At 42.3% G+C, this 563,712-nt stretch overlaps 34 protein-coding genes across 41 annotated transcripts; 15 read left to right on the forward strand and 19 right to left on the reverse strand.

Annotated features, from left to right (window-relative positions):
- Positions 1–3,582: 3,582 nt before the first annotated feature.
- On the forward strand, positions 3,583–14,302 carry LOC121605490 (retinoic acid-induced protein 2-like). The gene is made up of 2 exons (XM_041935409.1): positions 3,583–3,714; positions 9,918–14,302. The coding sequence occupies exon 2, from the start codon at positions 9,995–9,997 to the stop codon at positions 11,633–11,635; it is 1,641 nt and encodes a 546-aa protein (XP_041791343.1). The 5' UTR covers positions 3,583–3,714; positions 9,918–9,994; the 3' UTR covers positions 11,636–14,302.
- A 1,135-nt stretch (positions 14,303–15,437) lies between these two features.
- LOC121605237 (sex comb on midleg-like protein 2) lies at positions 15,438–28,707 on the reverse strand. 4 transcript variants are annotated; one of them, XM_041935077.1, is made up of 15 exons: positions 28,632–28,707; positions 26,492–26,592; positions 25,758–25,832; positions 25,270–25,340; positions 24,632–24,866; positions 23,254–23,342; positions 22,905–23,148; positions 20,347–20,612; positions 20,139–20,232; positions 19,812–20,015; positions 19,502–19,663; positions 19,113–19,241; positions 17,496–17,714; positions 17,209–17,372; positions 15,438–17,117 (listed from the first exon to the last, which is right to left on the reverse strand). In XM_041935077.1, the coding sequence occupies exons 2-15, from the start codon at positions 26,511–26,513 to the stop codon at positions 16,992–16,994; spliced, it is 2,100 nt and encodes a 699-aa protein (XP_041791011.1). In that variant the 5' UTR covers positions 26,514–26,592; positions 28,632–28,707; the 3' UTR covers positions 15,438–16,991. The 4 variants fall into 4 exon arrangements, with proteins under 4 accessions (XP_041791011.1, XP_041791010.1, XP_041791008.1 ...); XM_041935076.1 differs by having other exon boundaries at positions 17,209–17,369; positions 17,496–17,717; XM_041935074.1 differs by having other exon boundaries at positions 17,496–17,717.
- A 6,056-nt stretch (positions 28,708–34,763) lies between these two features.
- On the forward strand, positions 34,764–67,007 carry LOC121605520 (cyclin-dependent kinase-like 5). The gene is made up of 18 exons (XM_041935448.1): positions 34,764–34,827; positions 36,901–36,935; positions 52,815–52,860; positions 53,004–53,140; positions 53,246–53,366; positions 54,412–54,471; positions 55,733–55,823; positions 55,940–56,129; positions 58,096–58,176; positions 59,031–59,236; positions 60,024–60,983; positions 61,494–61,593; positions 62,028–62,133; positions 63,535–63,658; positions 63,884–63,989; positions 66,365–66,428; positions 66,483–66,532; positions 66,622–67,007. Exons 1-18 carry the CDS (start codon positions 34,764–34,766, stop codon positions 66,976–66,978), a joined length of 2,898 nt encoding a protein of 965 aa, XP_041791382.1. The 3' UTR covers positions 66,979–67,007.
- A 2,649-nt stretch (positions 67,008–69,656) lies between these two features.
- Positions 69,657–73,369, reverse strand: LOC121605701 (retinoschisin-like). Its single transcript, XM_041935738.1, has 6 exons — positions 73,282–73,369; positions 72,806–72,831; positions 72,511–72,727; positions 71,552–71,693; positions 71,269–71,464; positions 69,657–70,349 (listed from the first exon to the last, which is right to left on the reverse strand). Exons 1-6 carry the CDS (start codon positions 73,334–73,336, stop codon positions 70,197–70,199), a joined length of 789 nt encoding a protein of 262 aa, XP_041791672.1. The 5' UTR covers positions 73,337–73,369; the 3' UTR covers positions 69,657–70,196.
- Positions 73,370–74,612: 1,243 nt separating this feature from the next.
- Positions 74,613–93,176, forward strand: LOC121604961 (AP-1 complex subunit sigma-2). The gene is made up of 5 exons (XM_041934632.1): positions 74,613–74,710; positions 75,430–75,608; positions 78,201–78,309; positions 79,155–79,292; positions 89,151–93,176. The coding sequence occupies exons 1-5, from the start codon at positions 74,648–74,650 to the stop codon at positions 89,196–89,198; spliced, it is 537 nt and encodes a 178-aa protein (XP_041790566.1). The 5' UTR covers positions 74,613–74,647; the 3' UTR covers positions 89,199–93,176.
- On the reverse strand, positions 92,447–96,075 carry LOC121604960 (synapse-associated protein 1-like). The gene is made up of 9 exons (XM_041934631.1): positions 95,739–96,075; positions 95,504–95,622; positions 95,339–95,405; positions 95,175–95,248; positions 94,927–95,066; positions 94,640–94,779; positions 94,258–94,316; positions 93,991–94,135; positions 92,447–93,905 (listed from the first exon to the last, which is right to left on the reverse strand). Exons 1-9 carry the CDS (start codon positions 95,941–95,943, stop codon positions 93,778–93,780), a joined length of 1,077 nt encoding a protein of 358 aa, XP_041790565.1. The 5' UTR covers positions 95,944–96,075; the 3' UTR covers positions 92,447–93,777.
- Positions 96,076–96,494: 419 nt separating this feature from the next.
- On the forward strand, positions 96,495–129,106 carry shroom2a (shroom family member 2a). Its single transcript, XM_041935926.1, has 11 exons — positions 96,495–96,706; positions 98,704–98,914; positions 107,537–107,685; positions 117,150–117,272; positions 117,712–120,151; positions 120,631–120,716; positions 124,114–124,713; positions 125,291–125,866; positions 126,931–127,102; positions 127,254–127,526; positions 127,638–129,106. The coding sequence occupies exons 2-11, from the start codon at positions 98,708–98,710 to the stop codon at positions 127,908–127,910; spliced, it is 4,899 nt and encodes a 1,632-aa protein (XP_041791860.1). The 5' UTR covers positions 96,495–96,706; positions 98,704–98,707; the 3' UTR covers positions 127,911–129,106.
- Positions 129,107–130,449: 1,343 nt separating this feature from the next.
- On the forward strand, positions 130,450–131,202 carry cldn34a (claudin 34a). Its single transcript, XM_041936182.1, has one exon. It carries the CDS (start codon positions 130,450–130,452, stop codon positions 131,200–131,202), a length of 753 nt encoding a protein of 250 aa, XP_041792116.1.
- A 5,391-nt stretch (positions 131,203–136,593) lies between these two features.
- LOC121605741 (putative claudin-24) lies at positions 136,594–138,093 on the reverse strand. Its single transcript, XM_041935794.1, has one exon. The coding sequence runs from the start codon at positions 137,804–137,806 to the stop codon at positions 137,147–137,149; it is 660 nt and encodes a 219-aa protein (XP_041791728.1). The 5' UTR covers positions 137,807–138,093; the 3' UTR covers positions 136,594–137,146.
- Positions 138,094–139,921: 1,828 nt separating this feature from the next.
- wwc3 (WWC family member 3) lies at positions 139,922–173,960 on the forward strand. Its single transcript, XM_041936131.1, has 23 exons — positions 139,922–140,670; positions 152,998–153,107; positions 153,210–153,410; positions 153,795–153,871; positions 155,957–156,036; positions 158,838–158,967; positions 159,920–160,069; positions 160,509–160,582; positions 162,633–162,881; positions 163,655–163,744; positions 163,824–164,395; positions 164,475–164,595; positions 164,937–165,017; positions 165,682–165,768; positions 167,110–167,305; positions 167,498–167,668; positions 169,682–169,803; positions 169,895–170,042; positions 170,136–170,300; positions 170,395–170,487; positions 170,581–170,811; positions 170,888–171,015; positions 173,199–173,960. Exons 1-23 carry the CDS (start codon positions 140,525–140,527, stop codon positions 173,263–173,265), a joined length of 3,489 nt encoding a protein of 1,162 aa, XP_041792065.1. The 5' UTR covers positions 139,922–140,524; the 3' UTR covers positions 173,266–173,960.
- Positions 173,961–174,553: 593 nt separating this feature from the next.
- On the reverse strand, positions 174,554–179,265 carry traf3ip2l (TRAF3 interacting protein 2-like). Its single transcript, XM_041936133.1, has 10 exons — positions 179,110–179,265; positions 178,031–178,129; positions 177,310–177,950; positions 177,187–177,229; positions 177,049–177,113; positions 176,872–176,969; positions 176,200–176,268; positions 175,907–176,023; positions 175,754–175,828; positions 174,554–175,600 (listed from the first exon to the last, which is right to left on the reverse strand). Exons 2-10 carry the CDS (start codon positions 178,069–178,071, stop codon positions 175,454–175,456), a joined length of 1,296 nt encoding a protein of 431 aa, XP_041792067.1. The 5' UTR covers positions 178,072–178,129; positions 179,110–179,265; the 3' UTR covers positions 174,554–175,453.
- A 726-nt stretch (positions 179,266–179,991) lies between these two features.
- On the reverse strand, positions 179,992–194,764 carry chd1l (chromodomain helicase DNA binding protein 1-like). Its single transcript, XM_041936132.1, has 25 exons — positions 194,596–194,764; positions 194,222–194,334; positions 193,016–193,122; positions 192,797–192,908; positions 192,677–192,708; positions 191,943–192,024; positions 191,683–191,845; positions 191,304–191,459; positions 189,612–189,704; positions 189,412–189,508; positions 189,187–189,260; positions 188,812–188,922; positions 187,973–188,087; positions 186,781–186,934; positions 186,448–186,634; positions 186,124–186,269; positions 185,065–185,228; positions 184,793–184,983; positions 184,578–184,676; positions 184,410–184,480; positions 184,095–184,209; positions 181,027–181,135; positions 180,674–180,931; positions 180,375–180,456; positions 179,992–180,270 (listed from the first exon to the last, which is right to left on the reverse strand). Exons 1-25 carry the CDS (start codon positions 194,687–194,689, stop codon positions 180,151–180,153), a joined length of 3,045 nt encoding a protein of 1,014 aa, XP_041792066.1. The 5' UTR covers positions 194,690–194,764; the 3' UTR covers positions 179,992–180,150.
- A 1,690-nt stretch (positions 194,765–196,454) lies between these two features.
- sft2d2a (SFT2 domain containing 2a) lies at positions 196,455–199,031 on the reverse strand. The gene is made up of 8 exons (XM_041935367.1): positions 198,849–199,031; positions 198,673–198,762; positions 198,371–198,456; positions 198,168–198,249; positions 197,182–197,217; positions 197,017–197,075; positions 196,908–196,937; positions 196,455–196,798 (listed from the first exon to the last, which is right to left on the reverse strand). The coding sequence occupies exons 1-8, from the start codon at positions 198,912–198,914 to the stop codon at positions 196,759–196,761; spliced, it is 489 nt and encodes a 162-aa protein (XP_041791301.1). The 5' UTR covers positions 198,915–199,031; the 3' UTR covers positions 196,455–196,758.
- A 129-nt stretch (positions 199,032–199,160) lies between these two features.
- tmem45a (transmembrane protein 45a) lies at positions 199,161–206,353 on the reverse strand. The gene is made up of 6 exons (XM_041935366.1): positions 206,163–206,353; positions 203,625–203,832; positions 203,179–203,391; positions 201,448–201,632; positions 201,222–201,364; positions 199,161–201,111 (listed from the first exon to the last, which is right to left on the reverse strand). Exons 2-6 carry the CDS (start codon positions 203,818–203,820, stop codon positions 201,015–201,017), a joined length of 834 nt encoding a protein of 277 aa, XP_041791300.1. The 5' UTR covers positions 203,821–203,832; positions 206,163–206,353; the 3' UTR covers positions 199,161–201,014.
- Positions 206,354–210,606: 4,253 nt separating this feature from the next.
- Positions 210,607–214,341, reverse strand: lnp1 (leukemia NUP98 fusion partner 1). Its single transcript, XM_041936156.1, has 4 exons — positions 214,156–214,341; positions 212,277–212,522; positions 211,027–211,125; positions 210,607–210,774 (listed from the first exon to the last, which is right to left on the reverse strand). The coding sequence occupies exons 1-4, from the start codon at positions 214,339–214,341 to the stop codon at positions 210,607–210,609; spliced, it is 699 nt and encodes a 232-aa protein (XP_041792090.1).
- A 3,018-nt stretch (positions 214,342–217,359) lies between these two features.
- Positions 217,360–223,948, forward strand: tomm70a (translocase of outer mitochondrial membrane 70 homolog A (S. cerevisiae)). Its single transcript, XM_041935545.1, has 12 exons — positions 217,360–217,664; positions 218,877–219,050; positions 220,485–220,611; positions 220,708–220,817; positions 220,911–221,059; positions 221,541–221,748; positions 221,870–222,004; positions 222,106–222,213; positions 222,363–222,479; positions 222,638–222,735; positions 222,820–222,942; positions 223,023–223,948. The coding sequence occupies exons 1-12, from the start codon at positions 217,431–217,433 to the stop codon at positions 223,174–223,176; spliced, it is 1,737 nt and encodes a 578-aa protein (XP_041791479.1). The 5' UTR covers positions 217,360–217,430; the 3' UTR covers positions 223,177–223,948.
- A 1,886-nt stretch (positions 223,949–225,834) lies between these two features.
- On the forward strand, positions 225,835–236,011 carry tbc1d23 (TBC1 domain family, member 23). Of its 2 annotated transcripts, XM_041936098.1 has the most exons (19): positions 225,835–225,872; positions 226,951–227,062; positions 228,062–228,167; positions 228,863–229,067; positions 229,161–229,284; positions 229,378–229,502; positions 229,597–229,643; positions 229,731–229,834; positions 229,972–230,094; positions 230,187–230,279; positions 230,365–230,535; positions 230,663–230,705; positions 230,925–231,031; positions 231,165–231,307; positions 231,714–231,758; positions 232,505–232,593; positions 232,707–232,842; positions 233,067–233,261; positions 234,006–236,011. In XM_041936098.1, exons 1-19 carry the CDS (start codon positions 225,835–225,837, stop codon positions 234,088–234,090), a joined length of 2,091 nt encoding a protein of 696 aa, XP_041792032.1. In that variant the 3' UTR covers positions 234,091–236,011. The 2 variants fall into 2 exon arrangements, with proteins under 2 accessions (XP_041792032.1, XP_041792033.1); XM_041936099.1 differs by lacking the exon at positions 231,714–231,758.
- A 1,308-nt stretch (positions 236,012–237,319) lies between these two features.
- Positions 237,320–242,606, forward strand: nit2 (nitrilase family, member 2). The gene is made up of 10 exons (XM_041934739.1): positions 237,320–237,545; positions 237,711–237,829; positions 238,143–238,263; positions 238,986–239,074; positions 240,073–240,166; positions 240,253–240,327; positions 240,403–240,481; positions 240,647–240,745; positions 241,517–241,572; positions 241,691–242,606. Exons 1-10 carry the CDS (start codon positions 237,518–237,520, stop codon positions 241,789–241,791), a joined length of 861 nt encoding a protein of 286 aa, XP_041790673.1. The 5' UTR covers positions 237,320–237,517; the 3' UTR covers positions 241,792–242,606.
- On the reverse strand, positions 241,200–247,336 carry LOC121605018 (ICOS ligand-like). The gene is made up of 5 exons (XM_041934737.1): positions 245,221–247,336; positions 244,802–245,125; positions 244,440–244,724; positions 243,965–244,138; positions 241,200–242,616 (listed from the first exon to the last, which is right to left on the reverse strand). Exons 1-5 carry the CDS (start codon positions 245,372–245,374, stop codon positions 242,543–242,545), a joined length of 1,011 nt encoding a protein of 336 aa, XP_041790671.1. The 5' UTR covers positions 245,375–247,336; the 3' UTR covers positions 241,200–242,542.
- Positions 246,709–250,655, forward strand: gtpbp6 (GTP binding protein 6 (putative)). Its single transcript, XM_041934736.1, has 10 exons — positions 246,709–247,578; positions 248,067–248,204; positions 248,288–248,358; positions 248,438–248,568; positions 248,683–248,753; positions 248,838–248,996; positions 249,089–249,297; positions 249,403–249,551; positions 249,977–250,129; positions 250,210–250,655. The coding sequence occupies exons 1-10, from the start codon at positions 247,218–247,220 to the stop codon at positions 250,334–250,336; spliced, it is 1,569 nt and encodes a 522-aa protein (XP_041790670.1). The 5' UTR covers positions 246,709–247,217; the 3' UTR covers positions 250,337–250,655.
- si:dkey-66a8.7 (PI-PLC X domain-containing protein 1) lies at positions 250,399–253,275 on the reverse strand. Its single transcript, XM_041934738.1, has 6 exons — positions 253,041–253,275; positions 252,471–252,607; positions 251,528–251,656; positions 251,294–251,449; positions 251,030–251,213; positions 250,399–250,942 (listed from the first exon to the last, which is right to left on the reverse strand). Exons 1-6 carry the CDS (start codon positions 253,120–253,122, stop codon positions 250,695–250,697), a joined length of 936 nt encoding a protein of 311 aa, XP_041790672.1. The 5' UTR covers positions 253,123–253,275; the 3' UTR covers positions 250,399–250,694.
- Positions 253,276–254,287: 1,012 nt separating this feature from the next.
- Positions 254,288–261,641, reverse strand: plcxd1 (phosphatidylinositol-specific phospholipase C, X domain containing 1). Its single transcript, XM_041935069.1, has 7 exons — positions 261,235–261,641; positions 260,932–261,054; positions 259,675–259,817; positions 259,461–259,589; positions 257,842–257,997; positions 257,103–257,283; positions 254,288–256,983 (listed from the first exon to the last, which is right to left on the reverse strand). Exons 2-7 carry the CDS (start codon positions 261,038–261,040, stop codon positions 256,739–256,741), a joined length of 963 nt encoding a protein of 320 aa, XP_041791003.1. The 5' UTR covers positions 261,041–261,054; positions 261,235–261,641; the 3' UTR covers positions 254,288–256,738.
- A 2,704-nt stretch (positions 261,642–264,345) lies between these two features.
- On the reverse strand, positions 264,346–272,798 carry jade3 (jade family PHD finger 3). The gene is made up of 12 exons (XM_041934992.1): positions 272,634–272,798; positions 270,232–270,300; positions 270,029–270,088; positions 269,854–269,936; positions 269,612–269,769; positions 269,326–269,516; positions 268,915–269,126; positions 268,635–268,802; positions 268,409–268,525; positions 267,534–267,992; positions 266,229–266,346; positions 264,346–266,072 (listed from the first exon to the last, which is right to left on the reverse strand). The coding sequence occupies exons 3-12, from the start codon at positions 270,075–270,077 to the stop codon at positions 265,267–265,269; spliced, it is 2,361 nt and encodes a 786-aa protein (XP_041790926.1). The 5' UTR covers positions 270,078–270,088; positions 270,232–270,300; positions 272,634–272,798; the 3' UTR covers positions 264,346–265,266.
- A 187-nt stretch (positions 272,799–272,985) lies between these two features.
- Positions 272,986–278,692, reverse strand: rp2 (RP2 activator of ARL3 GTPase). The gene is made up of 5 exons (XM_041934846.1): positions 278,426–278,692; positions 276,758–277,426; positions 275,710–275,824; positions 274,821–274,906; positions 272,986–274,694 (listed from the first exon to the last, which is right to left on the reverse strand). Exons 1-5 carry the CDS (start codon positions 278,588–278,590, stop codon positions 274,611–274,613), a joined length of 1,119 nt encoding a protein of 372 aa, XP_041790780.1. The 5' UTR covers positions 278,591–278,692; the 3' UTR covers positions 272,986–274,610.
- A 2,374-nt stretch (positions 278,693–281,066) lies between these two features.
- slc9a7 (solute carrier family 9 member 7) lies at positions 281,067–306,793 on the forward strand. Its single transcript, XM_041934845.1, has 16 exons — positions 281,067–281,588; positions 283,931–284,133; positions 284,217–284,294; positions 287,111–287,187; positions 287,290–287,402; positions 287,492–287,597; positions 288,012–288,153; positions 288,296–288,401; positions 289,368–289,456; positions 290,072–290,185; positions 290,474–290,585; positions 290,936–291,089; positions 297,254–297,317; positions 298,261–298,343; positions 299,818–299,923; positions 302,853–306,793. Exons 1-16 carry the CDS (start codon positions 281,312–281,314, stop codon positions 303,114–303,116), a joined length of 2,088 nt encoding a protein of 695 aa, XP_041790779.1. The 5' UTR covers positions 281,067–281,311; the 3' UTR covers positions 303,117–306,793.
- Positions 306,794–307,410: 617 nt separating this feature from the next.
- Positions 307,411–311,997, reverse strand: chst7 (carbohydrate (N-acetylglucosamine 6-O) sulfotransferase 7). Its single transcript, XM_041935716.1, has 2 exons — positions 310,664–311,997; positions 307,411–308,413 (listed from the first exon to the last, which is right to left on the reverse strand). The coding sequence occupies exon 1, from the start codon at positions 311,952–311,954 to the stop codon at positions 310,686–310,688; it is 1,269 nt and encodes a 422-aa protein (XP_041791650.1). The 5' UTR covers positions 311,955–311,997; the 3' UTR covers positions 307,411–308,413; positions 310,664–310,685.
- A 511-nt stretch (positions 311,998–312,508) lies between these two features.
- On the forward strand, positions 312,509–321,989 carry tubgcp5 (tubulin, gamma complex associated protein 5). The gene is made up of 23 exons (XM_041935129.1): positions 312,509–312,861; positions 312,962–313,015; positions 313,352–313,460; positions 313,572–313,668; positions 313,762–313,841; positions 314,174–314,309; positions 314,477–314,594; positions 315,461–315,550; positions 315,785–315,878; positions 315,974–316,226; positions 317,275–317,477; positions 317,569–317,684; positions 317,776–318,044; positions 318,137–318,335; positions 318,584–318,772; positions 318,854–319,036; positions 319,146–319,230; positions 319,306–319,426; positions 320,142–320,293; positions 320,693–320,818; positions 321,030–321,118; positions 321,282–321,382; positions 321,504–321,989. Exons 1-23 carry the CDS (start codon positions 312,728–312,730, stop codon positions 321,548–321,550), a joined length of 3,045 nt encoding a protein of 1,014 aa, XP_041791063.1. The 5' UTR covers positions 312,509–312,727; the 3' UTR covers positions 321,551–321,989.
- Positions 321,990–324,177: 2,188 nt separating this feature from the next.
- On the forward strand, positions 324,178–352,704 carry cyfip1 (cytoplasmic FMR1 interacting protein 1). Its single transcript, XM_041935929.1, has 31 exons — positions 324,178–324,418; positions 330,216–330,336; positions 330,754–330,843; positions 331,340–331,417; positions 331,795–331,896; positions 331,990–332,171; positions 332,931–333,027; positions 333,309–333,437; positions 333,560–333,664; positions 333,819–333,910; positions 334,466–334,583; positions 335,076–335,198; positions 335,415–335,540; positions 335,621–335,787; positions 336,989–337,136; positions 338,071–338,224; positions 338,316–338,472; positions 339,939–340,035; positions 340,264–340,340; positions 340,571–340,679; positions 340,782–340,901; positions 341,025–341,224; positions 342,718–342,805; positions 348,095–348,238; positions 348,330–348,420; positions 349,489–349,619; positions 349,744–349,816; positions 350,604–350,698; positions 350,795–351,033; positions 351,126–351,273; positions 352,024–352,704. Exons 2-31 carry the CDS (start codon positions 330,220–330,222, stop codon positions 352,186–352,188), a joined length of 3,762 nt encoding a protein of 1,253 aa, XP_041791863.1. The 5' UTR covers positions 324,178–324,418; positions 330,216–330,219; the 3' UTR covers positions 352,189–352,704.
- nipa2 (NIPA magnesium transporter 2) lies at positions 352,627–356,374 on the reverse strand. 2 transcript variants are annotated; one of them, XM_041935931.1, is made up of 6 exons: positions 356,215–356,374; positions 355,318–355,548; positions 354,870–354,926; positions 354,319–354,409; positions 354,043–354,203; positions 352,627–353,825 (listed from the first exon to the last, which is right to left on the reverse strand). In XM_041935931.1, exons 2-6 carry the CDS (start codon positions 355,454–355,456, stop codon positions 353,167–353,169), a joined length of 1,107 nt encoding a protein of 368 aa, XP_041791865.1. In that variant the 5' UTR covers positions 355,457–355,548; positions 356,215–356,374; the 3' UTR covers positions 352,627–353,166. The 2 variants fall into 2 exon arrangements, with proteins under 2 accessions (XP_041791865.1, XP_041791864.1); XM_041935930.1 differs by lacking the exon at positions 356,215–356,374 and adding an exon at positions 355,644–356,137.
- Positions 356,375–356,932: 558 nt separating this feature from the next.
- Positions 356,933–359,600, reverse strand: nipa1 (NIPA magnesium transporter 1). Its single transcript, XM_041935932.1, has 5 exons — positions 359,422–359,600; positions 359,232–359,279; positions 358,988–359,078; positions 358,686–358,846; positions 356,933–358,507 (listed from the first exon to the last, which is right to left on the reverse strand). Exons 1-5 carry the CDS (start codon positions 359,552–359,554, stop codon positions 358,014–358,016), a joined length of 927 nt encoding a protein of 308 aa, XP_041791866.1. The 5' UTR covers positions 359,555–359,600; the 3' UTR covers positions 356,933–358,013.
- An 835-nt stretch (positions 359,601–360,435) lies between these two features.
- On the forward strand, positions 360,436–400,677 carry herc2 (HECT and RLD domain containing E3 ubiquitin protein ligase 2). Of its 2 annotated transcripts, none has more exons than XM_041934567.1 (91): positions 360,436–360,495; positions 361,442–361,550; positions 363,095–363,188; positions 363,389–363,520; positions 365,400–365,622; positions 365,864–365,964; positions 367,284–367,425; positions 367,516–367,620; positions 367,734–367,905; positions 368,082–368,255; positions 368,797–368,985; positions 369,112–369,263; positions 369,537–369,694; positions 369,801–369,914; positions 370,008–370,259; positions 370,345–370,538; positions 370,617–370,817; positions 370,953–371,181; positions 371,319–371,443; positions 371,762–371,940; positions 372,041–372,225; positions 372,342–372,497; positions 372,600–372,785; positions 372,918–373,094; positions 373,242–373,345; positions 373,437–373,587; positions 373,686–373,900; positions 374,009–374,141; positions 374,346–374,473; positions 374,620–374,815; positions 374,911–375,044; positions 375,357–375,533; positions 375,660–375,796; positions 375,989–376,140; positions 376,258–376,449; positions 376,556–376,743; positions 376,846–377,038; positions 377,137–377,319; positions 377,413–377,597; positions 377,842–377,989; positions 378,078–378,274; positions 378,392–378,622; positions 378,745–378,883; positions 379,153–379,299; positions 379,944–380,086; positions 380,204–380,471; positions 380,612–380,754; positions 380,872–380,970; positions 381,055–381,223; positions 381,350–381,475; positions 381,606–381,714; positions 381,800–381,939; positions 382,030–382,220; positions 382,331–382,436; positions 382,658–382,749; positions 382,845–383,020; positions 383,293–383,404; positions 384,126–384,207; positions 384,286–384,520; positions 384,669–384,846; positions 385,484–385,565; positions 385,715–385,886; positions 385,982–386,126; positions 386,541–386,766; positions 387,151–387,322; positions 387,963–388,149; positions 389,130–389,273; positions 389,359–389,550; positions 389,641–389,794; positions 389,933–390,040; positions 390,130–390,261; positions 390,402–390,560; positions 390,706–390,824; positions 391,555–391,680; positions 391,801–391,956; positions 392,068–392,382; positions 392,529–392,743; positions 392,859–393,036; positions 393,253–393,414; positions 394,447–394,538; positions 394,626–394,765; positions 394,969–395,156; positions 395,351–395,548; positions 395,675–395,758; positions 396,223–396,364; positions 396,497–396,691; positions 396,950–397,062; positions 398,865–399,055; positions 399,144–399,249; positions 399,337–399,549; positions 400,242–400,677. In XM_041934567.1, exons 2-91 carry the CDS (start codon positions 361,479–361,481, stop codon positions 400,512–400,514), a joined length of 14,490 nt encoding a protein of 4,829 aa, XP_041790501.1. In that variant the 5' UTR covers positions 360,436–360,495; positions 361,442–361,478; the 3' UTR covers positions 400,515–400,677. The 2 variants fall into 2 exon arrangements, with proteins under 2 accessions (XP_041790501.1, XP_041790502.1); XM_041934568.1 differs by having other exon boundaries at positions 375,360–375,533.
- A 15,600-nt stretch (positions 400,678–416,277) lies between these two features.
- oca2 (oculocutaneous albinism II) lies at positions 416,278–462,557 on the forward strand. The gene is made up of 23 exons (XM_041935937.1): positions 416,278–416,519; positions 420,981–421,076; positions 422,141–422,338; positions 422,589–422,646; positions 423,615–423,687; positions 424,120–424,277; positions 424,374–424,456; positions 425,836–425,989; positions 429,037–429,108; positions 429,965–430,030; positions 430,850–430,906; positions 432,176–432,300; positions 433,486–433,624; positions 438,994–439,126; positions 440,947–441,094; positions 441,639–441,696; positions 441,832–441,940; positions 446,581–446,708; positions 447,362–447,421; positions 448,178–448,282; positions 450,878–450,971; positions 451,686–451,779; positions 462,470–462,557. Exons 1-23 carry the CDS (start codon positions 416,278–416,280, stop codon positions 462,555–462,557), a joined length of 2,538 nt encoding a protein of 845 aa, XP_041791871.1.
- A 21,804-nt stretch (positions 462,558–484,361) lies between these two features.
- On the reverse strand, positions 484,362–529,846 carry LOC121605217 (gamma-aminobutyric acid receptor subunit gamma-3). 2 transcript variants are annotated; one of them, XM_041935041.1, is made up of 9 exons: positions 529,794–529,846; positions 529,423–529,568; positions 513,710–513,777; positions 498,225–498,445; positions 495,020–495,102; positions 491,597–491,734; positions 489,674–489,826; positions 486,298–486,497; positions 484,362–484,640 (listed from the first exon to the last, which is right to left on the reverse strand). In XM_041935041.1, exons 1-9 carry the CDS (start codon positions 529,844–529,846, stop codon positions 484,362–484,364), a joined length of 1,341 nt encoding a protein of 446 aa, XP_041790975.1. The 2 variants fall into 2 exon arrangements, with proteins under 2 accessions (XP_041790975.1, XP_041790976.1); XM_041935042.1 differs by lacking the exons at positions 513,710–513,777; positions 529,423–529,568; positions 529,794–529,846 and adding an exon at positions 501,331–501,363.
- A 9,424-nt stretch (positions 529,847–539,270) lies between these two features.
- Positions 539,271–558,434, reverse strand: gabra5 (gamma-aminobutyric acid type A receptor subunit alpha5). Its single transcript, XM_041935803.1, has 9 exons — positions 558,352–558,434; positions 558,010–558,134; positions 556,686–556,753; positions 555,922–556,142; positions 552,180–552,262; positions 544,947–545,090; positions 541,133–541,285; positions 540,743–540,954; positions 539,271–539,561 (listed from the first exon to the last, which is right to left on the reverse strand). Exons 1-9 carry the CDS (start codon positions 558,432–558,434, stop codon positions 539,271–539,273), a joined length of 1,380 nt encoding a protein of 459 aa, XP_041791737.1.
- Positions 558,435–563,712: the final 5,278 nt, after the last annotated feature.

Consider the following 563,712-nt stretch of genomic DNA (forward strand, 5'->3'; position numbering starts at 1 on the left):
TGCAAATTGGGAGTAAATTTAAATGAGGCCTCCTTGTGTGCAGGCCAGAGAAATAACACAGCTGCGAATATTCTTTTTAAATCCGAACAGGTTGCTGCCGACAGCACAGACCGGAGGCTCAGCTGTAGTTACTGACATGTCAGTTCTGGCATGTGTTGTGTCACCGCCGTGGTCGCTCTGGCTAATGTCAAGCAGGCCTGCGACGGACAAAAAGTCCTTGTTCTCAGTCGGTGCATGTCAACTGAGCTGAGACTGTAAGTGAAGGGAAAAAAGGTAAACAAAGCCCGGGACTGTTTGGCACCCCAAGTGGGTACCCATCAAAGGGCACACTGACCGTGAACCCTGACCTCCATTACCATCGGAGACAGGATGGCTCGGCGTGAGAGGTAGGTGGTGCAGAAATCAAGTTTTGTTCTCCAGAGAAAATATATGGGATGTATTACGATGTGTGAAATGTGTGGGGAGTAAAGTGGAAATGTGCTGATTTAAGCTCTACAGCACTTAACCACGAGCTGTCTGATGACAGCTGACTACAGACAGTGTAACTGAGTACATTTACTCAAGTACTGTACTAAGCCATAAATTCAAGATACTTGTACTTTATTTGAGTATTTCCATTTTATACAGCTCTTCTTTGACTGACAGCTTTAGTTACTTGCTACTTTTCAGATTACATTGTTTTCATACAATTCCTGTCCAATGAAAACCACGTATCCCCAAATTTGCTGGTATTGAATGTGAGTATATGTGATCAGCTGTGTTCCTTCACATGTTGAGAAAGTTCTCCTCCTTCTTATCTAAATAAACTCTTTAAAAAGCCTCTTGGATTAGCTGGAAAATGAAAGCAGACTGTTTTTCTAATTTTTTAGAGATAACGTGGTTCTCACAGGACATGGATGGTCTTATAGAATATGATGCATCGCTGTAGATTAAACCAGCCAACAGTATATAAAGTAGTTCAAATGTGCTCAACCTGAAACATCTACAGCAGTAAAATACAACATTAATGCTGCAGCAATATTAATCCACAAACATCAGATATAATAAAAAAACACTGACAGGAACATTTTACTGCAACATGAGTACTTTTACTTTTGAGACTTTAAGTACATTGTGCTCATAATAAATACTTTAACTTCAGCAAGGTTTTGAATGCAAGACTTTTACTTGTAGTGGAGTATTTTCACAGCGTTGTATCAGTACTTTTACTTAAGTAAGGGGTCTGAGTACTTGCCTTTCTTGCGGTGTTTGTCGTACAGCGGGCTTTGTCCCATTCGTCGTCCTCTGGCTCTGGAGGCCTTAAAAGCAAACATTAGGACGGGAATATTATCTGGTGAGCAGGGAGTGGGAGTCAGAAAACATGGAGGGTACCATCACGAGTCTGAACACACAGTAACTTCATTCAGTCGAGTATCTTATGTTCGTAAGGAGAAACACAATACACGTGGAGCTAATCAATGCTGACTGATTGATCCACATCTCCAGGAAACAGTGTTTAATTTCTTATTGGCCAGAACAGTCATTCCTTTATTCTGCATCATAACAGGAAGCAGAACTAATGCTTCCTAAATTTAGTTCATAATATGATCCAAGTGAACACAGAGCAGCACTCGAGTTATTGGTTCGCAGGTTCTGTGGCTTTAATAACTTTACTTATAATAATTCAAGAGTAAAGAGTGGATGTGTTTTTGCTATTTTATGATGTTTGTCATGGATGTGCTGCTTTCAGGGTGTAGCAGTCAAGAGGAGGGTGCAAAAAAAACAACTGCTAACCCATGGGAGGGTCCTGCTTTTTATTAAATGAAATATTCAGCCCCCCCCCCCGACCCAGTCATTTTCATACCGCCCCTAAAGCACAGCCTTCAGAGGACTCATTTATATGGAGGTAGTCATTTTAATCATTTGTGCTTGTGTCCAGGTACCACAGGGTAACATTCAGCCTCCATGTTTGCATTTATAATGACAAGAGACACATTTTTGCATCATGTGTGGCAGAAATATACCAGAAACAGTCGGGAGCTGATCCACCTGCAGCAGATATCCACCCACACCATTGGTGGAAATCTGTCTGATATTCATTCTCCACAAGAATAACACTGTCAGCCTGACCTGAGCTGCACTTCCTCCCATGTGACTAACTCTGACTGTGGGCAGAGTGGGGGGAGGAGCGACGAGGAGGTAACCACACCAGGCCACCGGGGTGCATGCTGAGGCTCATTATATTGCATTAAACAGACTCCCTGCGGAACAATGAGAGGCCCGGGGCCCGGGGCAGAGCCCGAGGCTGGCTGGGGCTGATATGGAGACCCAGGGGATCCTGCTCACCCGGCCCTGTCGCTACCAGACTTTCATCCACAGCTGCCAAACTCCATCCTCCTCCGCTTCTGTCATCTGCCACTAACCAGGCGGATGCTGTCTGGAGCGCTGATCACAATGAGAGACTGAAGCAGCGTCTGAAAGCCTGTGCAGCACCCACAGATCATCTACTGCTCCTCTGCTCCTGAACTGGACCTCCAGGAACCACCAGAATCCTGATCATGAGGTGTTTTACATCTGTGCATTTATACAGCGCCCCCTGATTTTCATTACAACAAACAGAAGGTTTATGATGAAGTCAGCTCATTCTCTCAGTTCCTTCAGTTGAGTTTTTTTTTTTTTGGTGGTAATGATCAGGATTAGTTAGGTTTCATGATTTGGTTAAAGTTCATCTGAGTTTATGGTCAGAGTCGCATCTTTATTTATGCCAAATTACAGCCTGCACTTTATTATCAGGTCTGTCATTTGGTGCATTTGGTTACTTACATAAGGATTCCCTTGAAAGGAAATCTATCCACATTTAAATCCAGATAAATCTGAATGAATTATTATTTTATTTTGAAATATGTAAGTTATTATGATTACCATAGCGTTTAATCAAACTTTTATCATATTATATTATTATATTGTAAATTGGTAGATATGGCAGGTTTGAAATGTCCAAATTGATCCACTCACAAGAAACATTTTAATTATTTATGGAAAGTTTGGAAATAAAAAATGAACAGAATTTAGTGTCGTCTTAGTGGTTTTTCTCTCTCTGTTGTCCTGTTTATAATCTCACAACCCCTTTAATTTGCGACCCCTTGTGGGTGCCCGGACCCTCAGATTGGGAACCGATACCTCGATTACACGAACACATAAATTGATTTAGCTCATCAGAGGGGTACCATTTAAAAACTGACTCCATTTCCTTTCGATGAGTATCAGATAACTTAATTTCTTTCCGGAAACTGATTTTGTTTTGTTATTTTAATGCAGACCTGTAAAATAAAGCGCGTGAGCACTGGCAGACATGACATGAACACACCATGCTCTGCGCCATATGGATGATTTTAATAAGTTCATGCGTTCATTTTTACCTTTTGAAATCTATTGATGTCGTTAATATTGTGACTCTGCTTGTGTCTGTATTTCTTCTTCTGTCTTTTCTTCTTGAATGTGTGCAGATAATAGACGGTATCAATCAGAGGAGGAGGAGGAGGAGGAGGAGGAGGGAGGACCCGCTGACGCTGCTGCGTGCGCAGCTTCAGTCTGGAGTCGCTACGACGGGACCGCAATGAAGAGATAAATAGAAGGCTTATCTATTTATTTTAAAGTATTAAAGGTCCCGGTCGTTGAGCAGTGAGGGGGGGCAGCCGGCCTGGACTGCTGCTGACGCGCTCGTCTGCTTGAAAGGTGAGTAAAATCTGGCGTCTGTAGCAAAAGTGGGATTTTATAGAAGAATTACATTAAAGGGAAGGAGGGTGAGCCGAGGCTTTTCTGATTTGCGCGTCGCTCACGCTCTGAAACATTAATTCGTTTCAACATTAGCACGTGGATTAACTGGGAATTATTCAGCTAGCGGCACGAGCTCGCTTTTAAATCGCATTCAAGCCTTTTTTTGTTTGTTTTTTGTTTTCCTTTTTAAGAGTCGATCTGCGCAGCGAGCTCGTGTCGCGAAACGCTCGCTCTCTGTCAGCGCGAGCTCGCCTTTTTAAACGTGCGCGAGCCGAACAGGAACTTTAAAATAACAGGTTGTGATTAAGCGCGAGGACCCCCCCCTCCAATCCGTCCGCCGCACATTACCGTCTTTATGGCAGCGGAGCGTCACGCGCCCTCAGCCCTTCATGTGGAGACGTGCGCACACGCGACGCACAGCCCGGCTGCTTTCATGGCGAACCGACGGCGCGACGGACCAGACCCATCAGTGACCGACCGGCCTCACAATGCGCAGATCCGTGCGGGAGGCCGGCGGCGCTGTCTGCGGGCGGATTTCGCAGCGAGCGTGAAGAAATAAGAGAAATATCCTCAGATGAACCCGGCAGCTCGCGCTCGGGGCCTGTTCCGACAGCCTCGGCTTTAATGGCCCGTGCGTTCGCTTGTGTTGGCGCTCTGTCACATGTCCTATGACAAGACTGGGTTCAGAAAACAGCGAATTTAAGCAGAGCTGCTGCAGAAACAGCCTCACATGCATCTAATGTGAATGTGATTATTCACATTAGAGCTGCAGCAGTTAATCGATTAGTTCAGGATACCAATCTGCAAGAATTAGACTCCTAAACATTGCACTCAGTGTACTTGCAGGACGACAAAAAAAATACAGTTCAACGAGGACAAACAAACAAAAGACTTAACAGTAAGTGAAATGTGCAAACATAAACAATATAAGCAAATAATGATGAGGCAGTAAATATGTGCAATGACATGTTCAGCATGCAGGTGTTGTGCTGACAGTGACAGCGAGTGATGAATGCACTCGTTAAAAACTGGTTAAAATAGAAAAAAAAAGTGTAAATCCTCTGATTCCAGCTCTTTAAATGTGAATGTTTTCTGGTTTCTTCACTAGTCTGTGACAGTAAACTGAATGTCTTTGGCTTGTGGACAAAGCAAGACATCTGAGGACGTCATCTTCGGGTTCATTGATCCTATGGCATTTTATAGGCGGAGCAGCTAATCGATTAGACTGATTGACAGTGAAGACAGTCATTAGTTGCAGCCCTAATTTGTAAAGCAGGAAAACATCACATGCATTTTGTTCTCTAACGTTTCTAACTTCTCATTTGACCGTGCTGTTTGTATAGAGGGAAATCACAGACTTCCTAAACATGTCTGTTCAGTGTATCATCTATATATTTGCTAATGAGATACTTCATATACATAACAATACTTACCCAGAGGTAGAAATATATATAAATATTCTCACTATTTCACCATCTGAACTGGATAAAACTGTGACTTGTTCTCCCACAGTGCCCACAGTGATGGCCAAACCAATCGTATTAATTAGAAGTGTTAAATTATTCATCGGATCTGACGACTGTTACTGTGGGATTTGGGAGATCAGCTGGAGGACAACCAGCTGAATAAAGGAAAATGCGCACTGATGTGAGAGCAGCCTGCGTCAGTCTCAGGACGTGAAGCTCATGAATGAGGCTCCGTGCGCCTCGCTGATGAGACGTAATTGGCCGTTGGAGCGGAGGGGTGTTGAGGGCGATGACCTATAGATCGACCCCCCTGAACTCCGATTCAAACCCACAACAAGGAAATACGACGTGAGCAGAGAAAGCGAGGCCGGCGTCGTTGTTGTGATGGATCTGTTGTTGTTGTTTTCTCCCTGCTGTTGACTTAGTAAAGCGTACATTCCACCAATGAGGCCTGGGGAGAAAAAAAAAAGGGAAATGTGGAAATCATTACAGTAACGGGGACAGGGGCGGGATTTCATCTGGCTCTCTGCTCCGTCTCTTCTTGCCTATTTACTCAATTAGCTGTTGCTGGCTGGTGAGCGCAGACCTCTTGCAGATGATGCGAGCAGAGCTGGACGTGTTGCCGCTCTTTATCGTCTAAAAGAACGAACATGGCGCATTCGTCCGGCTGCAGGACTGTTCATGCCTCCTGCATTAGCTCACGTTCAGCGAGAAGTGCTGGCGCCTAATCGACAAACTGCAGCATCATGTGGCGATGGGAACTCTGCTAACAAGCTGGATTGGGGGAAGATTAATGAGTTTAACCTGCAGCTATTTATAGGGATGAGGTTGTGTTTCATTTTCTGTCAGTTCTCAGACTCGGTGCTCTGAGGCTTCACACTGGGCTGTTTAAGAGGTGTTGAAGGTGGCAGCAGTTCATCTCCGACCACAAGGGCCTGAAGTTATTTAAGCCGACTTCAGCTGAGGAGGAGCAGCTCAAGGCTTTTCGCATCAAAGAGCTGTTTATTGATGCATACCCGACCTCTTTCTGTGACCTTCCCGCCCTGTGATAACACAGAGACAAAGCACAGTCACAGAGTCGGATAATGTTAACGGGGAGAGAAAACAAAGACGAACACGGGCCCTGTGTACTTTGGCTCGCTTTGCTGGCCGAGCTTCCTCGTTCTGCAGCTCGTCTGCAGAGTTTGACACCGCGCTCACGTGACTCAAGTGAAGAGAGGCCGGAGCGGTGAGCTGGAACCGCCGTGTTCGCCGGAGGGCGAGGGGCCGGCAACGTGTCGCCCCGGCGGTGATCACCTGATCTGAGGGCTCAGAGTGAAGCTCACTCACGCTGTTTTTATTTCTCCTCACAAAGCAGGAAGCATAAAAAGTGATTTTAAATGAAGAGGGAGCATTAAAGGGAGTTCGGCATGCGGGCTAGTGTCCTGGCTTTCTGCACAAACGGGCCAAACCATTAGAGTCTGTGACAGTAGGGGAGTCTTAACCAAGAAAGACTTCTTTCATATTGGTCAGCGAGGCGTCATCGTGTCACAGACCTCATGACCATGTTATCAAGCAGGAAACGTCTCGCCACAAACTTCCTGGAATGCGACTGAGACCGTGACATGAAAACGGTGAAAAAGGAGAATAGATCCTCATTTTCTATTCAGGCCTAATTTGCAACATTTCATCCAATGTTGAAAAGAGGAATAAGCGGTGCATTAAGGATACGAAGCCTGCTGGAGGGGTGTCGCTCATGCGTGCAGTATATGTGTGTAAGACAGATGTCTGCCGTCGCCTTTGCTTGGATTCTCGTGTCAACAGTTTATCCTTCTTGTCCGGCCTGTGATCCCATAGCGTGCAGGATGAATCTGGAGGAGAGGCAGCACACGTGGGACACGAGCGTGTAGCTGTGTTTACGTATTTCCGTGCACATTTTGAAGTGCTGGATTAGGAGAGATTGATGGAAACGGCAGAATTCTGAAAAAGTAATTTGACAGTTCATTTTTAATGGAAGATGGAAACAACTTTTTAGAATAAGTTCTGAGTTAGCAGACGTTTAACTCACATGTAGAAGAAATTCAAAGTCAACTTTATCGATATTCAACGTGTGTACAGGACATACAGAGGGATGGAAATGTGGTTTCTCACAGTCCCACAGTGTGTGCAGAGATGCAAAGATAAAAACAAAAACGAATACATAAGAACGCGCCACCTACTGCTTACTTTGATGAACCAACTCCTGATAACCTCTTAACAGCAGTAGATGGAAACACGCATTAATTTGCATTTTCTTTTGCCCATTTTTATCTAAATTTGGTCGAAATTTGCAATACATTTGCATGGAATCCCATCTTATTACATGCATATAAAAACCACGACCAGCCGGCCCGTCACTCAGAGAAACAACCACCAGCTCGAGACTGAGAAAAGACAAGCTGACAAACCTCAAGCTGTAAATGCACAAAGCTTTTATTGGACTCTTACAGGGTATGTCTGAGCGTGTTTTTGTACTCCTGAGGTATTTCCCGCGTGTAAAACACCAACAAGGTTATCAGCCGACCGTCTGGCCGTAGAATCCCCCGTGTAATCCATCAGAGCCATATTACAATGTCTCATCTATGCTACAGAACAATATAAAACCAGCCTGGGGGCATCCAGAGCTCCTCCTCGCTGCTCGGCGAGGCAACCCAACACCACATGAAGGCCGTCCAGAGAAGAAAAAAGTCATGCGCGTAGAAAATTAGAACTGCATGTGTGCGTTTAATTGAGTTTTTCACTGAAAAGGTACGACATACTTAGCCATTTCATTTCAGGTCGTTTAAAGTGTTCCTCCCTCCCAAGACCTGAACTTATTATCCCCGCCGCCCCCGTCAGCATGAATAATTGACCGTGTTGACATTGGATGCATTGTATCTCCAGGCACCCGAGGGGTGTTTCATCGCTGCAGATGGATGAAGGTTGACAGCCAGCGCAGGCAGGATGTGTTGTGTAGAAGTGTCATGTAGTGAAGAGGAGAGCCAACACGCAGCAGGCTTATGAAAGCATGATACCTGCTGGCATGATGGATCGATACGCTGATGGATCGTTGATCGATTATAAACTGTAGATATTGGTCCTGCGTATGAATGTGGCTTATGCCCTTGTGCCCACCTGCAGAACCACCACCTCCAGTTTGTAAGATAATATCGTGAAATCATACTTGTTTTGGCCGGGATAATCATGACATGAAGTTTTCATATCGTCCCATGCCTGCATTGCATCATGGGAGTTGTTGTCTTCAACCACCACAGCTGATGAAAATCTGACGTGACTCAAAGAGGTGATAAAGTTTTATTCAGTTCAGTTTAATCCTTCCTCGCTGTCTGAAGTATCATCTGGTCTTCCTGATGAAACGCACTGCAACTAAACCAAAATATTGGGGATAATTACACAACTTTAAATGTGCAAATCCTACATTTGTCAATCCGTCAATCAATCAAACTTTATTTCTATAGCGCCTTCCAACATCCAAAAAGGAGCACAAGGTGCTTATCACAGAAGAATAAAATCATCAAATAAATAAATAAAGGAATTAAAATAAGTAAAAAGTAAGTGTGTTTAAATTATTAATAAAACATCAAAACAGTTGCAATTTTCTCTTGATTGACAAATGCATTAATCGACCAATCGCTCAGTTTTCCATCCTGCTTGATGAAGATAATACTATATTTCTGCTGTCATTGTCTCAAAAAAAAAAAAAGGAAAAACCTTCAGCATACACACTCTTCTTCCTCACAGCTTTCCTGGTCGAGGCAGGTGTGTTTGTGCAGCACCTGAACAAGCTAACTCAAAGTGCTTCACATGAGACATATAACAGCCAAACTGTCATTACCTCCATGTTGGTCCCGTCTCTGTTTACCGTTTAGTTTTTGATTACAGTAACAGCTGGGGATAATGAGCTGTGTACAACAGAAGCCTCACTCATGTTGCATAATGAAGAGTAAAATCCCCTCATCCTCACTCCGTTTACTGTAATCATTTGTGTGGGATCGTTTTAATTGTTTATTTTATTTTTCACACAGCGGGGGAGATTTTCCAGCAGCGAGTAAACGTGTTGGAAACGGAACAATTCGTTGGACATTAAAGGGCCGTTCCACCAGTTTTATACAGTCAGTGTGGGTCTGCAGGGGGGGTCTTCTCAGCCTGGTGTATGAAGGAGGAGGGTGGCATCAGGTTAACTCAAACTGGGTTTTTAGAACAGAAACACCAGAAACGTAGGAGCCAGCACTGAATGTCAGGATATGTCAGGCTTTGATTCTTCTTTAGTCCAACATGTTTATCAAAGTACAACATTAAATCACTGGAGAGCCTTTTTGTAGTTTATCTCAGTCTTAATTGTCTTGAATATTTTGCTGCTATAGTTAAAACTCATAAAAGCCGTTCATAATGCTAAATATAAAGACCTGAGCTGTATTAGACACAACACGCAGCAGGTGTCCTTCAATCAGAGGACAAATTCCAGTGTGAAACTACTGCACACCATTAGAGTCTTCCTCATCTCAGTTTAGTGTTTGAGCTTCGCTCTGCAGAATGACAAATGTGCAGAGTTTGACACTAGAAAACTGTTTTAACAGCTCAAAGTAATGGATCATGAATTTTTGAGAAAAAAACAAATCAGGCACAAATGATCTTCCTCTGGAGGGATGTTTAAACACTCTGATTCATGTGTTTCAGGGCTGCTGAGAACAATAATGGATGAGACCTGTCAGTAGCACTTGATGAAGATTTGGCTTGACTCTTCAAACTGAGCTATGGAGGGTAGTGATGATGTGTCTGTAACCATGACGCAGCCCCAGGCTGATGTGTGCGCCGCCGACGTGGGAGGAGGAGAAATCCCCAGTAAAGCGGAGGATGGAGTGAATCCACCCGTTCCTGCTGATTCCTGCGGGAGCAGCGCGACAGGACTGAGCAAAGGAGGGCTCTCGAGCCTGGTGGAGCCTCCTGCTCCCTCGGTGGTGAGTCCCACTGCTGAATCTCCGGGAGGCGTGGCGCTTAAAGTCGCCACGACTGTGCTACACCCGGTGTGCCTGGGAGAGAGCCCGCTGATGCTGCCCATCCACCTGCAGATGGCCGGAGCAGCCGGGCCTCAGCTCGGCCAAATGGGGGCGGCGCCGTACCTGATAACGAGCCAAAGCCCGGTTTCTCTTCCCCTGGTCTTGGATCAGCAGGTCATCCAGCACATGAGTCCCTCGGTGATTCCTCAGACCGCTAACTGCCCTCAGCTGCCGCTCCAGAACAACGTCCTGTGTCAGAACCCTCTGACGTTTGGTTTACCTCCAGCTGTGGATCAGAAGTCGGCGGGACAGACGCAGGACGCTAACCTGCTCTCCCTCCTGCAGAACCCGGCTTTTGCAGCCATCTTGCAGGATCTCTTCCCCTCCCAGGCAGGCTCGTCAACCTGTCAGTCACCGGGCTCCACTTTCTTCCCACTGCCTCCCCTCACGCCTCCCTACACCTCCCCTCTTGCCCCGTTAGTCCCTCCTGCCACCCTCCTAGTCCCCTACCCTGTCATCATCCCCCTGCCAGTGCCTCTGCCAGTCCCTCTTCCCATCCCCATCCCCGTCCCTCAGACCGAGGACTCAAAGGGGAACATGCCAAAACCTGTTTGCACTGTGAGTAAAAGCACTCAGACTTCTCCAAAAGATACTACCTCTCCGTCGTTGTCTTCGAGCAGATGCGTTGCATCGTTCCAGCACCAAAACGTGTCCCCGTCTTCGCTTCCTCTGGATGAAGGACAGGTTCTGGACCTTTCTGTCAGAGCGTGCCCAGTTGAACTAAAGCAGGAGTACCCGAGTCCGCAGCAGGACAGTGTGCTCGACTTGTCAGTGCCTGGAGTGAGGAAGAAGTGTGTTCAGTCAGACAGAGAAGTAGCTTTCCATTCCGGCCCAGATGCTGGTGGTACGTCTTTGTCTCTGGGGGTTGAATGCACTCAGAGTTTGGATTCCAAACTCCTGGGCAGCCTGGCCTCGCTGGAGTTCAGCCGGCAGCATAAGTGGGTGGTTGACAGCAGTGCCGGTGGGTCTAGTTCTCGGAGTCAGGAGGCGTCTCTAAGTGGAGCCGGAAACCTTGAGATAGTCAGCACCTCGCAGACGGCCAAGGTCATCGTCTCGGTGAAGGACGCCATTCCTGCCATCCTCTGCGGAAAGATAAAAAGCCTTTCGGGAGTCTCCACCAAGAACTTTTCCATCAAACGGGACGGCAGCCAGGGGGCGTCTCTGCAGCAGTTCTACGGGGTGTCGTCGGCGGCCAAGGGGGAGCCGCACGACCCCAACAGCCAGCTCAAAAAGGTTCCCAAGAACAGGGCCATCAAACTGAAGAAGGTGAGCTCGCAAGAGATCCATTTCCTTCCCATGAAGAAGCAGAGACTCGCAGCGCTGCTACCCAGGAAGTGAAAGTCCTCGGCGGATTAATAGCCGGACCGCGCTCTGGTAATCCCTCCGGAGCGAGTAACATATAACACATGTGAGGACATTCGGTAATCAGACTCATAAACGTCCAATCAAAGCTCAGAGTTTGGCTCCAAATGTTGCTTTTGAGTGAGGCTCATGAATGTGTGACAGTGTGACGCAGCCGCTGCAGAAATGCTTTCCACTGGACTCTTCTGGATTGCTGTGTTTTATTGTAATGCACTACTCTACAGCGTTCTGGTAAACCAGAGATGTTTGTGTGTATGGCAGCTTAATGGGCTCTCCGTGTGGCTTTGGAGCTCGTCTTTATGAACCGGAGACGTTGAAGAACATTTTTTGACTTCATAATTACAGCAAAGACACATGGGTTCCATTTTTTCCATTATGGATCATGGTTTGTTTCCACATGTAGTTTTTATTTAAGTGCACTGAAGAGCTAAAAAAAACCCCTGATAGTTGAGGTTCTCAGTGTTCAGAGCAGAGCAGGACGCACTGGCAGGACGTGACCGAGACTGTTAAAACATGTCCCATCATCGGAAATTCCCATAGTCATCAGTAGCTCAGCGGAGCCATTCATTCTCCTCTGATTGGTAGGGATTTAGCCTGACAGGCTAATAATGACTTGGCAGGGCCTGAGCCACAATTTCATTCTAATGAATGTTGGCAACGGCCGTCTGTCACGGCAAAATATCTTGTTATTTGTTCAACAGCAGGGAAAAAAGAGATTACTAGTCTTACTTGGTCAGTCCAAACACGAGGAAAGTCTTTCTGGAGAAGAGCTATGTTTGTAGCTGGCTGAATTAATCCGTTTTAATTCGGCAGTGCTTTGAAACGCGAGACAAATCTGAGAAAACACTTCAGAGCAAGTGTAGAAAAGACCAGAACCCGCTGCTGTTTCCATGAACACGATGATGAAGTGAATCCAGGTGGAAGTGTTAATGTTGAGCTCACCTGTTAGATCACCTGAAAATGTGAAGGGCAGGTACGGTGATGGGAACAGGCAGATTAAAGAAGAAAGGATCAAAGGTTTTCTTGGCGTTAGTGAGAGAAAATACTGTTTGTGTACTGAAGTGTGTTATTAGTCTGTTATTAGAATGAGTATTGATAAGACTCCCTCCTCTCTCTATTTATCAAACTTGTCTGTGTAAAACATGAGTTCCGAGTGATTTGATATCATAGATTCTTCCTTTTTTTCCACAAACAAACACAAAACTCGGCAGGTGGGTTATAATTTCCACCTACTGCTCAATCGCCACATTGTGCTTCACCTCTAGGGGGCGCCACTATCTCATAATCGGCTTCATGGAGTCATACAAAAGCTGATTTGCAGTGAATGCATAAAGTTTTTAAGAAGTAGCCATGGCTTGTTACAATAGTTTTAAATCACATTCCATACTACAAAAAACAAAAGCCCCCACTTCCAATAAACCTCAATTCAGAAGTCCATCACTCCATATTGCTCAAAATGAGGAAAATCCATTAACATCTCCAGTTGATCTCCACAAGTCTTCATTCAAATGCTGCTGAAACTGACAGAGACATTCTTTGGATACCAGACATCCCATGTTTTGAATGCTCTTCAGATTCGTCACATGACAAATCCACCGTGACGTTCAGTGTCTTCGTGTAATTAGTGCCGCAAGCTCAACGTTTGATGCTGCAGCCAAAACCAGCAGAATGAATTGTGAGTTTTGTTACCAACATTTTGACCGTTGGAAGCATTTGAGGTTAAACAGACAAAAAATACCCCAGTTTTGCACATGTGATGTCATTGCTTCAGCTTGTGACGAGGTGCGTGGAGAACCACGCCCTCCAGTGGTGCAGTGAGGAAGTCGCCTTCTCTGAGGACGCAAAGGTCCAGGGTTTGACTCCTCAGATGGAAAAACTCCCACTTTCATGTGCAAATTCATGCATGTGCATGTGGAGTGTTTTCATAACCTGCCTGGACCCCGATCATTGTGGCTTTTTTTTAAATTATTGTTCTTATTGTGGAGCATGGTCCTTTTTTTTTCCTGTCCCATGATTATGATCAGAGTTGTGAATGTGAGAGTATTGTTGTGTGTCAGTTTATTTATCCTATTGAGTGCACTTTGTCATAGTTTAGTTGAAAACATTACAGGGTGTTATTACCTTTTCTACTAAAACTGTGTTGCCCGTTTGTGATGATAGCATTTATGAAATCTGTGAATCGTAGGCCAAGAACTATTAACAGAACCGCAGACTGCCCGGACGAACAAACGAGGGATGGAAAACACCCAGAAGCTCCACTTTTTACCACTTCTTTATTTTTATTGATGTACTTCAGCTACTCGTGTCGGCAGTCCAGTCAACATGGAGCTCTTTGGTTCAGCAGTTTGAACGGATCACTTTGATCGTGCAGGACTTCACCCTAATTTATTGTTTGTACAACGTTTATTTATACAGTCTGTATATAAACTGGACGGTCGGTCAGGAGACAAAGTGTGACTGGATATAAAGACAGCGTCCTTTGTGTCTCCTGAAGCACTTTTTGCTTCTGAAAGCTGTTTTAATTAAGACGTCAGTGACGAAACACCAGATGAGATGTGCTGGCAGTTAAATGTTTGCTTACTGTACAGTATGTGTGCTTTTTATATGGAAGTGAACTAAAATCTCCAAGGTCTGAATTTGTGTCTTTGCCTTTTCTTCAACGACAGTCCCTTTTTTTTCTTTTTTGGATGGTTTGGAAATCACATCTCGCTGGCCTCGACAGCATTTTGTTTCTTCAGGGTGGTCTCGTGAAGACGCAGTAACCGTACTTGTGTGTTGTACCAGCTGAAAGGGAAAAGATAAGAATGTTCCCAGAATCGACTCATTAAAGGAATCTGAAAAAAGGCGCTCAGATAAAACTCGAAAAGACAAAAATGCTGCATCCAGTAAAACCAATCTGCCAGTTTGACGTTCTCACCCTTTGTACATCTTGTGGAACAAAATAGGACAGTTTGTATTCAAGTGGTTTGTCTCCGCTTCAGCCTTCAGAGACTGTGAACTGGCTCAGTCCTGCAAGTGTGGAAGCAAATGTTCTGCAGTTCAGGAGATTAAAATGTCTGTTTAAAACGAGGGATGCTTACAGTCAATTCAACACACACACAAGTGACATATCAGACGTAACAGCGTCACTTTTTCTTCTTCAGTTGAGACATTCAGCGGTTTCAAAGTGCTTGATAATTTGGGACTTTTGTCTCAAGTCCAGGCTTAAAAGACGTGTGCAGCTTTTTGCTGTCTGTCAGTGTGCTGATGGTGCAGGAAGTGTTTGAAACTCAGACGTCTGCTGCTGGTAGTTTCACAAACATTCCCCCTTTACTTTGCCTTCACTGCGTTGTTCAGAGTGAAAATGCCTTTTGGTGCTGTGTGTTATGTCCGATACCGTTGATTTTAGATGTACTTTGTGGCCTGTGATCAACCAGAATCATTTTTCAAAGTCTCTGACATGTTTTGACGTTTTTTTTTCCTTCTTATACTTCATGTCATAAATAAACACGAGCAGGTCTGGCTTATGAGAGGTAACATTTCAAAACAACGGTCCCAGAGACTGATGTGGATTTAATGATGGGAATGCTGGACTTTTGGATTCTGGTTCTTTATAGTTCTTCCTTTGCCAAGCTCTCATTTTATATGAACTGGACAGCTGATGGCGTTTTGTAAAATCAGCCAATGACATGTCTTTATAGGGAATACTGGTGAATGAAAATAAAATAACTCACTGTATTCACCTGATCAGTTAAATGATATAATCAGTAAAAACACAGCATCTTTTGTTTTTGACAGCTTTATAAAAAAAAAGGAAATACACAACATCATAAACACATATTGTTTATCTGGTGTGACGTAATGGACAAGTGACTTTTTTCCAACACATATTTTTCAAGTAGTTAAAAAGAAGATGCAAGAGAGGGAAATCAACAGCACTTCGATCCTGTGTTGAATATCATATGGCACAAGTCTTTTTAATTCAAGGAAGGGAATAACAGGAAAATTCTGTTAAGATATTATAAACAGTATGCTACAAAAGCTTGTACTAACAAAGACCACATAAACCTGAGAAATGTCGTAGGTAAAGCAAGGCAGAGTCTATTACTGGGAGTATTTGAACTAAAAGCACTGTGTTAAGTATTAAAAAGCAGAATGGAATCCACTGTGAAATATTCACCACGTCCCCATCCCCTTTATCTTCACATTTCTAACTTATGTATATGATTTCCTTAAAATATTAAGTTTCTACAAAATGTACATTCTGTTGCTGATATTCATGGTTAAACCCATAAAACTGTACACATCTGTTTTCATTGCTAACAGTGATTGGAACGGTCAAAAGTGACAACACTGAGGTCGCAGATGGACCGACGAGCTTACATGATTATGACTGATAAAAATATTACATCAAAACTAAACATAGAAAGCCCTTAGAAATGTTGGATTTGCACTTCCTTCAACAATCTGGCCACTGAAATTGATCATCTCAGAAAGTCTAAGCTGATTCAGAGCTTGGGATACGAATGGTTTGATTGATAAGAACTGCGTGGGGACCAGTGGGAGGCAACTTAGGGCCCGCTAAGACACAATAATACATCATGCCACACAGCAGATGATCCTGCAGGACACTCGTGGAAAAGGTTCAAGCAGAACTTTTAATACAAGGTGATCCCTGCCAGGACGCTGGAGATGTCCAAGCAAATTAACGTCTGTCTTGCCGCGTGCGAACGAAAAAGGAATGCACTGACATTAGCATTCGTCGGGCAGGCGGATATACAGTACCCATACTTTAGGCATACATGTGAAGAGTGAAAACAGCTATACAACAGCACAGACGAGAGAGCATCCAAATTCTCTTGAAGAGCATGGGGAAGAACATCTGATGGATTTTTTTTTCTTCAGTATATCAACCCTTCCTTATTAACTGGAAATTCAACAATAATAAAAACATTATATAAGAAGAAACATTCTCCATCTTTGGGGATCCAAAACCAGGATCAAAAGATTTCATCTCCGTAAAAAAACGTGTCCACGTGTGCACATGTGCTATGCAATGTAAACACTACAGGGATTCTTTTCCTTTGGGATTTCATAAAGTCAAATGGCGTCGGTTAGACTTGAACAGCTTTTTGTTCACTGATGAGGGGATGAGGTAATGTGTCAGCAATGCACGGCACACTTTCTCCACTCTGGAAGTCAGGATGAAGTTGTAACATCTCGTCAGTCCCTCGAGGTGGAGTTTAGAGTAACATGTAGCCCCTGCGTGCCCCATGAGTCAGTGTCCCTCCGCTGGCTCTTTCAGGGCTTATTGCTCATGGGTCTGGCAGGGACAGGGCTGCCCTGGCTCCTCTTACAGTTTACCTTGTTTCAGCCTCTCTATGTGATGGCATAACTTCAGTGCAGGCCCCAGTTTCAGACCCATGTACTTCATGATCATGTCACTCCGTAGCAGCATCAGAGCTTTTCCATCAATCTCCTGTGGAAACAAAGAGAGGGACTCATTATATTCAAGTACCACATATCTAATCCTAAAACTGTAAGCCGTTCCACATTAAAAGTTTACTTACATGTTTTCTGAATAGTTCAGCATGTGGAGCTAAAGCTGTGGGGTCAGCATCCCTCACAAACTGCATCACCTCTTCAATGGACCAGGAGGAAGGGTTTTTACTGGGCAGCTGCAGACTGTCCCGCTCAGAAACCAGAGCCTCAGGTCCTGTGGTGGAGCTGGCTGCTGAGCAGAACACACCGCCACCAGCCACACACAGAGACACACACAGACACACAATGAACATGTGAAGCAGAAATAAAGTATTTAAATACATTTAGTTCTGTGTTCAGTTCTTAGGTACTGTACCTTCAACTCGTCTAAGAGGCTGTGTGGAGCTCAGCTCTGCAGGGTTCGAGGAGTGGCGGCGCATGGCTGCGCCGTTGCCTGGGTGGTAGAGGCTGCTGGCCTGAGAGTGGTACTCGGAGGAACTGCGCACTGTTTGGGGTCGAGGGGTCATGGAGTTGGAGGCTGAGTCCATGTAGCGCTGCTCCTTTATTAGGCCGTTCTCTTCATGTGGCAGGGTCTCTGCTGGAGAGAGAAAAACACAACTGACAGTCAAGTAATAATAATACACTTCAAAGCACCTTTCATATAAAAGTGCTTTACAAAAAGAAATGACATGCACCAAAAGCTTCACATAAAAAAGACTTAAAATGAACATAAAAACAGGGATTAAAATTAATGTAAAATAAACCCACTGAATGATACAATAAAATAGATGTCATTCTTGAAAAGCTCCCATCATAAACTTACATGCCTTTGAGACACTGTCCAATATACACATGTGATATTAAAGTGGTCATAAATACAACTTTGATGTATAGACAGCATTCAAGTACAACTGATACAACCTATAGGGGGCAGTGCAGGACTGCGAGATAACAATTTCAGTCCAAGTGCACTTCAAAGAAACCTTAACCAATGTTTGGCATGTTGACTCTCAGGACTCGACTTTATCTGCGTCTCCCTCACTTTGCTTTGATGGCATTAGGTCAGACCTTCTAAACTCAGGATGAAGATGAATAAATAAACACAAGCTTCATATCTCTATGCAGCCGGTAGAGGGACTAATCGAGCAACATGCACTACTCAGTATTACATCTCCAGACATCAATTCAGTGCCAATGCTGACGCTATCACAGAGCAATCAGCTAGTATACACACTGCAGTGTATCGAGAGAAAGCTATTTATCTTATTATACAACACACAGTGTTGGCTTGCCAAATAGTATGAGGTAGAGTGATTTGACTAATGTTTCTAAAAATAAACATAAACAGCCTCTGAATCTGCCCAGTGGTCTGATGGGAAACTGCTTGACTACCAAAAGATCGTCTAGATATTAACAGGTAGGCTGCATCCAATGAGCACAGAGTACGGCTGCTGATGTCAGGTCTGCTGCATAAAGGTAAAGAAGCACTGAGGCCAAACTTCACATAGAAGTGAGAACAAGCCTCCAGCACAGAAAGATTCGTGTCATGAAATAGACGTTCTCACTATATTAACATCTATGATTCCAGTGAATCATTTCCAGTGAGAAACATAATGTCTTCATGTAGAGACAATTTTTACAGCGGAGTCCAGAGGACTGATAGAGATCTGTATCACATGGTGCAACGACAATCACATGAAGCTCAACATCGGCACAAACAATGAGCTTATGCTGGACTACAATGCTTCAAATATGGATGTTGCTGCAAAGAAGCTACAAACTGTAAAACAAACCGGCATCAGAGAAGATCTATGACTTTTGACAACCAAAAAATAATCAGTTCATCCGTAAGTCCAAGTGAATGTTTGTGCCAAATTTGAAGAAATTCCCTCAAGGTGCTCCTGAGATGTCACGTTAAAAATGTAATGCCTCCAGCCACAGCTGGTGCCAGCAAAGAGGCATAATAAGCACAAAACGAACTGAGGAGCTGTACCTTCTGAAGGGTGAGCTTCAGTACGTAAATGTTTGGGTGACAGCGGGGCTGCGTACGGTGGGGAGACTCCTGAGAGACCCCGTTTACTGCCACGAGCCAGAGATGGAGCGTCCAACGCCTCTTCTTTCACTGAAACACAGACACAAGGAGGACTGGTTTTTAGCACAGAGTCTACAGTACATATGTGCTTACAAACTACAGAACACAAAGACAAACAGATATGATTAATTACTAAACGCAAACTTTTAAAGTTCCTTATCTTCCCACACAAGACTTATAAAATATCACTTGAAAAAAATGTTACCATGAATAATCATACCAAGAACTAGGATCAAAGCAGTGATACTTCCTTCCTGAAACACAGCTTAAACTGAACTGAACTGGTTTACCTGACTTGGTCCTGTCATAAGCAGTGTAGTGGCTGAATGGTTGGCTGCTGAACAGGTTGTCGCATTGCAGGTGACGGCACATAGTCTCCAAGAACCGCAGCACAAAAGAAGCACTGGAGGCTGCTGGGAGTTTGACCACACGAACTCCACCGTCTGTTCTCACTGGGATGATGGACAGGATGTTTTATTGGTTTATCAGCAAGCTTGTCTACTTATACAGCCCATTGTTTTACTGTCTCAATTATTATTTCAGAGATGAGATATTTCAATCACACAACAGCTTCTGATAACTGCTTTTGTATCTGTTTACCTCTGACAATCTCTCCTCCTCCTGAATGAGTCTGCAGAGCACTGAGCAGCACTTTAGGCTGGTATGCGCAGTCTATACATGACTGGACCACCTGCTGGAGCACAGCATTCACTGGCCCTGGTCCAAAGTGGTCTGGCAGATGCTGCATCTGCTTCCTGTCCAGGTGGGGACCACAGTTTCCGTGCTTATTCACATACACACACACTGGAACAACACATAGACACACAGGAAACACAGTGACCAAATTAGATCGTCTAATGATAGCTTCAAGTCAGTGCAAAACAAGAATTAGCTGATTACGGGAAGCAAGCGAGCATTAGTGTTTACCTGTTGAAACCACAGAGCTGAGGCTGGGGGGGCTTTCTTGTGGAACCTGGATGCTGGGTAGCTGTGCTGGGTTTTGGAGAACCTTGGACTTCCTCTGAAAAACACACATTTATTGCAGACACACTTTAACATAAAGAATGTGGCAGTAAAAAGCATTCACCCCATGTTTCAAAATCTCAGAGTTTGGGTTTGTTTGGCAGGGTCCCACCTTGCTTCCAGGTTTGGGGCCTCTCTTCTTGTGGGGCCGGGGTACCAGCTGTGTGTTTTCAGGTACAGTTCCATTTTGGGCAGCCGCTGCCTCTGCCACAGCTTTGAGCAGAGCAATGGTCTCACTCTTGGGCCGACGGCCTCTTACCCCCTTCCTGACAGGCAAAGGGGGCAGAGGGTTGGGGAGTCTGTAGGGGGACTGCATGGAGCGCCTGTTGGGCTTGGAAGGTGACACCGGGAGAATCTGCAGGTTCTTTGGCAGGGTGACTGAAAGAAAAAATGCAGACATGGACATAAAAAAGAAAGAAATGTCATCTTGGCACAACATTAACAGTGGCCTGTTGCATCCAGAGATTCTGGATTAATGTGAGCATGTGCAAAGAGAGAGGATTATAAAAATCAAGACTGGTTTGCAACTTTTCTGATCACTGCACAGTCTCTGCAGGCTAATTAAAGGGCATGTCATTATCTCTTGACCTAGTGAGCACCACAGTGCACTGAGCTGCTGTTGGTGGTTGGCAGTCAAAGGATAGAGAAGGTCTGGTGCCAGTCTGGGTTGGGAAAGGGGCATCTCATTACTGGAAATAACAGGGGGAGTGCTTCAATTTATGGCATATGGTCCCATATTCCTTGTTTTCTGACTTCAGTGTTTTGTGAATAATTGTTCTGGCATGCCCATGCATTTATATCTGATTGTTTAATAACTTAAAATAATAGCTCTGCGTAGTATGACGACGCCATTAAGTTAGCAGTGAGGCCTACTGCAAAGGCCATTATACAGACAAGCTGCCAAGTGCTCAAATAATAATGTCATTAATTTATATAATGACAACAACAACAAAAACAACAGTATCCACTTTTAAAGAGCCACAATTCATTTTTCTGTTGGCTAAATTAACACACTTTGAAAACATATTCTGGACACTGTAGAAACTCAGAGATGGGCTAGTGAAAAAACACTTTTCCTCAAATGTAGCTCAGTAAATTAATATAACAGCAAAGACAAAGATCACACACATCTGCAGAAAAGAAGTAATTGACTCTACATAAATCATACAGAATAATACCAAACTCATGAATGCACACAATCCAAGCACATAAAACAATCTGTAATCCTCAAAAAGAGGAATCACCATTTCAACCTTTTTTTAATACAAATGCATGTATTGTGTATGTTGGTTCTTTCTAGAAATAACACAAATACCTATAGCCAAGACCTGAAACATTGTTAAAGTGTGACTCCCCACGCTGAAAGGGAAAACATTTACGCTAACACATACCCACGCAAAGCAACAACCCATTTATTCAGCTAGTAAATATTTTTCTGTTTATGTGTGCTCAAGACTCCTTGACAATTCCCACACACAGAGTCAAATAAATCTTCCTCCAAAAATCAACACCCGCTCAAAACAAAGCACACACTGAAGGAGGGGTCGGAGAAAGCAGATCAGCATTAGATGGGGGAGAATAGACAGAGTAGGCTGGTAGGAAAAGGGTGTGTGTTTTCATATACCCTCCCAACTTTTTAAGGGTGTGTCAGGGCTCACACATGAGCAGGTATAAGCACTATTTAAGTATTCAAAAAGAAACTAACATAAAGGTGTAGCCACATCTGTTTGTAAGTTTATCATGTGTTTTGTGGTTGATAATATAATCCTCTCCATCCAGAGTCTTATACACAAATGGGGTTGAGCAGAAGTCAGAGACTGCATGGAGCAGCTTTTATGTAAATATATTTTTTCCGTGTAAACTGGGATGACGTGAGGAACATAAATCCTCGTAATCTTGCCTGTTCCACGCCTCCCCAACCAATCAGAGACACACAAACATGGCAACAAGACTCCATAGTGTGTATGCGAAGTTTCTCATGCAACACACAGCATGTCTCCTACTGCTGTTGGCTCAGTGCTCATGACACTTTTTTGAACGTACCCACAGTTTATCAAGAGTTGAAAACACAGTATTAAACTTGGTACTAAGCAACCAAACTTTCCTCGAAGTGCAGCCACTACGCAGACTCAGCAGCACTGCAGAAAAGAAAGCTTTGTGTACCCAGAGCAACCATGTGTGCGTGAAATGACACAACATGGAGTAGGAAAGTTTTACTTCCAGGAAACCAGGAAAATAGTAATTCCTAAGACACTTCCTAAGTAGTCACTTGAACAACTACAGTACCAAAACTAACAAAGCCAACCCAGCTGAAGTATCATAAGAAACCTTGCTTCAATCTTTGAATCATAGCCATCACTCCACTCATTTATCTCAACTGTAATCTATGATCATGCATCTCAAATGCAGAAACCTTTGCATTCAGACTTCACGTCTGGGAGATGTGTTAATGTGTGTTATTAGAACTGTTACTTTATGTTCAGCACCTGGCAAAGATTAGGCTGTGTATATTTTACTCTGCCAGACTAAGCAATAAGACCAGATAATTAATGTTAATTGTGACCATAACTAAAGTGAGTATGAGTGAAACATTGAGAACAAACAACAGCATCTGCCTCAAATCTCACTGTCTGTGCAGACTTGTGCTGCCACCTAGAGGGTTACACTCACCACTGTTGCCTGGTGGCTGGAGGCTGTGCTTGGTGAGGGAGCACCAGCCCACAGGGAAGATGTCCCGGGAGTCATACTTGCACCAGTAATCAAAGGCACCCCGCCACCCGTCGAACATGATAAAGACCTCATCGCCCTTCACTTCTCCTATGGTGGCAGGGCAGATGAGGTATGGATTCTTCTTGTCCACGGCCTCCAGCTTCATGCCTGGCTTAAAGTTGTTCTGGGTGGGCCTCAGAGGTTCCTGGAATGAGTGCAATATCCTCACTCAATGCATATACTGCCAATAAGATGGCGCCATACTGTTTGTATAATTAAAGTTTTCAAAGCTTTCTGAAGCATTACCAACCTTTTTAAAGGCTGTTGCTGGTGCCATCTCTGCTCCATTTAAGGTTCTCAACAGAAACATAGGCCATGAGGAGGCATTCATCCGAAATCCTAGAAGAGAAAATGTAATAGCATTTGAAACCACAGTGAGAAGCTAATTCAGAACATAAAAATTCTGGGTTATTACCACACGGTGTGATTTCATGGGGTTTTTCCATTGTTAGCAACCTTTTCTTACAGAAGGCATCAGAATAATTTTGGATTTTTAGCAGATAAATACAGCGCCAGTCACTGAACTGAATTGCCGAATCCAAAGAAATTCTTCATTAGAGCACACACAGACACACACAGACAAACTGTAGTTATTCAATATAAATAAAACATTTCTGCCAACTTTTTCTTACCTTCAGATTCTTTCAATTTATCAAAATAAAAATGCTAATAATCATAGTAAGTGATGCCTGCAGGGAAATTTTCTTTCACTTCAACATAAAACTGTAGGCAGCAGTTTCTACAGCATGGGTCTCACAATCATTTTCAGCTCAATTTCATCAATCAAACAATCTTTAAATCCTTTATTTATTTAAACTTTAGAGTCACCACACTGCATGGTTCTCATACAACTTATAATCAAAGGCAATACATAATGTGCTTCTTTCACATGGAATTGAAGGCCAAGGGACACTGTAGGTAAGTGGTCTAAGCCAACTCATTGTTGACTGCTTTGTTAACTAAGGAATGACCAGGACAGCAGCATGAAGAGAACAAAGAAGGCATGCCTGTGCATGTGGTATAATTAGCTAAGATAAGGAAAGTGGTGTCAGGACATGCACAGCTTTCTAAGTTAAAAGAGAACCTTTAAATCAACTCTAGCTTGCTCTGCAAACTAGTAAAGAGAAGCCGGGGGGTGATATATGATCATACTTTGTAGTTTTTGTCAAGACTCAAGCTGCAGCATTTTCAACATGATGAAGACTTGAAAAGGAAAAGGGCAAAACACTAATTAAGTCTGGAAGATACGAATGCATGGATTATGGTTTCAAGATCACGCAACGACAGGTTGGATTTTAGGAATATTTCTAAGATGAAAAAATGGTGTCTTGGTAATAGCCTTGATATGAGACTGGAATGTCACATGAGAATCAAAAATCACTCCAAGGTTTCTGATGGTCAAAAATTCAGAAATATTACAGTTATATAATCCTGCCATGGCAAAGACAGTACATACTAATAGAACAAGTCTCATTTTGAATGAAAATATGCCATGGAAGATGATTTCTTCTGTCAGACGGAGGATCACAACTAATGAGTGAAGGTTATGAGATTTCCTTTACTGTCTTGAAATGATTGTTATCGACAACAATAATGCACTTCCATCCCATCTCCTTTGACATTCTTACCCAGTGGTGGCTGCAGCATGTCTCCATTCTTCTCACAGGTGCCAATAGGCTGGATATCAGAGGAGTCTACCAGTCTCCAGAAGTCATTGCTGTTGTCGCTTCCATCCAGACGGAGACGCAGACGAACCCCAGTTAAACCCATCACTGTGGCAATACAAACTGAGGTGGAATTGCGTGGGTCATGGGCTTCGAGCTTCATTCCCACCTTGAAGTCGTTGGAGGGTGGAACTCTAGCCTGCAGATAATGGGAAAATGCACTATTAGTGTAAGCACTGCTCTAATACATTGCATAATTTATCTAGCCATGTATAATTAATGTCAAATGTTAATATTTTTAGGAGGGCAGTGCAACAGTCAAAGTCATAAACCCAAGACCATTGAGTGATGGGACAAATCCAGTTTGTACTGCTGGCAGCAATTCACAGAACCAGTAAGTCTCATTACTTAGAGGACAGACTTAAAAACTACATTTAATGCAGACTTTCTAAAGAAAACACTGTTTAATTCAAGACTAAACTTCCGCAAATTCTTACCCAATTACTTAAAATGTACTTATATTTACATTTAAGTAAGACTATGTCTTCATGCAACTCATCCCTGGTAAATATTAAGTGCATCAAAAATCCAAGAGGACATACCTGACGAAAACAGCTTGGTGGAGCTGGTATAGATGACGTTTCTTTTAGATATTCTTCCCAGCTGAAAGCATCTACAGGAAAATCATAAAAAACTAAAATGATTTCCAGTAAGGATGGATGGACGGGTAGATGGATGGATAGATAGACTACATATGACTGAAACCTGAATTTTGATTCTCTGTATTTCTCGATATCTCTGTTTCGTATTTGAGCTTTGAGCTTTTCAGAAAGACCAACAATCTATGAGAAAGTCTGTTGTTGAGGCAATGTTGGTAGCATGTAGAGAATGTTTTGAAAGAGTGAATCTGTCGCGCTTTAACAATAGCATGTAATTTCAAGTTAATGTATAAGAGTAAAGTGACTATAGGGCTCTTTAGATAATGTAAAAACCCAACACAGCTCCTCCCTGTGTTCAACCAAAGCAATCTAAATGAAGAGACTCACAAATCAAGTCAAATACATCACAAAGTGTGAAATAAAAAGTTCACCTTTAGTTGTTGCAGGGGTTGTACCTGTTAGTGGACCTGTCCTTCCCGGTTTCTCCTTTTTGCCATCTTTCTGATCTAAAAATGAATAAGATCATAAAAATCAGTGCAATACCCTCTTTCCAAACATCACGTCTTGTCATGCCCCTTTTTTGAAAACTCTGTTCAATAATGCTTGAACAATGAACACTTTTGACAAAGTAATAATTACCTTGTGATAACTTTTCATATTTGCATACTTTAACAGAAAGAAAACTGGTAATATATGCAAATATGGATTTCTGTGGGAGTTAATGTCAAACTTCGAATAAAATACCAGAATGTACACAACCCATCCGTGAAATACTGTACTGAAGCCTTGAGAGTCATCACAGCAGATGGCACAAAAAATATCTAATTGCGACCACTGGAATGCCTTCTGTAACCTAAGATACTCATAATGACACAAATTAAGCTGCATGTTGTCACATTATAATGCCACCAAAGTCCCACTATACACCCACACAAGTGTTTTTACTTAATGTGCCTTATTACATTGAGGACATTGTGTTCCCTGTATAACTATTGATTGCAACAGAGGTTCAAATTTCTTCATTACGAATGGGTTTAAGGAACCTTTACAGTTTAATGTAGGATTCAGATGTCAAACCACAAGCAAATATACCATTTTATTCAAGGTGATTTTGCCAAAAGAAAAAAAATTCAAACACTGACTTAGTAAAATGACATCTCCTTACCTTTTAACGGAGTCTTTCCCATGGTGGCTGATGACCAATGGTGACACTTATACAATAACCAGTAATGACCGAGTATGCTTCTGTGCCTGTGTGGTTTTGTCCTACAAAAGGTCAAAACATGATTCATATGAATTCATATGAAATGCAGCACAAACAAATGCAAACTAATTTCAAAGAGATTTATTAGTTAATTCATACAAGACACAATCCAAATTGCAGTGTCATTCATTAGGCTCACGGCATAGAATACAAGGGCTTTAATGTTTAATACACATGACATTTGTGGAACTGTGTAGAAATCAGCTATTTGAATATAACTATTTGTAGGAAAATAAGCAGACACTAGATGGCTTTTTAAATAGCTAATGCACTATTTTCAAAATTCTATATTGGGAATGCTGAGCAACAGTTGCACTACATACTAGGGCAATCTAAAGATTAAATAGCTTGTTCAAAAATAGTTCTCACAGCTTTGAAAAGCTCACGATGTTTCAGTTTGCTTATTTAATTTTACAGACATTACGAAACCCAGCAATTTTTCATTTATACTGATGTAAAACACAGAAAAGCAGCAGATCCTCACGCTTAAGAAGCTGAAAACAGCAAATGTTTTGCATTGTTGCTTGTTAAACAATTAAATGCATCAAATCTTCTGTCGGGCTTACTATCGACTAGTTTTTTTTTAGAACTAATGCATATAACTAGAGTTGTGGACAAAAATGTACTACACAAGTTTTCAAATACAATATAGTTATATACACTAAATAGTTATTGCTACTTGTATTACTTGTGCTTATTTATTTAATTTTATGTTTATAACTAATGATGCTATGTTATGTCTCAATGAACTTAGTAAAATGGAAGTTCAAGGAGCATAGAGATTATGATTATTGATATTATGATATTATTATTATTATTATTATTATTATTATTATTATTATGAATCAATGTATGATTTGGTTTGAAAGCACAATGAGAAGCAGTATGAAAACAACCAGGCAGCAGGGACATATGAAACCTGAAGCTATGTTAACATGGTGCTCCTATGAGCAAAGGGAAATCCTCTTTTTTTTAGTAAAGTAAAGAATACCAGAACCTCTTTCAAGTACAGTAGTGTGGTATTCCAGTAACGGACACTCCCACAGGAAGCCTGTAATATGGTGGGTTTTCTCATGAGGTTCAACAATGTAACGACAGGCCTGCGGTGTACTGGGACAGCTCCCATGTGACCCTGTATGTAACTTGGTGTACATTCCCCTCGCATTTCCAAATTCCACTTTAGTACTGTTATGTCACTTAGGAACTTCATGACCGAGACACTAGTCAATTACCGTTACTAGGTTGTTTACGAAGAAAATAAACACAGCCGTCCTGCATCCTGAGGTGAAAAGCGAAGAAAACAGGACTGCGTGTCTTCATCGTCAACTGACCCTTTACAGTAACGTTATCAACACAGGCTAACGTTAAGTCATTAACACCGACGTTAAAATTAGCCATTTTGAATAACTATTAACGTTATAATGAAGCTAACGTTACCGTTCAATGAGACAAATTGGCGCAAACGTAACATTTATGGGTTTGGTTATTAACTATCTATAATATCTAACATTATAAGTTAACTTAATGAAAATGTTGCTTTTTATCGGGGGAGAATTATGTGCACACTTTTCAATGTTTTTCTAACCTAATCTAGCTAATATACCTATCAACGGTAACTGTTCGCTGGCTAGTTAACGTTATGTCACCTCACAACAGCCGTTTGATGTTAACTTAGCTGGTAACAGCTAGGTTAGCTAAATGCCGAGATATGTATAATATCAATTTGCTTTCGATTTAACGTTACACTAACAGCAGTTATTATTCTAAATATTGCATCTTTGCTCTCGGATGCCGTATCTGATGTGTAACGCTATACGGTTCCAGGTAATAGTCTGGACCCAATGTTGACAACTGGGACTGCTTGATTTGCTAGCCACCACTGCTGGCTAATAACTAGGTTGGCTAACCTTAGCGTTAACGTTAACCCTCTGAGAGCAGTTTCTTCCATATTATCGAAGAGAATTACGCATAATCATTATCGTGGAGCTTATCTGACATTCTTCCGAAACTCTATATTATTTAGCCTGAAGAAAAAACTTACAAGTACCGTCTTTTTTCGACTGAAGATCCACACACTTTTCTCTAATCGTCAGCTGCCATTTTTTTCACGAATGTAGCGTATGCTTACACGCATGTAATTTATGCCAAAGATAGTCTTGTGCAACGAGCACAGACAAGCAAAACAGCAGGAGAGGCTGGCTGTGCGGAGCAGTAGGCCAATTAATTCTCACGATACTCACAATTACAGCCAACCAGGTAAAGGTTTACTCATTTTATCCAATCAGCGTTAGGTAACTATCCGGTCTGTAATTTTGTGTTCCAGAAAGTAACACGAGTTATCCATCTTCACTTTTTCTCTTTTTCACAGGGTCTTTCTCATTGCGTCCCCTGCTATCGTTAAAAACTGGCCCAAAACACTCAGTCAATGTCAGAAAAAACACATAAAAGACCACAAAAACTTACGCATAATATAGCCTCCAAATAATTAAATATATTAGAATGATAAAGTAAAATAATACAAAACAGATAATGAAACACAATGATACTAAGACTGGAAAATTCACGGTAAGATAATACAAACGTAGGGAAATTTGAACAAAAAAACGAAAACCCAATCTGAATAATAAAAACACACACAAACCATGAAACGTCTATGTATGCCACCAAGTACGTCACCACACGAGCCAGATAGCAGAACATGACTCAGAATCACTATCCCACATCAGTTTCAAACTCCTGTGCTTTTCCCCACCCACAACTTTCCGATAAATGACATTTTGCTAACAATATCAAACATAAACAGTCAATATTCAAATAGCATTCAGCACACGCTAGAACTCCAAAAGTGGTCTAAAGCAGTTAAGTCTATATTCAATAAAAGGGCGTGACTATGATCAGGGAAAACAGGTCACTCATACATGTTTTTTGTTTTAAAATGAAAGACATTTAAAGTATATTTACTGAACTTTACTGTACACGTGCCATTTTATGCAAATTAAAACTTCTAGTCCAATACTGTTATTTGATATATTTGCTTGAAGATTCTGATCATCTGACCACCTAAAAAAGAGGCATCCTTATAATTTAAACTGAAAATAGCTACATCTCGACTAGATACAAATGTAAAATTCCACGTACACATAAATGCATCAGTAATAATAATAATTATACTGATTATAATTCAATACATTTACTTAAGTAACATTTTAAACTCAGTTGCCCACTTTTGTGGAGTATTTTTACATGCTGTGTTGGCATTTTTAAGTAAGTCAAGGATCTGAATGTTTTGTCCATCTTGCTGTTGTTGCTGTGCTGTCTGTGGCATCCCACCATCCTTTCTTTATTCTCCAAAAGGTTACAGGAAATCTGCAGCTAGCTGACATAAAAAATCATAATGTGGAATATATTAATTAGTTGAACACCCATTTAGGCCTACTATGTTTTGGATATACAGTCCCATCATGGCAGCTGCTGAAAAATGTAAATTTCTATTTCTAATTGGCTATAAATATGTAATTCATTCACAAACAGTCAACAGTTATGATATTGCAACTAGTCTAAAATAAATTAATGTATGAGTATGAGGTAGCAACTTAATTGTTTGAGAAAAAAGTATTTGCCCGGTAACATTTAGCCCAGGTGTTGAGGTGATCTGTGCTATTATAGTCCAGCCTTCAATAGGATAATGCTGTTTCTTTGACATACTATAGGCCACTCTGAAGCCTTACTGTCACCCTAATCGTCCTCACAATCAGTGTTGTCTCTCATAATTGTTGATTGATGCAGATATGCGAAAGGCATCCACCATACAGCAACCTCAGATTGTACTGATTTAAAAAGCAGCATTGCAAACAGAACTTCATAGAAAATGAGGTTATTGAGAGCAAGTCGGTTCCAAAACCAAACTGTTCAATAATAGAAACAGGGAAACATAATTAAACACAATATCATCATTTTTACTTTATATTTTTATGGATTTCTATGGATATAAGATCATATAATTACTTGATATATTCTCAAATAAAATGTGTATACATGCCCGTTCATATATGCCAATCTTCATCATTGGTTTGTGATAACCACATCTTCACAGAGAGTATTTATTTCACTCTACCCCTTGCTGACAGACTAATGCATGTTTGAGCTGCAACAAACGCACCATAATTATCATTATAAGAACATTATGAAGATACATTATTGGAGGTGATGGCTCCATTGTGATTATGATTAGTTATGATCGTGTGAATAATATTTTAACTGATGTTACTTCAGTTCTTTATTCTTCACTTTATTCTTCACTTGGATCCCCAATAGTGTCCACAGGGGGGCTAGTCTTCCTGGGGTCCACACAAGTTGATGTTGCATTCCCCAACACATGCCGGTAGATATAATAAATTAAGACATAGTAAATTAAATGCGGAAAACTGCAGCACTATTTTGGGGTCCAACTGCACAGAGCAGACTATTCAGATAAAGAAATATTTGAAGAGATCAGCAGTTCCTGAGTATCATAGTAGTGAAAAAGGACGGTCTTAAGCTCTTAAGTCTCCTCTTAGGATCCAGCTGCTCCTTCTTTATCGCTGGCATTTCCTGGAAAGCGTTATTTATACCAGTGAGATTATCAATTGACTTTTGCCTGGAAGATTTAATGTTGATTGATTGCCAGATCGTTAAAGTCAAAAGAAATTCAAAATACACCAATTCTGACTCACCTCACACAAATATTTGCAATAGAAAACATTTAAAACCACAGTAAACTGTACATTGATTTAATTCAGTCCAGGTTCATCCTGTGGGTGGCAGCATGGTCTCATGTGATAACACAAACATGGAAAAAGCTGTATTGATCCTTCAGAGTGTTTAGAATGTCAATAGCTCACATTCAGTCTGAATGAGGTTGGAGTCATAGATAAAGATACACACAGGACCCTAGAAGCAGTTGTCATTTTGTTTTGTGCTCCTTTGAATTTATAAAAGATGGAGGTGCTTCTAATTTTCTATCCATGATAATGTGCAACAGACACGTTCACTATTCACCAAAAACATACATAATCACAGGGTTCTAGAGCCCTCTCCACATTTAATTCAGTAAACATTTGATGTAATTTGTATGCCAAAAAGCTCTACTGAACATAGGCAACTTTTCATTGCTGTTCAGATTTGTTTCTCTAAGCTCTGTTATCACTTGGGAAATAAATTCAAGCTGATTAACTGAAGAAAATGAATTTGAGCATAACTGTCTGCAGGATTATCATGTGTGAAATCACCTGTATATTGGACAAAGTTTGTTGTCAGGGGGCCATTTAAGATCTTATTTCCTTATTTTATTACACATTTTCCACAGGGAAAGAGGAAAATTACAACACTTCCTCTAAAGAAGAAGAGTATGAAAATATCATTAAACCATATCATAAACTCCACGCACAGCAACTGTGTGTGAATTGCTTCAAGCTACTCTTGAATAAGGCACATTTCAATTTTTGGCATCTGTTTATCATTTTTGTTGCTTTATATCGTCCTTATAATGCAAACTTTTCACTGCTACGTGTGATTTGGTAAAGCCTTTAGATAAACTATGTTATCATACTGAAAGCAGGGTGTGATCTTGTGAATTATGTAATTGAGAAATTAGAACAATAATATCCCACCTCATCCGAAACACCCTCAGACCGCAGTTTTCTCCCTCAGATTGCCGTTCTGCTCTCTGATTGGTCCAAATGAAGGGGGCGTTTGAATAAACAAGCGCGTGAACGGTTTTCATTGGTCGGTGTCATGCCACTCAAACTGTTGCCTGGTGATCTGCTTGCAGCTTGTCAACCGCACGATCCAGTTACTGTAGCTGCTTGCTGCAATGAAAATATCTTCGTTGGTGGGTGGATTTATCGGCCCCGTTCCATCATTTTTTCCCAAACAGTGACTGAGTGAGTAGTTTATTTTACCATAATGATGATAAAAATCGTAAAATAATCTACATTTAATGTGACTGTCGTCTTCAAGCTCACGAGAAAGGCAGCGTTTATCAAGCTTGAGGTTTGTTTTTAGCTAATTGGCGGTTTTCTGACCAAGGTAACACAACTAAGTTAGCTTAATTATAACGTACCAGACCAGTAACTAGGGTAACTGACCAGAGTCCAGTCTAGAAAACTGTTAATGTGACACAATTTGTACTCAGTTGTCTCAAGTGTAGCCGTATGTTTGACTTGTTGGATTTTTTGCTGCCCTGCATTGAAAGTGTGGGAGCTACGTACATTCATTCTGTGGGCAGTCGTAGCTACCACACACACACACACACACACACACACACGCACACACAGTACAGCCGAGCCACAGTCCCTGTTAAAAACAATAATTTCGCCCTCTTATGTGTGCGAGCTGCTGTTAAGGATGTGAAAGATCTGTAACAAGATGCAATAGGACAAGTGCATGACATACATTTACATATACAGCAATTCTTTTCACATGTTCTATCATAATTTAACATTTCACCATGAATGCAAATGTTTGCTGGTTGTTGCTGGTTTTCTGATTTTGTGTAGTGCCCGAAAATGTGCAGTCAAATCCCCTCAAATGGCAGTGACGTTGTAAGCTGGGTCCTTTGTTTTTGCAAAATTCTTACCACTGTGTCTAATTTTAATGATTATATACCCAAGTCGGGCATAGATAGTAGTTCACTGATCATATGAAAAAAAAAGTCCTGTATTTTGAATTCCACAGACTCAGTCCATTACCACGCATGAGTCATTCTGTTGATAGAGACGAAATATATGATCCACAGCAATGCCCAGTGCATTCCTGATCATATTAGCCTTCTAGGTCTGGGCCTGGAGAGTAGTTGGCGAAAATCTGCTCTGCAAAACAATAGGCTGCATGCCACTGCATGTAGGTTGTGAAAGGAGGAGAGGGAGGAAGCACATGAACACACTCATGTTTAAAATGAACAGAAGACCAAAGGCATTTTCTCCCTAGCCACCAGTGTTTATGTTTAGTCTTATATCATCCTCCTCAAGTTTACCTACAGTTGCTACCTGTGTTGATGGTGTTCGGCTGAGTAAGATAAGGGAGTGATAGACCACACAGCGGTGTTTAGTGTTCTGGGAGACGGAGTTTATTTTGGTGCTGAGGTTTTGCATACTGATGAGCAGCGCCTGTGCCCACAACACCGTAGGAGACTGGGAGTGTGAGTAGGCTACGCAAGTCCTTGAGCTTTCCAGCAAGGGGAAGATGAAATGGAGAAAGTGGTATCTGGAGTCTTATCTGATTCAATAAGAGTAAAGAGTGTGTGGATACCAGAGGAGATGCTTTGATCACATTAAGAGATTATGTGGTACTGTTGCACTCATTGAAAAAGGTAAGAATACAGCAAGGAACTTTGGATACTATAATGTGGATTTATAAGGCATGAAACATGACATCTTACTATTTGCTTATTTATGTTAAATGAGCACTGCGTTGATTATACACATGAAGGTCTGTTTACTCATCATTGAAAGTACTGCTAGGCATGGAAGGAGGGAGTCCGACAAAATAACCCTGAAGATGTCATCAGGCTTGATTTAGACTTTAGACTTCAAATATTTGCCAGAAAACCTGTGTTATAAACCGGGGGCATGGAGTTTGACAGATGAGGGAATTTAACAAGCAGGGCAAGTGTAATGAAAGATGCTTTTAAATGGCATTCTGCATTTTGTTTTTGTTTTTGACTCTTGTAAATCCTTCAACTAAATGGAAGTGCAATGCTGAATTGCTGGAGTGCCCCTTTAACTCAAGAGATAGAGCTGTAAAGTACCACTTTTATATCATTTAAGTACAACTGGCCTACTTAACAAAAAGAGCTTAAAAAAGTCCTTTTCTTGAGGGATGTTTTTGAAAATGGCAAAGCAATCAAGCTAATATAATTGTGAATCCATTTGACAAAAAAAAAATCATCTGGTTTTGGCTCTTTCTCACTTTCAAAGGTAAGTGAGGAATATATGTTTATATATGATTATGATATGATTGCATACGTTTTTCTGCAGATAAAAGCGAACCACTGAAGAAGGCATGTGTCGGATATTATGGCTTACAGCCGGCACACATCCCTCGGGAGCCATCAGCTGGCCGCCTCACGCCATCCTGTAGCTGGACCCCCTCTGCCTGAGCTCGATGCACCTCACGCAACATACCTTTTGACTTCATGAAGATCCCTGACATCGGTGATGTAATGAATAAATTTGAAGTCCTTGGGATTGTGGGTGAAGGTGAGCATTCTCATTTAATGGAACTGTAAAATATAACAATGTGAAATATAAAAACATAATCTGTACATTTTCTGCAACGGTGACTACTAATCCAGTCTAGTCTTCTGCCACAGCTTTTCATGTGAAGTAGTGCACTCACAAATTTGTTGCTTTTCAGTGAGCAATCATTTAATCATTTGTATTCAATTTGCCACTTCAACATAGCTTTTAAAAGCCTGCTCTGTTGGTCATGATTGTACGACTCAATAAGGTCAAGGGCATTTTTTAAAATATTTATTCATCAGGAAGAATTTTAACATGGAAAAACTGAAGATAGGTACTGTGACCTGAATTCATACTTGTTTTGTTACTGTAGAAACGAAGATGTGGTTTGGGGGATTCAGTTTCATTGTCGTAAATATCAATGGCACAGGGTGATTTGATCGTTAAATTCCTCTGAAACACTTCTCATGGCTTTTCTCTTTCCTTGAGCCACTTGGTTGATATAAAGTGGCAGAAGCCCTGAGGTGAGACCACCCACTTGTCCCAGTTTTTACACTCCTACTCCCACATCCTAGAAGTTTTATAATGTGGGTTTAATGCGCCTCTAGAAGACACAGGCAAACTGAGCTGGAGTCATCACTTTTAGTTGTAGAAGTTTGTCAGTCCAGCTCTACTTACTGCCTTTGCACTCATGGCACAGTGCGCTCCACTTGATTCAGCATTATAGATTGTTCCTCAGTGATCTTTAAGTCAGTCAATTTTGTTAATCAGTTCGGACTGAGTGCAGCATGTCGGCTCACCCCAGCAATTAAAAATACACAGAATCGTATGCAATTATATCCAGTTACTTATCTAAGGAGGGCAATGAATGGGTTGAATAATTCTTGTGGTTTTGTTGCACATAACCTACAAATCGTGCTTTTGTTTCATAGGATCATCGCTTAATGGATAAAGGACAGTTTTGAAGTGTGTAAGGGGCTTTAGGAAATACCAGCATCCAATGTTTGAGAATCAGCTGACAAATGGCAAATATTTGAATGTTACATTATCCTTTTTATCCACCTTGCTTATTGTTTGTTTTAAGGTTTGATTTTCTGTTGAGTTAGCTCATGAATTCAACAGCATTAGCAAGATTTTATCATAAAAGTATGCTAAATATTTGAATGGATATTAGTTTGTCTAAATATTTACTGATATGGATTATTTACTTCAGGTAAGTTTTAAGTGCCCTCAAGTTGATTTTCAGAGATTTTGAATGAAAATGCAGGAAATCAATCTGTAAATTCATCATAAAAAAATCGCCTGTAGTCATATAAAGCACATTCAATGTGTAGTGAATGTGTTAAAACATACAGAACCTGTCTGGTCTGGAGTCAAAAGGTGGTACGACTGTCTGTAGGGCAACAATATTTGTTGCACTCCTCTTGATTTAGGTATCTAAACTGTGTTAGAAAGAATGGAAATGCATCAGAGCCGCCTCTTGCAGACAGTAGATGACTTCTTGCAGCACTGATGTGCTTGTGAAGGAGCACGGAGCAGTTTGTCATATGCCTGCTCAGTCCAAGAATTCCTCTCGAACCCCCAGGGGATGTGTGTGTGTGACTGCCAGGGTCGATAACATCAGAACTACAGTAGCTTGCCAACACTTGTGTCCTACTTTCTGAGCCACCTGTCCTTTTATAGTGTGGGATGTTTTTCCTTAATTCATGTGAACATATGAGAAGCATTAAAAAGGAGGATTTAAAACCCCGTTCACTTTGTAGCAATATGCTCAGATAAGAAGGGCTCAGTAGGTTCTACATTTGGTAGCATTGTTGGCCAACTCACTTCATGTGAGATTGAGTCTCTAAATCAAGCTAGTCTTTATTTAATAATGACTATGGATCATGCTGGAATTGTTCATCACAAATCAACATTTTTCAACTGACTTGCTGTATTTTTATTATTATTTTATGTGGGTCTGGTTTTAAAACGTCGCTCTACTTGTAAAGGCAGAAGTTGTGTTTGGAATACATGAATGCTTTGAATATTTATGAAAAGATTAGCTGCAGTGAATCTCACTTAAACATGTGGTTTGCTCTCTTTTTTTAGGTGCCTATGGTGTTGTTTTGAAGTGCCGACACAAGGTAAGATCTGATGAATTTTCACGTAGTCCCTTTATTGGTCTTGTCAAACCATTCTAATCATCACCTGATCTTCAAATCCTTATGTTGATATATAATGTATTTAATGTAATATATTTTCACATGAAAACACTGTTATTCAAGAAAGTCAGTTTTAAAGGATAAGTCTGGTGATATTCAATATTTTTCTTATTGTCAAAAAATCCCATGAGAAGACCAAAACCAACAATGGATTCATCCTACTAGCAAGTGTCGTGAGCATTGCCAAAGCCTGAAATGGCTTATTTCTCAGTGCCATAGGCTTCAGTTTTTGTCTATAAACTAGTAAGAACACATCAATGTGCCACACCATTACATGTGGTAACATGTTCCTTCATTACCATCAATGCTCACACTGTAATTTGTTTGGATTCATTCCCACATACAGAATCCTGCTGCTGTAAATGCTCACTACAGCACCAAATGTGTATTAATACTCACCTGAAAATAGTCCCTGAGAAACGCACTATTTACTCCTGTCTGAGCACCATTTCTCACAACATAAGAAAATATTCATGACCCATTTATAAAGATTTATGTCTTCAGTGGGAGCCAGCGAGCTTGGGGCTGAGAACCACAGATAGGCTCTGGAAGTGGGAGGCAGACAAACACATTGTTGGTTTTGGTGTTTTCAGTGTTGACAATAACAAATATATAGACTTATCAGTCTTCTACTTTAAGGATGGGGATTGGAGTGTCCTGTGTGTTTATTTTAAAAAGATATGGCTAGTTGACCTGAGGTCTATAACTGTTGGAGGTTAAAGGCCTGCAGAAGCCCAGAGAATATTAAATGTACACACTGTGTTTCTTAAAAGAGGTGCGTCTGAAGCAAGTGGTCTTCATGCACCTGGTCATTCGACTTGAGTTTACTGCAGCGGTTGTGTGCCTTCAAATGACTGTGATGCCTTAAGTGGCTCTCATGGACTGCTGAATAATTAATTATAGTCCTTTTGTTTCTACTGGGGTTCATCAATGAGAAAGATCTGCTTTGAATGGCAACAACTGTCAGATTAAAGTCTTCTACTATGTTTTCATTCATGTAAAAGTGACTCTGATAGGCTATCTTGAAGCAATTAATTCTTTGCATGAGAATCAGAAAACCAAAGCATAGAAAAAACAAAAAGACAGCGGGACTATGAAAAGCAGACGACCCACACTGCAGTAATAGCCTTGTCATCTCAGTCCATTTAAGGAAGAGGCTGCGCCAGGAATTGACGGCAATCCAGCATGAATAAGAGAGACTAACTACCTCCTACTTACAGAGATCTGCAGGAAACAGACAAAACACTTTCTGAGCCTTTCTCATCAAAATCCTTGATGTTTTTCTGGTTCTGCAATTGCCATGCATTTGCCTTCATTACAATGTTTATTGCAGCAATGGCCTTACTCAGTGTATCCATTAGCCAGGTTTCTAATGTGAGCGAGTTACCTTAAGTGTCAAAATTGTAAAAGACAACAGCTCCAGACTCGATGTTGAGCGAACGCTCAGACGTGAGGAAAAAGAAGAAAGGCCTGCTGTAAGCCGGAATCACAGCCTATAATTACTGGGCTTTATTATTCAGACTGATTGATCCCAGGCCTATGCAGCTGCAAATGCCAATGTCTCCATTTTATACAACAGAACTCACATCAATAGACCTCAGTTAGGTCCACTGAACAGACGGCGGCTGTTGCTTTGTCTGTTAAACTCTCTTCACTGTGTTTATTTGTGCGTTAATCCGTCATTATCACCATAATTGCAAATATTTATCTTTCTTGAGGAAATAATAAATAACACTTGCTCTACATCTAAAAGGTTTTCAGAACAGTTAACATTAACGTCAGACAGATATAATCAGATGGTTCGCTATTGTTTGAGAATAGAATAAATAATTTTATTTTTAGTCCATTTTTAAAAATCAAATATTGATTTTGATAACAGTCTCAATAATCACGTTTTGGCCTTGGCCTCTTGTTCAAATTGGGTTTTATTACAGAATGAACACCACAGTACATTTGTGATGCTGCTGCATCAGACTAGCTACCTCCAGTTTTGCAACCTAGTACACAGTTGAGCAATTTTTGAGCACGCTGCAAATGCAATGTTGTGTTTTTTAGCTTGTTTCACTACAGTGGCCATAAAAATCAGTTAGTACATTAAAAGCTGACGTTATCAATATTTATGTTAACAGTGGCTCAAATTACTGTTTGTAATGTGAAAAGAGTAGTTTGTAATCCACAAAATTATCACCCAATTTGGCAGCTAATCCACTTATTTTTTCAGCTCCAGCAAGCATCTGTAAAAACTACTTTCTGCTCTGTTCAGCAACAAAAAAAAGCTAGCAAGTAGTTGCTGTTGTGCAGCATTTTAACAGCTAAAGACAGATATTTGCCTCATAGCTTTCCCCATTATAATAAGGCGATGATACTGGATAATAATGTGGCTTCAGCCCATAAGTGACCCAAAAATCTTTTGATGCAGCTTTGCTTAATTTTACACTTCAAATGCCAACAAGTAAATTGAATCACATCGTTTTCTAATTACTATATGTTAAATCACTTGCAAACTGGAACAAAATGATCAGCATCTCGTGAACAAATGCTGCTAGTTGAGTTTTGCTTCCCTGTTAAATTTAGATGTTACTGTTACTGTTAAGAATAGCCAGGATTTACGTAAAGAAGGCAGCAAATGAAACAAGCCTTGTAGCAGGTGAATGGTAGCCAGTCCTAATCTCAGATTTTACCATCCTTACCATCTGCGCCACACACATCGTGCTGATTGGTGGTTTACTGGGTTACCGTTGAAAAATGCACATTTAAAAACAGTGTTTGCTAGCTGTGTTTTCAATACTTGATTTGACATTAGGTTAGAAAGCTAATTCTTAATTAGCTCATTACAGTTGCATTATTTCTCCTGCATATAGCAAAGCAGTAACAATCCACTAGAGGTCTGACATTTTGCTACCCGTCTGTGGGCCATGTATGTGTTGTAAATTCCATAATATATGCACTTTTGATAGAATATCTGTTGATGACTTGCTTTATGTGTGAAAGCACAGGAGGATGAATTCTCTGGCTGCAGATCGATATGGACCAGTGCCATCTGGAAAATATTGTATTGTTAGTGTGAATGAACCGACATGTTTTTTCAAGGGCTAACTCACGGATCTATGCTGCATAATTATGTGTGCATACACACAGACGTGGGCACACCAGTCAAATACACACTTCATGCACAGACGCACACGCATGTGTTGACACCGACAAAGTCAAATAAGCTTACCAAGGATTTGATGGTGCTGTGACTATGGGCAGGGAAGTGTGCTGGCCAGAGAAAATGGCTGTATTTATACGTAACAACTGCTGCTCAGTCGCAGCTGCTCGTGCTTACAGAACATACTTATTTCACCAGTGACACGCCCCTCAAATTTGGTTTATACAACACATGTATTTAACAGGAATAATTAGATCCTTGAACGATCTGCGGACAGATATAGAAAGGATGGAAATACAAGTATGCATTCATCAATTTCCACACAATAATCTGAATCTATTTACGAGGCTGCCGGATTACACATGTTTTATATCATCTGAACACAGAGTTAAGAGTCAGATGGGCTTTAAGAGTCAGCTGGGCTTAGTGTAACATAGGGAAGTGACATAGAGAACAGGATAAGTTTTTGATGACATTATTTGCAGGTTTCAGGTATAATCTTTTCATTGTCATTGTAGTAGCCTATGTGTTCGAAGCAGATAAGTGTATGTGGATGATTAATATAATTTTTTACAAGCTCGACAAGAGCTACTCTCTTTATATATTGATACCCAAATTATACCACACAAATGGGATAATAGATTGACCTCCATGTGTCACAAAAGGCTATTATTGCTGAAATTATTGACAGTATATTGCTGTGTGTAATGGCTGCATGTTGGCTGCTATGGCATTATTAGAGGCCTTCAATACAAGTTGGATGAGAATCAGACTGTGGCTCCCAGCCATCATAACACCGTAGTGCCATTTATGAGAAATGTGTGTTGAAAAGATCTCGCTTTTTCAACTCTTTATGGCAGATCGTTGGTCCAAAATAGGTTTGTTTTCATGTTTAGTGGTGATTTACATTCAGAGGGCAGAACCATGCCTAAACATCATATAGGTAGAGTTTAAAAACTAAAGAATACAGACTAAAGTTGATATAGAAAACGCTGCTTGATGTCGCAGCCCCACACTAAAGTTCATCTGTCATTATGACTTGGTAACAAATGTTTCTCAGCTTGCCTGACTTATTCCATCTTCTATCTTGCCAAATTCTGCCACAGCTATTTGATAAAAACAGCACCCAGACTAAAATTGCAAAATGCTGTCATATGAAAGTGGCTGAGTGCACTGGGACACAGAGAAGCTTTTGTCTTGAGGGTCTGGCCCATCTTTTATTAATCCCCTTTCCATGTAAATGGATCACCAGAAGAAAATGTTTGGGATCACTAATTTTTTTTTTTTTTTTGCGTACTCACTAATGGGAATACAGTGTTTTATTGTGGCGTGATGACAGAGTCAAGGATGCCGCAGCTGTGTATGCACATTTTGCCAACTGAGCCACAAGGATGCTCCAGGTCTTTTTCTCTTGTCTGCTGATGTTTGATAAAACCTTATGAATTATGCTAATTCATTGTAAGATAATTAAGAAGCTTTTGTCCCTGAACCTCATCATACTAGTGGAGCATCAGTGAGGATATTGGTAAAGCCAATATGCACCTGTTTTAAAAAATATAACATTCAAACAGATTTCACAAATATTAATCCATTAATTTTTAGCCTTGCTAGCAGCGTGACTATAGGGATGTCAGGCCACCACTTCTGCCTAGATTGAAATATCTTAATCTTGGATGGATTGTCTAAAATTTTGGTTCAGACGTTTATTGTTCCCAGAAGATCAATCCTAATGATGTCAGGGATCACCATTAGCTTCACATTTATGATTTTAATTGAAATGTCACAATAACTGGATGGAATGATTGTCATGAAATTTGGTACACACATTTAGGATGAATTGTAATCACTTTGCTCATCCCCAATTGTCCATATGATGCCATCATCAGGTCAGAATTTCATTTTGTCCAATACTTTGGTTTATGACCAAACACCTGCAAAACTGATGACATTCCCATTAGCCTTAGTTGCATTATGTTTAGGTCTAATTGGCAATGTTAGCATGCTAACATTGTAAAATACGTTGTAGTAAGTAAACATTATACTCGCTGTAGCAGCCAAGCCTAAACTTAAAGCCACTGAGGGGCTGCATGAACGGGCTAATGACAATAGTTGACGCGCATGCTGTAATGCTGCCATATAGGGTTTATAAATTAAAAGTCCAACTTCTGTTTCTTTGCTTTGTGGTATTTTATTTGCTCACCCTTACGGTTCGTTTCCATGACTGATGGACATGACTCCAAAACTGAACTTCAATACAACACAATAATACAGCATGTTACTCCTCCTGGCACAGTGGTCAAAACTATATTGCTCCTCCTTCCAGCAACACCTGTAACCTGGACAAAGGTTCCTACCTATATAGGACACTGCCCCCCCAGCATAGTGACCCCTACTGGCCGAATTAGTGTCTTGCATTTGCTTATCTTAGAATGGCTCCTACACTTGTAAACATAATTAGTAGTATGATACAGAACATTCTTTCTTTGGTTGCTCAACATGCTTGTGTGTGTCAGCAATGCAAAATCAGCTATTTTGCAATGATGCTGTAAACCTGGTTATATGGTGCTGGCGTTACACTTGTTAATTCACTGTGTTGACGAAACTGGGAGTATCATTACTGAGCGTGGAAACCACCCTTTTTGCTTGGCCCAGTTTGACCATGAGTTCACTGACACGTCATAAGGCATGTTTGCTGATGGAAGATTACAGAGCCATTTAACCTATGTATGGCTCTCCGTTGACCCAGCAAAATAGCTGTAGACTATAACTGGTAAGTTCTGCACATGTTTTGCACATTTTGTAAATATACTGTATTATACTGTGGAATTCATTGGAAAAGGAACATCAAAGATCCCCCCCCCCCCCCGACCCCACCAACTCTGGAACCTGTTGATTTGCAAACAAAACACTCTGTATCTAAGCTGAAACTTTCCTCTGAATTAAGTCCAATACAAATCTTTATCAGCTAAGCCAAATCCTGGATAAGGCTTGTGCATGGCCTTGGCAGTTGGTTAGCATGCGGCAGTATGGGAAATGTGTAAGAGAGAGGGTAAACATAGTCGTGGTCAGTGTTTATTTAAGCGTGGAACACCTCGTAGGAATGCTCACCACACACAGTGTCACCCTGACTGTGCTTATCATCCCATTAACTGGTTTCCTCTGCGGCTTTCTCTCAGAGAGGTAAAACATTGACAGCATCAGGGCTCTGTCTCCTCAGTCGTGCTCTTGAAAGATTCAATTTGGAAGAGAAGCACTGAATAATCTGTCATATGTTTTCATTAATCGTCGGTCGTAGCTTTATAGAATTAAGCTTCTTTATGAAAAGCCCTGGCCGTGGCTGTGGAGGTGTTCTGGCTACATATTATGCCTGGATCTCAGCCAGAGTGTAAATCTAGTCCTTAAAGTAGTTTGCATCATTGAGAAAGTATCTGCCCACGGAGAAGAAAAGTCAAGTGCAGATATGTCATAAACCTCCAGAACAACATGGAAGGCCTTTCAAATCACTCATTCAAATCAATCAATAAAATCAATGTGTCATAGTAGTATGTGATGACTGTTACACAAAGAAATCTGGAAGGAGATTGCAGAGCAGGTGTGTGTGAGGAGTCATCTTCTACGTCTGTAAAAATTCAGAAAAGATGGCTCTTTTCCATATCAAAAGAAAAATTAAGTACAGGCTGTACATAAACATTGCTTTTGATAAATGTGCGCCTGCTATGTTTGTTTTTGTTGACAGTATACAGGCTTGTTACCTCCTTATCTAATTGCCTGCTTGACATACTGCACATGTAAAATAAGATTCCATTACAGTGTTGACAGAAAGCATAGAACAGCAGGTGTAAATGCAGGGCTCTGAGCATGTTTATTATGCAGATAACATTCACATTCATGTTGCAGTTTCACAACCGTTTACATTTGCTTTTCCTTCATTGTCACAACAGAATTTAAATGTGCAAAATGCTGTATTGTTTGTTGAATGAAAATTTCAGACTACGCTGAGCGATCCCATGAGGAAGTGCATCATGTATCATGCATGTTGTATTTTCTCTATTGTATTTATTATGAAAGCAACAATAGAAAGGCTTGTAATCTACAGTACACAGAAGTTTGCATTTTAAATAACGTAGTTAGGATTCCTCGTGATAATTTGCATTTAACTTGAAACATAGGTCTGGGATGGGGAACTGCGTTCCTGTCTAGGGCAACTTCACTTTTTGTAACATCCTTCATACTAAATTATTGATCACATGTATCACACTAACCTCTAACGTGATGGCTGGAACCGCTTTTCTTTGGCAAGGCGCCTGATGTCAGATGGCAGTGATGATGATGCTGCTCACCACTGGTTTTCCAGGTTTAGGTCAGTCAGTCTTGAGAACAAACGGCATCTTTGCAATAGTCACTTTTAAAAAGAATTGCTCACAGCAGCAGGTTGTCCCAAACAGATTAAGACTCTACTGTATGTTTCCTCAGAATGGGAAAATCTTCATGATGTACAAGCATTTTATAGAACTAGAGCAGAAGGAGGTTGTTGTATGTAGCTATGAGCCCGCCGTTGCTTTGCAGCTCAATGATTTCATGTCGTAGGTTGTCAAAGCAGGCTTTTGTTCTTGCAGGGTAAGAAAATGCAGAGTGCTAGCCCTTTCCAGTTGCACTTGCCAGAGCCACACATCGTATCAAAAGCCATGCACAAAAATGGCTAGTTGGGAGGTATTTGTTATGTCTGTTGTTTCACCACAAACCAGAGAGAATAAGTGGAAATGCTGTGTCCATTGTTTTTTCAGTACCTTGTGCCATATGCCACGGTTTGAGACAAACGCTTAGGAGCAGTTTTTAGTCTGGTGTGAGCAGCTCCACAGCAGCAACAAGGCACTCCTTCATAAATCCTTCCTTCAGATTCTTAGCTATTAGCTTGCTCACTGTAAAGCTTTCCTGCGTAGCACTGTCTCTGTCAGAATGTGGTCTTTTGAAAGCTGCTTGTTGGACATCCAAACTCTGCCAAAGAGCGTTATCTTTCTTCAAGCACATTTTTCCTTGTAACTCTTAAGATTGGACTTTTTCATCACAGTGAGCGTGTCACAAGTGTCTTTTACTTCAACAAAAAAGTGATAGTCCATTTCTCTTCGAATGGGCGACATTCAGCACCTGCTTTTGTTTCTTGACATTCGCCAGAAAAACGTGTTAGTTGACTAGTTTATGTTATTTTCTGTTATCACAGATAAAAAGTAATTGCTGTCTACCTTTTTTGTATTTCTGAGTTGTTTTTTTTGATGTAACCCATTTGATCCAGCCTACTGCATATGGCCTGGACGCCCCACACCGCTGATATAGACTATATTACTGTAAACATAGATATTTAGACCATAGTGTCATAGTGTGTTTACATTAACTTTCCTACCGCAAATCCTGCATATTGTACAAAGCAAAATTCTGGCTATGAATTTGTGTTTTTACACTAACTAACCAACTATTGTATTCTGAAAAGTGTGATTTAGGGTTTGGCACTTCATATGTAAGCGTAGCATTATGTCTTTGAAGCTAAGAGTTAAGCGAATTAAGAGATTTTGACATTGAAATGCTGTGTGAGTGAAAACTGATTTACTGTAATACTAGGTACAAGTTAAGCTGATTGGAACAGGAGGTGAAGACCGCTGACCCTAATGTTCCTTGAGAACAGAAGCTAATGTGATGGCATGAAAATCTAAGGGAAAGACATCAGCGTGAGTTTATTGTAGACAGAAATACCTCTTGACAGGAATGTGCATGCGTTAGTTGCCATGCGAGACGAAACAGAGAGCAAAGTGAACAAGTGAATCAGTTTGCCTCATACAATAAGTCAACCCTTTCTTTTATTGCAGAGAATAGTACACTTGTGGACAGTTTGCGTTGCATAGTCATCCTCATTATTAAATGTAAACAAGCAAATTTGTGAGTTGAGAGCAAAGAGCGCAGCAAGTGTTCTCCTGAGCCGCAGAAAGCATCACGTGATCACATCAGTCATCCTATTATTAGCAAGTGAGTGAGAACATATGTGGCACATGCCAGGAGAAGTCCACAGGCACAAAGCTTGCTTCTTATGGTGAAGGCTCCTGGCAGCTCCAGTATGGCACAGGGTTGTATTTTCCTGGCATGGTTCAGGTTCACAGCACCCCTGAGCGCTAAACACAGATGCCAACACAGAGCCATTCTTAGTAAACATGTTCAGCCAATGGTGAAGCAGTATGTACAATGCATGCAGTGGTATTTTTTAGAATGATACAGCCAATATGAAACTGTATATCATGGCCTGTTAATGCCCAAAACACCAACCTACTGGTGTTTGAAATATTTTGGTAATCAGATCAACAGGCACTAATGTTTGTATACTCATGGTGTATGGCTCTCAGCCTTAAGCACATGACTTATGTGCCAACTAGAGTGGTACTGAGGGTGCCTCTGCCACCAATTAAGCCAATGAATGGTGCAAACACATAAAATTTTAATCAAATGTGTACTTCAGTGGGGTTACATCTATCTGTTCTCTGTCTTTTGTGAAGAAAATATTTATTGCTAAATATCGCCCTCTCTCTCACTTTGGACTTGCAAATAACTTTTAAAAACCCCCAGCAAATTAACTGTTAATGGTGAATCTACATTTAACAAGATTGAACAACAGATAACTGTCTGTTGACCTCATCCGGCATGCCCCTTTTTTTGTTAGCTTTTGTCTCTTAACCTCAGGTTGCTATGCCAGTCAGTCTCTGTCCTGATCAGTTCAGACTACTGAACATCTCTCAAAGTTTCTCAAACACTCGCCCACATTAAGGGTGGTCACAAGGAGGTCATATGACCTGACTTTATTCACCGCAGATATCTGATAAAAAGTACCCTTGCTGCTTTCTTGCTGAAAGTTAGATAAGAAGATTGATATCACTCTCATGTCTGTGAGGTAAAAAGGAAATTATTGCAAGCAGTCAGTTAGCTTAGCTTAGCACAAAGACTAGGATCATAGCTAACCTGCCTCTGTGTACAAGATAACAAAATCCATCTACCAACTCTAAAGCTCCCTAATTAATTTGTTACATCTTGTCTGTGTATACTATGTGCCAGTAAATTCAATGACTCTGCCGGTTGCCTGGCAACTGGTCCCAGCAGAGCAAGGTTAACTGTCTCTGTGTTAAGCTAAGCTAGCTGGCTGCTAGTGGTAGCATATACACTGTATGTATTTTGTTAATAATATAAGTCTAAATAATAAGCTTATCACACAACAATAAACTCATGTCATGGAAAACTCATTCGGACCAGTCACCATGGCTGTTAGCTTTAAGAACGTGAGGAATAAATTCTGACATTTTCTGCTCTGTATGTTATATTATAAACATGGCCATAGATTTGCTATAATGTATGCACCAGGTGGTCAGAAGCAGCAGATACCAGCTAGACAACAAGTCATAGACAGGAAGTTAAAAGATAAAAACTAGACTAATACTTTGCATTCATGACTACATGTTAATTAGTGGAGTCAACAAACAAATTAGCAACACCTGCTGTGATCACTAATTAGGGTGTGTTAAGGGTGGGTAGTGTAACACAGTAAGATGAAAGATTTCAATTTACAGATAAAAAAAAAATCTTCTTCCATTCTGCTCTGTGTGATCCATGGATAATTCTCTCTTTAATGCTGTGTCACTTTGCCCACTGAGAAGAAATTATTATCTGCTGGAGATGATTCCTTAATGTTTCCAGTGCTTTCGCCTGTGCCTTTGAGTTGATAAATGGAGATACCACACAATGATCCAAAAAGTGAGTAATTAGTGTAATGACTAGATCTATTAAGCCCTTCACTGTTTTAAGAGCTGCCATGTAGCATCAAGTGAGTCACCACCGCTCTGCAGTCATCTGTTGTTTGTCCTATCTTGATCATAAATGTTCCTTTTTTTAATGATCTTTTATTTTAGCATTGCTTCAGCTTCGTTTTTTAGGTTGTGTAACCGATGGTGCTTTTTCCACAGATAACAGAACTGATGCGGTAGGCTTACATTTTTATTCCTCCTAAATAAGCTGAGTGGCTGTCAGTAACATCTAGATTTATTTAGTGGAGAAAAAAAAAAAAGTCCATCCGCCCCCTTTGATGGGAACGGTTATTTTTGCACCCAGTGAACAGAAACTGGGACAGGAGAGGAAAAAAGGACTTTCACATCTAGCATTAAATGGGTCACCTTGAGTGGAGCACTTGTCTATGTGGTCCTATCAGAAGCCAGAGAGAGAGAGAGAGAGAGAGAGAGAGACGGAGGGATGTAGAGGGGACACACGTTTCCTGTCTGAATGTTAAAGTCGTCATTGTCCCCTGATAGACGAAGGCTATTTCAAGTCTAATTCTGAAGCGCTGTCAAATGCAGACTGTCAGGTCCAGCCCACCTGTTGATGTACCCTCTGCCACTACAATCTCGCATCCTGGATGTCGCCTTCTTCTTTCTGGTCACAGTTAACTTTATTATAATGCAAACAATGGATTTAAAGTACTAAGTTATAATGCTGCATGTCAGCATTCAGTGTACTTGTACATGCAGTTTGGCTTATTCATCCATTCATTCAGAGCTCCACTTTGGCTTTTGCTTTTACGTGAGCCGTTGTCCATCCCTGGCTGATTTGTGTTTGTGGTTGGCACTTAAGGCTTATACCAGAAGGTGAATCAACTGTACAATCAAACAACACATGTCCATGTTACTGTAAATAACCCAACAGGACTGATGCTGCAGATAGAGATTTTGTTGTTTAAAAGCAAGGGTGCATGGATGAAGAAATGCATTGACTTTTGCTTTGTTGGCAACAGATGGTCTGTTTGATGGGCATTTTTTGTTTGTAATACCAATACCACATAAAAATTAGAAATAAAGGGATAATTGCACCATGTTAAACATTTATATATCCTCACAAAATACACATAAAACATACATCTTTACACATTTATACAAGTCATTACGAAACAAGGTCACAATCACCAGTTTTGCTTGTATTTTTTCCTTTTTTAGGGAATGAACTTACATTCCTTGCAGAGTTGTTGTGACTTGTGGAGTTTTTTTGTTGTTATCACATTGAACATCACCTGCAGTCCTCAGCATAAGAGAGAACGCTGTCATCAAGAAATCTACTTGTTTGCTAGTCTGCAACAGAAATACATTTACAGTCTCTTCTTTAGTGTTTTATTTAAGGTGATTTCTGTGCTACCAACTGAACTTTTTGTTGGCTTTCCACGCTAAGTGTGGTGGATACCAGGCTGTTATTAACAAATGTCACAACCAAGCAGTTTGAAAATAATGACATAACATGGGATCTTGGCAATTTGATCATGTCACGCTCTGTGCAGAAGCAAGCCTTTGACACAAATTGATGCCCTTAATGCTCGGTTCAGTATTGTAGTTTGGCAGCATGTACTTCAAACAGGATGAAAAATATGACAGCATGATGCACGAAGGAGTGTTACGCAGCCCAGGCTTGGCATCCTCCACTGACTAATTGTGCCTTGGAAAGCACATGAGATGACTTCTTTAATCAAGATTCTGAACAATGAAAAACTTAGTAATTAGTGGGTGGTATTTACATAGTTATAAAACTCATGTCTCAGTGTCTCCACTTGAAGATTTACTCACGACCTCATCAACATCACAGCAGATGTTCTCTCAGAGGTTTTCAAATACCTGTGGCGGTTTTGCTGATTTTGGTGTGGCCAGAATGCAGGTTGCTGTTAAAATAAATTGAAATGAGTTGGAATAGTTGAAAACGGATGCTTTTGATCTGGCTGCTTCATAGTAGTAGTGTTATTTATTGTATTCAGACATTCCCTTTAACACTGATGTTTCTAATGTCGTCGTTTTACTTAAATTCTATTATTTCATAGTCTGCTTTATGTTTAATTCTTTTGTAAAGTATATTGAGACCATGCTACATGGTGATTGTACACTTTAAATAAAACTGATTGATTGAAGTCCTTAATCTGTGCTGTTCAGGTCGTGGGAAAGGGACAGCACATTCACAGTAAATAACAATTTACCCAGCTTGGTTTTTCTCCCACACAATTGAGCCTCGCAGTCCATCCCCACATGGGAATTCCTAAAGAGCTTAAAATAAAATGTTACACAAAAAGGTTGAGAGCAGCTGGTGTACTACACTGATCCCTCCAACATGAAAATGCACACGTAATAAACTGCAAAACATATTTGGACAAATGAGAGATCAGTGTGAAAACAAGTGTGGTATTATTGGTTTTATCATGTATGTGTTTAGGATCTCTTATCATTCTGACTGCAATGCTTTCTGAAGTTTGTACTTTTCTAACAGGTTGACTTTGGTCTCTGAAGTTGAAGTAGTTACGAGCTGGGTAGTTTGGGTGGTGTTTATCGAAGGTGGCCATCATGGGAGTGCTGTAAGTGAGGACTCCCTTGTATGTCCTTCACAACACTTAAAAGCAAATCACTGATGTTGGCGCTGGCACAGCTCTGTGAAATAGTGCTACACATTTGTTCATCTGACAAATCATTCCTTTCTCCACCTCCCTAAGGTGTGTGATTACCGGCCTGCTGCTGTGTCCACTTCACAGAGGGTAGAGACGATTTTGTAGTGTCTGTGATGTCTACAATTGGTTTCCAAAGGGATGTTTTGAAGCCTGGATTTATGTGTGCTTCCTTTTTGGCAAATGGGTCATTGAACTTGAATGGAACTGAGAAGAGACAAGCAAGCTATCACCAAGTAAAATAAACATGTAAACATCAAGTAAACAAGACTTAATTTTAAACTTAGTTCGTTTTGATTAAATCACCATCAAGACACACATTCGGAATCAACCATGCATTTAATTGATTGCTTTCTTGCTCAGATACATGTAAAGACTCAAACCACTCTCATATCTGTACACTAAATATGAAGCTATATCCAGCAGGTGGTTAGCGTATCTTAGCACAAAGACTGGAAAGAGGTGGAAGCAGCTAACCTGCCTCAGTCCAAAAGTTAAAAAAAAACAAAAAACAGCCTACTAGCACCTCTAAATCTCACTAATTAACATGTTTTATCTAGTTTGTTTAATCTGTACAGAGATGTGAAAATGACAAGTTGCAGATTCATGGGGAGTTAGAACTATTTCTTGCGCAGGTGCAGTGACTTCCTGGAGTCTTGTCATCACTTTGAGGTTGTACATAAGTAAGAGTTGGATGTACAGTACATGCACAGTGCATGTACAGTGCTGTATACTACATACTGTAGTGCATACAGTACAAACACTAATCAGGTTTTATTTTCACTATTAATGAACAATATCTAGACAGAACAGGTTATTTAATTTATATCCTGCAGCGGTCCAGCTCCCTCACTCAGGATACCTTGCATGTGCACAGTACAGTGATGCTCATGAAGTTGACCCTGCTGTGAGTCATCCTGTATTTGTACTTGCTGGGAGGAGGGCTCACTGTTCGCTGTGTTCCATGTTGGAGTGGTGCGATGCTGCCTTTGGCTTTCTGAGGGGGGGAAACTGGAGCACAGCTCTGAGCCATAGGCAGAAATATCAGGCCTAACTAGGACATGTCGAGAAACGGGGCTAGTGGTGGGGCGCCGCTCACAGAGAACTTCATAGAGGGATGATGAGAAGTGTCTCAGGAAAACAGTGACTCAGTGGTGATTAGTTCTGAATTTCATGGTGTGCTCCACGTATTGTTGATTATTTCATGTCACTCATGTCTGTAAACAAGTGACAAAGATTGTTTTTGCAGGAATTTTTTCAAGCTGTATACTTTTCCAGGTGCACCAGTCCTACGTGCACTGCAATTCAGCAGTGAATCATTCAACTAGAATAGTGGTACCCATTTTTTATGCACACAAAGTTTACTTGCACCCGTTCTCATGGGGTGCATATTTCTCTGTGGGATGGGATTTGACCATCAGACCAGGGCTGCAGTGACTATTTTCATAATCAATTCATTATTTTCTCTCTTAGTCAGTCAATAAAATATCAGAAAACTGTGTGAAATGACATCCCAGTTTTGCAGACTCCAAGGTGGCTCTTGAAATTTCTTCTTTTATCCAACCAACAGTCCAAACCCCAGAGATATTGAGTTTATCAATTAATTGACTAATCGACTGATTGTTACTGCTCTACAACAGACTGGTTAATTTGAAAAAGGTAAAACTGTACATCATTTTACTAGTGATCACCCCCCCCCCCCCAAAGAATAGAGAAAAATCTCAAAAATAACTATTTTGTAAATCAGGTTTTTAGTTTTCCTTTTCCTGGGCCAGTAATCATTGTTTGACCCCTCAGGTTTGTCTTAGTGTAACAGCAGCACCCTGTATTGTGAACACTGTATTTGTATGCACTGGTTTTTAACTAGGTGTTTGCAAATTTGGATTTAAGCGTATGAGTGTTTGTATTACAAATCAAACCATTTATATCTTTTTAACTAAAGCCCACACAACTGACTGTAAAACGGTGTTGTCCACGTTTTAGCACTTGTGGTGGCAGTAGTAAAAGCAGCAGTAGTAATACTGTCTTATACTGTTAGCGTTAGTATAATGTGTACTGTTATAGTGTTTTAATCTCTGCTGTTGTTGTCTGCTTTTTCATGATGTACTGACTGCAGCAACAGTAGTGATTTCTCACCAATTGCTCTGTGTTTTTATTGCAGGAGACCAATGAAATTGTGGCCATTAAGAAATTCAAGGACAGTGAAGGTACGAGGACAACAAGTCCCATCAGTGTTTTTTTATTGTCAGACTGTTCAGTGTCTTTATTTCTGTTGGGATGCATCCCATCCTCATAACTGCTTGTAAGCCCAACGTGTTCCTGATTCCTCCTCTGTCTCACCTCCATGCAGAAAATGAGGAGGTTAAAGAAACGACGCTACGGGAGCTTAAGATGCTCCGCACCCTCAAGCAGGAGAATATTGTTGAGTTGAAAGAGGCCTTCCGCAGAAGAGGAAAGCTTTATCTTGTCTTTGAGTATGTGGAGAAGGTACGTTTCTAGTACAGATGTTGTTGTCAGGCTGATTTTTTAATGTCACTGTCACCTGTTGTGGTGGTCATCCTGATTTGTTGGTGGTGTTTGTTTCTCTTTCAGAACATGCTTGAGCTGCTTGAGGAGTTACCCAACGGTGTGCCGACTGACAAAGCTCGCAGCTACATCTACCAATTAATCAGAGCAATCCACTGGTGCCACAAACACGACATAGTTCACCGGGGTAAAGGCTCCCTTTTTTAATTTTTTCTTTCTTTAATGGACATGTATTAAAAACACTGAGAGGGACCGTAGATGTAGACATGTAGATATTTCATTGGCTGCTCCTGTATATCGCCGCTACGTGTCTGTGTGTCCACCATATTTGTGCAGTCAAGATCCACAAGTAAACAAATACAATGCTTATTGAAAGACTTCACAACAAAATCGTCTGTAACTCGCTTAATTCTCAACTGATTTCCAGGAAAGTTGGTTTGTTGTAAACGTGAGAAATTGGACATGATACCAATTACTTGTTGGAATTATATTGAGTTACTGCAGGCAGATCTAATCAGCTCCATGCCAAGACTTTATCCTTCTGAATAGCCACAACTTCCACTGGGACAGGCAGGCTCCGATCTCTGAATAAGCAACATCACGTATAAATTAATTAGAATTGCAGCTTTTGTGAGTATTATTTTGTTATAAAGCGGGCTGGATGTGACAGTGTTAGTGAGGCAGAGAAAAGAAGCTCTGAACATATTTGATCCTGAGCTTGTGGCTTGAAGCTTGTGCAGGTCCACAGAGTAGCATTTACAACTGCACCATCACATTCAGTATGGAATGGCACATGTCTTTATAGACTATTCACTACTCTCATCAAATGGTAGCTTAATAGTTTTTCTGACATGTTGTCACCAGCCACTCTATTGTTTGCAACATGTGAGCTTTCGGGCGAATCGGTAGCAGCAGAGCAGGAAACCAGATGGCCCATGTGACCTTTTGGCACAGCGAATGCAACAGAGCAGGCATCCAAATGGCCTGTGGTATACCCATATGACAGTGTTATCCTGGGATTTGATGTATATGTTATGGTATGTCTTTACAATCTGTGAATTTTCACTGCTAGAATTTGATTTCTTCGACTTACTGCTTTTTACAAAGATACTATAAACTGAGAAGAATCTACTCTTTTCAGTGAGAGAGATGAAGATGTGGTGGCAGGAATGATGGTAGTGATGATGTAACAATGAGCCCCTCGCCAGCTTATGTGTGTCCTTCCTCCTCAGACATAAAGCCAGAAAACCTTCTCATCAGCTCTGATGACGTCCTCAAGTTATGTGACTTTGGTGAGCACATCTATCAAATACTCACACTGTAAGATCTGTAAGGAAGGTGGCCAAGCGGTCAAAGCTGTGATGTGAAAGGAGTATTTTCAACAGAGACTATATTTGGCTGAGACCAATGCTTCAGAGGGGCAGCAGGCAGGCTTCATCCGGTTATCTAAAGCTTTGTGTGCAGCCCTCTCTCCTGGTTCTCAGCCTGCTGCTGTGCATTCTTCTCTCATCTCAATTAATGAAACATGTTGAAAAACAAGAGGCTAATCATGCTTTGATCCAATCTGGTAGGGCCACAGCAAAACGGGGGAAACGGAAAAGATGGCATAGCCAACGTCATGTAGGCAATCTGGAGTGAGAGACTGAAGACCTGCTGTTTGCTCTGTGTCAGCCAAAGGCATTGAGAGAATAGACATAGGCCAAACAGACTCCGCTCTGCAGCTTTACATTGAGGACTATGTCTTCCTGCACATTTATTTTCATTGTATGTGATTTTGAGTGTCAGTGCAAGCAAGTTTAAGAAATACTGAAAGTTGAAATGAAAAGCTCAAGTAATTGCATCAGTGTAGATTCAGATGAGAACATTAGTATCACTCCTGTATGTTAAGCTTGAAGCTACAGCCAGGAGATGGTTAGCTTAGCATAAAGTGTGAATATGAGGAAACTGCTAGCCTGGCTTCCTCCAAAGTTCAAAAATCTGCCTACCAGCACCTCTATTGCTTAAAAAATTAACCAAAGATATAACATGTTAATTAGTGCGCTAAAGGTTCTGGTAGACAGATTTTCTTTTTACCTTTCAGCAGAGCTATGCTAAGATATGCTAACTGTCTCCTGGCTGTAGCTGTATGCTTAAGGTACAGAAATGAGAGTGTTATCCTCATCTGGCTCTTGTTAATTAAATAAGTGAACAAGCGTATTTTCCCAGATGCAGAACTTCCTCTATCAAACTATTACATGATGACAATTCTCTGTATTTGTCAGTTTGTAGTGATGTTTCGAGATTATGAAAATGAATTTAGATTTTTTACCCATGATTTAATAGTAAGTATCTTTATGACTGGATATGTGCTAAACAACGTCTGGCATTAATATGACCATCCCTCCTATATGAGTGCAGCTTTCCCCTAACTCAACTACTTTATGACTTGCACCTCTGAATCATAATGAGGGTCCAGAGAGGATGGCTAAAATAATTTTGAAGTGCCTCAGCATGTAGAGCACATCAAAAAGCTCCTCATTATACTCTATTGCTTCCTGTGTCTTCTCTTGCCAGGCTTTGCACGTAATCTCTCTGAGGGGACCGATGCCAATTACACCGAGTATGTGGCCACTAGATGGTACCGCTCTCCAGAGCTCCTGCTTGGGTACGTCCGTTATGTTTGAACCTCGTCCAGGAACTCGGTCTCTACACTGACATCTACTTTAAAAGCAATTCTTACGCATGACCATAATCATCAATCCCTTAAATCTCCGGTCCCAGGGCTCCTTACGGGAAGGCAGTGGACATGTGGTCAGTGGGCTGCATCTTAGGAGAGCTGAGTGACGGGCAGCCCTTGTTCCCAGGAGAGAGTGAGATTGACCAGCTCTTTACCATCCAGAAAGTGTTGGGACCCCTGCCACCAGAGCAGATGAAGCTCTTCTATAACAACCCCCGGTTCCACGGGCTGCGGGTAATACCCCGAACCTCACTGCGCATCACACTGCTGACCTGTCACCTCCGTGTTGATCTTATTGCTGCTCCTTTCCGTTTCCTCCATCACTCTTGACTTGATCTTCTCTCTCCTTTGCTGTCTCTTTCTGCCTCCTCCTCTTCTACCCTTATTTATTTTCTCTCCCTGCTATGTCTCTGCTCTCTCTGCTTGTTTTTTCTTCCTCTTTTTTTTTTCTCCTGGCTGAGTTTGCTGTGCCGTGACTGATTGGATCACAATGACTCATCGTGTATCATGTATCCTGTATGCTCTGTGAAGGAAGGCTGTGATAAGTCTTCTGTGGCAGGCTGGTGGTACAACAGACCCGGGTTGTCCTTCCCTTCCCCTGTCTGCCCACGTCCAGGATATAATTATTAGTTTGGTAAACTGCACCTCTGTGAATGCCTGACAATGAATAGGACCCTGCTTGATAATACTGCATTTTTTTCAATTTTGGACTATGGTGTGTTTAAAAATTAGTTAATTAGCTTTAGAAATTTTGATGGGATGGAGGCTAAATTCTTGTTGGAACTCCAGCCCAGAAATATATCTAAGCTGTTTTTCTAGAGTAAAATGCTCGTTCCAGTAATAGGTACATAGAGATGCTTCTTGAATAAACATCTAGTGCCTGCTGTTGTTCGCACTCGCTCAAGGAAAAAATATCTCTATTCTTCACAACATTTCTACGCCTGTCTTCATTTAAATGAACAGAGTGTCACACTGCCAGCAGACCTCACTGATGGACATTTATGTTAAAGCTCCTCTCTCACAGTAAAATTTAATAAGATATATACTTAATAAGAGCAGAGAAGCACATAGAGAGGCGAATGGTGTTTGAGGGGACCACACAAACTGTTTTTATTAAAATATAAATGCATCAGACCAGCAAGAAACCACACAACACTTGTAAGTGAACACAGGATGTTTGATTGTTGTTTTATCACGATGGCCACCTACGGTGTGCTTTCCGCAACACTTGGAAATGTGTGATGTAAAAAGAACAGCTTCTGGACAGCAGAGCAGCAGATTCACAATAGTCTGAAGAACATTTCTGACAAAATGAGAGGTTGACATAGGAAGATTGAATGTGGAAGAAAGCACATGCAACAGTGGTCTTGTGAGTCATTGAGCAGTGGTTTCAAAAATGTAATTTCAGGAGTAGCAGCGTAGGGCAGGGTAGCTTCAGAAGAAAGTAAAATATAAAAAGACAAAGTGGTCATAGCCTTGACATGATGTGTGGGCATTCATACAATGTTGACAGCATCATCATACTCACAAGCTATTCCATGCACACATATCTTATTAATAATTATTTGGAGCATCTTGGCATCCTCAGCTGGTAACTCAACACACTTTTTAGACTTAGACCAAACAGGTGATGACCTTCAAACTGACTGACTGTTTGAACTCTCCTCCTGTGGACTCTAGAAAGACTAGCGGCCACTTCAGGAGTCAGCACTTGAACTTGTTCCTATCATTGACAATTCTGTTATCCCAGAAAACAACATCATATAGCATGGCACTGGCCAGACCGGTAGAACCGTCCTACTGGCCTTGAAGGACTCTATTCTCCTGATGAAAAACACCCTGGATTGTGCCTTCTTAAGCACAGCACTAACATTTTATTGACCAGTTCAATTTCATATCAAAATTAACCTCCAAATATTTGTATGAAACAATTTCAACCTGCTGATTTTGAGAATAATTGTTCCTTTTTCTTTCAAAGGTCAACAACTGCCCCCTATGTCTTACTAATACTGTGTTTAGGTAGATATCATAATTTACAATGAAACTAGTTGATTACACATTACTCCACACTCTACACACAAAGTACAAGTGGCTAGTGCTGGTCTTTCTACAAAGTAGTGATTATTCTGTAATTTATCACTTAGACATTTGTTGTGGCTTCATTCTTGGCTGTAGTATTATCCACTGTGTCTTGTTTTAGTTCCCTGCTGTGAACCACCCCCAGACCTTGGAGAGAAGATACCTGGGAATCATCGGTGGAGCCCTGCTGGACCTCCTAAAGGTAGGAATCACAGGTCTGACAAAGCTGCTACGCTGCAGAGATGTTTTTATTCCGACCTTGTATCGTGTTTCAGTTTATTCCTGCTTACACATCCCGAGAAAAAGATATTCTGCAACCATAAAACCTCCAATATTCATAAACCTGACATCTGATAATTGCATCATTATGACCGTGTTTACGTCGTGACTGCATGATGCCTCTTCACTGCTTCAGCATCTCTCAGCTCATATCCTGGTTCCAGCACTGCTGTTATTGCTGTGTCTGCACTGTAAACAGGAGCTCCATGTCAAGAATGTGGGCTGTGCTTGTGCACTTGCGCTTTTCCCAGTAGATAATGACTCACTGCTAACATAATGTCATGTCAGGACTGACTTCAGCAAGGACAGGCATCTCTCTCATCATTAATCAGGCATTCTTGAGTTTCATTTGGAAGTTAATTTAATAAAATATGTTTGCTAATTGCTAATGCAAAGCTGCCTCGCTTTCAGAGAGGAATGCTTGTCTTATTATTGCTATTGTAGTCCTGAGAAAGTGAGAAAAGCTGCACTGTAAATTTTTGTTATATAACTTCAGAGATCAAAAACTATCTTCAGTTCACAGGTTTTATTTTGAGTCTATGGAGACAGGTTATTAATCATATTTATTTGAGCAAGCAAAAAGCAAATGTCACAAATCATTTTTCACATCATTGTTTGGCTTGTTTGGTGACTGTAAGACACAATTAAATGTAGCAGCAGCCTGACTTTTATGATAATGGGGATGACTCATAATAGCATGACTGTTTCAGTGTGCGAGGTCTGAATGTTGGAGGTGTCTCGAGGACTCACGGGCTCCCTCTGTGTGTTTGTGCTTAGAACCTGCTATTGCTGAACCCGACAGAACGCTTTCTCACAGAGCAGAGCCTGAACCACCACGCCTTCCAGACCCTGCGGCTGGTGGACCGGCCCGGCCCACCCACACCGACACCTGTACGCTCCTCCAAGAGAAAACCTCACCATGGAGACAACACCACCCCCAGCAGGTCAGCAGTGAGCACTAAGGCTAGTTTAAGCTCGTCTACGTCTCCCTGTTGCTCAGATGCAAGTCAGTGTGTTTTTCTTCTTATGCAAATGTGACCGGTGGTTTTCAGTCAACAGCCCCCTGAGGACCATTATCTGCATTATCTGTTACAGTCACTGTGTAGTGACATTTCTGCAGAATGCGTTGCCCTTTGTTAGAGGATTCAGACATTTTCTGTTGGTTTGTTTTTTTTTTCCTATAAAGCGACCTACAAATAACACACCTTTATTCAGAAAAAAACAAACAAACACAAAAAAAGACTCAATCACTCATGAAACACGGAGAAGCAAAATAAAACAAAACATAAAACAAACAAGGTGTTATGCATAATAGCACCAGAAGCATGGCACAGGATACAAACAACTAGAAGCTGAAATATCTTGTTTCCATTGTGGTCCTGGCCTTCCCCCAAATCGTGGTAAGAAGCAAAGACGGTTGTGCTCCTTCTACAATACAACGAATTACAGAAGATGCAGTATTACTCATTAGACAAGTTACTAAAATACTAAATCCTCTACATTCACCCATCTCTGCTCTTTCCATTTGCTTAAATAAAAAGTTTTTACACCTGTTTTAAAAAACTGCAATAGATTAATGACAGTCTCCAATTTGAGCTCCCATACATTGCAATTACTTCAACATCCAAAATAGCCTTATCTACAAATTTTGGCTGAGCGGTATAACATTACTAGGTTATCGCATGCGATAGCGATTTATTGCACACATTTGAATGTTTGATATTGTTCTTTCTTTCTGATCAGGAGCCATGGGGGAAAGAGCTCAGGAAGCCACCGCTCCAGCAGCAGAGAGTGCTCCAGCTTGCCCCGGCACGAAGACCTCCACCCCAACAACGAAGGCTTTCTCAACGGCAACATGCCTGCAGCAATCAACCTCAGTCCCACTCTGCATCCCAAGAACTACCAGCCGCAGATCTACAACCACTCCACCTCGTGCAATATGGACCTGGCCAGCAGCAACCTGCCTCATCTGCTCAGCCCTGGCGAAGCCAAGAGCAAGGGCGACTTTGAGATGAACCTGGGGTCCAAGGTGTCCGACGGCCCCGGAGCCAAGTACCTCAAATCCAACTTCCGCTCACAGCAGAACCGCCATTCTTTTGTGGAGGGGAAGACCAACACGCTTCAATCAGGGGAGAAACACAGTCGACACAGCTACATGGAGTCCCACAGCTCCACGCCCTCCTCCTCCAAGTTTGCCTACCTAAACTTGTCCAAGAGCTACGGCACACTTAGCGACGCTAAGTCAGTGGGGAACTTAAATGATGTGCATCTTTATGCTGATGAGCCCACATCTCGTTATTTTCCCTCAAGCTGCCTCGACCTCACAGCCCCGAGCAGCCCAGCAGCCCGCCGGGTGGACAGACTGGGACCCGGCGCTGCTGGCAGAGGAAGCATGCGTTCTGACAGAGAGAGCAACACCCTGGACTCGTCTTACAGGCGCTCCTCCACCCGCCACAAGGCCTCAGAGGATGCCAAGTCACCAGATTCCCTGGACCCTGGGGAAAGTGGCGTAGAGAGGAGCCACGCTCACTCCCTGTCCGCACCACACGACCCTCTGTCTTACGGTCAGGGATACACCAGCCCCTTCTCCTCCCAGCAGCGCCCGCATCGCCACTCCATGTACGTACGGAGGGACCACCAGAGGACACACGGGACGGACGAGGGGCTGGCGGTGGGGCAGGGCGCACCCACCAGGGCCAGCAGCCTCCAGCTCCTGTCACCGCAGCTGCAGCACCGCACGCTGCCTCGCCACTCTGGGGGCTCCTCCAGAGAGGAAGACATGAGCAGGGTCAGTCATCAGCCCACATCAAACCTCTCCAACCTGAAGGAAAGCCTAAACCTACATGATCTAATCATATCAAATGCCTACACCAGCTCCTGTTGGATAACTCTGCCCCAGTCTCAATTTCTACAATAATGCGGTCAGGATTTATTCTGGTGGCGTCTGAAAATACCATGATCTGTGTTTCGGTTTTTAGCCAGATCTTGTTAGTCTTGTCAGTTTCCGAGGTTTGTAGTAATGACAGGGGGTAACATACGTGCAGCTTTGTCCTAATGAACACTGCAAGTGTTTAAGAGTGTGGCTTTCTTGTTAGGATATACAGTAAATTATATTACCTGTATATTTATATATACTGTATATACACATATAGTATATATAGCGTGTGCGTGTGTTTATCTGTATGTGTCTGCTGCAGCGCTGAGCTCACGTCATGCTTCATCATGTCTCCATTAACAGAGCGAACAGGCACCCACTGAGGTCACCCACAGCAGACCCCCAATAAGGGACTCCACAAGGGACAACACCGCATCTTTTCACACACAGCGGCAAAAAAGCGAGGTCCGACATTCTGCCTGCACCCACCATTCCCCACCCACATCCGCACTCTCGGTAGACTGGGTGTGGGTGGATACTGCTGTCATGAACTGCTCTCTCTCTCTCTCTCCTCTCTCCCTCTCTCTCTCACTCTCTCTCCCTCTTTCTCTGTCTCTGTGCATCAGATGCCTCTTCATTTTCTCTGTGTGCTTTGCTTCCCTTTAATGCGACTACTTCTGATAGCTCAGTGAAGCTTGTCATCTGAGCACATTTCAGTTTCATTCTGGAATACATTTATAGCTTCGACAGATGTTTTATTGTAATGACCACTTGTAAATCAACACGCCTCCTCCTTTTTCTGTTCTTTCAGGTAAATAAAAATATCAGCTGAGATAGAGACGTATGCAAAGCAGTTGGCCCTTGGTTTTTATGTGACTAGGTCTTCTGTTGTGACTCAGGTTGGCTTATATCATGACCAGCAAACAGAAGATGGGGGCTCTTCCAAAGAGAACCGTAACATCTACAGTGAATCCATGCCTCGGAGGGTGGGCAGCTTCTATAGAGGTTGGTTTAGTCACACTGATATCTTTGGCTCCGTCTTTCTTTCTTTCACTGCACTGTGGAGATCAAGAATGTCAGTTCAGTTTTCAGCACCAGACACTTGACTGCAGTTTACTGCAGTTGACAAAATCATTTCTTATAAATCGTATATGGTTAGACTTTTTATGTGATTACAGCACCTTTAAATACTGTATATCTGTTCCATACTAGATTTTTGAGCCTGTTATCAGTATTTATGTTCGAGCGCTTCAAAATCTGTTAAAAAAAAGGCTTAAAGATGTCAGATGAACTCCAAACAAACATTTTTTACAAGGAACTATCGATTTTTGGTTTAATAAACAAGACTAAACAAGAGTCTACAGCCGTGCTAGTGGCTCTGTGAGGCTCTACTTAAGCACAGTCGTGCTTGAGCTAAATGCTAACATCCTTTGTCATGCTCGCAATGACAATATTAACATGCTGATATTTAACAGGTATTGTTCACCATTGTAGTTTAGCATGTTAGCATGCTAACATTACGTACAGCTGAGGCTGATGGGGATGTCTTTAGTTGTGCAGGTATTTGATTGTATTAGAGAAACTGTGTTTGACTTGATGATGACGCTAGATGAAAAGCTAAGAGATCACCAAAGGCAATACAGTTTATGAGGTGGACCGTATCAATGTCTGTGCCAGATTAGCTGGAATCCATCCAATAGTTGTGGAGATATTTCAGTCTGGATTGGTGGACTGACCAACCGACATACAGACTCTACCACCTCTAGAGCTTTACCGCTAGTTTGTTTTGTAATATAAACATTTTTGATAATGATCCATCAAATTTCAGTCATCAGTCATCAGTGAATTGAGACGCAGATACTGTGTGAGAAATGCATCTTACAGTTGAAAAATACTGCAATCAGCTTGTCTCTACTAGACAAACTATGTAACAGAGACGTTAAATTACCTCAAACAAATCTTTTTTTAATCTTTTTTTCTTTTTTTATAATGACATTTCTCATTACTTATTGGCCAACATGTATGCAAGTGATGTAACCATTTCTTATTACCATTATTTTCAATTATTCTGATGACAATCCAGGTGAAAATTGATTGCATCTATTCCTTTTAGTCCATTCATGCCAGTGTCTAAGATGCTTGTGGGTAGTGGAGTACACAAGCTCTCTTCCACATGATCCTTTACAATACTATCACAAATTTTGGGGCTTTAAGGAAATGAAGTCGATGTTCTGTTGTGTTGTTGATCTATAATTTCAGTTCTTAGCTCTAAAACCACCACAGGCCTCTGCACTGTTGCTGTCATTTTTACTCATGTAAAAATGTGCAGTTTGCTTTGAAATGGCTTTTTATTTTTGTCTGTGCATCAGAAGCTGAATGAAGGTATTTGTTGTGTCTGTTGAACAGTCCCCTCTCCCCGGCCAGACAACTCCTTCCATGACAGCAGGGGTCAGAGCCGGGGCTCGGGTCTGTCCGGGGACGGCACAGGTTTGACGAACCACTCCAAACGGCAGCCAGCGTTTGATCCCTGGTAATTATCTCTTCTAACATCGACAGAGCACAGTTTATGTTAGAACATCGTCTATAACTTAGGTTACCTTGACAACTTCACAAATTTGTTCAATGCACATTGCTCTGTGAAACAATTTTCTGGTGGATTAAAGTTCACACTGGTCACAGAACATGGTTGATTTAACAGAAATGGCCACACTCTTAGGTGGGACGTCACGCTCAGTACTCTTTGTTTTATTTTCAGGACTGGCCCTGATACTGTTGTGTTGAACCCCTCTGAGCCATCCAAAGAAAAGGAGAAGCAGGGTTTCTTCAGAGCAATAAAGAAGAAAAAGAAAAAATCTCAAATGGTAACTTGCATGTCAAGTACTTCTAAGGATGTGAGCCACGTCTGGATGCACTATTTCATGCATTACATGTTGTTGGATGTCTGCCTACATACTATATCTCCTCTGCTTTTCAAATGTTTAATGCTTTGGTCTTATTAGCACCTTTAACAGAGATGTAAGATCATTTCTTCTTGTTGTCACGTGCATCATGTTTCCCTGTGCCACCAGTCATGTGCCTCTATATTACAGATGCAAGTCCCTGACGGAAGACCTCCTGTCATCAAGAAATGTCTTTTCCCTCTGTTTAGCCCAAAGAATAGCTTAAAGCATAGTTCCTCTGTGAGAGTCCTCCCTGTAGTGTCCTCTTCCATGGTACATGCTGTTTTACACTACCTCCAAACTCCATGCCACCCATCTGACACTGCATGCATTAACAACAATAATCAAGACGACGTCATTCATTTTAAGCTTGTTGTCAGTGGTTTCCTTTGATCATTAGATGAAATTAATTCACGTTATATGAGTTGTTAACATGAACAAGTGGGTACAGCGTCAGTACGACTCAATCAGAACTGAAAATGATGCCTGATTTGAATGCTCAGATTATTGATATTTTATCATTAAAGGTTCAGTGTGTAGGATTCAGGAGCTCTGGTGGCAGAGATGGAATATAATACTCATAGTTATGTTTTCATTAGTGGTTTAAGGCTTTATTCTTCCACAGAGTCCACCATGTTGCACCGCCATGTGTCTACTAGAACAGACAAACCAAACACTGAGGGGTTTTTTAATCTGGAACCTCACCACTAGATTTCACAAATCCTACACTCTGATCCTTTAAATTGATTAAAATTCATCGTACTCTTACAATTTTCAATTTGATGAAACTCCGGGCTGTTCACAAGTCTTTGTCCAGTTAAACGAATGGATCCAGCTCTATGTCTTTGTGTTGGGTCCATTTGATTTCAGGCACAGCCTTAACAGCATGTCTCTGGTTATGAGCTGAGGATGAACGAGAGCGCTCAGGCTTTGGTTAAGCACATGAGATTTTTGTGTGCCTGGTTACACTCATGCGAAGCTCTACTGCTTTCCAACATCGCATTTGATCAACTTCTCTGCCCCTCAAAGTGTATCTGAACCCATGACTTGATTAAAGAGCTCAGATTAGGAACCAAAAGAGTCGCTACATATAAAAACAACATTATTTTGACATGTGAAACTGACTGCCGTCTCACTGGCAGTGATGGTTCAGCATGACACAGGTGTTTGAGACTATCTTCCCCTCACATTTCTATTTATATGTGACAGTCTGCTCAGATGCTGACGGGGTTACAGCTGATGACAGAGCACAAATAAACGCAATCTGGCCAGGAGGAATCAGTCAGTCAGACTCAGACTTAGTGGAAAATAGTGTCTGCTGCATAAAGAGTAGATGATTTGAAAATACTAAGACTTTAGATATATCATGGATCGTATAATCATGGTTCCAAAACAATTTGGAAGCTGTGTAAAACGTGAATTAAAGCAGAATGTGATCATTTGCTAATCAGTTTTAACATATACTTTATTGAAAACAGTACAAAGACAATAGATTTAATGTTTGACCTCATCAGCTTCATTGATTTTTGTAAATATCTGCTTATTCTGAATCTGATGCAGCAACACGTTTCAAACAAGTTGTGACAGGAGCAACAAAAGACTGGGAAAGATGTGGAACGCTCCAAAATACCTGTTTGGAACATTCCACAGGTAAACAGGTTGATTGGTAACAGGTGATAGTATCATGATTGAAAGGCTCAGTGGTTCACAGCGAGGATGGAGCGAGGTTCAACACTTTGTGATCACATGATTGGATAAATGAGATGAATATATGTTGAAAGTAAACCCAGTTCATTTGTAAATGGCTGTATTCTGTTCTAGTTTTACACAGCGTCCAAACTTCTTTGGAATCAGGGTTGTATAAATGTCTAAAATCACCCGAAACATTTGATCAGCCATGAACAAGAGGAGTTGTCTCTTCTCTTCCTCAGGTCAGTGAATGCTTTGGGTTTCTGGCACCAGATGCATGTCATGATTTTTAATTTTTATAATTTCACTGTACGACGACCTCTCACCAAAACCTCAAACTTGTGTCTGTGGTAGATTCACACATGTAAAGGATAAAATGAAACACGCTTCAGGGTTTCATAGGACTTTGTCTAAAACCTTGTTTCTCGGAATAGTAATGAAAGCATGTGGTGGAAACGTTGTTTATTTCACCTCAAATAGCCCATGCAGTGTGTTTCTTATTCTCCTTTACGTCGTGTGGACCTACCTTGGTTATAAAGTTTATGTCATAAAGTTTGAAACTATTAGCTTGGACAGGTTAAGTGATATTTATACCTGATGTGTGAAAGGTTCCTAGTGAAGGGGTGGACACAGTCATCCAGAAGTCCTCCAGGTCCTCCAGTCACCAGAGCAGCCGTCACAGGACCCGTGACAAGAGCAGAGACCGGGACCAAGATCGAGACCGAGACCGGGACAAAGACTGGCCACCTGAGAAACTGTCTGATTCACACTCTCCGGTAAGATTTAACTACTTTTTTGTTGCATGTGGTTTTAAATGTTTGACTGAACCATGTTGGTCGTCTCTAATATGTCATGTCCCTCTCAGAGTCAGCCACTGAAGTCTCTGCGCAAACTCCTCCACCTTTCGTCCTCGTCCTCCAACCAGACCGCACCGTCTGACATGCGCTACCAGCCGCTGCCTAATCCAGCCTCTGCCCAAGGTGGATTCACAGAAAGCCGGGGTCACTCAGGGGTCAGCACGCCCCAGCTGAAGAGCCGACAGACAGCCTACCCGCTGCCCGGACAGCTGGAGTCCGGCTGGCACTCGACGGCCCTGGGCCGGCCCGAGGGAAACCCCTATCCGGAGCAAATGAGCATCAAGGGAGGCCAGAACGGGCACTTCGGACGCCCCTCCAGGTCTCGTATGCCAAACCTCAACGACCTGAAAGAGACGGCTCTGTGATCTCTGTCACCCTGCAGCTCAGATCCACTTCAGACTCCCCCGTTTCCCCTCTGTTGCTCCCACACGTCCTTTGCGTAACAGTACACCTGCTGAATATACACACACACACACACACACACACACACACGAAAACACAGATACCAAACCTTCAGTTTTAAACACTGCTTGCAAATAGGCCAAAAGCCTTTTTATGTCTTCATTTTTTTTAAAGCTTCCATGTTTGATAGACTTTATATTATTACTTCTGTAATTCTGATTATAATTTGTATTATAAAGTAAATATATTACAAATTGAATATATATATAAATGGATAGATGAAGTGTAGATTTTAAGTGTAAGTATTTTTGTTTCTATTCAATATAGAAATATAGTACATTTTACTGCGTAGTATTTCCTTAAGACTATCTAAGGCATTCTAAACCGAGTTTGATCAGTTGTTACAATAGAGATTGGTAATGTCAGTAACTTTGCATTGTGTTCATCTCACCCAGGATTGTAACTCTTCGTCCAAGTTGTCTTGCCTTTGGATGTGCTCTGTCATTCTGGTTACAGGCGCTCAAACGTGCAACTGCAAGTCAAAGCAGTCTTGTTCTTGAAAATATGGCTGTAGTGCAATTTTTCTGAGTTGGCACAGACAATCTATAAAGCTTAAATCTCTTTGTTCTTTTTTAGGATATTTAGGTTTTTATGTCTTTTTGTAATGCAGCCATTTTAGACACTATGGTGCCATAAACAGACAGAAATCCTAACCTACATCGCCCTCTGTAGGAGATAATGAAGCACTGCATCTGCTGTTTTCTGACTGAGATGACATGCACTAACCAACATATAGGCACTGACTTTTCATGCACAATATGTGTAAATCATCATTTTCATATGTATTATTAACAAATGTTATACACTTAAAACTATGGTCACACCTCAGTCATTTTACAATGCACACATACGACACACAATAACTGCTTCTTATACAGACTATACTGACGATCCTTTTGGTAGTAATGTGATCTAAAATTATTTACTGAAACATTTATTTATGTAAAAGCATTATGAAGCACCACTATGGATGAATTACACAGTAATAAAACCTTGATACTTTGCCCTGCTGCAAACGTCAAGGATCCAGGACTTCTGAAGTTGATGCTGAAGGATGCAATTCTCTCTGTTAACTTCCCTCACTACCAGGATTCAAGGAAGTCTGTTTGTGCTCATTTCTTACTTAAAGATTTCACAAAAGCAACTTCCAAGTGGTGCTACTTGTCTAATCAGTTAAAGAAATGTACAAATACAGTACATCCAAAATATTATACAAAGTTTAACTGCTGTAAAAATTTGATTTAAATTAACATTAATTGCAATTTTTTCCCCCCTCGTCTTATTAGAAAGTAATTTTTACAGCAGCTAGAGGAACACAAAAGCCATTCTGGGTGTACAAGTGCAGTGATTCCCAACCTTTAATGCCTGATGTATCCTCACAGTCCTGTCAGATACTCAACCATCATGTTCCAAATTTTTGTCATTTTAATTTTTCATAAATTAGATATGATTTAACACTGTTGATTATATATAAGAGTATGTTCTGAGACTGACTGAAACAATATATCTAGTACTGTAGCTAATTATTTCAACTGTTTATCCACTTCTTTTAGCCTTTTCACCATTATTTATATGCTAGCTAACTTTTCAATTGCGTGTTTCAGGAATCAAATTCAGCCACTTGTCCATTATATTTAGAAAACTATTTCAGCAACTATTTATCTATTACATTTAACTATTTCAGTCATGTCCCCAATACTTAGTTATTTTAGCAATTTTAACTTATCCATTTCCTTTAGCATTTTTGCTGTATGTATGTCCATTATTTTATGTTAGCTAACTCTTTAAACTATTAACTAACTTTCTGCTTGCTTGCTAACTTTTCACACACTCTGAATTACAACATGTAACTAATATTCAGGTATTAAATCTTAATCAATACTATTTTCAATGAAGGCAGAATTTTATTTATTCATTTTTTATAATCAAATTAGTTCAGCTAACTATACAGTCTTTCCATTTAACCCATTGCACCTGCAGAAGCACCTGCTGGGCTAATGTACCCCTGGTTGGGAATCACTGTACTATTGTATTTTAACTGATTGCACGTACTGAGCCACTTGAGTCAAGCTTCTGAGAAATCTTAATATGGAACCACAGTGGGGGCATAAGCTCTGTACTGTAACCTTATTTTCTGTTTGGGATAAAGTGCCATGAAAGTAGCTTGGCAGAAATAAATCCTGAGCTTTTTAATGTTGCACTTTGAAGAGACTGTGTGGCTCAGCAATATTGCTCTTCCTCACTTCATGTTCATCATGTGCACAGTGCGTGAAGACTGAAGCACGGGGCCCGAGGCTCCCACAGTAACACACTGAGTCCAAACATGACCGTATCGTATTGTGTATTGTGCATCTGTAAGGACTGTGCACACTCTGTATTTGACACAATACATCTCTCTCCTTGGATTATTGTTTTGCTGAAGGAGCACCATGTATTATATTAATACTGATGTGTGACTACTTGTTTGGTAATATTTATAACAGAAGATGTTTATCAACTGTTTAAATGAAATCAAGTATTACATTTGTGCTTTTATTACAGACACAAATTGGTAGCATAGTCAGTGTTTATCTGCTTTTTTTTTCAACAGAGCATTTACATGAGAACATAAACCCACAAATGAATGCTTAACAATTTTAGATTATTCATGTTTACATATGTAATAGTAAATCTCAAATAAAACAAACTCATTTGATTTGACTCTTAACCTGTAGAATCTTTTTTTATTGTAGTGTTTGACTCGATTCAAAGAAAATTTATGAATAAATAATAAAATCTTTATTTTGCTCCTGCAGCTTTATTGACAGTAACAGGCCTCCAAATTGCATTTAAAACTGGAATCCCCTGTATGTATTGATAAAGGTGTCCGATTCTGTATTTACATATTAAAACAATGAATTTATACAGACTTTAAACAGAGAAATAGTGCATCAGAGGACACCAAACATGTCCACCTGCCCAGACTTAGTTTTCTTTGAGTGTCAGGAAAGACAGACACATGTTAAAGAGATGAAGGTCATAACAAAGTTGCATGATGGATTTTTCAGTGCTAGATCGACGTCCCCCTTTTGGCAAGCGGCAGGTTGGCAGGGGAAGGAGGAAAAAGCCGGCTGAGTACACTTCAGGTACACTTGTTCATGCACATCAGCAGCTCCAACCTCATGGCGATGCGGGTATGCCAGCCCAGCGGTAGCAGACGGATGTAGCGAGCTACGATGGGTGGGCGCAGCAGGTTCTGTACAGTGGAGGAGCGGTCAGAGTTCCCATAGAAGACCTGAAGAGAGAAAACTGCAGGTCAAACTGCTTCTTCATTCATTCATTACTTAATTTCTGCTCTTAAATTGTGCAGAAATTGGTTTCCAATGGTTCATCCTTCATGTATATTAAAACATAATGTCTGACATGTGGATTCCAAACTAGTATTATTAGTATGTCTTTTCATTATCTGGAGCCCAAACCCAAAGATGTTTAATTTGCAGTGGTATAAAATAGAAAAGCAGCACATCCTCACACTGGAAAAACTGGAACCAGAGACTGTCTGGTGTTACTGATGGACAAATTACAATTCATCAGTTGTGAACATAAATTGACTTGATTAATCGGCCAGTCATTTCAGGTGTACCCCCCATACCAAAGAAAAACCTGTTAAACTCTGCTGTTTTGCCTTTTTCTGAATGATCATTCTGCAAAATGCAGTAAATGTTAAGAAAAGTGACCGCATGGCCCTTCAACGTTCAGTTTATTTAATTTTCACATACAAGCTGGGACCACTGAGTCAGCGTGAAACAAGTAAGAGAGATTAACAGAAGGAGACACGTCTAAAATACTGCTATCAAGAGGAAGCTTAATAAAAAATGAAGGTCAACAGTGATAAGTTGCACTGAATCTGTTCAAAGTGCTGAAATCACTGCTTTCACGTCCCCACAGATGATTTAAGTGGATCAGAGAACATCAAAGACATTTTTTTTTTTTTACTAAGAAAACAGCTCATTGAATTCCAGTATTGAGGTAAGTTTACATCATTCAGCAACTTAGAGCTGAAGAGGAGAAACAAGTGCAGCTACAGGGTGATTTAATGTGTGGTGTTATGGATCATAGTTGGTGGGACAGTCAGGAGGTGATCATTAGTTTTATCTTTACAAATTCAGGTCACATGAATAAAATCTGTGATGAGTCACAGATTTATACTTTACCCTGTTGTTTCCTGTCTGGTCTTTGTAGTAGATCCAGTTGAGGGTGTCCACAGTGCGGTACTGGATGCTGTATTTAGTGATCCACTCATCAGCATCACAGCGGCCCTGGGTGAGGATGCCAGACACCACACCCACCTCCTTCAGGTCAATCTGGATCCACTGATGCTGGTCGTTAAACTTGGAGAGCCATGCACACCTGACAAAAGTGAACATATATTGTATTCTTTTACTGCGGTACATTCAGTGTAACAACAAGAAGAAGAACCTGGCTGTTGAGACATACCCAAAGCCTTGGTTGTTAAGGCGAGCCTTGGTGGGGATCCAGGAGGAGTACCAGCCGGTGTACTGGTCCTGATTGGAGCAGCTGATCTGGTCTGATGTCACAGATCCAGATTCGAAGCCCAGGGCTCTGTGGTAAGGACACTCTGTGGACACATACCAATCCTAGGTCAAAAAACTGCTAAATTCGACGGAATTTAAAAGGCAGAAGTGGTATTAAAAGAAGAGTCATACAGGAGCTATAAGGGGTGTTTCTTATTACTGAGCTGAGCCGAATGATCTGTCTCACTAAGAAGAATTCCCATCACCAGTTCAGAAAGCCTCAGAAAACATATGCAATGTGCATGTAACACTTGGTTGGCATCCTGAAGGCTCACGTGATAAAGCGGAAGAAGATGATGTGCACATCAACTGATGTGTGCCGCGTTGCCCAGTATCATGCTATTAGGTGAAGGGCATGCCCTATTTTTGGCTCTCTAATCTGCTCATCACATTCCTGCACAGGTAATGAGATTATCTAACAGCATTTGCCCTTCCAGGCCTCACAGTTGTCCATTTCTTCCACCCAAACTGTCGCCATCTCTGTAACACATCCGAGACCTTTTAACTTAAAGCAAGAACCTTGTTGAAAAACTTCAAGATCACAGAAGAAGGTGATTGTGCACCACGGCAGAGATGGAGAGCCTGAGCCAAGATTAGGTGGAGTGCATGTAAGGATACAGCCAGCCTCCATCAGCTGTGTGATCCATCACACCAGCTGGAGCTCTCTATGTCCACAAGACGTCTAAGCAGTCCACAGGATGCAGAGCAGCCCATCATTAATCTTCACATGTGTGACGTTCCCTTCCGTGTCATTGTCCTTCTCATAATGTGCACCTCATTTATCACTTTTTAAACACGCTGACCTGCTACTCAAACATCCCTGTGAGCGAAACAGACAGAGGACTAAAAGTAAATCCTCACCCGGCATGCAGTTCAGTGGGTGACCCTGAGGTGGCGGCGTCGGCGAGGTCGGCAGGACAGGTGGGATGACAGCGGGGTTAGGTGTCGGTGAATCTGCTGATTCACAGTCACAGGTGCAGGCTTTGATGTTCCGCGTCCATGTCTCGATCACCTGCTGGTCCTCCTCCTGCAGTTCCTCATCCGGGACAACCTCCCCCTCCTGGGCAGCCTCCTCCTCCTGCAGGACGCACACAGGGAGGAGTTAATCCAGTCACATTTCAAACTTCTCTAAGGTGGTTTATTAATGGCCTCTTACCTCCTGGGAGCGAACAGTGACCAGGGCTGTGCCCCATCAACAGATGCATGAAATGCAGAAGCAGATGGTGAAATTAAACATGAAAGCTAAAATCTAAATTTACATAAGAAACTAGAGGAAATCTACTAAAATGAACATTCTGAATTGTCTGCAGGTATTTTCATGTGATTGACACAACTGACCAATGTCTCTCATTATCCTGCATGATTTGTGTGTATGTAGCCAGAAGAACTGAAAAGAGACTTTTCACACACATCACAAACAACAAGCTGCTGACTGGCTGCTATCAACACACCTCTTCATAATGAAGCGGTTCCAAATTTTTCTGCAGCTGAACTTCTGCACAGCACTTTGACTAACATGGTTATAAGAAGACAATAAACACGGCAGAGCAGTGAGTATATTCCTGATTTTCAGGGCAGACAGAGTGCATTATGATGCAATAATATCCCCCGTGCAGGTGCACAGTGACTTACCCTGAGATAGAAGCAGGAGGAACAGCACAGCAGCACATCGAGCGGTGACCTCCATCTTCCTCTTCAGCTGTGCTGGAATGCAAAGTGTGTGTGATACCCAACACTGGTGGATAGGATTACTGTAATCCACAGGCCTGCGATGGCCTTATCTAATACTCTTCATTGGCCCTTAGACACCTCCCTTGGGCTGGCTCATTGTGCTGCATCTGTGGTGAATACCAGCACTTCATAAATCATGAGCATCGTTCTTTATGGCCGCGGTGTCCTTCAGGATGACAGTGCCATCACCTGTCAACAGCACAACCTGCTCGTATGTTTGAATACGTGGACACGGTCTACGACTCAATTCACAGCAATCGCAGCTGTTTCCGTGTTGATATTTTAAGATTTTAAAGCATTATGCAAAGGAGTAATCCTAGTAATTTTGTTCTCACATGTTTCCTGTCTGCACCAAAGCTGTCTTCATCTGATAAAAAAGGCAAAATATCCCAAAAAGGAGAGAAACTTAAAAAAAAAAAAACAGTGTCCACCACTGCAACAGGTGGCTCCTTGAATCTAAAAAGACTGCTTTGACTTTTTGGGAAATGCTCTTACTTGGGTCTTGATAAGGGATTGATGACAAGATTGAGACCAGGTTTACACATGTAGCCTACACAAAATATGGAGCTAACCATGTAACCAACAACAATAAAGTGGCCCTCAATGACTCAGTATTTTGGCACCCTAAACACCTGATCCTGAGTTTACTATGATATCAACTATTGCATGACTGCAAGGGGAAGTGAGTGAAGGAGGGAATAAGTCAGAGTCAGCAAGTAAGCAGCTGTCCACCCTAAAGCCCTGGTGTCACCTGATGGGGGCAGGATGCTGAGCTCATGAGGGTGCAGGGCCTCTACATGCTCTCTGCATGACAAAACAGCACAAGAATTACTGCTTTTCTTGTTGCTTTGTTACTCACACACCTGAACATATCACAACATGTCCTTCCTCCCTCTCCTGGTTATTCTGCCTCTGTTTAAACACTAAATTCTGCCTCTAATGGCGATGCTTCAATGGGCTTGCGGTTTGATTGATAGTTATATCAGCCAATAACATAATAAATTAAAGGTTTGGGCGGCTTGATTCATTTCCCCACCAACCTCAAGACCCGCCCTACTCTGCCTCTGATTGGCTAGTGTTCGTCGCTTGCTTTGGGTTTTGGGTTAGATGGTTTGTTAGAGTTAGAAAAAAAAGTCGCAGTCAGAGCCAATCAGAGGCAGAGTAGGGGCGGGTGCTTCGCTGAGACTTATAGATGAAATGTTGGCCAATGAACAACATTGTGAGCGCTTCATTGGCCAATCAGAAGCTTGATGCCGACTTGCCGTGTATGTCTCAGGGTGGCGTTAGGTGGCTCATTTCTTCAGAGGAGAATACGGTGTTGTTATTCAAGGTAAGTAGTTTTGAGTGTGTTTAATTTCACATTGTATATTAAAATGTACATATACGCTCGGTCTCATGCGTATTAAAAAGAAGCTAGCCCGTGGCGCGACAGGCTAATGCTAACCGCTGAATAACGGTGTTAACAGTACTTCCGTTAGGCTGTGTTGAAATCGGTAAGCAGGTAATGATTTCAGTCTTGTTTTTTGGTAAAACTGTAGAGAACTGGCTGTTGAACTGGATATTAAAATGACAGTCTCGTGTTATTTGTTTCAACGTGTCTTAAATTGAACATATAGGGTGTGTTGTCTCTGTTAAACAGGCTAAATTTGACCATAAAGTGCGTTGTTTATGTTAAACACATGGCAGCAGACCATACACACGGAGCTTAGCAACCAACTATTCTGCTTCCATTCTGTATTCAGTTATTCCATGAAGATTTATCCTTTTGTTATTTTCCTGAGGTTGATTGACTTGATTAAATTGAATTTGTCTTCCATGTTGTTCCAGCACCTCCCACATGTCTTACACTAATTATTTCCTCAATTTGCCTCAAGTTGTCAGAATAAGACTGACTTCATATTCACATCCGGTTTTGACATTAAAAGTGACAAGATGTGTTCTTTTCAATGCTTTTTGTGTCTTTCTGCGGATGTCATTAACCGCCCACTCCTTCCTGTCATCTCTCAGTGTTTCACGGCGCCTCTGCTTTCTCTCATCTCTTCATTCCAGATGCAGTTCATGCTTCTGTTCAGTCGACAAGGAAAGCTCCGGCTTCAGAAGTGGTACGTGCCTTTGTCTGATAAGGAGAAAAAGAAGATCACCAGAGAGTTGGTGCAGACGGTCCTGGCTCGAAAGCCCAAAATGTGCAGCTTTCTGGAGTGGAGAGACCTCAAGATTGTATATAAGAGGTGGGTAGGAATGAGTCTTGTATATGTACAAAAAGCTCTCTGGTTGAACACTCACAGAATAGAATTTTTCACACTGGGTAATTCATAGGCCTGTCAGTCACAGACACAGCTCAGTTAGAGAATTGGGAGAAAGTGCTATCATAGAGAGGATGGCATTATGACTACAACACGAAGGAGCATTAATTTTGCCTCATTATATCCTGTTGCTGTGCCAACGGATGGGCAGGCAGACTACTGGTGAACCCGGGTGACCCATCAGGGACAGACAAACACTGCACTCGAGGTGCTGACGAGTCAGCAACTTTGCACCATTGCACAACCACACGAATGTTTGTTTCTTCTTAAATTCAAACCTTTTAAAGTTTTAAAAATTATTAATAGCTTTTTTTTTGTCTGTGTTTTTTGCTCACAACAATTCAATTTGCTCTTATTACATCATGTCAGGGCATAAAAGTGTCATTAAATGAGCCGTTGGGGCTGCTGCCTCAGGATTTACTTGTGCTGCATTGGTCACAATATTTGTTTTGTGCCGTAGTTCTGTAAAGCTTTCAGCTCTCTAACTGTTTACTCACATTTTTGGATACAGCTGTGTGACAGTTGATATAAGTCACAAACAAAGTAACAAAAATGAACAGCAGGCCTACTGTTGCTAAAGGTGAAGGGAAAGAGGTAATTACCTTGACAACATTATTCAATATTGGTTGGGATGTTTTGATTTTAAGGAGTCGTGAAGGGCCATCAGCTTTTGGGAAATCCTGTTTCTGTATTGTATTATATTTTTGACATATTTATTGAGAAGAAATGAAAATGATAAGCCGTCAGGTCAGATTTGCAGGAACAAGGTCGATCCCACAGCCAACTGAGCCTCAGGACATCCAGTGGAAATAGTTTTTCAACATAAAACACGTCTAAGGCTGCAACTAACCATTATTTTTGCAATTAATCTTTTGTAGGTGATGTTTGCAAGGTGATGTTTTCAGATGCCTTATTTTATTTAAGTACAAAACCCTTATATATTCGGTTTACTGTCAAATAAGAAAAGAAAGCAGCAAATCCTCTTATTTGAAAGCCTGTGTTGTTTGTTATTAACTATTATTAACTTGCTATTAACTAAAACAGTTACTCGATTATCAAAATAGTTTGAAGACTAATTTTCTGTTGATCAACTAATCGATTCATCTAATAATTTTTGCAGCTCTCAGCATGTCTTCATGAGGACATACAGCCTGTCCTCATGAAGACAGGTTTTAGCAATCCAAATCCTCAAAATGTGCACTATATCCTATATCCCATAGAAATAAGGCTGAATTCATTGCTGGTGGACATTTTTGCCAAATTAAATGTCCAAGTAACCCTGTGAGCTGCCTGCCAATCGCAAAGCAGACAACATAAACCTAAAGATTTATAAGCAACATTGTGCAAAAACAAATTTTTATTCAGAACAAATTCATCTATAACACAGGATCTAACTTTGCCATCAGGCTGCCAAATGCAATATGAAGAAAGCAAATTATATTAGGAACTTAGTCTGCTAAGAGTTATACATTTGCTTTGAAAGGTTTGACCCCGTAACTCCCTCCTGCCGTATGAGTCAGCTACAGTAAAAGTGCTGCATCATTTCTCTGTGCCACAGACAACTGAACAGCTGAACTGGACCCTTTGTGTTTCCTGAGCTCGGCTGTGCCTTGCATTCACTTGCACACAGCAGACAGTGATGGAGTGGACCGTGAAACAATTCAAATGCCCGGATCAATAATGCCAACATGTTCCAGTCCCGTCGAGTTGGAGACTTGTAAAATCTACAGCCTGGTCCTTTGTGCCCTCCTGTCCTGCTGGCTCTGAAGAATCAACTGACCAGCTCTTTTATTAGCCAATCATCACATGCTTAAAGAGTGCCTGAGGGATTATCAGGGATAAAGAACCATGGCAGAATGGGGCTTAACTCATACAGCCTTCTGCATCCAGCTTCTGGCTTTTTAAATGAATACCCTGTTCACAGTAAACAGCGATTCTTAATAATAACAGAGAAACACTCTCTCAGCACTATAAGAGTGAGCTGGGACGTAGCATATATCACCTGGAGATCAGAGTCATACAAAAGCACAAGGTCAGCTCTTCTTCTTCTTACTTTGTCAGGTTGTTGCTGCAGTTTTCACAATGAAAAGGTCTTTCTGAATCGCTGTTGTCAAGTTAAAGGCCCACTGTGAAAGATTTATCTTTTGGCAGAAATGGAATATAATATTCACAATTATGTTTTCATTAGTGTATAATCACTAATGAAATAATAATCATTGTGTTTGTTTTGTGTTTTAGAATGAGCTCTCTACAGAGGGAGCAGGGCCTCTTACACTGAGTCCACCATGTTGCACTGTCAAGTTTCTACAATAGCCCTGAATGGACAAACCAAACAGTGGCTCTAGAGAGCGCTTTTCACATTTTTCGTGTTCTTACCGGCCACCATAGTTCCTTTTACATAGGAGGAAGGGAAGGGGTATTCAGTTGTACTACACTACTACAACGTCTCAGCTAGATGCAACTAAATCATCCACATACTGGTGCTTTAAAGTTGGCTGGCTTGTCACTGTGTTGCAGATATGCCAGCCTGTACTTCTGCTGTGCCATAGAGGACCAGGACAATGAGCTCATCACACTGGAGATCATCCACAGATATGTGGAGCTGCTGGACAAATACTTCGGCAGTGTGAGTCTCAGCTTTCTCCTCACCTCTTATTCTTTTATATGTTGTGCATTCATGCTGTGGTTAATCATATGTTTCCCACCTGTTGAACATAGACTTCCTATCAGTATGCGATGTAAGGGAGGATGAGAGGGGGTTTCTTCCCTCTTGTTAACAAAATAGCCAAAATGTACCCCCCTTGTTAACCTGCCATCCCCCCTCTCCATCCCGTAGTCACAGAGAGAGTGCAGAGGGGTTGTTTCATTGAATATGTTAGTCTAGTCTCCCTGATTCATTGATCCTTCACCTGACTGAGGTTTGTGTTTGAATGTCTGACCTTGACCACGGCTCTGAAATATCAGTATGCTAACTGTGACGTGTATTGATAAATCCACGGTGCTGTCCGTGGTGCTGAAGTCGCAGACAGATTTGTAATTGTACCTTTTTCCCTCAGTCCCTTCTGTCAGTTTCATCTTGGATGTGTAATATTCTCTGAATTATATACTATAAATACTCAGTTCTATACATGTTGTAGCCTGTATACTCTATAGAGTAGTGTCACCTTCATGATCAAAGTGATAAGTAGCAACATGTAGGATCATAGAGACACACTGCTGCCTATAGTATTCCTGTAATGTTCCTATAAATATAAATTTGCTGATCATTCATTAGTTGTGCTGCTGAACATACTCCAGACCAAACCACCTCTGTAAGTAAATATTTTAAGGTAGACATGACTACAGATGCAGTTTTTACTGTAGGATCAGGGTCAGTATTAAGTTGGTTCAGGATTCAGAACTTCCCTCCTGTTAAAAATCACCAATCACTGACTGGATAATACTCATTCCCTATTAATTTCTGAACAACAGGTTTGTGAGCTGGACATTATTTTCAATTTTGAGAAGGCATACTTCATCCTGGATGAATTCCTGTTGGGTGGGGAAGCTCAGGAAACGTCCAAAAAGAATGTACTGAAGGCCATTGAGCAGGCTGACCTGCTACAGGAGGTAAGGCAATGATGCCCCATGCGGGGATAATAATAATAATTTCTTACCACTTCCTCAGTAATAATCTGCCCTCACTTTCCATTCTACAGCTGTAACTGTGTCAACATTGAGATTTCTCAGATTGAAAGATTTCAGTCCTTGTTGGCATCCATGGTTACTCGTGGTAACACAAAGTACTGTTTCATACTTTATATTCAATAACTTGCTTCCATTGCACTTTATTTAATTCATAATTTATAAATCAACTTTTCTACTTCAGCAATCCGTAAAAAGTTTTTTAGTATTTAGACTTCTTTTTTTAATCTCTGTCGTTTCCACTCAGTTTTATTTTTATCTACAATTTGAAAAATGTGCACAAAAAGAGGTTTGTTGGGAACACACTTACTGTGGCTGCTCTTTATTGTTCCTGTTTCTTTCTGCAATATTTAGAATTAATTGACTGACTCTTGTTGTTTTGTAGATGTAATTTGGATGGATGATCACAGCCAGCGCTAAACTCTGTGACAAATACGTCATCTTTAATGTTATTGTTTCACAATATCAGCCAGCCCGTATCTCGCCAGTGAAGTGCTTTCAAAGTGAACTAGCGGCAGTATCAGATGATGGGTTAGCATTAGCATTAGCTTAACATAGCTCTGATAACATGCTGAGTCATTTGCCTCTTGTATGTGAAGGCACTAACAGCGAAAGCGACTATAGGGAGGTAAATACTGAATGTAAATGCTCTGAATGGCCACGGCAGAAAAATGCACACCATAAATGGTAACAAAAATGTAATTTGATTACTGAAGGTTTTTATCGTTAAGTTTCATTGAAGTCAGTAAAAGCAGAGTAGCTACAAATATTTGTGTACATCAGATGTGCTTACATTAGATTTCCCTCCACAAAGTAACACCAGCTTTGTCACAGTAGCGTGCAGAAGGTGTTTCAAACCAGAGTTTCATCAGCGTGTTTGTGTTTAGCTCTTATCACAGGAGCAGTGTAAGTTACGGAGGTATTTTCAGTGACTTATAGGGAGTCTGGAGTGTTGAGTTTATCTGTCTTGGGGACCACTTGAAACTGCCGGGGCTTCATGATGTTTCTTTCTTGCACTTTTACTCCTGATCCTCCTAAATCCATCTTAAATTTCATTTGTGCAGCTGCATCGGTTCCTAAGTTGATTCTCACCTGTGTTTGATGTTTATTTCTTGTGGTTTTCCTTTTCTTGGCTTCACACTGCTTTGTTGTCTTCAGTTTAGTTTGCTTCATCTTGATTTCAGCTGACGTTTTTTTCTCTCTTTGCCTGTTTATTCTTTACTATTGTGATTTACAGAATATAGACTTTCAGATGCGCCTGTTTGCAGGTACAGTTTGTAAAAACCTGCAAGTGACCCTTGCTGTAGCGTTAGATCAGTAGCCTTAGATGTACTGTAGATTCACCCACATGGAGCTTAAGCCAGCAGAAACAGCACACCAGCAACAGAAACTTTTCAAACATCAGGAATACGCCGCTGATGTTTAAGTTTCTGGTGTGTTTTTTCTGCTTCAACCCTGATGTAATCCAGGCACTAACCAATAACTGTTTGTCAGCAGCACTTGAAAAAGTCTGCATCATTAGAGAATATTTTCATCCAGTGAGTTTAGTTTGTTGCAGTGGGAATCCCATTGAAATGTGCTGCGTGTCAGCCCCATGATGTATCCTGAAAACTAAAGAGAATATCACTGATTGGATTCAATTAGAACTTCTATTATTTCTATTATTCTATTCAAAAATGTTGTTCTCCCTTTCAGTGTCACTAAAACATTTAAAATTATTTGACTCTCCTCTTTGAGATCTCACATGTTCTTTTTAGTCTGTCTGCGTAGATTCATTTTCTCAGACATCCAGGTTGTAAACTTGTCATAAAAGTTTATTAAAATCACTGGACTGTTAAAAAGAAACAATCAGCAGGACGTGTCATGTTCAAACAAACACCATCATGAGTTGCAAAGTGACAGGTAGTAATTCTAGCAAGAAATGCACACAAAGAAGTCACATGATCAGCACGAGACGCCACCTGTCCGTCTTAGAAACTGGATGAAACAATAAATGAACCAGCTTGCTCCACCTCACAAAGTGGGAGGAGGTGCACCATCGTAAGCTGCTGGGAACACCTTCTCCCCTGGCGGGCACACTTCAGCAACATTTCAGTGTCGTGTTTACATCTCAGGTCAGGTGACGTCTTTCCACAGTTACTTCCTGTCACTTTTCACAGCTGATGATGAAGTTTGGATGAACACTGAAAATTCTTGTTGACGGTTTGTTTTTAATCCTCCGCTGATCTTAATAAACCGTTTAAACTGTCTTTTGAGACTTGTTTGATGGTTGAGGGGCGCTCAGGTTGCAGCCCACAAACAAAGCCTCATTGTCTGCACTGCAGAGACCACACACACACACACACACACACACACACATGGCCAGGGTTAGCATTTCATACAGAGGGACCATAAATACAGTAGCTGCATCACAGCATCACAGCAATATATGACACTGACTGAAAGGATAATCAGCAGTTCACCAACAAACACTGGTCATGACACCACAGCTGTGTCTCAGCTTCAGTGCACGAGAGGCTTTCTGTTACTTTAATGCATTAATGTCATAAATCAAAACGAAAAGCTTCAGCTTATCGTAATTCAGATATCTTTAGCTTGTAGTTATAGAATTAATGAGGAATCTTTCTGTTTCTGTTTCACAACGCATCGTGAAAAAGGTTTCAAAGAGCGTTCTCGTAAAGGCAGCTTTTAAATGTTGAATATGCATAAAAGAGGCAGAGATACAGACAGCATTTGGTGCGAGTGTAGACCCAATCAGCGTCACCAGGCTGATTGGTCTGCTGGATTTGTTTGCTCAACATTTCATCAGTTAGTGAGCTGAAAGGCCACTGCTAATGAGTTCTGGGAAGCAAAACCAGGCCACTGCTGACAGACCATTAACATCCGGTGGAGAAAAGTGATGTGACCTGTGGAAAATGACCGAGAGACAAAAAAAGTTTTCTCAAACTCGGTGGTAAAGATACAATCTATTTCGCTGTAGAATCTGAAATGATAAAACTATGGATCAGATATGTGTAAAAATATAGAATTTTGCACATTTGCTGTTGCACAGCAATGCAGATATTCTTAGATAAGCCAATATAGCCAGTCATATCAGCCTGTAGATGTATCAGACAGGCTTTAGTGAAGTCTGAATTTAAGATAATTTCAACCTTAAAAAAAGCTGTTAGCAATGTGCATATGTTAGCAATGTGCATATGTTAGCAATGTGCACATGTTAGCAATGTGCATATGTTAGCAATGTGCACATGTTAGCAATGTGCATATGTTAGCAATGTGCATATGTCGCTTTGTGCAGTTGAGCAGTTCTCTTTTCCTGCTGCATTATAGACAATATGGCATCACATTAATATTTTTACTGCAGCTCCAGCTACCATGAAGTTATTACGCCATCAGGGAGTTTAGTTTTACAGCACCTTAAGGACGGTTAGTTTCTTTCTATTTTTATGTTCAAACCTGAGAGCATAATTGGCTTTTGTCGTTTCCCAACGAGTGATCAATCCATCTTCATTATTTACCTCCTTGATTTGTGGATGAGAAGACATGTGACATGCCAAGACAAGTTTACAAACTCAAATGACTTGAAGTTAAAGTAAGCAATGAAATGAGCGATAGGATGAGGAAAATCTAAAAGCGGCCCGTAGCCATTAGCCGTGAAGCGGCTGCCGCCGAGCCAAGTCCAATAATCTCTGAGGACAAACTGCGAAGCTGTTAGTTGATTTACAGTCAGCAGGACCATCAGGTAGCTGCACTGTACAGAACATACTGCACTGAGGTCCTCGAAGGCTTATGGTAAGTTGTTAATGTCAGCTTTTTCCTTTAAAGTGTGTGCAGTTACGGAGTGAGAAGCCATTTTAAACCATTTAGTCAACGTTCTCACTTCTGAAAGTAATTAGGTCAAAACGTTAAGAGCGCCACTCCACATCCACCCTGAGGGGGAGACAGAAGGAAGTCTCTGATTGGCTCAATTCTGTATTTGTAGAGCCAGAGTGAAGACTGGGGAAGTTTGCCAAATGAGGAGATCTTGTAATGGGCCTAGAGTCCATCCATGCCTCCATCCAGGCGACTGGTAACTACTAGACCAAGACTGGTGCAGTCAGCCAGTCAGCATGGGTGTCCAGCTCTGTGTGCTGTGGATTTCTACCTGCATGTACTTCTGTCAGTATGACCGTGTCATCACTGAACTTGACACAGCGTAAAGGGTCGTAACAGGCATGAACTCAAACTTGAAGGTTTGAACATGTCTGAATACGCTCACTTTCACTAACAGGCCGTATAATCCAACACTTCCTAATTTGGTAATAACTGTTTTGCTGTTTAAATTTGGATTTTTTTTTTAACATAACATTGTAGCAGATTAAGATTTATTTGAATTTTTTGAAATTTTAAAAAATTCAAAGTTTTCTGTGAATTGGAATTTCACTTAAATTTAAAATTTTCAAATTCAGGTTATAACTGTTGTGGGTAAGTGAAAGGGCTATGCTGCCTGTGTGAAGTCTAGCCTGTTGAGTTACTAACAGCACTGAATGAAAAGTTGTTTTGAATTGGTGGAAAGAGATTTTGATGAACATTGACACATGCAACAGTATTTAATATTAACTAATATTTATTCCGCAGGTTTTTGTGCCGTGTGTTATGTGACACAAAATGACGATTTTAGTGTCATCTTGTAATATTAATATTAAGATATTCAAGGAGAACGATCACTGTATTCTACTTTTTTTTCCTATTCTTAACAAATCCCATGAATTAACAGATCTAACTAACAAGTATTGTGTGGTGTGTATATATATATATATATATATATATATATATATATATAATAGTAATATAATAATCATGGAGGGGGTGAGCTGGGGGCACATTTGGAGTGCGTGCGTCTGGCTTGAAGGCATTAGTAAGTGCATAGTTCAGTAATTACATGGAAAACATGCCAGAGGGGATTTGGTAGAAGTTATTTTAATAAGCCTTTAATGAAACGGGAGCTGGTCATTTCTTTGGTGCCAGCAAGCAGATCTTCTTTTAGAATAACGACGCCTCGGAAGACCTCCTGCTCGGCTCGACTCCGCATGTGAGACATCGGAGATAAATTGAGCAGAGACGTCCCCGTGAAGAGGCCATTGTTATTGTTACTGGTGCACAGTTAACCTCCTGCTCCCCCAGCACAAACTGTAGATGTGTACAGTAGAAGCTGTAGTTTTCCTGAGAGACTTTAACTTGATCCAAGTTGATGAGTGGTGCTTCGGTCTGTTTATTTTTGTCCTTACAAACTGTTTGCCTCACAGGTGTGATGGTCCCTAATATGGTCTCTGAGTCCTCTGGTCTTTTCCAGAATTAGGCCGGCTGAGGTGATTACTCTGTGTCTGTGGATTTAGGCCGTCCATGCTGTTAGAGTCCTCTAGTCAGAGCTAGTCCCAGTGTTCTAACTGTATATATGAGTCTGTCTGTAGCTCAGTTCCTGCTGGTTCAGACCGTTTTCTTGGTCTTGATCCCGGTCTCCAGTTGACAATACATGTTTGTTTGTCTGTGTTCTCCATTTATGTGTAACATCTCATTGACACTGTCCACTACCAGATGTTCATATGATTATTTTTTACAGGAGTAAATTCCTGCAGTTTGGATAGTTGACACTTTGACTGTGTGTCCACTGATTACCTGAATAAGCTGTGAAAATGAAACCTTAGCCAGATCTGTTCATACCGTCTCACTCAAAATGAAATATTTTGCTTTTTAGGGGAATTTTATAGCTTTTTCCTCCACTTTACTAAGACAGGCTTGTGGATGCATTTTTACAAAAACAATCAGAATTTGAGCTAAAAGAAGCTAAGCTCATTGCTCAGATCATCTTCAGTTCAGTTTGTTGGACTTAGTTAAGTAGGGAAAATCTATTTGAAGAAGATTTGAAGAGCAATAACACTCTCATGTCTGAATGCTAAATATGAAGCTGCAGCCAGGAAACAGTTAGCTTAGCATGCCATAAAGACTGGAAACAAGGGGAAATGGCTCATCTCCTTCTTTACAGACATAACATTTAAACAATAAGATGTTTATAGTGAGATTTAGAGGCGCTGGGAGGTGACAGAGCCATGCTAGCTGTTTTCCACTATTTCCAGTCTGTACGTGAAGCTAAGCTAACCGGCTAGCACTAGCATCATATTTCTCATACAGACATGAGAATGGTGTCTATCTTTGCATCTAACTCTGGACAAGAAAGGCTACGTCCCGCAGTGATGAACTATTCCTTTAACAGATAAAGGCGGAACAGTGGTGATGCCTCCGGCCTGCTGCACTGTCTCCCTGCATGTCCTGTGAATGTCTGTATAAGGAGGCCGTGACCACTCTGAGTTGTTTTCTAAGCTGTGTGCATTTCTCTCCCTCAGCCCCGTCATGAGTACTTTAATGTGCCTGTGTACTGATTGGCTGCCGTCGCTGCTGCTGCTGCTGCTGCTGCTGCCGCCGCTGCTGCTGCCGCCGCTGCTTCCACCCTGCATGCTGAGCTCCTCAGTGCCTGGCACCTTTCTTTCTGCCCTCTGAACACCTGTCATTGTCATTGGTTTGGGGGGGTGTCAATGCTCTCAGCTCACTTTCAATGTGGCACATGACAGTCATGATACGATATAGTCACAATGTTAAAAATAAGTTGAAAACAGTAAATGATGAAAACATTTAGGCATTTGGGATATGATCCATTTAAACTTATTAATCAGTGTGTAGATTGATATATACAGTATATTTAATGGTGATATATTGCTACATGTCTGTCATTCGTCCACCTGTTGTTGGTTTCATTGCACTAGTTGAACACCTCTCTTTATTATTACCACTGTGAGAAGTTTGCATCATGTGCTCTCATGACCCTGAAGCACGATCGTCAACTCAGGCTCCACTTACTGGGGGGAACATGCACCTTTAAGTGGACCTTGTGTCGAGGCCTAAGAATTCTTTTTGACCTGTTTAGTTCAGTGAATCACCACCAGCAGCAGCTAGCTATTTAAAACCAGTCGAAACCAGCTGCTGCAGAGTGGCACCTGGTGGAAAACCACTGGTTTAAGACTCAAATTGAAGTCATCTGCTGCTACTGAAACTATGTGGGGAAAGTCTGCCCTCTGTGGTGCACAGATACGTCTGACTGTGTTTATAAGTACAGAATACATTCAAGGCACGAGCATTTAAGTGTGAACACACTCTTTGAAAAGAGACACTTGAAGACCAGACCACATAATATGATCCATCACAGATTCCAGACCCATCACCGTCACACTAAAGTTAATATTCAGTCCAGGAGGTGTTCATCCAGATTGTATTGTTTCCCTCATTGGTCTTGTTTATGTGACTGAATTCACATGACATCAGCTGTGGGTGGGGAGTTGCGAATGCTTCAGACGTCCTGTGTTACCTGCTCCTTTATCACGTCTCTCGTGGGTTTCTCAGTTACAGTTTTATGTTTATCTTCTCACTGTAAATCACACGTACTTTGAACTTAGGTATCGTCCTTGCTGTGATTTGTAGGAGTTGTTGTTGTAATTATTAAAATCAGAACAAACCCTCGATCAGACCGTAGCACAGACTAGAACATCCAGTAGATTTTCAATATTATGAGGGTTATTTTTAAATCTTATTATATTATTATTATAGATCCTGGTTATTTCCTATATAAATCGATAGTGAAGTCTGCTCTTAAGGTAAGTGGTGTTAGTGGGATTAATGCTAAACAGATGTTTGGTTTTGCACTGATTAACTAAGGGCTGTTTTAGCTTTCAATGTTAAACTGATAACAGACTTTTAAACACACTTTGAACAATTAGCCTCTGTATTATAAATGCACACTGATTAAGCACTTATAATGGTTTCTATGATCTGTTGCCATTCATCTGTGTCCTACTTAGAAAGATAGACCATTCTGATAAATAGAGGATATTTTATCAATGTATATAATAGCTATAATGAATAAATTCTTTATGATTCTTTGTCAATTAAGCACGCTGGTGTCGTTCTTCAGTATAACTGATTGATCTGTGTTTTATGGTGCTTTTTTCCTGCGTGACGTTCAGGCTGACATTTAGTCATTTAGTTTTTAGTGCAGCTGTTTTCATCTGTGTCACAAACAAACCCGATAACCTCGCCGCTGAATGCTGCTGAGCGCCATTCGCTTTGCAGATGAAGATGTTTAGCCTACATAAGAGGTGACAAGGGATTCGTCACTGCAGCAGCATCTACCCCAAAGTGTGTAATTGGTGAATAATGCATAGTTTATGTTTCAAGATCTGTGCTGAGCGCTCTGCGCTGAAAATGGTTGTTTTACTCCTCTTCACATAAAGCCAGATTTCTGTCTCCCTGCTCTGATGCACCTCCTCTCTTTACTTTGTGCTCGACGTTGCTTTAGGATGCCAAAGTAAGTGCTTCTCTTTCTTTCTGCCACAAGCGACCAGCCCCGCTGTTTTCCTGTGTCATGTCTCGATTGTTACCTCTGATTTGTGACACATTGTCATAACGATGGCTGCATTCCATTTAGGTGACCCACTTACAGGACGTTGGCATTGTGCATGCTCACTCACTGACAATGGGCACTTAATGGAATAGAGCCGTCATTCATGTTATTATTCACACTTGTGCTTTTATACTTTGACAAAACGTCTGCCGTGAACACGGTCTGCTGATAAAGACGCATTTTAGGTTATCCAGCTTCCATCATGTTCGGATTTCTTTGTGTGTGCACATATAAATATTGTTTATTAATGCAGCTTTAACAATGAATGCAATATCAAATCCCCAAATTTTAACATAGATTTTTAATGTTTTCATTTGATTCAATGTTAAAATAAAAATGTTGAAGCTTTGAATTTAAGGACCATTTGCACTATCAGCTTCTCTGATTTGTATGTAGAATTTAAAGTGACCGACCTAGAGAGTTTTAGGTTCCCCACTACAAACCAAACCATTCACTTTATATGTATTTACTAGATTTATATCTATAGAAAGCATGTTGATTATCGCAGCTTTAAAGGTACCCTGTGGAGTTTTTGACCTCTATTAGCATGATGGAGAAAAGTTTTTATAAGTGACTCCCTGTTTGTTTTTATCAGGAACATGAACACATGGGCAGTGCAGTACACTCCAGCCAGCTTCATGCTGTTCCACTGATTAATATTTGATGGCGGTAACACAGAAAAAAACATAGTAATATGCTTGCAAAGACAAGGAAGAAGGAGACTGCAAGCTAACAAACATGGATAACGATTTCGAACATTTAATGAGGCAGAAAATGCACTAAAAACATTTGTTGGGCCTCAAAGATGCACTCGATGCATTTTGGCGAGAAACTGAATGCAGACAAACCTGAAGAACTCCACAGGGCACCTGTAAATTTAACATACGAAGCTTGAAATTGAAGGACCATTTGCAATATGAAATTCTTAATATTAATGTAGAATTTGGAGTGTGAACAGAGTTGTGGGTATTTATTTATTTTCATTGAGTGTTAATGTAAAATACTGATTTATGCAACTCTAACTACTAATTCCAGTATGAAATTCCCAAATAATGACTGAGAACATTAGACTGTTTGCACAAAGCCAACAACTGAATCCTTTTCATGTCTGATATAAAGCTGCTGAGGCAGTGGTGACATTAAACCAGATAAAACCTCACTGCGTGTGTGTGCGCGTGCATGTGTGTGTGTGTGCACATATGAGTAATGCTGTCGTTGCTGTTGAAACCCGCTGTGTGTGGCGTGTCGCTCGCTGAGCACTTCACTGGAGCTCTGGTTCCTCTCTCCCTCCACAGGACGCAGAGACCCCTCGCAGCGTGCTGGAGGAAATTGGACTGACATAAACATGCTCCTCTTCCTCCTCCTCGTCACCATCATCCACTTGCCACACTGTCCTTCATCTGCCAGTTCCTCTGCTGTATGTAGCTGATAACAACTCCCACATTTGAGCACATTCAATCACACACACACACACTGCCTTTGTTTTCTACTTTTTTTTCCCCCTGAAACAAACAATGTAGCACTGTTTGGTTATTTCCTACTGAGTTATTTATTTGTTCAGTGTGATGACGTTAACTGTTACCAAGGAAAAATGCAGCATAATTAAGGTTTTTATTGTTTGCTGCTTTCCAGTCCACAACAGGACGCTGTAGTGTGTGAACTGCTTGATTCTGATTTGACCAAAGCTGATGAGATCACTCTATATTCATATATTTAATGAACTGAATTTCAAATGTGTTACACGTATAGGATATTGTAAGTGGAAGTCAAAAGTATTACATTAACAAAACCAAAGAGTTATGTTTCATCTCGCCACTGTTTCTTTAATATTGTGATTATCAATGACAGTTTCAAACTCAGCATATTCGGCATTTGAAAAATACCTGCTGTACTTCCACCGTGGTGCACCACGGCAGCGTGAGGTGAAATGACGGTGGATGAACTGGCTTAAGACAGAAAATGTTGTGTCATATAATGAGTATTCTCTCAGTTTACAAGCTGTTATCATTCCTGTGGTCTCATTGTTTGTTTTGTTTCTAATGGCAGGATCCCATTTAATATTGAATGCCTTAACTGCTGACGTATGTCCATTCATTTAAAATGAAAGAATATGTTACTGTTCCATAACTTAACTACATCTGCAACCACTGTGGTGTAAATGGTGTAAGTGGTAAATACACTGGGTTTTCTTTATTCATGAAATGTGTGCAAGAGCTAAAATGACTGTTCTCTATTGTGCTTCTTGATTTTTTTAATATTTCACTGAATCAAAGATGTTCCACTCACTTCAGATGTCTAATCATTGTTTACGCCACATTTAAGATTCAAGATTTTCACTTAAAGCTGCATTGACCCATTTTTGTCCACAAGGTGGCAGAACTCCTGCAGAAATGCAGCATTCCTGCTCTTTAAGCTCTAGTTTGATCTCCACCAGCTTCTGAGAAACGTGTCTGGATCTGAACCTGCTAAATGTTTGGTTTTCCTCTCAGCTGCTCACTGAGCAGGAGGTGCACAGATGGTTTAGCACAGCTTATTTGCTGCAAACAGTTACCTGCTGCTGCTGCTGGGAATGTGGATGATGGCAAGACTCAACCATGTAATAAATGTGTGTGTGTTAAAGGGACAGTTCACCCCAAAACCAAAAAACACCTTTTTTCCCCTATTACCTGTAGTGTAATTTATCCATCTGGATTGTTTTGGTGTGAGTTGCTGAGTTTTGGAGATTAGCTGTAGAGATGTTTGCCTTCTCTCAAATATGATGGAACTGCACTGCATAAAAACACTAAACAGCAACGTCTCTCTCCTGACATCATGATCCAGTTACTCAAGATAATCCACAGGCCTTATTGTGAGCGGATTCATGTGGGAACTATTTTCTCTCGACTGAAAAACACCCGCCAACCGTATCACTGTGCAGAAGGAAGCGTGCATCTACCCCCTAACCCAGTCTGACATTGCTATCTCGTGGAGATTAGTTTATAGCTGACCAATACTGCGAGCTAGCGTCAGAGCTCAGCTGAGGACGACGCCTATGATTAGATCCATGGTTCCTTCTGCGCAGTGATACGGTTGGCAGGTTTACTCCAGTAGACAGAAAATAGTTCCTACATGAAACAGACATTACTGCTGACTGTGTTTTTTTGGCACATCTCTACAGCCGATATCTCCAGAACGCAGTAACTCACAACAAAACAATCTAGATGGATAAATAGCATTAAAGGTAAGGGGGGAAATGGATTTTGGGGTGAACTTTCCCTTTAAACCAAAACAAGTTAAAAGAGGCTTAAAAAAAGAGCTCCAGTTTTGGGTTCCTGTTTACACGCCACCCTTTTCTCATGTACATTTAACGTAATTCACATTATGTCAGAGGAATATGTTATAATGTTAAGTGAAAAACAAATAAATGCAGCTTTAACTGAAGATCAGAAATGCAAATGCATGATGGGATAGTTGTGATTTAAGGAGGTGGGACAGGAGTTTTTGAAGAGGGATGAAATGGGAGCAAACTACAAATCACTGCTTCCCTCTTTGTCGAGACTCTCGTAAAACGTGTCGATACCAGCGACAAACCTGTGAGATTCAAACAGACGTCTGACCAGTTTAAAGCCGAGGCTTGACCACAACGCAGTTTACTCTTAAAAAGCCGTTTCACTGTCTGCCCACATTCATGATTTACTGTAAAAAAACAGGTGACAACTTGTACACTACCTATTTACTACTGTGACTCTGGATTAAAAAAACTGTGCTAAAGAGACCACGCATTAAATAGCAATAGTGTCATAAACCGTAGCAGAGTATTAAGATTTTCTTGTTCTTTTTTTATGAGCCAAAACTAAAAGTAGTTTGGAGCCACTTGGTTGAAAAAGGAACACACGTAAAATGCCTTGGACACAGGACTGTACAAATATCATAAAAGACCATTCTTCCTTAGTTCTGTTTGATGTTAATGTTGCACATTTTAAGAAAAGCTGGTATTGCTGTTTAAACCAAAACTGTGTTTAAAATAGATTTTTTTTCACACTGTCTTTTGCGGTTTTCCAGTTTGCAACTTATTCTGTACAGTCGCCACTGTTTGACATGTTGAAATATTGAAATACCCTCCTGCTACCACTTTTATATAAATTCAAACAAGCATTTTCATGTCTAATTTATTCTGTAGATATGCTGTATCTCAGAAGTGTGATAGAATCTATGGAATTCTCTACTGTGTGTTGTGAGTACAGTAGTTATAGCATGAGTGCCCCCTCTGTATTACATTACTGGACTTGTGTTTCCTTACAGAGAGGAGACACTGTGTCGTTTACTGCTGCAGTGTCTGAAATGGACAAAAGGAGGAAGGTTGTGTTTTCCTGTCGGGTTCAGCAATAAAGAGTTCTCTAGTGGCAGAGAGGCTGCACTGCCACAAATTGCTGGTTTCCTTTCATTTTACTCTCCACCGGTCACCCTCTGCACACGGGGAGGAAGCAGCCCAGCTTTGATGATAAAAAGTGGCGTTACACATTGACTAAGACATGTAAAAATAAGCTCAAGTTTGGTTTTAAATGGTTTTTTAATGTATCTGATGCAGAACTGCATCCAAAAACAACCCATATGCAAACTTAACAGAATCAGAGGCACCGGCAAGAAAAGAATCAACACTTTTTACATGAGAATAAATGTTTTATAGGTTTAATAAGAATTTAAAAAAACACTACATTGAAGTTTGCATATACAGTAAGTGTGAACACAAAAGACAATGGATTTTGGGCGTGTGTTCCTGAATCACTTCTGGTGTAAACAGGAGGAACACAAAGTTTGTTTGGACTGGCACAAAGCATTCGATCACAGATAAAACACATGTTCAGTCATTTATTTTATCATTTGGGTGAAATACACAGGACCCAAAGGTCCTAACAGGTGTGATGTACACTGTGTAATGCATTCTGTACCATCATGAACAGTTAAAGGATTTTAAAAGTTAGATTAACAGAGGCTGCCACAGCCTCATTTCTCCTTATAAAAATGGGTTGGCTCAGTTATAAGATAAAAGTTTGTTCAAAAATATATTTTACTGGTCACATGAAATCCTGTGGAGCTGACAGAAACGGTCATCTGACTTGGTTCATGTTATTTCTGCAGCTGGCATCAGTAAAGAGAGAAAGATTTCATACTTTATACTGAACCTTTGATTTTAACAGGTAGTATTTGTTCAGCCGTTACATGGACGTTTTAATGAGGGTGAACTTGAAACAATCAGGATGGCATTTGTGCTTGAAATGTATCTTTAAAGCAAGACTATGCAACTTTTGTAAGAAGACGTAGCACTTTGTTCCTCTTACAAATAAACAGTTCAATAAAATTCACAAATAAACAGTTTTAAAGAAATAAAACACATCCTTGTTCGATTCAATACGCTCGCTGGTTTTTAGCCTGATTTGGTCTGGTATGACCAGCAGCTCACGGTGGCTAATTTAGCTAACAGTAACAAACTTTAGGTCCATGTTGTCGTGTAACAGTCATTGCTGAGTCAGCTTGTTGAGTTTGTGACTCGTGTCTACTTGTGCTACTGTTATGCTTTAGCTTAACTGTATTTTAAGCATTTACTATTATCCTGTAATTGCCACCTGTGCAACAGTGGCAGCCGCTCAGCAAAAGTTAGATGGTGTCACTTTAATTCCTGAGTTTGCTATGAAGGCGTTCACGTTATCACATTATGAGCTTGAGATACAGGACGATACCTCCAGGAGACGATGCTAAATATGTACTCATAAAACTAAAGGCCACAGAAATAGCTCAGTGAAATGTTAATGACGTCCAGTGGTATTCCTCTGTCTTGAGAGATCTCAGAGGACCAATAATTCAATGAATCGTTCCAGTGGGGCCATTAAATCTGTGGTCACAAGCTGCTTCTGACCTTCAGCTAAAAGCTTGTGTGAGCGTCTCCTAACTGTCCTCCTTTAGCATCTCTTCAATCTCCCTGTCCCAGTTGTCATCACGGTTCTCATTATCCTCCAACACGTCGTACTCCTGAAGTTCCTCCTGCAGCTCTCTCTCCCAGTCAGCGGTCTCCTCTGAAAAGACCCGACGCAGAGTGACTCACTGAACTCTGATCGGCTCCACTAACTACACGACAACCAGTGAAACAAAAAGACTCACCCCGCTGTGCGTTCGGCTGTTCCCTCTTGTCCAGGACCAGCTGTTCCATTTCTTTGCGTAGGTCGTCCTCGTTTATCTTGCACGAGTCAAAAGCGTCGCTCACAAATTCAGCCACAGTCGGGCTGGTGGAGATCTCCTCTTCATCCTTTCATGACAGAAAGAGAGGAAGGTCGGACTCTAACTACACTCATTTAAGTCCAATTACTGCTTTTTGATGACTACTCTTATTCTCTGGGGTGCTTTATACCTTGAAAGCAGGTGGCTTACCTCATTTGACTTTGGTTTGGTGGTGCGGATGGCAGAGGGAGTTTTCCATTTAACTGCATCTATGAAAATCAGTACATCCCAAAAATAAGTTTTTCTTAAAAATGTTAATCGTGCCGCATACCCTTATGATATTTCTCCAACTCCTGGTATTAACATTGCTACTTAGCTTATGTCACAAAAACAAGGTTAAGAAGTTAAAGAAGTTTCATGTTCAAACATTTCTTCCAGTTAACTCACTTTGGTTTATCACACAACATCTGGCAAACCCTGTATTTGTGTCAGTGATATCACTGCTTCTGTGTGAGAGGCTATGAACTCAAATTACTTATTTGTTTTTCACTGATAAGAACATTAAGGTTAAACGCAGGCGTCACAGTTTTACCCTTCTGATGAGCAGAATCAGGACCGGTGCCGGTCTTCTCCACGTCCCTCCGCTCAGCTGCCAGAGCTGTGAGCTGGGCTGACTGCTTTATTAAGGACACGCGGTAGAAGTAATTCTTCCAGAAGACTTCCTCTTTCACCCTAAAATGAATGACACGGAGGAACAGGCAGTCACCGCTGTGGCGGAATAAAATATTTCGGTTTTCAATAACCCCGCTCTCGTGCGGGGATGCGCGTGATGAAAACGCAGGGCAAAAGTATTATGTGAGTGTCAAAAAACGCTCTCACTGTTTGGGGACCAGATGGAAGCGCATCTTCCGAAGGAGCTCATCTTCCTCCAACATCACCATGGCGACTGGATACATTTGCTCACAGTCAAAGTGAAACTGCACCCCGGCAGGAGGGTCTCGCAAAAAATTTCTTTTGTCCTGCAGACAAACAAAGCAACAAAATGAAGTGGAGTTATTCTTGAAATTACACCGAGGCCGACTACTTTTCCATACCAAAGAAATAATTTCATATGGTGTAACACTCACAGCTGACAGAGCTAAAATCTGTTGCTGTATGGTGTCCTCTTCATTATAACCAACCCATGGTGGCACAGCAGCACCTACGAACGATGAAAACTAGCCTGTCGTTACTGTGCTTACATTTCATGCATAAATACCGAAGATCAATTAACATACAATTCAGTGCTTACCAGACTTTTTGGCTTTTTGCTCCTGAACAAACCTTTCTTGTTCTTTGTGGAAATCACCCAAAATGGTCTGAGGGAAGAACAAATGTACCAAACAGGCCGAGCTGCTTTAGAACAAACAAGGATGGGAGATCTTTTGAATTAAGACAGACACTGGGAGACATCTACCTTATCAATAATCCCATTCATCTTCCCCTCCTCCACACTCCTCTTGAGGGTTTGTGCTGTTTCAACCACGGACTCGGACAGTTTCTTTGAGGCGCTGCTGGCGAAATTGTAAATGTAACCTGCGAAGAAGCGAGTAAAACAGACATTACCGAGGTTACACAGCTGCAGCAAAGTCTAATATCACAGCTACGAGTACTACAAAGTTTAACTTTTAACCAACTTTTCTCAGACTCACCACTGAAGCCTTTAGCTTTTTGGAGAAGCTGAGGCGGTTGAGCATCTTCCTCAGCAGCACTGCTCCGCTCACTTTCAGCACCAGCAGTCGGTTTGTTTATTTCACGGTTCTGGTCTTCATTAATATCAACAGCAGACTCGCCTTCATGTTTAACTTGGCCTTTGTCGTTTTCTACTCCAAGCCAGGTTCCCCAGTTCTTAAACATACTTTAAATATTTCGTCAACAGACTTAACGGAAGTTCTTTAACATGCTCTGGCGATCAATTACTCCGTTTTGTACGCCAGTTTTCTTATAGTTTAAAACAAATGCCTAACTCTTAAGCCGATGACGTTTCACCATGCGACCACTTCCGCGAATCGGTTAAGTTTGGCCCTCCAGTCCGACCCTACGGGTTGTCATGGAAACATAAGCGCTCCGCTTGAAATTCTGAGCGTCTTGACTTACCTATCCTAATACTTAGCATTGAGCTAGCAAAATAGCCGATTTACCGCAGTTAGCTATGTCTTACCCTGAGAGCATGGTTAAAGTCTTCGCTCTGGGGTTACACGTACATATCTCAAAGCATAAAGTAGAACAAAGTTTTCCAGAGCGAAGTTTTACCTTTCTTGCTAGCTAACAGTAGATGGCACACTTGCGCTGTGTTTTCCTACACTTGTCATCCTAGTTGTCCATGGATAGAGCTAGGTTAGCTTAGCTAATTTGAACTCTCCTGAGTGTGTCAGTGTGTCGTCCCCCGTTTGTATCATGAAGTAGGATACGGACTGACGTGCTGCGTTTAAACAGTGGAAACTCTCATCTTATCACCCGAAACCGTCCGCACAACTCGCGAACTACTAGAAAGTGATTCATTGGAAGTTTAAACGGTAACAAAAGATGAAGTATGTGTAACGTAAAGCCGGGATATAGCTGCGTGCCACCCCGACGAGGCTTTCTTGTTCACCGGTTTATCCAGAAGTTGAATTCCCAGGTAAGGTCGGTCGTTTAAGATGAGTTGTGGTTGTGTATTTATTTTCGAGAAAGCTAACTCATGGAGTCTTGTTCATTTCATGACAAAGTGCTTGTTTGACACGAAGATTCGGTCACCTATTGAAAGCGGCAGGTCTGTGTGGGCTCAGGTTTGCTTATTTGTTGGTACACGCGAAGATGGTTTCCATTGTGCTGGTCGACATTGTTTGTGTGTTTAATTCTCACACATAAGAGCATTAAGTTGAAGCCAGCCTGTCTGGAGTATGACAACAGGTGTTAACGCAGCCTTACAGTTTTGTTTTCTCACATTAACGTCACGAGGATGCATTTTTGTGCCACATACACGAAGGCACAGCTTTCACGACAAGTTATTAGCTGATCACTAATCATTTTGAGTCTTAAACATGAGTTCCTTTCAAATTAAGAGCACATGTAATTTCAATGTCAGTCGGTCCAGTCATTATAACCTTTAAAGTCAGAAATCAATGTAAAGGTGACATCTTAGATATAACACCTTGTAATCTAAATGAACCTGAATCAGATCTGCCTTAGCCTTTAAAAAAGCAGTTTGAAATATAAACATTTAACCGCCTGCCCAAAACCACCAAAATCATTTAATATTCTTACTATGGCAGACATTTCTGTTCAAATTGTATTTAATAAATATTGTTGAAATGATTAAAAATTATTTTTCATGGAAGAACTCATTAATTTTATCAGTATCCTCAAACAATAAATCCTTTACATATTTTTTCCAATAGCTTACTGTCAAGAAGTATATTTTTCAGATGTTACTAGTATCCGAATGCAGTGACTTCCTATATTGGTATTTAGATTCTTGCCAAAATAAAGCTACAGTTAGTGATCTTGTTATAGTCCCATGGTGACCGGATATTCCATAATTTCCTGTTGTTTTTTCTGTCAGGTTTTGTTTAATGTAATGGTGCCATGTTTAAATATGAGCTAACTGTATTTCTTAACACATCCATGCTGTGATCACCTTCCCTCTGGCCTCCCTTTTGGAATTAGAAACATTATAGTCGGTGATGCCAGTTAAATCCTACACAATGTAAAAGACAATAGGCCACTAATACATCATCAAGTAAAAATCAAAAAGCAGCAGTAAAAAGTAACACACAAATAATTTTTTCTTAAATTAATTTATTCTTTTTTTGTAATCATGTAAAACATTCACAGTGATGGTTTATTATTTCATGCTTTAAACATGATTGGCACTGATACACCGATCACACACTGATCAATTATCAATCAAGACTAAGAAATATATTTATAATAACACAATATGTCTAAAGCAGACATTAAAGAAACAGACAGAATTTGAACAAATACATAAAAATAAAAACTACACGGTCCCACACAAGGTCAGCTGTAAAAAGTCTAAGTCTATTAAGAGAAAATAAGGAACAGGTTAAGAAAACACTCATAATTAGATATTTTCTTATCTACCAATCTGAGTCCTAAAATGATTTTTAGCGTCTTCAGTCACTGGCAAATGCTCAGTTAGCTTTATTCATGAGTCTAGATTGTAGAACAGTCTGTTCAGGTCACGCTCTGGTTCAGGAAGGCTTAAAAGATCAGCAGTATAACATGTTGCCAGACAGTGTTGAGCTGTGAAAGTGATCAGCAAAATCTTGATCATATCTAGAGCTGACTGTCAGCAAGAGTAATGCTACTGAAATGAGAGTAATATTGTCTTTTTCTTCAGTGCCAGTGAAGATCTAGCTCTAGCTTTCTGCTCATGCAAGGCTGTTTGGAGTTCAGAGAGAGTTGCAGCAGGGTGTCATCAGCATAACACTGAAACAGAATATGCTTACGCATTATGTGCCTAATAGTATTTTATGAACAGTAGATTGGACCAAACATTGAGCATTTTTATATACAGTCCCATTTGGTCAACATGAATGTATTTATGTTTATTATTATTGTGTCTGTACGTGTTTTCATGCTGTCGTTTTTGTTTCTTTACTTTTATAACAGTACCATGGACACTGAGGGATATAAACATGATCCACACTATACAGAGGCAGAGAGTCTTTGGCATGTGATGCAGAAATCAGGAGATCTGGATCCAAGGAGCAGAGATGGTGAGGGCTGGAAGCTGGTGGATGTATTTCTCTCAGGAGGAGCACCATGGGGATTTACACTCAGAGGGGGACTAGAGCATCGAGAACCTCTACTCATAACCAAGGTAAATACTCCTTTAAAAACAGACAGCTCAGAATAGCGGTGGAGTGTGAAAGTTTGCAGGTTTGAGAGCACAAGTGCCTTTTTTGGCTGTATCAAAATCACAGAATTATCCTTTTCTATATATTGTCAACTGCAGTCAAAACATCAACATAACTAAAAAAAAATGTAGATGCCTCTGCACTGCAGAGAGTATAAAATTGCAGCATTCCGCCCAATCATTTTATTGTTTAAAGAGGAAGTACACACAAAACAATTTTTTGGACTGTGCATAGATTCTTGTTGGTCATTGATGTAAATACAGGTGACTTTTCCAACAAACACATTCTGTGCATAAATCTACTTTTTCTGCTTGAAAGCATCTTATATCTCTGTGCTTGGATGTCAAAGTTTGATCCAACTGAATTTTCTCGCCCCTCGCTAACTGTGACCAATTAGGTAAGACTCTTGGTCTATTACGTATGTTGACCCCCCCAACTTTGGTAGCATCTCCTGTGCAGAGTATAAAAATAATCATAGCCCCAGTTGCAGCCTGTCAGACATACTGTAGCTCCAGGTAACATTACCAATCCTGATAAGTGCCCACCAAAAAAACATCATACATGGAGGAGATTTTTATTTCTCTGCAGCAGGAGTAAACACAACACATGAGCCTGCTGATAACTGTGCAGTATTCAAAGCTTAACAAGATATTTAGAGTTGATGAGCAGTGACATTAATCACGATAAACAGCAGGGCCATGACTATTTACTGACACTTCACCAAAGACACACACAAAGGTGAGCCTCTTGTAGTAGAGCTGCTAGCCAAGCTATAGCAAAGGTACCCAAACAGTGACTCTGTCAAAGGGACATAAATGAGCTTCTAGTGAGGCTCCTCAGCAGAGACACAGAGAATCTCACAGTAGCATCTAATGGCTGCAAGCTCAAACTACCAGCTCTATGTCGCTGTCCACGCTGCATTGAGTGGTGGTCAGTCAATAAAGTTTCTCCTAATGTTAACATGTATAACACTACAGGAGGCCAAACAAATTATGATTTCAAATCTATTTCATGGGACCCTTATCATGATGGCACAAGTGATGATGTCTGTCAAAGTTTAAGAGTACTCTCTCTGTGGATGTCTTTTGTCAGTAGTGGCCCAGAGCAGTTCTGTGTTTTACCTTTTTCAGAATCCTTGTCGCTGTGGAAAACAACAACTTGTGAGCTAGCAACCTACTTGCTAATCTATGATGAAAATGACAAGTTAACCTAACCCTAACCTGGCTGCTAATGGTACAAACATAAACAAGTTGTTACCTTTTCCTTAGTGGACCACCATCGCTCCATCCTGGACATGACGCCACCCAAGGTGATTGTGATTGATAATGGATGCAGACCTTTCTCCAGTGCTGACAGCACTGCAGAGATAGGTCTGGCAGTGCAAGACTAGGTCTAGACTGAGTGGACTGAAATATCTAAACAACTACTGGATGGATTACCATGAAAATCTGACATTCATTGTCCCCAGAGGATTAATCCTACTGACTTTAGTGATAGCGTGACTTTTCCTCTAGCATCACCAGCAGGTCCAAGTATTCACTAATTCACTGAAATAAGCCAAGATAGTAAACAATATACCAGTTTAACATCAGTATTTTAGCATTGTCCTAATGAGCATGGTAGCATTAGCATTTAGCTCAAAGTGTCACTGTACATAAGTACCACCTCAGGGAGCCACTAGCATGGCTGTAGACTCTTGTTTCAGTGCAGTCATTCAGCTTTGAACAACACATTTGACATGTAGACAGTATTTAACTGTCTTCTTTCAAATAAATGGACTGCATTTATATCTAGTCTACCAACCATTCAACACATTTATAGTATAACACATTCAACTGGGGGTTCAGTACTTTGCCCAAGGACACTTCAATGTGCAGACTGAAGTGGCCGAGGATCGTCCCACTCTACTTCCTGAGCCACAGCCACCCTCAGGTGGGATCTGTGCAGTCCTGTGTCAGTCAAAACATTTTCTGGAGCTGCGTTCATTTGGTGTGTTTTTCTGAATCTAAAGTCAGCATTTTATGTCAAGTTTTTCAAAAAAAAAGCATTCATCAGAACATGGGCTCTATCTTATAATTCATGTATGCCATGACTTTGTTAAATGGGAGATATGAGCCACAATGTGCATACAGTGCCATGAGAGGGAGAGAACCTAAACATAGTACAGCCCAGTCAGATCTGAAATCACACTGTAACCTCACTCTCTGTTGACTGTGTAATGATTTACTACAAAAGACCTTGCTAGTTAATTTGGCATGGTAAAATACCAGCACCTGTTTGTCGGGAGCTGGGTCCCTGCTTGATTTTTGTTCGTTGTTTCTGTATTGACCCAAAGGGGGTCCAAAGTCCAACTCAGATGGATGAAACTCAGGATCTCAGGCATCACATGTGCTTAAAGCGATACAGTTAGGATCACCGTCACCCTATTACTGTAAGTTTTACAAGAATGTAATTCAAATGACTAGAATTCTGAGCATGTTAAGTCTTTAAGACTTTTAAGATTAAATGGCTTAGTCACATTGCTGAATTGTGTGGAGTGAACCGTTGCCCAGTTGGACTGCCGTTCTTTGGTTTGATGAGTGACAGCATTTTATTGTTAATGTTTTGTCACTGAACGCCACATCTTAACTCCAAGGACCGACAAAAAAGTGGACCTGTTTGCATCTGATGGTGAGATGTCCTTCCTCAGAACCTTTTGAGAAGCCTTTTCTCTAAAGCCTGGCCGGCACTTACAGAAATGTTTCTGTAATCTCATAAAGTAAATTGGCCGTGGACTAGACTTAACACGCTTGTCAAGCTGTCTTGAAATGCGTCAGAGTTTAGTTTGCTGTCACTTCGGCTCCAGTGTATGTTATTAATTCCCACCTGGACCTTTGCTTTCTTATATATTTTTGTGCTGGGTTAAATTTCAGTTCGGAGGGTAGCCGGTGGTACCAGGAGCAGGGGAGGAATGTTGGAGCTTTGTTTGATTTTCTAAATGTAATGAATTATCTGTGACAGCCTGAAGCCCTTTGGAATGGCATGATGGGATAAGTGAAGTCAGGATTAGTGATTTGTTCTCTTTTGGACTGACTCTCAGATTATCACCATTGATTTACAAATGCACTTTGGTGAATTATGTGTGCTAACTAGATAAAGATGCACATAAACCTACTGTTGCTTTTACAAAATAACAACCTTACATTGTAGCCTGTAGGAAGGTCTAGAATGTGTCTACAAACCACTGTCTGCTTATTACTGAAAAAAATGTGAGGTGAGTGGCTGTGGAGGCCTCTTATTCCCAACATTCATCTCTCTAATGACATAAATATGTGAACACATTGCAGACAAGGTATGCATGTAAGCCTGAATGCACCACCTGATGCACTTTGTTCTTTAACTGCCACATTTTTTTGGATGGTGATTTTAGATGGAACATATTGTTGGCTGTTCCTCCACCCATATGTGCACTATGTTCTATTTTTTATTGAGCCCTGTTTTCAAATAACACATTCTATCCTCCCTCAACTGGCAGGACTACAGTGATGCAGGAGCTAAAACCTGGTTAGAATGGTTCTTAGACTGGATCTGATCTATCAAAATAAGACAACTCTGTTCTTTTAAGCAATCATAAACATCCACTTGGCACGGACCTTTATTTCCTTTGTGGCATATTATTATTTTCATGTCTTTCTGCTGAGTTTTAGTAGGTATGTGTGCATTTTATGTATTAGGAAACACACTGCATTGATGAAGGCCCTAAATGAATGATTTTCTTGGCTGTTTTCTCACTTATGTGCGTTCCCTCCAACTGCTAAAATGAGAGATAATAAAAAGTGCTCACAGTTAGATGAGAGATTTAGAGTATTGGTAAAAAAAATAATCCTGGATCTAATTAAAATTCTTAACATTCCATTCATAGCTCAGGTTATGCTCAAGGTCTTCGTGGACTTAAGTCCTTAGTCTCAATAAACTTATATAATCCTGTTTTACACAACACAGCTGGGCATGCACCTTATATGTAGATGTGTTTCCTCTGCCAGCATCACATTTTATATGGGAGAAAATATTGTTTGCTATTAAAGAACCAGTACCAGACACACTTCAAAACTGTGTATGTTTTTACATGCTGTGATACATCACCTGCAGGTAAACAGATTTAACCAATTATTGAATCCATTGTGAGACAAACTTGATCTGACTGTTTTAGTATTGCTCAACTTTTGGTGCAAAGATGATTCATGGAGAGTGGGATTAAGGCTCTTTAAGGGAAAAGAAGTTTCAAGATCCACATAGTTTTCTATTTGTAGAAGTCAGGATTCTGGAGGTAGGAATATGGAATGCTGGAATGATTATTGATTAGGCATAGGAAAAGGAATTGGTCAGATTGGTTTGATGTAAATGCCCAATATTTACGTAAGATCTAAAATATGGTTGTTTTAAATATTATGGCTTCACTTTAATATTAAGGAATTTTTGGTGCTTTAAGTTATTTCCACCTATGTCTTATCTGGAGTTTCAGAAAGACAGGTTTACTGTCACATGTATAAAGACCAAAACAATACCTTTTATTGTACCATACTTCGAGCAACATAAATGTTTTCCTGATGTTTAGCAGGTAGACCGTTTACTGTTGCACTGGGTGCTCACCATCATAGTTTAACATGTTAGCAGGCTGACATTTGCTAACTAGCCACAAACAAATACAGCTGAGACTGTTGGGGATTCCATTAGTTTTATAACTACATGCCTGCAAAACTAAGTATTGGATAAACTGAAATTGACCTGACCATGGTGCTATATGAAAAGTTATGCCAAAGTGTTTACATTTCATCCTGATTGTCGCATGAATGTGTCAGATTTCATCGCAATCCATCCAATGGTTGGTGAGTCATTTCAATCTTAGCCACAAATGTCAACCTCATGGTGAGGCTAGAGGAAAAGATAATCCTTTCGACGCCAAGAATATCTGGACCAAGTTTCATGGCAATCTATCCAGTTGTTATCGAGACATTTCAGTCTTAACCACAAATGGAAAAGTTGTTCTATTTCACTCTGGTCCCAAGTGATGGACAGGCCGATGTTGCCACAATGCTAACATGGCTAAAAAATTTATGACAATAAGTTAACTTCACCTCTAAGGAATGTTGCTTAAACTTCCATCAGTGGAGTGGGCTAACATGGTTATTGTGGTTATTGCTTTCCATAACCAAATGTAATGATTTAGAGGAAGAAATTGTTCAATAGGCACAGATTCTTAAAACATCTGTCGAACTTAGAGAGACAGTTTAAACTAAAAACAAACAAAACAGCAAACTGTGCTGAGGTCAAATTTGAGTGCGTGTGTTTATGTGGTCGCTGGTGTCTTGTCAAACAGCAGTGAACATTGTCAGTGATGTGTGCAGGCAGTGGCTAAAACCACACAAGAGGTTTGAGTTCAGTGCCCTGTGAGCACGCTTCGCAAGACATCTGTCAGCACAAAACACACATTCCTTACCCTCATGGCCACCACATCCTTCCCTTCATGTCCCACAGAGAGAGATGAGGCTATTTTTGAGGATACTCAGGCATCCAGGATGGCTGCAGTTTGACTGATTATAGCTTAGAGGAAGATGGTAAACAAAGGACATGGTATGGCTCAGGATGATTGGCTGCCATGGTGAAAAATGTTAGAAAAACAGTTTGAATCTGCTGCCTTAATGTTGAGTGAACACTGCCTTATGTTTTCTTTTATACTGCTACTCTACACGGTTTGTTGTTTTTATTTACATTCTTAAAATATTTTCTGATTGTGGAGCCATGTTTCCTTTTAGGTTGTTAAATAAAAGCCAGACTACTGTGTAACTCTAAGCTTTGTTGACTTTGATAGGCCAAGATAAATGTTATTAAAGTAAGTTCTTCCTTGGTTTCACTAATTTAGTTTAGTTTATATTCTCTCCTCTTTTCTCTTGAACTACTATTGACTACCAAAAGGGCAAAATAAAGTGTCTTAACGACTGAAAAAGTGACAGATGTCAGAAATGCATTCCCTGGAGATTCAGTGAGGTGGTTGCATGTGTCAGGTTTGTCCTCTCTGATGGAGGCATGCTGAAAGGACACTCATCAACCCCTGTAATTGCACTGTTTGAATAGCATTTGCAAAAACTACAGTGCCCTGCTGTTTTTGGAAATCCCTGAGCCTTTTAAAAAATGAACTATATGTTGGTATATTTATATTTAGCAGGAACCAATGGCTGAGTGTCACAAACAGGTTAGGAAAGTCAGAAAGTATTGAAAGAAGAAAAACATTATAACAGCTTGCAACCTGACCTGCAACACCTCTAAAACCAATCTTGCGTAACCCACAACCACTAATTTACCCTTGTGAAAGATAAACAGTTTACCTGAACATTTGGTGCTTGTTTACATCTTTATATTCAAACTAGCTTTTTCTAGTGTGAGTGATCTTCCAGTTTCAGAAAAAACGGGGGTGTTTTGTGCCCATTTTAAACATTGTAACCTACTGTAAATGCATCAGTCAGTGACTCAGTTTCTCTACAAAATACATGACCATATCAGGACCAGCTCAGGAATCCAGCCAGCCATCATAAAAACCCTCAGTCCAACCTGCCTTAACCCTGCCTTAAAATTGGTATTATAGAAAAATGAAAAGGGGCTTTTGATTAGAGCTATCTTGGCTCTGGTTTTCTGTGCTGAGGATAAAGGCCATATAACACGTAATGGTCTGTAAATGTACACATACCTCTGTAGTTGAGTCATACAGCCCCCTCTCACAGGTCGAGTGGAGAACTGATAATCAGCTGCAGAGCTTGGCTTTTGTGTGTTAATGTGCCAACTGCCAAGCAAGCTCTCACTGCTTCTCTCTCCACACTGAGCCGTGCTGTCTTGTTGACTTTTATCTGGCTTTCTGCGTCAGTGTGAGGACAGCACTGACCTTAAAACCTGCTATATCTGACGCTTCAGAGACCTTGGCCGTAGTTGTGATTCTGTCAGTTTAATGTCTTATATTCAGTGAGTCAGGTATAACGGTTGCTGACTTCAGTACACTGTACTCTGTCCACTGTACTTCCCATTGACAGATGTGTTATTCCAGGTGTCTGCCCTCAAACAAACACAATACGGTTTGTTTTAACATCATGCCACTGGCTTGGACAGCAGCTTTTTGAAGTATTTTTATAGCCTTTGATCCTTTCTTTAGAAACTGGCCTTCCTGCTGTTAACTTTGGTAAGCAGTGTGTTTCTTCTGTCACTGTTACCCTATAAAATATATTAAGAATGTCAGCAAGAGACTGGCGGCTTTTTGGTGCCTTTCTCTCACATATCCCTAAAGCGTTTTTTCTTTGTAGTTATAATGTCATTGATTTTGATAACTCAACTGCTGTAAAGATTGGATTCATAAGTGCGAGTTATAGTTTCGAATATTAATTAATATTTTTGAAAATGCATTGCTGTGATATCAAATCTTGGCATTTGTGTTGATTAGTAGACTAAAGAATTTCAATATACACTAATTTCTGTCTTTCATAAATGGTTTCCTATGCTGAAGATGCTTTGTAATAGGCACTGACAAAAACATGTCCAAATATTACAGGTTATTTTTCTTGCCTCTTCAATGTGGAGAGAGACAGACACAAGACAAGAATCTAATCTAAAACACAGTACAAAAGTAGGACATAAGCTAACCTGAGAAGAACCTGCACCCCGGTAGGCTTTAAAACCTACAGTAAACATCAGGTTTTTTCTTATCACAAGTTTTAAAGTACTGGGAGGCAGTAAGTAGCAGCAAGGCTAGGTCGTATGGGGTCACTTAATCTCTTTCACAACACTGTGGTGGGAACCTCTTGGACATAATAAGTCTTTTGACGCCCAGTTATAAACTGTATTCTATGTGCTGGTTGCCATTCTGATAAATATTTTACACAATGTGCATTAAAGCAACAATTCACAGTTGTTTTGCAGCAACTGTTCTGCCCCCAGGGTCACATCACGGTAGCATCCACAAAGACAGTTTGATGTCCTATAGTTACCTCTGATTTCTCACATCTATCATGCAAAAGTCACGTCTGTCTCTTATTATTCAAACAGAAAGGCAACACTGGTGTCACTTGTACCAATTTAGCATCTCAACCCCTGGTTTTTCACATGTGTAGTTGGAGAGTGTTGGCACCTGTGGAAGTCCACCAGCAGTTCTGTGGTTCTCCCTGTGCTGATCTGAAGCAGGTTCCACTGGCAACATTCCACAAATCCCTGGGTCAGTTCTCTGTACTCCCTGTCTCCCCCCGCCCGTGATGAGGCCGACGATAGCAGAGTCGTCAGAGACCTTTTGCAGGTGGCAGTTAGCTGATTTGTTTGCGAGTCTGCAATGTAGAGGAAGAGTGTGGGTCAAGAGGAAGGGAGGCTCGCGTGCTGCAGACAACCGTGTCAGACTCTCGGTCCTGTATCCTCTCATACTGTGGTGGCTTGGTGAAGTAGTTCATGATACTTCCTGTATCATGGCTACTCACTAGCTAGCTTGCCACAGAAATAGGTTTCTTGAAATACTTTGCTATCTCTATAAATTAGCGTGTTCAATTCTCAGTTTTCCATCTGCTGTGTTTATGTTCCAGGTTGAGGAGGGCAGCAAGGCAGCAGCTGTGAGTCTCCAGGTTGGAGACGAGCTTGTCAACATCAACGAGATTCCCCTGAGTGGCTACAGGCAGGAGGCAATCTGCCTAGTGAAAGGCTCCCACAAGACCCTCAGTCTGGTGGTGAAAAGGTAGGTAACCAATCCTCGTGCCCTCTCCTCCTACATCTGCCGCTGTCACAAGTGCACCACCCCCGCAGCCTAACAGGTCACCATAGTAACATTTCCAACAAACCAAGGTTACGGAGGAGTGGAGACAGAGGATCCTGGCCTTTGCAGCTGTTTGTCTGCCTAGTGTGTATGCAGACTAGCCTGGACTTTCTGGGAGGTCTAAGTTGTTGCTTTTGAGTTCTTGGTAGCTGGATGGTCCTGTTTTGCAAGGTTGTACTGGGTTGCAGTCAACAGGAGAGCAGTTCATGGTTTGAGACACGATTTTTCGTGATCAAATTGAAAGAAGGAAGAGATGTTGTAGGTGACATCATGTTCTCTACTAGATGCCACACAGGCAGGTGTAGGAAGAAGAGACAGGGAAGTCTTAATGCAAATTCTACTATCTCGCACTGAGATTGGTTTTTATCAGTTGGTTTCACACCCTCTGTGATAAGGCATTTCTAGTTTGCATTGTTTTCTCTGCACACTTACACCACATATCTCTCTCTATCTTAAAGACCAAAGACCAGACTGTTGAACAGTAAGCCCACAATTGATAGTTACATTAGTTCTTTTTGTTATAAGCAGTCCTTGTGACCTATTGACTCCAGGGTATTGTTTAGTATTCATAACTTGTTTAACTGATGAATCATTTGTCAGCTTAGCCCTGAAGGCCCTCTTACAAATGGTCTTGTTGTGCGTGAAACACTGGTCCCATTGTCTCTCTTAGCCATCCGCATTTCTCTCTTGTATTGTATCATATCATAACGTAATCCCTGAACAAATCCTAGCGTACAAGGAAGTCCACTCACCATTTATCTCTCCACAAGGACGTGGCTGTGAGTGTTACTCATTGTGTTTTATTCTCAATAGACATGTCTATTATAGGATCTGGAAACATGGATGCATTACTGTCTACAACAGTCTGTGTCTATTCGAACACTTATGCTATTATGGGGCAACTTAAAGGCCCTCAAAACATACAGTCTCAATCAGCTTGTTATTTTGAGCGATGGAATCCTACATAAACAACAATTTTCTGCCAAAGTTAAAACAGTTTTGGTCACCACACGCAAGATTTCTGTTTGTGTCATTGCTTTTCTCACTGGTTTGAAGTAAGCAAGGCTCAGTTGGAAAAATGCAGCGTCACATGCTTCTTTGCACTGGTCACGATTTAGCAAGCGTTTGAATCACAATCTGGTGACGGTTGTGAGGTTGTTTGCTCATATTGCTACAGCCACTGTCAATCAAATCTGATCAAACCACACTGACCTGATTAAGCAGACTAGGGTTTTTGAATGCCAAACTCTAAATAATATTCAAGTATGTCTTTTTCTTTTCTTAAAATCTGAGCGATGAAGAGTTGTAGAGAGCAATGAATGCTTACTCGGACTTAAATTTCTCTTGTCTGATTCTGTCATGGATGCCATGATAGAAATTGTACAACTGACCAACTGAAAATGCACCTACAAGCAATACCAATATTACCGAAGATTTCCAATGTGCATCGTATCATGGCTAATCACTTGCTAGCTAGCAACAGCCAGTACAACACACAAAAGGACAGATGTACACCAAACAACATACAGATATAGACAATATATACAATCTTCATGTGCGTATATTCATACAACCCAGCCCACAGCAAGGCTGTTTGTTCAGGGCTGCTATGGTGAGGTCTTCTCCATTTTTAAGTCCTGTATCTCCAACCAGAGATAGCGCAAGAGTGGGAGAAAGGAAGTAAATACCGGGTAGATTAAACCACAGAAGAGCAGAAGGCATAACAAAGGATCTGGGTATTGTCATTTCAGCATGTTTGTAATTGTAAATGGAGAAAGATATTTCCTTACAAGGACAAGTCCTATTGTTCATACTGCATTTTACACAGACTTTAAGTCCCATGGGACTCTTTCTTTCTTCTGCTCGTCTATGTTGAAGAATTTAGTTTGCTCTTACTGTCTCAAATAGTATCTCCAGTCAGTCATTTTCCAGGGCCACAATAACAAGTCTGTCTGATTTAGAATGCAGCAGAGCTATAATGGTTCATTACAGAACCCCAAAGCTTGAATTGCTGACCCATTTCTTGTTCTTTTTATGCAGCTGCATGTTCTGTAGAAAGCTGCTGTTGGGTTTTGGAGATGTTTTACAGTGTGGCATTACACATCACTACCTGTATACATATAAAGCTTATGTTTGCCTGTAGCTCAGTCTGTGCCTGAGCATGTCAGGTGTCAGCCGTGAAACACCTTTCTTTTTATCTCGGGGATAATGTTGGATAGTTGAACGAGGACCGGGAAGCTGTCAGAACCTGCTCCTGTCTACAGGTGTGGTCTCTTTACAGACAGCGCAAGGGCGGAGCTTAATTTATTTTGCATGCTGTGACTAATGTGAGATTGTTGGTGTAATGTCATTCAGGGGAGGGGAAGGGGAAAGGCTTGTCACACACCACTTAGTGAACAGATAGGTGTGGTTATCTGTGGGAAAGCATCTCGTCCTCTTTGCACATGCCTCAACAGACCTAGTGTACACTGTGTGTCTCCACTTTGGTGTGTCAAATGAGGAAATATTTAAAGTATTACAGATATTTTTACATTTTAAACATCAGTTTAGCAAACTCATTGGAAACAGCTCTACATCAAAAACAAACCCAGGGTGTGAGCTAAAGTTAAATTGCACGTTTTATGTAAAATTTGTTTAACACTCGCCAAGACTAACTACTGCATACAGTCAAACACTGTAATTGTCCCACATCGACACATTGTATTTTCATGCATTCCAGCTTGCTATTGTTATGCTATGGTCATCATAAAAGCCAAAAGCTGTAATTTGGCTAAATGCGGCAAATTTTAAGTTAAATTGTAGTTAGTAATTTGTCACTAAACTGTATATAGACAGCCCTTGTCTCGAAGTTTACTGAGATCAAGGAAGCAAACAAACACAGACAGTGCATATTTTGACTAGTGCAACTCAAAATCACAGCAAAACAGGTAATCTGAAACACCAGTAGCTCTCCCATGTTGTCTTAGAAGTGTGGATATCACAGAGCTGCATATTATTTTGCCATGAGGTGTTCACATTATTTTGTCTTCCTCCGTAGTTTTGGGTGGATGTGCTTTTATTTAGCATGCGGACCCCCATAGTCTGGATTGCCTTCCTTTCCCTTCAGGCTTGTGCTGTGTATGCAACCAACAACAGAGTTAAGTCAAAGTCAGTTTCATTTATACAGCACCAGATCATAAGAGAAGGAATCTCACAGCTCTTTTCATTTAGAAACCTCTATAGTATTATTTAGAGACCCAACAAAGAGTGAATCGTTGCACTTTACTATGTGATGCTTGAAGTGTCTTGTAGCATTTGGTTTCCCCCTTCTGGCATTTTTACAGAAGTACCACAGTCATGAACATGCTTCATTATTTTGCACTGGAAGAGACGTTGTCTACTGGTGCAGAAGGCAACTGCTTCTCTGTCTGTCTATCTTTCACATGTTGCAGCATCAAAAATACTGCTTCCAATGCCATAATATAACTGTGTGGCAATTTTACATGAGTTAGGCCTGCACAGAGGTTTGGTGCACAATCCAATTATACCTGGAAAATCTTATTGGCCTAACTTACAGTGTAAGCAGCAGGGGGATTCAGCAGGGGCTGCAGTGCAGTGGCTTACATTTACTGGTCTTTGTTTTTCTAAATAAGCCTACGTAGTATGTTTGGAATGTTGTGCACTGAATTCTTGCTGTAAGTAGATTTCTTAAAATTGTTTGGTTCTCAGCTGAGGAAATCACTGTTTAGAGATTTCTTTGTAGCCCTGTCTTAACTGCACCCCTGGGTTTCTTTTTGGTTTGTTCCATTGCCAAGGTAAGTTGACATTGTAGTAGATGTCACTGCAGGTAGAAGGTTTCAATCACAGTCTTTTTCACAGTCTAATAAAAGAAAAAATACACTTGCTTTGAGCTGTGCTAACTTTTTAGCAATAATGTTAACACACTTTTCATGAGGTATGGATGTGAATCCGGAAAGTTCTTGGACAAAGGTGTTTGATTATTGCATTTTCATTGTTGAAAAACACAGTATCATTTTGCCTGTCGGGTCAGATATGTGTACTGTTTATGTCATAAGGCCAAGTGTTTCATCTATCTTACACACTGTTTCTCTCTCATATTCAGTGGCAAACATCTTGTCTAACATGAGAAATATTTTGTTATCACATACCAGTGATGAGATGTGTTCATGGGGAAGTTTGACTCGGGGATCTACCAGATCTCTCAGAGCATGTCGTGGCTGACATTGCATAAACATTTTATCACTTCACAACAGTTTTGACTCCACATTTGCTTGTGCCAGTAAATTAAATACAGCACTTTTATTGTTTGTGGTTGGTTAATCATTGCAGTCCGTAGTACAGACTTTCACACTTCAGCTTTGATGTTGTTACAACAGGTAATTTAGGAGCCCAGCTGCTTGCTTTGAGTTGTTGACAGGTTGTTGGTGGATTTATACCAGCACTCTGAGACACTAATTGCCCACGAACTGCAATTATGAAGAGTGTTTAAGACACAGGACGTGGTGGACTTTGTTATAGTGATGTTGTTCAGATCCGCACTCTTAGACAAAAGGTTTCCAGGTGTTTCTGGGCTTTGGGTCAGTGCAGACAGCCAGTGACTTGACAGCTGGTATGCCACTCAGCCCAGGAATGTGCTGGTCATTACATGCTGCTCACGGTTCACCTCTCTCACCCGAAACATGACTGGTTTGACTGTGGGGTCCGTTGAAGAGGGGCTTTGTCAGACTCTCAGGGACCAAATGGAATCCAGTGGCTCACCTGCAAAGTGTAGGTTGGGTCCATACAACCTCAGCATTTTTCTGCTGTATACTGTAAAGTATATGATACTGCACTTCATTTTGCCAGATGTTATACAACAGTAAATGCATCCATCTGTCCAAGCCATACATTGTATGACTTGTTTTTTACTAGAAAAATTTCACACCTTGGTCAAATCAAAACTTATTAGAAATGGTTAACATTCCATACGATATGGGAGGCATTTGCTAAACAATAACTAATACATACACTGTACCGCACAATGAAAACATTGTTTGGACTGTGTGCTTTATTGCTTCTCTTACAATAGATCCCTGTGAATTTTATTGCCTTCCTATCAGCTTTAGGTTGCACCCATTCTTTGCTAATCTTCTTGCCTGTCACCAGACCTCTTGCTGGTGTGCCAGATCACTTTTAATGAGAAAAAAAACTTGTCGGTCACTCAAGCACGGGTGTTTTCTACCATTTATGCCATTTTAGATGGTCATTATCCAAAGGTAACTGTTTAGACAACTATATATCTGCAAAGCTGTGGCTATCTATACAGTTAAATTGGCAAACAAGTAGACATATTAATTTGGATTTGCAAATATTTACTTTTTTATAGGAAAAGTGTTGCAGACAGCTTTACTTAACAATGTATTCCGGTGTAAAAAGTCATGAGCCTGCAAATTTGAAAATGAAAGTGCTTCTTGTTTCACTTAATTCAAACTGCACAACAGCTGGCGCTCTTGTGTCATTGATTGCTTCCTAAACAGAACCAGATCCTAACTTGTATGACTAGTTATGTGATAGAGTTTAATTAATTATGTCTTCGGAGAATCGGAACATGAAAATCCAGCCTGTACAGTAAAATCTCAGGCATCTGACCTCAGCTTTCTGTTCTTCATTTAGACTAAACAAAGCCCACTAAGTCATAATACAAAGTCACACTGCATTTCGTTGTCTCAGTACTTGTAGTCTGTGCAGTGACAGTAAAGCTGAATCTAATGTTGTCAGTCCAATCATTAGGTACAATCAAAATATTGTATGAGTAACAGCTGTTAAAATAGAAAATATGATAATTTTGCTAACCCTAATGTGCATAAGGCTTAATTATTAGTTATTAATTTTTGTGATCTCTTTTAATTTCATACATTAATTAAACTACTACTAACAAACTCAATTAAACACAACCTGAAATAATAATAATGAGTACAACAAGTGCTTAAGGCATGCTTTTGAAAACTGAGCTGTATTTGCCATGTGCTGCTGCCACCCCAGCTCGGGTAGTTGCAATGCTCATTACCCGAGGCTTTCAGGAAACAGGGTGGCCTTCCACCCCAGAGAGCAACCTGTTGCCATAGTAATGGTAGAAATGCATGTCTGCCACACAAGAAAGGAGATGGGAAGAGAAGAGTCCGGCATTTCATCCCATCATTAGCATATTAGCCCCTTGGAGCCAATGAGACGAGGCAAGGTACGGGAATACTCCAAGGGGACTGGCTGTGACAATAGCCCTCCTCCTCCTCTTCCACTCTTCCACCCCCTCTCAGGGGTAAAACCCCGTAATCCTGAAGGAAATCTCCCCGCCGTTCAAACTAATTCCTCTCAGTGAACTTTTCAGCCATGGTCATTCTGTGTTGAATGTTATGTTTTTGAGTTGTTGGTTGGTGTGTTTGGAGGCGGTGGATCGGTGATAGAGTTGTGCGATGATGCTCAGACCTCAGCGGCCTGCATGTCTCTTTATTTTGGCTTGTCTTTGAAGTGTCTGTGGAATGTGGTGCCTGACCAGCACACGAGTACAACTGGTCTCACTTCCAGTCTAATATTATTGTATGGTCTTTCGGATTACACATTTCTTCTTTGTGTCCATTTTGAACTCCTTCATCCAGATGTTTGGTGAGTCAAAATGAACATTATTTTATGTTTTAACCTCTTTTGGTATTTTAAACTGTTGACTTCTGTGTTTGGAGGTTGTCATACCTGCTGCCTTTTGTCTCATTATATGTCAGGGAATAACTGGAGGACATACTGGAGCCGTCTTTCCTTGGTTTTATGACCCTAATACTCTGTTATTGTTCTGATTGTTCTTGTCTTATCATTCAGTATGAGGTCATCCATCATTTAGGTTAAGCCATGATCAGCAAGACTTAACATTTGAAAACCAAATGCAAATTAATCTTTGAGGGAAAAGGCTTATAGGTAAAATAAAATCATCTCTGAGTATTCCCCTAAAGTATTTTTAATTAATTGGCCTTTAGTTTGTCCTGAAGTATAACAAGTTTTCTGTTCGGTTTTGCATCTATATGTGAGCTGTTTATGTTTGAATGTGGACTGGTTGGTACCGGATACATTTGAAGTGAGATGGGGCTCTAAACCGATCACTCAGAAAACAGTCTCTCCCCCTGCCCCCATTCCAGCCAACTGATTCACTTTCCTAGCATATCTGTGCTGGCCCAGCTGTAGCCCTGACGATAGGCCTAATAAAACCAGGATCATTTGCATACCAATAGCAGGCGCCATGTGTGGCTAGCTCCTAGTGGCCTAGAAACATGGACTGTGAGGAGACAAGGAAGACCGAGCTCCATGTTGGCTTTTCTTTGTCCTCTAAATAGGCCCTAACTTTAATCCACAATTAATTTTATGGAATTGTCCCATTTTTATTGAGCTTAACCAAATCTCTGTCTCAATCTATAAAATTGGTGTAGGGTGCAAAAATAATAGCTTATGTTATTCATTTCACCCAGTAGTGTGTTTTCAGGTCTCCCTCTGAAGGAAGCTGTTGTTTGGACCTCTTGTCATCAGATCATTGAAGGCCTTTAGACAAGGTGACTGAGCGGGCAGGACCTCCTGACCTCATGGCTTTGTAGGGAAAGTCTTGAGTCCAATGAGAACGTAAGCAAGCAAGGCTTTGTCTCAAATTCTTAACCAGTTTAACTATATATCTCTAGCGTTTCACAGTTCCCCCTCAGTAAAACTAGTTACCAAGGTCTAATATACGATGCTATACTGAGGCTGATAATAAAGTTTCAAAAGTATTTACAGATGTTTTGAAATTGTTTTTAAATGTATTCAATTTAGATTGTGTTTCTTTGATAGATTTCAGCAGCTGATGTGTGAAATCATAGCAAAACTCGAAGAGAAAATACCACATTTTATACACAAGCCTTGAATTATTCAGGAATTCAATTAGTTGATCCTTTTTATAGAAGAACAAAATATGAAACTGTGTAAAATTAATGAAACCCTGTTTTCTCTCTACCTTCCCCATTTAAAAGCTGTACTCATGCAGCATCATTAATGTCACTGCAGGTGGACTAAACATCCACAAAAGCTCCCTGTGCCTGTCAAGTGATGTAAGGTTTCAAGCCCATCGAGGATAGAAAGGCTGTCTGGGAGGCAGACGACAGCTTGGATAGAGGGGTGATGTGGTTGATCTGATTGTGTAAGAGATTCTCAATTCTGTTAAGCCCCCTGCCCCGTGCTGGGCTTGTGTTCCCCCTGGGACCATATGGCAAAGCCTGATCACAGCCAGCTCTCCTGAGCTACGTACTGTTTGGATAATGAGCCTAATGAGAGATGAGTAAAACTGCGTCTGTTTCACTGTGGTATTCTCTGTCTCTGTAGGGTTTTTCTCAAATTTCTCAACTTCCATGACACTGAAAACTGTGCGACATCATGAGCACACATTAGATAACCAGGAGATGGCGCTGTAACACCATGCATCAGCAGACATTTATACTTGTGTAGACTGCATATTACTGTCCTGTGAATAACAACACGGTGGTAGTTCAGTTGGATCAGAGGAGATTTAGAGAACCTTTGTCCCAGTGAGCTTTTGAGACACTGACCACCTCAACACGCTGAGTTTTCTGCAGCACTACGGTGTACTCAGACTAAATGTCAGGTGGTCTTTGTCCTGTCTTCTGCTGTGAGTCAATTGTTGGTGAGCTCTTAGTGTGTGTGTTCCTCCCCCTGCTGCCCAGGAATATGAAAATGGTGGATATTGTAACTCAGAAAATGCCCTCAGAGAATGACGTGCATGTGGCAAGAAGCTTTCTTACGAAGATTTTGCGAAGTTCCATGAGGTACGGTTCTGCCTGCGGCTTCATCGTAATCATTAGTACCTGTTCCCTGTGTTCCACTCCCTGTGCCCTTAATCATGTTGATCATTCATCTAGTCATATATTCATCTTCATTCCTCTTGTAGCAACTCTCCCATGGTTTATAACCTGCCCTCATTGGATTGTCTTGTGGCCCATGTCATTAGATGAATGATATGCATCCCATTTGTATCGCATGCAATACACTGTCTGTCCATGGCTTGTAAGAAATGAACTTGAATGTCATTTAATATGTTCTGTTCACGTTTTCCCGACATGCAATTCAGAAAGAATCGCTTTAAAGGGTATGTTTCATATGCATAACTGACAGCTGTACCAAGTTTTTCATTAAACAGAGATGTAGATAAAAACTCTTAACAGTTTCCATCTGTGAATGTTGGAGTGAATCAAAACTGTTGCAAATGACGACCTTGATATAGAAGCAGTCAAACAAGTAAATCCTTTACAGCATGTGCAAGAACATACTGTTTTCCATAAGGGGCTAGTCTGTAATCCAGTCTGTGTTTTTTGCCCTCTCTGCAGGCGGAATGAACCCATAAGCAGGCCTCACTCCTGGCACTCCACCAAGTTCAACGAAAGCCAATCAGAGACTGCCAAAACACAGTCTCCACCCACGCCAGTCTGGCACACCAGATATGATGCAAGGTAACTCTTGGATCTTGAAGTTTGCCTCATGATTCTCAGTGTTGGATATGAAGCACTTTAAAATGAAAGTATATGGTTATGCTTTTTTCCTACGAAGAGGGTTTTCCATTATATTTAAAACACTCAACACAGCTGTCGACCCTAAGCCTCCAACAGCCTTGGTCTGGGCTGTTCTAATACAGATACTTTGCAGATCTTCTGTTTGTTGAATCAAACTCTTTATAAAGATTTTTAAATTGGTTTTCCTTGTAAATCAACTTTCAGCGAGACAAACTTTTTCTGAAAAAATCCAAAGGTTTTGTGCATTTGCTCAGATGTTAAAAGTTACTTTTGTCAACAATGCTATAACCTATATAAAAAATTAGGTGCATGACTATTTTTGCTGAAAATAAAGTTTATTTTTGTTTTTTCACACTTGGTCCTTTGCTTTAACCTCCAGCTCATCCTCAACTGATCTCTCCTCTGGCTGGGAGCAGACAAACCTGCGCAGAGTGTCCGACCAGTTCAGCTCTCTCGGCAGTATGGACAGTCTAGAACATGTTTCACACCAATATCCTGCCGGTCAGCTGTCACCTGCCAAGTCCAACAACAGTATGGAGCACCTTGGAGGAGGGAAACGAGACTCAGCCTACAGCTCCTTCTCCACCAGCTCTGGGACACCAGACTATACCCTCTCTAAGAGCAACGCTGCCTCGACAGAGAACATGATTTATAAATTCAGTCAGTGGGATGCAGGAGGAAAGCCCAACAATGGCAGAAACAGCCAGAGCGTGGGCGAGGGAGTCAAACAGGATGAAAGGGTTGCGTACTTTCAGATCCCAGAAGTTAACACAGGCTGTGAGGGTCCACAGACTGAGGACTTTGCTGGCTCCCGCCATTCCACTTCAAGTAGGACCAGCTTTGGACCTGTTTGGCATGTCCCTGAAAAAAAGAAGACCACTTCCCCCTCTCCTCCCCCTCCCCCTCCACCTGCACGCAGTGACAGTTTTGCTGCAACTAAGGTACATGAAAGGGGTCTCGTTGTGGCTCATCCTGAAGTACCTGAATCACGTGTCTCCAATAAGGCTTCCACTGAAAATCGCCGCAGCCACAACCTATCCCCGAAAAATGACAGTGACAGTTTTTACCCTTCATCTGATAAATCGAATCATAATCAGTTCAACTCAAACAAGCAGTACTCCTTGTCCAGCAGTGATGTTCGGCAAGGCCAGCCCTACCATCAAAGACACCATAGTGACAAAAGCACTTTTTATTCTCAGCCCTGGGCTACATCCGTACCAAAGCCACAGAACGTAGGTGGCTACTATTGTAGCATGCAGGAACTGCCTACTAACGGATCTGCGCAACACTTTGGTCAGAACCAGAGAAGGAATTTAAGCACCTCCCAGTCTACCACAACCGCCGACCAAAACACTGACAGCAGTGGACATAGTCGATACTACTGTGTCACAACCTGTCAGCCCATGCAGCCTAACCCCCAGCCCTTGTCAGGAAAGCCAGAGGACAGGAAGAGTGTCACAGGCGTAGATCTAGCACAGACCCGAAATGAGCAGAACTCTCTTAGCCCACAGATAGTCACCAAGGTGAAGTATAATCTGCCCCAACAGCAGCAACACTCCTCGCACATTAAAGATAGTAATGGGTACAGCAAACACCAAGAAACTCCTGTACCCAAATCCAGCTCTGATGATCGGGGAAGCCAGAGAGGACAAAACACACACAATGCAGAAGCTCAGTACATGAGTTATCCTTCTAGCAGACAGCCTGAACAGAGGCGGTCTCTGCCACTACAACATAGAGAATTACCCCAGGACAACAAGCATCACAGCCAAGTCAGCAACAAGATCAGCCCCCAGGCCACCCCAATGCTTCACTCATTATCTATGGATGCTGCAGGCCAAGAGGCAAGAGGCTCACACTCTGAAGAGTCCCTTGAAAGCAAGCAGGCGAGACGCAGTGACCGTTTTGCCACCACGTTACGGAATGAAATCCAGATGAGAAAAGCCAAGCTGCAGAAAAGTAAGAGTGCGGCTACCCTTCCTGGTACTGAGGGAGAGACTGAAGACGATCAGGATATCTGGAAGTCCACTGAAAACACCACGCCCACCTCTGCAGATGGCTCCTTCACCAACACCTACAAGGTTAATCTGAAGGAAGCACAAGCACGAGTGCTTAAGGCTACATCTTTCAGGAGAAAAGACCTGGAGCCGGTTTTACTTGAACACCCTGCAGCTGAGGCCTTACCAAACTACCCGTCCTCAGTACTGACCCGTAAAGATGTTACCCCTCTGCCAACTGTCTCGGAGTCTGTAATAAGTAAATCAGGGCCTGCCGGTGGTCAAGTAACTCGCATTGGTGGTCGAAAGCGTTTTCCTGTTGAAAAGAAGGTACGGTCTTTCTCTGAACCAGACAAAATCCATGAAGTTGGGATGAAGGAAGATCTCCCTCAGAATGAAAAGGGAAGCTCCTCACTAGACCAAGAGACGCTGTTTAAGGAAAGTGGGAAACCAGCTTTCTCCAGTCACATTCCTCCTGAGAGCTGTACCGAAAACCCCACGGAGACCAAGGCCAGAGCTTTTGCCACAACCAGTGAAACAGAGGACACAAAGAAAGGCATCAGGAGCAGAGAACACCCTGAAGAGGTCCACGGAGGTCCTTACTCTGCACACAAGCTGTCCGTCCTAGGCCAAGAAAGACTGGGAACCTTCGCTGAGTATGAGGCAAAGTGGAATATACAGAAAAAAACCCCGGAAACAAGAGTCACCGGACGGTACCGGTCAGCTGATAACATCCTGGATCCAGGACCAGAGGAGAGAACTAAAACCACCTGTTTCCACGAGAGATCCCGATCATCTCCTTCAGCTGACATCTATGGACAGGTGAGACACTAAGATCGTTTGTGATCTCAAATTTTTTTTAACCGCCGTTTTATTTGAATAATCAAAAGTAAGAGGTCTCTTGGTTGTAACTGCAAATTTCTCTTTGGAGATGAATAAACTATCTATCTATCTATCTTGATTGTAGTCACTTAAATGTTGCAACTCTATCAAACCCTTGACGTGGCTTCACATCCCATTAAGACAAACATACTGAGTGAAGTGAAAGGAACAAAGGAAAGAGCCAAGTCAAATATTAATCCATGTGTGTTCATATGACACACCCTCAGCTTAAGGGAAAGAGAGGGGCATCAACCTGCTGATTTCTTTTTGCACTTTTGAAAAACCAGGAAGCTGCAACAAGAGTTGGTTGAAATAATTAAGAAAAGACAAGAACTTTGGATAACTGGAAGCCTCTTTTCTGTGGATTGTTTGAACGATTTTGCATAACGGACTTTGTGTTTGTTGAACTTTATTTACAGAAGATTCAAGTTCCTGCACGAAGGTCTGAGACAGGTTATTCCCAGACGGAGTGTAAACCTGCTGAACCTCTCAACACTGCACCAGCGTGAGTACATTTCTTTTTATGTAACCTGCTAGGACACCAATGTCTTTCACAGTGGGACTGCTCTGTCTCCAGTATGCGGTGCAGTATACAAAACCAAACATTTTATTTTTCTTTGGACTGCCTTGGTGTTAAGTCACCTCAGAGGGAGTAAACTAGTATTATTATTTATCATCAATGGGTAAATTGAAACTGAACGCTAACACAATAATGAACAGTGTCTTCATCATGCTATCAGCATGTTTAGTGTGATATGTAATTGTGTTTCTACTCCTCAGCTTTATCAGTGAAAGAGGGCAGTAAGCTTGTAGAGGAACAGTAGACTCTTTATAATCTGTAAAGGCATACCAGTGGCACTGCCTTGGTGCAGCTGTGACAACATAAGTCGTATCTCTGGCTGTGCTTTGTGTCGTGTAGTGGAGGCTTACTGGTGTAGGCGAGGCATCTGACTGTCTGTGACAGTGAGGACCTGTTTCTTCAGCCCGCTATCCGAGTTTGATGGGGAACCAAGTTCAGGGTGCCAGCCCTGAGGCATGAATTTATCAGCAATAAGATCTGTTGCTCTGCATAATTAGATTTTCTAGCCACGCTAGCAGTGTGGCTCCATGGCAGTGTCTGTTGATGGGTTCCAGACTGAAATATCTCAACAACAATACGTTCATGTTTCACACACACTCTAACTTTTCCTTCAAGACTCAGCAGTACAGCCAATTAACAAAATGTCTGTGGAGATTCTCTTCTTTTTTGGAAGCCCTTAGAAATAAAATGGTGAAACTAAAATGGTGAAGATTGTAAACATTATATCTGCTGAACATCATAATGTTGGCATTGTCTTTGTGAGTGTGTTAGCATGCTAACATTAACATTTAGCTCAAAGTAGGACAGAGCTCAAAGAGCTGCAGACTTATTTTGCCTTGTGTCTTAAGGCTGCTGAGAATACAATAACACAGGAGGTGGGTCTCACTAGCTATCTGCAGGCTAATCTGTTATCTTATATACTTATATATACTTTTTTGTGGTTGGAAAAAAAAGTGTGGAAATATTAACTCAAACTTTGTGAGGAATTGTAAATAATGTAAGCCTGGAAGAGGGTTTAAACAACCCCAAAATCATATGAAGCTGTGTGTGTATATAAAGTGGATTGGTCACATTGGATTAAACCTCCCTCCTTAGTGACTGTTTGTTTTATGGGTAGGGTAGAAATGTTTCCAGGTAATGTTGATGATTTCATGTGATCCTTTGATGATCCTGTATGAACTCCTGTCATATGAAAACAGTGCAATATTATTGTTTAATGCACAAGTGTAAGGTCACCTGTTGTATCTGTTCACCTCTCTTATGTTCCTTCCTTTATTTTAAATATAGTCCTTAATTGGCAGCCAGCTTTGTCCCGTCAGACTTTTACACATGAAGTTCAGTTTACTCCTCATGGACAGTACTACTCAGAGGAGTTTTCCAAAATTTGAAAAAGTAACCCTGATGATGTCATCAGAATGTGTTAGCCTCTGCTGCTTCACGCGACACAAGAATCTTATCAGGCCTTAAGTTATGCACTTGTGGACAGTCATTCAGACTGTGTCCTGAGAGGAATTACTGGAAGCTACTTGCAGAGTGGGTTTAGATGCGACAACACCGAGACTGGTTCGGTGTAACAAACCATCTTGTATGTCAGGTTAGTTTGGAATTTGTTTTTTTAATGTCTGTACAAAGCTAAAATCATCTAATGCTGATTGGTTTCATGCTTTGCAGTTTATATAGTAATGGTTTATGTAGTAATAAGTACTTGGTCATTACTTTGTGAGCATTTTTTTTTCCTAATGCCAGTACTAGTGTTTGATTAGCAAACATTATTCTCTTTTGTTCCTATTACTGAGAATCATTCTTACACGATGTAGTGACGTGGTTATGATGACTTCATGGGTTGTAACCAGTTATTCAGGAGTCTTTCTGCATTATCTAAACTTACCACTGGTGAAACTCATTCAAGGGTGTAGAGTATCCTGTCTTGAGCAACTTCATTGTAGGAGCCACACCATATGACACTCACTTTTGCATTACAACAACAGTGAAGGGGATGTTATTGTCATTGAAAAGTCAGAGAGATGAGCTAAGTGAGGCATGCTCCACCCAGAGAGGGTTATTGATACAAGTGTAAAGAGATACCAACAGGTGGCTTCTGTCACAGAGAGCCAGCAGACACACAGCACACTCACTTCTGCTTACTCTTCTATGGAAATGACAGCACTCAAACGTCACATAGGGTGAGTTGATACATTTAGATTCATTTCTTTTTTATAATTAGTGAAATATACTGTATTTTACCCTAGTTTACCTGTATTATACCTAATACTGCCATGGCTTTACATTTGTAGATATATTAATATTTGGGCTCCTTTAACGGGCAACAATGCCTAAGAAAGGCTTTATCATGTAGGCTGGATAATTGTGTTACTGTTGTTCATGTTTTGTATCCTTATTAATAACTAAACAATCTTATCTTACATAAATATGGACTATTGGTTAAATACTGGCATCATGGTAACATTACTCATATTCCTCCCACCAGATACTACAGTAATACCACTGGCATCATGTTTCATGTAACTTTCTCTCCCTCTATGCAGAGCTGAGGCTGAGGCATGAGGGAGGGTGTAAGCTGCAACAGCAGTTGTTCATTGGGTGACTTGTCACAGCTTGCAAGAATTCAAATTGGTCGAGTTGGTTTGAGCTATGGCGTCTGTCTGTCACTGTACTGTACCTTGTGACTGCAGAGTCAATACAGCTTTGTCCTTAATGAAAACTGTGTGATTTATGTCTTAATGTTCTCTGAGTACTCTTAATTGAATTTGTGTCGAGCATGCACAGAAATGGGATCTGTGAGCACAAAACAGCAGTATTTTTGGTAGGTTTGCCTGCTTTTGCCATACATCTGATGAGAGCATTCCACTGTGTTGCATTGTATGGTTAAATTATGCAAAAGCACACGACAAATACTGGGTGAAATCTGGGTGTATAGTCACTTCTACTTATTTAGTTCACTTTCAGGCCTCTCATGATTCCTCTGATCTTGTTTCTCTTCAATGTCTAACTTTACCTACAAAGAGTTAAAACTGTAAATGTGAATCAGGCAGGAAAAAGTGATCCGGTCTTGCTTCTTTGCACTGGAGGATTATTTATTCCTCTTTGCTGACTTGTGGGAACTGAAATATTCCTCTTCAAGCTGCCAGCTGAACAGTTACCAGGGAGGAGGCTGCAGCAGAGAGGGAGACGTGTGTCTTGTCATGCTGGCATAATCATAGTGGCTGCCACAGTGTGTTATTTGATTGAGCTGCAGATGATAGCCCGTGCTGCCTGGCTGTTGCACAGTGTGTAATTAAAAGCTTTCTATTGTGTTCCTCAGGTTCTCTGACAGAGGGCCTGGTGACTGTAAAGTGAGAGAAAAGCCTCTGGAGTTTGAACATTACTCAGTGCCACCCCCTCCGCCCATGACAGGAACCAACCCTGACAGCAGACACAGAGCTGCCCCTGCCACCATGAACCACAGACCCACATCTGTCTCTCACAGTCTCAGAGAGTCTGCGCTCCCTCAGCCCGAGGACCACGGCCACACCGAGCCTCCGTCTGGGCCCAGGAGGAAGCCCCCTGCGCTGGAGAAGCCTCCCCCACCCAGATGCCCAGAGGTCAACTCCCACGAGTCCTTCACTGCTTCCCAGAGCGAAATCACCCACTGCTCTCCTAACACTGACCCTAACTCCGCCTTTGTCCCCACCCACTCTGCAAAGGAATCTGAGCAGGGCAAAGGACTTGTGGACAAAGGACAAGGGGCAGTACATCATCTGTCAACATCCAATCCTCAGCCTGCCTCCTCTCCCCCAGCTTCCTCCCACAGATCTTCAAGGCCGGCCACTATGGAGGGGCAGCGCTCGCCATCTCCACAGTTTTCCCCACAGAGACTCAGTGACAAGCCGCCCGTCTCTCTACAGGATGAAGACTCAAACAGGTAATTCTTTTTGGTTTCATCAGGGAGGGAGATTTATTTAAACAACCGCCCAGTTTAGTCAGAGCACAGTCACTGTAGCTCCTCTACTCGTCGTGTCTTTATGCTGCTTGTACAAAGGAGCTTATTGAGAGTCACTGCTTTGTAGAATCAACATGTGAGTACCATCAAGCCGCAGTAAATTAGAGGGATTCTCCACATTTCAATAAAGCCACTGGCGGTCTTGGCATAATTTAGCTAAATGCCTAAAATGTAGTCGAAATGCTCCCATTGTGAAGCTGTTTATTCTTCTTCTTGATCCAGAACTAATTGATATCATCTGTAGTGAACTTATGACTGTGCAGTAGGATTGTTACAGCTAGCAGAAACCAAAGTGGTGGGAGGGGCCCAGATGTCTTGGATATTCCAGCATGCTGGCCATGGAAAAAATCTCAGTTGCCATCATGCAGTGAAACTTTAAATCAGCGCGTGGCTGGAATAACTGCAAGACATTTTCTCCTCCTTTCACAGAGAAACACAAAGAACATTCCTGCAGCTTCTGTTTGTAAGATTGTTTCTCTCTCTTTCTCTGATATTTCAGGATGGAGCATGTGTTAGAAAACCAAACCTCTGCAGTGAAGAAAGTGCCCATCAGGATTGTCCACTCAGAGGGAGACACGGAGAAGGAGAATTGTCCATTTTTGCATCACAGCAACCCCCCTGCTGTTGAACCCGAGGGTCCTGGTCTAACCAGGCTCGGCAGTCTGGGAGCTGCAGGGCAGGACTCGGTCTTCTGTGCCTTTACTCGCCAGAGGGAGCCCGACAGCACGCCGGCCGCTCAGACAGACCCAAAGCCCCAGAGAGACGTGTACATGAGTACTATTAGAGATCACCTAATCTCCAACAGTCAGCAGCCACAACAGCCCACAGACGAGCCCGGCAGCAACAGGACGACAGTAACCACAGGACTGTCTGAGGATCAGAAGAGAGATGAGCTGGCCCGGGACATCATGGGGAAGGATAAATCGCTAGCTGATATTCTCGACCAGAGCAAGATGAAGACCACCATGGACTTGATGGAGGGTATCTTCCCTCAGGGGGAGCAGCTGTTGGGAGGAGCTCACCAGCGCAGGAAGGTGTCCCCGAAACAGACAGTCGCCCGGCCTGCTGAGGAAAGGTCAGCCTCACACACTGGGCCTGACAGATGGCCGTCTGTGATCCACTGGAGTACTAAACGTGCTTCTTACATGCAGCCAAGTGCATCGTTCAAGATGCATTTAATTTGTACATGCAGCAGCTCACCTGCTCACCTCACCTTGCTTGACCTGCAGTGTATTTACTCTCAGCAGATGCAGTTAGTTTGATATGAGTGTGAGCCTGACATGTACAGTAACTCATGAAAAATCATCAGCTCTTTCACATTTAGTCCTCCGTATGAGGTGAAACTAACTCACATACATGACTTGCACAATACTTAAGGGGCGGTTTGCTCGTACCAGTGCTCAAAGTCAGATTCAGTTCTCTTCAACTGCACAAATGTGATAAAATTGCTGGTTTCGGCCAAATGAGTGCCACCTGTTCAGGAGAAGGTTTACCTTCACGAGATTTGATCATTAGCATAATCAGCTGTGCAAGGCTGCCTGTTTGTCCTTTTGTGGACAAGATTCATTCAAAAAAATGTTACCAAAGAAGTAAAAAGAAGAATGTCACATTGTGGAGCTTCAGGTCATTCTGTCAGAAATGAGCAGTCAAATGTAACAGTGTCAGTAGTTGAATCACAAGACAGACGGACACACAAAAAAATATAAACTAGGATTTAATTGAAAAATATACCTATATCTGTGTTAAGGAGAAAAATAACCATGAGAGTGCATGAAAACTAGTTAGCAAGCCAGCAAAGAAGTCGAAATATTTACTGTAAAGTTATGGATAACTGTAAACAGTTGAAATAATTAGCTAAAAGTAATGCATAGATGGTGGAAAGATCCAGACTCAATTTAGAGTGTTAGTAGCAGGAATGCAAACTTTATCAAATTAACCTAAACACTGGTAATTCATTTTTATGGAAAACAAACAAAATGTCACTCAAAATGGTTCGGGAACCCCTGTACTGGGTACCAAAGAGAAAACTATACATGCCACAAATCTGTTTGTACGAGTAGTTCTTGCATGGGCCTCGTTTTTTACAGTCTTATTTCGTTTAGTAATGTGAGAAACATTTATTTGTTACTTATATTTCAGGGAAAAGGAGGACAGTATGGCGGCGGCTGTCACCATGGTGACCTCCTCTACATATTACAGCACATCAGCTCCCAAAGCTGAACTCCTTATTAAGATGAAAGACATGCAGGAGCAGGAGCAGGAGGAGGAGGACTCTGAAGACGAACTGGACATTGACCTGGCCAACAAGAAGGTACCATACACCCACTGAACCCATTCAGATTTACTGTTATTATGGTGACAAAACGTAACTGTGTGGGTGTCAGCATGTAAGCAGTGCAGCATAACAAAATGAACCAAGGGGATGAGATTAAAGGCCTGTTTGGCGTCTTCTGTCTTTGCAGCAAGAGCTGATCGACAGCCTTAGCAAGAAGCTTCAGGTGTTGCGAGAAGCCCGGGAGAGTCTTCAGGAGGACGTCCTCGACAACAACGCCCTGGGAGATGAGGTGGAGGCTCGAGTCCAGCAGGTCTGCAAACCCAACGAGCTGGACAAGTTCAGGATGTTTGTCGGGGACCTGGACAAGGTGGTGAGCCTGCTGCTGTCCCTGTCGGGCCGTCTGGCCAGAGTGGAGAACGCCCTCAACAATCTGGAGGAGGATGCTACTGCTGAGGAGAGGGTGAGTTAATGTAAACCCTAGAAATGGAACAGACAGATGCGTCCTCCCATCAGCAGAGAATTGTATCTCTGTGTATCTTTTCAAACCCTAATCTGTTTCTTTCATCTCCAGCGGACGTTGATTGAGAAGAGGAAGCTGTTGATTCGACAGCATGAGGACGCAAAGGAGCTGAAGGAGAACCTGGACCGCCGGGAGCGCGTGGTTTACGAGATCCTGGGCAACTACTTGCAGGAGGACAGCCTTACAGACTATGAGCACTTTGTCAAGATGAAGTCTGCGCTCATCATCGAGCAGCGCAAGCTTGAGGATAAAATCAAACTGGGCGAGGAGCAGCTCAAGTGTCTGATGGACAGTCTGCCGATAGAGCAGAGGCTGGCCTTCTGAGCGAGTTGGACGCTGATGAAATCAAGACATGTTGCTCAAGTTGGGCCCTGTGTCCAGCAGAGGGAGACAGAGATGAGGAATCCACAGAGGCATTCTGACATTTTTCACTTCTGTGAAGCCTCATCTGAGCTCGTCTTACTACTTCACATCTTCTCACCTGGACTGCCAGCATCCATCAGTAACTCCTCTGTGAAAGATGCTGCTTTTTCTGGCAACAACCAACCACTGTTTCTAATGTCTTTCATGCCATTTTTGCTTGGTTTTTATTTTGATGGGTTTTTTTTAGTAATTTATTGTAGCCTTTTGAATCTGCATAGGAGGGGACAGTATTTTATCTTCAACTGATTTCAGCAGCCATGCTACCTGATGTGTGTTACACACTGAGCGACGAGTATTCATCATGTTTTATGTTTAAGTTGTTTCACAATCTGGAACCCTTTTCACAAAATCCATCAAATCTGGCGCAATATTTGAATAAACACAAAGCTTTTTGTTAACGTTTATATATCAACTAGTGGCCTTTTACTAAAATGTTTGTGCCCTCTTTTCCTCGCTGAAGAAACTTTTCCTCTGCAATAAACGGATGGTGGGATGTTAGTGAATGCACTTGTGCAGAGAAAGTGTGCAGATACTGGTCATTCTAAAGAGCACTTGTTCAGCTTCACTAAACAGGAGAACAGCAGCACTTCCACGTTTGAAGTGCCTGGGGAGTCGCCCACGTCACTGCCGACACTGTCTCGTCTTTTCAGCCACTTCTGCATGTTGCATCTGTCGGTGCTGTTTCACTCACAGCCAGAAATAACTTGTTTAGATTATGATATTGCCACATATAAGTTGACCAAGTGTTTCTGTATTTTGTCTTATTACTTCACTGTGTTTTGTTATCCACGGTGCAGATGTTGAATGCATAGTTACCACAGTTGTTACTTGACTTCTAGTTAAATTTCATCACTAAAAATTTTTAAATTTCATCATTTTGCAACCAAATATGGACCTAAATCATTGCAAAGCATTTTTTTTTAACTCCGGTCTCAAGTTTCAGACTGTAAAGATTAAATCACTCACCCAAAGGTGAACCCTGTTGGAGGATGTTTGTTCTGCACATTTGAGAATATTAGTTTCACATGCTTCATGCACTGCTGCAGCCTGACTCTTAACACTTTATCAGCTGTGCTCCTTTATATCAAATAAAGAGTCTGCTGGAATCACGTTGTAACGTTTGATTGATTTCCGGCCGGTGATTAGCTCGATCTTCACTGTCACTCATTAACTTCACCACGCCCTCCTCTCTACTGATAGACTTTGACATGAAAAGGAATATCTTTAACAGTCAGGTGTGACAGCCCTCTTCTCACATAACCAAAGCAAAATGTGGACTATCAAAGTCACTCTCCAGTGGTGAATACAGCTTCTGTGGAAGGATTCAGGCTAAACTGAAAATCTGAACTTCAGGCACATCAAGGTGAGTGAAATCATGAGACGTAACAGAGGGTTCTTTTATTTTACTGTATAAGCTGCAATCAAATGGACAATCATTAATGACAGTAATGCTTGAATTGTTCCTACAGTTACTAGAAAACAGGAGTTTTATTCTAGTTTTCTGCGTGATTGATCAATACTTAACCCTTGTAATGTGTTAGAAAGCTGCCCACGTCTTTTGTTTTGACAGGTCAAATTTGACCCGTTATTTAACCCAGCCTGAAAAATATTAAAAACACTTGTTATCATCCAGTATTGTTTTTCACCGCATAGCTTCTGCGAGAAAGTTTGAGTTCATGTGGGGTGAAGGGAGCCTGTGTGTGTTGTGGGGCACATTGAGCCATATTTGATCCACAGCAACCCACAGCTTTTAAGTGATGCATACAAGAGCCAGTATTCTCTGCTGGATCAAATTTGACCCGTAACACCACAAATGTCACTTTTTCTTTTTTTTTTTTAGACCTTTAGAATTTACGAAAATGGTGAAAATTAATTTTGTTGCATTAAACTAGTTGTGTCTGAGGATTAGATGAAGCCTCGTTCCAGTACAAAAAAGCAAATGGTACTTTTTACATACCTAAACTTGAAAACGGGTCAACTTTGACCCGAACATCGTATAAGGGCTAAGTTTTTATTTTGCATGGTATTGATGTACATTTCGAAACTTCAAACAAAGTAATTTGCTTTTTCCTCAACATATTTGTTGTTATTGATTACTTAAGAAAAACTTGCAGCCTCAAATCCAAGAAAGATAGAACACTGTAAAACATAAATACAACAGAATGTGATCACTTGCTAATCCTTTATGACACCTACTCAATTGAAAACAGTGCAAAGACAATATATTTAATGTTTTGCCTCATCACCCTCATTGATTTCTGTAAATATTTGCTTTTTCATGAAAATAATGGCAGAACAGCAATGTGGATGTACTGAGCAAAGCTCTGAGCGTCTGAGTTTAAGCTTTTTAAATTTCTGTTTTCAGCAGGTGTGATGGAGGTCAGTCACGCTGTGTGAACTCAACAATATGTGATCAGTCTCTTTGAGCATTAGCAGCAGGATGATTTACCTGGTTCACACAGCTCACCGGCAGTTCCTGGCCCTGATCGTCGGGTCAGTGGCCTGGATTCTCATCACGACCACAGTCGGCCTCAACGAGTGGCGGCTGTGGCATGTGGCCAATGTGTCAGTCATCACCTCGGGCCTGGCCTGGGTGGGCATCTGGAGGACGTGTTTCTACAGTCACGCCCTTCCCGAAATGGAGAACTGTCAGAGCATCAGCATCTCGGACGAATTCGCCCCTGTAGAGATCCCCGTGGCTCAGGTGCTGATGCTGCTGGGGGTGGTCTGCGGTGTGGCGGCAAACATCAGCGGTGCGGCGGCCATGAGGTTGGCCTACTTCTCTGTTAAGGACCATAGGAACATAAGGCTGGTCTTTGTGATGGCAGGGACCCTGTACTTGCTGACAGGGGTGTCCTGCTTGGTGCCGCTGGTATGGAACATGAAATCTGTGCTGGAGAACAACACCATAGATTTTCCTCCAGAGTTCCACCTTCCTGCAGCTCCTGTCAGGCAGCAAGTCGGCTCAGCCATCATGGTGGGCATGTTTGCCTCCATATTGATGCTCATCAGCGGGCTGCTGTTCCTTTCCTACCACTATGTCTGGAAGGCCCTGAACTTGGAGGACCCCAAAGACACCAAAGACCCACTCCACGGTCCCTGGACAGAAACCACCCTGGCTCAGAAGTCTGACTTACCGAAAGGAGACGACCACGGCAGGGATAATCCTACATTTCGCAGTGAAGAAGCCTAAGAGTTTGCTAATTTATAATCTTGGATTTTCAATTTTTTCAATCCATGGGGAAGTGACTTGGACAATATCAGAGAAGATAAGTTACATTTAAAACACAGTGCTGCTGAGTTTCAAAGATGTGTCATGAAATTAGGACCTACAGTATGAAATTAAACTTATCTGGCGGAGCAGTAGCCAACTAAAAACTCTGTGAGCAACACATGAATCCAGGATGGTAAATCAAAATGCAGCATTATCCATAATAACAGTTAAGAATTCATTGTCACTGGACCACAACCTGAAAAATAAAAAACGATTTTTTCACTGTCAGACACTAAAAAGGCACAATCAACGGTCAACAGTCTGGACCCAGAGTCTCTTTCCAGATGTTCAAGGACAGGACAGTAACAGAGTAACTAGCCTCATGGTGAATGGCAGCTGTAAAATACCACACCATAAATCCACGTCTGGACAGTCAGCTCACTCCGTGAAGGGCCGTAAACTCTGGAACTCATTACCAGCTGAAATCAAATCAAGTCCAGATATAAAATCTTTTACAACAAGGGTTCAGTGCTGGCTAAGAGAAAAGTAGCACTGTACCCATTTTAAGATAATTGTACTCTAAATCACAAATCATGTTTGTGTACTAGTGAATGGTGTACGTGTACTGGTGAACTCTGCTATGTGTTTGTGTATTTTATTCTATTTCCATGTTGTGACATTCACAAATAGGAGTTAGAAAATGCCCTCATAGCACAATGAATCATGCTGGTTTACCTTGGGCAGTATGTAGCTCTGTAGGTAATTAGTAAAGTAAGCTACATAAGTACTTTTGGTCGCTAGCTTTTTGGCAATCTCATTAGCAAACGGTTGCCCATTAACACCTCTAGCAAATATGGAGTAATATTAGCATTCATTTGGAGTCATGTTTCTGTCCACATGTATTGATTGATCCAGTATTTACTCATTTTAGCTCTGTTTTTTGCTCTTGCTAGCTAACTCCTGAAGGAAGTCACTCAGCTTAAGTTAGCTCTTTAGCTGCTAAATGCACTACCATGTTGATTAGCTTGTTGCTAACACTGTCTCTCTGCCATTTCTGTAGGGAAGCTAGCTTATAGTGTGGGATTTACACATCCAGCAGATGTGGGGCAACATCAGCATTTCTTTGTGTTTATGTCCACCTGATGTATGTAAGTCCAGTGTTAACTCTAATTTAATCTCTGTTTTGGTTTTCAATAAGGAAGTTAACACTATTTATCTGAAGTTAGCGCTTCAGCTGCTATATACTCAACTATGTGTGCTCGCTTTTCGCTAACATTTTTTGTCTGCCATTGTGCTGAGAGACGTTCCCATCTGGTCACCCCATTAATTATTAATAGAAGAATACTGTTCATTGCTGCTTTAATATTGTACTGTAATACAACATATTGTGTATGATTTGATGGTTCCTGCTGTCATGTTCTTAATAAAACCTTCAGATATAATATTATGCTAGTTAGATTCTATTTTAAGTGATTACAGCTATAATGGATTAGTGTTGCCAGAGTTCAGGGACAGGTTTTATTATAAACTTTATCTCTCCAGTGTTATCCAATAGTGCTGTTTGGAGTAAGCAATCTGAGTGTTCCTGTAATGACTGATCAGCGTTATCACCACACAGGCCGGGGGAGGTGGCATGACATGCCAAGGTGTGGGCTTCTGACGGGCTCCATGTGAGGAGGGATCTTAGCAGGTCAGGTTGACTGGGGGCCCTGCTCATGTGACCTGGGTAGGAGGCTGACGAGAGCAGGCATGTGAGCATGGAGGGGGGCAGCCTCACAGTAGTGATTGTTGCCAGGGAAGAAAGACGCACACACACACACACACACACACACACACACACACTCGCTTGCTGCACCTCTCTGGAGGCGGCTAGCTGCCGGGAAACAAAAGGCCCTCTTCAGCCGAGCACAGCTCTCTGTCAAAAACACAAGTCTAAGAGTGGATGAAAGGTAGACCTGCTCTGACCAAGACTGTGCGGCGCTTCATCATGGACAGACAAAAACTGCCTTCTGTGTGCCAGTAATCTGCAACAGGAAAACCACTGATATTCATTTAACTGACTATTATTCAAAAACATTCCTCTGGATTAAAGATTTTTTGGAAAGCGTTTAAATAATTTTCCATCCATCCCTTCATCTCTGTCTTCACCCCCCCATGTCTCTCTTGCACATTCCCCTCTACATATAAGCCTGGCGTAAGAACCTGAGCCGTTGTTTTATCTAATCTGGTGGGCTAACTCATCTACTCTATCAGCTATAATGGATAATGGAGAAACACTGATAAGAAGGCTCTGAGAGAGGAGGCGCGGCAACAGTACAGTTAAAAATAATCAGAGCTGATGGGTGGTAAAGCTTCAAGCAGATGAGCGATTTTGCCTCATGTTCTTTTATCTTATTTGGAGATTCCTGCAACCGAGATATCAAAATCAAATAAAAATGATTATAATCAGTGCCATACTGGCACTGGGCCAGTAACTATACATACTCAGGATCTGTACTTAAGTGCAATTTACTTACTTGTGTACGACTCCATGTTTAATCTGCACTGCATTTCAGGGAATATTGTACTTTTTACTCCACAACATTCATCTGATGGATATAGTTACTGGTTACTTTTCAGATTGCTATTTAATATAAAAAGATATATATGATGAGCTTTTAACATACAGTACATTGTAAAAGCTTAAACCAGTGGTCCCCAACCTATTTGTCTTGTGATTACTTACAAAAGCAGCTGTCATTGGAGCCCCTTGTTTCAGATGCCTATGAATTATTAGCAGTAGAGTAATTTCCTCTCTTAAAGGGGAACTCCACTGATTTTACACATCATAGTATGTTTATAGGGCCTTAGGAGCACTAATGCATATGTGGAAAGAGTTGTATAAAGCCATTTGTGTCTGCAGAGGGAGGCACAAAGTCTAATAAATGGCCTCAAGTGGTGTCACTGCAAACTCTGCAGCCCGCTCTTCATCTCTGCTTGAGGCTAGAGCCTAAAGGCTGCATTAGCCGCTACTAGCATTACACACCCGAATCTCTGAGAGAACTGTCAGTAGTTAGAGTTGCATTGTGGGTAATGATAGGAGCCAGGTTTTGACCATGCAACAACCTCTGGAGCAGAAAAATTAAGCCTACACTCAAAAACTGCAATTCCTCAAATGGCCACTTGAGGCTAGCTCCAAAACCAAATGATTCCCTTTAGGCCGCCATATTACAGTAAAATGCTTAAGCTTGCAGTACAAATAAGCATGTTTACAGCCTGGTACAAAAACCTGTTTTAGTCTCTATTGCTAATTTCCTTATTCATGACAACTGTAAAAAGTCCAGTAATTTGGATAGGCCCAGTTGAATCCATGCAAAAAAAAAGGGGGAGTTCTCTCTCAACTACAGAATGGCTTCATTTAAAGGTCCAGTGTGCAGGATCTATTGGCATGAGGAATATAATATTCATAACAATGTTTTCATTAGTTCATACTCACCTGAAAATAAGCGTTGTTGTGTTTTTGTTGCCTTGGAATGAGCTCTGTTTATTTATGGGGGGAGCCATGTTGTGCTGCCATGTTTCTGCAGTAGCCCAGGACGGACAAACCAAACACTGCCTTCTCGGAGCACCTTTTGCATTGTTCATGTTTTTTGCAGCGACTGCAGGTTCTCCCAAGGCTCGACAGGGGAGGGTCAGTGGAGGGGCATTCAGTTGGTTGCAGTCTGCATCCTCACAGCTAGATGCTGCTAAAATCTACACACTGGTCCTTTAAATAACTGTTCAAGGTCCAAAAAGGTAAAACTATCTACAAAAGCAAAGATATGAGAAAAGAAAAAAAATGAACACAAATTTGTGTATCATCTCACCCCCCCTCACATTAATCTTTTGACCCGTTGGGGGGGCCTGACCCTGAGGTTGGGAATCACTGAGCTAAACTTCCAAACTGTATATAAAGCAGTTAAAACCAGCTCCACCTCCACCAGTATCAGTATTGCTCACAGGGGTGATGTTCCTGCAGAACGAGCACTTTTGCTTTTTTGTACTTTCAGCACATTTGACATGAATATTTTACTTGTTCTGGAATATTACGACATTGTTGTATTGGTCCTTGCTTTCATCCATGCGCGTCAGTTAAGGCAGATAAGGGGATTTGGTTGTGGCAATTGTGATGTAAAGGAACATTATCAGGATGGTTTATCATTTATGAGAATGTCGAGCTGTGGAAAACATGTTGCACTGACTATCTGATCTTAGTATCTCTTATCAGGGTTTGAACTCAGGACTGGATCATCTCTATCTCCATCTGAACTGTCAGCATCATATTCCAGTCAGTCATTTTACAAAGACAGAACATCATTTGACAATATTCTCTGTGCTGCGAGCACTTTGCTTATCACCCCCTCCGAGTAAGTTTGTTTGTTTGTCGGATGCATTTAAATAAAATTCCTCATGAGAAGAGGACATCCCATTTCCTTTGTGTTGCCACGCTGCCCAGCACTTACAGTAATCAGAAGAACATCTCTGCGGTTGTTTTCACTGCCTCCCCTGCTGATAGATGCCCTCACACTGAGAGACACCAGGCAGCTCCCTGCAGCCTGTGTGGCGTCAGAGGAGGCGAGGGTGCCTCTCAATCTGCTCTGTGAGGCCTAAGAACCACTTTTTATATCCTTTAAAGTCTGCCGGCCCCTCAGGCAACATATGCTTCTGTGAAAACATCATTATCTCTCATTAACTTCATTCTATAAGCACCGACTCCACAAAAAGTACCATCATTAGGATGTGGAGGTTTAGAAGTCGTCCTCCTCCCATGCAGTAACACATTCATGTCACTGTACCTGTGTCTATGTAAATGATACAGACAGTTCTGGAGTGCAGAGAGCGGCGGCGCCCTATGACCTTGGCAAATTTGTATAATTATGTCAAAGCAAGAGCCGCAAGGGCAACCTGTTCTACATTCTTCCCAGTACACGCTGCCCATTAGAGCATTCATTAAACACAGCTTAGCCCAGCGAGTGACCAGGAAATCTGATGGAATTAGTCTCAAGCTGTGTTTCCACCGCTGCAGACACACCTGACGGACCAAGACGGTTGTTTTCAGTCCCCCACACCCCCCTGCTCAGCTTGTCGTCTGGTTACAGAGCCACCAGGGACCACTTCAGACCAAAATAGGCTCTGGGTTTATGTGACTAGTAGACGACTGGATGGGGAAAGCGCAAAGGAGCAGCCGTGTTTCTGCCTCTGGCATAACTGAAGAAAAATATGCTGGTTGTTTCATACAGATTCAAGCCACAGCTTCTCCTTGTATCAATATAAATAAAAAATAATAATAAAGAATACAACACTAGCACAAGAAAGCAATTTAAAAGAAAAAACAGACAACTTTTCAAGAGAATTCAGCTCTTTATGTGAATCATCTGAATGTGCTGCACAGTGCAGCACATAAGCAAACATAACCGGGAACAGAATATTTTGTGCTTTCTCTATATTTTAGTATTAAGAATAACTTATAATCACAGCATTGTAAAAGCTACGGCGTCCTGTAAAACAGACCTGAAACTGTATTTTCTTCTTTGTTGGCACTGATAAGGGACAGAACCAGAAGCCGCCTCAGAATAAGGAACATAAAGCATTTTATAAAACATATCTTTAGAAAAATATTCATTTTTACTGGTCACAGCAGGTTCTTTGAAACTGTATTGTTGGATTGTGCGGGTGAGTCATTAAGAACAGGTGCAACACACATTCACTGAGGATTTGGTGGTCTCATTTTCACCGTTTTACAAAACTTTTGATCAAAATCCACAAGTGACAAAGCAACTCTGATACATGATGTTTGATATTTACATCATTATTTCGAAGCAGTTTGAAGTGCAGTTCTACAGGTGATTTGTGTTGTGCTGTCAGTCTCTATGCAGGAAACTGTAACTGTTCTATGATTTGTCCCTTAAACGTACTCTGAGCGCTTCCTGAAGGAAACATCTGTACTCATGACCTGGTATCTGCGCTGCAGCACAGGCTGAGGCTCCACCTGCGAGCATAAGCAAGAGGTGACCAGAAGGAGCCCGGCCACTATGAGGAGGAATCCTCCGGCCCAGCCGCAGAACAGGGCATCGCCAAACTCCCACCGCGGCACCACGTCGGGTACTTTATCATCAAAGAAATGTATCACAGCTAAATGGGCCATGTAGGACACGGGGATCAGACACAGCACTCCAGAAATCATTCCCAGCACCCCTCCTATGATGGTTAAAGTCCTCTTGGTCCTGCAGCCTCCGTGTTCTCTACAGCTGTTGACCAGGTAAAGTCCAGGTATAGCCACTAACATTCCCAGCACGCCCACACCAAGGGAAGAGCACATGAGGATGCGGGCCAGCTTGAGGTCACTGGAAAGGCCCAGCAGGCTGTCGTAAGCTCTGCACTCCATGCCCCCGACGTCCTGGACCACGCACGTCTCCCACAGGCCCAGCTCGTAGCTCTCCACCGGCAGCAGGGCAGTGGACATGGTCAGCCACTGCGGTAAGATGGTGGTGGCCAAAGCGCACAGCCACGCTCCGACATACACCAGCATCCCCAGCAGCTCCAAAGCGCAGGCGCATGTGTCCATCTCTCACTCTCTGGCCTCCACGCTCGACAGACCCACAAGAGTTCTTCTTCTCCGGCTGCACTTCAGATGGAGAGGCCTGCGGACGTCCAGTCGGCACAGGAGCTGCTCACGACACCTGATAATTAGAGTCGACCGCTCGGGCTCCGGACTCTGAGCTCTTTCACAAACAGTTCCCACTCAGAGGAGCACACATCTTCTGCTGCAGGGAGGAGAGGGGGCCCGCTCGGCCCTCCCCTTTGTGGTCCTCCTGCTCCGGCTGCTGTGCCAATGGGCAGCAGGGGCAGAGGCAGAGATGGCCGGTCTCAGCAGCAGGCCACAAGGGATGACATTAAATGTAGACAGGATATCGTGCACTTTTACGTAAGAAATTAACTCCCCGGGGTCCATTTTTATGCATCCTGTGTTTCCTCACAGAGACAGAAATGTCATAAGTAAGCAAACAAACAAGCATGAGCCAACTTAAAACAACAGAGTCAAGTTATTATTTACAAATGCCAGACACAGATAAACTTCTCATAAACTGTGCTGCCTCAAGAGATGCTACAAAATGTCCTGTTGTAAATATATTGCGTGATTAAGATTAGAGTTTCTTTCCACTCAATACTGTCCACAAAGTGTTCATCCTGTAGATTTATAAGTTAACTGTTTACAGTCATAAACACAGTGATTAATCATTCATTTATTATTCATGGAATAGAATTAGGACAATAAAATCAGCTCAATGGATGGTGAGATGTATGTAGTGAAGCAAAATGCATCACATCTTATGGAATTTATTACATTCGTCATCGTGTCACAGTCAGGCTCTTTGCTGCATGTGACTGAAACAGAAACAACAGTGCAGCTTATTGTCTGCTCTCATATGAACACTACATAGCTTGTGGGAAAAGGACGTAGGAGGCGATAGATCAAAGCTCTGATGTGAGAAGATGTTTCCCGGCCACAGACACACACACAGCGCTGCACAACCACAAACAAACACACATACAGAAATGCACAGGCAGAATCCTCAGGCCGCCAAACTCCTCCTCCAAAACGCTCAGCTGACTGCACTGACGTCTCCACAGAGAGTCCACGTCTGCTCGGCTGCACATGTGCACACACACACACAGAGTCAGGTGTACTGGTGTCAGCCTGCAGTGCATTGTCTGTGCCGTGGGCTGGAATCACTGGTAATACCAATCCCCACCTGAAAAAGACAATATTTTCTCCCACAGTCTCAGAAGAAAACACAACTTTAGAAGAACATTTCCTCAGTGACACAGACAGGCAGAATGTATTTGGCGTAATGACAACAGAAATTCCCCCATACTGGAAATTCCACTTCAGTTTCATGTCCCACTGAAGTTTAGTCACTGCACTAGAAACCAATGAAGAAAATCGTGAGGGAGTAAGTTTTAATGTTGTTGCAGTGCCTTCACCTAACAGGTAGAGGTCAACAAAGCCACTTACCTAAAGAATCCAAAAAATTAAATCCAGTGAAGAGGTACATGTACACAAAGTACATTTATGATATGAATAAATCAATTTATTTCATTATCTATTAATGTGATTACTCAAGATGTGATTACAAAATAATATATATTATGATTCAATATAATTTTGTGATGTGGTATTTTCTTATTCTTCTCAGCTTGTCTTATCATTAGTTAGTGATCACAAGGACAAAGAACACTGTAGCTCTGACCCTTCTTTAGTTGTAGAGGCTGACAGGTCAACACTTCTTCATCAAATTAATTTAAAATAAGATGGAAGAAAAGACTCAAGCAGCACCAATAAATACCAACACACTCCAATTCCACAGGGCTGGATAAACCTATTGAGTTAACCTCTCCCCCAACCCTGTTGTTCTGTCTGAATTATATATAAATATGAATTAGTTTGCAACGCGCACCTTGTCAGCACAGTATACACTGAAATAATAAAAGTTTTTAATCTCCAGTGTTGTGAACGCTGCTGTATCTACCGGAGGCACCAGGTGGCGCTGCTGTACCGCTTTAATAACCCTGCGGTCCACAACAAACCCCGGGTTTGTCTCGGCGTCCAGGGGGAGTTGTCCGTGGATTTAAATTACAGCTAAACTCGTGTAAACGATTTATCTGTGTCTGTGACGAGACTTTAATTTAACTTTTCATATTGATTATAATGATTTATGAAGTTTATGATGAGTTTCGTCATGCGAAGCCACAGGTTGTTGTCTGAAATCTGAACAGCAACGTTAGCTAAAAGCGTTCGCTGTCGCCTCTTTTATATCCAACCGCCGCCGACTGAATAATCAGTAAAAGGTTAAATTAGTTTAATAAAGCTGGGTTTGACTGCTGGGTTAGACTTTAATTAAAGTTTTCAGCTCTGAAGTCCCCCCATTGGACGGGGCAGCTCGCTCAGTTTACGTCCGACCGTTTATGCAAATCGGCTCTACCCGAATATGGACACGGAGGAATGAAATATGGTGGAGGAGGCGAACATGGAGGACCGAGGACCGTGAGAGCGCCGCGGTGGTGTTTTTTGGGGGGTAGGAAGACGAAACGTGGATGTACCTCCAGCGGGACGTTTTCAGCGGACAAACCCCGGCGGAAACGTGTGTATTTGCGCGTCCTTTCTTCGCGCCGATAAGTGCGTCGAGGTCGAGTTTGTTGTAATGCAGTGAAGAGCGACTTTTTTTTCGGGGGGGATAAAAAGCAGGGCAGAGGGCTTCAGCCCTCTCACCATCCCGACGCTATGCCGTGGGTCAGCGGCGGTAAGCGGAGAGAGAGCTCGGAGCTGCCGCTGCCCGCGGGCTGGGAGGAAGCCCGGGATTACGATGGCAGAGTGTTTTTTATCGACCACAACACCCGGCAGACTTCGTGGATTGACCCCAGAGATAGGTATGCTAAAGGCCCGGGAGCACACACACTCACACAAAGTGATTTTAATTCAACAAGCTAACATGAGTGAGTGGAGGAGATGCCAGGCGGCCGTACGGAGGGAGGGGGCGACTGGAAGTGAGGGCAGTTTTGTTTTGTATTTGTGGGGACCAGGGCTGTAAATTCCCTTTAATGTGACACAAGGTTGCGGTGGATATTGTAGCCACGAACGATGAATCAGATGAGATTTGGCAGCAGTTGTGCCCCCCTTCCCTCCCTCCTCCTCTTGAAGAAGTTCCCATGCAAACACGGGATGTAACGCCCATGGTCACCCACCGTGCAGCAGCTCACAGTAATGCGTGTCTTTATGAGTCTGACAGGTCTTTGACATGCAATTACACACAGCTTCATGTGAGCATCAGCCTGCGTCCAGACTGACCAGCAGTCAGTGTGGCCACCTGAGTGTTTACTGCTCTGACTCCTCTTCATGGAGGAAGAAGTCTGCCTCAAACCTCATTCAGACTCAGCAGCAAGCTCAGTAGATTTATGACTTCCAGTGACCTGAAGCATTCCTGCCTCACACACCTTAACACAGTGAGCTATTGTTATCCAGCACCCCTTTCCTTTTCATGCAAAGACCCCTGGAGTCCAGCGGTGCGAGGCACAGAATTGAAGACTGCCATAATGTTGTAGTAATCCCTAAATTATGTAATCTAATGTGTGTATTTAACTGGATTTGAGAATGGAGGCTAGTACGACAAGAGTTTTTGAACTCCAACTCCCAGAAATCTTTGTGAAAATATGTGAGGAATGCTAGTTGGGCCACTGGGAAAGCTGCAAGGATGTGCTTTTGTGGGGACTGGGATTTCACCAACCCAGAAACAGGCTCAATCAGGCATTCAAAGCAGACTTTGTGAGATTACTGGGAATTATAGCAAGTATTTTAACTCACAGAAACTCACAGCGCCTGACAAAAACACGCATGGCCGGGCTTTGAATTTCCGTCTCTGTCTGTGTGACACTTTAAAGCAGATTTGGGAATGTAGTAGCTGCATGTAATCTAGATAAGAGAAACCTGATTTCCTTGCAGGCCCCCCCTCCTCCCTGCAGGATGATTAACCATTGTTGTGTGCGAGGCTGATAGCAGTTTCTCTAGATCTTAAAGTCGTCAGCTTGGACGGAGGGGATCAGGGGTTTTACGTTTGCATGACTAAAGAATGTTTTCTGCATTTGTTCTGGTGCTGCTCGGTGATTTATAGGTCATCTCGGCCGGAGGAATGTCTTCTGTCACCACCTGATATTGACTGTAAATCACATCACGCTACAGCCATAAAGCTGACTTTCTGCTAACATGCAACAGGTACAAAAAGGCGTCAGCCATTCAATGTCAGCGTTGCCGCTCTTCAAAAATGTAGCCCTTTCCCTCAAGCTGCAGATAAAAGGACCGTTTGCATGCCACTCAGGCGTGATGTGGACGGCAGGAGCAGAGAGATGAATGCAGCGGTGATAAGGCTTCATGCTTCTCTCTGTGTGTGACAGCTGCTCTGTTTGTGCAACGAAAATCAAAGGCTGACAGTTTAGGGATTGTTGTCGGGTATCTACCGCATGTTATTGTAGACCTCCATCATCATAAGTTACTGCCTTTAACTGAACGTGAAGTACTGCTAATTGAGCGACTGAACGAGCCAGAGACTTGAGAAACAAATTGTGATGAGATTCTTGAGATGTTTTACGTGGACTGAGACGAAAAAGTCGGGTGCAGGCTGTAAGCTGTGATACGTAAGGTGATCTTCTCACTACAAACGATCCTCATGATGATGCCGATGTTATTGTTCTTAGCTTAGTCAGCCTTGTTATGGTCATGTTTTTGTCTGATATTAACTTTTCATATTGGCTGAAGATGAATTGATCTTTTCATATTTTAAGTCAGCCAGCAGAGCCCCGTTTCCTAATTTTATTTGGGTCATTAGGTGATTTTATTTTAATTTTTTTCTACATTGTTTTGTCTTTAAAGTGTCAGAAATGGTGAAAATGGCCATCGTCACCATTCTCCTACTGGTTCACTTATTCACATGTCCAAAAACCAAAGACCTTAAATTTCTAATCATATGACACTAAGAAAACCAGCACATATTCACATTTGAGGAGCCACAACACAACATGTGTTTTGCATTTTTGCTTAAAAAAACGACAATCAATTAGCAGAATTGTTGCCTTTTAATTACTGTCAATCGGGTTATGAGTTAATGGACTAATTGTTTCAGCAGTGACTTTTGATTGCTGGAGGTTGGTTGGAAGATGTTACCCAGTCAGAGGGCTCAGTGTTGGTCGGACCTCGGTAGCTTGTCTCACAGACTGAATGAAAGATGTCTTATTCAGCAGAGATCAAACTCTCCATACTCTGGGCACAATCTGTTTAATCTGTGTTGGAAGGGTAACAAAGGCCTTGGGAGCTTCTCTTGAACTCCTGATGCTCTGACCAACAAAGCTCAGTATAGCAGTTAGTGTGAACGCCTTGTGTAGCGACGCCAACTTCAGGTACTGTGATTCGGCACGTCGCGCAGCTCCCAGCTACCGTCGTCCGATGTGTTCGAGGCTTGAGTCTGCTGACCTGCGGAGAGGCGTGTCAGCAGTGAATTCTCGCCTAATCTCTAAAACACAAGAGCCATTGAGCTCAGACATGTTGGAGATGATCATGATGAGCTGTAGCGGAGCCGCGTATCAGCCAGAGTTCAAGTTTGTTCCCGCTGGTAGGCTGGATGTCTGGGGGCGGAAGAGAGGCTGGATGGAGCTGCGTCGGTTAGGTGACGGCGTGTAGTGAAAAATTGGATTGATGTGTGAACACAGTGCACAGATACCTAGGAAACTGATGGAGCATCTGCCAACACACGGCCTGCAGAAGAGCAAACTCTGGTGTTCAGCCTCACTGTGATTTGACCTAACTTCCAAGCACAAAGAGTGAAATGCAAACCTGTAAACTGCATCTACATCCCTCACTGCGTTCACTCTTGATGATTATTTGGAAGACGGTGGATACCTCGAGTGCTCGGGGCGGCCCTGCCAGCTCCTGCAGATAAGCCGAGCACTTCTGTGGGGCTTTTTTGTTACTGTGGAATGAGCGTTATGTTAGGCATGCCTACACTAATGCCCAGGGGCTCTGCTTGCTCGCGGCCCCAGACAAAGCAGCAGAACAGAGGCAGTTCCCACGTGTCTGCCTCCTCCTCTCCATCCTGGGCCCTGTAGGCCTCCTTTATTAGCTCTGTTATGCAACAGCCATGGCCGGCCTGCCGCTCAGCAAAGGGAGGCCTTTATACTTGGTCACAAAGCACACCAAATTCAATTATTCTGGAAAGGGTGAGCTGTGTTTCCAGCACCGAAAGGTTATTCACATGCGCTGAACCCCGCTGTTATTTTGCTTCCCCCAGTGTTTTCATTATGATGGCTCTTTTTTGTCTTTTGGTTGGGGGGAGGTTACGAACATGCCGTTGCTTGATCCAGTGTCATTTAGCTCTATGTGTTTTCTGTGTTCTTTTTCATGAGCACACAATATGTTCATTTCGCTCCTTGTTCTGGAAGTTCAAACCTCTTTCCTCCAGCAGTTAGTGTGACAGGCGTTCCTCCCTTTGATGCTTTGCTTTCCCAACTCATTACCTGTATTTATGGTTGATCTAATTGTCCAGGCAGTGCTTTGCATCAGTTCTCAGGCTGTACGTTGATGCAGCTCTGAAGCTGCTACGTTCAGCTGTGGCTTGCTTGTGTTTTTATGTGTACGTTGTGAAGAATGCTACCTAAACAGGACATGCCAAACTCAGTGGACCAACCTCGAGCTCTGGGCCACCATTGTTTTTTTTTTTCCTTCCACACATCTGCACAATTCTTATTCAAAAAGAAAGAAAAATGGAGTTGACGACACTCGCTCTGCCCGTTTGTTCTGTACGTTTCTGTGCTTTACAGCTTCTCGTAGCTTTTTTACAAACTGTGAGAGGTGAGAAAGACGTGAAAACTCTCTTTTTGCTGTAATTCAGCAGCTTGTTATGTGCTTGTAGTTTAGTTTCACGCTAAAATGAGACGTGCATTTTAGCTTTTTGGGTAACACATTAACGCCCTTTGTTTAGCATTTATATTCAGGATATAAAAGTGCTTTAAGCAGATATTTTAGTTTACAGTATGTTTCTCTCTGTGTTAGTGCTATATGGTCATTCATTATTATACACCAGCATTCAGTTACGGGGTTTTCACAGGATGTGTTGCAGTTGTTGACAAATGCATGAATAAACTCCTAAAAATGTCTTTATATCTGCTTACATCTAGATTACAGTGTGTTCATGATTACGTTGTGGCTTTAAAGAAGTAGCTCAACATTTTGGGGATTTTGCAGATTCCCTTTCTTGCCGAGTTAGATGAGAAAATTGATCTCATATATGTCGATATGAAGGTACCGATGCTAAGCTCAATGGATGCTTAGCTTGCAAAGATTACTAACAGCTAGCTTGGCTCTGTTAAAAGGTAACCAAATCCACCCGTCTCAGTTGTTTAATCAGTGCAAAATCAAAGTGTAAAAATGTCACATTGTCCTTACGTCTATTTGTTGGCCAGGTTTGATATCATTCTCGAGTCTCTGTTGCCTACCTGGCAAACTCACAGTGACAAATCCAGCTTTAGTGGACATTCAGACTGGAAGCAGCCCTGCATTAAAACACAGTGTAGCTGTTGGAAGCCTGTTGTTTGAGGTACCAGTGGGACAATATCCAGCTAGAGTAACAGATTAATGTGCTTAAAGTCGCACAAAGACAACTGTTTGTAGTGCTTAGACTCAGGAAATATGCTGTTGCAGCAAAAGTTGAACCAGGCTCAACTTTTTTTTTCTTTTTTTTTGCCGGAGCCCCCTGCGTCGACACCCCTGCTGCGTCCGGCCGGCCTCATTCAAATGAATGAGAGGGCTGTGGTTTGTCCTGCTTGACAGAGCCAGCCTAACTGTTTCTTGTGTAGTTTATGCTAAGCAAAGCTAATAGTCTGCTGGGTTTTGCCTTATATTTACCTTACAGACATGAGTGCTATCTTCTAATCTAACTCTTGATAAGATTTCCCCAAATCTCAAACTATTTCTTTAAAATGAAATGTTGTGTTCGCTCTCTCAGATGACGTTCTGTGGTCAAGTCTACGTTCACTGTGAGACTTGAATACCTTGAACCCTAATCCAACCCATAAAGCAGTCTGTGAGAAGATGCATTCATATTAAAATGGTTATGGTCTGGATGCTACAGCGGTCCGTCACACTGACCTTGTGAGTCAAGAAGCTACTTCTGAATTTGAGCAGATTTAATTAAGTGTTCCTCCTGGCTGTGAGTGATACTGTATTGTAGAAGCAGCACTTCTGTTGGGATAGTCCCTCTAGCCCCAATGGCTCCCCTCACAATCAGAGCAGCCCTTCCTCCTGTGTCCAGACGCTGTCTAAATGTGTACGGAGACAGACGTCGGTCTACTTATAGGAGGCCTATTTCTATAAGATTCAACACATAATGGGAGAAGCGGGTGTCTGTCTGTCTGTCAGCTGCTTCAGGCCTCGCTCTGAAATGCAGCACCAGGCCCTCGGAGAGGCAGGACATAAATGACATTCCTCCCAAAGTTGTTTTCACATTTCTTTTTTAACACAGAAAGGAATTTGTAGACCAACAACACTTGTGGCCTTTTTTTTTTTTTTTTTAATCCTCAGAGACGGTGTCTATCGCCCCTCCGGAGAAGAGCTAACAATACGGAAATGAAAGCAGGTGGTATTTGTGGTGCACATTGGAGTTAAACTGGGAACGTACAGAATTCTCTCTTATCGGCTCGTGCTCGTCTACGACGCTGCGTTGGAGTCATCACATTTGTTGTTTTTCTGGTCACACATGCAATGCTTGTCATCCAGAGGTCAAACCTCAATTCTTATTTGTGGACCTCAGCAGCTGGCTCGCTGGGACGAAGAAAGACTTTCAGTCGTTGGATGAGTTCGTCGATGTCATTTCTTTTTGAGGCGTGCAGCTCGCTAATCGTCCCGCTGTGGTCGACGCTGAATGTTTTATCGCACTTGTGTTTGTTTTATTTATGCAGTGAACCATCAGACAATTAGGGCTGACGATAAAGCATGACAGCAGCACCGCAGTCACCGCAGGGTTGAGCTCATTAACTACAATCACGACAATATTTATTTGCTTTTTTGTTGTTGTTGTTGCTGGCGAAGGTTACGGAAGTGCACACGGTGTGTGATATGAAATACAACTGACACAAAAATCATGGATCAGGTGTAATCATTGACTGTCTTCATCTATGTTCTAAGGCGTATGGAGGATTTATTTTGTGTGTGTCCGATTATAACGTTCAGTTGAATATATAATCCACAGACAAATACATTGTTGGCGTTAGATTTTAAATGCAGTGAACACACGTCTCTACTGTGATAACATTGATGCCCATACAGCTGACACTAGCCAGTTGGCATTATTCGATTCCTCCATGCTGCCCCCCATGTCGATTAAAACGTCCTGTCTCTACGGCTCCATTCGCTCACAGTAACTCCACCTCTGACACCATATCGCGTTGGGTTTTTTTTAATAACTCATGAGCCCACCCAGATCCCGGTTCTGCTCGAGGATTAAAAAAGGGAGTTTTCCTTGCCTCCATCGCCACTTGCTTGCTCATGGCGGGAATTGTTGGGTCTCTGTAAATAAAATCATAAAGAATACCTGCTGAGATAACCTCTGTTATGGTGTGCTGCTATATAAATAAGATTGGCTGTGAGTATGTTTTATGGCTGTGATTGAACAACACTCTCCAGCAATTAGCAGTAGGCTAACTTAACCGACTCCCCTCCTTTAGTCCCAGGCTTTGGTGAGGCATTGGTGGTAAACCCCTAAACCACAGGGATACGTTGCTTCCCGTCACAGCCCTGAGCAAAATGAAGCGTCAGTGTCACAAACTCATCCCCTGTGCACTCCTACACTGAGCAGACTGTGCTGAGCTGTGGCGACAACTTGTCTAAATTAACACATTTGGTGGAGTAATCAACTACAGGGTTCCCAATTTAATATGAACTGAGTGAACTGTATGAAAGGCAGCCGCAGCAGGAGACCCTTTGAATTTTGTTAGCTGTTCGAAAACATGTGGCTCTTGTGGTCAAGCTGAAGGATAGTAACTCAAATCAAACCCGGCGTCGTTGGCTCCACAATAAAATATAACAAGGAATTTGATGTTTTAGTAATGCAGAGACTGCTGGCACATCTTAATTTGCACATTGTTGCAGCAGAGGAACAAAGGTTGAGGAGCTGGTGGGGATGACCAGACCAGGCGAGGTCCAGTGGCCCAGACTCCAGTTTCACATGCCTTTCCCATGCAGCAGCCCGTCGCCAGGCAAAGGCGGGTTGCTACAGATGGAAATATCCTCTGGGACAACCCAGGATGGCACAGATTATTCTAGAATTAGCAAATGTCTTTGACAACTAAATATATTTTGCCGGGAAGTCGTGAGACGTGAGCGGGCCGTGCTGCATTTCATTCCTCCACAGCTGAACATGCTTGTCATTCTGTCAGTCTGTTTTTTTTTCCGTTTCAGATATCTGTTTCATTTTCTGTTTCCTGTCAGACTGAAAGAGGATCCTGGAGAATGTGATGAACAAAACTTTGGTCCTTATCGATAATCTCATGTTTTTGTTACAAATTATATACACCTTACATCCCAGCTGATCATTCTCACTGTGATGCTGTGGTCTTCTTCGATGTTTTTATGTCATGCTTTGCATCAAAGCTTCCATTGGTTCCAGACTGACTTAAAAACTATGCAACTGCAGCTAAGGTTGAAAGAAAAAACTGCCTTTGTGAGGCTGTGATTTGAGCTAAATGCTAGCAGTGACAATGGTACAATGCAGATGCTAAGCATATATAATGTTTCCCATGTTCTCCCTTTTACCTAACTGTGCTAGCATGCTAACATTTGCTAATTAGCACTGAACAAACGTACAGATGGAAGAAGAGCGTGTCACCAGGTTTGCAGATGAAGTGTCAGGGATTAAAGTTATTACGGTTCATCCTGAGGGGAACATGGATATCTGCACTCAACATCTCAGCAATCTATCCAATACCAATAGTCTGCGGGATTCATCCTCTGGGGGCCATGAATGTCTGTACAGAATGTCATGGCAATCCATCCAATAGTTGTTGAGGTATTTCAGTCAGACAAAGCCGTCCATACAGCCATGCTGCTAAAATGCCAAAAAAATCCCTCAACAGTCACTGCCCTCACCTGCTGTGGAGTTACAGTAATCCTATAGGAGCTCTATGATAATCCTACAGTAATATAGTTATTATAGAAATCAGTGTTTTGCCTTACATACCAGGGCAGAGCTGTGCCAGACCTGCATTAAACTCTGTTAGGTAATCCATGTTGTTGACAGATTCACAGTGTCAGCAAACAGGGGGTTTACCCAGGGTCACTGTGTCAGTCTGACGGGGCAGTGACACGGTTATTTTTCCCTCACTGCTTGTCTGACTCTGGGGGGAAAAGGCTGATTTATGGCAAAGATCATCAACATGTGATTGCAGGTTTCACATCTTTCAAACCGTCCGGTCGGCAGTTCTCACACACCAGCTGCAGCCTGGTGTAGTTTTGCGTTACCTGGCTGAGTCGTCGCCTACATGTTTGTCATCCGATTGCTCCTCTCCTGCTGTGTGCTGCCGCTGTGTGTCCTCTGTGCTTACACAGTCTCCCAAGACCAAGACAGAAAAACAGAGGCTGCTGTCACAAGACTGCGTAACAAATCAAACATTCAGACATTCAGATCTGTGAGAGGAGGACATGTTTTTCCCTCTGTCTCCGTCTCTCAGGGGAGGTCGAAGGGCAGTTCAGGACTGAACTCTCTCTGACGTCACGTAGCTTCCCATCCTTCCCGCTGGTTTTTACGACCATTTTGACAGCCACCAGAGCTGCTGCCTGTTTTTTGATGCGACTGTATTGTTTTAACGTTCCTCTCGTCACGGTTCCTCCTCTGACCGGTCTGAGCGTTTTTTAAGTATTTACAAGAGCACTGAGTGTCCGACATTTGTTTACCTTGAACAAACACTTAAAGCAGGAGCAGGTGGGGAGTGTGCTTGTGTTTGGCTGCGTGCACGAGGCTCATGTGAGAATCCTTTTTACACACTGACACCACGCTACTCACCGGAGAATACGTGTGCTTATTTAAGACCTGGCTGCTCGTCTAGACGGCCCTCTTTTTGGAGAATGCAGGACTTTAATGTGCTTATCTGTGCTTTTCTAGCAAGCTTGGTTGGACGACGTACTGCTGAAACGATTAGACAGTTAATTGATTTATCCAGCGGTTCCCAAGCCAAGGTCCGGACCCCTGCTCCCACTAGCCCCTCAGGGGGTCACAAGCTGAATCTAAGGGGTGAGGAGATGTTCAAGTTAAGTTAAACAACAAAAACCGGTCTGCTCCATTAAGTTATGAGGACTTTTTATGACATTTATTGGGACATATTTTTCAGGTATGAAGTGCTCACAACAAAAGACTCAGTTAGACCGACAGTATAGTAAACTACTTTGATAGTCAGTTAATTGTTTAAGTCATTTTCCGAGCAGAAATATCGTTGTGACTTGCGTATCTGAGTTTTGGACTGTTGGTTGGACACAAGGCTTTTGAAGACATCACCTCTGCCTTTCTCTGGAAATGTTTCTCCATTTAAAAGACCAATAAATTAATCAATCAATTAATTGATTATCAGATTACCTGACTGCTGTCCCACATTAGTGTCCGTCTTTATCTCAGGATGTTACCATCTGTATACACAGCAAATTTATGTTTGTCACGTAAAATCAAGAATTTATATAACTGCATCAAAAAAATTCTTTTTAAGTATTTAAGATGTAATTCTGCCAGATTTTAGTGAGAGTCGCCTCATCTTTCAGTTACGGATCACAATATCTCCATCTGGAGTTATATGAATAAATGGTAAACAGTAATTTAGACTGATTCCTACATGCACAGCTGTGACAAAGCCTGTAGAATTCACCCGAAAATGGGAGTTCATTGACTTTGAGGCATTGATGTAGCCTGTGTAATTCATCGTGAACTAGGATTGCTCTCAGTACGTGCAAATAGTGCTGCATGTGCCACATTTTAGCAATTTATTATTAGTATTAGAACACTCTGAAGGCACTGAGGGTAAAATGATCAAGTGCAGCTTCTATCTTTTTTTTTTAGATTGAGTGTTGTGAGAAAGTGGGCTCTGTGTTTCCTCCCAATGTGAATCATCAGCATGTGTCTCGGTGCTGGTGGCTTTTGACCTGAAAACCACGTCGCTGCAGCCAAACTGAAGCTCAGATCTGGTGAAGTGAGTTTGTCCCGAGTGCTGCCTCTCTCTCCTGAGGAATGCGGTGCAGAATGCCTCAGCTACTCTCTCCGGGCCGTCCCTTCATTGTGTGCATACCTCGCCAGAATCAGGCCTCATGCGCTGTCTGCATTGTGAGCATGCTGTGGTGGAAGGGGTCACTGCCACTGGACCCCCCCCCCCCTTTGTCTGTGCTGATTGATGGTGATCAGACAGTTACTGCATGTGCTGCTGTCATCAGACCCAATGGTTTACATCTCGCTGATTAGTGGAGTTAGTTTTTGTGTCAGCCTGATGTCATTAGCTGTGTGTGTGTGTGCGTGTGTGTGTGTGCGCGTGTGTGTGTGTGTGTGTGTGTGTGTGTGTGTGTGTGTTACGGTTTGTCAGTCTTTTGTTGGTGACATTTAATCGCTGCAAATACAAACTTTAAGGCAGAAAGTTTGAAGAAGAGTTGCACCTTAACATCAGAAATCTAAACAGGTGCGCTTGTATTTTTATCCAATTGAATGAAAAGTGTGTAGGCTAACCTGTCAATAAGTGTATTTAATGTCACATTTCGCAATGTAAACTAAGTGAAACACCTGGAGCGGACAATGACATTCATGTATTTATGAACAGCAAAGATTCCAAAAAAGTATTACATGTATTAATCTCCTTTATCCAATCATGTGTTCACAAAGTGTTGAACCTCGCTCCATCCTCGCTGTGAACCACTGAGCCTTTCCAGGATGCTCCTTTCATACCCACTCATGATGCTATCACCTGTTACCAATCAGCCTGTTTACCTGAGGAATGATCCAAACAGGTGTTTTTGGATCATTCCACATCTTTCCCAGTCTTTTGTTTTTAACTACATTTTGACTGTTTATGAAGTTTGTGCATTTTGGCTTTGTAGAGCAGTGGGATGTGATGTTTAAAACTATTTTAGGTCAGTGTGTCCTGGTACAATCACTGAGAAGGAAACTGTGCAGACATTCATTCCCAGTTTACTAAGACTGAAGTTATTTTCTCTGCTGACCACCTGGACTGATCTGCTCCGTCCCCTGGGACCACTGGAATCAACACCTTTGTAACCTTGTAAAACTCACACGCTTGTAAATCTGACTATCACACACATGTGAAGAATAGTATCCATCCAGATAAAACTCTGCATCTGTTTATGAGTCTGTAGTATCTTTCCCCTTCATTGTGTCGAATCATTCTGCTCTGATTCTTTTGTTTGCTTCTTCTTTGTGTTTACAGTAGTTGAAAGTTTGGCATGCTGAATTATTCTTTTTAAAAATGTTCATACTAATAATACTGAAACTTTTTAATAAAGTAATCCTTGGACCATGTCAGAGGAAGTAGTTCATTTTACTCTGCTGAGGGAAACCTGAGAATCACTTCATTTTTACCCAGTGAAGCAGTTAAAACAGAGGAACTACTGAGAGAGATTTTGGGATGGACCAACACAAGTCATTTAAGCCAATCATAGAAACACATAAACACTCATTACCTGTATGTATTCATACTGTAAAACCTCATTGTTTTTGTGTGTGCTGTGTACTTGGATTATGTCTTGCGACCAGATTTTGAAACAATCACTCTGGATAATTGCTAAATTGCGACAGGGTTTATCTTCGTGATAATAATATGTATCATAAAACTTACATGGGAGGCTGTGCTACGACTCCGGCCCACCAGGACTGGTACAGTTCTTAATGTTGAGGGTCAGGGTGCTGCGGGAGAGAATATTCCTTAGAATGATTGTTGACTTTTTGCCTCTTTCCCCTCGATTAACATTGAAAACACTCTATATAAACATGATAAATGGAGCGGAGCACCCTGTAGGCCAGTTAATGCTAACAGGGAAAATTGCATAACGTGGGAGATGAGATTTCTGCCGTGGAAAATAGATGCTGTGTATGTTGTTATTCCTTAAGATGATAGTAGAGTGTGCATGTGCCTTCCTTGGGGTTACTGTTGTACTGAATAGATTTGAAATCATTGCAGGATCACCAAACCGCTGACGTTTGCCGACTGCGTTGGAGATGAACTGCCTCTCGGGTGGGAGGAAGTTTATGACCAGCAAGTGGGAGTTTACTACATCGACCACATCAACAGTGAGTTGACTGAGTGAACGAAAGAAAAACAAAATACATGAACACAGATCTGTCACCTTCTAGTTTTACTCATTGGTCACTTCTGTGGTGTCCCGCCGTCAGAGACCACCCAGATCGAGAACCCGCGGACTCAATGGCGGCAGGAGCAGGAGCGCATGCTGAAGGAGTACCTTGTGGTGGCCCAGGAGGCCCTCAAAGCCAAGAAGGAGATGTACCTGGTCAAGCAGCAGCGTCTGGAGCTGGCTCAGCAGGAAATGTTGCTCTTCCACGAGCTCTCTGAGGACAACCGCTCCATCACCAGCAGTAAGACACACTAACGTCCAGCTGTGCCTTGTAAACATGAAGATACACATGAGCGTACGTGGAAGAAAGAAAATTAACAGTGTGAACCGAAAGGCTCTGTGCTATCTTGCTGATGTCCCTTCAGGAACTGGTGGGGGTGCAGATCTATAGAAAATCTTCCAAATCCCCATTCCTGGTTCACCCCACCCTTCCTTTTATCCACCTCCACCCAGTTTACCCCCACACTCCAGCCAGCTGTCACACACAAAGCGTCCACGGGGAGCAAAAGGCTGGGAGACGACACTGGATCCCCCTTCAGCTCCCAGTATTACCAGTTAACTCTAAAACCATCGGTATCACCTCACTGCTGATCCCCCTCTGTCTTTTGTTTTTATGTGTTCACAGCACTCTCCGGCTCGTCCTCAAACGCGAAATACGACCCCGACCAAATAAAAGTGGAAATAGCTTGTAGACGAGAGCGGGTAAGTCATTATCGGAGGAGAACAATGGGCTGCGGCGAGGGGCCCTTTTGGGTAGAAAAAGGGGGCTGGGGTGTGGCCCCTACAGGATACTGTGGCTCTGGCCCGGGGCCTCGAGAGGATGAGGATGAGATCATCATCAAAGGGTCAGGCAGAGGCTAGGTCACTGACTCACACAGCCAAGTTGGACATTTCTCTGAGATCAGTCACATGGGTGAGGGTGTTTCTGGATCGGGAAGTTCAATACTGAAAAGATGAGTAGGACTTAATTTTAATGTTACTATAGAAATCACAGAGAGATAGTGATGATGTGTGACAGACAGACACTGTATGTTACAGCTGTCTCGTACTATCTGATGACCAGTTGTTCAGTATACATTCTTTATTGACTTGTCATTTTCAGGCAACACCCACAAATCAGCATCCATAATTTGACGTAGCCGCCGAAGCCCAGAGCTCTGTCAGAGGGGCTTAAAGCCTGACATGCTCCCAATAAAAATCACTGCTCATCATTTTTATTTCCATAAATGTCAGTATAATCTGTGGGAGACGTTATTAATTTTAGGGCTGGGTGATCTGGCTGAAATCAGAATGATGTTCATGGTCTCCAGAGGATGAATTACAGGAACTTTGATTCTCTGAAATTTTTGACATGATAATTGCACTAAATGAAAAGTCTGTTTGTTTTGGTTTATGACCAGCTGTATTTACATTTCATGGGAATTAGCAAATGCTAGCTTGCCAAAATGCTAATCGAAGATGGCAACAATAGCAAATTTTACTTAAAGCATTGTCATTGTGAGCATATTAGCATGCTAATGTTAGCATCAATCTCACACCACAGCTGTGTACATCCTCACAGAGCTGCTAGCATGGCTGTAGACTCTTACTCTTGTTCCTGTTTTACTGATATTAATGTGCACTCCATCATAATATGTCAAATATATGCAAAAGTACAGTATAATCAAGTCAGTGTTCAATACAATTCCAACTTCACAGAAAGAGGCACTCCAGCGACTCAGCTTTTCACCACCGTACAGTTGGCTGACTCAACAAGATACGCATTTTTTTTAAAAAAAAGGTAAACAATACAGCAGCAGAGATATCTTGACTTTTAGTCTGTAGTATGAGTCAAGCTCCCCAAACACTGGATCCTCCATTTCCCATAATGCACCTCAGCTGCATATTCATCCGACCTTCCCTGCCTGGTAAATATGTCTTTTAAACTCCACACCCACAGTCTCTAACACAGGCCAAGCCGAGACAACTCTGATGACGCTGCTATTTGCATTGGCTGTAAATAAAGATGGCCGACGCGTCTCCACTTCCTTTAACTGTACAAAAATTAGCCTGAATATATGTCTCTGGAGCCAGAGTCTGCATGGTAGTGATCGGGGGATGGAGCCACGGTATCAAGGTCCCACCCGATTCAATCACTGGTTATGGTTAGCTGTTAATCATGACGTTACGCCCCCTTTTTATAGCATCAAATAACTTGTTGAAACCAAACATATCAGAATAATGAACTCTTAAACGTACATCAGCGTTATAAACCCTACCTTGAGTGGCAGAAACCATCTTTATCTTTGGGGAAAATTTATTTGACGTGTTTTGATTTTTTAGTCTGGCTCATCGCTAACATGGAGTGGGCGGGATTTATGACATATACCGCAGCCAGCCACCGGGGGGCGACCGAGAGCTTCACTTTTAAGGAGCTGTCATGTCGTCCATCCTTACATACAGCAATTGGTTGCTTTCTCAGGCTTCAGACTGATGAATATTTCCTTTGACGAGTAAACTCAACTTGATGTGTGAAGTCGATGGAGTGCCTCTTTAAAGTCGATATGCAACAACACTAAATCAATACAGACCACAGTCACAGACATCTTCTCCAGCCTCGGTGTATGAACCACTGTGTGTGTGTGTGTGTGGTTGGATGAACACAAACGTGCATGTGCGCCTCTGTACAAACATAGCGATGCATTCCTGTATGTGAACACTCATGACTAAGCGGTTTTGGCTGGTGGTGGTGGTGAGAGAAGCCCATTGTGTGCCATGGTAACCCGGTGCTCGGCCTTGTGTCCGCAGCTCTCCAGACTGAAGCAGGAGCTGGCCCAGGTGAAGCAGGAGCTGCAGTATAAGGAAATGGGAGTGGAGACCCTGCAGGAGTGAGTGTTCCTCTGCCTCTGTGTCCCAGGCCCACCCTTCCTCCCACGGCCGCCCTTCTCCTTCCTACAACACTCGGCCCCGCTGCTCCCCACCCAGCAGCCTTTTCCCTTTTTCATTCCCTCTCACCCTCAGTGTTGGGTCTCGTCCTCTACCTTCACACAAACTCTCCTTCTCTGCTCTCTCTCCATTTCCTTTCCGCATATGTTCAATCATCTTTCATGTAGTTTAGCAGGTTTTCATACGTAGAATAACGTGTCACATGGCTCACAAGTACAGTTTGATGACATTCGTGAACTTTATTCAGTTCATCTAAATGTGAAATGGTAAGATTTCAAAGATTTGGAGGGAAAAGGCCTTTGACCCGTGGGAAAAAAAGAGTTTTCAGAGAATAATGAGGAGATACTCTTCGTCTCTAGCTTGTATTTTAGAGGCGGTTTCCCATTTTCCTCTAGTTTGTGTTGGTCTTCAAACACATACACATAGTCTTTTGTGCTGGAAACATTTCTGAGCGGTTCCAAATTTCATGTTAGAATTAGAAGCTCCACCTCTCGGAGGGAAAAAAAAGAGAGAGAGCGTTTGAGAAAAGGCAAATGGAGGGAGTTTTTGATGGAAAAGGGGACTCCACCTCAGGAAGAGGATGCACCAGTGGAGTGCAGGGAGCCAAGGCTCAGCCTGGAGAGGAAGTTGCTCCACGGAGAGGGGAGGGGAGGGGAGTCGGAGGGGGAGGTGGGCTGGAGAGCAAGTTTTAAAAACACAGAGATATCTGGCAGCAAATTCCTCTGCACTTCCTGAGTCCTGGCAAAGAGTCCCTTATCTCTTAGATAATACACAACTCCAGTGATTCCCAGAATAGTCAGGAGAATACACAGCTTGCAGAAAACATGGACGCATCCTCCCCTTGAGTTTTTACGTGTGTGTGTGTGTGTGTGTGTGTGTGTGTGTGTGTGTGTGTGTGTGTGTGTGTGTGTGTGTGTGTGTGTGTGTGTGTGTGTGTGTGTGTGTGCGTGTGTGCGTCCTATTGTTTCTTCTGGGTCGCTTTTTGCCCAGCAGGGTGAGGCCAGGAGGGACCCTACGGCTGTTGTTTTTCCAATCTCAGCTGCTGTCAGCAATATAGCTAATTGTTCTCCACGCCATGTCGCGTCAAATAAAGCAAACAAACAGATCCTGACGTAGATCCGCCCCCCCCCCTTAATGGTCACTGCTGCACGAAAAGAATTCAGGAGTTTATCTCCTTTGGACAGTACAGGAATCTTTTCTGCTCATCTGTATTCAACCTTATCTGGACATATTTCTCAAATTTTCAGACGCTGCCCATGTTTACGAACTCTGTATCCATGACCACCGTCTCAGCTGGTGGTTTTTAGGACTTAATCAACCTAAAACCTGTTGCTTGTTAAGAAAATGTGAGCATATTTGCTTCTCTACAGTACACAGGGTGGGGGGTTCAGTACAGGCAGGCAAGGAGGGGTGGGTAGTGACTTTTTTTTTTTTTTTTTTTTGCTAAGCATATAAACTCCCAGGCCCTGCCAATGGGGTGGGGGGAACAAAGCAGAGCTTGTTTTGGGAGGAAGAGGCAGGGTCGGGTGGATGAACAGTACCTGCTGTTGAAGGAGAGTGAAGGAAGCGGGCTGTGGTGAGAGCGGGGGCCACGTGCCAGGCCCGGTGATGGAGGAGGCACCGTGCCGCACCCCCCCTCCCCCTCCTTGCTCCCAGCCAACAAACCAACCAAACCCCCTCCTCATCCCCACACTCAAGAGTACAAGACCATTCACTTCAAAGCTGGAGAGCAGGCTGGTTCAGTTCATCACATGATTCTACAATCTAGTAATCAGATGTCTCAGGATGGATCTTTTAACGCCGAAGGTCTCGAGTCCTGTGGATGAGATTTCCCATTCAAACGACCGGCCTTTGAAAGCAGCACGTTAATGGCTGAAACAATATCTGAGCATGTGGAAACACATTCACAGATTAGCATTTACACCGGCCTGTCACACACAGGCGTCAGTATTTCATTACTGAGCACAGTCCAAAAAAACACTTACCTCCCACCCACACACACACACACACACACACACACACACTTCAGATGTTCGTCTGATGATTTTCTTTGTGACTTATATCTGCTGGCCTTTACACTATTTTGCTAGTAAGTGAATGAGAGATGTATTTCTTCATCTGAAACTCTTCAATTCCACTGGATTCTTCTGAAATTATTCTGCACATGTCGTTTCCCCTTAACGATTGAGGGTGTTATTTAGCATCAGAAGTTGTATGATGCTTTTATACTATTTTGAATACGACCCAAAATCCATTTCTTCAAATTCTTCACAATGCAGGTTGAAAATGTTCAATAGAAATCTGTGCATGAAGAGATCAATTTTTCCAAACAGTTAATGCAGTTTAAGTACAAGAAGTCATATTTACAAAACGAGTTACTTACTAATATCTGAGCCCTTCTTTGAGATCACCTTAACAACTCTCTCATGCATCAAACTTGTAACTTTCTGCCTGTATTTGCTTTGAGGATGCCAGTTTTGCCTCCCAGAGCTGCTGTTTTAAGGAGCTGAATTCTGACCCCGGTGTAAGCGTTGGTTAAAGTTGGCTGAAATACAGCTTCTCAGTCCAGTTTTCTGCGCTCTCTCTTCCCAAATTTTATTAAACGTTGATGTTTTTTTTTCCTGAGCCTGTCAGTTGTAGTTGTGACACTCTGTAAGTACCGTGTACATCAAGCAGTTCAAACATCTGGTGTTTGACACTCGGTGGCCAAGCAGACTTGTCAGCGTGTGTGTTTGTGTCACAGGATTGACAGGAAGATGTCCTGCAGTCAGACCAACTACAAGCTGGACGAGGCTCAAGCCATCTTCAACGAGCTGCGGAGCATCAAGAAGGCCATCAGCACAGGCGAGAAGGAGAGGCAGGACCTCATCCAGGTAGCTCTGTCTTCTCTTTTTAATGGTTACCTTCACATGCTGCTGTCTGAACTTCACCCCTCCAAGAACTGTTGTTGGGATATTCTTTGCTGACCTCTAGTGTCTGTTATGCTCTACTGTTCCGCTGCTTCTCAGCATTGTCTCCTAATAAAACACATTTCCAGACGTCTGATTCACCGACCACGTCTCTGATTTTGTCAGCAAAGCAAAAAATGTGATGGAGGATATAATGAATAATCGACGGTGACTCAGCCTGATTGTCGGGCCACATTTGCGGAGGCATTTCCTGGCAGCGTCTCAACCTATTCATGAACACATACTGGAGGCAAATGACACACTTTAGATGTTAAAATGAAAATGAGGACCAGGACAACTGATTCTTTTAATTAATTTTGTATTTTTTTTGTTGTTTCATACGAAAACTGTGAGTGAGTTAGGCGGTGCAATATAAAACCACATGACCACATATCACGATACAGCACATTCCTGTAAATTAAAAAATAGCTTATATAAAGTGATCGCATGATTTCTTATTACAGTTTGAATTATAATATAAGTATTTTTCTGCTATTTGTCGAACTTTTGTGCAAACCTTCAGTCAGATATGTTTGATATTGACTGGTCTGCAGACTCATTTTCAAAATACAGTTTTCTGGTCCGTGTCAGACGAGGTACGAGCTCCTCGTTTTGTCTCTGCTGGTCAGAGTCCTTCTGTGTCACGCATCACTCTCCTCCATGTTTGTTTGTGTTGCCGTACCTCCTGCATGTATCTATGCCGTGCAGAAGAAAGCGTGCAATACGAAACAGCAGGTGTTTTTCTATCGTCACATGATATATATCGTAAATGTGCACAGTCCTACTGAGATATTCTCAAGGTGGATTATATTATTAAGCTTATGATACCGTCTTTTTGATATTCTCTTTTGTCATCAATCACCGTTCGGTCCCACAGAGCCTGGCGAAGCTGACCGTGAACTTCCAAAGCAGCTTGTCTATCGTCGACTCGTCCAGCGAGGTGGCGAACAGCACTGGAACCGCGGGTGACTCGTGCAATCTGCAGCAGTACTGTGACACTGGCTGTCAGACCGACATCATGGGAGAGGTAGGAGACAGTGAGACTCCTTCTTTGAGTCACGACTTAGTCAGATCTGAGCACACAGACACGATACTCATATTTTTAGATGCTGTGACTAAACCATCAAAGATCCAGAAAGATGCTTCTTTTAATTCCAGATCTTCTCGAAGAATCATGGAGGACATTGCAAACAGGAATCGTTCATAGCCAATTTGGCATATATTTAATGCTGTCAACTTTCCTAAAACAAAAAAAATCAAGGCAAAAAATATTCAAGTTGTAGCCCATAGCTAGCTAACTGGGGGGTGAAGCCCTGCCCTAAAAGAATGATCAGCTGCTCAAGTGATGACTAGATAAGCTGCAGGAAGCTCCCTATACTCCCTGTATATATCTGAAATGACCAGTGGCTGGTATTCTGTTTGTTATGCTGTGACTTTTAATTCTTTTTATGTCTCTTTTGTTGTAGTATGGTTCCCAAGATTCCTCACATTTAGTGGACAAAGTGAAAGTCAACTGGCAATACGAGGAAGCCAAGAAAAAGTAAGCCTGTCTGTTTGTTGTTTATCAGCCGCAGTACTCTGACACACCGGCATGCAGCACTGACTCACAGGCCCAGGCGGCCCCCTCTCGTTCCTCGGGGCCTGTCCGGTGGGAGGGCGTGTTATGAATAGTATTTGCGCCCGGTGGCCGTGGCTGCTGTCTGGCCAGCGGAATGAGCTGGGTGGTCACATTCTTCACGGCCACGCTGCTGCTGACTGTGTGCTGCCTTTGTGTGCGCGGCCAGAGAGCGCGCTGCCCACCGCCTGCCTCGGTGTACACCCTGCTCCTCCACAAGGCGGTTTAATACACACACACTGTTCGGTTAAATATATCCCAGCTCAGCCTATAGCGCAGCCTAAATTATACGTTGTCAAAATCAACATTGAAAGAAGCCTGAATTTCTGTTAAAAGGGGAGCTGATGAATTCAGCACAGGTTTGACATGAGGCTGTCCGGTGATTGGACGGCGTCTGCTCCAGCCGTGAGGGGCAGCAGTGTGATGCTAGCTGCAGCGAGAGTCACCGTGTTATTACGCTGGCCCCGTGCACGCTTTTATAAGTTTCATGTTGCTGTGGTGACCCAGCAACAGCGGTGCCAACCATGACATCAGGGAGAGGGAGAGAGAGAGGAGAGACCTGTGGAAACTTGCATGCTCTGTCACTGAGTCACTCTGTCTGAAATCCAGCGCACATAAACACAGTCATTTCATCAGAGCTGAGTTAACTCCGTCTGAATAAACGCATCAGCGATACACACCTGTGAGACCACTGGCTGATGCAGCAGTAAGAGCTCAGGTAGAAAATTGCTGCGCTGAATGCTGTCATTATAATCGCAGCATGAAGTGTCTGCTTGGCTCCAGTATGTGGTCTTACGTGGAGCTGATTCTGCCATATTGCTATAAACACTTGTGCAGAGTACACAGAGGCTGTACTTAACACTGCAGGTAACATGAACTCAGTAAACACTCATGAATGCTCTTTAAAAAGTGCACAGTCAAAGGAACAAATCATATTTTTATATCAGTGTTGCAACATAAACCCAAAAATATTTCCAGATTTATCTAAAAACCTAATTTAAAAGCTGCAAAGCTGCAACATGCATGAATTGTTGGTAACTGTCTGAAAAAAAAAAACATACAAGCACTGCTTATGACGACACTGCAAGCTACTGTTGTAGCAGCGTTATTTTAGCAAGCTAACAAAGCTAACCGCTAGCACCTACCTGTCCAACAGAAAACAGGCTAATTCTGCACTGCTCGTCATCCCCATCCGTCCATCTCGTTTCAGAATCAGCTTTGTCCTCTGGGCCCTTTTGCTTCACTTATTTGTGCTTTTTCAGCCCTGTGTTTTCATCGCTTCCTCTTGGGTTACTGCTGCTTAAAGGTCCAGTGTCCAAGAGTCAGTTGAATCTATTGGCAGAAATTGAATATTCACGAGTATTATTTCATTCGCGCATAATCACCTGAAAGCATGAAGTTAGTTCAGAATGAGCTCTTAATCTGCAGGGGGAGCAGGTCCTCCTGCTCAGAGTCTGCCATGTTTCTACAGTAGCCCAGAATGGACAAAACAGACACTGACTAGTGGCCACCACAGGGGAGGGTGAGGCGAGGGGTGTTCAGTCGGTTGCAATCTGCAACCTCACTGCTAGATGCCACTAAATCCTCCACACTGGACATTTAATGTGAGTCTGGCACCTGGTCGCTACCAGGCCTCACCTGTGTGCTCTTGTTGGCTGGGGGCTGCACACCCACTGCTCAAAGGCTGCAGCCCAGAATTGTCACAAACACGACAAAATAAGAAGGAAAGAAGAAAATACAGGTGGCGGGAATCATCTCTGCAGATAAATAAACACTTCTAGTGGGTCATAAGTGATGCCATTTGTACTTCGCTGAGAGAACCAGGCACATTTGGTTCCAACAAACTTAATGTAAACAAATATTTTCACCCATGCAGTTACTATAAACATGTTAGCTGCATGCACGGCTGACTCAGTGCCAGGTGTAAGGACAAAATTCAACATGTGTGTTTTTGTACTACGTTGTTTTCTCCCAGGGTGCAGAGCATACAGCACCAGCTAGCACAGCTGGACAGTGAGAGCTGGTCGGGGCGGGCCGAGGCGGACCGCGACCGGGACTTCATGCAGCTCCTGCGTGAGAAGGAGGCCCTCCTGCAGGAGATCATCCTGGTCAGCAAGCAGCAGCACCCGCCAGAGACGCTGCTGCAGCTGGAGGAGGAGCGCTCCAGGCTGGAGGAGGAGGTGCAGAGGGCCCACAGCTCCCAGAGCCAGGGAGCCAATCAGAGGTGAGAAGGATGACAGTCTCAGCGCTCAGTTTGTAGGATTTTTGTTCGAGCTTCTAAATGACATCTGAACTCTCCTAAACACATTTTTTTAAACCGTTTTAGTTATTTACAATTTAAATCAGTTTTAGAAATAAAATGCAGTAATGCAATCAGCACCATAACAGATGTGATGAAGGCATTAAGGCTTAGAGGAAACTGCAGGTTAGTGCAGCGACAGACGACCGTGATTCCATATGACGAGACCAAAGGTTATTTTTTTTGTCACAAATAAAAATATAAAAGCAGTTTGTGAGATACACTTAAAAATAAGCGTTTCAGCCGACATTTTATCCACTCAGGAGATGTGTTTTGTAGATCAAATCCATATTATCAGTCTGGGCATTTCAGTCTCAGTACTTTCAAGACTAAAGATGTGACAAATCGCCTCCAGCTGACAATAAGTCCATAAACCATAAATCTTTTTTTAAGTGGGGACATTTTTATTGTCACAGTTTCATATGCGACCATGTTTGCTGCTGACATGGTCTTCCTGAGCCCAGACTCAGAGAAGCCCTCTGCCACCACAAAAAATACGGCTTCATTCTGGTTTTGATGTGTGTAGCTTGAAGGTAGAAGCCACTTGGTTTTTCTTTTTACATCATATGAATTAATCACTGCATGCCCATGTGCCACATGTCTTCACCACGCTGTATTCACACCGTAGAGTGATGAAGTTGTGAGTCCAGGTGAGTTGTAGGACTGTAGGTGAACTGAACTTCTATTGCGTCCCTCAGGATCCTGCAGCAGGAGAAGAGGAACGTTCTGCTGAGGCAGCTGGAGGAGGCAACGCGCATCACCACCTACCTTCACTCCCAGCTGAAGAGGTGCGCCACACACTCCTTCTTCGAGCTTTCAGTCCTTCGGTGTCTTTTCTTACGTGCCTCTTGTCTTCTGCTTCTCCAGCCTGTCGGCCAGTTCTCTGACGGTGTCGTCCAGCAGCAGCCGCGGCTCTCTAGCCTCCAGTCGGGGCTCCCTGGCGTCCAGCCGGGGCTCCCTCAGCTCCATCAGTTTCAGTGACATCTACGGTGTCCCCCAGTACGAGCGTCACGACGGGGCCGGGGAGCCGCTCGACCCCCACCTACGCTTCCTGCTGCCGCCGGAGACCGTGTCCAGAGAATGCTCCATGTTCACTCCCGACCCCCTGAACCAGAGTAAAACCAAACGCTCCCACGACACCCCGCAGTCCCTGGCCTCCCTCTCCTCCCGCTCCTCGCTCTCCTCCCTGTCGCCCCCCAGCTCTCCCATGGACACGCCCTACCACTCCGCCTCTCAGGACTGCCCTCTCACCCAGATGACGGAGGAATACATGGAGCAGGCGGGCCGCGGCCTGTTGGAGGGGCTGCGGGCGCAGACGCAACCTCTGTCACACAGCGCCGTGCTGGGCGGTGAGGACGCGGTCGGCCCCGCGGCCGTGCATCAACTGGACAACAAGAGTCACAGGGACAGCGGGGCTCAGGGGGCCTTTACCTCCACAGGCAAGTGAACTTGATCCTGAGCCTCATCCCAAAGAATGAAGAGCACCCGATCATTAACTGGGTGTGTTTTCCTCTCTAGGAGTCACTCTGAGGGGAAACAGCGGCAACAGAAGCGGCAGGAGGGCCAGGAGAGTCTCTGCAGGCGTGTCTGAGGATGCTCTGGCCACAGACAGCGGCGTGTTCGAGGCCTGGGGCAGAAGGTGAGAGGAGGTCCACCCTTACAATGCTAAAACACAATAAAAGCACACAGCTCTCTGGAGCAACTGCGCCTCCTGGTGACAGAGGAGAAAACTGCCACACAGTCTAGTTTTGACACTGGTGGTATCTGTGTCTTCTTGTTCAAGTGTCGACAACAGCGTCTCAGAAAAGCAAGCAAAGAAGTCACATTTTTAAATGTTAAAAATTCATTTGAATCATCTTAAAATTAGGTGATGATAGTCCAGTATGTCATCTTCACCCCCGACTGTCTTCAGGTGACGTTTGTGTCCAGTGAAAGAGGAAACCAACTTGTTTATTTCTTGTTCTGTCGTTCCACAAACAGGGCAGAGGAGTCCGATGAGATGTCCTACATGAAAGAGCTGACCTCTGTGAGCGAGCCCACCCAGATCCAGCTGGGCCTGCTGTGAGTAAACTGTTGGGTGTACACTGCACGTGGGTGGCATTGGCTGTTCCCTGTCGGTGTCTGACTCCATGTTCTGTTTGTTAAGCCTGCGAGCCGGCGACCGCTGTGGTCAGAGGCATTATGTTCTCATGATCGCGATGTCTCAGGAGCGCCTTGAGGGAATTTCATTCACTTTGACTCCGCGATAAACCGAGTAGATTTAGGTGATCAAAGGTCACTGTGACCACACAAAACACATTTTTGACCAGGACTGAAGAATTCATCTGCTAGTTATGACAAAAGTTCATACAAACGTTTGACAGGATAAAAAATGCGGTTCATATCCAAAAGGTCAAAGGTCAGCTTCACTGTGACATCATAATGTTCAGCAAAAACACTTCTGGTCATTATTTAACACCACTTTGTTGCATCATGTGATGAAGCTCTCTGTCAGTCCTCTGTGCAGCCTCTAAGTGAAGACAGCATGTTTCTCACTGGACATTATTCATATGTCAGTATAGTGGGGACTTCCATTTAGCCAATAAACGTAACACATTTGATTTAATTCCTTCACTACAGATATTACATGAGTCTGGACAGACATGGGTGTAAACTGCAACGTGACTGGTTGCTGGAGGCAAACAACCAGTAGGTGGTAATCCTAGGTGTGCTTTCCTCTTTGCAGGTGGGAGTCCAGTTCTCAGGCTGTCCGGCTACATCTGCTGCAGCTCAAGAATTTGAACAGGTCCACTGTGAGAGACGGCTATAAAGTGTGAGTACAATTAAAGCAACAGTTCAACATTTTGGGAAATATGTGTATTTGCCTTCTTGTGTAGTTAGATGAGAAAGTTGTTTGTGTCTGCACTGCGAGTATGAAGTGAGGAGATGGTTAGCTTAGCTTAGCATAAAGACTGGAAACAAGGGGAAACCAACCAGTCAGAGTTTGCTGTTTTCCACCCAGCTGAGCCACTTTTTATTTGACGGGGCATCATTGGCGAGTTGTGACAATTTTGGCAAATGTGTGTCATCATTTGGGCAGTTTTCAGAGCAGCAGACGTGCTGGTAGGTGGATTTCGTTTCCTTCGCACAGAGCCAGGCTAGCTGTTTCCTCCTGTTTCCAGTCACTACGCTAAGCTATGATAACTGGCTGCCAGCACCAACTATGTATTTACCAGACATGAGAGTGGTCTCAATCTTCTCGTCTAACTAAACTGCATCTAACTGCAAGAAAGTGAAAAAGTGAGACGTTGTTGCATCTCTGTTTTACAGCGTCACACGTTTATACCACACAATGAAAAAACACTACTGAAAAAAAGCATGATTTTCCTAAAAACTAACTGTACAGACTCATAGGAAAGTAATCCCTCTCAGTCATCACATATGACCCACTGAAGTGTGTGTCAGTGTATTTTTCTGCAGAGGCTCGGCCATCTGCCGGGATTTTCTTGTTTTCTGCCTATTTTGCTGGTAGCGACCAGGCTGATGCTGTAATCTGTGGTCTGAAGGGCCATTACATGATCTTACCTGGACACATAAACAATTAGCTCGTTTTGCTGTTTGGCGTGTTGCCTTCTGTCTGTAACTCAACAGATTACTAGGAATTGCAATTATGGTATTGTCATGAGTAATTATTCCCTATTATCATGTCTATTCGACAGCTAGACTGAAGACAGTGAGTCGCTGCCTTGTGGGGCTGTGTGTGTTTTGGCAATTGTGGTCAAGGGGTGTGTGCTTACAAACAGTAACCAACAGTTGCTGCCTGGTATACTTGTACGGGTAGACTAAATAATTTATACACCTCACGATGAAGCGATTTAAACGCTGTTATAACATTTACTGAAAAGAAATGCGTAGAAGCACAAAGTGTCCTTACTAACTCTGTACTCGTATGAGGAAGCAGGAGCTAAAAGTCATGACATTTAAAACAGTGGCGTGTTTTCAGAGTAGGTGGTGTCAGTGGTGCTCGATGTGAAGTTCTTTGAACTGATGGTTATCAGGAGTCTCTTCTGCATCTGCACTCTGACTGAGGACCAGTAACACATCCCGTCTACGTTATTGCGGTTATCAATAAGTAGAAATTTCATGTTGTGAATATTGTTGCGTTCATGTCCAGGTATGTGAAGGTGCACTTGATTCCACTGGACGCCGGCAGGGCCTGTGCGTTTTACTGTTGTACGGCGTTGGAGCCGCAGTCCCAGATGAGTTTCAACGAAGGCTTCTGCATTCCTGTCCCTGCAAACGCCCTGGCGGTGTGTGCTCTGCAGCTGTCCGTCTGCTCGCTGGGACCTCAGGCTCAGGAGGAACTACTGGTGGGTCTGAAAGGCTGAGCAGGTCCATGGAGACCGTAGCAGGCCCTGACGCAGCATCCCATTCATGTAGAATAATAAAATGACAAAGGAGCACTGATTCTCTTCTTTTAAAATAATTCATATTACATCAGACAAAGTGCTGATTTGCTGATATCAAAATGAACATGATGACATTTTGTGTGCACCCTGCAGGGTACAGCCCAGGTGAGCCTGGCAGATTGTGAGGGAAGTGCTGAGATGGTCTACCACTGGCTGCGAGTGCAGATTTTGAGCGGGACGGAGTTGCCAAGGCCTGAACATAAAAGCCTCGCCCACCGAAGACACCACGACAGCCAGGAAGATGAGCAAAGGCCCAGAGCCACGGTAAACACACATACGTGTATTTATTCTGTAGCTAACAGAAGTGCAGAGTGACAGCACGACGGTGTAGTGCAGGCGATCTCAGGCACCGACCTCGGGGAGATGGAGACGAGCTTTGCAGAGAGTGGAAACGTTTTGTCACCAGTCTTTTGCTTGTGGCCCCTTAAAATGAAGACGTCTCCTCGTATCACAAGCTAATGCCTGAACAACAGTTATTCGCCTCCTGCAGCCCGTTCATTTTTTCATTTGTTCTGTTTCCGGTTTTGACCTTTAACTTGCGGTTGATGTTCTTGAGTCAAAAGTTCTGGTCGGTTCACACAGCCTAATATGAATTTATGTGGCAACACCACATCCAACAGAGATCCGATTTAAGTAGACGATCCGTGCCTGCAGTGTTTACTAACATAAAACCAGTTCAACTAGCTCAACTAGCTTACTGTGTGACGCAGCCGTGCATTCGCTTGATGTTTGTGAGAGCACTGAGGCTAATTCATCTATATCATGGTGCATTTCACTTCGTAACTATAATAAATTCTTAAGATTATTTGCAGCTGCCACAAAGGAAATTGCCAAACCAGCTGATGTTTACTTTTTTGGTTTGGAATCTGATCCATAAATATGATGTAAAATTCAACTTTTCACCCGACCATGTAACATATGATAGATATTTTATTTCTGATGTTATTTGGAATAAATACCACAATAACTAAGTCACACATAATTTACACAAATACCATCACATTGAGCAGTCAGCATGACTGTTATAACCCAGATTCAAAAAAAGATGGGACATTGTGTAAAACATAAAAAAAAAAACCAGGATGTGATTATTCTCTAATCCTTCCTGACATAAACTAGTACAAATCAATATGTTTGACCTCATCGGCTTCATTGATTTTTGTAAATATCTGCTCATTCTGAATTTGATGCAGCAACATGTTTCAAACAAGTTGAGACAGGAGCAACAGAAGTCTGGGAAAGATGTGGAACGCTCCAAAAACACCTGTTTGGATCATTCCACAGGTAAACAGGTTGATTGGTAACAGGTGATAGTATCATGATTGGGAATGAAAGGAGCATCCTGGAAGAGGATGGAGCGAGGTTCAACACTCTGTGATCACATGATTGGATAAAAGAGATTAATACATGAGCTCAGGAACACTTCAGTTGTTGGTGAACACAGTTTCTTTGTAAATGACTGATTCTGATTTTAGTCATGTTTCACACAGCGTCCCAACTGTTTTGGAATCAGGTGTTGTGTAACAGTAAGATGAGCAGCTGATAATCTCACTGGTGCTGCTGTATAAATAACAGTTGACCATTGGAGTAGAAGATCATTTCTTGCAGCTCTGTCTGTCCTTCATGCTGTACGTTATGCTGTAAAACCGTCAGATATTTGCTGAAATGTAGGCGCAAAGTGATCACAAGCTGCGGATCAGAATCTGCACAATGAAACACATTCACACTTCTTTTACAGGCAGGAAGTCGAAAGATAAAATAGCACTTCCTTGTTGCTGATACAGTGGTTTTTCCTTCCAAGAGGGTTTGAAGGATTTTTCGAGGTGAACATATCCAGAAAAATAAACATCACTTTCTTTCCTGTCTCTTTAATCATCTTGTGACTGCTCAGATAAGACTGAGAAAAATGCAGAGCCTTGTAGAGGACCTGATCAGCAGACAGATAGGACATATTAAGGACTTGAGTCACTTGGGAAGTGAAAGACTCTTCTAATGTGTCGACTTGTTGGCCAAAAAATTGAGCAATCCTGAGGCGTTTCCAAAAACATCATTAAATACATCAAAGTGTAAATTCTGCCTCGCCTGCGGGAGAAATTCCTCTCAATCCTTTTGTTGAGCAGCTCGTATTTTGCAGCCTGCCGGTGTGCGGCTGGTCAACGTGAGTATTTAACAAGAATGTTTCTCACGAGCCAAACAAGCCTTCACGCTGCCAGAGGAGGGAGGAGGAATGTTGACTGTGAGGATGGTGTTTTGGCAGTTTGCTCTGTGACATTACAGGACACTGTATGCACCCTGCTGTCACGCACCACCGCCGCCACCCATCTGGAGGAGCGGGAGGCAGAGCTGGAGCTGCAGAGGCTGGAGAAGAAGGACGAGCCAGGGGAGGCGGTTTCTGAGAGGTGGCGACACTTTCTGCTCACAACTTCCGTCATGTACAAAATTCCCTTCTTTTTGCCGCCTGTATGTTAACGTGACGTTAACGGTGTGCAGGAGCTGGCAGGCAGAGTCGGTGGACAGCGGCTGCAGCAACAGCACGGCGTTCACCGCCGCCTGCTCAGAGGGCCTGTGCGTGGAGGGCATCTGCATCACCACTGGAGGACGCTGTGACCAGACGACCAGCAAACTGTCTGCAGTGAAGGTGAAGCGCGCAGCAGCGGTCGCTCATTGTTGTCCACCGACGCCCGCGGCTGTGGCGCAGATGCATTCAAGTGCTGCCGATTTGCTGTTGCAGGTGGAGAAGTCCACCATGACGGAGGGCCTGTTCCCAGAGCCGGCGAGAGTCCGGCCCAAAGAGAGGGGGGGTCGCTGGGGTCACGCGTCGCCATTCATGCGTGGCAGCACCATCGTTCGCTCTCAGACCTTCTCTCCTGGCGCTCGGAGTCAGTATGTCTGCAGGGTGAGTTTCAGCAAACGTATGAAACGTTGACTTACATTCGCTCCTCAGTTCCCGTGTGAAGCCCGTCTTTACATGAAACGATTTTACCTTCCAGTTATATCGCAGCGACAGCGACAGCTCAACCCTACCAAAGAAATCGCCTTTTGTCAGGAACACGTTGGAAAGAAGAACGTTGCGATACAAGCAGGTACTCTCTCATTTTGTTTCAAGCTAGCACATATAGGAGTGTTTAGGGTCTGGTTTCTGATGTGTGTGTGTGTGTGTGTGTGTGTGTGAGCAGCAGTCGTACCGCTCCTCCCTGGCCGAGCAGCCGACACGTACCTCCCTGGACCTGGAGCTGGATCTCCAGGCCTGCAGGACGCGTCAGAGGCAGCTGATGGAGGAGCTGAGCGCCCTGAGGGAGCTGAAGCTGCGACTGGAGGAACCGCACGCCAGGGAGGACACCGAGCTCCCGCACTGGGCCCTGAGGGACGAGCGCTTCCGCTGCCTGCTCAGAGAGGCCCAGAGACAGGTGAGACCAGAGGCGCGGAGCTACTTTAAGAGCCCCCTCGGCCCGCAGCAGCTGACTCTGTGTTGTCGTGCTACAGGCCAGCCAAAGCAAGCAGGAGCAGCGTCAGGAGGAGGCGGCAGAGAGGAGGCTGAGGAAGGCCTCCAAAGAGGTTCTGCAGATGAGGGGGCAGAGCCAGAAGGAGCCCCTGCCTGTGCAGACTTTCAGGTTTGGATTGACCGACTCCTGGTCAGCTTTGACACTGTTACACCACTCGAGATGTTACAGAGCTTCAGTTTCAGTAATGTGACATTAAACTCAATCCAGTTTTATTCTTAGAGCACCAATCACAACAAAAGTTGTCTCATGCCACTGTTCATATGAAGCAGAATTATAAACTAAACTATAAAACAGCAATTCCCCCATGAACAAGAGAGAGATACAATAATAGAAACATGACTAATAATAATAGTATATGATAGTAAATGTATATTATGTAATATTATATCACAGTATATGTATATAATAGTAGAAGAATAATAGAACTGTGTCTAATAATAATAATGGGAGTAGCAGTAAAGCAGGAGTGCAGGACCAGGATATAACGTTGTTCTCAGTCTTTTCGAGCTCTTCTTCGTGAGACGCCGGCTCTTCCCGGCAGTCCCTGTATTTTTCTGTAGGGAAGACGCTGACAGATGCCTCGACTCATATTCACTCGTCAGGAATTTATTTCCTCTGTTGCAGCAAAACACATTACATAAGCAGCGAGAAACTCCCCGAGGTTAAACTGGTCTGCAGTCGAAGGAGCTTCTCGACGAGCGGCGTTAAAGGTGTCCTGCAGAGTCTTGTTAACAGAGAGTAGAAGCATTTTGCTTTGAAATCCATGCTTTGGATGGAAACCATGGTTCGCTGGTGCATCGCTGTGTTTCGAGACGTGTAACCGGGGCTGTCAACAAATATTCTAAATTCTAATTTCTATTTTAATTGTATACAAATGAATACATTCAATTGTTAAAATTAATGTGGAAAAAAGCAGCGCTGATCTAAAACACTTTTTTTTTGTTGTTGGAAACTTTGTTGAAGTTTGACATATTTTAGCCTCTCCGGTCATACTGTCCTGTGAAAATTATTCCCACGCTGTTTTCCCGCGCTGCTTCTCTGCCCCGTCCACCCTCTTTATCGCTCATCTCCAGATTCTTTGAATTAAGAGTTTATTTCAACCAAAGCAGAGTTAGTGATGATTGCTGCAACAGTGGAAAGATGAACCAAAAAGGTTTTGGTGAGTTTTGTTTTTGGCACGTTTGAAAGAAGTGTGATTTACGATGATAAAATCACTGTTTTTGTGAATGGAGTCTGGTGGCTTTGGCCAGAGTGATATATCAGCTGGTTCTGGATAAACAAAAGGATCTTACTCTGTAACAAGAAGGTGTGTTTGAAGGGAGCGTAATGTCGTCACACTCATTATAACAACCTGAGCCGTCAGTGGCAAAACCAAACACTTCTAATGTACGTACATTGCCAATGTACAAACACCCAGAGGGCATAAATTGCAGCATGTTTTGCATCTGTTGGCTGCAGCGCTCTCGTTCTATACTGAAAAACGTATTTTAATTGTTGTCTCCATTAGTCACTTGGACATGAAACGCAAGGGAGAATAGGGTCCATCGTCAGATAATATGTGACCGGAATACCTCCCGTTTGTCCGGGACATTAAAGTCTTCCAGGACGTGTTGACAAAGGAATCAACTGGAAACACGACGTCACTTTAATTGATTGAAAAAGAAATGTAGGTCAGGCTGAGACGAGCGCACAATTCAACAACAACTTTATTTGTTTATTTTGGAATTTGTAGGTGTGTAGATCTTTTAAAAGACGTTTATTTTGAAATAATAGACAAGTAGTATTTCTCTTGTTGTATTGGATTTCCCGCTTAAGGACATAAGGCGCAAACCAATGTTGTTGTTTTTTTTAAAGAAGGAAAGAATTTTTGACCCATTTTTAAAGACCTAATGTGAACAGGTGCTCCACAGCACCACCTAGAGGTGATAAACTCCACAGGGCACCTTTAAGGCTACAAACAACCCATAATGCAATGCTTTCTTTATTACAAAACATGCAACATAAGTCCGATTTTTTTTGTTCTTTGTCTTCACTTTTTTAAACGTAAGTCCAGAATTATTTATTTATTTGTTTTAATCTAATATGGAGTCTATACAGTATCTGATGGGCAGGAAATGAGAATATTCTTTAACATTTATTTGGCAATACCAATTAAGAAAAACACCTTTTTCAACAGTATATTAATGAAATCATTGTGGTCAGCATCGACGAAGCAGTCGTCTTTATTTTGTGGATCAGTGCTGATGGACAGGCTTTTATTTTTTTACTTTCTTTGTCTTCTTTGTCTGCAGAGAGAAGATGGCTTTTTTCACTAGACCAAGGTTCAACATACCTCCTTTGCCAGCTGACGACGTATGAGAGCTTGCCTCCGTGTTATGTGACTAAACATGAAGTATTTGTCAAATTTTCTGAGCTCATGAAGTACAAAGTTGTTTCGACCGAGGACGCGGGCAGGGTGACGCGCAGATGATGTCGAAGATTAGAAGGTTTCGCTTTTTCAGAAGTGTTTGTGCGGCTATAATAATCACATACGCACTAGACACACAGTTATCGACTGTTCGTTTCCTCTCTGGGGAAGACGCCTCTCACAAGGAAACAGCATCTCTTTCCTCCTGTATGAGTTTCTCCTGTCGTTTGTGCTCACAAAAGGCTGGAAGAGGGGAACAAAAGTCGGTTTGGACAAATTCACTGTACTGTAACTTATTTTATAGTACTTTTCCTTGAAGGAAATTAAAAGAAACGCTTCCTGCTTTTTAAGTGTATTTTGTAGCTTTGAACAAATAGCACTTCAGTGTTTTTACATACAGTTAAATGGAACTATTGTCTGATTTTGTTTCCTGTTACCTAATTCTTAAGAGTTATTTACGTAAAATGTCACTTTGTAATCCACTTTTATTACAGATGTCATTGTCCTTTTGTTGTTATGTTATTAAAATTAATATTATTTCATGTACTTTTCAATATATGGATGAATATATGAAACACTGTATTCAGATTTTTTTTAATGATGTCTGCAGTGTTACCTCTTGTGAAGATAAAACCATTAAACCACATCGTGACGCTCGGCTTTTTATGTTTCAGGTAATGAACAGGATTTATTTAATCTCGGCAGGGATGAAGAAAACATAATTTTCTGCGCACACAAACATTTTCTTTAAATGTGTCACGATCTCTCCGCAACCACAAGCACTTTGCGATGACCCACTTGAGTCTCAAGTTGCCGATTCTCGAGAAGCCGTACCACACGCCAGGCAGGCAGCTGTGTCAGCGACTCATCTTGATACGACATCCTGTTTGAGCCTCGAGAAGCCGGGGAGACTGGTAGAGCTGTGCTGAACAGAAAAGCACGCCTAAACCTCCACATTCTCACGCCTCATTCCCAAACAGAAAAATGCAGCTTGTGGTTTGACAAAAATGCCAGTAGCCCTGCAGGCAAAGCAGTCCCAGGTCTCTGCTTGTCTCGGTTAACTGTCGTGCTCGGGACCAGCTTCACAAACACCGCTGTGCTTCCAAGAGGAGATGTCAGTGCAGGGACAAGCCTGATGCAACAGACTATCAGCTGCGAGCACAGCGTGCAGCTCTGCAGCTTCAACGACTGAAACATCCGTCAAAAACTGACAAAACTGTCCGTCTGTGGTGTTTGACCTTTTTATCAGCGAACATGTAGAGACCGAAATCCTTGTTTCAGCCCTTTTTTTTTTTAAAAACAATTATACAAATAATGTGCGATTCACATGACTACACGTTGTTCCAGGTTGGTTTCAGTGCGTTCTGAAAATCAACATCAACAGAGAATGTAAACTTGAATTAGGTGTTCTGTCAGTAAACATCACAGCTGCTCTCAAGCCGGTGGAGTAAAAACATGCAAAAAACAAGCGTTCAGAAAGTGTCTCATGAGAAAAATCCACTTTGAATAATGCTGAAAGAAATCTGCCTCGTCTTTAAACAGTATCTAACAATCAGGGATTTTTACTCTTCAGTAACTCACCCAGATGGTCAGCTGTTTGCATTAGACAGATGCTGCAATAAGAAAGGTTAATATGGCTGCTGCAGCGTGTGCTGAGGAGTATGTGTCAGTGTTTACCTCTCATAAATGAAATCCCTGTTTCATTATCCTGTCATATATTTAATTATACAATATGTGCACACCTGAGTCCCAGTACAAGTATGATACATCTCTCATTTACAAGGTTAGGTGTTCAAATCCTAAGAACCACGAACTTTAAACTGCAGTTAAAAGAACTAATCGTTGCACTTGCCAGGCTGTGAAGTAAACAGTAAACATTACTCATGGTGTTGCAGCAGGTGGAACACAGAGAGGTGAAAACATGTCGCGTGAGGCACATTGACAAGCTGCCGAGAACAAAAAGCTCCTCTGTGTGCCTCAACACGTCACTTATGTAATATATCCCAGGAGAAGAGTTCACATGACGCTAACTTAAAATGTAAATTGATGTCAAACATCCTGCACAGGCAACCCCGTTCACCTCGACGACGGGCAGAGTTCTCCAGGAAGGTTTCAGTCCAGCCTTCAGGTCAGAGGTCTCTATATGGGGATGGAAACGATGGTGGGTAGCTCCCCTATAGGAGGCGGGTTGTACTTCTCGACCCTCATCAGCCGCCGCAGGATGTCGTCGCGGTCGCGCGGCCATCCGTAAACATGCGTGTTCTGAAGCCAGTTGGGAACGTGACACTGTCGTGATGGAACACACACAGCAGAGAGACTGAGCAGACTGTCGACGCCCGTTAGGACACACATGATGATGATGATGATGATGATGCAGTGTCATGTTGTTTAGCAGCACATGAAGGGAGATGCTCTCTCGTCACGGAGCGTGAAATTTACCTTTTTCGCCCCGGGGAACACGATGGGAATGAACCTGAAATTCTTGCTTCCATTCTGGATGAACTCATTCTGGAGCTGCACAGCACAGAAAAACAAAATGATTAAAAACTCAAACTCAAAGTGAGGATTTCAGTCTTCACTTGGACTCTGAACCTGTTTATGTATGTAGACGGTGTTGAAGGTCCTCTCGTCGTTCTCCAGGCCCACCGGGGACGCCGTCACGGTCTCATAGTACTTGGGACTGATGATGATGATGATCAGGTACTCTTTCTGCGTGAGAGGAAGAACAAAACTGTGACTGCTTGTTGACAGTTCTCATCCTTGTTTAACATGTTCGCTCTGGCTGAGAGACAAAGAGCTCAAGATGGTGCAGATTATCGCATGAAAAGTGTCTTCAGGTGTCTTCTTCTTTTTAGGAATTCTTAGTATCTCAGAAAGATCTTTACCTCGCTGAGGTATCGCTCCATGAAGTCGATCTTGCTGATACTCCTGAACTGCTGCTCGAAAATATCAATCTGAAACAAATGAAGACATCAGTCAGAGAGTGGGGGCGGTTCTACAGCCGCGCTGCTCAGCCAAAACACATAAATATACATATATGATGCAAATAGTCCATGCTTAGTTAGACTAATCTGGCGTGCTGACATTTATTTTGCCATGTTGTTCTTTTCAAGCCACAAAAATGTGCAAATTCAAAGAAAACATGTTAAAATGTGCAGTGACGACAAAAAAAAAAGGTCAACTAGAGGCTGGAGCAGGAGAGCTACAGCCTCATCCATGTCAGCACACTGGTTTGTAGTCCCACATCCATGAGACAGGAGCACGTTAGCTTAGCACAACAGCAGCAGCCAGATCAGTTTTTGACTCCAGTGGAATTCATGATTTGGTGTGAAATTACAATGAGGTGCAAATTCATGATATTAATTTAAAGATTATTATTATCATCATTATAAATAAAGGTGGGTGTAAAGCTGCTGAAAGAGCTCATTATCCAAATGTTTGTCAGCTTTTGGGAGTAAAATAAAGTCAATCACGTGCTCCATCTCTCAGTCAGCTCTCCACCTTTTGTCTCTGCAACATTTACATACATGTTGAACAAATAAAAGCCGTGAACATACGTGCGTGTCGAAGCCGTTCTGTCGCAGCAGAGCCACAAAGTTGATGATCTCGTTGACGTGCTTGTCGCTGTCCGCCTCGTAAGTGACAAACACCCTCCCTGCAGCCAAGAGCCACAAACACATGATGACAGTGTGCACGGCCGCTCGGTCAATCGTGCACAGCTGCACTGCACTTACTCTGCTCCAGGGACAGCGGCGTGCTGTACGGGGGCGTCCTCTCTTTGGCTGGAGCTTTGTGGCCCCTGCGCAGGAGTTAAATCACAGTTAGAGACATGCAACAGGAGGCGAGAGGCTCAAATGTGCCCAAACACTCACATGTGTGTGTATCCAGCTGCAGGAAGTCTGCAGTCACCTGGACCTGGAGGACGGGAAACACTCGTTCATAACTCAAACATATCATGTGTCTGGGTCAGGGTTGATTAACAGTGACAGACTTACAGCAGGGGCCGTACGCCGGGTGGTGCTGAGGCCAGAGGGGTTTGTTGACCACCGCCCCCCTAGGGAAGGCGTCTGCGGGGCGCTGCGCGCAGCAGGCGGCTCCCAGCGGCGAGCACGAGTACGGAGGCAGCGTGTGGTGGCACAGGTTGGCCGAGGGGGGGTTGGAGCACAGCGACAGCGGCTGCTCCAGGCTGCTCATGCTGGTGCTGTGTCCGCCGGGCAGGGACGGGGACTTGCACCCGGAGAGGCAGCTGGAGACCTCTTTTTGGCTCAGAGAGGACGGAAGGCTGCTGGGATACCCCGACCAGCTGCTGGCGAAGCTCGGGTGGAGCCAGGCGCCGTCTGCGTGGCTGGGGAACGGCGTGGGCTGGCTGTACCCGGGGGACAAGCTGCGGGGGAAATGGTAGGAGGGGTAGCTCGGGCCGGGGTGATGGAGGGCCAGGTCCTGCTCCTGTCCGCCAAACAGGGAGTCATCAGGGAAGGCGGCGCGCTTAGGAAGGAGGCGGTGGCCGTCGGGGTCAAGGGTGGAGTCTGGCTGGTGGACCACGCCGGCTTCTCTCTCCTCCGAGCTAATGGTCTCATCGTCCTCTTCCGGCGTGTTGCGGTGGCTGCTCGCGTACCTGCTCAGCTGGCTCACGTGACTGAGGAGGCACATTCATCCGCGTCAATCTCAACATCAGCCAAGACCAACACGTAGCAGCACACCTGAGCTCACCCTCACCTGTTCGGGGCTAAAGCCGAGTGGATTGAAGTGGGCATCATCGTTAGGCCTCTTCCTCCTCACACGCACGTGCGTCCAGTTCAAGCTGCACCTGGAAATCTGTTGGAGAGGCATTTTAAAACACAGCTGACCCAGCCAGGTGTCTGACTGACAGACAGAACAGCAGCTCCCCTTTTTGCATATTAACGCCTCAGTTAGCAGGAGGCGAGCCTTGACACCGGCCCCCACACCGCTGCTGATTTGCATTGAGTGCCCGAAAACGTGTCTCCCACACAGGGGACTTTTCTCTCACTGTGTGGTGGTTGATACGCAGGAGACAAACGAAGTCACATGTGGGAATTAAGATGCGATGCCTCTCGCTGACAGAAAGCGCACTCAGATGGAAAAAAAATAATAATCAAACCGCAAAACTTCCAGAAGATAAAAGCTTGTGTCTGGACCTCTGAGTAATGGCACGTTTGATTCACAGATGGATCCTCAACGTGATTTCTAACATAAAAGACAAAAAAAAAACACTTCACACGTTTTCAGTCGTATCATGAGAGATAAAAGGCTGAACGCGCCAGTTGGAGAGAAAAGCTGCATTCAGGGTCACATAAATTCAGCTTTTTAACTCACACTAACACTTCAGCTGTTTAATCTGAATTCAGGTGGGTTTACCTTCCAAACGCCTGACACTTCCTGTAAATGTAAATCCACTCATTTTAAGCCTCTCTGTGGTCGCATGTTGTCGCACTTTGCACGGAGGCTGACCCAGATCCGCCTGCGTCTGCACCTCGCTTCGTGCTGAGTTCAGGCTCTTTTACAGGTGAGAAAACAGACCTCCGCTCATCACCTGGACTCAGTCCGAGCCCGCTTTTAGAAACTGGGGCACAAGTCACCCCGATGTTAAAGGTCAGAACTGCTCAAAAAGCCTCTGAAACAGTTTTATGATCGGTGATAACTTACGTGTAAACTGGTTTTGTTAAGCACCGTACAAACACAACACATAAGCCTCAAACTGTGAAGTTAATACGGGTTACTTGTCAGAGGTGGATAAACAGGTAACATGTAAAGTCAAGTGTAATGACTCCTCTTACCGCCTGAGCGTCTCCTGCAGGTGATTCATCTCCCTGTCGACAAACTCCCCGTCAAAGTGGTCCTTAAACGCCTCACGGCTTTCTCTTCAGTATGAGTGTTAGATGTCCCGCAATGTCCTGTAATGTCCTCTTCTGTCCTCTCCACAAGACACGCAATTAATGAGGTGGCGGAAGAATTTCTTCTGTACTTCACCGCTGAGCAGCACCGCCCCTCTGACAGACCCCACCTCCTACACACACACACACACGCTCGTGTTTCCATCATTTTTGGGGACCTTACATACACATACATTCATTTCCTGGAAACACCAACCATAACCAAAATGTTAAACCTGATGATTTGCATTATGGGGACTTGCAATTTGTCCCCATTAGGAAGCAGAGTCCCTACAATGTCATTGTAAACACATTTATGTCCCCATAACATGAGTAATATATGGTCACACACACTTTGTGATTGTCCATAGACTTGCAATAATTTCCTGGAGACTTACCATAACCATAACCTTACCTTAATCCAAGTCTTCAACTTAAATTTACATTATTTAGTTACATTATGGGGACTAGCATTTTGTCCCCATAAGGAAGCCAAGTCCCCATAACATAACCCTTTAAACCACTAACCTTCAGTCTTTTGAAGATGTGTGTACACACGCACAGTGTGGAGTCGTGTTTCCATCATTTCTGAGGACATTACATAGACTTGACCTTGACCCGAGTCTTCACCTTAAAATTTCAGAATTTGCATCATGGGGACTTGTGTTTTGTCCCCATGAGGAAGGCGAGTCCCCACAGTGTGACTGTGTAAACAGATTAATGCCCCCACAACATGAGTAATACATGGCCACACACAGCAGTGCAGAGAAGTGTGGGGTTTTTTTTATTTACTCCTTGAGTCACTTATAAATCAATGACTGCAAACTGTCGTCAAATGATTTGACATTTAGTGGATTTTCAAGCAGACGCACAATTTAATTCCAGCTTCATACAAAAGGCTCGTTTTTTAAAAAAGAGATTCAAAAACGGCGACGGTCGGCGTCATCAGAGCTGATGCAGGAAGGGAGCGGCGTCGACTTTCCGCTGTTTGGAGAAGCAGGACTCCAGCCAGTCCTTCTGCACGGGGACAACCTGAGTGTACTGACGCACCAGATCCTGGAGCTCCTGTTCACACATGAGAACAGCTCAGTGAAAACACCAAACGCTGCTGTGTTTTAGGGGATTTAAGGTCAGAGGTCAGATCAGTATCACTTCAGCATGATGCTAACCTGTGTGTGGATGCTGTTCTCCACCTCTGCAACTATGTGGGTGACCTCCGGGCTCATGAGCTCCTCCTCGTCTCCATCATAAGTGAGCTGCAGCTAAGGAGCGTCGACATCATTCTACAATCAGACCTCATCTGTGTTTCACTGGAATCTTTCTGCACACATGAACGCTCACAGGTGTTCCCGAGCAGGAGATAACTAGGTCATATTCACAATTTAAAGACACCTGACCTGGAAAGACGTCTTAAATATAAAAACATGTGCTTTTGACATGGTCTGTGCACCATGATTATGAAGGATATGTGATAAGGTAGCGGGCCAGCCTCTTCCTCTCTGATGCAGGCAGGTTGTAGAAGAAAACCCGGACTCCCTTCATGAAACCGGGGAGCTCTGCAGGGCCGGGGCTCCGGCGAGGGGCAGAGGGGCCGGGGGTTTCTGCCGCCGCCTCATCAGTCGACCTGCTCGTGTTGTGCAACTGCGTTTGAGGGGAGGATGCTGATGTGGCAGGGGTGGATGTCTGAGGTCGAGCGGTGCTCTTCGCTGCTCTGCTGTGATAGTATCTGTCGGTCGAGTTAAGAGAAAACGACTCCGACCTTTCAGAGAAAACAGATTCTGAGAAAGAAAGAATTTATCTGCAGACGCCTTTCAAAGATACATGAACGTGGGGATGCCTCTGGAAGCCAGGTGTTTCCTGATGAGCCTCTCTGTGCCGTACCAGTTGAAGCCTTTGGTGGCGTGTCCGATGCGAGGGAGATGTACGCTTGCTTTGTGGGGAAAAACAAAGATGTTCAGAGAGCATTTTTTTCTTCAGGAAATCCATCTGAGTTAAACACAGATCAAACCAAAGCCTGCACAAGATGAGAGGCGTTTAAAGCAGTGGTCCCCAACCTTTTCTGTACCATGGCCCAGTTTAATGTCTGACAATATTTTCACAGCCCAGTCTAAAGGTGTAGCAGATAAAAACAAAATAAAATGATAAGATCAGCATTAAAAACTGTGGTATTTTCTCTTTAATAATAAAAATAACAATAATAATGAACGTAAATCCACTTTTTAATCATGTCAAGAGGACCTGGCTGCAGACTGGCACTGTCAGGCACCTCCACTGTCAGCACGGGAAATCATGTGATACATTTCAAAATAAAATTGCAAAAAAAAAAAAAAAAAAAAAAAAAAATGTGAAAAAAAAACAAATAATGGAAATCATTTTTCTTTCTGTGCGGCCCAGTACCAAATGACCCACGGCCCACTAGTGGGCCGCGGCCCACGGGTTGGGGATCAATGGTTTAAAGGATATATTAGAGGGGAAATCATTGGCTACACAAGCTCAAACCAATAAAAAACAGAGATGGAAACTTAAAAAAGAACAAATTAAATCTTAAGAGATCGATCTAAATCAAAAATATGATGCAACAGAACAAAGAGCTCTGCAGCTTTTGAGGACAAAATTTAAGAAATTATGTGCTGAAAAGGCTTCAAAGAGCTTATTATGGTTTAAACAAGCTTATTATGATGGAGGAGAGAAAACAGGGAGACTTTTTGGATAACAACTTCTTCAACAAGTCTAGCAGTAGATTCATTGGATATTAAAAACAGTCTCATCTCAACGATCGGCTGTAGAAACATGATGAAAATGAATATATTAGTGACATTTCTATACCTCTCTCGATCACTCCCTCTCTCTCTCTCTGCCACAATCATTTTTTGACAAACTTAAAAGTATCTTTCGTAAATGAATTTGGAATAAAAGAAAATCTGGATTGAGACTTTGGCTGTGAGTTGTGTCTATATTCCACTAAAAAGAACAACCGAGAAGCCCCTACTAAAAAACTCTGACATGTGTGTTAAAGATGTTATTTCTCACTTTTCCCCTATATGCGGGTAATACATACATTAACGCAGGAGGGGCAGATGGTGGGTGTGCAGAAACTAGAGGGCATCTATGTGAACGGCAACTTTCTTCCATCTGATCAGCTACATGTATGACATTCCCAAAAATTTAAAAACTACGACTGAAACGTTTCACCTCTTCAAATTAAAACATGTAGCTGAACAACCACTGTCACATTTAGAAAACCTCACACTTCAACGGCTAAAAGGACAGAAGCCGACTTACAAACTGAATCATCCGTCCCTCGACAGATTTCCAGATACCTGTATTTAAAGTTTAGAAGAAAAAGGTGCTTTGCTCCACTGGGTTACATTGTCCAAACATATAAAGACACCTGAAAACACAGTTATTCAAACTATTTCTGAGCAGAACAATGTATATGAGGTGCAAATCCAGAGGACTTCACTGTTAATTAGTCAACTTGAATTGACTTTGTGGATATATGTTCTGTAAGTGAGCAGGTGAAGAAGATGGCATCTTGTATTACGCTGGAGAAACGTATATAACCAGAGGAGGAGCAGGAGAATGTGGAGTTTCTTAAGCAGCAAGGTGTGCTGAGCTGAAAAGCTGAATACTATGAAGTGTCATCATGTCTTGTTTTTTGGGTTTTTTTTCTGTATGTATATTTTATTTTCATATGAAATTCTTTTTCTTGGATAACTGTAAAACGTGTGTAGTTTAGTTACAGTTGCTACCATCTGTTTTTCTAGTTTAAGAAGATAATTCAGAGAAACTGTCAGTGAGGGTTGGCATGGCTGGACCACTTCCTATGTTTACGATCTGCTGGAGCACAAGTGAAGGCGGGGCGGCTGTCGCTGCTGCTACAGAACGGTTTGAAGTTTTTGCTTGTTAGCATGAAACACCGCGAGCTGAACGCAGACAGGAGCAAACCGGCAGGTTTAGCTCCAGCTGTTCTGATCAGCTCCTCTCCTGTGCAGAGCGACCTGAGGGAGAGTCGCAGTATTGTTCTCTGTTTGCAGGAATTTGTGTGCGCACACACGGTGACGCCAGCAACATAACTCACAGCGTGTCCTGCAGATCTCGTCAGTCGAGTCGAACAATAATCAGACACTTCATGCTCCTCCTTTCTCTCTGTCCTCAGAGAGAATTAATTATCAGAGTGTGTTAGCAACCCTCTGAACCCCCAAACGCTCCAGCAGGTTTAAAAGCATGTTTTCTTCATGGGGAAAGAAACTAAATTAATCACCAGAATTACACCATTCAGTTTAAGGAAAAAATGACCAAACTAACCCTTAAAATAATGATATTTCATCAAGATCACTTTGCATGTCTCATTTCAAATGTTGGCAAAAATGAGCCAAATTCTTTTAAAAAAAGATCCTGCACTCCTCAGTACAACTGGAAAACCTTGGATAAATATGCTGAGACCTACAGTCACATGACAATAATTCAGTGGCAGGTCCGTTGAACTGCAGGAGGAGGAGCAGAAGCCAGGAGGAGAACACCAGAGAGATGTAGATACTTCAATAAATGCAGCGTGGGGAGCCCCCGGTTATTTTGGTCCAATATTGGTAACACTTGTGGGCACTTCATAATCAAAGAAATACAACTTGTGTTTTTCTCCTTTCATGATTTACTACTTGTAGCCATGATTGTGTTGATTCCACAGAGGTGCAGGATGTGAAAAATGAGTAAAAATGTGACAAAAACACCCACAAACTGTTCGGATCTGACGGTTGTACGAGACGTTCATTTAAGCACAGATGACTTGCCTCTAAAAATGTCTTGATTCTACAAACTCACGACAGACAACGTGATAACGACGGTCTACTACATGTTAAATGAATTGAAGGTTCAGCGTTTTACTGTACCCTTGTTTCTTTTGGCTGCAGCGTAAATCTTCTTCAGGCCTTCGTCCAGAGCCGTCAGGAGGATCCCAGACAAGTTGTTGGCTTTGTCTCGCTGCTGTGCCACTATCAGGGCCAACTGAGGTGACAGGAAGGACATCGAAACAGGTTAAGGCATTATCACATCACTTTCACAGTCTTGTCGGATGCAACTCTGCCACCACAGATAAACCCACACTCAGAGTATGATCGCTACTACTGCGAAGAAGCAGCATGTTATCACAGAACGAGCATTTCCAGGCGGTTTTCAGCGTCGAGTTTCATTTAAAAACAACCGACCTGATCCTGGCCATCCAATCTGGACTGTTTGTCATCGATGGGGAAGAGCAGCACATTTCCAAGGTCCAGATCTGAAAGAAGTAGTTCACACCTAATGGAGCCTCATTCTAAACCAGACTTTACAGGCATGAGTAATCATCTTCTTTGTAACTATGGTTAATCTTTCACCTTTCATCTTGCCGGCCAGTTCATACTGCTTTGGTGGTTCATCTGATCTCACCTCCAGAGCTGTGAACAAGCCTCCCCTGCCCCACCGGCCTGAGTCATCTACACAAAAACGAGCGTGGAAGAAGCGCTGAAGGGGCAGTATCCGTCTCTTTATCACGCCATCATGCAAAGTGAGATGCTGCTATGGCAGCGAGGAGGTAAGACATGTAGCGTACCAACACAGTGGACGATGATCGCGTCGCCCCGAGCGGTGTGAGGATGGGTAACGTCTCCCAGAACATAGTGGATGTCCGTGCTGTCGGAGTCTGTGGAGCTCACGCTGCTGGCGTCCTCCTCCTCTTCTTCTTCGCCGTCCACAGACGGCAGGGACCGTGATCTGTAGCCGCACGACTCCCACCACGCCATTCTGCACGAAGAAAAACACGCCAATTAAAAGGTGAAGTCAGTGAGAGCTAAAAAAAGAAAACACGAGTTGACGAATGTTCACTTCTTCTTGTATTTCTGCTCTTGTTGCTTCTTCTTCATGTCCTCCTGCAGTTTGGCTCTCTTGGCTGCAGCCTCCTCTCGTCTTTGGCGCCTCAGCTCCAGCTCGGCCTCGGTAAGAGGTTTCCTCTTCCTCGTCGGAATCCCAAGAGCTACCGTCAGTGAAACCTGGAGCACACACAGAAAATCAGTTATTCACATACAGTAGTTAAATACGTGTATTCGCCATTCTGATCTGGTCTGATGTGGTGTAAACACTCTCTGGGTCTAGGACCAAACTTTGGTTTCATTTTCAGCTGTCAGCTTCTAGTTTATAAACTTAGTTCATTTGTAACAGCAGAAACCGAGGAAAATCTTTAACTAGGACACGGACATACATGGATTAGTGAGGTGATATCTTTATTTACACGGAGGGAAAGGTGGTTTGTTGATGCTTGGTACAAACCTTAAATAAGAACGTACTTATGTGAAGAAGAATTGAACCAAAAGTTAAATATATCGTGTTGCATTCAGGTACAACTCGGATTCCAGAAAAGTTGTGACGCTGTGTAAAACAGATAACAGAATGTGATCATTTGCTAATCCTTTTTGTCATATGCTCAAATGAAAACAGCACAAAGACAATATATTTAATGTTTGACCTCATCAGCAACATTAATAAGTGCAACAAGTCAGTGAACCATAAAAAAAAAAGAAAAGAAGAAACAAAGACACCAAACTACAGGTATGAGTTATGACCTGATTCAGCGGGTTTTGCGCCCACCATCATGTCCTAAATGAAAGCTAATGTCTAGAAGTTTGAAGGCTGAGGTCAGTGACGTGACAGACTTTAAAGGCCAGAATAAACACAAGTGGCCTACATACAAAACACAATGCGCACATCCAACTGAAACAACACATGCACACACACACACACTTTGAATGATTTGATGATGCTTTCTCATCTTCATCCAGAAAATACGCTGCAGCCTTATGTGCACCCTCTGGCTTTTTCACAAATTGATGTGAAGTGTTGTCAAATCTAAAAACAAAATTAAAAAGCGGAAGTGACGGAGATGCTTACTCCAGCTTTGTGTCTTAGCGCTCGTCCCTCTCCTGCAGCTCTCTGGAACTCGTCCAGCTGCTCCTCCAGCAAACGCTCAAAGCTCTTCTGGTCGTCAGAGCTCGGGTCTTTGCTGTAGTCTTTGCCCTCAAAGCAGTACATGTGGTCTGAAGGACGGGACAGGACGGTGGTGACTTACTGAGTAACTTCTACTCATATTTGGAAAGATAAATATGAACCCAATAGATGAAATGAGAAGCGAAAGCAAAAGTGAGACGTTTACAGGCCAGAACAACCTGCTGAAAAGCACAGCATTCCATTATCACAGTCTGTACTGAAACATACTTGGCCCGTCAGAGTCAGAGCCGTCCTCTTCCTCCTCTTCCTCCTCTCTCGGCGCGGTGAAGTCTTCATCATCCGCCCACTGACCGTCACGTGATGGACCGAGGATCTTCTCCAGTTCCACATCCTGTACAGAGCTCTCCTCTGATGACAAAAGCTTATCTACCCCAAACTTCAGGATCTCACTTAGCTGCAGGGGACAGGAAACGTGAAACGGTGAAAACAAAGGCAGCTGGAGGGGTTTTGTATTAAAGTGGACAGAAACACAGGAACTGGAGACAGCCGGATTCAGAGATTACAGATAATGGTCTTGTGTTTTGGCGTGAGCTCACAAACCTGCAGTCCTGCAGCAGCTGACTGAGCCTGGTCCAGCAAAGAGAAGCGTCCTTCTTCAATAACAGTGTTGGTGAGGTGCAACTTGGACACAGCACGAGAGTACATTATTTCCTCCACGGTGTCTCTGGCCAGAAGGCGGACCACTTTCACAGGCCTGGAATAAGTGACAGTCAGTCGAAGATTAAGGGGGTTCACCAGCAATGCACGTCCCTCACGTTTGTGACAGACAGATTTTAAAAAGGAGGAAAGATGTCAATGCAGCAGAGGCTGAGTTTTACTGTGGGTTAGGCTTCAGTTCCCATAATGCAGCTCAATAGCATCTTCCATTAGCTGAGCTCAGCAGACAGCCCACTCCTCATCTCTGCTAGAAGCTAGCAGCTCAAAGCTACATCAGCTGCTAATGGCATAACACACCTGAATCTCCAACTGAACTGCTGGCGGTGGAGTTGCATTGTGGGTAATGTAGGCTCTGATTCTGCTTATGTAAAACTCCCCTTTGTGAGCCTGAAACTAACACAGTAATATTTCAGTATTATTCTGAATATGACATTATTCCAAACTTGATACGGGCCAAGTACATCCCATTTGGACATTCAGAATTAGGTCTTATTCCGAATGGAGCATTTTCCGATTAAGACATGTGGGATATGTTGATATCACTTTTTTTAGGTTTTAGGAGCATTCGTACACAGCGCATGTAGAATATGCGTTCTGCTCAGTTGGGGTTTTTACCATCGTTTGCAACACACGGCCTCTGGCCTGTTTGCTCTGTGCATTGACTCACCAACCGTTTGCAAGGCTGGTGCAGAGCATACAGAAAAGAAAAGCCCACATTTCTGGTAAATATCACAAGACACCTTTGTGAGAAAGTGGTTGAAAGAATGAAAGACAGAGGCTGCGTGCGTTAATCGGAGTATGCACAGAAATATTAGTGGAATAGAAATTTTTTAGCCATGTAAACAGCTTAGTAGGAGTATTATCTTTTCAGAATAAGGGCAAAAAACAGAATATTTTGTGCATATTCAAACATAGTTGCTGTTACAGGAGTATGAACTCAGACATCCCAGTAGCATCATCTGGGTATACACTGTGATGAGTAAACAGACCCTCGCAGATAAAGCTGTGGCGTGCCCCTTTAACAACCACTTCTACTAAATGTAGCCTGCTTGGAACAACTATTCATACACGTCACCTGTTCTGACCAATCCGATGGCAGCGTGCAGCAGCCTGCAGGTCATTTTGAGGGTTGAAGTCACTGTCCACGAAAATGACTGTGTCAGCAGCTGTAAGGTTCAGGCCCACTCCCCCTGCAAAGACAGCGTGTTAGGGAGCCAAAGCACAAGATCATTTTCACACTGAGACTACACCCATACCAATACAGCTTCATTTTTAAAGCAGGGTTTTAAACAAAAAACATGCATTAGTGTGAATGTAGCCTTATTATTTACATACTTACTCATTAAGCTTTAAGAGTTACTCACAATAGTGACAGGAAATCAGGTTTTCTCGTCAAACTCTCAGTGCGTGCATAAAACATGCTAAGAGAAGTCGCTGGCCTTATTTACACCAGAGTGTCATCCTGCCACAGCTCTTTATCTCTGTCATCAGCCCCCTTTCCTCTCTCAGCTACGCCTATGAACCCGGCTATAGATTAAGATATACAGGAAAGCTTGCAAGTGCAGCTCAGTCACCTTGCCCTGTTATCTACAAACTTGCCACAATGTCATTTAGAGGATGCATTTAACCACTTACAACGTCTTTACGATAAGTTTTATCATACTTACTACAGAAACTCGGTGTCTATGAGCAAGTTATAAAAGAGGCTGCAAAATAAAAGATGTACAGGATAGCTCGCCATTATATGTAGCAAATACTTAAAAACCTAAAAAATGCAAATACTGTTTCCAGTATTCTGCAGTGCAGATACATTATTAGGCACAATATGGACATTATTGATACCTGACAATGACGAGTGTAATCCTGCACAACAAAGACACCGTTTGCCATGTTCATGTTCAGGGTTTCGGTCACCTGCTTTAGTGCTGAGTAGAAACACAAAGATGTCTTTGCTGCTGAAGTTCTTCACGGCTAGATTTCGTTCCTCCCCTCGGACGGACCCATCCAGGCGTTCGTAGCTATAACCTGAAGAGAAAAGATCAATTTAGCACTTGTTTGTGGAGAAAAATAAAAGAATATACCGCTGGAAACATAATTAAAAGTGCAGCAGCATGTTTGAAAAGAATGGAAAGTATAATAGGTTGTTGAAAGGCTTAGAATTGGGCTGTCAAGATATAAGATACACTTTAAACGTTGGCAAGATTGATTGTGATGTTCTGAAAGTTGTTGAAACATCAGATTAAGTTTAAGTCAGTGAGAGTGAGAGGTCTATGAATCCCCCCCATTCACCTCTGTACTCCATGTAATCCTGAAGTATGTCCAGCATCCTCGTCATCTGAGAGAACAGCAGGATCCGGTGGCCACTTCACCACAAACATCAAGTAAGAAATAAAGTGAGATGATCTTATTGGGGGGGCAAGTGACTCAAAAAAAAAACACTAAAACTTTCAATTAGCAGTCAAAATGAGCCAAACCTGCCACTAGGTGGAGCCCAATAACAATAGATCGACTCACCCGTTGTGAAGGTGAGTCAGCATGCTGTCCAAAAGGCAAAGTTTCCCACTGGCTTCAATGAGATGTTCCCCAATCTCAAAAGGCTCCGGTTCCACACCTACCAAAGACACCGCTGATGTATAACATGTGCTTCTACGTCCCATTAACAACTACTAACATCAGTCATGTTCAGCATTCATTCACCACAGAGCACATCTCACCATCGAACAGGTACGGATGGTCAACACACTTTCTCAGGTTCATCAAGATGTTCAGCAGCCGGTTCTTGCTTCCCTGCTCATTTCCAAAAGCCTCTGAAAACAGAAATCCATGAGAACTGTGTCTGTAGCCGTGTTTCCATCACTGTATGTTTATGCACACCATTAGAAAAGGTTGATGGAGGCGGCAAAATTCCCCAAAAATTTAGCGTTTTGCAAAAAAAAGTTTTTACACTTGCTTGAAGTGGTTTTTGCCTTTTTCCAAGGAGCTAATGCACTTAATGAGAGAATGACATACTGTTTATGAATAAGTTCTGATGCAGTGAACGTCACATGACTGATCAGCTGTTTCCGCTAAAAGAAGAGGAAGAAGACAAAGAAGAAGCTGATCTGATGTAAACTTCCTCACATTAATACAAACAAACAAACAGAAATGCCATATTTCCATAATGTTTTCTACATTTTTTTTCAACATTTGAGCTTCAGCTATTTAAATTATGCCCTCTTATTGCTCTCTCTCCTTCTGCAATGGTGTCATGGTTTTCCGACTGGAGAATTGGCGCCACCTACTGCTTCTCTCAAACTCCTAATAATTGCATAATGGTAGCGGCTGGACACAAGCACTCATTCGCATTTTCTTTTGCCGGTTTACTCAAAATTTGTTAAAAATTTGCAGTACATTTGGATGGAAACCAAACCTATGAGGATTCATGCCCTAAAAAACAGCATTATGGTTTACCATGGTACACCACAGTAAAGGCCAGGCTTAAATATCAGTCATTAGTAGCTTATTGCAGATATATGGGGAATCTGTATATTTGTCAGCCAATAAATGACAACAATTGTAGCAGCCATGACAAACCAGGTTTGAGTTAATTTAGAAACATTTAGAAACAACAATATGAGAGTTTTCCACTAGCAAGCACAAACATAAAATGGATCACTCTGTATGTATCTTGGTTACAATTCTCTAACAGAACAAATATATTGAATCTGTATAAAGATTGTTTGTTTATGTGTTTAAATAAAAAAAAAGTAGTATGGTTGTGTGATAAAGTCCAACAATATTGGTCCAATATTTATGATAATTTGTGTGAGATTACAGAGATGCAAATACCATTTAACCCTAGATTATTTATTTTGGGTGAACAACTGGGTAAATTGGATCTATATGAAGCAAAATGGGGCAAATATTTAAAAATTTTAAGGGGCTCCTGAAACCATATGGTGGAGAGATGCAAATTTTCAGTTAATATGGATAAATATAGCACAGTGCCTCTTGTTTGTTTGTATTTTATTTAGTATTATTGTTTTTACCTTTTTTTCTTTGTTATTCATTTTATTTATTTACTCATTCTTATTAACCAAGTATTTCTTTGATGTAGTACCTACTTTAGTTGTTGTATTGACCCCTGTGTTTATTTTTATTAGTTATTCTATGGTTGGTCTACATTGAGGCAGTTAGTAAAACTGGGATAGCTGTATATGAAAGAACACAGCGATTGATGTTGATAACCAGGAGGAGATCAGCACGGAGGTTGGTGGCTTGGGAAGGGTTTGTATGTTGGGGTGGGGGTTTCTGTTATTATTGTATTGTTGAAATAATAAAAATAAAAAATGTTAATCACCAAAAAATAATAAATAAATAAATAAATAAATACAACTCTCAAATATCGATACAGGTCTCAGTCTCACCCCGATCCTTCATCAGGAGGGCTTTGTAGTATTTCTTCTGCAGAGCCGACATGCCGTGGTACACCACCAGCTCTGTCTTCTTCGGCAGATCGACGGCAACCTCTGACTTGACCCTACGAAGCAGGAAGGGCTCCAGGACACTCTGCAGCTCAGCAGCTGCACACAGAAACACAGTACGTTGATTTAATGAGCAATTACCAGGGACGTTTTGCTTTTCCACAACATGCACAGCAAACACATCCTAAATTAAGTAACTAATATTTTCATCACACCTTATCTTTGAAAACGCTGCGAGTTGGATGTATGGATAAACACAAACATCAACCCTACTGCTGAATATAATCCATACTTTATCATATGATGATCATGTCTGTCCTACCAAGAGCAGGTTGATTTTGCACATTGGAGTAAGAGTTGACAAAGTCGTCCGTCTCATCAGCTGTAAAGATGCTGGGCTGAATGAAGCTCAGCAGGGAGTACAGCTCCTGCAGGTTGTTCTGGATGGGGGTCCCTGTCAGCAGGACTCTGAAGCCAACTGAGAACTGGACAAGACACATGGGAACATTAAAAGACAGTGCCAACAGTTTGAAAGATGAGGAAATAAATACTTGGCAGCACAAACCAGGTGCAGCTCAGTACCTCGGTCAAGGTTTTGTGCAATAGGGACTCCTGATTCTTTAGTCTGTGAGCTTCATCCACCACAAGCACGCTCCACTTCCTCCTGAGCAGCAGAGTGAATGATTTGATGACATGGAAACATGGAATTAATGTATGAAAACTGATCATTATAGCTTCATAACATTATGAGGAGATCCGTTTCTTCTCAGACGCTCAGTGAACAAATGAAAATTCAGATTAGTGATATGACCAAAACCTTCTGTCTCTGTAAATGTAGCTTTAGAACATGGTAACAGTATATATCACAATACAGTAATCATTCTGTAAATTACACTGAAATATGGTTTAAAATAACCACACTTCATCACATTTGATTATTTCCAAACAAAAACAGCTGCCTCACATGAGAAACACTTAAGCTAAAAACAAAAGAGTCCAAACAGGCACAATCACCCTCCTCCTTCATATTTTCTTGTCACTTTTCTTCTGCAACAGCTGGCCAACCACGTTACAGGTGCACTTCAGACACAGACTGTCGCTCTCACTTCACACGATAACAAGGTGAACGGTCCCGCAGCCCAAATCATGTTACCTGAGAGGCAGCTGTATTCAATAAACCCCGCACAAATCCGGCCCCAAATATATTGTATAGCAGAGACACTAAGAGCCAGCTCACGCTGTGAAAATGGTATCGGTACCAGAGGACACATTTCTACTTTTACACGGTATAAACCGCAGTCACATAGGCCACTCACCGTCTCAGGAATGAAGCATCTTTGAGACATAGCTGTAAATGCAAAAATAAAAAAAACACACGTCAGTTTCAACACAGATGAACCTTCAGGTCATTTTGTTCTCAGGAAGTAGCCACAGACCTCATATGTTGTGAGTAGCACATGAAAGTCCTGTGTGTCTGCTTCCCTCTGGAGCTCAGCTCGCCTCTCTTTGTCTCCTTTGTAGCACAGCACAGTCAGAGACGGGGCGAAGCTGCAAAACACAAGCTTAGGATTTTATATATGTATCTTACGGTCTGTGATGGATGGTGTCATGACTGTAGAGAATGGATGTAGATACGTATATGAATGTGACTGTACCCTTCCAACTCCCTCCTCCAGTTCTCCATGACAGAGAGCGGACTCAGCACCAAGAACGGACCTTTCTTCCCGAGAGCTCCTGACATGTAGACCAGCAGAGAGATCGTCTGAAGGGAAAATGATGAATCTTGACATACACTGACATATGATGTGCAGTCCTGACAAGAGTTTACAGTGTCTGTGTGTTTCATGTGGCATACATTGACAAATAAAGTCCAGCTGTACAACTCGTTACAGCTACTGAGTCTCTGTTATGGACAGTAGTTATGTGTGCATGATAGATTAATCTGTATTGGGCCACATTTGCTTGAAAATATGTGACTGGTATGCAGGACAAACCAATATAAAAATTATGGCCAAAGATTCTTGTTCAATCTGCCAATTCTGAGCGGGAATTTCCAACTCCAACAAATGCGCCAGGAAGCCATTCCAGTGAGCCAGCACACATAACGCATCAAACATCCTTCCAAACTCCTTCCACCTGCACATTTCCTCATATAATCTCTACAGACGTGGTCCAGACGTTCCCTTTCTGTAAGTGATGGTAACATTGTGACAGTCAGGGATGTTATCAAGGATCACCTGATAACATTTAGAAATGTTTATGATACGATTAGCTATTTTGTGCTCATTAGCTTTTAGCTGTCACGACTATTTTAATTATCATAATGGAAAATGTCCATTACATCATCCTAAAGGCAAAGATAATGTCATTATACTTTTTTGTCTGACACTCCAATTACTTTTCTGCTGATTTAATAATAATTGACTAGTAGTGTAATTATAATTAATAATATAAATCAGGACAGGTACTACACACTTTTTTTCACTGAGCATATTTTGATATCTCACAGTAGGAAAAGCACAGATGTGAATGATAAAATCAGTTATGGCTAAATTCCATTTAGCTTCAGCGTCCTGGAAGTTTTCATGCTGGCTCACTGTCATGACTACTTGAGCAAACTATCTTTAATAGTATTAGCATTGCCTGTGTTTTTATAACGAAAAAGGCTGACAAGTTAGTGTATTTTCAGAAATCTGTTCAGGTACATTAAACTGGAGAAGGCTGGTGAAAAATAGATATGCAGAAGTGTTTCTATCAGGCAAAAAATATCTGTATCAGCCACAATGACCATTTATTCATATATGTTTTAAAAGGCCACTGCATCATTATAATAATATATAAAAGAGTGATGGAGCTCACACCTGGCAGGTTTTTCCCAAACCCATCTCGTCTCCCAGAATGCATCCCTGCTGGTTCTTCAGGCACTGAGTTAACCACTGCACCCCGTCCAGCTGGTAAGGCCTCAGCTGTATCCCTGTGAGGAGACAACGGGACAGGTTAGCCCCGCTGGGTCTCGTTCAGACCAAGAAGTCTCCATGATGAATCATGTAGTGGAAATTAGGTCAAGTAGGAGATCCGTCAAAACTACGAGTCTGGGAGAGCAAAACAAAGATATTTCAAGATAGTTTGGAGACTGTCTCAGAGTACCCGGTAGCTCGTTCACGTTACCTCACCAAATGAATGAAAACAGCTGAAGGAGAGTTTATGACTTTATTAAGTTAACAAGCCTTCGTACCTCTTAAACCCCACTTGTGCAAGTCGTTCTGGCCGACAGCCGTCTTCTTCTTCTCTGCTACGCTGTTTTTTATTCTCAAGAAAATGTCTGACATGTTTACAGACCGGCAGAGCTAACACACACAAAACTTTGCCTCAGCACAGACATGTACAGACAAGTGAGTCCTCAGTTAACATCAAGTTCGACTGCACTTCCTGGTTGGGTCACGTGAGGCCGAGGAAAAGGCGCGTCACAGCGCCGCGCGCCTCATCAAAGTCAAACACTGTAAAAGTACTAAAACACGCGGGAAAACTTCCATGCAGTTGTAATATTTGTCTATATATATATATACATATATATATATATATTTCCAAGATTTCTAATACTGTTAAGCAGAATTACCTCGTCTGGATACCCTAGGCAGTGTTAAGAGAAGTACAAAAATGTTTTAAAACAAGTTATGAGCTCTTTTAATCTAGACCTAGTTTATATACTGATATTTAGGCCTATCATATATAGGCCTGTCATTGTATGTAAAAAAATCCATGTTATATTTTGTACATATATTAACATTCAAACTAATTACAGCTGTCAAATACATTACATGAAGTATTTAGTATAACTATTTTCCTCTGAATTGTGTTGAAGTAGATTTAGTATATAATGGAAATACTATATAGGCTGAAGGAAGACAAGTACACTCCTTGAGTAAATACTGTATATTGTTCACTATTAAGGCTGTGAATATGGAAAATATTTAGATATATGAAAAACCTACCAGATTCAACTGCATCACAACCATCTCGTTAGCTGAAGGCTAAAAGGTGAGATATGCCTGTGTAATGCAACATTAACCATAGTCAGATAATAATCTGGCTATGGTATCTGCACAGGTATCTGTAAGGGCTCCTCAGGTGCTGTGAGAGGCTGTGGCTCCTCAGGTCTTTATTATTTTTCCCTGTCTATTCCCTTCATCTCCATAAATACACAATGTAACACAAGCATGCACTGAAAGATGTGACTCTTACATCTAAGTGTGAAGATGTTCTTCTATCCACATGCTGAGTAAAGATTGGTTAGAATGAACAAAAGACACTCATCTCAATCGTGCACATTTTTAGTAGATATGAATCTGCTTCCAGGCAGATTCATATTGTTGGATTTACAGAATGATGATGAAACATGAGCTGCTGTCTTTGTGCTGAAGTAGAGGTTTTGTCTCTAACACACTGTCATCAAGCCTTTCACTAAACACTGTGTGCACGGTGGATAAACACAAGATCTGACTAAATAGCTACATTAAAGTCCTAACTCACACAAGAATATTTCAACCTCAAACTTCAAAAGTCTTAAAATGCTGCTAAACTCCTGCATACACTTATTTAATACGTAACCTTTGAACTTCTGATGAACCAACCTTTGTGCAGTGTGTTACACTTAAGACCAGAATAACACAAAATATTCAAGGAATGAGTTGGTGAACTAGATTTGTGTTTCAGATAAATGTTATTTAGATTATAGAACAATTAAAAGTGGAAGACTCTCTCATAGAAATCTTAAAGAAACAGATATAATGAGGTGAATAAATAAACATTCTTGCAAACATGTTGTTGTGTAAATGTTTTCCATTGCTACAGCCCCATAAATTAAACTCATTCATCTTTTGGACTGTTCCCTTCGATTGCAAACAATTTTCAGGCACCAAATCATCTCTAAATGATGCAGGCAACTGTATTCACTTTACCCATGTCAGTTTTCAGCCATCTGAAGCTTCCACATTGGCTCTCTCTGACCTTTCTGGATCAAGTGTTCAGGCTGAGCCACACTTACATTTACTCCTCTCAGTAATAGAAATAATGATGCTGCCGTGTGTTCATTCATGAAACCAATAACACGTTAATTTATTATAAATATTTACACATATTACAAACCAAGCCCATGCTCTTTAAAATTGGTATAAGTAATAAATACATACCAACAATCAATCAGTTAATTGAATGAAGCACAGAGCAGAAAAAGAAGCATCTCTGGAGATAAAACATGTTTGAGCGTGCCACAGGTAGAGTCACAGACTCTCTGAAGCAGAACCATGAGGAGGCTGTTTCAGTCACTTCAGTCAGAGACCTGCCCCTTCCTAAAAAACACTTCATCCAGCCGGGAAGCCACCACACCAAGTCTGGGCCCTTACTTCAAGCAGATTGCCACCATCCTCAATATTGCCTCCCTGGAAAGTATAATTCACACACATCAGACATCCAGACAGGCTACACACAACGTTTTGATTCTGAACACTTCTGCAGCTGATTTGAGTAAATGGTGTTTAAATGACGAACCTCACGAACGGGATGTACGACAGACTGTACCTGCAAACAAAGCATATTTTATGTCACAGTTTTAATATTAATTCCAGACTGAAATCCATGAAGGGAAATTGTGACTCACCAGGAAAACGACAAGACTTGCAAGATGCAGAATAACAAAGCGAGTCCAAAGTTCTTCCACTGTAAGAAAAAATACAACTGCTGTCATGAGAGATCAGCTTTATTCGCCACTGCATCGTGTTCTTAGCTAGAACTGATCACGAGCATTGATCATTAACTCACTCACCCAGAAGGCTGCGCAGAGAGTCAACACGAGGCACGTCTAGAATGACGAATGGGACAAATATAAATAACAACATGGAGATTTTTTATTAAACATACTTGTTGATGTTTGGCCCTCATACTTCAATAGTGATGACAGAATAATTCTAAATTTCAGGTTGTGACTCAGACACAATGCACTTAATCCCATTTAAAGACGGGTTTGAGCAGGTTCACGTGATTTTCTTTGAATTTTTTATTTACATCAACAACTTTTGGCACATTTTCTTTGTGCTTGAGCATATTTAAATAAGGAGCAAGTGCACAAAGTCCTCAGAGTAATATCCAGGTTAATGTCATCACATTTTCCTTATTAATTTTCTTTAGACCTCTGTAGGTAAATAACGCTGTATATGCATGAAACAGAACAAAAATCAGCAGTCGTTCATCCAGGTCGTGGTACCTCTAAGTGCTTTGCAAAGGCAGCTGGACTTGCTTGTGGTTCTAGAAGATGTTTAACTTCTCATCCAAGAGGCTCCTTCACTTCTAACTGGTGGGGCTCCCCAGACATTTATCCTCTTGCAGGATAAACTGACCATCGCGTGAGTCGTTGGGATCACATGAGTCATGGTGTGAATGTGTGTTAAGCCGCCTGGGGAGGGATCTCAGGACTGGATTGCAAGTGGCTGATAAGGGGTGACATAGACCACCTCCTCTGCCCAGTGACACTGTCCTCAGGTCAAGACTCAGCAGTCCACCAACAACTTAAGGACAAGGGACACTCATTTGAGGACAATTAAGTTCACATTTTAGCCAGAGAAGAACGATGGTCAATGGACAGAGGATGTGGTCTAGCCACTCCCGAGGTGTGAACGATCCTACAAGAGGATAAATGTCTGGGACTCCCCACCAGTCAGTCAGGAGAGGCGAAACGTGTTCTAGAGCTTCAAGCAAGTCCAAGCAAGTCCAGTTGCCTTTGTAAAGCTTTTGAAATCACTTCTGTGCGCTCACAATCATAATTGTGGTGGCCAGCGCTCTCGTTTTGTCACACATCCTTTTCAGCTGCTTCACCGGCCCCATCAGAAACATGGTGCTGTGAGACAGGAGAACAAAACATGTAAAAGTCATCACATCACATCAGTGCTTTATAATACACATTCCTCCTTCAAATAAAACATCACAATGTCATCGCAGATGATGCTGTGGACACTGACCTGCACAGAGCACATATGTTTCCAAAAGTGTAAAACACGATGAAGAGAGTGAGCCCAATCCTGGGGATGAAGAGCATGCACACCCCCTGCAAAGACAGACATGCAGACGGGTGTTTGGTGGCTGCAGGTTTCATCTCTTAAGCTGCAGCTGAAGGCAGGGCCCGCTGAGTGCAGCCACGTGAACCAACCTCACATCACAACATTCCTCAGGGCGAGAAGAACCAGTAAGACCGCTGCAGCTCTCCTTCCTCATTGTGTGGGAGCTCAGCAGGTGATTAAAAGAAATGATCATGGATTCTTACCAAAACTGTGCACGCGCCCCCCACCACGAAGCAGCCGATGAATCCCTTCACACGCGTGCCCCAGCCCAAAGTGGACGCCTCGTTGACAGTCTGCGTTAACAGAGATTCAGCAGTTAACAGCCGGTTGAGATCACAGTTGAAACAGCGTGAGAATGAAGTTACTGTTCAGATTTTACCTCTAAAACGGTTCGGTCATCCCTGCGCGCCTCCTCGCCGCTTAACACCGACTTTAATTTATCCATCTGTGAAGATCCCAGGAGAGTCGACTGGACTGATGGAGGTTTCTGGTTGTTTCCTGGAGCCAGAGAGGAAATTCGCCGGTTTCCTCAAATCTGTGAGGATGGACAACAGCGTCACGTGGCTGAGGAGCTGTCAGGTATCTTACCTGGCCAGGTGGATGACTTCAGGTTAGTCACGAGAGGAGACGCAAGAGGAGCTCTCACTCTGATTTCTATTTTGCCAGATACGTGATTCAAGCTCACATCACATCAGGGAAAACTTTAGTTTAGAGTTTTAAGTCGTAAAGTATTTCATGAAACTTAAGATTCAGACGTTTCAATTTATTTCAGATATTTAATTTATTTTTATGCAACGAGGCGAAACATTAAGATTTCCAGTTGTGTTGAGTTTGTTAACTTTCTGTTTTATGTGACAGTTAACTTAATATCTTGAATATTTTGTTAGATTAAGCAGATAAAGCACACCTTATTGTCGTTTTCGCAATTTTCTGCTATTTTATACATCATTTGTTTATGAGTTAATCCAGAAAACACCTGGCAGATTGCTCAATAATAAAAAATAATTCCCCAATTAAACACAATTACTTCAGGTTTGCAGCACACCAGACCACTTGTTGAAACTGCAGGAAAGTAAGCTTCAGTCCCAAAGCGAACACTCTCACACATCATAACTCGTTTTAAAGAAGTGAGTGATTCATCTTCTTGAACACAGACGATCTTTGTTGACGCCTGTTGTCAGGTATGTATTGCATTGTGTTGTCCTAACAAACGCAAGTCTGCAGGGGGAAACCATGTCAAACTATTTCTAGGATGCATGAGTGATAATTTGTTGTTAATGTGACATACTGTGATTTCACTAATACAGTGAGAATCTGGAAATAATATTTATAGTGATGCGTGTATGATTTTGGTCAATTCATTGAGTCTCGCAAAGAATAAATTCAGCAGATAGTCTCTTTATAACGTTTGAAATGACAGGAAAGTGTTATTATAAGCTCTGTGTTAAAGTGACAAATATTTTGTCCCCACAGTCCCTCAAGACACAGAATAAATACTGCAAAAAAACAAGACATGCATAAACAACAGCAGCAACCATAATATAATCTGTAATAAAGTCAAATAACAAAACATCAAAACATTTTTAATACACTTATTTTTTGACAGTTGTGTTTGACTCACATGTGTGACTCAACCTCTTAACATTATGAAAAAAAAGACATGCTTTCAAGTAATACAGTATATGATTGCTTTCGCCACGAGCTGGCACTGCTGAACACCAAATCGTCTGATAAGGACAAGTTTGGCAAGTCAAATGAAAAGCATGCGATCCTTAAAAAAGCTTTCCCTTATGAGTTCACGTTCACTTATACCGCGAGTGCAAATGAATGATGAAACAATGATATGACAGAATTTATGAAACGTACTAGGCCACAGTAAAAGGAAAGGCACTACTTCTCTCCTGACCATCTGCACCACCAGGTGAAACTTAACACTTCCTGTGATAGTGGGGTTGATGTTAGTATTAACTCAAAAGTAGGGTCCCCCATCAATATAGTAAGAATACGAAATTGCTTTGAGCATTTTATTGGTGCTTCCCAACAGCCTCTTACCTGCTGAACGGTGCATTAAAGCAATTTCACTGGTTAATGCTAAAGTTTGCACCCACTCAGTGCTCTCCTGCGTCATCACTGTCATTCACTGCTGTAGCTGCTATATACTGGTCCTCATTCAGTCACTAACTGTCTGTCAGTGTATTCATGACTTCATTCATGCATTCATTAGTTGTTTCATAGGTATTAGTTGTGTGTTGTTGGTAGTTTAATAAACCTTTCTTTAGAAAGCAATAGTCACGTGACTTTGTGTGTATGAAGAATTAAGGCCACTGCACATGAGTCAAGAATAAGAGCAACATAAAAAAAAGAGGCTGAATTAATCAATTGGCTTTTGTTTTCCCTTTGTGAAGGGTGGCGCAAGTTAAATTTAAAGTTTCATATAAATATTGATTATTTCTGATAGTCGTACTGCTGCTTGAACTGCAAACATCATATCCCTGATTTATTTGTGATATACATGAGTCACAATGTAGGTGCAGAACAATCCTCTTCATAAAATCTCATCCTCTGACTCTGGATCCCTCTCCCTGGGCTTGAGAAGTCCCATTTCCATTGGAGGAGTCCGCTTCAATCTGGAGCGAACCACGCTGCAGAGAAAGCCCAACAAACAAACACCAGAGTCACACATTCCATCAACTGTTGTGTGATTATATGACTTGTGCAAGACTTCCACATCTGGCGTGGAGCAGGGTCTTACCAGCTGACGGTGCAGTAGAGCACGCTCACGACGAGCATGGCGAAGGCGAGGTGCCAGGAGTAACACATGGTGATGAACATCATATTGTTATGATCGTTCAGGTCCCACTCAGGGCCATGAGGAGGGTACAGCACAAAACCGATCTTTGGCAAAAGAGAAAGAGATGCCAGGAGTTATTAAGCACCGCCGTAAACCTCTGCTCAAACATGCACACATTCAGATTTACCTGCCAGAACCAGCTTCCCTGCAGGAGAGTGAGGGTGCAGCGCAGCAGCTCCAGGAGGATGTTACCTCGGTGGAAGACCTCCAGGAAGGCAACAAAAGCATCACCGAAGATGGCATAGAGAAGGAGCTGATGTACATGGACGTCCAGCATACTCCTGCCATGGAGGTGGTAGAGGAAAAGAAATCCTGCCGAAACAAAGAGACAGTCATCAACGCAAATACAGACAAGAAATGTTAGTTGTCGAACTGTCAAATGGCGCCTTCACTGCATTTTTGCTTGTGATTCACTTGCAACTATGCATTCATGTGCTTCTTTTTAATTGACTAAAAAATCTGTTAATGGTCCACGGTCTAAATCAGTGATTCCCACCCAGGGTACTTGTACAGTTCTGCAGTTACAAGGGGATAAATTGGAAGCTGCAGGGAAAAGTGAAATAACTAGATTAGAAGATATATATACATATATTGCGTCAGCTGTGATGTGAACACAATGCGTTGCAAATGAGTGTGTGAAAATTAGCAGAGAAATTTAAAAGGTTAGCTAAAAGTATGGTTGAAAGAGTTAAAAGTAGTGAAAAAATAATGAGTAGTAAAGTTAGTGTTCAAATAATTAGCCAAAAGTAATAAATGGTTGAAACAGTTGGCTGAAAGTAATGAATGGTTGAAATAACTGGCTAAATATACAACACTTTTACACCTTCACCTCCAACTTCACCTGCACCTTCTGTGTACTTAACATTTAAGCACACACATGCTTACCTAATTGTCAGCTGAATCTCAGCATATACATTTTAGTTTATTTTCAGCTGTTGTTGGTATATTTTATTGTTTTATTGTTTTAGTATATTTTATTGTTTTAGTATATTATTATTGTCTTAGTATATTTTATTTCTGGTATATTTTCTTTTTTATCGCATTTACACATATTTTTACTGCATGTTACTTTATTTTATTCCCTTATCTTTACTTTATTTTATTGTCTTTCTTTCTTATTATCTACATTTGGGTTGCAATGCAAATTTCGTTGACATGCTCAGTGACAATAAAGGATTCTTGAAACTTGAATCTAAATTAATGGATAAATAGTTAAAATACTTAACTAAAAGTAATGGATATGTTTGGAATATTTTTTGACTAGTAGTGAAAACTTTGAAACCAAGAGTTTGGTTACTTGTAGAAAAATACAGTATACTGTACTAATATTGTAAAATGTTATTAGAATTGTATGGTTTGTTAAATAATATCCAGTTTCTGATCAATTCAAATGAACACTTGATAGGTGGAGCTGATGAAGTTGTACTTGAGTTCCTCTGAAAGGGCTGTGGGGGCTATGTCTTAGATAGATAGATGCAGTGCAGCAGCAGCATTACACACAGTGAAATAAGTGAAAAATTCTGAAATAAGACTATAAAGAGCAAACTATACATAATAAAATATCAAAATAGCGAGCAGTAAAAAGATTATATACATAATAATAAAATAGCAAAATAGTAAACAGTAGTAATTAAAAAGTATTGCACAAAAAAGAATATCTACAGCAAATGGCAGTGTGCAGAAAATAAAGTGTACCATGACTGTAAGCATAACACAGTGAAAAAAGTGAAAATTTGTGAAAATAGGACTAAAAAGAGCAAACTATACAGAATAAAATATCAAAATAGTCTTGAAGAAAGCTGGGAATTAACGGTCTAAACAAATAATGTCAAACTGAAGGCTGGACCATGCATCTTACCTTCATTAAAGAAAGCAATAGCCAGCATCAACCTGTCCAGCGCCAGCGGAGCAGCCTCTGTGGTGTGGATGATCAGAGACACGGCCGCAGACAGGCCAAAGAACAGATACATGGTGGCGTGCTGCCAGTTCATCAGATCTTCCCAGTGTTTCTCTGCAAAGTCGTACAGCTGGAGTTTGGGTCCATCTGCCAAAAACTGCTCTGCCACCATCCCTGAGGAGCACAGCACAGGAAACACTCAGATCTCCTTAATTAAAGAGAGAATAAGCTTGTATTTGTGTCATACTTTACTCACACAGTCATTTAAGTCTCTTTAAATTGCTTTCATTTGTGCTGGATTAATGCATACAAAACTTAGATCAGTTGTTTTTTACAAGATCATATCACTCACAGTTTTTGTCTTTTCCTATTAATGTCTTCTGGCCAAATAGCAAGATAGTACATACCAAAAAACGAGAAGAAGAGTACGACAGAGCTTTCTATGATCTCCAGGCGGCGCTGCGAGGCTCTGCTGGCCAGCCGGGTGGAACCGATGCTCTTGTTCCTCCGGGTGGCGTACGAGAGCGAGTGCTTTCCTATCCACCAGATCCCAGCGACCAGAAAGAAGCTTCCAGGGAGCGCGTGGCCTTTGAAGCTTCCCATGACTCACGACACCTGAATCGTGGGAGGAAACAAATCTGCTGGTGGTTCTCATGGATACTTGCTTCATTGCAGGGAAACCAAAATTGCTGACGTCTCAGTGATCTAAGAAAATTTAATTTCTTTGTGCACTACAACAGAAAACAGATGTTTGCTCTCAACATGAATCAGGGTCTTATTCTCACTGCTGCCTCTATATTACATTAGCAAGTAAAATATCTTGGTTTCCTTTAAACGCAGGTAGTAAAAAGTGTCAACACAAACCCTATAATTTGGCATATATTGTAGACAAAGTGTTCTTCCAGTGGCACATACAGTATTTTTAGCGTGGCTGGCAAAGGAGAAGGAGTAAGAAATGTGACGGGAAAAGCAGAGGAGTGCCTGCAATTTAGTTCAACAGCATAATTAGACATAATTAGTGTGTGCTGGCAACGGGCCTTCAGCTGACCTTGGTAGAAGTGTGTCTGGACAGAGAAAGAAACCTGTTAGAGCTTCACGAGGCTCGCACCGTCACCTTTAAACATGTGATCCAGTCCAGCATTACACAATAGAGCGTTTTTTATGATTGAGTTACACATTGATTGCATCTTGTGCGTGGTAATGATTACCCATCATTTCCCTTACGATTAAAGCTATGAGTGATTGATATGTGCAGGTGTCAGTCGGTGCAGACCAGGCTGTCATCGTCTGCCACATGTTTACTCTCTCAAGGGAACAAAACGTATCTCCAATAAAAGACAAATGATCAGAAACAAACAGGCTGTGTTCTGTGCCTCCTCATGGTTTCACTGTAAATAAGGAATTACTGTAAAGAGTATGAAGAAGCTTTAGAAAGGTGCCTGACTGTTTGTTGCTGTTTAAACTCTGGAAGCAAAGCAGGAGTGACATTGATTATGAGAATCAGAATAAGGGCATGGCTGCACTCCCTTTTGTGATGGAGATGATGATATCCTGCCTGCAACAAAGGGAACCTTTTGAAGGACGACGCTCAATAAAAACAGACTGTTTGAGATGTTAAACTGAGCTCATCACATGGCCCTTTGCCTGCGAAGCCTCTTCAGACAGAGGAAAACACTTCAGTCGCCATGGCAATCGCTCCCTCGTGTCACTCCATGCTGCTGGAAGACTTCAGTTTTTACTCGTAATGTCAACAACAACATCTGTGCAGCCTCGTTTCCACATTCAGTGGCTCCCACACATCTTGAAGTCAAGGATTTCAGTGAATTAATACACATTTTATTATACTCAGTGGTGGAAAGTAACTAAGATCATTTACTACACTTACGAGGTACTTGTACTTCACTTGAGTACAGCTTTCAGATGCTTGTTTATTTAACAGCATTTAACTTGCTGTTAAAGAAACAGCAAGTTACATGTGAAGGTGCTGGTCTGCGGGAGGAGCTGGGGATAGAAACACCACCCCTGTGATGAGTGGACAACCCACTCCAGCACAGGGAGGCCATCGTTGTTAGAAATTAAACGATCAAACACAGTATAAAACAGCATCACCTCGACCTTAATGAGCCAGAGAGGCCACTCTGCAAGATGAGTAGGCTTTATCCCAGCTACTGATACCTTAAATACATTTTAGGACGGGACTTTTACTTGTAATTGCAGTGTGTGATTGCTATCTTTACTTAAGCAAAGCCAAATAATTACTCCACCAACGATTTTGTTTGCTTGATTTAATATTGACTTATCAAAGCTGTCTATGCATGAAAGAAGAGGACAAAAAGTTATCATCAGGTGCATCATTTTCATATTGTACATCATTTTTGCATAGAGTGCTCACGTTGAGATCAACTGTGCTTAGTAGAATAATCGTTAAGGTAGGTTGTGTGTGTGTGTTTTTTTAGATTTTAGTTTAGGATCCAGCGGCCAGATGCGTTAAAATGTGATATAAATGTAGAGGCGAGAGAAATAAAAGACCATAGCTGTTTCTGAGGGTAACTGAGCTTTTAAAATCAAGTGTACACCTAAAAAAAAAAAGTTTTAAGGACATTCATGACCTGGCAGAAAGCTCACTTTGTTATTTACTCTGGAACAACAATCAAAGGCTGTAAAGCTTATGAATAGAGATTATAAAGTCCATTAAACCGATAAAACTCAAAAGCAGCTAAATGTGTTACCGTGAGATAATTAAAACAAACAGGGTTGCAAAGATCAACATTAAGATGTGGTTTACTGAGCCTGAACCTGGACTGCAGAGACCAACATAAGGACTTATTAGTATACAGTACACTGTAAAAAGAAGAAAACTTGATATAAATGCATTATAAAGCTATTGTACAGGATACAGTATCCTACAATTCCTTCACAGTAGAAAGAAAAAGGGGGGGTCTTACCCAAGTGTGTTTGTTCCTGGAGATGAAAAGTTGCGAAGTACGTTCAGTCAAAAATGAATCAAAACATTTTCATTTTCTCATCGTGCGAATCATTTTTCTCGTCACACCTCGGCGAGATATCTCGTCTGCTCTTCGGCAAGTCACGAAGTAAACATCGGCTTTCTCCTCCGATCCCCCGCTGCCTCCAGACCCGTTTCACAACGTTTTCTTTTTTCTCCACATCTTTCCGATGCTTAACAGCGCAGGAGTCTACCTCCAATAAACCATCCCATTGGACGACAGCGATGAGTGGCGTCATCGGCGTGTGCTGTCATTGGCTGGAGTTCACGTCGGTCTCAGGTGTACACGTGTGCACTTTCACTCCGCCCGCTCGTCCTCTGCCCGGTCCCGCCCTGCTGGGTGGAAACCGCTACTTTCCATCCTGCCAGACCGACCCGGACCAGGACAAGACGTCCGGCACGTACGCTTCCTTATCTCCGGACGGGGGCTTTGGGCCCTCGCGTCAGTTGTTTCTTTCTAACACTTTATAGCACAGCCCGCAATTAGCACTTTATGTTGATTCAAAGGCTCAAATTACACTCTAAATTGGGCTGTAAAGTTAATGTTTAATGGCAGCAATAAGCATTAAGTCTACAAGAAAACTGCACAGGGCACCTTTGATATACTGAGTAAAAAATAAAATAAATAAAAAATATAATAATAATTATAGTGGAACACATTCCACTATAATTATTTTTATTATTTTAGGAGGAATAAGACTCATTACTTTCCAGTATTTACATTATCTGCAGTATAATTAGTGCTATATCAAGGATTGTGATGCATAATATTGATAAACTCGTAACTGAAAGTATCCAAACACTCATTTGTGATTGTGTTTGCACACCTAGATGGAATGGAACCATCAACATCATTTAAGCCTACCTGTGCTTTACCTGCCACATGTCAAAATGTCTGCCATGAGGGAGATCTACTACGGTGCAGCCATTGTCATTATGGGATTTGAATATGTTTGAATACTATTATTATCGGCTTTGGTGTGAGCTGCTGTGTTGAAGTCTGAACAATGAAAACAATGAAGAGATGACTGCTATAAATGGCACACTATGCAGTAAAGTGTATGTTTGTTGCAACCACATTAAGCATGGGAGTGTCACATCAGTGTGTTTTAAGAGTGCAGGACCACAACAGTGGAAACCAGCGCTGTGTGTCAGCAGTTTGTTCTCAGGGGGACACTTAACTAAGCAGCTTAAGGCTTCTTGTGTTTTATTGTAATGTCTTTTTAGCCTTTAAAGTCTTGGCAGTGTGAAGCAGCTATTCTGTATTTTTGGTCCCAAGTAAAAATCTTTTAAAAAGTTGGACACTGTCAAAATGTTTAATAAATCATGTATGAAAGACAATCCAAAAAGCAAATGTATAACTCTCAGAGAGGACAGCAGGCCTAGCTTAGTTCCAGTGTCATTTTCCCTTTAAAGAGATCAAAAAATTACCTGAAAACCTTCCAGTTATAATTATTGAGATACTAACAAACTTTATCTGTACAGAGTACAAACAGATTCATTTTGGTTGGACATAAAAATATGTCCAAGATAAATTCTAACACCATCACAGCAGATTACCAGGGTTTACTGGTCAGCGGTGATACATGTACTGTACATGGAAAGAAAATGACATATTTGTCAGTAACTAGAAATAAAACCACATTTATTTCATTTATATGGATACATTTATATACAGGCAGTCTGATTTTTGTTGGACATTGAGCGCTGTAAACTCTGACGTGGCAGCGCGAGAGCAGCACAGCAGTTCGTAGATGACAGCAGAGTAGACCTCACATGCAAAATACTTCACATGCAAAACAATAGCATAGATAAGGCAGGAAGATGGAGCCGATGGAAAACGAGGTACAGAATGACAGAAGCTCACTTTTAAAACTCCAGAGTACAGAAAACAGGTGGGTGCATTCACTCACTTTCAGATTGGAAAAGTCACCTGTCGGTTCCAGTCACCTGTCATCAGCATGGCCTTTCACAATGCATAAGAACAACACACAGGTTGTCTGAATATGCAAATACTCAACATACTATTGACACTTTGAATTTAACGTGTTTGTTCTTGTCAGACAAAGAGAGAGAGAGAGAGAGAGGTATCCGGAAACCGCAGGAACTACGAGCTGTCATTTAAATGTGCAGGACTCAGATGAGATGCTAAACATAAAGCTAAAACCAGCAGCTGGTTATCTTAGCTTAGCATAAAGGCTGGAAACAGATGGAAACAGCTAGTTTGGCTCTGTCAAAAGGTAACAAAATCCTCCAGCTGCTCTAAAACCAATTAATGTGTTATATCTCATTAATTTAACATGCAAAAAAAAATAAAAATAAATAAATCTTGTGTAATATTTCTGTATTTCTAGATTTCTTGGCCTGGTGGGGGATAAACTATGCATCCTACAATGGTGAAGGGATTACCCGCCCTACTTGACCTCTGATTGGCTAGTGCTGGTTGTCTTCGTTGGTTGGGTTGGTTAGATTTATGCATGAGCCAGTCAGAGGCAGACCAGGGTGGGCAATCCCTTGGCCATAGCGGGATTTGTAAATTCACTGCCTGGGACGCCACTGGACATTCCTGAAATCTCATTGGCCACCTAAAGTGCCATCCTGAAGCATGATTGGCTACCAATTAAGAGGTGGGACTTTATTTCCTCATGCCACCCCTGCTAAGATAAGCTAACCTGCTGCTGACGTGGCGTGGCGTGACAGCAGTGTCAATCTCCTCAACTAATGCAGAAGGCAAATACGTGTGTTTTCCTACAAGGTAAACAAGAATGAAAAAAGAAGCATAACTAGTTTGTCGAGAAATTGCTGGAAAATGAAATTTACCTTGAAGATATTTGCTTTACGAAACTGAAGGTTCATTGTAGTGTGTCAGATGAACAAAATATAGAAGACAAGAAGCCCTCATGTTATGGTCTTCATTTACACAGAACACTCTAATCTTATCTTAAATAAACAGTGTAAGATGCCACCAAATAACAATTTCTGCCACTTATTTTGGGGGCATTAGCTCTCATACAGTGTCCAGGGCCCCTCCTGTCACAGAAGATGAGCACCGTTGTTAGTAAACTCTCACACACTAGCAGCACCGGGCATTCATGCAGAAGGACTGAGGGGAGGTGGAGGCATGGGGATCGGTGGGTCACATGGGCATGCAGACATGGCAGGTGTAGGTGCAGGACCATTATGGGACTTTGGTGCGGGATGAAGACCAGTAGAGGGGCTTCAGCATGGACACGTGGACTCGGCATGTGGGACACATCTGTTTCTTCCACAACCACTGCTCCATGCACTGAAACACATTTTAAATGAGGTTATTACAGGCTGAATGTTTATAAGTCCTGCAGGTACAGATTTCCCTCACTGATGCCAGGAGGTCGTTTCCAACATGCTGACCTACAGAAAGCACAGCAGGATCTACACTGACCCTGACCCCCAGCCGTGAGGGCGCTGTGGCCACACATTTCACTGCACTGTGCATCCACTGCACTGCTGAATGGCTGCAGCTATACAAGAGCTGGCAAAATACAAAGCAGGTGACTCAAGAAGTTATTGCCTTGATTATTTATTTCTCGTCTGTTACAACACAAATCACAAACAGTGAAAACACACCTAATTTTGGCCTTCATTAACTTCCCAGCAATCAAAATGACACAAGCTGTCCTACAAGTCCTCAGACTCTACAGTATATAACATTACTGGAAACAGGAAATAGCTAAACCACAGCAGGTCATCTACTGTATGTGCCATGTTAATTATTCTGTGTTTTACTGTACTGAAAGACTTTTAAAATGTTCTCCATGTGTGATATTTAAAATCATACAAAAAAGTATGATTCCATGACATCTTGACATGTTTTATGTACCGCTATGAAGAAAAGACCTCACACCTGTGCTTTAGAGAAGTGGCGGCAGTTAGTAATTCAAGCAGGAAACTTCAGGTAATCAAATATTCAACAATTCAAGAAAAGGTTGTGTTTTTTTTTTAATTCATACTGGATACAATTGTTTATTTATGTAATTATAATACATAAAATACTTAAAATATTGAATTGTTCATGTAAGGATTCGACTAGATGCGGCTTTTGTTCTTTTTGTGTGTGTGTTTTTATAATGTAACGCACTTTGTGTTACAGTGCTTTGTATGAAAAGTGCCCTACAAATAAAGTCTGATTGATTGATTGATTTTGGCACTGAGGAGAAAACACTGTAAATTCTCCAGTTGGATCCACAGAGCAGTTTTACCGGATCAGGTTTGGCACAGTCAAGGCCCCGAGATTTTAACACTTGAACGCCACACGATGAGGAGTTGAGGTGTGGCTCCTGAAGGCCCCACGAGCTGCACATCCTGCCCTGTTCCACCGATGAGTCTCCTCCTTCCACAGAATGATATCAGCGATGCCTCCGCAGGGACAGTTGACGTCGGGGTGTTTGCTGCTCCTTCTGCATGTAGATCGGTCCGTCCGCCGACTTCCTCCTCTCGTCCGAGGGCCTCCTCACCTGACAAGTCGCCGCCTCGCTGCCGCTGCGGGGCCGGCTCTCCTCTGACCTCCGAGCCGCCTTCAGAAGCCACCAAACGGAGACATCGCGGTCAGTAAGCTGTCCTTCCACAGAGAGAGTTTCAGGTGCAGGCGGATTGTTTTCATCCCGCTTCACATCATGCATGTTCAGGAATGAGCAGCCTGCATGCACCGCGGGTCTGAGATGTGACATGCTGGGATTGGGCTGAACATGTAAAGACTGCCTCGCTATGGGGAAATCAGGGCGGTGTAAACACAGTGTGGAGGAGACATGCAGTGTCAGATGTTTTACCTCTTTGTGGAAGCGGTGCGAACAGTGCAGCTCCTGAACTCCACCTCCGCTCCTCCTCATGTCCTCATGGCAGATCAGGCACAGCTTATCTTCATCATTCTGTCAAACAAACACTCAGCTTCATTTTCACAGCTCAACATCAGCATGAGACCACAATGATTCACCTGGTTTATTTACAATATTAACGTTGTCTGGTACCCAAGGGTGGAAAGTAACTAAGTACAATTTACTCTAATACTTAAGTACAATTATGAAGTGCTTGTACTTTACTTGAGTATTTCCATTTTTTACACTTCAACTCCACTATGATTCAGAGGTACATTAAGTTACTGGTTGTTTCAGAGCTTTAGTTTAATAATACAAATGTAATAAAGAAATCAATTCTGATGTAATATTAAAATAAAACTTTATTGATCCCAGAGAGGCAATTCACAGGCTTCCCAGCAGATAAACTGTTAAATGTTAAATAACCTTTACTAGCTTCAACATTAATGAACACATTAATGCATCAATAATAATGATAATTATGATAATATATGTTATTCTGAGATATGCCATTCTACAAAATGAGCACTTTTCCATTAGGTACTTTAAGCATGTGTTGATGCTAACACCTTTGTGCTTTTACGTAAGTAAACATTTAAATGCAGGAACGTTACTTGAATATTAGTATTGCGACTTTTACTTAAGTAAAAGATCTGAGTACTCATTCCACCTCTGCTGGTTGCACTGTGCTCATACTACTCCAGCGCACTGACAAAAATAAAAATCAAATGACTAATGGATATGAAGTTTGAAGATGGAATGCTGTTATGTGAAAATTACAGAAACCTTAAAAAACTAAAACCTGACTTTACTTGTTTGTTTGTTTTTTACATCACAAGATTAACAAAGTTAAAACTCAAAATGTGAAATATTTGCTAACCAAATACAGAATATGCAGAAAATACAGAAGTGAAGCCCTTTCCTGTTCTGGTCCTTATTGTCACAAAAGATGCTGTTTACGATGAGAAATATGAGCTTTTGCGACACGTCAGGCAGTTCAAACCTGTCCACGATCCTGTCAGCACATTCTCTAATCTACATTAAAGTGCTCTTTAATCTTGAAGTGCTTCATCATAGTGAAACAAAGAGTGCACCGAACCTGATCCACCCTGCAGTTAGCTGGATGAGCTACAACACACCGACCTGGTAAAGAAAAGTGTAAAACCTGCTTAAATCTTCATTAACTTTCTAACACTTCTGCTCACCGGAGACATGTTCTTCTTATCACGGAGACAAAGCCTCCTCTCGACGGACTCTGTGAGCTCTGGGATGGTGGTGATGCGGTTCTCCAGGGCGGCTGACTTGGGACGGCTGATGTCGTCCGAGGAGGTCCGGCGAGCTCTCTGGTGGGGCCTGACCTCCCCCTTCTCCTCTCTGGGTTTGATGTGGCTCGGGGTGGGCGCCATTGTCGCCGCATGGAGCCTATTCAGCTTCATGGCATCTAATTGAGACTGTGGACCGCAAAAAGAGGGATAATGTGTCCTGTTACACAATGTAAGAACCACAATGATTCAGTCTCAGCTGAAAGGAAAACAACAAATTAATATTTCAGATTTCCCATTAAAGGCTGAAAATGTGAAGAACATTAAACCAGACAGATGAGCATGCTGAGCTTTTGTCTGAACAGGGTTAATCACTCTTGATATTCTTAAGTAACCATGTCCACAGGGCACCCACCTAATTATAGTTTGCATCTCGACTCAGGCCAGTCGGTTCAATGATTATTTATACAACAGCAGTAATCAGATTACAATACTTATGTGTTGCCAAATAGGTATGTTGAGGTTACAGAATGGATTTTATGACTCTCTCATCACTCACTGCTACACTTTAGTGCTGGTGATGAAAAAATCAACAATTTACAGTGACGAGTGTATCATCAAACTCCAGTGATTTAGTTTATTGTGCCTCAGTTTAAAGCTGGGCTCCTCACAACAGAGACGACGCAGCAGAGGCAGAGATATAGGCAGAGACACCTGTTGGGAACATTCCACAGGTAAACAGGTTGATTGGTAACAGGTGATAGTATCATGATTGAGTATGAAAGGAGCATCCTGGAAAGCCTCAGTGGTAGAGCGAGGATGGAGCGAGGCTCAACACTATGTGAACACATGGTAGAATTAAGGCTGGGCTTGTATTTGAGTTTATCAACAGTGTCTAAAAAGACTGCATTACAGTACATATCTCTCTACTTATGGATTAACAGCTGATTCACCTTGCTGCTGTGTAGCTGTCATTGACCGCCGACCTCCCTGTGGCAAGTGAAAAGTCAGTTCACTCATGGTATGAATATAGCAGCAGATTATTCACTGTTTCACAGAGCACATGTTCCTTTGTGACTGACTAAAAAAAGAGATTTCTAGAAAAGTCTGTGATTTCCTGCCAGAGGATTTGTTTGTTTCAGCTGGAGATAAATGCTGAGTAAGACAAAAAACATACATAGACATCAATGCTTGTTCATTAGCAGGAAAAAAGAAAAAAAGGCTTGCAACCAGGTCTGCCGTCATCTAAAACCTTTCTATCACCTGAGCAAACTGACTGGTTAAAATCAACATGTGGCAAAAGATTTGCACTCGGCACAGGAAGTTGAATCAACTCATGCTTCCATTAGTTGCAGCAGGATAAAATAAATTTTAAACAATCTGTCCGTGCATGTCTGTGTGTGAGCGTCATATACTTGTGCATCAGCAAACATTATTGATGAGCAGTTGGTTGAGACAAATTACAGGTCAGGACATCCAATTACTAAACAATATAACAGACCTTCAGAGTGTGAATATGCATTCATTTACTGGCTGCCAAGAATAGAAATAGCTTTCTTTTTCAACCTTAGAGCTTCAATATGGTTTTCTTTTTTACTTTTTTATATTTCAATATAACAATTTAATCAATTTTTCCACACTGACATATTGGATTTTGATTAATTCTGTGAATATTTTGGCTGATTTATTTTATAAAGGTAGTAATATTAGCAAGTTTACATCAGTTTAAAAACACTCTTCATGCTGTGTCAGTCCAATCTTTTGGTTAAAGTGTGTTGAACACTGAACAAAGTCACATCCATTAAATGCTGGTGGTCCTTACCACAGTCGGCAGCGATGCTCTTCGATCCACTTGCATTTTCGTAGGTCTTCTGAAACTACGTTTTCTCTCCCTGGACTGTCCGGCTTCTGCTCCGTGACCCCAGTAACTGCTCATCCATTTTGTGAAGTTACCATCATCATCATCATCGTTGTCCACAATGAAAGCAGGCAGGAGCCTGAGAGACATGATGGAGCTGTTGATGGAGTTGGTGCAGCAAGTCCCGGCACAACAGATGAAAGTGTGATCCCAGCTGGGTGGCACAGAGAGTAAAGACAACGCTGAGCTGACCTACTAAGCCTCTAACTGACTGGCTGCTCTACTACACAGCACTGTCCCACAAGGCAAAGGTAGCTTGTTTCAATCAGATCCCTCTGGAACCTCGAGCACTGCTTCTACAGTTATATTCTTGGATGATCCAAAAATAACCTGCAGAGCTTTTGCTCAAGTCTTTAAATAAGTGAATCCCCTATAATCTAGTTACCGTGGCTGGGAGAAAGTAAAAATGGAGGTGATGGGAATAAACACGGAGGCGGGAGTCAGAGAGGAACGGCTAGTATTTTGGCACTGGGTGGGTGATGTGACCACTGCTTTTAATCTTTCCATTACAGTCATGAGCCTGAGGGTAGACAACTGAAACTCCAATGTCCCCATACTTTCCACTCGCTGAGTACATCAAACCTGTCAATAATTATGGAGTGCAGGCCACCCTGTCTACCGCTGTGTGCTGAGAGCCTGCGGCTTGTTTAATACAGGACAGGGAGGGAGCGTTTTTCACAGCACACTACTGAATCATATTCTCTTTTTTCTTTCCTTCATTTTTTATCAAAACGGTTAAGTAAAAAGCACAAGTTGGAACCAAAATCTTCTCAAGCACATTTGAGCACATTGAAGTTTAATTAAAGCACATTTAAGATTCATAGAGAGCAAACATACATTCTAACACATTATTTATCCTTCGCTTTCAATGAATTAAAGAGGGACAATATTTTTACCAACATTAAAGATACTATTCAGTCATAGTGGTGTATCTTACCAGGATGTGCAGATGCTGTTATCCTATTCTGATGACCTCTGATCAGACACAATAGAAGTATTATTACACTTTGTTTGCAGAAAAATATTACACAGGACTAAATATTAGATAGCTAACCACTTTTTTCCAAGTTCTTTCCTTTCCTTATCTTCAGAGGAATTTATCAAAATAAAATTTATACTTGAACATGAACAAAATCTTCCTTCACTACCAGACGAAGTTCAAACTGCTGCCAATCATGTCAGATCTCAAAGAGGAGGACTAATCTGGACTGTTATGAGAGGTTCATGTCGCTTTGTCAAGTCACCTCAGATCATGGCTGAGGACAAGATTACAGTAATCTGCTGTTTGTCCAAAGAAAGGGGGGCAGTTAAGGTTGCACATGAACTCAAATGACCAAGAATAGCAATAAGCTTTATATATGCTGAAGATAAAAATCTTAGCCAAACTAGCATTTTTTTAGAAGTTTTTAAATTTGTTGTACTGGTTGTATAGTCCATAAAGAATAAACTGCAGCCTTACATGTAAAGAAGTGCAAACAGTTGTTATGCTACGTTTCAAATCTAGTTGCAGGGCTGAAGGATCAGACTTGTGGCTGCCATCCAATGACTACAATCAATAAACATATACTTTCTCTTCTGTGTGCATGCATGTTACCCACCTGCTAAAGAGAGTCGCAAAATACTTCTTGGAGCGCAGACCAGTTATCCAGAAAACAACAAGATCAACAACAAACTGTATAAATAAAATGCACCTACATGAGCATCTGAAGTTAATCTGGTTTAATAATCGAACTGGAAAAACTTGGTGTATTTATGTAGTTGATTCGTGAGGATTTAGGATTTCAAACACTTCCCAGCACAGACACATCTCAGTGCTCACAGGTTTCCAAACATCTATTGGCAGCGACTAAAACTAAGCCAGGCTGTGCTAACAATAGCAGGCACTTTTCACAACAAACAAGAATCAGGAATAGCTATGGAGAAGATCAGACATCCTTATTGTAACCTCTGTCAGTCGGCCTATTCACCTTTCTAAAACAACAGTACCTGCAGGGTCATTGGAGACGGGATGCCTCACGTGCAGAGTACAGTACAAGGTTATTATGCCTCATCACGCGTTGTAGTTTAGTGGCAGAATTGATTTTATGGCTTTTCAAAACAAGCTGTGTCAGTGCAGAATGGATTATTTTAGGGCAGTGACATGTTTTAAGGGCGGACAGATGAAAATGTATACAATTTTAATGCATTTTATTCTTCATTTAGGATAAATTATAAATGGGAAACTCTTTATTCTTTATGTACTTCTTTATTTGATACAACTACAAACACGGAATAAAACTCTATGTACCAAACTGCATGAGTATATTACTAGTCAGTCCTTGAATTACAGAACACCTCATGAGGGAAAAGTTATCTTATCAACGGTCTATGCTGCTGGAAGGACAACCCTCTTCATTACACAGGCTTCCCCCTAACCTGCTAAACACAGTTGACTTTGAAAAGTGTTCTGTGCTGGTCACTGTTGGAGGACAGATGGCCTTGGGCACAAATTGAGTAGTCAGACTGCAGCAGCATCCAGACAGACCAGACACAAAGCTCTGAAATGGGACAGAGAGGGGACTCAGCTTTGCAAAGACACAAACACGCACATTCAAACTCATATAATAAATAGCATTGATCAGAATTAAATGTATGTGCTGGCGCTGAAAAACGTAACACTTTATAAAATAGCCTTTGCTGTTGGAACAAATTAGACTGCATGACACTCTGTATTTTTTATGAAAGTAATAAGCATTTTCCACAACGTCTTTGAACAAATGTGGTCAAGTGGTTATTTCTGTACAGTGCAAAAGTGTGCAAGTGTAGATTTATGATTAAAGTCAGCAGCACTGCCACCTGGTGGCTGTAGTCAACCTGTTTACAGATACATTAATATTTTTTCAAGATTGAAAAACATCACTCATTTGGAACGTTTTTCGCTTATTTATTCTTTAAATAATATTATATATGAACCTTCTTTATAGAAGGCTTCACATACAGCATATGTTCACTAGAGTACTACGGACTACAAAATGCTACTGGCGAACTACAGCTACACACAGCCCCGTGGCGTCCCCGCCAGTATCCCATGATGCCTCGGTGTGCGTGACCTCGCAGAGTACGGGAAGAAGTAGCGGCTATCGCTCACGCTGTTTGCTGGTGGTGCTGCTGGCTGGCTAACTATTGCTCGGTCGTACATCATGGCTGCTTCAAAGCCAGTCGAGCCACAGTCCGGTACTGGACTACCCCGGTGGCAGCTGGCACTGTTAGTCGGGACTCCCATAGTGCTTGGAGTGGGGGCGGTTTACCTCTGGAATCGCAGCAGGACGAAGGAAAGGAAAGGGACCGGGGAGCGGAAAACACCAGAAGGTAGCGCCAGTCCCGTGCAGGGCCAAGACGGCGCAGCACGAGCCAGCCGGGAGCAGGAGAACATGGTACCGTTGCCTAGAGACCCCACTTCCATCTGCTGTCAATGTACTAAAACGTTCCCCACGTTAGCATGATTTTTCTCGGTGCAGAACGTACGCTTTTCTGACTAAATATGCCACTACCGTTTAAGTACAGTCAAGGACACCTAACGTTGCTGGCACTGTCAGTGACAGCTACCTTCTCCAGAGCAAGGCCGATAGCAACCGGTTCATCGCTGGTGGATTAGCCAATGTTAACTGCTAGCTAGCTGTCGTATAAGCTAACGGTATCAAGGTAGCTAGCTCGGTTAACTATCCCGGTGGCAAATGGCTAGAATTAACGTACATGCTAGTAAAGCAAGCATGGTCGACATGGACGGTTAACGTGTAATAAGTGCAGCTGGTAAATTGTACGGTAAAACGCACATGGGAACAACGTGACAACATGTCTTACAACTAAAATTGATAGCTTTTCGTTTCGTTTCAGCGCATGCTAGCTGACGTTATTTACTGAGATAGTGAAGTGGGGCGGGGATGGCTGTCATTTGAATCAGCCTTGTTTACGCAGGGCCAGGTTTATTACGTCGTCTAACAGGCTGTCACTCTTTTCACTTTGCTGTATCACGCACAGGTAATGTCCAGGAACGCAGTCTGACACATGTAGGCGATACTGCTGATAGTTCAATCAAAGTAGAGGGACCAACAGTCTACCCTTAATTGGAGTGATTGAGCTCTCTGCGAAAATGTTTTACAAAGTGTTCAACTAAATTCAAGCTATATTGTGGCTTTAGTAATTTGTATGAGGCCATTATATCCTATTAATTAACAGCCATCACCATTTGACAAGTCAGACAGGATCCATTCGAGGCCTTAGGTTATATTCATATGTACCCTCGTAAATGGAGTTACTGGTAATATGCAAGCATTGTGCAGGCATAGTTTTCCTCAAGAAACCTTAACTTTGATTTTGAGATTTTGCGCACCCATGGCTCAGTTGTTAGAATTCAGTATTACTGTAGTTGTAGTTGTTATAAATGGCTTATTAGCAATTTTGCACCTGTCAATTTACATTCACGTGTGTGCAGTTCACCTGAAAAGCTTATTGCAGTCTAAGATGCTAAGGATTTCTTAATTATGTACAAAAACAATCTTAAGGCTCTTCAGCCCTTAAACCAGTCCACTGAGTCACAGGGGAGACCATTTGATCAATAATTGTTTGCTTCTCTCTCTCTCATTTAGAGCCCATTGGATCGGGCCCAGGCAGCAAAGAACAAGGGCAACAAGTACTTTAAGGCTGGCAAATATGAGAACGCCATCCAGTGCTACACAGAGGCCATTGGTCTGTGCCCCACAGAGCAGAAGACTGATTTATCAACGTTTTACCAGAACAGAGCAGCAGCCTACGAGCAGCAGGTTGGCAACACCTTCTTTTAATCTGTTCAGTGATTATTTTTAATATGTTGTCATCCTTTGATTCTCCATTGATTATTTTGCAGCAATGCGTTTCTTCTTCCCGCCGCTTAAAACCAGAAGCAATGGCATCTGCAGAGATCAGTGGTTGCTCCTCTTTGGTCAATGTGTAGTAGATTAAGTGCAAATCATCAACATTCTCAGATCTTTCCACCCTCATGTCTTATTGAAGGTTTACAGAGTCACAGAGGTTAATGTGACCTCATAATGTCCTCTGCTCACATGAGCTCTGGAACTAAAAGTGTCATCTAGAAACTGTGATTAATCAGTGAAGAAAATTTCATTCCATGCAGTGAAATGTTAGCGGCTCATTTAGACTTTTTTGTGACTGAAGAAATGTTTGTAAGTGTTGCCTTAATGTTTTCGGCTGCAGCTTTAAGTTGTTTGTCTGCTCGTCTTGGTCACAGTTGTAGGACCCTGTGAAAATAATTTCATTTTGTTTCAGATTCTGTTTTATTTTCTTCAGAAATTCCCTGTTTTCTATTTAAATTTTTCTGAATTCTGCATTTTAGAAATCAAATACATTTTGTCATCAGAAAGAGTGCCTAATCATGTGATTGATGAAGACAATTTTAACAGTTTAACAGGAAAATATTTAGAATTATTTGAATATCAGTTAAATTCACGTGACACGACATTGCATTATTTTTAGTGCAACGGATCTTGTGCAGGACAACCTCCATATGCAGCTCGAACACCAGATAAGTGAATCTGGTGAAAGCTACTCTCACATTCAGGCAACGCTCCTCCTTGTTTACAATGCTTGACCAGAAACAGCCGTAGCTTTTTCATTTTTTCCAACAGAATATCGGAGTCCGCACATACAGCCACAAAGTCTTCAACACACTCGTTTCTTGTATCTGCCCATGTGGTTGCACTTCTGAGAGTTGGTTGAAGTCATGAGCTCTTGTTAGCACGCGACCTCTTGCTCTCTCAGAGGACCTCTTTTTGTGTGTGTGTGTCACCAAAACAAGGCAGCATTGTTCGTTTTTTTTTTCTGTTTATTTGGTGTAGGAGCTGTCAATAAAAATGTTTATGATGTTAAGGAAAACCCTGAATTTTAAAATTACAACCAATGTTCTGAGTTCTAAAGTTGATTCTGTTTTATTCTCAATGTCCGGATTCTGTCTGTGTTTTCTGCATGGTGGAAATCGTAGGGCACTACACATGCTGGTCTGTTTTTAAAGATTTGTTTTATATATATTGCTCTTCCGATTTTAGACCCTGTAGGTCTCGAGTTCCTCGTTAAGACCTACAGGTCTGTGTCTCCATTGTACCTGTAAGGCTTCCCGGGGTTGTGGACAGACCTCTGAAGCACTGCAAATTCAGATGCAGATATACTTTGGAAGATAACCAGCATTTAAATTATCTTCTCAGATGAAATGGACAGAAGTGGTGCAGGACTGCTGTCAGGCTGTGGAACTGAATCCACGTTATGTCAAGGCTCTGTTCAGGAGGGCTAAAGCTCTGGAAAAACTAGACAACAAGAAGGAGTGCCTAGAGGGTGAGAAATCTGTCTTTCTTTTGAAAATGCTTTCACAAGTTTAACTTGAACTTAACTTTTAATAACAGTCAGTTTTGTTCCCTGTGTGTCCTCCAGACGTCACAGCGGTATGTATTCTTGAGGCCTTCCAGAACCAACAGAGCATGTTGCTAGCAGACAAGGTACTGAAACAGCTGGGAAAAGAGAAGGCCAAAGAGAAATACAAGGTACTTGTCCTCTTTTACAAAAAGTTGTTTCAGTTTTCTCTCTCGGAACTGTCACAGTAAACTTTTTCTGTTTTTGAAACCCCTCTTCTATAGAACCGTGAACCGATGATGCCCTCTCCTCAGTTCATCAAATCCTACTTTAGCTCGTTCACCGATGACATCATCTCACAGCCCCTGCAGAAGGGGGAGAAGAAAGACGAAGACAAGGACAAGGAGGGCGAGGCAGCTGAGGTCACTGCGAGGTCAGAGAATGTTTACTCAGTATCCGCTCACCTGGCACACTCAGGTTGTAGTAGGAGGGAAGGAGAAGCTACTGGAATAGAATGAGATGTGGGGAATCTGTCCCTGTGTTGTTTATACTTTCACTTCATCATTTAATGCCTAAGTCTGAGCACAGGAAGTTGCATGACAAGCGGTAATGTGGGTTGGAACTAAAAAAACAAGGCTTTCTGCCATTTACAATTGAGGATATTGTGCACAGAATGTTGCATCCTTTGGGGATCATGAATTGTTCACCAAATTTTGTGGTGTTCCACCTCAGATTTTTGGATTTTACATCAAGAAAGTTGTGAGGATACATCCATCAAAGCCAGTGTCGTACTGATAGACGACAGACTCAGGAAAGGACAGCAGCTCCTCACACTGCCCACCTCTGTAGTCTGCAGACTGAGAATTATCACCTGGGAGGTTCACAATTTTCCATCTGTTTTTTCACCTCTTTAGCTCTGGCTACCTGAAGGCAAAGCAGTACATGGAGGAGGAGAACTATGACAAAATCATCAGTGAATGCACCAAGGAGATCGAGTCAGGTGGTCGATACACTGCCGAGGCCCTCCTGCTGCGTGCCACATTCTACCTGCTGATTGGTAACGCTACTGCTGCTCAGCCTGATTTGGACCGGGTAATCAACATGCAGGACGCCAACGTGAAGGTACGAACTGTTTATTTTACGGCCTGTTTGTAGTCAAGAAGAGACTACTGGGATAGTGGATTGGTAAGTTAGTAAATTTCTCCATTGTGAGATTAATGAAGTCTTATCTTACTCTTTACAGCTACGAGCCAATGCTTTAATCAAGCGTGGAAGCATGTACATGCAGCAGCAGCAGCCAATGCTCTCTACACAAGACTTCAACATGGCAGCCGAGATTGACACACGCAACCCTGATGTGTATCACCACAGGGGTCAGGTAGGAATGTGGCTGAATTAGTTTCTTCAGGTTTGTTAACTGATGGTTTGCTATCACATTTGTGCTGCAGTGCTCTGTCTAAAGTCCGTGTTCCCTCTCAGCTGAAAATCCTGCTGGACCAGGTGGACGAGGCCGTGGGAGACTTTGACGAGTGCATCCTGCTCAGGCCCGACTCTGCTCTTGCCCAGGCACAGAAATGCTTTGCTCTTGTAAGTCATCTACTCAGTATTTAATAAGCAAGTCTGCAATTATCTAACGAATGACTGAATTTTTATTTAGCTCGGCTCTGCTGTCTGTAGCATCAATGAGTGATACAAGTCAAGATCAGCTGCTGAGTTTCTTTTTTTCTGTTCTTCAGTACAGACAAGCATATACTGGAAACAACCCCTCACAAGTACAGACAGCCATGGACGGCTTTGAGGACGTTATCAGAAGGTTCCCCAAGTGTGCAGAGGGCTACGCTCTTTATGCTCAGGTACGGAGTCATAAACTTGATTCTCTATCAGTGATTGCTTTAGTTATCATTTGCTCTGTCCATTTCACAATATGCTATGTAGAGTATAATTCAGACTGGAAATGGCAGCTGGAGGCCTTACTGATGTGTTCAACATGCACAACACAACTGTTTTTCAGGCTTTGACTGATCAGCAGCAGTTTGGAAAAGCGGACGAGATGTATGACAAGTGTATTGAACTGGAACCAGATAATGCTACCACATATGTCCACAAGGGGTAGGTATTTTTCTCCTTGATGCAGGCATGTTGTTCAAATAACATGATTAGTCATCAGTTATTAAATTTCCGATATATGTCCAGTTTGTTACAGCTTCAGTGGAAACAAGACCTTGACTTGGGTCTGGAGCTCATCAGTAAGGCCATTGAAATTGACAACAAATGTGACTTTGCCTATGAAACCATGGGAACTATTGAAGTTCAAAGGTGAGACCAACAGCTTGACTGAATCCACTCATGAGAAGACTTCTTGAAGTGCTTGAAAATAACGATAACTTTTCTTTCAGGGGCAATCTGGACAAGGCAATAGAAATGTTCAACAAGGCAATTAACCTGGCCAAGTCAGAGATGGAGATGGCCCATTTGTACTCGTTATGTGATGCAGCATACGCCCAGACTGAAGTAGCAAGGAAGTATGGGCTGAAACCCCCGACACTGTAACTTGCCCACCAACTGATCGCCAATCTCTTCATTGCTCAACCTAACTGTGTTAAAAGTGCAACTGTCTGAGCTACTTTGATTTGTAAAAAATGAGTACTGGATTATAAGAAAAAAAAAAGTAAAGCCCTGAATATAGATTGTGTTTACATCACATTAAAGGGGGTTGTTGTCACGAAAAGACAGATTTCTATTCACAATCAAGCCGAGGTTTTCGTGTCAGGGTGGGAAGTTGGGTGGGGGGCCACTTAATTCAACCAGAACGTCATTGTCCAACCTTTTTATTGGTCTGAATAAAGAGAAAGATCGTATCATCTAGAGAGAAAAACATACATGAATGGCCATGTATACCTATCTAAATGAATAGTAGCAATGTAAAATGTAAGAGAATTGAACTACGCGCAGTCTTTTGAACCAGTTGCTGACTTTAAGGCTTTTGTGACACCTCAATCTACAGAAAATACTGTGAGAGCTTTATATAGTTCTGATGGACTGTTCACCTGTTAATTTATGCCGATCTAAAGTGGTTTTGTCCAGCTCCTTTCATATTGTAACATACATAATCAGTTCCGAATGCAAGATTGAAACTGTAGTCAAATGTGTAATGTCTGTGTTTGTAATGCTGGAATTGATCTCATGGACTTGGGCTAACGGAGAGGTTTAGCATCCTGAAGTGTTTTTTTTTAATTATGGGATTGCCTGTTTTTTTTTTATATATATATAAACATACTTTGTGCAGCATGTTCACTTTATAAATAAATGTAAATGCAATGCTCGTGCTGTCTTGAACACTAGTAAAACCCCAACTTAAAGAGACTTTGGGCAAAACACTTTTGATTAGAAAAATTTAGCCAACTTTATGTCTTTAGTTTTTTGAAAAAGTTTTGTTTTAATCGCCTCTAGTGTCAAGATGTCACAAGGGATTGAATATTCAGAGTTTTTCCTAGCTCACTTTAATTGAGACACATGATTTATTTTCTATTTTATTGTAAAATGTTTATTTTTCATGCTTTGATTTCATCTTTTGAGTGAGTAACCTAAAAAACGGGGGTATATTTTTTTTTCTCCACTTCTCAAATTATATTCTCACAACCCAAGCCTTATTGTTTCCAGCCCACATGCAGCCCTCAGAATCTCGGCGTCATGTATGATTTGGTTCTCATGTAGCATCCATCTATAAATAAAATTAGCCACCACTGCTGAATGTTTGGAATGTTTTCAGTTTTTTGAAAACTAAATTCAAATAGTTGTGTGACATTCGTTTATCTGGATGCAGTAATGACTACATTTTATTGAACGTGTGGTAATAACAAGGAACCAAATCATAAATTCCAAGCTGCAGCTGGTGAGGACTGCTTCTCAACGAAAATCATCTTTCCTTACCTTTCAGAATCAAACAAGACTTAACCTTCGAAAAACTGATGTAGCCATCTGCAGATGTCCGTGAAACTTTGGCTGTTTGATAAAGATTTTGCTGATATTCTTCATCAACGATATGTATGGTGACCAAAGTGAAAGAGAATATAAATCCTAATAAAGTTATAATTCCTGGAATGAATTTCACCTTTGCAAGTGTTTCTGTTGTGTTTCATGTGCTTCTGTTTTCATGCTTTGAATCTTTTTATTGGCTTTTTTGGAAATTCACAAAGTCCCATGTTAATGTTCAGACATACTGGTGCTGCCACCTACAGGCAAAGAAGGCAACAGCTGCTTCAAATTTAACAAGTGCCCCCCCTGTAGGCAATGTTCAGTCTTACAACTTAATTTTTCTGCATCCTCTGCTGTGTTTGTGCATTTTTATGGCTTTACGTTTTAGATTTGTATATATAAAGTGCAGTAATTCCTGAATTTGTAGCATCGCATAGCCTTCAGTAGATATTTAACATTGAAACAAATGTACAATTTTGCTTTATATTAGGCAATTTTGAAAAACAGGTGTGAATAATAATATGAATGATGGCTGAATTCCATTTATCTGCTTCAGTTTCAGGCTCCTGGTAAATTATTGTTCATGCTGACTCAGTGTCACGCTGTCATTGCTTACTGGCACAAATAAAATGGAGCGATTGCGATTGTTAATGTTATTAATTACACCTGTGCTTTACCTACTATGAGTCAAATTGCTTTAAAAAAAAGGCTAATCAAATAGTGCAATTAACAGCTATATATAGTTTCAACAACACTCAGGTTTATTGCTCCAAAAATTAAAGACACAAGTAAGTCAGCAAAATCTGCAAATTACAAATGTAAAATATAAAATCCTAAACACACAATATAAGGTTGAGAAGATGCAGTAGAAACACACTGCCTGCAGGAGGTTGTCTTGAAGTGTCAAAGTTCTTCAGGCTTTTTAGGCTCTATAGTCTGATACGGAACAATGAACAGTCTCAGTCCAAATCCTGTAAACACGTACAGGCTCATTAAAATGCAGGATTAATATTAAAAGAAGATCACATGTAGCATTTAGGCTTTTTGAACATAACAGCGGGATGTTTCATCATATCTGTAACTATTAAAAACTGCAGTCGTTATGAATACCTTTATAAAAACTTGTGAACTGGGACAATTGGCTGCACTCAATCTCAGCGGCTCATTAGTCACAGCGGTGCGCGACACATCGGCCGTGTTGACGGCACGTGACGTGTCTCCGTCAACACAACAATGGCGGATGCCGCGGAGGAAGCTCTTCAGGGCAGCTGGTGAGACAATTTGTCAACGGACAAACATCATTCAAGACGTTTTTTCGATTGTCAAACAATTGTTTCGCCTCCATCTGACTAAATTTGATGTGAAGTAACTAAATATGACTTTGCGGAGTCAGTCCGTTCTGCTGACGACGGATGCTCGTCTGAAACCAGCTTGGTACTGTTACTACTCGGCAGCTAGCCAGCTAGTGTTAATTAGCCAAGTTGGTTCTGATATATTAGCAGCCCAGACAGTAAGACAGACACAAATGACCGAAAAGCTTTTGAGAAATATCCATCAAAGTGTTTATATTTTCGTAACTTTCTTCCTCGCACAGACAAGTTTATAGATAAAGCTTTTTAGCCAGTATGCTAACAGTAACTAGCTAGATAGCCGGTGTTTGTCGGGTTCTTCTTCCCTTTAACCAGAATCCTGCTGTAGCTTTCCACTTAGCTCCAGTTTCTTCCTCTCGTGTAATATGCTAAACTCGAATGTAATAATAATCATCAAAATCACATTATGCTATGTAGAGTATTTGAAAGTTGTCAGCAAAGTATAGAGCTTGTCAACACCTGTCAAAAAATAGCTAGTTGAAGTGCTGGGCGTTATGGAGATAAATATCGACATAAAAGATTCCCATATCTGTAAGTGTCTGATATCTGCCAGTAATGGAAAATCACCTGTTAAACGGTCGAGCTTCAACACTTTTCACTGCATAATAATGAAAAGACAAACCGAATTGATCAGCTACACGATCAGTAATGTCTTTGTTGTAATGGTTTGTGTAACAGTAATCACATTAGACCTACCTAATTGTTATTTTGTTACATTTATGTTAGTAATAATCTCACTAATAAGTTTAGCACAGCCAAATGTTGTATTATAATTCACAATGTAAATAGACATGACTACAAATAGGTGATTACAGTGAAGTTTGATTAAATTGTAAACATATATTCGTTGACCATCGTTTGTCAAACATAAAAAAATCTTATCTTTGTTAATAGTTAAAGATGAACTTTTATAACCATTTATGCGTAGCATGTCTGTTAACTGTTTTAACTGTGCTGTGTGCTGTTTGTGTTTCTTTAGGGACCAGGATCTAGCTGAGGCTCTGGACTCTGGTGGCTCTGACATGGAGATGGATAGAGGTGTCATCCAGGTCCAGGAGCACTCAACTCAACACAGGGCCAAGATGTGGAAGGTGAGAAGACTCAGTCACACATGCTGACAATGACTGCCTTTAACAAAAAGCCTTTTCACCTATAATGTGACTCTTGTTGTAGTTTAAAACATATAATTACAAAAACTGATTATTTGCAATGTACAAGATTGTGTGTGTGTGTGTGTGTGTGTGTGTGTGTGTGTGTGTGTGTGTGTGTGTGTGTGTGTGTGTGTGTGGAAATTGACACCAGTAACACATCTATTATCAGAGTCCACATGCTGTAAAGGTGGGCATGTCTCTCATCAGACACAAGTCAACAAACTGGAAAGACCAGCATCTCAGGCACAAATGAGGAGCCTGAGATGCTGTATGGCAGACCCACAGTTAAGGCGTCAGTCATGTTTGAAACCACATACCTGCTGCATATTTTCATATGTAAATTACGTGGACAAATGCTGAGAGATTCTATTTTGGACAGTTAGCACGTGTACATCTCTATCGACATAGCTTTGCAAACGTTACAATATTGTTAGCTATGCATGCAAATTGCAAAATGTCATTCTATGAAAAGAGGCATCGTGTCCTGCGAATAAAATAGATACTGTATGGACAAATTAGAAGGGAAAAACTAGGCAGCTTGTTCATTGCTACTTCAGGTTCTCATATTGGCCCATTTTTTTTTCTAGTAATCTGAAAAATTGAAAATCAAGTAATTACCATTTGTGATTATCTTTTTACTAACAAATTAATGGCAGACACAAGTACTAACCAGTTAAATTGGTGTTGCTCTGCTTGTAATCATTCTCAAGTAAATAACTAAAAGCTAGTTCCTTTAGTTAAGAAGTCTTTACTAGGGTTGCAGAGATTGCTAGTCTTTGTCATGCAGCTACATCTCTGTAGACCAGTTGTTCATTAATGTAGCAGCAGTTGAGTCACTGATTACAGATCAGTCTCAGTCTTTGATATGTGATTATCAAGCGTCCCCTTATCAGTTAGTAGCTACAGCGTTTGCAGCGATTCCTTGTTTTGTGTTGGCAGATCGCTCTAAACGTCTCTGGAAAAGGAGACAGTCTCTCTCCGTGGGACGGCATCCTTGATTTACCAGAACAGACCCTCATTCACAACCGCAGCCAACAGCTGATTGGTGAGTAAATTCCTCGACACAAGACTGGAATTGCCACAATAAAACTATATTGTCAGCACTAAAACATGATGATATGTGAAAAAATGTTGTATAAAGCCTTTTGTGGCTCCAGAAGAAACTGCATACAACTTACTCTGTCCACTTCGTCACACTGGCAGACTGTCTGGGCATTAAGCATTAAGGCAGCATCAACATACAGCAATAGAAAGCAGCCGTTCTTGAAGCGTTTCATGAATGCATATAACTTTCCAGCAGCTGGTGAGTGTTAGTCACAGTTTGAGGCAGCAGATAGGACACACACCTGGAAGCAGCAGGAGAAAAGAAAGAAGGGTCATGTTAATTTTGGGTCTCTGTCACAGTCTGCCAGTATCTAAAGAAGATCGTCATGATTTCATAGGAACAAAAAACTTTCATCAGTCTGCTCTTCTGACATGTTGACAACAAGATCTGTTAGAGCTCAAAATAGAAAGCCTCTTACGAGAATGATGCTCAGAAAAACTAAGAATACAGGAGAAGTGCTCTTTTCATGTGTATTTGATAATTGAGGTTTGTCATACTGATTATTTTTCCTTGTCAGTGCACATTTACATTTCTCTGCGTCATGTTTTTAAAGGCCAAATGTAGATGGTCCCCTTTGGTCAGGCTGTTTCTAGAAATAAGCGACTAACACTTCCTGCTTTGGTTCCCATGTTCAGACCAGCTGGGAGTATCGGAGGAGGAGAGGAGTGAAATGGTGTCTGATGTTGAGTCGGTCATCACTTTCTACTGCAAGTCTCGCAACATTTCCTTCACTCCGGACCTGAGCTGGCCGCACCTCCTCAAACCACTACTGGGGCTTCGGCTTCCCCGCAGTGACCTCTACAACTGCTTCTACGCTATCATGAATAAATACATCCCCAGGTCTGAGCCCAGTTTTAATCATCGTGTCATTCCACTCACATATGGACAGGAAATAGAGACTTGAATTGTAACTGTCACATACGTCCATTTCAGGGACTGTGTGCCAAACGGCCGACCCTTCCACCTGTACAGACTACTGCTGCAGTACCACGAACCAGAGCTCTGCTCCTTCTTGGACACCAAAAAGATCACACCTGACTCTTACGCCTTCAGCTGGGTTTGTATTTCTTTTTCTACACAGTCATTCTGATATGATTGACCGATGATTCCAACATTGTATGTGTCGTCTGTGTTCATATTTCCTATATAGTCGGGCAGTCTGTTTTCCAGCCACTGCCTTCCTGAAGTTACCCAAGCCTTGTGGGACTTCTACCTCCAGCAGGCTGACCCCTTCCTCATCTTCTTCCTCATGCTCATCATCCTCGTCAACGCCAAGTATGCAGCCGCTAGTGGAACCTGTTCATAAACATGATCACACTTAGAAGCCTTTAATGTAAGTTTGATCTGTCTTTGTTTGATTTGCCTTTAGAGAGACCATCCTTACACAAGAAGGAAACAGCAAAGAAGAGATCATTAGTAAGTCTGACATGCTGTCATTTTGTTTGTGTGTTTGTTCGATATTGTGTGAAATTCTGGACTTAAATGCGACTTTCTTTGTCACAGAAATGCTTGAAGCATCTCCTTCTCTCCTGGAAACCGAGGATATTGAAGATTTGTTTTCTCTTGCTCAGTATTACCAGAGCAAGACACCTTTGTCACTCAGAAAGGTGAGGCAACGTACTGATAAACAATCGTGTTTGATACACAGCAGAACCAGGACTGTGATGAGAAAGCTAACAAAGAGATACAGGAAGCTGGACAAGAGAAAGCCACCATTGTGTGTCTGCTTTTTCTGTCCCGATAGATGAACCAGAATCTGTTTGGTAGCAGCCTGGTGGCTCTGAAAGAAGAGGACACTGACCTGAGTCAGGCGCTGTGTCTCCTAGTGTCTGTCCCTGAGATCCTGCAGGCAAACCAGCATCAGCAGGTCAGTAACACTTATTTCTCAACTACATTCAGCCATGTTGTTAGCCATGTGAGTAGAAAGAAAGATGCGATAACAATGGATTTTACTTTCAGGATGGGGTACGTTTCTTTGTGGTGGATTGTCGGCCTGCAGAGCAGTACAACTCTGGGCACCTGTCCACGGCCTTCCACCTGGACTCCGACCTGGTGAGAGCAGACAAAGCTGATTCTGTCTTTATGTAATACCTGAATGTATTTGGAGTAATCAATGTGTTTACCTCTCGTCTCACAGATGCTCCAGAACCCCTCTGAGTTTGCGCTCTCTGTGAAGTCCCTCTTGGAGGCTCAGAAGCAGTCTTTGGAGTCCGGCTCCATCGCCAGCGGAGAGCACCTGTGCTTCATGGGCAGTGGGAGGGAGGAGGAGGACATGTACATGAACATGGTGCTGGCACATTTCCTGCAGGTGAGGGGCATGAAAAGAGACGGACAGGATGGTGGCTGGAGGGAACACAAATTGCTACACGATCTGCAATTCCCAGTTTATTGTTCTTCGCTGACACCTTTGCTAATTAAAGGTTTTTGTCTTGCAGAAAAACAAAGAATATGTCAGCATTGCTAAAGGAGGTTTCATGGGTAAGTAAGGGAGTATTTAGCTCTAGAAAACTGTTCTGAAGTACATGTTAGGAGCACACATTCTCACCACACATTCTTCTGTCATAAATTCCAGTTTATATGTAGAGAGATCTTGTATGCATGGTTCTTACTTGTGCACGTTGTGTATATATCTGGCAGCTTGTCACAAATGCAGTTTGGATATTTGTGAGAAGTGAAAACACATTTTTGTGATTTCAGCCCTCCAAAAGCATCTGGTGGACATGAACGTGGAGGGTCTCGACTCTTCGTATGTCCACTGGATCGTCAGCACCTCAGGATCTCACAGCAGCCTCAGCTCTGCCGATGTAAGTGGCCACAAACATGTGAATGCAAAATCACTGAGGCATCACGCTGCCTGTTTGTCTTCAGCTCCATGTTGGACACGTTGAATATCTTTGTACTTCTTTAAACAGATGATTATTCTTCCCTCTGATACAGGGAGAGTCACTAAGTAGCCCTGGAGACAGCAAAGGCGTCAAGTCTTTAGTCAACAAAATGACGTTTGCTCTCAAGTCCAAGTCAGTAAACGTGAAGGAGAAGATGATCAGCTTCATCGAGAATACCTCCACCCCTGTAGAGAGGTGAGATCTAAATCCATCAAAGAAACCCCCACGCCTGACACCCACACTGCAGCACACTCTTACACCCCTCTTGATTTTTACAGGTGAAGGTTTTGCTTAACACAAAAAACAAAACAGTGAAAACAGATGTTCCATTTCTTTTTCAAGTCACAATAAATTCCACCAAAATGAGGTTATTGCGTGCTACTGCTACTTTGTTGTTTGTAACATGTTCAGTCAGGTGTGAACTAAACACAAAGTGTGATCTATAAAAGCTTTAAAAATGAAGAAATACCACACTGTACTGACCCGAACAGAGTGGACTATGAAATCAGAGAACTGTGGTCATTTGATGAGTGTCACTGACGTTTAGTTTTGCAGTTTTTTTTTTTAAGTTCACCAAACCTTGTGCCTTATTCCATGCTAGAATATCTTTCAATCTGCCCTGGCCAGAGAAGGTGACTCCAGATCGGTAAGAGCTCCCTGACATCAGGCTGTTTGTCACCAGCATGCCCACTGGCTGTAGACCCGCACCAGTCCGCGGGGCTGTAGGAGAGTTGGCCTGTGTCACATCAACGCATGCTTAGTATCGGCATCTCTGCCCACACCCCTCACTCATGTAACGCCCCGTTCAGTATGGGCACGCTGTGTGCGAGATGTTTAGGTTCTGTCTTACGCTTTCACTAACAACATTCAGCACTGCTGTTTCGTTCGCACCACTGAAGCTGCTGTGGCCTTTCAGGAAGCATTGAGTCATCTTTACATCTACACCTCACCGAGGCCGTCGTCTCTTTCGTCTGAATAAGTGAGGTGTTTTTAGGGAGAACCTCAGCTTCGCTGCTGTTTGCTTGGAGATGCCCCTAACAGTCTGTCTTTCCATTTCATTGATCTGTTAGATGATAGCCAGGGCTATGCAGAAACATTAGTCCACTCTCAAAGATAAAAACAACCCTATGATTTGCTGCAAATAGCCCTGAATATCATACCCTGACTAATCTGTAGCTCTTCTGGAGTATAAATGTCTCATTTAACCTCTTTCTTTATGTTTAACAGCATAACCTGGCAGTAGTGGGCTAAGAATGTTTTACTGCAGCCTGGAGCTGGTCATGTCATTTCTATTTTCTTATGTGTATTTAATTTGATTTCATCACAGGCACTAATGTGTCTTCACCTCCTTCACTGATGCTGATGTGTTGCCCTGTTGCTTTCCACCTGTAGGCACGTGAGCAGCAGCGACCGCGTTGGCAAACCTTACCGCGGGGTGAAGCCCGTTTTTAGTATTGGTGACGAAGAGGAGTATGATACAGGTAAACTCCCGCTGAATGTAGCTGCAGTGGAAATTAAGACTAAAATATTTGAATAATATTAGAATTGTTTTGAAAAACAAAATGGTCACCTGCTTCGAATGCCCCCCCCTCAGATGAGATCGACAGCTCGTCCATGTCAGACGATGACAGGAAGGAGATTGTCAACATTCAGACCTGGATAAACAAACCAGACGTGAAGCATCACATTCCGTGTAACGAGGTGAAAGAAACCGGTCACATGTTCCCCAGGTGAGCTGCTGCCTGAATGAATGTGTGTAAAAATATTCCTCACGCGACAACCTGATGCGTCTTCCCCAGCTGTCATGGGTGTGGAAGGTTGGATTGGGCAAGAAGTCGCATTTAAACATGACTAATCTCCACTTCCTTAAACGTGAATGAACAAGAGGCATCGCAGTAATTCGGGAATCCATGAATCACAACACTGACTCTGTTAACCAATTGTGTTTTTCCAGCCACTTGCTGATCACAGCGACTCACATGTACTGTCTGCGCGAGATCGCCTCAAGGAAAGGCTTCGCCTACATCCAGTCCAGACAAGCACTAAACTCTGTGGTGAAAATCACATCCAAAAAGAAGCACCCGGAGCTGATTACATTCAAGTTTGGCAGCAACAACTCAGCTGGAGTGGAGATATCGGCAGTTGAGAGGTGCTTGATTACAAATGTAAAATCCCAGTGATTAGGCCCTCATTGTCATTTTAAGGCAGCCGTGGCTGCAGGTATTATGTTGTCAGGTTGTCTGTCTGTCACATTCTCGTGAAACTGATATCTCAGGAACATGTTGAGGGAATTTCTTTAAATTTGGCAGAAATGTTCAGATGAACTGAGTAGATTTTTGTGGTCGAAGGTCAAATTCACTGTCTGTCTCATTCAGTGTCTGCATACATCATCATCATACCTGTCAATATAGTAATAACTTCCATTTCACCAAAAAATGCAAATCTTTTATTGAATTCCCTTAAAGATTTCGCTGCTGGTCTGGTTCTCTCCTCAGGTGAAAGACATGCCTCCCAGCTCATCCTAACCTCAACAATCAACACATTTTATAATTTCTTCAACTGCACACAAATAGAAAAAAAACAGCTTGTGTTTTAACAGGGAGCTACATGCTGTAGCTATATCTCTGATCAACAGTCAGGTGCATTCTAGTCTTAATACTTAACTAAGCTAAGCTAATCATCTGCCGGCTGTAGCTACTTATTTACGGTACATTTTTTTTAACTCTCGGTATAAAACCAAATAAGTGAAATATCGAAATATTTCCTAAGCAAAACAAATTTGTAAAGTACTCATTTAGAGATATGTTAATATGATAGTAATATGCCCTGTTTGTTGGTAGAAGTTCACCACTGTTTCCTCTGATCTAACATTTTCTTTCCCTCCCCTCGTCAGATATCTGATACCCAACGCAGGCGACGCCACCAAGGTCATTAAGCAGCAGATCATGAAAGTCCTCGATGCGCTGGAGAGCTCGTAAAGGGAGGCCACGAGGTCGTGACGGCCAGCCGTGACACTAGCTGTAAGAAGCGTCTCTGTCTGCCAAGAGTGAAACCTTGTCCCGCTCTCCCTCGGCTGTCCTCCCTCCTGGACGGATCCAGCGCAGTGTTGACTGTGACGCCCTGTGTTGTCTGTGTTTGGGACATGGGGACACACTGCTGACTGCAGGCCTGTGGGACAGACTGTGTGTGATGAAATACTTAGGTGCTCCGCAGTCATCCAACCATTCTCTTTGACTAATTTAAACAATATTGGTTATACCGTATGTTTTCCTTGATTACTGATAAAATATCTCATTACAGTGCAATTCCACTTCGCCGACTTCCCTCTGGCCTTAACGTAGCGTACTGACCGATCTGTTCAATCACTACACGACTGACCTTTTCCTTTGACTCTGACCCATTCGCTCTGTCGTGAACAGTGCTGAGGCTCAGTCATGTCTCTTAATTTACTTTTCAAATGTGTAGAGAGTAGATTTAGCGTCCATTGTCCTGGTCAGGAAGTGAGCCCGAGTCAGCTGCTCAGACTTTAAGACGCACATCCCAAAAATAAGAAGAAGCAGCGCTGGCACACGAGGCAGGTTTTCCTACCGCAACAACTTTTTGATAACTTTTGTTTTCCAGCAGACAGCCTTAAATAGGAATTATTTGAGGACGTTTATAAATACGTGATGTATATATTGTGTTAACTGCTCTATATCAGACCTTTGCAATGTCATTTTGAAAGCATATCCTGATAGTTAGAATATGCAGTGAAACTTCAGCTGGCTTCTAAACCAGCTCCCCTTTTCTTTCTAGACTAAGAAGTAAGTTTCTGGGAGATCATTTATTCTCTTCTTTTACTTATATTGATGAATTAACCTCATCTCATAGCAGTGTGATGTAGCTCTCAGAAAGCGTTATTCACAGCCCCTCTGGACTACATTAGTATTACAACAGGAGCTTTGGTGAGTGAAGTTATTAAGACCCTGAGCACCTCAGTATTTGTCCATCCTATTCAGATTCAGTGTGTGAATTATTTTCCCCAGTTATCCTTATGAAAATGTCCAGGTGAAATAAACTGCTGATTGTGTGAGCATCTGGAAGGCTCTTACTGTCATTGAAGCGACACCATGCTAACTGCTACTTATTTAGAAAGAAATGTCGCTGTAACAAGGACTGTGCTTTGCACTTTTAGACACGGCTCTGAAAGGAATGAAAAGAAATTGTGTTAAAAGAAAAGTCATTATATATTCTATGTTTTCCAACCAGTCTGTCTTCTCCATCGTATTAGTGGAAACTACGCGGTTTCAGTTTGCTTGCCACTGTTGCCTTCGGCCTCATGCCTGTGATGTGTGATATTGGCACCAGCAGTGGCAACATATCACAGTACGTTGCTGCTTCTCCTCTAATCTTTAAACTCTGTTTCGGACTTTTCCTCGCTTTGTTCTCGCTTGTTCGTTTGCGTTGAAGTCTAGTTGTGTAGGCAGCCTGGGTTCAAAGTGTCAGAGCCTCTGAAGTGATGCAGCACCTTCCTGACGGCTCCAGTTGAAACTCCTGTCCAGAGAGGGTGCATTCCATTTAGCTCTTAAAATGAAATGTGGGGAGAGGTCAAGCTAAGACATTTCAAATATGGTCAACAAAAACCAAAACTTGAATTAAAGGCTCATTAATCTGGTCTTTCCTCACCCCAGTCTCTCATAGCATTCCTGTGTAATCCATGCATTGTGTTGTAACTTTGTGATATTCTTCAGTATTGACCAGAACATCCTTGATCAGGAGTCTTTACTCTGTAACATCACTGGCAAAGGATGTCACCACTAGTCAAAATGCAACATGTCTCAAGTGTAATTTGCACCTTACTGTACTGCTGTTATTTTCTAAGCGTTTCTGTTTTTAATAAATGGAGAGTATTTGACTGCACCTGAGTAAATATACTCCTTTATACATTATATTTGCTGCGACTGTTGTAAAAAGCTACGACACAGACCTTTCAAAGAGTGTGCACAGTCTTCTACATTGGAAAGTTAGTTGTGTTCAAACACTAGAACAATGAAAAGCTTTACACAGCTTGCATATTCTTGATTATTGTAAACCATTTATAATGGAACAGGAACATCGTGCTTGCTAAATGGTGGCCATGTGAACGGCAGATAAGTCTACAAATGTCCCCTGCAAGAGGCAGGACAACACAATAGCAACATTAAAAAAGGCTGGCCTGTGGTCCCCTGTGTTTTTACCTCTAATTTAATGCATAAATAAAGGTCTAAGCATTCAAAATGTAATTCAGAGTCCGCTATAATAAGTACAAATATACAGTATATTTACAATTAGTACCTGTTTATAATAACAAACCCTTACAAGGATTAAGCGTGTCAACTATGTTAATTTTTCTTGACTCTGCTTAATTAAAGCTCGTGTTTGCTGATGATGTGATTAACCAATGAGGAGAGACTTGTACTGATACTGGATTGGCAGAGAAACACCCACCCCCCGATGACGTAACTTCGCCTCTAAACTTCACATTAAAAGTTTTGGACCTTTCCATAAGCTCCAGCAACGTGCCGTGCAGTGACTTTACCACCATCAGTTTGAATTATAGTTGTTTTGTAACCTTGCGTGTTGTTTTACTGGACCTCCTTTATTCTTCCGCTTTATTTTACACGTTGATGCGTTTGCTAAATTCTCCTCCGGTACAGCGGGTGGCGGTATGTAGAATACTGGCTGTAACACTGAGTGGCAAGCCGCTCAGTCAAACGGCCAATTACAGAAGAAGAAGAAGAAGAAGAAGAAGAAGTAGGAGCAGTAGTACTAGGAGCAGTAGTAGTAGTAATTTGTGCAAGTATCTCATCAAATTTAATTTAAATTAAAATTTCTTTAATTTAAAGAAGCTAACTTGTCCTTATTGACAGTATTTATACCATCTCTCCCATCTGTTATCACCCTCTCATACCAACTGTCTCTCTTGCCAGTAGCGTCTCTCAAAAACAGTGCTGTTAACATAACCTTCAAGTCATACAGAAATACCGTAAGTGCTGAATTTAAGTGCACTGTTGTGTTTTTATTTAAATAGAGCCGAGATGTTAACAACATTTCACTTTAATTCAGGTTATCTGATTCACTTAATGTAGGAACCAGCCAACCCGATCCTTGTTGCTCGGATATATTAAAGCAAGTGTTGACCCGGTGCTGATTTTATATTTCACTGTGTGTCCTGGGTGTGAGTTAAAGGTCTTGAGACAGCCCGGGGCGAGGCGCCGGATTATTTTCCTTATTCTCAAATCCCATTGTTGACATGCATGTCTGTGTCAACACTGCCGGCGTCAGGACTGCAGACTAAACACAGACTCTTATTTTGAAAGTCGAGCACCCACCCGGAATCACATGCTCTGTCTGCACTCTGACACCGAGCAGGACTGATCTGCATACATGTCCGCTGTGACGAAAGCGATGTCCAGTAAGTACAAACTTCTCTGCTTGTTTTACTGAGGTTGCAGCAGACTAACATGCACATACATTATACTTATAGATAATTAATGAGGAGCGCAGTCTACAAGAGCCTCCTCCAAGTGTTAACACTGCACCGTTATTAAGTTAAATCAGAGCTCTCTTGTCTGGTCAGAGTTCCGTCTCGCTGTGGTCCAGCTGCAGGTGACGAGCGTCAAGGCGGACAACCTGAGCAGAGCCCGGCGGCTGGTGCAGGAGGCGGCGGGACAGGGCAGCAAGGTGGTGCTGCTGCCGGTGAGGAGGAGGAGGGTCTCTAGTGTGGGGGTAGTAGAGGAGAGACCTTTTGACCCTGCATGGTCTCTCTCTCTCTCTCCTGCAGATGGTTGAAGTATTGACCATACTGGTTGTCAGGGGTCAGATTATGGCGTGTTGCTGTGTGTTCAGCTCGATGCACGTGAAGAGTAAATGCATCAAACTCCTGTTTTCATTGTTGATTAATCGATTAGTTGCTTGCTCTATGAAATGCCAGAAATGGTTCAAGATGATATGATCACCGGTGTCTGAAGAGGTCAACCAGCAGAGTCTCTGTCACCTGTCCTTGATGCAGGAGTGCTTCAATTCTCCTTATGGAACCAGTTTCTTCTCTTCGTACGCTGAGAGGATCCCAGGAGAGTCCACACAGGTGCTGTCCGAGGCGGCGAAAGAGAACAAGGTGTACCTAGTGGGAGGTAGGAAAGCACCTCTGGCTGCACTGATGTTCACACCACGGTCCATACAGGACTGGAAGCAGTTTCCCACACTGAAAATTTACATTTGAAAGTTAATCGTGATGATAATCCTACTGATAATCCTACTCTGTGCTGAACCTTGGAAACCTCCAGGGTAGATTTACAAAACAGTATTATGTGGTGATGTTAGAAGTGTTTCAGCTTTGTGTATGAAAATCAGTTTGTTTCTGAAGATACTTGATATGTCAAATAGCTCTAAAGACAAGAACAGACTGAAGACCAGAGGAGAGTACAGGAGTGAACGTAACTGCCATTATTTCTTTTATTCTGTTATGTCAAGATCAAGTCTTTGTTGTTTTCTTGAGATAAAGTCATTTTCCTGTGATCATAGGTTTATAAGCTCATTATCTTGACAAAACAAAGGTTGTGTTCTTCAGTTAATGAGAGCCGAATCAAGAGCCGGGCAGTCGTGTAAACAGCAGCAGAGTTAATAAATGATTTATCTCAACTGGCAGTAACAGCTTTAAAACTATGGAAAGTTACTCAGTAGATGGAGCTGGAAATAAATAGTGGAGGAATGAACACAGAAGGGGGTGAAGCATCACTGACACACGCAGGAAGGTCGCAGCGTGCTGAGCTTTAAGGCAACAAGGCTTGTTGCTATTGGTTGAACAGTAAAAAATCATACAAAAAGTGTGATCATGTGACTTTTTGTTCACCAGGATCCATCCCCGAAGAGGACGGTGGGAAGTTGTATAACAGCTGTACAGTGTTTGGGCCTGATGGAGAACTGATCCTTAAACACAGGAAGGTACGTTTGCATCAAATACAAGAATCTGCAGCCCCGATTCCAACAAGCTGCGACGCTGTTTAAAACATAAATAAAACAGAATGTGACAACTTGCTGATCCTTTTTGACATATATACATATATACATTTTTTACTGATGTATATAATTTTTTACTGCTTGCTATTTCAATATTTTATTATATATAGTTTGTTCTTACAGTCACGGTACACTTTATTTTCACTGCCATTTGCTTTTGATATTCTTATTTTGATATTCATTTGCATTTGATATTCCTTTTGTGCAATACTTTTTACTACTGTTTACTATTTGGCTATTTTATTATTTTGTTATGTATATAATCTTTTTACTGCTCGCTATTTTTATATTTTTATTATGTATAGTTTGTTCTTTATAGTCTTATTTTCACTTATTTCACTGTGTGTAATGCTGCTGCTGCACTGCAATTTCCCAGCTTGGGATAAATAAAGTATATCTATCTATCTATCTATCTACATAAACTCAACTGAAAACAACACAAAGACAATATATTTAATGTTTTTCCTCATCAGCTTCATTGATTTTTGTAAATATCTGCTTATTCTAAATTTAATGCAGCAACATGTTTTAAACAAATTGGGACAGGAGCAACTAAAGACTGGTAAAGATGTGGAACGCTCCAACAACACCTGTTTGGAACATTCCACAGGTAAACAGGTTGATTGGTAACAGGTGATAGCATCATGATTGGGTATGAAGGGAGCATCCTGGAAAGGCTCAGTGGTTCACAGCGAGGATGGAGCGAGGTTCAACACTTTTTGAACCTATGATTGTGTAAAGGAGATTAATACATGAGCTCAGGAACACTTCAGCAAACTGTTGTCAGTGAACACAGGTTGTTTGTAAATGAGGAATTCTGTTTTAATTTATGTTTTACACAGAGTCCTAATTTCTTTGGAATCAGGGTTGTATTTAATGACCTCACAGACATTCACTCATCTTTCAATGTTTCCTCCTTCAAGATTCACCTCTTTGACATCGACGTTCCAGGAAAAATCCGCTTCCAGGAGTCTGAGACGCTGAGTCCAGGCAACAGTTTGTCAGTGTTTGAAACACGTAAGTGACGTCTCCGACTCCCGTCTTCTTCCCTGCGGTTGGACGAGCATCGTTGTGACGCGTCTCCTCTGTAATTCCCCCCGCAGCGTTCTGTAAAGTGGGTGTGGGGATATGCTACGACATGAGGTTTGCAGAGCTGGCGCAGCTCTACAGCAGGAAAGGTAAGCGGCTGGTTGTTCGCGTGGGGTTTTTATTGTGGTGCAGGACAGTTGATCAGCTTGTCCTGCTGTCCTCAGGTTGTCAGCTGCTCGTCTACCCTGGAGCCTTCAACATGACGACCGGTCCGGCCCACTGGGAGCTCCTCCAGAGGGGGAGGTCAGAGTCCCAAAAACAACTTCTGAAAAATGTTTATTAAAGTGAACCAAATATCTTACACAGCTGTTAATTCATGTCACCCATGAGACAACGTGATGCTCAGAACTTCATCCATCCTTCACCATGACGTCCATGGCATTGATGTGATTATCGTCTCCTCCGCAGGGCGCTCGATAACCAGGTGTACGTGGCCACAGCGTCTCCCGCCAGAGATGAAACTGCTTCATACGTCGCCTGGGGTCACAGCACGGTTGTTAGCCCATGGTACAGTAAGCTCGCGTTGCCGGTTGTATCCTCTGACCGGCTCATAGTGTGACTGTTGAATGAAAGGGAAGCGCAAGCAGAGCAACAACAAGCCGGTGGTGGCAAGAAAGTGCACGACAGGTGAAGAGGACAGGGGAGGGGTGCATGTGAGCGTCCATACGTGAAGAGGAGACAGAAAGGGAGGCTGTGAGAGGGCAGGCAGAGTCTGAGGGGGGTTGCTTTTAACGAGGTAAAAATACTCCATTACAAGTCAAAGTCCTGCATTAAAAACTTCACTTCAGTCAAAACGCAAACATATTATGAGAAAAAAAGTCTCCTGTGAAAGCGACATCGTTCTCTCTCATTCTGTTAGATTCATTATCATATTATCAAATTGAAGTTTAACTGCTTTATATGCACTGCTGATGAGTTCAATCTATAACAGTGCATCAGATTTAATAAATGAGCATGCCTGTCATTATACAGTAATAAACTTTATTTGTCCAACACATTTCATACAGGAATTGCATCTCAAAGTGGTTTACAAGAAAGAAATCACATGCACCAAGTGAGTGCTTTACACAGAAAAGATGTCAAGTAAAAGTAGTGGAGTAGAAGTACAAGTAGCATAAAATGGTACTAAGTAAGTACTCAAGTAAAGTAAATGTACTGATGACGGGTGTCGGGGTCATATCGAAAGCTTTTGTTATCCAGTAAGGACCAGCTGTGTCTTCTGGTGTCAGTCTGAGTGTGTTGTTGCAGATTTGTGATCGCTGCAGTCTGTGTTTGCAGGGGAGACGTCATCTCAAAGGCCGGACCAGAGGAGGCCGTTATTTACGCCGACATCGGTGAGTGCTTGTTTCTGCGGAATCCAGGCGTTTCAGACTGAATCTGATTCCACAGAGAGTCTTTGTACAGGTGTGTCTGTGTGCCTCTCTGCATCCATCCTCTGTGATCTGTTCCCAGACCTGCAGTACTTAGCCGACATCCGGCAGCAGATCCCGATCACGGCCCAGCGTCGGGGCGACCTCTACACGGTGGCGTCTGTGCAGGAGGGATCGAGCTGAGCGAGAGAAGGAGCGAAGGAACAGACGCCAACATCTCTGCCGCATCAGAGTCGTCTTCCCTCCCGAGAAGCACGAGACGTGATTGTCTTAATTGTGGAGATGCGGTTTGGATGGTCGTTAATTCGCCGACGGCAGCGTGTTTGGCGCGGGTGGCTTCCTCAGGATGGAGCTGTGGTTTGTTCTGTGTCATTTCTGCTCCTCAAGTGAGCAGTTAATCAAAAGTTGATCAGAGGGAAATTGTGGTAAGCAGTTAATTGTTTGCAGTACATCATTTTTCATGTAAAAGTAAACATTTTCTGGTTAGAGCTTCTCTAATGTGACAGTTTAAACCCTTTCATTAAGTTTATCTGATCTCAATCAGTTTCAGATTACTGGAATTTTTCTTGACCAAATGCTCCATTTAAAAAAATATCTATATTTTTGAGCTCTTTCTCTTTTGTGGCTCATGACAGATTGCACTGATTGTCTCACTAGATTTTGAAATGTAGGAAATACTCAAATCGTCGACACGTTTTCTGTCCTGATGGAAAAACGTCGACAGCTCTGGAAAAAGCTGAAATAAAACGTCTCCGTGAATGAGTCTGAGCGTCTTTATGAAAGCTTGAAGCGACTCCTCGCTGCGAGGAGCAGGAGGTCCGGTAAACACAGCAGAACAGGAAGTGGTGATATGTTACAGTGTCTGTTTAAAGCCCCTCCACGACATTCATATTTACAGGTCAGTGCTCTGTTGAGAACTCGTCTCCTGGTGTCTTCACACGTCGGTCTCTTTGGGCTCCGGCTTCATCGCCTCCGTCTCCTCCCTGTACCGGTTTCTCCATTTGTATCCTGACAAAGGCAAACATTCACGTCAGTGGGAGCAAAAGACAAAAGCATATTTACACACGAGACTTAAATTAGTGTCGCTGAATGTTTGACACCAGCCATGTGATCAACAGGTCAATAAAATCATTCAGGAGGACTGCTCTGATTGGCTCGTGGCCCCCCCCACGTGGCAGAGATCTAGTTCTACACAAACCTGATCCACACCCTGATGGGAACGGTTATATGCTGAACATCATTATTTCCTCTTATGGGTTGTTTGTTCAGATTGTGTTTTCAGATAATGTGACATTAAATTCCACATTAGGAAAAGACTAAATGAGCTTCATTAAGATTCCCTCTAAAGCAGATTTAAGGATGAGAAACATTTCTCCAGTCCACCAGTTCAAACTATAAGGCACTAGTTTCCAACCTGGGGTTCAAGGCCCCTCCAGGGACCCCAAACACTTTGAAGGGTCACCACAGTTACATTAACATAATGTAAATTTTTTAAAGTATTTTCTCATTTCTTTCTTGTGAAGTCGTGGATATTTTCTTCAGGCCTCTAAGATTAGAGTAAAACAACAACATGGTTGAACTGTTCACGTCCACACTGAGGCCACAACCTGTGATGAGCTGCCACAAGTTCACAAACCTGCAAGCCAACCAGGCAGGAACACACGTTTGATGTCACGTTTCCATCTCTTGTGGGGACATTACATAGAGTTACACTCATTTCCTGCAGACCTAAACCAACCCAAACCGCAGCGGTTGACTGATGTTAGGAGAGCAGAGCGGCCGACGGCTGATGTGACATGTTTTTATTTTGCATCATGATGAAAAACAGAATATAATATTAACAAATGAGGCACGACCGCTGAACTTAATAAACATTAATTTAACACTAATGTTATTGTCTCTGTTTGCTTAAGTCTGCACTCTGTCTGCAGTGCACTCAATTAAAAAAATAAGTATCAGCTGCATAAACACCCTCAGGTAATCAAACTAAACTGTAAAAAACCCTCATGAACAAACGTTTCAGCGCACCTGAAGCAGCAGACAGAAACGTCTCTGTGCTTCTGAGAGAGAATGAAAATCTGTAAACTTAAAAAGATAAATACTGTCGGTGCACACAGCTGCAGCCAGCACAAAAAAAATGGTTGTCAGGCATTTGTTGTTGAATCAACCTGATTAATGGACCTACAGATTAATCATTATACCACTAATCCTAAACTTAACCCAGGTCTTCACTCTGAAATTTAGAGATTTACGTTATGGGATTCAGCATTTTGGTGCCCATGAAGCTTCCAGACCCCACAGGGTGTATAAGTTTCAGGCCTGCTGTGATGATGTGCCTCCTGCAGCAGATGCTCACCTCTGTTTCCCTGGTGCTGGTACTCGCGCTTCTTCCTCTTGCTTATCCGGTCCAGGTGAACCTGGTAGGCGACCCCCACCACCACCATGACCCCGACCACCGCGCACAGAGCCGTGCTGAAGATCCACATGGCCTCCGATGCCCTGCTCACCACCGGTCTGCCCTTCGCTCCATCTCAACACCGACAAGAACCAGAGAAGAGTGAGCGGCTGGTGACCCACTGGAGTGTGTGAGGCCGAATGACTGAATGATTGAGCTACAACGATTAATCGATTAGTTGTCAAATATTAGACTTATAATTAATAAACTAGGATACTTGCTGGTTTCTTCACTCCTCTGTGACAGAAAGCTGAATATCTTTGGGGATTTGGGAAACACTGATCAATGTCTTTCACCATTTTCTGACATTTTAAAGGCCAAACAACTAATCGATTAATCGAGAAGATAATCGACAGGTGAATCTCTGATCACTTACAGCTTGTGGACGTCAGGGTCTCGTTCATGGGCTGGTTTTCTATGGTGCACGACACGATGGCGTCCCTGGAAATGTTGACCGTCAGGTGGCTTGTGATGTTGTACAGACGGGAGTCTGGGAGTGATGCTGCCAGGGTCCTCACGGAGCCTTCGGGGGGCCTCTCCGTGTTGTTGATGAGCCAGTGAACTGCAGGTTCAGGAAACCCGCCGCTGGAGTGACAGAAGAAGGCCGTCTCCTCGCCCTGCGCCGCCTCCTCCCTCTGCAGCTGCGGGGGGCTGAAACGGGCTGCAAACAGCCCCCACAGAGAGGGGTTAGCTCCGTGAAACACTCTCCTCATTACTTCCTGTGTGTCTGACACTGACCTGCTATCCTGAGGCACGCCGTGCACAGCGCAGCACTTGGCTCTCCTCCTGAAACCAGGACCAGACTGTAACTCATATTGTGCTCCTTCGGATCGACTGCGGGCAGCTCCAGAGAGAAGTTTCCCGTCTGTGCGGCGTCAACCGGGATCTCGGCGCTGTTGGCGCTCAGCCTCTCCACATTCTCACTGTTCCTCCACACTGACCTGAGCACCACTTCATCGTCTCTCCTCCACTCAATGGAAAAATTCACCAAGCCAATTAGTTTAGGGTAGAAGCAGGGCAGCGAGACCGGCCGTCCGACTACGCCGAGGACGCACTCCTCGTCTGTAGAGGAAGAAGTGAAACCATCAGATTAGTGAGCGTCAGAGGAGAAAGTTATCTCAGTGTGTGACATGTATGATCCGACAGAGTCATCTCACCCGAACAGGAGCAGAAAGTGAGGAAGCAGAGCAGCAGTCCTGTGCGCCACAGCGCCACCGGCATCGCCCGCTGCGGACACTTTTGCGCACCCAAGACGCACAAACGATCCAAAAATACGATCCTCTTTACGCTGGAGAACAAAGATGAGCCCATTGCTAATGTACAAGCCCTCTAACTCTGCTCCTGGTCTGCTGCTCGCCCCCTTTCACCGCTCAGGTCGTACGCACACCTTTCCTCACTCAGGGAAGTCACGGTCAGTCATGTTGCGGCTTGTTGTGCCATACCTGCGCTCCCCCTCTCTCTGCTCTTCTATCTTTTAAATTATTTAACAGATATTGAGTCCTATACGGCAATTCATCAAAAAGCAGACCTCTCAGTTTCCACCAGCGTACATCCTGTTAGGAGCCACATTACGGAGGGTGGTCCGACCAGTTTGACCCGTTTCCAGGTCACACACCCACAGGCTGCGTTGAGGACAGCACCAGACACCGGGTGTAAACTGATATTGATTAAAGAAGGTGTTTAATCCTACAGAACACATTCATACAGCTGCAGATTATTGTTTTTTGTCTGTTTGTCTGTTTGTGTGTTTGCTTTTAACAATCAGCACTTGGATTGTAAGATTGTTGTGCTCGAAATACAAAATCTCAATTTTCCACTATAGTAATAAATTGTTTTGAACGTTTCATGCAAGACGAGAAGGTTGATACAGCAATGTTTTGCTGGCTAGATATTATTTACACAGATTTTACAAAACTATTTAAAAACGATTGAACTTCTTTATTAAAACTATTAATTGTAATCAAACTTGACTTCCTGAAACTGTATTCCTACTTTTACACATTTCTATGTCTATTTCTTTCTTCTTCTTCTTTTTTTTTACTTTAACTTTTGGTAAAGTTTGTTATTTTCTTACTATTTATTTATTTTGCTTCTTACCTCAAATTAGCAATCTGTTTTCAACAGTATGGTAATTTCAAAAAAATCTGTATGTCCCTCTCTACTTATATCTTCATACATTAATACAGAAAATATAAAATCATCTTGATTTATATATAAATCATCATATATAATTCAAGCATTGGTCATAAATTTATCAAACACCTGGAGGAGCTTTTGGCTTTTATATCGCTGCTGGAGCTTCATTACAAAAAGAGTGAAGCTGAAATTAAATAAAAAGTATTAAACTAAGGAAATGCCGTAAGGACACAATGCTAAGATAATCATAAATAAACGGACGCTGAAGTTAAAGGTGCATTGACTCAGTAGTCCACCAGGGGGCAGAACCGGTGAGACGATGGTGAAAACAAAACATTTTGTGTTGTTATTTTATTTTGTTTTTTCGTTCGTATCAGAGGAAATTTAATGATCCATCTGCTAAATTGTTTTGATTTACGGTTTGTTGATTTTCAATAAAGATGTAAAGAAAATGCTGACAAAGGAAATGACGTAAACCGGAAGAGAACTTAACTATCCCTGTTTTTCTTTCTCCAGGCAGCTTCATCCTCGCAAGTTAGGTAAAAAAAAGTGTCACTCAAGTGGATTTACCTAACAGACACAAGCCTTAACCATCGTTAAATCCATATATTCAACCACTGAAACCGCTTTAAACAGCTTGGTTGGTAGAACAGGCTGTGGTTTTATACACAGCCTGGGAGGAAACGTTGCCTGCAAGACTAAACTCTGGGCGAAAATACTCAAGGTCAAACACGACATCAGGAAGCTAACATGCTGTCTATTACAGCATAAACAGAAAACTCTGCCTTAAGCTATATCTATGAAGTGTGAAAGAAGTTCAGGCAGAGCATCAACAACAGGCTACTTCTCGCTACAGCAGGTGGCAGTGTGCGCTCCCCGGGCTGCCTTGTGACCCCTCAGCAAGCGCGAAGAAGAAAATGTCACCGGTGAACGGCGTGAATCAGTGTAAGTTAGCTCCTACTGTCTGAGATCTGAACGCAGTCCCGATGACGGCAGCCGCGGAGCTTCTGGAGGAAACATGACACCCCTGAGGAGGATTCAGTCATGGCTGCCGCTCCTGCAGCGACCCTGTCCGAGAGCAGCTCCGACGACCCGCACACTCCTCCGCACTCCCCACCGTGCAGCTGCAGCCAGGGCCGCCTCCCCCCTGCAGAGCAGGCCGTTTGCACTCTCTGCGCGGAGGCTGAGGAACACGGATGACTTCGGCGGCGGATTTACCGAAGATGAGGAGGAGGAGGAGGAGGATGAAGATTTCATTGACGACAGCGAGGTGGAGGAGCTGTTTCAGCTTCCTGCAGGCATCGCAGAGGGTCAGCACAGGGTGTTCATCGTTCACCCTGACGTGAAGTGGGGAAGCAGGAAGCAGCACCTGACCACCGGTAACAAGACAAGGTGTCCTGCCAGAGAGTGATCATCTGCCAACAGCTGATTCCCATCTGTTTTAAACATATTTAAACTGGTAAAAATGGGTGGACTGGTTACAGTCAAGCAGCTAAAATAATGCAGAGGCATAAGGATAATTGCAAAAGAGATCAGAAGAGATATTTTATATATAACACATCCGTAAATCATGTAAAATACAGTGTAGTTACCAAATATAGGCCTACACAAGGACATTACACATATTAAGCACATATAAACACTGAAACAATAGTATGGTATTGCTTATAATCATGTAAACTGCAAGCACTTTTTTTTTGCCACAATTGTGATTATTCAGTTACAAGAAACCTTAAAGTTTCACAAAGACGGACCTTTGCTATGACCACGGACATAAAGCTATGTATGTTTGCGCGTCAGGACCAGATAAAAGCAGCTGTAGACGTATTAACTGGGTGATCTCTCACTCCTGCTGCTTTCTCTGCAGCTGAGCTGATGATGGCCGAGGCCGTGGGGCTCGTCAACACGCTGGACAACTGGAGAGTGGTGGACAAGATCATCCTCTCCACCAAGACACCAGAGAAGAAGAGGATATTTGGCAAAGGCAACTTCCAGTCTCTTACAGGTGCGAGCCGTCCTGCGTCCGCCTGTGAATCTGTGCATGGAGGCGGCGAGTGTCTCCTCATCTGTGCTTTCTGTCCCCTTCAGAGAAAATCAGGAAAACGGCAGGAATCACTGCTGTGTTTGTGAACGTCGAGCGTCTGTCTCCTTTGTCCGAGGTGAGCTCACCTGAAAATCGCTTTCTGGCTGCGCAGGGAAAGGTTTCATGCACCGACGGCCATTTTGTCATCCATACAGAGGGAGCTGGAGGAAGCCTGGGGGGTTAAAGTCTTTGACAGATACTCAGTGGTCCTCCACATCTTTCGTTGCAACGCCAGAACTAAAGAGGCTAAGTTACAGATCTCTCTGGCAGAGATCCCCTTGTTGAGGTAATTTTGCCCCCTCAAAACATCCCATCACATGTTTTCCCCCCAGTTTGAGCTAAATGATGTTTTTGTTATTACCCACTTGGATTATAAAACGTCCTCATCCGATGGCCGCAGATCTCGTCTGAAAAATGAAATCGCCCACCTGGACCAGCAGGGTGGAGGATCGAGGTACATCGGAGGTTCAGGTAACGTCAAACACCTGAGTGATGGGTGCGTCAATGAGCTGGCCTGTCAGAAAGCAGCTTCAGCTTTCTGATTGGTCGTTACAGGTGAGACCCTGCTGGAGGTCCAGCAGAGACTGCTGAAGGAGCGGGAGATGAAGATTCGCTCAGCGCTGGAAAAACTGCGGAAAAAGAGGCACCTGCTGCGATCTCAGCGCAAACACAGGGAGTTCCCCATCGTCTCTGTGCTGGGTTATACCAACTGTGGTGAGACTGGAAACGGCACTGGTTCACTGGTTTGATACTAAACATTTAGGGTTTCAGTTTCACAATGCTGACATACTTTTCTGTTTGTCCAGGAAAAACGACTCTGATCAAAGCACTGACCGGTGACGGCGGTCTTCAACCCAGGAACCAACTTTTCGCCACCCTGGATGTCACCGTCCACGCCGGCCAGTTACCAAGTCACATGACAGTTCTGTACGTGGACACCATCGGCTTCCTGTCCCAGCTGCCTCACCAGCTCATTGACTCCTTCTCTGCCACCCTGGAAGATATTAAACACTCAGTATGTACCAGATATAACGGCTGTTTGTTGTGAAACGCAGGCGGCGTTTCAGTCACTGTTTGAGTAGAGTTGCTGACTCTGTGCTCGTCTCTCTGGACCCTCCAGGATCTGCTGGTTCACGTCAGAGACATCAGTCATCCAGAGACGGTGAATCAGAAGGTGAACGTTCTGAATGTCCTCAAGAACCTGCAAATCCCCGACAGGCTGATGAGCTCCATGATAGAAGTCCACAACAAAATCGACCTCGTTGACCAGTAAGAGAAAACGACATGTGTTCAACATCGATTTGAAGACTTTCAGAGATCTTTTAAATTCCATTTAGAATAAAAATAAGACCCAAGATGATCATTGAGGGGAAAAAATGGAAATGTAGGCATCTGTTGAGCAGCTTTAAGGATGTAGAAGATGAACTGTATGATTGGTGGAATGTCTCAGTGCAACCTTGCATTAACAAAACACAAAATTTGACAAACGCAACTGAATTAAGGTGATAAAATGCCACATTTAACTCCTCAAAACCAGATCAGACATAGTGATTGATTTCCCAGGATGCTGGGTAATGTGTATCATTATGAGTGGCATCATTTTATTGACCTTTATGTGAATGGGGGTTGAGCCAGATCTTGGTTTAGTCTTTAGAAGAAAAACAATTCAAATTATTTCCTGTTGTTCCTATCAGCTATCAGTTCACAGAGCCCCACGTGCTGCCCATATCTGCCCTGGAAGAGCGAGGCCTGGATGAGCTGAAGAACGCAGTGGAAGAACAGATCGTGAACTCGACGGGAAAACACATTTTAGACCTCGAAGTTGACCTCAGCACTCCGCAGTTAAGGTGAGAGCTGTTTTTCCTCACTGCGTTTTTAAGCTTAGAATAAGAGACCATCCAAAGTAAACGTGCACCTTCATCCACAGTTGGCTGTACAAGGAGGCCACAGTCCAGGACGTGCGGGTGAATGCGGACGAAGGCTCGGCCGTCGTCAAGGTCATCATCAGCGCCGCCGCTTATGGACGCTACAAGAAACTGTTTGCAGGCAGATAGCAGAGTAGGAAGAAGAGCGATCCTGCTGCAGCTCTGAAGAAATGACTGCTCCATGCAAACTGTACCACTAACAGTGTATGTATTGTACAGAATATTAAAATATTTGAAAATCTCATTTAGTAAAAGAATGATGTTTCTGCTTGTAAACATACAGTGCATATAAAATGCAAATTACAGCTTTAGACTATACAGATTTTTTTGCTGGAAAATACAGATTTTTTTCAAAACATTTCTTTCAGTTATAATAAATGAAGGCAAAGGTGCAAATATATTCAAAAAAGAGAGGAGATGAGGTATGTTGTAGCTGCTTTGGGATCAGTTCCTGAGGAATAAAATCACAGTTAATAATGTTTTTTTATCAGACGCCGTTCTTCTGTAGAAGTTTTTGGTTCAGTGCAATGACCAGAGAGCAGAGTGGAAGTGGACCCACAAAGTCTCCTGCGATGATATTCAAGCTGTCGGGGTCTGATCCAGGTTTCTGCTCCTGCAGCCATTTCCTCAAACACTCCCAGTTACTGAAGGTCAGCGTCCGCAGGGATTGCTTCGGGTTCTCGGTGATGTAATACCTGTCGGCTGTCAGGTTCAGGCCGGAGACGAAGAAGCCGTCTGGGAAAAAAACAGACAGCTTAGTATGTTCATGAAAAAGCAAGAGAGTGACAGAAAAGACACGTGAGCCAAAGTCACAAAACCCACCTGGACGTCCCAGGTCTTTGTTCCAGTCCAGGAAGTTGATCACTCCCTGTGCTGTGCGCTGGTTGGCCCACCAGTAGGGGATGGCGGGCCACAGCTCCTGATGTCTCACCGCCATCTGGGAATCATAGGACAGGATGACCTGGTAACCAGATGCCCACAGACTCCGCAAGGTCAGGGCTGATTCCTGTGGAGGGGAAGGTTGGCTTGTGTGAGGCACTGAGCTGCTTTCAAACCGTAAATCAGCTGCACGAGGAGAAAACTAACCTTCTGGGGGCACAGCTTCGAGCCAAACAGCTTCTTCAGGGAGAAAATGAACGCTTGATGGAGTTTGTCATTAATTCCCTCAAAATGGCTGCAAGCAAGGATGACAACCTCCTTTGGGTGAGACTCCAGCCAGGCGGCAACTGACACCAGTGTTTCCTGTAGAGGAAGAACATTTACTATGAACACACTGGAAAAGCCCAAACTGGATGTTTAACTTAACATGATTATACTCACCAAAACCGTTAGATGTGTGTAGATGACGTGCGTGAAGTACAGGTCGCTGGAGGAGTCCTTGGGTTTGTGCGCAACGCGGAGATCGAAGAACCGAATCCCCATCGAAAGCTGCTCCTCGATGCTTTTGTCCTGCGAGGAAGAGCGATTCAGAAAACATGAGCAAAAACACTTTTAATAATGATAATAAACTCTTTTTGTGTAGCACCTGTCATACAAGAAAAGCAGCTCAAAGACATCACATAAAATGCAAAAAAAAAAAAAAAAGCATAAACCAGGGATGGAAAGTTAATGAAAAATAAAATGGAGAATAAAACTTTACAACCATAATTCCATGAGACACGTCTGGAGACTGCATATAAAAAAATGCTACCTCTTGGTAGGAAAATCATTTAAGCCACATTTATTCAGTACACTTGTGCTTAAGTGACTCTTCCCTTCACTTTTAATGTGGTGAATCATCAAAATGTCACAATCACTTAAAGCTGCTATAATCAATATTTTTACAGTGACAATGGATCAAACCACCGTGTGTGTGTGTGTGAAAGGGGTCAGTTGTGATAAACCCTAAGAGAATTATCACCTGACTCTGTAGTTCCCTCAGATCTGCAGAGCGTTTCAGTATCTTTTAGCTTATTATTTTGGTTTTCTGTCCCAGAAACTTCTCTGTTTTGGTTCACTCATCAGGCCTGTTTCCAGCTGCAGTTAGGCAGTTGGGTTTGTAGTTTTTTTAAGTGGGAAAAAAACTACAAACCACAAAAAAAAAAAAAAAAAACCATCTCACTGGGCCTCCAGACCATCCTGTTTGGCTGCCTAACTGACTTCTGGGACGCTGAGTTCAACAACAGCACAGCAGTACCTTTTTAGTCCGATAGGGGTCCTCACACCATTAAAAACACACCTTGACTGGCTGCTGCTATACTTTACACATGTATACACTACATACCTGTGTTGTAGCCCATCTAAAAATAACAGGTCGCGTAAAGCAGTAGAAAAGTCCATCCAGGAGCCTGAAAAGGTCCGATTCAGACGGGATCAAGGGGGAGTTTATGTCCAGGCAGTAACTCATAGCATCATGGCTCCCTGGATTAACGAGTGAGAATAGACACATTTAAAGTTCCTCGTACCGACTCTGAAAATGGGAAAAGTGGTTTTTAATACCAAAAACATAAAAAAATAACTTTCATTATTCTTTTATTCTTGTAAATACATCTTTACCAACTAATTAAGTAAACTAACACAGGTGATCAGAAAACAAGCAGATGCAGGAGGCACAAGAAGTCAAATAAAAATAAAAGAAGAAGACATGCACAGTCAACATAAACCGTCCAAAACGCAAAGATATTCAGTTTCTTGCCATAGAAGAAAAACAGCAATATTCACATTCACAATAAAGGCTGGAATAATAAATGACCTGAATGTCTATGTTTGCTGCATTGTGGTCTTTATAGGAATAATATTCTGCCCTTGTAAATTACTACAGCAGTAGCAAAAGTGTTGAAAGTTTGAGATATACCAGGGATGGCCAGGTTTGTCAGAGGGGTGTCCCACAGCTCCTCGGGTAAAGCTGACATCCAGTCCTGGCAGCTGAGATCCATGTCGGACAGTCAGTCACAGACCTGCAGGAGTCTCGCTAAAACCCGATCTGAGAGCCGTGTTCAGGCTCGTCATCATGTGATCGAACCTGTCCTCTTCCTTTATCCAATTCCTTTAAATGATCGACCATAAACTACTCGACAAAGGAGGAGGAGGAGGAGTAGGAGGGAGATGATACTCTGAAGTTCCTGGTTCTTCTGTGCTGTTGAATAACCGGTAATGTTACGTTACACTGCGCCTCAAGTGCAGCACTTCAGCTAATGCGGGAGTTCCGCTGTTTAATGAGTCTGCGGGAAAACGGGGCCACTTATATTTCTGTAATGTAATATGTAATATGTTATGTGTGAAAACATTATTTACACATAGACTTAGCGTACACACTCCTTCATCGAAACACTTCCGGCTTCGTTGCCATGACGTTTGGAAGTGGGCGGAGTGAACATCAAACCGGAAGTTGAGCACATCATGCAGAAAACTCAAAGATTCAGGTTTCCGTGCAGAAAACACAGCAATGGCTTGTAAAACCACAACACTTTTCTAAACTATTAGGCGTGTACAATATATTTGCAGTCAACGTTTATTTTTCATTTTGAAGCTAAATGAAATGATAAACAAATGTATGGGCATCATCAGTAAAGCTGTAAGATGTATTTTATGTCACTGGAAGAAAACACAACTGCTCCACAAAGATGTGGTCTGATAAAAATGTGTGTTAATAAGGTTAAAAGCTGTTAATGGTGGAAATGTTGAGGTTTGGCAAGGTATTGTATTATGCTTTTTCTGTTTACTTTTTTTTTTTTACTTCTTCTCTTGTTATAGAGATGATCTTTATTTTTACTTATGGTATTATTATCTGATATTCTATTTATATTTAATGCAAACTGAACCATAAAAAGGATGTGATAGAATAATTAAATCACAGAAAAGGAAATTATGCTTTATGCGATATTGACCCGACGTAACAATATGTACACTTACATATGATCTCTCTCTTTCTGCTGTTTTAATGTGATTTTATTTACGTGAAAATGTAATGTTGCTTCTTTAAAAGATGTTTTTTAGGTTCATATTTTTTTAAAGGTGATATTTGTAGCTGCAGCTCACATGAAATGATGAATGTATTTTATCATGTTTTAAATTTCAAGGAGAAAATGAGTCATGACAAAGTGCTGATGTCAAATTTATTTGCACATCCCTCCATCACACAAGCAAACACAACCTTTCTTACACCGTCCTCATCATGTGATTCACCCATCTCACAAAGAAGCAGCCGCCGCCAAGAAGAAGGAAAAAACAAGGAAGCAGAACAAAGCAAAGTCCCTGATTAAATAAGAGCGGTATGAATAAAAAACATAATCCTGTACATTCAAAACCACATCTGAGATCTTTAACTGTAACTGTTTGGATGTAGTACTGGGGACACATGGGGGCTGGACAGTGCTACTGGAACATTTCTAGACTTTTCAGTGAGTCTTTATAATTAGTGATACTTTAAATGATACCTTTCAAAATAAATGCTGGTGAGAGAATTTGTTTGAACTTTGTACTTTGTGACTCTGTGGGTCAGACCTTGTTCATGTTTTACGGTGGCACATTGGCTTTAATTATAGAATCAATGTTTAAATTGATCTTTGGGCAACCGATGATGTGATAAAATATGACAGGAAATATGTAGCAGATGAAATAAACAAAACTTTTAATTTTATTTTTTTGGAATAGATTTAAAGAGTTATTTTTGGATTTTTATTGCTAATTTAATGCCAGTAAAATGCAATAAAATAGTCAAACTGATACTACAGATAGCTAGAGTGGGAGCTCTGATTGGCCAGACTCCCGCCAAACACATAAGTTGGCCAATCAGAGCTCCTTGTGCAGCTCTGTGGGTTAGACTTCATTTAATTTGCAGGTATTACACTGTTCACACATCCTAACATTTAACTGAGCCTCTTTAAATGGAAGAGATCATTAAATTTGAACAGTAAAAGTTAAAATATGACTATGATTGGAAGACACATGAGTAAATAAAATCTTATCTTTTTATTCCATTTTAAAAGCCACCCATGTGGGTGGTACACATCGCTTTACCATGATACATCACAGTATCATGGTAAAGCGCTACATAAATGTAATCCACGACTATTACTACTAAACACATAATAAAGGAAACAGAATTGTAAATTAGAAAATTTTAGAATCTTTTTAGTTTTAAAACGCAAATACATATTTTAAACTTGGATTTTTAAAAATTGGGCAATTTACTTTAACATATGAAAAGTCTGGGAATTATCCCAGTGACACACCCCAGTCTCAAATACTAAATGCATAATTTAACGACAATTACCACTATTACAAATTTTGCTTACAGTGTAAATAGTTTTATACCCCAGGCTAACAGTAGAAGCCATTATCTCAATGTTACAATAAACAACCTTCTACAATGAATTCATCTGAATAATGAGCTTTACATGAATGATTTGCCTGTTTATCATCTTGTCGGCTGCTATGATGGAAATGCTTGGACTGACTAGGTCCCAGAACAGCATAGTTTCAGACAGATGATGTAATAGAAACTATTGTGAGGAAACACGAAAGCATTGAAAAGGAACGCATACTGCAGGGGAACACAAAAGCTTTTTCCCCGCTGTGGCCCTTTAGGGCCTGAAAGCACCACAGACGTGCTCACTTCTTTTGTGTAAATGAAACAGATGCCTTGGTGAGCAGAGACTGTGCAACTCCAGCTGAGGCATCTCGGAAGGAAACATTTTGGGAGTTTTATCTATGTTCCTCGGGTCCTGCTCTCAGTCCAATATTCTGTTAACATGCATAAACCCTCCTATTGTGGTCAGGTCAAAACCCCGACCCTAATCCTGGGAACACAGGACCCTGGGGCAAATAGAAAGGACTCAAACAGTTAACCAATGAATGATCAGTGAATAAAAGTGTGATTATTTGTTTAAAAACGCCCATGTTTATTGTAAAAGCTCATCTCCACAGGCACGGCGGTGCAGCATTATTTTAAATCAAGGCTGAACCTATTGGCTAAAGTAGGCTATATTATAAGTAGAACAGTCAAGGTTGGGTCCATGCAAATAAGTTTTCCATGCAGTTTGCATAAGTTTCATGTCTTCTCTACATTCGCTACGGATAAATACATGTATTGTAGGTGATACAGTTTAGCTACTTCTTAAACTTGCTGCCCACATGTCATACTTATAAAAGTCTGTGGCCTACTTTACACTCGTATGTGCTCGTTGAATACAAGGTTTGTGCTTACTCGTCTAAAATGCCTACATTAAGGTGAGATTGGTTGTGTTATTATTGCTTTGGTCACCGTAACATGAAACCGGCCACCTCGCTGACTCGTGGAAACGGATACAGTACATTGCATAAATAGTGAAGTGACTGTAAACAAACAAGCGCAGGTCAAAATAGCAAAAAGTCTGTTTTCAAGCAGCTTTAAGCCTGAAACGTACATGTCACTGCCTCCAATAAGTGCATTTATACGTAGATGAATAGTTCAAGTACTTGAGTATTTTTCAGTCACTCTTAATGAAACAAGCTCGTGTGGTTCATGCTGTGATTCACATTTTTTGTAGAATAATGCAAATTGGTGAAAAGTCACGAGGACCATTTCAGTAGTTTCTCATTCAGCGTAACAACAGTTGGTACAAACTGGCTCTCTGTGATAAAGTCGCCGGCAATGATATTGAGAGAGCCGGCTTTGGAGCCGGGGGTCTGCTCCTTGACCCAGCTCAGCAGCGTGGGATACGTGGACATCACCAAGTCCTTGAGGGACTCTGTTGGGTGTGTGCAGATGTATTTCAGGTCCTCGGTCAGGTTAATTCCTGTGACGAAGAAACCTCCTGAAACACAAAAACACTCACGTGAAATGTGATTATCGAAGACCAGCGTTAATTAAAAAGTAATAAAGCATCAATTTTCTTTCCAACCTGTTTGGTGATACAGATCAACATGAGACTACCTGGTCTGCCGTGTTGTTTCCTGTGTTCAAAAGCCTCGATAAGAGCCTCAGCTTTGCATTTGTTGGCCCACCAGTACGGAATATGAGGCCACAGCTCGCTGTGACAGCTGGCTATATTGTGTTCATAGGACACAATGACTGAGCAGCCTAAAGCCCACAGGTTCCGAAGAGTCAACACCTCCTGAAATCGACAGGAGAACAGGTTTAGCTTCCTTTAGTCAGTCAGTTAGACGAGGCTGACGGTATTCTGCATTTTGATTACTGTCACAGAAACTCATGAAAAGACCAAAACCAGCACAGTGTTAGTTAAGTCATGATGATTCTGTAACACAGTGCAAGCTCTCCTCCAGCATTTCTATAATCTACGACAAACTGGCATCAACTACCACTGTTCTTATAAGAAACTAAAAGTTACACGTTTACTTCGTGAGCACAGAAAAGAAACTCAGTGAGAGTAACCTCTGCGGCCTGAAACCTGGAACAGAACCCAGACGTTCTGGTTTCACATCAGCTCTCGATACTTTGATTCAACTACCCCGTCAACCCCGAGCCCACTGGTTCCTCCTGGTTCCTCCTGGTTCCCAGTCAAACAGGAGTGAACGGTGTATTTACAGCAGCAGGACGCAGGAGCTACACAGACTTGTTCTGGTCTGTTCACAAAATTCAGTGACAGTAAGAAAAACTTCATGTAAAGCCTTGTTATGTGAGTCCTTATTCAAACGTGGAGGAGAAGTTGTACCGTCTTGGGGCAGAGTTTGGAGGTGAATACTTTGCGTATGGTTGTGAGCAGCAGCATGTGGAGCTCCTGGCTCAGGCCGAGGAAGTGGCTGAAGGAGAGGATGACCACCTCTTTGGGATGAGCATCCAGCCACTCGCTGATCTCCACTAGAACGGTCTGCCAGGAAAACACAAGGTACCGTTTAGTCTGCTTCAGCAGGACTCAGCATCTTAATGCACACTTCACAGCCTTATTCTAGAAGCTCCCAGCACACGTGAAACACTGCAGGTTCAGTTATGGACTTTGGCATTCACACGACATGATGCAGCATCCTGCCCGAACACTTCTGGATAGATGAGATTTTTCACCAGCTGGTAACTCTGCAGGAGCAGAGGCGAGTGAAGATTCATCACACAAGCTGCCTTTTTATCTTATTATCTGGCTTGTGGACGTGTTGAGTACCATAAAAACAACACAGTCCAGACAGGCGAGGGGTGGGAATCTCTACGCACCTCATGTCTAGATTCGATTCACTGGCAGCAACTACAACCAGCTGTTTTTCCTCCAACCCCGGGTGCAAACGTGAAGTATGGTTTGACATATTAGTTGTGTTCCCAAATTATTTGACTTTAGTTAAGCACAACTTGCATCTGTTTTACCTTTAACTTAATAGAAGCCAAAATGCTTCTGGACGGGCTTTTAACCAGGGGTAGTCCGTCAGATCGTATCCATCTGCAGCTGCTCAGTTACAGTCATCCTCATCACAACTAAAGCAGCAGCCCAGTTGAGAGTGTTAGCATGACGATCATATTTACGTCCTTTACGTTTCATCATCTGATGGTTCAGCCATAAGGAACGTACAGCCCGGTATCACAAAATTCTTAATGTCAAAAATTGAAAATCATCTTTCAAGAGAGAATCGCGCTGCATCTAATAATCAATTTTGCATTTCTGTGCAAGAATGGCAAAACCTTTCACATTTAATACCTGGAAAATCTGATTAAGTCCTGAGCTGGAAACCGCCGGAGCATCTAATGCAGCGGATCGTACACCGAACGCTGTCTGCAGCTCCTGTTTACACGTGAATATTGTCAAAAGATTCGCCAGTTACAGCACATCTGAGGAAGGAGCTTCAAGTGAGACTAACTTTAAAAGAAGAAACAACTTCTCCTTCCTCTTACGAACAGAATGTGGAAATTCATAAGCAATAAACTGCATCCTCGCTCAGTTCAGTACACTGTGTGTTTCCTGCTATATGCTGAGCTGGTCTGGTATGACCAGCAGTTTATGTTGTGTCTGACGGATATTTCAGCATTTCTTTTTATCCTGTGCTGGCTGCTGTTTAGCAAAACTGACAGGTTACTAAATAAAAACGCTGTATTCCCATTAAAATAACCTTTCAAAACATCCTAAATGACAGGCCTGATGTTGATTTCAGCGTTACAAATCATGCATAACCAATCTGAGTCTTAAAGAAGCAAAGGCTGGGTGATTTAGCGTCTCACTCCTGTGAAGATGTATTTGCTCTTTATGGTGATCTTTACGGTTATTGTTGTCGTTGCAAATGGCCGTTACAGGGGCGTAAATCTCACTGCGGCAACAACCTCGTGGACTTGTGTGTCGGCGTGCCATTACTTCACCTCCACAGTGAGCGTGGTGTACACGCCGTGGTAGAAGTACAGATCAGTGGAGCTGTCATTGGGCCTGTGTGCGATTCTCAGGTCACAGTATCTGACCCCGCAGTCCAGCTGCTGCTTTATGGTGTACTCCTGCAAGACACGGGATGCACATTTCACTATGAGCTTCTTCGTTGACAATAAGCAACAACTGGTGTGTCTATTTCTGGCTCATCACCTGGGTTATAGCCCACTTGTACACAAAGGGTCGAATGAGGGGCTTCATGTATTTGTCCAGCTTTTGAAGCATGTCTGGCTGAGTAAGGTCAACGGGGGATCTGTCATTCATATCCAGACAGTAGGTTATTGCATTGTGGCTGCCTGAGAAAAGATGATAAACATAATCACCATGAGACACTTGACTGGTTCATGTTACAGCTATGGTGGCCCTGAGAGCTCAACACACTGCAGCTGAAGAAAACACATGTAAAAGTGGACAAAAGCAAAGGAAGAAAACACCTTAATTATGTGAGTGTAGATTGTGTTTTTAGGCCGCTGTGATGGATGCAGCCGGGTTGTCCGTCTGTCTGTCTGTAGATACGTCCATGACTGATGACATTTTGGTGGTTAGAGGTCAGTGTCATCAAATAAAACCCGTTTTTGGCCATAATTCATGAGCCAGTTCTGACAAAATTTCACACAAATGTCTCAGAGGACAAAATGATGAAGTGATGACATTTCATATCCGAAAAGGTCAAAGGTCAGCTTCACCGTGACATCATAATGTTGTGCAGGAACTCTGGCCATCATTCAGAAACATAACTCAGGAACAGAAGGCAGACTGTGACCATGCTTCGGTTTTTGCTCAGATACTGAGTTGCTGACGCTAATCTTGGGCGTCCACCTTGAAACTGTGCTGATTGTGAAGCGCTCTTCTGTCGTGCATGGTTGAACACGTGTGTGAAGCATCAACGTTTTACAGTTTGTAGCCTCTTTGCAGCAGCATCCATATTTGAAGCAGTGTAGTCCACCACAAGCTCATCGGTAGTGCTGATATTGATCTGCAGGTGATTGTTGTTGCACAGTGTGATGAAGCTCTCTATCAGTCCTCTGTGCTCCTCTGGAAAAAATAGTCTCTAAGTCAAGACAGCAGGTTTCTCACTGAACATGTAGCCAAAAAAGAAATTTAATACTTTATATTAAATATATTCTTCACTGCAGATGAGTCTGGACAGACATGGATGTAAACTGGCTTACTCTAGTTTGTTTTTCCTGTGTGTTTTATCTGTGTCAGCCGGTGAGGATGTTTTCCTGAATTTGCATGTTTTCTTTAGCTGCAGGGTGCAGCTCTTGGCCACCCTGCACAGCAGCTAGGATAGTTTGTAGAGTTAATTAAGTGTTGTGGGTTAACAGACTGAAACCACTCACACACCACACATATCTCCACTGATAACACTCTAGCTAGCAACCAGCTCCATCATCCGCACCAGCTTACCTGGGATGGCCAGGTGGTACAGGGGAGTGTCCCACAGAGCACATGGCAGGTGAGACATCCAGCTCTCCATGGGCAGCTCGGCCAGGCTCGGCTCCCTCACTCCGGACATACTGAGCTCCAGCGCTGCACCCCGCCAGCAAACACACATGTAATGGTTTATTAAAGCCGCTGCATCAGCTGCAGGACAATTCGTGCGTATTTCGGGTGAACATCACATACATGATGCGCGGAAAACTCCTGCATCGTGTTCAGCGTCACTCACAGTAACGTGAGAGCTTGCAGTCCTGTTTATCTCACACTTACTTGGTCAAACTGCTACTGCTGTTTCCTTTTAGCACCAAAACCAGCCCAACCGGCCAAACCACCACAGGGGGGAAGAGCGACGATTACAACTCCAGGCGTGAACCGCGAGCAGCCGTCCGTCCCACAGCGCCACAAAATGTCATGACTGTACATAAAACATGCATGATGAGATCCGGAGATAAAGCGTGGCGGCTCAGTCTGGTTACCTTTTTACACCTGCACAGCCCGGGAGAATGAGCACAGCGGGCCCGGCGCATGTTAGCTCCAATCATCGATCGTCCATAACGAATCGAGCATCCACGCGCGATCCGCAGGCTGCTTCCAGGCGCATCAACGCGCGGCGAGTCCCTCAGTTCGCCGGCTGTGCGTCGGTCCTCCGAGGCGCAGCGGCGGTGTGTGCGGGGAGGGCGGCGGCCCGGCACCGCGCCTGCTGACGGATCAGCAGATGCAGAGACGCGCTTCTCTTAAAGAGCCCACCGCCAGGGGCGGCATAGAGGCCGATGTGCTGGGGGGCCATGGCCAGAAATACAGTATCAATAAATAAAATAATGATAGTAATATCCATATCAGGGTAAATACTGTGTATACATTTTGAGATTTTCATGTCAATTATTTATCTTGTCCATGAGCTTTTCTCCTTCTTCTTCTTATCATTATCATTATTGTTATTATTATTATTATGGGAAAAGGGGTGTGCGACTTTCTGAGGTAGAAAGTATGACATATTTAGAAGAATATGTTTGACTCATCATATAAAATTATCATAAATACAAATAATAGTAACAAATTAACATAGAACATGAAATAAAACGCCTCTGCACACTGAAACTCCCAAACATGCTACAACCTTGCTGCTCCTGCTCCAAGCATAGCAGCAACGACTGTTAGCTTAGCATGTAAAATAAATACCGTCATCTATGATCCCCATCAGTTTGAGCTGCGATTTTTTGGTAGGTCTGTGGTTCCAGACCTGGGAGCTGAGACCCTCCAGGAGGTCAAAGGATAATTCAGAGTGGCTGTGATAAGATTAAAGATGGATTCCTTTGAGCATCTGAACATTTCCTTCCTCATAAATCATTTTTAAAGCCTATTTTTTAAAATAAAATTGGCACATTGCTACATTTCTTTGTGTATCTCGTCGATGACCCTACATGTGGTCAAAAACTCCAAAGGGTACCTTTAAAAGATACATTTATTGTAATGTGTTATACTATTATTTGATACTTCTCTCATGTTTGCTTTTTATTGTGTCATTCTGAATAGTTTTTGCATCTTCAGCCACATTGAGGTGGAAAGCACTTTTTGATTGGACTGCTTGTCACATACATGCAGCCTGTGACTACAGGTCATGGTCAGCTATATTCATTTCCTGTTAAATGTGCCAGTCTGGCTCACATATGTCACACACACTATGTGGCAGCTGCCTTTATCTTAAAATGTACCTCAACATAAACAGGCTTTAGAAGACTGAACTTTGTACTAAAATGTGCCTCCGAAGTGGGAATTGATTAAGTTGTCTGTTTGTTTACGATTATTTGGTTGGTCAGGTCTTCCTCAGCTTCTTCAGCAGGTCAATAAACCCTGAAACAGCACTAACCAGCGTGGTGAAGCAAACTAGACGAACTGACTCAGCAGTACGTGAATTGTTGAAGTCCAACCTTGCTGACTTTTTGCAAATCACATCAGAAGTCTTGTTTCCTGTTCAGTGAGTTTAAAAAACCAGCAGGTCATTTGACATGCCATCAATGGGAGCACAGGGTTAATTAATGATGTTAATTGTGACAGTAATTCATTTAGTTTAGTCACAAGGCCTCACTGGCACACCTGGACGTAACAGCCTTCATTCATTAATGTTAATAATGACACCTGTGCTTTTCCTGCTATAAGGCAACATGTCTGTAAAAAAGGCCTGAACACATACACTCAATGCAGCCTCCACCTTAAAACACACACGTGCAGTGGTGGGTGTAGTTAATAAATGTGGTGATGCTGCCATCTAGCTTTCCATCCACATAACTGATACAACTCATGAAACAAACAATGGCGTTATTCTAAGTATCCCACTGATGTTTTGCCAGCAGTGAGTCATTCATTCATCCTCTTCTGAACACTCACACACCAAACTTTTGACTAAACTGCGTGACTTGTCACCTTATTGCTGCTTGCAGCTTAAAGTTGAACTGTCATTTTGTCAGGTCTTTTGTGATTTACATGAAGAGCACAATTACTGATTAAAACGATGTCTTTAAAAATAAAAGCTTGAGACACAACACAGTGTGAAAAACGCTTAATGTGGGAGACGGTTTCAGTGAAAATTGAATGTTTCTGAATCCACTTCAGTCACAGCAGTTTGTTGCTGGCTAATTAGAGACTTTAGCAACATAATTAAAAGGTCAAAAGAGGAAAAATGCATTCAGGCAGTTTTCATTTACACAGTGGGGCTGTGCCGCTGGGTTAAATACAATACGTATACTTAATCCTTGTGACCAGTTAACAGAGTAACCACTCAGTAAATCCACCACCACGCTATCTGTAGCATTTAGAGGGTATTTGTAAAACTATTAGAGGTGTTGGTAAGAAGTGAAAGCCGTGTTTCAAATCCGTATTGAGGCTCAGAAGTACATCAGCTTATCATGATGCCACTTTGAACCCCCGCTGCTCTAAACCTCACCTCTTCTTCATGTGTTTCAAATGAGGCAGCAGATTAAATGTCACCTGCTTTCTCTTACCTCACCTGGTAATGAGGCTTTGGCCTTGTTGTGAGGGTCAGCACAGGGTGAGGGTCTCTTCCAAGCTTTTCCAATCATCAACATTTTCACACTAAATCTGTACAACTATCAATTATACCGAGTGAACTCAAAGTTGACACCAAACAGTTGGTCAGCTTATTTATTCTTTGATCAGATTTCCTCATCTAAAACCTGATTTTGGTCATTTTATTTTCTTTAAACACCAGCTGTTTGAAAAAAAAAGCTTTTTTGTGGTAAAACATTAGTGCTGAAGTACTGAATTGTAAAAGCACTGAATTTGGATCTGTATATTAAAAATGTATATTAGAAAATCAACAATATCACCAATACCAATAACAATATCCAGCCCTATTAAAACTAGTTACACCAGATCATTTATTATCAAAAAATGTGACACAAGTAACAGTTCCAAAGTTCAAAGTCTGTGGTAGTGACGACTGATCATGTGATGATCTGAGACCAATAATAAAGGCCATCAATTACATATCTGTACTTTGTTTTTATGCATCCAGTTTCAACCACGTTACTGATGGACACATCAGGTAATGTAATCACACTCTGACGCACATTTCTGTCCATTTTGAGACAAGAGCTTAAATGCTTTTCAGGGTCCATTCATCTAACCATGACTGAAGGTACTAATAGTGTGAAGCCGTGTTCCTACACACAAAAGGCATTTGTGTTCATAAAAATGACTCCACTACTTGACGAATATAAAAAGGTCACCGAGTCAGTTTATCGCAGGTTAACTGCAACAGACAGTGTGCAAGAAACAGATGCAGGAGAGACCAGAATTCACTACAAAATCCCATCTGGCATGTTGGTTTTAACTTCTGCAGCAACCTTCATTCAGTTTTAGAAGTATCAACAAAGTGGAAGGTGTGTGATTCAGTTACACATGATTTACACGTCAATTTGACCTTCTTATGTACAGCAGTTTCAGTCAAAGGCAAGTTGAACCTGTGTGTGGGGGAGCACGAGTGTTTCATACAAAGTTGAGTACAAAATGTACCGCGAGCCACAATGAAAGGCAAGCATGATAATCTCAGCAGACGGAGAGATTTGTTCCTCTCAAACTAACACAAGGCTGCGTTTCTTCATGAAACCCACTGGGAGATGTTCTTGACGACCCGTCATGCATCTTCTGGTTCATGCATGCAGCACCATGAGCACTGGGTGTTGGGTCTGGTCCCGTATGGAGATGTGTTCACAGAGACGGCCTGGCACTTGGGAAGAAGGTCAGGAGAGAACGGCAGCGGCGAGCTGAGTGAGCAAACAGCCGTCACCTTTGCACGGGGTGCCTGGAACCGAGCGACTGTTTCCCACGACTGACCCCTTTCCTCGAAGCGTCGGGCTGAGGCAGCCCGACCTGCCGCCCGTGCCTCCCTTTGGCCTCCGGCTCTGAGTCACTGAGCTCCAGGTCGGGACAGTATCCGTCACTGTCCTGGTACGATCTTGCGCTTTTCACTTTGTGTTCAGCCACGGGTTTGGCCCACAGCGTCTCCTTGCCTGAACCCTTTCGGGACAGTTTGTCAGAGGCCCGCAGGTCCTTTGTGGTCCGTACCAAGTTAATGGTCGCCTCTTTGAAGGACCTGCCAAAGTGCTCCATGGCAGACTTGCGAAAGCTGCTCTTGTCCAAAGCCTGATTTGGAGTGTCTTGATCGCTGGGCGTCTGGCAAGAACTGTCCTTCTGAGCTACAAACTTCTCGAAGCGGCCGTTAGATTTAGCCCTGTCTTGGTCCAGTTTGCCGTTGCTGTTGGAGGAGTGGCCGTGGAGCGCAGCGTGCAGGGCTAAAGGTTTGCCGGTGGGTTTAACAGGCAGTACCGAGCTGCTCGAAGAAGACAGCCGCCCGTTGGAGCGCTCGTCTCTCCGACCGTGTCCGTGCAGCTGAGGCTTCCCCTGACCCAGCCCTTCAACTGCATGTTCAGTAACATTGCCGCTATTGTCCGGGCACAGCGGCCCATTACCAGACTTGGAACTGGAATTTCCATTTCCGAGACTTGAGGATTTGGGCATTTTAAGCTTCAGGGTTATCCTCGGAGGAGGACGAAACAGCATGCTCTCCACTGGGTATGAAGAAGGAAGGCCTGGCGACAAAGAAACAAGTTCAGCGATGATTCAAATATCACAACCGAGTATTAGCATAAAAGCCAGATCATTACTGGAATCAGCTGCTTTTATTCTAAAACGTGTGCTTGTAGTGACAGAATAGCTGGCGAGCTGAAGGACAACAGATGGCTCACCAGCAGAGAGCTCCTGGTTCACCAGCTTCACATGCAAGTTGAACATCTGCTCCTGGGCTTTACTCTGCAGCAGCTTCAGCTTCTCCCGCCGGCTCACCATGTAACACAGATTCCTCACCTGCACAACGAGGAAGACGAACAAACCAAACACTGTCCGTGAAGAACAAGCACAACACCACATCTCTAGAGCCCCGTTCTGCTCTCTGCTGCCTTCAGGAACACACTGACTGAAGCTTTGTCTCTGTGGACTCGATCAGTTTAAGAAATAATGAAGTGTATTGATTTTTAGATGTTTTTAGAAAGACATGCTAAGTGCAAACAATTGATCTAAATTATGATCAAATATAAAACAAAGATCTGAAGCAATTAATCGACTAATGTATTGACAGAAAAATTGAAGCTATTTTAATGATGACGATTTATTGAACATTTACTCGTCCCACCTCCTCCAATGTGAGGGTCTGCTGCTTTTATTTAACTTTTATGACAATGAACCAAATAATTGTGGGATTTGGATTATTGGTCTGACAAACAAACACTAAGAAAAGGCCACCGTGTGCATTTTCTACTATTTTCGCCCATTTTAATCAGCAGAATAGCCCCTACCTCCACTTTTCTTCACTTGACTCTGAACTCAATTTTTAAGTCCGGCCACAAAGTCTGCTCTGGCTTGGTGTCTGGACGTTAACACTGTTGTTGAAGCCATTTGTGTGTCGCTTTGGCTTTATGTTCTGTGTCGTTGTCTTGCTGGAAAATATTCCAGTCTTTTTCAAAGTGGCAGTTCTCTTGCAGACTGCAGCAAGCTTTCCTCCAGGATCTCTCCCAATTTTTCCATCCATTTAACCTCTACTTTCACATGTCTTCCAGAGCCTGCTGCAGAGTTTTTTCTGCTGAGGTGCGCAGATCTGTTTGTGGAGGTTTGATTTAAACAGGTTGTAAAAACAAGAAAACACAAAAAACACTGAAGAAGGTGAAAACTTAGGAGACAATGTATGTTGGCTCAGGAAATTCACTAGAATATTTCTCTCTTCTGGATTTTCTCAGTATTTCTGTCTATGCCACACAAAGAGTTGTGTTATGTGCACACTGGATTGTAGGAGAATTTTGAGATGGACACGTGTCAATAATAATACACGAAATACGTTAGAATTTGCTATACTCAAACTGATAGTGATCATCAATTACCACAGTGAGCTCATGAAAAATGTCAATTCTAGCTGTTATTTGTTCCTGGTTCCTCATTATGAAATCCATCCATCAGCTCTATTAGTATACTGACATGTAAAAAACATAAAAAGCACCCACCCTCTCCAAATCCTGCCGCAGGTGCATGAACATCCGCATGCGTGTGTGGATGCTGTCCTCCTGAGGCTGCAGCACCAGGTTCTCCTCCTCCTCTTTAGGGGGCAGCAGAGCTTTGTTAAAGTTAGCTTTCCTCTTCAGCTTCCAGTACTGATAGATGAAGTCTGCCAGGCGCTCGGAGAGCCCGAGGGCCTGGGCCAACTCCTCCAGCTGGATTAGGGTGTAGAACTCCTCCTCCAGCTCCTGCAGCCTCTGTGCCCGCTGGCCCACCTTCTCCACCTCAGCGGGGGCTTTAGAGCGAGCTGGGCTCAGGCCAGCGTCCCCAGTTTTAGACTTGCTGTGCTTGAGGCAGTACGACTTGAACTTGACTTCATCCCCTTCATCCAGGATAGTCTTCATCTCCAGGCTGTGCTCAAAGGCACATGTCACGTGGAAAGGAGTGGTGCAGTTCTTCACCGAGCACTGTGAGACAGGGGAGGGGGCAGGTTATTATGCTTACATTGACTATAACCAGTTACTCGGAATAATGAGATTATGATTAGCGTAGCATTTACGAATTAACGTTTCCCCAGTAACGTTTACATGATTTGTTTGCTAACTGAAGACTGTCTGGATGGTTGTGTGGTAGCCCTCAGAAAATATATTATTTGTAAAAGGAAAAGGGAAAACACAGCAGCTTTAAAGAATACTTTGATATTTTGGGAAATAGAAAAATGTCTGTTTGCTAAATATGAAGCTACAGCCAGCAGTCAGTTAGCTTATCTTAGCACAAACACTGGAAACAGATAGCCTGCCTCTACCCAGCGCTAACAAATCAGTCAACCAACACCCCTAAAGCTCATTAATTAACATCATATTACACACAGATCCACGCTCACCTGGATACATGCGCCTGTCTTCAGTTTACACAGACTGCAGATGAGAGACCAGCGGCTGGGTGGGATGTGGGAGACTTTGGTGATGGGCTCCATCCTCTCAGGACAAGCGATGCTCACCTACAGAAGAGGAAGGTGTGCGGCATGATCAGAAGATTTTTGACTCTTACTGTAGAACATATAAAGAGGCCCAGAGCAAAGAAGAGGGCGTAAGAGTTTGTTCATTTACCTCTGGTATCCACAGGGCACAGCTTACATGCGCCCACTTGGTGCCGGCACGTGTCGCCTTCATGGCACCGCCCTTCTGAGGACACAGAAGGCACTGCGGGTCGATGCCGAGGACACACGTCCTACACAGCCAGTTTCCAACAGGCACTTTGACGATGCCATAACAGGCCTGTGGAGAGCAGCAGGTTGGAATGTTAACTGATTTTAGAATATCGGGTTTGATACAATTTCTACTGAATGATGATGATGAATACTCTATGATGACGGGTATTCCTGTTTACCTGGTGCACGCAGATGTTGCACTTGTCACAGAACACCATGTCGTTGCCCTCTTCGCTGTCGGGGGAGCGGCACACGTCGCAGATGACGTCTTCGTCGTATTCAATCCCCAGACCCTCCACGGTCTCGATGGCGTGGTTCATGTTGTCATGGCACTGCCTCTCCAGGGCCTCCATGGCGCGCTCCATTGTCAGCTCGTCTATGGGCTCCTCCCCTGGAGGACAAACAAGAACAAAACCCCACATGGTCAGAGAAACCCCAGCAGACTGTTGGGACATCATGAGTGCAAATCTTAAATCTTATTTTCGGTTCAGGCGGACAGATGTCGATGCTGGTGTACTGACTTTACTGCCCAACGATCAGCACAATGTGAATTTCATGGCAGATTATCCCCTCATGATCCTGTTTCTTACCCATGTGGTCGAGCTCTCTATTGAGTGCCTGCAGCCAGTACAGGTCCACGTCATCCAGGTCGTAGCGACACATGGCCTCTGCCAGCTCTTTGATGTTAACGTAACCTGGTTCTGTTGACTCCTGGCTCGAGCACTGGATGTGCTTCCTGTGATGAGTGTAAAGAACCTCAATGGGCTTCTCCACAATAACTCTGAAGACAGAAGACACCAACATGATCTGTCAACACGGTGGCACGTTTAGACTGCTTTCTCCACTGTGGGACCTCTGGGAATCCAATGCTGTTACCTGACTGACGGCTCTGGGATGGTATCTGGACTTGCCAGCACTTGGACTCCCTTCTCCCATTCCTGCTTCCAGGTGTCTGCCAACAGGTAGTAGTCCTCTGCAGACACATGGTGGGAGTCAGGCAGCTTCATGGCACTGATCAGGTCTTTTCTGAACACCTGTGGGAGGAGTTGCAGTCACACACCGGTCCTCACGTTTAACAACACGAATCACAGAGCCTCACGTCAAGAATGGGAACTTACTTCAGCCGGTTTCTTCGGGTTGGAGATGGGGGTTCCAGGTTTGCTGCCATACTTATTGGAGGAGCAGAAGGAGGTAGAGGGACCTGAAGAAAGACAGAAGGCTTGAATGCAAGAACAGCAGAGGAATTGAAATATTCTGGTTTAGGTTATGGGATCCTTTTGACAGGTGACTCACTCTCATTGTCAGAACTGTTGCTGCCGCTTGAGGACCTGAGACGTTTCATCCTGTAACATCCTGCAGAAGAGGCGAGAGCAGTGTGTGGGGACAAGAAGTGTGTGTTTAAAATCATTCACAAATCAAACTTTTTAATAATAGTTTTCTCTGGACCAGCTGAGATATAAACCAACAGCGTGCACACACAGGAAATAGTCACTCACCATAAATTTCAAGTTGAAAAGCATGCTAGTAGATTCCTCTGATAAACCCTTAACCGCTTAATTTTGTGCCTGCAAATGAGAAATATGTCAAACCAATCAGCAACATGTGCAGCTGTAGAAGAAAAACATGAAAAGGAAGCAAAAGATTTACTGCAGCTTTACATAGTTGGGTTTATATTTACTAAACATTATAGTCTGACCAGAAACCTTACCGTGAAGTATTTAATATATTAACATACTAACAGTATCAAAACATAGCATTTAGCAGACAGAATCACTGTTCTTAACTTCTGGCAGTTTAAAGTGAAGGAAAACAGAGCAGGCCGACCCCACAGGCTCACACTATGAGCATTTAACCCACTGAACCACTGGGACGACTCATTAAAAGGTTTCTAAATGCTGAGGGACTCAAGCCCACAGTAGCCCCCAAATACAGTACGCTGTTTCAACAGACAGGACATGCCTCACATTCCCCATGAGGACAGGAGGGGCAGGAGGGGGCATGAAGCCAGCTCCACTCCATACCATAGTTAGAGTAAAATACAGTAGACTGATGCCAGCTGCTGAGAAAAACGTTCCAGCAGTTTGTTACTGTGACCCCAAACTGGGGTTTATAGACATACTTCAGTGTGATCTCAGTGACCCCCGAGTAAATCACGACCGACACACACTGAACTGCCTCACACAATTTCACCATCAGCAGTCATTTCTCAACTACATCTCTGCTATTTTTAAGATCAACACAAACACGGTACAGCAGACTGTGTGTTCACCTCCACAGCAGAGCACTCAAAACGCCAGGCATCTGCAACTGACACGAGTGTTTCTGCCTCTGAACGCAGCAAACGTTGTGTTCAGGGACTCCAGACTGATAAATAAACGAAAGGTAAATTATGTCCTGTTGAAGTACAAAGCTACAATTCTGAGTGGCTGGAGATAAAACGCAGAGATGAATAGATAATATCACTGCTTTTCTCTGTTTTGCATAATCACCTGTGTAGATCTGCACTCTGTCTACAGTGAACTTATCCTAAATTTAAGAAATGCATCAACTAAATAACTGTCCACAAAGCTAAACTTCATAAAATAAATGTATGAATGACAAATAAGTAAAGTTTGAGTGCACTGAACAACATTTATCAGCAGACAGCAGCATCTTCTTGTTTCTATCACAGAATGAAAACTCGAATAAATAAAAACAATAAGCAATGTCACAGTAGCACCCAGCAGCATCTCTTATATAACACTGATGTTTTATTGACTTTAACACAGAAAAAAATCTGAATAGAAAACCATTTTTTGTTGAATCTGCCTCTTGAGCGTAGCCATCAGCCATGTGGATTACCTCAAAATGACAGATATCTACCCGATCAATCCACTGACAGATTAATCGATCTGCCACTAATCTTTGGGGCTTTGACTGCTGTTCATACAGAACAAACTTCTTGATGACGTCTCCATGGACTCTGGGAAATGTGATGGGCGAGTTTCATTATTTCCTGTCATTGCATGGATTGAACAGTTGATCAATAATAATTGGGTGCAACATGCAAGTGCTTTTTCTTTATGTCAGGCGGATTTGTACAAACATGGAGAAGCTGAGTGTGGGATGTTTTATCATCCCCTGTGGCACACGGCTGCAAAATAGACAACTTGTGTTATAATAGTGCTCCAGCCTTACTTTAGTGCTATCAATATTAATATTAATTACATTACAGTTTAGGAGCAGGCACTTGCAGCTGGCCTCCCCTGGAGGAAAGTACAGACTGAGTCAGTCACCAGAGGTAAGTAATAGAAAATATGAGTCATTAAATGTCTTCCTCCCCCCAGTATAAACTGGTCGAGTGCACGGATGTGACCCCTGATGAGTTTGTGACTAACAGGAAACAACAGTGATCAAACTGCGGTTGCCGCCTTGTTTAAATCCCTTGCCTCATTTATTGTGTTGTTCAAAATATGCTAATGTCTGGGTGCTAACCGGGGCTATATGTAGACTGGGGGGCTTTTAGAAAAATAAACCCATACACAACCAGGTGCCTGCCCTGCCCCAAGAGCCCTGTTGGCGCCAAACACAGAGCCGCAGGCCTGTAGCGGGCTGCACTGCGGGCTGTGGGGAAATCAAACATGGGCGCCACCATCATACAAAGATGTCACTTCCTACAGCAATTAACACTATTCACTCTCACAACCGGGCTTATTATTCCACGTATGGAACAGCGGAGTGTCAGAAAACACGTTTGGCTAACAGTCGCTAACATTAATGAAGCGAAGAAGCACGGAGAGTCCTGAAAAAGCAGGAAAGGAGCAGGCCCCGTGGCCTGGATACACCATCCAGGGCAAATCCTGGCACACTGAGCCCCACTGAACACACGAGCATATTGTTCACATTCCTCGCGCTTTACCTCCAGTCCACGCTCTGCTGTCCGCCGTATTCCAACCACGTACCAGTCCAGACAGAACTTCCAGCATATACATGTAAAAACAGAGGCTCTGGGTCCAGCGATAGATTAAATTTAGGGGTTTTTGTATCCCACCACAGTGGGAATCTCCAGGGTTGCAGTCTGTCCACCACCACGGCACAACAGCTCTATTGTACCGCGCCTCCCGCCGGGTCCTAAGCTCCGCCGCTTTCCCTCCAACCGGGGTGCGCTCGATTTGGCTACTAGCGTCAACCTCTGTCCGTTCGCTGCAAGAAAGTCCTCCACAGTGATAACACAAAAATATTAAATCACCACTCAGTCTCCGGTCTGCTTTCACATGTTCTACGGCTTTTAATGTGGCTCATTTCATAAAGACAGTTAATTTAAGTGTAGAAACAACAAATTACACACAAATGTGCTTTCTTAAAGAGTCTACAAAAACTATATGCTCAAGTACAAAAGACTTACAAATACAAAGGTACATCACAAGAACAAGTCCCTATGTGTTTCTTTTTCATCAAGGCAACTGTACAAAACTGTGTGATGTGTCAGGCTAAATGTCTGCTGTGTGTTGCATGTTATCGCCGATGAATGAATAAATGATACACCCCCGCACAGGCTGGGTGAGGTCAAGCTGTTCGGCACTGACTGGAACAGTCCATCATAAGCCAAATGATTTACTGCTGTCTGAGTAAGTGGAAGTCAAATAGCTGAAGTGAAAGCAGCTCACTGTGGTTGACTGAGGAAGACAGCGCGTTGTTAACAAGGTCCCGAATTCAAAAGATTAATTCTGCTTCAATAAACGCTACAAGGAGTATGCTTCCATTCAAAGCATGAATCTAATCTCTAATGTTTAAGCACCATTGTTGTGAAGAGTGATATTTGTAACTTTTTACCAGGTTGACACAAAATACATACTGTCAGATATGAGTATTTGTACCAACAGCTTTTCCAAAGTTAAATCGCTCAAACTGAACTTTATCAGTTCTTTATTTTAAAAAGGGCAGGTAGATCAGGTTACAGAGGGGAAACTGAATGTTCCTCACATAATTTACAAATGACTACCTTAAACCCAAGTGGTCTTGCTGGGCATAGTGACCAGAACTAAAACTGCACTAACTCAGGAGGAAGGATTATTAATCATATTGTTTGACGGTTGCTACCTGCAGCCTGATGACAAAATGAAGTTACAAGATCAAACTTTACTAAAAAATTATAAGAAACAACATGAATTTATGTCTATACAAAAACATTCAGTAGAGTATAAAACAAATATTACAAAATAAAAAAATGCAAAATGAGTTGCCTACGTCAAAAACCAGCAACAGATGAGTTCATTTGAATGACCAGCAAAACTTTCACAACTGAACTTTGGCCTAACAGATATCAATAAAGATGTAGTTATTGCCTACACAGCATGTCTCAAATATACACATTTTAAACAAGTTTATCTAAACCACATACACAAATAAACCCTTATAAGAAATAAAAATATGATTTATATATATATATAAAATATTTTCCCTCAGGCATTCTTGTGCTCATGTTTTTTTTTTCACTGCAAAGACGGTTTCAGACAGTAAAGCTTTAAATTAAAATGAATTACATTTACAGCAAAGAGCTACATTCACGATCGATAGAAGCAACAGAATTACAGAATACATTCATAGAAATATAAATATTCACAGCACTCTTAGCAACTAGTGGAAGTTAGGTGGTTTACAGCAAATGTTTCTGGATGAGAGGGGGGTGAATTTTAGACTCGTGGTTGATGAACTGAATTGTTTTATCCAAGGCTTTATCAAACACAGTCCTTAATAGTTTTCTTTCCTACCTAACTTTTGAGGACAAACAGGCTAATAATCAAACACTACTCATATTCAAACCGAGCTGGGTGGCAGGGGGGTTAGAAAATCCCATTCAAAGTCTGACAAACGGTTTGTTTTGATACTTAATCATTCACAGGCCCATCTGCATGTCAGCGAAGTTGAAGAAGTTGTCCACGTCTCGAGAGGACGTATTTTTGTTATCGGAGACAAAAACCTGTGGGGGAAAAAAGGGGCATAAAATATTCTAGATTACATTTTTTGCTGGACATTTTTCCAGAGAAAGAGAACTGATCCTTGTTATACAGGAAATCACGACATGCCGCGACAACAGTATGATTACCTTTGTCCCACTGAATACTTCTTTAGCGATGTTCTTGCAGGCTTCCACAACTCCGTCACCGTTCAGCTCGAGTGCAATGACGGGACCTTTAGGAGTAAGACATGAAAGTCACAATCCTACAGCGCAACAACAGTCCTGACGCCTATATTGGTGATTTCCAAACATTTATAACTGCTGTACAACTCCACTGCTACATTGACACTACAGCTAAGTGCAGGTTTCCACCCTCCTGTTATCCTGTTACACTACCACACAGTTTGGCTATGAAACAGTAACTGCTTTCTACTGAAATGGGAATCCTAACACTTTCCAGTATTTACCACCTAATTTGTGTATTTATTCAGGTGATTTCTGCACCCAGTACAAGGTCGGCACTGGAATACCAGCAGTCAGAGATGTTGTCATAATAAAAATCATGCGAGCATGTTGAGCAGGTCATTTTTTTGTTTGTGAAAAACAGCAGAAACCAATGGCAGGCTGTGATCTGAGGAGAGTTCAGTTTCCTTTAAACATTTGGGCAGAAAAAGGAATCCAAAAGAAACCGCTGAATACGTTTCTGATATAATAGATTAAGAAAACAGTAATTGTTTATAGCATTTTTTATGCCTATTAGAAGATAACAAACTGACCCTGTTTGTCAGTTTTGACATTTTAAGACACACTGCTTTTTTTCTCTCTGTAGTATATACAACACAACTTGACACTCTCATTACTGTAAATGCAAATGAGCATGATGCAGCTGTCAGCTTATGAAACAACTTTACCAGGTAACATCAAACAAATCTGGTTGAGTGCACAGGCAGCTAATATTTTGAAGATATTTTTGAGCAACAACAGCAAAACAAACAAAAAAAAGACACACACACACACACAAAGAAAAAAGAACTACCTTTCGTGATCCACTCCACCAGATCCTCTGCACTGTTCTGGAACACTCGCTTCACATCTTCAGGCCGCATTGAGACTTCCTTTGTCTGGATCAGCACAAATCCTTTAGCGGTTGCCTGTGCAAATGAGGTGGACAGAGTTGAATACTAAAAATCTGAACCATCAAGAATCCTCCATGTACACACACACACACACACACACACACACACACACACACACACACACACACACAAGAGATAAACTGTAAAGAGTAGTCTTTACTGTCCCACATATGGATCCAGTCTCATTCTTATGTGATAGAGTAATGCATACTTTGGCAACGACACAAACATCACTGGAATGTTTAAAAAGCAACACAGCCAGCCCAGCGTGGTGGATTAGCATTTCAGTTACACCATTCTTCAAGCTCCAAATGAGCTAAACAAAAGAAAATTGTAAAAAATCCTATAATGTGGAATACTTAGAGAATACTAAGCACATAAAAAACATTTAAAATATTGATATGCAAATACTAGTCAATGGAACACGCAAGTGTGTCCCATAAAGAAATGCTGATTGTGTGTGTCAACACATTGAGGTGCAACAGCCTAAACTGGAGAGTTTGCCATTTTAAATTCTGAGTCATTTATATTCAGAAGAAATAATTAGGTGGTTTGAAAAGACTTGTTAACTTAAGCCCTCTTCCTTGGATGACAGTAATAAAAGCTTCAGTCATGATGCAGCTCTTTTCATTTTGTTGATTACCTGCTTCAGATTGCTCTACTTGTTTTCCTCAATATTTTAACTTCATCTAGGATGTTTGTGAAACTTCTGTTCCTTCAGGCCGTGATCGTTAACACAGATTTTTGCTTTTCTTTGAGTTTACACTGCAACCTTTTAAAGCACAGTTAAGGCAAGGCTGATAGCAATCAAACTTTTAGCAGTGTATCACCAGTAGGTGCACTGCTTTGAAACATTTCTACCACTACCATTTTCCATCCCCATCCTAAAAAAAAGACTTGTTAACATAAGAGAAACTACCACACTCCTATCCATATTATTCTCCTCACCTCATCAATCATTTTGCGGGCATTTGCAGTTGTATACTCTCCAGCGAAGAAAACAAAGAGGCAGGACTCTTCACTGTCCTTACGTCTCCCTCCCTTTGTCAAAGGCACAATGCTTCGAGCGGGGTCACTGGAGATTCGAACAGACTTGAATTCAGACTCAGCGTCTGGGACCGGTACAAAGTCCAGAACCGCTGAAGCCTCTGGCAACAAGCTCCAGTTGTTCTCTCCAGACACCGGTGTGAAGTCGTGGATGTTGCTCCAGTTGTTGTTAAATATGCTGAGCCCGGCATCCTTGAAGTGGAAGGCCAGCTCGGGGTAGTAGTACTGAAAGCAGCCAAACTTCATACCCGTAGATGACTCAATGATGGGCTGAGTTGCGCAGCACAAGAACACCTCCATCTTTTTACAGTCCCGTGTGCGAAACTGCTGACAGGCCACCACACACTTTATGTCTTTACAGTCTCTGAAAAACACACTGCCCTTGGTGGGTCCTAGAACAATGCGGCAGTTGACACAGTCATCGATGGTGATAGTCGCTGAGTGGTCGAACACGTAGATGTTGCAGTTCTCACACTCTTGGATGACAAACTGTTGCCCATTCAGTTTGCCAGGCAAACGGCCCACTGTGACGTCTTTGAGCCCCGTCAGCATGTAGTCTTTGGGATCAACCTGTGCAAAGGTGGACCACATTATTATTCAAACAAAATCTTAGAGATACACCAAATTGCCTTCCTGAACCACAATGGTCCCTGATAAATTCCCGCCTCCTTCATCCAGTAACAACACTGATATGTTAGTAAGGGTCTTAGCCTCCAGATTGCTGCAGAACGTATCAAGTGTTTTAGACATGCTTTTACTGGTGGTATCTACTTTTAAATGTTTTACTAAAATTACAGGTGTTTTACTTTTCCATGCATGAGTGGGATGCCGTCTCTTATTAACTTGCAGGTATGTACAAAACTAATTTTGGACTCCACAGCCGGATACTGCATGAGGTAGTATATATTTGGTGTACCACAGCTCAAGTGCAACATCCCATGAGTCAAAACGGAAGTTGAGCCGCCGGTTAGCTAACGCCTATAATGTCCGAACAAGCCATGTTAAATACGGTCAGCTGTGGAACAGTGAACTACACAGTGTTATGTAGTAATCCGATAATGAGATAACACTGGATACATGAAGTAAGAGAGAGAGGGCGAGGCTTTGAGCCTAAAACTCAAGAGTGTTTATAACTTAAAATGAGCGTCGCATGCATCCCCTGGCTATTTAAGTAACAGCTAACATGGTGGCACGACTAACTGCTGCTGCGCAATGAATCTAGCTGTTAAACAGTCTTCACCTTCGCATATGCATCACTCAGGAAATGAGGATAGAAGTACAAATATCGTAAGGAAACGCACTGGTTGGTACAACACGGTCACTGACACTCAAACATTTGGGATTTTGTTACACAAACGCTAGCTACATATTAAATTTGTACATGTAGCTAACTGCCACTCTTCGGTAATGTATGTAACGTTACAGTAACATTAGCCACCTGGAAGGGAGTTAACACTCAAGTTAAAAGATGTTAAACTCTCAGGTTTAGCTAGTTAAGGCCACCATTTATCAACAGTTATGAGTTAATTCAGTTTTATCACTTTAAGTTTTACAGGATCTACGCGTTACCTTTTCTCGCTTATCCCAGCTGTACTGCTTCGGTGCCTCGTCGGTGTTGTTGCCAAGGGGAACCGCGTTGCTTGTCGTCGTAGTTTCGACAGTCGTTGTTGTCGGCGTACGATCCTCTTTTTCGGATGACTTCCTTTTGGATTTTTTCGAAAAGAAGCACCCCATTTTGGTCTTTTAGTGGCTACCAGACAGAACCAGTTTTCTAGCTGCGACGCTGGCGTGAAGAACACGAGAAAATGTGAGGGAGAAGCTTACGTGCACTTCAGTTGACAAGATTTTTTTTTTTTTTTAGCTTCCTGTTTCCTAGCTTCGTTTCGCAACCAATCGGTACCGTGGTAGTCGTTACAACAGCCAATCACGGACCTGGATAGAGTGACTCGTTCATGTGGAAGAGGCGTGCATTCATGAGGCGTTTGAGTACCCGTAGAAAAGAGGATTCCGCATCCAGATTTTATTTTAAACACATTTTTAAGATGGGTAAAGGGACACAAAATAAGAACAGAGATCTAGAATAACTTATTCCCAAATTCAATTTCATATGCTAACTTCCTATAGCGCATATAAACACATAATAGCTCCTGTTGTGAAATACACTAGAATTGTTGAGGTGATTAAAAATTAATTACTCTTCTGTATTTTTCTGTGGCAAAATACAGTTATACGTCATATAGAGTGGTGCTCTCAAATTAGATTGATCTCGCAACCAATCAATAGTCAGTGAGGAGAACCAATCAAAATTGTGTATTCACCAGACTATCTTGAACGCACCGTCATCTGCACATTGGGCACACCTCTCTGGGTGTTGTCTTTACCACAAAAATATACAGTATGGTATCATGGGATGAAATACAAGAGTGAAAAGAGTGTCGAACCAAATCATGCAAAATGGAAGTGCGCCATATTTACATGTTTGTAATGTATGCAGTGTGAGCTAGATAAGAAGACCACACAATCATGCACAACAAACCACAAACATGTAACCATGTCCAGCCAGACATGAGATTAACTTGCAACTTAAGCCACTAGGCCAGTCTAATAATAGGTAATCCCCCATCATGCCTCTGTAAAAGATGCTCTGAAGCCTGGTGTTTCTGTACATCCACTTCTCATTCTGTGTGACCCTTAAGTGACCGATTTACTGTCGAGATACAAAATACTTTTCTGCTGAAAGTGTGGAGTAGGTGGTGTATGGTAAAGGATCTATCAAAAGAGCATTTGAGTATTAAATATCATACAGTGTGATAGAAAGAAGTTGCTGAGTGAAAAGGCAAAACAGCCCACTGACAGAATTAGAAATTAAATCACAGCTCAAAGAGGGAAATTGCTTGAAATCTTATTAACATTTCACCAGACTTAGTATCCCTGAATAACAGCTGGATCTGCCAGTCATTGTGCTGATAAAGCCTATGATAAACCAGCATCTTCAAAATTAAATGTGCTTTCAGGTGCTACTATTACATTAGTTTGAATTTCACTTGAAGAAATTCATCTCCTTTTCACTCACGCAGCACTGGCTTTCTCATAATTTAAGCAGCAATGACTGGAGTGCACCCCACTGGCTTGCAAAAAGACAGTGGAGCAGTCCATTAACTCAGGAGGAAATCAGCAGCACCTCTGTCATAGCGCATGATAGCATAAGGCATGATTGGATTCACCTGTTGGGGGGCCCTGGGCTGTTGAATACCCCCCCAAACCAATTCCCCTCACACTATCATTACCCCATCACACACACACCCTCTGTGCTTTGTGTGTGCAGTCAAAGTCAGTCATTTATTAAATACATCTTTATTCATGGATATGTCAAAGTGAGTACAAAATAAACTATAAAATAAATAAACCTGCATTAATTGATTTTTTTGGCCACTCAGGAGCAGTGAACCAAATAATGCTGTGTGAAGTGGCCATGGTTAACATGTTTAACATGTTTAACATACTAGCAAACAGTTGCCTCTTTGCTTATATATTTTTTACTGCCTCTTCTTCTTATTCTTGCTGCCTGGAACAAGGAAATTTCCCCAGCATGGAATCAATGCAGTCTTATCTTATCTTATCTTACACATTCAGCAGCAGAAGCAAAGTGTAGTTAATATTTATTTGGACTTGTGTTAACTGAGAAATCTTTGGTCTCCACTCACCCCTGAGGGAAATATAGCTAAATGCGATGTTCACTGGCAGGTTGCAGCGGGTAGTTTACAGTGGGTTTACCAGAGCTGTTTCGCTGTTGGAAAAGAGGCTCGTGAGAGTGAAAGAAAAGGTGAAGCCATAAAACCAAAACAGCACGTTTAAAGAAGATTGAACTGAGCAACACCTTTTACATATTTGACCCATTACTAATTTAATAATATTGATTTGTGCCACTTTCAAGTCTTGGGGGGACACAGAAACGCCTCCTGAAACATATTGCTCTGGTACCCTCTGGGGGCCCCTTTCAGCTGTGGCCCCCCTGGTATCATCCCACCTCTCTCCTCCCTCTGCTATCATTATCCAAGGCGGATATGTGAGCCCACTTTTCTTGCAAAGGGCTGACGTTTAGCAGCCAAGCACAGCCCATGTGAGTTTCCTGTTTTGAGGAGGACAGAGCACCGATGTGCACATTCATCAAAATCTCAGGACAATGACTCAGTAGCCTGAAATCAGTGGACTTGGTGGCTGTCTGGCCACGGTGTGATTCGGTGTCCTCCACCAGGGCAGCGCACTCTCCCTCCGGAGCGGCTCCGTCGCCCTTTCTCTCATCGCGCAGTGTACCTTTAAAAGGTTGAACTCGCCGGTCTGCGAGCACTGAATTGTTTCCCCACTCGGCTCAGCTGTGCGTATCCTCCAGCAGTGACATGGCATAGAGGCGGTGTGCCGCCCGCAGCAGCAGCAGCAGCAGCAGCATCCTGCACCATGGACGCTCTCCGACAGAAGCGGAGCGGAGCCTTCGCCGCGCTGGACGCGATGCTGCGCGTTTGGATATTGCTGACCGCGGTGTCGGGACTGAAGGCGGAGGACGACGGAATGGAAGAACTTGCCACCGAGAAGGAAGCCGAGGAAAGTCACCGACAGGACAGCGTTAATTTGCTGACATTCATTTTACTGCTGACCTTAACGATTCTCACCATATGGCTCTTCAAGCACAGACGGGTCCGGTTCCTCCACGAAACCGGGCTGGCAATGATTTACGGTGAGGCTTATAGGATTATATGTTGAATGCACAAACACACACTCACACTCACACACACACACACACACACACACGTACGCACACGCTCTCTCTCCTTCACAGTCACCACCTTCCCGCAGGCTTTGCATGATTCAGTCTCCCTGGTGGTTGCACAGCGGCTGCACAGAGGCGATGGGAAGATAAAGCTGAAGACACGGAGACGATTTAAGTCTGAGCAAACGCACACTGGCGCGCCTCCGCATTTCCAGCCGCTCACATTGCTCCCATCTGGTTGGGCCAGCGCTGGTTTCTAGAAGGTGCTGTCGGCTGCTCAGCCTTGTCTGAAACTCCACCAGGCTGCTGCATGTGCCGCTCTGACTGGGAACCAGCACCCTGACATCGAGGGCACTTAGACTGTGGTGCAAGAAATCAGATGACCTTGATGTAGACGAGTATTTTATCTCCTGAGACCATCTAGCATCTCTCAAAGAATATTATGTGATTTAAAGATTTGAACTGCATGTCTTGCATGTGTTGCATGTACTCAACCTCTACATTCATTGGCTGTTCAAAGTGCTGTCACTACAACACCACTGCTTATCTAACCAGCATCATCATTAATCATCTTTAAGAAAAAGGGACGTTTCCTTTTGTCTTTGGTTGTTAAAGGTGTGAGAATTAAAGGTGTGAAAGCAGAGGTCATCACATTCAGCTGCCGTCAGCTGGCGTCTGGATGTATTTCTGTGCCAGTGAGTTTATGTTTATTCCACATGAGCACAGAACATTCATGGAGGTGAACACGCTACGCAGGCAAACTGCAAATGCTTAGTTGGGAAATCAACACTGATCATTCCTCTTTGCCGGCAGCTGAAGGGTGGCAGATATGTTTCAGGCAAGAAACTCTTTAAGTAAGAAAAATCAAAGTCTATCTTCATCATCTGACGGCATGTTCAAATCCCATGACCAGAGTCAGTGACTGTATGTGTGTTGTGTAACGCTGAACCGAATGTGGCAGCTATGTCTCAGGACATGGCTGGCCACAAAAAAAGCAGTGATACCACATCTGTAGTATGTTGTTTTTCCTCGTAGTTTATCGGAATGATCCCATTCGTCATTGCTGCAAATGTTACTCATTAACCGGAGATCTAACATGGCATAGACAGACTTTGACTTGTTTTTATAAATGCGGAAAAAGTAAACTGCGCTGTGGCGTTCCTCCAGCGTAGCTGTCTTTGTAGTTTCATTTTCCAGCTCCACAGATTTGGGCCAGGTCCTGGCAGTGGTCAAAAACATAAACCGACGATATTACAGCTGAGATTCCTCAATTCTAGAGGTGGGACCATTAATAACATAAGGGCTTATACATTACCTTATATTCATTAATAAACATGTGGAATTAGTATATTAAAGTCTTATTGTCTCACAAACCTCAGGCCTGTAGAATATTATTTTCTCTGGATTCAGTTTGATGTGATGAAGTTAAAACATACACTGTTTTTACACTGTTTAAACACTGTTTGTCATTTTTGGACTCACCAGTGTGAAAGTGCTGCCAAGCGGAAACCTTGTCACGGTATTGATTTGCTGTATAAAGAGCAGACTTTACAGAAAACTTGTGTTTTCAGTTGGTATATTCAGTTGCTTATTGTGGCACAAATACAAGACAAAGATCAGCGATATTAATGATAGTTGTTGGTGTTGGTTTACAGGAGGAGCATGAGGTGTTGACATCTTATCAAATGTTTTTACCTCCTGGTCCATGAACATGGAACTTCCCTTTAGCTGGAAAGAACCTAAAGTTTGTGGACTCTGTTTCTGATTATTTTGCCAGAAACCGAGACAACCGACAGACATGTTTAATTCTCAAGGATTATTCAAAGCTAACCCTGTTGCAAAACTGTCACTGTTTGTGTGTGTGTGTATGTGTGTGTTTGGTTAGCCGCAAGGCAGGGTGTGATGTGCGAGGTTAACCCTCGGGTAGGGAGAGTGAGCGCAGTGCTGGCAGCTTTGCTTTGCCGTGCCTCCTGCAGATAGCTGCTGTCTGATCGGAGGATTAATGTCCTCTAACTGCCTGCCTCTTTCCTTTCTTCCTGGCTTTGGCCTCCGCTCAGCATCTCCTCATTTTTCTTCCTTTGCTCTGCTGCTCTCTGCGTGTCGCTGCCTGATCCTGGGGGCTTGTGAGGCAGAATTGAGCAATTGACTGGAGGAGTTTGATTTTGGTGGCATTTACTTTTTGGGAGGTTCTTTCCCCCCACATTCATTAGCTGATTAACTGGAATAACTACACCCACGGGAAACGTGTCTGAGGGTATAAATTTCACGTGTATTTTTTTAGCCTCACTGTCATCCTCTCTTTTCCTCAGGTTTGCTGGTGGGTGTGATTCTGCGGTACGGCATCCCTGCCACCAGCTACCACAACAAGACTCCCCCAAGCTGCTCGCTGAAGGAAGGACCTGTCAGCACCCTGCTGCTTAATGTCAGCGGCAAGTTCTTTGAGTACACCCTCAAAGGGGAGATCAATTCCAGAGAGATCCACAATGTGGAGCAGAATGACATGCTGCGCAAGGTAACAGCCAGAGTAGAACATCAGCTCTTCATGCATTTGCCAGATTTACCCTGTTAACTCTTTTATTTCATGATCTTTTCCAGGTGACCTTTGACCCTGAAGTATTCTTCAACATATTGCTGCCTCCTATCATTTTCCATGCTGGGTACAGTCTGAAGAAGGTGAGATGTTACGTGTGAAATTCCGCATTTGTGACTGTTTTCAAAGCTGGATTCAGTGCACAGTAACCTGAGGTGTTGTTGCCGCGTCAGCCAGGTGGTCATACCTGCTGCCACAAACTGCTGTCTCATTGGACAGATGGTTAGCTGAGGAAAGCCCTCACTGGCCGCACTGAGAGCATTCAGTGCTTACACTGAGCACGAGTGGCCCTTTTGAGGGGAAGTACAGAGCAGATGTCTTGCATTTCCTCTCTGCCGTTAACGCTCTCAAAGAAAAAAACGGCTGACTGTGACAGTATGAGTAGTTTCTGCTTTTCATTGTTGAAGAGCAGAAGATTTGTTTTTTTTGTGGGATCCGTGTGGTGGCCCTGCTGTTGGAATTATTAATCCATCACCATATGTACGGCTATGAGAATGTCTGACTTTCTATGTATGAGAATTGTGGGTTGTGGGTGCTTTAGTGCCCCGACCTTGAAATAATGGAGAGCGAAATGTGTTTAAGCAGCTGCTGACATCTGATATATGTTCTCATTGTGAGGGCGCACCTCAGCCTTTTCCAATTACACAGTGATAGATGATATCAAGGAGAAGCCAGATGAATGAGGGGAAATATCCCTGTGCTTTGCCACCGTGCAGAGCATCATGAGGATCTGACCATAGGTTTCATCGAAGTGGTTTAGTTTTTATTCTGCTTTTAGAGCTGCGGCTCGAGGGATGGCAGTTTCGGCTGCTTGGTTAACCTCTCTGCTCCGGACTGAAATATCTCAGCAACTGTGCCATGAAATTTTATAAAGAGTCATCGTCCCCAGAGGCAAATGAGTGGCGATCCCCTGACTGTTCACTGAGCACCATCAGGCCCACATTTAAATGTCAGATACTTTCGTTTATAACCAAATACTGTCCTGCAAAATAAGAAGACATGTTGTGTTCTGTGCTAATGCGCTAAACTTTATACCTACTTAAGTTAGTAAGTAAGTTAGCATTGTCATTGCGAGCATGTTAGCATGCTAAAGTCAGCATTTAGCTCGACAAAGTAGCCTCACAGAGCTGCCAGTGTGGCCTCTTCAGACTGCATATTAATGCTACACAGTCTCCATGACAAACTTATTTTCATGTTATATAGCTTTAACGGTTAGTATACAGTTTTTGCACTAGTTGCATTCGTGTGACATCCGACATCCATCAAACTGTCTTTTGAACATCACTGCTGGTTAAACTTCACAAACAGAAAACATAATGTCTTTCTTAATATTTAATACTGATTTTTCTAGCTGTTTCATCACCCACCCACAGTTTATGTGCATTTTCTTCCAGCTGTGCATTGCATTGTGGCAGAATAGTGTCCATCGACAGCACTCTCAAAAATCAACTGTAGTCTGCAGACTGAGTGCTTTGAGTATGCTTTTGTTGATTTTCCAGTGTGAACTCACTATAGACTGAACGCCTGCTGGGAATTAGCTTGTAGTGTGGATTTGGGACAGAGCTTTAGTATATGTGTTGTGTAGGGTTGCAGTTTATAGATTTATTTTTAGTCTATAAAACAGTAAAAAGTTTTGTCTGGCCAACAGTCCCACACCCAAACAATGTACTGTGATATAAAACACAAAACATGAACAAATCCTCACATTCATGATAGAATCAGAAAATGTTTGCTTGATAAACGACTTCAATGATCATCATCAGTTATCAAAACTGTAGGTTAATGATCTGTTGATTCATTTGTTATCTGATGGACTATCGATTATTTCAGCATTAATCTTCTCCACATTGCTGTCAAATCTGTCTGTGGAGACTTTTAGTGTCTAACAATATAAGTTGCCTCTGGTTTGTTGTTTAAAAAATCTCTCTGTGACGGTTTCTGGCTACTGCACGAGTGTGTGTTAACAGGTTTTTTTGTTTTTCCAGTGAGGCTGTTATTCAGAAAGTAATTTGCTGAGTCAAACAACGAGCCTGAGGAAATAGGAAGCGGGGGGTCACGTTAGCTTCTTTCTTTAAATCTGTTGCAGTGGGAGTTCATCTGAAGCGCGATGTTAACACCTGTGGACAGAAACAGATTGTTTGTGCGCCTCTCTGCGCGGTAACTTGTCGATTCAATTAATCATCTGCTTTAGATCACTGTGGCAAAACACACAGGGCTGCGGCTGATGTGCAAATGTTAGCATAGTTAGCAGTGTGTGTGATCTAACTGCGCTGTCACCGTCGATCTGCCGTGTGTACCCTGAACAGAATCATCGCAGTATTTGTTCTCGCTGTTTTTCTCGATTTTTTTATGTTTTTATTTGACAGACATCACTCCTGGCAGGAAAAACTTGTTTCCTGGAGAAACCTGAATCAGCGTGTTTGTTTCGTAGATGCTGGCTGCACAGAGGGTTGGCGGGACGCTCAGCCATATAAGCGATCTGGTCTTTGTCGTGCTGCTCGTTTGTTTTGCTACCAGTCAAACAGCTGAATCCGTGTTTGTGGTTCTAGTGGCATTTGACAGGGAGATACTCGCCGTCCCGTGGCCCTCGCTGACCTGAAGCCTGTGTTGAATCCTTCCTTGTTAGAAGTTGATCGTCTTGTAAAGGGAAAATAAAAACAAGTTTAGTGAGAAAATGCACAGCTTCTGAAAACGGAGCAGCAATGCTCACTTTGCTCACTTTTGCTAAACTTTTATATAAAGCGTGTTTCTACCTTTACTTACTTTTCTTTTTTTTAAACAAAACTTTATTACATTTTCAGCAAGTTTACAAATGAAAAGAACACTAACACAGATTGAAAATACAACAAAAGAGACACATTACAAGCTTTTTGTTTCCTTTCTGCATCTCATTCTCCAGAGGCACTTCTTCAGGAACCTGGGCTCCATCATAACTTACGCGTTTCTTGGCACTGCCATCTCATGTTTTGTGATCGGGTGAGTGTCCGCCTTCCGTTTATGACTCTAAAATCAGGAGCTTTGTGATAATACCGGCTGTTTTGATCAAAACATGCTGCACCTTTTGCTCTCCGTCTTCAGGAATCTGATGTACGGTGTGGTCAAACTGATGCAAGTGGTCGGACAGCTAACGGACAAGTTCTACTACACCGACTGCCTTTTCTTCGGTGCTATCATCTCTGCCACAGACCCGGGTACGACACATACGCACGCTAACCAGGATTATGTGATGCAGTTAATGCATTTAGATGCCTTTTGAATGTATCTTTGTCCCTGTTTGTAGTGACGGTGTTGGCCATCTTTAATGAGCTCCATGCAGATGGGGATCTCTACGCTCTGCTGTTTGGAGAAAGTGTTATGAATGACGCAGTGGCCATTGTGCTGTCATCGTAAGTTAAATCTGCAAAACTCAACACTTTCCATCCTATTACACCAGATAAACGTCTCTCTCTTTCTGGTTTTTGAGCTTTTTTCCCTCCTGATGTTGAAATTCAACACTGACATGTGAGACGGAGCAGCAACGCTGTGCATCGCTGCGCCTCTTGACAGACAGATGGCACTCTGCCTCCCTCTGCTGGAAGATCACAAATCATCCGCTTCTACAGATTTATTTTTAAAGACCAATTATTTGATTTCATTTTGTAATTCTGTAAACAAACAAACAATACATGAACACAGAGATTATTTTCCAAAAAAGAACCAACCTTAAAAACAGCCTCAAGAGGAAGAGGAAGTGAATCAATTCAAAACATCATTTGGTAAACACTGAAAATACCTGCGGCATGTTTTTTTTTGTATTTCAGGTCAATTGTGGCCTACCAGCCCAGTGGAGCAAACACACACATGTTTGACGCCTCAGCCTTTTTCAAGTCAGTGGGGGTTTTCCTGGGTATTTTCAGCGGTTCCTTTGTGATGGGTGCAGCCACGGGAGTTGTCACCGCTCTCATATCCTTCTCTGATACCCACTGAAAACACATAAATTAAGCCTACTTTCCAGATTGCTTTTACTTTAATGGGATAGCAGGAGCATTATAATTGTGATTAGTGAAGATCCAGAACAGTGTTGCGTCTTTAACTCGATTCTCACGTCACTAAGTTCACCAAGCTGCACTGCTTCCCGCTGCTGGAGACTGCCCTCTTCTTCCTCATGTCCTGGAGCACCTTCCTGCTGGCCGAAGCCTGCGGGTTCACAGGTGAGCTGAGCTGTGGAGGAACTGGTTGCAATTTGGGAAGTAGGGACTAGACAGCCGTGGTCAGGATGGTGAAAGAAGGCTGCATATTCAGCTTCTGTCTGACTTAAATGAATCAAACACTGAAGATTCTCAGTCATCCAGGTCACAGTATATCTGGACTTGCTAAATCAGGTGTTGTTGACTTACTTAGCACTCCTAGATATGAATCGAGGATGTTGAAGATGCAAAAAAAAAAACAACCAATTTATTTCTAGTTATATAAAAGGTGGCAAAATTGGGAATAAATATGTACACATGATATTTTGGTCAGACTGTCATCAGCTATTCCGTTATTTTTTTTCACATTTTGTCATATTTTGGCTTTGTAATAAATTGACCATTTTTTGTATCTGATTTCTAATGATTTGTTAGCATGGGATGTTTTTGAAGGGGTACAGCAGTGATTTAGTATTGCATTCTATTAAGTTGGTAGGCATACAAGAGACATATTAAAAAAAAGAATCACCAAGGTATCCTTAGTTTTTGTCCTAAGCCTGGATCCTACATTTCCCATAATGCAACTCAATGGTCTCATGATGTCTTTGGTTGCTGAATATTTTAAAAGCTTTTCTAGATAACTACAACGTAACTGATGATCATGCACCAACACAATTATGAGCAGTTTAAACTAAGTGCGGTTAAACCATCAGAGAGCTGCATCTGTCTGTTATACAAATGAAATGTGACAGGGACTTTAATACAGATTATGCAGCAGATGTGCAGCAGATGAAACAAACAGACAGTATGATGCACAGAAGCGAAGCAGCAAGAGGGCTGGAAAGCTAATCCCGCAGTTCTGATGTATCTAAACAGGCGAATTGTCAATTGCATATCCAATTTATACAGCCCACTCTGTGCAATGCACTCTGTCTGTTCGAGTCACTGCATTAAGGCTCAGTGTTCGCATGTGTGTGTGTTGTCCTACAGGCGTCGTGGCTGTGCTGTTCTGTGGCATCACGCAGGCTCACTACACCTACAACAACCTCTCTGAAGAGTCCACGAAACGCACCAAGCAGGTAGCATCCGACCACTTCCTGCACCATCTATTCTGGACTGTTTTGAGCCCCCTGATAGTAGGAACAGGGTGCTCGTCCCCGGTGCCAGATGGCTCAATGATCAGCCCGCTGTGACCTTAATCGGGGTTGTCTGAGGACATCCCTCCTGACACGACTGTTTAGTTTCCCAGAGGGGGTTCAGTCTTGAGGACAGGCTACAGATTAGCACGCAGACAGCTCGCAGCGTGACACTTTTTGGATCAGTGTCCTGGCAGGCTCTTGTTATTTGGTCTCAAAGAAAGCTAGACATGAATACAATGGCAAGGTTCAAGTACTTCACATGTTTTCCTGTGTTTCTATGTCAGTGTGTTTGCCCTTTCCTTTGCCTCCCTCGCAGAGCAGTAAAGACGCAGTCAGCTCTGTAATCATCATGGCAGCCCGGGAGAGAAAAAAATAACTCTCAAAGCTTTTCTGGATTCTGAGGCAGCAGATGAGGCGAATAGCTCAGCGAACTAGGGAGAGGACTTCTTTAATAGAAGTCAGCGCAGTGTGGGAAACATTAGAAGACTCTTTCTGTGCCTTTTTTGCTTGTATTGCTGAACTGAATTAACGATGAATGTTCTATTTCCCGTGCAGCTCTTCGAGGTCCTTCACTTCCTGGCGGAGAATTTCATCTTCTCCTACATGGGTTTGGCTCTGTTCACCTTCCAGAATCACATTTTCAGCCCCATCTTCATCATAGGGGCTTTTGTATCCTTTCTGGGACACAACAAATGTGCAATTTTTCTGTCTTCATTTGGGACTAACCCGCTCATAGAATTAAACATTTTCCACAGCTGTAGAATTGGGTCATAGTTAAGGTCTTTTGTGGGGGATTTCTGTGCTATTTATGTCCAAAAAGACAATCAGGTCATTCTAAGAAAGATTTTGCTGTTTCATTAGAAGGTTCACTTCCATGTAATAAACTGGTCAGGATACCCCCTCCCTGAATCTCTCCAGCATTAAACTGTTCAGTTAAAGACTTGACCTGTCCGTCAGATTGCCATATTCATTGGAAGAGCTTTCAACATTTACCCACTGTCCTTCCTCCTCAACCTCGGCAGAAGGCACAAGATCAAGGGAAACTTCCAGCATATGATGATGTTTGCTGGTATGGAAAAGCCACTTTTGTCCCTTATTCCTTCAGGCTAAATGTGATTTAGGGCTGCAACTAATGATTATTTATCCTTGATTATGATTATTTCCTTGTTCTCAGTTTAACAGTGGTAATGTCTTCAGTTTGCCTGATTTGTCTGACAGCTTAAGATATTCAATTTACTGTCATATAACAAAGAAAAACAGCAAATTGCCACAATTGGGAAGCTGACACCAGAGATTGTTAAATATCTATAATTTGCTATTAACAAAATAGCAAATTTTCTCTTAGTTGACTATTGATTAACCAACTAATCATCGCAGCTCTAATGTGTTTGGACAATTTTTGGATTCGACCCCCTGCAGGTCTGCGTGGAGCGATGGCATTCGCCTTGGCCATCCGAGACACGGCCACCTACGCCCGCCAGATGATGTTCACCACCACGCTGCTCATTGTCTTCTTCACTGTCTGGGTGTTTGGCGGTGGGACGACACCCATGCTGTCCTGGCTACACATCAGGTGATACGACAGTTTTGTGCCGTACTTTTTGGCCTCATCTGCATTTGGACTAATGCACATGTTCTCACAGTTAAGAAAATTCCAATTATGGAAGAAAATATGTTAATATATGACAGTAGTTTTGCCTCCAAATAGTTAATTTTTCAAATGGTAAAAATTGGGATAAATGATTGAGGAATTACTGCAATATTTTTTCTTAAATCTAAACTTTTTCCTTCCAAGATAACACTTAGATAAAACACTTTGACTAGACATGGTGTTTAAATTAGAGGTCTACAGACATTGACTAAAATTAACCTTGATTTCTAACATTGATTTATTGAAAGCATATACTGTTTAGCTTCCAAAAACAACTTAGTGTTCCTTCTTTGCTTTTACATCTGTGCAATATACTGTATAACATCTTTGAAGATGTTATGCATCCTCACAGGACTGAGATAAAATTCCTGAATACATTTAAAACTGGCTCATTTAATCTTGTTAAGTTACTAAACTGCAGTGATGGAAAGCTGTTGCCTCTATAAGCTTCCATCGCTGCGCTCTGCCACAGAAAGACGTCCAACTAGACAGCTAAAGCAAGAGATGTGAAAGCTAGCCGGTAAGCTAACCACAGCTAGCTTTGCTAAAGCTAAAAGTAAAATTACTGATTAATTTTCCCTAGCTGTTGTCTGTAAATGAAAAATATCAATATTGATGAAATGACATCTTGGTAATTAAGCTAGTTCCTCATAACAAAATGAGGCAGAATCTAAATCTAATTGTAAGGGGGAAAGAACTGCTAATCTCCCGCTAAAGCTAATGTTAGCTAGCTTAACGTATTCGGAGAAGCAGTAACCAACATCTCCAACATGTGGAAGCTTTTTGTTTTGCTTAAGTCACACCAGAGACACCAAGGAAAGCAGGGAGACTTCTAATTCCTACAAGCTATAAACTGTGAATTATCAAAGTGAAGTTTATTTTATTAAACTAGTTTAAACTAGCTAAAACAAACTAGCTAAAGAAACATGGACAAGAATGCAGCATCAGCATTTATAGTTATCAGTTGGTTACAGTTGTCACTTATCATGTGGTAAAACAAACTAAAAAGACAAAATTGAGGCCTTACAACGTTTCTATCTTGTTTGAGCCAGTTTTACTGAGTTTAGCTTCAGAAATACGTGTTATCTCTGTTGTTACTGCTCTGTCTGTGAAGGGCAGCTATATGTTTGCTCTGCATTTGTACCAGCTTTAACTAAGCATTACTATTTTCTCCTGAAACATGTAGTTCCTCTCCGGTTGACGTTGTTAAATTGGTGTTGTGCTGCCTGGTGCTTTTGACCAGGAGATGGGGCCAGAGTTCTCCCCTGCCTCTGGCTTCCCATCTCAGACGTGCTTTCATCCAGGCCTTTCAAATCACAGGGACTGTTGTTGCATCTTTGCAGAAATCCTGGCGTTTTCCTCCAGAGAAAGTGCTATCGCTTCTTCACTCTGAATGCTAACTTGGGCTGTTTGCAGCCCGGCCTCCCTTATTTTTGCCCAACCATGATGCACTGGGAGCTTGTGTTTGTGGTGACAAAGCGGATTATGGGCTGGTGATGTGTGTGTGTGACAGCAGCAGAGGCGACCTGAGTGTGCAGGCTCTGTTTAATATGAGTAATGCTTCCTCGGACCGAGCGGGAACTATTGTGCTCGGTGGAGGTTTAGAGCGCCGCCAAAATCTCCCCTATGCACTCGTCACCATGGTAACACAGACATGTGGTGCATGGCAGGCGGATATCAGCAATGCTCAGTGCTGCTCAGTATCATCCTCTGCATATGTGCATAAATTTACACATTTTTAGTCTTTGTGGGGGACACATTCAAAGCCCTGAGAAGTAGTCGGATGTCACGTGACAGAATGTTTGCCTGTATGTTTACATGTAGTGTAACCAGTCTGTTTAATAGTATTTTCCCCAAGTATTTCATACCAAAGATTAAATTTGTAATTTACTATGTTTGTGGCATAATCCTCTGGCTGGGGAGTCAGAAAGAAGCAGTTCTGATGAGGCTGTCGAGCAGGATGTGTCGATGTTGTTATCTCAGCACCAGGATAGCTGGTGCTGGGATAACAAACGTCTGGTGTGAGAAGAGATGCTGTGGTTTCTGTTATAGGGTTTTGATGGATGGTTTGTAAGCAGCAGCCGTGCAGCTTATCACCGAGCCCCGGCAGTGCAGCCATCGACAGATAAAGTGATCCCCATGTGATCTTGCTGGGGCAGGGAAAAGCTACAAATCTGTCAACTCCAGTGCTGAAATTTTTAAGTGCTCTTGTAGGATCTTTAGCAACGTTTGTTGTGTTTGCTTCAGTTCACATTTTTTGACACAGTGGGCATTTCGAGCAACCATTTGCTGTAGAAGCTTACTTTGGGTTTTGGTAGAACTTTGCTGTATAGAAGGCTGAGTTTTGGGGAGAAAATTGAAGTGTGCTTGCAGCTGAAAGAAATTATTGCAGATTACAAAATACAACTATTCAAAGAAGTTGACGGTTCAAATGGAAGTGCTCAAAGAAGCTGAAGTGGCACTCAAAAGACAGTTGGTGAAACACATATAGTATGTAGTTCTGTTTATACTAGCTTTGCTTTGAGGATGCGTTCTGCACACACGCAGATATATTTAGTAGTTTATTGAGGTCTGCACAGAGCCTACACCTAAACCTTCTAATGAGGAAATGTACATCACGTGGACCCTCACGCACTCGTGGACACGGGAACTATAATTTTGTCTTAACACCGAAAGAAGCCGAAGTGGCGGCCAAAAGACAATTAGTGAAACAATTTTGAATGGCAGCACTGAAAGGACTGAACCAAGGTGAAGTGTTTATTTAAGCGTAAGCTCTGATTTAAGTGAAATTTAGCCGAAGTTCAAACACTGAGAGGAACTGAAATCAAGCGAAAGCGTAATCAGTTGAGTTGGAAGTGTTGATAAGAGATAAAAGCAGTGGAACTGTTGAATTGAATTGAATTGTCAGTTGAGGATTTCTAGTTATTTCATCCTCTGTTTTTTATTTTTATTTTCATGTGTGGGCTTGAACATCTGCTGGGCCTCTGTGCCAAGTCCGGGGATTAGTGCATGTCCCCAAAACAGAGGATCACATTTGGCCGAGACTGACAAAACACTGAATGGTCACTGTTATCTGCTTAAACTCTCATTTATGTCTCGTCCTCCATTAAAGGTCCAGTGTCAAGGATTTAGGGGGATCTTTTGACGGAAATGGAACATTCATAATTATGTTTTTGTTTGTGTGTGACCTGAAAATACAAATCATTGTGTTTTTGTTGCTGTAGAATGAGCTTTTTATATCTACAGAGGGAGCAGTTCCTCTTTCACGTTTTTAGCAGCCACCGTAGGGGAGGGCTGAGGCGAAATATATTCAGTTGCAATCTGCCCCCCTCACCACTAGATGGTGAAATCTGACACACTGGACCTTTAAACACTGACTGTGATATAGTTTTTGATCCTCAAAATAATATGGATGATATGCTTTTATCTATCGTGTGATAGTATAGAAACCTTTTTTCAATTTCACACATAAAACAACTTTAATTCTTGAGACATAACATATAGTCCCCATCTGTATATGTTAAGATCGAATGTGAGAGTTGAGAGATTTGTGTTGCACTGAGACCATTCCAGTTCCTCATATGAGTATCTAACACACAAGCAGGTTATTTTTACACACACTAAAAAAAGAAGAGCTAAATAACTGAAAAGTGTTCATGTGGTCGATACTCGAGTGTGTGTGTGTGTTCATGATGTGATAGCGTCTGGGGAAGCAAAGCATTGCAGAAAGAGTGACGTCAACATTGAAAGCGGGAATACTTCAGGTGCGCTATCTGCATGTGTACAAACCCTCTGACAGTAACTGGTGTTGGGAAAGTGTGTGGTTGCTTCAGATGGGACTCTTTGTTTTCACTGTTTACTTCTGTTTTTCTGTTGAAGGGGAACATGGGCACATGGGAAATGTTGAGACTCCCAAGAACATGTGAGATATTTTTTAGAAGCTGGAATAAAGTAAAAGAGGTTTGTTTGTTGAGAAGCAATATTTTAGGAAAGCAGGTGTGAGAACAGCTGAGCAGCTCCGGTGGAGGCACTGCAGCGTGAGGAGTTACCGTACCGCAGTGCTTTATTCAAGGCTTTCTCTGCGTGATGTGAAAACCCAGTCAGTTTCTTTGTTGTTTCTCCTTGGACTGTCCACCAGCCTTTCACACAGCAGCGCAAAGAACAAATCACACATCCCGGTGCCCGAAGCAGCTCGACAGATACGTGTGATGTGATCTGAAAAGTATGTGCAACAGAGGAAAGTAAGAAAGAAACTGAGAGCTGTGTCCTGATGGTTTCTCCATTTGCACTGTGTTCAGGATTGTCTTCCCCAGAGGACAGAAATCCTGCACGCGAAATAGCTTGTGAGGAATATTTGATGGGTTTAAGGAGAGGAAGGAATGTTTTCAGGATTAGGATTGAAGGTTGGAGAGTGAATTGAAGTCAGTGGAGCACGCTTACATAACGATGTGTTTCCATATGGACATGTGTGACGGTTCTATGCTGATTCTTATCAGAGGAAGCGTGTGCTACACCCCCCAAACAGTTCTGTCCTAATCACACAGATCCTTCCTGATGCAGCACCAGCAGGCTTTGCACCTTTGTTTTTGCAGGTCCGTTGACCTACACCCAACCTCCGCCTCCCGAAGAGGAGTGTGTGTGTGTGTGTGTGTTTGTGTGTGTGTGCGTGTGTGTGTGTGTGGACACCCGTGGCCTGCTCCTTCTCAAGCTGTTATGGTGGAAAGCAGAAAGAAAAATGCTGTTACTGTTCAGTCAGAATGGATATTTCCTCTGTGTGGCTGTTATGGAAAAGTCTAAAGATAACCACACACATTAGTCTCACCTCCCACTGTTCGGTCTCAGTTGTAGTTTCAGATCTAACCATGAAAGGCTACACATCTCTGCCTTGGCCTCTGTCCACAAGGATTAGACTCAACTGCTCCAGAGCTTATGTGAATTAAAAGTGTCCCTTTAAAATCTGCTTGTGTTCAGTTTAATCCCTCTCGGTTGGTAAGAGACACCACAGGGAAATTAATTATGTCCAGCTTCAAAGACTAAAAACATGTGCTGCTGTAACTTTAAAGGAGCTGTTAAGCATTCAGTCAAACCAAATCTTGTTTCTGTTCTGATCGTTACATGAGAAGATTGACACCACTCGCATGTCTGATAAAAATAAACTAGTAAGTGACTGCACCTGATCGAGAAATAGGCCAGTGCATGACCCATACGTGCATAACCCCAACACAGAGGGCACAGTTTTCCATTAGTTTGTGAGGTGCTGGTTGGCAGGTTTTCATTACATTTAGACTGCGGCTTCACCAAAATGTCAAACTATGTCTTTCAATAGTAATAGCATGAATATGGTACACACTAAAAATTCATGCATTGACCAATTTTTTGGTCAATATTAGCACAACGGCGACTGTATGCTTTAATCAAAGCCTAGACAATGGGCTGTTTTGTCCAAGTGTTAAGTCTTATGTTTCTGTTGGCTTATTAAACCAAACTAAGGGGACTTCAGGGGGACTTGATGGTGATTTCTGGCTTTGGTGGAAACCTATCCTGTTTCTAAGGCTGTGGTTTTGTGCTTTGGGCCGTGATTCGAAAAGTTGTTATCTTTGCCAAATCTCTCCCTTGTATGCTTTCCACTGAATCATACATGTGTAATATCTTTCATCTTCTCACTCTTTTTCTGTCTGTGCTTGAGTTGAATGCTAATTTGCAACATTTTTCAGCCACTAAAAGGGTCTGGCAATCAGCACTTTGATGTGTGTGCTTTGAAAGCAACTTCTGACACGCAGCAGAGCCACAAAGAGAACAAATCAGCATTCTGCAGGTGCAGTAGTCATAAAAAGATGTGGGATTTTTTTTGTGTCAAAGAGGGCTATCTACAAAATCATGTCAAATTCAAACTGCATCGAGAAAGCAGGTCAGAGGTCGCAAGTAGGAAAATTGCAGGCTTGCAGTATAAGGGGCTGACAAATACTGCTGATTACCATCTAACCAAGCATGAGTCACATTTGTGACAGCCTTTGCAGCAATTTAGTTGCTTCAGAGTTAAAGTACATTTGCTAATATTTTCTTTCCACTCTCTTCCTGTGTTTCAGAGTTGGCGTGGACCCAGATCAGGACCTGCAGCCCTGTGGAGACAGCTTCCAGGTCTTACAGGGGGTGAGGAATGCATTTATTACTGCTTTAAGTCGGTGCCGCTCTCGCTGCTGGAATGGTTCTGCTTCTGCAATTTTATGTTGACACGGAGCACAGTCAGCAAGTCTGATGATACGCAAATAGTTTGTCAAGAGAAATATAAGTGAATTTCCTGAACGAGACACAGGAAGCAGTCACCACTAGTTGTGGTGCACAATATGATTGAACTCACTTTTTAGTCATCTTGTCATTTATGATATGATGAGTCTTGTCTTGGAGGGAGGAGCACAGGTCACCATGGAGCATTTTTTCATGTACTTATTATAGTATTTAGGTGTTGTAACCACTTCTCACCACACAATTAGGAAACCATTGAAACCAAAAATAATTCAACCACAAATTTCTAACTGGTACCAGACCACTGGAACCAGAAACCACATGAGATTATGATGGGGATTTATCGTTGACAAGTTATGCAACATACTTGAGTCATAAATATTGGACTTTATATGCTCAGATCATTAGCACAACAGCATGTACCTCCTTTAGCAAGAACTTGCACTATGCGCATATAGTGTAACTGTATTCAATCATTCTAAATAACTGTATAACAATGGTGGAAAACATTGTGGAGCATGAAAATACAATAACACCAGTAACAATGTAGAAATCTATCCAAACGTAAAGCCCCAGCGCATGGTGGTAACCTTTGCTGTACACCTCCCTCATATAAATGCAGTCATATGATCAGCACTCAGCAGATAATGTGACTGCTGATCATGGTTGTAACTCTCACATTTCAAAATAAGAGCGTGCTGTTATTCAACTTCTTTTTACTTGATCTACAGATCAACACTCTGAATTTGAGGAACCAACTTAGCTGGATGAGAATTACCAGGATCATTTTTTTTGATAATATGTTGGATTTATGCAGCTAATCTTGATTTTTTTCTATGTGTCTCTCCAGGATGGCACCCAGGCTGAAGGACAAAGTAAAACCAAACAGGAGAGTGCATGGCTCTTCAGGCTGTGGTACACCTTTGATCACAAGTATCCTTACTGTGCCCTGCTTTACAGATTCAAAGAAGGCTTCTGGACCTCAAAGTAGCTTTTTGTGGTAATATCAGGTCTCATATCCAGTCAAGGTGATTGTCCAGGGCCTATTTTCCCTTTGCACACTGTATAAGCCATCAAAGTCACAGTTGCAGTTGGTGTCTTAATTGGCTCATCCTGGCATATGGGATCAGAGTAACATTTCAGATTTAATTTCATATTTAGATATTTTCACTCATTTCAGTGCACAAGTGATGAAGTACACAGTAACTCAAACTACTTATACACATTCCTCGACAGACAAAAGGAGCAGGAAGAAGAAGAATCTCATACACAAATCCATACAATGTTTGCTGTCCCTGCTCAGACTGACTCCAAAAACATAGCCCAGAAAATGTGCTTAGCGGCTCAACCTCCCGTTCCCTCCCTCCTGTCCACTCTGCTCAACAGCTGCCTCCCCGGGTGGCTGATTGTGTAGCTGGTTTTGAGCAGAGCAGCTGTGTTTTACAGTGGTGACTTTCTCCCTGGTGACACGTGCTGGAGGCAGCTGAAGCAAGCAGGGTGGGTACGTCTCATGTCCCTCCGCTGCAGAGGCTGAAGTAAACACACATGACGCAGAGCTTTGGTTTCTGGGTAACGGACTGTGCGATGGGCTGCTAAGTTTGATTTCTGATTAAACATGCATGTTCATACTGCCACTGCTGATTGGTGACCAGACCGGCTGAACTGAGAATTGGGTTTTTCCCACAGTGCAATCCAGCCTGACCAATTACAAAAAGGAGGCAGAGGAGCCCGCTGGTTCATTCTCTGCTGCACGGCTGCCAAGCGTCAGCTGCTCACAGCTCCATACAGATTTAAACTTCAAATATGTACTGCTGGCAGACGTCCTCAGTGTTATTAAGCCATTATTCATCATTTGAAATGCTTATATGGTGGGTTATTGCAGGAAGAGAACTTCTTGTAGGAAATGACTGACTTTATCAAAGTCAGCTTCAAGACCACGGTGTGTTCTGTGTGAATCAACTTTTCCAAACTGTTTTATCAGACAGTTGGGTTTACTTTTGCTTTATAGATTGATATCTAAGCATTTAAATAAGAGCAAAAGAGTAAGGAAGTGTCAAGTGTTGTGCCAAGTTACCTAGAAGACAAAGCAAGCGTCTTGCTGGACTTTTGGTCTGGGTTTTGGGTCGCCAGGTTGTGGAGAATTCTTTATAGCCTGGAAACCCAAAAGTTATTATGATTACTATAATTGATCTATAAAGCATTCATTTTTATTAATCTTTAACAAAGGCATTAGTGCAACTTATAATTCCTTTGTGAAGGGTGCCATATTAGAAAGTGGTTCAGTGTAGAAAATCAATTATGGACATTAAATGAATTATTAGCTATATTAACTATACTACATTCAACCAACCTTTGCTCACTGATCATAGTTGAGGTCTTCAGGTCATTGTCCTTAATAACTGCCCAGTTACCTTAAGCCCATTTTGACACACAGCGGTCCGCCTCTCACCTCCACTCTGCCCGCCTACTGTGGACCACTGGCGAGCTGTCTGACCAGCCCCCAGGCGTATGAGGTGAGTGTCCGCGTGCACTAAAAACCAGTCCGCACCACAGATACACAGTGACACATGTTCACTGGATGTTGTCCAGTCAGTGTTCACAGGAATGTGCGTATGACGGTACAGCTAGCAGTCAGTTAGCATAGCACAAAGACTGGAAACAGGGGGAAACAGCTAGCCTGGTTCTGTTAAGTGATAACAAAATCTGCCTACCAGCACCTCCAAAGCTCACTTATTAACATTTTATATCATGTTTGTTTAATTAATACAAATAATGGGTTGGTGTCTTACTTACCTCTGTTACCATTAGACAGAGCTACAGAAGGCTAGCTGTTTCCCTGTCTTTTCAGTTTTTATGCTAAGCTAAGCTAACTGGCTGCTGGCCAAAGCTTCATATTTACCATATAGACATGAGAGTGGTATCAATCAAACCCGACCCTCTGGAGAAATCATCAGTTTAAAGCAAATTTATCCAATATAATGGGGCTTTGGTTGACTAACCAACCCGTCATATTAAACTTGACCATTAGCTAGCTAGTGGTTAGCCAGCAGAGCCATGCCATTGTAGGAGGTGGGCAAAAACTTTGTTATATTTCCAAAAAATATTGTTTATTCTAATTCTTCTGCAAGAGTATGAGACATTTTTCTACAGGCAATGATGCTTAAAAATACTTTTTAATCGTGAAAATATGTTGTGCTGCTGCTAAATTAAAATGCTTGATTTCAAGCTTTATAGCCTAATTAGCTATAACCAAAGCATTCTGTGAAACCACGAGATGTGGTAGATTTCCTTTCCTTTCCTTTCTTCAAAGCCGAGCCCGGTGCCTCGGGAAGGCTCTCTGTGAATACTGAAGGTTTTTCTCTCGGGAGAATTGTACTACCGTCAAAGTATTCTCAGTGCCTGCCAGTAAACAAACAAAGCACAGAGAAAATGGACAGTCAAGAAGCCTTTCTGCATTCAAATGGCACAAAAGGCCCTCTTCAGCACCACGTCAGTGATGATCGCTGTTCTGAAAGACATTTGCGCTCCAATATTTTAAACACAGAGACGCCCACTGACCGCACGGTCACACTTGGATTCACTCTGGCAAATACTCCCTTTCATTTAATGTGAAATACATTTGTGTGGAGGCTTTCGGCCATTATCCTCTCCTCTCTCAGTGGCCCAAAGAGCCCGTCACCGTCATTTCTTTTCTGCGAAGTACGCAGAGATTGCTGTCACTTAAGTTTCATTCTCTGAAAGTTCAGTTCGGCTCTGCATCCGTAAGTGTTTTCCTCTCCGGGTTTGCTGCAGTCGGTTTGCCAGCGTAAGGCTGCCTGCCAGGCGAGCCATGAATTTAGGTGGTTGTTCATATAATCAGCACCGTGCAGGCCTCTGAGTTGCCAAGTGGGGGGAGACTGGATTAAATAAAGCTCCTCGCCTGGTTCCTCTTTCGTTATGGATATTATGAAATGTTTGCTCCACAAACAGGAGAATTTTGGTTCTCGTTGACCTCTAATTTTATTAGACTGAAAATGTGGCTGTAGAATTTATTTTTCAGACAAGGAGCTTTGAAGACACTTAAGTTTTATGCAGCTACACCAATTTAACAATTTAGTTTAATAGTGTTCTATAAATGAAAAGGCTGCAAGGCTTTGAAAAGACTGAAGAAATTAGGCTCACCACTAAGGAAAAGGCTGCCAATGTGTTTCTCATTGTCAACAAATCCCATGAAAAGACAAAACCAACAATGCTTCAGCCCATCCCTCAATAGTTTCTGTGGAGCACTGTGTGGAGTTTCATTTCCTAAAAAGACCAAACAATTTCCCGAAACAGCTAGGCACTGCAGTTTTTATCAAATGCCACTCCAGCAGGAGTAAGTAGCACATTCGTCAGGGACTATTTTCAGCCGCGGACTAATATTCGGTGTTGTAGTAAATATTGGTAGCAGTAGGATGATGTTTTGTGGGATCAGCTCAAAATAAATTACAGTGCCCACATTCATGTGTAGTGAGGGAACATGTCACCCAGTGCCATGCTGTGGCTCACTGATGTGTTTTTAATAACAGAGGAGGTCTGCGGCTACACAAGCAATCGTTATAATCCTTATATATATGTATATAAATATATAATGTGACAAGACTTACCATTAAAATTAGATATAAAAGCTCATCCTCTTAGACATGCCATCATTAACGTCTATATTGTACATTTATTTCTTTACATTTTTCACATTGGCTTCTTCATATTAATTTACAATTAATTAGATGTGTTTATTTTTATTTATTCTTCATGCTGCAGTTGTGTCACTATGTTTATTAGGAAATAGCCACACTATGCCTGGTGTCTTTATTAGGAGTGTGTTTTTCTTCCATTTCCCCTCCCGGTTGATTGTCGGAGAGAAGAGGTTATGCAATCTCCTCTTTTTCTTTTTTCTTTTCCCTGATCCGTTCATCTGAGTAATCCCTGCTGACCCAACGTTAACTCATCCTGTTGTCCCCGGGGACATGAGCAGACTATTGATTGTCAGCCAGTCAATTAGAGCTGTGAGAACCACATGCTACAGTTTTACAGATCTCCATTACTTACCCAGAATGCAATGTGTGCTTTTAAACTGGGTTTCTAACTTTCTATGTATGTTCTTACAGACTTTTCCATTTCACAACTGTCAGCACATATATAGACTCACTGTGGTTATGGTTTGTGTGTCACTGTGGTTTCCTGTATTTGTTGTACTGACTTCACTTTAATGCAAATGCTGCAGCACAGGCCACTAAGCTGAGGTCTCCTCTTCCCTTTCCTCTGTGAATCCATAGTGCCCCTTATGAGCCTCTGCACCGTTAATGTCAGTCTGTTCACCTGTTCGCGCCACATGCACCCACTCTGTGCGTCCTACATCTGTGTGTGTGTCACCCCCATGTGCTCCATCCCTCCCCTCATGTTCCGCTGTGGATATGTTCTCAGAACCACGAGCAGCTGAGAGACCATGACTCTGACATCCTCCGTAATGACGGCGACCTGAGCTTCATGTTCGGTGACACTGCCATCACAGCCAACGGGGCGTCCGGCGCCGGGGGGGATGCAGCCGGAGGGTCGGGCTGGAGCGCCAATGGCAAACGGAGCGGCAGCACCTCAGAGGAGGCGCTGGAGCGTGAACTGGACTCCCGTGAGCAGGAGCTGCTGAGCCGTGGCACACGCCTGGTTTTCCCCATCGAGGATCACGTCTGACCCTCCCTTCCTTTTGCCTCCCTGACCTGACCCCCAGACCGCCTCGCCCTCAGCTCTTTCCGCATCCTGCAGGCAGAGCGTCCACCCCTTCGGAGATAAGACAGAGTGGAGATATGGGAGTAGACAAGAGGGGAGGGTTCAGGGCTCCCGGCCCGGGAGCACAGCTCAAGGAGCATTTCATCCTCATTACAGAGCTCGAGACATGTGTCCTCTAGCACGTCAGGCGATGAACTCTCCACGCTTTTATACTGTGATTCAGTTTTACTATTTCCTCATACTGTTGCATAAACAGGCGGGAAACCTTTATGCAGGATGTAATGACATGTGAGATTCAGTCTGCACTTTGGAACATGTGACAGTATGTATGTTCAGCTGGAGTAGAAAAGAAGCAGGAAAATTAAAAATTGCCTAGCAGCCCTCTCTGGCATCATGTGATCTGACCAGTTTGTCTTCACATCACACCAGTGACCACTGAGAAAAAAAAAAGACTTCTTTGTAATCATAACTCTAGATGCTAAAATGAGTCTCAACAAACTTTAATCAGGCATGGATCAAAAGCAGAGCTCTCTGCTGAATGTGCAGCATTCATCTGAAGACCAGTGTTTGGTATGTTTGTGAGGCGGCGCTTTGTTTCACACATACGCATCTGCGTGGAGGAGACTGTGACTTGTAAAGAGCACAGAGAGGGAGGGTGAAAGAGTCGCCCTCTCAGCCACCACAGCCTGTCATGGGCGAAGAAACGGGTGAAGAATGTGAGCATGTAAATAGCTACAATACTGAGCTTTGTTCCTGTTTACTGGGTTTACTGTTTCTTTCAGTGCTTTACATCATGTGACTGTTACAAACGGCACCTGTGTATCTTGTCTTTGAGCCGGTCTGGATCTTTTTCTGTGCGCTGGGCTGGTTTTTACAACAATAACATGAATGAGGAACGGAAGCGTTTGATGCTAATGATTTTGTTTCTTATGATACAATGCTGATTTCCCAAAATGTTTAAACTGACATGAGATGTACACTCTAATACGGCACCACGAAATAAAGACCAGGCCTTCGTCATAATTTGGAATCCTTTAAAAAAACTTTACATTTATCCACTGATTGTAAAAATATTTCAATCTATCAGATGCAGCCATCTTTGTTGGGCTGCAACTCAGTTATTTTCGTTATCAGTTAATCTACTGATGATTTTCTGGATTAATTGATTAGTCATTTAGTCTAGAAAATGTCAGAAAACAGTGAAAAATGTCACATCAAGTTGATGCTAGTTTTATCCAATCAATAGTCTGAAAATACTCAGTTAACTGTCAAGAACAGCAGAGTAGAGCAGAGTAGTTCTTCAGACTTTACTATTAATAAGATTCAGCAGACAACTTTAAACTTAAGTGGCCAAATTTTGAGAAACTCAGAATCTCAAATTAGCAAGACTGAGAATAAAGCGTGTGGTTGCACACATCCTCGCAGAGGATTTGAGGTAGATGGATTTTGTAAAACATGGTGCAGTGTCTTCTGGACAGGATTGTGAAAAGCAGTAGTGCAACGCTTTGGGAAATACGATTCATACACTTCAAATATGCCAGTTGATAAATCAGATACCTCTTACATATCTGTCTATTAAATATGAAGCTACAGCCAGCAGCCAGTTAGCTTAGCTTAGCTCAAAGACTTGAAACAGGGGGAAACTGCTAGCCTAGTTCAGACAGACAAAAAATGTTCAGAGTTATAAGCCGGACTCTTTCAGACAAGCTACTATTTGTTGTCTTCGAAATGAGCCAGGCTAGCTGTTCCTCCTCGTCTCCAGTCTTTGTGCTAAGCTAAGCTAACAGGCTGCTGACTGTAGCTTCTTATTTAAAGTAGAAGCATGAGTGTGGTATCAACCTTTTCATCTAACTCTCTGTCAGAAAACAATTCCGCTTATTTGCCAAAATGTTGAACCTATTGTGCAGCTACAATACTTCACTTATACATTTATTACAATCGCTGCACACAAATAATGATAATAATAGACTTCCCTAAACTTTAATTGCAAAAAACCTATTTTGGCAGTGCACCAGCAGTAATTGGGAACACATTGTTCTCTTTAACAGTCCAAACAATAAAATGCACCTCATGCATTTTGTTTTGGCAACACATTAATCCAAATGATCTCAGATAAATTCTTGTGTTTACAGCAGGTGTGACATCCAGTGTAGCTTATTGTATCCTACACAGTATGACAGCATTTCTCCAGATTGACATGAGATACCTGCTTTAAGACTCAACTCTGAAATCCAAATCCCCAGTACGTGGCAGTGACTTCGGCTCCTGAGTTTCACTTGCTGCATTAGTCTCTGTTTGGCCGACATTTTCCACAACAGACCACTGAGCCGTGTTCTTTTCCTACAACTTCATCTGCATCACTCCACACGAACTATAGAAATGTTTAATTATTTACGCTGCATCAGTTACTCCTTCTAAACTCATTTTCTCACTGCTTGTACTGAACGTTTGGGAATTTCTCTCTGCAGCATGATTATAATGGGAAATTCATGGTCATTTGCATATTTTTCCCCTCTCAAGATGATATATTTTGCTCTCTTCCAATAAATGTAAATAGTAGCGTATCAACTTTCAGACCTTTCTGGGCCTTAAGGCCGGTGCAGAAGCTTGTAGAAGCAACAGCTCTCTCCAGGAGGAGTTTTTCTGTTGATACTTTTTCCAGAGCCTGACACAGTTTGTGTTCCCTTTACCATGTCTAGACATCTGCACCACTCCCCGTTTTAAATTCACCACACAGCACGTGTGGCCTTTTGTTTTGTCCCTCGACTGCACACAGTGGCTGCTGCATTTATGTATGAGTACGCAAGGGCAGGTGTGAAAGGCTTGATTGTGTAAGTTGAATCTGAGGATTTCGCACGAGGGAGAAGCCCCGCACAAGTTTTATGGCTCACTGGGGACCTCCAAGAGGAAATGAATCTAGTTATGTAAGCTGTCGCCAAGCTGTAACTGTGGGTCATTTAAATTCTAGCTGGAGTGAGAAGTTATGTGAAGCCATGCTCTCTGTCTAATTATAGTGAAGCTTGTCTGTATCTAGGGCATTAAAATACTCACTTATTCACCATTTTGTCTGAACAAACCATTTCTGGGACTTGGACGGATGCTCACGCCACGTCCTCTGTGATACGTAATGTTACACAGCCTCCAGAAACACCTTCAATGTACAGTATAACTTACAGCAGATATGTTGTCTCTGGACTCTGCAAAACTGTGATTTTTGATCATCTCTGTTGAGAATTTCCCAACATTTCCTGCTGTATCGACTAACATGAGTGCAGAAAAAAGACCAAACAGGAACTTGCATTTGTTGATATGTGCGGGACAAACGGACTTGCGTGCTGACACGTGGGAGCGCTTTATGGACAGCGACATAATGGCCGACTTAACTGGTGGCTGCAGGCAAATACATAAGCAGAGTTTGGCACTTTACCTCAAGCAGAGGACACTCGCGGGACTCATGTATAACCTTCATGTGCACTCTATCTCCAGACTGTTGTGCTGTCAGTTGTCTTGCAGGCTATATTTACATGCTCTCTGTACCTGAGAAATATGAGATGTAGCTCAATTGTCAATATGTGCACCTGTTGTAGTAGCAACTGGCTGCCTGGTTTACCTGCCATGGTTTGCATGTCAACATGTTAATAAAAATCATCAAATTATGAGCCACGCTCTTTTTTTTGCTCGCCTGTAACTAAAAACCTGCTTAGGTTACACATAACCATCATATACTCAAAGGTACTGTGTGAAAACCCTTGTGGCCGTTCAGTGAACTGCAGTCAGCATGCTGTTGATGGCGCTCTGTAGGAAGCGGCCAAAACAGAGACGTGACAAACACGAGACCGATGCTACACTGAACACTTGATGCTGGAAAATAAATTACAATCATATTTACTATAAGAACTATTTGTCATGTTCCTATATTTTATTTGGACCATTGGCTCCATGATATGAGCTAGGTTGCCGATACAGCTAGCTGTCTATGATGATGATCAATGATCTATGGAGATCCATTCAGCCTCATTGTGTTTAGGATTCACCTCCATTCAAATTTCAAAATCCTAACTAATGCAAACTGGATCACTGTGGATATGCACATTATGATGCCACGAAGAGTTAAAGTTATACACCAGAACACATTAAAGTCTAATGCAGACGTCAGATCTATGACGCATCCAAAACATCAAGGTTAGTGAATCATTATAAAATCAATTCAGTACCAGTGTGCACAGCAAGGAGAAGCTTCTCTAGTTCTTACTAACTCTTTATTGCAGTCAGTTTAAATAGTCTCAAAGTTATTTCTTTCTTTGACAAGAGAACTTCTTCAGGTGTTTCACCCACAACAATTATAACAGAACCAACTTCTAAAGTTGAACACGTGGATGCTGGTAAACGTTTCACCCCTCTTCAATGCGTCGGGAACCAGAGGGATGTCACAGCATTTTACAGTATTTCAGACAAAAACTAAAAACAGTAAGAATGGTGCACAATATGAATCAGTACCGTCTGTCGCGTTTGAGGAAACTTGCTAAAAAGTTCGCCGGCAGAGGACAGAGGCAGCTCTCCAAGACACGTCCGAGGGACATTAGAAAATTTCACACCCATGTGAGTGTTTTGTCAGTGGGGCGGCTGCAGCTGTCTGGATTCCTGAGAGGCCGGGGGTGGAACAATAGTTCCTCAGTCAGGCCTCTTTTCTAGAAAACACAGGAGTTTCTCCTTTCAAAGCATCTAGATCAGCACTGTTAGTGAGCCAAATGCGGTTAAGTATCAGTAATGCTGGAGATTACTGCCATGCTTAGTCACAGGCTGGACGGATAAGTTGCGCAGGTGAACACGACGCTGCCACCCTGCAGTCATCTCCCAAGAAGGACCCATCTCTGGCTTTTTATGGCCCTCGCCTGCAGGGGATTTGTGGGAGGATTAGTGCTACTAAATGGACAGAAGGATAGAGGCAGGCCAGTGTAACGGCAGCACAAATCTGCCTTATCGCTCCCTTCTTCTCTCTCTTCTGTCTGCACAGACCCTGCTGGTGTTGAACAGGTAACACTGTTAAAAAAAAAAAAAAAAAAAGCTGCCTTCTCCGAGTGTCAAATTCATCTGTCTGTGATTGGCTGCTCTCTTTCCACATGGATTTTCTCCAGTTCATCGGTCCGGCTCTGCTGAAGGAAAACAACCCCAGAGCCGTGCTTGCGAGCTCCCAGTGGACCACATTCCAGCCGCTTGTTTTGTTATTCCACCTTTTTGCCTCAGCCGCGAAAACCAGGCCCCTGGAAGAGAGACAAAAAAAAAAGATGAAGATTAAAATAAAAAGTTATGACACAGCTGCACACTGAAAGGCGCACAGAGCATAACGACCACAAACACTTTCAGTATGACTAATAACGTTCATCACCTCCACCAGTAGCTCAATGAGTGCTAGCATCAGGGTGGAGGCAGTGTGATAAGGGGGACCCACTGCCTCCCACCCTGTTTCTGCTCCATGCTGGCGGTTTGCAGGCAGCCCAGCCTAAAGGGCCTGTTTGTGAGAGCTGGTGGTGACAGGCTGGTGGTAACCCAGGGAGCTCTATGCCGTCAGGGACAGCCGTACACAATGATCCCCTTCTTGACAGCAGTCTGAGGCCCAGCCACTCGCTGCCAGCCCCCCCGCTATCCATGAGAGGACCCAGCATTGCCAGGGAGAAAACAATGAGGCCTCTATTAAACAGCAGATCAGTCGTTCATTAAGGAGGGAGAAATATTTCTGTGACTGTCTCGCTCTGATAGCTATAAAAATCTCTTAAAACGGTGGCACTTGTGTTCAAGCGGCAACGCTGGAATGCCAACATTCATCAGAATCAAAGTCTAACATGTGACTAGACAGAAAAATAAGAGGGAAAGCTGCAAGTGAACAAAGCAACAGAAACACTGACATATTAATACAGCAACGAACTAAACGCTTGGACGCTGTTTAAAACATAAATAAAACAGGATGTGATTATTCTCTAATCCTTTTTGTGATATACTCGACCGAAAACAGAACAAAGACAATATATTTAATGTTTGACCTCATCAGCTACGTTGGTTTTTGTAAATATCTGCTCATTCTGAATTTGATGCAGCAACGTGTTTCAAACAAGTTGAGACAGGAGCAACTAAAGATTGGGAAAGATGTGGAACGCTCCAAAAACACCTGTTTGGATCATTCCACAGGTAAACAGGTTGATTGGTAACAGGTGATAGTATCATGATTGGGTATGAAAGGAGCATCCTGGAAGAGGATGGAGCGAGGTTCACCACTTTGTGGACACATGATTGGATAAAGGAGTTAATACGTGGACTCAGGAACATTTTGTAAAACTGTTGTCTGTAAACAGTTTGTTTGCAAATGATTCTGTTTTTATTTACATTTTCCACAGAGTCCAAACCTTTTTAGAATCAGGGTTGTAGGTTTTGAGTGTGAGAGCAGAGTCCATCATCATCTGAGCAACACAGTTCATATGAGGTGGACTTCATTATATGTTTTACAAGCAAAATCATATTCAGTCAAACAAAACGAAAGGCCCTCTCAGGCATGTTTTAAGACATAAAAACAGTCTACTTCAAAAAATAATTTCCGTATGTATTGTATTGTTGGCCTCCAAACTCCTTGTGCTGCCAAAAAATGGTCAGCCATTTGCACTCAATATAGATATTTTAGTATATTTCAGCTGCAGTTGGTATATTTCATTGGTATAGTTTATTGTTTAGTATATTTTTATTGTCTTAGTACATTTTCATTTCTGGTATATTTCTATTGCATTTCCGAATATTTTTACTGCATGTTAGTTTATTTTATTCTTCTTAATTTTATTTTTACAATCTTTCTTTACATGGGGGTTGCGATGCAAATTTCATTGACATGTCATGCTCAATGACAATAAAGGAATCTTGAAAAAATCAAGAAAGAGAAACATTCGCCTTCGTCTAACGTCCCTATGAAGCAACAATGAGGGGGTGTTATCCAGAAGGGGACTTTCAATGCATCACATGAGTGTTGCCCGTCTATGTCTGCAGTGTCAAATGAACAGAAATGTGGTTCTCGACTGATCCCCACATGGGTCTCTGTTTTCAGTCTGCCTCAGTCAGAAGAAGGTCACAGGTCAGGGATCAGAGCAGAGCGCAGCAGCAGACCTCGAGCCTGAAGGTTGCTTTGTGTTAAACCACAAACTTCCTGCACTGACAGGAGGTTGAACCATGACGACTGTGTGCACCACTCTTCTTTTTAGTTCCACACATCAAACACTGCTGATCTCACTCCAGCTGCAAGGATTAATCGATTAGCTGTTAACTCTTTGATTAATCGCAAACTATTTCGATTAATCGGTCTGGGTATTTTTTTTACAAAACAAAAAAGCCACAGAAATTATGTGATTCCGGCCTCTTGAATGTGGATATTTCAGACATTTTATGCACCAGCTAATCAATTAATGGAGAAAATAGTGGACAGATTTATTGACAATGAAAATAATCGTTAGCTGCAGCCCTAGATGTCACCATACCTGAATTCCTAATGGCACCTCCTCATGTTGCTTTGTCCACGCTGTTTTTCTGATACCCCAGCTGCCTCATCACTTCGCTGCAGTAGGCCTCCACCTGATTTATCTGCTCAACGTTGAGTCTCTCTCTCCAGGCAAATATAGCCTCTTTTGCATCCCGTGATGATATCAGGAACGGCCTGTCTGACGAATACCCATGACCGTGCGTCATGTTCAGCGCAAACTTCTCCAGGGCGGGGAAGGTGGAGAGGTTGGAGAAGCGGTACAGCCTCTGGAGCTCCTCCATGGGATGCAGGACCAGGTCCTCGTAGCGGATGCGGAGGTAGTTCCTCCTCACCCAGGGAGGCGCGTTCGTCACCAGCATCATGTCACTGAGCCAGTTGTCGCAGATGAGCTCCATGGCGCTGGAGACGTAGCTCTCAGCCCGGTTCATCTTGCTGCTCGGCACCAGTAGCCGCTTGTACTTGTCGGTCTGCTTCTTGCTCCTCAGCACCTGGATGCTCTCCTTCACCAGCGCCTGTTTGGACTTCAAGCGAGAGTTGTGCACGGCCCTCGGGTCTCTGAAGAGCTGAATGATCTGGAGGTTTATCGCCGGGTCTTTCATCAAAGGAACCAGCGTGCTCAGGTCCAAAACGCGGACTCCTTTGATCACCATCACCGGGTATTTTTTACACTCCCTCTCCAGCTCCCTGATGTCCCGCTTTTGGCACTTTACGCACTGGTCCTCTCTCACCAGCCCGATTTCGTGGCGTTTGTGCGCATCACACAGCGGCTCCGAGCATATCACCTTGTTCATTTTCCAGCCGAATATGAACGACGTGGTGATGTTTTGCGAGCCGGCGTAAAGTTTGAGCACGGAGAAGTCGCAGCGGTACAAGGCGTTCATCATGTCCCGCACTGCGCCCTGGAGACTGGCCGCATCCCCCGGGTACAGAGCCTGCCATATGTGCCACATTGGCTCGTACAGGTAAAAAACATCGGGGTGCTGGTTGAACAACTCCCCCAGAAACGACGAGCCAGTCCTCCAGGTGGCATGCAAGTAGATGTGTATCCGAGACTGGCTCCGGTTGAAGGCGTGCTCCGGCGCGTCGCTGCCGTTGACTTTGTAACCGTTATCCCACAGCAGCGCCACCGTGTTCTCCAGTTCTGGGCATCTGGGCTGTTGCTGCGGCAGTCCATGTCTGGCGCCCTGAACGGATTTATCCCGGTAATCTAACACGTACGGGATTAGCAATAGTAAACCTGAATATGCCAGGATCAAAACCAAGTATTTCTTATGGAGCCTCCTCTTCATTTCCTTTCGCCGGGAGGGGGGCTGGTTTGCTTCTTCTCGGAGGGTCCACACTGCTCTTTGTGGGCACCGTGGTCGCTACAGTAAAGTTATGTGTGTGCGAGAGGAAGGAGCGTGTGTGTGTGTGTGTGTGTGTGTCAGGCATTAGCCACGCCCCGTTAAAGACTAAACAGCGGGTAATTTCTCCCTATTTCCACACACATACACACACACAGTCGATCGGTGAACTAATTGTTTTAAACCGATAAAAATGTGTTAAACCGTTAAAATAATTCGCTCGTAAAAGCAGCAAAAAGAGCGCGGCTACGTTAGAAGTACCAAAGAGCCTTGAATGGAAGAGGTTCCAAAGGCTACTACTGACGGTAACCTCATAGGAGTGCAATGAATTATGGGAGATTAGTGAGAAACGAGTGCTCCTTTGAGTACGGTTACTGTATTTAGTTGATAATGTTGTGTCAATAGACAGTGAACGTTTTCGTTGCTCAAGTGGGTCTTTAAATGTGACCTTTTTACATTAAAACTAACTTATGATTTGGCGCATGCGCACGTGCCCTCGTTTGTTGTGGGAGGCAAACCGCGCGGCATCGAAGGAATCAATGGAGAAACAGCTATAGCTTTTGTACATTCGCATTAAATGGCATTGCCTGGCTAACATTTCTTATTCGTGCTAGCGTTTAGCTTGCAGACACTTTCAGGCCAGCGGCACTCCGCTGACGTTAGCTACATGTTGCAGCTTCTAGCGTCAAGCTAACTGCAGCACCACCGTCAACATCAACATGGCACACTGGAGCACCTTCGAAAAGGAGACCGAGAGGGAAACGAAGAAGCTGATAACATGCATCAGCGGGGTCGAGGATGAGGAGGATCAAAATTTTCAGATGGCATTGAAATTTGCCTGGTCGAATTTCAGGTGACTTAGCCACTGACAGGATGGGAGCTAGCTTGTTAGCTGCTAACATGTAGTGAAACATTAGCCACAAACAGTGATGCTAGTGATCTTTTCTTGACAGGTTTCATCGTTACTTGGATGTGGACAGCCATAAAGTCCAACGCAGTATAAGCGGGTGAGTGGACCTGTTGTTTTTGTCCATTGTAACAAATTAGTTATTGCATCACTACTGTCAATGTGTTGCACATCAAAGTCCTCTGTTAGACATCTGTAGTTCATTCACCATGAGTTTGACATATTGGATGTTTTTAATAGTGTTATTATCTTTTTAACTGAAGTTTAGGACCATAGTAACTATTTTTTTAGAATTTAGTGATGGGGCTTCTCAAAGCTCATTGATGTGGCTGATTTTACCTTTAGGAACATCATACTTTTCCATTTCCTCTTATAGTACACTGCACCTCTTTTGCATGACACTCATGAGGCATTCATGGTCTGTTGTATTTTCCAGAATCTATGAAAAGCTCATGGTCCACTCAGACTTAAGGAAAGCAGAAAGCTGGATGAGGCTGACTGAAGAGTTCCTGAACTCACCTTTGGCTAATACAGATGGAACAAAGGTATTGCACAGACATCGGCTGATAGAAATTGAACTTATCAGTGGTGTGAGGGTCTGCGACCAGGCCACAGTATCCTGATGATTGTTGTTTCTATGTTTTTTTCCTTTGCAGACAGATGTGCACTACAGCGTACTGTCACTGCTGCTCTTATTATCAGGGTCCCCCTCAAACACAGACTTTACTGAGAGACCCAGACTGAAGGAGGCCGGTGAGGTGGTGTTCAACCAACACTTTGGCATGTTTGGCATGTGTATGTTTTAAGGTGTTTTTAAACACTTGCACCTTCATCTTGTGTCTGCAGAAGAAGAGGACAACTTTGACTGGGCCAGATATCTGATGGAGGGTGAGGACATTGACACCGGGCCGTACCCAGATACCCCTGTGAGTCATTACCAAACCCACTCTTTATTTCACCAATTCCACCATTTTTTTGGGCTGATAACACCTCCTCTGGGGTTTAAATTGAATAGAGTTATGCAGAGTTGACAGAGCTTCATGTGCTAGTGAGAATCATTAAGCTGGACAAAAATTAATTGCAGAGTGAGGGAGAAGTCAGTCACTGTTGATACATGGCCTCACAGTTCTGAGAGGAGGTCCAGTTAGCCAGTATAACTGACACACCGGAGTGGGTGTAGCATGAGTGTGTAAAAGCTGTAAAGCTGCAGTAAAGTAAGCAATGTAGTAGAAATAAAGCAGTCTCAACTGGTTTTTAGGAGTGGTCTGAGGAGGAGAGCGAGGACGATGACAGCCAACAGCCAATCAGCAGGGAAGACTCTGGGATCCAGTTGGACAGAACGCCGCAGGAAGACCAGGACAACAACAACCAGACGGTCCCAGTTACATGGACGGGTACGAACGGATCACACGGCAAAATAACATAATAATGTTAAATATGTAATGAAATCTTTATGGTTATGGAATAATGTGAAACTGTGACAGGACCAAAACAAGCATCTGTGTGTCAACATTGAAGCTCTTTTTGAATGTGAAAATAATTCCAGTTTGTGTGTTTGCAGTGGGCGAACCCGACGCCCGGTCCTGGCTTGAACAGCATGTAGTGACGCCGTACTGGGTGGCTCATGCTCCTCGTTTCCCTCACAGCTTGCATTTACACTCCAACTTGCTCAATGTGTGGTAAGATTTAATTATAGAATGTAGTGTGGATGCATCGACTCATCTTTTTTACACTTCACAGTCTTCGGGACATAATATCAATATGATCAATATGACAGTGTCGAGTATTAAGGCCAAATCTACTGTGACTAAATTTCAAGAATAAAATCATATTTCAAGAATATAACCTTGCTGTATGTTATCATGAGATTCAGTAGATTAGATTACATATGCATTTTTTTAGCAATGCCTTATTGTCCATAAACAATATTAGGACTTTTTATTACAATGTCAGTCTCATAATATAATTTTGGTCATGTAAAAATAAGACTTTTATTTTTATTGATATTGATAATGGTGTTTTTTTTTTTTTTTATCTTTTCCAAATTATGTCTCTTGACATGATTTAGTTTTCTTTCCCCCCCTCAATTGCTTTATTTTGCTTTTATTCTTGAAGTCTCATAATAGTAAAGTTGTCTTAAATGTAGGCGTAGTTTTTTGAAGCTGGTATCAATATTCAATATTTCCCAGCCATAGAAAATATGTATTTTTGTAGTAGTTGTAGTACAAATGCAACTGTTTTTTTCTTTTGATAGTTTAGTACTGTAAAAAAAATACTATACTATACTTTCAGTAGTATTTTATTTTTTGCTTGTTACGCAGTTGTCTTAAATGACATTCTCTTAAAAAAAATCTAAGGCTAATTCCATAATCTACAAAATAAATCAGTAAAAAAATATAGAATTTAAGACAAAGCCAAATAGTGTGTCTATGTAAAAGCCATAATCATTTTAACATAAACTGTTTGGCAAACATAGACGTTTATTTGTGGATGTTTGCGAGTTGAAATAATGAAAGATGTTTACGCTCAGCATCTCTCTCCTCAGGGATCAGCACTTGTATAACACTGATCCATTGTATCTGCCGGAAGAAAAGGCCTTTGTCACAGAGACCCAAGTAATCCGGGAGACACTGTGGTAAGATGTGATGATGCTTTGGCGTGTGACTGTGTGTGACTCATTGTGCAGGCTTACAAAGAAGCTGAACTCATACTTTCTCACAAGTTAAATCATTTATCATCTTGTAAATCCTCAAACACTGGGCTCCTTGTTGGACTTTCTGGTTTGGAAGTTCTTTTCATTCACTGGCTCATACTAACCCCATGATTTTGTGTTATCGTTAAGCTGAGCTGTATGACTGCCATGTTGCAGGCTTCTCTCTGGGGTTAAAAAACACTTTATCTTCCAACACCATGATGGAAAAGTGTCCGTAAGGAACAACGTGGTGGTGACTCATCTGACCAGCGTAAGTAGAAAATCTGAAAATTGCTTGTACTGTGTTTTAATATGTGTCTTCTGTCCACTGTAGGAAACGCAGTCTTTTCTCTTTCTGTGCTGCAGAACTGCCTGCGCTCTGTACTGGAGCACATCGCTGTGTACGGGCAGGCGGTGTTCAGGCTGCAGAGGTTCATAGATGAGGTGACGGGGTACAGCTCGGAGCCTTGCCCACCAGGCTCCGGTTCCTCCTACAGCTCCAAGAAGGGCTCTGAGCCTCCTTTCAGGACCTACCAGGCCTTTGTGTGGGCACTTAACAAGTACTTTACCAGCTTCAAACGGGAACTGACCACAATCGAGAGAGAGCTCATATGCAATGGCAAGTGCAAGTATATTTATGGGGTTGAAATCATTGCTAACTCTTGATACAATACTGTAACTCAACTTTAACCCAGAATAACAGCAGTAGACAGCACTGATATCACATTACAATGAATTTGTATTGAGATAGATCTTGTAACATGGTGCATGCACTCTTAGCCTTTTGAATACACACTGTATGTGTGTGCCATGTTGTAAACAGAGCATAAACTGACCGTTCAGTGACTGAAATAGAAAGCTGAACAGTGTCAGAGTTAAAATGATGAAAGTTCAAAAGAAAATACTGCAATATTTAATTTGTTGATACTCAACTGAGTGTGTATTTACTGCCATAATGACATGTCTCCATTGTCAGTGTGAGATGAGCACACACGAGGGGGGTGAGAATAAAACGGATAATATAAACTGCACAAAAGCCATGGGTTGAAACCCCCCCCATTACCTTTCAGTGCCAAATTAGCTGTTAGCATGTAGCAATCCAGTCAGAGCCCTGGATCTTAATAAGGTGGGGGATAGTTTTGCATAGAAGCTGGTGAGATCAAACACATGTTTTAATGTAAGATAGCTCACACTGTAAATGTGTGTTTTGCCTCTTTAATACTAATGTATTTTTTTTGTAATGCTGACTGTAACTGCTTGAAGTAATGCTTCCCTGTGATGGACTGAGACCCACTCATTTCTCACTATCCACAAGAGCTAGCTTTGTGTCATCTCAGTCAGCGCTATCACTCATACTAGCTGCTGTGCCATGTTAGCTAGCTGCAGCCAACGGATGTCTTATCAACGAGAGGTGTGCAGGAAAGAAACGTACACTTTCACCTCTAAAAAGTAATTTTCTGCCTTTCAGCAAGTTGCTTCATTTTAACATCCTGAAAGTCTCCGAATATAAGCTATCAGGACATTGTTGACATGTTTCCTATCCACCTGCTGCGCTCTGTGCATCAGTGCTGTATCAAACATTTGTCCAGACAGCTAGCTCTGAGGGGTCTTGAGGGGTCTGTGTCAGCTCCGTCAGCCAGTATTTGATGTGTTGTCCTCCCTCGCAGATGAGACGGTGACCCTGTCTGCAGTTCTGGAGCGACTCAGCCCTCACTTGGCACAAATCAAAGTGCTGCACAAAGTCTTCTGTACCGGGGTCGCTGAAGTCCCCGCTGAGACCCCGAACGTCGTGCGCGCCTCCCACTTGCTCAACACGCTGTACAAAGCTATCATCGAGTATGACAGTGTCGGCGAAGCATCGGAGCAAGCAGTGAGTTTGTCCTGACTGTGAATTCAACACATAGCAGAACTACAAATACATGTATGCATGATCATACCTGCGTGTCGTCTTCTCTCGCTAGGTGGCCTTGTTATTTTCTTTATGGACTGAGACCGTCAGACCGTATCTGGAGATTGTGGATGAATGGATTGTTCACGGCCACCTGTTTGACCCTGCCAAGGAGTTCATCATCCAGAGGTATGTAGAGAGATTGTTTAGCAAGAACACAACTTTCTAACCAAACATTTCGGTGCCTACACTACAGTAAGTAACAGAGACGTTTGCTCAGGAACAAGGATGTCCCAGTAAACCACAGGGACTTCTGGTACGCCACCTACACGCTGTACAGTGTGTCTGAGACGGTGGAGAATGAGGAAAAGCTGAATGACGCAGCCAGCGGCAGCTCTGGAGGAGATCAGGGCTCCAGCAACAGGCAGCTCACCATGGTGTCCTTCCTCAAACCTGTGCTCAAGCAGATCATCATGGCTGGGAAGTCCATGCAGCTGCTCAGAAACCTGGACTGCAAGGAGACTGAACAGGCAGAGCGATCCTCCAGAGGTCAGTGTTTGCTTTTCTTTCACTTTCTTTCCTCTAAACAGAGCAGTGTTGCTGTACTTCTACTTGAACAGCGTGAAAATGTTGCGTTGCAGATGCAGAGAGGAAGAGTTTGTACACGCTGTTTCTGGAGTCAGTGCAGTCACGCCTCTGCAGCCAAGAGGAGTCGCCCACAGACACGGTCACTGAACAGCAGGCCACCAAGAGGAGCCTCATAAAGATGCAGTCCATCGTGGCACAGCACCTGGAGATCGAAGACATCCATGATCCGTTGTTGGCTATCAACTTCGCCAGGTAAGCAATAACCACGACATTCACATGACGACTAACTTCTGCAAAAAAAAAAACATTAAAGCAAACTGAAATACGCAACAGCTGTTATCCTCTCAGGAATAAAGCAATTTAGCCGTCATTATGAAATGCCTTTTTGCAACTGCTGGTTTTACTGTTGAAAGATAATAAGATTTTAAAGCGTTTATATTTTTGTTGTTCCAGACTTGTGTTGAAAATCTAAAGTAGCTCTTGTCTGCGTTCCCTCTCAGGCTGTATTTGGAGCAGAGTGACTTCCACGAGCGTTTCTCCGGAGGTGATTTCATCGTGGACCGATCGTCTCAGTCTGTTACCTGCCAAACCTTTGAGCTCACCCTGCGCTCTTGCCTCTATCCCCACATTGAGAGGAGGTACATCGAGTGCTGCGGGAATCTAATGAAGACTCTGAAAAAAGACTACAAGTAAGCGTCTCTCTTAGTTTATACAAGCGATGGCTTTTTTTTCTGCACATAGACCATTAGAGTTCCTCGATTTCTCCACAGGCTGCTGGAATACCTCCAAGCTATGAGGAACTACTTCCTGCTGGAAGCTGGAGACACCATGTATGACTTTTACACGGCCATCTTTGACAAGGTGCAGGAGAAGGAAAGCTGGCAGCAGCTGTCTTTTCTCAACGTTCAGCTGCAGGAGGCAGTTGGACAGCGCCACCCTGAGGACAGCAGCAGGTATTACTATTTATTCAGGGAGATGTTTTTGTGTTTTGTGTTTTTGGGATCATTTCTTTTTATATTACAAGAAAGTCAACATTTCCCTCCATCATTTCATATTATGTAGGCTGTCGGTCTTCTTGGAAGCCATTGACCCTGCCAGGAAGAAACATCCTGTGAATAATCTAGAAGTGCTCACCCTGAGCTACAAGGTAAGCTGCATGAATGTATGTGCTAACGTTTTGTGAAGATGCCATGTTGATATTTACTTACTTCACTCTCCACAGGTTCCCTGGCCTGTTGATATTGTGATCAGCTCTGAGTGTCAGAAGATCTACAATCAAGTGTTTCTCCTCCTGCTGCAGATCAAATGGGCCAAATACAGTTTGGACACACTCCGGTTCAGTGGTATGAGTTGATGTGGCTCTTTAAAGCTGTGCTTTGCAGGAATTGTTGCTTACTGTTCATAGACGCAGCATTCAAACCTTGCTCTTACCCGGCTCAACGCCACCAGAAGTGCACTGCTGCTTAAAACAAGCTACTATTGTAGGAACGTCACATTTGCTGGAATGGAAAAGCTGATACTTTAGCAAGCTAACAAAGCTAGCTGCTGGCACCTACCTGTCCAAGAGAAAACAGGCCAACTCCATGTCGCTCTTCATCCCCATCCTCTCCTTCAGTGCTCACCAGCGGGTGAAATCCTTGCTGTTTCAGCTCTCTATGTTTGTGTATTTTCTGTGCTTTTCATAGCTTCCTCTTGGGTGTGTGCTGCATAATGTCAACTGACACCTGGTTGCTACCTTTTAAGTCCTGACCTCACCTGCATGCTGTTATTGGCTTCAGGCAGTACACCCACTGCCCAAAGGCTGCAGCCCAGAAACGTCCCAAACATAGCAAAATAAGAAGAAAAATATCTGAATAAATCTGAGTCTATACATTGTTTTTTAGGAAAATCCTGCAAAGTATACATTTAAAATCAGCATAATATGCTACATTCTTCAAAATAAAGCTCCATTAATTGATATGCCTGAAAACAGCTTACTCATGTGTGAATGTCCTCAGGATACAGAGAACCTCCCCAGCAGTTTTTCATTGTTTTATTCCAAATTTGTTTGTGTCACAGATTTCACAGACGTCACTAAGAAACTGGAGGGAGCTCCGTCTGAGGAAGTGAAGGTCAAAGAGCCAATAAATCAGCAGATTCACCGAATGTGTCTGCTGAGGGTCAAACTGATGCACTTTGTCAACAGCCTTCACAACTACATCACGACCAGGGTGAGACGAATCGTGGAACAGCAGACATTTAAACTCAAGTGTTACTGATAATATTAATGATGCACGATACAATACGATGCTTTGTCACCAAAGCAGCTATGGAATTGGAAATGGAATTTAGCCATCATTGACTTTTTTATTTATGTTTGTGCATGTCAAAATATCTTCTGGAAAAAAAAAAGGCTTATCACATGTTCGTACATATCAGCATTTTTAAATCAAAAGGATGAGATTTGCACTGTTGTTAATGAACCATATGTGTGGTTTAAAATGTTTCCCCCCATCATTTACAAACAATAATATAATTATTATTATTACTACGAAATTTTGCTGTAAACCACTTGTGTGGTCCTTTATAATTCACACCATCTTAAATGTGTCTGCGTTGTCTCCTGGCAGATTTTGCACAGCACGGGACTGGAGTTTCAGCACCAAGTACAGGAAGCAAAGGACCTGGACCAGCTGATCAAGATCCATTACAGATATTTGGCAACCATTCATGACCGTTGCCTACTGAGGGAGAAGGTACACAGCACTACCTTTCCTTAGCTGAAAGCTGCAGTCTCACCACACTGTGGAGAAAGAGGCCAAAGCGTTTAACTTTATTGATCAAAAAATTAATATGCATCACTCACTTTTTTTAATCGTATCAGCTCATGTTGTTTTTCCTGCTCAGACTGAGCTTCCTATACACATTTATGACTATACATGTATCCACGCTGTTGTGTTTTCTCAGGTCAGTTTTGTGAAGGAGGCAATAATGAAAGTCCTCAATCTTGTCCTCATCTTCTCTGACCGATGGCAAGCGGGATTTGGAGCCTGGAAGTAAGAGCTTTCATACAAACTGGAGGGAAATGAGAATCTAAGCTGTACCTTTCAGTGTGTTTGTGTGTGTGAAGTACAATAGCGGTACACGCATATCACATTTAATGTTATTTGTAGTGAAAATGTTTAAAAATTGTGTCTAAATATTGTGTTAATCTTTCAGGATCGAGTCCATTGATAAAATGGAATCGGATTTCAAAAACTGTCACATGTTCCTTGTGACGATACTCAACAAGGCTGTATGTCGTGGCTCCTTCCCTCACTGTAAGTACAACACTGATCCCTGATATTGATACTCTGCTAGTACAGTCTTTATACCTTATGCACAGATGGGAATATTTAACGAGAAGTAATGACACGTTCTTTGCATTTCCTCCTCGTGCAGTGGAGTCTCTGGCCCTCTCTCTGATGGCAGGGTTCGAGCAGTGCTGAGGAACCGTCCATGTGTCTGTTTTGACGTGATGGACTGAACTCCACTGTTTGGTTCTCCGTCTCATTACCGTCTGTTCTCTGACTGCTGTCTTTGTTCATGATGATGTGCAACGTGTGATGTCACTATCTGCTCCGACTAGTCGAGACGGACTCAGACTGCGTGATGTTGAAGTATGAGTAGATTTTTAGAGCTGCAGTCCAAAAAGCTACTTGTAAACATTTTCCAAAAATTGTACATTTTTGTAAACGTGTTTTTATGAGCTGTTGTACAGACTGTTAATAACGTAAGCACAAAAAATCTTGTTATTCAACATAATGTAACATTGCTGAATAATAAAACTCTATTACTTTACTTTAGTAATTTATGTATATGTGTAGACTTTATATACTGTGTGTATATATATATATATATATATATGTGTGTGTGTGTGTCTATATGTATATGTATATATATGTCAATAGATAGATACAGACACACACACACACACACTCTCCTATGTTTCAGTTTTGTTGTTTTTAGGTTGTCTTACACATGTGCCATTCAGGGTGGGGGAAGGGCGGGGGGGACTTTAAAGACTGGGGGGCAAATAAGAGCCCTTTGTCAGGCACTTGATTAATATCTTAATGTACGTAAATAAACAACAGTACCATGCTTATATACTTGTGTGAAAATTATCCAGGCTGATGACTTGCTGTCATGCTCACCTGAACCTCCAGTACTGAAATAAAAAGATCACAAGTGTATTTATATTAGGCGTAAGAATGTATTGACATTTAAGCAAAATAACTGCAGATTGTGCCACTAGTTTGATATACTTCAGTGCAGCTCTGAAAATTCAGCTCTTGGTGTGTAAATGATCAGTTCTTCTAAGTAAAGAATCGATTCACAGCTGAATAAATGAGTTAGTTCTTCGGAATATCACGACAGCCATTGGCTCTGTCTTATATTTTTAGAAGAATGAAATTTCACGTGATTAACATTATCTGTGCAAAGCCTATAGTCCACTGCATGGCTATGATAAAGTAAATGTAAGGGTATTGCTTAGTGAGGTAAAGTAAGTAGCTCAGACTAAAATGCTGCAGTATTAACCTCTGATAATTCCAGCCAAAGAGTTTTTCATCAATAATGAACAAAGCCATCTGTTTATGTTGTAGCATGTATGACTGTAGCAGCCACCGTGGCCACATAGCTCTGAGAGAGCCTGATGAAGCTGCAGGCCATTGGCAGTGTGGTGTTTTTCGTGCTGTAACCTGCTGCGAGCTGTGATTTCAAAAAATGATCCGTCTTTTAAAATGAACATCAACATCAGATCATAAACAGATTTTCTCTCAGAAAGTCACAAACAAAAATAACTCACATAAATGTTAATTTGTTATTGCTATTTTGTTAATTTTTATACTTTGGTGCCATGTGTTTTAGACATCTTTGTTCCCATAGTAGGTTACTGCTATTTATTGTGTTACTCTTCTGTATGTCTAACATAGTCATTTCATGTATATTCTGACCTTTATATTTGTCTTATATTACATCTTCTTGTCTTACTGATTCTGTGTAATTCCGGACCATGTTGCCTTTCTTTTTTCATTCACTGCGTATGGTGTAAGAGGAAGCTTAGACTTATCCTATTAGCCTCATTTATCTTAGAGTTCAATAAGGGCATCTAAGTGGCTCAGTGGTTGGTGCTGCTGTTCACAGGCAACAGGAGGGCCCTGGTCATCAGCTGTGGGGTGTTTGAAGTTTGCATTTTTTGCTTGTATCTGTTTGGCTTTCCTGCAGATGCTCAGGATTTCAAAGACTGGCTGCACATGTGTCTATTTGGGTGTAGTAGGGGCGTGCCTTACCTCTTGTGCATTGGGTTGTGGAGAACTAGAGAACATCCCAGGACAAAAATAAGCAATCCGGAACATAAGTGATAGATTTTTTTATTTAAAAGAGGGAAGAGTATGTATGAGTAATATTTTTACCAGACTAAAATTGTGCAATCATGTTTCACTTTCATGTGCCCGTATTTTAATGTTTTCTACTTTCTTGGTTTAGTTTTTTTTATTTATTGTATACATTTCATGTTCTTTTATCTCTTTTGAAAATAAAATAATTACTAGGTTACTGAAACAGCCTTTTCCTCTTTCTATTGGTTACTTCTATCTAGTTTTGGCAGTGGTTATAACTTGCTATTAATGACTAGAAGGTGTGCTTGACAGTTGCTGTTAAACCAAATAATACAAAATATAAGCCTTATTTTGGCAGTGCATGAGTAAATTACTTAAAAATGACTTAAAATGACTGTTATCTACCTACTTCCAATGATGATACGGTTGTGAGTAGCAGTCGATTAAATTAGTTAAAATATATTTCTCAAAAATAAATTTACATTGGGAGTAATACTTTGCAATGTGAACAAAAATAAATGTTTTTCCTCCTTTTTTTGACATTATAAAATATTTAAAAATGTCTTATATTTGGGAGTACTTGCTACTGTTGGGTTGGGTTTTGTTGAGGGGGCACTAATGACCCTCCATACCCTCGGGCAGGTCTTACTGTACATTCCTCGCGCCTCACCTTTCCTCCGCCGCCTCCCGGCCCTAGCGGAGGCGACCCGCACCGCAGCTCTGAGCGGAGTTTCCTGTTGAGTTTCCCTGTTTGAGGGACAGGAACTCCCTGCTCTGCTTCTCTCCCCCGCCCATGATAATAACACCGACCGAGGAAAGATTCCTCTGGCCGACGACAAGAAAAAAAACCTGGGACTGAAGACTTCCAAACCCGGACTTCCAGGTCGCCAGAGGGATCGACATCCCGGTTTCATGGCGCTGTAACGTTAGCCCGGACTACAACCGCAGAAGTTTTCCTCGCTAACCAACAAACTCCGGGTGAGTACAAGCGATTGATCAGTTTCACACTGTGTTTTCCAGCTAAGTTGACTGAGCCACGGCGGAGAAAAGTTTAGCCGCCTCGCTTCGGGTTTAGCCTTCCTAACGCCGCTCGGTTGAAGTTTTCCGTTAAAAGACGCAGTTTTCAAACGGACTTCAGTATTATTAGCTTGAGGAGGGTAACAGCTCGCTGCTGCGCAAAGCCATTTTCCTGGCTCACAGGCCCGAGCGGTGACTAATCTCAGGCCGCGGACCGGAGCAGGGATACAGCCGTGGCCGCAGTTACATGTCGGAGGCAGCACTTCCAAGAGGTTTTTCCACATCAAATGAGCATTTTTATCAAATGTTTTCTCCTGCTGAAGTCTATTTTTAGAAGAATTTGCCACTAATTGTGAGTTGGGGCAGGGCAGTATGTGTCCGTCAGGTGTGATTGCCACAGTAGGAGAGAAGTTAAGCTAGTTTTTAAAAAAGCTAAAGTTATACGATATTATCTGGGCTAACAAACTGTCAGCAAGTGAACAATGTAAACTCGAACTAATGCTGCTGTTTCTGGGGCTCTTTTTCTGTTTCTCCTCCGTTTGTTCCTGTGGGACGTACTGTAATAAGTCAGCTGTTGTGTTCAGGAACCAGACTGTATTCCCCACCCTCCTGATGTTGCATTCACTGCCCAGCCATTCACTCAGAATGCCAGCTCAGTCAGCCTTTTCCAACATGACAAAACGTCATATAAACATTTGGAAAAAAGTACTCATATTTTTGCACGAGATTATATTTCATTTTAGAGGAAAGTTATGGCAACGGCTGTGTTGAGTGTCCATCAAACCTGGAAACTGTCACTTGATTCATTGCTGCGCTGCTTTCAGGAGCTTATCTCTCTTATCAGTGTTAGCTCGGAGGAATCATAAGGAAGGAAGGAAGGAAGGAGAGAGAAGTTACTGTAGGTATAAACCGCATTTGTTGTTACTTTGGTGAAAGTGGTGTTTTTTCTTCCTGCGGTTTAATTTCGTCTTCAACTGTGCTGTAAAGTTCAACTGGGGATAACACACCTCAAGTGATACATGCAGCAGACTGTATATACAGTGGTTGTGCCACTGAAACTGCATAGTGGATTTCCATTTCCTGCAGTTGTTTTGTAGTGGTTACTAATTAAACCTTTTGCATATTTGGGGACCTTTGAAATGTCTTTGCTAAACTGAAATCTGCTTTGCAGTTGGAGGTCCTCTTTAAATATATGAGTCCAATGAAAATAAGTTGGCATTAATCAATGGAGTAAATATACAAGACAAACCAAAAACAGGCTACACAGGCATGATGATCTTCATTTTGATGCCTCCTAAGTTTGCATTTAGTTGTGTCCCAAGTAGCAACTGCTGTTTGGATCAAGATTGCTTTGCACTGACTTGTGGAAAAACTGAGATATATTGAGATGCACTGATAAGTGGTGTCATTGCATCCTGCAAAATAAGCGTTGAAAAGGTGTTTTCACACCTCAATCTAGAGAAACATCTACAACTTCCTTCAGAGGGGCACCGTTTGGTGCAACTAGCACATCTATTGGCTTTCATTGCAGCTGTTTTCTGTTTGCCATCTTAGAGGAAATGTTTTAAGTACATGTTCTGCAGGGCATAGATCGTTGCTCTTGCATCTGAGGAATACAAGGTAGTGGCTTCCCACCCATCTTCAGAGTTGAAAAGATCTGTGAAAGTGTGATCTGCTGGTGTTGGTTTGCAGCAGAGCTTGTTAAAGTGTCTTATGTTTCATCTGCTCTCTTCATCATTTGACAATAGCATTTGAACATCGAAAGCCACACTGTACCACAGACTGACCTATCTGCTGCTGTTTGCATGCATAACTAGTTTGATGGAACAAAACTAGCAGGGATCTCCACTAGCAGGGATATCCATCCATGCATACACTTTCAGTTTTACCTGTGGAGGTTTTGAGATCTCTGTCTTCAACATTTCTGCTGCCACTGCACTACAATGGTGGTGAACGGAATATTATATCTGTGGTGTTCACAGCATAGAAAAATGATGTCTGAAAAACGCAACAGCAATGTGCCTTGAAGAACCTGGTCAGTCTACCCATGGCCTTGTCAGATGAACTTGATTATGTGTTCATTAGGATTGATTTTAAGTTGCAGTAAGCAGCTATTTCAACTGTTTATCAATAAATTTTAACTTAAAATGTAAACTAATCAGTTGCCTTTAGATCGCTATTTCAACCATATCTGTAGCTGTTTCGATGTACATCTTGGCAAAGGCAGAAGTACCCCGTGGGGTATATTCCTAGCTGGAAATAACAGATTACCCACAGACTTGCAAACTTTTCATTGTGACTATTTCTTTGGCAGAAAGTAGTTTCTCCTATTTTTCACTCAGTTTAGTTAATTTTGTTCATTTCTCGACACTTAATGCCTTTTGGTGGATGCTGTTATATTATCTTAAAGCATCTTAAGTGGTTTCAAAAGGAGCTACGAAGCTGAAGTGAACTATTGCTGGTATTATTCTCCTGTTGCTTGGTCGTGTCCAGGTTACCTACTTGAGGCTGGTTTAAGCTCCTTACTGTGTAATTACGAGGGCGCCCTACAAGCACATGGTGTACAACCAGCAGTGGGCACAGTGGCCGACAACCTGGCAGGCCAAATGAACGCTTAAAGAGGCATGCCTCTTCTAATTTGTCCCTCACCTGTCTCTTACAAGAGCAGACAGCTCCAGATGCTACAGTCTAAACTGGAACTGTGCACCAAAGCAAAAGCCACCAAAGTTCCTTTTATGATAATGAACATAGTTTCTCTCCACAGTTAAAGCTGACCAATAGGCTCCGATTGTTCTTGCTTTAATTAGAACATTTTTCAAAGCTATTGCATGTTTTCTCTGTTCTTTCTTTTCCACATGAACAAAATGAACTAATTAAGTCAGAAAATGTATTTTTTGAAATGCAGAAGTCTCTGTCTGTGTCCTTTTCTATTAGTTACTTTCAGTTTCCTGGACGTCAGCTTAAATGTTCAGTGTCAGTCCTTCCCTGTCTTGAAGTTGACCGCACATCACAGGCTGTCGTTGTCTGGGCTTCATACTTCCCTGTTTTGTGACTAAGATGACTGATCTGTAGTCTGATTTGCTGCTTACTTGACCGTTTGCAGATCAGTTTGGACAACTAAAAAAAGACGTTTGGCTGAATCATTCATGAGACGAGTTCTGAGAGCTGCTTTGCATTGATGGCACTTCCCATCTGACTTCCTCCTCTATTTAAAAAAAAACCTGTATTTTGCAATTAACCACACCTATTTTTACTCTCTTTACAGCCGAATAACGTTTGTTATTGTGTTGTATGCTTTGGCATTGCAATTGAGAATAATTCCAAAAGCAATATAAAAATGTTGATTACTAGTGACATTACTTGCAGTGCAGTCTCTGAGTCTTTGAAGAGTAATACAATTTTACTTTTGTTGGCTCTATTCGCCCAAACATCTGATCTGAAATCAAACAATGACTGTGATGTCCAGGTGCTGACTTTCAACTTTAGTTTGAGTGTCTATATTGAGTGAAACGTGCAGGAACTTTCAAAAGGGTACAATTTATGTACCTTTCACCCATTAGAGACTGAAGCATCCTCAAATGTTCTAAACCTGCAAACCAGCAGTTGACTGAGTCATTGGGTCATTTAAAGTACATTGAACTGGAGTAAGGAGCCAAAACAATAGAAAATGTGTCACAGTCCAAACTTAGGAAATGACTGGCATTGTTTGTACATTTATGAGGTGACAGATCAGTTTGTCAGCACTGTGATGCTGCTTTTCAGAGCATTAGCATGTGAACTGAAGTGAAGTCAAGCTAATCCTTTAGTTAAGTACTAATAAGTGCTATTTCAAGGTACCACAAAGACCTAATAGTGCTTTGCATCACTTGTGTTTTACTAAAATGGTTTTCAGAATGATAAATAAATCTGTAGTGATGAAGCCTAATTTACAAAGAAGTGCCTTTCAGACCCTGCAGTATTTAAAAAAAAAAAAAGAAAGATTTTTTTTGGACTGTGAAGAAACTTTATTTAATCTCATCAATACAAGGAAGTCTCAACGCTACCGAAACAACCAACCAGCCAACATTTTTGTCTGTGCCTCATGTCTGCAATCAAAAGAGCAGCTGCCTTTTGTAATCTGATGCCGTCGATGGTGGTCACTATGCGTGCACATGCTTTGTGGAGGGCGTGCCTGGGCTTGCATTAGCCAACCAGGTCCTCTGTATGCTTTGCATAATGCCTGCATAATGAAGAATAAAAATGTTTGAATGGAAAAAGAGGGATTAGGGAGCTGAAATCATGGGTCCTCTTTTAGCTAAATCTGGTATGTATGAAACATAATACTTCTATCCACGCTTGAGGTAAGGTAAATGGTTATCTACTACTAGATAGCAACATTTAGCATCATATTCTAAGGTCAAATGATGGTTATTTGTTAGCATTCAACAGCCACATATCCCATGAGTCAGCGGGGCGGGACTTTGTATTTGCCATACACGTACAGTGGTGATTTCATTGGAAGTCAGTGAGCATTACTGTCAGCCATCCAGTTGTTGATGTGTGTTAAATTCGCCCTTACAATGTGAATATCCTGCAGCTGTCTGTTGAATATATGGAGCCTCTCCTCTCTTTGTGCTCTGTGCTGTACTTCCACCTACAGAGCAGGAGGTCAGTGACCTCCTCTGACCCTGGGCCTGTGCACGCAGTGACTGCCAGGCTTTTGTGTTGGTGGTTAGTCGCTGTGGATTGTTTGACTCGCTCAATTCTGATTGCAATGGGTTTTTTGATTGTTCAGTGACGTCCGAAAGTCAGCCGTCAGCAGCAGCGTGAGAATGCAAACCAAAGCATACCGCCCCACATACTAATACTGTACTAATCTGTTTGCTTTTGATTTAATTTCTTTGACAGCATGCGTTATGTTCTTGGTAGGAGTTGAGAAACGTGAGAATATGTGATAACTACAGTTTCTACTTAATTTGAAAGAAAGCTTTTCCTGAAATTAATTACATAGAACATCAATGAGGCAACCGAGCAGGAAATTTCACACAGTTTGTGAAATTACACTGTTTTTGCGGTACTGCTTTGCTATCAAAGATATGCTCCATGCTCCCAATGAGACATTAACTCACATTAACCACGTGGAGTTGTTTCATCACACGCAGGTCTGCACATGTACTAAGTGCAAAAAACATTCAGGTTTGTGAAATATTTCTGCACACAAACCTATGACCAGACAGAGGAGGGATATGCATGAAACAAGGTGTGAAGATAAACAGATAAATGATAATGCCAGATGGATTACGTCAGTTTGTTTTCAACAGTGCATGGACTAAGATTCAGCACTCACCTTGGTGGTTGATAGTGAGGCTGTTTGGGCAGGAAGCTATGTGCAGGCTGTCAGGACAAACAGAAACCTAAATCACTGTGAAAGTCCTCTGATGGGCAGCGTTCTGCCTGCAACTGCACCAGCTTATTATTTATTTGGGGTTTGCAGGGCTTTAGGATGAACTTCAGTTTAGCCCCCCCAGCATTCTCCTCCTCCAAAAAAAATGTCTCTCTTACGCCTTTCTCTTATTCCTGTGACCTGTGTTTTCCAACCAAAACAACATGTAGCTACAAAATACATACACCAACAATGAAGCCAAAGTGCAGTAAGTGTGTCATTTGTTGTTGCACATGCATAAAAGCTGCCATGCTTTGTTGTGCTTGATAAGAGCTACGTATAGTTCCTGTTATTCCAGACAAAAGTTTTAATCATGCTCATTTTTGTCCTTTTCAGCACCATGGCGTCCACAGTGACTTTAGAGGATGCCCTCTCCAATGTGGACCTGCTGGAGGAGCTGCCGCTCCCGGACCAGCAGCCATGCATCGAGCCCCTCCCCTCCTCTGTCATGTTTCAGGTCAGTGCTTCATGGGCGAGTTTTCTGCTGTCCAGCCACTTACCTCCTATACAGTCTGTTAAGTCACACTTTATGCAGTCAGGCACATCATTCTTACTAACTTTATTCACGAAAGCTAATAGTGGTAAAGATATTTTTATTGAATGCACCATTCTGACCAACTGTTTAATTAGTGAGCACTTTTGACTACATTTCCATGCAACACTTAGAAATGATGACTGCAGAATGTTTTGGTTAAGGCGAGTCTATGGGATGGGCCGCTCCAGTCCAGCATTGACAATCTCACCAATCACATTGACTCGCAGTGGTTATTTGTAGCTTACATACCACCGTGCTGAATGTTTTGTTTTTGCTTATTATATGCCTATCTCTTGTAGCTGTCATGTTTTGTAATCATAATTTTCCATCTTCCCACAGCCCAACTTCAACACCAACTTTGAGGACAGAAATGCGTTCGTCACCGGCATCGCCAGATACATTGAGCAGGCCACTGTCCACTCTAGCATGGTACAGCAGGAGGGGGGTCACATCTCTGGGAAAACGCTGTATTAGTGCTTCATTTTTTTGTCTCAGTGCTCTCTCGCCTCAGTAATGACTTGGTGGGAAAAACAAATTCACCAGAATTGGGTCAAACACTTGCTGTGAACCGGATCTGGTAAAGACCCGTCCCACCAGAGCTTTTGGTATTGTGTAGCAGGCAGCTCCTAGGATCCAGGCCCAGAAGCAAATGGCCCGGGGACAAACGGATGCTTTGGACCATCTTTTACCAGGAATAGTAGTGCTTTGTGTCTAATTAGTGAGGGATAATTGCTCAGGATCTGAATCAAACAGCGCTTTGTGTGGAGGCAGAGCTAACACACTTCCCTGCCCCCCACTGGGAATAAATGACAGAAAAAAAGCAGTGGTGCATGCATGTTATGTGCTGTTTGTGTGTTGGTTTGTGTCTGGAACCGACTGATTCTCAGTTATCGGTGTGACTGACTGGTTCTGTTTGTTGAATTAGAATGAGATGTTGGAGGAGGGGCAGGAATATGCCATCATGCTCTACACCTGGAGGAGCTGCTCACGTGCAATACCACAGGTAATCACTAGGTTTCACATCACATCATCTGCAGACTGAAACCATTAGTCAGTTAATTTGTTGGCAAACATTAATTGGTAACAATTTTGAAAATCATTTTAGTCATTTTCCAATCAAAAATAACAAATATTTGCTGGTTCCAGCTTCTGAAATTTGAGGATCTGCATCTTTGTCTAATATCACTGCAAATTTGAATGTTCGTCTATGCAAAATTGCGATCAGCATTTTAATAGCAACTTTCTGACATGTTATAGACAAAACGATGAACTCCAGAATAATCAGTAATGAAAATAATAGCCCTGACCGTATCTGATAATATCTGAGTGAGCAAAAGCTTCATGAGGTCTCACTTTGTTTGCATTGTTTTTCTCTCACAGGTGAAATGCAACGAACAGCCCAACAGAGTGGAGATCTATGAGAAGACAGTGGAGGTCCTGGAGCCGGAAGTCACCAAGCTGATGAATTTCATGTACTTCCAGGTATTTTACATTCTCCATCCTGCAGCTACTGTCTGCTGTGTTCAGGCTGGCCAAGGTGCGAAAACCCAATGATTGCTTCTTCTTCTCTCCCAGCGTACAGCAATCGACCGTTTCTGCGGAGAAGTCCGTCGTCTGTGTCACACCGAGCGCAGAAAAGACTTTGTCTCCGAGGCGTACCTGCTAACCCTCGGCAAGTTCATCAACATGTTCGCCGTGCTGGATGAGCTGAAGAACATGAAGTGCAGCGTCAAGAACGACCACTCCGCCTACAAACGGTATTCAAGAACTTTGAAGGTTACACTGCATGTATCAACACACCTGATTACCGCAGCAGACACTAGGTGGCAGCATCACTCAGCATCCATGTAGAGCGTTCTGTGTCCTGTTTAACTCACCACTTGAACAGTGTGTGTGTATACCAGGGATTTCCAAAGTCTTTACACCCCACCCCGCAGCTTTTTTTGTCTGTATGTCAAGCCTTTCATCGCATGGAGAAAAACTGATTTTTGAAACATCTGTATATGAATGGATGGAATAGAGTGTCAGTGTACCAGGAATCTAATAACCATGTTAAGGGGAGTGTTCTGAGTCTTAGTATCAAGATATTGATAGTGCAGCATCCAAAAAAGGAAACATTGATGTATGTGGTAGCTCCTTTTATTGATGTCTGGCTGGATGTTTTGGAGCTACAGCTCTCAAAATGTCAACAGGAAGTATAATGTTGCCATGTATTCTATGAGTTTGCTGCTGAATGCTGAATTAGCTGTTAGAAGTCTCTATTTGCTATTCATCACTGGATGACTTTGATACTGAAGAAAACTTGGCAACATGATGTTTCTTGTTCTGCAGTGTGTTTTTTTTGTAAGCCACACTGGATCTAAAAATAAGCGTGTCATGTCTGTGTTTAGCTTTGACTGAGTTATGAGGCTTCACATCTCTCACTGTCCCCTCTGGGGAGGTGCGTCTCAACATTACAAAATCTGCTTGGTGTGAATTTTTTAATTAAAACAAAATCCGTTTCTTGCCTCGCCCAGAGCTGCCCAGTTCCTCCGAAAAATGTCTGAGCCTTCGTCCATCCAGGAGTCACAGAATTTGTCCATGTTCCTGGCAAACCACAACAAAATCACTCAGGTTGGTCAGATGTGCATCGTACTGTTCAGTCAACATTATTAAGATTGATGAAGTTCTCAGCAGCTGTGTTGCTGCTGTTGGCAGTTTGGTCAGAAGTATCAAAGCCACAGACTCTTCTTGCTTTGCTAACATCAGAATGAACATGAGTCTTTTTAAAGGCTTATGGAGGTGAATTAAGGTCAGGAACATTTGGAGAATACTGAAATGAGGAAAATGTGAATTTCCTGCATGATTAACGGCAGCGTGGTTTAATATTCGGCCTGTTTTGTGCTGCGCGTCAGTCTTTGCAGCAGCAGCTGGAAGTGATTAATGGATACGAGGAGCTGCTGGCAGACATCGTCAACCTGTGTGTCGATTACTACGAGAACAAGATGTACCTCACCCCCAGTGAGAAACACATGCTGCTCAAAGTAAGTGACGCCCTTCACCTGCAGGTTTGAATTGATCAATGATCGCCTCGGGGATGCTGCTCACTCTAAACCATGTACTGGAACATGTTGGCAATATTGAACATCCTGTATATCACCACCAGGTGATGGGGTTTGGCTTGTACCTCATGGATGGAAACAGCAGCAACATCTACAAACTAGATGCCAAGAAGAGAATTAACCTGACCAAGATTGACAAGTTTTTCAAGGTATGGAAGTGTGTACCTGTGGTAAATAGTAGTAGATTTCTCTTTTTTTGTACCCCTCTTGCCATTTTACCCTTTCAGTGACACAGTCGTTTTGGTTTGGGCTTCCACTGTTCAATATCAATAATGCAAATTTTTGTGTTCTTGGCGTTCACAGCAACTCCAGGTGGTCCCTCTGTTTGGTGACATGCAGATTGAGTTGTCCCGCTACATCAAGACCAGCGCTCACTTTGAAGAGAACAAATCCAGGTGAGGCAACACACTTCTTTAATGTTTTGATGTGGTTTATGCATTCCCATCAGCCTCTGCTATACATGGTGTTTAGTGCTCATTAGTAAATGTCAGCATGCTAACATTTACTAATGAGTCATTTTACCTGCTCGTCTCATCTTCAGGACTGAAAAAGCTTTTCTTTGAGGTGCATTTATGAGATGTGCTGATATACTGTCAGACTGTTGATGCGACTTTACTGTTGTTGCTGTCAATGTTTCCTTTCTATATGTCAAGGTTATTGTCTTTCAGTGTGTCAGATAAGTAACAGAATGACAGAATAGTTGTCTTGTCTACTTCTTTTGTTGAAACACTAAAGGGACCAAAACCGACAAGGAATTTATCCTGCCAGATGTCACCCTCATGACACTATGTCTCACCTCATTTTGCGTTTAAATTGTATCCTGCTCCATGTTCTTCTTCTCTGTTACTGTGTTTTTTTTTCTTCATTTCAGTGTTTGTATGTCTTTATTCTTTGTTATCAAGAATGTGTCCCTGAAGTCGTCGCTCTGCCTCTCGTCTCTTACCCCGTAGGTGGACTTGCACGTCTATATCCAGCAGCCCGCAGTATAACATCTGTGAGCAGATGATTCAGATCCGCGAGGATCACATGCGCTTCATCTCGGAGCTGGCTCGCTATAGCAACAGTGAGGTTAGTTTGAAATTCCAAAGGGCTTAAAGTGAGACGCTCAGGTGTGCAACTGGTGGACATGTGCTAGAGTGTTAGATTGTCTGTGAGGCTGAAGAGCGGATCAGAACATTACATGCATACTGTTTTCTCATTAAAAACATCCACCCCCTGGCTGGTGGACAGACAATCTCCTTTACAAGAAGGCTTTAAGAGCTCTGTCTTATGTGAGGGGATATTTGAATTCTCAGGGCTGATGTAACCAGCTTTTCAGCAGATGTCTTGCCACAGTGGATTTCCAGGACTCACAGCTCTGTGTGATTCACATGCAAGGTTAACTGACTCACTTGCGGATGAGAATTGCTGATGTGCTGAAGACGAAAATGTTGGGAATGAGAAAGTGATTTTATTTTTGCAGATTTCACCGATGTGTGCATGTACATCAGCAGTTTAAGGTGTGGGCATCCTGTGGTCTGCCAGGTGTGTGTTAAAGTGTGTTAATTTGTGTCCGTGTAGGTGGTGACCGGATCAGGGCGTCAGGAGGCCCAAAAGACTGACGCAGAGTACAGGAAGCTGTTTGACTTGGCCCTGCAGGGCATGCAGCTGCTCTCCCAGTGGAGCGCTCATGTCATGGAAGTGGTGAGGAAGCTGCACAGAGATGTAGATGAAACTGTTGTGATGACTTTTTGTTTCTTGTGTAAATTCTTTAACTTCAGAGCTGCAGAAATCATCAATCCTCAGGTTAAACACTGTGCTGTTTGTGGCTTTAATTGGCAGCACAATTCTCCTGATTGATTCGTGGTTGTGTATTTTTTGTGTGGACACGTTTCCAAAACTATCTTGCTTTCCCCACAGTACTCCTGGAAACTGGTTCATCCAACCGACAAGTACTCCAACAAGGAGTGCCCTGACAACGCCGAGGAGTATGAGAGAGCCACCAGATACAACTACACAAGCGAGGAGAAGTTTGCGCTGGTGGAGGTCAGTTGCATCTCCATCACACACGTGTTTTTTGATCTACTAGTTCTCTCACCGCTGATTGAATGATGTGCTTGTGGCAGGTGATGGCAATGATAAAGGGACTACAGGTGCTGATGGGACGCATGGAGAGTGTGTTCAATCACGCCATCCGTCACACCATCTACTCGGCTCTGCAGGACTTTGCTCAGGTCACTCTGCGTGACCCCCTGCGACAGGCCATCAAGAAGAAGAAAAATGTCATCCAGAGGTACGGCTCACACCACAGTCACTAGTCACCTTCACATCTCGGCTGCAAAAAAACACCCATACATAAACGATTGTGTTAATAATATCACCCAGAATTTATCCTGGTAGTATGAATTATTCAAGCCCTGTGACTGAGTGGGACCGCTGGCCAATGAACCAAGCAGAGGCAGACTTGAGAGGATTTTGCAGAGGTGTTTTGCAGTAGTTATGATAATTATGTACTTCAGACATACTGAGCTTTGAGGTGGACACCTGAGACTTTGGATTATGCAACACAAGTAGTTTAAGAGGTTTGTATGGATTAAAGAGTGGCTGTGACTTTTTGATTTATCAGTGAAGGATATGAGTATACATAAAAGTTTTAAAGATGAATATAGTCAATATTTCAATAACAGCAATAAATCAAATATGTGAAAGGTGTCGTTCAGATAAATATCGCCTGACTCCACAGTTTCTCTCAACTCTATGGAGCTTTTAGCTTGTTTTGATTTTCTGACCCCCAGCTCTCCTGTTTTTGTTCAGTCTTGCTCATTGGGTTATTTTTGGCTGCAGCAGGCAGCTGTTTTCAGTAGAAAAGCTCTAAAACCCCCCTGCAGTGTGCTATCTCTGTAACACCAAACGACTAAAGACAGTTAAAGTTTAGCAGTTTAGTTTAGCAGCAAAATAATGATATATATGATTTTTCCCTTAAGTGCTGTTGGAGAGCAAAACATGCTACGTGGGGAGTGAATATTGCCTTGCATTCATTTATTGCACAACTTCAAATGAATGCCAACGTTTGCTGACACGTTTGTCATATCAACCTCAAAGGTGATATGTCAGTGTTGTGTTGGCAGCTTGTTTCCACAGTGATCAAAATGCTTAAATTAGATTAAAATTTTTGCTTGAAGTATCCCTTTTAAAGCAATCACCATAAATGTACATAATCTGAACTCTGTTTTTCTATTGGAAATTGACATTTTTGTTGGGATGGTGAATCTTTTATCCTGCAGATGTCCCTAAATGCACCAGTAGAAATCTCCCTCTAGCAAGTTTGTCACAGCAGCAACACTTCCTGCATACTTCATGACATTCACAACTCATAAGAGAAGCTCTGTGCAGGGGTTGCAGTGTGCGTGACTGTTTGCGCTCATGCATAGACTCCCTATCCAATGGTTGACGAGAAAACTCATTGCGGTCTTTGAATGGTCCTCTCACTGCAGCGTCCTCCAGGCCATCCGGAAGACGGTGTGCGACTGGGAGACGGGCCGGGAGCCGCACAACGACCCTGCCCTCCGTGGAGAGAAAGATCCCAAGGGTGGCTTTGACATCAAGGTTCCTCGCCGTGCAGTGGGGCCCTCCAGTACACAGGTCTGGCCTCCACGCCTCTGCTCATTCTCCTTAGCCACACCTCGCTCTAACTCTTCCTCTCGTCATCCTTTTCCCTCACCTGCAAGGTTTTGCTCACTGTGAGCCGGGCTGCTGCAAGTCCACATTAATCAGGCTTATGAAGCTCACGCAGCCCCTGAGACATCAGATTTGAGCTCAGGCCTGCAACATGTCATGTGAAAGTTGAATCACTCCTGGATAAAAGAGAAAGGAGATGGTATGAGCTCAGAAGATCTCAGGCTGTGCTGCTCTGCCTCATAAACCAGCCGGTTCTTTATTCTCTCGTCACTCCATCTCTGAATGACTGTTGATAAGCCTAAATTGCTTACTCATTCAAATCCATACATCACAGTGCTGAATAGTAATCATCTGTGCAATTATATGTCACACATATTGTGTTGAGCTCCCTTATGTTGCATAAACCACGCAGATTTAGCAGCTTAGAGCTCAGTTCCAAGAATTAATCTGTTTTCCAGGTGCAGGACTATAAAGCTCAGCTAAACAATGACCTTCTGTGTTTATCTACCCCGAATCAACAGATTTCAGCTCTGGTGTTTTGATCAGTAAATGATGGAGATGATGGCTCTAAGAAAATTTGCCTTCTGAGGTGAACTCAAGTGTGTATTGAGTGAGCATCAAAAGGAAGATGTATGATGCATGTGCAATTCAGATTTCCTGTATTTTTAATGAGATACTACGGCACGCATGAAGCAACAGAGAGAAGAGCTTTTATTAGATTATATTAGATTAGAATACTTCTTTTTTAAGGCTGTTGGTGTTTGAGGGAGATGTCGCTAGTAAAGCCAACAGTGTGCTGACATTAATAACATTCTTACATCAACATCAACTTACATTGTTTTTCTTTTTCTTTTTTCAATAAATCATCTTTTTCTTTTCTCCTTTTCTGTCTGTGCAGCTGTACATGGTGAGAACGATGCTGGAGTCTCTCATTGCTGACAAAAGTGGCTCTAAGAAGACTCTGCGCAGCAGTCTGGAAGGTCCCACCATCGTGGACATTGAGAAGTTTCACCGCGAGTCCTTCTTTTACACCCATCTGCTGAACTTCAGTGGTAAGAAAAAGCGAACAGTTTGACCCTGTAGCTCTCTGCTGTCAGCAGACCCTCTAATAAAGAGCTGTTTCTATACTCCTCCTCTGTGCAGAGACCTTGCAGCAGTGCTGTGACCTCTCCCAGCTCTGGTTCAGGGAGTTCTTCCTGGAGCTCACAATGGGCCGCAGGATCCAGTTCCCCATCGAGATGTCCATGCCCTGGATCCTCACCGACCACATCCTGGAGACGAAGGAAGCATCCATGATGGAGTGAGGATCTTTTCCGTCTTCTGTGACAAAGATTACTGTGGGGAAACAGTTTCTCACCCCGAACAAGAAATGTTTCAGCCACGTTTTTCAGTAGTTTTTCATCTCACGTGCGTCTGACAGAACAGATTCGCTTCGGTTCTAATCAATACAGCTGTGTAACCGTTTGTCTTTCACTCATGCTATACTGTACATTTGTAAACATGCCCCAAAGTGCATTTTTAAGCTTCAAGTTTGTTTTTTCACATTTACTACAGTGATAGTGTGTTGGGCTCTGAGTGCTGCTGAAATGTGGGTGACCTACACTCACTTCTGTGCCTAATGGCATCCTACGTAGACACAGATGGAACAGATGCTGCTGCTGCTCTGCTAACATGCTGCCGTCAGTGTGCAGGCTGTGTAGACTGTGTTAGACATTTCCCTCCCATTCCCGCTCTATTATTGTTTAGAAATCCATATATTTTAGCTGTTTGTCTTTCTGGGAGCTTTTCTGCAGCTTTCATTAGGTCTGCACAGTAAATCAGCCTGCGAATCATGCATCAAGCAGTGGAAAGCTTGGATGCATGGAGCGTCTCCTGTAACCAGGCCTCTGACGGTGTTTGCAAACGTTTGGAGGAGCGGGGATAGTGACACTTATGGATATTGCGAGGCAACAACTATGGCTTTAGAAATGCCAGCGTCCAGAAGTGGCACCACAGAAGTTCTCCCTAGTGTAGTTTGATGGTTGGAAGTACTACGATGCAACACTGTGCCTTTGTCTTGTCAAAAAGAAAGCATAAAATTTGGTTTGAAAAGGTTCTGGCAGTGTGAGATCATTAGTGGTGTGACTGGCTGGAGGCATTCAGCAATTTCGCTGGTTGCTTCTTCTGTTTTCAAAAAGGGTAAATTCCTAAAAAATGGGATTAACCGTGAATGTTTTCATGTCTGTTTTAAATCTTTGCTGCAGGATTATGTTGATGCGAGGCAGGTTTTACATAAGCCATTAAGCACATCAACTGGCATGAGTCATAAGTGCTGTAATTCTTCAACTGTTCACCCAAAATTAACCCTCAAGTCAGCATTTCAACCATATTGATATTTAATATGGACAGGAATCGTTTTAAGGAACCCCAATAAATGAGATTTTCTGTCCAGATATTAATGGAGTTGACTGTACAGTGATATTTTTGCTAGTATGTGAAGCACATTGGTAAGTAAGCTCTGCAGCACAGTCATCTTCATTTAATATGTTGAACTCCTAAAACTTTGAAGTTCATTAAAGTTTTACGTTACCGACTAAAAATGCTCGACACGTTTCCCTGAACTCGTGTCTGAAAAGACTGAATCGAGCCATCAGAACTGGATTTATCTGGTTTTCAGATATAATGGTTGCTTTCTCCACTTTCTTTTTTCCTCTTTATGAACTAATATGCAGGCCTTTCTATTTCAGGCACTTTGGAATAAAACTTTTTTGCTTCTATCCACTGCAGGTATGTGCTGTACCCCCTGGATTTGTACAACGACAGCGCTCACTACGCCCTGACCAAATTCAAGAAGCAGTTCCTCTATGATGAAATAGAGGCTGAGGTAATGAAAGACTTGGTGCACGTACCGGATGATCCAATGTGATGGAGAAGCAGCACCAACTGCCATCTCGTCATCTAAGAATTGTGTGCTTGTGGTGTCAAACGAGTTTCGTGTCCATGCAAGAGCAACATTTTGAAACACGGTGTTTGATGTTATTTTTTTTATTCCCTGTTAAGATGTTCGTCACAGATGGAAACATGTTTTCTCAAACATGTTTTGTTTTTTCAGGTGAACTTGTGCTTTGATCAGTTTGTCTACAAGCTGGCTGATCAGATATTTGCCTATTACAAGATTCTAGCAGGAAGGTAGGTGAAATATCCGGCATCTACTTCTTTTTTTCATATTGTTGGTGGGTTTACCTGTGTTGTAATGCAGTGATTCCCAACCTGAAGGGCCCCCTGGGGTACAGATATCCCTCTGTGTACCCCATGGGGCGCTTTAGCAGTTGTCATGGTTTGCAAGTTTGTAGAGTAGCTCAACTAATTTGAAAAAAAAAACAATGATTGTGATTTTTTTCTTTATTTCAACCATTCAGTCTTCTGCTTGACAAACGTTTGAGAGCCGACTGCAAGAATCAGGGGGCCAACATTCCCTGGCCGGCCTCCAACCGCTACGAGACACTTCTGAAGCAGCGCCACGTCCAGGTATGCACTGCACCGGTCCTGCGTTCTGATCGCTCGGTACCGCCACCCGCACTGTATCGCCATCATGTTGTGTCTGCCTTACTAACTGCTTGTGAATCTCAGCTTCTAGGCCGCTCCATTGATCTGAACAGGCTCATCACTCAGAGGGTTTCAGCTGCCCTTTACAGGTCTCTAGAGCTGGCCATCAATCGCTTCGAGAGCGAGGACCTCACATCAATCATGGTGTGTTTACTGTAATGGTTTTATAAATAGCATGGAGTATATTTGTGTTTGCTTCTTTTTTTCCACTACGTGCATTCATGTACAGTCATTAATTATTTTCCTGTGTGCATTACCTGGTTAAAGGAACTGGAAGGTCTCCTGGATATCAACCGCATGACACACAAGCTCCTCAGTAAGTACCTGACTCTGGACAGCCTGGACGCCATGTTCCGCGAGGCCAACCACAACGTGTCGGCTCCCTACGGCCGGATAACCCTGCACGTCTTCTGGGAGCTCAATTATGACTTCCTGCCCAACTACTGCTACAACGGCTCCACCAACAGGTGTGTTCGGGTCGCTGTCTAGGTCACGGTCAATGGGTTGTAGTCAATAATATGGCTGTCCTTCCTGGATTTAGAATGTACTTGTGGTAAAATACTTGGCTAATTAACTTTGACATTTGTTTAATAGAGATGTAGTATAAAATCACTTTTAAACCAAATGTTTTTCAAACATGAATTCCTGCCAGCAGGCTGCAATTATGATTGATGGTCATTTGGAAGTCAGATCAATCACTGATTGAATATGCACGCAGTGACACTGTTTGCTTGTGCATCATCTGCTTAGGGTCAGACAAACATTTCAAAATAAAATATGGTAAAGATCAATGAAAGGTCAGAATGATAAACCCAGATTTAAACCCTGATATCTAAATGCAACTAGTAAAAGTAGTAATAAGGCTGGATTACCAAGTGAGCAACTTTGCCAGGGCCTCAGACCTCCAGGGCCTGAAACAGCCCCAGCTTGACTCCATATCCTCTGCTTTTATGTATTTTGATTACTTGTCTTTTAGAGAAGCTCTTTGTCAAAATGTAGTTTTAAAGACCCTTATTATTTTAGTTACACCTGGGTAAAGGTAGTAATAGTACTGTACGGCTAAAACTTATTTTCAAAAGTAATTCATTAATCTAGTGTGTAACAAAACCCATCAGTTAGTCACATTTCAGAAGATGGAACCAGTGAATTTTTGCTTTAAAAATAGAGATACGAGAAAAGGATTTCCTGTTTAGTTTTTTGTTGTTCACCTTCTTTCTGCTCTATAGTACTTGTTGGTTTCTTGTTGGATATGATGAAGCTACCATGTATAGTGAGAGTCAACAGGGGCCAAAAAAACTAATATTTTTTCAAGGGCCCTCTTGCAGGTTAATCTGGCCACAAGTGAGTAGCAAATGCAATACAGACCTCAACAGTCAAAACCTTCTGTCTGCCAAGATTTGCTTGTTTTGGCCCAAATGTTATGAAAAGGTCTACAGCCATGCAGCAAAGTTCCAGTGTTAAGGGTAGACACAGTTGAAAAACAACTAATGAAGCTTTTAGTTAGATAAACTGTATCATCTGTTTGCTTAAATGTGGCTCATGTGGAGCCAGATCCCTGATTGCAGCAGACTCTTGCATTATATTTAGTATACAGAACCCCGACCAGAGGGGAAATCTCATAATCTGTGGATGAAAAGAGGGATTCTCAGTGGGCCTCTTTTGAAATAAGCAGTAACAGCATCTGTATAGTCTACAAATAAACACACAAGTTGAACTTGTTTGGCTGCTTGATAAGCCACAAATGATTTGTGTGCAGTGTTTGAATGCATTGTATTTCTGCTGCTTGCTTGCTTGTATCTCTGATGATAAAGCTGTTTCTGCAGCACAATACTGCAAGGTTATCTACAGCAGTCCCATTGTGCACGTGTGTGTGCGGGCATGTTTAAACCTCCTGCCATCCCTTTACCATGTGCATCATACCCTGATTTGATGTTTGATGAATCTGTATCTGTGTGCTCAGGTTTGTGCGCACCGTCCTGCCCTTCTCTCAGGAGTTCCAGAGGGACAAGCCGCCCACTGCTCAGCCTCATTACTTGTATGGGTCGAAGGTCAGTAAATTTTCTCCATCAGCCACAGAGAAAGCACGTCTCTTTGACTTTATTTTCTTGACATCCATCAGTGGAAGATATTTTTTTCTGCCATGACCTCGCTGGCGGTGTGTGACGTGTCTTTAGTCCACATGATGAAGCCAAGCATTCACTACATGTTAGCAACACATATATCTGCAGATTACAAGTAGGAAAGCGTCAGCATGGAAAACGATACGTTAAATATCTTACAACATGTGCAAATTACGTGGAAGAAAAATGTTTCTATAGAAAAGCCTAAATTTATATTATAAGAACATGTTCAGTTTCAGGACAGGATGAATTACTACTGCAAGTGTTGCATTTGCAGCACGTTTATCATTGAAAGCAGCGCCATGAGATTTTGTTTCTCCTAAACACAAACAGGATTTTACAGAGCCCAAGAGGTGTCATGGAGAAACAAATAAAATAGATATATTCTCTTGATTTAAACATTTTTGCTCTCAGATATTGTTTTTGGTGCTTTCAGACTTTGTCTCACTCTCTCTTTCGCTGGCCGTTGATGGCGAGACAACAATGATGTCAGGGCCTGATTTGCATGAAATGTGATATCCACCTGTCCGTCCTAAATCAAAACAAGTTACATGATGCTGAGTTGAGTGTCCAGGCCTGCTGAAGATAAGTTCAAGTGCAGTGCTGCAGAGAAAGCTGTTGATCAGGAAGCTCTTTCACGCACGGTGATGTGAACGGTTGCTACCTCTGTAACTGAAGAGAAATGGATACAGACACTCAGTCATTATAATCAGATGAATATGAATCAGATCTGATGGTGTCGCCTGACTGTCCGCCATCAGGCTACGTGATTCTGCGTAACCTGGGTATGCAGGCACGTAAACCAGGTGTGTTTTGGAGCAGCAGTTGCTCATATTGAATACTGAAAGTTAACCGCTGTCAGTAAGTAGTTAAGAAGAGAGGAAAGCAGCTGGAGGCTGTATGGCAGGCAAAAACTCTGGTTTTATGCACAAAGTGATGGATCCAAACAAAGCTGTCAGTGTGTTTGTTGCTGTTCTGCAAACAGATGATAAAGTGTGTGGGTAGGGGTTGCCAGTGGACTGAAGAAAACAATCATATTAGTAGTGTAGTAGTGTTTCAAACTAACTCATTTAAATCTAGAGCGTCATTAATTAAATCTAGAGTATGATTTAGAAAATTGGGAGCATGAATTAGTGGAAAAAGTATAAATGTTTGACACCTCCTGGGCTCTGCAGGATTTCATCAGTGGATAATAATACTCGGTGACAATTCAGTCCAGGCAGAACGTTGCTGTGATGACCTCAATCCAGTTGATTCAAACTGGCTCGGTGCCAGACAGCTTAGCGAGCGTCCTCAGCTCGTGCTCCTGGGTAATTATGTGGCCGGTGGTCTGCGCCGAGAGGAGGGGGCGTTGTATGATGGTGGCATGTTTGGCGCTGTCCTCGCTGGTTCTTCTGGGAGTGTAGGATCCAGACATGTCTTGGCGGGTGGAGTTGGTCGCCGCATGGCAGCCGTCCGCGGCCTGACTGGGGATGGAGCAGATGGTGTGGAGACATCCCCACAACAGGATGCCAGCGATGACCAGGAGCAAGATGCAGCAGGTCAGCCAGACGCCCATGGCGAGCTCCCAGCCTGCTCTGTCGTGACCTTCGCTGCTATCGCTCAGAGTGCTGAACACCTGGCACTGGTCCCGCACCGGATTGGCTGCCTGACACGTCACACACAAGAAGTAGGCGGTCTGGGGAAGGAGGTTGGCCAGGTGTGTGCTGGTCTGACTGACGGGGATTCGTTCCTCGTGCATGAAACTCTTGCGCTTGTAGCCCATCAGGAGGCTGTTCCAGTTCGGGTCATACATGACGCTGTAGAAGGTGTCCAGGCAGCTGGGGGACGACGGCCAGGTCACTCTGGCTGAGGTGGTGGAGATGTTGTAGACCACAATCCCCATGATGCAAAGCTGTCTCTGTAGTCTGTTTCTAGACCTGAGTTGATACTTGAAGTATTTCCTCAGTTATTAGAGTCTCACAGTGAAAACATGAACTGGAACAGAGAGATAACAAACACAGAATAAGACACTAAAAGAACAAATTCAGATTAAGTAAAACTGTAACACTGCAACAAATTTAGATTTTTGCGCTTCTCACTGAGGATCTCACACAGTATATTGAGCCTCCATCAATAACAAGCAGTCGCTGTGTCGACCACTTTAATTAAAACACCTTTTCTGCTAGATTGATGTAAACAGTGAGTCAATAAAAAAATGTAATTACATCCGTCCTACACATTGTGTTAACGGTGCATTAGTGTTAAACATAATTGATAAAAACATGTCGAGGCCACCTACCCATCCCACACGGGCATCATACAAAGCATAAAAAGTGAAAGAACAATATCAGCGGATAATAAGCTCTGTATGAGGGATTATCTGGAACACAGGGCAGTGGAGGGAGGCAGGCGAGTGTATTCACAGATGTTCAGCAAATTATATAATGCAGAATGATTTGTGAAGAGGCTCATCTGTGCCGGTAAGTCACCTGTGACGGGACAGGTGACAACCTGACAACCTGGAGCGGGTCAGGTCTTAATAGTGCTGCAAGTGGCTTTAGCTTTTATTTGAGCATTATTTATCATGTTAGAAACTTTTCACTAATAGAATACAAAATAATAACATGGTATTCATCTAAAACAGGTGGTCAGGTGGGGACAATAGAAGCCTTTCAGGTGTTAAAATTGTTCAAAATGGAAGAGAAACTGTAGCACCGTTCTCAGAAAAGCCCAGATTTGATCTTCAGTGTTGAATTGTTTTGTTATTTACGTGGAACCAAGTGAAATTTAGTGTGAAATAATTAGAAGTGTTCATTTTGCTTTCCTCTGTTTGAACTAAGGGGGGTGAACTAAAAGGGGGAGAGGGGTGTGGCTCTCACTGGGAATAAGGTGCATTCAAGTATGTGGTCGAGCTGTGTTATTTTGCAGTTCTCTAGATTTTTAAGTGGGCTTTTCTAAGGAAGCCCTCATAAACAAATCTAAAGCAGCAACATTTTCAGGCACAATTAATAATTAATTAATTGCTTAATAATTTACATTTAAACTTAGAATTCCAGTCAAGCCAGGAAGCTTACATCTTTCAGGCTTTTATAGTGCAAGTCACTGTGGAGATGCTATTTTTCCACTTATTAAAATTAAGTAAACGCATCCTTTTACATGTTCTGTTGCCTCAGCTGGCATCCAAAGCAACAAGATATACTTGTCTATATGGTAATGATAAGAAAATCATTAGTGGCCATCCGTTCAAAGCACGACAGAATGGAAGACTTACCAGAAAAACCCTGCGAGCACGTGTTGAACATATCAATCTGTTGCGCCTGTGGTGATATTCTATCCTGTTCTCCCGCTGTTCAATCATTAAAGCATATATTCCACTGACATCGAGAGCTCTGATGTCGGGTGCTGCTGTGCAGGCTTTCAGCCTCAGGAGTGGACCCGAGATTGTTGTGTCTTTGTCTCCGCTACTGCCACTCTAGTGGGAGCGCTGCTGGATTAGAGCAGCTTCATTTCTCTGCCGACGGGGGAGAGAGAGGGAGGTCGGATCTCTCGCTGTGGATGTTAGAACAGAGTGCAACATGGAGCAACAGTTCGACAGCCAAATGGCTCGTTATATATACTTTTTCTAATGGTTGTAAATGTAGCTGCTTCGATATTGGTTTATGCTCCCATTTTTTCCCCACTTGTTCCTCTGCAGAAAATCATAGAGAAATTGATCATTAATGTCCTCTTCGCCATCGCTTTGGTCCGTGCCACGGTATCTGGAAAATCTAGAGGCGGCGTTTGGCAGGGAGCTGAAATGTTGCTCAGTTCGTCGATCCATCTGTTTGCAGCAAAGTCTCTCAACAACTGCTGTCCAGATTGTCATGAGATTTACTGTGGATATTCATGGTCCCCAGGGGAGGATTCCTAATGTTGCTGGTGACCCCCCCTGACACTCGCCACCCGTCAAGCTAGGATATTTTCACTTGGACACCAAAAATCTATTTGGAAGATTGCTGTGAAATTTATCCTTTGCACGTTTAACGTTCCCTGAGCTTTCCTCCGGCGCCGCCCTCTGGCCAAAATCTGAACTTTGCAGCCCAAATGTCTCATAATCTGTCAGGCAGGTTGCCGTTAAATCTAGAGTGATGAACGCGTTTCCATTGATGATCTCATCTTGGGACAATTTGTTCTAGCCACACTAGCGTTGGGTCTTAAGGGATGGAAATGTTAGTTGGTCGGTCCAGACTGAAACTTCTCAATGACTAACTGGATGGATCACCATGAAATCTGGTTCAGACAGTCATGGTCCTCAGAGGATGAATCCTAATGAATTTGGTGAGCCTAAGATTTCCTCAGGTGCCACCATGTTGATATTTGTGGTTTTGAGTGAAATATCTCAACAGCTATTGGATGACCTACCATGATATGTGATACAGACGTTCATGTCCCACCTCAGGATGAATTGTAATAACTCTGGTGACCCCCCTGACTGTTTATGCACCGCCATCATCAGTTTAAAAGTATAATGTGTCCAATACTGTGGTTTAAAACCAAATACCTAATAAACTGATGACTTTCCCAACAGCTTCAGCTGTGCTTTGTTTCTTATGGAAGTATGCTAACGTTTAGCATGCTAAGATTTGCTAACAAGACGGTAAACTTGGTAAACATTATGCTTGCCAAACATCAGCATTCTCGTTGTGAGTATGTTAGCATTCTGGTGTTAGCATTTAGCTGAAATCACCACTGCGCCTCGGTACAGCCTCACAGAGCCTTTAGCCTTTAGCACGGCTGCAGACGTCTTGTTATTTATTGTCCCATGTGGGTCGAACTTAATCTCAGAACTGTGTGGCTGCGGTTCATCCTCTCTGAATACTAATATTGTGGGGTTTTATGAACATTGTAGACTCTGTGGATGCTAGTAAGTTTTTTTTTATTATTTTATTTGCATTGTTGCTCCAAACAAACTGTTGATGTGTCCTTGGCTGTTGATGTATTCAAAGTGTTTACTGTGACAAAGTGACTCAGCCCTTTTATAACCACAGATACACCCACAGGATCCCAGTTTACCATCAGTACCCATTTGTTAATGAGTATGAGTGAACAGTGGCTTTAATAGAAAAAGATAATCTGTTTACCATTTATCTTTCGAATATCCGTCCTCACTCCCTGATGCATCATGGGTGATGACTGCACAGAATGTTTATTCAGATGATTTGAGTTTGAGTTTCACTGTCTTCGCTCTGATTGCAGACCTTGAACCTGGCGTACAGCAGCATATTTAGCACATACAGGAACTTCGTGGGTCCCCCACACATCAAGGTCATGTGCAGACTCCTGGGCTACCAGGGCATCGCTGTGGTGATGGAGGAACTGCTGAAGGTCGTCAAAAGCCTGGTGAGTAAGACTTTTGTAGGATCCATTTCTTCATGTTTCTGTTCTTCATCGTTGCCTCTTAACTGAATAACTGTATACGCTGCTTGTACAGCTTCAGGGCACCATAATGCAGTATGTGAAGACCCTGATGGAGGTGATGCCCAAGATCTGCAGACTTCCCCGCCACGAGTACGGTTCCCCAGGTAACTGATCATGTAACCTCTTCTTCTTGTGGCCATGAAAGCACACATTAAGACTCAAACCTCATTTCTACGCATTTATTGAATTTCCTTTGAGAAACTGGCAAATTGATTTAATGTCAAGTGATTTCAATGCTCCTTTTCAACATCTGTTGCACTAAAGTGATGAAAATGGCAGTTAAATTGCTGCTGAAAGAGCCAAGCTGTGCAACCACTAACAATGAGCAATTTGAAAGCTTAAAAGGTCCAGTATGTAGGATTTAGTAGCATCTAATGGTGAGATTGCAACAACTGAGTGTTTCTCACCTCACGCTCCACTTCCAAGCATGTCCAAGCCCAGATTTTCCACCACAGGTGAAAATCTGGGCTACTGTAGAAACCTGATCCAACATGGCTGACTCCATGTAATAGATCCCCCTGAATCCTAAACAGTGGACCTTTAATTGAAGCTTTCAAATATGAGGGGAACTATCCACAATAGCCGGGTTTCCATTCAAATGTATCTCAAATTTTAACTGAATTTCGAGAAAATCTGCAAAAGAAAATGTGAATGAAAGCTCGTTTCCATCCACCGTTTTTATGTGATTATTAGTTCATTGAGATAAACAGTAGGTGGCACCAAGTCTTGAGTTGGAAAACTATTCTAGAATTGGAGAAGAAGAGGACGCAACACAGAGACGTGATTAAAAGAGCGCCAGTCAAACAAAATACGCAAAAAAAACATTTTCTGTGAAACTGAGGACGTTTAAGTAAATTTTGCTGTTTCCTTCAACCTTTTATTGTGCGTTACTTCAAAGTGTGCTTTAAAATACACAGATGAACACAACTATTATTACTGAAATGAACTCTAGTGAGAAAGCTTGATTCAACAAATAACCTGGCATCACATCCGAACACACGCTGATTTTTTTCATATAAATGCAGGAGAGCAGAGTTGAGAATGAGTCATTTTACAGACCTGTGAAAATGACACCAGCAGTCCAAACGAGCCGCTGCATGTGCTCATTATTACTGAATGTGGTCCACCGGCTGCTCCACAGATATGAAATATTTGGCTATATTTCTGTTCAGGTATCCTGGAATTCTTTCACCACCAGCTGAAGGACATCGTCGAGTATGCTGAGCTCAAGACCGTCTGTTTCCAGAACCTGAGGGAAGTGGGGAACGCCATGCTGTTCTGCCTGCTGAGCGAGCAGAGCCTGGTACGGATCTCAGATAGAACGAATAACACTGAATTTCACTCATTCAGGATGCGACTCAAGCGTATTTTCATGCCTTTCATATGCACATGTCAGTGTTTTGACTTTCACTGCATCTCTCTCCCAGTCACAGGAAGAAGTCTGTGATTTGCTGCACGCTGCACCTTTTCAGAACATTCTCCCAAGAGTCCACGTCAAAGGTAAACACGTGAGAGAACATACAGCTTCTTTACAAATGGAGAGGTGTGCCTGGTGTTTTGAGTCAAGGGATAAGGCTGGTGTTTCGGAGCGAGTTCGTACAGCGTGCTGTCCGTCAACATCGGACGGCAAAAGAGTTTCTACATTTCAAATGGAGACACTTGAAGGCAGAGTGAAGCGCAGGCAGTCATTTAGAGAAGTGAAACACTGTAATCATGTAAATAAGAGGATAGTGGCAGATATTTCAGACAGCCTTTCCTGCAAGGCATCCATAGCGTTTCACTCTCTTATAGAAATAGAAAAAAGTTGTGTAACGAATGGAAACAAAGAGAGCAAGAGACAAACCCTGCTGACCTTGGTGTTTCTTTCCGTCAACGAATTCCACTTCAAGTCCATGGCTGTGCCCAGTTTACTGCTTTGGTTATATTTACTGTGTTACCGTGTTGTTTTATTGTCTGTGTGAATTCATGCTCTATGTCGTGTCCTCAAAAATCCACATAATGGAACAGAAACGGTAACCCCATGGCACACGAACAGGAGAAAACAGTGCTTTTGAACTTTCCAACTGCAGATTAAAACAAATTCAGTGCTGTAGTGAGTAAAGTACTGTGAATGTTTTCATTGTAATGGAGGAACATCGGCAGCAGCTCATTGTGTGTTTCTGGACAACAGTGCAGCTCTGTGGCACATACAAATAAACTATATCAGGGTTTGAATTCACAGACAATATTTTGTTGATTTGTCGACAAGAAAACTAGATTTATCTCACTATGTTTTTATTTTCCTCAGAGGGGGAACGCCTTGATGCCAAGATGAAGCGTCTGGAAGCTAAATACACAGCGCTGCATATGGTTCCACTGATAGAACGCCTTGGAACCCCACAGGTACGGCCGGTCCAGAAGTTCTGTGGGATCAGAAGTGAAAAATACCGACCTGATGAGCTGTTGCGTATCACGGCCCTTTTTGGCTTTCTCTTGCAGCAAATAGCCATTGCTCGCGAGGGCGACCTCCTGACCAAAGAGAGGCTGTGCTGCGGTTTGTCCATGTTCGAGGTCATCCTCACTCGCGTACGAGGCTTCCTGGACGACCCCATCTGGCGCGGACCGCTGCCCAGCAACGGCGTGATGCACGTGGACGAGTGCGTGGAGTTCCACCGTCTCTGGAGTGCCATGCAGTTTGTGTACTGCATCCCTGTGGGAGCCCACGAGTTCACAGTGGAGTGAGTGCAGCAGCGCACACGGCAGCGTCACGTCCTCTGACCACATGTGATTTAACGTCTGTATTCACGCGCCCCCCTTTCCTGTTTTGCAGGCAGTGCTTCGGAGACGGCCTCCACTGGGCTGGCTGCATGATCATCGCCCTCCTGGGACAGCACAGACGCTTCGACATCCTCGACTTCAGCTACCACCTTCTCAAGGTGCAGAAGCACGACGGCAAGGACGAAGTCATCAAGAGCGTGGTGAGTTGGAGGGACGAGGATTAGCTGTACTGTCATATACGGTGGCAGTTCATCAAGACTCAAGGAAGTTATTGCACCCAGCCAAGAAATAGTCCAGCACAAACCCCCATGTAAAACTTGAAGTTTAATACTTTTTTGAATGGATAAAACAAAGCAGAAATGATGTGTTAATTAGTGAGCTTTAGTGTTGCTGGTAGCTGGATTGTTTGGTGGTTTTGATGGTTTGGACTGAACAAACAGTGAAGGCGTCACGTTGGGTTCTGGATCATTGTGACAGCATTTCTCACTGTTTCCAGCATTTTTACAAACCAGTTGATTAATGGAGAAAATCAGCTGATTAAGCCATAATAGAAATAATCATTAGCTGCAGTCCTATACAGAATAGTTCAAAGTGAGCTCTACATCAACCACCTACAACAGTAAAATCCTGCTTTTACATTAACGCATGAGCATAATAATCTAACGAGGTCATATATAATACTAGAGTAGTCACAGGACACGTCTTTCTGCATCGAGTGCTTTTACTTTTAATACTTAAAGTATATATTCCTGATTATATGTAAGTACTTATAAACAAGTAACATTTTCTATGCAGTACTGTTACGTACAGTATTTTTACATTGTGGTGTTAGTACTTTTACTGAAAGGATACTTCCTCCTCTAACAGCATCATAGGACACTGGTCAGACCCACAGAAAAAACTTTTTTTTTCCTTTTCTGTACATTTATTCATATTTTCTGCCCCTTTAGCCACTGAAGAAGATGGTCGACAGAATCCGCAAATTCCAAGTCCTCAACAATGAGATTTTTGCCATCCTGAACAAGTACCTGAAGTCCGGAGACGGAGAGAACATGCCGGTTGAACACGTCCGATGCTTCCAGCCACCGATACACCAGTCGCTCGCCAGCAGCTGAGGCGCCGCCCCCGCCGTCGATACTGTGGACCAGCGTGAAGCTCCAGACGCTGCCAGCATTACCAGACTATCCGCAAATATTCCTCCTCATTTACTTTAGGTCTTCAGTAGCAAAGGACCATTAAATGTAAGGAAGTTGGGCCACATTTTTTTTGTCAGAATATTTTTTTTTTGTATTCACTCGTGCCTTATCAGAAATGAATAGATATTTCCCCTTTTTGGATGAACTATTCTTTGTTTTATACTTGCAGAAAGCTATAGATCAGGGAAGGGAAATTAGTTTTATCAGATGAGTATTTAAGGTTTTGCAGTGGTGGAATATTAAGGGTGAACAGCAGCCGATTTTAAGTGGGGGTGGAAGTAAATTTGTATTTTCTATATTGTTGAACATGCATGCTAAACATTTTTAAAGGAAATTGAAAAGTAACAAAGCTCATACTCATGTTAAGCATTTATTCACTGTGCCTTGTGTTTCAAATGTTTTAATCATTTTAATTCAATAAATATGTAACAAATCTGTTGGTTCATCTTGAGAGCTTTTCATGTAAACGCTACAAAAAAAGTTCAGAATGACTTCCAACCAAAATTGTTTTTACTGTCAAGTATCACGAAAAAAAAAACCTCAAATCATAGTGACTGTCCTTTTAACTGTAGTCATCGTCAGCAGGAGCTCGTATAGAATATATATTAAAACCTTTATCCTTTTGATTTATAGAAAGTAAGTCAGTGCATGAATATACATGTACATATAACAAAACGTTTCTTAAAAAACTCATTTACAGCGCTACAGAGGAATGAAATTAAGTTCTAATTGACTGAATATGAGCGGGTCATATTCTGAGAAAAGTAAGGCAAATTAAAACATTAAATACAATCCACTGGTCTGTCACTTTCCCCATACAGCTGATTGTCTTATTGTTTTCATACACCATAACAATGCCATGGTTGGTGAGTCAGTAGGACTGGGGACAAAAGTTCCTTAATGATCCAATGAGGACGTCATTGCCCCATTTCTTCTAGAGACGCTATCAAAAGGCAAGCCCATTTCTCTGTCCTCCATGTCCTCGTTAGACTCACTGTGTAGCAGTTCATAGGTGCTGTGGGACCCCATGCCGTTGGCTGCGGGAAAGGCTCGTTCTTCCTTCCTCATGGACACAGCCAGAGTAGCCAAGCTAACACTGACGTCTTTGAAGGCATGGAGCAAGAAGATACCCACGATGATCGTCAGGAAGCCGCTGAGGGTGCCGATCACGTCGTCCGTGCCCATGTGCCCCCACTCCTTGAAGAGGATGGCCGAACAGGTCAGCACAGATGTGGTGAAGAACACGTAGTAGATGGGAGTCACCAGGGAGGTGTTGAATATGTCCAGTGCCTTGTTCAAGTAGTTGATCTGCGTGCTCACACAGGCCACCAGACCTAAAAGCAAGATCCATGCCAGTGGGTTTCTCACTACGTTCTTCCCGGCGATTGCTTCCTTGATGGCAATACCCAGTCCTTTGACGCAGGACACAGAGAGTGCCCCAATTACTGAGCAGATGGTGATGTAGACAAGGATATTGGTCTGACCGTGGCGGGGACCCACAACAAATATGAAGATGAGGGCCACGATGATGACAAGAGTGGCAAAGAAGAAAAACCCTAAGACAAATGGAGTATGGGGTGTTAAGGTGGACTTAAAGTGAACTGTAATGTTTAAATCAACATTCGGCATTAGGCATTCTGATATGGTATATCTGTATTTCATGTATTTTGCCTCTGTATTTTAATATTTTTGTTATAAAGACTGACAAAGATGTAAACCTTGGTAAAAGTATAAAATCTGTCAGGATCTCTGATATCCAATTTGTTACTGCACCTGGGTCAACCAGCTTCCTGGTCATGTGTTCGAGGCTGCTGATCTCTTCCTCTTGCGGAGCGTGGATTACCATGGTGGTGGAGCCCAGGATGCTGAGCAGGCAGCCAAGCTTCCCGTGCAGGTTTAACCGCTCTGTCAGGAAGTACGACGACAACACCGCACTGCAATGACATTCATAGTCAGCCACAGTGACTGCACTCCACAAGTCCATTTCAAAAAGGAAAAAGTCAATGTGGACGAGGTTTAAACGTCTAAATCATGCAGCGAATTGTGTACCTGACAAGCACACTGAGGGCTCCCAGTGGGGTGACCAGAGTCGCAGGAGCGAAGGCGTATGCTGCAAAGTTGGCTGCTTCACCAGCTCCCACTGTAAAGGATTAAGACACACTAAGTTAACTACCAAATATGAAAAAGGACAACTATATTGTAATGAAGACAGAGAGGGGTCAACACTTTGAGGTTTTTTGTGCACACTGCAGGAATATTAACTACAAGGATACCCTCCCATGTAAGCAGAGAAATCTGAGTGGGAAAAGTAACAGGCAGCCCCTCCCTCATTACCACCACTGAGCAAGGCCCTTAAGCCCAAGTGCTCCAGTGGATCTACTCAGTAACCAGCAGATCAGACTGTGGTTGCACTGAGTGGCTACCAGATATGAATGTGCAACTGTGTGAGTGTGATCACGACGTTCCTGGAAGAGCAAGCATGAAACTCACCAGAAGAAAATAAACAAAAAACAAAACCAGTTTGAATTGTGACATTTAAGCATCAGCTTAACCCAACAATAACTCTATTTACATTTTAACTACAGAGTGCCATCACTTACTTGATAGTAAACCAGCCCACCATAGCCATTCTTTTAGATATGCATGACCGCCCTGACCTGAAGAGCAAAAAGATTTTAGAATGTGATCTTCAAGTCATTTGAATAACATCTGCATGTAAGCAAAATCTGACTACATGTCAGCTGCAGCTGCGTTGGACTTGAACTGAAGGACAAGGGAAATGGTGAAGTTAATTATTACCAGGTTATATAGAGTGCTGATGACTCTCTCTCTCTCTCTCTCTCTCTCTCTCACACACACACACACACACAAGCATGATACCTAGGGAAGGTTTAATAAGGCGTGTTAATGGCCTGACCTCACTGGTTTGACTTCTAAGCTGACTTTCAGCATTGCGCAACTACACCAGGGAGTGCCTCAACTCAACTGACAAATATGGACTATTTGCTCCTTTGTTGGCTTAGTTGTGCCGTGCATTGAACACAGTACCTGCTCGCATCGACCCCTTCCTTGCCAGCCTCAAAAGACCTTTCTTCTTGAGGATAAAACTGCCTCCAATGAAGATGCTGGAGCTGATGGCCAGTCCCAGACCGATGTAAAAATCATACTTCCCTCTGTCCTGACCCATACTGAGGCTGGATGTGTTGGTGTGGTCTGTCACATTTACGACCAAACAATGCAGATGTTGACCAAAAGTACAGTTCTGGCCGAACCAGACACCTGAGAGCAAAGCACATGGAAGACAACAAAGCATGTATCAGCTGCTGAGAGGAAAAGTCAAAGTAAGGTATTAAACTTCACAAGCAATGTCCTACCTTCTCCACAGGTGATATTACAACCTGGCAAACCATAGCTGGACGTGGGGGAATATTCCATCACAGTAACAGCACATTTAAGAACTATCTATCGTTACAGCCGGCTGGTGCCACACACACAAACACGTATCGACTGAGTAACGAATCGGTTGTTTGTGTGTTGCACATAAAGAGCCTAGTGTTCCTCCGCTGATTTGTCACCATTCTCATGTCAAGACACAGGAATTCAGGAAGTGTCACGCCACTCAGGTTAATGTTTACCTGAGCACGCTAGGTGCAGCTGTTTAAGCAGCTAGCGTCAAGTCGCCCTTAACCGCCTGTGTGTGAGAAAACTACTCGACTATTATGTCACAACACGTTTTCTCAGAGCCAACAGCACTGGGGTGGTGCCAAAGACTCACAACTGAATTTTTTAAACGGTATTTAATTGCGAGAGTATCGCTTGTTAGCCACGTTAGCTCAATTTAGCGCGACGGCTAACTGCTTGGCTAGCGAAATCAGTTAGCGTTGACTACGAATGTGAGCGTCGGTCGGTTGCTCGGCTTTACAAGTCATAAATAGAGTTAAATACCTGTTCAAAGGTGGCTGATGTCCCAGATAAGAAGAAAGTGTTGGCAGCTAGAGGTTAGCTAATAGCTAGCCTGCTTCCTGGCTGTGTGGCTAACCATCTCATACTGCTCTCTCCACGTTCAGCCAGCACAGACACCGCTTGACGACTGCCGCACTGCGAGGCTCTTCTTCTGCGTATCGCCGGAGATGTGACCGCTGAACTGTGTGCCCCCGCAGGATGAAGGCCAGTACCGCAGAGATAACATGATACACTGGGGCTAAATTCAGTCAACAATTAACAGCTTCTACCTTGATATTTTTATTGGAGTCAGTCTCTTATATTGAAGTTGTACTTTATTATTTTATAACTTATATGTCAATCATAAAAAACTACAACTAGAGGTGTAATGTGAAAATACTTAAGTCAAGACCATGCACATGACCATAATATGTGCTTATTATTAGACTGTATGAGTCACAATTTTTACTAAATGAAGAATCAGTTATTGTAAATCTGTTTTATGATCTAATAGATAAATAATCCATATTATCATAATTCATTGGGTTAGTTTCTTATTCATCCAAAAACATCCAAAAGCATCAAAAAGCTCTCAACAGTAATGGTGTAAGGAAAGGCAATGCCAAAATATTTTACAGGTGATATGTAGCTACTTTGATTTAGTTTAATACTCCATAAATCAAGCAAAACAACCAATCCTTAATCAAAGAGAGGACTCGTAGAGCTTGTAAGGACAGTGTATTTCTCACAAACCCATTAGAAAAAACAAATGCTTGTCAAAGCCAGCACAAGGCTGACACATACATTTGTAGAAATTAGTGTAAACATTTGTATATTCGTATAAATAATCCATAATCCACATGTTTTAATTATACATGTATAATGTGCAGTTGCAACACATCACAGCAACACAGCTAGTGGCCACAGCACAAAAGTTTATATTTGGCAAATCGGCTTTCCAAATCCATCCATTAGAATCCATTTACAAATCCAACAGACAAAATGTTCAGTCGTTGTTGACGCTCATGTTTGTACAACTCCTGCACTAAAGAGACTGCTTCTGAAATTACACTGAATAATTTAGAGGCACACTGAATAAAAGTGGAGGTGATTCCACACAGTCCAGCATTGGGAGGACATTCAATGAGCCTATTAAAGCCTTGAGGGCAACACTTACACACCAATGCTATGTAAGTTTATTGTAACTATCTGAATTGAGTAAAAACATGAAAATGACAAATTCACTGTTCCCTACGCTATACATGCTGGCTGCATCGTGGTCCTCCTGTCCCTGTCTTCCCATGTCAATTATTTGTACTGTCTCTTGTGCCTTTGTGTCCTCTGGGAGGGTTGTAACCGAATGTAATTCCGTTGCACTTGTGGAATGACAATAAACGCTTCTGATTTGAGTGTGACAGTCTCATGATGAAGAGAGTTGCATTCGTCAGCATCGATGAAATCAATGAAGGAATGATTATAATTACACAGTAAGTAAGAAATGTTTCATAAGAAACTGCAAGGAGATTCAAGTCGTTTAAACTGGAGTTTGGAAAAGTTGGGACGCTGTGTAAAACGTGAATGAAAACAGAATGCAATCATCTGCAAATCAGAATAAGCAGATATTTACAAAAACCAATGGAGTTGATGAGGTAAGACATTAAATATATTGTCCTTGTACTGTTTTCAATAGAGTATATGTCAAAAAAGATGTTTTAATTATGTTTTACACAGCCAACAAAGACAATATATTTAATGTCTGACCTTAAAGTTTTTTGAACCTGGCTTTTATGGAGACATCTAAATCAGTCCGTCTTCTTCTTCCAAGTAATCAAAGCCTCTTGGGAAATTCGGAGTAAAACAACCCCGACACACACTGTTGCCAGACCACAAAGCATGGCAAGGCTGTCGGTTAAAGTCAGAGCAGTCCACTCCTTGAAGAGAAGAGCAGAAGCAAGAATGACGGTGGATGTGAAGGTCACATAGTATATGGCTTCAAACACGTTGGAGCTGAAACACTCCAAGGCCTTGTTGATGAAGAAGAACTGGATCAGGATGCTGACGGCCAGCGTCCCCAGCAAGCCCAGGAAGAGAGCCAGGGCGCTGCTGTTCGAGGGCCCTCCTCCAAAGACGTCTTGTGCAACCAGGCCGAGTCCTTTGCTGCTGGGAACGGTGAAGCTTCCCAGGAGGGAACATATGGCGACATACACCATGATGTTTGATGTGCCTTGAGCTGGAGCAATCCACACGATTAATATGACCAGCAACAGGGCCACCAGGAGGGAATACAGTACAAACCCTGCAGGATGAGAAATGATATAATCATTTATAATGCCATTATATCATGTATTTTTGGCTTTTTACCAGCTTGCTTGCAATTCTGTGGTGAACCTCATCTTTAATAATTCTGGAGGACACATTTATCAATGACTGGAGTGAATCGAAGAGAAAAACACAAAGAAAATCCACTTTGTCACCTGGGTCCAGTAGCCTCTCCTCTAACTCCAGTCTTGACGTTACAGCCTCAGCTTTAGGGGCATGAACGATCAGCACAACGGAGCCACAGCAACATAATACGCAGCCAAGCTTTCCCAGGATATTCAAATGCTCCTTCAAGATCCAAGAAGCCAGCACAGCCCTGCATCACACAAAAACAGCATCACAAGGCAATTCACCTAGTCCTGATCCCGTGTAATAGCTTAAAATATCACAATATCAAGCTAAACGCTTAAGAGAAAACAAAACAATAAATTGCAATTGCAATTTTTTTAAGACTTACCCAAATAACACTCCCAGGGCCCCCAGTGGTGTCACTATCACAGCAGGGGCCACATTGTATGCCAGGAAATTCCCAATTTGACCAACAACCACTAATGACATTCATAAACACATGTGTTAAAACATTTCTCATTAAACATTCATGGAAAATACTGCGTTAAATGAAGATGTAAGGGGCTCAGAACTCTGGTTTCCAGCGTTAATTGAACTGCGCATCCGTGGCCGACAGATGGCGCTATACTCACTGGCCAATGTGCCACTCCACCACACCGCGTCTGTGAGGTACGAGCCTCCTACGGAAAATACAGTTAACAGTTTAGTCTGCGGCTTCACCTGACTTCATGATATAATGTATATGGCTTCCCCACTTCTGCCCATGTGGGTATTGTTAAAGAAACCCTTCTGTCCGTCAGCTTCTCTGCTGTTTCTGACTACCTCTGTCGCGGGAGCGTAATATTCCCTTTTTTTGAAGCACAAATGTCGACCCATTGATGAAACTTGATATCACTGCTATCACTATTCCAGCTACGGGCAACGAAACGCCACTTAGTTCAGAGTCAGTAGCCATTACTGTGGCTGTTGTTTGTGAGGTTTGGCTTCGGTTGCAGGATGACTGAAGGTCTGTAGCCTAACTTTGTTTGAATCAGGAAGTGAGCAACTGCGCATGCGCGGCTGCTGGAGCACCCGGCTGTTCTCTCTGCACTTCACTAAATGAAAAACTTCTCACCCCAAGCGGTTCAACACGTGATTCACTAATTGCCTCCACATCGCAGTGAGATTCTGCTGTTATTTTCTTTCCTTCTGAATTTTCACGCTCACAGAAAAAGCCTCCGAGATTATCCATTAACGAAATGACTCTCATATGGGCATATATTGTACAGTGTGATTACTGAACCAAAACTGAACTGCATTTTATTTTTCCATGTATAACCAGAGGGGATAGCACAATTATCCGTGCAAATAGTACAATTATACAGCCAAATTAGACAATACTCAATTCAAAACAGTTTCGATTAAATTAATGGTTTTAAGATGTCAGTGGTATAAAATCCTTATTAATTAATAAACTCTATAATTAAACTATATATAATAGTTTATACTAACATAAACTATATAATTCTGTGGCTGAATAAATACCTGTGAAATAAATATCTCCGGCCTTTCCTTGAGACACACCGCCGCCTAGCGGACAGTTTTATTCATTTTAGGCCAACCCCGCCCCTCCTATGTCCCGCCTCAATCCAAAGGGAGCGCATATTTTATTACACCGACCGGTGCGAGAGGGCGGAGTAGACTCTGTCGCGAACGGATCAGCTCGCATGAGAAATCCCACCTCAGCGGGCTGTTGTGGTACAGAACAATCGCATTTAGTCAACCAGTTAAGGCTACGTAATTTGTTTCCATGCCTCGTGCCCCAGTGCGCGACCCGTCAATCAAGTCCATTATGAACCGCTTGTTAATGCAGCAAAGCAGCTGAGGGGACGAGAATAGCTTGAGAAGAGACCGCAGGTAATTTAGAAAATTGTTGGCAGAATTGACATGTTACCCGCTGTGTTGCTGAACTCGCCGGGACGGTGCATCTCGTTCGGTTCAGTGTCATGTCACAGGAGCTTGTTCATCGTTGCCTGGACGTTGAGAGCTGGTTTAGCGTTAGCTAGCTAACGTTGTGTTAGTATTAGCTGTGTAGCAAGCTAAGCAGTTAGCCTTAGCTGCCAAGCTAATGTGAACGTTACCGAGCATTAGGTGTTGCATTATGAGCGTGTTGATGCTGTGTCAGTGTGTTATTACCCTCCGGACTAGTGTCTGTTGTTATACATGATAACAAGGTTACAACCACTTTATCAAGGTTAGCAGAGACTGTGCCCTTGCTAGCCTTTAATGCTACGATATTCTCGTTTTCCTTCCAGTGTCTCATGTAACGTTAGAGTTATGGATACATCTTTGGCCTTAAACTCCAGCGTTAATGATGTCAATGAAGCTAATGCAAGGTACAACTTACAGTAGTAATTTTTAGATTGCGTTAGAAAATTGCGGCTATAATCGCATGTATAATTTAAGAGGTTGACCCAGTTAAGGATGAAGCATTTTGTGTGACGTTACTTTAAACATTAACAATAAGAGCAGCGATATTTAGATGTAACCTAGCTGATGTTTAATATTAGTTTGGGTATCTTTAGATTTGTCACTGAAATGTGAGTGACTCAGTCCTGTGTTTTGTGGCGTTGGGGTTCCCTTTTGTTTACACTTGGATGATAATATTGGTTGGTGTTGGCATTTTCTCTGTGTAAATTCACCAGTTTGAGGTAATCTTAGTTTATGTTTTCATCTTCATCTTTGTCCTAATTGCGTCACAGGCACTTTATAATGCCAGGCATTATTAGCTGACTCTAATCTGACCTTGACTTATGAAGTTGTCTTATATCATAACACAGCCTTTCATTTCTTTATCCTGCAGGTTGGCTGCGTTTGCAGCCAGGAGAGGAGAGGGGAAGATGCCTTCTCCATCTTTTACCCTCGATGCTCAGCTGAGATTTCATGACAAATGGCTGAAGATAGACTTACAGGTATGTGTTGTAAAGGAGTGAATCATGTGAAAATTGCTGCTTGTTCAGATTAGGAGGACAGCATGATATTTTGTTGGCTCAGTCACGTGACCAAGGAGGAGAAATCTGCAAAGTCCGACCGTATTTTTCATCTTTGCCTCCGCTGTAACATTATATTTTCCTCGACTGTCTTAGAAAATGTTAGTCTCTTGGATTATCCAATACATTTATCTGCATCTGCTGCAGCAGTCTCAGGTGTCTTTTGCTGTCAACAGTAGTTGAGCTTCATTTAGAAACGGCTTAATTTCTAAATTGTTGTGAGTCTGACTGTGTTGGGGATGAACTGCAAAACCTCTACACCTTGATGTCTCACTGATAACAAGTGTCTATCTTATCTCTTTTTTTCCAAAGCATTTTTTCTATGATGCCAGAAAGTTAATGCGTATTACGGTAGTTACCACACAACAACATCCAAAATTGTCAGAAACAAATGCAGAGTTGAACAACAGGAGTTTAGACATTTAAATGCTGCAACCACTGGTCTGCAAGCTGTATCAAGCCTCTTGTGCAGATGATTATTGTTTTTCCTGCAATGTGAAAAGTGGTGTAGCCTATAATTTTCCACTACGTTTGGGTGAAAAGCTAATAAAAAAAAAATGTTGTGAAAACAAGCTCATGTTGGTTGTGATTATGAGGCCTTTTATCAGTATATGACAGATTTAGAGAAGGGTGGCATACATCACTCAGTATCCACTGCCTCATAGTATGAATGAGGCTGTGCCAGGAGCCCTCTGCTCTCACCTCCACAGACTGCAGCCTGTCTGCACTCACCCTGAGCTTGAAAACCGGTTCGCACTACCGAATGAAGACTAAAACTGGGGAAGGGGTGTCATGTTTTCCCATCCTTGGAGCTCTCACCAGTTCTGAAGGCAGCTTTAGTGTTATGTGTCTGGTCTGGTGTCATCTTTGTGCTAACATGTTTTTGACATTTAAGACCTTAGATCCTTGAAAGCAAGAGTCGGCTTTCCCCTTGCGAATATTTATTAAAGCAAAGCACGAATGGTGTGCCACTTGGGTGATGACACAGATTTCACAGTCGATTAATCCTTGAATCATTTTGAACTCAGTGATAAAGCGTCTTTCTTGTACTCTCATTCTTTACTTTTGTTTAATATTATTAGATTATTAGTCGTCTGTGTTAGTTTTCTTAACTTAGTTATGAAGACTGCACAACAGGTTTCCTTCCACAAGTGAAACAGATGTTAGAATTAGTGTTTCCTCCAAATGTTTGAAAATCTAAAGAGGAGTGAAATAAGGACAAATGGAATGGGAATGTCTGTTTTAAAATGTACTTGTGTGAAGACAATATTTTTATATGGTAAAGAACCACAAAAACAAGCTAACCCTAGTTCACTGGATTCATTTCACCAGCGATTTTAATGCCTTCATAATGTGATAATATTCTGTCTGTGACAGAACTTACAAAGCAAACACATACAGATGTGAACTCACATGATTTCATCAATGTCCTGTGCTGATTTTCTATTTCTTGCTTCCTTTGGCAGCGGGCATTCTCTCCAGAGGGGCTGAGTGAGATGTGGAATGAAATGGTAAAAGATGAGGAGATAACATTCAACGGAGAAGAATCAGCTCACCCAGGTATGGCACTGAGAGATTATAACATCTGTTTACCCTCTATGTTTTTAACAGGTATACACATTGCTGCCATCAATTTATAATGGCGTGGTGTATTTTTGCTCACTGTCTAACGACTTTATGTGAGACAGGGACAGGGTTACAATTTTAACCTTTCTGATGGAAAAGAAGGCTAATGTTGGAATTTCTTTTGGTTATTTCAGAGGATTGCACCGACTGCTTTGGAACTCAGAAGAAGGATGAACCCAACGACAAAGAAAAGAAAGAGGAGGAAGAGACATCGACATCTGTACATCACTCCATCATTGAGACGTGGGACTGGGGCCGGCAGCCTGGTGAGAGGGCGACCTGAACAAGACTGAAATGTGTCAGGCTACAAAATATCCCGTTGTGTCGTGCTTCTACGACGCTGCCCTGTTCTCCTGTTGTGGCTCTTGTTATTTAACGGCTTTCTGTTTCCAAGTAGGGTAATTAATACCATGTTGACAGCAGATGGTTTCACAACACCTAAATGTCGGCTAGATACAATGATACTGATCATTTCAACACATGGTCAACCTCTCTGTTTATCAATTCCACTTCTGTCAGGCCCTGCTGATGCGTGCGTGTTTTGCTGGCACGTGATGTGTGGAAACTCTAAAATGACAGCTTGCAGTCTGAAGGTCTGCGTGGTTATTTTTACCCCTCAGAGTGTAATCTTGGTAGGCGCTATAATGTGGCCCAGCGCGGGGTAGCGTCTCTCACCCTTGCTGTGTTTACTGGCTGGACTGGGTGTGACAGTGTCATGGTGGTGGGAGATAAGCATTGGGTGGAGGTAACGGGGGAGGGTCTATATGCTTACTGAAGGCAGGCTTTGCGGCTACATGGCTGCGTCTCACTTTTTTATTTTTATTGACCGAGTCAGGAAATCACACTGGTCTGCTTGTACAGTGAGTGTAACTGGATCGCTACATGGACGAGTGCTCTGTCATTGATGCTTAAAGTTCAAACAGCATACTTCCTGCTTTTCCATTGAGTGGCCAGATATTTGGAACATGTTGATCTCAGCAGTTAGAGCCCAGACCCAACCTATTGTTTGTAACTAGGTTGGTGCAGGGAGATATGACAGATTTACTCTGATTCTTAGCAGTGGATGTGTTTTACATCACTTTCCCATGCTATATCTTTTGTAAGAAGTTAAGCTTGTTAGCCATGGTTGCTGTATAATGAACAGTTAGAGACTTGTCTGACTGGGATACATATCTGTCCTGACAGCTGAGCACAGCTGACTGTAGTGTGGCTCATACAACCTCAGGCCAGTCTGGCTTACATAAAGCTTAAGTAGATTTCAGACCAGCTATTTTGGCCCATCTTGTCCTCCCTGCAGCGCTGCTATACAGACACATAATAAAGCATTTTCTTTTGAACCGGATCAGAACAAAGGAATGTTTGTGCTAGAAGGCCAGTGGGGACAATTTTGCCTGTGGTGAATATTCTGAAGAAACAGTCAAGACTACAAGGAATAAGCCTAAGTGTCACAGGACCCTTTCCTGAAACACAATGCTGTTATTGTGATGAAGGTATAATGGTGTTTCTTCACTTATTGCAATGTACCAAAACCTTCTGAACACATAATACATTGTAAATGGAGTCAGTTTGTATGTAATCCTCAAGGGGCTTTATAATCTGAACAGTATAGGACACCCTCCACTGCTGAGAGTTGAAAATGAGAATTTTAAAACCAGATTGCAGCTTGAATTATTAATAGGCAGCAGTATGTTTACTATATGGCAAGAATATTTTTACTGTTGGATGTTTTTGCTTGTCCTGTATCATCTGCTTGGAGGTGATGTTGAATTTGTAGAATTATCTTGGTTTTTCTTTTCCCATTCTGAAAGCCCTTGTGTCAGATTTCTGGTGAACAGTGACGGTATGTTGTCTATGCCGCTCATACGTTTTTACATATATTTTATAAAAAGTCTTGCTGTCACAAATTAGTTTTGAATTGCAGAAGAAAAAACTTAAGTGACTAATTTAACTATTAACGCAGAAATAACACCAGTATTCTAACTATAAGTTAGCGTTTATAGTTTAATAATAGATTATTTTGGTCAATTATGTTAAATGTATTTTGACAAATTTTCCTCTTTTTGCACACAAGGTTAATGATCATGTTTTCCGGCTGACAATGTTCAGGCTGATTATGTCTTTGTTGCCCTTTCCTCGTGTGTTCAGATGAGACTGAGTTGAAGGACTGTCTGATGGTCCTGGTTGACGACCAGCAGAAACTCTCAGCTCAGATGGCCAAAAGCACCCTGTCTGCCCAACGCCTGCGCCAACGCCTGGTCATCCTGGAGCGCTACCTCATCTCTCTCAGCCACAGCATGATGGAGGAAAAGTACAAGGTCCGCTGGAAGACGCCCCCCAGCCCGCCGCTGCCTGCTGCTGACAATAAGAGGTAACAGTAATTAATAATTAACTACAGATTGAGCCACCACAGCTTCAATGTATACAACACAGTACAGTTTCTTCATGTTATGTACTTATATGTACCTGGCTTACAGGATTGTTCATCCTTGTTTGACTTACATGTTGCAGCTTGGTGTTGAGTGCACGCTGTGTTTTCCTTACAGAGGCCTCTTAAACACACACAAATGCATCTTGTGTTAATCCCTGTGTATTTTGCTTTGTTTCCTCAGCCCTCGTCCGGCCAGTAAAGGCGTCGAAGGTTTGGCCAGGGTTGGCTCCAGGGCAGCTCTCTCTTTTGCCTTTGCTTTCCTGCGGCGGGCCTGGAGGTCAGGTAAGAACACTCACAGCGAAGGTGTTTCGTGCCCGCGTGGTGGTGATGATAGCTGCTGTCATGGTAATGGAGCTTTGCTCAACAGCTGTTAATGAATGCATTGCGCCATGTTACATGCTGCTCATAGTAAACAACCCAGCGTATTTCTCAGTGCCATGTTTTTAGCCTTGTGTCGGCTAGATGAGGGACTGCAGGAGGTTGTGATTTGTAGGTAACATTCCTCCTGCTTTGGGATAAGACTGTATCTAGTATCAAAAAGGGCCGTTTTGCCACATTTAGCTCTTCATGCTTGTGTATCAACAGTACCACTGAAATAGAAAAATCCCCATTACAGGCATAAATTAGGAACAGCCAGTAATTAGTCTCTGTGTCACAGAGATGATGTTCTCATTTTGTCTGTAGTTTATAATGTTGCTCCGTTGAACTGGACTCTACCAAACTGTGATTTTAAAATGTTGGCCCATTCATGCATATAAAGGGGGTAGACAAACACATATTACCATCCAATACAACAATACTGCCTCAGAAAATGACCACCAAATACCACCAGAGTTGAATTTGATTTTACAAGTCATATATAATTTCTAAACCTGTATCTCAGTGTATGTCAATCACACAGTCTCATTATGTTTAATAATGAACGTCTTTGGCTGTGTTAATTTAAAAGTCCCACGCTGCTGGTTGGCAAGTAGAGATGCTGTTTTTGTTACGTGTGCTGATGTGAGGATGAGAGCTGCCTGTCCACAGGGACTGGGTGGGAACAAAGAGCCGGCCTCTTCTCTGTAGCCTTCCTGTAACATGAGTAACACACACACACACACACACACACACACACATACAAATACATACTGTTAAGCCTCTCATTCTCAGTGTAGCTGTATTCCTGGAATACACTGCAAGAACAACAGAAGTGTAACAGTGTGTTCTTTTAGCCACCACCTGCTGAATGAACACATGTAGAAATCCTGGATATTATGAAGTTTTTTTCATTTTGCAGGAGGACGGGCCAGGATAACGATCATTTAATCTGATTGGTTAAATGCATGCAATGTTTAGCCCATTTTCATCAAGCATCTCGGAGTCATTAGTGTAGTAGTAGAAGTAGTTCTCATTTCCTTTTGTAGAATACTATTGAATAAATAAGTCTGTTTTGGGACAGATATTTGTGAATTTACAATGTTTCTATAATTAAATGCTTATATGCATAATTTCAGTAAAAAAAGTATAAATGAAGGTGCCCTCACGCTGGGCCTGGCAGATTGTACATTTAATATTTTTGGGTACTGTCTGCATATAAAACAGAAGTTTGTGTTTTATAGGAGATGATGCCGATCTTTGCAGCGAGCTCCTCCAGGAGTCTCTGGATGCTCTGCGTGCTCTACCAGAGGCGACACTGTTTGATGAGGGAACTGTATCATCAGTGTGGCTTGAAGTTGTTGAGAGGGCAACCAAGTTCCTCAGGTTTGTATCTACTGACCAGTGGTTAATTCTGTGTAAGATGTGTTGGACAGTCTTCTCGTAATCTTCATGTCTTGTCTTGTTTGGGACCAGTGATGTACATGGAAGTGCCAGCACCAAAGGCAACATTCCCCTTCAGGACCAGCACCTGGCCCTGGCCATCCTGCTGGAGCTGGCTGTACAAAGGGGCACTCTCAGGTAACCAGATACCCTTAATGCCTGCTGATTTGCTTATGCGTATATCCTCCTGCAGTTGAAATGCGCTGCTACCTCACTGCTCACTTTGTCTCTTTGTCACTGTGTTTTTCTAGTCAACTGCTGTCTGCCGTTCTGCTGCTGCTGCGCCTGTGGGAAAGTGGCACCAGAGAGATGGACAACGAGCGCTCCACCCAGGGAACCAGCGCCCCTCTGCTGCCCCTCCTGCAGCGCTTTCAGAACATACACAGCAGCAAGGATGAGCCAATTCCTGAAGAGGAAGCTGAGGTGAACATTTTTCTTTTCACATCACTTGATGGAGGAAGAACAAGAAACCTCTAAAACAAAATGTCATCAAAAGATGGTCTGTTGCTTGGAAACACCTGTCTTTAAATACCCTTGTCGCTCTTTTCCTGCTTGATAATCAAGCTAATGAGTACTTGGTTGATTGCTGTGATTACCAGATCCTCACAGCCCCCCTGAGTCCAAATGAGAGTTTCCTGCGCTACCTGACCTTGCCTCAGGATAATGACCTGGCTATTGACCTTCGGCAAACAGCTGTGGTGATCATGGCTCACCTGGACCGCTTGGCTTCTCCCTGCAGCCCTCCACACTGCAACTCCCCCACATCACACAAGGTGACAACTCTTTTTTTTTTAGCAACTGACAATGCTTGAATCATTAGTTATCTTATTTTGTAGGTCAGTGAGGCTACTGGTTCCTTCGATTATTGCTTGAGTTATGTGCCTCTTTTTCATCTTTGCGCTATATATATCTCTGACTTTATACTGATGTTGCACTGAAGTCTTGTACTGCTCTATTTTTAGTTTTAAGTTTCATCCCCCTTCTGTCTTTCATGTCATTCTGTTTATCCATCACAACTGTGCATTTTATTGCAGTGTTTGTTGTAAAGTACTTTGTAACACTGGTTTTGATAAGCAGCATACAAATAAACTTTATTATTAGCATCATTATTATCTTAGCTATGTACTCTGTGTCCTCTGTGAGTCTTTTTTTGGAAAAACTTGAACAAGGGTTATTAAAATACCATGCTTAAAATCCATGTCAACCTCTCATATTTGATTATGGTGAAGTGTTTTTTGCCAAAGGGGACATTACAGCCTCAATGACAGACCATTACCATGAGACTGACTTTGTCTCTGTCTTGTTTTGTTCCAGGGAACCCTGCAGGAGGTGATCGCATGGGGCCTTTTGGGCTGGAAGCTTTATGCCAATGTCAATGGGCCCATTCAGTGCAAAGCTCTGTCAAACCTTGGAGTCACACAAATCGTCTGTTCAGAAAAGGGTTTTCTCATCCTGTCCAGTAGTGGCGCTGTTTACACCCAAAACTACAAGAGCACAACCCTGGTCAGTTCTTTTGCACATGAGTTTTCTGTTTATCAATGTACCCTCTCTAATGAACCCGTTGTTTTCTGAAAGAAGAAGTAGCTCTGTGTCTTCTGCAGAGTGAGTCACCAAGTTATTTTGTTGCAGGCTCCAATGCTAATCCATTGTCTGAGCTCCAGAAAGATTGTGAAGCTAGCAGCTCATCCTGATGGGCAGCACTACTTGGCCTTGTCATCCAATGGGGAGGTGTTCTCATGGGGCTGCGGCGATGGAGGCCGCCTTGGACATGGAGACACCACGTAAGAAACTAGAGAAAACCCCAATCTGATGTTTAATTTCCTACTACTTTTTCATTGTCATCCAATGTAAATATGAAGGCATATAGAAATTCTGTATCTAAATCCATAGCTAAAGTGATACGTATCACCAACAATTCCTATATAAAAAGTATAAAACAATGCCTGAGCTATAAATTATTACTTTTTACAAAGACCAGAAAGATTCCTGAAAAGTGTCTCGCATCTGTCAGAGAAGCATCAATATGCTACATCTCAATTTTCCCTTTATTTCAGGTATCTAGAAGAGCCTACAATGATTGCAGCCTTCAATGGGAAACAGACAGGAAAGCATGTGGTACACGTTGCTTGTGGGAGCACATACAGTGCCGCCATTACTGCTGATGGCGAGCTGTATACGTGGGGCAGAGGGAACTACGGTCGACTAGGCCACGGTAAGCTTCATCTGCTTTGAAATTGTGCATGCAGCCTGAGCTTGACTAACAACATCTTTGTGTGTTTTATCACTGAAAAAGAGTTGTCTTCTGACTGCGTTGATAGGCTCCAGTGAGGACCAGACCACACCCATGCTGGTGACGGCGCTGAAGGGACTAAAGGTGGTGGATGTAGCATGTGGCAGTGGTGATGCACAAACACTTGCTGTGACAGAGAATGGTGAGAACAAGAGTCTTTTTGTCTTCAATCCTTCAGCATCACCTTAACTGAAATGTAAGTATTTTTGTTCACCATCTCCGTGTGTTTCCACAGGTCAGGTGTGGTCCTGGGGGGATGGAGACTATGGTAAACTGGGCAGAGGAGGCAGTGATGGCTGCAAGACACCCAAACTTGTGGAAAAACTGCAGGACCTGGACATAGTGAAGGTGTGCTGTGGCAGCCAGTTTTCAGTGGCCCTCACCAAGGATGGCCAAGTGTACACCTGGGGAAAGGGAGACAATCAACGCCTTGGTCACGGCACAGATGAGCATGTTCGCTACCCCAAGTTACTCGACAGTTTACAGGGTGAGTTGACTATTACCTGCTTATCTGTATTGTCCTCAGAAGCTTAATACGAATGCTGATCTTTGCCTGCTCTTTTTGCGATCAGGAAAGAAAGTTGTGGATATCGCTGTGGGGTCGACACACTGCCTAGCCCTCACTGATGATGGGGAGGTGCACAGTTGGGGCAGCAATGATAAGCTGCAACACTTTGATACACTCTTTTCTAACAAGAAGCAGCCGAAGGCACTCCCAGGGCTCAACTCCAAACACATAGTGGGAATCTCTTGTGGTCCAGGACAGGTAATACATAACTGCCATTGATGATTTTTATATGCTTAGAACATGATTAGACCCAAAACGCTTACTGTTTGTTTTCAGAGCTTCGCCTGGTCCTCGTGCTCAGAGTGGTCTGTTGGGCAGCGTGTGCCCTTTGTGGTGGATGTTTGCCCCATGACCTTTGAGCAGCTGGACCTGCTCCTGCGGCAGGTCAGTGAGGGAATGGACGGCAGCTCAGACTGGCCTCCCCCACAAGAGAAGGAGTGCATGGTAGTCGCCACACTCAACCTGCTCAGGCTCCAGGTGGGCGACCGTATATCAGCAGTTCTTTCATGCCTAGTTTGCCCCACACAGTTTTGCATTGTCGTTTCTAACATTGCAGAAGTGGATTTATTGGACTTCTGATCATAATAATATTTCTAAAACCTCCCTCCTCAGCTCCATGCAGCCATCAGTAACCAGGTGGACCCAGAGGAGCTGGGACTGGGGCTTGGCAGCGTGCTGCTGAACAACCTCAAACAAACAGTGGTGGTACTCGCTAGCAATGCTGGGGTGCTCAATACTGTCCAAGCAGCTGCCCAAGCAGTTCTCCAAAGTGGCTGGTCAGTGCTGCTGCCCACTGCTGAGGAAAGGGCGAGGGCATTATCCTCACTTCTACCTAATGCTGGTGAGTGCAAAGCAGAACATCTCCTAACACTGATTAAACACAGTAATGGACACTTAATAATCCATTAACTGTGCTATGAAGTCAAAAAATGGTCAGGACCGGAGACACTGAGGGTTTTAAATTTTTTTTTTCTCCAGCATCCGGAAATGAAATGAGTGTGAGCCCTGGACGTCGCTTCATGATCGACCTGTTGGTCAGCAGTTTAATGGCTGATGGAGGGTTGGAATCTGCCCTGAATGCAGCCATCACTGCTGAGATACAGGTCAGTCTGTTAAATGCCATTAAGTGTGTCATCACTCCTCTCTATTTTCTTGTGTAATGTATTCAGTTTGAATTTAATTTTCATCAAATTTCTTATGATTTGTTTAACCCAAGCTCTGGGCCATTGGGCAAATCTATTAGTTGAACCCAGTTAACTGTAAATTTAATTTGTAGACACACACAGTGTAATATTGGAATCCTTTAACTAATAAAGAATATTAGACATTAATGGTTAAAATACCATCCCCATCCCAGAGCTCCTGAAATAACCCTCTCACCAGATACAAAAATCACACTTTGTAATTTCTTTTCATGGCAGGACATTGAGGCCAAGAAGGAGGCCCAGAAAGAGAAGGAGATTGATGAACAGGAGGCTAATGCTTCCACTATGCACCGTTGTCGCACCATGTTGGACAAAGACCTCATCAACACAGGCATCTATGAGTCCGCGGGGAAGCAGAGCCTGCCACTGGTGCAGCTTGTGCAGCAGCTGTTGAGGTACCTGCTCTTCATCTGAATCATGCTACACCTATGTCACTACACAGAGTAAGCCCTTGCTGTCTGCTAGCAGCATTACTTATTTATTTGACTTTACCAGGAACATCGCCTCCCAGACCATCGCAAGGCTGAAGGATGTTGCTCGGCGTATTTCCAACTACTTAGAGGCAGAGCATGTCAGCAAGGAACGCTCTGCGTCTCTGGACCTGCTGCTGCGCTTCCAGCGGCTGCTGGTTAGCAAGCTCTATCTGGGTGTCAACGGCACAGAGCATGTCAATGGATACAGTAAGTCATGTCTTTTGAGCCAAGGGTTTGTCCCTAGTCATCCGAGAGCAACTGGCTTGCACTTTTACAAACGACCTCTAGATGGGTAGTGTTTGATCTCTCTGTTGTTCTTGCAGATCCCGAGCTTCTGGGTGTTGGTTCCCTGTTAAAAAAGTACATCGCCCTGCTGTGCACTCACATTGGAGACATCCTCCCAGTGGCAACAAGTATTGCCTCTACTGGTCGCCGTCACTTTGCTGAAGTCTCACGTGTTATTGAAGGAGATCTAACTGGTAATCCCTCCCTCATTGTGCTGACTGTTGCATGAATTGCATGCATACCTTTAAGGAACTTGTGAGAAAGTAATCAATGCCTTGCTGTCTCTTCTTCCATAGGAGTGCTGCTGCCTGAGTTAGTGGTGTCCATCGTCCTCCTCCTCACCATTGATGCAGGTCTAATGCAGGAGACTGGTTCTATCCCTCTCCTCGCTGGTCTCCTGGAGCACCTCGACCGCTTCAATCACCTGGCTCCAGGGCATGAGAGGGACGATAATGAGGATTTGGCCTGGCCAGGCATTATGGGTATAAGACCAGTTGTCTCTTACAGTGTCCCTGATGTGAACTTATTTGAATCCCAATTATTTATGTGAAGATTAAAAGCTATTCACTGTATTATGGTTTAGAATGTAACTAGCTTCCTTTCTGCTCCGGCAGGATCTTTCTTCACAGGGCAAAGTTCCAAGAACAATGAGGAGGTTTCCCTCATTCGCAAGGCTGACCTGGAGAACCACAACAAAGATGGTGGTTTCTGGACAGTCATTGACGGAAAGGTCTATGACATCAAGGACTTCCAGGCTCAGTCCCAGTCGCTAACGGGAAACAGTATCCTGGGTAAGAATAAAAGAATAACACGATTAGAATACATTTGAACATAGTTTTTTAAAATTTATTTCAGAGTTCTTCATTTGCTTCAGAAAGTTGAGTAGATTTCTGACTAATGCCAAATCTCATTGCATTTTTGCTTTTGACACTTAACAGCTCAGTTTGCAGGAGAGGACCCTGTGGTTGCTTTGGAAGCCGCTCTGCAGTTTGAGGACACCAGGGAGTCGATGCAGGCCTTCTGTGTTGGCCAGTACATGGAGGTACCAACTATCCCAATACACATTCTTCATTCTTGTTCATTCTTCATAATTGGTTACAGTCTTTGATCTTTTGATGTTTTATCATCTACAGCCTAACCAGGAGACAGTCACCACTCCAGACCTCAGCAGTCTCTCCTCCCCGCTTATTGACACAGAGAGGAACCTGGGGCTTCTGCTGGGTCTCCATGCCTCCTACCTGGCCAAGAGCACCCCCCTGTCCCCCATGGAGATCGAATGTGCCAGTGAGTTCAGTGATCTCAAAACAACTCGGTTTGAAAATCAAGACGTGTCCTCCCTGAACTCATTTGAATTGGTTACATTTTTATCTTTCTTTCCACAGAATGGCTCCAGTCCTCCATATTCTCTGGGGGCCTGCAGACCAGTCAGATCCACTATAACTACAATGAAGAAAAGGATGAAGACCACTGCAGCTCTCTGGGTACAACCACTCCAGACAAGGCCAAACTCTACTCCCGAAGAATAACCCTCAGCGACCACGCACAGCCTTTCCTGCAGGCCATTGCTGACAACAACACTCAGGACCACACTGTGAAGGTAGAGACATGACACCAATGACTTATGACCAAACAGCGTAGCAGCACAGTAGCCATGAAACTGAAGTATGCAGTCATGCCTTCATGTTATGTTGTTGTCACATTGTAGGACTTCCTATGCCAAATAGAGCGTTGCTGTAAGCAGTACCATCTTATTACACCCATCACCTTCCCCCCGGAACACCCTGTGGAGGAAGTCGGCCGCCTGCTGCTCTGCTGCTTGCTCAAACATCAAGACCTCGGTAACCTAGCAACTGGTCTCAGGCAGGCTGTTTGAGGAGGAATTAGGAGCTAAATTTGGCTCACTTTGCTTCTGAAATGGGCTTCTCATTGTTATTGGTTGAGTGAAGATGCATTTTCACAATCCCCAACACTTTGATAAGCAACGCATCTAGAATGATTTACACTTGTACAGCAATTCAGTGTGAAATCTCTCCCTGTCGCAGGTCACATTGCTCTTTCACTTGTCAGTCAATGTGCCTTGGGTGTGGACCAAGGGAAACAGAGGTCCCTCCCTAAATCTGTGATTGACGTGTGCCGCATGGTCTACCAGGCAAAGTGTTCTTTAATTAAGGTACGAGTACTGTTTGTAACATGTGGACTACAATGGAACAAAACACATGAACTTGTATTACATCCTCAGTGGTGTCAGGTAATGTCAGGTATTTTGCAATACAAAGAGAAATTAATGACATGTTTGTATTGTCCCACTTACTTTAGACTCATCAGGAACAAGGTCGCTCTTACAAGGAGGTGTGTGCCCCGGTCATCGAGCGTCTGCGCTTCCTGTTTAATGAGCTGCGTCCGGCTGTAAGCAACGACCTGTCTATAGTATCCAAACTGAAGCTGCTGAGCTCTCAGCCGCGCTGGAGGAGGATCACCCAAAAACTCATCAGGGACCGCAGGAAAAAAAGAGGTGGGTTGCTCAAAACCAACCACACCGTGATAGGGTTTTTTATTTTCTTGTGATACAGCCTTTATCTTCATTTAAATGTATTCTGTTTTTTTTAGTGCCTAAAAAGTCAGAGTCTGCTGACATAGAAGAGCCAAAGCTGGAGAATGAAGGGACCAATGAAGAAGAACTTAATGTCCACATCAGCCCCACACCTGCTGACAGGAAATCACCTACTAGCAGGACATCGAAGGTAGTTTAATGGGGCTTAATTATTGGAACATATAAAAATAAACAATTTCCCTAGAGTCCTCTTTAATGCATGCTCTTTTTCTTCTTCTTGTCAATGGTCTGTTGGCCAGTTTTGACAATATGAACATACATTTGGCTTCGTGGAAATAAGAATAGCTAATAACCAAAGAGCTTCAGACAATCTAACAATTTTTCTTACAGGTGAAAGGCTTTGTCTAAGCATATATTTTGGTAATACTTAACACTGATGCAGACAATACAGTAGCTGTGGTTGTGCAGTTTGACATTCCTGTACTGTTTTCTTACTTTACAGCAGGACAAGTGGCATCCGCTTCTGAACACTGTGGCCAATGTCCAGAAGTACCGGTGGCTGAAGCACAGTGTTCAGGGTGCCTTTTCTCAATCCAGCCTTATGGCCACCATAGTGGAGTTTGCGTTGAAAGAGGAGCCCCTGGATGTGGAGAAGATGAGGAAGTGTCTTCTCAAGCAGGTGATTGTAGACAACAGATAATCACTGACTTCACGAGTAGTCATTGTGATAAAGTAGAAAACACGTAAAGGGATAACAAGATAACGTGAAGAGAAAGCATGACAAACGTTAACTGTTTCATCATAGCTGGAGAGGGCCGAGGTGCGACTCGAGGGCATCGACACTATGCTGAAGTTGGCCTCCAGAAGCTTCCTGCTGCCATCTGTGCAGTATGCCATGTTCTGTGGCTGGCAGAGGGTCATACCAGAAGGGACCAACATCGGGTAAGTCAACAGTTTGGATCTATTGTTATTGTAGTGAAATATGATCATTCACTGAACATCATCATGTGATTTTGTGAGACTGCTAAAGCAAAAAAAAAAAACAACAACAACACTAATGATGTAATGATGGGGTTTAGCCATAGTGTTGTGCTCAGCTAGTAGGCCTTCTAATCTTTCAACTGTCCTTTTCAGAGAGCCTCTGTCTGACTGCCTGAAGGACGTGGATTTGATCCCTCCTTTCAACCGCATGCTTTTGGAGGTGACCTTCGGCAAATTATATTCCTGGGCCATCCATAATGTTCGCAACATCCTGCTCGAGGCCAGCGCCCGCTTCAAAGAGCTCGGTGAGTGGCTTGGTCTGGCTGTGTCATCTCAGAAAGCTAAAGTGGTACTAGTTTAATACCATTTTAGACCTGTTATACACACAAACTAACTAATTGACCACCTGTTTTCATAAGCAGGTGTGCAGCCTGTACCCTTGCAGACCATCACCAATGAGAACCCGGCAGGACCAAGTCTTGGCACCATTCCGCAAGCCCGCTTCCTTCTGTCTATGATACACATGCTGTCCCTGAAACATGGGTCCAACAGCCTCAGTCTCTTGTTAAATTCTGGCATACTGGCCCTCACACAGAGTATACTCCGGCTCATAGGTGAGTACTGTCCACTCAAGTACGTGCAACCCAGAATAGCAGCAGAAGGGCATCTGTACACATTTATGGATGGGGGTATTTGAGGTCTCTGTTGTTCTATATCCAGGGCCCAGCACAGACAGCAGTGAGGAGGACTTGAGTTTATGTGCACTTGGAGGCTCAGCCACAGTACTGGAGGAGTCGAGAAAGGAGGCTACTCCTGCCCCATTACCTGCCTCCGGCCCTGAGCTGGCTGCCATGATGAAGATAGGCACCAGGGTTATGAGAGGAGTCGACTGGAAATGGGGAGATCAGGTACCTGGTGGTCCAGTTGATTTACTGCTTTATAATTAATAACTAAAGCAGGGAAGAAAAAGTCTGGTGTTTAGTATTTGACCCTGTGCTTGCTCTCTCCAGGACGGACCAGCACCAGGTCTCGGGCGGGTCATTGGGGAGCTGGGCGAGGACGGCTGGATCAGGGTCCAGTGGGATACTAGCAGCACCAACTCTTACAGGATGGGCAAAGAGGGCAAATATGACCTTAAACTGGCCGAGCCACCACCAGCTGCCCAGCCCCCTACTGAGGATTCAGACACGGAGGATGACACGGGTCAGTTCACAATACTGCTTCTGTACATAACCACCAGAGCTGCAAGTACGATGTGAGGTTCAAATAATGACGTTTGCAATCTCCTCTCACTGTGACAGAAGGTGAGCTGATGGAGAAGAGCAGCCACCCAACAGCTATGATGCTAACCAGCACAGTCAACCTATTGAAGACACTATCTCTATCAGCTGGCATCTATGCAGAGGTGCTGCAAACAGATGCTACACGGACCCTCTGTGGACTACTGAGGATGCTCGTGGAAAGTGGAGCTAATGACAAGACAGGTAACTGAACCATCATATTGATACAGAGCATTTTATGTTTTTTGCAAGACAGGTTGTTGGGTTTTATCTAAGTGGACCCATCTTTGTTGTCAGGCTGTCACTCACAAAGGCTGGTCTCTCGGGAGCAGCACAGGAGCTGGTGTACGCTGGGCTTCATACGCAGCATCGCTCTCATGCCTCAGATGTGCAGCACGCTCAGCTCCTCTGCGTGGATTAGCCTGCTCATTCGAATTGTTGAGGGTCACCAGTCCTTCAATGCCATCACTCTGCAGAGACAGGTGGGATAATTGTAATTGTATATGAACTGTGCTGCTCGTGCTGTTGATGATTCATTTTTCTGAATACTTTTTGACAAATTTTGTTATAGAGGATCTGTAGGAAAATATAATGAGGAAGAACCTCAGAGAAGCAGACTTGCATATAGTTTTGGGAGGCTGATTTATAAGTTTTTTGTTATTTTCCAAACACTTCAGGACGCAAACCAACAGTAACACTTGTCTTGTGCACCGTCTGTGCTTCCAGATTCTGGCGCTACGTCTCCTGCAGGCAGTCTTGCCGTCATGGGACAAGACGGAGCGCTCTCAGGACATGAAGTTCCTGGTGGAGAAGTTGTTCAACTTCTTGGGAAGTCTACTAAGCACCTGCTCCTCAGACCTGCCACTTCTCAGAGGTATGTCAAGGAGTCATACTCCAGCTCTTGCTGGAAATCCGATGTTTGTTTTGTTTTTAAAGTTTAAATGTCTGCTTCCTCCACACAGAGGGTTCCCTGCGAAGGAGGAAGTCCCGTCCTCAGGCCTCTCTTACAGCCACTCACAGCAGCACGCTGGCTGAGGAGATTGTTTCTGTCCTGCGCACTCTGCACTCTCTTGGCCAGTGGAACAGCATGATAAATGATTACATCAACACTCAGCTGAGTTCCATTGGAGATGTTATGGCAGGCTGCCAGTCAGAAGCAGTAAGAATTAGTGCAGTATTAAGGATTCAATTATTAGCTACAATGCTAACTCATCGTTATGCTGTCATTCAGGCAAATAATTTCTAACAAAATGTAAATGTCCCCTCTTGGTTTCAGTGTTTTCTGGAGGAGTATTTTCCTGAATCAGAGGGTCCGAGGGTGGGCAGTCTGATGGCAGTGTTGGCAGTCATTGGAGGAATTGATGGGCGTCTCAGACTAGGAGGCCAAGTTATTCATGAGGAGTATGGGGAAGGAACTGTCACTCGCATTACCCCAAAAGGACGCATCACCGTCCAGTTTCATGAGATGAGGACCTGCAGGGTTTGCTTGCTCAGCCATCTCAAACCGGTATGGAAGTGTTTAGATGCTCATGAGTGTAGATACAATTGGCACATTAGCACTACTTCTACTTTAAACAAGTTCGTCAGACAATAAAATACTGATTTTCTCCATTTGTTGTCATTTTTCAGCTGGCTGGAGTAACCTTCAGTGTGCAGAACCTGCCTTTCACTGAGCCCATGCTGGCAGTCTGGGCTCAGCTGGTCAGCCTGGCTGGAAGCAAACTGGAGAAACAACGCTTGAAGAAGTCTCTTAGTAGAGGACTTACAGGTGCTGAGAGACACAACACAAACATAGACTCACATATCCTCACATATGACTCATTAACATCATATAAAATAAATCACTGACTGCATTTAGATTAAGTGCCCTGGCAGGATGCATGACTTTGGTCTTATGATAAATGATACCTTGTCTGATTTCTTCTTTTGCAAGTAATGACATGACCAAAGGTTTCATTCTGTGGGGGATGCTTTGATTTAGTGTTCAGAGCCTGAGGTCTGGTCCAGTGGATTTAATCAAAGCTGTTGTGTTTCCAGCTGACCAGGTTGACATCCATTTGCTGAGGTGCCAGCAGCTGAGGCTCTATATTTTAAAGGCAGCACGGGCCCTGCTCTCTCATCAGGACAAACTCAGGCAAATCCTCTCCCAGCCGGCAGTCATCGACCTAGGACCCAACCCCAGTGGTAAGACCTCATCCTGATGAGGCTTGAGTTTCTCAGTCTTGAAAGTGGAAGAGTGGAGAGTTGGTCGGGATAGTCTTTATGGCAAACGACTGCTGTTGAGTCCACTTTAGCGCTGTAGAGCTTCAATAAGAAAATCTATGTACTGTATGCTGTTTTCTATGTGGCGGTCACAGGATGGACTAAACCTTCAGTTATATTTAGCCATTTCTTTTACTTTCTTTCTTCCTATTTTGTAATTGTAGACTCACTGCAATTACAACGAGCCTGAGCATTTTTATGAGATTGAGAAAGTATTATTTGGTCTAATTAATTGCAGTGACCTCCCAAACTTTCTGCTGCTTTGGGGCACCATCGTGGCTCCTCCTGGGTGGACTGGCTGGACGTTTGTTCATGAAGAGCTGTGTTTGCACAATTAGTCCAAATTCTTTTGATACAGCACAGCGGCTACTGTGTGTGGGAGGACAAATTCAGCAGTGTCTGGTCAGCTTACCTTGCACTCTTGTGCATGGCATGTGGGTGGATGTAAAAGTTTAGAGAAGCATTCTTTTCTGAACAGAACTTCGAAACACCATTTTGCTGTTATTTATCTGTTCTGTTTGGCCTCCCTTTTGTTTGTTTGTTTGTTTTCCTCTTTTTGTTTGCAGAAGATCCAGTGGTTTCATCTCCTGATGTGGGAGACTTGTCCCCTGAGGGCCCCTTACCTCCATTGATCCTCCTGCAGCAGCTGCTGTCTGCTGCCACTCAGCCCTCCCCCATCAAAGCCATTTTTGACAGGCAAGAGATGGAGGTGAGTCAGTAGACCTCTCTTCAGTAACCCGGCATTAAGTGGCAGCGTTAATGTTGCATTCATCAGGCTGGTGTGTTGGGTTTGACCTCTGTTATCTGTGCATGGCTGTACATGTAGGCTGCAGCTCTGGCTGTGTGTCAGTACCTGGCTGTGGAATCCGCCCACCCATCCTCTCCACTGTTTGAGGAGAGCAGCTCCAGCGAGGCCACCACGCCTGTCACCATACAACATGTCCGACCTCCCAAGCAGAAGAAGCAGAAGACCTCCCCTGTCCCTCCCTTACCCATAGTCCTCCAGCTTATGGAGATGGGGTTCCCGCGGAAAAACATCGAGTTTGCCTTGAAGTCGCTTTCTGGTACTACAGGCAGTGCTTCTGGTGTCCCAGGTATTGTTTCACATGACACTTTGCCACTTTGTTAGTGCTGCAGCTAAAACTCTGTATCTGTCACTGCAGCAGTGTGTCTGCTGTATTTGTGATATAACACTGCGATCTACTTCTGGAGAGTAACTGAGCATGTACATCAGGTGTTGAGGCTCTGGTGGGCTGGCTGCTGGACCATCCAGACATTCACGTCACAGAGCTGTCAGATGCCGACACCGTGTCGGATGAATACTCTGATGAGGAGGTCCTGGAGGAGCTGGAGGAGGCTGAGCCGACATTCTCTGTGGTACATTACCCTCTTATTTCTGCTATAAATCCACTGAATAATACACTGAGTCACCTGCTACTCAGCCTGCCAAACTGCCCTTATGACATGATTAATAATAGCTTTGTGTGACATTAGCCTCCAGGTGCAGTGGTGACTGAGAGCCAGACGTTTAAGAAGAGATCAGATTTTCAAAGCAACGATGACTATGCTGTGTACGTGAGAGAGAACATTCAGGTGAGAGCAGCGGCCTTTTCAAGTTTCTAAAAGCGCCTTGAGGAAATGTGACAGAAGTGTGATGGATCAGTGACTTCTCTGCAGGTGGGAATGATGGTGAAGTGCTGCAGAACGTACGAGGAAGTGTATGACGGGGATGTTGGGAAAGTGATCAAGCTGGACAGAGACGGACTTCATGACCTAAATGTGCAGTGTGACTGGCAGCAGAAAGGAGGAACGTACTGGGTCCGCTACATCCACATCGAGCTACTTGGTAAACTTTGGCTTTTAACGTGACCTGATGCTTGTAATGAGAAGTTAGCCGTTCTGTGAAAACCTTGGCAGCATGTCTTCTCTTCATCCTTTGACATGTGTTGGGGCATTATTTGTTTTTTTTCAGGATTCCCACCACAAAGTTCTCCTTCTCATATAAAGATTGGTGACAAAGTGAGGGTGAAGCCCACAGTCACCACACCAAAGTACAAATGGGGCTCCGTCACTCACAGGAGTGTTGGGGTTGTGAAAGGTACGTCATTCTCTGCAGCCTTTCAGTTGAGTCTCTTCTCAAATTTTGATTCTATTTATAATCTGAACAAACACCTCCTTATCTCAATCCACTGTTTCCTGCACTAATGGATCCACATGGTTTGTTTCAGCTTTCAGCGCCAATGGAAAGGATGTGATAGTAGACTTCCCTCAGCAGTCCCACTGGACTGGCTTGTTGTCTGAAATGGAACTGGTGCCCAGTGTTCACCCTGGAGTGAGGTATTGATATGTTTAAGGTTTCTGGCTGCCCAATTAACTATATATCTCAGTATGTTTTTGAAATAGCAACTGGTTTTGTCCGCAGGTGTGACGGCTGCCAGATGTTCCCCATAAACGGCGCCAGGTTCAAATGCAGGAACTGTGACGACTTCGACTTCTGTGAAAACTGCTTCAAGACCCGCAAACACAACACCAGGCATTCCTTTGGCAGAATCAACGAGCCCGGTAGGTGTCACATTCATCAAGATAGTATCCGTGGTGTTTCTGTTTGTCGGCATGTGTGTAACACCTGTTGTTCATCTTCCGTGCGATCAGGCCAGTCTCCAGCGTTCTGCGGCCGCTCAGGAAAACAGCTCAAGAAGCATCACAGCAGCCAGCGAGGGATGCTGATTGACGATTGGTCTCGTGCTGTCAAGAGCCTCAACGTGTCATCCTCCGTTAACCAGGCCTCACGCCTCATTGACTGCAGTGATCAGTGTTGGCAGTCCTCTGGCTCGCAGGGAAAGGCAGGAGATTGAATTGCATATTCCAATAAGATGGATGACAGCCGTTTTGGTTTGGCCATATTAAAGCGTAATGCATTACCTGACAGGTTCTGTCATTCCTTCCACTGCAGCACTGGATTCGTCTCGAGCTCTTCCCAGACGTTCTTGTGCACAGGTTGAAGATGATAGTGGACCCAGCGGACAGCAGCTACATGCCCTCACTGGTGGTGGTGTCAGGTGGGTTATGTGGGTTCTTTTGAACATTTACCAACATTATATTTCTCTACGTATAGACAGATGCTTTGTATTGTTACCATGAGACAATTGTATTCTGCATTTATAATCCACGGTTTGGTCTTCAAATAGTTCCTCTAGTATAAACAGCAGGGTGTTTGTGACATTTTCATGTTTTTAAGTGTCTTTTATCATCATGAATAATGTTTTTTCTTGATACACAGGCGGAAGCTCTTTGAATAACTTGATTGAGCTGAAGACAATCAACATCAATCCCACGGACACCACTGTCCTTCTCCTTAGTGACTGTACTGAGGTTGGTTAGCTGAAGACATCAACTTCTAATCATGAATTTTTTTTTGCCTTAAAAAAATAACCCTGTATTAACTGGAATGATGTGTTTGCCCCCAGTATCACAGATATATCGAGATTGCAATCAAGCAGTGCCGCAGCTCTGGTATTGACTGCAAGATTCATGGACTTGCTATCGTTGGGCGCATCAGAGCAGAGGATGAAGACCTGGCCACAGTCCCTTTCCTGGCGTCAGACAATGAAGAAGAGGATGATGACAAAACGGCCACTGGGAGGTATGGCCGGCCGAGGAATAAGAATTTCAGTGCTGAAGGACTATGCGTGTTGTGGACGTTTTCCAGCAAACATGAATCTGGCTGTGGGTTTCTACTGATACAGACCAATCTGCGCATCTTTATTTCAAACTCGATTTTAGGAGGTTGATAAGTAAACAAGTAAATTGAGAATGTAGAGCTGAATAGATTTACAAACAGTGAAGACGAGGATATTCAAATGAAGATGAAGTTGATTCATGTCAAAGTTCTCACTGTGTGTGTATGTCCTTTAGCCTTGCTCGGAAGAAGTCATCAGGACTGGAGTCTGCAGCCACCATCAGGACCAAAGTGTTTGTCTGGGGGCTGAATGACAAGGACCAGCTGGGAGGACTCAAGGGTTCTAAGGTGCAGCTTAGAGTGTATTTGATCCTCTTTCCTTGCATATGAATTAAAATGTGTTTTCCTAGCTAGATGCCAGTTATGATATTTGCTGCTACTGTCCCAGTCAGTGATGGAAGAGTATTTAGATCCTTTGCTTTGTATGAAATTATTAGTTGCTAACTGTACTTGAGTACAAAAGTAAAAGTACTCGTTATGCAGCAAGATGTCCCCTATAAGAGTTGTTTATTATTCTGCATTAAGTAATAAGATTCTTATCACTGCTGCATAAACATGTATGAAGTATTTAGATGTTCTAGCTGGTCAAGGTGGAGGTCATTTTAAATATAAAGCCTGCTGTTTTGGGAATGCAAAATCTTCACCTGGAAAGTTACAAGTAACTAGAGCTTTTAGGTAAATGTAGTGGAGTAAATGTACATTTAGTACATTTTAAAATGTACTAAAGTAAATAGCTAGCAAAATATTCAAAGAAGTACAAGTCCTCAAAACTGTAGTTAAGTACAGTAATTAGGTAAATGCTTTCCACATTTGACACCAGTACATCATCTACAACACAGGCACCGTCTTGCACCGTCTAGTGATGGTGCAGCAGTTTGCACTTTATGTATAATAAGCACATTTGAGGACGTGTCAAACACTTTCATAGCCCACTGGTGGTGATAGAGAATGTACAGTAGATGGAAGCAGACATGTCTGCTGCACTCTCTAATCTTTGTGTCCTTCACAGATCAAGGTGCCCTCCTTCTCTGAAACACTCTCTGCCCTCAATGTGGTTCAAGTGGCCGGTGGTTCCAAAAGCCTCTTTGCAGGTGGGAAATAGATATTTTGTTTATGTGCTTATATAAGATTCACATTTGCAGTAAGTAACCACTGTGTTGCTGTTGCAGTGACGGTCGAGGGGAAGATCTATGCGTGTGGAGAGGCCACTAATGGCAGGTTAGGCCTGGGCCTGTCCAGCGGGACCATCCCAATCCCCCGTCAGATCACTGCACTCAGTAACTACGTGGTGAAGAAGGTTGCTGTGCACTCTGGGGGGCGTCACGCCATGGCTCTGACCGTGGACGGGAAGGTCTTCTCCTGGGGAGAGGGAGATGACGGCAAACTGGGCCACTTCAGCAGAATGTACGTTATCTTGCACAGATCTTAAGTTATTTTTGTTCACAATGGGAATTGTTAAACCAAAAGTTATTTTTATTTATTCTGCATCTCAGCGCTGTGGACAAGTTGTCCGATTGATGTGATTAAAGGAAAGCATGATTTTCTGTCTTAGGAACTGTGACAAGCCTCGTTTAATTGAGGCACTGAAGACCAAGCGCATCCGTGACATCGCCTGTGGCAGCTCTCACAGCGCGGCAATCACCTCCAGTGGGGAGCTGTACAGCTGGGGTCTGGGGGAATATGGCCGCCTAGGACATGGAGACAACACTACTCAGCTGAGGCCTAAACTGGTGCGTCTATGTCACCTAACTCACCCCTTTCTTTATTTTAAATGGACACTGGCTTTAATGCACAGTGTGTAATTTCTGCTGTTACGGGTTTTTCTATTGAAACGGTAACAAAAGATTTTGACGATGTCGTGAAGTAGAGTGGGATCATGGGAGGAGTTGTCCTCGTTAAACAAACACCATCACAGAAGAAAATTAGTAATTGTGCTTCATTAATAGTGAGCAGTACAAACCGTGGTAAACAATAGAGTGGCTGCATGAAACGCACCACTACCTTGAATCCTTGAAATTACGAACTTCTCTGGGTTTGAACGTTGTTGGGAACATTTGGGATAATGTTAAGTACACAACTCCACAAAATATACAAGGTCTATTTGTGTTTAGACATTTTAATGCAGAAATACATACATATACAACATACATATTTTGGATTTAAAGTTAGTGATGGGCAAAGTAATGGCAAGAGACTTTATGACAGAGATATCATCAGGTGCCCTTTAGAAAGACAGTTATTTAGACCTAGTAACAGACTGTACCATGTGTAGAATTTGATTTGTTTATGATGTTTTGCTGCTGTGAAGCCATGAACATTATGAAATGTGTAATGAACACTTGCTGTGCCTTTGTCATTGTCATCTAGGTAAAAGTGCTTCTGGGACACCGTGTTATCCAGGTGGCTTGTGGAAGCAGGGATGCTCAAACGCTGGCCCTCACTGATGAAGGTATTTCTGTCAATGTACTTAAAGGTACCATGTGGAGTTTAGACGCAAAATAACAATTAAGACTCCACAAAAAAGTCCACAAATTTCATTTGGCCTAGATAGATGTGTTTCAGTTTGTAGTTGCTAATGTGTGTGTTTATTTTCGTCAGGGTTGGTGTTCTCCTGGGGTGATGGGGATTTTGGGAAGCTGGGTCGCGGAGGCAGCGAGGGCTGCAACATCCCCCAGAACATAGAGAGGCTCAACGGGCAGGGAGTCTGCCAAATCGAATGTGGAGCACAGTTCTCCTTGGCTCTTACAAAATCTGGAGTTGTGTGGACATGGTAAGACGGGCAAATGATTAAATCACAGTATTAGATCATTCATCATTTGTCCTTTTTCTTTCCAGTGGTTGTTCACTGTTTGCGTTTCCAAACAGGGGCAAAGGCGACTATTTCCGATTGGGCCATGGCACCGATGTTCATGTGCGGAAACCCCAGATGGTGGAAGGCCTGAGGGGCAAAAAGATTGTCCACGTTGCAGTTGGGGCACTGCACTGTTTGGCTGTTACAGACACAGGACAGGTTTGTACTGGCCTCTACCATCAGTGCATTATAAACCAAAGCACACAGTTCGGGCACTCTGCTCATTTACTGCCATGGCACTGTTCCAGAGGTGAATTTCTCCTCCTATAGTCAGAGTTTATTTATCGACTCTCCCTCTACTTTTCCAGGCGCCTCTGACCTTTGCTGTTACGCAGTTTATTTCATCTTGTATAATATCTTCCCTCAGAACAAATTTAATAATGTTAGCACATCACTTCCAATGATGAGAGGCAGCTACTCAATATTTGACAGCTTGAAGAGCTTGTTAAGATTGAGTGCTTGGAGCGGTGCCTTTACGTTTTTCATGTGTGGCGTTTCTTTAGTCGTGGTGTGTAGCATTTTTTAGTTTAGCAGTATGGAAAATCCAATGGTGGTGTTGTGTTTCTTTGCCAGGTGTATGCGTGGGGTGACAATGACCACGGGCAGCAGGGCAACGGCACCACCACAGTTAACAGGAAGCCCACTCTGGTGCAGGGTCTCGAGGGACAGAAGATCACCCGAGTGGCCTGTGGCTCCTCCCACAGCGTGTCCTGGACCACCGTGGATGTGACCACACCCTCAGTTCACGAGCCAGTTCTTTTCCAGACGGCCAGGGACTCCCTTGGAGCATCCTATTTGGGTAATCACCCTTTCCCTTGCAGCCTTAAATCCAACCCACCTACCCAGTTTTCGTCAGTCCTGATGTTGGGGTTGTAATGTTTGTTTTTTTAGACATGAAGCTGCTCTTAAAACAGCTTATGAGTTTCTCAGAGACGCACTCATTTATGTTTAGCAGACTGTACATTACCCACAAGGGGGAGCTCTTCTATCATCAACAAATCAAGGCCTGTATTTATCAAGCTGCATGTCTACATGGCTGTTGGAGTTACTTTTCTGGAGAGGTACAGTTTCTTACGGAACTCCAGGTCCAGAACTGTAGAGCTGAATCTGTTGATACTTGCTGGTTTAGGGTTCTTCGCATCAATGACAGTGTGTCTCATTGTTTTTGTGTTGTACACCGCAGGCGTCCAGTCAGACAGTGACTCATCAGCCGTGAACAACAAGATGAGCGGGCAGAGCAACGTGAAGCCTAATCGACCCTCGCTGGCCAAGATCCTCCTCAGTCTGGATGGCAACTTGGCCAAACAGCAGGCTCTGTCTCACGTGCTGTCAGCCCTGCAAATCATGTATGCCAGGTATGTTGTCTACACATCCTCTCCTGGTGGGTCAGAAGACTATGATGCACACCATGTAACTGCAAGACAACCAGATCAAGTCAGGCTAAGAACCCTCATTGCTCAGTATTTCATGTTGTGCTACGATCTCAGCCCTTAAATAAAAAGCACATGACAAATATGACAAAATCACATGTAATGCACACAGATATCAGTAAAATGTTTGGGTAGCAGAAACGAAGCACAGAATAGCTGTGCATATAAGACGGACAAAGCAGAATTGCATTCTAATAACTTCTTTAAGTTTTGATTGTTGGACAGTCAGAGGAACATTGGCCGAGAAGGCAGGATCAACAAGGCGATAACGTAGCTGGATGCTACATGTATCTGGGCTTTGATCCAGATCAGTAAAACCTTTAAATTGTCTACATCTCTATCAGGACAGCCATGCATAGATTCAGGTCATCATGTTTATCATCAGTTAAAATCCCAATTGCTACATTTACAAACTCGAGGTGAGTGACGCCGTGCTGAGGCATGAATCTGAACAGGATGAGCTAAAAGTGTGTATGACCTCTAAATAATTAAATCTGCTGACTGGCACTGATAATTGTCATTAGTCGGTATTACTGTTGACAGGATGTGCTGTGTGTCCCCCCAGGGATGCAGTGGTCGGTGCTCTGATGCCAGCCAGCATGATTCTGCCAGCAGAGTGTCCTTCCAGCTCACCTGTTCCCCCATCAGACTCCTCTTCCTCATCCAGCGTGAGTGATGAAGAAGGTCCTCCTGTCCTGCCTGAGGCTGAGGAACGAGTCAGTCCCAATCCCTGGCAAGACAAGAAGGGAGAGGTGAGGAACACAATATATTTAGGATGACTTTAATTTATAAACACCAACCCTGCCTATGAAACACTTGATAATTAATAGCCGTCAGTGGGGGTGTTCCCATGCTGGTTGGCTTTTTTTGTCATCAAAACGCTGCCTCGACTGCATTTTGTGCTGATTTGCTGTAAAACAGTAACCAGGCAAACTGCATTTTTTCCCATAATGACCAGGTGTGTAGATGCAACCATCAGCAAACTATATTTGGGTCCAACTTGGAAAAAACAGACACTCGCACAGTGCTGTTTGATCATAATTACAATGCAAAGTTTTCTTCCACAACTTCTGGGTCAGGAAGTTAAAATCCTTAAAATCTCAGTCCTGGTTGATTTGGTGACACCTGTTACTGGTGGAAGCAGCAAGAGTAATTTAACACGCTAACACGACTGAAAGAAGCAGAAAATGACTGTGGTTTGTATTGTAGGTGTTTGTTTGATAAATGATTGTGGTGAGCACTAACTGTGGTGAGAAACATGCATTCACTGTGGCTGCTTCACAGTAAAACCACCCTCTTTCTGCTTTTAATGCATTGAAAGGCTATTGCAGAAAAAGTCCAGACCATAAGTAGTATCAAAAAGGAGTTTGAAAATATTACTTTACTTTTAAAAACGTTCAGCGTCATGCACAGAACATGAAAACTAGATGGGAAGTACGAACATGAATTTGTGCAAATTGCATTTTTTTTTACCTTTTTGCTGCTACTTGCATATTTTATTCTTGTCAACCCGGCAGACAACTTGAGGAGAAATCATCACAAAAGCATTTTGGTGGTTTTGTTTATTTTCTTTAAACCTACATAATTGTATTTTAAAGAAATAAGGTTTCTTTGAATTCAGTACTTCCTACTGTCTCAATGTCTAAATGTACTGAAAAAGTCATTGGCAATTTAGAATAATATGAAATTGTGTGAACATGGCCCTACCATGTTTGTTTCTCTGTGTGAGCAGGTTCCCTCATCAGAAGAAGCCGTCACTCCATCATCAGCTATGACTCCCTCCGCCTCTGGTGCCTCCTCACGTCCTTTCATCCCCGTCACTGACGACCCCGGAGCGGCCAGCATCATAGCTGAAACCATGACCAAGACTAAAGAGGCGAGTCTGTGCAGCTGAGCGTATGTGTTTGGTGAAGCCGTGAACTGCAGCCACATGTACCTAATTGTTTGTTGTTCATCTTCAGGACTCTGAGAGCCAGAGTAAAGTGGTCGGTCCAGAGCCTCAGTACCTCGATGAGTTCACAAGTCTGCTTGTGCCTGATGACACACGTGTAATGGTGGACCTGCTCAAACTGGCAGTTTCCTGTCGCTCTGGGGAGAAGGGCAAGGAGGTGCTGTCGGCTGTGCTGTCAGGCATGGGGACAGCTTATCCACAGGTGATTAACTGTTTTCTGTTTTTTGACCTCGTGTAGGCTTTGTGATTTAAAGGACGTAACGTTTGACTTCTTCTGGTCTCTGGCGGGCAGGTTGCTGACATGCTGCTGGAGTTGTGTGTCACTGAGTTGGAGGACGTTGCCACAGACTCACAGAGCGGCCGTCTGTCCTCCCAGCCGGTTGTTGTAGAGAGCAGCCATCCGTACACTGACGACACCTCCACCAGTGGTACTGTGAAGATCCCAGGTAAAAAGAGAAAAGGGGGGATTCTGTGTGATTCTAAGTGAGACTCTGGTTAAACTTGAATGAGCAAAACAATTTTCAGCCTTGCTCATTATGACTTTCCTCTTGGATGTAGACAACATCTCTCATTTCCTCTTGCAGGTGCTGAGGGCCTCAGGATCGAGTTTGACCGACAGTGTTCAACTGAGAGACGCCACGACCCGTTAACAATCATGGACGGCGCCAATCGGATTGTCTCTGTCAGATCAGGTGATGAGAGGCAGGACGTGTAATCGAGACTGCAGAGTGTATGCAAATGAATCAAAACTGAATGTGGCTGCATGCCGTGTGTGTTTCAGGCCGGGAGTGGTCTGACTGGTCCAGCGAGTTAAGGATCCCAGGAGATGAACTCAAATGGAAATTCACCAGCGACGGCTCTGTCAACGGCTGGGGCTGGCGCTTCACCGTCTACCCCATCATGCCTGCTGCTGGTGAGTTTTGTCACCAGATGTAAGACTGCATGCAGTGACCAGTAAAACCACCCTCTGAACATTAGCATAAATAAACCAGATATTTATGTTGCACATAGAGGCTGCCTGACACTGAGCCTTCTCTGTGTCTTCTTCCTCAGGTCCCAAAGACTTGCTGTCAGATCGCTGTATCCTGTCCTGCCCCTCTATGGACTTGGTCACCTGTCTGCTGGACTTCAGGCTCAACTTTGCCTCCAACAGGAGCATTGTGCCTCGGCTGGCTGCTTCCCTCGCTGCTTGTGCCCAGCTGAGTGCGTTAGGTAGAGTATGATTGTCCTGCTTCACCACGTGTAGGCGTTACAACAGTCCAAATAAAAGCAGGGTTTTGTCTTTTTTAATGTCTGAGTGTGGTTGATTTGTTAGAGATTAAAAATATATTCATGTTGTATTTTATGTCGTTTCCAGCTGCGGGACACAGGATGTGGGCTCTGCAGAGACTACGAAAACTCCTGACCACAGAGTACGGTCAGTCCATCAACATAAACAGGCTGCTGGGGGACAGTGAAGGCGAGGCTCGCTCTATGGTGAGTAGACGGCTTTACTTTATGACTTCATGTAAATGAGCTTTTATTGAATAATTACCATGGTGTGTGTTATAACTACTGTAGTTACATGGCTGTTGTTACTGTTATACTATTTATCACACATTAATGTTGCACATATTTCACCCAAGTGTGTCATCCAAACCAATTTTGATGCAACCTTGTCTTTTATAATTGACTTCTCAGTGTTCATTTCATATCTGGTCACATCTCGCCATGTACAGCTCAGGCAGATATACAGTATTAAACTGTGATTCTTGTTGCTCTGGTACGTGAATTTGTTGTTGTAATACTCGTGTGTAGCTGAGAGACATGCATGAGATAACTGATCAATGGCAGCGCTCTGGTCATATTAATTGTATGAGCTGGTCTCTTCAATTGTTATCGATAATGTATGGCGGAATTTGTCACTGTTTGTTTGTTTGATTAGATTTTCTTCCCCTCAGTTGCACCTTTCCATACAGAGTTTGCTTTCCACTCCAACAGCTATTTTTTCTGTCCTTCACCTCATACACCAACTACTACGGGGCTGTGCTTTTCTCTTATGCTTTGTGTAATTCTTTGAGAACTGTAACAATGACTAAAATGAACAAAAGCAGGGATATTGAATGGAGAGCAAAGCCCCTATTAAGTAAAATGTAGCTTTTATTTTTAGAAGTGATTGATACACTTAATCGATTAATCATGGTCTATTTGGTCTGTTTTCTTGCAGAGTTTCACAGGCAGTGCGCTGGCCGCTTTAGTGAAGGGGCTACCAGAGGCTCTGCAGAGGCAGTATGAGTACGAGGACCCCATTGTCAGGGGAGGGAAGCAGCTGCTTCATAGTCCATTTTTCAAGGTGTGCTCACAGTTGTTTCCTTACCAACACAATGGCACCAAGAGTTGAGTGTGTTGGTTTTATACAGATTATTAGATGCAGTTTTCTCCCAGAGGCTAATTTTAACTTCTTTTTTTTTAGGTCTTGGTTGCTCTAGCCTGCGATCTTGAGCTGGATACCTTACCCTGCTGTGCCGAGACCCATAAGTGGGCCTGGTTCCGCAGATACTGCACAGCCTCCAGAGTCGCTGTGGCTCTAGACAAGAGGACCTCTCTACCAAGACCCTTCCTGGATGAGGTGAGTGTGCCGGGCTGTGCTGTCTGTGCCAGCCTTCACTTTTCTTCATCACACTTTGACACGAGTGTGTTCTTAATCCCTTTCCTACAATAATTCCTATCCCCTTTGAAGGTGACAAAGAAAGTACGCGAGCTTATGGCCGATCACGAGAGCATGAACGGCCTCCACGAGAGTCACGACTTGTTCAAGCGCGAGCACGACGAGCAGCTTGTACAGTGGATGAACCGCCGACCAGACGACTGGACCCTCTCCGCCGGGGGGAGCGGTACCATCTACGGCTGGGGCCACAACCACAGAGGTCAGCTGGGGGGCATTGAGGGAGCAAAGGTCAAAGTGCCCACTCCCACAGAAGCGCTCGCCACCCTGCGGCCAGTGCAGCTTATCGGCGGGGAGCAGACTCTGTTTGCTGTCACTGCCGATGGAAAGGTATTTAACACACCTGTGCAGGCTGCACACTGCAACCTCTCTGGCTGTAGCTCATTCTGGCAAGAGTATTGCTCAACGATGTCAATCGGATGACTTCCAGGAAAATGTAATATTGTCAGACTAAAATATGTTGTCTTGATCCTCAGCTGTATGCAACAGGATATGGAGCTGGGGGCAGATTGGGTATTGGAGGCACAGAGTCTGTGTCCACTCCCACTTTACTGGAGTCCATCCAACACGTCTTCATCAGGAAAGTGGCTGTAAACTCTGGAGGGAAGCACTGCCTGGCGCTGTCCTCTGAGGGAGAAGTCTACTCGTGGGGAGAGGCTGAGGATGGAAAACTCGGCCATGGGAACAGAAGGTCGAGACCCAATCCAGACACACACAGTGTTAATACAAACCATGTCACTGTAAGAATTAAGGATTAAAACAGTGTAAAGTGTTTTTATAGTAACTGTGACTCCTCCTGACTTTAGTCCTTGTGACCGTCCTCGTGTGATTGAGTCCCTGAGGGGAGTGGAAGTGGTGGATATCGCAGCCGGAGGGGCACACAGCGCCTGCATCACTGCCAGTGGAGAGCTCTTCACCTGGGGAAAAGGTCGCTACGGACGTCTGGGTCATGGAGACAGTGAGGACCAGCTCAAACCCAAGCTGGTCAGTGGTCATTGAGCTCAGTTTCTCACACGACTCAAAACACTGTGCTGTATACATGCAGTGCACTCAAGGTTTGTCAGTACACGGAAGAGGCTGAAACAAAACATGAAATGTTTGGACAGAAATCAAACAGTTTACTCTGACTCACCCCGACAAGGTTTCCCACACAGTCACAGTGAGATAAAGCTGATGTTGGTGTCTGTATGGTTTATCCAGGTGGACGCACTACAGGGTCACAGGGTCATTGATGTGGCGTGCGGCAGCGGGGACGCCCAGACACTGTGTCTAACAGACGATGACATGGTCTGGTCTTGGGGAGACGGGGACTACGGCAAATTGGGCCGAGGAGGCAGCGATGGCTGCAAAATCCCCATGAAGGTAAGGCAGTTTACACAGCAGAGTGCACTGGAGGTCAGCAGAGGCATCACATTTTATTTCTCTCTTCTGCTATTTCACACGGGAAGAGAGCAGGGTCGGCTGAAAACTACAAGCTAAGCTTCAGATGAGTTTTCTGTTTCTTGTAAGATCAGTAGCCACAATTATTATGTCCAACATACAAGCTGCTAGCTTAAAAACGTGGGCCTAGGTAGAGGTCAAGGTATAGTTTGACATTTTGAGAAATGGACTCGCTCACTTTCTTGCTTTGAGCTGGTGAGAAAATCGATACCTTTCTTAAGTTAAACTTGAAGCTACAGCCAGGAGACGGTTAGCTTATCTTAGCTTAGCAGTTAGCAAAAAACTACAGGAAAAATTTATCCTGGCTCATTCCAAAGATAAAAAAAAGTCGCCTACGCGCACCATCAATGCTCACTAATTAACATGTCATATCTGGTTTGTGTAAGACATACAAAATTTTAAATGATTAAGAATCTCACATATAGCATATTGGCTGTTTATTAGTCATTATACAGTACTTATTAATGCCTTATTCTGGGGGTCAGGGGTTATTAAGGGTTAGGTTATTAAGACAGAAATTTATATACAGCAACTTCCTTACTTACTATCAATACAGAGTATTTAGGAGGTTATTGATGGAAAAGTCTTTGTTAATGACCTAGTAATTTTGGAATATGGTCAGGCATAGTAAGGCATTAATAATTAAACTTTTTTATGACTAATATAGCCAATATGCTAAGAATATTTATGTTAATAAGCCCCTAGAGTATAGTAATGAGTATGTGTACCTTAACATTAAGTGTCACCATGTTTGTCCATAAAAATCATCTCGAACAGAAGACTGACTGATCAGCACATAAACTCATTTATATTTCTGTCTGGAAGCTGTTTGGGGGCTCATTTGGGCACACTGTCCGTGCTTTGTGGTGGGATGAATGACATAATCGAAGAGATCTGGTGTGTTTTTCATAATTTGTCTATCAAATGACCGATGAATCGATTTCTTGCTCTCAGATTGACTCTCTCACCGGCCTCGGCGTGGTCAAAGTGGAGTGCGGCTCTCAGTTTTCTGTGGCTCTCACTAAGTCTGGGGCTGTGTACACGTGGTACGTACAGTACAGTACAGAGTAGATGTGTCACTGTTGTTGTTAGAGGTGACATGGCTCAGTTGTGTATGTATCTGTTATTCCTAGGGGGAAAGGGGACTATCACCGGCTGGGCCACGGCTCTGACGACCACGTTCGACGGCCCAGACAGGTTCAGGGGCTGCAGGGGAAGAAGGTCATCGCCATCGCCACGGGCTCACTGCACTGTGTGTGCTGCACAGAGGATGGTAGGATTGACCATCTTATGCTATGATCCTATGCTATGTTTTTTTGTATATGGTCTCCCACCAATGTGTTTGTCGGTTTATTCCAGATCAGTTTATTGTACAAGTCCTCTTTGCCATCTTGCCAGTTGGTACCATTGAGCCCCAACAGTTCAGCTAAGTAGGGTTGGATTTCACAGAGAGCTTTGCTGTTGTGTTTGGCTCAGGAGAAGTGTACACATGGGGCGACAACGATGAAGGCCAACTTGGAGACGGGACCACTAACGCCATCCAGAGGCCACGGCTGGTGGCTGCGCTGCAGGGCAAGAAAATCAACAGGGTGGCATGTGGTTCTGCTCACACCCTCGCCTGGTCCACCAGCAAGCCCACCAATGCCGGCAAACTGCCTGCACAGGTACTGCTCTGGATCCAACAGGAAGGAAAAGAAAGTTTAATTCTTTGTATAATGGAAAATGAGTTATCTGTCCACATGTTCCAGTAGATGGCAGTAAAGCTTTGCAGACAGAAACCTCATCAAAACAAAGTCGCTCGCAGACCTTTAACAGCCATTCATGCTGTCAACCTGACTGTCTGTGTGGTGTGTTGAAGGTGCCCATGGAGTACAACCACCTGCAGGAGATCCCCATCATGGCCCTGAGGAACAGGCTGCTGCTGCTGCATCACATCTCAGAGCTCTTCTGCCCGTGTATACCCATGTTCGACCTGGAGGGTCGACTGGGTCAGACAGGCCACGGACCCTCAGTGGGCTTCGACACACTCAGGGGCATCCTCATCTCCCAGGGGAAGGTGAGATACTGTAGCATGAATTTGAATCACCAAAAAATACAAAATGGAAACAGCCAAAATTCAACAGTGTAATACTGGATGTCTGCTTGGCACAAAAACAGGAGAAAATGTATTTTGTCTGAACAGGAAGCAGCTTTCAGGAAGGTGGTTCAAGCCACGATGGTGAGGGACAGACAGCACGGACCTGTGGTGGAGCTCAACAGGATACAGGTACAGTAGAAAAAACCTGCAATCGGCTCACAGTTTTAACATCTGCATGCACAGTCTGTTTCACAATCACTTTGATCTTTCTTCAAGTCTCCTGCTCCCCCTACTGTAGTTCCTCCCCCCTCCTCCTCCGCTCACTGGGAGGCTGTGTTCCAGACAGGCTCCTGAGCATTACATGTGATGTCTTTCATAAGGGGATTTTTCTGTGGTGTGTGTGATTTCTGCTCCAGCCTGTCTGCAGGAGTTCCTGGACTGAGTTTTGTACTTTACTCCACATAGAGGCTCGGTTTGGGCCGCTGCCTCTCCACACAAGCCCCCCCACATAGCTCCGGCTGTACTTGTATCTGTGGTGCAGAGAGCTGTCATATCCAGGAATTCATGCCTATCACTACTTCCTCACTATCTAGCAGGAAGTTATTAAGCACCAGACAGAAACAATCTTTTTTTTTGTCTTCTTCACCCTGCAGGTGAAGCGTTCCCGTAGCAAAGGGGGTCTGGCAGGGCCCGACGGAACAAAGTCTGTGTTTGGTCAGATGTGTGCCAAAATGAGCTCGTTCAGCCCAGACAGCCTGCTGCTCCCTCACCGAGTGTGGAAGGTCAAATTTGTTGGTAGGTGCTGCGCTGTCATGTCCAGCCCTCGCCCAAATGTCTCTGACGTATCATCCTTTAAAAGCAACGTTCAAGTATCGACAACACGGGGAACGTGCACATTTCCTCACCCTGGATGTTTTATTTTCTCAGGGGAGTCCGTGGACGACTGCGGTGGCGGTTACAGCGAGTCCATTGCCGAAATGTGCGAGGAGCTGCAGAACGCCTTGACTCCGCTGCTCATCGTCACCCCCAACGGCCGCGACGAGTCGGGCGCCAACAGGGACTGTTTCCTGCTCAACCCCGCAGCCAAGTCCCCTCTTCACATGAGCATGTTCCGCTTCCTAGGTATAATCCACTTAATCTCCCAGTGAGGTCTTCTGGGGTGTTAATCCTAGATAAACAAAAACTGGAAATATGCATATTTATTTTGAAAATGTACAAAACGCTTCAAGTGCATTTTCGCTGATAACACCTGGTTGAACTGTTCAGCTTGCTTCACTTCATCTAAATATTCCTGCTGTTTTACTGCATTTTGTTGAGCACAGTGATGCTTGTTCAGGTCTGATCTTGTGCGTAATGCGCTCCGCCTCGCTGTGTCTGCAGGAGTGCTCTTGGGCATTGCAATCCGGACCGGAAGCCCTCTTAGTCTGAACCTGGCAGAGCCGGTGTGGAAACAGCTGGCAGGCATGAACCTGACCATCGCTGACCTCAGTGAGGTACGTACACCGCGGGGCCCTCAGTGTGTATGCGCAACACACACTGCTGGTGATTGAGTGTGAAAATAGAACTTAATCAAACACTGGGCCTCTCGTCCAAACAGATTTGCTCTCAAGTGATTTAAGAGAACCTGTTCACCAATTTTCTCATATAATTTTTAGTGCAAACAAAATTCATTAGTGGTCCAGACCCTTTGAATGAGGCATGAACTGATATTCCCCAGAGCAGTAAAAACACTAAACATTAATTTAAGAGTTAGATTGCCTTAATATGAGATTAATTTTAAGTGTAATTATGACAAACTGAAGAGTCTGTGCACTCGTGCAGAAAATATTATTCAATGCACAGGCTTTTTTTTGACAAAAAATCTTTATTATTTGCATGTATTGTAACAGTTGGGACATCAGGGTTTTCATGCTGGTGGTCTCTGTTCAGAGGAACAACTTCTATGACATAATACTGACTTCTCTTTAATTAAGTTCAGTTCAATAACTCCAAATCTGAGATCGTTACCGTGACTCCTTCTGGTCCCAGCATTAGCAACAACATCTATCTGTGGTCTACTGATGTTAAAGAGAAGCCTGTAATAAGCTGTGCTTCGACACTCAGGTTACAGAAATGGTTTTGTCTTATTTTGGTCTTTGCTCTCACCGCTTTATTGAGATGTTTTTAGCAGCTAACTCCATGTCAAACCATCCTGTCTTTATGTGCCATTGAGAGTTTTGGGTCTCCTGTAGGGCTGCTGACACTTGTGAATTTTTAATGTTTTCATCAGCTGATTTCTGACAGCAGGACATGAAGGTCTGTACTATGAAATTATCTTTTTTTTCTTTTTCTTGTTACTCCTGGGTGACATTTTTGAAACTCGCCCACAAACAGAGCGGAACAGATATCCTCATAGAGCAATTTCGGGGTGTCAATTATGCTAATAATCTCATCTCACGAAAGTGCACCTACTCATGAACAGACTGAAACGAGCAATTTGCATTGAGTTTGTGCCGTTAAGAGAGTTTGGTGAATCTGAAATCAACAAACCTCGTGACGTTTTAGAATAAGAGCATGAAAATGTTCTGGCATGAGGCTTACCGTTAAATGACGAGCAGCTCGGTGTCATACATTTGTTTTACTCTGTACCTTCACATTCAACTTCACCCTAATTATATTAACATTAATATTTAAACTAACATCTCCGCCCTCCAGCTACAAAAAGGCATGTCTCTCTTATGTCACATACAGTGTTACATAACATTTCAAACCCTTATGATCTGCATTATAACCTGCAGAAAGAACACATTCCTATACATTCCTTTTGGGATTAAACTTTAAGCCTGTCAGCTTCCTGCTCCCCTGAGCTCAGTAAGAAACATGTCTGTGAACTGATACTGTACCTGCTCTTCAGAAAGGTTAAAATCTATAATTAATGTTAGTAAAAAGATGTGAGCCACAATCTCAGCTTTTGTTTGAGAGAGAGTGTGAGCCCACTCCTGCCCTCACGCTGTGATCATGAGCTCCTGAGCGGTCTTTGGGAAGAATACTGGAGTGGAGAAAAAAAAGACCCTTTTCCTTCACAAAGCTGCTCTTGTTTCACGGTTTTGCCCTTGAGATATCAGAAAGGTTGGACGGGAAATGAATCCAGCACAAGACTCGAGAAAAAGTGGATGACTGTGAAGCTCACCGGAGCTGTGTTGTGAGCACAAGTGCGCTTAAATACATATCAAATAGATGAATGCATTAGAGGTTGTGTAGAGACAAATGGATGGAGTTCTGAATATTAAGCCGTGATCTGCTCTGTATCTCCCAGGTTGATAAGGATTTTATTCCTGGTTTGATGTACATCCGGGACAACGAGGCCACCGCTGAGGAGTTCGAGGCCATGACTCTTCCCTTCACAGTGCCCAACGCCAGCGGCCAGGACATCCAGCTCAGCTCCAAGTACTCCCACATCACCCTGGAGAACCGCGCCGAATACGTCCGCCTGGCGATTAACTACAGGTGACGAAATCAACCCAATGAAGAAAATTTACACGGTCCAAGGTGTGTTTGTGTTAACTTTTCTGTTTTTTTGTCCTCCACTCTTCAGGCTCCATGAGTTTGATGAGCAGGTCTCTGCCGTGCGTGAGGGGATGGCTCGAGTAGTTCCAGTTCCCTTGCTGTCGCTCTTCACTGGTTACGAACTGGAAACTATGGTCAGTGAGAGCGGGTTATAAGCTTGCGACATTGCCCCTGTCCTCAGGTGTCCGGCTGGTTTGACAGTAAACGTTTCCCCTCCTCAGGTGTGCGGAAGCCCGGACATCCCTCTCCACCTGCTGAAGTCGGTGGCCACTTACAAAGGAGTGGAGCCGACGTCTCCGCTCATCCAGTGGTTCTGGGAGGTGATGGAGTCCTTCTCCAACACGGAGAGGTCGCTTTTCCTGAGGTTCGTCTGGGGTCGCACACGCCTGCCTCGCACCATCGCTGACTTCCGTGGGCGGGATTTTGTTGTGCAGGTAAGAAGTCTGACTGCCGCTCTTGAAAAGTCATTGAAAGCACTTAATTCAGTCTAAAAATAAAAACTTAAGTATTTAAAAGCCTCACAAAATGTACTTTCTCTTGCCTGCTTTAGGCAGAAATGCGAGCTATAAAGTGTTTCAGTATCTAATTGTGTGCACTTCCAAACTAAAACTGGTTTGTTGTGCCAGTCAGCACCATCAGACACGTGGCAAACACCATCAGTGCTGCTAGCTACAGTAGCTACAATGCTCATTGTCTCATAATGGATTTTACAAAAACATTTCATCTAATTGGTTGCTGATACGTTCATACCTTGGCTTGTGTAATCGTTAAATCTGAATTAAACAGAATTCTATGTGGGATTAAAAAGGTAAAAAGTCTAATTTAGTGAATCCTGCTAAAAATCCCTTGTTAGGAAATACGCTTTTCTTGCTGAGAGTACGACGAATGAGTTTAATCTGTACAAAAACAACAATTAGTGGTTTTACAGCAGGTCATGAGCTGGGAACAGTGACTTGCTGTCATCACTGAGGTTGCCAGGCAACCAGTGGAGACCTCATGTCACTGCAGCCATCCAGGAAATAGTTCAGCACAGAAACCCACAACCTGTCATTCATAAACGGCGAAGCCTCTTAACACAGAAGTATCCATCCATCCAGAGACCTAATAACATCCTGTCCGTCCTCAGGTGCTGGATAAGTACAACCCCCCCGACCACTTCCTGCCAGAGTCCTACACGTGTTTCTTCCTGCTGAAGCTGCCCAGGTACTCGTGTAAACAGGTGCTGGAGGAGAAGCTGAAATACGCCATTCACTTCTGCAAGTCTATCGACACCGACGACTACGCACGCATCGCCCTGTCCGGCGAGCCCGCCGCTGACGACAGCAGCGAAGACTCGGATAACGAGGACGCCGACTCCTTCGCTTCGGACTCCACCCAGGACTACTTGACAGGACACTGAACTTTGTAGAAGGACGAGTGGAAGAGGCGCCGCCACAGAGAGGCTGCATTAATCTCACCTATTAACACACATTCATACAGGCATTCTACTAAGACACAAACGTCTGTGGGGGAAAAATGTGCAATGAGCTTTAAAAGCATTATAAGCTAAAGAGAGGAACAAACACAGGTTCGCTCTGATTTAGTTTCTTCAAAATAAAACGGGGTGATCAGCTGCACATGTAATTGTTGTGTTACATGGGAATTATGTATATTGTTACAAATACAGAGTTAAAAAATGGCTCCCGCCTAGCACTGTGGTAGATTTCTCCCCCTGGTTTGTGTGAATTACCTGTCCCTAGTTTGTATATAGAAATTGATGTGCGACAAAACAGTAGTATTACGTTTTGTTTCTTGGTAATAGCCATGTTTCTTTATAAAAAAAACATTTTTAACTTAAAAAAAGTCAGTGTTTCTCACTCGGCTCACGTCAGTCAGAGCCCACTGAAGGGTCATTTTAAGATTCCTGTATTTACCCCCTCCCTCCACCATGTTTGTGCACTGTCTCCTCAAAGAATGTATATAATATGATTGTGCCATGTATTCACAGAAGGTCTCATTCCTGCATATTAAATGTTAATAAATTTCTGTTAATAAATTCAAGTGAAAAAAGAGCGAAGCAGTGGTGGTTTTGTGAAAACGATGGGACATTTTGGAGGCTCGGAGAGGCGTTCACTGACAGAGAGAGTGTGTGTCTGTGTGTGTGTGTGTGTGTGTCGCTGCAGCCAAACAAGCAGCAGGATCTGAGATGGTTTTTACAAAAACAAGTGCAACACAAATTGATACAAGCAGCCTGTCTGATAAATTCAAAATGACATCTATTTCCTGGATTTTTTTGTGCTCTGTAAATCATCGGGCGCTGTGGTACAGATTAAGGTTACTGTTTAAATGTTGGAAAGGGTTAACAGGCTGCTCTCATTGTATTGATTTTTTTCCCAAACTAGGTCAGAGGATCATTTGGGTATTATTTCTCTCTTTTCACCAGTCGGAGCTTTAGCCGAAATTAAATCAGATTTTCTTTCCAATTTCTTTAAGAATCCCTGTTAATAAATGGTACAAAGGTTGCAGCAGGATGGTGGGGTTTTATCTTAATATCACAGTTAACCCCGTGGCTCTGTGGGATTAAAAAAATCTCCCGTAATTACCTCTGTAATGAGCTGAGTGATGTGAATGAGGGGCTCTTAAGACCCCACTCGCTCATGCATAGGCTTCACTACGCATTCCTCTCAGTGCCTCTGACTGCGGGACACTCCCTCGAGTGCGTGTTGTCTACGTCCGCCTCTCCACCTTGGAAATTCATGCGCAGTTCAAAGGCGAGAGGAAAAAAAATGTTTTAAGAGGGCTTGATTTGGCTTAAAAATCATTAGCATTCTTTGTAGACTTAGTGCTTTTTCTCAGTAATAATCACAAAGTACGTTGTGCTGGTGGGAGTCAGGTGCTTTTCAGTACAGTGAGGGAGGGAGGAGAGTGGCAGTGAGGAATGAATGGCCTCCTTCAGCTGTGGTTATGAGTTATATAGCCTGTTGCGTAAACTACTACTGTCAGCAACCACACAGGAATATGCCACATTCCTACTGTGGTAATTTAGACATGTTTTTCATTTTTCAGTTTTCCAGATTTTCATCATTTGCTTTTGAGTCTGTGCACTCTGATGCAGAACTTTGCTCCTAGAAAGGCCCTGAAAATAGATTTTCCTCACTCAGCTTCTTACTCGGAGCAGCGCATGAACACAAAATCCTCTGTTGGTTAGAAAAGTTCACGTTATTTCACAGGAGAGATTTGTGATTTTTCCTGAGCCCTCACACTGGTTCGAAGTGGGCGTGTATGTCTCATACAGTATGGTCATGTGAGTGGTGTTAAGTACGAGGGGTGGAGGTATGATGGAGGTGATAAAAAAATGCATGTGAACTGAAAAGCAGCTGCAAAAATGAACATGTGATCAAATCATCAAGTGATTCAAAGCAGATTTGATTAAAATTATCATGGTATGATGAAAACAGAGCCACATTTCATTGTTCTCAATCTTACATTCATGATTTATCATTCACAACAAAAAAAAACGCCATTTACCATTTTTGGAAAGTGGCCTCAAGGGCGGACAAATTGAAAAATAAAGAGTGATAAATTGTTTTGCCACCTGAATGCTTTTGGCTCTCTACTTGCAGACCTGGTGCGTCCAGTCTTGACAAACCTAGCAAATCATTTGAATGCCTGCCCTGTTGTGTTCGCACATGTTCGCTGCCTGACACACCCACCCCGAAACGCGCTGCACAACAGCGTTTTGAGGACACGTCGTTCAACCTGGAAACTGTAGCTAAACGGTACACATTATTTTCAGATTGAACGTTTCTGTGAGCTTTAATGTTGCAACGGCGCTGGCAAATCAAAACTCCATCAGTTAGTCAGGGGGTGTGGCTTGTGCATGGCCTTGGGAAACATTTGGTGGGTATTTATTGACCCTCTAAACCACCACATGTTGCATGATGGTGAAGCTATTTTAAAAGATTAGGAAGGTGATGCCAGTTAAAAGAGAGCTGGAACGGATTAAGCAGAATCAGAGATATTGTCTTTTTTATTCCACACACTCTTCTTCCCCGTCAAAACCTGGCACCTACATTACCCACAATGCAACTCAAACGCTGAGGGTTTGGCTGGAGATTCAGGTGTGTTATGCTAATAGCGGCTGATCTATCAAACTCCACACGCCCAGATTTTTGTTCATTTCTTAACTCATAATCTTCAGATATGACTGAAGTTACATCATATTACAGAGTGTAGGTAATGAACACATTACGCAGATTTTAATATGATCAGTGTTAGAAATTGTATATATGTATTGCAGTGTTAGAACTATTCAATATAACTGCATAATAAAGTAAAAGTTATCAGTCAGCGTCCTCCAATACTGCCAGGGTTAGTTCAAACATCAAATACAACATCAAGTTGTTTAACATGTCAGCAGAGGAGTCGCAGGCCGCTGCACTCGATCACGTGCAGGACGGATGCTGCTCACCTCGGGATGGTTGAGCCCAGCAGACACAGGGGGAGAGGGCAGCGCTCTGGGTCTGCAGCATGTGACTGCATGTGGGAGGTAGACAAAAGAGCACGATGGCCTTGTGTCTGCAACTTCCAGAGAGCTTTTCTTCTTCTCCCTGTTTTATCTGCACTGTAAATCAGTGACTTGTGACTACTACTGACTGCAGCTGAGGAGCTTTTCTATTTTAAATACATAACTAGTGAGATGGTTAAATTACAGTGTGCAGTTCTGCTGTCAATCAATAGTTTCAAACCACTGAAATGGATAAAGTACGTTACTTTCCTTTATTCACAGACTGAGGCTTTAGGAACCCATAGACGTTGGTTTGGGACCCTGTCGATCAGTCAGGAGTGCAGTTTGCATGATCAAAGTATGCATAACTGTAGCCAGAGCAATGAGGACCAGTGAAGCCTGTATAACCAGTATTAATTCCTGGAAACAGTAAAGCTGGGCATACACTGCACGACTTTTGAAGTGCACTTAACGAGTAAATCGTAGGGGTGCACGATAGTTATTGGGCCGATAACAGGAAATTATGACGTCATTCCGATAAGTCCGATAACATGACGAACAGCCCCGATAACATATGTGTTTTTGTCAGTTTGGAAAGCGTATGAGGACGGCAGCCTGCTAAAGATGCTAACGTTAGGAAGGCAGCTGCAAAGAAGCCATCGGGACTGACACACGTCGGCGAGGCTTTTTGAAAAATCCAAGAAATTTGCCAAAGATGACCCACGGACTAAGGTTATTGAAGATTTAATCATGGACATGATGGCGCCTCCCTTACTATGGACTGCCCTTTTTTTCAGTTTGTTTACATAGATAAGTCTAAGTAAGGGATCATGTATCTTTCTTCAAAATGACATAGAAGCTCGACGCTAAGCGGTGGGCTTTATTTCTCCATAGGAACCTGCTCACTATACATTATCCCGCTTAGAACACGATTTACTACTAAAGCATTCAATAATGTGACATAAAATAGTGATTGAAACACATTTTATTGATTTAAAATGAGCCTATTCATCTGTCACATCTCTCACTGTGCAGCGGCTCTGAAAGTAAACACGTACGTTGCGTAGCAACCGCCTCTCACTGTGCGCCGCTGTTTTTGGTTTTGTTTGTGGTATTGATTTCATGATGTTAGCTATATGTGTGTGTTATTGGTTATCGGTTATCGGTATCGGCCTTTAGGAGCTGAAAGTTATCGGTTATTGGTATCTCTTTTAAAAAAAACAGTTATCGTGCATCCTTAGTGCGATGCAAAGCCAAAGTTCCCGATTTATGTGCTCACACTGCACGGCCCGTCGGACCCTGTTCCATTCCTGCTATTGAAAATTGTCAATAAAGATTTGTTGAAAGGCTCCTTCTTTGAGTCAGAGACGACTGAGTCTGAAGTTTGTTTGCTAGCACGCTATCAAGGCAGAAACGTGCTGCCTTGATAATCTGCGATTCTGTGCATCACACAGGCATGTACGCTGCTGCCACAGCTCCACCAACCTGGTGGACCATGTTTTGTGTCCACGTGACGCGTCATGTCGCCATGGCGCTTTCAGAGGCTTTACACAAACAGGTAAAGTTTGAGCTTCTGAAATGTTGGTTTCCAATCTTCTGCATTTCACTATAGCATGAAATAAACATTAAGAAAGAAAACCTTAATTATGATTTCTTAAAGCGATTAACACTCAACAAGACAGCGTCTCAGTCTCCAGTTCGTTCATTCACGACTCCCTATACGACCGACACTCAGTAATAACTCAACAGCCACTGAGATTCTGACACACACACACACACACACACACACACAGGTGTCGAGTCACACAGCTGTCATTCATTAGCATCTATTAACTGTGACGGAACATTGCATTGTGGGATTGTGTATATAAATATAGTGCAGTTTACAACCATGCTAGCACATGAGCTAGCTGCTAACGTCAACATGCTCACACTGACAATGCTAACACACCGAGGTTTAGCAGACATAATGTTTCCCATATTTTTCATCTCAGTTTAGCGTGTTAGCATGCGCGATACATTGACTTTTCCTGTTGCAACATCAGGTCAAAATTATTTATCCAATAATTTTTTTCTAATGGCCTCAGCTGGATGGTGAGAACATTACCTGCTAAACCTGAGCATGTTAGCATTATCCAGGGCTGCCACCTCTTCAGCTCAGTTTGGACTGACAGTAATTTTGTTTTAAAAGTTCAGCAGCCAAATTCACAACTTTAAAGCATTTAGAGATGAAAGTCCAAGCCAATAATCATGGTCAGTGATGAATAATAAGGCTGATCAGCATACTTGCCAACCTCCAGACATCATAGCCTAAATCAGGAGACCAGATCTAAGCTTCATTTCAGACTGTTTTCCTGCATTCTGGTGAATTTATGGAGTCATTTTGTTGCAGGAAAGTGGAGTCAGGGGGACAGTCAGTTGAAAGCTGGGACTCTCTGGGGAATCTGGGGGGTTGGCAAGTAGTTTCATCTACAAACAGCAACACTGTGTGAAAAGTAGATGAAGGAGAACAAGACATTATTCAAAGGCAGTGGATCCCACAGGATCGTTTTGTCCAGAAAACAGCAACTAAACTAGATTTTATCAAACTAGAAATGCAGCCTAGAAAGACCAGGAAGAAGAGGGAAAGAATTCTTAGCTCAACTAGTTTGTTTGAATTTGTCAGATTTTTCTTATTGTTTATGACATATATTTACTGATAAAACTACAAATGCAGTTCCTCTCCCGACACCTTGGCAGCTAAATTGAGCTATCAACCAATGGTGCTGTCTGATAGATAAGAGGACAAATACCTATGCATGATGCACCATTGCAGCATAATGCATTCATTAGACAGTGGCCTGTCTGCTGGACTTTTAATAGCCTTAATTATGTGTTGCAACAATGCTCTCGCATGCATGGCTCTTTGATCATTATTCATCTTATTATTAAACTCAGCTGTACGGCTGCAGCTAGTGGTGGTGTTTTACTGGACTGCACTCACAAATATGAATTGGAATAGACAAAACATGAGAAACACCTCTCAATATGATGCAGTCCACTACAACACCGCTCCAGTACAATGCATGGATCACATCCAGTGGCAGGAGGGGACTAGCTAATTACTATATAACACTTAATCTGTATTAATCACATTCAAGATTGTGTTTTAGTGACCATTTCAATTTGCTTTAGATGTGAAGGTGAAGAGCAAAGAGAGTTAAAACTACATGAAAGGTGTTAATGGAATTTGGAGCAGTATGCATCTGCCCCTCTCGTCTAAATCCTTTAGTCTCTAATACATATGATATGTACGTTATTTTTCTTTATTTGAATGATTTTAGGCTTCCTCATATTTGGCGCGAGATTCATCTGGGTAGCGTGAGAGCATGCTAGCACCAGGATATCACTATTGAGGCAGTTTGCATGATCAAAATAACCCAAAAACCTGTTACTGGGAATCACGGGAAAGTTTCAGAGCGACTGAGACACAGAGCATCCTCGTAACCATAGTAACTCCCTCTCACTCCTGCCTGGATGCGAGAGGGGAGGGACAGAGTTTAACTGTGTTTTTACATTTTGATTCACTGTTTGAGGTTCAACTGGCGCTCTTTTAATTGTATCATCCTGTTGCGCCCTCCTCTTCCGCTACAGTATAATGGGTTTTCCGCCTGGGGAATTGGCGCCACCTACTGCTTGTCACAATGAGCCAACTCCGAACAATCGCTAGACGGTACTGGAGGGAAACAAGCTTTCATTGCCATTTTCTTTTGCCGATTTTCTCAAAATTTGGTTAAAATGTGTCAGAAATTTGAATGGAAACCCAGCTCCAGTATCTCTCTCCTCAACTGGTATCCAGTCGCTTTTCAGTGCAGACTGATCTGTTGCTGTTATCTCGAACAAGTTCATGAAGCCTTTAAGGACGGTCTCTGCGATCTGCGGACATAAAGGTGTCTCTGTTTATGCTACGTGCGTGACCTCAGTAACACTTGTTCCATATCTTTGAGGCTTTGGGTGACCTGACCTATGCCACGGTTTAACCGGAGGAACCAGGATACCCCATGCAAACCTAAAGGATCAGGGGATCAGGGTAGAAAGACCACAGGCTTCTGGGCTGCCTATGAAAAATTCCTATTAGCACAAACACAGGGAGGTTTTAGATACTGACCCATGGCCAGTCACTTGTCTAATGGATAAGCAGTTCAACTGCTCTGACTATATTATCCAAATTCCAACAAAACAGCAGAGCAGCCTGCCGTCTGAGGAAAGCTCGTACAATAATCCCCCCAAAAATGACCATTTTAGATTTGAGTTTACTTCCTCATATACGAACCTGCATGTAGAAATGTCGAGGAGACAGGAATTGTTCTCACATGCAGGGGATACGTGCACAGCCGGAGCTGCTGCTGAAGGACCTGTGGTCTAGTTATTATTATAATTCAGGTTGTTGTGAAGTTTTACTGGGTTGCTATTTGTGAACGGCAGGAATTAAGTTGGAGTTTAGATGCAAAGGATTTCTCAGATGATGCTTAGTGCAGTCTGCGTCGGTTCAGTACAACCACGAGTTCAACCTGACAGGCTGGAGTACGACCAGACAGAGGGCTAACAACTTTTTAAATCAGGTTTTGTTTAGGAAGATCAGCAGCGTACGCCCACAAGAGCTCTACAGGACCTTATTGGACTTAATCGTCATCATATGCTCTTTGCTGAGCCCTGACGGCAGCTAGGCCTTTGGTTAAAGATGGCTTTCTTCACGCCGTAGCTCGGGGTAAATGTTTGCCCTGCGCCTTGCTTGGCTGGAAGCCATTTGTGCCAGAGCGCTGATGAATTGGCAGCGGTGGCCGAGGCCTTGGCCATTGTTGCTCTCAAAACGGTTGGTTAGCTATCTGCTGAGGCAGAGAGGTCACTGAGTCGGGGCCACATGATCCTGCTCGTCTACAGTATGCCGTGAGGGAGGTCAGCGAATGCATCGTGGGGTCTGAAGCTCTGAATGGAGGCAGTCTGATGAAGAGCGTGCTGATAAAGTAAAGTCAAATAGTTCACTCTTGACCTTGGAAACAACAGCTGACAAAACAGTCTCACCACAAGGTCCATTTAGCAGCTGTTCTTGAATTTATATTGGACATCACATGATATTCATCAGCTGATGAAGTTTGTCTGTCTGTCGCAGGAATAGAAGATGTTCAATTTTCTTTCAGCACTTCAAAGACGTCTTGTGCATAATGGCTCAAAAGCTATTTGATGACATTTACACATCTACAGTTCTGCTGATGAAGATCACGTGATATTATCAAAGGCTCCAGAACATGAATGATGCTGTGGCAAGATGACTCACACTTCATCATACATTACTGCTCCCCATCCTGCAACACTGGCTGTTTTAATTACAACCAAGAATGTGAATGTGATTGTTTTTATTATTTGGGACAGGAGCAACTTAAGACTGGGAAAGTTGTGGAACGCTCCAAAAGCACCTGTTTGGATCATTCCACAGGTAAACAGGGTCATTGGTAACAGGTGATACTGTCATTATTGAGCCTTTCGAGGATGCCCCTTTCATACCAAGTCGGTCACAAGCGAGGATGGAGGGAGGCTCACCACTTTGTAAACACATGATTGGATGAAGGAGATTACTACATGGAAAACTGTGTCAGTGAACACAATTTATTTTTAAATGATTGATTCGGTTTTCATTCATGTTTTTCACTTTTTTGGAATTGTGGTTGTGCAAAGATCATTCTGCATATTTTTCTCTGCTGTCTGTCCTTTTCCACTCAGCACTTCACAAACTGCTGTTCATACTATAATAAACACAAATACGGGTCATGCTTAGTTTAAGAAATATACAGTTATATAGAGATGCTGAACCTACGTAACGTGATTTCAGACTCTGTTCTCCATCGCTGTCACTGAAACACTCTGTTCCATCATGTTCCTTTTGCTCCTTTAGAATGTGAAATGCACCTATTTCCATTAGTGCCAGTAAACATTAATACATAACAAGAAAAGAAAAGTAAAGAACAACACTGGACCGACAGGATAAGCGATATTAAGGCACAAGCGACTTGAGGACACAGAGATTGACCAGACTAAAGCCGACAGACACGAAAAAAAAAAACACCAAGAAAAACACAGCATGGACGATCAGCCTGCTAAAAGACTGCTGAGTGGAGACAAAACTGGAGACAGATTTTTAATGTATGAACGCAGAAATGAGCTGCTGCAGGACTTTTATCCATCATAATAGCGGCGAATCAAACTCTGTCTCCAGCTACGTCTCTCTCAGGTCTGGGGTATCCCGTCACTTCTCCACCTTTGACATGAAATAAGTTTTCCTGCCTGCCGGCCTGCGCGCAGTGCGAGGCGGTTGCTAGGCAACGTACGTGTTTACTTTCAGAGTCGCTGCGCAGTGAGAGCGGTGACAGACGAGAGTAGACTCATTTTAAATCAATAAAATATGTTTTAATCATTATTTTGAGTCACATTATTGAATGTTTTAGTAGTAAGCCATGTTCTAAGCGGGATAATGTATAGTGAGTAGGTTGCCATGGAGAAATAAACCCCGGAAAGGAGTGAAGATAAAGTCCAATCAATCCGTTGAGCAGAATGAGTCACCTGGTTGGACTCACTCTGCCTCTAACAACAGAGGATGAATCCCTTACATTAGTTTTTTTTTCAACAGGACAATGACCCCAAGCACACCTCCAGGCTATGCAAGGGCTACCAAGAAGGAAAGTGATGGAGTGCTGCGTCAGATGACCTGACCTCCACAATCACCTGACCTAAACCCAGCTGAGAAGGCGTGGGATGAGTTGAACTGCAGAGTGAAGGCCAAACAGTCAACCATTGCTCAGCACCTTCGGGAGCCCCTTCAGGACTGTTGGAAAACCATTTTAGGTGACTGCCTCATGAAACTGATGTGTGCCAAGATGTCATCAAAGCAAAAGGTGGCTAACTTCGAAGAATCTAAAATATAAAACATATTCTGGCTGATTTAACCCTTTTTTGTTTCCTACATAATTACGTATGTGCTCCTTCTTGGTTTTGATGTCTTCAGTATGAATCTGCAATGTAGAAATTAATAAAAAAAACTAAAAACATGTGTGTCCAAACTTTTGACTGGTAGTGTATATGTAAAGGTTTTTTTTTCAGGAATAACCTTCTGGGAACAAAAAAAAAAAAATTTGGGTAATGTTCCTAGAATACTGGAGGCTGCAAACAGTTTACCTGTTTGCTGGGAGGTTATCAGGTATACCCACAGGTAAAAAAGTAAATATTTCATCAGAACATTATAAGTAAAAAAAGAGAATGAAAGGCTGAGTTATGGGTGAAGCTGCAGCTGTAGATGCACATCAGGCTTAACACACAATCACTACTTTTCCCCTAAAGTCTATAAATGGACGTCAGTTTCTCTGTCATCCTGCATCACATGACTGCTGATACGAAGCCTGAGTGTGTATGAGACTAAAACCACCCAGCAGTGAGCACTCATTCATCCAGGACTCACACAGTCTGTAGTGACACTAACGTCATTCCAGGCCCCTGGCTCACTCTCCTCTCCCCTTGTTGTACATGTGATTGCTCTGTTCTTCCTACTATATCTCACACAGCCCACAAGACCAGTGTGCAGTCACCCCCCCTGGACATCTTCTCTACGTAGCTTTCATCCTCTGGTGTCACAGGCGGAGTGAGTCCAGACCAGGTGACTCCATCCGCTCAATGGGAAACATTGTCCTCTCTCCTTTCTAAGAATGAGGCAGCGAATGCTGGAATTCTACAGACTGTAATCACTCAGCTGCAAAGATCATTTTGAGAGGGAGAGTTAATGGAAATATATTTTTGTCACTGGTTGTGTTCAGGTCACTGGATGGATAATTGTCACTGGGCGAAGGTTTTGTTGGTGGGAGTTTCTAATTACTTAGGTCCTGTTAGTCCGGTTCACTGGCTTTTACTCACGGGTGGCAGGATGTTAAAATCCTAATCTGCTCATTGCGTCGGGTCAAATGCAAATGTATGAAGAGCTTAAATTAAAGATACACTATCTGATTTTGTTTTAGCTCCAAGCAGAGCCCAAAAAATCTCCACGTTTTTGTTTTGGCCCTCTGTTGGTTTCTAAATAAAACAGCTGAATTTGAGTTGTTCATGTTTAAGAGACGTTTATTACAACAGAAAATGCTCAACTTTTCATTTAAAGCAACAGTTTTAATTGAATCCACACATTTGTGGTCTTAGCTCTGCTGTTTCCTGAATATTTTAAAAAACTAAATAATTTTGGGTGCTGATGCATCAACATAACGTGTCTGAATTTGGTAATAAGTATCAGGTGTACTTTCATGCTTTTTGGCTTTCATGGAAATAAGCTTGAATATAAACTATGTATGGTGAATACAGATGCAGTTATTTGATGGTTATCTTATCTTCTTCAAACTGTGAGACCCTTACATTTATTCCAAGGATACAAATAACTTCTCCTACCAGAGAGATGTTTTTCACAAGTTTTCTTAAGCTATTTCCTCTGACCCTCTCACCTGTTTAGTCTAAACTGACTCCCCTGCCCCCACTTTGAACTTGCCTTTGCACAAAGACAACACATAATTTCACCATAATTTAGATCCACTTTTAAAGATATTTAGGAAATCAGCAGCTAAAGTAAAAAATCTGATTTGCATGACTTCTGGAACTAAAACAATTGAACAGATCCATGAAATCCATCTAATGAGCCATGCACATGCGCTGTTTAGAGGAGCATGACATGCATATTATCCACATCATATATAAGACAAGAGAATAGTGATAACTAACAACCATTCAGAGAAGGAATACAGAGCATTCCTTTCTGAAAATGCAGGCAGGGGTTTAAGTTTTCCTTGAAGCCTCTATGTCTCTGACCTGTCTGACCTTTATACACCTTAAATCTGTGGAGTTGACTCACCCTGTTAAAGCGAGTTAGGCTCAGTGGTTTATATTTGACAGTTCTCCCACCCAGATAAACCAACATCAATCTCAAATCACAAAAACTGTGTGTGAATCATTGGCCATTTCTTGCAAAATATCTGATCTTGCAAAATGCTTCTCTATTATTTAGGCATAGTGGTCAGATGAAGCTATTTATAATCACATAATAGCGTATGTCCTTTTAAAATCAAATGATAACTCATTCAAGTCGGCCGAATGGCCCTGATCGAAACTTTACATTTCCTTGAGTGTTTGGCTTCATTATATAAACCCAAATTGGCGCACAGAGATTTAAATGGCTATTAAGTGTAAGTTTCCAAACTTTTGTGATTAGTGTCTGTGTAGAAACAGTCAATGACATTCTTGGCTCGAGAGACTCCTGCACATTTCATCCAGGGCTGCACTGAGCTGGATACTGAGCAAAAGAACTGATAGCTGAACTTTATAAATGCGGAAGAGGACATGAAAAGATATCATTTATCCTAAATAAGTTGAAAATTAGGTGTTCTGTTGATACAAGACCCAGTCAGGTAGACCAAAAAAGGTTTCAGCCACAACTGCCTGGAAAATTGGTGGGGATGTTTCAACAAATGAGTTTTGCATGAATGCCACAAAACAACATAGCAAACAGCACCGAAACAAACGCCAAAACTTCTGGAACAAAGTCAATTGGATTGATGAGATTGAAACTGAACTTAATGGTCACAAACAAAAGCGCGATGGTTGGAGAGGAGTCAACGAGTACACCATCCCTACTGCGATGCATGCAGGTGGATCTCTGACGTTTGGGGGCGTGTGAGCTACAGCAGCACAGGGAACCCCTCAGGGGGTACAGCACAACAAAGGGAAGGCTCTGGAGTGGCCATAGGTCTCCTGGCCTCGATATCACTGACCACTTTGAGATCTCAGACTTAAAACATGCAAGAATTTACAGGACCTGGAGGCTTTTTGTCAAGAAGAATGAGGGGTATTACCACGTGAGATGACAAAGAGCCTCATCCACAAATATAACAAAAGACTGCAAGCCATCATGGATGCTGAAGGGGGAAGCACACACTTTTAAGAAGTTAAGGGTTTGCAAACTTCTGAACGGGACCATCTCAGTATTTTCTTTATTTCTGCGTTTTGTTTGATGATTGTGCTCTTCTGTGATGCCTTACAGTTTAATTTGAATCTGAATTTGAGCTATTTTTACAAGATCAGGATGTTTGGAAACCTGACATTAACATCTCTATATCGCATTTTCAGGAAATTCTTTCTTTCTTCTTTCAAATGTGAAATTTCACTTACATAATAAAATGTAAATAGTATTTATAGTATTTATTTAGTTCAAGAAACTTTCATGAAACATTCTTTTCACTGGTGGATTTGAAAAGCAGGGGGTGGGGAGAGGTGGCAGCTAAGAGGCTCGGGGAGTTTGGTTGTAAAAAGGGGAGAAAACAATCGAATGAGAAAGTTTGCTGCTAATAGTGGAGAGCAAATTGTGCCACTCCCCCCTCCTCCTCCTCCTCCTCCTCCTCCTCAGCTCCTCCAGACCCAGACTGCTCCTTCTTTGCTGGTGAGCACAGGAGAGGACAAAACACCTCAGCCTTTCTGGTCTTCAGCCAGTCTATTCAAATATAACAACAAATACAAAACGGTCCCAGCACGAGTAGCACACGTCAATATTTTTTACTGTCTGCATGAGTTATTTGTGAGTTTTCTGTCAGATGTCCATCGGTTAACATCAGACTTTATCACCATCACTACTGCTATCATCAACATTGTCCTTGTCTTCATCATCCTTACCATCACCACCATCATCATCCTGAACTGTCTTCGTCTTTAAAGGTGAGTCTAATAACTCTAATAACTTCTAATACATTTCTGTCTCTCTCTCTCTTTCTATTGCTAAATTAAAATTTTAAATTTAATTCAAAGTTTGCAAATTATGTTTGCTTCAGATCCTTTGCATCCTTTGTGCTGTGGATTTACACCACTGTTTTACACTGAGGGTTTTGTTTTAGGCTGTTTAAGCATTCTGTCCTAATACCATACCACAACAGCTTTCATTCCACTAATATCTAAATCGATGTGTGGTGGACAGATGAAACACTTTATTTTATCTTATGTAATTTCAGATATTACCTAAAACTGAAAATCAAAATGCAGAAAAAAAAACCCAACACCTGATGTGTATAATCCCTCTGTTAGTCTTGTGAATTGTGGTTGCAGTGATTAGCCTCCTCTAAGGGAGCATTTATCTTACTCCCACTACACTACGCTGAAAGATACTTATCTTGAAATTTAAATTGCTGTGAACGAGCGTGGAAAAATTGAGAAAGCTGTTTGCCTATGTTGTCACACACAGCCCACAGGCAGGATGTCATACAAAAAGGATCATTCTTCTGTCTGATGAGGCACGTCACAAGCATTGGACAAAGATATTAAGAGGTGTAAAACACCAGCCAGCACTCTGGTACTATTTTGAAAAACGAAAAAAATAAAAAAAAGCCACATTAGGAATTAGTGAGAATTTGACAATTAATTGTATATCGGTGAATAAGTTGGTTTTTTGTGTGTCTGTAAATAAGAAATCTGTGTAAATTAATGATAATACACATGTAAAATTGGTGTTGTACCTTTTAACCTTTAGGCTGCTGTAATAAATATTTTAAAATTAACAGCGGGTCGAATCATTGTGTAATATGAAAGGGCTCGCTCGTAGTAGTTTTTGTTTCCTGGAAATATTCCTGCAAATTCTTAGAAGGATCAGTTATGACTCTTGACAAGATTGCAGTCTTACTCCTCAAAGAGGTATTATCGCAGAGAGCTTAAATGTCGCACGTGAGTTCATGTTGCCCTTCATGTGAGCAATAATCCCATATTATCCCCTCATCCACTGACCTCATACTATGCTTTATGGGTGTCGTGAATCTCTCAGCTGTTGTAAAGCACGTTAGCTTCCGTCTGTGTTGTTGTTGTAGCATGGCAGGGCCTAAGTATACATTTCACAGTCCATACATTTACAACCAAGTCTTCGCATGTGCAGTACAAAGCTGCAGCTGACAAAAGCAGTATTCACTGTATGACTTATGGCTCATCCTCACTGAAGGATGGTGGCTCTCTGCTGAACAACAGAGCCTTTTGTTCCTTTTCACCCAGACGAAAATTAGCAACTTATGCCCCTAACTTCTCCAAAGATCTTGGTTAAGGCTGTAGTGTAATACTTAACTGCATCACTCAAACAAATTAAATGTATTTTTGGTATAGGTGAAGGCAAAGACATTTTATGGAATGAAGTATGTAATAAGGAAGAGAAAGTATGATAACTTTGAGCTAATGTGTTGCTGCTGTAGTTTTAAAGCTGATATAATCAATATTTTCATATTAACAATGGGTCACATGAGTACTTGCGTCTGAAAGGCCTGTTGACAAATCTACAGAAAGTTATTTCCTTCAGGAGTTGGCGGAATGGAAAAGAGAATAAATATTTGACTTACATTTGCTAGGTGGCCAGAAACTACAATTAACAAAAAACAACTTCAAATGAATGCTGATGTTGCTCTGTGACTGCGAGATGTGTAAATAGGCAACTGCCTGCTAACATGCCATATCAATTTATAAGCCCATGTCAGTGTTTGTTTCTACTGCCCCCAAGTGGCCAAAATCAGCTACTGCAGGTTTAACTGCTAAACTGACCTACTTTGAAATATCTGCTGAATCAAAACTCTGCCTCCTCCTGCCTTCCAGCAGTCTCACCATGTATTTGGAGAACAAAAGCAACCTGGAGATTGAGATGTCTCAGACGTCGGCCCAAGGCCATCAGAGCAGGAACGGCCTGAGGTCACCGGAGGCCGTCGCGGGGAACTTTGGGGAGCTGCGACTGCTGCAGGGCATCTCAGAGAGGAGAGACACCCAGAAGCTGCAGCAGTCTGCAGTTCTGCCCTCAGGACAGTGCGTCATCCATACTGAGGGCTTTGTCCCCGTTCGACAAGAGGATGGGTATGTCTACTCAACATGTCTCTGCTCTCGCCTGGTGATTTATTGTAAAGATATCTCAATTATTTGGAGATTTATGGATTATTTACAAGAAAGCTGCTGTGGAGGCTCTAACTGTTTGAGCTTGATGTCAGCAGAGTGAAAAGAATAGCTAAGTGGCATCCTCGAATGCCAAAGGAAGAAAAATGTCCAAAAGCTAAGTAAACACACATCTTAAGGTTATTTGAGTGCACCTCAGCCTGTCTCTTCCTATTATGAAACACATACTGTATGTCACACTCACCTCTGCCATGGCTGGAACTGCTTCTCTTTGACGAGGCGTCTGATGTCAGATGGTACTTGTGATGATGAAGATGATACTCACAGCCGGTTTTCCCGGTTTGGGTCAGTCAGTCTTGAGCAGAACTGAGTCTTTGCAAGAGTCTGTTTTGAAAAAGCTGCTGACAGTAGTAGGTTGTTGCTTTGCAGCTCAGTGATTTCATGTTGCAGGTTGTCAGGCAACAGCAAATATGTTCACATCCTTTTGTTTGATTTTCATGTCCTGAAACCTTCCTGAGTTTCCACGTCAGGTTTTCCTTCATGTCTATGAATTATTCCAGACAAACTGACACAATGCAGCAGTTTTACCCTGTCTGGTGCCAGCAGCGCTGCAACAGCAACAAGGCAGTCCTTCACAGTTTCTCCTTTTGAATGAGGTTTCAGCTTTTAGCTATTAGCTCGTCTCCATAAAACTTGCCTGTATAACACCGTCTCTGTCAGAACGTGGTCTGAAAGCTTCTTGTTGGGCCTCCAAACTCCGCCGAAGAGTGCTAGCTTTATCCAAACACATTTGTTTTTGTAGCTAATCCAGTTTAGCATGTTTGTAGCCGTAACGACGCTCAGCATTAGCCTTCTTCATCACTGCGAACCCCACAAGCCCCACAGACTAACTTGCTTGCCTTTTACTTCAACAACAGAAAACAACAAAACAAACAAATAAACACATAGTTTGTCCGATTCTCTTGGAAAGCGCGACAGCCCGCATCTACTTCCGATTTGTTGACAATCGCCATGATGCTTTCACACGATATCAACACTAACGTCTATGTTGCGTTCAGGGACCGCTCGAAAAATGCGACGTCTACCATTTGACGTTTTATTCTGTATCTCAGATCAGCTCATTGTTTTCGTTATAGGACCCACAGCTTCATTGTTTTGGTTCACTCGCTGCTCCCATTAACCTCTTTTCCAGCTGCAGTCGGCAGCTGTTTTCAGTGAAAAAGCTCTAAAAACTGACAGTAACTGTACACTAAATTACCAGCCCCACACAGCAGACCAGAACATAATGGAGCATTTAGCATCTAATGAGACAGATTTATCTCTCAGGACCTGGTAGAGCCCAAAACAGAGCTAAGAGTAGACTGAAAGGATTTCCATTAATCCAACGGAATCCTAATGTTGCTCCTGGCTGCTAAATGTGTAAATAAGTAACTGTTGGCTAACAATTTCACCATGTCGTCTTAAAACATGATAGAACTGTGTTTCAGTGTTGTGTTTACAGCTCGTTTCTGCTGCTCACAAGAGTCCAAAAATAGTTAATGAAGGTGTAAAGTTTGTATTTAATGTGAATAATTGTTTGAGAGTTCACATACTACAAGTTTTTCTTCTGTAAGTAAGTTCTGTTCTGCTTTAGAAAGACATTAGCACTCACTCTCTCTTCTCACTTGCTTTTCCCGAGTAAAGACATATGACAGTTTAAAGACTTTTAACCACACGTGCAGAATCACATTGCATGTGCCCTGCTGGTTAAATCTTCCAGGGGATGTATGAACATATGTGGAAAAGAGTGGAATTTTTCTCCATTCACACAGACTTAAATGTGTGTGACTGTGGGTGTGTATCTCAGTCACTCAGGGGGGTTCTAATCTGAAGCCTGTGGCTGTGACGTTATTGGGATTAAACTGGGGAATTTGTTGCTCTGTGAACTCATGAAGTCAAAGTTGCACATGATGAGCAGTGCACCACTGCTGATACTGGTGTGTCTCCTGCATAGTCCTTTGGTAGGTCGGATTAGCTGTTTTATATCTGACCTTTTTGCACTAATGGTGATGATAACTTGTTTATGTCTAGTGTGGCAATTGGGTGCTGTAATTCCAGAGTTCCAGTAGATAAAAAAAAATGTGGACAGATTAAACATGTAGAAGAGGTTTGCAGGGCACTCACAGTATCTAAGTCATGGCTTCAATAAGACCAACCAGCATGTAATAGGACAATGGAAAAAAAACGAGGAAAACATACTAAACATGATCATAAGGTGGACAGATGATGGTTAATTGAACAGACAGGGTGAATGAGCTCATTTGGACATATAGTATGAAGTTTCCTCTCTAACTTTCTCTAGGCTGTTAGACCTTTGAACGTGACTGCATCTGACATGTTAAGAATATTTTATGGCTGATTAGCTCATACCTCAACAGAAAGAATGCTGTAGTGGTGGTCGCTGTAATGTTATTGTCTGGCTCTTTTAAAATACCTTTGAACACAGGATTAATGGCCTGCAGTGTGATACAGGGCTCACTTATTGAGCTTAAAGGTTACTTTAATGCTAATCAGATTGATGTATATTTTGCATCTTTGTCATTAAACAATCTTTCAACCCGCCCTGCAGTTCTTCTCAGATCTACCAAGATTTTTAGCATCTTTTAGTGCATTGTTTTAGTTTTACAGCCCACAACGTGCTTGTTTTGGTTCACTCTCACTGCTCTTGTCAATAGAATTATGAAGCAACAGCTCTGATAAGGCAACTGTAAGATACCTGCCCAGCATCAAATGGCAAACAGGTAAAGTAAGTGACTAACTTGTGAACACAAGGGAGGATTTAGCAGCTGGTGAGCCAGTTACTTGTATCAGGAATTGATGGAGAGAGAAAACAGAGCTAAAAAGAGCGTGACTGTTGGACTTACATTGGTCAGGTGGTCAGAAACATGACTTTAAATGAATGCTGATAATGTTATGTATGTAAGATGGGTGTGCAAATTAGCAGCTGTCAGTCAGCATTATCAACTCACAAGCTGATCATATGTCAGTGTTGTGTGTACAGCTTGTGGCTGCTGCCCCCAAGTGGCCAAAAAAGAAACTGGAAGAAGAAATTGAAATTAATGTCATATTACGAGCTAACACTATTTCTGCACACACACACACACACACACACACACACACACACACACACACACACACACACACTCATGAGAGAGAAATAAATAAGTAGAAGTGAGGAATAACTCCTGTAAAATATGACCTATTTTCTGTTGAGCAATATTAATCACACTGAGTGGCCTTTGTGGTTGTCCTAAAAAGACCGCTGTATAACTTCTATTTTCAGCTTCGGTTTGTGTGCTTGCTGTGCTCAATATCCTTTAAACACTCCTCTGCTAAGTGCAACCGTGCAATCTCCATGACGAGTCACATCGAGGGGACAGGATCAGAGTCGTGTCAGGCACAGAAGAGGGGAGAAAACATTTGTAGACATGCAGTAAATCTCTTTATAGTTGTATAAGAGTGTCTAAGAGGATTAATGTGGAAGGCTTCCATAATGTAATCTACTCTTTTATCCAACACCCTTGCCACATTCATTGATTCAAAGCCTCCAACTGTCTGGAGCCTGTTTGGTTACGCCTGCCAGACTTGTAAGACAACAACTATTACCAGAACATTAACACAAAACAGACCACCCAGCACAGTTCAACATAATAATATAATAACCATCTAACACAAAACGAAAATGCTTGCTGCTGTGTTAAGGAAGTGTCCGGACTGTATTTAAGATCAAACCCTTTTGACAGGCAGCGGGTAAAACCCCTTCAAGATTATAAGATTAGCAGAGGGGGACCTTTAATTTTCAGAAAGATTTCCATCTAACGGTTTTGGCCCAGTGGGTTGGTATTCTGTTACATAATGACTCTCATGACGTCTCTACTGTTGTCAGAGTAATTGCTGAGATGACTGTGGGCTTGATGAATTAGTGGATTGGTGTTTGTTTTTTTTTTAAAGTAAAAACAACTATTTACATGTCAGAGGCACTGCTTCTTAAGATATGTGAGTGTGTTTAGAAAGGGATGCAGACAGATATAGAGAGTGTGTGTGTGCATGTGTGTGGATGTGATTGTGGGTTGAGACCCAGCTGTGATGCTCTGAGGGCAGCAGCCTGCAGGAGCCCCTGGGATGCAGTGCAGCAGCGGGGCGACAAAAGACACTTTAATGATCTCCTCAGGTGTCGAGTCACCAGCTGCTCACCCACCTTTCTGCCACCGGTGGCCTACAAAGGGTCTGGCAAACTGCTTTAACCAGTAACTGACAGCTGTGTTGTGACAGCTGAGAGAGTTTCCATTGCAGCCAAAGCTCACAATTCTGTTTTTCAGTTTCAGAAAAGCACAGATTCATTATTTTTTCGTTCTTTAACTCATCATATTCTGTTGCTTTTTTCAGGCACAGTTTCAGTGTGGTTAATATTCTCAGAGGGAAAACAAATTCAGCCAACCTTACAGAGAGGTCCCCTCTGCTGAGATTCTCTCAAGATGACAGGTGAGTAATTCCTCATGTTTCAGACTGCAGAGCTAACATGATGCCTGAAAGTGTCAATAAGTAAAGGAGCCACAGAAGAATAAAATAAATGTGCAAAATACATAAATGAAACAAGACTTATTATTTGTTTCAAAATACCTGCTTTAAAAGTCTGTTGTTATTTCATATATATATATATAATCATTATTATTATATATATTTCGCTATATTTCGCTGAGATATTTTTTTTTCATAATATCACTTTTCATCATAGTGATCGTCATCGTTATAATCACAGTGTTAGCGGCAGAAGCTAGCAGGTTAGCCCACTTTTTCAGCTTTTTCAATCTCATGATGTCCCTCGGAGAAAGACACACAACTCTGTGAAATAAAAAAGATTTTATTCTTATTTTATGTTTTTTCTAGCCAACAGGCTGTCTAATTAGTGAGCCTGCTGGACAAGAGGGGTTGCTGACAGGCGAGGGGTTGAGGATTGGTGACACCTCCACCATCATTAAAAGTGACATTATGAAAAGTGACATTATGAAATAAAATGGGAAATAGGCCACAACAACCTGTGACATTTCAGAATAATAAGATGAGTTAAGGTAATTTCCTAAATTATTCAATAATTTATTGGCACATTTACATATTTTACAGAATTTATTCAGATGATTATTAATTTCCTAATGTCACCTCACAATCTGATCTTTACTCAAGCAGTTTCACTTCGTCTGACTAGAATCAGTTTCTGCAGAAAAAAAAAAAGATTGTGTGTTTTTGCTTTTTATATTTCGGGCAGAATCAGAATTGTGCCAGTGTCATTTAATGAAATGGCTCAGCTCAGAACATCACTGTACAAGCCTTCTTACATTGATTTCATTACAAAACATGGAATGAAATTGTGGTTAAAGAATGCTCCTCTTTCACAGACATGTTTTTGCTGCTTAGTATTAGAAACATTTTTTTAATTTAATGCTTTATGTCCACAGCTGGTGTCCTTGATGCCAGTGTAGTGTTTATTTTGCTCGCTGAAGCTATAGTGGTCGATGCCCTGAGAGCTGACGGTGATTATGTTTTCCCAGTATAACCTACATGACCCTACATGACCCCAGCTTCGTTGGAGGGGAAGAGCCCTGGGACAACAGCTGCCTGGACCTGGAGAGGAGGTATCGGCTGGGCAGCGAGGTCACCAGCCTGTCCCTGTCCCGCTCTAGCTCCTCGGAGAAGAACGACCCCCTGGACAACCTCAACCTCAACTTCAGACTCACCAGTAGCATGAGGTGAGAGACCCCTCGTGTTGTCAGCAGAAACCTATGACTGACTGCAATATTTTAATTATTTACTCTTTCCTTTTAAGCCCTCAATACGAAACCATGTCTACCTTCAATCCCTATCTATGATTTGGGAGCAGTTTAAAGGGTGATTTTCCATCCTGAGAGGGGAAACTATTAGAAAAAAGTGCCAAGGAGTAGGAAAAGCAAAAGAAAAGCATGTTTATTAAGTGACTATCTACTTGTTTTGTCTTTTCAGATGCTGCTTCAGAGCCGCCAAAATTGCCACCATCTTTGTCATCGTCGTTCTCTGCAGCGTAAGTGCATGTGTACCTCCAGATTAACTGAACTGCTGGTTTCATTTCACAAAATGCAACAAGTTTGTGCTAAAAAAAAGTACAATTTTTATTTTTCATCCACACATTTTGCATTCTTCTTTATTCCCTTTATAGCAATATTTATTTATTTTGGGAAACAAGCTTATTTTCCTTCTTTTGGAGAGTATGGAGCTGCACTTAATCTTAGCATAAAAACTGGAAGCGGGAGCAAACAGCTAGCCTGGCTGTGTCCAGCACCTCTAACACCTCCAAACGAGAAATAAAAATGAGAAATAAGGAAATAATTGTTTGTGGTTTTAGAGAGATTCACATGCTGGAGCCATTTTTTGACGAACAACAGTTAGCTAGATCTCTGTGCCATCTAGTTTGCTAGCAACCTCACTTTTAAACCACAAATTGTTGTTTATACATTTCTCTTTGTGTACAGATTCATCAGGCAAGATATAATTTGTTCAGTAGTGAGCTTTAGTAAAGATATTACTGAAGTTTATAGTCAGGCTAGCAGATCCCCCCTGCTTTCAACCTTTATGCTAGCCAAGCTAATGGCTTCCTGGCTCTAGCGCCACACTTCACACACAGACAGGCGGTTGGCATCAACTGTTTTCATCTTAAGAATAAGTGTGTTTCTTAAAATGTTGAACTATTTCTTTATTTATTATTCATATTAATGGGATGAAGCTGAACCCAGAGTCTAATTGGGCAGAAGGCAGAAGAATATTAGCATTAAGCTAGTTAGCCCTCTGACAACCACTGAGTAAAAGTTTGCCAAACTAACAAGTTTTCATGTATGAAAGGTGCTAAATGAATGAGACTTATTATTATTATTATTATTATAGTTCCTTATACATAATATGTTAACTGATGTCCCATATTTCGTTTTTTGTCTGCATATCTGATAGAAACTTGACTGAGTAAATAATATGTTGATGAATTTATTCTGGTTTCAGCTGTTCTTCAGCATGTATCCAGATCGAGACAACCCCTGGAGGATGTTGGCGGTCTCTTCAACAGACAGTTTCTGTATCCTTTCCCTATCACCACTGCTGTGCATTTGTATTTTATGTTATGTTCCGAAGTCAGCAACAGAAAAGTGGGCTGCAAAAGCCCCAGCAGGCCTTTAATGGACGAGGAGAGGGGTGGAACGTGACGCGGCTGTGTTTTACTTTGAGTATAAAGGCATTCAGAGACACAGTAGATTTTTCAAAATGTATTTAATCCACAAGGATCGTGGATCTATGAGTCACATTCAAGGAGGGACGATCCCATTGTCTTCACTATAAGCTGAAAATGACTGAAGAGGAACACTGCACAGTTTATGAGATGTTATGTAATAATGGAGCGTTTAATAAGTTCCAAAATGTTATCTTCAAAAACTGGAAAAAACTTTTCAAAGGCACAAACACACATTCAACATATATCCACATTTTTCTCTTGACGGTCCACGTCCCAAAGCAATGAACCTGACAGATTTTCGAGACAACGCCCTGCTGAAGCTCCAGGTGGGGGGGCCTTTCACGGGAGGGATGATCGACCTCACCAACCAGGAGTACGTCCTGATCCAGGTGGAGCAGACCGAGCAGCCGGGACAGCGGAGGAGGAGGGCTCAGCAGGTGAGGGGGTCTCTGTGATACATTCTGCTCCTTCGCTGTGTCATCTGTGAAGTGTTGTGTAGTGAAACTCCTTTATCTTCTGCTGTTTGTGAACAGGTGATCCATAACTGGACCATTCCTCTACACCCCGAACGAAGTGACCAGATACTGTTAACAAAAACATTCGAGATGCTCAGCAGGTACTTGTCAGGATGCTCAGCAGGAACGCTGCATGTGTAGATTTGAGCGGGTTGATTTCAACATGCATATTAGCTTCTCTGAATGGTCACCAAAGGGACTGTATGAATGTTAGTTAGAAGTCTGAAAAGTGCAGGGGTGGGAAGTTGCATATAGCAAGTAACACACAAGCAGTTTTTTTAAGGAACAAGTACTTTTCATTTGCAATTTATGCCTTTGTTGCAATTAGTCAGCTCTAAATTAGGCAGGAGAGTGCGTGAAGAGCACCTCCACTGCAGCTGCCCATAAGAAAAAGAAGCACCACCTGCCTTTTGACCACGATGCAATGATCACGAAGCAAAACAATGACATGATGAAGTGCTTGCGGTGCCTCCCAAAAAACACTGTTTTAAAAACTCTTTTAACCTCCACAAGCACATTGAAGTAAGTTGCACATACTGTGCAAAATTAGCTAGCTAATGTTAGCTGTGTTAATTTTTCTTCTGTTCATCTTTGATGTTGCGATAATGATATTAACTCATCTTGATGCTGGGGGTTAGAAAGCAGTTCCCCTGACTTAATATCAACTTCAACATTACTTTCATAAGTCCCATAAGTTTTATCCACAGGTTCAGTTTTTTCATTAAATGGAAAGTAACTTGTACTGTGATAATTAAATAAACTAATTTTATTTACTTTAATGGGTTTCTCAAATGGTAATTTTCGCTTTTACTTGAGTCATTTTTTACTAGAGTAATTATATTTTTACTTGAGTACAGATCTTCAGTGCTTCACCCACTACTGGAAAAGTGGGAGGGTTATGTAATTTTTATTCTTGCTGGAGGGTAGTTTTTCTTGAGAGAACAGGGGAGGACCTTTTCTTCACATCCACTGCATCCCAGATGGTGTTTTCATACAGTATTTTCCTGCTTTACCAGAGAAAATACTTCAAGGATGAAGATTAACTGTTCAGTTTGGGAAAAAGTACCTCTGGTTAACTTCCTGACCTCGGATAAAAGCAGCATACAGCTGGTTGGCTGTGCTTTTATAAGGGTTGTATCAGGGACTGTCTGCCTCGAAATGGATGAGACGGTCCTGGGTGGTGTTTGAGAGGCTGCTGTATTTTTAGAAACTGAAACATCACCCACTGATTTTCATCCAGTCTCTATGACAAAACATGAAGACTTGTACACTATAATGTAAGCCCATACACTGGCCCTCCTTACTATTTAATTTTCAAATAAAGGAAATAATTTTACATTTACATTTACTAAATTCATGTATGCAGCATCATGTATTGTAATATTGTAAGGTGTAAGATGTATTTTGTCCCTGCTGCTGTTCACTGAAAGAAAAACATGTGCATCATTCTTGTTGCTGTGCTGCTTCCTTCCCCGCACAGTGATCCCATCATCATCACGATCCAGGCCTTCCTGCAGGATAACGAGGTGGTGCCGTTATCCATGACCCACCAGTCGCTCTACGTCAACGTGGAGACACAGGTGGCCATCGCCGGAATCATCCTCACCGGGGTCTACGTTCTCATCATCTTCGAGGTAAAGGGCCCGTGATGCTCGCGCTCTTCTGCGGATGATGAACGAGTTTGCTTTCAGTGCAGTATCTGCTGCCTCGTCAGAAATGTGTAACACGTACAGCGGGCGTGACAGCAGATGAAGCTTTGATATCACCCACATCCACTAATAAATTGTACTGTGTTAGAGGCGCTGACAGCTATGGTGCGTCCTCACAGCTGTTTTCATTTTGCTTGATTAGACCTCTCATGAGTGGGTGTGTACAGACTCTCCTGTTTTGTTGAACCATGGATGTGTTGTGCTGGCAAGGCTGTTTCCACTGAAGATAGGAAGTAGGAAAAGCACAGGTGCAAATAATAATAACATGAATGATGGCTGAATTCCATTTAGCTGCCTCACTTTCAGGGTCCTGTTGTTGCTGGCCCGCTGTCAGACTGTCTCAGCTGACTGGGACGCTTGAAGTGAACAGGGGACTCCATGGAAGAGGAATTAAACAGAGAATGGTCTTAGCTCACATTGCTTTCAGAGGATATTTGCATTAACGTTTCTCCTGTGCCGCCTTTTAAATCCCTGTATCCCAGCAGGTGGCGCCGTGTTGCAGCACATTGAATCGCATCCTGTCGCTGTCCCAGCTTTTGAGTTCATATGTGTGATTAACAGCTGGTTAATCCCTAATATGGGTCAAGCTTCTAAAACACTAGATCCTACATTTCCCACAATGCAATTTGATAACAGCTCCCATTAGACCCTCCCTGCCTAATAAACCTCTTTCAAACGCAACAATTCAAGGTAATTAAACCCATATTTAATTCGTATAGTGCTGCATTGTCAGCATACAGAGTTTTTTAACCCTAACATGACCGAATCTGCACTCACACCGCCGCCCTGTGGCGTTTGATGATGTGAATGCTTGCATGTCAAAAACGCGTGACAAGAACACAGGCGGCATCAGAACAAGGTCTTTGGTGTGTCGTCCCCCATAGCTCCACCTACCTAAAGTCTAATCAGCCACAATAATGGAAAACACCTGCATAACTTGTGTGTCATATTAATTCAAACTACAAATCAGTTATAATTAGTAGAGACTTTAAATGTAGTCATTATCATTTATAGCTTTTTTAGTGGTCAGGTCTGTAATTAAAATTAATTAACATTTAAATGACAATAAATGATGATATGTTTGTAAAGCTTGTTTTGTTTGCATAATTGCATAAGTTTTTAAATCATTAACATTGTTAATGTAATTTATTAACATATATGCAATAAACAAGTCATTGATTATCAGTCAGTTGATACTCAATGATTCAGCTTTAATTAATGACCAATGAGATTTGGAATAATGACTCATTTCCCACTAATAAGTTAACAGAACTCTGATGTGTTGCTCACTAGCTTCTCACTTTACACAGACGTGTTCAGCTTTGAGCTCCCTGAACACATCTGTAATTTTCATTCATTTCCAGACAGTGTTTGGCTTTAATTAGACAGGCTAATCTCCCCGAGCGCGACAAGGTGTGAACTCACTAAGTTGTGTCGGCAGGGGCGACGCTCAGGTGTGAGAGTCGGCAGAGATGACAGCGCAGTTGCACTCTGCACGCGCTCTCATGTGTCATCTCTGTTACTGACAGGGCCGCTTGCAGAGGCTGTAATTGAAAGTGCGAGGGATTGTCTCTAAAGTAGACGAGTGCATGGCTATTCAGACATCAGCAAGATGTCATCTGGCTTCAGCTCTGTCAGGTCTCCATTTGCCAACGTCAGAGGTTTGTTTTTCTCCATTCAACTTGAGTTTAATGAGTGATCGCATAAGCTTTCTCTCACTTTTAGGATATTGGGATTTTCTGAATGATAAGTTCAAACAAAGGGATCTCTCCATGTGTTGGTAATTGGACACCAATTTTGTGATTTTTAATGGGCACTTCAGTGAAATGCCCTTACAGAGGTCTGTAAGAGAAGTATCACAGCGTGGTTTTCATTTTGTCACTTTTGACAGAGGCTGAGGCAGAAGAAGAGGATGCTTTTGTTCTCCTTTATCTATTATCTGAACAGATGTATTCAGACAAAGAGAAGTTTCTGAAAGTCTCCCGACTGTCTGAGTTGTTACTCATCTTGAGTGGCGGGACCCAGTTTAGTGTTGAGTAGTTCAGTGAGGTCAGTTTGAACTGAAGACGATGACTGCTGTTCTCATCAAACGATGCCCTTTTACAGCAGACAACAGAATTAACATGCAGCAAAGCTTTCTTTTGCCAGAATAAACCTGCCAATAAAACTACCTTACATGATGCAAATAAAATCTGATTTTTAGTTTTCTAATTTTTCAATTCCATTTAGATCAAGACAAAGGCCATAGATCCCAGTTTCGACTTCATCATACCCATAAATTGACCTACTTTCCTGCAATTTATTGCGCTGGCACGAATGTCAGCCGAACAGCTCTAATGCCTGATAACACATCCATGCTTATCACAGGCCTCAATTTTTAATAATGGGATGCATCGTACGTGCGGGTGGTGATGGAGGCTGGTGGAGGAGGGCGGCTCTTAGCAGCATCATGGAGATGTCTGAAAAATCTCCTTGAAGTTCAGCATTTCCTTGATATTTTGCACAGAAGAAAATGACAGACCATCACAGAACTAATGGAACACAAGCCTCAAACAAGATTTTTTTGACTCAACTTTTCCTGTTGCTGCTTCTGTTATCCAGACATCTTTTGAAAATAATTTTGACGTCTCTTTAAGATACAGGTCTTCACTTTGAGATGCAGTATATGGCATCAGGTTTAATTGACAAAGACACAGTAATATGTGTATAATAATATAATAATAGAAATAAAAGCAATAGCTCTGCAGCAGTGACTATAGAGTCATTTATGCATTTGACTTCATGTGTCCGTTCCCGTCCAAAAGTGTTGGATTATTCAGTTTTTGTGTGAATGCACTTGAACTGTATGTGAATGATTATGAGAGAGGGACTGAAAGAGACTGGCTGCATCTATATTTTAATGTTGAGATTTAAATATTGTTGTTTCAGAGGCATCAAACTAAGCGTTTCATGTGAATCTCTTTGATTTTCAGATCGTGCACCGCACCCTGGCCGCCATGTTGGGTTCTTTAGCCGCTTTAGCTGCTCTGGCTATCGTCGGTGACGTAAGTCTCTTTTACTCCTTTGTTTTAGTAAGCTAAAATAAATAGTAAAAGTAAAATAAATGACAGATGCCTACAGCTGTTAGCTTATCCAGACACTATACCGCTGTGCCTACCTTCCAGCAGTTTTTAAGGAACAACAACATCTTAAAAATGACTGAGATAGCTAGTTTGCTAGCTTAATAGCTGTAAGATAGCTATAGCTGCATTGTTGGCGAGCTGAACGAGCCAAGTTACAAATTAACGGAATAATCCCTTCATGTGCTATAAAGTAATTTGCTTCTAATACATCTTTTTCATTTAGCAGGATGTCTGTAAAAAAAAAAAAAGGTGGATTAGATCTATTGCTTCAGAATATTCTGGAAAAGAAAGGTGTAGTTCTTAAGCCATCTTACACACGGAGGCACAGGTGTAATTAATATTAACTACAGGTTCCAGTTTGAAGGTATTCAGCCTTTGCGGCTCACTGGGAGGCTTCAGGGGAACGGGGCCATTGTTAGTGTTCAACCTGTGCATTTCCTGCTGTAGGAAGTCAAAAGGTCGGCTGTGGAAAGAGAACGAGAGCATCAAAGTAGGCCTCGATGATTTTGGAAAAAAAAAAATCATATTGTGATTACTTTGACAGATACTGCGATATTTTAAGTGGAAGTTTTTCACTGAGAAAGACAGAAAAATGGGATTTTTGCTGAGGTCTGTACCAAACGAGCATGTGTCCTCATGTCTGCTGAAGCAACACAGTGATAATAATGACATGTTGTGACACACTTTACCTTTACCTTCACAGGTCAGATAATTGTCAATGAAACCTTCTCAGATCTGTTTTCTTTTATAATTAATTTCATTATTGTCTCTTCCACAGCGGCCCAGTCTGGTGACTGTGGTGGAGTGGATCGACTATGAGACGCTGGCTCTTCTGTTTGGCATGGTTAGACTATTAAGATGTTTTTTTATTTGTTAATTTAATCAACAAAGATTTTACACAAATAAAATATTAGTATTACTTTATTTTACATCTTATATGACATCTTAGCTCCACTTTCTGTTTCTGTGGAGGAACAATATAAAACCGTAAAATCTCAATGGAAACAAACATTTCCTGTCGGCTTCAGTGTAAAACTAAACATGTGTCTCAAGAGTTTCTATGAAGGCCTTTAAAAAGACTGGATTTTATTTAAATCATTCTTTACAGACACATTTTAAGTTTATAGCAGATTGAAGTTTAGAACAGAATATTCAACTTGCATTATTCACATAAAAGATAATTCTGGCAGATCAGTGGTATCTAAATTTCATACGGATGCATGACCACAGATGGCAGCTTCCTTTGGACAACGTCCACTGTCAGCAGCTGCCACTGAAATTTCCATCTCAGTCTGAGGAATACAACAGAGGGAGTTTCTGAAAATATCCCAAACCTACAGGCAATACATTTCAAATATTACCATGTATTTATACGTGCTACAGTACACTTTATACAAAGCAATTATGCTGAACTGTTTATGTATGATATAAATTCAGGTTTATGTAGGAGTTACTGTCATACTGTAATCAGTATAATAAGTAAAAGAATATCTGAAAGTGGGGCACTGTGGAGATATCTGTCTTATTGACCCCCAGATCTTAAGAAAGCACCATCTTGTTGTCCGTGGTAACTATTTTCAGGGTGACATATAATCTTGTTTCATACTGGAAAATGTCTGTTGTTGTTGTTTTTTTTAAAGAAATGTGTGCTGCTCTCTTCCAGATGGTACTGGTGGCCATTTTTTCAGAGACAGGCTTCTTTGATTATTGTGCTGTGAAGGTGAGTGATGATGATAATGATGAGTCCCAGTGCTAACACTGAAAATAACAAGGCAAGTGCAAATGATTGAGAACATTTTGCACATGAAGTTATACGGCCCAGTTTTGTAAATTTTACATCCTAGTGATATACTATGGGGATGTTGAGTCAAAGAAAAAAGCTGCAAAGTGGTATATTAGAGATCTCCCAAAGGATTTGAGCTATTTCTGAAATTAGCACTGATACATGACAATCCCGTAGTTTTTATGTGGGCTTTTATCTGACATAACCAATATTTGGAAAGACCTTTGCAATAAGGATCACCTTGAAGGTTTTGATGCATATCTTTACATCCTGACTCAAGGGTACAGCACTTTAATAGGCTGACAAGAATGACCTTTGTTGTGTTTTGTGGGGAGGATAAAAAAAAACCCCATTCAGTACGATTTATTGAAAAAAGACAGTTTTGTTTAGTATTACTTATTTTTAGAAGGGGTTAGGGTTAGGGTTAGTTATCTTTTACTGCAGTTGCTCTCAGCATGAACTGATAAACATCACCTTTAAACAGTTTATTTCTTAAAGTATAGTAACATACACATCCAGTTACTATACAGTTATACAGTGTTTATCTATCAATCTATCAATCTATCTATCTATCTACCTAGAAATATATATATATATATGTATTCCCTTCAGAAAAACAGCTCTGGGATGCTAACTTTTAATCCTGAATATTCTGTGTAGATGGTGAAGGAGGGTGAAATGCCTTTGTCCTTCAGGTACAGTAGCACTCTGGAGAACAGAGGGATCGTGTAGGCTCATGAATTTTAAGTGTGAGTTGGACAAGGGCAGGCACTCCAAATTAAAATACCTTCTCTGAGAAGAGCTCAGCAGCTCTGACACGTCGTACTATAACATAAAAAAGGTGGCCATCCTGAGCCACTCCCATGGGGTAAAGGCTGGGATATTAGCATTAAAGAGTGTGCATCTTTGGGTAATTCAATATCATATGGCTATTTTTGGAATCTGAGTATGCTTCCTGGTCTAGTGCTACTGATGGAAAATTAAGCATTAAAGTGCTCGTTTATGATGTTTCACGATAATATTCTTGATGTTCTGACAGGCTGAAACACATCTCAGAAGTGTCAGAACTCGTGATAACTTTGCAGGACGGATTTAAAAACCGACAAAAACTGACTCACTCGTACCGTGAATGCATCAAGACATCCACTTAATAGGTTGCTAAGTGCCATTAACACTGACTTGTTGGCATTTTCTCTCTCTCTGCAGGCTTACCAATTATCCAGAGGAAGAGTGTGGCCAATGATCATCATCCTCTGTCTCATCGCTGCCATTCTCTCTGCTTTTCTGGACAATGTGACCACTATGATGCTTTTCACCCCTGTCACTATAAGGTATAGCCAATTGAAATTTCCATCCATTCATTATCTATACCTGCGTATCTAAACTAACACTGGGCTGAAGGCAGATTCTGGAGTCTACAGTAATGAACATAAAGAACCTGCATGTTTTTGGACCCCGCACTTATACAATGTTTTAAAGAAACAGCTAAAAAATGTCTTAGACATACCTCCAGATAAAAGTCAACAAGCCATTATTACATTTTATTTTATCTTTATATTTTGATGAATATGCTTCTTCACTTTCTGGAGAGTAAAAGGAGAGAATTGGTAGCGCTCTTGAGCCTGTATGGTAAATAAGGAGCTACAGCGAGCAGCCAGTTAGCTTAGCTTAGCCCGCTGGAGCACATAACCCCTCATATAACGGTGCAGATCAAACAAACCAGATATAAGTGTTAAGCAGTGAGCATTAGAGGAGCTAGTAGGCTGAGTTAACTTTGGACAGAACCAAGCTACCTGTTTCCCCTTGTTTCCAATCTTTTGTGCTAAGCTAGGCTAAAGTAAACTTAATTCTTGATCATTACTCAATATTCACCCATTAACTCAGTTAATGCAATCATGATGATCTGATACAGTATGAAATGATTGTCTATAACCATGAACAGCCTTTTTTTTTTCTTGCATTTAACTTAAAGTTCTTGTAGCTACTCAGCAATTCGTATCCAGTAAACCTACAGTATCCTTTTAAATAGTCGCATCAGTCGAGAGATCATGACCTTCTCTCAGACAAAAGCTGAAGCACACATTACATTCCTAAAAACAGAACCACTACACAGCAGCTACAATTTAGTGCAGTGCCTTACAAATCAGCTGTATATGTGCCGCCCACCTCTTTCTCTCCCTCATTGTTAGTGTCTCTATTTTCTGCCCTTGAATTGAGTTCGACAGTAAACCATTATTAAGTTCTCAAAATTGCTATTGCTGCCAGGAGGTCGGAATGTAGACGATATTTGACTGGACTGAAACTAGACAGCCGATAAACATAACACAGATCTGGGCAAAACTGTGCTCTAATCTTTTCCCCAGCCAGCAGGGTGGATATTCAGTACAGCCACCGTGTTAAAGGACCAATGCTTTCTATCTTCCAATCTCCTTTTTATATTCCTGCATTTATTTCTCCCCACCCGTCACAATCTAATCGGGGCTAAAGGGCTTTTCTGTCTCTGTCTGATTTTGCAGGTTGTGTGAGGTGCTTAATCTAGACCCCAGACATGTCCTGATTGCAGAAGTAATCTTCACCAACATTGGAGGGGCTGCCACAGCTGTCGGAGATCCACCCAATGTGATTATAGTATCAAATCAGGACCTGCGTAAAGAAGTAGGCACTTTCACATCTCTCTGCCTAAACTTGCACTAATATACTGTAACAGATCAGCTCTGTGTAATCTGACACGTGAACCAGACGCTTAGCAAAGCGAACATAATGCTCTCCATGGCATGTGTGTAACAGAGAGTAATAAGAAGATGAAGAGGAAACTGCTGTGTGAGCTGTACAGATAGTACAGTACTGACAGGTGAATGACAGGTGGATCTGAAATGGATTCATGTCACTTCTAGCTCTTTATTTACCCTTTTTGTGTTGATCAGCTGTTCCAAAGGGCGGTTGTGTTTCAATGAGTCAGCAATATTAGTTTGATTCATGGACTTTGTAGCTGAATAACATATGTGTGTCATTCTGAAAACGTCTCCAAGGTCACTGCCTGGATCAAAAGATGAATTATTAAGACTTTTTCCTCATAAGCTGCTGTGTTTGCATTGATGAAGTTATTGTGTTTGTATTGATTCATTGTCCTCTAGGCAGATAGGCAGAGAAGGATTTTGTACCAGAAAAAGTAATCATATATATATAAATATATCACATATAACAATAATAATAATAATAATAATAATAACTAGACAATTCCGGTGCCGCCGAAATTTTGACAGTGGCACGAGGGGGCTGCTGGTGTTATCTATACCACTGTTTCTCAAGCCTGGTCCTGGAGTACCACTGCCCTGCATGTTTTAGATGTATCCCTGCTCCAGCACACCTGATTCAAATGGCTCGTTATCAGGCCTCAGCAGAGCCCAGTAACGAGCTGAGCATTTGAATCAGGTGTGTTGGAGCATGGAAACATCTAAAACATGCAGGGCAGTATTTGCTGACATGGAGCAGCAGAATCCCTCTTTATTTAAATTTGGGGGGGGGGGGCTAACCCTTTAAAATTGAAATCAGAAGCGACAAGAGACGTTTGTCTACAAAAGGATCCAAAAATTATGTGTTTCCTACTCACCGTTTGGAGTTTATGGCAATTAAAAAAAAAATTTCAGGCAATTTCTTACTGCCTCTTGCACTCACACTCTAGGGGCAGAAATTCTGAGCATTTTTTGAGAAACTTTATGGTCTTCAGATGGTCAGGGATCGAAAACCGTAAGAGATATCAAAAAGTGAGCTGAGGTTCATTCTGAGCCGACAAAATTATTTATGTTTTAAAGTTTGAATGAAGTCTCTAGGAGAAAGTATGGCGAGGCAGCGGAAACTTGAAAAAGGCTGAAATTTGAGGAAATTTCCCATTCATTTCTTATGGGAAATTTTTTGCAGTTTTTTGCGAATTATTAATGAATCCTGTCATAAGTACATGGCACATCATTTCGATCGAGCCACACATTTTGATATATAGTTTGCGAGGGTTTTCTCAAAGCTGCGGGACTAGGTACGCGCCGAAATTCTGGCGGAATTTGAAAAATAAGAAGAAAAAACATAAGAGATTACAATAGTGGCTCGAGCATTGCCTCATGCCACTAATAATAATAATAATGATCATAATACATATATACACCGAAATATATCATGAGGTCACTGTTGTGAACATGCAGATAACTCATTCCAAAAGAGGGCTTACAAGTAATTGTTCCAAACAACTTACACCACTGTAAAGAAGATTAACAGTATTCTGATATAAACATTAAATCAATTGACTCCCTGTGAATTGAAAGGGATTCTGCTGCTGTCAGTTCCACTAAAATTCAGCATCTAACTCTGCCGCTTTATAAAGCTTTTAGCCACTCATTGTTCTGTTTTGTTAGTCTGGACTTTAATCTGACAGGTGGTAGTAAAGAGGACTCCAATGGGACGGCCATGGTGTGATGTGTCTGCTCAGAGAATATCAAAAATGGTTGTGAGTGTTTCTGCCCTCTAGTGGTCAATAATGACTCAATGCAGCTTTAACGTACAAGCAAACAAAAACAATCCATCACACTTCCTTTCCACAGCGTGTAGAAGCAGGCGAGCACAGCTGTGTCGGACTGTTGGCACACATTTGTTTTTCAAATCTGCTTTTTATTCAAAATAGACGTTGCAAGCAAATGAAATATCAGCGATGTCAGGTGAAATCTTGTCAAGGACAAAGAAAAACAGCCATTTTTTTGCTCTTTAAATTTTTATGTGCTGTGACTTTTAAGTTGGTACTTGACTGTGTACTTTGATTTCTCTTTCTAGAGGTTCCACTCAGAAGGTACTCCGGTTTTGTGTCTCCTCTCTTATCGTTATTTTGCTTTTTTAAAAATATGTGTAGTGTAAAAACACTGGGTACCCAACACATATAATAAAAATGAAAAATAAATTTAAATAGCACTTTTCAATCAACTCAAAGTCACTTTACACAGCAGGTTAAATAAAAGAGAATAAGAATGTGCATTGGGTAGTTATGCACTTACTGTATCTGTTAGACTGAGAGTTTACCAGCAGTCATGATGCTGCAGACAGTTTTTATGAATCATTCATATCCCTCATATAAGCTGACATTCATGATCTAATGTATATTTTACAGTGCATACACATTTAAAGGGTACATACAGACGTTTGCAAGTACTTTATGAGTACGCATTGTGGGTAAATTTAATCATCTGTGTTTGCTGGGTTACACATGTGTCATCTCTGTTCAGTTCAGCACAGTCTCTCTATGTATTTGTACAATCGTGACCCTTATTTGCGTTGATGTGCAGGTGATGAATGGAGATGTAGTGGCGGTGAAACCAATTTAAATTTCTGCTGCTGCCGTCATAAATCATGGGAATTAAAAATGTCAAAACAGTGGCGAAAGAAACTTTAGCACCTGCCCCGTGTTGCAAACTGTCACTTTAGCAGACTTCCAAACATTTATAAGATTTGACTTTAAACATTTTACATTTTCACATTAGAAGCAACACAGCGGCTGTGAGAGCTCCCTCTTCCAGCACGTTTAATTGTTTCTGAAGCCTGTTTGGGGGAACCTGCCCAGTGCTGCAGCAGACTCACCTGCAGCTCAGCAGCAGCTTGTGTTGGTGCGGCTCCAGTCGGCTGTAAATGCCATGTTAGCTCAGGCTGGAGACCCTCTCAGTGGCTTTGGTGTGTGATTAAACTTGTGAAGGAGACACTGTCATCCTGATGCAATTTTGTGTGAAACCATGTAAGTCTAAGTCTTTCCTGGAGTGGATGACGTACATCACATTTGCTTCAGACCTTTGTAAGAATCTGTGTCTTGGGCTGATATCCTGTAAGTGTTCCCCTTCTCCTAAACTAGTTTTTTTTAACAAATATTTAATTTTTTTTTGCTTAAAAATGTTGCATTAATTGCAAAAAAAAGTCAATTTACAAACATATTGATTGAAAGACTGACTTTCCTGATCGGAAGTAATGTCCTGTAAAAACGCTGCACACACCATCGAGTCACATCACTGTGGCACAGCATACCTGTATTTAAATATGTGTTATTTATGAATGAACTTTTGACTTTGGGACTAGAATTAAAATGACTCCACTGCTCACTCCTACATTATCCTCCTCGGCGTGTCACGCCATGACATCTTTGAAACCCATTCAGAGGCCAGTTGTCCTCTATTGTGCAGGTTGTGACCAACGTGAAGGCAGTCAACAGCAGTGAGAACATTTTCCTGAGTCAATCAGAGCAGCCTGTCGCTGTCTGAAAAGGCCAACTTGTAGGCTCTTCTCATAACCTTCACTCTTCTTATACTCAGAGGGGCATAATGCTACATCACTGGAAGATATGACATTTTCCCAGCTGCTTGATGTGGCATCTGTTCACTGCGCGTGACATTTTAGCCTTTGCCGATGCAGCGGTATGTGGTCTCCTTCAGCATACTGTCCGGTTTGTCTTGGCTCGGTTTCCCAGGTGACAGAACCGTGGGGACACGGCAGCGGCGTGCTCATTCAGTCATGTCTGGCCTCTGATAAGGACAGCTTGTGTGTGCATGCATGGTTTGCTCGCCTGTTTGTTTGTTTGCGTGCTTGCTTGTTTGTGTCCAGGGGATTTTCGGGAGAAATCCAGAGATAGAAAGAATGGCACAGCTGTGAAGTGTGTGTTTAGGTGATTCTGTCCCTCATCAGAGTGTCCTTGTATTTGATTTGCTACAGAGCAAAGTAGCATGGTGCATACAAAATCTCTACCTCCTTTTGGTATGATTTCACTGAGGGACGCTGGTGGCACTCCTCGCCAAATGCATCTCCTCCAACCTGTCAGTGCTGTTGACACTGGCTCTGAAATATGAACACACCAGCTCACGGTTTACAGCTGCAAACAGAGATACATTACAGCGGCAAACACACAGTCAAAACTTAGATTCACGGCGATTTGCTCTCTTGTGTCTTGCAGCTGAGCGATTGGAACGATTGGAAATGTGCTACAGCCTGAGATACAGATGCAGTCCTTTGGTTTTCAGTTCTGGTCTCTAGTTTCTAGGAAGAGTTTTCATTTATTCCAGGCTTACACGAGCAGCCATCCTCAACCCACGAGGCTGCCCTGAGGGTCACAGCAGACTGAGTGAGTGGCTCTCTTTGGAGGCATGAATACAGGAGTAGTCAGAGTCGTCCTGTGTGTGAGGCAATGAGGTGACATAGTGATGAAATTAGATTGTGGGACATGAAGGGAATCTTTGCATTTAATCTGCAGTTGATGAGCTGCTGCTCGCCTCCCACAACGTTCTTCACACTCAAGCTTGATAGGACCCTTAATATCTGTCAGATCGTGTGTGAGAATATCTTTATTTTTGTCATATGCCGGTTGGTCCTGCTGCATGTTTTATTGTCAATTCCTGTAGCGGCCACTATTAACCATTTATGTCACTGTTCTTCATACTGTGCAAGCATAAGGAATAAAGACAGTATAAATCCCTCACTAACAGCCCAAACTGTACACCTGAAAGGCTTTATTTAGAAGCTTTGTCATTTTGAAATGGCATGTTATATAGCTGATGTCCATGGATGTATCTGATAAAATGGTTTTCTTTGGGAAAGATTAGCTATTTTTGAGGACAAATCAGCCAAACTACAGCTCGATGGACATGAAAAACGCCCCTTCTGTGTGCAATAATACATTCCTTTGCTTTTTGATGTCATTCTTGCAGGAAACTCACATATAAACTTGTATTATTTCTTGATATAATGCCGCTGTATGCATTTTAACACCTCTATTCTATGACAAACTGTAATTATCGCAATGACTGTATTACAGCGATATAACATACAGATTAGTGGTCACATCGGCACCTGCTTACATCCTTCTTCTTTGTCTCAGACAATGTACAGTTCAGAAAACATGTCTCGCTTTGTGTCAGTGCTATAAAGATCATTACTGCTTCTCACCAAAACTCATGTCTAGGCACTGCAGTGTGACTGTGCTGTCTAACACGTTATTGTTCTTCGTCTCACAGGGGATTGATTTTGCCAGTTTCACAGGCTACATGTTCCTTGGAATATGCCTCGTCCTCTTCACCTCGTTTCCTTTCCTTCGGATGCTCTACTGGAACAAAAAACTCTACAACAAAGAGTCCATTGAAATAGTTGGTGAGTTTTGTTTGAAACTGTCTTCTCTTCCAATCATTTTCTATGCAGATGATGATTTGTTTACGGTGATGCTGGGTTATCATGTTCTTATCAGGCTGAAATGTAAATTGCTCTGAATGTGTGATCTAAAATCAATTATGATGGCTTTTGGTTGTTATTATAGCCCCATAAAACAGCTACTCACCTTCTCAGGCGATGCAGTGACCTCATAGAAACTTAATTATCTTGGCATTGTGGCCTCAGCCCTCGAGCTCCCACACATGATGTATAGCGCCCTCTGAATTGAAGACTTCCCCCCTTCTGTCTCAGCTGATTTCCACGGTATTGCATTGACATTATCCTCATCAGACGACCCTGTCATCACAGATAAAACGTGTCGGGATTATGTCGTGCTAGTTAATAAAAGGGGAGATCTCTCTGTGGTCATGATGCAATAGATAAGATGGTAATGATTTATGTTTATAACTACTGACGCTGCACTACTGCACTGCACTACATGCAGGATTTAAAGCCTCATTTTGGTCTCAGCAAATGTGGTTAAAAGTTAGTAAGTTCAGCATCATTTACTGGGGTTGAACACTTTCACCTTTTCCCTTTTTCAGCTAGTCTTCTCTCTCAACAGTACAATGACTCACCCATGTCAAAAAAAATAACAACAACATACTCTGATGTTCAGCTGTTAGCTTTGACTTGTTAGTATTAAAAACTGGCTTCACTCATCCAGAGAGCAGCCTGAGAGCAGTCCAGGACTCCCATCTTGGCTCCAATCTTTTCTTCCCGATTGTGCGATTGTATAAAATACTCAGCTAATCTGGTGCTCCACAGTTCTTTTATACATCTGCTTAATTATCCATTAACAAAAGAAACAATTATTTGGCCATCCCTCAAGACATTACATTGTCCAGAGGTGGAGTAAGATCGTTTAATAAGAATAGAAACCACAGGGTGTGTTTAGTGTCCTCCATCCTAGAATCTATTTGTTGCTGCTGCAGATCTTTGCATATGAGACCCCAGGGATGGAGATAATGGGCAAACTAATAAAACAGGGATATTTGTGTGAAATTGTTTGCAATTCTTCCAGAAACACAGTCACCTTTTAACAGCATTTACCCACAATGCTACAGTGTCACCCCTCGGAGAGAACTTCAGCAGGGGCTCATTAAAACAGAGACCACCGGGCTCCCCAGACGCCACCACCAAGCTCCCATCTAAGGAGTGAGGAAGTCCGACTGTTAGGAGCTGTACTGTCACACTAAGCCCCAGGCAGACTGAAGGAAGCCGATCTCTGCGGCAGTTGTTTAGTGCAGACCTGATAGCCCATCTGTAAATCCCACCCTGTGGAGTCTCCGCTTCTCCCGCCAACCTAACCTACCTGGAGAGTATACAGCTAAATCAGCTCAAAAGCCCCTGCCTCGACTGTAATTGTGAAGATTCGCTTACAGGAATGTTTCTTTCCTGCGCCAGTTAGATCCTATTAAGGTCACCTAGCAACCTTCCTGAGAAAGTATGGCACCTACTGATATCTACACAGGTGTCCAGCTCCCTAAGGCTGTATCTTCGCTTCAACATTGGCTGTTCCCGAGCTGGTCAATGTGCCCAGCGCCTGGCTGAATTAGTCCCTCTATGAGGGCTCACAGCATATTGACCAAAAACGTCTTCATATCCTCTCAGTTGGCCTCAGCTGTAGGAGCTATTACCAACAAATCCACCACTGTAAACATGCTACATACTGCTGCAAAGCTGCACCAATGTAGTGACTGTGATGAACATGCACTAAACAGGTGGCCTTCTCTCCTGCTCTGTTTGTCCTGCTCCTCCAGAACTCAAACACGAGATCCTGGTTTGGCGGCAGACGGCTCAGCGCATTAACCCCGCAAGCCGAGAGGAGACGGCTGTGAAATGCCTCCTCATGCAAAAAGTCCTCAACCTGGAAAGTCTGCTCCGCAAGATGATGAAAACCTTCCAAAGGTAAAAAAAAGCACTGAAAACAGAAGTTATATCTGTTATTGTGAAGAATGTTTTAATCACTTGTCACAGAATCGCATTTTCTGTCATCCCGCTCACGATAAAGACGCCATTGCTGCATATTGTGTTAATAAGACAAAGAATTCATTCATTCACATGTAATATGCGCCCATTAATGCAAATTTGGCTGAGTTTAATTTGGGTTACTTCACTGTTCGAAACATAGCACACAGAAAACAATTGAGAAAGGAAAAAAACAAGGAAGTCCGAGAATAGTTCAAGATGTTTTCCATACAGCCATAGCAGTTAGAGCATAAATACAGTTTCATGCCACTGGAAAATACAGAAGTACCACAAACAGCACTGAGAAAACACCTAAAAACAGCACAACATTTAGTATGTATTCATAAACATTAGCAGTCTCGTTTTTAAAGATTGATCTCTCCACAGAGTGATTAGTCTATAATTAAATGTTTATTTCTTTTTATCAACACTCTGAATGATTAATTTTAATAACATGAGATTAAAATGTTGCCTTTTCTGACAGACAAATTTCTCAAGAGGATAAGAACTGGGAGCAAAACATTCAAGAGTTGCAGAAGAAGGTAGACGTTCACACCTCACCCACTGTGACCGCGGAGCATTGATGTTATCTCAATAATGAAGTCGAGCCAGCGTTTGAAACTTAAGACAAATGCCGTCAGTCGTACGATAAAAGAATATATCTTTCTCCTCCACAGCACAGAATAACTGACAAGGTTCTGCTGGTGAAGTGTGTGTCCGTCCTTTCCGTGGTGATCTTCATGTTCTTTGTCAACTCCTTCGTTCCCAGCATTCATCTTGATCTCGGTGAGCGCAGCAGTATCTCATTATTGTGCTGTTTTTACAGGCCCCACTGGGTGGTTATAGGGTCTGTCATGTAATTATAACACAGCTTCCTCTGGTCTCGCATTTGAATTGAGCTGAAACAATGGGCTGACTTGCAAATGCAACCAACAAATTACATGGATACTGAGCTGTATTTAGACCCATCACGCTTGATACAGTAGCTGTGTTATAAATCGAGTCCAGTCTCTTTTTGAAGAGTTTCTTGGCAAACTCAGACATCAATAATACTGAGTTACACACGAACGACAGGGTGTGCAGATGATAAGATCCGAAATAAATAACTCAGAAGTGAGTGAAAAGCCGTGTAAAACCTTCATACAGTGAATTCACGAGGCTTTGACATCGAGGTCCTGACAAAACACTGGCGACCAGATGAGACTGCCACTTTCACACATCAGTTGTGTGCATCATCTTAAAGCTGCTGTAATCAATATTTTCATAACAATGGATCAATTGTGTAATGTGAGAGAAGCTCAGAGTGACAAGCCCGCAGAAAATGATCAGCTGACCCTGCATGTTCTCTCAGCTTTGACCAATGTTTGAAAGTCTTTCAGTTTTCTGGCCTGCAACCTCGCTGTTGAGTCACTGGCTCATTATTAGCATGACGCTAAGGCACAAATATTTCTTTTTGGAGCTGGTGGAGACCAAAAAGAAGGTAAAAGGAAAATGAAAATTTAATTATTAATCACATTCATTAGGAGACATGTGGTGTTAGCATGAGAGAATCACTGTTTCAGTTACTGTATAAAGTACACCTGCATAAAAACTATATAAAAACTACATAAAAATATACCTATATGAAAATACGTCTATTTAAAAAGTAAACTTGAAAAATATGTAAAAAATTAAATACAATACAAAAATAAAAAGAAATGCAATACAAAAAGCACACCTGTATGGAAAATATACACCTGAATTAAAAAGTATGTGTATATATGGATTTTTCACAGGTATATACAAATGTAAAAAGTGTCTGAAAACTGTAAAAAGCTGTAAAAACGGTGTAAAAGCTACAGAAAAACATGAAAAATATGAAATATTATACAAAAATTTAAATACCAGTATGAAAAATATACACCTGTATAAATATTGTATTTATGTATATATGTACAAATGTATGGATATTTCACAGGTGTATACACCTGTAAAACTCTTTAAAACCTGTATGAAGTAATGTGATTGGATGTTAGGAGTCAGCTGACGTAAACATGACAAAAGCAAGAGCTCGAAAACTGCTTGCTTGCATATTTTGGGCATGTAAGTAAATGTGGACATGTGGGTTAGGCTGAAGGTTACATCTTGTCCGACTGTGATATCTCTGATGTGTGCTCGGCGGATGACCCGAACAGCATGTCGTTAATACAAACACTGTCCCTAAATGAAGATGGCTGTCTGCATACACACCCTGTCGTCTCTCCCCTCGCCGCCGAGGCCGTTCAGTCACCAAACATGCTCGGTTAATTGCAGGCGCTGCTCAGGTTACCTCGCTGTGACATTTATTAAATGGGAATGACCCCGCAGCAGCGTGTTTTCTGTCCCCGCGGAGGGATCGGCGCCTGTCCAAGCACAGCTCTCATTAATGCATGCGGGTCACAGCCAGGGTTGACGTCGGCAGCCAGCCAAGTCTATTCACTCACATGTGTTTTAAAAATCGAGCCCCATTAAAATTTCATTAACTCCACACAGCAAGATTTGATTTCAGTCTGATTATTGCCCGGTCATTTGATCCCTCTAATGTATCTGAGGTTATGTGGGTTTGGATGAAACTTTATTGATCCCGCTGCAGAGACCAGGAGAGTTTAGCAGTGGAAAAAACATTGTAAAGTAGGAAATCATCAAACATTTAAAGGCTTTCTCGTTTCAGACTTCACTTATTTTACAGGCTGATCTTTCAATAGACATTTTTAGAAACCGTAGAAAAAACTTATTTTGGTTAAATTCCAACTTTTAAATTGCTTCGAATCTTTAGTCAAATCTTTGGCAAGGCGAAAGGAACATCTGAAACATCAGCGTTTCTTATCTAACCACATGCTCACGAGTGCGCGAGATACTCGAGCCGGAGCACAAATCTCTTTATCTTTTGGCCTCGGCCTCGTGTTCGTTTACTTTGTTCTGAGTACCTTATGGAAAACTGCGATGAGGCATTTTTCACAGCACATTTCCCGTCGCAGACGCTGTTGTCTTGCGTGTGATAGATGAGTCCATCATAAACCGCTCAGACTCGCCTAAAAGCTCTTTTTAATTGGAGAGCTCTTTAGGTTTGTTATCTGCTGCTCGCTCCTGGATGCAGCCTCAGGACGTATCGATGCAGTGAGGAAATCAAAAGTGTGGTATTTTTGTTGATATTTTTTGTTGCATGAAAGAATCACAGGACTTCATGGTTATTGGGTCACTTATTCTGAGTTATCTACTTGCTTTTGCAGTCTAAGAGACACGATTTAATGTAACAGGAAGTCTGAAATGAGCTTTTATTACTCCTGATGACACATGCATCAGTAGAAGTACATTTAAATGAAGAATTGTATCGTCACATCACAGCACAGAGTTGGCCTCGTATGTAGGAAAGAAAATAAGACATTTTATCCACACAGACCTTCATCTGTGTAAGACAGAGATGTCAGACTTTTCTTCTAATGAAGACCCACTGTTCTGTAGTGGCAGAAGTAGTGTTTTCTAACCCTGCTGGCCGACTCTACTTGTTTGAACTCTCCTCTAAATCTGGCTGGAGAAATGTTAGCAGAATGAAGTGACAGAGTTCCCTCAGAAAGCTATTCTTTAGTTCAGACCTCTATCAATAAGCAGAACTATTTTAGCTTCTGTATGTGCAGTATGTTTTGAAGCTGTATGTGTCCTGTTTTTATCTTTACGTGCATATGATGACCTCTCAGTTCATCAGATTATTAATGTCCTGTGTTCTGCTCAAAGTAAGTAGACTCTTAAGTGTTATGGTGATAATACTCTGCAGACTTAAAGCTGCACGAACACATATTTTTACATTTTTGTTATATAACATTTGAAAGGGGTCGCCTGTACTGATGCACTCACAGAGAAATATGGCCCAGTTGTGCAGCTCCTCTCAGCCTCTAAACAGCCTTTCTTGATTTTTGCAGCTCATTGTTCTGGTTTTTGACAACACATGCATTTACCTGCTGCCTGTTCAGCACCAACCAGCAGACAGGTACATTTGGTGACTTTCTGGTGAAAGTGGAGCACTTAGCAGTCAGATATTTATCTCAGGGGCTGATGGACACCAAAATAGAGCTGAAAGGAGAGTGAATAGTGGACACAATGGCAAAAATATGCTATTGTTGCTCCATATCTGTGGGATTTGTATAGCTATTAACTAACAAGTTCATCTTCAATCTGATTTAATGTCAGTGTTGTGTTTGCAGCTGCCCCCAAATGCCTAATAATCAGTTATTGCAAGTTTTAAGAGACCAGTGTTTTCAATTTAAGGTCTTATTGTGTTATAAATGTTTCTGGCATATGGTGGCAAATGCAAATATCATTGAAATATATACAGTACTATATACACATATGAAAACAGTATTAGTCTGAATCAGACAGTGTACTTTGATGTCAACTGTTGGCTAATAACAGTTAGCTAGCTACAGTGTTAACACACAGACCCTTTATCAAACGTTATGAAATCCTAATGGAGAATCTTTGCGAACTGATTTCCAGTGTTCATCGTTCATCTGTTTTCACTTCAAATTTACCCTACAAACCTTCCTGTATCACCATGCAGACATTGAAGTAATACTGGAGAGCCAGCCCCGCTCAGAGTTTGAGGCTCTGAACATGTAAACATGCTGTGGAGCTGCAGAAATGTCGAGTCTCTCCTTCATTCTTGATCTTACTCTCTGCAATCTTCCCTCTCTCAATCTCCTTTTTTTCTGTCCTTCCATTGCTCTTCTTTCTTCACTAATTCTCATCAGTTGTGAAATTATTTCCCCAAAGGCCTCGGCCAAGGCAATTACTGGTGCTCACCTGTTTAATCAAATTTTCTCCAAGTGGATGCACACTCTCCCCTCTTTCAGAAACGCTGCTGGTGCCAACTGTTGTCTTTCCGACTAGAATGTGTTGAATTAACATTTCCGTGATAATGAATGCCTCATCAGAACCACCGAGACGTCAAATACGTCATTCATTGTTTCCAACAGGTACCACCTCACGCTCTGCTCTGTTTATCGACAGCGAGGGCGTGAAAACTCCTCAGAAGGCTGAATTCTTGCATTTTAGATATATGTTGATCATTGACTTATTTGGGGCAGCACAGATGACCAAAAGAGCAAATGAGGAATCTGTAACATTTAATAAAGGTTGCTGTTCTATTCGAGGGCTGTGATTAAAGACAAAGTGAACAGAGAGCAGATGGAACTCCATTTTGCCGAATTAATGAATGAAAAGAACATCTTAATAGTTTAAAAAGTCTCCGCAGTGTCCCCGTGTGTCATATGTGATATGTCCTCTTGTTATAAATCTGTGTGAATCTGCTGGATTGAGCTCAGTGTGTGTTGGATGAGACCGTTAAACACTTTTTATGTATGTGAGAGAGTTTTCTGGCTGTAAAGGGAGATGCTTCTTGCTCCCTCTCTCAGGTTGGATCGCCATCCTGGGTGCACTGTGGCTTCTGGTTCTGGCTGACATCCAGGATTTCGAGATCATCCTGCACCGGGTGGAGTGGGCCACATTGCTGTTCTTTGCCGGCCTCTTCGTTTTGATGGAGGTATTTGACGTACAGCCCACATTTTTAGCGTCGACCGAAAGCTCATTTCTATTTCTTCAAGGGATTTTGGACCTCGCACAAAATAGTGGAAACAAAAAACTGATGCCAAGCAACAACTTTTGCTTAGAGCCATGATTTGAGGTAATTATAACAAATAATAAGTGAGCCAGGACTGGTGTCGATGTAGCCGGGCTCTTTATCTTTACAAGACACTGAAGAAAACAGGCTCATTGCTTGGATCTGTTGACAGAAAACCAGACAGTGACATAAATTCAGTCAGTCTGTGAGCTTACAGTCTGAGAAGTAATTATCTATTTCTTTACCCATGAGCCTCTCTGTGAAAGGATGAAATGAAAATGCAATGTCAGCACAATAACAGCTATGTTTCCCTCCTCTGAGTCTTTGATATAGACGTCAAAACTATGTGTTCAATGCATTTAACATTGCGCAGAGTGAGAGAGCAGTAAGTATTATAGTATGGGAATATTTTGCTCTTGGTGTCAATAATGATAACAAGAATAGATTTGTCTCTGTCTGCTTAATGGCTGCTTAATAAAAACCAAATTGCTTTTCTTCTGTTGGTTTAATCCCACCTATGACTAATTCTCCTCCCATTTTTTTTCCATATTAATCTTCTGCTCTACATTTTTCAGGCTTTAGCCCAGCTGCAGCTTATCGACTACATTGGAGAACAGACAGCACTGCTTATAAAAGTGAGTTTTTTTTTTGTTATTTCTCAGGGCTCTGGCGTAATTGATAATTGGGCACAGGTGACATGATATTGCATTTCATGCATTTTGTTATGCACAGATCTGAATTCAATTACTTTGTTTACATCTGATTCCTGTCAGCAGCTGAAGGGGTCTGAGGTAATTTTCACACATATTCTAGCCTGTGTGCATCATGCAAGCGAGGTGTCTCTTAGCGGAGAATTGCAGCAGTAATAGGTACGTCAGCTCGTGTTTAGACCGTGGGCCTCTATGAGTCTAATAATCACACATGACAGGTGGTGGTCTATTCATGGTTTCTGACCTGCTCAGCCTCCCCGAACGATGGACAACATGCTGGGGGGGGATTGCATGGCTTTTCTCTCTTGATACAAGTGGAGGGCAGGTGAAAGGAGGAGATATTGCCTCTCTTAACCTGACCATACATACCTAAGAGAAGACTATCAAGAGGGTTCAAATAGCATCATGCTTGTCACATGTGGAGAATTGGCCTTGATGCGTGTGTACAACAGAGCGCTGAGATAAAACTCAAAGACGCCACCGCCACCTGCGGTCGTGTCACACGTTCAACGGCTTCATCCCCTCAGCCTCCGCCCCCCGACGAGAGGTTCGCTGTCGGAGAACGAGCATGACTGTGTGTTTGATTTAAATCAGTGACGGGCCGAGGGGGAGGGGGGTGACTGCATCTGAGTGACAATGAAAGTAGCAGTTATCTGTCGCTCTTATTATCTCCTCTCTCAGGCGGTGCCAGAGGACCAGCGCTTGGCTATAGCCATTATCTTGGTGATGTGGGTCTCGGCTCTGGCCTCTTCTCTCATTGACAACATTCCCTTCACTGCCACCATGGTAAGAGGCTTCGGCGTGATGCTTTAATTTCACACTCCAGTATATCCTCGTGAAATCACACACACACACAAGCACAGTTCAAACAAGTCATATTCACACAAGAAGGAGTCCTGATTTATTTGACTTTAGATGGGTTTCACCACCATTTATGACTTATTCTTACTACTGAAAAAATGTTCGAATATAACTAATTTGACAATACATATTGTGTATTCAATACTTATTATAGGTGTAACTATTGTTGAGGTTACTTTTGACTTTTGATCACAGTCTCTAAGGGCAGTTAATGCTAACTTCTTAATCGTTTTATAGCTCTCATACTTTCCATTGCAGTCTGTCAGGAGAGGCAAGCCGGCAGCTGGCTAGTTGTATTATTGTAACTGAGATTCATTTTGATCTGTAAATAATTCTGCATTGATAAGCGAAGAAAAACTAAATAACAAGCTGACAACCAGAAAGGGAAGAAAATAATGCAAATAATATTTGTATTTTGGACAGACCCTACAGTTGTAGGCTGAAGCTGCAGTATAAGGTGTATAATGCTAAAACCAACATGCTACTCTGATCATATATACACTTAATTTAATTGAATTAATTTATTCACTTTATTGATCCCAAACTGGGAAATTCTTCTCTGCATTTCACCCATCACTGTTTTGAGAGGGGATACTCCACCACACCCAAATTTTTCTGCCAGTCCGGTGGGGAAATCGAACCGGCGACTTTCCGGTCACAAGATCGCATTCACCATATTAGTAGAATATTGGCTTGTTATTAGTCATTATAAAGCACTTATGAATGCCTTATTGTGGGGATTATGATTTACAAATTCCGTCTATACATGATATATATATATACGTATATATATCATGTATATTCCTCTCTGATCATACATAGGAAGTAAACTATATGTTGCATATATAGTGAACAACATAAGGTGTATAATGATGCTTGATCTAAGAAATGTCCTAATTTTATTCATCTAGGAGTCTCATGACATTTTCGCCCTGACATATATATATATATATGTGTGTGTGTGTGTATGTGTGTGTGTGTGTATGTATATATATGTATGTGTGTGTGTATATATATATATACATTTAATTTAATTTATTTAATTTAATTTTACTTAAAGTTGGATTGTGAGTGTCCTGGTAAATGGCACTGTATCTGACTTTCCATACAACAACTGTGATGTTAAAATACAGAAATATTGTTTCAGACAGTCATGCATTATGCAGCTGCGTCTGTTACAAATATCAGACCAACTGCCTCCTCACCACTGTGTTGTCAGCTGTCTGTTTTGCTGAAAATTAATAGATTGTACAGAGATCAGTGTTTCAGAGGGGAGCCAACTCAATTAAAATGACACTTAGAAAAGGAAGAGATGATCCAGCTGCAGGATGAGATGATGCTCGCTAGAATTAAACTGCCAGATTTTTGACTAGTCAACCAGTGTGTCCAGGGCTTTTAAAAATATCCTCTTCTCTGGTTGTTTATCCACATTTTCATTTTCAGGCCCATGCAAGTGTTGTTCAACCTATAAAAGAGGACTTCAAACCGCATCAATTTTCAATCCAGGGCACAGCTGATAAGAATGCACATCCTGATTGTCACAATAGACTGAAGCTGAGAAAAGATTTGTCTTCCTCATTCAGACCAGAAAAATGAATTTATGAATGAATCAGTTTAGAGGCTCTTTTAAATGTAGTTTTCGCTTCTTTGCTCAGATGAGAAGATTGATACCACTTTCATGTGTGTACATTAAATACAACACTACAGCTAGCAGCGGTCAGCTTACGTTAGCAAGACTGGAAACAGCTGGCTCTGTCCAAAGGTAAAAATATCTGCCTACCTGCACCCTGAAGCTCACTAATTAACATGTAGTATCTTGTGTTTTGAATCCATATGGAAATCCAAGTGGATTTAGTTATATCTGAACACAGCCAGGCTAAGTTAGCGCTGTTCTGTCTTTAAACTAACTAACTAACTAGCAGTTGGTGGTAGCATCGGCTGTAGCACTCTGCAGAAAGAGAGTGAGTGCATCCCTAAAATGTCAACCTTTATGCACAAACAATTCTATAATAATATAATAATGATAATATTACTGTAACTGCTGAGTGAAGCTTTGTTTCCCCGATATAAGTCTATGTACAGTGTATGCTCTGTCAGTATGCTTGATATGCAGCCCTGTATTCTTTCATGCATCATCAGGTTACACCAGCAGGAACCAATGGAGATGTTCTCAGTGTACTGCACATGAAAGCTTTAACGTTGCATTTGTAGACTCGTATCCAGGACAGCCGCTGGAATTTGAGCAAACTCCTCAGGAAATAATCCAACAACTTTCAAGAAATTCTATAACTACTCCTATGGGATCCGATCTGGCTCATTAACGACTGTATGTTGCATGTAAAATCCATCATATACCACATTATAGATGGAGCCCCTGTTTTTATGTATATATAATGTCGGGGTTTCTAGCTCTGGGAAGCTTCCCACTACTTTTAGATCCCAGACTTCACTGAAATAATGTTCATATTCTGCCTGACACTAAAAGCAAGTGCATATCTTCATCTATTTCTGTACTCACAGATTCCAGTTCTCATCAACCTGAGTCAGGATGCAGATGTCAACCTGCCAGTAAAACCTCTCATCTTTGCCTTGGCCATGGGAGCCTGTCTTGGGGGTACGTCTCTATTTCTGTCCTCTTCATATAATCAAGTATGAGACTGTTGTTGGGCTGGAACCTTCCTCACAGTCACCGGGGACGTCATAGTTGATCCCCCGTTTGAAAGGTGTGGATCTTTATCGATGGCCCCTGCCAGGAGACATCTTATGCTCCAGGTGACAGCCACACTTCGTATGGCGGTGTCGCTCCCCGGGGAGGTCGGGTTGCGCTTTTTGCGAGAGCAGCTCAAGGACTTCGGAGCTCGCCTTATTCTGGCTCTCCCACACCCCGGCGGCTGGCCCTGCAGCACTGTGTGTCTCTGTTTGGGTGGGAAAAAAGACACAAAGGGAGAGAGAGTTAGGGGGCTGTCATGGTGTTTCAGTTTAATCAGCTGCCCTGTGACAGGTCCATATCGATCGGCAGTATGATGTCGCCGCCCAGCTCCATCCCCACACTGACACCTTTTGAGATGTGAGCAGTATCGAATGGCAGGACGGATACGCACCCTGACTGTCAAAATGTTGCCTACAGTAGATTAAAAATAGTAAAACTTTATTTTAGATTAAGCCACAAAATACTGAGAGAAAGATGATGATGATTATTGCTATAATTATTATTATAACCTGTCATTCAAGCTCTTCATATTTATGTGTTTAATGTGACGAAGAACTAAATAAAAAAGCTAAATTTGGTTTCACAGTTTCCCTGAATGTTGTTTTCCTGTCTGTTTAGGAAATGGCACATTGATAGGAGCATCAGCCAATGTTGTGTGCGCGGGAATAGCTGAACAACACGGTTACGGCTTTTCCTTCATGGAGTTCTTCAGGTAAGACCCCTCCTCCTTTGTGGCACTAAATGCATCAAGCAGTCCAAAGTTAGAAAACAATTTTGAAATCTTGCTCCCCAAGTTGCTTTGTTTCTATTTCTAATCAGAGTTGAATTCAGTCCTGTGAATCCTGTACCATAGGCTGTACTGCCTAAAGGGGTACTTGCATGTTAATGTCCATCATGCTACAATAGGAGATGCCAACAGTGAGTATCGAGTTGCCTGAGAACATTTAGAGATTCTTCAGATCCTGAATTGCAAATGTCATGCTTCCCCCGGAGTGCTGCTCATTGAAATATGTATCATGTGGCAGACGCCGCTCTCCTCTTTGAGGGGGCGTTGCTGGAAGTCTGAGTACTGGTTTTTGAAGGGCTACCACCTGACCTTACTCTGGGTATATACAGCAGGTGTCCAGGAAACAACCTGGCAGACATGAGTTAATGTCATTTGGTCTGGGCAGTGATTTCAGTCTGTGTCCTCTCCAGCGACGCTGAGAAATGTTTACTACAGCGAGTGAAGAGGAAGTCCAGCAAAATACGCTGGATAGTCTACAGAACAGTGACTCATTGAAAAGCATAAACACACTTGATTTGAGAACTCTGCGGTGGCTTAAAAAACAAAGCCGTGAATGGTGAGAAACGCCATTTTATCTCAGGCTGGATGGTAAGTAGGCTGCCTCCCAAGTTGCCACCTGCTCACTAATAATTTTCATCCCGGTGACGTAACGGCCAGACATACTTTGCAATTTGCTTGCTGGAGAAGTGGAAGTGGTCAGTGGTTTTGAAAGACGGATGAATGCGAGTCTGATTAGCCCTAATATGCAATCGCTTGGAAATAGCGTGTCATTTGATTCATGGGACTTCTAAGTGTACTGTATGTGATGATGAAAAGAGAGCCGAGACCATTCCTTGTGGGATTTAGATTATATTTAAATCGGTAGTGGTGTTTGTCTGCAGGTGGGATTTACATGAAACACAGGCGTTAATTCGCAGCAGTGAACAGTGTCTGTGACTGTGCTTTCATCATTGAGTCCTTCAAAGAGTCACATGGTGCAATTCTGCCTTTTTTTGCACATTAGTGTGTGTTTTTTGAGCTCTTTGCTGTTTTAGCCATGCTAGCAGCTGTGGATGGTAATACCTGTGGGCTGGTCGGTCCAAATTGAAATATCTCAACAAATATTCGATGAATTGCCATGAAGTTCAGTTCAGACATTCACGGATTCCAGAGGATGACTCCTAATGATGAAGACGCCACATTTGCTGGAATATGGATGAATTACTTGCTGGTTCAGGCTGTGTTGCTTTGACTGTTCAGCAAGAAGAAGAATGTAAAGGATGTGCTCTCTGGCCTCTGGGAAACTGTCATGTGCATTTTTATGTCTGTGTGATATTTTTATGCTCCAATATGTATTTAAAAAAAAAGATGAATCTGTAATGAATATAATTGGTAGCTTTGACCGCAATTACAGCACCGTTTTGTCACCTCACTTTATCTTAGTTATGTGATTTCAGTCGACCAATAGCCAATGAGAGACACCACAGTGTTTTTTTCTGAATTGCACACAACATTAAGGTAGGTCACAGGACAGGTGGAGGAATTGAGGACAGGTGGAGGAGCAGAGGACAGGTAGAGGAGCAGAGGACAGGTAGAGGAGCAGAGGACAGCGATAGGAATAGAGGACAGGTGGAGGAATAGAGGACAGGTGGAGGAACAGAGGACCGGTAGAGGAGCAGAGGACAGTTGGAGGAATTGAGGACAGGTGAAGGAGCAGAGGACAGGGAGAGGAATAGAAGACAGGTGGAGGAGTAGAGGACAGGTGGAGGAGCAGAGAACAGGTGGAGGAATAGAGTACAGGTGGAGGAGCAGAGGACAGGTAGAGGAGCAGAGGACAGTTGGAGGAATTGAGGACAGGTGAAGGAGCAGAGGACAGGTAGGGGAGCAGAGGACAGGTGGAGGAATTGAGGACAGGTACAGGAATAGAGGACAGGTGGAGGAGCAGAGGACAGGTAGAGGAGCAGAGGACAGGTGAAGGAATAGAGGACAGCGAGAGGAATAGAGGACAGGTGGAGGAATAGAGGACAGGTGGAGGAGCAGAGGACAGGGAGAGGAATAGAGGACAGGTGGAGGAGCAGAGGACCGGTAGAGGAGCAGAGGACAGGTGGAGGAACTGAGGACAGTTGGAGGAATAGAGGACAGGTAGAGGAGCAGAGGACAGTTGGAGGAATAGAGGACAGGTGAAGGAGCAGAGGACAGGTAGAGGAGCAGAGGACAGGTGATGGAGCAGAAGACAGGTAGAGGAGCAGAGGACAGTTGGAGGAATAGAGGACAGGTGGAGGAGCAGAGGACAGGTAGAGGAGCAGAGGACAGTTGGAGGAATAGAGGACAGGTGGAGGAATAGAGGACAGGTGGAGGAGCAGAGGACAGGTGGAGGAATAGAGGACAGGTGTAGGAGCAGAGGACAGGTAGAGGAGCAGAGGACAGGTGGAGGAATAGAGGACAGGTAGAGGAGCAGAGGACAGGTGGAGGAATAGAGGACAGGTGTAGGAGCAGAGGACAGGTAGTGAGGTTGTGGCTGGTGTTGGTGACAGAGACGATGACAACAGGTGGCCCTCTGTGTTGTTAAGAAAACAATGACCTTTTCATTGACAGTTTCTTGTTTCCTTCTCGCTCTGCTTCAAAGAGCCAGTAAAAAGGGAAAATGTCATCACAGTTCATTACAGAACTGCATGTTGGAAAGACTCAGGATTGTCCGTCTGCATGGGGGTCCACTGAAACAGGCAGGACCAGTTGCAGCCCGTCAGCTCCACTTCCCCTCTCACTGTGTTTACAGTTATTGGATAGAAGCATTGCTCTCGGCTGAAGCGCTGCCTGTAATTGGCTGTCTGTGGCAGGGGTCACAGCTGTTCAGAGAGACAGGTAAGGGGGAGAGAAGTCTGTCTCAGACTCCAGGCAGCTGGGACTGACTAGTGCTGTATCAGGTGGTTACATTCAGGGCCCAGATGAGCCCGCAGGGACACGGATGCCTTCTGATAGACCATCACAAAGGAAAATGAGTGGCCCTAAATAGCTCAGCAGTTAGTTGATATGGTCCCCGCTTCTTCTTTCATGCCTCTAGACCCTGATCATCCTCCTGTCCTCAAACCGTTAACCCGGCGAGGACGACAAAGTGCCTCTTCTGTATGTGCTCTGCGGTGTATGAGCCATTGTTAGTGCTCGCATGCTCAGTGTGACAAATAGCCACTGTTACAGGTGAGTGGCTTTATTTACAATGGTGGAAGAAGTGAAATAATCATATTACTTCTATAGCAACTTTTAGAGCAACATGGCTTTACACGGGAAAACACAATTACAACAAGGAAAATACAGCAAATAAAAAAGCAGAGAGTGAAACTGAATAAAATGATGCTAAAATAAACACATTAAGAAAATATACATTAAGTTTTATGTATGACATCAATAGGCACGTATTCACATACAGTGCAGTGGTCTCTAATCTAGAGGTCAGACCCCCTCCGAAGGATCCCAATATAAATCTAAAGGGTTGTGAGATGATTCATGGGAGAGAAAAGAAGAAAAAGAGACTCCTTTGGGTCTCAAACTGTCATTTAAATAAAACCGTATGTGACGTTTAAAGGGATTGAAATGTCTCTTTGCTAACAACTCACAGACATGTGAAACATGACAAAGGGCCCAATTAGACACTGTTTTTTAGTCAGAGGTTACAAGTCCAGAAGTCTGGGAACAACTGCTTTAATTTTAGACAAAGGCTTTAAGAGCAAGAGACCATTTTTTTTCTGTAAAATCTTAATCCGGAAAGTGAGCATAGCTGTCAAATGCAGAGTAAAAAGTGCAATATTTCAGTTTAAAGTAGCATAAAATTAAAATATTCAAGTACGTGAATCATACATCAGTACTTTGGTAAACGTATTTAATGTCCACCTGAGATTTACTGTGTCTGGCCGGGACTCAGATCAGGACTCAGACGCAGAGATTTGAATTCACAGATCTTTATTAACTCAACCCAAGTTCCACTTCGCGGAGTGTCAAACAAATAGGCTATATAAATTATACTAGGCACAAAGGCTATAACTAGGAATATCAAAGATGAGAAGCTAATAAAGAAACACAAAACGCTCACTAAGAGGATAACTATAGAAAACACTATGATTATAAAATAACGAAAATCACTCAGAACGAATGAAAACTCAAAGAACTAGGATTAGCGAAACTAGGTAAGGAAAACTAAGAGCTCAAATACACTCCTGAAAACGGAGGAACTAGAATATAAACACAAAAACAGAAACAACAGAAAATCACTCTAATAAGAGGAAAACAATTCGGCTAAGGTCTATGACAGGAAAATAAATCAGAAAACTAGAATATCAAAGTTACAAAAACAAAAAACATTCACGAGGAGGAAACAAGGGCTTATGTGACAAGACTGTGGCTGTGGCAAGGACAAACGGGGAAGACAGGCTCGGGTGAATCGCCGACGGACAAAGACACACTGGCACAAGACAAGGGAGACGCAGACTATTTAACACGTGGAGGGTAATCAGGAACAGGTGGAGACAATAGGTAATCAGGGCGGACACACGGGACACATGGGGAAGGGCAAGTGCTCTGAAACGAGAGGAGAGTTAGACCTTCAAAATAAAACAGGAAATGACAAGACAAAAAACCCCATGACGAGACAGACCTCACCGCGGTGTGACATACTGTAATTCGGTCAAATTTAATGTCATCTTTAATAGATAACAGGCTAACATACAGAAACTCTCGTTAGCTGAGGTCATTTTCTCCACACTGGTGACATCAGGATGTTTGCTCCTCAGCTGTGAAGGACTTGTAGAACAGTCCCAAAGCAAATCACCCAAAGCCTCTGGCCAAAAATATAATAACCACACTGAACCGCTCTTCAGTGTTCGAGCTCCTGGTCCGCCATCACCGGGACAAATAAACAAACAGATCAGATGACATCAAACAATGTGAGGTGGAAAGAGCGTGATTCAGTGTCTGCACACCTTGTGCTGCCTCCCTCTGCACCACGAGATACAATTAATATTCCCATTCATACATCTGCAAAAAGACCTGTGCTTCCTTTATTTGCAAGGAACCTAGCATGCTCTGCAATCAGAGAAAGAAGGTTACGTAATGACCATAAAAACAGATATTTTTAGCAGTTCAGAGAATAGTTCCTGTAACACCCTCCAGCCTGAACACTGCACATCTGAGCCTTCTGCAGGTCGAGTCGAGCATTGTCATAGGAGTCAAGCACAGAGCCTCCACAGTCAGACGAGTTTATCTACAGAAAGCCTCTGAGATTGCATCGTCTCTTTCAAAGAGCTTCCATCATATGCAATTAAATCAATGCGTGAGATCGCAGGGTATGATGGCAATTTTGAGTTCCTCTCGGTGTGGTGCTGTGGCGAGTTTTTCACCTGCCCCCACGTCCCCTCATGCTGCGCCCGTGACGGGGGAATGAGTGTCGCTCAGCAGAAAGGTGACCTCAGCTCGTCTGATAACAGTTTAGAGATCCCCCACTCCATCCATCTTAAGTGGACATTCAATCCACAGAGATAAAAATCACAGTGGTCTCATGTTAATGGGTTATTTAAGTACCTCGTCCTTCTCAAACCTTATTTCCCATTTTTACATATTATATGTTTGAGAGTATAATTTAGATTCCAGTATATATAAAAAACACTGAGCAGCACAGTGTGGAGTGAAATGTATTTTCCCGCTACAGATCAATATACACACCACTGAGCAGTTGTGACCCTCCATCCACTCGGCTGAATGCGACGTTACTATCAAGCTATGGAGTGTTTCATAACATTGATTCTTCAGCCTGAGGGGGAATGTTGTGGTTTAGTGGTCTGAAGTTTTCTGTTCAGTAGCAACACTTAGCAGAAAGGTCTACACAGCTGTCACACAGCTGGAATACAGTTTTTCACAGCCGAAAGAACGTCTTTTATTCTTGACATTGTTTCTATGGTCAGTCATCAATAGCAAGCTATATGACGGCAGTCCCGGGTCACACCGGCACCACAGTAGTGTATTTCCTCGCAGCAGGGCCCGGATGCTATCAATGTGCAGGCTAACAAAAAGGCATCGCTACAGGTGTGCCAGTGCAGGAAACTCACCGCCGACACCAGATTAAAAACCAGAGAGATTTACGTGGTGGTGACTTAAGGCTTAATCATCATTGTGTGAACTTGTTTGGCAAAAGACTGAACGTTTGTAGAATTACTGCAAATGTGGAAATCTGGAGTTAATTGCGAATGGTCAACTGACAATTTTGCAGCCAAACAGGAAGTTAAAGTACGTCCTTCTAAAAGACAGATCATGGGAAAACTTGGCATGTCTACCTGTTTTCCTGCTAGTTAAGTTGAACATTTTTCTTGAGAGTTTTCCCTCATAATTCACTGTGATTAAACCTCTGATGTGTAAATAGCAGTGATAGCAGCCTGACCTTTGTAACTCAGTTCAGCTGGCTACTCAGAAAGTTTGACTGTTACGATTTAAATTCACCACCACGGCCGTATTGAAATCATTATTAATGAGCTTAAGTGCTTGACTAGCCTCATTAATCCTTAGTTCAAGAACTAATTTGACATTTCCGCATGCATATTAAATGGCAAACTGCATAGTTTTATTCGTCCGAATGAAGAAATCGTTGCAGCAATGAAGGGTAATACACTGACACACAATTATCAGATGTGTGCAGACACATAACATTTCCTGTTTAATTTAAGGTCCCCTGGACTTCTTTTCTGAGCTTCTTCAGTGCAAAAGACTCAATATAAGGGACATTCTGAAAGGTCATCTTAAAATGGGGCTTTGGAATGGCTTCTGATTCAGAGGACGTTATATAAGAAAGGTACAATAGAGAACAGACACATGAGGCCAATAGCTGCTAACTCTTTTATTGTCTTTTGAAATAGACCTTTTCTGTATTACCTGTAATTATGTGTTGAAAAGCATCTAACTCTTTGTTGTTGTTTCCCATTTCTGGCATTTATGTTTCTTTACACAGTTCTTTTTATTTATTTATGATGCAGCATAACAAAGGATAAAATAACTAGTTAAGTAGGTCGCTGCATTAAGTGCTGAAACTCTCATTTTTCTGAGATACAAAGTCATCCAGACGTTTAACTTTTCCCATCTGTCAAAAACATCTTAAGCACAGAACTCGTCTAATACAGTCTTAATTGGCCACTTAGGGGATCTTTAATTAAAGTTCAAAATTTTACCACGCTTCATATCAACACCCTTGATCACACCTCTGTGAAACTTGGTTAACATCCTCTGGGGTGCTTTAGCATTTTGCTAATCGAGCAAACTTTTTTTTTTCACTCGTCCTGTTTTGTTTATAGACCGGTTCGCACCGATCATGGCACGAACAATGAAACACACTGTGAAACTATCATTCAGCCACAACCAGCAGACTTCACTACATTTTACTACATTACCAACATAACACCAAGAACCTGTATGTTGTGATGTTGGGGCTCAGTATCAGGGCAGTTCGTGAAATTCAGTCTAGGTTTGTGCACATGGTAACAAATTTCACACTAATGAGGACAAATGTGTAAAAAGAGCGAGAAAATCCATGTCCTGGTCAGATGGATGGATGGATGTGACGCCAACAGTCAATGTTGATGGTTTTAAGGAAGTAGTTATTTTAACTGAAACCACAACCTAGTAGTTTTGGTGCCTAAACACAACCAGACTATGGCCGTCACCTGAAACATTTCTCATCTCGCTTTATTCTGAAAGTCTAACTTGACCTCGGAATAAGGACGACGGTGGAAGTTGAGCAGGCGGGAAAGATACTTCCAGTTGAAATACACAAGTTTGAAAGTCGTGTTGAGCTTTGTGAAATAAATGAAAATGTGTCCATGTTCATGAATCCTACAGATTGAATTCTCTATTTCACTAACTACTGCTGACTCCAACAAGTAGGTGTATGAAGTAATTTAATCAGATTCTAGTCCACATCTCTGCTTACAGTAACAAACAACTGTGATTCAGTGCATTATATATCTATTTATCTCTCACAAAAAAGTCACATTTTAAGTAGTAAAACCGCGTCTGTTGTCTTCATCAGGGTTAAAACCGCCACACTGACACATACTTTACGTTTTCTGCTCAACTTTATTTTACTGCTTTCCATCAAAGACGAGCTCATCTACAAAATTTAAACCTAAAACAAGAAAGTCATGAGCAGCTACGTCTCTGTGCTCATCAAAATACTGAACATCAGCTCTATCTGAACCAAAATCTTTGCCCAGGTAAACAGAAAACACACACATGAGACACATGTCACCTTCTGCATGTCTCTAAAAATCAAACAGTTGAACTTTCTATTTCACGTAGCGCCACGTCTTTGAGGGCCCGTCTGACCTGAGCGTGTGCTTCAGCAGTGAAAAACAGATCAGCGTAATGTTTTTCACGTCTGCTGGTAAAACTACATTTAGACGGAACAGAATATAAAGTAGTGATGACGTCTAACGCTGGCGAGTAACCAAACAAGCTCATTACCATATTGTTATCATACATCATCATCATAATAATTACGCCTGCATTAGAAATAACTCGCTGCCATCACTTCACGTCATTAATCTCAATGGGGATTAGCGGAGTTAATAAACAACGATGTTTACCGTCGTCAGCGTGAGGTGTGGCAGCTGTATTTTTATGGTTATTTTCTGGTTTATTTGGTGCTGACTTATGGTATTTATTGAGTCTATCATTGACTCACATCTCACACTGCACCATCACAACAGTAAGCAACATCTGCTCTAAATGATATTTTAACGATACGGGTTGTCTTTAGGGGTACTATACTTTTAATTACTTTTTTCCCACTTTTGGATAAATCGCTTTGGCACTAATTATGGTTTCTTTTCCTTTTTTGTCCTCTAAAACTGATCTGTGTCAGAGACTGAGGGCAAACAGATCTCTGGCCCTCAGAGCAGCCATGTGTCCATATAGGACATGGTAGACATCCAAAAGACAAACCATCTGCAGTTCTGGAGTCATCTAAGGGCCAACTGCAAATGCATGCAATGAAAAACTGACCTGACTTAAAGCTGACTAAACAAAATAGGACTGAAATGTTGCAGCAAACTTTAGTCACAGGTGCACAACTTTGGACGAGGTGTTTGTGTGCACTTGCACGATGTGATTACATTTGGCAAATAATATGCAAGCCTGTTTTAACATCTCAATGGGCCTGTCTCGGAGCAGCAGACAGTGAGCAGGAAGACAAACCGTCCCCTGCAGGCTGAGGTGTCCTTGAGCAAAACGCTGAGTTTGTAGCAGCTCCAGCAGGGCAGCGCTGACCTCCCTGTGCAGTGGGCTGAGTGAACAGAGAGTCACCGCGGGAGGCTCAGCACAAGCAAGAGCCGCACATCAGAATCAGGATCAGTTTTATTCAGAGCTTTGATGTATGTGGGAAAAGTTCAAAATGGCTCCAACACAAGGAAAAACAATAGAATTAGTTTAATAAAGAGAAGCAGACAGCTGAAATTCAACTAAGAGGCAAAATATAAATGGAAAGATGTTGTTGAACTTTTGTAAAAGTTTAATAAAACATTGGAGATGAGGCGACAGGTCTCCTCACTGTAAAGGCATGTTTTCTCAAAATGATCCTTTATTCCCACTCTTTGTAATTTGCTTCCCGTCTCTTGACCTCGCACCGGAAAATTAGCTTCTGATGAAGACAACGGCATAAAGACACCTGTTTCTAAATGTCAGGCCAGCTGCAGCCAGCTGATTCAACACTGAGAGCTGCTCTGCTTGTTTATTCTGGACTGTGTCCGGAATTAATTGTCCAATGAAAGAAATGAGAGAATAATAGGAAATATTCACATATATGATTGATCATACAGTGATTGTGGACCTTTTCTCATGATAAATGACATTAAACTGGACTCTTTTGAAGACTGAAGAGTTGTGGAGGGACGCTGTAAAGAACCTCTGCCTTATCAAAGCTTTATTCAAGAACCAGTTGCTTCAGGCAGTCGCTTCCATATTACTTAAACTGTATGTTACGTTGCTGCTTTGTAAATGCACAAAAGTCTGCACTGTATTATCATGCAGCGTTGACTAAACTTTGATAACAATAAAAGCAGACATGTTTTTTGCTCCAGCTTGTTTCAAGTGTCTGCAGGGAAATATTTATACTGAAAGCACTGACTGTTGGAAAGGAACAAAACACACTGGAAACATGTATAGAAACAAGACCCTGTTACCCTGTTAGAGTGTAATTATTGTACAACACACACACACACACACACACACAGGAATTAATGAGACTGAGAGACAGTTGCATTGTACAGCTGTCAGTTTCCGGCTTGTCGGGCTCAGTTCTACATTGTCAGACTTTGCTTAACTTTTCATCAGTATTTGGAGCAGTGACACAAGTTCTTCTGCTCTTCAGTGCTGTTGTTCACTGTTGCAGAATGCTAACATGCTAACAGTAGCATGAAGTCCAGCTGAGGCGGTCATTCGTTTTGGTGGCATTCTGTCCTCAAATGAGTGACTGTTTGACCTGCGGTGACGCCTCAAGATCGCACATGACCAAAATAACGAGTGACACACCGACGTCAGATTAGATTATATTCAGTAAGAATGAAACGTTAATTGGTGACCTGAGTGTGTTGTTTCCTGCTTCTTACAGGTTAGGATTCCCCATGATGATCATGACCTGTATGATCGGCATGTGCTACCTGCTGGCCACCCACGTCGGACTGGGATGGAACATGTGATCTACAGCTGCTGTACAGAGCCAAAGAGACTGTGTGTGTGTGTGTGTGTGTGTGTGTGTGTGTGTTTGTGTGTGCACGCTCACACACATGTGACCACTCCAAGTATCCAGCTCACTGTAATGTGATTCGTTACCTGACTGACTGGTCAGATTACAGACACTACATGAAGCACATCAGCCATTTTTGGAAAACGTCCTTGACTGAAGTGGAGACCAGCAGGGACCAGAATTACAGGAGCTTCGACCAAAACACCCAACAACACGAGCACAATGCGTCAGTTCTCGGTGACCGGTCCACCGTCAGCAGCTTTGTCAAAAACTTGAACCTTTTTGTCGTCAGCAAAGAGCCAATCCAAGGGAAGGAAATGTGTCTTTACTGGAAAAAATGGTCCCAGTCCATAATGCTGTACATGGTGCTACTGCCTCAGTGGGTGTAACTGGTGAATGTGATTCCAGCCATGACCTCTGATGCCAGACTGTCATTCATTGGAAATCTATGTGGCCTGTTTACAAAAAGCCTCCTCTCTTAATGTTAGAGACACTGATCAGTTTGTTTTAGGCAAACATTTCACCCTCGGATTAGCAGACTTCTGTCCACACGATAAAGGAACCACAACACCCAGTGAAAGGGATTTTATAACCGTTAATGTCTAATATTTTTGTCAGCTACAGATCTCACCGCCTCGTGACTGAACTGGAAAAACAAATGCAGTTAAACTGGAGACCAGCAGAATTATTAAATAAAGCAGACTGTCATCTAAACATTGTATACTACCTGTACTGTGTACACACTGATCCCATGTAAGCTCAATGATTTAGTTCAGTTAACCATATTTAATATAGAAAATGTTTAATCACGGAAATGCGCTGACACGGAATGACACCTTCTGACCGTGTCCAGTTGAAACTATCACCTGTATTTATTGTACAGCCTGACAACTTGAACGTCATTTATCTTTCATTGTTTAGAACATTCAGAGATAAACATGAACAATAAAGGTTGTGATGTTTCTGGTTTTCATTTGGCTCACTGAGTTTTATTCTATGTGAATATTCTAACGGGGTACCCTTTATTAAGGGCGTATAAGTTTATTATTGGTTTATAAATCATTTTGTGCTTCATAGATACATTTTAATCGATCAATAAGAACTGCTTTATGGTTGCCAGGTTGGGACACACGTCTCTGGCTTGTGCTTTAACGGATAGATTCACATTTCCTCAAGTCTGAGTACAATCCTCACACATTCGTGCATTTAAAATGGCTATAATCGATATTTTAACAATGTGCCAGCGACACTGTGAAAAGACTCACTTGCAATGATGAACCTACAGAGAACCATCACCTTATTCTCTTTGCTGTTGCATAACAAAGTGTTCAAAGACAACTGAGGACAAGAGACACAGTAAAAAACAAAATATTGGAATATGAACGAGTTTCGCCGCAGATTATGCATCATATAGAGGCTGCGCATGGGTGCCCCGAGTACTCGCATTATACGGATATACGCGCCGTTCCTCTGGGGCTAATTTCTTCAAAACGACTCCAAATGCCACCAAAGTTGTCTGGGTGAGTAAATGGGCCTATTTAATGCTACAAATAAGGTCCAGGTCAGTGGCATGCACAAACTTTTTGAAGGGCAGGGGCAAAAGGAAAAAAAGGGCACATATAGCACATCCTCACCACTGAAGAGGGCACTTTAGCACGCATTTTGGCTCCCAGGGGGCACTTTAGCACGCGTTTTGGCTCCCAGGGGGCACTTTAGAGCGTGTTTTGGCATCCAAGAGGGCACTTTAACACACGTTTCGGCTCCCAGGGCGCCCTAAGCGCGTGTTTTGGCTCCCAGGGGACACTTTAGCGCGTGTTTTGGCTCCCAAGAGGGCACTTTAGCACACGTTTTGGAGTCCAAGAGGGCACTTTAGAGCGTGTTTTGGCTCCCAGGGGGAACTTTAGCGCGTGTTTTGGCTCCCAAGACGGCACTGACCCCCCCCCCGACTGATTTGGCGTCATGACATCACACAGCGGTTTCTTATCGACAAGCATGATCCAATGACTGCCAAGGGGGATAAACGATTAGCCAATCAGCAGCATGGATGGGTCTAACTTAAAATGATGTTCGATTCAGGCAGATATGTTGGTCTCTTCTGATTGTTTGGGGAAAATCATATTCAGCCGCCTCATGCGATGTCAGTGGACACAATGTCAGATATCATGTGAAGAGTCTTCCTGATGAAGAGCTAACAAGCTAAAGTGTCGTGCTGGAGAAGGATAAACACCGACCAACATGGCAACCTAAAAACTAATAGCCTATAACTTATCTACAAAGTATTTTGAAATGATTTATTAATCATTAAGAAAGCCATTAGTTTCGGTTTCTAAACTCTATATAAATGGTGCCTTATTAGAAAGTGGAACCGTTTTATTACACAATCATTTCTTCTGGGGGTCATTTTGGTTTCTGCTCCGTGTGATGAGAGAAAAATCTGCTGCTATCTTGCCTGCACTTCACTGACAGTATCATAATTGCTCTGTCCACCTACACTTTCCCACTCGAGCTCTGGGAGTTCTCAACATCTTTAAAAATGTCAAACATCACTAAATGTAAAGTAGAGGACGCAGAGGTCAGTGGATGCTCAACAAAAATAAATTAGGACTCTACCACAGAAGAGCTCTGATGGCTGGTACAGGATCTGCAGCGGCAGAGAGGATTTCTTCTTTCATGTGAAAGGCTTTCTGCTGCTTCAGTGTTTCCTCTGAAGCTGCTCTGTTGTTCCTCCACAGCCACAGCTCTGCTCTTTCTGTGTTTATTGGCAGCGACTGAGAGTAAAACTGGCTTTCATGTTCTCTTTAATGAGTCAGGCTGCAGGCCAACTAGACCCCAACTACACAGATCGATGTATGTAGCTCCTGCAGGACTATTGTTTCACATTAAAACTCCCAGGGGCTCGGGGCAGCTTGAAGTGTGGAACAGCCCCGTTTGTTCCAGTCATCGGGAATCCGTCTGTGTTGTCCACTTTGTTGCCATTAAAGCCGTGCTCTGCATCACGGCATTAATTAGCATCTAATTAATTAAAGACACATCCGCCCTCGGAGAATTGGACATGGTTATACATCATTAATGTGTTTAATGTGTTCCAGGAGTTTGTTCCTGGAGGCTCAAATCCAGACTTTTGTTCTTCTGCACTCAACTGAGCTGCGAGTCGGATACCACACGTTCAAAAGAACAACCAAATTCATTATATAGATAAGATAAAAACTTTATTCAGGACATTCTTATGCCAAACATTGCTCAAAAATGAAACTAACATAAGAATAAAAGTAGAGTGTTAAATAGAACATCAATAAAGTAAGACAAAAAAGATTAAAATGAGAGAATTAAAGTAAAACTCAAAGTATTATTGGCAATGATATTGAAAAGTAATTCAAATTAATATTGCACCTAGTATTATATTGAAAAGTAATATTGCATATGATATAGATGTTATTGTTGTCAGCCCTCCTGCAGAAGGAAGAGGAGTTTTACAGTGCGATGGTGGAAAAGACCTCCTGTGGCGTCCTGTGGGGCACCTCGGGGGTCTGGGTCTACAGCTGACGGTCTGATGTGACTCCAGGGTGGCGTGCAGGGGATGAGATGCATTGTTCACAACACTGAGTGGTTTCCTCAGCACCCTCCTCTCTGACACCTCCAGCAGACTCCAGCTGCACCCTGGAAGGCGGAGTCTTTCCCCATTATCCAGGCAATTCAAGTTACGCTTCATATTTTGACCAATTACTGAAGGTCTTTTCTTAGATTTAATGGTTTAATGACTTAATCCTCTCTATATTTTCACACAGTGAGTGTTTTTATTTTAGTCAAGGCAGTTTTTCACCTTCACATTGTACAAACTGAATTTTCCCCTGCAGAGCTGATCCACAGACGAGAGAGCACAATGATGAACTGAGCAACTGAGGGAATTTCAGACATCTATTTTTCCCTAAATTTTGTGATTTGTAAAGAAAGTTGTGCTCACGTCATTCAACACACTCCACTTTAAAGCTGCTGCTGCTGGTTTAAACTTTTCCGTCTTCCCCTCTTGTATGATGATTTGTTTTTCTGTCTGACTGTTGAGCTTCTGGTGCATCATGGTGAGTCGTTTTCCTTCAGTTCTTGATGCAAGCGTCTGATTTTTGCTTTATGTGCTTTGTTTTAAACCATTGGGGATGGTTTTTTTAAAATGATTTATTTCTGTTAAGGCCCACACATCACACTGCTGCAGCAGCTTGTTGTATTGACCGTCTGTCTCTGCACTCCAGCATGTTAAAAACAAAGCCAGATGACTCCTGCTGAACACTTTTTGTCTTGTTTGCTTTGCTCTTTTGCATAACTGCTGACATTTTGTTGGAGCTGGAGCTAATCCAGCAGTTCTGTGAGCCACTTATCTGGTGCTCGGCGTGGCCATCCTCCGCGAGTTAGCAGCACATTTATTGTGGTCACTGACCCAGACGCCTCCCTGAAGACAGACCACTGAATATTCAATCTTTGTTTCCAGGAATCAGCAAAGACAATAAAAAAAAATCAATAACAATGACCAGGGATTTTAATTACCGGAATCAGAGAATTATTCTGAGGCATCATGGCCACTGGGAACCTTTGAGTTGCTGCTGTTTTTCCTGCTTTGCTTTACAGAGAGAACAATGAGAGCCAATCTGACCTGAAAGTCATTAAACGTTTGGTGGTTTGAGGCTGGGATGTCACTGCGACATCATGCCGTTAATCACTGCAGAAAAAAAGGGCGCAATGAGATGACATAATTAAAAGAGCGCAAACACGGAAACGGTGAAAAATATGATATGAAAATGAATTATGGTAGGCTGCTTGTGCTCATTTTATAGGAGACTTTTAGACTAATCTTCATTCCAGGATGACCCCCAAAAGGAGAAACATCACCCTGCAGGGTCGGACATAAACCCATAGCTACAGATGAATGAGTGTTAGAGTTTAAACGACATGATTTCGTGTAACCAGAGCCACGTAGGCAGGCAGTGTCAACTCTGTCGTTATACCTAACAAGTCATCAGCTAATTTGAGTTTTAATCGTAATGTTTTGATAACTTTAATAATGGAGTCGTAAAAAAAATGGCTAACATTTGCTAATATCCATTACATCTGTGCAACTCTTGTGCAAATTAACATATTGTTTGTGTTTTCTGTGTTATATATTTTCTACCTTGCAACAGTACTGTAGTATTTTATTATCCATACCTTACTCATGTGCAATGTGCTTTTATACCCCGTATATAAATGCATATATATCGTTGATTTTATTTTACGTCCTTTTATTGTCTATTTGTTATTTTTCTACGTCTCCTTTTTATTCCTGCTGTCTGTAACAACTAAATTTCCGCAGCGTGAAATCAATAAAGTCTGAACTTTAATTTTAAACTCAATATCATTAATCTAACGTTAGCTAGCTACCTTCAGTCAGTAATCTCAGCCTATCCTTTGTAACGCGCTGGACACCAGCTTTAACTTGGGCTAGCTGGCTGGCTTCAGCATGAATTTGTGAATTTTATTAGTGATTATGACGTAGTGGTAAAGATTACATTCATTCGAACTTCTTAGGGTTTGATTTCAGTGGACATTTTCAAAACATGTAGCTGTGCCAGGGTTAGCTAAACAGCTAATTAGCGCCTGCTCTTGTGCTAACTTACATGATTGGTTTCACACTTAATTAAATGCTATTAAATGTTTGTTTACATCTTTAATGATTGTAAACACAGCAGGGATCTAATAGACTGATAAATATATGTGGCTTTTTTCACATTTGGAAGGCTAATGTTAGCTAGCTGGCTTGATTTTAGCAGCCCGGCCCAGACTACTTCCTGCATGTCCTCTGTTTTCCACACCTGTCAGTCTCAGGTGAAGCCGATCACATTAATGTCATTCCAGCTACAGGGTCCTGCTGTTCCTGCTCACTGGTTCACTCACTGACTGTGGCATTGTACCCGCGGCCTGCACTCCATTTAGAGGTTTTCCTGGCCTCGCCACCTTAAAACATGCAGCCTGCTGGTAAGGACAAATCAAGATCACCCACCCCCGGCTCAAAGTGTCAACCCTCTGTTATGGCATAACAGGTGCACCGAACACCAGAAATCCTTCTGAGGTATATGAGAAAAGTCATTTCTTATATATATGTTCTCATGTGCCACCATGTGACGAAGAAATGATCATAATAATATGCTTAAAAAACACTAATTGGCTTGATTTTCAGCATGAAATATTTAACAAATCAGCATTTGTGGTATTTATACACGAAAAAACATGTGGTCCCTATTTTCCCAATTCACTGACTTGAAAGCATGAGTGTCCCACATCTGACCACTAACAAATTCAGTGTAGCATACAGTGTGAGAGGCAGGGGAGTAACGTGACACACCTGTGTGGGTCTGCAGGAGTTTGGATCGGTTGTCAAAGCCTCATGATGTTTCACTTGTCTAAACTTGAACGTTATCTTTTCATGTGATACTGTACTGTCCATGTTTTTCTACTATTTCAACATCTGCCACATATTCCAAACTAGCCCACTTTCACCCAAACAAAATAAAAAAACATAAAGACAAACAAAAATCAAACAAAATATTTTTCCGGCCCAAAAGAAAGAAAGAATGATATGATTGTTTACAAGTTGTTTATATATTTTATACTGAATTAGTAAATGCAGGAGTATGGATGTACACATCATAAAACATTTCCCATATACTGCATCTCATTTGTCATTGTAATGCAACAGATGAGATTTTAGATGTTGAGATTAATTGAAAATAATTTTTTTAGCCCCGTTAACATCCATATTGTGGTTTTTTTAAATGCTATGAGATGCATCATGAGGGAGACAAGCAGTCAGTCCCATGGCTGAGCATTTCCACCGTGGATCTGCAGTGGACCAACGACAGTCACAGATTCAGACAGTGTTTCATACGCCACATAGCAAAGGAACCAATCCCATCAACCCCTGGGGGGGGGGGGGGGGGGTGACGGTGAAACGGGGAATGTGTAGCTACGTATCGGTACTTTGCAAGCTAAGTTCCACTATTTCCAAATGATAGCGGAGATTTGTTCTGATAATAGTTGCTAAGATGAAAAAGGAGAAACGGTGAGGCTTCACGTGTTACCAAAGGATGTGAAGGCAAACGTGTAGAGCTACAACTAAACCAATGTAGGACATGAAGGGATTTGTCCATGGAAGAAACTTACATCTGGGATTTTGATTAACACAGCTGAGTTTCTAGGGGTTTAATTAATGCCTGGAGAGGAACGGTAATAGAAAATATTTAAATAATGACGTGAGAACTCATGCAGGTAAATTGGCCAGACAATAGAGGCTATTTATTGCTCAACATGTAGTTTTAGGTTACCCGTGACACTATTGTTCCTCTGACCATATAAACTAATTAATTACACCAGTTCAATGAGAATTCATTGGATTTCCTCTAAGAAGTCTCCTCTATCCACGGCTAATGCTCTTATTCATCAAGAAGGGATTAAATGAGCTCTACCTTCTGTAATTAAGAACTGCAGTGAGGGAGCTTAAGAGGATTCGCTTTAAAGGCTATTTAAAAAAAAAGCCTGATCCTCCTGTTACAAGACAAAGTAACACGATATAGACTGAAATAAACATTTCCTTCTTTGATCACCCGAACACGGAGAACTGACCTCATGGAAGGTCTTTTTTAATTAGCCGAGAGGAAAAATGACACAGTGCATTATTGAATAACAAATAGAAGAAGCCTTTTATGTATAATATAGCTTTTAGATTATGATTAGAAGGCTGTAATGGTAAAAGCTATGAAAAACACAACATTTTACAGTAAACAAAAAGACCTGAAACAAAGCATGAGAGAGAACGAATAACTGGCTATATTGTGCAGTGCAGGGATAATAGCGAACTGTAAGCTATACTTAGAAGCAGAGCTCTCATGCAGCATGTTGTGCTGAACAAGCTGCGCAGTGATTCACGATGCTGCTCTGAGGTTGTGGCTGTGAAGGGTTCGCACAGGACTAGACACAACATGTAGAGAACTTTTCCTTCAAGTGAAGCAAAGGACAGATCTGATCTTGACGACCTGTTGCACGCCGTCGTTGAATGACTGTGTGCGAGCTGCTAAATCCAAAGAAGGAACGTGGAAACAGTATGTGCATGAACAGGACAAGAGTCTCTGTGAGGCTGTACATGACACTCATCAGCTGCTTATGTTTAGCAGGTGTGTTTGCCATGGTCACTATTTTAGCTTAGCATTTTATCATGCTAATATCGGCACTAAATACAAAGTACAGCTGAAGCTGATGGGAATGTCATTTTGCATCATAAACAAAAGTATTGGACAAATTAAAAATTTTGGCCTGATGGTGGCGCAGGATGATAATTCAGTGCACCACCAAATTTAATACAATTCTTACTTACTGGACCATGAACGTACCAAATTTCATGACAATCCATCCAGTAGTTTGAGACATTTCACTGAAATAGAACTAGTATAGTATAGTATAACGTTGTATTTGGTCTACTTTAGCTACAGTTGTGTTTTTACATTCCCGACAGACTCTCGTAAAAGGAAACAAGACGATAAGCAGCACAGTAACAATCCCACGTTCTGTACCTGAGCTATCGTGATACCCAGCTGGCAAAACATTATTATTTTTTGGTTGTGGGGTTTAGCGAACATTCCTGCACAATGTTCCCTAATTGCTAAAATGGCAAGTTTTTCTTTTGTAAAGCTAACGTTACTATGTTCCTGGAACGTTCTGCAAAGGTTAGTTGAACGTTCCAGGAAGGTTTCTTAAGTGTTTCCCCTTAACATTGTTTAGATGTTAAAAGGACAGTTTTTTCGACATAGAACCAACATGAGGCCACATTCTCAGGATGTTCTTGGACAGTTTGCTGAAGGAGCCTTATGTTACAAACAGGAAATTCAATTAACTAGTGTCCGTGCATGTTGTCACACAGCCAGGCTAGCGTTTCCCCTGTTTCTGGTATTTATGCTATGCTAAGCTGGCTGGCTGACTTCTTATTTACTCTACAGACATGAGAGCGCTATTGAACAGAGTACAGCCTTAATTTTTCAAGTTCATCTATTCATTTATACTTTCAGACACAAAATCTATTCAAAACTTAAAACATCCCACATCTTTCATTTCTCACTGGTATTACTGAACTTTTAAAGCCAGCAGTGCAGTTTAACGTCAGCTTTTCAACATCCAGCATTTGCACTTCTTCGGTTATGATTGACGTTGAATAAACGTTGGATTTCCAACCATAACTGACACCGACTCAATATTGATTCAGCCGTCATCTACAAAGTCAGTCTGCAGCCACATTTCAGCTGATTATATATTGAAACAATGTAGTGAAACAATATTGATCCAACCATCATCTAAAAGTCAGTCCACAATGTCAAAATGTTTAATGAACTTTTTTGTTCTTGGACATATTTTGAAACTAGTTAAAGAAAAGAAATGAAAGCCTTTATAAGAAGTGGATGTTTTGCCTTTGATGTAAATCTCACTGCTGAGTTTCCTCCTGAAATACAGACCTCACAAATTTGAAATTAAGAAATATAACATCTGAATGCTGTACAGTGTGTGAGGTGGTCCAAACTTCAAAACACACACACTAAACCATGTATTTTTAGTAGATGTTAGCATTATTAGCCTCTTAAAAAGTAACTTTGCATAGGTTTATACATATTATGCAATATGAATAATAAAAAAACATGAAGTTATATGAAAACACATTTGAATAACTGAAAAATTACTAACGAACATGACTTCCCGTGGTTATTTGAACGTTTTGGGACTGAAAGCATTTGTACAGCTTTCTCTGAACGTTCTGGGAATGTCACTGGAGCTACAAGGAGCTCGTCTCTAAATGTGTTTCACTGTGGCTGAATTATATTTAGGGTTTATTAATTATTGCCCCGAAGAGACAAACAAAATCGTGTTTGATAGAGCTGAAATGATGACTACGCTAGTGAAATGAAAGGATTTCTTCTGATAGGATCATTTTCTATCACTTGAGTAATTGGAGGACATCTCTATGGCCTCTGGTTACTTATGACGGGCATTCATCCCCAACTGTGACACTGTGAGAATCTCACTTGACTGAATAAAAAAAGGACTAATCGAAATCTCTAATCTCTTATCAAACATCCGTGTTTGTTGTTGAATATGTCAGTTTTCACTGTGACTAATTACTATATTTTGAACGCTCTGCAAGTTGACTCCCATTGCACAGCGAATCAAATGAAGGGTATGAAATTAATCCACAGCTTATGGTATTTGAGGATGGTGCGCCGTAGTGACAATACATTGCAATACCATTTGTTGTTCCTGGAATAAAAGATGGGAAATCACTGCCATGGCCTTTAAAGAGTCAAGCTCTGGATCGCCGTTTCCTCCTCACTCATTAAAAGTCGTCTAATGGAACCATCTGACATTTGGCTGAAAACACTTGTTTGCCGTCGTATTCATGAAAAAATTGACTTCACATTTATCTCTGTCGGTCCTGTACATTGTAGCCCAACTCCATCCAAAATGACATTATCAAAAATAACACCATCTGTCTTTATATGTTGAATGTATTTGGGCATAAAAATGTTAAGAACCCGGGTTGCAGGAGCCGCTACACGTTGAGGATTTCCGGACAACTGCTGGGTGAAGTGATTGAGCACAGCGTGGAGCCGGCTGCCGCGAAGGGTCAAGACGCTGCAGGTATTCTTTCCATTCAAATGTTAAAACAGCTGGTTTCACTGATTAGGAAGTTCATCCAGACAGAAAGAAGCAATCAGACGGATCACCTGGTGAATCCCGTCGCTGGAGCCCAAACCTGCAGACTCCTGAAGAGAGCTCCACTATGTTCAACATTGGTGATAATTATCTGTCACAACACAAACCATTCAAACAGGAGTCGTCAAAGCCCCTTCATTTTCTGCTCAAATCAGACAAGAGGTTTGAGAGTAAGAGCTGCTGGAACCACAGCTGTGATCACGGCTGATCAGAGCTCACTCGCCTCGTTACTGTCCCGTCCCTCAATAATGGCGCATTTGCATATGTATGAAAAAAAAAGTATTACACTTCCAATGGCTTATTGTTTATAGACATGTACGAGATGATTGCAGAAATGGGAACTAAGAGTGCGTAGCATCGACTTAATTGGATTTCTTATCTCGGCATTGTGTGTATGATGAAGTAAACTGCGAGCGCTGGAGTCACGATCCATGCACGTTTTAACTTTCAACAGCTGGTTTGGCCAAACTTTGTTGTCCTTGGTTACTCAAACAGTCTGATGGAGATGTATCTACAGGTGACACTAATAAAAACATCTCAGTGAGGTTTGCTGCAATCGACATTAAGAAACTGTGAATTGTCTCCAGTTAACTGTTGATATGCTGAGTAGAAAATAAGTTAACTTCTTTTTTAACTCAAATATAAAAGAAGATTTGTGAAATGTGCTTATTGAGTTCCTTCCCGAGAGTCAGATGAGAAGATTGACACCTCTCTCAGATTTTTCCATTAAATATGAAACTACAGCCAAGAGACAAAAACGGTGCGGGACAGCTAACCTGGCTCTGTCAAGAAGTACAACCCTGATTGCAAAAAAGTTAGGATGCTGTGTAAAAAAAGTAAATTAAACAGAATGTAATCATTAGTTAATCCTTTTTGACATAAACTCAACCGAAAACAGCACAAAGACAATATATTTAATGTTTGAACTCATCAGATTCATTGATTTTTGTAAATATCTGCTTATTCTAAATTTAATGCAGCAACACGTTTCAAACACGTTGGGACAGGAGCAACAAAAGACTGGGAAAGATGTGGAACGCTCCAACAACACCTGTTTGGATCATTCCACAGGTAAACAGGTAACAGGTGATAGTATCATGATTGGGTATGAAAGGAGCATCCTGGAGAGGCTCAGTGGTTCACAGCGAGGATGGAGCGAGGTTCACCACTTTGTGAACACATGACTGGATAAAGGAGTTTAATACATGAGCTCAGGAACACTTCAGGAAACACAGTTTGAGAGAAATTATCATGTTATATTGAGGTATAAAAAGAAATATGTCAGCCCATAACCCCTGCTAAAACTACAACTTTAAACAAAGAGACACAGCGTTTTAACTTAGTAGTTGTAATTTCCAGTCGGAGATACTGGGAATAGTTAGATACTGGGAATTTTCCCACTTGAAAACGATGATGCAACAGAAAGTTCATCAAACTGTTGACCAACACTGGCAGCTACACAAGCTGTAAATAAAATCCTTTATTAACACAATTACAGTCGATTCAGCTTTAATTTAAAGGGAGCTATTGACAGCTTGTTTGTGTCTGGTTTCTCTTATTATTGAACAGCCAAACATACGTAACAGAATGTTTAATTTAGAATAGTTAAATGATGTCTTCAGGCGATCAGTGGGGGTTTCCATCTTGGAATAAAGATTTTCCTGTTCTTCCCGTTCTGCTGACACTGCAGCTTTAGAGTTACTGGTAGGTGGATTTTGTGATGATTGGACAGAGAAAGGCTAGCAGCTAGTACAATGCAAAGCTAACACAGCTTCTGGCCTCTTGGCAAGAGAGCGAATAAGCGTTTCCCCTAAAATGTTGAGATTTCCTTTAAGAGCAAAGCCCTCGTGATAGAGGACTCACTGCGCTTGAAGAGACACTGCCGAGCAGGCGGATATGTCTCCGGATCGGACATCCCAGTGGGACGGAGGGCCGAGCTGTCCGGCCTCTTGCAGAAAATACAAGCTAAACGATTCACCTGCATAATCCATCATCTGTGCATCCTCCGAGCTGCTTAAAGCCACAATCAGTAAGTGAAATAGTCTAATATTAGACATTTATACTGCTCAAGAAATCTCATGTCCTCTGATTTCTGAGAACTGGGAGCTCCTCACTGTTGCCTGGTAACTTCCACAGAGAAGTGCAGCAGTTCTCAGTCTAATGTGGAGTGATTAGACTGTCTGAGGCCGGGCAGAGTTTATTCCAGCAGCTAACAGTCGACGTCCTGCAGGCTTTCCCTCCTCCTCCACACCTGCTCCCAGCTGGCTGCACCCAAGAACACGACGAGGAGTCACTCGAGTTAACACAGCTTCCTCCTCCACAGCTGACGGCTGTGTTGGAGGGTTTTCCATCACCTGAGGAAACCTTTTACTGTAGGAAAAGATAAATAGATTTGAACTTGCAGGATTATGCACTTTATTGATGCAGAGCAAGCAGCAAACAGTGAGGTTTGAGTGATTAAATTAATAATTGAAAGAATGCTACTAAATACTAAAATGACATTATTTTATGTTAAATATTGATAAATATTATAACAACTTGATGAATGACACAAATGCAACATTCAACAAATGTCACTTTATATCTACCCATGACGTTTGAGGAGATAGATTATTATAAAAATGCAAAATTCATTAATCTCATGAATTTTTCTGTGTTCCGTCACCTACGTAATATCTCTGTTGTGTTTACCTCTGAAGTCTTTGATTTTAAGAAACATGGCTTTGCATGCTTTGCAACTCAAGTCAGACTGAAACATCTCAACTATTGGAAAATCGGAAATTTTATACAGACCAACACTGTTCTAGCTGCTCGGTCAGGTCACTTTTTAGCCTGTTTAGCCTCATTATTTAAAACACAGGGTTGTCTGATGGACTTCTGTAGACCCGTTCTCACCTCCCAACATGTCAAATGATGTAGTCTAAAGAACGAGAGAGTCCCTGTAATTGGTTGGTCCAGGAGACCGGGGTTTACGTCCCGTGTGAAACCAAAAGTGAACGCTGATTTCTCTTGTAAGTGAACCAATTGTCATGTCTCGTCAGATTTGTTAATGTGTTTTGTTCACGAGCGTCATGTCTTGTCTTGCACTTCCTGTTTTATTGTGAAACCTAACTCTCCTCTCGTTTCAGGCCCTTGACTTCCCGGTGTGTTTCCCGCCTGTCTCATTGTCTACCCCGCCCTAATTGTCTCCACCTGTTCATTGTTACCTCGTGTATATATAGTCTGCGTCTCCCTTTGTCTTGTGCCAGATCGTCTCGTGCCTTGTCCTGTACTTGCCTTGCTATCTAGCGTTCCATGATCCTTGTCTTCTGTGTCCCTGTAAGTCTAGTTATTAGCATAGTTGAACCTTTTGTTTGATACTTTGTTATCTAGCCTTTTGTGATTAGTCCTGCTTTGCCTCTTTTGTTTGATACTTTGTTGTTGAGTCGTTTTTGAGCCTAGTCTGGTTATTCCTTAGCGTTTTCATTTGTACTTTGATTAAATTACCTTGTTTGCAATCTGTGATTTATCCTGAGCGCTTTGAGTTAATAAATTTTCCTTTATTTTGAAACCTTGCTGAGTTGTCTGTGGTCTGCATACTGAGTCCTAAAACCTCGTGCCTCCGGGCTTGTCACCAATGTAGCAAACATGATATTCCCTGGACCTTACCAAAGCGCTATTGTGTGCTATCCACGTGTTTATTAGTGGTATTGCTTCTAGTCCTGCTCAGGCATATTGGACCACTTGACAACCTGCACCTTGAGGGTGAGGGTGAGTGTTTTACCTTGATGACATGTTTGAGGTGTGTTCGTCACTGATCACAGCATGAGCAGCCCTTTTTAAGCCCCTTGTGGCAAGTATATTCCACCCTGCAGTATTTAAAACAGATTTGCTGACCAAATAGCACAGAATATGTCCACAAACTGTTAATTCCACAAGCTAAACTGGTGTCGTACAACTTCGTCAAAATAAAAGCATCCGGCGGGTTTGATGGCAGAATGCTTTTAATGTGAAGCAGCAACAGCAGGAAAAAGTTTGGTTTGCATCAGCAGAGCAGGAACTTAACAGTAATCAGTAAAATAAGGCTGATACGTGACAGTTTAAACAGGAACACAGGAGTGACATTGAACTCCAAACCAACTAAGGAGAGGAGGCCATCCTGTTAGGTCCGGCTTGGTGTGGCCATCCCCTGCCAGGCCCAAAGAAAAACCCTGTTAGCCTCCAGATGCCCAAACAAGCCTCAGTCAAATCAAGTGATGTGCTTCTGATATGAGAGTTTTGACTAATGTTCCATGCGTGAGGAGATGAATGCTTGGCTGACATTACAAACAGAAACTGTAAAATGAAGGAAGAACGATAACACCACACTTTAGTTTGGAGAGCTCGTCACAAAGCCACGGAGCACATTATGTAACGTCTGCTTTGTTTTGAGCTGGAAAACGTGTTGTAGAATGCTGCATTCAGGTGTCACTTGAGTGTGTCGAGGCCCTTCAAATCAGTGTTTCAGCAGCAAGCGCGTGAATTATCGCTGCACCAATGGAAGGAAACTTTGAAAGTTGCTTTTAAAGTACAAAAGTTGCGCTTCATTATGTCAGAAAGAGCACAGTTACCGTGGCAACTGACGCGATCTGTGACTGAGACAGGCTCGTTTTGTTTGGGTTTACCCTGCACAGACATCACAAAGCCACAGCTGCATCGCTCCTGTGCAGAAAGACACTTTCAATGACTCCACAGCCACTTTGTGTCATGAATGAATCACTGTGAAGACCTGGAGGCTAAAGCATTCAGTGTAGCTGTTCCTGCACAGGGTCACTGCACCTTGGCTGCTCTGATCACTGTTTTCTGATGAGTTAAAATTTTGATCTGATTCTTAAAGTTATCCTGTGGGGAATGTGACCAAACCAGTAGCTGTTACATATTATTATAAACCACCTCGGTTTATAATAATATGTCAGTGTTGTATTTGCGGCCTGTTTCCACTGCCCCCATGTGGCCAAAAACAGCATGAAACAGTTAATGCACGTTAAAAGGTTCATTTCACTAAAATTACAAAAGCTATCCTCTCACTCCACCTCTGAATTTCTGCTTCCACTCCAATACGATGACCTTGCTCCACCTTTCAAGTGGGTGAAGTAGTGCCAGAGTCCTCTTCTGCTTCTATTGTGGATGACCCACAGACCTCACACTGTGAGTCATTTTCATTTATTTCTTCACTTGGATTTGGATCACCTGACCTTTCAAAATGTTTAGTGACAGTGATCTTAACACCTTACTGTACCGCGAGTGCATGTGTGAAAACTAGGCTTCCATATTTGGTGCATGTTTAACCCCCCCATCATCATCATCAACATTTTAACGGGTGTAAGCAAACAGGTTGTTAACTTCCCTCCTCCTTTTTTATTGAATTTCAGACACGTACAATTTAATTTGAAGACGGACTCAGTTTGTCTTGATTTCAGGGTTAAAAAAGGAACTGTTTTGTTCGTTTGAGTGTGTTTTCTCTCACAGGGGGGCCAAAACGACCATGGTGGCAGCCATTTTTGCTGCATGTTGTTAACAGTGTCTGGATGGAGCAGTTCCCTGATGGCTCCCATCGCGCTTCTCACTTCTTTCCAAAATGTATTTTTACAAAACCCCAGTGAGGTATGGCGAGGCAGAGAACACCGAGTCTATCAGGAGGCACGTTTTCTAATTAAGCCATTAAAGGTCCAGTGTGAAGGATTCAGGAGGATCGACTGGCGGGAATGGAATCTAATGTTCATGAGTACGTTTCATTTCGTGTAAAATCACCTGAAAATAATAATAGTTGTGCTTGTTTCTTGGAATGAGCTCTTTATATCTGGAGAGGAGGTGGGTCCTCTTTACAGAGCCATGTTGCACCGCCATGTTTCTACAGAAGCCCAGAACAGACAAACCAAACACTCACAGCTAGATACCACTGAATCCTGCACACTGCACCTACTTCTAAAATAGACTCAATTTAAATGCATTTAAACAAAAGACGTTCAAACTGCAAAATTGACTGCACAGATTTACATTTATGATAAAAACTTTATTCCATATGTTCTGGTTCATGGTAGTAATGCACATCTCAAATAGAAAAAGAACCGTAGGTATGAAAACAGCATCGGAGATGGGTTGTGGTGGTTGGAGCCACACTCACAGGACTGCTCAGGAGTACAACCTCAACACTTCTCACTTGACGGTATCATTGAGTAATGAGATATCTACGTCACACCGAAGCCACAAGAATGAAAACACAAAGCAGAAAAAGTGTACAGTTGAGTATTGTGCATACAGTAAGATTGGGGATAATACATGTGGACAGAAACATGATTCACCACTGCTGATCACGCTGCAGCGAGCACAGGTTGGAGTCGGTAGAAACACGCTTTGTGTGCAGCAGCAGAGACACTCAGAATCCTCTTCAGCAGCTACGGCAGCTGTTAGTGAGATTTCTGCCACAAATAATACAACAGTGGATGAACTGGCAAATGATATCAACCATCTTAAAGCACTTCTAGGCTAATTATTTCTGTTGGGCTCATAGTTTCCAACCAAATGACACTTCACAGTACTGCACTGAATACATGAAGCCGCACTCTTTGAAAAAAAGAAAAGCCAAAATACATTTTCCTTGAATGATTCAAACTACCAGAATAACTGAAACAGAAATGTCTTTGGCTTATTAATCACAATAACACAAAGTGAGTGTGGCTTAGAATCAGTGCTGTTCGTTTGCACTGACGTTATTGTACATCAAGTCACCAAAAACTGCACTAATACTCCACCGATTCGTCCGTTTAAGTGACAACATTTTCAAAACACACACAACTTTCCTTGCGAGGGGATTTACATAGCACATTAGTGACAGACAGATAAGTTTCATGTCTAAATGTCTGCCCCTCACATGTCCCATCTGCATAATCCAGCTCATCCTCAGATGACACGGTGCCCAGAGCTGGTTCACTGGTTCAGTCTGGAGCCACACACATGCCCGTACTGGCCTGGGATCAAATCCCAGCCCGAATCCCTTCCTGTGTTTACTCCCGCTTGCTTCCCCAGAGTCTGTAAAGATAATACTGAAAAATGTGGACGGTCCAGTTGGAAAAACATGATGCAAAATCAGAAGCAAATACGACAGGGAGGGGTTCCAAACAGCCAATGGAAAATCTGTCGTGTCAGTTTAAAGGCACATTGAATTCACGTTGTCCAAATCTGTCATCGTGCTAAATATAGCATCATGGGGACGCAGGAATGTTCTATGTAAACCCCGAAATTCAGAAGTAACACCTGCACACCAACTGCAATCTACACTTTTAATTGAACCATATGAGACAAAGTATCAGCTCAGTCTGGATCTTTGATACGGCAAATAGTTTTTAGATAGTCCAAATAAGATCTTACAGAAAATAACGAACTTTCAGAGACCGTCTGGAACCATGTTCACAAAAACTCTTGACCTTGAACGTTTGAGACTTACTCAAGAAAAGCTACTGAGTTAAATGATGCAAGAAGTTTGTCTGTTGCTGCTGTGTTTTAGACGCTATTGCCTGTTAGTTCGGAGCGAGAGAAGAATGAGTTAACATGTTAACAGTCGGGACCCTGCATCCAGCTGCTCAGCTGGTCTGGACCTGGGGTCTCCGTCGCAGGCCTCCTCTCTCAGTCAGTCGTCTAACGGAGGCAGAAATGCCCCGGAAAAGAAAAGAGTGTCTTCTTTTGAGCTCGAATCTCCTTTTATCTTAACATGGTTATGCAAGAGTTATTGTCAAGTAGCACCACTCACAACACCTTATTGCATCGCCCTTCATCTGTCGGCAGAAGGGAGTCAGAACATCTGGGCTCCGCCGTGATCAATTAATTAATCAATTAACGCTGCAAAACATGTGATATAAAACCATTTCTCGTTCACATCGTGGCCAACGAAATGCCACGTGTGGCAGGTTAAAGTTTATTACTGTTATTTGTACCGCTAGGTGTGATCACACCCAAACAAAAGAGAGCCAGAAGAACTGCTGCTTCGTGTTTGTGGAGGAGACGCCATGAACAGGTGCACTGACATCTGCGGCTGCATCCATTCTCATTCAGCATCTCGTTCGTCTGCAGGCACAGGAGGCGGCACTTAACGCCAGCGCTGGCTGAGTTTTGCTGTTCCTCTCCTGTTTGAAATAAGGGCCGTTCAGCTTCACATCTACTGCGACAACGCCAGCACGGCATCAACCCTGGCAGCCGCCGAAGACGCCACAATTTCAAAACGCCGACGTTACACGTGCTGCACTTCTTTTTCACCACCAGACTTTACTACATGTGCAGCATCAAAACACATCAGTGTAACCGTCGTGTTCAAACTTGCCTGGAAACATAAATGACTGGGCACATATGTGAAGTATTTGGCACAAACATAGCAAATATAATAAAAAGAAAACAGCTCAAAAAAAGGGCTATAAAAAGTTCCACTTAAGTAACAGCCCGAGGCAAAGAAGTAGCCTTCGCTGAAGTGAGGTCTTCACCGCGCTGAGGTTATTATCAGAGGTAAATATGTATTTCTGGTGTTCATCTCAGCTCCGGGTGGGCTACACTCTAAGGCAATTCAACGGCTGCTAATGCCAGATCTAAAACACAGGGAGATTCAATTATGACACGAACATATTAAAACAATAATTCTATCTGTGAACGTGTTACAGCTTCTTCAGCGTAGTGTTTAACTGTCTACTGCATGCAAACAACGGCCGAACAGAGATGAGTGATCCTAACGGGTGGGATTATCATGTTTGTGCTTACAGTAATGTACAAATGACGCCCATTCCATTTCACCTGGGCGCCGCGATTGCCGACCGTGCGCAGAAGGACTGGGGGTCACTGTTAGTTCAACGGCTGGAAGGCGAACTCTGCGTGTTCCCTTCATTCAGTGTGTGTTAAGAGCTGTGGCAAGAAGTGGCTGCTGTGAAACACCAACACCTGCTGTGAATATGTAGAAATAAACACCTGACGTACAGCTCACCTGGGTCTAATGCAGTTGGTAGACATGACAGACTGTCGGGAGCGTATCTATGTTCTCAGGGTCCCGTGTTCCCCAGTTCAGTGTTCTGTTAACACACATTAACCCTCCTGTTGTGTTCGGGTCGAACCCCTCACCCTCACCCTCACCCTGGGAACAAGAACAGGTGTTACGGTGAAAGTCTTTCTGGCGCAGTAACGGTTACACGAAGCCTGCGCTGATGGGCTGTTAATTACTCCCTGATTGGAGCGTGATGCTTGGCGTGTTTTCATGTGCGTGTGTGTATGTGTTGCACCTGTTCCCGACCTGCTGCGCTATGATTGGCTTGCGCTGCTGCGCTGTGATTGCCTCGTCCTCGTCGCCTCGATACGAGCAGAGAAACATGAAGAGGAGAGCGACAAAGTCCACGTAGGCAGGAGGTCGTGGTGGATTAATGGGTCAAACCCAGGACGGAGCTGGGTCTGTGTCCTGTGTGAAACCATAAATTAACGCTGATTAATTATTTTTAGACTTAGATGACAGATTGTATTCTTCCTTTTTTAAACCACCTAAACTACTTGTTTAGGTTTAAGAAAAGATGATTTGGGTTAAAATAGACCTTTTGTTTAATTTAATAACTTGTTAAAAAGACTTTCTGGCAGAAAGTTGACACAGGACCCTGGGAACCTATGAATGACTCTATTATGTGTACTGACTTTAATCATATTTAACCAAGGTTTTGTCTTTTAGCAGCCCCTAAAACCTCCACAGTAACTGATGTAGAAAGAAAACACTGGTCCACATAGAGCTCATATCAATCAATAAACCACTCTTTACCCATCGTTAGACATCTTGGGAAATGCGCTTAATCGTTTTCGATGGGAAGGTCGACACCATTCTCACCCTTTGTACACTGAATATGAAGCTAACGCCGGTAGCCAGTTAGCTTAGATTAGCACAAAGTCTGGAAACAGAGGGAAACAGGGGGCCCGGCTCTGATTCTCACTAATTCTATGTCATTTGTTTAATTCCTACAAAACCCAAAGTTCTGGTAGGTGAATATTGCTACCTTTGAACAGCCTAGCTGTTTCCTTGCTTCTTTATGCTAAGCTAATACAACTAGCTGCTGATTGTAGCTAAGTATTAAGATATCTTTTGAATTTATGGCAGGCCTACATGGGGTTGGCGCTCTGAACCTGCAGAAGTTAGTGAATCAATTATCTGTTGAGCCCCTGAAACAAACGCAAACATAAAAGAATAGAAAGAATCATTAAAATCATTGACGTCACATCTTCTAATGTGAAAAAAAAATGCTAATAAAGCACATGTAATGCTTCTTTCTGTGGTTCATTCAAACTGTTCTCTTCCCGAGGAACCAATTTATGCTGCAAGCAGGAGGAATGAGTCATGCCTAATGACTGAAAGTCGGTCTGAAGAGATAAAAACCAAATGATTTTTCATGTGGTTGTTACAACAAACGGCTGTTTTATAAATGTAACTCAAAGCTCTGAATGAGAACAGCCATAATCAGTCAAAGCCAGGCTCTTGTATTTTTTATTTTATTTTTTTTTATAAATCATTATTCCCTGATTATTGTAGCAGATAGTATCTACCCCTCCAGAGGAAGGCACTATGAATGGTTTGAATGTCCTTGGATTTTCATCAACTGGATTTGACTGATGGCTGGATAATAACGTGCCGGCACAATCTCAACGACACAAGTCATCCTCCTGACTGAGAAGTTTACGGCGGCGGCGCGAAGCACATTTCCTTTGTCTTCACAGTCCATCCTGTCCTCCCTCTGTGTACAGCATATCGAAGGGAATCAGCATTGTGTTGTGTTCGCACACCTGAAGTGGCGGAGGCAGAAATCTGTGCTCGGCACAGGCCTGTCCCCTCTCTTCATCTCCAGGTAGCTGCTTCAGGCAGGATAAAGTTTATTTGGTGTTACCTTTCCTCTCAACCTTGGATCTCTTCTGTTAAACTGTGCTGCGGTGCCTTTGGGGCCGAACAGGCTCCCGCGGCGCGCTAAAGGTAGAGGTAGCCTACCCAGTAGACGACGTTGAACAGCAAGAAGGAGGTGGGGAAGAAGACGCGCGAGTAGGCGTCCAGTTCAAGTAAATCTATGTGGACGCGCCCTTTTCTCCACGCGCCTCCTTTACACTCCTCGAAGCAGCAGAAGAAGCTCTGGCAGTCTTTTCCGTCCAGACACTCGTAGACACAAGCGTCCTCAAAGTCCTGCCAGTACAGGGAGTTGTTTAAAGTGATGACGGTGTGTGGGGGTCTCACATCCAGGACGGAATAGTTCTGAGGAGAAGAAGAAGAAACACGGAGGATTTTTCGCACTCATTGGATTAATGTCTCTCAGGGGAACTTGGATGGGTGTGTTTTCTATGCATTTTAGCTGTAAAAACAACATTTTGAGTCGCCGAAATCATATCTTTGCATCCACCTATTTCGTTTGAAGCCAGGGTTTTGCCCTGCTGAGATATCCTGTCCTGCAAACTTTCATGATGTCCCATTTAAACGCTGCGTGAAAAGCTCGGTTAAGTAAAACACAGGCAACTGGACACAAATTAAATAAATGGGTGCAAAGAAATATTGTTTATACAGGCGATACTACCTGATATTCTGTATTTCTAACACGAATGCATGAGCTACAACTGTCTTAATCAAGATTATTTCACTAATTTATCAGTCAGGTATATTTCTAAAGGGAGAAATGATGCATGAAAATAAGGTATTCATAAATACCAACTACCCAACTGATTTAAACTCTCTGACAAACATTTTTAACTTTCTTCCAAAGGTACAAACAGGGCGGCGAAGCTTTCTCCATGTGTCATCGACACATGAACCCTGCACTGGGTCAACTTAATGCAAATGAGAGGGTTAGATATCGTTACATATCATGAGGTTTGACAAAGATGGGCATATTTTCATTTTAATGCACAAGGAAAAAGCTTAAACATTTTGTCTGTGTGACGTCACAGATTAGAGCTTTGGTTTTCTGCCCTGAACAGGAGGTGACAGTCTGCACTCCCTTCCTTCAGTTGTTGACGGACTATAAGGGCCCGTCTGTCTCGGAAGCTTTTTCAGACTGGTGCAGAGTCCCTTAAAATAGTAACAGTCTTATCAGAAGAGCTTACAAAGGGCAGCGTCACATCATCTCAACCCTTTTTTTTTCTCACTTCTGTCTCATCTGCGATAACAAAACCAGAGCGCTATCAGAAAAAAGCTGCTTTTGTAGCTCAGTAATGCAAACAGTAATCCTACACATAAGGGCATCACTTCAATCTACATTTTGTCATTTGTTTCACCTATGAGTGCAATATTAGGTGATTATAAGTAATATTTAATGCCTTGACGCCTGAATTTATTTAGAATTATATTAAAAAAATTTATTATTTGTGTTTTTGCTTTTAAATTGATCCTAAATTAAGAGGAGTTTGTTAATTTTTCTGTAGCACATAAAATAGATATAAATTTAGTTATGATGCAAATTAGCAACAGTAGGTGTTAATGCTTAAATGCAATAAAAATACTTTTTTTTAATTCATAATTTCTCTTTGGAGATTAATAAAGTATCTATCTATCTATCTATCTATCTATCTATCTAAAAGCCACAAAATTATAGCACCAATAGGGTTCACACAAACAGTATATGTCCACTTTTTTCAATACTTAAATGCAGTAAAAACATCTTTTTGTGTATTCAAAATTCATTTATTTCATCAAAACAGCCACAAAATTGGCTTACAACCATTACATTGTAACAACAATTAGAACAGGGATTCTTTCACTTTGACCGGTCCGACGAGAAACCAGTGCTTGCAAAAGGTTCCTAGGTGTGTGTTGAATATGCACAAACCAGCATTTGAGGAATGCATGCGCCATTCGGCTGCAATGTGGACAATCGGCATTAAGGGGTTAACATATCTGTATATAAGGACTAAAAACTCACCGATCTTTTAGGTTCCATGCAGCTGGGTCTTCGAGCGCTGTATGAATAATAATTTAAAGTTGCGTACTCCATCAGAGCGGCAAAGACAAACAGGAAGCAGACGGTGACGAACAGGTCCATGGCGGTGACATAAGACACTCTGGGCAGAGACGTCCTGGCCACACTGCTGAGGGTCGTCATTGTCAGCACTGTGGTTATACCTGAAGGGCACAAGGCAGGACAAACTCATCTAGGGCTCGCAGGTAATAATGGAGAATAAAGTTGTTTTTTTTTAAACCAAGGACTGATGTGAGCACTTCAGTTTGATATTGGCTTGCACTTCCAGACTACAAGAACACCCTGTTTACTGCAGTGGATGTGAAGCTCAGGAGCAGAGAGAAATTATACCGCACTACTCCTGTAAGGCTTTGTGTTGATACAAGGTTTTTGGGCAGCCCCATCTAGCCTGCCTAATATTGTGAAATGAATCACAGTGTGCTCTTTAAATGGGGATTGTGTCAAATGCTCAAAATAAGACACAGTGAAAACTCTGAATCCACAGAGTGAGCTCACATCTGTGTACCTGAACCTCTCAGTCACGTGTGCAGTTCAAGTGCCTGTGCTGCGTCATATATCAGGTTTAAAATCTGCCTCGTAAGGAATCTAATCAGGAATTTCGTACAAAACAGACTGTAAATTTGGGGATTGATCACAGTGGCCAGTATCATTACATACTCAATAAAGCCATGAGTATTATAAACAATTGCTCCTCGCTCTGCCTGAGACAGCTTGACAACATTTGAAAAGTTTTCTCATCTTCCAGAACACCTTTAACCTGTGTTACATCTTGTTTTTGTCCCATTAGGTTCAGTGGAAAAAGCTGTCAACACAACACTGACATACCATCAACTCGTTGATAAAGTGAACTTGTTTCCTAACAGTTGCTCATCACACATCCAACAGACATGAAGCAACGTTATCATTGAAGCCTCTAGCCATCGGGCAAGCGTAAGTAAATACTCACTCTTCTTTTAGCTCTAGTTTTGGTCTCCACCTGCAGAGAAGCCTTCTTTAAAGGGAAATATCTGACTCTTTAGCTGCTAAATGCTCCTCTGTGTTCACCAGCTAGTCGCTCACGTTGCTTGTCTGCTGTTCGGTGCTGAGCAGGTAGCTTACAGGTGCTTTTTAAAGCTTTTTTAAAGCTTGTTGATGTACGATCGGGAGTGTGCACAGGGCGTTTTATTTTGAAAAAATTAACCGGCTTCTCTACACCGTTCCTGCGTCTGACTTCCTGTTTGCCTCGTTCTGATCTTCACGCAGCAGACCGGAGACCCTCTTCTGAAGCGGAGAAGGAACTCGCCCGGTTAAAATGGCAGCAATCAGCTCCGGTGGACACGTTGCAGGTGTTTCACGCCATGTTTCCTGAATTTACTGCACGTAAAAGAACCTTGCATCTGCCTTTCTTTTACTAACCGTATTTGTCGCCAGAGCAACCACATCCTTATCTTAACAATGTCACTGAGCTGCTACGTGAGGAGCTGACGTTTTCATTTTGTCTACCAGCAGATGTTGTTGATATCAGACCGGCAGAGAAAAACATATACGCCTCAAGCATCTCTTTATGATTTCCTTCTTTCCTCTCTCCCTCCATGAGCATTATAGAGATGCCTATAAGAAAAAAAAAAACAAACATCTGTGACTGTTTCACTGAGGTTCCCATGGTAACAAGCTGGCCCCCATCTATTTCAGGCGGACATCTCACACTTTTCCTTTAGCCTCTGCTTGCCACAGTGATTGCACTTACCTGCCTTCTGCTGATGCTTTGGCACAGATTGGGGAGGTTTTGCTCTAAATGACAGAATGAACAGCAGCTTTGACGAGAGGAAAACTCTCAAAAGCATTTATCTTTCCTGACAGCTTAATGTAGAGGAAATTGTGAGGTTCTCTATATAATGTGTCAAACATAAATGGTTCAAGGGCCAGATGCACAGTGTACAACCACTTTCCTCAAACTAGAATTACTGCCTCACAGTTGTTTGCCTCCATCAACCAGTCAAGTTACAGTTTACATTCATGTCTGTCCGGACTCATAGAATATATGTGGACTTCAGACACGTATGAGTTCAGTGGGAAACATGCTGTCTTGACTCAGAGGACTGAGCTTCATCACATGGTCGACAACGACAGTCACCTAAAGATCAATATGAGCCGATTCGCTTGTGATGGACTACAATGCTTCACATATGGATGTTTCTGCAAAGAAGCTACAAACTGCAAAAATGTTGATGCTTCACACCCATTTTCACCAGCCCAATGTAAGCGTCAGCCACTAATTAATCTGACCAAATGTGAAATATGGTCACAACCTGCCTTCTGTTCCTGAGTTATGGTGTTGATTAATGCCCAGAAAACTGTTTCTGCAGAATGTTATGATGTCACAGTCAAGCTGACCTTTGACCTTTTGGATATAAAATGCCATCACTTCATTATTTTATCCTCTGAGGCATTTGTGTGAAATTTTGCCATAATTAGTGTATGAATTATGGCCAAAAACATGGTTTGTCAGTGCTGTAACCTCAAACCTGAGCTGGAAGGTCTCACCTCTTCACCTAAAGGATTTCACTTGACTTTCCCTGCAGCATATATCAAACATCCATTCATTATCTTCATTCTTTCTCCTGATTTGTATTCAATTGATCCAGATGCTTTAAATTAGATGAATAGTTATTCGTTTTCTACCTTTGTCCCTTTCGTCAGCTGTGAATGTATGGTGCAGAACACAGTGGCTCTGGGTTGGTGATGCAATACTGTGTCAGTTATACCAGAAGGTTTTACATGTTTCCATTAAGAGCTGAGGGAAAATCACACATTCATACACATTATTCAAGCTGAAACCATCATTTATGACGACATTAGCAAAGATAGCTCAGTAGTTAGCACAGCTTCACACTTAGTGCTTCCTTATATTCCTGTATTGTCAGTCTAAATGTTTGAGATTGATGTGCTTAATGATGTTTTTCAGTTCCTTAATCGTAACACTAAGCAAACTCAAGCTGAATAAAATTTGTGAATAATGAACCAAATGTAAAGAGAGAAAAGAAAAGGGTGTAATCAATTACCTTGACCAAAATGTTCCACAGGCCTGCACAACAACAAACAGAGAGTGCGTGCAAAAGAGGGAAAAAAGCATAACAAAACAGAAGAAGCAGATGGAGTGACTCCAGTTTGGTGACAAAAAACAGAACATGAGTGAAGTGCACGAATGGAAGCCTGGAAAGTGAGACCTTGAGATGGTCATCAAGCATCAGTATTTCCAATAATCTGCACAGTTTAAAGCTACGCTCCGGACGTGAACGGCGTGTCCTGGCATGGACGGCGGCGAGTGAGGACGCAGTACCTAACGTCGTTCTGGCTGGCGTGGCGTCTTTCTTGATCCAGAAGGACACCCAGGAGAGGACCACGGTGAGGATGCAGGGGATGTAAGTCTGGATGGTGAAGTAGCCCATCCTCCTGCTCAGGTCGAAGTACACCGTCATCACCACATAGTCACCTGTGGGTGGAAGAAGAGCACGACCTGATGAAGGGGTGAAGAGTGTAGTGCAAACAAATGGTCATTGACCTATATGTAACATCATTTTTAAGCTGTATGTAAAGACTTAAACTGTTTATAGCACACTATTGTACACAAATCTAGACATTTTTAGTATTTTTAATAATATATGTGGCTGATATGAAGCATCTGTAGCAGATAAAAAAACAATTTACATTTGACTTTGTAGCCTTTTCTGGAGCCACACCAAGCTTTGTTTAGCACGCTTCATTTCTCTCACACTAGCTACAGGCTAAGCTAAGCTGTTAGCGGACTGCGTTATGTGTGTGTGTGTGTGCAAATTAAAGTTAAAGTGCAGTTCTGCCTGTTTGGTTCGGCACTGAGCCTCAAAAGGTTAAACTTCATGAGAAATCCTACATGTGAATGATGAACTGCTGAGGCAGCTCTGTGCAGATCGCACAAAGATTCCTCTTAAGGCGGTCTTTTGGCGCCGTCCCAGGTGGCAGCCTGTAGCAGCAGCTCCCGTCGTGTTCTTTAAGTTTTGTTTATTTGTACGTTCGTTCTTTTTTTTTCTGTTTTTCTGATCAATCACAACCTGTTTGTCATTATTATGTATATAATTTTTTACTGCTCGCTATTTCGATATTTTATTATGTATAGTTTGTTCTTACAGTCACGGTACACTTTATTTTCACTGCCATTTGCATTTGATATTCTTTTTTGTGCAATACTTTTACTACTGTTTACTATTTTATTATTATGTATATAATCTTTTTACTGCTCGCTATTTTTATATTTTATTATGTATAGTTTGTTCTTTATAGTCTTATTTTCATTTATTTCACTGTGTGCAATGCTGCTGCTGCACTGCAATTTCCCAGCTTGGGATAAAAATAAAAGAGTTTGTTAATTTTTCTGTAGCACATACAACATCACATCTATCTATCTATCTGATTTCGCTCTTCAGCCGATGTCAGTTGGAAAACTGAATTGCATTATGAACCTGAATTAGATCGCCAGTTAGCTGGATATCAGTCTGCAGGGAAGCCTCCTTATGTTTTTAACACAGTCAGCAGGAATCATACAGACCTCGTTTTTTTAAACTATTTATTGTCACATTTTTTAGCAATAGTCTGTCGTCGTATTTACATTCTGTTATTATAATTACGTTATTAGCGCCTACCTACGCATGAGGCATTCACAGGAAGCAATGCTTCATGTAATCCAGTGTTACCGTTTGCAAAGTTAACTCTCTGATGTCAGCCTCACTGTTTACTGCTAATGCTAAGACATTTCCCTCCTAGTTCACCTGAGGGCTGACAGCAATTAATCATCAAAAATGCATCCTAAAAAAGAAATAACGGTAATTTTTCTGTATTTTTTGCATCAGTTTTAAATGTAGCAGCGACTAACAGGGCAGGCAGTCTGCACTGCAGAGTTAAGTGTTTGGTGGATGGACAAGACTTTTTTAGACTTGTTCTTTATATTTTTTCCGAGCTCGGTGTAAAACTATTCCATGAGTGATGAGTACAGGGAAGGCTCTGTCTCCTTGCCATATTTTTTCCTTCAGATTGCTAATGCGTGCTTTCTACTGTGATATTCACCTCAAACCAGCCTGGATGGACTTTCATTTCAAAATGTATGAATCTACCTACAATCTAGAGTTAATGTGACAGACACAATTTACATAGGCCGAAAGTGATTTCTGCCACTAAACATCAACAACGCTGTTAAGCTTGAGACAGAAGCAGCTCAGCAGACCGATCCTACCTGCTGTAGTCTTTATTACGTCCGTAGTGTTTCTCAAGCCCATAAAATCAAACTGGTAGAGACGCCAGGACTTTTGGTCAGCCGCCTCCACAGAGTTCTTCCTCCACTTGTAAATCATCTCATCTCGTGGGTATCCATCTGCAATTACACAGAGCATGTGTGTGTGTGACCCTCGGCGCTACATGGCACATCCTAATGATGGATACCCTGCGCAGACAGACCTAGGGCCACCCAGAGCAACATTTGTCTTGTGCTGGAGGCTGGCTAATGAAAAGACAGTCTGGAACGAAGACGGAGGCAGAAAGAAAGTAGATTAAATGAAAGCTTTGGTTCAATAATGTACTGAATCCATCTTGATGCTGGGCCTGACCTTCACATGGTGCGCACAGAGCCTGGGAGTGCTTTTACAATCGATCAAGCCGGGTTAATGATGGGTTAATGATTGCGTTCATGCTTTGGCGTCACACTCGCCCGAATCTTTCCCGTCTTAAACAGACACATAATCATTTTGAGTAGAAAAGCTAACAAAATTATGATCTTGCCTGATAGCAATTTGATGTAATAGGCTTTCAATTAACACAAACATTAACTGTGAGGGAAGACGTTGCCCGAACCGCTAATTGTTTTCAAACATGCTTGATGAATGAATTCCATTAACATTTGCCACAGTCTCTCGTTTGCTATTAATGATGTCATTAAAGATTCAGCAATCGCTGCTCAGATTCAAAATGTTCAGAAAACAACATCTTACTGTTGAAAACAGCTCCTGAACCGAGTAAACTTTTATGAATGGAAAGCCTGGATTACCAATATTCTCCTTTACATGTCCATCAAACGTTAGTAATGGGTTCAAAGCACAATTCATGATAATCAATAAGACTCAATACACATTAGCCTAAGAGGAAGGACTTTCACTGAGCTGCATTTATCTGACAGCTGTAGTTACTGGTCACTTTTCAAATTAAGATTTTACATACGAAACATGCGAAGAGATTATAAAACATGATGCATTGTTGTGGATTAAACGACCCACTTGAGGTCATCAGAGCTGAAATGATTAACTGATGGCACTTGTCCTTTCATAACCGAGCCCTTTAAGTCATTTTTTATGCAGAAATGTCAAACATTTCAAGGTTCCAGCTTCTCTTCCTCGTCTTAAATACCAAACTGAACCATTTTGGGATTCAGAGTATTGAACATGTCTATTTGGGCATTTCTCACTGTGAGAAATTAATCAGCAGACTGATCAATGATGAAAATAATAACTAGTTGCAGCCCTTCAAAACGCAGTTAAAATTAGCTCCACCTCGAGCAGCAACAACAGTAAAATGCTGCTGTCACACTCATGTGTCTGCAAGAACGATCTGTTGATATCACAAGCGATAGAAAAACACTCACATTGAGATACTTTTACTTTTGATACTTTGAGTAAATGTTTCTTACATAGGTTTATTCCAGTAACATTTTCAAAGCCTGACTTTATTATTTTTCCAGTGTATTTCTTATGGTTGGGAAATCTTATTCCTCAGACTGGAGCAGGAGAGGGGCGGAGCTGATCACCTGGCAGAGAGTGCTGAGACGCACCTGTCTCTGGGTCCTGGCCTCGCTCCTTGTGAACACAACAGTATTATCAGAATGCTTTCTTCACCACTGTGGTAACACTGGTTCCCGGTTGTAAAAGTGTGATGATTTTCCCTTTATTCTGTCTGGTGTGACAGCCAGTACGCAGATGTGTAAACCCGATTGTTATTAACCTCTATAAACAGTCATCTGTATATGAAAGCTGAAAGATTGTGGAAGCAGAAGCTTTCTGGTTTCCGTTTGGAGCCATTTTTAGTCTGTGTCGTACCGACCAATCACGTTTGAGCAGGCTTTCGTTGCATGTCTGTGTGGAGGGCGAAAGTGTCATGTCCCGCCGTGTCTGTTCGCAGTGTCAAGTCTGGTCGTGCACTTCCTGTTTTATTATGAAACCCTAACTCTCCTCTCGTTTCAGATCCTGACTTCCTGATGTGTTTCCCGCCTGTCTAATTGTCTGCCCCGCCCTGATCGTCTCCACCTGTTCATTGTTACCTCATGTGTATATATAGTCCGAGTCTCCCTTTGTCTTGTGCCAGATTGTCTTGTACGTCTTGTGCTCCTAGTATCTCGTCTTGGTATCAGTCCTGTTAATCGTGCCTTAGCTCTTGAATTGTTTTTTGATTACCTTAGCGTCCTTAGTTCCCTTTTGAGATCCTTAGCGTTTTTTGTTCCTCCTTTTGACACTACCTCTGCGCCATTAGTTTGCCTGTACAGCCTTTTTGTCTTTGTTAAATAAATCAGCCTTCGTGCTCGCTTTTTGTTGGAACTGTGTTTGGTCTCCTGCTTTTGAGTCCTGACTCCTTCGAGCCCCTGGGCCTTTCAGAAAGAGGTGCATTGGAAGAAATGCAACCATCAGCTTTTGTCTGATAATGATTTAGCTTTTTATTCGCTTTTTAAAAATTGCTCTGCATTCATATAAAGGCAAGTTGAGTTAAAGTGAAATCACTCCAGATCGATATTTGAGTTCATTAATACAGAGACTACCGACCAATTTGATTTAAGACTGCAAACATTGTTTCTATCTTAGCTGAAGCTTCTCCAGATGTGATATTTTAATTATCTACAGAGTCTATACTCATATCTGCATTATACAGTTAACTCAGTTAATTATTCCAATTCCCCAGACATGGAGGCTTTAAAGATAAGCAAATATGACTTAATCAGAAAACAGAGATGTTGTCGTGGAAACCAGTGTAGTGTTTGAGGGGTGGAATTGGGTTTGATGGCTCACAGCAGGATGGGTCCACAGACATGGACGAGCAGGTCTTACACTCTGCTGCACAAGATGCAAGATCTTATTACATTAAATCACTCTGTGATCTGGATAATAGATCTCTGTGAGACCACTAGAGATCCACATCAGCCACACAGCAAGCTGAGTGTTCAACACAATCCTCTCCTCAGAGCATCTGTGGCATAAATAACACATTAACTGTCAGATATTCCTTTTTTCCCCGCTGGTGAGCTTCACCTACATAACATCTGAGCCGTCGCATCCGTGAAATGCCTTTGAACCGTCCTTCAGTCCGTTCGCCAGCATTGTCATCTATCACCATTTTTAAAAATCAATGTGTGTTAAACCAGCACTTCTAAAGCCAGACTTTCTTTTAAGCGGCGTCTTCAAAGGGATTCTGCAGCTCTCCGTCTACTTTTCTCACACAAGCAGTTCACAACCAGCCGTTCCCAACAGTGACAACAGTGACGGAGGCTAACGCCAGCGACCAGCATACGTAACGAACCAGCGTAATCGCCTGAAGCACACCAGACAAAGCAAATATTTTACTTATTCATGCTATATACATATGAGTATATATACATAAGCTATATATAGCAAGGTGTACTCACAGCTGGAGAAGATGAGCGGACAGGAGTGTTCGTCCATTGGAAAGTTGTGCAGCTGCAGCTGACATTCTGCATTTATTGTCAGCCTGAGAAGAAAACAGCAGAAACAGTTTGTGATCCATCTCATTCAGCGCCAAAGATCTGACGTGAAACCAAATCACACCAATCCTTTTTCTTTTGTTCAGACTGTCAGAGTATCACATCAATTAAAGCAATCTGTTGTACATTGTTAAAAAAAAAATGGGACAATAATGTGGGCAGGAATGCATGAGTGCATGTTCATTTTAATAAAAGACCACCTCTCAGGCTCGAGTGCGGCGGCAAACTGTAACAAGCAGTCATCAACCTGTGGCGTGAGGACTCGATAATCAGTCAGTGTGAGGCAGCTGCGTGCACAGATGTCCTACAGCTGCAGAGGTCGAGGAAGAATCTGCCTTTTGCAGCTTGTTTTTCTAAAATTTGCGTCTTGATTTCACTTCAAGCCCATTTGCTAACCTGTAAGAAGATTCTCTTATAACAGTTCTTTAACACCCGGACAGGAAACCTGCCCTTTCACCCAGTTTGTGATGTACACTATATATCAGGGTCGAAATTCGTCCATTAATCGATTGGTTTGATCGATAGGAAGTTAAAGGCACCCTGTGGAGTATTTGACCACCAGTAGAGCTGTGCAGCAGTGTTCTAATGAGTGTTGAACAGGTAAACAGGAAGCACATGCTTTCCACTAGCTGATGCTACAGCAGCATCTATGCTAACCTCTGCAGGAGCCTTGCCTTGCCTGTCGTCACACCTAAACCACGCCCACCCATAGCTCAGGCTGCTGATTGGTCCGAACGGCTGTGGTTCAGCCACAAGCGCTTAGCTTGAAGCCAGATAAAATGGATTCTCACGTTGATTAATGTGATCATATGAATCCAGCTGCCTAACGGGTTAACCCAAATGTTGTCGTTAGGAGGGAACTGAATTCAACAGAAACACAGAACTTGCAACTATCTAGACAATCGATGACTCTTTAAGTGACTTTTCAAGCAAATGCTCCAACCATTCTCTGCCTCCAGCTTCTCTAATGCGACGACTAGCTGCTCTTTTCTGCTTTAAATCACTGTAAACTGAAGATCTTTGGCTTGTTGGTGAAGCAAAACAAGACGTCTGAGGATGAAACCTTTTAAGCTGATGTTCTACTGTGTGGACCAAAGACTAACTAATCAATCAGGAATATAACTGCTAGTTGCAGCTCTTGTATATGGTATATTAATACCCTAAAATGACTGGATTTGATCTGTACTTCTAGTTTGCAGAGCAACACATTTAATATGCTTCAATTATCTGAAAACATTCTAGATTTTCCTGGTATTCATCATGTATCTTCTACTGAGCTCCCACTGTAAGATCATATTGAATGAAGTACAGCATGTATGTGAGCAATGATCTAAAATTGAAAAATTAAAGGTGGACTTCTATGACTTTTATCAGCCCTCAGTTGCCTGCAAGTCACAAAACTCATAAGAGACAGACTGACGAGACAGCAGCTGCAGTCACTCTGTGGACTGACACTGAGAAACAACGTGACTGTACATCTCAATCTTTCCCACGTGTGTCTCCACGACGATGACGCATCAACAGACCTACTTCACACACACGTCGCATCAGGATGTGCAGATGCAGGGGAGGTCTGTCTGTGATGTAGCTAAAGGCCAGATTTCCCTAAAGATGAGACAAACCTGAGGAAGCGATTGTGCAGCCAATATGTTTTTGACCCTCAATTATAAACCCGTTAAAGAAAGCAGGTAACATTTCCTATCTCAATGGGTAAAGAGGCTGCAGGAAATATTAACAGCGCCCCGACCTCTTTAAACATGATGACACACACACACACACACATCAGACTGAATTACAAGTTTGAAAATAAGCCCGATGCTTTAATAATTCCACAATTTGTGTTCCCATGAAACTGCAGCACATCTGACATCTGAGGAAACAACCAAAACAACATGAGAGGAAATCTGTCGAAAGCAGGTTAAAGTCCAAAAGACGAGAAAAAATAACAGCAAGTGTGTAAATCACATGTATAACGTCCAAGAGTGGACACATGAGACGGGGAAAGGAGGACGAAAGGAGGGAAGGAAATCTTTGTAATGTAATTCTGGCATGATCTTTAAACCTCATTAAAGCATGGAAATGGGACAATAGCATGCATGCGGGAGAGGCACGGATATCACAAAATGTCATCTCTGTTTACTGCAGCCAAGCCAATGCACAATTAATACCCAATGACATTTCATTGTCTTTCTTCATGCCATCAACGGATATTACTCCTCAAAGTTTGCCTGAATGCTCGATATCAGCGGAGCTGCACGAGGGAGGACGGGGCTGGGCTTTGTTTGAGACTTGACTTGCTCGTAGAAACGGGGTTGCTTTTTTGTTCTTTGCGGAAATGTGCCGTCTCTGTGCAGATTGTTACGTTTCTGCAGGTCCAACACAACGTCTGACAGAAAAAACTACGGCAAAGAAGTTTTAAAGCGCTGGAATAAATCTGCCGAAATGTTCTGCTAAAACACAGACGAGTCCTTTAAGGCTGTCGGTTAAAAATCTAGAGCTGTCCCACAACATAAGGACAGTGCCAAAGAAGACTGAGGACAGTCTGCAGATGCTTATTACTGAAGGAGCAGTTTATATTAATGTCGAGTGCTCCAATTACAACGAGCGCTTCGGGGCACGAGGGTGGCTGCCTTTGTAAATTGGTCTTAAAGCTCAAGCAGGCAATTTGCACTTACAAACAGCAATGACAGGGGCTAATTGCTTTTGTGCTGCTCTTTTTGGGGAATGTTTGCATCACAAATTGTTTTGCATAAATTTCCTGGTGAATAAAACCGCTCAAGTCTGATGCAATAAAAACTGATCGGCTGATTGATAAACTTCAGTTTGAGTGTTCGCACAGAACGGAGAACACGGAGATTCAAGGACGTTCAGAGAGTTAATCAGCAACTATTTTGATGATTGATCTTTTGATTTTCTGGCTCCAGCCTCTTAAATGTGGATTTGCTGCTTTTCTGTGATTCAAATTACATTCAGGTAAAGCAGACTCTAACTCAGTGTTGCAAGTTGCAAGTAATCATTTGGTTATAGCTAATTCTATTAGCTCAAAATTAAAATTTGCACACTGAATTTTCTCTAAAAGGGTGCTTTGGTTTTACTTTTTTGTGTTTACCTTAAGGTGTAAAGTATCTTCCCATCGTTCCATATTCGGAGCAGCTGGTTGGGCATTGTAATCCAGTGGGAATCTGCATTCTTGGAGTTTCTGAAGATGGTGTCTGGCAGCCAAATAAGTCCAACCATATTGCTGTTCAAAGTCAGCTTCTTCATCGTGCTGTTGTATCGGAGACGGCTGTCGGTCCACGTCTGGGCAAAGATGATGTCGATTTGGTATTCCTGAAAGACCAAATCGAAAGACATTCAAGTGGATACACAGCGCTGTATCATTTCATGCCATTTCATTTAAAAGACATACAAAAGCATCACTGATGCTGCTCTGTGTCCTTACTAAAGCGAGAAAAAGGAGCAGCTTCACCTGCTACTCCTGAGTATTGATTTTCTTTTTAAATGACACTAAATAGAAGCATTATGGGTTTCAGCAACACGCCATCTATCATTCATCACTTGTACCAGCGGGAGCGTTTGTCATTTCGCTTGTTCACTGGCCTGTATGTCGAGCACAGACCTCACCTGCCACCTCGCAGCGATTTGCTCAACCTGCCGTGGTGCTGCTGGCAAACTCTCCAAGGCTGCGGTGCATCTGCCCGTGGTTTGAAGCACCTGTCAGCACCTCCACAGCAGCTCAATTTCACTCGACGTTTATTTAAAGAGTCAAAAAGCACCATTTATTACACTTTAAGTGATGTATGGAGAAATATGTCAGAGTTAATATAAAGTTGATGGTCTGGAGAGCATGATTGCTGATGGACTGGCCTACAGCGGACATGTCTGACATGTCCGACCAGTGCACATGAAACCTGACAGCACATTTAACAAGTCAGTTACTCATTCATCAACTCCAATTTTATTATGAGACTTCAAGTAATGATTAATGATACAAAATAAATGACCTGCAAGTCCATCAGTGAAAGATCCCACTCAGTGGCACAACATAACAGGGGGCTACAGCTATGCTAGCAGCGCTGTCAGCCTATAAATGGGTGCAACAATGCTTTGAGCTAAATGCCAACATGAGCATGCTTCAGATGGCATGCTAGCATGGTGACATTTTGCATGTACATTGCTTATCGTGTACCATCTCAGTTTAGCATGTGAGCGTGCTAGCTAACTAGCACTAAATACAAAGTACAAATGAGGCTGATGCAAATGTCATTAGTTCTGCATTGGCATGAATCCTGCAGGCATGAAGGCGAACAGGTAAACTCCACACAGACAGGACCAGCAGGCAGGTGTTATCCACTGTACATTACACACCTGTGTGTATATTCAACAATGAATTACTTGAAATACTGCAGCACTGTTTTCCCATCGTCTTTGCCTCAGAGACACTAAAACAGCTTTGCAGAAACCTTTGGCCTCTTCATCCAGGCTGCTGTCACTTAGAGATCTGAGGGCAATCCATCCAACACTGCCTTGCTTTTTCTGAACAGGGGTTTTTGGTTGAGTGCTCAGCACAGAGGATTCGAGAAAAGTAAGAAAACCGGAGCAGGAAAGTGAAGAGTAGCAACTGGTGAGACAGACGAGGAATTGCAGAGTCTGGAAAGTTCAAAAATCAATACATGGCCAAAGGGAAAGAAGGAGGTCTGAGGCTGAAGAGGAACTGTCACCATGACAGAGCTTCTCAAGTCTAGACCCTCTGAAAGAACAGGATCATAAATGTGAACATGTCACATTTATGCTGGTTTTTAAAACCAGTGACACTGACACACACTGCTTCAGTGAATTACTGCAGTTTCTTTACTTTTACATCAGTGAAACTGATGTTTTATCATCAACAGTATACTGCCTTCTGTTTGACTCTGCAGATAATAATCATATCTGTTTTGAAATCAGTCATTCAGACTGGCCTTGTCTCCACATTGCATTAAAGGAAAAGTTTGACATTTTGGAATATAGACTTATTCACTTTCCTGCTGAGCGTCAGATGAACAGACTGATACCCCTCTCATGTTTGTATTTATGTATTTATTGCAAATACCAGAGTCTCTTCTCAAAATCTGAAACCGAACACAGTTTTTTGTTGTTTTTATCGTGTCATACTGGGGCGCATACTATACAGGTGATGCCCTCAGGTGTGTCGGCTCCTGGAGATTTTAGCACCTTCAGGTGTGAAACAGTGAGAAGCAAATTTTACCGTGTGTTGGTCACATACATCCCAGGAGTAAATGTACATTCTCAACATACATCCAGGTATAACAGTTGATGCAGACACATGATTTGACTGCCTGTGTGTGCTGCCCTTTGGCCTCGCTGGATTTTTCCTGAAAGCAGGAAGTTGCTCTGCAAGATATCTGCTGCTAATTCAATTTGCGTTCAAATGTGCCCGAGCTGTGATTAAAAGAGCCATCTTGCTGCTGCCTTACAGTAATTGGAAACTAGATGCAATTTAATGAGGCAAACAATTGCTCCATTAATTGTGTGTAAAAGGATATGTGCCAGCTACTTACTGCACACAGGTGACGGTGCAAATAATGTGCGTGTCACAAAAACAAAGGTTCAAAATAAAGCAAAAAAGCATGACGAGTCGCTACTTATTGATCTAACTGGTTCCTCTTTAGCAACAGCGCAGCTAAAGATTCCAGTGTGATGAAATTAATGACAGTCTGCTCTCCTCCGGCAATCCACACCAAACTGCTGACACCGCCTGAAATGCATTTGACCTTTTACCCAGTCTCTACACCAGTTTGAATAGCTCACCAATTAGAGTGAAGTCTGTAATCAAGAGAACTACTGGGTGCTCATGACCTTTAATTGTATGGAGCTCAGGGGATTTGAAATAACTGAACATTATCCAGGATTTAATGACCAGTGGAGAAAAAGTGCTGCAAATCAAATAAATAGCCCTAATATGAGCTGAAGTGATCACATCTGGAAACAGCGAGCTGCAGATGCAGGGTGAGAGGTAAATCTCTGATAACACACCAAAATTTCCAACTTCCTAATCTCTTATATAATTTCACGTTAGGAGGAAATTATAACTATGCTGAAACGGTGTCGATCTCACTTCCCCTCCCTGCTGCCTGCAGCTGCTTTCAGCCACCACAGCAAACGTTGCTGAGAAGAAAATGGGTTTTTCACCTCAGCTGCCTCCGAGGAGCTGCTAGATTGAGGCTGTTGATTTAGAGGTACTGTATATAAATGCAGTAGAATCAAAGATACTGCAGTACAGTAGGAATAGACCCCACATGATAAATTCATTTACACCGAGGTGAAGAACAAATGATGCTTAACGCTGCATGGAAATCCTGCCTATATTGATTGCGAGAATATTGGCTGAATGGGAGCAAATCAGCCAGGTTCAAAGTCAAACCTTGAAACCTGAACATTAAAAGCTACTTTTAATGGTTTTGGAATGAGATGTTAAATAGTCACATATGGGTGTAAAGTTCAGGTATCCATGCGGCGAAGAAGAGGTGAGGAATGCGTGCAAAAAATTTAACTTGAATCAAGTTAACAGCAGACTGAAAACACAAGGTCACTTCAACTAAAAGTAAAAAAATCTTAGGTTGAAACTGAAGTTTTGGCTTTTTTATGTGTCAGTCTGTTTAAACCAGAAGAAAACTAAAAGACACCACACCAGCATTTAGACCAGTAAAAGGTCTGTGGCTAAATCAGCTCACTTAAAGTGGATTTGCTCGCGGGGGAGAAGTAATCTGCAACCTTCTGTGTTGAATTCAACTTGAACTTTGACACTTAAGTTACATAGCTGAGCAAAAGCAAACAGTCCTGACAGTGCTAACCTTTCAGAAAGGGAAGCCAGTGTAGCTTCCTAACTTAACCACCACTGCACTTCATACAGAGAGCAGTTGTCATGACTAAGGTGGCTATGGAAACGTAGATATACACATACTGTATCACACACTGCGCTTTCAGATTTGCATATCGTAGAGTAGTGGACTTCTGCACTCGCTGAGTGACTCTAGCTGCTTATTTTTCCTTCTATACTTAAATACAGCTCAGCTAACCTGCAGAGCAGTCGCTACACACTCAACTCCTGCAACAGCATACACAAGACTCAAGTTCAGTGCCATAATTTACCAGCAAAACCCACATTTTAATACCTTTGTTCATATCGTGTGATGCGAAAACATCAGATCTCCACATGAAAGTTAAATGTGTTCGTCCTGGAGAGGAACCCCGGAGCGTCTCTCCGGACTGCCTGGACCAGCAGCTGGTTCAAAAGCATCTTAGCCGACTTCACTAACGTTCAGCACCAGAGCTAAAACTTCTCTGCTCTTAGTGATTGAGTGCAGCCTTACTTTTAAAAGCCACTGTGTGCAAAGTGAAATATTTAATTCCATCATTCATCATTCTCTCCTGTCTATAAGATGTTAAGTTGGGTCACGCTGAACAGATTTATTCTTATAATGGAATATTTCCCCATCACTTTTTAAATCATGTGGACAAATGGGGATATTAGTCATTATTGAAAATCTGTGCATGGTCTAATGTTGACTCTGATATGTGGGGAATTATTCTGCCACAGTTTACCCGATGTTTAAAATGACCAGAATACAAATCAGACAGCAACAGGGCTGACTAATGGCTCAGGATGGAATAAACAGCTGCAATGTGAAGCAGCCTGGAAGAAGCCACCTACCATGATGACACCTCCGCCCTGTGCCGCCTGCAGAGGTGCAGCTTTTCATTTCTGTGAAAAGAGAGTGGAGGCATATGCCACTGGCCTTCCTCTCCCCTTATGCAAATAAGGCATTGTTAATGGTTTTTTAGAGAATTTTACGGATGAACCGGCCTCACTATGTTGTCCGAGCTGGGTAGGATATCCCTAATTACCACATTCTGTACATGCAGATTGCAGGCACAATAGTAAAATCTCATTACCAATGTTTCCTTTTATCTCCTGCAACTGCCTGTCTACAAAATGGTATCATAAGAAAGAAATATAAATGAACTTAAATAAATAAATTGCATGGTTGATGGAGGATAGTGAAAACATGCTAGACAAAAACTACCTTTTTCAAGGGCTTGGATAAAACCTCTATTTTTCAGCTCTCCAACACTTTTTAACTGAGCAGATAAGTACTTCATGTCTTTTTAACACTTCTCCTCCAACAGGTCAAGGCAGAAGTTACCCATTTTCAACATGAAATGGGCAGAACATTAACATTTGAACGCCTCTGTAAAATAAACATTTCCACAGACACAATCTGTGGTATTTTAAAGTTAGTTTAAAGTTTTCAGAATTCCAGTCCTGGCCGCTGCACCAGATACTGTAAACTAGGGCAAAGCATTCAGCTCAAGCTCCGCAAAGTGAAGCTGGCATTTTATGATTATGCAGCAAAAGGCATATAGTACATACTGTATCTGTCCTGTGCTTTGAGACGTCTTGTCATGTTCCTCTGTTGGCTCGAAGTCAGTCCTTGTGTCCTCATTAGAGGCAGCTAAAGGTCGCTTGGAACCAGGAGACAAACTTTCATCACCCACCTGGTGTGTGACCTGCTGCTTGGAGTTTTGCCTGGAAATACATATATATGCTATACGATACAACAAAACCCAAAATAAATAAACTTTGTACTTCTATTGCATCATTCATACATGAATTGTTTTGCTTCACAACAAAGAATTCACATGCACATGCATATGGAAATAAGATACAGCTAAGAATGAAAATAGAAGCATCAAAGGTCTCCAAACTCCTTTCATACAATTGCATTTGGCACTTTGAGACTTAATGGGGGGGGATTTGGAAAGTGTTTCGCTTCGTGTGCACACTCAACCAATTGGTACCTCTTGCACACAAGCGTAACAGAACCTCCCAAATTCCCACTGGACGTAGATTCACCACCGGTCTTGATTACTAGTTTAGTTATTATTGGTTAATCCTTTGAACGACACAACTCGCATACTGTGTGGCTCTTATTCACAGAATTTCATCTGCTTTGCAAAATGCTAAACTTGTCCAGCTCTCCTTTACCCTGCCGAGATAAAGACGGTATAGAAAAAAAAGGAATGGAGTTTGTTAACAGCATGCTTCACTGCCCTGGAGAAGCTTAATGTCACACATGAAACACTCGTTATTGTTGTGCATTATTTATGTTTCAGCGTTGTTACTCTGTACGATATATTCTTCAGCCTATCACACACAACCAGAGTGGTTATGAATCGCTTGTCCCTCTTCACCTCCACTCAGGTTCTGTCTTTTTCTCCAGTAACTGAAAGATGGAGCGCAGACATGAACCCAAAATCCAGATTTCCACAGATGCTAGGTTCTTGTTTTTCTGCAGTCTGAAGGTTAAAGTAGCAGTCCTACTTGTTAAAATATTTGCTGACACTTCATGCCATCGAGAAATAAAATTTTTATTTCAGTGCTGCGGCTGAGAAACATGTGAAACAAGCACGCTTTTTCATTTAGTTAGTTTCAGTTAGTTTTTTCTGGAGCGTTCGTGCTTCTGTCCTCTCAAATTTCAGTCCACCAATGTCTTGAAATAAATCATTGCTGAGAGTAGACATTTTCTTGAACAATTTTGTGTGCATGTCACACGTCTGTGGCGTGGTTCATCCTGTGGCGTGACGCTGCATCATTCGGTGTGACACTCAAAAATGTGATGGTAACGAGGCTTCGTTAGCGAGGAGTCATAAAAATCTCGATGGAACGCACGGAAAACAGCATCAGCAAGCGTTACAAGCGCTATGTTCAATTTCTAATAGGGTTTGTCAGAATTAATCTAAAATATATTGAGAGATTGAGGACTGATGTCTGACTTTGCACGATGATTAAGAAAAATAATGCAAGATGTAATGCGTTTAAACAAGGCGATGCTGGATCTCAGGATGGTAATGATACTGAACCTCAAACTCCCCTTCAGCCCGAATCCTTCCTTTTTTTGCAATTACTACACAATATCTGCCTCCATGCCTCACTCGGTCATGCATCACTCCTTCTAACAGTCTCCAGCAGCTTTGATGGTGAGTGGTGGAGCAGAGGTAGTTCAGTACATCTGCTCATTTCTCATGTCTGGAATCAAAACAGTGACACAAAGCAGTTCAAAATGAAGCCAAGGTCCTGCTGCTCAGGTACTGCCTGTCTGCAGCACTGAAGAACTCACTGAGGCTGCTCAGCACTGTGGCCACACGGGTATCATGAAAGTCATGAACACAGTAAAGATATTTTTGTAAGTTCATTACATGCTGATTGAAGCACACTAGCAGCATGTTAATATTCCACTGAGATCTGTTCTGTTTGTGGCGTTACCAAGAGCCTCATTATATGATCCTCATGCTGATGACTTCATTACCCAAATCTTCCAGCCAGAAAAATGAAAAAATTAGATGCATCACTTGGGCTTATTAAGTGAAAACATACTTTTCTTCTTGCATCCGAGTCGTCCTGTAACTAAGCTGAACCAGCTGACCCTCCCATTGAAGAAAAAAGCAATTTTCTATCACAGCAGGTATGAGCCAAACAATTACACTAAGCTGCAAATTTCAGGAACATCACAAATTAATATTGTGCTGGGAGCTAAAGAAAGGCACAGTACCAAGGATGTTGCAGTAGCCGTGCCAGCAGCTCGCTTACGCAGCGGGAAATGAAATGGCATGAATATTGTATTTCTCTGGATATCCAGTGTGCGATAGCCTGAGAGTGGGCAGCTCGCTCCGCAGGGTGAGAATAGCATCAGGGACCCCACTGGCACCAGCTTTCGTTTTGGCAGGAATTACTGGATGCCACCAGGTTGCCTTGGACACTGCATGACCCACAAGTATAAAAATAGCTTCTTTATAATAACGAGGAGGCCGCCTGCTCCGACGTAGCATACTGTTCATTTCTTATTAAAACATAGCTCAGCGTATTGTTTCTTCTGAATGGGTCATTCACAGTGTGCTTCATCATCACTGTTCCTAATGAAGGAACAATGACGGGAGAATAGACGGGTTTCCCATTTACAAACTATCCAGGACACGTGTGCAGCAGGGGGTAGGAAACACTTTGTCATCACAGCCTAATTATGGACACTGGAAGCAACCTGCTGGAAACCAGTCAAAAATACTGGTGAAAGGTGTTTTGGCGTTTTTAACACTTTAACAAACACCCCTCTCAGCCTTTCAGCTCTCGCTCGCTAACATGATAAATGGAATTTCAGTGAGAAAACAGCAACTAGTGGCAGTGATAATGACAAATAAATTGGCTATACAAGTGAGAAATGAGTGAGTGTCCCAAGACAGCAGCCAGCAGCCTGGGTTAAAAGCATACAAGTCCCCCCCACACAAGCAACGTTAGAATAATGAAAAGTAACGTTAGCATTAAAGGAGCACAATGTAAGAGTTTTAGTTAAAAACATTCAAAAATCGACTAACATTATCAACAGAATGTGCAGATGTAAAATCTTTGACATTATTCAAGATTCAAGAGTCTTTATTGTCATTGCACATGTCAATGAAATTTTCATTGCAACCCCCATGTTAGATGGTAAGAAAGATAAGACTAGAAAGAGTGAATAAAATTAAGATAACTACAATAAAATAAAATAAACCAACATGCAATAAAAAAAATATATATATTCGTGAAGCAATTAAAAATATAACAGAATGAAAATATACTTAGGCAATAAAATATACTAAACAATAAACAATAAAATATGGAAGTGAAATGTGCAAACAGAATAAAATATACAAGCAGAATAAAATATAAAATATACACAGTGAAATGTTCCGACAGAATAAAATATGCCAATGAAACTGAAATGTGCTGATATACTAAAATGTATATAATTATAGTATATGTGTGTACATAAAAGTCAAGTACACAGAAGGTGCAGGTGGAGGTAGAGGTGTAGGTGTAGGTGTAAAGTGCGGTGTGCAGTGTTCACAGTTCACACAGTCTCTCACTGCAGTGAGGGGCTGCTGGGGGTGATAGCTCTAACAGCTCTGGGGAAGAAGCTGTCCCTCAGTCTGTTAGTGGTGGTGCGGATGTTCCTGTACCGCTTTCCTGATGGAAGAGGTACAAACAGTCTGTGGCCCGGGTGGCTGGGGTCCGTGGCGATGGATCTCGCCCTCTTTCTGACCCGACCTTCATATATAGAGTCTAGGTCAGGGAGGGGGCAGCCCACGATGCCCTGTGCAGTTTTAACCACCCGTGCCAGTTGTTTCCTCTCCTGTGCCGTGCAGCTGCCATACCACACTGTCACACTGAGGCAGAGGATGCTTTCAATTGTGGCCCTGTAGAAGTTAACGAGCAACCGAGAGGAGAGTCCAGCCCGTTTCAGCTTCCTGAGGAAGAAGAGCCTTTGTTGTGCCTTCTTCACCAGGCGGGAGGTGTTCATGGACCAGGAGAGGTCAGATGTGATGTGGAGGCCCAGGAACCTGATGTTGTCCACACGCTCCACCACTTCTCCGTCCATGAGGAGGGGGGCGTGATCCGTCTTCCTGGACCTCCTGAAGTCCACAATGACCTCCTTGGTTTTCCCTGTGTTCAGCACCAGGTTGTTGGCTGAACACCACTGGGTGAGCTGGTGTATCTCCTCTCTGTAGTGGGTCTCGTTGTTATCTGAGATGAGACCCACTACTGTAGTGTCGTCCGCAAACTTCACGACTGTGTTGGTGGGGTGGATGGCAGCACAGTCGTGAGTAAACAGGGTGAAGAGGGCTGGGCTGAGCACACAACCCTGTGGCGTGCCCGTGCTGAGGACCAGAGGGGATGATGTGATGTTCCCTATTCTCACCACCTGAGGCCTGTTGGTGAGAAAGTCTCTGATCCAGTGGCACAGACCTGCTAGCTGGTCAGCGCATGTCCTCAAAGTCTTGCCTGACACCTTATCCGGTCCTGCAGCTCTGCGGGTGTTGATCCTCCTCAGGGTGGATGACACCTGGTGCTGCTGCAGGACGAGGGGCTGGTGCTGCTCCTCCAGCCGGGGTAGGTGTGTGACTTCTCTGCTGCCTGATGTGTCGAAGCGGGCAAAGAAGCTGTTCAAGGTGTCAGGCAGGGCGGGGTCGTGGCTGGTGAGCTGAGTGTTCGGCTTGTAGTCCGTTATGGTTCTGATGCCTCTCCACATGCTCTGTGGGTTGTTGTTCTTGAAGTGATCTTCAATTTTGTTTTTGTACTGGAGCTTGGCCTGCTTGATTCCTTTCTTCAGCTCTGCTCGAGCCCTGCTATAAGCCAGCCTGTCTCCAGATCTGTAGGCAGTATCCCGGGCTTTCAGCAGGGACCGCACTGTGCTGTCCAGCCATGGTTTCTGGTTGGGAAACACTGTGATGGTCTTAACAGGGAGGACAGCATCAGTGCAGAACTGAACATAAGACAATACAGATGATGTGTACTCCTCAAGGTCTGCCTCTTCTCTGAACACAGTCCAGTCTGTCAGTTCGAAGCAGTCCTGAAGTGCAGAGGAGGCCTCCTCAGTCCATATCTGTACTGTCCTGGTGGTCGGCTTTGTTCTGCAGGCCAGAGGCTTGTAGGCAGGAATGAGTTTCACGGAGATGTGGTCTGACATGCCCAGGTGTGGAGCTGCTACAGCCTTGTAAGCAGCAGGGATGTTGCAGTAAACTTGATCCAAAATGTTACTGTCTCTGGTAGGAAACTTTATGTACTTATGAAATTTGGGAAACACCGCCTTCAGTTCAACGTGATTAAAGTCCCCCGCCACAATCACGGCCGCCTCCGGGTTGTCGTTCATCTGCCCGCTGATCAGGCAGTACAGCTCCTCTAATGCTAACTTAGCATTAGCCCGCGGTGGGATGTAAGCGGCCACAATAACAATAGACGAGAGTTCTCTAACCAGCTTGAACGGTCGGCATTTCACCACCAGGTATTCCAAATCAGGAGAGCAGAACGTGCTGACGGTGCGTGTGGCTGTACACCAGGCATTGTGTACATACAGCGCCAAGCCTCCGCCTCTGCTCTTACCTGAAGCTGCAGTCCTGTCCGCCCGGAACAGAGAGCGCCCCGCTATCTCTACCGCTGCGTCCGGGATGTTGTCGTCCAGCCAGGTCTCTGTGACAACGGTAACACAGCTGTCCATCCGGCGAGAGACTATCCTTAGACGGACCTCGTCGATTTTGTTGGTGAGAGACCTGGCGTTGGTGAGGAAGAGACTGGGGAGAGCCGGTCTGTGAGGGCTAGCTTGTAGCCTAGCACGCACGCCGGCTCTCTTGCCCCGCTTTTGTTTACGGTGCCTCCTCCGTCTCCTTGGCAGCAGTGGGGGGATGGTGGTGGGCTCTGGGGTCCGTAGCAGCTCCGGTGGAATAAAGTCCAGTTTAGGGCGTGTGTGAAGTCCGAACTGTACTCCAAAGTTCCACAGTTCAGACCTGCTGTACTGTGTCAGAGCTTCCAGAAGAGAAGTAAAAGTGGAAACGAGTAAAAACAAACAAACAAAAACGTAAACACGGGAGCTGCGAGCCGCTGCGTCTGCACGCGCCACCATCTTGGAAAGATTATGTATTGTACTGCAGAGATATGTACTGAAGTTAGCATGCTAACCAGCTAGCCTCGGCCCGTCCTATCTTGTAATACCACTTTGTACCTCAAGAGGCGATAGCGAGTTGCAGTAGTCGCCCAGAGTCCAACAACACAGAGGGGGTTTTCTTGCCAGATGTGGCTCTTAGCACTCCGGGGCTGACCCCGCCGTGACCTGGCCTGCCTCTCGCTCCTCTCCCACTTCACGCCTCTCCTGTTCCCACCTGAACCCGCCGTGCCCTCATCCCTGAAGTCAGAGTCCTGGTTGGAGCCGATCTAAATCACCTCTGTGCTGTTTTTCATGTCGGCAAACTGGCCTGCGTCGGTCTCAGAGGTTTTGTTCACTTCTGGTCAGCCTGTAGCCTGGATGCTGCTCGTCCCGGTTCTGTTTCCCGGCTCCGGTTCTAGTGCCACTTCTGGTGCTGAACCCCTCTTGCTCGAGCCTGATTTGTCAGTCGTCCATCATCTATTTGTTAAATGTCAAAACTTGAGCACATATGAGTATCAGTGCTTTTGTGGCTGATTAAGGGGACACTTCCTTGTGATAAATGTTTGACTTCTACGGTGATGAAGAGCAGGACGCTGAGCTGGTGCTGTCTCTCTCTTGTGGGGACGACTTTCAGCTTTGTCCTTCACATCCAGCTTTTGATTGATTTCATGCTCTGTCCCTTGATGTGGGACTCAGCATGAACTTCACAGATTTGGAAATCAATTTGGTCAACAGTAAAACTAAGTAAATAGGACAGAGTAATCACTTGAATAAACACAGACAGAAATTAATAAACTGAGAAATAACTCTTTAATTTATTGAAACTTTACTCGTTTTGTGATCTTATTTCATCAGACTTGATTCCACATCTGCTGCTGAGATTAGATTTTCTTAAGATACTAAATGTTCAAGCAGTTTGTTAAAAAATTGCTTTCAAAATAAATGTTGGAATCAAATATATTAGTTCTAAAAATGTTTGTTTGTTAATGTACCACCAGTCATTCATAGAGGAAGAAGAGGTCCTTTTCTTCTTCTACATATAGTGCAGCATATGTGTTTAAGTGTTTATTTTGTGTGCTATTCATCAGGTACATGCTAACAACTGTTTCCAAATGTAGCATTTATTGTGATGCTGTGACATTTGAATCATAATTGACTTTGTGTTTAACGCTAATTACAAAATGTTAGCATGCTAACACACTAAACTACGACCGTGAACATGGTAAACATTATACCTGATAAACATCAGCATGGCAGCATTGTCAGTGTGAGCATGTTAGCATGCTGACATTAGCTTGAGGACACTAGCCTTGTCCTCAAGGCTTTCTGAAAGCCGCTTAGCCTGAAGTGTTTGTTGTTCTAACTTTTGCTGGACCGTGAAAAAGCTCCAGCAAAGTTCACTTCTGCGTCATCTGAACAACACTTTAAAATGAATTGATTAATCGCTTGAATTGAAGTTTCATTCGAAGTTTAAGAAACACTTGCTCGGATGACCCTGTTGGTTTTTATTTATTAATAGAAAATGCTAGCAAGGTTAATGGATGAGCAGCTCAGACATCTGATGCTCGTTTGTCTTTAAGGCAGTCTGTCCGGGACACGTATCAGGATGCCTCCTGGACACCTTGTGCGGATATTCTATGCGCGTCCAAATGAACACTCTGGTAAAGACCCAGAATATGCTACAAGGATTTCATATCCCATCTGTCCTAAGAAGGCATCAGTAGATTGTGCAGAATGGACGGGTGAACGGACAGATGAGAAGATACATTGATGTCTTGATAGTTCACTTGTTGTTTTATCCATTCAGGGATCAAGTGAGGTCCCCTTTTGTTAAAGAAGAGCACAATCTGTCATTTACCATGAATGAAAAGCTCCACTACCTTCCAGGCACTCTGTTAGCAGTGCTGCCTCTATGTTGATAAAAGACCCGGTACAATACTTTAGTGGGCCGATGAACATTAATAAGCCCGTTTCTTTTAGCTTTTTAAATTGAAATTCAAGCAACAGTTTTCCCTTTGATTGTGCTTTTGTGAGGTGAAAGTGGCCTAATTTCTTCTGAGTTTATTCCCAAAGCGAAGGGGATTAATCACAGTCTGTCTCCTGGAGAAGTCATGACACCCTGAATAATACACTGCATTGCAATTAGAAACAATACAAGTATGACAACTGATACTGTAGCTATATGAATTGTCTGACAATGGGGCTTAAAATTAGCTTGTCACATAGAGGGGGTGCCTGCATGCTTGCTGTAGTAGCACTGAATTTGCACTAAAAATGCAGTAGTACCGATTTAAATTAAACCAAATGACTGGCTCTCATGTATGCATGCTGAACACAGCAATACCAATATGAAGCACAGGACTTTGCTTGTCCTTCAGTGCCACCCTGGTGCAGAAAGACATTTGCATGCACATTGTATGACAGCCGCTCATTGGCTGCTGTTTGGTCACACACTTCCTTTTTTGTTGCTTTCAGTTTGCACAGCCTGCACAGACTGCGAGTCTGAGAGCTGGATCAAGTTTGACTCGCTAAATTCTGTCTTTTCAAAAAATAAAGTCACGAAAAGATCTGAACCCTTGTCAGCTGTCGACACAAAGTCAGTCGAGTGGCAACAATGATGACAAGATTAGAGTCCCCGCGCACCTGTGGTTCAGGCACACAGGTGGTTTCACTTAATTTGGCTGATTAGACCCTGTCAGGACTGTGTGTGGGTGTGTGCTGGATGCTTGATTGACAGCGGTGATGTTGCAAACTATATGATACACCCAACTTTAACCTGAGACAAGATTGTGTGCAGTATAGCAGGAGTTAAAGCAGATGTGCAGATGCAGCCGAGGCTGATGTGGGCTTTAGCTAAGATTTAAAACTAAATGTGAGTTGTCGTGAATTATTCATCTTTATGAAACAGAAGACAACATTTTCTACCTCATACCAACAGAGTGGACATTTTGGATGCTATCAGTCTCTATTTGTAGACATAAAAATGATATGAGCCAAATTATTTTCTCTAAAACACAGACGTCATACCAGAATATACCATCGACAGAGGTGATTCTGATCAGATTCTGTTTGTCTCAGCAGTTCTTTCAGATTGACTTTAAATCTGTTTCCCCCTTCCTCGACTGAAGACCTCCTCTCTCACTCTGTCCATCTGACGGTCGATACTCTCTGTATCCTTGTCTAAAACCTATAACTCTCCCTCCCTTGACCCTTCTTCACACACTCTCAGCTCTTAAGTATCCTAAAATCTCCTGTCTTTCACTCATCTCTTACCAATTTCTATATCCATCCTCAACTCCCTCATCTCTCTCAGGTCTGCCTCCCCAGTAAGTTAAAGCCTCTCCAGCTTCAGGCTCATGAACCGCTGTGATTTTAAAAAGGAGTATAAAGTCACACCTGTGAGACACAGCCTTTGCCAGCCCCTGATGCACACAGCAATGCCTCATAAAGATAACGTCTCTCTATTTTAAATGTGTTTCTTAAGACCACAGTGTATAATCAAAGTACCGTTAGTTAGGTTTGAGCAGGCAGAATCCGCATCCAGAGAGACTCAAATCTGTCACATCAGCAGGATATAACATTTCACTGGACAGTCAATACATTTCAGGTCAATACGCTACTGGTTTAGCGTTGCACTCCGCAAACATTGTCAGACTCGTGATAGATGCTTTAAAAAAAAAGGATCAAAATCAATGCAGCAGTCTTTTTTCAGTGACATCTTGTAGGACATTTATCAGACTTTGCACAGACTTTGTTCAGAAGCTCAGCTCATTACAGAATGCTTACTGGCTTACTGATGAACCACAAAAAGATCAGCTGAGTGATGCCGCTTTGACGACAGACTAAATCCACAGTCGTCTATTCAAATAACTCAATTTCGCCAAAATAACGACACCCTGACTTGCATCGATCAGCAGAACTCCACCTCTTCTCGCTCTCCTCAAACTGGACTCCGGACAATGCATTTCAAGGTAAAAAAAATAAATAAAAATATAGTTATATCAATGCGCATATGAGCAGTTAGTGCAAGACGACCTTCATTTGAACAGACGCACAGCTGAAATGAAAGGGATTGTCTTACCATGTTTATTGATGACACTGGTCCAATGCTGTTCACAAATATGTCGACATCTATAACTGTGGGTTTAACTGTGGGAAAACAAAAAAAAGAGCAAAAATTATTATTGATCAAGTCTTCCATTTAGGCACCATACCTGCCTCTTTTGTAAATCAAAGACAGGCAAAGTGAAGTTGGATCGATGAGACTTTGCTGTGTTGAATCCTTTGAAGAGCGAGCAGCTGCTCCTCAGGGAGCTGTGGTTGTTAATAATGATCACACATTAGTCTTCATCACATAAACTGCTTTCATAAAGCACCTCTAGAAGTGTTCTCTTGAAAGCAGCAATTATACATCCATGCATTTACAGATGGTTCGAGCTGCAGACCAGCACCATAATACAACATGCTACCAGAAGCTGCATTCAACTCCATATAGAGTATCAGGGGAGCGTCAGAGGAAGTGCAGGGAAGTCCACTCCACTGGTTCTCAATCCCACTTATCCCTGCTGGTTTTCAATCCAGCAACTAATCGTGAACTGAGTTACATCTGGGGCGCCAGATGAACGCAGTTAACTGATAAACCAGCAGTCTTTCTGTCCCTGATTGGACCGAGATGAAGCGCTGAGGTGGTCTATGTCCTGCTTCAAATTCCAATGTTTGCACTTAACCTGGAGGTAGAAGATAATGCCACGAATTAAAAAGGACGAAACACTAAACAAGGATGTGGATCAGCAGCAGAAGAGGCAGCCTCACTATAGAAATCTTCTGATTTAATGTCTCCTGGTCACGTGTCTTTATTTGAAAAGGGACGAAGCACAAAAAACATTAACTTCATTTAAAAGTAGAGTTGTAAGTGGCTTTTTTGCTAATTGCTATTTTCCACCTGTAATCACAGTACAGACGTTATGTACACATCAAAGACTGTTTGCATGTCTTGCAGAGTAATAATAAAGAGTCAGTCTGATAACCTGAATTTGCCTTGAGTGACATCACTTGAGTCAGCATCAGTTGGGTGTGAAGCATGAAAATGAAAAGCCTCCTCCAACCTGCTTTACATCCACGTCCTGACTCATAATAGACATAGTGAAGATGCTGGAGGAGAAGAAAGGTCCTCTCTGAGGTCCACACACTCCTCACAGTGCGAGCACCAAGTTTCCTTTTCCACTACGATCCACCTGCTCCCCCTGATCTGCCGCCGTCTCTCGCGGTGGAACACCCCCCGGCTTTCCCCACCTGTACTGCTCTCAAGGATTTCACGCTCAGCGTAAAAGTGTCATTCGAAGCTTGAACTTTTAAACCGTGACAGCTGTGACATACCGCTGCCACGAGCGCTCACATTTACACAGCAAAGAGCTCCTCCATCATTTTACACTACCTGTCTTTGGAGTGCTCGTGTCTCAGCCAATTAAGTCCACAGCGAGAATTTTTCCACCTGCCAGTCTGCGTTCCAGCGTTCGGTTCACGTGCTAACAGATGGCACACTAGAGAACACTTCTGCAGAGTCCCTGCTGAGGCAGCTTTTCAGAAGCACTACGTTGATAAGCCCACAGCACCTGGTGAGCAAACCACATAGATCCACTGCAGAAACCTCTAAAAATAGCCAGACCAATAGATTTAAAGATCGAAATGTAATATTTCACAATATCTTTCCAAAACCTTTTATGTGAACGATTCCCTTTTGTACGTTTCTGTACATCAGTATAATCTGCCCGTTTCAGGCCATATAACCACCAGATGGGACGGTGCTGCAAACACTTCAAACACGCTCCGATGAGTGAGCTAACATCTCATTGTGTGTGAGCTGTCAGCTCGAGCAACAGGATGCATTTTGACCCTCGGAGCAGCCACCAAGACCAGAAATTAATTGGAGATAATCAACCCTGCTGGTTGTCCAACAACACAAAGCTGCTCTCCTCCCCCCCGACCAGATCGCCTTTCCCAAACAGAGTGAGTTCACATGCACAGACATTTCATCTAAATAAGAGAGATCAGTAATGACTGCAGGAGTCTAAAACCTTCCATCAGGTTACTCCCCGAAAGCCAACACACAGGCCCTCTGCTGATAATAAGGCCTTACACTATCAGAGTTCAAAGAGAAGAAAATAAAAACTCAGTATTTTTGTGATCCCATTGGGCAGATAAACTGGCTCATTACACAGTTTCCAAAAGAGAATATCACCAGCACAAAAAAGGTTTCATCTAATTTAAATTACAAATGTGAACTACAGTACAGTACATACTTCATTATATAAAGGTGCACTGTTGCACAACCCTGTTTCCTATGAATTAGGCTCATATGCAGCTAATCTGCATTAGTAATTTATGTTCAGCTGGAAGTCGTGAGACGTTCAAATACACTCAGAAAATTTCTCTTCAGTCACAGATTAGGTTTGAATCGATTCTCTTCTCGTGGTCTTCACCTTGTGGCTCTTTTTAGATTCGAACCCACGTGACGTCGTGTCCAGCTGTACAGTTATAAAAAGACGACCAGCAGGAACATTTTGATCCACAACCTCTCTCCATCATATCTACAGCGAAAAGAGCAGCAGGAAATCCACATCTGAATCCAACATGTGGTCTCGCATGAAAAAGTACCTGCTATTTTCGGTCAGTGATTTGTTCATTTTGAGCAGGTGGGATGGCCCTAACCCTACGGTAAAAACGGTACCTGTAGTCATGTCTCCCCTACGACATTTAGCTACAGAGGTGATTTGGTCTGGGTTTGTATTTAAAGCAGCACAGACATAACTGAATGATCAGAAAAAATATGACAGGAATACTACAGGCAGCAGTGTGCCTCTATGATCCTGTCCTCTTTGTGACTACATGTTGCTTATTTTTACTTTGATCATGAAGGTGACACGACTCCACAGAGTATCTAGTAATTTTAGTATATAATTTAGAGAATATTATAGATCCAAGGTGAAGCTGACAGAAGGGACTGAGAGACAAATGCACTATTAGAAATCCATCTGCTGCTTCAGCACCACAGACGGCACCATGGATTTATCAATACACAGCACAGTTAGACTGCTGACATTCATAGACACAGCAGGTATTTCAGGTTTTTGATTTCTCTACATGTTGAAGCCGTGTGCATGAGGCTGTTTAGCAGAGTAAGCATCTGAATGGGCTTAAGTTAGAATTAAACCTCAATCAAGCCTCAATCTTCTCGCATGTTATCATGTGAACAGCTTTCAAATGCACATCAACGATCCTCTTACCGTTCCGACGTCCCGCCTGCAGCGTTAACATTATTTCTTCCTGTCCCTTGAAACAAACGCTACGTTTATGTTTATACTCACATATACCATTACAAAGCTACAATTCTCATAAATCGATTGATGCAAACCATTTCAAAATACCGATTGACAACAGTCCAACAAAAACAGCGTGGGCATGGACATGTCAACGAAATTTGCATTGCAACCCCCGTGTTAGAAACAAGATAATAAGAAAGATAAATAAAATCAAGATAATAGAATAAAATAAACTAACGTGCAGTAAAAATATGCATAAATCCAATAAAAATATGCATAAATGCAATAAAAATATACCAGAAATAAAGAGACAAAAAATATATACTAAAACAATAAAATATGCCAACAACAGATGAAATATACTAAAATGTATATACTGAATGCAGCTGAGAATTTAGGTAGGCGTGAGTGTATGTGTTTTTATTAGCTACCATGTTGAGCAATGCTATTTTCTAGATGATTGTAAAAATGTTTTATTTTTTTTGTTTTATTTTTATTGAATTTGGACTTCGCTAAGGCTTCATGCTGTGGTCCCATTGTGTTTTCCAGCTAATATGTCTCAGATATAATCATCTGCTAGCATCTATTTGCAAAAAAATAATAATAATGTAATATTAATTTTAATTTCTTGGTAGCCTTAATCCATTTAATAGTTCAGATACTTCAAAATGCATCAAAGTGGCACACTGACAGGCCACTGATGTTCATCACATCCCTACAACCACACTGCTAACTTGGCTAATCATCAAACAGATGGATTAATGTTGATTAGCTAGCTGGAGTTGATAAAGACTGCTGCCACATAGATGAGAATCTGCTTTTGTCGGTATGACTCGAAAAATGACTCAAGTGGTTAATCTGCCGCTGTCAGTACTGTGAACTGCATGTGTGACGTGCTGCAGCAGAACGTTTAAATAAGGGGGTGGTGCTTAGCAACAGAGTCAACTGTCAACAACACAACAGGTCAACAATGTCAAAGAGTGAGTGTTCAGCATCGGCTAACAACGTCTCACCAACACTCTCATGTTGTCCTGCCTCGCCATAACAGCACATTTGATGGTCAGGAGATTAGCTTAGCCTAGCATAGCGCTGCTTGTCTCAGTCTTTGCGCTGCGACAGAAATAGACCCCGAGGCGTGGGCTGCGACAGAATAAAAACAACGAGTAGTTCAGTCGTTAATTATGTGCCTTTAAAATTTGCACGTTTGGCAATGGAGCTGCATTTTACTTTCTTTATTATACAGTGCTAATTGTGTTGCAAGCTATAATTCTGCACCTGCCAACAGTGCCACTTAGACTGCGACAAGTCATTCAGTAAATGGGGACGGCTCATTAGCGTTAGGAAAATAGATAACATGAACTAGTAATAAATTAGTAGTTGTGTGTCGGTTATTTATCAGCGCAGCCATCGGTGAAATATTTGGAATGGATCTGCCTTCACAGATACCAATGCAACAAAAGTGTGTTGTCTGAAGATGGGCAGTTTTAAAAACATCAGAAAGACAGGAGAATAACAGGGAATGAACTCTCGGGGGAGGGTATAATCTGCTATGCAAAGGTGAATGAGTAGTTGGAGACATGTATACAATCATCCAGTGAGGGGGAAGAGGAAGCTTTAACCTCCTGTGAGATTTATTTGTCATTAAGGTGGGCAGAGGATGATGAACAGGCCCACGGAGACGTTAGCTAATCTCTGTCCGGGTTTGCGCTGGAGCCCGTCTGATGAATGGATGTACATTAGCTGGCAGTGAAGAGTGGCAGCAAACTGCAGCTTCATCCCTTTGCTTCACATACCGACAGTGATGTTTGTAACAAACATGTGACCGTGGCTGGATATTTTCCTTTTTATGTCAATGGGAAATTAGAAATGTCGTTGTCAGGCTGCATTAAGATGTCGTCCCTATTCAAAGGAGCTGAGTTTGAGCAAAAACGAAGTAAAGGAAGTAAGAGAACAAAGAAACATGCCCCTGGAACATCATCTGAACTGCAGGAGCCTCTTGTCTCCATCGGAGGGTCTCCATCGGAGGTGTGCTGGAGTCAGGGTGGAGCCACCAGCTGCATCTCATCATCTCCACCCTGCCAGACTTCAGTCTCATCCACTGGGTCATGTTGCGTTCCACCAAGCTTGTATTCTACTCTTTACCACTTGCTTCTGTCCTAACTTTGTTCTCCGTGTCCTCGTGGTCCTGCTGCTCCTGGCTCCAGCCCCCCCCCCACCCTGTCTCAGACCCTGATTACACCTGGCGTTAACATACGTTTGATTTGACCACAAGTGGACAGCTGAGACACGTCACCGTTAACACCTGCGTCTGTCATCAAGGTGTCCATCTGACCGCTTGTGCTCAGGTTTAGTTGCTGCCTACGTCGCTCCTGCTGGGTCGAAGTGCCCCGTGCACAGTTATTATGTGTAACTGAGCTGTGGAGGAGTTTGAATCCTGTAAGACCTCTGCCGTATTAATTCCCACCTCTCTTCATCTTTTTGTACCTTTTGTATAAGACCTGTTCAGCGTATGAAAGAACAGCACTGCAGATGCAGATGTGTCTTCCTCCCTGTTTACAAAGGACTGAAATATTCAAAGAGTTCACTAGACTTCCACTGACATAAACCGATCAATTATTCCGACCTCTGCTGGGCGACCCCTGCATGCGATCCTGAGTGGGTCTGGATCTTCCCACCACATCCTCCCCTGAATGGATCCTCAGTCAGGAAGTTAATCCGTCTTTGATTTTCAGTAATTCTTCATCACCCATCACAGAAAAGGTGCAGTGAGTTACTCACGATGCATTTTAGTGACGGCTGGTCAGTGCCAGAATAAAGTGGATTAACTTTCCTCTTCGATGCTCAGTGGTTCAATTGGTTGGTTGAAATCAATATCAAAACATTGATCAGAACATTTTTCTGATAAATTCATGTGTGAATAATATTACAAAATTACAAAATTACACATGAAATAATCAAATTGAGGTTTGACTCAGTGACCTGTGGAGAAAAACTTTAAAAACCTTTTTCTATAGTTTTTTATTACAATTTGCTGATTCATTAATTTCGACAGCAGAAAGTAACAGGATGTGATTATATCATCATAATACAATCGGGTGTAAAGTCAAAATATAATGAAACATGAAAGATTTCACTATCATAGATAAACCTGCCCTCAAGTATAGAGACCCATTCTTACTTTTTTCACAATTTTGACTTAAAGTAAGTAAAAATATTATCTTACTATCATTCAATTTGGACTTGATAAATCAAAAGTTTAGCTTATTATGTCAACATATTGACTTGATTGAGTGATTGAAGCTCTTTTGCATCATTCTGACTTAACCTTGAGTATATTTACTATTAGCGCACAAAACCTTAATCTGTTTCTCTTCTTTTAATGGCAGAGATTCATACTAAAGTATAAAATAAATAATTTTATTATGTGTTGTTTTATTACCTTGAATTCACTAACCTTCAAGAGCAAAGCAGAGTTTCATTGTTGTCCACGTTTTCAAACCAGGACTTATTTCTTGTTTCTCCTGCACATTTTTGTCGACTCATTAATGACATGAGCGAGCAGGAGCTCCTGATGACATAGCTACATGTGGGAAAGTCGCGTCGTATTTCTTGGTTGGCGTCGACATGTTCCGAGCCGCAGCATAATGACTTATGGCATGAAGACTTTAACTTCTCCTCTCACTGTCCGGGCTCATTACTAGAAGAAATGCCAAGGGCTCTGAAATATTCAGAAAGCAGAACAGATCACCTCCCTCCGGCTAACTGTGCCGCGGCCGATCATCTGTCACCCAGTAAGTAGCCAGACACCAAAGCTAGTTTAAGAAGGGCTCTTTAATGAATGTGCAGGAAAATAGCTGCAGAATGGCTGCAACTAAGACTGGAGTTAAATCTTAGCGTATTTACAATAACACTTTTCATCTTACGAGCATAAATCTATCGTGTTTTGACTAAAAACTGGTACAGCAGCCTCTCGGTTTAGCATTGTGGTGTAAATTATTGTTAATATTATAGGTTTAAGTTTGGATAGTCCATGAAATGTACTACAACATCCTGCATGTTGAATTTAATAAACAGATATCACCACAGCGTCATCATCATCTTTGACTTTTACAGCTGTTCTACTCATTGACGTCATGTTAAGACTGGAGTATTCTGCTGGTCCTGGATACCATCTGAAGACTACATTTCTTACGCTTTTTGACTTGTACCTTAGTACGTCATTTGATACGTTACTTCAGTACACTTAAAGAACAAATATCACTGGGATGACTATAGGAACTGCAGATGAACACTTAACACTCCAGGAATTCACCTTATAGACACCTTCCCTGACTATCATCATCAACTTATCCATGTTCTCGGTTTTGATCTAGTCTTTTTGCATCTGTTACACATTGTTAGTTGATCTGGTGTTTATCGGATCCTTGTGGGAGCCGTCTGGCTGTTGAACTGCAGCATCATTTGACGTAGCACTGTGATGATGCTGCTTCACATCACAAACACACTAGTATTATTTATTTTATCATATGCTCATATCATTATATCTGTGCAACATATCCTGTGTGTGTGTGTGTGTGCGTGTGTGCATGTATTTCTCCAAGGAAACTGTATTTTTGCCAATATTTAACATTATTTACTTCTTATATAATGTACGTAGCCTTACATTGTTGATTTCATTTTCTTTTTTTATTTATAATTGTTCTACTCCTTTTTAATCTGATGTTGTCTGTTGTAACAAGTGAATTTAACTGGCATGGGATCAATAAAGTCTTATCTTAACTTAACTAATCTTATCTGAACTTATCTTCAATAAGGTTTACCATCACAGTTTGAAAAAACGTAAGCTGCAAATGAACTTAGCAGTGAAAATACTGAAACAGGAAGTGAAGTCCTTCTTAACTGCTGTTCCATTTAATGATGACAATTTACTCAGTCTCTCCATTATTCTCCATTATTCTGTTAGCTTAGCGTTGGTACTTTTTGTTGACAGCATGATTAACACTCATCACTGCAACCCCATCGATCACACGGCAGCAGAAAGCTCTATGACATGAAACATGCCCCAACATGGTTTCCTTCGCGAAGGAGAACAAACCTCAGCCAACACACGTAGGTGGTTAAACTTCATGCAGAGAGCAGTCGGTATGGGGCTTTCTGTGGTTTCATGTGAGAGAAGTGGTGCGAGTGTGGCTATGGAACCATAAATACACACATATCATGCAGCTAATTAAACTCTTACATCCAAATGTGTATCGTCTGCAATAAACTCCACCAGAGATATTGAGGAAGGTTGAGCTTGAACAACAACAAGCAATAAGAGAGCACAGGCCCTTCTAGTCTGCATGTTTTTATCATATCCAGTTATGTTGTAGATCTGTAGACTGTGCAGGTGGAACATAATCAGACAGGCTAAAGTCAGGAAGGCCCCCCCTTTAGACGAAGCTTGAGATCATTTCACCTACAGTAGCACTGCATTAATGTGGGGATAACTCCACCATGTAGGACACACAGAAAGTCACCTTTATGATGGTAAATCTGTTCAGGCTGAAATGGACTGGGTCTGTTTCATAGGAATCAGTTAATATGCACATATGCATGAATGAATGCAACAATGACTAAAATGGGCGTTAAATTTAGATGATTTTGACAGAAATATTTGTGCTTTGGTCCCTGACCAAACTCCCCACCAAATTCTATTCAATCAAATAGGCTCTAACCATTTGATAAACTGGTGTGGACTTTCTTGCTCTTTATACGTCAGCTGACCTCCTTCTTTGCTCTCGTCATAATAACTGCAGCCACTAGAGGGTGCCACCGAACAACAAGCGTAAATGTGGGTCGTAATAAGCCGCTGGTTACGGACGGTTTTCTGGTGAGGACGGTAAAATACACACCTGAATGCTAAATTTCAAACTTGTGCGTGAATTATTCTCAATCCTCGCACACCACATTTGATTGTGACTGACTGAGCTTCAGCTCGAACAAAACTCCTCGACATTGAGACACGCGGCTCTGATTAATTACCCTGAACTAAACCTACAATGTGTTCGCCACATCAATCAATCACTGTCATCTGCTGCGCAGAGCCTGACAGACCCTGACAGCATCCTTTGTAACCAACTTAGTTACGAGGTGATGGTGTAAACAAAAGCCTCGCTCACATTTCTGAGAGAAAGGTGGCGTCTGAAACGGCACATTCCTGTTTTCCCTTTTCAGGCTGATCCTCATCTTCTGTTATGCCTCTGAAAGCCTATTGTATGACTGTGATGGTGTCAGCTTTTAACCGCTTTTGTCTTGACATTGTGCACAATGGAGAGAATAAAACAGCTGCGAAATAATGAGGGGATTTTATTAAAGTGCTACACATGTACTCATGGATCTGGACTTCTAATCATTATCAAACCTCCTTTATGGCTTTCATTCAATGTATTTACAATCTGTAATTACGTCTTTATACGGTAGTTTCATTGGAGACATTTCTAGAAATTATGCAGGCCACAGTTAACACACTGTTAACTGTTAAATGTTAAGTTACTGCGAGTGCAAACACTTCCTGCCGCTGCTTGTTCATATTACAACCCCTATTTTAAAAAAAAGTTGAATCACAGAATGAGACAACAACTCAACTGAAAACAGTACAAAGACAATATATTTAGTAGTATTAGTATCATGATTGGGTATGAAAGGAGCATCCTGGAAAGGCTCAGCGGTTCACAGCGGGGATGGAGCGAGGGTCACCACTTTGTGATCACATTATTGGATAAAAGAGACTAATACCTGGACTCAGGAACACTTCAGGAAACTGTTGTCAGTAAAGACAGTTTGCTTGTAAATGATTTCACTCTGTTTTTATTGAAGTTTTACACAGAGTCCCGACTTTTTTGGAATCAGGAATGTAAAATCATTCGACTGATGAAACACGGGGTGTCTTTTATTGTGGAGGTGTCACAGGAAATGCAATGTTTTGTCTCCAAGGTTAGCTGTGACCATGTCTGACTCACAGGAAGTAGGCCGTTGGTATAAGCCTGCCATTGGCCGACTCTTTCCGTCGAGACTCTCCTCCCCTTTAACTATCTGCGTGTTACGTGAAACAAGAACAACTACCTCCAAGCTCGTGACCTCCACGCTGAAAATGGAAAGCCTGGACGAAGATATGGATCCTGAAACAAGGCTGTTTGGTTCTTTCACTGAATAGTTGAGAAGATATATATTAAAAAATGTTTATTTTGGGGGGTTTAAGCCATTTTTATGTGTATTTTTTAATGTTAATCTCCCATGTTCCACCAAGTTTGCAAGGCCACCATCCTGGGTTTAGCCCCGCCCACGACGATTGTGATTGGTTTAAAGAAACGCTAACAAACCAGCGTGTTTTGTCCCTCTGTACCAGAATGATAATTGCCTCTTCAGCTCTGACACAGCACTAAAACAAAGCGTGAAGATAACGCCCGGCTGTGGCAGACGAGCCATGAGCACAGGCGCTCTACAAAAATGCATCAACAGATCAAGACATTGGCGTTTTTGGCAGTTTTTAGTTTTTGTCAGGGAGGATGCAGCAGTCGGGAGGAGCAGCCACATCGAGCTGTTAGATGAAGAGCTGCAGGTGACAGACTGCTGAAGACGGCCTGCAGTACCAAAACAAATCGTGTCTCCGTCAGTGTGAAATGTGTCCAGTGGTGGTGCAGGCAGCGTTCGTGAACAACTTGGTCCAAATGGCCGTTTCTTCTTTCAAAATAAGCCTTAAGATACAGCGACAATAATGAAGTCCAAACATCAAATGCCAGCACAGGCAGACGGAGCTGAATCACTCCTCACACGATCGGTCCAGCACAGCTTTCACTTCACATTCAGGCCGCGTGGTGGAAATGCCCCTTGTTGTTTAACCGCGGCCAATTACAGCCTTTGAAAAGTCACATTCATTAATGCTCAAGAGGACGAGGTCAATGACTTCAGCGCACCATCTGCCATCATCACAACAAATGACTAATTTACTTATCTGTGGTTTGTGGGCAGGGGAATCAATAAAAAAAAAGAAGCTAATCGCCAACATCCTATTTATCATTGCTTCTTTGAAATTATCCATGCAAGTCAATTTAGCCAGCTTTGGCTGGTCGACCCGGGAGGAACACAGATCTGTGATACACAACAGAATTGACAGTGTGTGTGTGTGTGTGTGTGTGTGTGTGTGTGAGGGCTAAAACAGAGGCGAAGAGAAGCTCTGGTCGTCCCTTAAGCAGCTCAGTGAAAAGGTCACCGTGTTTATAACTCCGACACCTACTGTAGTTGCCTCCAGTGGTTGACAGCTGAGCGGTGTGCAGCATGAACAGCATCTGTAACCAGTGGAATTCCTTCTCTGCTCATGATTTTCACTGTTTTACTGGATTACTACAAACATCACCCCCTCCAAACTCTGCTAAACAAAGTCATTTGTACCACACCCTATTCTGAGGTTCAGGGTTATTAAGGGTTTGTTATTAAGATCGTAATTCAGGTAGAGCAGCTTCTTAACTTACAATCAATAAGCAGTAATTAGGAGGTTATTGATTCAAAACTCTCATTTAATGGCCTAGTAGTTGCAGAATATGGTCATGCAGAATAAAGCATTAATAAGAGCCAACATGCTAACTATGGATGCTAACAACAAGTGAAAATGTGTACCTTAATGTAAGTGCGACTGCTTCTTCTTATCTTAACCCTTTTGTACTTGTAATAGTTTAAGTTATTACTGATTAGTGATCAATAATTTTGGATGAACAATGGATCACATGACTGCATGTGTGTGAAACCCCTCGTCTCTGTGAAGCTGTGAAGCGTCTTTTAGCGAATAGTTCTGGTTTTACGACTCACACGCTTGCTTTTTTTCAGTCTCACTGTTTTCGTTAAAAAGAGCTTTGAAGATCCTCTGTGCACTTCCTGCCCTGCACTGAACAGCAAGCAGACAAAGTTAGCGACTAGCTGCTGAACACAGCACAGCACTTAGCAGCTAAAGAGCGCATATTTCCCTCCGGAGGTGCTGGAGACCAAAAACAGAGCTAAAAGAGAGTGAACGTCGGACTAGCATCCGTCAGGTGTTGAAATATGACTCGAATCAGCTGGATGTGTGAATAAACAACTGCTAACATTTTCACTTAAAGGGCCAGTGTGTAGGATTTAGTGGCATCTAGTGGTGGGGTTGCCATCTGCAACCAACTGAGAAACATGGCGGATGAAGAGCTCATTCTAAGGTAGCAAAATCATTCTCATTTTCAGATGATTAGAAACAGTTTTAACGAAAACAAATGTTAACATACAGCATTTCTGTTAATATAGCTCCCTAAATGCCACACACTGGACCATTAAAAGGTGATAATATGTCAACTCATTTCTGTTGCTCCAAGTGGCTGAAAAAATCACTTATTGCAGGATTAAAGCACAAAAAATATACAATTTTAAGACAATTGGGAAAACTCCAACTGCAGATGAAGCTCATGTGATGTGATTGAAAGCTGCAGAACAGCTCCCAAACCTGCTGTTCATATTAATGTAGAAGATATATAGAAATTATTCTGTCTAATATTCTTGTCCCACTTGATTGGTCTTTGTATTCAGTTTTGTCCTCAGTCACATATTTATTTTATTGACATACCCACTCATTTTCAATAGTAAACACACAGCTAACGTATGAAGATGAAGAAGTACATTTACATGACATTAATGGTTAATTTAAAAGTAAATGTGCAGCTCAGTATTCTTGTCCCCTCTGTCCCCACAGAAATGCATGATGGGACAGATGGTACGGAAAGGAGTCGGGGCACTGAGGTAAATCAAAGCACCTGAAAGTGGCCACAGGGTGAGTGGAGGTAAAGAAAAACCCCGATGTGCTACGTAAGAGAGGAGAGCGAGAGGTTAGAGTAATTTACTGGAGTCAAAGAGACACATGGAGAAACTGACACAGAGAAAGTGGCACTTAGGGTTCGAGAGAGGAATCGACTCTCTCAGGACGCCACCAAAAGGTGTTTTCCACCGCTCGCTGTGCCCCTCAGTGACACCCTGCATACCAGTAATATTTGCTCCTTTCTTTCAGGCCAAAACAGCAGCGTACCTGGCCTGGTATCCATAGTAACAGGTGTAGTATACATGCAACAACTGCCCTCAGGCTCAAGTAATACAGGTGCTAAAGACAGTTTGCTAAAACTATGTTGCACATGAATACAATGTGCAGATATGTACATAATGTTTGTTACCTGCATTCACTGATTTTTAGTCCACGTGTTAGCAAACAGCTGCTTCAGCATCCAGCAGACAGCAGCATTAGCATTAATTTGAAGCTACATTTGTGGCTTAGTGTAATATGCACTCTCCTTTCAGCTCAGTTTTTGGTCTCTGTGAACTTCTCAGCCAAATATCTGGCTCTTTAGCTTAGCTTTAGCCTTAGCTTAGCTTAAATGCTCTGCTGTACTCGGGCCTCCACTTGGGGCTGAGCTGGTGGTGTACAGTGAGTTTATAAGAGCTGAAATGATAAAACAGTAAAGCTTTGGTTTTTGAATGACAAAACATTTAATTTAAAGGTGCTAAAAGGCTTCATGGAGCGGTGGAGAACTGCAAAGATGAGTTATTTGATCCATTGTTATGATTTAAATCGTGATTATGGCAGCTTTAACATGTATCAGCTGGCATCAGTTTAAAGGCAAGTCTTGAAATACTGCTGACACATTGAACAGAGTAAGTTAGCCGGATGGCAGCTGGTCCAGCTCTTCATCAGCGGCAGGCGCTGCAGAATTTCTAAAAGTATCAAGACATGATGAAATCAACAAAAGCCAAAGACAGACGAACGGCATCGGCGCAGATGAATCAAGCTGAGGTAACAGCCACGTCTGAAGCAGTGACTCTGTACAAGGTGTTGAGTGTCAGCTGGACATCTTGAGCACTGCTAGAACAGATGAAGCCCCGACCTCCACCCTGAGCTGTGGTCTGCAGCCCATTTCTGCTCCTACCTCACAAGGAACAAGTCATGTCAATATCTCGCATGAAGCTCATCTCTCTCATGCATCCAACTCATAAACCACGTGGCAGGATACGACCGTCACACGAACGCTGGCTCTACATGAGCAGCAAGCCACATATCCTCCAATCCTCTCACACTGCACGTGACACAAGAAATGCAAATGCAACCGGCGCGAGGGTCGGGGGAATCACTGTGCTCAAAGTTTCAACCTCCAAATGTGTAATTTATATTCATGAGGATCTGCTGATGAGCCACATCTCGACCTTTGCTGCAGTCGGTCAGTAAGTAACCAACGGCTGAAAAACTGGGTGATTTCCTGCTCGCTCGAAACAAACAACCACAGACGTGCTGTTGAACTGTGAGAAATGCAGCTCCACCAGTGTGAAACCAGGGAAACACAAATATTTTATTATGTGCAAAATTATGACAGCGTATTTTCATTATTAACAAACTACTGACTTTGACCATTACTGGTTCCAATGACATACGCATCTAAGATACTGGTTCCCAACCTGTGGGTCCTGACCCCCACGAGGCATCACCGAAGCATCATAGGGGGTCTTGAGGCCTTTCTGATTTTAAGGGGTGTAAGAAAACCTTTGGAAAAATATGCAGGGGTCTGATATCTCAGCATATTTTTGAAGTTTGGATTGGTTTTTTAAGATATTAGTCAAACAGGAAGCCTTTAAGAATGAAAAAAAACTTAATGCAGACAGAAAATTGTGTAAAACTTTTGTAAAAAATATCTTAAAATCTAATCTAATCTAAAAATATTTGGAAAGCTCCTCTCTGATTTAATATTCACAGGAAATAATCTGCGAAAAACTTGATCTAAATCGCTTGTTTTACACAAACTTCCTGCAGTTACTGAGTTCACTGTTTGGATTAACTGCACGGTTTATCAGCTGCTCTGCACTGTTATTGTTCTGCAGTGAATTTAATGAGAAACATTCAGAAAACATGTCACTTAGTCAGAGGTTGTCCGTTTGCTCGGTGGTAAAAAAGGACAAAGATTAGGAACCACTGATCTGAGGGCTCTGTATGTTATACACAGTACATCCACGCACTCTGACTTTACCTGAGGCAGGAAATGAGCTGTCACACAGGTGTTACAACATGTCACGACCGCATTACAATAAGCACCACATCATGGTGCATAACAGCTCCCATGCAAACCGGGTAGAGCAGGTATAAGCAGGTGTGATGTCTGACCTTGTAAAGCATCGTGACCCCACTGATTATTAATTTACTCAGTTTAACTGTCTATAAAACATCTTCATGCCTTCATTATGAAGGTTTATAGCAGCTCTTGCATTGCATTTTTTTTGCATGCATGATGTTCATGAAGACACCAGGTGTCTGCTCTTTTATCAGGTTACAGCAGCAACTGAATCTGCAGGTTTATGTGTGTATGAATGTCACTGAATCACAGTCTGCAGGTGAAAAACATGTTTTCTGTCACAAACACGTGAGTGAAACTGAAGAGTTGGTTACCTCCGATATCCGGACGCAGTTTCTTATCATATTCTTTCAGTAAATTGTTGAGTATTTCCGTGGTGTCGGTGTCCTGTGATTTAGGAGCCAGCATCTGGTTCACAGTGACATCCTCGTAGTCCTCCTCATAGTCGATCGTTAGAGAGCTGCACAGGTAGAAAGAAGGTGGATGAAAACAGGCGATGGATGACATGAAGTGAATTCTGCAGACTGCATGCGTGGAAACATGAGACGAGAGTCCGTCAGATAAACTTAGAGCTGTGCGTAAAGTTGTCTTTAGGAGGCAAGTGACAAACATCACCGCGTTAGAGGAGTTTATTTCATCCAACATCCCTGAACACATCTTATCAGAACAAAAGTACGCCACTCACCATGTGTGGAGGACAGACAGGAGGGACACATACGCCAGGAATTTGGATGACATGTTTCCCGCAAGGTGACAACAAGTAGAGACGTGCGAGAGGACGGTGCGGTCGGTGTCTGGACGCGCTGGTCACAGCTGCTCAGAGGATGAAGCGAAGGAAAAGCTCCTCATAGTTTGTAATCCATCAGAAATTTCACGCATTGTTCACAATCGGGCGTTTTTTAAAATCCTTCCTCGAAGCTTTTCTGGCGCAGCAGCAGCAGCTTCTCACTTGTGAGGGCTGCAGATTGCGGACAGTGCTGGTCTGCAGGTGCGCACAATCTGAGCGCGTCCCCCGACAGACCCTCATTCATCCAAAACTCCTCCACGGGAAGTCTGCGTCACGCCACTTTCTTAAGGACTACTTTTTGCAGATCTCACAAAACTGTCCAATCTGCGTGAAAATACTTTTTGTTGAGCTTTTGCTTTCTCTCCTCCTGATTAGTTATGTGCCAAATAAAAATAAAAATGCTTTGTGACTGGATTGAACTGGAATTCTTTGAGAGAATATTTAGAAAAGGTATTAATTTTGGCTTTGAAGTAAATAAACCTAAATCACCAACCTATTTTGGTGCTGCACCTGCAGTTTGAGCACAGGTGATGTGGCCTCTTTGGAGCTCTTGTTAGTTGCCACATATTCATTTTAAGGCTTGCATATCAAAGTGCAAAAGCTCTTTCAAAGCTGCCCAATTCGACTAATTGCCGTGCAACCTTTGTAGCACTGTTTGTAATTGTAATTGAGGGCTCTTGTCATGCTTTGTATTGTCTATTGTCTGTACTTAAAGTAGCAGTGATGTGGACAACCAGTGGCAGAAATTTAACACTTAAAGGGGAAAAATGAGCAGCAGATTGAGATATCCTGACTTTCAGACATTTGCATGGGTTAAGTAAAAAAAAACAACCCACAGAATCCACGCCAATGCATATTTTTTCTACATTTTTTTTCTTTTAGTCGCTTGTATATGTACATATATAGTCAACTTTTTTTTTATTTCTCTATCTCTATTGCTATTTTTCTTTCCAACTGCTATTGCATGCTGCTGTAATACCCAAATTTCCCCAGCTGGCGATTAATAAAGTTTCATCTTATCTTATGTTATCCTGCATTTCCCATAATGCAACCGGGAACTGCCTCCTAAGTCGCTCCTTCCTTCAATACCCACACTCCTTGTATATAATGCAGGTTTTCTGTTAAAAAGTTCAGCCGATATTAACTCTAATAACATCTCTAATCCACAGCAGAGTGATCTGTTAACCTGAACCTGTGGAGTTTCCCTAGGAGCAGTGTGTAGGATTTAGTGGCATCTAGTGGTGAGGTTGCAGACTGCAACCAGGTGAATAAAACCTACCCTACCTGTGAAACATGGAGGACTTTGTGGAAGAGGAGTCGCTCTCTCTGTAGCTATAAAGAGCTCATAATAAAAACACAATGATTCTCATTTTCACGTGATTCTACTCTAATGAAAACATATTTATGAACATTATATTTAATCTCTGCTAACAGAGCCCCTTAAATCCTCCACACTGGACCTTTAAATGAACGTTGTTCTGTCACCAGAGTGAGAAGTAAAGATTGTTGTCAGGTGAAAAAGGCAGGGAATAACAGAGATGACTGCATGCTGTGTGTGAGGGTAACTTCTGTGAGTATCATGTCAAAGTAAGACTAGCAGCAGACTCTCACTGACCTCATGGAGGACAAGGCCACAGCAGCCCTGCCTGCCCAGCTGCAGGCAGCAGCATCAACATGCTGTAACAGACAGTGTGATGATCCTCTGACATGCATCCAGTCTGAAGTGCTGCTGATGGAGCTGGCTGCTGTCACCCTCTGCTGGTCAGAAAGAGAAGCGCAGACACATGCAGCCCTGTTAAAACACGACAAAGCCATACGTCATCCTCATAAATCAACTGGAACCTTATTGCTCGGCGTTGGGATCATGTGCTGCCCACTGCAAGAAATACAACCTCAGTGGTCCCACAGGAAATCATTAAAAGCGTGCACATTTTTTATTCTTTTGGCATAAATGGATTTAATTGTTCATATTGCAAACAGCTTCATTTTAATGGATTTAGATTATTTTAATGGGCTCAGAGGATTTCTTTTTATGTTAGAGATAATGATTATCCACACCTTTCAACTCATATCATTTCTCTTTGTCTGTAATTAATTAGTACAAGTGTTGATATGTGTGCATATATGCGCATATTAATTCTCATCTGAGCAAAGCAAAGCATGGAAAATACAATATGTAGGAGCATTATTATAAAAGCCACCACCATGTGTGAGCTCTGTATTGTATGTATGTGTTTACATTATGTTTTAGTATGATTGATGAGGTTATTATTTTACAACCTGATTCATTCTGTAAAACTGTGATTATACAAGACAAATCCAGACATACTGTCCATGATTGTGTATCTTTTGCAATATCGTGCCACAGGAAACATACTGTGACCACAAAAAGACAGATGGCATGAAAAGTGTCACATCTTGAAGCTCATGTGGGTTTATTTTTTTATTTTTGGGGTATTTCTGCTTATTCTTATGCAGAAAAGGGCAGAGAACAGTTCAATAACAGCCTGTCAATCACGTTTTCAGCCCTCAGATTACACAGTTTATTAGTTTAAGTACTTACAGATCAGTAGGTTCAGATCAGGGAATCAGTGCAACTTATGTTTAAAAGGTTTTTTCCCAAAATTTTAGATGAAAAGTTTAAATCAGTCTGATATAATTGCAGAAATACAAATAAAAACAAGGAAAATAAATGCAAATTTATTTTACTTTATTTCAAAATGTTGCTTTCTGTAAACTGCAGCTGGATTTATGCTTTACAACATTACAGTGTTACTGTAGTTTACTGGATTTAACAAACTATCAGTGATGTAAATATGTGAGGTTTGTGTCTGATACATAAAAGTGAACTGATGCAGTGAAGGAGAGTGTCTTTACATGTGCAGTGATGCAGCATGTTCAATAAATCAAACCCTCAGTTTTGATGAGAAAGAGTTACTATTTTACAGCTTTATTTCACAATGAACATTTTATCTTAAAAAGCAACAATGATTAAAATGAACTGACCAGCATATACAGTTCAATACATAATAATTACCTGCTAGGATGCAGGTGTTTTCATTGTGTGTGCTTGTCGAGCCCAGTCGCCACAATAAAATGTTGGCACTGTAAGTTTCTGCAAACCACGGATATGCTAAGTTGGCATCTTTCATCATATCAATGTTCCTAGAAGAGGTCAAAGAGACGTAGTTCAGATTATGGTGCATGTAAGGTGAGTTTTTTTCATCAGGAGGTGGAGGAGATGGTGGAGATGCAGCACCATGTCAAGCAGCAGACTGCAGTTCAAGCTGAGTTTGTGGCGACTACACCGGGTATTTTAAGCCAGAACATGATCTCTCCTAACACTAACCTAACCAGACCATAATCACAGTGCTGTCACAGCATAAAACTGAAACGTATTCTGGCGATTGAGTCTCTACGTCAAAACTGAGATAAAGGCATTGAAAAGTACCGTAAACAGTGTTTTCTTTATGGGAAGAACTTCATCACCTCCTTTGGAAGCAGGCTAACATTTGTCGTCATGCATTATTTAAAGTGTGCACTAAGTTCCAACTAATTGTCTGAAGTTGAAGTTTTCGACTGACATTTCAAAGGCTTCTTTCTGAGCTATGCATCAGTGCACAAAGATAACAAACCTGCACAGCACATGTCTCATCAATAATTTACACTTTTTAATGTTGTTGCAATCTCTGCATGCATGACGGTGTGTGAGCATCCTTCCAGCCACCAAATTAAAACACACATTACTGTGCACAGTGAGCAGAATATTGTGTTGTGTGGATTAAAGGTCACACAGGTAATAACAGAGTTGCAGAATGTGAAACACTGATGTGGCTCTCAGTCAGTCAAATCTTTGGTCAATCCAACATCCATCAAAGCCACGTCTTTCAGGGTTTGTACATTAAAAAACTAAAAAAAAAGACTTTGCTGTTAGCACTTGTAGACTGTAGAAGATAAAGCTGAACAATTTGCTTTAAACTCTTTTTTAAAGATTTGTTTTTATGTCATTTCCACCCTTTCATGATTTTATGGAGCATTTCTGTATTTCCTTCTTGTATTTCTTACTTTCCTGCCAAATCCATCCTTTGTCCGGCACTTTAAAAAGTGCTTTATTACTTTTTGTTGCATGTGTGCAACTGCAAGGTGACCTGATGGTTTTTATGATTTTATTTTATTAAAATTCATGTAATGATGTAACCTTTTGTACTCTTTCTTTGCGATTGCTTCCTGACATGAATACAGTGATATAATAATTAAACAAAATCTTTCTATTCATTTTGAAGCAGATCGGTGGCCGACACAGTGCCTGTTATACGGTTCATAGAAAGAAACAGTCAGTTACATACAAACAACGTGACTTTACGTGTTCTTTGAGCCTCTGTGGAGGAAAGCGGATTCACACTTGAAATTGCAGAAACAGTGAAGAATGCTCACTCAGCGCTGCAGGAATCAAATTACATCAGCGAGCTACACGCAGGAGCTACAGATATTTTGTATGCAGATAAAGTAGCTGCAGTGTATGTCTGAACATAAGGTGCAGCGAGTGTTCTCTCGTCCCTCCTGACTAAGCAGTTTTGCAGACGTGTCACAGATAGTAGCCGTAATGAATAGTACCTTATATTAGAGTTGCCTATGCACGCCACACAGATTTTTCACCCTTAGCACATCCCCAGCTCTTCAGTTGGCCCTGAGCCACGGCCTGCACACACCTTATACCTGTTTGTGGTGTATTTGCTGCACAAACCTCTTCTCTGTGCACATGAGAAGCCCACAATAAAGGAATCGCTGCAGGGCTAATTGTTTGCACCAAACAGACATGGGACTAGGCATTAGCTGTTAGCTAGTTAGCAACAGACACAGCATATCTGTGGGAGTGTGTATGTGTTCAGCTCAGCCTGGGATAGATTAATCATAAACTCTGGTTCTTCCTGTTGTTTCCATCCAGTCTTCCCCTTTTCCCGAAAAACTGATGTTAAATTGAAGTGAAGCTTCCACAGTTACTTATTAGAAAACACCACACTACTTAAAAAAAGCACTTCAAAACTGTGCTTTTTTCAATCAAATAGCGGAGCAGATTGCTAGAAGGTGGAGGATTTTAAACATTTCTGACTACTCGTGGGAGGTGAATTGCGAATGAATGAACCAAGGAACCAATTTTTGGGGAAATTGTGTCATCAGAATAATTGCATTGTTGTAATCACATAAAAAAATATATGTGCATCTATTTTTGTCTTTTGATTTAGCATTTTACAGCATCAACCTGCCTCAAAATAACTAAACCAGGCTCATTTTCTTTGCCTTAATCAGCAAGGTATTTGCAAAACGGATAAATGTGTATGGAGGTCAGCAAGCAGCAGCACATTCTGACAGCGTGGAGCATGATTTGACGGCGCTGTCGGCGAGAGAGGACGGGCCTCTTCACCAGCACATCCTGCAGCCCATCTTTGCTTCTCAAGCTATATGCTATGATTGATGTCATTTGGTGCCATCAGTGACAGCTTAATTTGGTGTAGAGTATGGGCCTGCTGAATGGAAAAAGCAACTTAAATGGAGCTAAATCCTTGACAAACAGATGTGAGCCAGATGTTGCCGCCACAGAGACCCCCAAGATGGATTTACCAGTAGACCAACTACAGAGGCTGCATGATCTGGATGTGCATGTGTGTAATCAAAGGAGAAACAGCACGTGCAGGCCGTTGTTCCATCAAGCGAGATTAAAGCAGTGTTTTATCACGTCGACGGCATAAATGCATCTAAATATGTGCCGCAGATTCATCCGATGCTGAATCTGTATCTGTCTGCGTGTGTTCATCTAGAGTCTCACAGCAGAGAACTGACATTTATCGTTTCATTATCACTTTCTGACCAATAACAGCAGACACACTTGACTCAGTGAAGCTTTATTTGGACTCAGATATGCATAACAATTAAGAAAAAGGGTTTCAATAGTGGCCCAACCCTTAAGTTGGTCATCTGCACAGATCTTTTACAAAAAGAAAATACATGAAATAAACTCATTAAACATGGTAGAGAGCACTGTGCTTCCAAAGACGTACGAGATCAGCTAAAAAGAATCAGACTGTAGCCATATATAGAAAAAGACTATTGCCAAAGGGATCAAATATGGATAAAAAGAAGGTCAAATGATCACATACAACCATAAACAGAAGTCATTACCTATATGAGCATTATTTATTGCTTCAGATATTTGCATTTAAAGAACAGCCTGTACCTAAAAATTCACTTAACCGTAATAATACAATACAACTGGTGTGCTCCATAAACGTATTAAATAGTGGCAGAAGGCATAAAGTCACATGAGTAGATCACATTCATATTTTAATCTTTTACCCAAACAGACAGCAGGCTCAGCTTCGACGTGTGGCTGCAGAAGACTGCAAAAACGTCCCCTGCTGAGGTGAGTGTGGTGCATGCAGCCTTCACAGTATCCTGGACAGAGCTTGACTTCATGTGGTCTTCAGGTGACTTTAAAAGCACTTTAACTTACAGCTGCTCCACTGAATACAGTGACTCGCACTCTCGCCGAGGGTTAGATGAGGAGTTAGGAACAGTCTTGTCTGTACAGTAAATAATGAAGCCAGGAAACACTTTATGTTAGTTATTTTTAATCTTCTGCTGAAACTAACCCTAACTCTTATTTATTTAATCTGTTAAAAACTGAAGACTTTCTAAGCCTCCGATAAACTTTTTATCGGAGGCTTAAATTCTGGACTTTTTCTTGGCTTTCTGCAGTGACTTTAAGCTGCCTGTTGCACAAGATGAAGTTTGATCAAATTTTTTATCTAAAATCAGCACAAACAGCAACATTATAACTTATTTTCACACTAAACTCACCACTTTCTTAAGTTGCACCACTTCTAGTGTTCTTATGCTACAACTCAGCTACATTAGCCATGTTGAAAGCATTGTTGCAGAGAGTAGTGCTTCACCTTATGCACCATTTGGGTAAAATGAGTGAGAAACCCAGTATGAAAGTAAGGGAAATAGTAGACTAGTCTTCAAGAATGTGAACTTATGTAGTTTGTCACAGGACATTTCCTAGTTGCTGGAAATTGGAAGCATATTAGTAGCATATTGGCTCTTTATTAGTCATTATAAAGCACTTATTAATGCCTTATTCTGCATGACTATATTCTACAACTACTAAACCATTAACTAAGAGTTTTCCCTCAATTACATCCTAATTACTGCTAAAGTGAGGAAGATTTTGTACATCAATGTTTAATAAACCTACCCAAACCCTTAATAACTCCGACCCCATAACCTCCAGAGTGAGGCATTAAAAAGAAGTGCTTTATAATGACTAATAAAGAGCCAGTATGCATGAAATATGAATATATGCACCTTGATATAAATTGATAAAACTTCCTCTGGCTTTAACCTACATATATATAGAAGCTGGTGCAACAGGACGCTTGAGTCACGGAAAGTCACTGGCTCTGTATGTACGTATTAAACAGAGAAGATACAACTTTAAAGGAGCTGGTAGGCAGATTTCTTTTCTCTCGACAGAGCCGGCTAGCTGTTTCCCCCATTTCCAAACTATATGCTAAGCTAGGCTAACTGTCATGCGGCTGTATTTCGATATTTAGAGTACAGACATGACAGTGATCAAAGACACATATAAGCATATTTCCCCAAAAGTTAAAGTATTCCTTTGATGGAATTGCCTGTTTCCAGTCTTGATGCTAAGCTAAGCTAACTGTTGTTTGGCCATACCTCCATATTTAGTGTACAGACATGACAGTGATGTCAATTTTGTCATTTAAGCCCCATCAAAGACCCTTATAAGCATATTTCCCCAAAAGTAAAAGTATTCCTTTGATGGAATTACCTGTTTCCAGTCTTGATGCTAAGCTAAGCTAACTGTCGTTTGGCCGTACCTCCATATTTAGTGTACAGACATGACAGTGGTGTCAATCTTCTCATTTAAGCCCCGTCAAAGACACATATAAGCATTTTTTCCCAAAAGTCAAAAAATTCCTTTGATGGAATTACTTGTTTCCAGTCTTTATGCTAAGCTAAGCTAACAGTTTGCAGGTGGTAGCTTCATATTTACTGTACAGACATGACAGTGGTATCAATCTTCTCCCAGCAAGAAGGTGAATAATTGTATTTCACAAAATGACACTCTTGACATTCAATTAAAAATCCTATCTATACTTGATCTCGTGTCTTTGCCTGAAACCCAAAAAAGTACAGATCATGTGGTTGTGATATTGATCAAAAAACCTGGTCATTGTGGCCTTTCTGTCTCTTTGATGGGCCTGAAGAGCTCACGTCAGTCTCTGAACAACAGCAGCTACTCGAAGTAATGACAAAAAAGTGATCCTGCTCAAAGCATCCACATGTTTTCAAGAGTATTGGCAAGGTATCATCAAAGCTTCTAGAAACAACAAACTGATCGAAAAAACGAAATGTCTTAAAAAAGCTTCGTATATTCTGTCAAAACTGCTAAAGCTCAAGCTATTCTGCTCATTTCTCAATATCCGGTCAATGAAGCGCTAGACTAGAGTAACACTGTGCTGCTGTATATGCATAACATAGAAGCTAACCTTACTGGCTTAGTGGTGCTCGTCTAAAAGCAGGGCTTATATACACGTTCCTCAAACTACCTACATACGTACAGGTTTCTGGAAACAGAAGCTGCCACGATCACTTTAGCTTGAAATCTGTCCCTGTTGAATCTCGACAGAAACAGAATAATTACATTTATGGAAAATTGGCTGTTCAAAATTGAGAAGAAAAGTAGCAAAAGAACAAAAAGAGAAAAAGGATTTAATGAGCGTTGAAAAAATGGCCTCCAAAAAAAGGAACTGCAGGAGATTTCAGTGCATTCATAATGAGTTATCACACTCTGAAGGCAACACATTTAGCATGGCTATTCATCTGCTTATAACAAGGAAGCAAAGTCCCATGTGCCTGGGCCCAGCCTCGCGTACCTGGACCTCCAGCCCATTTGTACAAAGTAAGAGTTACAAAGGTCAAAGCCGCTTTTGAGTAATAACACAGTAAAAATGTTGTTTTGCATAGCATTTGGCCTCGCTGTACCGTCACCTACTGTACACTCGAAAGGAAAATATAAATGCCAAATGCTAAAAGTTTTAAAATATCAGGATTTGGCAGAAACTCGCCGGTGACCGGAGCTCTAAAATGAGAAAAATTAAACTGCCTTTGAGGGAAAGTCGTATATCACACATGTACAAACTCAAGGCAAACATTTTCCCGAAGCGACAGACATGCGATGTTATCCAATGACCTAAAAAAACACACCTATGATACAAGGACTAAGTGCTTGGCATTGATTTTGATTGCGATCCAGTTATGAAATCCCGAAGTGGCTGACTGCAAAGCTTACACAGCTCCTTTGATCACTGGTTCCCTGTTGAGATACGTGGCCCAGTACACCAGGTTGAAGGTCCCAAACAGCACCGGGAACACTATCCTGGCCATCTTGTCAATCTTGCTCACGCTGTTGTAAGTCTTTTTGGGGTCAGGGGCCTTGGTCTCAGAGGGTTTGAGCTGTACTGCCGTGCTGTTTGAGATGGTAGCGATGGACGTGTCCTTCGTGAGGTTGGTTGTATAATTCACGCCGGCCGAACAGGTGTTGTTCGGCTTTTTCGACAGAGCCAAAGGGTCCTTCTTCTGTGGGGAGAGAGAAACACAATTCGGACCAAAGCAGGAAAACACAAGGAGAACAGAAAGATGGTCGGAGCGGGCTGAGAGTCGGGATCAGCGTCCTTGAGCGATAATGAACTGGCGCTGTGCCGCAACACTGGCTGCAGACTGCTCTGTGAATTTATTGATCTGAACTTCTACATCTTGCCTGATCCATCTCATACTTTATGAGACTTTTGGGGGTGACTTTTCCACTTCACCTTTCCTCCTTGCACACTTCTACTTCTCTACCATGAGGAAGTCACACAGAAGAGAGAGAGAGTGAACTGCTATTACAACATGCAACCCACATTAGGATTCAAAGCTACTGTGATGTTAAAACCTAGAAAGCAGCTCTGCCTGTAACATTTCTATGATGGTTTTCTATTTTCTTCCATAATATGTTGTAGAAATGACCAACTTGCTAGCAGCTACTCTCATGTCCTTTTTAGAGGAGGGAGTGTTTAGAGGATGAAGAGCCATATTTGTCAGAGTTGGTGAAGACTGAAAGTTCCTTTTGAGCTTGTATGAGGTGATGTTAATTTGTGTCTTACATCACTCAGCATGTTCGTATTTCCAAACAGAATATAAACAGCAATTTCCTCTGGGTTAAATAAAGTTTCATCTTATCTTAAATACTTGACACCATCTCCCCCTGCACTTCTCAAATCACCATTCAGCCCTCATGTCCAACAACTGCAGCAGACATAGATCAGTACTTTGCAAGTTTGTCCTTTTTCTTAGTCACTCCTGGCATCTGTAGCCTAAACCTCCTACTGCCAACCAAGCTGAAAGACAACAAGCTGAAAGACACCATCGACTAAAGGCTGATACTTCCAAAAAAGCAGCCAAACGCTTGCAAACACAGACAGACTCACAGTGGCGTGCACAGGCTTTTTGAAGGGCAGGGGCGAAAAGGAAGAGGGCACTTTAGCATGCGTTTTGGCTCCCAGGGGGCACTTTAGCACACGTTTTTCAAAAACTGGGCCATGAGGGGGGCGGTCCCCCCCCCCCCCGTGCACGCCACTGCAGACTCACCACCGACTGCATTCATTCTCTAGCCTCCGATGCTAACCTTCACTGTAAAACCAAGTCTGACCCCAAAATAAGCTGTTAAAGGTCTGGGTCTCCACACTGTAATCATCGACGCCCACGCAAACAGTAGATACCTTGGGCTGTTGGGCCTCCAGCGCCTTTTTTCCATCCCAGGCCCAGCTCCTCTTGGTGAAGTAGTTAACGGTGGCGAACTCAATAAGGGCGGAGAAGACGAAGGCATAGCACACGGCGATGAACCAGTCCATGGCGGTGGCGTACGCCACTTTAGGCAGCGAGTTTCGAGCACTGATGCTGAGGGTGGTCATGGTGAGCACTGTGGTCACACCTGGTGGTGGAGAAAACTGGGTCACTTTTTACGAACCAGACCAGCTATTCTGTTTTTATACCAACAGATTAAATCATAGAAAAAAGGAGGGCAGAACTTTATAGACAATAATGCAGCAGCGACACCATCATTTGTTGGTTATTTTACTATCTGATGGCTCTGCGTCCTCCAAACTCACCAAAGACGGTCCGCGCTGGCACGGACTCCCTGTTGAGCCAAAAGGAAACCTGTGACAGGATTACAGTCATGAAGCAAGGCATGTAGGTCTGGATGACGAAGTAGCCGATCTTCCGCTTCAGGTAAAAGTGGGCCATCATCACCGTGTATTGGCCTGCAAACAAACAGCAGAACAAGAGATTTTAGTTTTCTGAAAATGTAATCCCAAGATGTCATACAGTAATCCTGAAGGATAGTTTACAGGATGTAGGAGGTGGTGAAGCGTACGACTGCAAAAGAAGCCTCCACGGCTGAGGATTGGATTTGGATATTTACAACTCCTTGTAGTATTATCATAAAATCACAGACAGCTCAACAAATCTGACCTGGGGACAGCAAGAACAAAAGCTATTAATGGGCTGCACCCGTACTCATTGTTCACCTTCATTACCACAAACACAAGTGCTGCTTATTTGCAATCAAGCACACACACACAAACACACATAAACACACACACACACACACACACATATCATCCTGCTGCTGTAAAAACTCACTAAGCACCAAACGTGTAATAATCTGCAGCTTAAAATAGTCTCCAAACAACAACATGCATTATTTGCTCCTGTCTGAGTGACACTTGCTAAAACTGCAGCTGTTTCAGGAAATGACAGATAAAATGTGTTCAGAGATGGACCAACACACTGGTGGTTTTGGTCTTTTCATGGAATTTACAATAACAAAAATTAATCGTTATGAAAAATGTGCTTTCACAATCTACCACTAACACTACAAAACGCAGGGTTTGCATCCACGCTTTGACATCTGAGCATCTTAAACAAAGTCACATCCTTCTGTTTAAAGTTAACCGAGGACATCAACGTACGCTGTGTAGAACAGACGGTTTGGGATTAAGAGAAATACATCGTCTATCTGGAATCTAATTGTATTTGTAATACAAGAAAAAGAGGGTCTTAGACTCTGACATTTAACTGCATGCACACTAAAAATAACCCTCTCAATAACCCTGTTGATGAGGGTCTGACCTGATCAGGGGGATTCCTCCCTCTGAGACCCTTTTTAAAACTCGTTCTTTATGTTTTTTGTGCATTAAAAATCTCTGTTTTGGGGTGTGCTGCTTCCACTTCCTTCAGTCCTGGGCGGGTGTTTTTATAGGCCGAACGTGTAAACTTTGCTTGACGACCTCCGGGCCGCTGAATATGAAAGTGTGAGCTAAATTATTGAAAAAAGTGGTGGGTGGGGAAATCTTCGTATCCTGTTAATCAACTGAAGATTGCATTTGAAGGATTTTTTTTTTCTCAAAAATCCCGTCGAGCCATGGAGTCTGATAAACTATAGAAAATCCACAGATGACTGCTGCTTTCTCCTGGCAAAATCGGATTTTTCTGTCTCGCTAATCCCTTGTCACAATCTGCATCCTGTATATCTCTCTCGCCCTCCCTCTGTCTCTCTCTCTTTCTATGTGTGTGTGTGTGTGTGTGTGTGTGTGTGCAACAGACAGTCCATCCCATTCTGTCAGGCCGGGCCACTCTTGATTGGGGACATACATCCTTGGCTGCCCGAGCTCGAACACTAAAACAGACCTGGATCAGCGGTGATTACAAGCAGGTGCACAGATGACTGAGGCAGAGGGGGGTTGAGAGGGACTGGAGGAAAGTTTGGACGGTCCGTGCAATGCGGCGACAAGCATCATGTCCTTAATGAAAGGGGCACCTGTGTTGCCTTCTCTCCGAGGACTACTGGCCTGCAGCCGTGCTCTGTGCCGGCACGACTGGGCGAACCCCGCTCTGATCTGACCGCCTGCTGGGCTCGGACGTGGATGGAAATCTCCAAGGCGTGAAAATGCGGTTGTGGTGGATTTTACTGTTTGGTTTTTGGAGCGTCTGCGGGGAACTGCCATTCATAGCGGAGAACAACGCAGCTATGTTGGTCAACTGGTAAGTTCAGATCAAAAACCATCTGTTGAGCTCTGCCGCTTTCTGTTGTGATCTGAAAGCGCCGATGTGTGTAATGTAATGAAATGACAAGGTTTGCCCGTCATCAATTCAATTCCCGCGTCTATATTTTCATCCTCTTCGGCTTAACCTGTCAGGTCAAAGGTCACATGCACCCGGTGTGAGCCCTTCGCTGAGCTATTCTTGGCTTGTTAAAGAGGGTTTGTACCTCAGATTAGCAATGCTAATTAAGGCCGTGCTGGCTCAGTGAGTCTGAGCAGTGCGGGGTGGGTACAGACTTACATATAGCAACCTGAGCGTTAATCTGAACTTGTTGAGCGTTTTGAGCACAGTTGGATTTTCTCCCGCTGCTGAAAAAGCTCCGTGGCGTACTTAACGCTACGTTCGATTCTCGTGCATTATCTTTCCTGGCAGCTACAGGATAAAGCAGCTAAAGCTAACGCTATATACATTACAGCTATAGGAAACCCCCCCATAATAAACTCACCAGCAACAAGCAGCAGAAATGTATTATCATGCTTCTTTACATAACAGAATTAAGCAGATGCCGCTCGCCCCCCCCTCCACGTGTCTCCGCCACAGCAGCCAATCCCTGAGCTGTGACGTCACTCAGTAAAAGCACAACTGATGGGCCTGCATACGGATTAACCCTACAGACCCAATGGCTCAGACCACGGATAAGTGATTTTTTTTTTTTTTTCTGTGCCCCCCCTTTCTCTTCTCTGGCTGCCCCAGAGACAGCTGGCTATGTGTGGGAGGCATTCTCAAATCCTTCTGATTCATTCATTGTCTCTATCCAGCTTGATTTGAAAAAAAAAAAAATTCTTCTCACAACATCTTTGGATGGCACACACTGTAATAACACAGAACTGAATAATAGGGTTGAAGTGGGGGCTTAGCGTCCCCGCTCCTGCCTGAAGCTACTGTATGATCGGTGTAAGGCGGGAAATAACTGAGTGACATAAGATAACGGAGGGATTAAGCCACATGAATTCCAGCTAAGTTGTAGATGTGTATGATAGAATGGGTTCAGGGCCGGCCCGCCCTGTACGCTGAATACGCAATTTTCTCTTCTTAAATAGAAGTTGCTGGGAGACATAAAGCAAATTAATGGCTCTGACCCAATGAATAGATCATATTAAACCAATCAGCATCTCTCTGTCCCAGGAGACCCACATGTCAATGCATAGATTATGTCAGTGAATGGATTTGATTGGCACAATCTGTCCAATCAGTCATTATATGCTGCTAAAGCAGAAAATGACGGCGCCTTCAAAAGAATGATGAAGAAATCAAAGGCAGACAGCAGAAGTCGGGATTCAGGTATTTGCCGAATTTACAAGAGAGAACAAATAATTAAGAATTTGTCAAAGACAGGGTTTCACAAAGTTGATAAAGTTTCCCCGAAGTCAACAACTCACAAAACTCCAAGATTTTTTAAAGGAGTCTGGTAACGTTCTATCCTGGGTAACAAAAGTACAAATTGCACTGCTAATGAACATCAAGTGAATGAAGCCATGTTTACCACAAACGTGCGGTTTATGTATTAATGTCATGCACAGATTATGAACACCTTAAAGATCGCAGGAACGTTCCTGCCACATTGTGGTAGCACAGTATGAAAGGGTTGTCATGTTGTCCTCATAAAACAAATAGTATTACATAGTTATATATATAGTAACTATAGCTATATTTATATATGGCTTGTAGTTATATTTCTGCATGCAAATCAAGAAGGGCCCCCAAAGAAAATCTTGCCAGGAGCCCCCTGTGCACTAGAGCCAGGCCTGAACAGGTCGTCTTTAAACAGAGGCCCGATTGATCGGGGTCAGGAGGTGGTTTTCCCTCACTTCACTGTACCTCGGCTGGTGTAGATGTCCTCCGTTCCTGCAGTCTGACCGATGAGGTGATACTGATTGAGCCGAGAGCCTTCCTCTGCCACCACCACTGACTTGGCTGCTCCCTGAGTCCACGTGTAGACCACCTCCGAGACTGGATACGCATCTGTGAAAACAAGACAGAAAGACGTTCCAGCTTGATTTTTTGCATCTGTTGCAAATTGAATATTCCTGATTAGCAGTTGCAAGTGTTAAATAATGATTTTTTTTTTATTTTAGTGGTTACATGCCAAGCAGTCGCTCTCAAATCTGAGGACGCTTTTCTTTGTCATATATCATGTTAAACTGAATATTTTGGTAGTTTCTGCACAATTTAAAGCAGAGAAAGCAAATAAATGGTGCATTTCATTCCAGGGGAGACACAGTGTGCTTATTTATGATATACATAAAGAAAGAGTCAATTAATAAAGGAAACAATCTTCAGATTAATCAATAATGAAAATAATCATTACTAGCAGCAATGATTGGAAACCAGTACTTTTAATTTCTCTGTTTAAAATGTGCACATGTCACATCACAGATTTATTATAATATTATAAGATTCATTATTTTATTCACACATATCTGAGACAAATATACTAAAAGCAAGTTTCAGCTGTTCCTGGACCTTTTGACCAGAGCTAACCTCTGACGGCACCAGGGTTTACTGAGGATTTTCAATATTTAAAACAAATGTTGTGATGAATTAAATTCTTCTAAAGGTTTGCAAAGTTTCGCCACATTGCAAATCTGTCAGTCATCAAGTTATTCAGATCCAGTAGATCAGTAGGTCACTAAATTGTCCACCAAGTGTCATGTGCAGTACAAGTACAAGTGTAATCCAGCCTTTAACAATTCCTAAACCAGCAGGTATGAGATGGTGGCAGGAGCTCAGGTGTTTGGGAGGGCTGGACATTCTTTATCGGGTTGCTGGTTCAGTTTCTTCTGAAGTTTCCTTCAGCAAGACACTGATCCACAGTTTGCTGGGTCAAAGTCAAAGTCACTTTGGATCAAGGCCCCTGCCAACTGAATGTAATGTAATATTATGGGGTGGATCAAAAAAAAAAAGCCCACCAGATCATTTCCTGAACAGCATGAAAGTGAAAATGGGTCGTTCCCATCAGCCCGGAATGTTCTGCATGTTCTGTATTTCATTTTCATGTTCTCTGTGAGCTTTTGTTGTTACTTCCTCTCAAGCAAAGATGAGTTTGATGAATGACATTTTTACGTGATTGCGATTATGTAAGAGTTGCATTTTGGTCCATGTTAGTTTTCAGGTACAGGTGCTCATATTTAGCCCCCCCTGCGAACTTTGATGTCATAAAAACCCTTCAGCAGATCCGTTAAGCAGATAAACTCACACAGTTGGGTTATTTTCGCCTGTAGTCCGTCCAAATTTGACGAGCCACTAACATCACTTCATTCCTCTCAGCTTGTCAAAGCAGGAAAATGGAAACTGAGCATGCTCAGTGACCACAGGAAGCTGATGTACAGATCTAAGATGTGCTGTCATCCCAGATAACACCTGTTAGTACGACCAGAACCGGTGTTTTACAAGCCTCGTACACACCTCGCAGAACGTTCTGCTCAAATATAATCCAGCTGTGGCAGAATTTGCTTCGGAAACATCAGTCAGAGGCTGGAAGCTGTTTCCTCGGCTTTAAGATGTTACCAGCTAAGAAACGCGACGAGGCTGTGATACAACCCTTGACCTTTCACCCACTTTGCTTCATTACACAGAGAGATTAACTTGGTGTCACTGTTAAGAGCTCATGTTTGGATCTGATGTAATCAGTTTGAGCGTATCACAATACACAGATGTCACTAATGGTATGATGGTATGTGTGAATGTTGGCACCGTTCGAGAGATTGCCTCGAATGATTCTGGGTGCGCTCGCGGGGTTTGACCTTTGAGCTTTGGAATTAGCGGCTTGTTTACCGTCGCGTGTGAAGCACAGCTGATAGTCGCTCCTACGCTGATGCATTCAAACACATTTCTGCACACAGTCTGCACGTCTGAAAACAAGCAAGTCAAGCAAGCTCGCTCGTACGATACTGTGGCACAAACTGTGGAGACTAAATCTGTGTGTGTGTCAATCGTACTGTCCAATCTAACAGTGTTGCACTAATCCAGCAACTGTGGTGTTAGAAGACTTCACAGCAATTTCGATTGACCCCAGTCAGCCAGTCTGTGGATTATCGTCTCAGAGACACTCCACATTGTCTCAAGCGAGTCTTTGCAGAACTGCGTCACACGAGCTGTTGATTTGTTGGTTTCTTTTGCGAACGCGCTGTCGTGAATTTGGGTTTCAGCTTAGTTATTTCCTGTTTTATGTTGAAAGAGCTTCTCTTCATGCGTTGTGTTTTGTTTTACTTCCTGCCTTTGTCTCTTTCCCGCTCTTGTGATTGCGGATTAGTTTCACCTGTCCCTCGTTAGTCCTCCCTCTCCTGTTAGTGTGTTTTTTCCTCTTTCAGTTGTCAGGTCGTCTGCGTTTTTCTCTTATCCTGCGTTTGTTTCCTGCCTGCGTTTCCGTTTAGTTTGAAAATTTGTATTTGGTCTTTGTTTTTTGGATTTTGCTGCTGCCTGCTCCTGCAGTTTTTACCTGCCTTTGGTTTGTCTGGATTCAGCTTTGGTTATGATTATATTCAGCCTGCCTGCCTGAGTGTCCAGCATTGGGTCTCTGACATTACTCATTTTATGAGCCCATGTAATCAAAGACTGAGGGTCACATAGGTTGGTTACATGTGTTGCTGTTGCCTTCTGGACAAGGTGCAAAAGACAGTTTTGTGTGTTACAAGGACTCAATCTGAGTGAAAGTTTAATATAATTGAATTCTAACAAGACTGTCTTCAGTTTGTGTCTGTTGACATTTAGGCCAGAATGAAAAACAACGGCCAAACCTCCGGCAGCTGGTTTGCGACTGTCTGTCAAACTATAAATTCTAGAGTATCATCTTGTAGGCAACACCGAAGATCCCCGACATTTATCATAGACCGGCCTTTTATAGGTTGCTGCTGGTTGCTTAGCAACCCTCACAGTGAAAACAAGACTCCAGGAAGTCGCTGCTTCCAGCCAATGATCCTGTAAAACCATTCACTTTGGTTTTTATTCGGATTAAACAAACAAGATACAACATGTTAATTAGTGAGCGGTGGAGGTGCGGCGAGGTGGATTTTGTTACCTTTGGACAGAGCCAGGCTAGCTGTTCCACCATTTCATGTCTTTATGCTAAGCTAACCTACAAACATTGAAACTAAACTGGCTCATTTGTCTCTTTTATTCATTCATGCATCCATTTCTAATATGTGTGCTTACTGCATAATTCAATGAATGCACGAGGCACAGCGACACTGGATCAAACACGATGACAACTTACCAGATTCAAACTACACATGAACACCCAGAGAGCATCCAGCAGTTCATACATTCACTAAACCACCAGCTAGATAAATACAGGAGAGTGTGATGAACGTCCTGTGACTTGAAACAAAAAACAGCAATAATACATGTTTGGCTGTAAAGAGTTCCAGTTTTCCAGCTGAAAGAGGCCGTTTGAATCCAGTTTTAACTACTCTTACAGTATAATCCACTGCTCTACTGTCCATCTGTAGGATCAGAGTGATAATAATTTATTTCATGTCTGAATGCATCTTTTCTGTCACAGCTCATGCATCCATTCCATTCGTCCTTCGATTAGGGTTTCAGCAAATTTACCTATCAGGGTTGCTGAATGCTGGACACCCTGAACACTGGATGCTGCTCTGATTATGTTTTATCACTGACATTTATGGAGAATCCCTGATATGAAAGCCTCCCAGTCCTTGGCAGCTGTACTATACTATACTATAATTCTACTACAAAGAAGTCTACTGTCATATGTGACCTTTAGCTGACAGGCACGCTTGTAATGTTCAGGACATGGAAGAGGATACTTAGCATACTGACACTGCTGCAAGTCATCCCGAGGACAAGCTACACTTAACGATAGCTGTGAGGACGTGCATGCACGAACATCTAAACCTACAGGATGTAGTGAGTTTGGCTTTCATAGAGAATCAGTATCAAACGAGGAAAAATCTCTGCCCTTTTGTTTTAGTGGCTTTCAGTACAAATTGGTTTACAAGCCAAAGTGAATGTGGGCACTTAGTGAATTTGCAGACGCACAGCTTTTTCCCAGATCCCTGACTTATTTCAAGTCTTTCTCCTGCTGTGTGCCCTTTTGGTAATTTCCTCCGTTCCCCCACAGGCTATCACAGAACACTTATCAGCAACTGGTTAAAGCTGCCTTTACTCCAGCTGCTGGAAATCATGATATATGTCTTATTACCGGCCCTGAGACATATAGGTAGGAATACAGCCTAACACACTAATAACACACACTTATAAGAACCAGGATGTTGTCTAAAATAAGAAATAAACTATTAGACTTATAAAGCCAACAGATAGTCTGTCTGAAAATCAGACAATCTCAGTCTTTTTTGCTTTTTATTTGCTTCTCAGGTCATCCAGCTCCTCCTCTATTCATTTGTGCTACGCAAGCAATTATTTCAGCTATGACTTAGAACAAAATAAAAAGCACAATTAGCACTTTACTACAATATCACCTGAATATAATCAAGGCTAGAACAGCCACAGAGAGGCTTACAAGTCCTACAAATATTCCAACAGGCTACAGAGGACCTTTTGTTGTGTTATTTTACAACAGCAGAAATAAATCAGTGTAAAACTCATGGTTAGTGTCAGTACATCAGTAAAAACAGAGAGAACGAGAATGCATTTGTGATTCTGTGATTAAATATCAAAGTGCTTGTTCAGTCAGAGGTATAAAACCTGTTTTAAATTTCAAGAAAATAGAAATTAACCAATTGAACCATGTGCTTTGGTTTATCAGTTTATCAACAGATAAATTTAGTTTCTTCTCCCGCTGGCATTTTCCTTAGACTTCAGCTTTATTGCCTGAGATTTTTACCTGTTTGCTTTGTTGCCTAAATTTAGACAAGAAGATTGATACCACTTTCATATTTGTCCATTAAGTATGAAGCTGCAGCCAGATGTTTCACTTAGCTTAGCATAAATACTCGAAACAGGGGTAAACCACTTCGTAGTTAAGAATATAAAACACAAAAAAAACACAAAAAAAAATGTTTTTACCCTTCGGTTTCTGTACAGACTAAACAAACAAGATATAAAGTGCTATTAATGGAGCTTTGGAAGTGCTAGGCTAGCTGTTTGTTTTGCCATCATTCAAGTTTTTATGCTAGGCTAAGCTAGCATCTCTTGGCTGTAGCTTCACGGACGGACAAGAGAGCAAACTCGATCTAAGAAAGGGAATAAAAAGAACCTATGTGCTAACTTCACACCAACACAGCGAGCGTCAGTGTATTTACATTATTCAAACACTTTCCATCCATCATTCACTTTCTTTAAACTGTGCCGCGGCTACAAGTGCACACCGTCACCGACTGCTTCGATCGACAGCGGCGAAGTCCTGAGGCGTGGACTGATGATGGTAGAGCTCAGTGCATGAGAGGTGATTAACACGAGAGCAAAGGACAGGTCTGCTGAAAGCCTCGAGCTCGTGGGTGAGTGCTGTCCATTAGGTCAAAGGATTAGCTAGGGTTAATGGAGCCGGAGAAAACAGGATATACTGCAGCGCGGTAACTTTTACCGCGCACAGGCTGCACTGCACACTGTGACCATCAGTTTACGGTCAACAAAATACTTCTGTGCATCCCATAGTTTCTGCTGGATACTGTGTTTGTTACAATACTTGCACACGGCTTACAAAGGTTATAGATGAAAATATGTTATCCTGTAAGTCAAATTCTGAGATATATAAACCTAATATATCATCATATCAGTGCTGTTGTTGGGCTCAGCCACTGCTTTTTAGATGTTTTTCGATATGTCGACTTATTAATTCATGTATTTTTAAGCCTTTGATTGGTTTTTGGGATTTCCATCCAAAAGTATCATAAATTTTAAACACATTTCCAGAAAAGTGGCAAACGAATATCTGAATTAATGGATATTTCTGTCCATGATTGTGATTTATTCTGCTTCCATCCAACTTTGCCACATTTATGCCACGTTATCGATACACCAACGTTTCTACCTCAGCCTCAAACCTTTCATGCCGTATTTTGAGTTTTTGGATGGAAAAATATTTATACTTTTGTTAAATTTGTGCGTATTTGTCAAGCTGCTGCATACGGTTGACCTTGCAGGGATAAATTGAGCTGAATTGATTTGAATTGAAGTATCTCAGTCACCTGTTACTTCAGTTACACTGACTCTTCAGGACACCTGCTAAACCTGTATTTAAACTCTGTATAATTAAATCAAGACCAGTTCTGACTTCATGATCACTTAATGAACATCAGATAGCTTCGCGCCAGGTATACAAGCCAATGGAGTCTCAGTTGGTTGCTTTGATTATCTCTGTCCTCGGGCTCAGCTGGGGGTTGAGGTGACCAAAGCAGGTGTGGGAGTGGCTTAATGGCAGGCCACCAAGCCTGCAGCACACTGTAGCTCAGCTCAGAGAGGCGGGACATAACCCTCCATACGTCAGTGGCAGGGAAGACCTAAAATGCTAATCTGTAGCTTACACGACCGCAGCTCCCCAGGTATTTTTGTACCTCTGGAGTTAGGTGAGGCAAGCTAACTAGCTTAGAAGTCATGAGGAAGGCTGCCACAAATGTGGTTAAGCTTTGCATGTGCAAGGTACAGGATTGGATTTTTAAAGGTTACCTTGGTGGTAAATGTAGGTTTGGTGTGTGTGTGTGTCTCTTGCTGTTTCCACTTTGTGTGTTTCAAATATTTCCCATTAAATGTAGCTGAGGCAATGAAGGATGCAGGAGAGCATCCCTGACATGTTGATTAATGGCTTAATCAGGAGCAGTGTGTCAGTGTCTACATGGCTATCTCCTGCACCGCCGCCACAACAATAGCTTTGCACCTGAGGGACACGGGCTGTCAAACACACCTAGGTACATCCATCCCCACATCTCCTGCATGGATAAAGATGTCAAAACTACATGCTACTTCTCTCACTGGTGACCTCAGGTATTTTTAGAAAGATTTGGGAACACTTTCAGAGCTCATGTGTCTCTGGCGCCTCGGCCGCTGACATGAAACATTTACACTGTACCTTTTCCTGCATTATTTAATGCTGTTACTCACTGTGTGCATTTGCTTATGGGCGTGTTTACTCACAGCTTCCAAATTTAAGGGGACAAGCATGGGCGTCCATCGGGAAATCCTCCAGCTGCATGGGGCATTCAGCTGAAATAGTCAGTCTGAAAGAAAATTCATGCAGGTCAGAGAGCAAACAAATCAACTGTGTGGGATGAGACATCATCATCATCATGATCACCATTTTCAGAAATTAACGTGTCCTAATATCACAAATAATTTGTTTCATTTGGGTTGTGCTTCATTTTGTTTGCAGCTATTAACCAATTAAAATCACAGTCTGTCTTCATCAGTGTGTCTCAGATAGTTAACAGCAGAGTCAAATGTAATCTCCCAGCACAGAGCAATAAGCAACTGAGCCACCAGAGGGAACCAAGATGATACCTATCTGGAAAGAACGATGCTCGAGAATTATTTAATTTTGTGGAGTACGGCTGCCACCTGTCTGTGGAACTGCAGTGAAGCTAAAACAAAAACTTTATTGGAAACAAAACACAAAACAAATGAGCTCATCTCGTGGGTATGATGTATGAACACTCACACAAGGGACACAAAGCCTGATCTGATGCTGCCCTCTGCTGGACTGACTTATAATAGACGCAAATGCTGTCGTCACCATGGAAATCCGAGTCTATCCACACACATACCCACTGATGCCAACAGACAAAATGAGAATATGTGACACTGACTGACTTACAGACATTTAAATACGCTGCATTATCATGCTACAATACTGGGTAACACTAGGAGGTACTTGTACTTCAATTGAGTATTTCAATTTTCTGCTGCTTTTTACTTTTACAGGCAGAGGAATGCTGAACTTTTTCCACCACAACATTTATTTTACAGCTTGAGTCAAGAGTGACTCCGCAGATCAAGATTCAACACATAAACGTACGACCATCTTTGAAAATATGAGATATTGATGTGAGATTAAAAAGATCTGAACAAGCATCAACCCCGCTGATTGGTCGGTCAGTACAAACTTCTAGTAGGGACACCAAAGTTTCCCAAGATACCAAATATGTCGGGGCAAATTTATGGATAATTAACAGGAAATAAGGCACAAGAAATCCATAATATTTCTATTTGATGGATGGTGCAGCCGTGGAGTTTTGGGCTTTAGTATTGTGCTCAGTGTAAACATCATAAAGCTTAAATGAAGAGTTGGACCAAGCTTATGTGATGCTGTCAGGGTGTATATGAAGTAGTTAAACAGCTTCACCCATAGCTTGACTCACTATGACCTGACATCAATAATGAAAGTATATAATATTACATAATAATATACTGCAATAAGACGCCATATTGAAGAGGATCATTTTGCATAATCAGTTGATAATACTTATGTTCCTTTACTTAACATTTCAATTCAAGTTTCAATTCAAGATTCAAGAGTCTTTATTGTCATTGAGCATGACATGTCAATGAAATTTTCATTGCAACCCCCATGTTAGAAACAGATAATAAGAAGATAAGAAAGATTAGAAAGAATAAAATTAAGATAACTACAATAAAATAAACTAACATGCAATATAAATATTCGGAAATGCAATTAAAAATATACCAGAATGAAAATATACTAAGGCAATAAAATATACTAAACAATAAACAATAAAATATGGTGTATATGTAAAATTTTGAAGTGTTGGTGTGCTCCTTGTGGAATCTGAATACATCTACCACCACTCATAATACCTTCTACTATATTATTCTAATAAAATACATAAATAAGAGGCCGCAGAGGAGGGATTTCAGGATATTAAAGGCCATCTGCTGTCTCAGCTGTTTTGGTCAAAATATTCCCCACATCAACGTACACCAGCCTCGATATGTGAAGAGGATCGAAGTGGAGAGAGAATAGAAACAGTGATGAGTCTGGAAGTCACTGCATTATACTGATCCTGGTACATTACAGAGCACAACATTATACTGTAGAATAATCAGTCTTTGCCTACTGCCTTATTCACTGAGTCTCTGTTTTGCCCTCCATCACTCTCTAGTGGACGATTATGCAAAGCTCAGATGAGGAATTGAGATTTTGTGTTTTGAATACAAAGAGTCCTTCTGTTGTTTCCTATTCGAGAACGAGTTGAGTTGTATGTCTCAATTACAAAGTATAAGAGACAGGGTTTGAGTGATTGATTGACAGAAAATTCATGGGCGACTATTTTTTAGAATGGATGATTGTTTCGTTCATTTTTTTAAGATTCACTTCTGCTGCTTTTGCTGAATGTGTTTGACTGACGTTTTATAGACAAAAAGGTTAATTGATTAATAGAGAAAATAATTTGCAGATGAATCAACAATGAAAATAATGATTATTTTCAGCCCAAGAAAGTGTCTTTATCTGAGTAACAATAAAGCCCACAGTAATATTCTGCTTCTGTGCTGCTGTGTGTTTGAGATGAATTATAAACATGAAGTGTGTTATTATCAAAGTGCAGGATGATGTTCTGCTCATGAGGTTGGTGCAGCTCTGACTTCTTTCTGAACATGACAAATATACACAAAGGGACTTTACAGTGAATGAGCAGCACTGAATGGCTTTAATTAGTGAAGTCAAATATATATGAATAAATCATAATGGCCAATAAGGACAGTGCAGCCCAGCAGATGAATTACCAGCTGAAGCTAAAAAGCTAAACAGCTGCCATTGTTGTTATTTCACACAGGTACATATTGTGTTTTCAATTCATTGGAATTCTTTGGGATCTGTTGTGTATTACTGGTGTCTCTGAAACACATTGTTCCGTAAGGCTGCACTGCCCGGCTCGAAACTCTCATGGTACGCTAGCCGGGGCGCTTGTTCTGCGAACAACCAGTGTAGGAGAGTAATGCATGCATAAAATGTTTCTCTAATAACCTTGTTCCCAGAACACAAAAGCATTAATGGGCCATCGTGAAGCCATTTCTAATGGCTTCTAGTGTTAGCAAATGTACTGCAGATTTGTAGCAATTTTAAAGTCAGCGGATCAATACTCGTTTTTGACATGCACCCACGTCCATTTCCTCCAACTCCCTCTATTATTATTTGATTTGGAGGATTTATTGTCCTGATAGGATGATGATAGTGATGTGAAAGTGGATGTAAATGAGATGCTTCTATCTAGGATGCAACATCTTTTTCTACTGTAACGTATTGCTCTCAAATAGCACCTATAAACCTCTCTAAGTACTAATAATGAATGGATTAGACTCCTTTGACTAGAAAAAGGCTACTCTAAGTGACTTTTAGGTGGCAGACAATGCAGAGTGATGAACTTTACACCTTCCCACAGCAGCTCATGTGACCACGCGTGGCCATAATATATGAAATGGGAACTGTGATTGAGTGTTAGAGCAATAAGCAGAATAGGTCACGCTGTCCTCCTGTCGAAGTAAAGGTTTGTGTGATGTGGTGATACAGTTAGTGGTGGAGGATCACGGCGTGAGGAGGAGGAGGAGGTGGACTGGGTCAAAGCAAACATTTGGAGTTCCTCTGACCTCCAGTTACAGTATGAGGACAACATGGTGACGCATCAATGCACCACTGAGACATGTAGTATGAGTGCGTGGGCTGTAGTAGTGAAGCGGGGGTCTTACCAAAGACGTATTACAGGCTGATGGATGTTTTAGTCATCACTCCACTTGTTATTGGATTACACAACATTTCTAAGCCACACTCATCAGCTCTCATGAGTCAAAGTTTCAGTGTACGACTGATTGGAAGAGAAATGTTTATCCTGCTGCGGTCCAAAGCGCGATTAAAGGTCAGCCGTACCTCATGGTGTAGAGCAGGGTCCCATCGTCTTTCAGCCGCAGGAGCTTGTTGGGTGTGGTCATATTATGTGCGATGGATTTCTTCCCATTGAGGAAGAAGGTGTCCGGAGTCCAGATGTTACTGGCCAGGAGATTATTCAAGGGAAGCATCTCCATTGGGCCTTTAAAGCAAAGCCTTTCATCTTTCCAGCTTTGACGGAAGAACACGTCAATAGTGTATTCCTGCAGAGAAAATAGCACAATTACCACATGTAACAATTAAAACACACATTAATTGATTAGTGCAATGAATACTGCACATGCATATGAGGAGTAATGTCATAAAAGGTGAAGGATTATGGCTGTTGGTGTACATGGAGCCTCATTTACGGAGAAAAGAACACCTTATGAACATTATCAGTACACACTGTGTATACACAGTGTGCCACAACTGACTGCAGCTTCCACGTGTTACACAGATTTTATTTGTTTATGCTGCATCATGGACGATAACGATGCCAGTTAGGATGACTGAATGTGGATGCACTTTAAAGTTGAAACATGTAAGAGTTTCGGTCAGACAATCAATTTAATTATAATTTAAATAAAAATTAACAGTTTAGTTAATACAACTCTAGTGTGGTTGACTCTGAAATCAAACTTTCACAAACAAACCTGAAAGAACTCAGTGTCTTTCAAAAGGTTTTTTAGAGCATATTTATAGATACAGTACAGTTTTATGTGAAGAAATTCATGTTGCATTAACTTAATAAAGGAGCTTCTTACCATTTCAGTGTCAGAGACTGGACCAAAGCTTGTGACAAAGATGTTGGTTTTGATCTCTGTCACCTTTTCTATAAGAACAGATAGAAAATTGTGAGCCTTTACAGTATATTCATATCTTGCGTTATAGCTCAGGACGACATCTGTTCGACATATTCGTGCAAGGTTTTGCTTTCTGTGAGGTTATAGAAATTATACGAGAATAAACCAAACTTCTGGTGAAGCAGGCATAGAAAGTCAGAATGAGCTGAGGTAAAGTCAACATTCAGCGTGGTGTCAGTCCACATATTTTAACTAAAGACTGTGTATGTAAGGTTGGAAAAGTAATGTGTCAAAAATGACTCTTATGTTTTGAGTAAATCAAAATAAAACCAAGCAAAGCAGATAAGTAATACGAGCAAATTAATACTCAATAAATGAACTTTTTAAGGGTGCTAAACTTAACAACCTAACTTTATGGCATATGTTTTTGTTAGACATATGTTGGTAGTTATTTAGAAAGAATCCTAATTACACTGTGAGTGCATTTTGCATTCACTGGCACACTCCAGATGCATGCAGCGTGTCCTAAACAGCCTGAATCTATCGCAGCAGCTCGGTGGCCTCTGGACAAACTCCTGCAGGACCAGCGCCATAGAGAAGCAGTGAAGCAGCACATGCTGACCTCAAAGTACGACGTTTTGACTTTAATAGGGCCGAAGGGAATTCATAATGATTTAAAGGTGTTTAATTATCTAAACACTGCACTGTTTCAAGAAGCAATCGTAAAAAAGAAGACGCAGCAGAGAAAAATCTTCTCGACTTGCTGTACGGACCAGATTCAGTTTCTTTTCATTTCTCCTTTATGATGAGAAGTTCACATTATTTCCTTCTTTGACCTGCATCCACTGAGAACAAAGGAGCTGCTGTTTAATGACAGGAGTAATGGCTTTCTCAAGGTCACGCCAGCACACAGTGTGCGTCGGCGTGCCTTCATAGTGCCATTAAATCATACTTAGAGGAGATGTTCGCAGCTGACGATAAGGACTTCATAAATACAGACACATCCTCTGGTCTGGAATTAGCAGAAGACAGATGTTGCGGTGCAGAGCATCGTACTCTGCGTGGACTGACGAGCAGCAATCTCTCACAGAGAGCTATCGACAGAAGCTGAACATCTTTCTTCTCTATCCAAAAGTACAGAGCTTTCTGTGTTAGCTGTTAGAACAGCAAGACCCCTTCAAGACATTTTCATAGTGACATAATCAGTTCTCACCTTGCATGCATGAGACTGTTTTAATTATGAAAATGGCAGAGGTGTTGAGGTTTGTATATTCAGTGGGCTCACCTCCCAGTCCAGGGCGGAGTCTGTTGTCATAACCATCCAGCAGTCCGTCCAGGATGCGAGTGAAGATGGTAATGTTGTCGTTTAATTCGGCCTCTTTGGGAGTTCCAGTTACATCCTGGGTGAGGCTGCACATAAGAGCATTTTCAAATAAAGACTTCAGAGGGACGCAAATCAGAAAAAGACAAAACTCCTCAAAAGATAATCTAATTTACTTCCAAAAAAGTAAAATTAAATTAAAAAATGAATTCAAGAAAATATTCCGGAGGCCGCTTATGTTAACTCGGAGTCGAATTATTGAAAACGTGTCTACGTTGTCCAGAGTTACAGGAGTCAGTTCCTTACCTCAGACGGCAGGTGATGCTCACAAGCAAGACACAGACCCACAGACGTCTCATTGCAAAGCTGTGGCACATTCCATCGCCCATTCCTGCAACGAGACGTCCTCACATGCTTAAAACTACAGCAACTCTCTAATTCACCAACACTGTTTCATCTCAAACTAAGTCAGTATTAAAAGATTTCATTTTAGAAGTATTTATTGTATAGCCTCCAAGCAGTTTCACTATGGAAACTAAATATGAAATAATACATATATATCTCATTATAAAAAGGCACATGGTTTAATGCAATCAGCTTTTTTGCAGGCATTAACTGGCAGCTAGTAATGTTCAACCCTGGCTGCATGTGCTTGGGTGTAAAGTGATCAGCAAATCTTCACCAGATGCACAAATTATCAGGTGCAAAACAGAAAGCATCATGCTACCCAATGCAGCAATATCCAGAATTCTGCTTTTCTAAACACTACAGGACCACTGAGGACTACATTAGTAAGACCTGCAGATGTTGTCTGAATGAGAAAAAGCTGATGATGCAAAGTTCCCCTTTCTTAGATCTTTACACCTGCAGATAGCGTGTCCTGTGGTTGCTGGACCCTCCTCGCCCACCCGGCTCACTGCGATCTAACGTCCTGGAGAAGTTGACGAGTTCTGGCTGAGCTGTGCTTTTATTCTCCATCCGAGGTGTGACCTGCCTCTGCTGTATCTACACCTCGAGTCTCCACGAGCACATCTGTAATCCCGCAATCCTCCCTGCACCTCCTGCAGCTGGACTCCGTACACACAGTAAATCCCCTCAGTGCTGCTGTGACTGTACGCCCCCTGCGACGCACCCCCCTTCATTCACGACTCACATTTACGCACTCGCATCCCTACAAGCCCGAGGACGGAAAAGTGTGGATACCCCTCTTCCTCCGGCTTTCATCGCCGCCGTCCCCGGTTGTCTAAGTCTACAGCTATCCCGGTGCGGGTCCCGTGCAGCGGCAGCGGCAGCACACCTCGGGTACACACTTCTGGAGCCTATTCCCCTCCGATGCCCACACGTCCCGCTACATCTCTCTGCACGCTGGCCTGTAGCGACGCTCTGCTGCACAGGCGCCGAGCCGCAGTTACCAAAGCTTACCACACAAGACGATGCGCAGTCAAACTTCTCCCAGATATCTCACACGCAGATTGCACTGTTCAGTGTTTGGCATCAATTCTGAAGAACGTCACCTCCATCCGCGCACAATGATTGCATATTGGAGAGGGAGACAGAGAGAGAGAGAGAGAGAAAAGACGTGGACTAATTTCACTGTCAGCGAGGCTTATTTCGCCCAAGAGCGATTAAAAGGTTGGCAGCGGAAAAATAAAGGCTTCCCAACACTTCTGCTGACTGACCATCCTTCAGTTTGGTCTCCGAGGAGCCGCGAGCACACAGCGAGCTTTCCACAAAATCCAATACGGTATCCAAAAGGCGAGGTGCAATGCAAATGGACTTTGGTGGCGAATTAAATGGACGAGCGTGCCAGAAAAGCAGGAGGATGCACAGTAGTGGAGCGGCCAGTGAGTGGAGGAGAGATGCTGTAGAGAGATGGAGAGACAGATAGGGGAGGGGGTGACACGATGAGAGAGAGGGAGAGAGAGGAAGAGAGGGAGAGAGAGAAAAGGAAGGAAGGAAACAATACAATAATAAAGTATCAGTAGTAACATTGACAACCATCAGAGGGATCTCCACAACAACATAAACCTCTGAAAAGCCCTCATGATCTGCTGATGATGTTTCATCAGCAACCTATAGCTCCACATAATATAATATATGTGATATAAAATAAAGATGCACAGTCTGTATCTTGAGGTAATGTTGCGACAAACTTCCAATAGAAAGTGCAATGATTAATGGATTAGTTCTCAACTATTACATTAATCGGCAGCTATTTTGACGGCAAAGAGTCAAAATTCACTGATCGCAGCATCTTAAATGTGGATATTTCCTGGTTCTTCACTCCTGTCTCAACATCTTTTTGGACTAAACAAGACATTTGCGGACGTCATCCTGGGCTTTGGGAAACCCTGATCATATTTTTCCAAATTTCTCGACAATTTATAGACCAAACTACCAGCTGATTAATGAGAAAATAAGATTTAATAGATTAATCAGCAATAAAAAGTAATCTGTAGTTTGATACTGTATAAAGTCAGCTGCTTGTTCAGTGAGGAGGTGACAGGTTTTTAAACTGAGCCACTGATTATGTGCAGTGTAGGGAGGCACTGATCAGGACCGTCCCTTATTAAGCAGATCGGGTATCTGACCAATCAGAAAAAAATTTCTGTGATGCTCCATTGGTGACTTCCTGGTCTGGTGAAAACTGAACTCAGAGGATTTAGAGACCACAAGCTCGACTCAACAGACTGCAGACCTCTTTTGTTTCTCAGTCTGTCAGACTGTTAAATCAGTGTTTGTTCCTGCATGCATAAAACACTGGAAAAGAAATAATTAAATAGATGCACTGCAGCCACTAAAACGTTATGTCTGATGTAATATATGTTGTAGTACTTGTTTTGTTTTGTGTGTTTTGCTATTTATGTGAAACAGTGTACGTTTCAGAAGAATGATAATGCAGTGAAATCAAATAAAATAAAACAATCATTAAAATATGCAGAAACCCAAGAAAAGAACATTTTGAATGTCTCCAATTGCAGTTAAGAAATTCTGTGTTATAGTTACAGCTTCTTACAAAGAAATGATCCCAACGATACGGAGAACGATGGTTATTGTTATGGCGCACATCCTGATTTTAGGTATATGAATCAGTATTGCAACAGAATAAGTTAGATCTGGTGGTGGGTCACCAGCGTTTCCTTTTCATGAAGCTACTTTTTATAAACTTGTTTTTTTCCACATTTAGCAGCCTATTGTGGTCCTGACTTAAGTAGGACACAAACCTGAAAAAACAGAGTCCTGATTGCAGGTTGATGGTCCAGATTGCAGCAGGAGACAAATGTCACACACGTCTGCCAGCAGTATATTTTATCATTCTGCATTCATATCCAGCAGGATTAGGGTCAACTCACTTCCAGCTGAGTCAGTTATAGAGGTGGATTTCTTTCAAATTTTAAAAGATTAGATCAAGTGCAAAGACTTGTTTATGAAGCTGTGGCGCCTTTATGAATTTGGACTCAAGGTGAGCCTTCTGGTACTGTTGTTTCCTGACAACAAACCTCCAGCTGGGGTAAGGAAAAAGTTAGAGTCAAGCAAAGCGAGCGTTGCACTGACACTGAAAGTAACTCCTCCTTCTTTTGTATTTACAGGAATGCTGTTGACGGGAACAAAAAGCTGTATGCCATCTATGACACAAGGTAAGAATCTCCCAATCGCTGCCCATCACTGGTCTCAAATGTAGAGAAAGACCAGCATCTATCTGATGAATGAATGGAAGGAGAAATTTGTTGGGAAGAGTCCAATTCAAGGACACTCTCATCCCCTGCAGTTATATTGAACTTTTTCCATTACGGCAAATACTGTAGCAAACTGAAAGAGCTCAGAGAGTATAGTATAAAGTATACAGACAGTGTTTTCATGAAATCCTCACAGGAACAACCTAAATTCAGTGAAGTATTTCAGACCAGATCCAGAAGTTCTTTCTGACCTCTGATGCCAAGAATCAAGACTAAACTCAGAAGGTTCTCAGGATTAGACAATAGTGGAGCTCTGTGGGCCCAACGGGTATTAGTACATGTATCCGTCCACTGATCGCTGCCATTTCTCAAAACTGAAAACATGTGAATCGTAGTTGGATAATCTCTACATCGCTATACATCCAGGCTCTTCTAGACCAAAGAAAATGCATAGAATTTCTGAAACTGACTTTAAAGCAGGCCTGTGTAAGTTTTGCAAAGCAGTAGCCGATGTGGTTTCAAGTGATAATTATGAGCTAACTGTAGGCTAAATGCTTAAAATTTGTGTAGCCTGACAGTAGCATGTAGTACGTAGAGGAGAATAATAAAGGAATGTCCGTTATGGAGCAGTAAGGTGGCTACTGTTATCTAACATTAGCATCCATAAACAACATGTCTCATGAGAGCAGATTAGGCTCTAAGAGCCAACACCTGGGTTTATTGAATCGAGTAAATTTGTGTTTTATCGCTAATAAATTCACCTTCACTTTTATAAAAATGAGGATGTGCTATTTCAAGCCTTACATATTCTCACTTTCAAACAAAGATTCACAAGTTGCATTAGTTAGCAGTGTTTCTCCAACAGCTAGTGAGGGGTGCGAGGCAATTCAGAAAACCAGCGAGGCTCTTAGGTTTAGCATGATCTGATATCGCCGTGTTAGTGTTGTTTCTACCATAATTATGTTGCTCTGGGGTTATCATTACAAATCACCTGTCACATTAGCCTTTAGCCTAGTTAGTTGGCCTAACATGAGGCTAACATTATGAAAGGGTCTATTTCAAACGAAACCATGATCTTTTTCTAAACCTAACTTGGTTGTTTTATTGCCTGAACCTAGAAAAGTAGCTTTGTTGCCTAAACCTAGCTACGTAGTTTTTCTGCCTAAACCAAGCCAAGTGGTTTTGTTGCCTAAAACTAGTCAAGTAGTGTTGCCAAAAACTAGCCAAGTGTTGCCTAAACCTAGCCAAGCAGCTTTGTTGCCTAAACCTAGCTAGGTAGTTTTTCTGCCCAAACCTAGCCAAGTGGATTTGTTGCCTTAAACTAGATCAAGTGGTGTTGCCAAAAACTTGCCAAGTAGGTTTCCTGCCTAAAATAAACCAAGTAATTGTGTTGCCAAAAACTAGCCAAATGTTGCCTAAACCTAGCCAAACAGCTTTGTTGGTTAAACCTAGCCAAGTAGTTGTGTTGCCTACAACTACAAATACTAGTGCTGCTTAAACCTAGCCAAATATTTTTGTTGCCTTAATGTAACCACATTGCGACAGAGAATGGAAATAGAAAAAGAAACTGAAAAGAAGCTGTAAACTAAGTACAAAAATAGAAGCAACATGTTTCACACTGGACATGTTCGCCTGTCTTCCAGGTGACAGTCCTGTGCTTAGCCCATTCATCCACCACTACCTGGTCCCAATGTGGACTTTGTCACTTTTGGCACAGTTGCAATGATGACACTAATTATGATATTACAGGAACAACACCAACACAGCGATATGGACATCTGGTCTGCTTGTGTGTCTGCTGTGATGTTAGAGCAGAAATAAAACATGGAGGTGTCTCCTTATTACACACACACTGTTCTTCTAAAAGTTTCAGCAGAGGACTGGAGTCCTCCTGCCTGACACCACTGCATCCTAATAACACAGCTGAACTCCTGCCCTGTCTGAGACTGCCGCTTAAATAAGCTTGTATTTGCAGTCTGTCACGTGGGCT

Source organism: Chelmon rostratus, chromosome 4, assembly GCF_017976325.1.
Source record: "Chelmon rostratus isolate fCheRos1 chromosome 4, fCheRos1.pri, whole genome shotgun sequence".
In the NCBI taxonomy this organism is placed as follows: domain Eukaryota; kingdom Metazoa; phylum Chordata; class Actinopteri; order Chaetodontiformes; family Chaetodontidae; genus Chelmon; species Chelmon rostratus.

Bases quoted from the DNA above. Each gene is read 5' to 3' on its own strand.
- rp2 (XM_041934846.1), bottom strand. From the start codon at position 278,590: ATGGGGTGCTTCTTTTCGAAAAAATCCAAAAGGAAGTCATCCGAAAAA. The intron at 274,907-275,709 runs GTAGTTCTTTTT...TTACTCCTAAAG, and splicing joins GGTGGAGTGGATCACGAAAG to GTCCCGTCATTGCACTCGAG. The intron at 274,695-274,820 runs GTAATCATACTG...TTTCCCCCACAG, and splicing joins AAGTATTCAGTGGGACAAAG to GTTTTTGTCTCCGATAACAA.
- sft2d2a (XM_041935367.1), bottom strand. From the start codon at position 198,914: ATGGATAAATTAAAGTCGGTGTTAAGCGGCGAGGAGGCGCGCAGGGAT. The intron at 198,250-198,370 runs GTCAGTGTCCAC...CCTGTCTCACAG, and splicing joins AACATATGTGCTCTGTGCAG to CACCATGTTTCTGATGGGGC. The intron at 196,799-196,907 runs GTTCGTCATTTA...TATACTTTCCAG, and splicing joins TCGTACATCCCGTTCGTGAG to GGAGGCAATATTGAGGATGG.
- chd1l (XM_041936132.1), bottom strand. From the start codon at position 194,689: ATGTCAGACATTTTCTTGAGAATAAAAAACAGCGTAGCAGAGAAGAAG. The intron at 192,709-192,796 runs GTCTGTGGCTAC...TTGCATTTACAG, and splicing joins TGCTACTCACAACATATGAG to CTATGTCTCAAAGATGCTTC. The intron at 185,229-186,123 runs GTAAGCATCTCC...TGTGTGCTCCAG, and splicing joins CGCTAAGACACAAAGCTGGA to GTTTCACTGACGGTAGCTCT.
- chst7 (XM_041935716.1), bottom strand. From the start codon at position 311,954: ATGAAGAGGAGGCTCCATAAGAAATACTTGGTTTTGATCCTGGCATAT.
- LOC121604961 (XM_041934632.1), top strand. From the start codon at position 74,648: ATGTCTCAGGGTGGCGTTAGGTGGCTCATTTCTTCAGAGGAGAATACG. The intron at 74,711-75,429 runs GTAAGTAGTTTT...TCTTCATTCCAG, and splicing joins ATACGGTGTTGTTATTCAAG to ATGCAGTTCATGCTTCTGTT. The intron at 79,293-89,150 runs GTAAGGCAATGA...CTCCCTCCACAG, and splicing joins AGGCTGACCTGCTACAGGAG to GACGCAGAGACCCCTCGCAG.
- nipa1 (XM_041935932.1), bottom strand. From the start codon at position 359,554: ATGGCTACTGACTCTGAACTAAGTGGCGTTTCGTTGCCCGTAGCTGGA. The intron at 359,079-359,231 runs GTGAGTATAGCG...GAATGTCATTAG, and splicing joins GTGGAGTGGCACATTGGCCA to TGGTTGTTGGTCAAATTGGG. The intron at 358,508-358,685 runs GTGACAAAGTGG...CTCATCCTGCAG, and splicing joins GGAGAGGCTACTGGACCCAG to GGTTTGTACTGTATTCCCTC.
- gabra5 (XM_041935803.1), bottom strand. From the start codon at position 558,434: ATGGGCGATGGAATGTGCCACAGCTTTGCAATGAGACGTCTGTGGGTC. The intron at 545,091-552,179 runs GTGAGTAAACAC...TTGTTTTCACAG, and splicing joins TCCCCTTAAATTTGGAAGCT to ATGCGTATCCAGTCTCGGAG. The intron at 540,955-541,132 runs GTGAGTTTGGAG...CTCCACCACCAG, and splicing joins GCCAGCGCGGACCGTCTTTG to GTGTGACCACAGTGCTCACC.
- LOC121604960 (XM_041934631.1), bottom strand. From the start codon at position 95,943: ATGTTTAAGAACTGGGGAACCTGGCTTGGAGTAGAAAACGACAAAGGC. The intron at 95,623-95,738 runs GTGAGTCTGAGA...GCTTCTTCGCAG, and splicing joins AAAAGCTAAAGGCTTCAGTG to GTTACATTTACAATTTCGCC. The intron at 95,249-95,338 runs GTAAGCACTGAA...CATCGTTCGTAG, and splicing joins GCAAAAAGCCAAAAAGTCTG to GTGCTGCTGTGCCACCATGG.
- LOC121605018 (XM_041934737.1), bottom strand. From the start codon at position 245,374: ATGGGCTCATCTTTGTTCTCCAGCGTAAAGAGGATCGTATTTTTGGAT. The intron at 245,126-245,220 runs GTGAGATGACTC...CTTCCTCTACAG, and splicing joins CACTTTCTGCTCCTGTTCGG to ACGAGGAGTGCGTCCTCGGC. The intron at 242,617-243,964 runs GTGAGCATCTGC...TGCCTTTGTCAG, and splicing joins CCAGCACCAGGGAAACAGAG to GATACAAATGGAGAAACCGG.
- LOC121605741 (XM_041935794.1), bottom strand. From the start codon at position 137,806: ATGGACACATGCGCCTGCGCTTTGGAGCTGCTGGGGATGCTGGTGTAT.
- tmem45a (XM_041935366.1), bottom strand. From the start codon at position 203,820: ATGGGAAGCTTCAAAGGCCACGCGCTCCCTGGAAGCTTCTTTCTGGTC. The intron at 203,392-203,624 runs GTATGTACTATC...TGTGCTCCTCAG, and splicing joins ACTCTTCTTCTCGTTTTTTG to GGATGGTGGCAGAGCAGTTT. The intron at 201,633-203,178 runs GTAAGATGCATG...TTGTTTCGGCAG, and splicing joins TATTGCTTTCTTTAATGAAG to GATTTCTTTTCCTCTACCAC.
- LOC121605237 (XM_041935074.1), bottom strand. From the start codon at position 26,513: ATGGGAAAGACTCCGTTAAAAG. The intron at 25,833-26,491 runs GTAAGGAGATGT...ATTCATTTTTAG, and splicing joins GGGAAAGACTCCGTTAAAAG to ATCAGAAAGATGGCAAAAAG. The intron at 19,242-19,501 runs GTAAACCAGTTC...TCTGTGTTTCAG, and splicing joins TTATGACAGGACCAAGTCAG to TGAAAGAAGAGGCGTTGGAC.
- wwc3 (XM_041936131.1), top strand. From the start codon at position 140,525: ATGCCGTGGGTCAGCGGCGGTAAGCGGAGAGAGAGCTCGGAGCTGCCG. The intron at 160,583-162,632 runs GTAAGCCTGTCT...GTTTTCTCCCAG, and splicing joins TACGAGGAAGCCAAGAAAAA to GGTGCAGAGCATACAGCACC. The intron at 170,301-170,394 runs GTGAGTTTCAGC...TTTACCTTCCAG, and splicing joins GGAGTCAGTATGTCTGCAGG to TTATATCGCAGCGACAGCGA.
- slc9a7 (XM_041934845.1), top strand. From the start codon at position 281,312: ATGGACGCTCTCCGACAGAAGCGGAGCGGAGCCTTCGCCGCGCTGGAC. The intron at 297,318-298,260 runs GTGAGGAATGCA...GTGTCTCTCCAG, and splicing joins GCTTCCAGGTCTTACAGGGG to GATGGCACCCAGGCTGAAGG. The intron at 299,924-302,852 runs GTGAGTGTCCGC...ATATGTTCTCAG, and splicing joins CCAGCCCCCAGGCGTATGAG to AACCACGAGCAGCTGAGAGA.
- tomm70a (XM_041935545.1), top strand. From the start codon at position 217,431: ATGGCTGCTTCAAAGCCAGTCGAGCCACAGTCCGGTACTGGACTACCC. The intron at 220,612-220,707 runs GTGAGAAATCTG...TGTGTCCTCCAG, and splicing joins CAAGAAGGAGTGCCTAGAGG to ACGTCACAGCGGTATGTATT. The intron at 222,736-222,819 runs GTAGGTATTTTT...ATATATGTCCAG, and splicing joins ACCACATATGTCCACAAGGG to TTTGTTACAGCTTCAGTGGA.
- plcxd1 (XM_041935069.1), bottom strand. From the start codon at position 261,040: ATGTCCGGAGTGAGGGAGCCGAGCCTGGCCGAGCTGCCCATGGAGAGC. The intron at 259,590-259,674 runs GTGATGAGCCAG...CGTGTCTTGCAG, and splicing joins ACAAGTGGGCTATAACCCAG to GAGTACACCATAAAGCAGCA. The intron at 257,284-257,841 runs GTACAACTTCTC...TGTCGATTTCAG, and splicing joins CCAAACTCTGCCCCAAGACG to GAGGTGTTGACTCTTCGGAA.
- LOC121605217 (XM_041935041.1), bottom strand. From the start codon at position 529,846: ATGTCATCCAAATTCCTGGCGTATGTGTCCCTCCTGTCTGTCCTCCAC. The intron at 495,103-498,224 runs GTAAACACAAAA...TTTTCTTCTCAG, and splicing joins AAGATACTTTACACCTTAAG to GCTGACAATAAATGCAGAAT. The intron at 491,735-495,019 runs GTGAGTACACCT...GTGTAATTGCAG, and splicing joins TCCGCTCATCTTCTCCAGCT to ATGGATACCCACGAGATGAG.
- si:dkey-66a8.7 (XM_041934738.1), bottom strand. From the start codon at position 253,122: ATGGATCTCAGCTGCCAGGACTGGATGTCAGCTTTACCCGAGGAGCTG. The intron at 252,608-253,040 runs GTATATCTCAAA...TCGTTAATCCAG, and splicing joins GACAAACCTGGCCATCCCTG to GGAGCCATGATGCTATGAGT. The intron at 251,450-251,527 runs GTGAGTATAATC...CTTCCTCTACAG, and splicing joins ACACACATCTAACGGTTTTG to GAAACACTGGTGTCAGTTGC.
- lnp1 (XM_041936156.1), bottom strand. From the start codon at position 214,341: ATGTCTCTCAGGCTCCTGCCTGCTTTCATTGTGGACAACGATGATGAT. The intron at 212,523-214,155 runs GTAAGGACCACC...TGCGGTCCACAG, and splicing joins GAGCATCGCTGCCGACTGTG to TCTCAATTAGATGCCATGAA. The intron at 210,775-211,026 runs GTAAAACATCTG...TGGCTTCTGAAG, and splicing joins CGCACCGCTTCCACAAAGAG to GCGGCTCGGAGGTCAGAGGA.
- nipa2 (XM_041935930.1), bottom strand. From the start codon at position 355,704: ATGGAATATTCCCCCACGTCCAGCTATGGTTTGCCAGGTTGTAATATC. The intron at 355,549-355,643 runs GTAGGACATTGC...CTTTGCTCTCAG, and splicing joins TAATATCACCTGTGGAGAAG to GTGTCTGGTTCGGCCAGAAC. The intron at 354,410-354,869 runs GTAAGTGATGGC...AATCCTTTACAG, and splicing joins GTGGGCTGGTTTACTATCAA to TGGGAGCTGGTGAAGCAGCC.
- shroom2a (XM_041935926.1), top strand. From the start codon at position 98,708: ATGGACACTGAGGGATATAAACATGATCCACACTATACAGAGGCAGAG. The intron at 117,273-117,711 runs GTAACTCTTGGA...TTTAACCTCCAG, and splicing joins CACACCAGATATGATGCAAG to CTCATCCTCAACTGATCTCT. The intron at 127,103-127,253 runs GTACCATACACC...CTGTCTTTGCAG, and splicing joins TTGACCTGGCCAACAAGAAG to CAAGAGCTGATCGACAGCCT.
- oca2 (XM_041935937.1), top strand. From the start codon at position 416,278: ATGTATTTGGAGAACAAAAGCAACCTGGAGATTGAGATGTCTCAGACG. The intron at 430,907-432,175 runs GTGAGTGATGAT...CTCTCTCTGCAG, and splicing joins TTGATTATTGTGCTGTGAAG to GCTTACCAATTATCCAGAGG. The intron at 451,780-462,469 runs GTAAGACCCCTC...TGCTTCTTACAG, and splicing joins TCCTTCATGGAGTTCTTCAG to GTTAGGATTCCCCATGATGA.
- nit2 (XM_041934739.1), top strand. From the start codon at position 237,518: ATGTCCGCTGTGACGAAAGCGATGTCCA. The intron at 240,167-240,252 runs GTAAGTGACGTC...TTCCCCCCGCAG, and splicing joins TTTGTCAGTGTTTGAAACAC to CGTTCTGTAAAGTGGGTGTG. The intron at 240,328-240,402 runs GTAAGCGGCTGG...TGCTGTCCTCAG, and splicing joins GCAGCTCTACAGCAGGAAAG to GTTGTCAGCTGCTCGTCTAC.
- tubgcp5 (XM_041935129.1), top strand. From the start codon at position 312,728: ATGGCACACTGGAGCACCTTCGAAAAGGAGACCGAGAGGGAAACGAAG. The intron at 313,016-313,351 runs GTGAGTGGACCT...TGTATTTTCCAG, and splicing joins GTCCAACGCAGTATAAGCGG to AATCTATGAAAAGCTCATGG. The intron at 317,685-317,775 runs GTATGTAGAGAG...ACGTTTGCTCAG, and splicing joins AAGGAGTTCATCATCCAGAG to GAACAAGGATGTCCCAGTAA.
- gtpbp6 (XM_041934736.1), top strand. From the start codon at position 247,218: ATGACACCCCTGAGGAGGATTCAGTCATGGCTGCCGCTCCTGCAGCGA. The intron at 247,579-248,066 runs GTAACAAGACAA...CTTTCTCTGCAG, and splicing joins GAAGCAGCACCTGACCACCG to CTGAGCTGATGATGGCCGAG. The intron at 248,754-248,837 runs GTAACGTCAAAC...TGGTCGTTACAG, and splicing joins GAGGTACATCGGAGGTTCAG to GTGAGACCCTGCTGGAGGTC.
- LOC121605520 (XM_041935448.1), top strand. From the start codon at position 34,764: ATGAAGATCCCTGACATCGGTGATGTAATGAATAAATTTGAAGTCCTT. The intron at 58,177-59,030 runs GTAGGAATCACA...GTTTGTGCTTAG, and splicing joins CCCTGCTGGACCTCCTAAAG to AACCTGCTATTGCTGAACCC. The intron at 62,134-63,534 runs GTTGGTTTAGTC...TCTGTTGAACAG, and splicing joins GGTGGGCAGCTTCTATAGAG to TCCCCTCTCCCCGGCCAGAC.
- tbc1d23 (XM_041936098.1), top strand. From the start codon at position 225,835: ATGGCGGATGCCGCGGAGGAAGCTCTTCAGGGCAGCTG. The intron at 231,032-231,164 runs GTAAGTGGCCAC...CCTCTGATACAG, and splicing joins GCAGCCTCAGCTCTGCCGAT to GGAGAGTCACTAAGTAGCCC. The intron at 231,308-231,713 runs GTGAGATCTAAA...ATTCCATGCTAG, and splicing joins ACCTCCACCCCTGTAGAGAG to AATATCTTTCAATCTGCCCT.
- cldn34a (XM_041936182.1), top strand. From the start codon at position 130,450: ATGATTTACCTGGTTCACACAGCTCACCGGCAGTTCCTGGCCCTGATC.
- cyfip1 (XM_041935929.1), top strand. From the start codon at position 330,220: ATGGCGTCCACAGTGACTTTAGAGGATGCCCTCTCCAATGTGGACCTG. The intron at 341,225-342,717 runs GTGTGTTCGGGT...CTGTGTGCTCAG, and splicing joins TACAACGGCTCCACCAACAG to GTTTGTGCGCACCGTCCTGC. The intron at 350,699-350,794 runs GTACGGCCGGTC...TTTCTCTTGCAG, and splicing joins AACGCCTTGGAACCCCACAG to CAAATAGCCATTGCTCGCGA.
- jade3 (XM_041934992.1), bottom strand. From the start codon at position 270,077: ATGAAACGTCTCAGGTCCTCAAGCGGCAGCAACAGTTCTGACAATGAG. The intron at 267,993-268,408 runs GTGAGCGTGGAT...CCTGTCTCACAG, and splicing joins AGACAGGCGCATGTATCCAG to TGCTCGGTGAAGAACTGCAC. The intron at 266,073-266,228 runs GTGAGCCATCTG...CTTTGTCGCCAG, and splicing joins GAACCAGGAGCTCTCTGCTG to GCCTTCCTTCTTCATACCCA.
- herc2 (XM_041934567.1), top strand. From the start codon at position 361,479: ATGCCTTCTCCATCTTTTACCCTCGATGCTCAGCTGAGATTTCATGAC. The intron at 367,621-367,733 runs GTAACCAGATAC...GTGTTTTTCTAG, and splicing joins GTACAAAGGGGCACTCTCAG to TCAACTGCTGTCTGCCGTTC. The intron at 399,550-400,241 runs GTAAGAAGTCTG...GTCCGTCCTCAG, and splicing joins GGCGGGATTTTGTTGTGCAG to GTGCTGGATAAGTACAACCC.
- LOC121605490 (XM_041935409.1), top strand. From the start codon at position 9,995: ATGGAGGGTAGTGATGATGTGTCTGTAACCATGACGCAGCCCCAGGCT.
- LOC121605701 (XM_041935738.1), bottom strand. From the start codon at position 73,336: ATGGAGGTCACCGCTCGATGTGCTGCTGTGCTGTTCCTCCTGCTTCTA. The intron at 72,832-73,281 runs GTAAGTCACTGT...GATGGGGCACAG, and splicing joins CCTCCTGCTTCTATCTCAGG to CCCTGGTCACTGTTCGCTCC. The intron at 71,694-72,510 runs GTGAGGATTTAC...ATGTGTCCACAG, and splicing joins CCCACTGAACTGCATGCCGG to AGTGTCCTTACCACAGAGCC.
- traf3ip2l (XM_041936133.1), bottom strand. From the start codon at position 178,071: ATGATGCCCACTTCAATCCACTCGGCTTTAGCCCCGAACAG. The intron at 176,269-176,871 runs GTATGTTCACGG...CATTTGTTTCAG, and splicing joins AGAACGGCTTCGACACGCAC to ATTGATATTTTCGAGCAGCA. The intron at 175,601-175,753 runs GTAAATTTCACG...CCATCACGACAG, and splicing joins TGTTCCCCGGGGCGAAAAAG to TGTCACGTTCCCAACTGGCT.